Here is a 554,380-nt window from a genome sequence, read left to right as displayed (position 1 = left end):
TAATATAGGCAACTCCATTTACTGGGACAAGCAAAAAGCAAATTAATGAAGGAACTCAATTTTATTTAGTTGGCGGCACGGTGGTGCAGCGGTAGAATTGCTGCCTTACAGCATCAGAGACCCGGGTTTGATCCTGACTACGGGAATTTGTACGTTCTCCCTATGACCGCGTGGGTTTTCTCCGTAAACACCGGGTTTCTCCCACACTTCAGACATACAAGTTTGTAGGTTAATTGGTATCTGTAAATTGTTCCTAGTGTGTAGGATAGTGCTAGTGTAGGGTGATCGCTTGTCAGCGCGGACTCGGTGAGTCGAAGGGCCTGTTTCCGCGCTGTACCTCTAAGCAAAACTAAACTAAACTCAGCGGGTCAGGATGCATCGCTGGAGGCAGAGAGCTGGTCGATATTTCGGGTTGGGACCCTCGAACAGGACTCCAGGACACCGGTAATTCTTTGGGCGTCAGCAAGTGAATTGGGAGGCACAAGGAACTGTAGATGCTGGAATCGTGCCTGGAACACCAAGTGCTGGAGTAACTCAACAAGTCAGGCAGCATCTCTTGAGGACACGCCATTGGAGTACTGTGTTCAGGTTTGGCCACTCTGCTCAAGGAAGGATGTCATTAAACTGGAAAGAATGCAGAAAAGATTTACAAGGATGTTGCCTGGAACTTGAGGGGCTCAGCTACAGGGAAAGATTGGGCAGGCTAGGACTTTCTTCCTTGGAGCACAGGAGGCTGAAGTGTGATGTTATGGAGGGTATAAAATCAGGAGAGAAATAGATAGGATGAATGCGGTCTTTTACAAGGGAGGGGAATCAAAAACCAGGACATAAGAGGGGCAAGATTTAATCGGATCCCGAGGGGAATCCTTTTCACTTGGGGTGGTGCGTATAGGGAACGATATGCCAGAGGAGGTAGTTGAGGCAGATACTTTGACAGCATTTAAAAATACACTCTGACAGGTACATGGATTAGAGGGAAGGTTTAGAGGGAAATGGGCCACATGTGGGCAAATGGGACTACCTTAGATGGTGCATCTTGATCGGCATGGACTGGTTGGGCCGAATGGCCTGTTTCCGTGCTGAATGATTCTAACTCTACGACTTGGATCGGCGACGTTTCGGGTAGAGGGCCCTTCAGACTGGGATGTTGATTTAACCATTCACTCTGTTCACAGATTACTGCAAACAAAAGCTGGAAAGCCTACCATTTGGGAGATTGATCTTCCATTAAGTGCTGCCCTGTGAAGACTCTGCCCTTAAATACGAGTTCTATATTAAAGAAAATCAGACACTGGATTCAGAGCACATCTAGTGTCCACAGACTGCCACTACATTGTGACTTTTGACTCCCAATAATAGGAAATCATGATCCAAAATGATCACTGTTGGAAATATTCCCACCAGTAACATCTGACTCCTCTCTCGAAATCTGTTGAGGATGGAGGCTTGTGCTGGAAGGCTTTTGTTATGAGAGATTGGATAGGCTTGGACTGTTTTTCCCTGAAGCAAAGGAGGTTGAATGGTGACTTTCTGGAGGTTTATAAAATCATGAGGGTATAATAGGATGAATGGTCACCGACGGGAGTCTGAGGCAAGTATTTCGCACAGAGGGTGGGTGAGTATGTGGAGCTGCCAGAGGAAGTGGTAACGCTGGGTACAATTACAATTTGTAAAATACATTTGGACAGGTACACGGATAGGAAATATTTAGAGGGACGTGGGCCAAATGAGGGCAAACAGACAGGATGAGCCCTGGAGCCACCCAGGTCCGCGTGGACGAAAGGGCCCATTTCTGTGCTGTATAACACTATTTGCAGCAACAGCAATTTTGCTTACTGTTACACGGAGATGGGGGTGGGTGGATGCAAAGTATAAAGCACAGTGCAGAGGGTCATTCTCTCCCCCCATTATTGAGACGAGACACTACTGGATGGCAAACTATAAACCTGAGGTCATCCAAACCTCTGCTGCTGTGTCCCAGTTCACACGGAACTGCTCGCTCGAACCAAAGATCTCTTTGGCTCGAACTACATGCTCGCGGAGGCAGGCCTACAAATGATATCTTAGAAGCTATTAAATCGTTCATCCTTGTCCTCAAATCCCTTCCTGGCTTTGCCCGTCTCTGTAATCTACTCCCTCCCAAACCCCTCTGAAATCTATACACTCCTCCAAAAGTGATGTTCCAATGGTTGAAGGGTCCCGACTGTCTGTCTGTCCATTCACTCCGCAGATGCTGCCTGACCCGCTGAGTTACTCCAGCACTTCGTGTCCTATTTCTTTTGCTGGTTTGTTTTGAGTTGCTTTGTGGAGCCGCGAACTCTCGCCTTGTGCAATGTAGCAACGTTTGTAGCAATGTAGCCACCAATGAGTGCAGGGTTTATTTGGAAAGGACTGTCTTCCGGTTGCAATTGCAGTATCGCGCGGTGTAATTGGTCTGAAACCGAGACAGATGCAGAGAGAGACTGCAGATGAAAGATCCAGGAGTCGGTGCATACCAAAGATCTTGGAGCGGTGCATGCAAGAAACTGCAGCAACAATGCAGTGCGAGTCCCTCTCGTTGCAGTCGCCCATCACTGCCTTGCAGTTTGTGGGAGATTTTATCCTCTCAGGTAACCATTCAAGTGTTCTGCACTTTAAACAATCTGAATGCAATAATTCATTTAATCTCTTTCATCGAACAAACGGTCCAGTCTTATTCTAAAGATAAACACAAAATGCTGGAGTAACTCAGCGGGACGCTGAGTTACTCCAGCATTTTGTGTCTATCTTCGGTTTAAACCAGCATCTGCAGTTCCTTCCTTCCTACAGACTTATTTTAACCAAAGATACTTTAACCCTGTTTGGAAGGGCTGCTTGCTCTAATGACACTATAAACAGAATGATGTTAGTTTAAACAAAGTTTGTTTGAACAAAGTTACAATGGGCAGCGTTTTCAAGTCAGAAAGTTGTGGTAATGCCTTATTGTCACGTGTACTCTGAGCACAATCGTCATACAAGCACAAGTAATACAAAGAAAATGACCACCGTGCGGAATATACAGTATTTATAGTTACAGAGAAAGTGCAAATAAAATAAAATGCAAGGGCCATAATGAGGTAGGTTGGGAGATTGGATTGTACTCTAGTAATGGGAGGTCCATTCAGTAATCTGTGGGAAGAAGTTGTTCCTGAATCTGGTAGCACATGCTTTCAAACTTTTGTATCTTCTGCCCGATGGGAGAGGGGAGAGGGGAGAAGGGGGAACATCTAGGGTGTAAATGTGATTTATGTTGGTTACTCTAGGGTGGCAACGTGAAGTGTTGATGAAGGAGAGGCTGGTTTGTGTGATGCTCTACATCCACAACTGTCTGCAATTTCTACTCCAGATACTTGAGTGTATTAATATCCCGTTAATATAAAATGTTATATAATCATTATTATGCTGCCGAGTTGGAGGTGCTCTCTGTTTGCCCAAGGCCTTTGCTAATGTCTCACGGGGAAAAAATAGAAACCGTGGCACGTTGAGTGCTTCTCGGTGTCGAAAACAATATTCGTATGTCAACCATTCCAGAGAATCCAAGATCATCTAGTCGTTTTTCTCTATTGGAGACACAAGATGCTGGAATCTGGAGCAAACAACAACCTGTTAGAGGAACGTAGCAAGTCTGGCAGCACCTGTTGAGGAAAATGCACAAATGTTGTTTTGGGTCCAGACCCTTCATTTAGATCGAAGTTGGCTGAAGGGACCAAATACCATATTTGACAGGGTTTATACAGGAAGAACTGCGGCCTGCAGGGCGAGAGCCGCCGAGCCGGCCACTGGTCGGAGAACCCGGCAGACCGTGGCCTGCAGGGAGAGAGCTGCGGAGCCCGCCCCAGCTCATCCCCGAAGACCAGAGGGACTGGAAGGATGTAGTCAATGATGATGACAACGATGGACGTGACGGGCGAGGAGCGAGGCAGGTAGGAGAGGAGAGGGAACCCGGGGTTTGGCCTCTCATGCCCTTGAAGTCGGCCACAGGAGGTGCCCCCGAGGCACAAAGGTGGACGGGCGAGGAGAGGGACGTGGCATCCAAGGTAGGCGATGGTTGGATGCCCTGCAGCAGCCTGGGGCTCGCCTGGAACAGAAGAACTAGAGCGTGGACTGGACTTTGAAAATGATGTCAAAACACGGTGCCACTTGCATGCAGGCTCAGTAGACTATATCTGTACACTTGCTAATCGAGACTGTGCTGAGGTATGGCTATACAGTGCTAGATCGTTACAAATACAATACAAAAACCGTTATACAGAAGGAGTGGATCAGACCACTTCTGACGCCATGTTAACAAGCACCAGACACAGTATATGATTCAGATACATCTTTAATCTGCACTGAAACTTAACAGCATTAAGGACGGTTGGTTGTCAGTACATCCTAGCTGCTCAGACTGGCAGTGCCGGGAACGAGTGTTAGTATATGTGTTATAGTGGGGTGGAGTTAGTGATGCTGGCTTATGTGTGATTGGTTCACATGCATCATTAATCTACATATATGTTTAGGTTTATTATTGTCACATGCACCAAGGCACAGTGGAAAACTTGGTTTTGCATGCCATCCATACAGATCAAATATGCCATATATGGATTGATGATAATACTAAACTAGGTGGGATTGTGAGGTTATATTCTTGGAAGGATATTTGGTTCCTTCAAGGAGATGTAGACTGGTGGTAAGAACAAGACAGTGGTATGAGTCGGTGGTAATAACAAGACAGATGGAATATAATGTAAGATCATCCGTTTTATTGCAGTTAAGTAGAGTATTTCTCACATGAGGAGAGATTGGTTAGTGTGCACAAGTCAAAAACGTCGCACATATGCAGCAAGCGGTTCCAGGGGGTAATTAGCCTTTTGCAAAAGGGTTTGATTACAGTAAGGTAGACGTTCTGGAATTGTCTCATTGGGCTTTAAGACTAGGCATGGGAAATTTATTCTCCTTTTATAAGAAATTGAGGTGCTTGCCTTAGGGAGAATGCAAGGAATAGTCACTAGGCAGTACAGTGGCGCAGCGGTAGAACTATTGCCTTACAGCGCCAAAGACTCGGATTCGATCCTGACTACGGGTGCTGTCTTTATGGAGTTTGTACATTCTCCCTGCGATGGTGTAGGTTTTCTCAGGATGCTCTGATTTTGTCCCACATTCCAAAGACCTACATGTTTGTAGGTTAAAGAGCAACTCAGCAGGCCAGGCAGTATCTCTGTGGAGAAAAAGGATGGGTCTGTTTTGGGTTGGGACCTTTTTTCAGACCCGAAACGTCACCCATCCTGTATTGAAAGAGTTAATCGCTATTAGCTAGGGTTACCTTGCATGATGGGATACTTGGCCATTTCTGTATTCTTACTTAAATGCTTACGCCGCTTTAAAACTACTGACAGAGGAAATATACTGTTGACTCATGTAGTTGAAAATTGAAATACTGCTGGTGCCTCGTATGGGGGTAACTGAACAAATACTGCACTCGTGTGGATGTGAGCGGAACTTGCAATCCTTGGACGAACCACCAAACAGAATATGCCTGGGATAATCAAGGCACAGAACGGCAGTTGACTGAACTGACGTAGATCACCGCTCCTCCGAAGATAAGAAAACAGTCACTGTCACAGAAAATGGATGTCAGCAGTTGTTTCTTGTAAATATTCCTCGGCAGTAGTTTTTGGAAGACTGACTAAGGCATTTACTTGACTTTTAAGTGTATACTAGACCAAGTGCAGACCCGTTGGGTCTGTTTCCCCAACGGCGTTTGCGGGGGGGGGGGGGGGGGGGGCTGCGGCATCACACTCACATTAACCACCCCCCACATAGTTGGGAGGAGGGGGGGTGAGAAGAGGGGAGGGATGGGAGAGGAAGAGCAGGAAACGGGACAGCTTTGGGAGAGAAAGGAGAGCAGGGTAGGGGGTGAGAGAGGGGGATGGGGAGAGAGATGTGGGGGAGGGGGGGGGATGGGGAGTGAGGGTAGGAGGGAGGGAGGGGGAGAAGGGTGGGGGGAGAGAGGGGAAAGAGTGGGGCGGGAGAGGAGTGGGAAGGGGAGAGGTGGAAGAGTGGGGAGGGAGGAGGAGAGGGTAGGGGGAGTGATGAAAGAGGGACAGAGGGGTAGAAGGAAGGGGAGGGTGGAGAGAGGGAAGGGGGTGGGGTAGAGGGAAGGGGGGTGGGAGAGAGGGATGGGTGGGAGAGGGAGAGGGGTGAAGAGAGGGAAACATAGAAATTAAGTGCAGGAGTAGGCCATTCGGCCCTTCGAGCATGCACCACCATTCAATATAATAATAATAATAAATTTTATTTATGGGCGCCTTTCAAGAGTCTCAAGGACAACTTACAAAAATTGAGCATGTAGAGGAAAAACATGTAAGGGGAATGAAATAAATAGTAGAGACATGACTAGTACACAAAGTAAAGACAGAATTCAATACAAAACACAGTATGAGGCAATTAATGCACAGATGAAAAGGGACGGGGACGTGGGGCGAAGGATAGGCAGAGGTGAAGAGATGGGTCTTGAGGCGGGACTGGAAGACGGTAAGGGACACGGAATTGCGAATCAGTTGGGGGAGGGAGTTCCAGAGCCTGGGAGCTGCCCTGGAGAAGGCTCTGTCCCCAAAACTGCAGAGGTTGGACTTGTGGATGGAGAGGAGACCGGCTGATGTGGATCTGAGGGACCATGAGGGTTGGTAGGGGGAGAGGAGGTCAGTGAGATATGGGGGGGCCAGATGGTGGAGGGCTTTGTAGGTGGGGACCAGGATTTTGTAGGTGATCCGGTGGGAGATGGGAAGCCAGTGAAGTTGTTTGAGGACTGGAGTGATGTGATGCCAGGATTTGGTGTGGGTGATGAGTCGGGCGGCTGCGTTCTGGACCAGTTGGAGTCGGTTGATGTAGGTGGAGCTGATGCCAAGGAGAAGTGAGTTGCAATAGTCCAGTCGGGAGGAGATGAAGGCATGGATGAGTCTTTCAGCAGCGGGAGGTGTGAGAGAGGGTCTGAGTTTGGCGATGTTGCGGAGATGAAAGAAGGAGGTTTTAATGACATGGCGGATGTGAGGCTCAAGGGAGAGGGTGGAATCAAAGATCACGCCAAGGTTGCGGGCCTGGGGAGATGGGGAGACAGTGGTGCCGTCGATGGTGAGAGTGGGGTTATTGATTTTGCTGAGTGTGGCTTTGGAGCCTATGAGGAGGAATTCTGTCTTATCGCTGTTGAGTTTGAGGAAATTATGTTGCATCCAGGTTTTTATAGCTGATAAACAGGAGTTGATATGGGAGAGGGGGGGGTTGTGGGGGGATTTGGTGCCAAGGTAAATCTGGGTGTCATCAGCGTAACAGTGGAAGTCCAGATTGAAGTGGCGGAGTATCTGACCAAGGGGGAGGATGTAGATGATGAAGAGGAGGGGGCCGAGTACGGAGCCTTGGGGAACATCTTGAGTGACTGCGGCTATAGCAGAGGTGTGGTTGTGGAGAGAGATGAAGTGGGATCTGTTGGAAAGGTAGGAACGGAGCCAGCTGAGTGCAGAGCCTTCAATGCCGAGGTCTTTGAGTCTGGTGAGCAGGATGTTATGGTTCACTGTATCGAAGGCTGCGCTCAGGTCGAGGATGTTGAGGGAACCAGTGTCAGCAGAGGTGAGGAGGTCGTTGAGGACTTTGAGGAGAGCAGTTTCTGTGCTATGGAGGGGGCGAAAGCCAGATTGGAGGGGTTCAAGTAGGTTATACGCAAGGAGGTGGGAATGAACTTGCGACGCAACGATACGCTCCAGGGTTTTTGAAAGAAAGGGGAGGTTTGAGATTGGGCGGTAGTTAATGAGAGAGGAGGGATCAAGACCAGGTTTCTTTAAGATTGGTGTAACGGCAGCAGTTTTGAAAGCGGAGGGGACAATTCCTTGGGACAATGAGGAGTTGAAGAGATTAGTGAGGTAGGGGCAGAGAACGGGGAGGCAGGACTTCAACAGGGGAGTGGGGAGAGGGTCGAGGGAGCAGGTAGTGGGTTTGGAAGAGCTGATGAGTTTGGAGATTTCAATAGGGGTGACCAGGTCAAACTGGGAGAGGAAGCAGTGTAGAGGAGGGGTAAGGAGGTCAGTGGAGATGTTGAAAGGAGGGGCCTTGGTAGGTGGTGGAGTAGATGCTGGGGAGTCGGGTACAGGGGATAAAGATTGATGGTGCTGATTTTATCAGCGAAAAAGTGGAGGAATGAGTTGCAGAGAACCGGAGAAGGATTTGATAAAAATGTGTACATAAACACGACGAAATGTAATCATTCTATCCAGTCTTTATTCATATGAAAGTACTAACATCCCAGGAATCAGTCTGGTGAACCTTCTCTGTACTCCCTCTATGGCAAGAATGTCTTTGAGCATTGGGCATTGTGACATCACACAATGGAACGTTCACCATGGGCTGGGGCTCCTGCAAAGGCATATGTAAATGAATCCATTCCGATTGGACATCTGTGAGCATCAGGCATTGTGACATCACACGATGGAACGTTCACCAGGGGCTGGGGCTGCTTCTATGGGTGAGAAGCCAGTTTATTTTTGAAATATTGGGGGGGGGGGGCGAGAAGGATTTGATTAAAAACATGTACTTAAACACGACGAAATGTAATGAGGAGCGGATACTTAGAAAGAAAAGTGAAATCTCTACCGAAATGGAAAAGATGTCGGCGATTCTGCGTCTGGTTTCGGAGTTGCATGGAATTAAAGGAAGAAAGGCGGCCGGCAGCCGACCATGTAAATGGATCCATTCCGATTGGACATCTGCGAGTATTGGGCATTGTGACATCACACGATGGAACAAATCAAAAGGCAGAAAGGCAGCCGGACGGCAGGCGGCAGCCACAGACTTTTATATAATAGATAGATAGATAGTTAGATAAGAAATTGTGAAACACTATCTTTGAGTGGCTGCTCAGGGAGCATTGAGTATATTGGTATACTCTCTGTACTAGTCCCCGCCACACCCGTCATGACGAAATGAGTAAAGCTTGGCATGGTTTACCTTTAACCCTTTGTGTTATTGTCGGTATTAAAAAGTGGACTTTATCAGTATGTCCAGAGTTACTCAAGCATTTTGTGTCAACCTTTGGCATAAACTGTGGTTTGTAATCATGTTTTGTCTTTCCCCTAACTGGTTAACAAGCAACAAAAAGCTTTTCACTGTACCTCGGTGCACGTGACACTAAACTAGCATCTGCAGTTTCTTGCTTCGACATGTTTGTAGGTTAATTGGCTTCTGTAAATTGTCCCTAGTGTGTAGGATAGTGCTGGTGTATGGGGTGATCGCTGGTAGGTGTGGACTTGGTGGGATGAAGGGCCTGTTTCCACGCTGTATCTGTAAAGTATTTGCCAGTTGATTTGTTGCCTTCTCTGTTGACAGGTGAAGGTGCCGGAGTCTCGCTCCACTTCTTGAACTCAACGAGCGGCCGCGTCGAGAAACGCATTGGCGACGTGCTGAAGAACTACCGCGTCCACGGCATCGAGACACGAGGCGGCAGCGGCGGGTCGGAGCCCACCGTGCTGGCAGTGTACGGCGGGAAGGGAGTGGCCGTGATCGAGCTGGACGCTGGGGGCGAGGAGCCGGAGCTGCGGCGGGTGGGACCGCTGTACGAGCTCCACGACTGGATCTGGGACCTGCGGTGGCTGCGGGCTGATGAGCAGCCTGCCGGGCACTTGGCCCTGGCACTCGGGCACAACTCGGTGGTACTGTGTGACTACTGGTCACAGAGGAGCCTGCGGGAGGTCCACTGCGAGGAGAAGTGCATCCTCTACTCTGCCCACTTTGTGGGAGGCTGCTGGGACGAGCTGGTGCTGGTGTCGGGCACCGTTTTCAATCAGCTGGTGCTGTGGCAGATGGAAGGGCCACTGGACCTGCAGGGCAGGGTGCGGGCGGGCAGGAGGATCAGTGGCCACAGCGGGGTCATCTTCAGCATCGACTACAGGCAGGAGAGTGGCGTGCTGGCCTCGGCCTCGGACGACAGGAGTGTGGGACTGTGGAGGGTCGGGGATCTCGGCCGGGGAGCGGAGGGAGAGACGCAGTGCCTGCTGCGGATGTACGGCCACCAGTCCAGGGTGTGGCGGGTGTGGCTGCTGGAGGACTTTGTGGTCAGCGCCGGCGAAGACTCCGCCTGTCTGCTGTGGACTTACAGCGGGGAGGTGGCGCGCAGCTTTCGGGGGCACCGAGGCAGCCTGAGAGCGCTGGCGGTCAGTGAAGACCAGCAACGGGTGGCAACAGGAGGCGAGGACTCAGCCATCAGGCTGTGGAAGATCGGGGACGAGGAGCCAGAGGATGTGACCGTAATTCGACTCCAGTTGGGCGATGCCGAGGGTGTGGGCAGCCCTAAGGCATTGGCATCGGTCGACCCGACCCTAGTGTTGGTCATGACTGATTCTGGCGGCGTCTACAGTTGCTGCCTGGTCTCTGGCAGGTGGAAGCTCCTGTTGGAAGACCAGGCCTACCGATCCTACGGCCTGCTCTCCGCCGCTGCGCTGCCAAGTGGCTCGGTTCTCTGCGCCTTGGGTAATATCCAAGGCTGCCTCAAGATCTTCCCAGTTTTCCGTCCGGAGCTGGCAGTGGAGCGGCGGGAGCACCGGGGGAAGGTGCATAGTCTGAGCTGGGCCTCGCTGGACGGGCAAGGCCCGGACCAGTGCAACCTGTTCTCCTCTGGGCCCGAGGGGGAGATGTTGTGGTGGGAGGTGAGCTGGGCCCAGGACAGGCTGAGCTGGGTGGGCAGAGGGCGTTTCCTCCTGCCCGCCTGCAAGCACCGGTGGCACACCTGTGCCGCCTTCGCGCCGGGCTTGCCCTACCTGGCGTGCGGCGACCGCCGGGGCTCGCTGCTGCTCTACTCGACCGACGAAGGCCCGGAGCCCGTCTCCGAGCTGCCGGGGCTGCACGGCAAGTCGGGGGTGACCTCGGTGCTGTTCCACGGCGGCTTGTTGCACAGCAGCGGGCGGGACGGCTTCTGCCGCCAACTGAGGGTGGAGGCTGGGCGGCTGGGCCTACTGCGGTGCCAGCGGGCCTGCGGCTGGGTGGAGCGCCTGCTGCCCTTGGAGCCCAGCGACCACGATGGACCCCTCCTAGGCATCGGGTTCCGAGCTGCCGACTTCGTGGCCTGGGGGCTGGAGTCGGAGCAGCGGCCCGTATTACGAGTGCCCTGTGGCGGCGGGCACCGCTCCTGGTGCTTCAGCGGCTCGGTATCCCCCGCCGGCCTCGGCCTCTTCGCCTACATCAAGTCGGGCGGAGTCTACGCCTGCCAGTGGCGGGGGAGGAGGGAGGCCGGGGCGATGGTGAAGGAGGGGGCGCACGGCCGGGACATCACCAGTGTCAGGCTGCTGGGCAGGCTTGAGGCCTACACCAGCGTGCTGGCAACCGCCAGCGAGGACACCTCTGTCAACGTGCTGGCCCTCCACACGGCATCGGGCCGGCTGACCAAGCTGGCCGACATCTCCGACCACCTCTCCAGCGTCAGGGCCATGGCCGTGGTCAGAGGCCCAGGCCCCTCGGCCTTGCTCTTCACCGCCGGAGGCCGGGCCCAGCTACGGTGCAGCCGCCTGCTCTTCGGGCCCGAGGACACCAACAGCGGCCTGAGGTGCCGGGTGGAGCAGTTGGGATCCCACAGGCTGTCTGAGGATTGGGAGCGGAGGAAGAACCGACACAGGATGCTGAAGATGGACCCAGAGACCAGGTAAATCTTTCTTCTCCTCTCTGTTGGCCTCTACTTTGGATGCGCTCAAAGTCATGCAGTATGTTGCAGCAGTCCCACCATGTTTTTTGCACTAATACTATATCGGACGGTGATGTTATTTCTTTGGGCGCACAGCGGCGCAGTGGTAAAGTCCATGTGATGGGAGCAGAATTAGGCCATTCAGCCCATCAATTCTACTCAGCCTGTCAATCATAGCTGATCTACCTCTCCATCCTAACTCCATTTTCCTGCCTATAATCCCTGACACCTGTACTAATCAATAATCTATCAATCTCTGCTGTAGAAATATCCATTGACTCAGCCGCCTACAGCCTTCTGTGGCAATAAATTCCACAGATTCACCACCATCTGACTAAAGAAATTCCTCCTCAGCTACTTCCTAAAGGAACGTCCTCTAATTTTGAGGCTATAACTTCTGGCCCTAGACTCCTAATAGTGGAAACATCCTCTCCTCATCCACCCTATCCATGCCTTTCACTACTCGTCCAGTTGCTGCCTTACAGTGCCAGAGACCCGAGTTCGATCTTGACTACCGGTGCTGTCTTTATGGAGTTTGTACGCTCTCCCCGTGACCGCGTGTGATTCCTCCTCTGGGAAGTGCATGCCAAGATTTGCCGCGCTCCTGTGCCATTTTGGGTGGGTTTTGAACCAGTCTCTACAGTTAATGGATTTGTGGGATATCCTGCCTGCTCTGTCACCTTTCACATCTCTCCTTTAGGTACATGTCCATTGTGGTGGTGGACGGCGGGATGGATTCTGAAGGGAACCCTCACTCCTCATGGCATTACCTGGCGGCAGCTTGCAGTGACGGAGCCGTGAGGTGAGCCGTCTCTTCATCAGGGCAAAACCCACAGTGCTGGAGAAACTCAGCGGGTCAGGCAGCATCCATGGAGCTACTGGGCAAGTGACATCTGAGTTAGGAGCCTATTTCAGACTTCTGAAGAAGTGTATGAGCTCCTCCAGCACTATTGCGTTTTGTAACTGCAGTCACTTGTGTCTCCTCTTTAACTGGGCACCTCATTTACATTATAATGGGCCTCTGCAGATTGCCCCTAACGTGTAGCTGGTGGATGCAAAAGAGGGCCAAAGGGCCTGTTCCCACACTGCATCTTTAAAGTACATCTCTGACAGGACGAGACCAAATGGATAAATGTAGCAGTCAGAGAGAGAGAGAGAGAGAGAGAGAGAGTTCTCCTATGCTGCTAATAACAGTGCTGTTGGCCACAACCCATCAGGATGAGCTGTACTAATAGCAATTCAACTGATGTTGTCGAACCATTACTGCATCCTGCTATTTGTCCCGTTGTCCCTTTGATAAAGTTCCCCCTCCAGCTCCCTATGCAATCTTCTGTTCTCCCTCCACAGACCTGCATAATTTCCATGTGGAATATTTAGTCTTTTGAAAATTAATTTCAAATATGCTACCATTTAATTAAAAAAAAAACAGTTTCTCCTCCATTGCCCTCTTGTGTTATTGCTGGGAAGGAGATTCAGTGACTATACAGTGGACATTACGGTAGCAATGGTCCGTCTAAGGCAGCTCCCGGGTCCGATCCTGAGCTCAAGATGATCAGTGAGTTTGCACGTTCTCCCTGTAACCCGCATCTCCCACATCCCAAAGACGAGCAGGTTTGTAGGTTAATTGCCTCTGTAAAATTGGCCCCAGTGTGTAGGGAGTGGATGACAAAGTGGGATAACATAGAACTAGTGTGAACGGTTGATCGATACTCGGCATGGATTCCGTGGGCCAAAAGGCCCGTTTCCATGCTGTACCTCCAAACTTAAATATAAAGTGTGTGGATAGAAGTCTGTCTAATATCCTGCCCACACATAAATGGTTTGTCTAAAGCTTATTAATGTGTCCTTAACTGAAAAGGCAGTCGAGAGCCAGGCCATCTTGCTGATCCGTTCCATTTGTAACGTTTAGTGCAATTGTTTTTGCTGCGTAGACTCTTTATCATCGACGAGAGTGAGAAGAAAATCCTGCTGCTTGCCGAGTCCTTCTACCACCAGCGGTGTGTGCTGAAGCTGCAAACGTTCACACACCAGCCGGCCTCCGGAAGCCAGTGAGTGTCTTATTGGAGAGTTTAGATGCTTAGTTTAGTTTAACTTGGTTTATTATTATTGTCAAGTGTGAAAAGCTTTATTGTTGTGTACTATCAAATCAGTGGAAATGTTACAAATGACTAGTGGCAGCACAGTGGCACAGCGGTAGAGTTGCTGCTTCATAGCAACAGAGACCCGGGTTGGATCCAGGCTGCGGGTGTTGTCTGTATGGCGTTTGTACATTCTCCCTGTGACCGTGTGGGTTTTCTCTGGGCGCACTAGTTTCTTCTCGCACTCCAAAGACGTACAGGTTTGTAGGTTAATTGGCTTTGGTAAAATCGTAAATTATCCCTGTAGGATAAGGGGTGATTATTGGTCGGTGCCGGCTCAGTGGGCTGAAGGGCCTGTTTTCACGCTGCATCTCCAAAGTCTAAAATCTAAAGATTACAATCAAGCCATCCACAGTTTACAAATACAGGATGAAGGGAATAACATTTAGTTCAAGATAAAGTCTAGTAAAGTCCAATTCAAGATAGTTTGTAGGTTTCCAATCGGGTAGATGATTGTTCAGATCCCCTCTCTGGTTGGTAATAGGCTGGTTAGTTGCCTGATAACAACTTTGGCCCAAAATGTCTGTGCTGAACTTGTAGCCTAGATAAACAAATCCGTGCAATCCATATCCCCCCCAATTCCCAGCATTTCCATGTGCCCATCTAAAAGCCTCATAAACGTCACCATCATTTCTACCTCCTCCACTACCCATGGCAGCGTGTTCCAGGCACTCACCACCCTCTGTGTAAAACTCGCCCCATACATCTCCTTTAAACTTTGCCCCTCACACCTTAAAACGATGTTTTCTAGTCTTTGACATTTTCCACAATGAGAAAAAGGTTGTGACTGTCTATCCTTCTTCTGTTTCTCTCCCTGCCACATTGTAAGCTGAAGGGCCTGTTCATGTGCTGTACACTTCCAAGCCCTACCTTCCAACGGCATTCCTTCAATCCCCCTCTCTGTAACTTCCAATGCTCTTCTCTCTCACCTCCTTTCTCATTATGTCTCAGTTGAACACCTTACTCACACAGGTTTGCAGAAGAATATTTATTGCTTTTTATTTGATTTGATTCAATTTATTGTTATTGCACTTTTCAGTGCAACGAAATGGTTTAGCCTGCAGTCATAACATAGAATAAATAACAAACACTCAACACAGTTTAAGTCCCAAAGTCATTGTCTCTTCCCTCCTTGCTCTCCCTCTGCGCTGAGGCAATCCAAGCCTCCGATGTTGTGACCCCACCGGGTGAATAGGTAAGTCCCGCGGATGAATCCGTGCTCCGCATTTATTTTGGCAAAGCTGTTAGTACGTGACCGGGAATTGGTATTCATAAGTTGGAACAAGTAAATCACATGCTGTCTCGTTGCCTGTAGGGTGGTGTTCCTGTGCAGCGCTGCCACAGATGGAAGGATTGCACTTTGGAACATCTCGGGGATAATTGAGACGGCCAAAGGTGCAGATATTCGCCAGGAGAGAACTCGCCAACCTTTGGGTACGTCCCGCAGAGCTCGGTAAAGCTCCAGGCCCTTGGCAGAGTGTCACACTGGCCTTGCTACATTACGCCTGATCCAGGCCTTTACGACACACAGCTCAGCAAAGCCTCAGTCCATGACATGATACATAGAACAGTACAGCACAGGAACAGTCCCTTCGGCCCACAATGTCCGTGCCGAACATGATGCTAGGATAAACTAATCTCCTCCGCTTGCACAGATGGTTACGTAAGCAGACAGATAAGAAAGTCACTACTGCAGATGTTGAAGTTATTTGCTTCATTTTAAGATCTCACCAGTGTTAATGCACAGATTGTGGAATGGGAGGCTGCAAACATTATTTCATAATCTCAGGATGTGCCATAGTGATTTGCAGCCAACAAACTACAAGTCCACCATCAATTTTCCGGCACCTTTGGTTCCAGAGCCATTCTGGATTATCCGTTTTGACGGACTAACAGAGGTCACGGCTTCTGAGAGGAGGCCAACTGTACCGGAACAGTCCGCCTGGGCCGCTGAAGGACCCAGATAGTCGGCTTCAGAAGGCAGCTGTGGCAATCGATCTGCCGGAGTTCCAGTGGCCTGGGCGCGGGGGGCATATTCCACCTGCTGATTGGCCGCGGAAGTCCCGCTTAGGTAGGGATCTGGCACTTCACACGGCCTAGGCGGCACATTACATGGCACACGTGACAATTATAAGCTAAACAATGTTTCTCTCTCTGTGATTGCTGCCCGACCTGCTGAGTATTTCCAGCATTTTCTAGTTTTATTTTTTTAATGAGACAGAGGCCAAGGTACACAATAGGCACAATGGCAGGTTACAGTCAGAGAACCTAGACCAGTGCAGCACAGGAACAGGTCCTTTGGCCCAACGTGGAGAGCTGGATGGTACTTGTGTATAGTTTTGCTTTTTAATTTAGAGATACAGCGCGGAAACAATCCCTTCAGCCCACCGACTCGGCACTGACCACCAATCCCCGTACAGACTAGGGACAATTTACTATTTCTAACAAAGCCAAATTAACCTACAAACCTCTACGTCTTTGGAGTGTGGGAGGAAACCGGAGCACCAAGAGGTCACAGTGAGTATGTACAAACTCCATACAGACAACACCCGTAGTCAGGATTGAACCCGGCTCTCTAACGCTGTAAGGCAGCGGCTCCACTGCTGTGCCACCATGCTGCCCCATTGTCTTTCTGCTGACTGGATAGCTTGCAACAAAAACCTTTTTCACTGTACCTTGTTACACATGACAAAAATAAACTAAACTATAGAAACATCGAAAATAGGTGCAGAGGAGGCCATTCGGCCCTTCGAGCCAGCACCGCCATTCATTGTGGTCATGGCTGATCGTCCCCTATTAATAACCCGTGCCTGCCTTCTCCCCATATCCCTTGATTCCACTAGCCCCGAGAGCTCTATCTAACTCTTTCTTAAATCCACCCAGTGACTTGGCCTCCACTGCCCTCTGTGGCAGGGAATTCCACAAATTCACAACTCTCTTGGTGAAAACGTTTTTTCTCACCTCCGTCTTAAATGGCTACCCCTTTATTCTAAAGAATGTTGACTGCGACTCTTCCTGTGTTTCTTGCAGAGCTGGGAACTCCCTGCCTGGTGTTTGTGGCCCATCAGTGCGGCGTGAACGGGCTGGACGTCAGGTCCCTGGACGATGGACGATTCCTCCTGGCCAGCGGTGGTGATGACAACGCTGTCCGTATCTGGGTGATCTGCATTACTCCATGGGCGGGGTCTGACGGCCCGCTGTCCCCCAGCTCGAGCGAACGGCAGGAGGAGGCGGGAAGCGGGAGCCGCGAAGATCGAGGGGACGAGGCTGCCGAGGACTCGAGGGGCTGGAGTAATCTGGGGGTGGTGGCCGACTGCTGGAGCTTGGACGGCGGACTTGCCCTGCGGGTGCTGAAGGGGCCCAGCGCGGAGAGCGCCCACGCAGCCCACGTGACCGGCCTGAGGTTCCTGAGCTCGCGGATGCTGGTCTCTGCCTCCATCGACCAGCGACTGAACCATTGGGCCCTGAGCAGCCGCTGCCTGACACTGATACACAGCAGGTGGTGCCAGGTGGCTGATATCGCCGAGCTCGAGAGCTGGGAGGGGCACCCCGCGGGCACACACCTCTTCGCCCTCTGTGGTGACGGCCTGCAAGTCCTGAAGAGCTGGCAAACGGGAACTGACGGCCCGGCCCCAGAGACAGACAGCACAGACGCCAGAGGTCCGAGATAAAATGCTTAATGCTTAACATGCAGCAGGTCGGGCAGAATCTGCGGGGAAGGGAACAGAGCTGACAATTCTGAATGCTACAAGGCACTAGTGATTAACCAGCGCCCCAAGTACCAAAAAAAATACTGCTGATGCTGGACATCAGAAATAATGACAGAAGATGCTGGAAAGTCTCAGCAGGTCAGGCAGCTTGTGCTAAATCCATTACCGATTTAACAGTTTGTGTGTAATGTATGCTGCTCTCAATATTCAGTGTGCGGTATATTGGGCCAAACGTGGGCAAGTGGGATTAGTTTCTTTGGGGTATCTTGGACGAGTTGGGCTGTAGGTCCTGTTTATATGCTGTATGATTCTACCCATTTATCCAGTGGTCAACTATTAAAGGAGGTGTGCTGGTTAGTTTAAAGCTCAATTTGGTGACCTATCACATGGGTCCTCGCTCCATGCTGGTAGGTGTTCCTCACTAGCCTCTTTCCATCCTCGCCCCTACCAGAATAGGGCTGCACATTGGCGCAACGGTAGAGTTGCTGCCTTGCAGAACCAGAGATCCGGGTTCGATCCTGACTACGGGTGCTGCCTGTATGGAGTTTGCACGTTGTCCCTGTGACCGTGTGGGTTTTCTCCGGATGCTCTGCTTTCCTCTCGCATCCCAGGTGTGCAGGTTTGTGGGTTAATTGGCTTCTGTAAATTGTCCCTAGTGTATAGGATAGAAATAATATCACGGGTTATAGTTGAGCTCGGTGGACCGAAGGGCCTATTTCCATGCTATAACTCTAAACTAAACTAAACTAATATCCTCTAGCCCATCCCCTTCCACTCGGCAGCTATTGAACTGCCCATTAAATCACTCTCTTCGATATTTCCTCTCTACCTTTTGTGGTTTTATTATTGCAACTTCTTCCCATTGTGACTGGATTTATTTTTGACCTTGTCTTTGTAGCCACTGCTTTGATCCCTTGGTCATAGACACTTCATCATAGAACTGTACAGCATGGAACTAGGTCCTTTGGCCCGCTGAGCAAATTGGCATATTGGACAAGACCCATTTGCCTGTATTTCATCCAAATCTCTCTAAACCCAATCCATATTATCTATCCAAATGTCTTATAAAGTCACAATTTTATCTGCCTCTAAAACCTCCTCTGGCAGCTTCTTCCAGACATGTACTACCCTGTGAGTGAAAAGGTTTCCCCCTGAGATCCCTCTTAAATATCTTCCCCTCTTACCTTAATCCTATGCACTTTAGTTTCAGAATCCTCTACCTTAGGAGAAAGACTGTGAGTTTTCACTTTATCCATATCCCTCATGATCTCGTACACCTCAAGTCCATAACATCCTAGTGGATCTCTTCTACACCATTTCCAGCTTAATGACTTTCTTCCTTTAGATGAGTGACCAGAATTGCAAACAATATAAGTGTGGTCTTTGTTTTAGTTCTTAGTTTTAGAGATACAGCGTGGAAACAGGCCCTTTTAGCTCACCGAGTCCATGCCGAGCAACGATCACCAGTTCACGCCAGTTCTATCCTATATACTGGGGACAATTCACAGAAGTCAATTAACCTACAAACCGACATGTCTTTGGGATGTTACAGGAGCACCCGGAGAAAACCCACGTGGTCACAGGGAGAAAGTGCAAACTCCGTACAGACAGCGCCCAACGCTGTAAGGCAGCAACTCTACCGCTGCGCCAACATGCCGCCAGCATGGCACAGAAATAGCCCAGTCTCTGCTCGTATGCCAGGGCTGGGGCCAGTTAGCTAAGCCCAGTCTGGGCGACGGTGCAGCACTTTTACAACATCTGTTGGCTGTAAAGTACTTTAAAAACTTCAAGAATTGCTCTGTTGGCATTTTAACCCTGGGTTACTTGCAGAAAACGGCAGGCGATTTTTCATTTGGAAAGTGATTGATTGATTCCTCAACATTACTTAACAGACAAGTGTTTACACGTGGAAGGGCTCTTATAAAATATTTAATGTTGAATGTTATCATGACAACAATTAAGAAGTGTCGAGACAATCACTTAAATTGCCCAGCCGCTGTAGGTCATGAGCGGCACGGTGCTGCAGCGGTAGAGTTGCTGCCTTGCAGTGCTAGAGACCCGGGTTTGATCCTGACTACAGGTGCTGTCTGTACAGAGTTAGTGCGCTCTCCCTGGAACCACGTGGGTTTTCTCCAGGTGCTCCGGTTTCCTCCCACATTCCAATGAGGTGCGGGTTTGTAGGTTAATTGGTTTCTGTAAATTGTCTCTCCTGTAGAATAGTGTCAGTGTGTGGGGTGATCGATCGCAGGTCGGCGCGGACTCGGTGGGCCAAAGGGCCTGTTTCTGCAATGTATCTCTAAAAGCTAAAGTAAGGCCAAGTGCTGGTAAATGTGGTTAATAGGAATTGGTTGGCATAGATGTGGTGAATGGCCGGTATCCCTTCTGAATGACTATGAAGATGTGTAAATGACTCCTTGTGCAAGAAATTATTACTACTACTACTTGTACTTCAACTGGTTTTATATGGAAAATAAGGAAACATTGTGCCTTCATATAATCAACACATACACACATGGTACAAATTATTAGAGATGCAGGATCATGTATTAATATTTTACTGTTTGCCAGGTGGGCTTTCTGTCTGGAGTGTCATGAATGTTTAATGCCACCCTGCTCGTCAATATTGTAGCCAGCTCCTGCTCCAGCTCTGAATGACAGCTGTTCACTCCGCACCTGGCTGCCTCTGTCTGTGCAGCCTGGTGACTCAGTATTATGACCCTGTTGTGCAGGTAAACCTAGGAGACAAATGCAAGAGCTGCAAACAGGACGATGGTAATCATCACAATCGCGTGGGACGTGATGTCGGCTGTGAGTAAGAAATATAATGTCGAGGGTCCGCTGGTGATTTTGAAGAAAAGAATGCAATCTCCCTGACTAGGTATGTTTAGGATTGTGGACTGTATCAACTTCATTTCCATCTGCAGGAATAAATACATGAAGAGACAGTCGGATACTGGATGTCCAGTTTAATTTTATTCAGTTTAACTCAAACTCGTGTACGGAGGTACAGTGCAAAGCCTTTTTGTTGTTGCGTACTATCCAGCCAGCAGAAAGACAATACATGATACCAATCAGCCATACAGAATAAAGAGTTTAGTGCAAGATAAAGTCCGATTAAAGAGTCCGAGGGTCTCCAATGAGGTAGATGGGAGGTCAGGGCCGCTCTCTGGTTGGTGATAGAATGTTTCAGTTGCCTGATAACAGCTGGGAAGGAACTGGTACTGAATCTGGAGGTGTGTGTTTTCAAATTTCTGTACCTCTTGCCCGATTGGAGAGTGGAGAAGAGGGGGAATGCTATTGATTCTCGAGGTTCTGAACACCGCTTGTCACTTGATGTCCTGCGGAGGAAAGAAGGGTGAGGATTGTGGTTGGGTTGGTCATGGCATTGGGCAGTGCCTTGGTTACTGTGGGTTGAACGTTGAGCCCCAGCTCAGAATAAGGGGGACTCAGCCGGTCAGGAAGCATCTCTGAAGAACGTGGATGGGTGATGTTTCGGGTTGGGATCCTTCTTCAGGCTGATAGGTAATGTTTCTCTTTAGTCACTCATCCAAGCCAAACTGGGTAAGGGTGCTAGTTATAGGGAACCAGCATGTTTTTTTCATAGCAAATCTGGTAGTTAATAAGATTAGCGGGTTTTTTTAAGTCCAGATTCTTTTCAGAATTTAAATTGAACTCAGAGGGTGGTGGGTATATGGAACGAACTGTCAAAGCAGGTAGATGAGGCAGGTACTATAATGACATTTACAAGTTATTTGGACAGATGCATGAATACGAATGGTCTTTAGCGGGAATGGGCTAAATGCAGGTAGGTGGCACTAGCATAGAAGGGGCATCTTGCTTTGCATAGGCAAGTTGGGCCGAAGGGCCTGTTCCCGGGTTCGAAGACTATACGACTCTAGTAGTATCATGGTGAGATTTGAGGAAGGATCTCTAGATAGTAACCTGATAATGTAATGGCTGCATCAATTACTGCAATTAGGCCATCTTCTTTTCTCCCCTACATATCTTGACGTTTTTTTCCTTTTTTCAGTTATTTGCATGCTTTTTTGCAAAGTTACCGTTGTATTTGTTTAAGTGATTCTCTCAGGCTATGTATTCTAGGCCAATATCCCACCGGTGAACACTAGTTCTAATTTCCCATCTGGCCCTGCGAACTTCCTGGCAATGGGGAGTATTATTCGTATAAACCCACTGGTTTCAAAAGACATTCATTAAATTCCTTATGGTTGTCCACCGTGAGAACAATTCCAGCTTTCCTAGTTTTTCCTGTGTCATCGAAATCCCCTGTTCCTCTTGCTAAACTTTGAGTAAATCTCTACAGAAGCTAATCTTCACTCTCAACCTTGCTGGATTGTGTGCCGGAATTGGGCACAACGTTTCTCTCTCTGGGAAATAAGGCAACTGATAAATAAACGCGTATTAACAATGATCATCAACAGAGAGGATTACGTTAACGTCCTATAAAAAGTTTAGAGTAGTTTATTGCCATGTGTACCGAGGTTCAGTGAAAGGCTTTTTGTTGCGTGCTAACCAGTCAGCGGAAAGACTGTACATGATTACAGTTGAGCCGTCCACAGTGCACAGAAACATGAATAAAGTAATAATGTTTAGTGCATGATAAAGTCCATTAAAATCGGATTAAAGATAAACAGAGGATCTTCAATGAGGTAGATAGAAGCTCAGGACCACTCTCTAGTTGTTGGTAGGATGGTTCAGTCGCCTGATAACAGCTGGGAAGAAACTGTAATATCTCTGTAATGAGAGAGGGTGGAACTCGGGGAAAGTTGCAATAACTGTGATACGGCACTAAGCTGCAGTGTGACGAGTTCCTGGCATAGGTACCGGTCGTTCTGCTATAACACGACTGGTTTTTCTAAGAAACCTCGTTATTGAGTTATAAAAATTGATTTATAAAAAATAATTGTGTCAATGAGGAAAAGAAAGTTGGGGCTAAAAAGTTTCAGACTCGCAATAACAAAGTTATTTTTCCGACAGAATTCTTTAAAAGGTCCTTTTAATAGCTTTAAGTTTCTTTGTTACTGCAAGCTATGAACATTAAAGGCCGTTTGTTACATTGTTTAATAGAGTATCATTTTAAAAGTGTGGATAAAGTGATTATTTGTCAATGTTAATGGCCACTCATGGTGAAACTGACAGATTGTTTTCTTAAAAAGTAATGGTGTGTGATTACTATAGGGAGATTTTATCGCCCATACACCGTTTACATCCAAGAGGGTTTTTTCTGATTGCTTATTTCCAAAGTAACTTTTAAGTGGTTCTCTAATTGCCGACTGTAAAGACGTTACCCAATTTATCAATCGCCATCTATGTCCAATTTGTGTTGTGGAAACACGCTTTATAGCAGGACATCATCCTCCGATATTAAGAGGTGCTCAATGAGAATTGATATGTTGGTGTTAATTTTCCAAAATTCCCTAGTTTAGGCAAAGGTTCCGTAAAAATTGCAACTGTACTTTAATCAAAAAGCGAGTCACAAAGCGTAATGATGTTGGTAGTTTAGAGATACAGCGCAGAAACAGGCCTATCGGCCCACTTAGTCCGTGATCCCTGTACACTAGCCCTATCCTACACTCAAGGGACAATTTACAATTTTTACCAAAGTCAATTAACCTACAAACCTGCATGTCTTTGGAATGTGGGAGGAAACCGGAGCATCTGGGGAAAACCCACGTGGTTACGGGAAGAGAATACAAATTCCATAGACAGTACCCGTAGTCAGGATCAAACCCGGGTGTCTGGTGCTGTAAGGCAGCAACTCTACCACTGCGCCCCCCCTAAAGTAGAAGTTAATATTAAAGATGTTACTGGAAAGCATGTTGAAAAATTAAAGGTAATTGGACAAAGTCAACATACCCGTGTAAGAAGAATAACATTTATTCAGTTTATAGCCACCTACCTGTAGTCCTAGATGAAGTTCATGGGTTGAGGAGAATCTCTACCCTTTGCATTATATTGCTTTCCTGTTTGGTGTCTCTGTCAGGCAGGAAATTACCACAGGAAGAAATGGATCGATGTTACCCACAAAAACTGGAGAGAGGCGTCTTGCCTTCCATTGATAAAAACAAAGCTACTGATTTTGGTAAGAGTGAATAAAAAAAAAAAAATGTTTGCAATGTCTGAACACAGGGGAAAATAAAACAAGACAGTTCCATTTTATTTTGTGCAAACGATCCATACCACTACTTTCTGCTCTTCCGTTGTCTCTGTGACCAATGTTTTAATGGTCCTTTATTGTCACATGTACCTAGGTGCAGTACTATTCCTTTTTTTGCATAGAGTGGTGTTAAAATCCTACTATACATGGCATGATCACACTTAAGTACAAGAGTGTAAGAATATTAGATTACACTGAGACCAGGAGATCTTCCAAAAAATGAGGACAATGTCCACTATATGATGTGTTCCACATTTCTTTTTCTCTATATGGAAGTGTGTCGTCTAGCGCCCCCAATCCACATTGCTTACTTTAGACTTTTTCACTCAGAGGATGGTGTTCTGTGCTCTATTTTGTGTTCTAGATCACAGCATTTCTATATGTGCCACATTTTTTCCCAATTGATAGAAAAATAGTGTGGAAACAAGTCCTTCGGCCCAGCAAGTTTACGCCGACCACCAATCACCCGTACACACTGGTTCAGTTACCCACTTTCGCATCCACTCCCTATACACACTAGGGGCAATTTACAGAGGCCAATTGACCTACAAACCCGCACGTCTTTGGGATGTGGGAGGATGCTGCGGCACTTGTTTTTATTTCATTCATTTTCATTTATTCGTTCACTTTACTCTGTCAGATCCAGTCCCTTGGAAGAAACAACCGGTGAAACCACCTCCACGATCAGCACCGGGTAAAAAGGTGGGCAGAGGGGACATCACACCGTGGGTGGGGGATTCGCCCCTGGACTCTCTGTTTGGTGCCATTCCACAGTCACTGGAACTGCACCACACTCACGCTGGGTCTCGCTGCTGTCTGCTCTGCAGCGATTCCATTGATCCCAAGGAAGAGAGCAAAATTGGTGGAAGTGGGCAGGTAGGAATGGGAAGCAGTGGTCCCAAGGAGGTCGAGGCACGGCTGACTCAGAGAAGTGGGAGGGAAGACCAGAGTCGCAGGAAGCCCTTCGGCAAAGTGCGGGCAGGTGGGAAGCTGCCTCCGGTCCAGAGCATCTCCAACCTCAACTTCAGCCGCAACTTCACCTTCTCTTTCTTCCAGCTGCCTCCGCACCAACTGCAGCGTTACCAAGCTCGCAGCACCCACGTGAGATGAAGTATCTTCTCCACCAGTCCTACATGCTGAACTGCAGCAAAGGAGTTCTGCTACAGCTACAAGGAAACAAGATGCAATGATCAATGAATAACCATCCACCCTTAAATGAACAGACCCAAGAGGAAGGTAGTTGAATGGGGTTTCCTGTGCTGCTTGATCAGAATTTCCATCCACACGGTAAACATTCTCTCCATCACCAACACGGCTTGGTTGAACCATCTATAAAATGCCTCACCCACATTACTCCCACAGCAGCTGCCAAACCCATGGCTTTTACCATCAAGGACAAGGCTGGCAGGTGATTGGGAATTGCCACCTACTGGTTCCCCTCCAAGCTGAACACAATCTTGATTTGGAAATAAGTTACTCTTCCTTCTGATCTGAAATGTCACATCCATGTCCTCCAGAGATGCTGCCTGACTCGCTGAATTACTCCAGCACTTTGTGTTCTACGCAAGATTTCAGCTTCAGCAGCTCCTCATGTCTCTCTGTTCCATCATCATTGGGTTTAAGCCTTGGAATTCTTTACCAAAAAACACTGTTGGTGAAATGTTGTAGTTTGGGACAATTTGTGTCTTGCCACTGTTGACCATGCCCTGAAAACTGTAATTAAGATGTGATATATAGTAAAGAGGGCAGATCTCTGGTGGCTGAGGTTTAAAATTCAATTCTGAGACTTGAACACATAGCTTCCGCTCATAAGTGTAGTACTAAATGAGCACTATTTATAGATGAAATGTTCAACTGATTTTCCATCCTCTTTCTTGAATGAACACCAAGGAGTCTGTCCTGGTACCTTGCTTATATTTAATCCTTATTCATTATTTTAGAATTAAATGCAAGTCACGAAACCAAGGTGAACTGAGTGGTGTCCATTCAAGAAAGAGAATGAGGAATCATCATCTGGCCTTGTTGTGATGCAGTTTGTGAGAGAATTGCTGTTCGCAAATTCGATGCCACGATTTCTACATTATCAGCTATGCCCATCTTTCCAAAGCACTTAATGTAATAAAAATGAACTGCAGATGCTAATGTATACCAAAGATAGAGACAGAATGCTGGACTCACTTAGTGGATCAGGCAGCATCTCTGGAGATGTTTTGGGTGAGGACCCTTCTTCAGTCTGAAGAAGGGTTCCGACCCGAAAAGTCACATTCCTTTCCTCCAGAGATGCTGCCTGATCCGCTGAGTTACTCCAGCATTTTGTGTCTACTTTTCCAAAGCACTTCAATCGGCAGAAAAGTGTTTTGTGACACCCAAGGCTGTGAAAGCTGCCATGAGAACTGTGCAAATCTTTTTCCTGCTTGCCTGAAACCGAAGCATAAATTTTAAAGGCATTTAATGTGGCACTAAAATATTAAAGCCCTTACCCCAGGGTTCCGCGCCCACCATGACTTGGAGCGCTTCTACCGTCGTCTCCGCCTCACAGCGCACTTCCATGGGAAGGAGTCCTCGCCCCCCAATGATGACCCCTTTTCCCGTCTCCAACTCACCCCCTCCTCGTGGAACCCCTCTCATAAAGTCCCGGCTCTGGAACTCTTTATCCAGAACTGCCGCCGCGACGTCAACCGCCTCAACTGTCTCACTCTAATCTTTCCCCCTCTGAACGCACTGCCATTGAATCACTCCGCAAAAACCCAGATTGGGTCATCAAACCAGCCGACAAGGGAGGTGCCGTGGTAGTCTGGCGCATCGATCTCTACAAAGCTGAGGCCACGCGCCAACTCTCGGACACCTCCTCCTACTTACCCTTGGACCATGACCCCACTGACGAGCACCAGGCCACCATCTCTAGCACCATCACCGACTTCATCAATTCCCACGCCCTGCCCGACCAAGCTTCCAACCTCATCGTTCCCCAGCCCCGCACGGCCCGTTTTTACCTTCTCCCCAAAATCCACAAACCCGGCTCTCCCGGCAGACCCATTGTCTCTGCGTGTTCGTGCCCCACCGAACTCATCTCCACATACCTTGACTCCATCCTATCCCCCATGGTCAAATCCCTCCCCACCTATGTTCTAGACACCTCAGACACTCTCCGCCGCCTCCACGCATTCCACTCTCTGGGCCCTCACCCCCTCATCTTCACCATGGATGTCCGGTCACTCTACACCTCCATCCGCCACCAGGATGGCCTCGGAGCCCTCCGGTTCTTCATCGACCAGAGGAGCAACCTATACCCAGCCACTGACACTCTCCTCCGCTTAGCGGAGTTGGTCCTCACCCTCAACAACTTTACATTTGACCTCCCATTTCCTCCAAACACAAGGCGTAGCTATGGGCACCGCATGGGCCCCAGCTACGCCTGCCTCTTTGTCGGGTACGTTGAACAATCCTTGTTCGAGACGTACCAGGGCCCCATCCCCGACCTCTACCTCCGTTACATTGACGACTGTTTTGTGGCCACCTCCTGCACCTACACACAACTGACTGACTTCATCCACTTCACCACCAACTTCCATCCGGCACTCCAATACACCTGGACGATTTCCGACACTTCCCTACCATTCCTTGACCTCACCATCTCCATCGCAGGGGACAGACTCCTGACCGACATACATTACAAACCCACTGACTCACATGGCTATCTGGACTACACGTCTTCCCACCTTGCCCCCTGTAAAGACTCCATCCCCTACTCCCAATTCCTCCGCCTACGCCGCATCTGTTCCCAGGATGAGACATTCCATACCAGGGAATCGGAAATGTCCTCGTTCTTCAGGGAACGGGGATTCCCCTCCGCCACCATAGATGAGGCTCACACCAGGGTCTCATCCATACCCCGTAACACTGCTCTCTCTCCCCATCCCCGCACTCGCAACAAGGGCAGAGTCCCTCTGGTCCTCACCTTTCACCCCACCAGCCGGCAAATACAACACATAATCCTCCGCCATTTCCGCCACCTCCAACGTGACCCCACCACTCGCCACATCTTCCCATCTCCCCCCATGTCTGCCTTCCGCAAAGACCGCTCCCTCCGCAACTCCCTCGTCAATTCTTCCCTTCCCTCCCCTCCCGCACCACCCCCTCCCCGGGCACTTTCCGTTGCAACCGCAAGAAATGCAACACCTGTCCCTTCACCTCCCCCCTCGACTCCATTCAAGGACCCAAGCAGTCGTTCCAGGTGCGACAAAGGTTCACCTGTATCTCCTCCAACCTCATCTACTGCATCCGCTGCTCTAGATGTCAGCTGATTTACATCGGGGAGACTAAGCGTAGGTTGGGCGATCGTTTCGCCGAACACCTCCGCTCAGTCCGCAATAACCTACCTGAACTCCCGGTGGCTCAGCACTTCAACTCCCCCTCCCATTCCCAATCCGACCTCTCTGTCCTGCGTCTCCCCCATTGCCAGAGTGGGCAACAGCGGAAATTGGAGGAACAGCACCTCATATTCCGTCTAGGGACCTTGCGTCCGGATGGCATTAACATTGAATTCTCCCAATTTTGCTAGCCCTTGCTGACTCCTCCCCTTCCTTAACCCTCTAGCTGTCTCCTCCCACCCTCCCATCCGCCCGCCCTCGGGCTCCTCCTCCTCCTCCCCTTTTCCTTCCTTCTCCCCCCCCCCCCACATCAGTCTGAAGAAGGGTTTCGGCCCGAAACGTCGCCTATTTCCTTCGCTCCATAGATGCTGCTGCACCCGCTGAGTTTCCCCAGCAATTTTGTGTACCTTCGATATTCCAGCATCTGCAGTTCCTTTTTGAACACCCCAGGTAACATTCAATGACTTGTCTTGTTTAAAGCAAAAAGTAATAGGATAGCTTCATTCATATTTCAAAGAATTGTAGGTGAATTGTAGAAAGATTGTTGAATGGTTTGCAGTAACATTTCATTTTAATTAAAAATGTCCTAAACCATTTGGAGACCGTACAAATGTAATTTTTTTTCAATGAGACTCGCATGCATACCATTGTTTACACTGACTGGAGATGCTCTGGCTCACTTCAAAAAATAGCACATCTCCGCTGAGGACCAGAGTAAGGGGCCTGTCCGACTATACGAGTTTACCCAAGAGCTCTCCCTAGTTTAAAAATAAATCAAACTTGTGTTAAGCACGTAGAATGTAGGTTGCGGGTACGTCGGAGCTCGGTACTTCTCTTAGCGGCTCTTAACGCTAACGGCAGGTACTCGGGAAACGCGGTAAGCTGGTGAAGACTCGTGAGATTTTTCAACGTTGAAAAAGGTCCACGAGAGCCCCGAGTACCCACGAGGAGTTACCGTAATTCTCCGAGTTCGAATCAGGAGAAACTCGGGAGAACTTTTGAATTAGCTCGTACAGTGGGACAGCCCCATAACTGTTGAGGATCTCTTCCGAGTCACACTAATCTCATTGCTCAGGTGAACAATTGGTCAGTTCCACTGACAACCCATGCTATAAAGAATACAGCAAGTAGTAATTTGTGTGTTTGTTGATGGATTCCAACCAAAATTCAATCTTATAAAAAAAAAAAAAAGTTAATTTTAAGATACAGCAGAGATAAATTAGTACAGAGGAAATGGAATTTGTTCAGATCAAGAGAGGGTCACAGGGGCCAGAACCGGTTTCATGGAAGATGAAGAACTGTGGATGTCCCTCTGTTATCCTTCTTGCCAAACCAGAGATCAGTTTCATGTTTGGGTAAGTAGACCCTTAGGATGATGTGCAGAGGGTGATAGCTAACAGGAAAGGTGAATGAAGCAGTTCTATCATCCGTCTGCCAGGCGTATGACATCCCGTAGTCACATCTGATCATCTGGAGAAGCCCCAGGCTGAGATATTGCACTGACAAAGAAACTTCGCAGTTGCTCCATTTCAGTCGATGGATCTGTTGCTGATAAAGGTGGAAGAAGTCCATGTTATTCTAGGTTCCTTCAACCCGGTGGTGTGGAATGGAGTACTGGGCGTGCTGGATTCTCAGAGCTGGCTGGGCGGTAGGATGTGAAATGTACCCAGTGCTGTATGAAAAACCTCTCTCAGTCCTTTCATCAACTGCAGGCGAGTGAACATTTGGTTGAACAAGTGTTCCAGGGGTTCCTGTGGAGTCAAACATTCCCTTTAACACGGAGTAATCACTGTGACCTGGACCAGCCACCAGCATAATCAAGGACGAGTCTCACCCCAGTCACCCCCTCTTCTCTCCTCGCCCATCAGGCGAGAGTTATTGAAGTGTGAAAACGCACACCTCCAGATTCAGTGACAGTTTCTTCCCAGCTGCTATCAGGCAATTGAACCATCATATCACCAACTAGAGTGGTCCTGAGCTACTATCTACCTCATTGGAGACCCTCGGATTATCTTTAATTGGTGTTCACTAGACGTTACCTTGCACTATATGTTATTCCCATTATCATGTGTCTGTACACTAGGTTGATTGATTGTAATCATGTATTGTCTTTCTGCTGACTGGTTAGTATGCAACAAAAGCTTTTCACTGTACCTTGGTACACGTGACAATAAACTAAACTAACCAACTAACAGTACGAATGGCCTACACCATCCCAGACAAACCTTTCTTCTGCATTATACCTATTGCATGCCAGCAGTCTGCCTTTGATGAAAGTCACTCTCACATACTGCTTTCCCGCTTCCCCATCTCCTCTTGCCCCAACTATCTGGCCTTCACATGACATCTTTTAATGGCATAGTCAATGGTTTTACCCAATGTAATAAAAAGGAACTGAGGATGCTGTTTTATTACCAAAGATAGCCACAAAATGCTGGTGTAGCTCAGTGGGTCAGGCAGCATCTCTGGAAATAAATGGATGGGACCTGAAACGTCACCTATCCATTTTCTCCAGAGTTGCTGCCTCTGCTGAGTTAAAGCAGGACTTTGTGCCTCCTTTTGCACACCAGCATCTGCAGTTCCTTGTGTCTACATTTTAGCCATGGAACTTGATTCTTCCTGTCCAGCATTTTGTGTCTACCTTGTGTAAAAGAAAGGAAAGGAATTAAAAAAGGAGTTAGAGGCATTAAAGTTGGGTGGGGAATTAAAGAAAAGGATAATCCAAAACCTAGTCGGAGAAAGGATTAAAAATGGGAAGGAAAATTAGATCCTAACAGAGCCCTAATGGACCACAGTGGGATTACTATGTTTGTATTCATACAACAATACTTACGCCCAAGATGTGCACACGGTTGTAATAGGAGCTGAAATCCATGCTGAGGTTTACAAGGAATTTGCACAGCTACAAAACAAGTTACAACAGGAAGAGGGTGTTCAGTTAGTGAGAACTGTGGGTTTCACAACCAATGTCCCAAAGCACATTACAGACAATGAAATATCTTTAAAGATTAGTCACTTATGTAATGAAGGAAAATGGCCAGTCGCCTTGCAGGCAGTAGGGTCCCATCAAAGACCAGCGTGACATGTTGTAATAAAAAGGGACTGCAGCTATTAGTCTACCCAAGGCATAAAATGCTGGAGTAGCTCAACAGGTCAGGCAGCATCTCTAGAGTACATGGATAGGTGACGTTTCAGATTGTCCAACAATACGTGTCACAAAAATCCCCTTCACCTGTGTTCACCTATTGTTCTGTCCCTTTCTTCTTGTTTTCTTTGCGTCCTCTTCCCCCCCCCCCCCTCCCCTTGCAATCAGACTGAAGAAGAGTCCCGACCCGAAACATCACCTATCCATGTTCTGCAGAGGTGCTGTCTGACCCACTGAGTCACTCCAGCATTTTGTATCCTCCTTTAATGTGACATGTTTGTTTTAGGAGCTGCTTGATGAATAGTTATGATCCATGCCATTGAAAGAACCAAATTGCTTTTGGGACAATAGTGTGGATGTATTAATGTACCAAGATGTGGTCTTAGTTCAACCAGCTCATATGAAAGATGGCATCTCCAAGGAGGTCAGTCTTGAGCTGAAACTCATTCTCTGGAGTGGGACCCACGATGCCAGAACAACCATGGTCAATGAAAGGGAGTGAAACAATTACATTTATTTAGTCCTCCCCTATAGGAGATCATTAGGGAGATGAAAAATTGGGAGGAAGGGGAGAGGAATAAGAGAGCTTGTAAGAAGCTTTACACTGGGGGAAAAAAGTAGTTGGGGGAGGTATTTTAGGGAGAGCATTCCAGATAGGAAACACTTGTGAAAGAAATAATCAGTAAATCAATTGTAGAATTGCTGGAATTTATTTATTTTTGTTGCTGTCATTATGCACTGAATTTTATTTTGTTCATTACATCTATGTATATAACAACTGTACTTAAAATCCATTGACTCCCTAAAATGGCCGAGGTACTTAGTGTTCTAACACAATTTGCTCTATTGGTGAAAATGTACAAGTAGACTAGTCAAGATACTCAAGAGTGCTTTCTTGCTGCATGTCCTGAAACGGAGCAATGAAATTCTTACTTGTAGCAACACAACAGATATGTAAACGTAGTACAGGGTACTTTGAACACAATTGGCCACAAAGCAGCTACATTAAATAGAAAGATCTAGCTTGGACGCAAAGGATAGATGCCTTTTTTTAATTCGGTAAGATTCCCTGACAATAGGACCAAAGACATTTTAAAATTAAAAATCTTTCCTTATCCCTTATCAGTTCATCTTACCGTTTCTGAGTTGACATTCAGATGGATATCTTTTGTTGAACTCATGGAATGTGTAATCTGGACAAACACTTCTCGGAACGGAATAATGTAATTATATAACAACAGCCACTCCCCCTACAGATAAGAAAACTGGTTATTCTTCCAGAAAAAAAAAATCAATGTTAAACAAACAATGGTCTTAAAATTAACGACTCTGGATTCATCTTGCTCAACTATCTCTCCTTACACTTTCAACCTTCTTGCTTTCCACTGTAAAAAAACATTGAAACAGTTAAACTTTATTGAAACTAAGGTGAATCCATGATGATCTGGTCTTTCATTTATTGTGTCATACCGCATGGAAACAGGCCCTTCGGCCCAACTTGCCCATACCGACCGAGCTACCCCATTTACACTGTTTGCACCTGCCCACATTTGGCCCACGTCCTTCTGAACCTTTCCTGCCCACGTACCTGTACAAATGTCTTTTAACTGTTATTTATTGGCAAGTAAAATCTCTAATGGATGATTTAATTGCACCACTCAAAACAAAAAAGAAGCTTCAAAGCCTTCATGGGCACAGTCCTTTGGCAATTTTTATGTAGGCTGAAAAATCCTGATGCTGGTCATGCACACTGTAAATCTCCACCATTCTGGCAATGCCCTTGAGAATATTAAGTTTGGAAGCAACCCTGTGTCCCAATGTACATTCGCTCCACTCCCACCACATGCATGTTAACCCCACATGGGCAAATGTCATAAACCATATACAGAATTTGGCCATTTGGCCCATCATGTTTGCTCCGCCATTCGATCATGGCTGATCTATTTTTCCCTCACATCTCTATTTTCTTGCCTTCTACCCCGTAACCATTGACACCCTTACTAATCAAGAACCTATCATAGTCTGCTTTAAAAATACCCAATGACGGCCTCCACTGCCATCTGTGGCAATGAATTCCACAGATTCACCACCTTCTGGCTAAAGAAATTCTTCCTCATCTTCATTTTAAAGGTACATTGTGGATTAAGAAACAAGTTATCATAAGCAAGTCCTGACCCTTTTTTGCAACAATCTTTGTTCTTAACTGCAGCGCCACCTATTAATCCTCCTGATAACAGAACAAGTCTCATTAATTATAGATTTTGTACCTCTTCCCGGAGTACAGGAAAATTCAACTGGGATATTTCTGGGAAACGTGGGTACAATCCTGAAAATAAGACAAAAAAAAATCTATTTCACTATGGTCATCTTACATTCAGTCTTTGGGGAATCTGTGTGTTCAGATCGAAAGGGGTGAAAGCATGTTACAGCAAAATTCTATAATATGCTAGCATCTAAAGCCAAACAGAATTGTATTTCATTTTGGCACCAATCTATCCTAAGTGATGCCCTGAATATATCCACGTGATCTTAATTTTTCTGAACTTTGCTGTTATCCCAGCATCTGAGGTGATGAGTAAAGGGCAGAAGGATTATAAAAATGGTTAGGGTTAACTTGTCCCCAATCAGTCTGAAGAAGGGTCCAGACCTGACATATGTCACATATCCATGTTCTCCAGAGATGTTGCCTAACCCATTGAGTTACTCCAGTACTTTGTGTCCTTTTTTTGTAAACCATCGTATGTAGTTTTTTGTACCTACTTTTTGCCAACAGAACTTATCCAATATTTGCAGTAGACCATAAGCTGATGCTCAGCGAATCTATTCAGTTATGTACCTCAGTAATACTTCCAAGGCATTACTGACAACTTGTCACCTGGTAATACCTTTAAGGTGAGAGGGACAAAGATTAGAGGTGAGAGTGGAGAAATCAGCACAAGATCTGCCAGAGTTCAGGAGAGGAGAGGAGATGGGCTGGGAAGTAAGGGGTATGGGAAGGGGGCTGTCTGTAGGCTAGTTACCTAAATTAAGCAAATTCAATTTTTATACCGTTGGGTTGCAATCAGTCTGAAGAAGGGTACTGACCCGTAACGCCACCTAAACATGTTCTGCAGAGATGCTGCCTGACCTGCTGAGTTACTCCAATATTTTATGTCTTTCTCTGGTAACCAGGCTTTTGCAGTTCCTTGTTATTATAATTCAATTTTGATTTCTTAGCTCAAGTCTCCGACTGTAACGGTGGCATGGTGGCGCAGTGGTAGAGTTGCTGCCTTAGTGCCAGAGACCTGGGATCGATCCTGACTATGGGTGCTGTCTGTACGGAGTTTGTATGTTATCCCCGTGGCCATGTGGGTTTTTTCCTAGGTGCTCCGGTTTCCTTCAACACTCCAAAGAGGTACAGGTTTGTAGATTAATCGGCTTCAGTAAAAATTGTAAGATTGTCCCTAGTGTTTAGGATAGTGCTGGTGTAACGGGATGTTAAAGATGTAAACACTCGGCATACAGACAGGACCCGACATCAGGATTGAACCAGGGACTCTCGCCCTGTGAGGCAATACTACCAGCTGCGCACCCATCACATGAATATCACATTGGAAATTCAGCAAAACTAATGGTGTAGCTCTCCCTCTCAAACAGTGCTTGGAGTCTCAGCTGTTGATGGTTTTCACTAAGTCAAACAAAAAAACCCAAACCATTTAAATATATTCAAGTATATTTCTTAATGCTATAGACATCCAGGGATGTGTGGAGAAAATGATCATGGTAGAATAGGCCAAAGGGCTGAGTGGCCTACTCTTGCTCCTATTGTCTATGTTTCAATGTTTCAGGTCTATCCCCTGCAAACATGCTATCAGAAAATTCCGTTTCCAAGTCAACCAACGATGGAGAATAATAGTCTGCTGTCAGATTAACAATTCCTGCATTTTTAAATAGCTGAGGTTTGAGCCAGGTCCAATTTCTAATTGTCTAATTGTCAATTGTTAGTGGTGATGAGAGCAATCAGCCTCGGGGTTCGACAGGCCACAAATCAGCATGAGTCTAAAACCTGGAATCACCCCCCACCTCGTTGAAACATTCTCGTTCAATGAGAAATGGCAGGCCTCAGTTTGGTAGCTTGCAACCCAACAGTATGAACATCGAGTAGAAATAAAAGATTGCTGATGCTGGTTTATACCAACTCTTCTTCAGCCAGACGGAAGGGTCCTGACCTTAAACATCATCCATCCTTTTTCCTCAGAGATGCTGCTTGACCTGCGGAGTTACTCCAGCACCCTTTGTCTTTCTTTAGTATGAACATCGAATTCTCCAATTTTAGGTAAACACCCATTTCTCTTCCCTGTTCCCCACCTGGATGCAGAAGGGTCTTGACCCGAAACGTCGTCTGCCCTGCCTGGAACGGGCACGCCTCATAAAAGAGCGTGGACTGGACTCTGAAAATGGTGCCAAAACACGGCTCCTCTTGCAGGCGGGATCAGTAGACAATTTCCGTACACTTTGCTTATTGGGAACATGGTAATACTCCACTGGACTGTACGTGAAAAAATAATTTCACTGTATGCTTGCACTTTAAACATGTGACAATAAAAGCACTATTGAAGCATGATCCGCTGAATTAGCCCAGCAGTTTATTTTTTCACTCAAGAATCCAGCATCTGCAGTTTCAAATGACTCCAACTTAATAGGAACAGGTGTCCATAGAAGAAAATTAACACGTGGCCTCCAAGTAATAATAAAACACTGATGTTACCTTTCTCCACGGAATTGTTGAAATGATCAAACAGTGTTGCAAGCCTTGCACAGTTGTACATTACAAATGCGCCACTCCTCGTTCCTTTGGTCGAGATATTGACACCTTGTGCCAAGTCCAAATTCAGCTAAAATTCACGGATTGGGGGGTTTGGGAAAGAAACATAGGGTGAGATTTTATTTTTCAACCTGATATCTGGTAGTTTCTTAACCTCAGTCGATTTGTAATCAAAGAGTTCCTCCAGTAATATAATTTGTTTTAAAAGGAAAATCAAATGGATGATATTCTGCTAAAGCAAAATAACCCAGTGATGCAATTGGTAGTGCCAGAGACCCGGGTTCAATCCTGACCTCGGGTGTTGTCTGCATGTGGAAGTTGCATGTTCTCCCTGTGACCACGTGGGTTTCCTCCGGATGCTTTGGTTTCTGCACACATCCAAAAGACCCATGTGTTTCTGGGTGAAGTGGCCTTTGTAAAATCGCCCCTCGTGTGGAGGTAGTGGATGCAAAAGTGGCATAATATAGAACTGATCAATGATCAGTGTGGACTGGGTGGGCAGTGGGGTTTGTTTCAATCAATAACCTCAGGAATAATCAATCAATAACCTCAGGAATAATCAATCAATAACCTCAGGAATAATGCAGGGAAATACTAGTCACTGGCCACCCTGTTAAAAAGTTTATACCATTATGCAAAAGGACTGGGATGTGGAAAATGGACATTCAGCTCATCTACCCTTCTGTCTGAAGAAGGTCCCAAACCAAAACATTTCAGTTTCAGGGGTGGCACAGTGATGCATCGGTAGAGCTGCTGCATTACAGCACCAGACACCCAGCTTCGATCCTGACTACGGGTGCTGTCTGTACATAGCTTGTACGTTCCCACTGTGACAGCGTAGATTTTCTCTGGATGCTCCAGTTTTCCTCCCACACTCCACAAATACATTAATTGGCTTCAGTAAAAGTATAAATTGTCCCTAGTGTGTAGGATAGTGCTAGTGTCCAGGACGATCGCTGGTCGGTGTGCTCTTGGTGGGCCGAAAGGTCTGTTTCTGTGCTGTAGTCATCTGTCAATTCCCTCCACACACCGCTGAGTTCCTCCAGCACTTTATGTTTTGCTCAAGATTCCAGCATCTGCAGTTTCATATGTCTACTACATTTTCTTGCCAGTCTCTGCTTTTGCTCCAGTCAGAATACATTGATTACTTACAGGATTGCGGTGTGAAGTTGCCAGTAGTTCAAACTTGATAACAGCTGAGGTCATGTTATTGATGATTTCAGCCCATGAATCACCTAGGAAAAAACGTCATCAATACGACATCATCAGAATTGTTCATACGCAGTAAAAAAAAATCCTTTTGCAGTAAACAATTCAATATTGAATTCTCCAATTAACTCGTATTCTCTTTTCTTTCTGTCTGTGTCAGAAATAGCCATTTCTGCCAGTCATCATTTTATTTGCTCTCCAATAGCAGTCTGGCCTGCCGATCCAGTGCTACAGGAATGCACAAACCAGCCACGGCATAGTGTGCCTTTACGAGCCACATTAACCTGTTTGGTAGCACTCCCTTTGTTCATACCATTCCTCTCCCACCTTCTCTGCTACGGAAAACGAACTTGCTTTTTCTCTTGTAGAAACAGAGAACCCCAGATGCTGGTTTATACCAAAGATTGACACAAAGTGCTGGAGTAACTCAAGTGGGTCAGGCAGCATCTCTGGGGGAAAAAGCATAGGCGACGTTTCGTGTCAGGACCCTATTCCAGTCTGAAGAAGGGACCCGACCTGAAACGTCACCTATTCATTTTTTCCAGAGATGCTGCCTGATCCACTGAGTTACCCCACCCCAGTGCTTTTCTATTCCCCAGTTCTGATGAAGGTTCCCAGATCTGAAACATTATTTGTGTCTATTTCCAGCAGATGCTACCTGACCTGCTGAGGATTTCCAGCATTTTCTGTTTTTATTTCAGATTTTTTTGATTTTGATACAAATTTCCGAACTTTCGACAAACAGCAAAATAGCAAGCCTTCAGACTCACTATCTGAACCTCCTTTGTCACCTTGGGTAGTGGTGGAATTTTGGCTGGCGGTCTATAACCTTCATCTGTATCAGATTGTATTTGGAAGACCTGTGCACAATAATCCAGGCTAGTGTTTGTTATGCCACATCGAGGATTGCTACAAAATATAGTGATTTCATTTAGGAATGTCATTAAACCAAAGAAACGACATAAGGTGTTGGAGTAACTCAACAGGCCAGGCAACATCTCTGGAGAACATGTACACGTTCTTAGGCCAAAACGTCACGTATCCATGTTCACCGGAGATGCTGCCTGCCCTGCTGAGTCACTCCAGCACTTTGTCTTTATTTTTGAAAACCAGCATCTGCTGTTCCTTGTTTCTCCTTATTAATAAACTAAATTCTACCTTTCCTTCCAACTGGATGTAAAAGTCACTATGACAATTATTAACAGCATTCTGACGAACATTTACCCCAAGACATTATGTAATTTTTTTAATGGAATGTCTTGTTTATATACATTACAATATTGATTATACTTTGAAAGGTGTTATCATTGGCTGTAAATGAGACTGTTGTGAATAGTACTGAACTGAAATACTTCTCTTTGCACCCTGAACTAGCTATCTTCTTGAACCTTTTATAGTCACACGGCACGGAAACTGACCAAGATGCCCCATCTACGCTAGTCCCATCTTCCCGCGTTTGGCTCATACCCCTATCTCAACCTTTCCTATTCATGTACATGCCCAAATGTTTTTTTTAAATGTTGTTTTTGTCCCTGTCTCAACTACGTCCTCTGGCAGCACGTTCCATATACCCATCACCCCCTGTGTGAAAACATTGCTCCTCAGGATTGTCGTGAATCTTTCCCCATCTCATATTACATTACGTCCTCTGGTTCTTGATTCCACTACTCTGGATAAAAGACTTTGTGAATTCACTCATCTATTCCTCTCACGATCTTACACACCTCAGCACACAATCTCAGTATCGTTTTTATGCAACGATCAACTGTGGAAAAATGTTTATCTAATTTTCCTTTGAATAAAAATCATCTCGGTTTTAAACCCATCTCTAATGAGCACTTACCAACAATTTGTTAATTTCTCTCCAAAACAATGTTATTGATTATAGTCATATCACCTACAGCCTTAACTGGCTGAAGACTTGTGTTTTTAAACTAAACTACACTATCTCATTCATTCCCCGCTAACACATTTTGTGTTTGTTCCCAGTTGTAGTCTAGTAAGAACAAAGTTGAGACATCCTGTTGCCAAGGCCAGTGTGAACTAAAGGGACACATGACTAGATAACATACTTGTCCAGTGGATCTGTACCTTGCACTATGTTTCCATACTTCATTACAGATGCTTCGAGCATTTGAGATTTTCGAAATCTAGATCAAAAAAATTGTTTGTGATTAAAGGATAGTTCTAAAAAGTAAATTGGTTAATTTTATAATGTAATCTTACTTCAAAATATCAATAGTTTTATCATTGAAGTAATTGAATTCTACTGGTCGAAAAAAAGGAATCTATGATTAAACAGTGCTAAATCTTCGTCATGTGAAGTAAATCAAGATGAGTGAAAATAAGTTTGGCACTGCTGGAAAGGACCAGTTTGGTTTAGATTAGTGATCCAACATGGAAACAGGCCCAATTGGCCCACCGAATCCATGCCCATCCTCGATTACACGTTCACATTCAAAATTATATGTATTAAATGGACCCGATTTAATTAACCAAGAACAAAGGAAATAAGTTCATTCTTGCAATTCCATCCAAATAGAAAGGTCTGGGAAGCAATAATTTAGAAACCAGAAATTTCAATCACCTACAATGGGTGATGCAGTGATAGAGCAACTGCCTCACCACGCTAGAGACTCGGGTTCCACCCTGTCGAATGCAGACTGTGTGGAGTTTGCATGTTCTCACTGTGACCTTGTGGGTTTCCTCTGGGGCTCTGATTTCCTCCCACACACTAGGAATGTGCGGGGTTTTAGGTTAATTGGCCCTCTGTAAATTGTCCCCACTGCGCAGGGAGTGGATGAAAAAGTTGGATAACAGAACTAGAGTGAACGGGTGATCGATGATCAGCATGGACTCGGTAGGCCAAAGGACCTGTTTTCATGCCTTAGCTGTAAAAAAAAAATTCCTATACACCCCTGGGCTATAAATAACGATCTATTCTCCTTCTCAGGCAGGTTGTGTGCCTGGTGGAGGAATTCAGGCAATAAACAATCACGGGGTTGGTCTTGTTTCCACAAATAGGACTGAGCCATGAAATGCTATAATGGTGTTGAGAGATATTGCACTGAAGTATTCAGTAGTTAATGGCTCACACAGTGGTTGGTTGTCTGAGATGTATTGTAGGCAAGGTCAAATTTTATTTTATTATGGAAAATATCTGTGTAAACATGAATTGTTTGAATTGATGACAAAATAAAAAGTATGAGGGAAGACAGTCTAAAATTTGGTAATTATTTGCACGGGTGACTTACTGAAAATACTGAACAGCACTGAGATGAGAGTGTTCACCTTTTGTTCTCACTGAGCCACACACAAGATGTCTCTGCGAAGTACAAAACAAATACATAATTAATATTTCAATGAACTACAGTTAAAATTATATTATCAAACTACTTCTACACACCAGAGTAAAATACCAGAGCGCCGCATGATGCAGCTCTGTAAGGCTTAGGTTAGGACGTATTTGGAGAATTGCATGTAGTTCCGATTGCCCCATTACAGAAAGGATGTAGAGGCTTTGGAGAGTGTGCAAGGTACCAGAATACTATCTGGATTAGGTGCTTTCCACTACAAGGAGAGGTTGGATAAACTTGGAATGTTTTCTCTGGAACGTCAGATGTTGAAGGGAGATTTGATAGAAGTATATAACATATTCAGAGGCATGACTATGGTAGACAGTCAGAAGCTTTTTCCCCCAGGGTGGAAAGGTCTAACACAAGAGGGCATAGCTATAAGGTGAAAAGGGGAAAAGTTTAATAGAGCTGTGCAGGACAAATAGTAGTGGAGGACTCAAATGCATTGATAGGGGTACTGGAGGTGGCAGATACGATAGTGGCATTTAAGAGGCTTTTAGATAGGCACATGAAAGTGCAAGGAATAGAGGGATATAGTTCATGCACAGGCTGATTAGATCAGTTTAACATGGCATCATGTTTGGTACATACATTCTGAGCAGAAGGGCCTTGAAACCTGACAGGTAATGAGGCAGAAGCTTGATCTGCCCATCTGAATGCATCACTTTGTAATTACATTAGTCCAGGCCAAAGAAATGGCTTGGATCAAATAGTTGAAGTAAGCAAGCAAAATGGTTATTGGTGAACATGCGAAGTACAGGTACTGCAAATGCTGAAATGATGGAATAAATCAAAATGGTGGTAACATTCAGCAGGACAGGCATATTTAGTCTAGAGATGGTGTGGAAACAGCCCACTGAGTCCACGCCGACTGTTGATCACCCATTCACACTAGTTCTGTTATCCCACTTTCTCATCCACTCCCTGCAGACTCGGGATAATTTATGGAGGCCAATTAATCTAATCGATTTCAAAAGGAGAATTCCCGCACAGGTGGATGAGCTCCTGAGTAAATGCTTGTATTCTTATAGCAACGCTCTTAAATGTGTTACTTTCGCCGGGAACATTTGACTATTCACTGTTTCGACTTTGTTCCACCATTGCATTACTAATCCCGATATGTCAAAATAACCTGAGTTACTCGATCAGTCTCACTGCTGAGTATCCGCCAGAGAACATCAATCTTCTGCTGCTGAAACTCCTCCTCACAGCCCACCACGTGGATTGCCGTGCATTGGTCTGCTGCATCCACCTGAGACTCAAAACATACTTTAATTACTTTAAAACATGTTTATACATTTTATTTCAGTTTAATCAGAACAGAATATAACAGCAAAAACCATCCATGGTCCATCCATAATGTTGTTATCAGAGTAGTACAACTCACCAGTCCCTAATATAGATTAAACATCACAACTTACAAATAGGCTCCGAATTATATAGACTTGAGAAAAATTTCTATATATTTCTGTGATATTTTTGTTGTTGTCTATTATGGGTTTTACACCAGTAATATGTTTACCTATCTGTTGTATTGCAGCAAGTAAGAATTTCATTGTTCCTTTTCAGGACATATGACAATAAAACACTCTTGACATAGTGCTGTAAACTCATCCCCATTGAATATTTCCATCAAGTAGTAGAAACAGGAACTGCAGATGCTGGTTTACACAAAAGAATACAAAGTGCTAGAGTAAATCAGCGGGTCAGGCAGCTTCTCGGGAGAACATAGACAGGTGTCGTTTTGTGTCAGTATTCTTCTTGAGACTGATTGGAGGAGGGGGAAGGGATGAAAGCTTGAAGAGAAGAGAGGCAGGACAAATTGTGGCAGGTAATACGTGGGCAGAGGCGATGGGGGAGGGGTTCAGATATGCGGTTGGTTGGAACAAAATCCAGAGATAAAAACATACATTGACAGAATTTAGGAGCTGCGAATTGTGAAGTCAGAGGAAGGAACGTAGGATGAGGAGAGGAGAAATAGGTGGGAGTCCAGGAGGAGTAGTTGGGAGGAGAGGGCGAGGGGCGGTGGTTAGAGGTTACTTAAAATTGGGCAATTCAACGTTCATACCTTTGGGTTGTTGGCTACCTAAGCAAAATATGAGGTGCTGTTCCTCCAGTTTGAATGTGCCCTTACTCTGGCAATGGAGGAGGCCCAGGATAGAAAGGTCAGTATGGGAATTGGAAGGGGGGGGGGGTGGTCAAGGTGGTTAGTAACTAGGAGATCCTGTTGGCCTTGGTGGACCAAGTGCAAGTGTTCAGCAATCAAAAGTAATGGTTAACTTCAACATATCTATTCTGTTGGTCTAGAGTGCAAGGCATCCTGTCTAACTGAAGTTTTGGCAGATCTATCTTCTCCAACGTCACTTCATACTTGGTCATTGGTGCTCTCTTCGCCAGAACTGGACAAGCTAGATGCAGGAAAAATGTTCCCAATGTTGAGCGAGTCCAGAACCAGGGGCCACAGTCTTAGAATAAAGGGGAGGCCATTTAAGACTGAGGTGAGAAAAAACTTTTTCACCCAGAGAGTTGTGAATTTGTGGAATTTCCTGCCACAGAGGGCAGTGGAGGCCAAATCACTGGATGGATTTAAGAGATAGATAGAGCTCTAGGGGCTAGTGGAATTAAGGGATATGGGGAGAAGGCAGGCACGGGTTATTGATTGGGGACGATCAGCCATGATCACAATGAATGGCGGTGCTGGCTCGAAGGGCTGAATGGCCTCCTCTTTCACCTATTTTCTATGTTTCTATGACACCCTGGTATACTATACCATGTTCAGATCTCAAATGGTTGGGAATCATCATCACCCAGTTTATTACAGGCTGCTAAATTTAATGGAATTAATGATTTGGTACGTCTGCTAAGGTATTGGGTAAAACAGTGTGGATTTCACGTGGAACTTTGAGCAAAAAACAAAATGATGGAGGAACTTAATGGGCCAGGCACATCTGTGGAAGAAATGGACAGATGATGTTTCAGGTCGGGACCCTTCTTCAGACTCATCAGAAGTGGACTGTCAAAGGCAACACTAAGCTTAATTTAGTAATGAATGGCAGGGACACTCAGACCCCCAAAGAGACATTTGGTGTAGCATGAAGAAACAATACAGTAGAAACAAAGAACTACAGATGCTGGTTAATACACAAAAGGCCATGTTTTCCAGAGATGCTGCATGACCTTTTGAGTTAGTCCAGCACTTTGTGTCCTTCCGAGAAACAATACAGCTAGATGCCAAAATTGACCTACTGACTTCCATCACCCCTCAGATATCTAGGTTTAGATCAAGTCACTTTATTCTCCTATGTCCCAGATAGAACAATGAAATTCTTACTTGCAGCAGCCCAACAGAATATGTAAACATAGTACACTGTAAACAATATAATTAATGAGAGAGAAAACAAATGGTTTAGTGTGTGTGTGTGTACATATACACAAATATGCACAAATACCCACACATATACATATATACACGCATACATACGTACACACAAAAAAATCCAAACAATAATAGTGCTATAATAACAATAATAGTCTACGTAGTTCAGAGCTTATTTGAGGTTGTGGTGTTTAATAGCTGAATGGCTGTAGGCAAGAAACTGTTCCTGAACCTGGGCGTTACAGTTTTCAGGCTCCTGTTACTTCTTCCCGATGGCATGAGTGAAATGAGTGTTTGTTCAGCGTGGTGTGGGTCTCTGATTATGCTGGCTGTCTTTTTGAGGCAGCGATTCCAGTAAGTCCCTTCGATGATGGGGAGGTCAGAGCCATTGATGGACTGGGCAGTGTTCACAACTTTTTGCATCAGGTAAAAAGGTAAACATGTCACTTTGGAGCATACCTTTCGGACCATGTCATTTGTTGGAAAGTAAGCTGAGCTTACACTGACCTGTAAGACTGTGTTTTGAAGTTCTGCTACCTGTCTCAGGGTTTCCTCCTGCACTGTATAAAGCAGAATCAATTATTCTAGTTTACCATCTGAAAACACCAAGCAGCAAATATCAATCCTCATTCCTAGAAATAATGGTTTGCTTCAGTTTGCTACTTTTAAATAATATTCAATTCAATATGCACCAACCTTGATTATAATTCTAAGGTGGACACAAAATTGCAGACCCGAAACGTCACCCATTCTCGACCCGAAACGTCACCCATTTCTTCTCTCCAGAGATCTGCCTGTCCCACTGATTTACTCCAGCATTTTGTGTCTACCTTCGATTTAAACCAGCATCTGCAGTTCTTTCTTAAACATTGATTAGAATTCTATTTTACAAACAGACTTGATGTTTTACAAACAGACGTGTATTCATTCAGGATGTGGAGGCTCATTGTCTTATTTCCCTCCACTGTGTCGTCCTTTTGAACTTAACATTCAAAGATATTTTCCCAGTCTTTCCATGCCATTAAATGAGAAAAAAAAATCTCTATCTCAGATACCGCATGGGTCACAGAACAACTACCAGCATAATAAAAGGCCCGTATGCCTGGCTTGTTAATTTTCATGGACCTACCCAAAGCCACATTCAAGTTTGTGTCATAACCTTCTAGTTCCTTCTCCTTCAGAAACAGTCTTAGATTCACTTTGTAGCCAACCCCTTTTGGCAGCGTGAGACAAGTCTGATTTGAAAGGGTATCCATCTGCCCACACTCTGTGTAAACTGACTCTGAGAGAATCTTCTTGAAGTCAGAAACTTTTCTGTCGTCTGACACAGTTTCCAGGGAGGATGTCCAGTTGACGCCGAATGATCTCAGGAACTTGCAGACTCCAGCATTTTGCTGAAGATTTGGCACTGCACGTACAACATAGCTGAGGACAAAAATGAAAAACAAACCAGAACATTATTTGTAAATATACCCTAAATGCCCATTTGTTTAAATTGTTGCTCTTAGTAAGACAATAACCATCAGGTTAAAAACCTGTAATTTGTGTAAGTAAAACACACCCTTGTTGTCTTAACACTTCAGCAAGATGGTCTGCCAGGAGGATAGTTCGTAAATGATTAATTGTCATTGATTCGGGTCCCCTACTCCCTTGCAACGGTGCGCAGTTCAGAATCACACATTTCCTCTTTGGCAATACAGACTTCAGAGGTCGTGTGTAGAGAGGGAGATTGCTCAGCACCTGCTGAAAAAGGGCAGGATGGTCCAAGTGAATCACCAATCCAGCTCCTGTCTGGATGCAGCTGCGTATATACAGGCGGTGACCATACTCTGACAGCAGCCTTTCGATGAGATCTCCGGGAACCTAATACATAAAAAAACATTAGAGTTTATAAACATAGAACTGCAGATGTTGGTTTACACAAAAGGATACATATTGCTGGAGTAACTCAGTGGATCAGGCAGCATCTCTGGAGAACATAGAGAGGCGACGTTTCTGGTCGGAACTCCTTCTAATAATCAGTCTGAAGAAAATTCCCGACATGAAACATCACCTGTCCATGTTCTCCAGAGGTGTTGAATAACCCGCTGAGTTACTCCAGCACTTTGTGTCTTTTGTCTACCCTGTTGATGCCTCTTATATCGATTGTATACTACTTGTCAGGTGCCCCCCACCCCATGCAGTGACTTTGATGCTGAACCCGTCCCCGGTCCCCGCCGCCTCGCCCACCTGACCCTGCGGGTAGAGTTTGCTCAGAGCCCCTCTGGGTGCGATCCAGTCGCGGGACCTCAGGTTGCGCCCGCTGCTCTCCTTGAACCAGACACGGCCGTCCCTCCCGCCCAGCACCGCTTCCAGCGCGGCGGCGCAGCTGGCGAGGCTGAACTCCGGGGCAGCTGCTGCAGCGACGGCGGCGCCTCCACCGGTACAGGGCTGCGCCATCTTGATGGCGACCCCGCTGCCCATCATTTCCGGGTCAGCGTCGGATTTCCGGCTCTATAGATCACCATGGCAACGGGTATGCTGGACACGAGAAACCTAAGATCCTATAGGATCTTTGCGAGAAACTGCAGATGCTGGTGGACAATAAAATACACAACGTGCTGGAGTAACTCAGCGGGTCAGGCAGCATCTCTGGAGAACATGGACAGGTGACCCTTCGTCAGTCTCAGCTCCCTGTGTGTAAAGATGGTTTGGAAAACCAGTTCTTGTGAGCAAAGATCTATGATCTATGATAGAGCTTTGCTTGTGAGTGTGGTGAAGGTGCGTCGGAAATGTCTCCATCCCAAATACTAGGAGGTAATAGAATACACGTAGGTAAGGAAAACATGCACATCTGTAGGATATCTCTGTATCTTTTCAGAGAGATATTGTATAGGGAGGTTGCACGTAAGGTCATCGGGTCAAAGGGCGTGACGCACGGAGCAGCTCAATCCATGTGGAGGACATGACAGCTTCACTGTCAACACACGGGACGCGTACCTTCTTACCTGTTAAAAACCGCCAAAATTGTCATTTTTTTGTGCTATAAATATTTGTAGGTGCTGTCATTGAAAGCGGGAAGGTTTGCTCTGAACCCGAGCACCAAGGTGTAAGCGGCCGAAGGAGCGCATCCCTCAGGACAGCCCACAATCTCCTCCCCGGGTCAGCGCTGTCCGGCCACGGCTGCCCTGCGCCCCGTCTCCCTCTGTGGGACAGACTGTCACGGGGCTGTGGGTCGGCAGCGCCCACACACGGGGCCGTGGTCGAGCGGGGCTGGGGTTGAGCAGGGCCGGGATGGTGTGGGACCGGGGCGGGGTTGGAGTGGGACCGGGGCCGAGGTCGGAGCGGGGATAGACGGCCCGGGGTCCGCGGGTGTGAAACCAGTCCAGATGCTGGGCTAGAAGGGCCCGCTGTGCTGGCAGCCATAGTAAATGCTTACCTGCAGTTCACCGCGTGTACTCCAGTTGGCGTTACATGGCAACAGTATGGGTCACGGGTCGTGACCTCGACTGCGTGCAACCTCAAAGAACTGTCACCCAGCTGCTGGCTTATAAAACAAGACACAAAGTGCTGGAGTAACTCAGTGGGTCAGGCAGCATCTCTGGAGAACAAGGATAGTTGACGTTTTAAGTTGGGACCCTCTTCGAAAAAACTCTTTGACCCACCAAGACTATGCAGACCATCAGGCATCCATTTACTCAAATGCTACGTTGTCCTCTCCATAATGCTATCAATAAAATTGTTGGCCTTTGTGGATGTGTAAGTGGGATAACAGTGTTGATGGGCCTGTTTCCATGGTGTACCTTTAAAACTAAATTCCCCTCATATTCTACCACTGCCTACCAATTAACCTACCAACATATGTGTTGTTATAGCAAAGTGGAGCACCCAGAGGAAACCCAACAAGAATGCGGAAACTCCACACAGGTAGCACCGAGGTCAGGATTGAACCTGGGTTTCTGGCGCTATGAGGTAATAGCTTTAGCAGTTGCACCACTGCAGAAGTGTGGCCAATGGTAGGAATCCAGCAACTATCTCTGCACAAGTTTCAACAAAAAGCATGACACGGTAATAGTTAGATAATAAAGTTTAAATCATGTTGGCAGAAACATAAGCATCAACATAATCAAGCACTACTCCTGCCCCGATTATTTTCTCTTCTCTCCTCCTGTTGAACAGAGGACAAAAAAGCTTGAAAGTATGTGCCACTAAATTCAAGAACAGGTTCTTCCCTGCTGTTATCAGTCTTGAACAGACCTTACATATGCTGGGTTGTGGAAATGTTATGACCCATTCTAGCTGACTGATGTTTCCCACTCAGGAAGTCCTGAAGCCATTCACAGATGGAGGCTCCAAGGCCACGGTCGTGGTTTTAAGTCCAAGCTTATTTGGTACTGTGGTGTCGAAGGTTGAGCTGAAGTCAATGAATAGCATCCTGACATTTTGCTGTTCTTATTTTCAAGGTGATCCAGAGCTGAAACTAGTGCAAGAGAGATGGCTTTTTATTGTAGAGTCCGGATTGTCTGGTAAATTGGTTTAAATGTGGACCATTCCCAACTTTCACAGCACTTCATTATGGTTGATGTTAGAGCTACTGGGCGGTAGTTGTTGAGACAGGTGTCTTTATTTTTCTTGGGAAATGGAATGGTGGAGGTTTCTTTGAAGCAGATGGGGCAGAAGAATGTGGAAGTGAGAGTTTGAAGATGTTGGTGAAGACCTGTGGTAAGTTGATTGATGCACAATTTCAGAACTTGTCCAATGACTCCATCCAGGTAACCCGTTCTCTCTGAAAGTTTTTCTTTGTAAATTTGAGCAAATTTGACTTCTGCCAGTGAGATGTATGGGACAGAGCCAGCTGGGGATGAGGAAATTCGCTAAGCTGGAACCTTCTTTGCCTGTTCAAAACAGGCAAAAAAGACATTATGCTCATCTTGTAATGATATGTCGTGTCTGAAATTGCCTTTAATTTTTGCTTGTAGCCCACGATGGTATTCAGGCATTGCTATTGTTGCTGGGCATTCATTCACTTATTGAACATGCTAATGTTTCGGAAGTCTCTCGAGGCATTCAACAATATTGAACTAGGATATTCATCCAGAAATTCGGGTCCTGATTCATAGTCATACAGCATGGAAACAGGCCCTTCACTCCAACTTGCCCATGCCAACAAAGATGCCCCATCTACACTATTCCCACCTGCCTGCATTTAGCCCATAACATTTACTATCCACGCACCATGTAATCTATTTACTATCAGATTACTTTGGATAAGCTGACTCAGGTGAATTAAATATGCCAATTATTGGCCTGAAGTTTTAACCTGGATTTAATTGTCTCAATGAATGGGTCCAGATTCATTGGTAACTTTCAAAGGACAATTGAATACATCTTGGAGGACTCAATATTATCAGGAAAATTAGAAAGAGCTGTAAACTTTGGCTAATTAAATATATATTTCAAAAGAGCTGTCATGCATGCATGACGAATTGAATGGCCTCCTTCGGTGTGATACTCAGCGAAATGGCTAATTGGATAGGATTAAGGATCTGGGATGAAATTAATGGCCTGGTGTGAGCAAGAGGGAGGAAAAAAGTTAAGCAAATTCATATTTAAATGAATGAAGAGGCTTGGGTCATGCGAGGTAAAGAATTTGAGCATAGCTCTGTTGCAGGAATTTCTTCCAGGCAGATGCAGCCAAAAGTAAAATAAAGTGATTAAGTAACAAGTATTTAGGTGAAACCTGGGTGGAGATTTGTGTTAACTCAGAGTACATGTGATCAAAGCCGGGAGGCCAAGGGTATGAAGAATCAAAATGCAGAATGGTAAAGAGTTCAAGATGTGATTACGTTCAGTGGCAGTCAGGTTATTATCCCTTGATCCTTCCAATATAAAGGTCAGTAGGTTAATACGAGTACTACAAAAAACCTCATGACCTCCAGAGATGCTGCTTGACCCGCTGAATTACACCAACACTTTGTGCCTTTTTGTAAACAAGCATCTGCCATTCCTGTGTCCACATCTTACATATTATTTGCCTTGCAGCAACACTCAGGGCAATCTGGAATACCATTGTATGTTAATCTTGTTTTAAATAACATTTGATTTATGCTGTCTTTTAAAACTGGCAAATGTAGTCTTTGTAAATATCATTTGTTGTTTTCTGCATTTAAAAAAAAATTGTGTCTACATCCACAACCTGTCACGAGTCATGGGATTAAAATATAAGCATTGGTATTTTGATTTCCTTTTGTGACATCATCTTATATGATTTAGAGCTACCGAGTTCCACCACATTCAAGCCTTTTTTACCTCCTCGCAACTATTTGAATGTTTCGCTAAATATTAGTTCATCTGGTAATTTACTCTCGTGTTATTCTGCATAAAGAAATGTTCTCTCTTCACATGGTCCTTGCCAGTTTATATTAAGCCCTTCAGTGCCCATTAACTCTTAACATTTAATTTATTTCAGTCACCTCACAATTGCAACCATTCTATCTCCACCAGCACTTGATGCCTCAATCACTTTTTATTCCTTTGAAGGTAGACACAAAATGCTGGAGTAATTCAGATCTAGCTTTAATAAGATCCCCCTTTCTCACTCCCACCACTAACAGTAATACCTGTACATAGCAAAGTACAGCACAGGAACAGGTCCTTCAGCCCGCAACGTGCTGAAAATAATCCCAAATTAAACTAATCTCATCTGCCTGTATGTGATCCATATCCCTCCATTCCCTGCATATCTGTGTGCTTATCCAAAAGTCTTTTAAATGCCACTATTGAATCTGCCTCCATCACCACCCCGGCAAAAAGTTTCAGGCACCCAGCACTCTCTGTGTAGAAAAACGTGCCCCGCCCACCTCCTTTAAATGTTTCCTCCTTTAAACTTTGCCCCTTCTTTTTAATTTAACTTGGTTTCTTTGCAGATTTAACCTACTCCTTTAACCTTAACATCCGAGACTCTAATATAATTTTAACGGTATGGCATTCAAATGTATGGCAGTGATATCTTTGGAAATTATCAATGCAAATTACTGGTGGGCCGTCATCACCTTCCAAGGATGTTTTATTGTAACAAAAAGCAAAAGGGTTAAGTGCCAAGTGACACTGACATTGTTGGCTTGACAGCTTGGAGCACTATGCTCTGTGGACCTCAGCATTAAAGGTAATTCAAGATGAAACCAATTTAACATAATGTTAAATCATCCATGGATAAAGTGACCTTGGCTGGGATGAGAAACTGACAGCCAATCTTTGAGAAGTTGATTTTGTACTGGAATAAACTTGTTACCTTGGCAGGAGTTCAACCTATGATAGGAATCCAAGCGTACTTGAGCAACAGCAGTGAGCAGTAAAACCTGTTGTAATATGTGTACTTGTACAATGTTGAGTGGCTAATTTAAGAGATATGGGTGGAATGCATGTATTTACAGGCGTGCTGTATTTAGTTTCGTAGTTTTTAGTTTCAGAGATACAGCGTGGAAACAGGCCCTTCGGCTCAACAAGTTCACTCCAACCAACGATTACCCATACATTAGTTCTATGATACACACTAGGGACAATTTGCAGAAGCTAATTGATGTACAACCCTTCACATCTTTGGGATGTGGAGGAAATCGATCCACCTGGAGAAAACCCATGCAGTTATAGGGAGAACGTGCAAACTCCGTACAGACAGCACCATAGTCAGGATCAAACCCAGGTCTCTGGCACTGTAAGGCAGAAGTTGGGACAAAATTTGGTATCACTTTTTAGATGTGTATATTAAGACAATTATGCTAAATTTGCAAATACTTGTACAGCATCCAACTGTTCCTGAGTATATTTAGTTACCCAGTTTGTAATATTTACCAAATGTAATAAATTTAGGTCAGCTAATATAATAGTTTGGCATTAGTTGCATTCTGGTTACCTAATTCTGACACATCAAGAGGAATTTGGCACAAGCCATGAGCTTGATTGATCATGGCTGCTCTCATAGCCATGCATGTTAAAGCAGGAAACTAAACATCAAATGAACAGTATAAACTGCAAGCTTTCTACCATATTTGTAAGAATGACTGCCCTTTCTATCACACTAACTATTCAACCTACCTACTGGTCATGAATTAATTGATTAAAATATTGTGCTTTTGGTAAACTCATTCAATTTTATATGTTACTAAACAAAGTCTGACCTGTTGGGCACCGTTCCCTCAACGTAATGATGACAATGAATGGCGGTGCTGGCTCGAAGGGCCGAATGGCCTCCTTCCGCACCTATTTTCTATGTTTCTATGTAATATTCCACCACTCACCCATTCCCCCAACGCAACCCATTTCCACCACTCACCCATTCCCCCAACGTAATATTGCACCACTCGCCCATAGCCCCCAATTGTGGAGGAGCGGCTCATTTACTCACATCCCCCAGCACTACCTCCCCTCCTCTTCACCCTCCATCTTCTTTCCCCGCTCCTCTCCTCCCCTCCCTCACATCTCCCTCCCTCTCCTTTCCCCTTGCCTCAGTCACTCCCTCCCTCCTTCCATAACCCCTCTCCCCTCCCTACCCCCCTCCTCTCCCTCTGTTTAAATGACATTAAACAATAATCCTCTCCTCGTCCCCTCCCTCACACCCTCCCTCTCCTTACAACAATGTAACAAATCTCTCATTGCACTGGCAGTCCTCTCTTTGTTAAAATTGTAACAGTGGAGCACTGCTGACAGGCAGTTTATGTAAATGAGATCCCATTGTGACGTCATAGCTGTAACTGCCACTGCAACTTCAAGTCATTTTTTCCTCAAACTGCATTTTGTAAAGTTGAAAATGTGCATAACTTGTACAAAATAACATTAATCTGAACAGAACTTGATACTCCACACCACAGGACAATGGTGAGTAAGGTGGTCCAAAAATTGTAGAGCTATCCTGTACCGTTTTGGCATAATTCAGGGCATGCACGCACACTCACACACAGACAAGATGAGAGTTTTAGTAAGATACTAGACTAGGTGGGACCCGTTCTGTGCCATGTTCACACGGGAGGGCTGGTCCCCCAAAGCAATATTCCATCTCTCCACTAATTCCAATATTGGTGGCCAGTGAGGGGGGGGGGGGGCTTTCTGCAGCGCTATTATGGGTGTCGTGGGCTGAATGGACTGGTTTCTAGAGGGCTAGTATGGACATTGTGGGCTGAATGGATTCTTGGGCTGGTGGCTCAGTCACTCAAGTCTGTTGTGCTGGCAGCTCACTCACTCACGGCTGGTGGGCTGGCAGTTGACTCACGGCTATTCCTTGAAATTCCATTTCAAGCAGGGTGCAAGGCTACTAAAGACCGAGTCAAGCAGGGTGCAAGGCCACCAAATTCAAGTGCAGTTTCACACCATTTCAAGCAGGGTGCAAGGCTACTAAAGACAGCGAGTCGTGACCTCTCCCTCCTCCATCTTGCAGAGACGGAGCCACTTCTGGGTTTTATAGTCCCTCTCCCCCCACCAAAAGGGGCGTGGCCTTCATGGCATAATTGACAGGAGAGCAAATCTCAACATTTTTTAAACACTAATAACTTTTTTATTTTTCATCGATGGGCAACATCCTCGGCACCTGATGAGCGGAGGGGGACTCTGAGTAAGATGGCCAAAAATCACAGCCATACGTCGTAGCGTTCTTTCTACAATTAATATAAAGCGCAGGAAGTGGTCAAGATTAGACTTTTAATTATATAGCGAGCAAGGCAACTTTAATTAGGCAAGGCAACGTTAATTAGGCAAGGCAACGTTAATTAGGCAACGCAGCTTTAGCATTTCCAAACCAAAGGCAACACAGCTTTAGCATTTCCAAACCAAAGGCAACACAGCTTTAGCAATTCCAAACCAAAGGCAACACAGATTTAGCATTTCCAAACCAAGGCAACACAGCTTCAGCATTTCCAAACCAAAGGCAACACAGCTTTAGCATTTCCAAACCAAAGGCAACACAGCTTTAGCAATTCGAAACCAAAGGCAACACAGCTTTAGCATTTCCAAACCAAAGGCACAATGATTTGTACCTGTGTGTGGGAACACTCTTTGTGGAATGCAACCAAATAGGATTGAATAATAAAGATCACAGTGTTAGATTCACTGTGGATTTACCTTAAATTACTTACCTGTGCCATCTGAAATTTAACCACTAGCCGGTCTTGCAGTTATTTTATCCACTCAGCTCAAGTTATGGCTGATCCTTTCCTTTCAGAGAGGACTGATGGGTACATCTATTTTTTTGCCTTGGGGCAGACTTGGCCCAAGGTGCAATTAATGATCTTTGCAAGGTATTTGATTCTTCTCAGGTAAAACTCTTATGCACACATTCCAAATCCTCCACATCCTTCCTATAATAATGTAGCATCACTCATAGGATCTAACCCACAGGTCTCTAAAGCATAATTCCAGTTCTGACAATTCACCAAAGTAACCCAATCTGAGTTGGAAGTAGGGACTTGACCCAAAATGTCACCTACCCATTATCTCCAGGAGTGCTGACTGACCCACTGAGTTACTCCTGCACTTTGTGTCTTTCTTTGGTAAACCAGCATCTGCAGTTCCTTGTTACATACTAACTCTATCTCTTTGCAGTTCAAGTGTCAAGCGGGTATAATTGTCATATGTACCGAAATGGAACAATTAAATTCTTACTTGCAGCAGCATAACAGGTCTGTAAACATCAATATCCAACTGATAACTTAATAAACAAACAAAAAATAAATAAACAAAAATACCCAATATTAGTGCAAAACCAAAAGCCACAAGTCAGCCAATCTTCTGACCAAACATAAAAATATCACATCCTACACCCTCATCCTTTGATTTAAGTAATAACCTCTGGTATAGCACTTTATCAAATGTCATCTAGAAATCTAAGTATATGCTTACACTAATTTCCATATATCAACTTCAAAAAACTATAATACATTGGTTTAACATGATTTCCTCTTTACAAAACCAAGTTGATTTTACTTAATTACCTTTATTATTTCTAAGTACTCTGCTGTGACATGTTTAATAATGGGTTCTAATATTTAGGAGGTGGAGTGGCACAATTAGTCACTGCCTTGCAGCAGGTTCTGTCTTGACTTTGGGTGCTGTCTGTGTAGAGTTTGAAGTTCTCCTTGTGACATAGAACTTACAACAGTACAGCACAGGAGCAGGTCATTTGACCTACAATATCTGTGCTGAATATGATGCCAAGACCCACGTAGGCTTACTCACGTAGTCTATATGTATAACCCATAAATCCCATGTGTGACTATATTACATCCATACAAATCAAAATAATAAAGGAAAGGGGCAGCACTCTATTATATATCATAAAATGTAATTAGAAACCGATGGTACATAACACAATGCTTACACAAGAAATTAAATATGGCATGCCCAAGCAATTGTAGATCAACCTACAGGATGGACAAGACGTATTTGGCAGACTTGTTTCATTGGTTAGGGCATTGAGTATATGAGTTGGGACATTATATTACAACTGTACAAGTCCTTGTGTGACCATACCTGAAGTACTGCGTGTAGTTCTGGTCACTCAGCTGTAAGCAGTATGTCAGTAAGTGGGGTACACAGATTCTCTATGGAGGGACTGGATAGGCTGGGGCTTTATCACCCCTGGAGTATCAAAAGTTGAGGGATAGCCTTAGAGAGATGAGTAGAAAGAAGCTGTTACCAACAGCAGAAAGACCAAAGGGATATTGATAAAAGATAATTGACAATAGAACCAAATATGACGGTGAAGAACTGTACATTACAATCCTGTCATTTGCTGCTTAATGTCAAGTGTAGATTTGATTATCATTGTTCAGAATAGAATTGGATATGTTTCTGCAAATAATTAATTTATACGGCCACAGGGAGAGCACGGTGGAGTGTGTGTGTGTGTGTGTGTGTGTGTGTGTGTGTGTGTGTGTGTGTGTGTGTGTGTGTGTGTGTGTGTGTGTCTCTCTCTCTCTGACAGTCGCTGGTCCAGTTGCCGGCTTTTCAGGCCACTGAAAAATCATCTGCTACTTCTATGTTGTTACCAGAATAGTCATTACCATTCTGCCTGTGATCAACTTTCTTGCATTCAAAACATTAGACCTAGAGTCATAGAGCTATGCAGTATGGAAATGAATCGCACAGCCCAACTTCTTCACGCTGACTAAGTTGGTATTCTGTGCTCATCCCATTTGCCTGCATTTGGCCCATATCCCTCTAAACCTTTCCTATCCAGATTTCCACACAGCAGAGCCATCTAACCAAGCAAGTCATTGAAAACCCTCTAAAATGGGAACAAACAGAAAAAAAACTTTATTGAATACAGTGGCAAGAAGCTGTGCTCATTCCCAATGTTCACAAAATCTGATTGTTTCATCTTTTCTATGGTCATTGTCTTCAAACAGCTTTCCCGCAATGGATAAACTTTATCTTCTCGGAAGCTACTTGAGATGTATCCCAAGAATCGCTGGAGGAGCTGGGAAGCCCTCTTGGCTGACACGAGTTTCCCGGTAAGTACTTATTTAGGCTTAACCAGGAGTGATCGTGTCATTCCAGAGAACTCTACCGGTGTCTTTAGATCAGCAAGAGGCTCTTGTCACCAAATCAGAAGGCTGTAGGTTCAAATTCCTTTTATTTAATTGCAAACTATAGTCATAACAAAATAATCAAAATTATGTAATGTAGGATATTCAATTCAACATTTTCATAACTTATCAGGCTACTTAATGTTAGCTTGTTATCAGCTATTGTTAATTTAGGAAACAAAAGCAAATATTTCATAAGGTTTTAAAACTCAGATTTAAAGTAATTTATCCTCACAGCTCCTGCAGTGACTGCACCCAGCTTCTGTACATCCTTTAATATGTAGCCCTGAACCTTTGGGTGTGCTTGTTAGTTGTCAATTCTGGTTAACAACCAATCATTGGCAATGACTACATTGATGATTCCCCAACAGCAGGTGATATTTGTCCCCATGCATTCTTGGGAACTAAATTCAGAGCCCTGTGTTATGCAGCTGGTCAGGACAAATAGCTCTACATATTTCCACTGACTTCCTCAGCAAAGCCACATTCTAGACATTATTAAGCAAAGACTGAAGGAAAGATGGCAAAAGCAATGGGATGAAGAGCGGAAAGGACGGTGGTTCTACAGAGTCCAGAGGAAAGTGGGAGAAATGAGATGTGCAGGAAAAAACAGAAAAGAGGAGACAGTAATCTCAAGAATTAGATTTGGACACACTGGTCTGAACAGTACACTTTTTATAATAGGCAAGCATAATACAGGTAGATGTGAATACTGTGGGCAAGAAGAGACAATAGAGCATGTCATTGTACATTGTGAGAGGTATGAGGAGGAGAGAGAACGGATGAGTGAGCAGTTCAGAAAAGAAAGAATACAATTTGATTTGGTAGATATTTTGCAAGGAAGTTCATATAAGTGCTATCAAATCCTGTTGCATTTTCTTAGGGTAACCAATTTGTTCGGAAGGATATAGGTTATTAGTATATGTAATGGTGTTGTTTGATCCACACTCCATGCCAGTTGGTGGCGGTAATGCACCAAAAAAGTTGTTTGCCAACCGCCAAAAAACACCACATAGAAGAAGAAGAAGAAAGCCACATTCTCCAAGGAGCTGGGCAACAATTTTATTTCCAGAATAGCTGCCATGAGAGCAGCATACGGTATGGCCAATATTATGACCACACACAAATGATCTGATTGGGAGGGCATGGAACTTGTTTCAATGCTATGAAGATGAGGCAGTTTGTCAAAAGACAGTGATAGTCTGTACAGGGACCACCTCAACTGATCCACCATCTTCTTTACCAGCGGGATTTTAATGACACTTCATGCAGACTACTGTTTAATGGTTAAAAAAAATGTTTAAGAAGGGTCTCGACCTGAAATATCACCTATTCCTTTTCTGCAGAGATGCTGCCTGACCTGCTGTTATTCCATCACTTTGTGTCTATCTACTGTTTAATGGATTTGTGATTTTTTTGTGTAAAGGTTTCCGTGATAAACATTTAGGGTAAAAGGAACATTTTGAGGGAAAATGAAGATCATTCTGCACAACTCTGGGGGCAGCTAAAATCCTGGCATGTAGTGATATTTGGTGTTTGCATACCGGGACAATGCTTTTTAAATCAGACGTAGGAAAATTATGGGATAAGATTCTGTGAGATGGGATATACTCCCATCAGGATAAGCATGTACTTATAATTGATAGTCAGCATGGCTTTGTATGGGTGAGTTTATGTCTTACAAACACAATTGAGTTTTTTTAGGGAGATAACAAAGATGACTGATGTGGAAACAACAGTGGATGCTGTATATATGGACTTTAGTAAATTTTTCGGCATGGCAGGCTGATCCAGAAGTTTAAAGCACAATTATGTTTGTTGTATTATGGGAATCAAGTAGAAGCTTTGAACAGGGTGCAGAAGATGTTTACCAGGATTCTGCCTGGATTAGAGAGCATTAGCTGCAAAGATAAGGTTGGGCAAACTTGAATTGTTTTCTGTAGAGCTACAGAGGCTAAGTGGTGACTTAATAGAAGTATGTAAAATTTGTGTAATTTCGACAATTACTTGAACAGACAATGAATTGAAGGATGTAAGCCACTTGCAAGTAGATGTGCAGTTTAAATTGCCATCAGGGTCAGCACAGATATCATTGGGCTGAAGGGCCAGTTCCTGTGCTGTAGGATTCTATGTTCTAAGAGTGAGGGCCATATTGCTGAGAAATAACTACTCATATGCCACTGGCATTTGACAAAATGCATTCTGGATCGTTATCTAAATGCACAAAAAATCTAGGTACTCCAATTAGAGCAAAAATTATTTCTCCATTTTTCTAGGGGCAGTAACCCTCACTTTGCCTAAGACGCATGGTCTTTTCTTCGAGAATGAGCTTGAAGGGTCTACACCAGCAATATGAGGGTATTTTGCACACATAGTAATCAGGTGGGTCAGTCATAGAGATGTACAGCACAGAAATAGGCCGTTCGGCTGAACTTGCCCACTTCGACCAAGATATCCTGTCTGCGCTAGTCCAACATGCCCACGTTTGACCCATATTCCTCGAAACCTTTTCTATCCATGTAACTGTCCAAATGTATTTTAAATGTTGTTATGCTCATATTATAGTACCTGCTGATAGTTTCCATCTCTTCCCCACGTTAATCCAGAAACTGTAATTACCAGGCCAGGAATCAACTTGGGTGAATGAACACATGGGTGATAGAGCAAGGGCAGTTAAATCTTAGATTACCTCAAATTTAGTCAAGACAAATTATTTAGTGCTTTCTCCCCAGGAAAACAGGTTGACCAGGAGCTCTTAAATAAATTGGTGGAGGGGAGATAAAATGACCACAGTGGCGAGGAAATGTTGGTTGGCATACCAAATGTGGGAAACAAAATGTTTAGATTGAAGTTAGTGATTAAGATTAATCTATCTATCTATACATAACTAAAACACTGATCTTGTTATCTTTCGGTTTGGCGGTCTTTCTATTTGCGCAAAAACGGTTCGCGATAGCGCTACGTTTTTTCGCCAGGACACTCACCGTTCTCCTGTGCTGTGTGTGCACCAAGTTTCGTTCCGATCGGTTGAATGTCGTAAAATTTAGCGAGGTTTACAAATCTTAAAAACCGCACGTGTGCAGATCGATCTCTTCTCCTGCCAGTCAGTGCCACGTGGATTAGTCTCTTCCCCTGTCACTCCCCGGGATGGTCCGCCCCTTCCTGCGCCATCGCGTCTTTACTGGAGCTGAGAATGGCCGGCGGAGGTTTCCAACTTTCGGAGGGACCCGAAGCAGCTCAGCCCAGCCCCAAGCAGCAGCCCAGCCCCAAGCAGCAGCCCAGTCCCAAGCAGCAGCCCAGCCCCAAGCAGCAGCCCAGCCCCAAGCAGCAGCCCAGCCCCAAGCAGCAGCCCAGCCCCAAGCAGCAGCCCAGCCCCAAGCAGCAGCCCAGCCCCAAGCAGCAGCCCAGCCCCAAGCAGCAGCCCAGCCCCAAGCAGCAGCCCAGCCCCAAGCAGCCTCCCAGCCCCAAGCAGCCTCCCAGCCCCAAGCAGCCTCCCAGCCCCAAGCAGCTTCCCAGCCCAGCATCGGAGACCCGACCCAACCCAGTCGGAGATGTCGCCAATCGGAAAGCAGAGATTCTGATCCTGGCGGAGGAGAATGACCAGCGACCAGTGACCAGAGCCTGCTGCGAGTCCCTATCGCACTGCCAATTCCAGCCACAACCCCTCTGGTCCCTCTCGCCTCCCACCCCGACCCCACAACCTCTCCGCCCCAACAACCCCCCCACACTTCCCTCCCCATCTCCCCTCCCACACAGGAAGAGGAGGGGGAGGGAGTGCTCGGGGATGAGGGGAAATGAGCCGTGCCTGCGCAGTTAGGGGGTATGGGTGAGTGGTGGAATAGTGCTTTGGGGGAAAGGATTGCCTTGGGGGAACGGGTGAGTGGTGGAATAGTGGTGAGTGCGTTGGGGAATGGGTTGCGTTGGGGGAACATTCCTCCCATGTGACTGGGACCCAATGGGTCCCACTTAGTCTAGTTATATTATCAATATAAACATAAGGCTTATTAAAGTTATTTTAGAAAACTCATCTCAGTATTGCCAAAATAAAAATATATTCACTATAATTGAATTTTAAAATGTTTTGTAACTGAGACTCAATAGTTCCTTTGACTCCACAACTCACATAGCTGTTGAACTGAGGAATATTCAGGCAGTCTGTCCATGACTAGCAGGAACGGAACCCAACAGTAGCTGATTACGGATCCACAGCTACTTTTGGGGTTCCGTTTGTGCTACCCATGCAAAGCATTCCTGTCGACTTTCTTCTTCTGTTCTTCAGAGGATACTTGTGCTTTCTCTCTCACCATACATGATCTGTAACAAACAAAAAAATATTGTTTTGTATCTTGTTAGACATTGAGGACATTTTTATTATATTCCCTCCACTTCCTTATGTTTAAAATGGCCCTACCCAAGCACAATTTTTTTTGTTGCTCTAAGATTTGGAGCACATGCAGGCAGAGGAGATTAGTTTAAACTTGGTATGCTGTTCGGTATGGATATTATGGGCTGAAGGGCCTGTTCCTGTGCTGAATAGTTTAGTTTAGTGATACAGTACGGAAACAGGCGCTTGGGACCACCAGGTCCGCACCGACCATCGATCCCCGCACATTAACCTGTCGTACACTAGGGACAATTTTACACAGACCAAGCCAATTAACTACAAACCTGTACGTCTTTGGAGTGTGGGAGGAAACCGATGTTCTCAGAGAAAACCCATGCAGGTCACGGGGAGAACGTACAAACTCCGTACAGCCAAGCACCTGTAGCCAGGATCGAACCCGGGTCTCTGGCGCTGTATGGCACAACTCTACCACTGTGTGACTGTTCTATGTTTTATGAAATCAATACATAGAGGAAATTCTCATCCTTGGATTATTTTCTCTGGAGCGTCAAAAGTTGAGAGGAGAACTAATGGAGGGAGATAAAGCACAGAGGAAATTACTTTAATTTGGCAAAATATTCAATAAATGGAATATGTTGAAGTTGTTGCTGCTTAGTACTTAGATTCCTTCTGCTCTACGCACTCACCAGGCTTTGTCCTGCCCCTCCTCTCCTCTAGCTTTCTATCTCCACCCCCTTACAATCAGTCTGAAAAAGGGCCCCGACTCAAAATGTCATGTATCCATGTTCTCCAGAAATGCTGCCAGACCTGCTAAGTTACACCAGCAATGTGTCTTTTTTTGTTGTTGTAAACCGTCTTCTGCAGTCTCTTTCATTCTGTTCTTTGAACCAGTTCAATCTTTCCAATCTTTCCGACACAAACCCCAGTACTCATTCTCACTCCAACAACAATCTGCTGGGGGAACTCAGCAGGTTACAAGTTCATAAGTCAAAGGAACAGAATTAGGCCATTCAGCCCAATGAGTCTACTCTGTCATTCATTCATGGCTGATCTTTCCCTTTCAACCCCATTCTTCTGCCTCCTCCCCATAATCGTTGATGCCCTTGACAATTATGAATCTGTCAATTGCTTTTGGATCATTTCCATAAATCTCCCGTGGGCCCTCTCCAATGCCAGCACATCCATCCTCGAATATGGGGCCCAAAACTGCTCACAATACTCCAAATCTGGTCTGACCATTGAATTATAAAGCCTCAGCATTACATCTCTGTTTTTATATTCCAGCCTTCTCAAAATGAATGTTAACATTGCATTTGCCTTCTTTCTATAGATTCAACTTGCAAATTAACCTTTTGGGAATCCTGCACCAGATCTCCCAAGTCCCTTTGCACCACCTTTGAATCCTCTCTCCATTTAGAAAATAGTCTATGCTTAATTCCTACTACCAAAGTGCATGACTCCACACTTTTCTATGCTGTATTCTATCTACCATTTATTTGCCCACTCTCCCAATCTGTCCACATCCTTCTGCAGACTCCCTGTTTCCTTTACACTCTCTGCCCCTCCACTCATTTTCGCAAACTTGGTCACAAAACCATCAATTCCATCATCCAAGTCATTGATACACAGCGTGACGAGTAGTGGCCCCAACACCGACCCCTGCGGAACACCACAAGTCACCTGCACACAAGCAGAAACAGCCCCCTTTATTCTCCCTCTAAAACCATGGGCTCTCATCTTGTTTAGCAGCATCATGTGTGGCATCTTATCCAATGCCTTCTGAAAATCTAGGTAAACAACATCCACTGAATGTCTACCCTGCTATTTACTTCCTCAAAGAATTCCAACATTTGTTAGGCAAGATCTCTCCTTCAAAAAACCACGCTGACATTGGTCTATTTTATATGTGCTTCTAAGTGCTCAGAAACCACCTCCTTAACAACGGTTGAGCAATACGTATGGAGAGGGAAAGAAATTGTCATCAAGAATCAGTTTATCTTACTTTTACTCCGCTTATTAATTGAAATATAAGAGTGGCCTCAGAAGTACAACAGGTAATGAAGAATACTGGACTGATCTTATAGATAGCATAATAGAGGCCCTAGATTTGCTTAAGGAACAACAAAATGGTGTAAAAAATGATATGGTGATGGGTACCTCTCATTTAGGGATATCTAACAGTCACTCCAACACTAAGAATAAGCCATTGAGACTCCAGCTAGGTTTAAAAGAGCAGGAGAAAAATCTACGTAGATCAATTCAAAACACTTCGTTAGGTGATGACGAACAATAACGTTTTACAAGTCTTTTGATCTTGCGAGGTAAAGTCTATCAATAGTAGGGTTCATGCATTGGGAAAAATATTAAATAGAAAAGGAAAGTATTCAATGAACCCGGATTCAATCCCAACTACGGGTTCTGTCTGTACGAAGTGTGTGTGTTCTCCCTGTGACTGTGTGGGTTTTCTCTGGGTGCTCCGGTTTCCTCCCACACTCCAAAGATGTACAGGTTTGTAGGTTCATTGGTTTTGGTAAAATTGTAATTTGTCCCTAGTGTGTAGGATAGTGTTAGAGTGCGGGGATTACTAATCAGCGCGGACTCAATGGGCTGAAAGGTCTGTTTCAGTGCTGCATTTCTAAAGTCTAAAGAGGTCATAAGGAATAGGAACAGAATTAGACCATTTAGCCCATAAAGTCTACTCTGCCATTCAATCATGGCTGATCTATCTCTCCCTCCTAATCCCATTCTCCTGCCTTCTCCCCATAACCTCTGACACCTGTACTAATCAAGAATCTATATATCTGCCTTAAAAATATCCATTGACTTGGCCTCCAAAAGAATTCCACAGATTTACCACCCTCTGATTAAATACATTTCTCCTCGTCTCCTTCCTAAAAGAACATCCTTTAATTCTGGGGCTATGACCTCCAGTCCTAGACTCTCCCATTAGTGGGAACATCCTCTCCACATCCACTCTATCCACGCCTTTCACTGTGTTTCAATGAGGCCCCCCCCCCCTCATTCTTCTAAACTCCAGCTAGTACAGGTCCATTGCCGACAAATGCTCATCATTGGTTAACCTACTCATTCCTGGGGTCATTCTTGTAAACCTCCTCTGGACCCTCTCCGGAGCCAGCACAGCCTCACCTCAGATATGGTGCCCAAAATTGCTCACAATATTCCAATTGCAACCTTACCAGCGCTTTATAGAGCCTCAACATTACATCCCAGTTTTTGTATACAAGCCTTCTTGAAATAAATGCTAGCATTGCATTTGATTTACTACAGATTCAAGTTGCAGATTAACTTTTTGGGAATCCTGCATCAGCACTCTCAAGTCCCTTCACACCCCCAATTTCTGGATTCTCACCCCATTTACAAAATAGTCTATGCCTTTATTCCTACTACCAAAATGCATGACTCCACACTTTGCAACACCATATAAAGAGGATGAGGAAATAATTATTCAGAAGAACAGTAAACATGAAAGATTATTACGACTGCTAAGGAAATTGTTGTCTCAAGTCTGAAGAATTTAGGTTCAAATCTCCAACCTACAGCAGTTTACAGTAGAACAAAATCTAGGTTGCCACTCTAGTGCAGTGAAGAAGTAATGCTGCACTGCAGAAACTCAACTGATATTAGAGCACACCAGTATAGAGTCAGTCATAGAATCATTCATCATGGAAACAGGCCCTTCGGCCCAACTTGCCCACACTGACCAACATGTCTCATCTACACTAGTATGGGCCAAGCACCTGCCTGTGCTTGGCCCATACCCCTCCAAACCTGTCCGATCCATATACTTGTCCATAGACACAAAACGTTGGAGTAACTCAGCAGGACAGGCAGCATCTCTAGAGAGAAATGAGTGACGTTTCGGGTCGAGACCCTTCTTCAGACTGATGTTAGGGGAGAGGGAGATAAGGAAGTCTAATTTATGATAACCGGAAAAAAGGAATGGAGATCAGGGATAATGTAGAGCGAATCATTGTTAGCTGGGTGAAGTTAACAACAAAGCAAACAGATAAAATGTAGTCAGACAGTAAAACTGGTTGGTGAACTGGGAAGGGGGAGGGATGGAGAGAGAGGGAAAGCAAGGGTTACTTGAAGTTAGAAAGTTAGAAGTTCATTCCGCTGGGGTGTAAGCTGCCCAAGCAAAATATGCCGCCTCTGACTACATTTTATCCTTGTTTGCTTTGTTGCTACCTTCTCCCAGATAACAATGATCTTGATATTCCTTGATCTCCTTTCCCTTTGTCCAGTTTAATACTTACACTTCCTTATCTATGTATCTCCCTCTTGCTTGACATCAGTTTGAAGAAGGATCTTGACCCGAAATGTCACCCATTCCATCTCCAGAGATACTGCCTGTCCCACTGAGTTACTCCAGCATTTTGTGTCCATTTTCGATTTAAACCAGCATCTGCCATTCCTTCCGCCACATGTACTTGTCCAAATGTTTCTTAAATGTTGGTATAATACCTGCCACAATTACATCCTCTGGCAGCTTGTTTCATACCCCCACTACCCTTTGTGTGAAAAGGTTGCCCCTCAAGTTCCTATTACATTTTTACCCCTTCACCTTAAACCTATGTCCTCTGGTTCTTGATTTCCCCTACTTTTGTATCTTCCCCTTCACACTGAAATAAAAGGTCATCAGCACTTTTATAAATAACAGTATTGGAGTTTATCTCTGTATCTTGCGTAACTCCTAATGGAACTCAAAGTAGGTTATTTGATGATCTCGTTGTGGAAGGTTGCTGGGTTTTTAAATTGGCTGTTTCAGATCTCAGTTTATCACAAGAACTAAACTGTAAAAAAATGTTTATTTGTCTTTAAAATGCTTTTGGAAACCCACAAATTCTAAAATGTGCTATAGAAAAGTCCCTTAATTAATTGAATCATTGAAAGATAGTGTGGAAACAGGCTCTTCGGCCCACCGAGTCCACGTCCCCCCTCTATTTTGAGAGGTGGGGGACGATCCCCCCCATTTTTTGTAATCCGGATTTTAAAACCTGGTGAAATCACCGCTTTCCGCGAGACAGTGGTGGTGGGGCTGCTGATCGAGGGCGCCGATTGGACGAGAGAGACGTTGGTCAGCAGGCAATGGAGGCGGGACATGATGATTTAGCGCGATCTTTGGAGGAGGGAGGTGTCGGTCAGAGGCAGCAGTAGGTGGGGTGGGACTGAGGATAGAGCGCGGTGAATTGAGGAGGGAGATGTGCTAACACTCTCGGCAGCCCTGGACACAGGCCTGTGCCTCATCCGCACCAGGATCGATCCCGGCTCTCCGGAGCTGCAATTGCTGCCGAACCGCCACATGACCATCCCCACCCCCACCCGAGTGCCCCCCCAGGCCCGGGGGTGGCCAGAGACGTCGGGAGTCAGACGGGAGCTGTGCCCCCAGGCCCACAGCCAGCGCAGAGAAGCAGCGCTAAACCCAGCTCAACTCTGCCTGTCCCGCCAGGTTAAACTACGGCCCTGCCTGGACTTACGGGAAATATGGTCCAGGTTTACAGCCAGTGTGGAGAAGCAGCGCTAGCTCCACGACTCCAGGCTGGTGTCCCATCAGTCCAAGCAAGGCTGTAGGTTAACCTGGCGAGACAGGCAGAGTTGAGCTGTATTTTGCGCTGGATTGAGCTGTAATTACCGTTCACAGGGCCCACGGTGGAAGCCTCCGAAGCCTCGCTGTGTGAGTGTGTCCCCCCTGTTCCCTGGTCCTCCCCATATTTTGATACCGATTTCCGTGCCTGCACACTAGTTCTATGTTATCCCACTTTAACTGCTTACACAGTCGGGACAATTTACGGAGGCAAATTAAGCTACGAGCTCACATGTCCTTGGCATGTGAGAGAAAACCAGAGCACCCAGAGAAAATCCACAGTCACAGGGAGAACGTGTAAGCTTCACACAGACTGCAACAGAGGTCAGGATCGAACCAGGGACTCTGGCACTGTGAGGCACCAGCTCTACCAACTGCAATACGGGGGAACCTAATGTGTAGGAAGGAACTGCAGATGCTGGATTATTACGAAAATAGACACAAAGTGCTGGAGTAACTCAGCGGGTCAGGCAACATCTCTGGAGAAAATGGATGAGTGACGTTTCGGGTAGGAACCCTTCTTCAGACTCAGACGAAGGGTTCCGACCAGAAACGTCACCCAGTTTTTTCTCCAAAGATGCTGCCTGTCCGACTGAGTTACTCCAGCACTTAGTGTATATCTACGGGGTTGGGGATGGGGAAACGACGACACCTCTGAAAAAGGGGGTAGGACAATGCTTCCAATCTTTCTGGAAGATCAATGCCACTGTTAATATTGAGTTAGCAGTGGCATTGATCTTCCAGAAAGATTGGAAGCTACATGCTTAAAGATTGATTTATTCAGTGCTGAGAATTTAAAACTGCATTATTCGTGTTAAATGATCCATGTCTAGCTGAAAACCATTTTCATGTCTTGATCTGGATTGACTGGAAAAACTTGGTTTACTCAATTGCAAAAAAATGCTGACAAACTGCCCTTCACTCTGCTGTTACCTTTGATTTCTGATATGTGGGCTTTCTACATCTGACACAAATGCTGAAGTAACCTCGACAGAATTGCTGAGGGCAGGATGAATCAGCTTGATTTTCACAATTGCTGGCTTCAACTACTTTGCACAATTATTTTGTCTCTATAACCCCTGCAGGAGACAAGTGATTGAGCACCAAAGTGGCAAATACAAGATAAAACACAAGCTTTAGAGGGGATATCATCAGAAGCATAAATATCATAGGCAAATTGAATCCAGAATATTAATTAAAATTATTATGTTACAGCAGCAGTAGGGCAGAAACTCAAACAAATCTGGAGACAAATCTCAAACAACTTTCATAAACTTCTTCATAAGAGGCCAAAAGGTTACTCACACCCATTCTTGCATTCAGTAAGGTCATTACTTATTCTCTGACATCTATTTTCCCACCGTGTCCTTGGTGCCTTTAACATCCAAAGCAAAGTATCAGACTTATATACTCAAAGACAGTATCTGCAGCCCACAGGGATAGATAATGCTACAGATTCACAAGCTGGAACAAAGAAACTTCACTTCTCAGTCCTAAATGGTTGACTCTTTATCCTGAGAGCGATTAACATGGAATGGGAGGTGGAGGTAGGAGAATGGAATATGGGGGTTGGGATGTGGGCTTTGACGATGAATGAGAAGAATCTGTTGACAATTGTGGAATAATCTAAGAAACATTGAGAAAGATGAAAAACTTAAAGGAATCCTTGTCAAGGATTTGAGTGTTGATTAAAATAAGCAAACCTTGAAGATTTCTAAACGTTTGGATGAAATGTCTTATTGAATTGATACAAGAGTTTTATTCACAGAGAAGTTAGCAACATACTGGTTAATCGATATCCAAACTCATAATCACAAATTAAAACATTGGAATTAAACTGGGTGCTATCTGGAACTTTCCTGGGCTCCCAAGAGTGGGAAATTCTACAGATCCCAGGATATTTTGGAAAACAGAAGCAGTCAATTAATGGAAAATAATCATTTAATTTATAATTTAAATAATAAAATAATAATTTTTAAAAATGATACATTTTTCTTGGATGCAACTTCAGATCTGAATTATGGCGACCCAACTGGATTGTACCAGAAAAAAAGTTTCCTTACAATGTTTCACTTTTTAAGAAATGAAAAGTCTTTCGAAATGATTTACTTAAGATTTCTTTGTGCATTGGAAGTTCGTCGTAGATAAGTGTCAACACAAGTGAGTCTGCACACTGCCCCACCCACAGCTCAACCAATACTTGCCAGATCTGCATTTTTCCATGTTTAAATTTACGGATTCATTTATTTTGGAAAAAGTGCACATTAACTTAATGAATAAAAAGTTAAAATAAAAACGTGCAAAGGATTTACAGACGTTGGGCATTCAAACATTCATGGCCCATGAACTTCCCAATATATATCCCATTCCCACTCCATCACCTTTACATATCTCACCAACTTTCTTCAATGGAAGAAGGAAGAATCCTCAAATTGGTCGCCCACTGAATTTAAAAAATGGTCATCTCGAAACTCTTGAGATTTCAGGTACAACTGTAAAGGCAATTCAAGTTCAGTTTTGGTTTGCTAATGTAAGGGTGCTTATTTATATATAAAGGAACAACGAGATTTCTGCTACAGAAGGTGTATTTATAAAGTTCATTAAAAAAACCTTGTGGTTACCAATGTTTATGGCCCATCGCAGATATCTATCTATCAACCAACCAGGGTGACACTGTACCAGGCGTGTAGGAAAGAACTGCAGATGCTGGCTTAAATCGAAGGTAGACACAAAATGGTGGAGTAACTCAGCGGGTCTGGCAGCATCTCTGGAGAGAATGAATGGGTGACGTTTCGGATCGAGGCCCTTCTTCGGACTGAAGAAACATCACTGAAGACCGAAGAACCCGAAACGTCACCCATTCCTTCTCTCCAATGATGCTGCCTGTCCCACTGAGTTATTCTAGCATTTTGTGTCTACCTTCGACTGTACCAGGTGTAATAGACCATGATATCAGAAGTAAAGGGAACTTTACTGATTTAAAAAAAACCATTACGCAACTGAAACAGAGCGAACATGTTTATTAGACAAATCACCAAATACATATTGGAGTATTAAAATAAACGATGGCAGGCAAGATGGAGGAGTAATACAATAAAAAGAATAAGGGAGAGAAAGAGTGAGTGAGGAAGAAAGGGGGAGAGAGAGAGAGAGATCATAAACAATTTGTTGAGATAGAAAGCAGAAAGACTAGATCACAGCTCAAATGCTATTTATCAACTTGAAAGTGAGTGATTCTAATCAACACTGCCTACATACCTGTTTCTTGCCTCGTCTCTGCCACTAGGCACAGCGTGTTGTTAAGTGCTTTACTTTTTACATTAAATACTTAGTTAACCCACTGAGTCTTATCCAATTGGGAGTCACCTTTCCTGTTGAATATTAATGAGGCCCAATTCTAAAAGGGCCCAAGGCTGCTTTTTGTATCTCAGCCCTCTTGTAACTTGATCCTACACACTTGTAATAAGAGATGCTTTTGGTGGTTAGATGACATTGGACAGCAGGTTAACCCTGTAGCTCATGGATTACTGTTTCCCTGTGAGCTGATACATTTTTAATATCGGGAGAAAAAGGATGGGTGAAGTTCACGGGTCGGGACCCTTCTTCAGACTGAATCTGAAGAAGGGTCCGACCTGAAATGTCACCCATCCTTTTTCTCCAGAGATGCTGCCTGACCCGCTGAGTTACTCTAGCACTTTGTGTCTATCTTTGGTGTATTCCTCTCTACACACTTTTTTTAATATCAAGAAAGAATAAGTATTAAATCATAGGTAGACAAAAGTGCTGGAGAAACTCAGCGGGTGCAGCAGCATCTATGGAGCGAAGGAAATAGGCAACATTTCTGGTCGAAACCCTTCTTCAGTTTTGTCTACCTTCGATTTTCCAGCGTCTGCAGTTCCTTCTTAAACACTAAGTTCTAAATCATTCCTGTTTCCTCCTCTTATGCCTCCCTCATATTTGATTTCATCTTGACAGAAGGCAAAGCATCACTGCTCTGCAGCCCCCTTCACCCTCTCCCCTCTCTGACCCCATTCGATCCTTTTGAGGTAAAATCAATAATCCTACACAAGAAAAGTGTAATGACCCACCATCAGAAAGCAGTTGACAAGACTGAACCATTTTCAGGTGTCTACTGTCCAAAATACCGACAGGATGAGCCTACTGGGCCTGTAAATCTGTACCAAGTAAGAACTTAATTGTTCCATACATGCGACAATTAAACACTCTTTATTCTTGTGGATACAAAGTGTTGGAGTAACTCAGCAGATCACCGGTTCATGCTGCCTGACCCGCTTCGCCACTCCAGCACTTGTGTTTATCTTCGATATATATACCAGCATCCACACTTCCTTCCTGCACAGCATTTGTGAAGAACATGAATAGGTGATGTTTTGGGTCGGGACCCTTTTACATTTTACTCGTTACTCTCTCTAGACTACCTTTGCCCTGACAAGGTTCCCAACTTGGTTATCCAGTCAATTATGTTTAGTTCATGTAATATTAATAAGCTTTTATGACACAAGATATGAATGTGACCTGTATTCCCACTGTAGTTCTGAGCAAAGATACTTCTGAGGTCCTTTGCACAGGAATCAAATGCTTTCCCCAGCCAAGCTGTTCCAGTTCAACTGGTTGTAGGCATTTACCAGCAACATGAATGATAACTCAAGTATGTTCTGCCCACAAGAACCAAAGCTGCAATTGGCTGTGCTAGATATATCACCAGTTGTTTCCAAATATCAGTCAAATGACGGAAGACGATTATGTGATTATTCCAATCCAGCCAATCAACCAATGCCCATTCAACAGCTTAATTGAGTCAGTCTGGAATATTAATTCTGGAATATATCATAACTGCTTAGCAACACATCTCAATGTAGCCTGTAGCCAAATTGGATGTATGTGCTGAATGTCAGAGTACACATAAGAATAAAATGGACATAAAAGTGCTGGGGTAACTCAGAGAGTCAAGCAGCATCTCTGAAGAACATGGATAGGCGACCTTTCAGATCGAGCCCCTTCTTCAGACTGGTCTCCAAGTCTGCATGCTACAGATACATGCTATTTGACTCAAATAGTCTAGACCATTGCTAAGTCTCCACATGAACCTCATCCCATCATTTTTCATCTCAGCTCATTAGGAGAACCTTCTTTTTAGATGTATCTATGGCTTTCTCCACATTGTGGAGTGAATTTGAGAGGAAAATTGGGATATAACAGAATTGTTCTGTGAGCATGGATAGACTTAAAATCCAAAACATTTCCTTCAATGCCATAAGGAAATATGGATGGTGAGATTTTCAGAAACAAGTATGACTGTTTCCTGTCCAAACCTTAGTATTTTTCCAACATGGATGCAAGGAACTGCAGATTCTGGTTTACAAAAATAGATATAAAGTGCTGAAGTAACACAGCAGGTCAGGCACCATCTCTGGATAACATGGATAGGTGACGATTTGGGTCAGGACCATTCTTCTGTTTGAAGAAGGATCTTGGCCCAAAATGTCACCTGTCCATGTTCTCCAGAAATGCTGCCTGACCTGCTGAGTTACTCCAGCACATTATGTCTATCATTCCAAAAGTGCTTCATTGGAGCCCCTCTCTCTTTCGACAAAAGTTATCAACCCGACGTGCACAAACAAGTTGACCTACAACTTTAGGTCGTGCACACCATACTCAAGAAGAAGCGATTACAATCAAGCTGTCCATGCTGTACACATACAGGGTAAAGGGTACAGGATTTAGTACAAGAAGTCCAGTAAAGTTTGATTAAAAATTGTCTGAGGGGCTCCAATGAGGTAGATGGTAGGTCAGGACCGCTCTCTACTAGGTGATAGGATGGTTCAGTTGCCTGATAACAGCTAGAAAGAAAATATCCCTGAATCTGAAGGTACTGTATGCCATATGTCATGGGACATAGAACAGTACAGCACAGGAACAGGCCCTTCAGCCAACAATGGGTCAAACATGATGCCAAATTATGTAGAAAAGAACTGCAGATGCTGGTTTAAACCAAAGACAGACACAAAATGCTGGAGTAACTCAACGCCACCCATTCCTTCTCTCCAGAGATGCTACCTGTCCCGCTGAGTTACTCCAGCATTTTGTGTCTATGATACCAAATTAAACCAATCGGGCAATGGCGCAAAGGTAGAGTTGCTGTCTTACAGTGCCAGAGACCCAGGTTCGATCCTGACTACGGGTGCTGTCTCTACAGAGTTTATACGTTTTCCCCATGACCTGCATGGGTTTTCTCTGGGTGCTTCAATTTCCTCCTACACACCAAAGACATACAGGTTTGCATGTTAATTTGCTTCGGTAAAATTGTAAATTGTCCCCAGTGTGTATAGGATAGTACTAGTGTGCGGGGATTGCTGGTCGGCACAGACTCGCTGGGCCGAAGGGGCCTGTTTCCACTATGTATCTCTAAACTGAACTAAACAATCTCTTCAGCCTGACATGATTTATATCCCAGACGTTTTGGTCTAACATTTCATCCAAAGTGTGACACCATCGTGTGATTTGTCCAAAAGCATCACCTATAGATTTTTCTACTTCGGTCTCTTGTGTATTTAATAAACTGTGGACATTCCCAATATAAAACATTTACATAGATATAGAACCTAAGTGACTTTATTTCAAGCCCTATTTAAAGCCTTTGACAGTTTACAAATTCACCATTTTGTTTCCTCTTTCTGTTAGCCTTAAATGCGTGACCATCCTTGATACCTTAGCATTAACTCTGCATAGAACATAAAACAGTACACCATAGGGACATACCTTTAAGCCCACAACATCTATGCCAAACACGATGCCAGGTTAAAGTATCAATATTACTTGTGATTGTCTTTGGGATATTTTAAGTATTATAATCAAAGATTTTATAGCGGAGGATCCGCTATAGGATCTTTGGTTATAACTTTATCTGCTGTATTGTCACAACTACTAATGTTTTTTCTAATTTTTGAGCTTCATTGTGAACCAGGAGGAGAGAAAGCCGTAGAGCTACAGTATACAGCATGGCAACAGGCCTTTCCGTCCAACTTGTTCAAGCCGACCAAGATAAGCTAGCCCCATTTGCCTGTATTTATCCCATATCCCTCTGAACGTTTTCTATCCACGTACCTGTCCAAGTGTCTTTTAAATGTTGTTATTGTATCCGCCTCACCTACCTCCTCTGGCAGTTCCTCAGGCAAAATAAGATTGCTTCAGTGAGCTGGGTTACAAACGGACAGGAATGCAGCTTGCTATCATAGTTTACACATTTGCCACCATCAGTTTTAGCAAGAAGGAAAGAGTAGCGTAAGTTTTGGCCGTCTCGCTCGCCCACGTTTGCTTTTTCGGCAAATTTACAAACCTTCTCATTTTCCATGTAACAGCTCATCATTGGTTACTCTGCGGGGGCTTCACAGGCAAAGGATGAGCCAGAGAAAGATTTGAAAGAGGAAGTAATCGAAAAATAAAACTGCAGTTGCTGCAAATAGAACATAGCACACCCTAAAGCAGCAATTCTACCACTGTGCTGCCCCAACTTCTCCCTGTATCTAATACCCCCTAATTCAGGCATCATTCTGGTAAACTTTCTATGCATCCTTTCCAAAGCCTCCACATCCTTCCTGTAATTGGGTGAACCAGAAGAACACATAATACCCAAAATGAGGCCTAACCAAAGTCCTATAAAGTTGCAACATGACATACTAACTTGGCCTCCACAGCCGTCTGTGGCAATTAATTCCACAGATTTACCGCTTCTTGATGTCTCTACCTTCATTTGAGAGGATACATTAGCAATAAACATTCATTAAATGCCCACAGAACTCCCACCTTGACAATACTTCCTTCCACCCTTCTTCTTGTGAGGACTCCATTTAATTTGCCCCCAATTTAAGTATTTTCTTCCTTAAATATGGGAGCCAAACCGTATGCAGTCTTCCAGGTCATGTCGCCCAGTTTTCTTCATGGTTGTATCAAAAACGTCCCCACCTTTATACTCCATACCTCTTTTAATACAAGGCAGTGTTCCTTTGATGGAAAATTAAAAAAAGCTGCAGATGCAGTTTTGGACAGGTACATGGATAGGAAAGATCTGGAGCAGATATAGGCCCAATGCAGGCAAATGGTAGCTTAGATGGGGCATCTTGATCGGCAGGGAGGCGTTAGGTCAATGGGGCTGTTTCCCTGCTGTATTACTCTGTACATGAAATTGGAAATAAAATTTGAATATGATGTGGACACTGAACAAATCAGGCAACATTTATGGAAAGTGAAACAGAGATGCCAAGATGACATTTCTTTAGAATAGGGCTAGTGAATTACAGGGCAGGATGAGCAGAACAAAGAGATTATTTCTGATAAATATGTGCTAAATATTCTGGAGTTATTGCTAAAACAGGAAACCAAAATAAGGTTGAAATGTCTAACAGATCAGGTAATATCTGTGGAAAGAGAAAAACTGAGTTAACTTTGGCCTGTCAGAGATATTCCTCTTGTCCTCCCCAACTCTCTCTGCAACTCAAGACTGTTTTCTCACTATTTTAATTATGATGAAAAGTCTTTGACTTGAAACATTGAAACATCTGTTTATTTGTTCAGATCTGCTGTCAATCCTGCTGAGTATTTCGAGCATATTATTCCAACATTCATAGAGTCGTACAGCACGGAAACAGGCCATTCGGCCAACTTGCTTATACCAACCAGATTAGCTTCCCAGGTGAATTGCTATACCTGCACGCTATCTATTTGTGCTTTAAATACTGAGAATGATCTATCCTTTTGCACTGCAATATGTTGCAATCTCACGTTGTTTAAATCATGAGTTACTTTTTCAGTATTCCTTCCAATGTCGGAAAAAGTCACATTTTCCAACATTATACTCCATCTGCCAACTTGTTGCCTACTTACGTAACCTACTCTTTGCTTGCTCCTTGTGTCCTTGTCACAACTTATTAATACACCTTTAATGTTATTTGGAAGGACACACACAGTATTGGTGAATTCTGGGTAAGTCCTGTCGGAAAGTCCCCTTAATCTGATAGACAAACTATTTGCACAAATAGCCTGATAAGCACTGGGTAACAAAACTGATTAGTCATAGCATGTATCCAAGATGAGTCACAGGGAGGGAAGAATATTCAAATTATGTTTCTCGTTTTGCCAAAGGTTTCGGATGATTGGTTTCAGACTATGATTAAATGAAGAAAAAGAAATAGGAAGTAAAATATAACTCTTGTTCAATGTATTCCCAATCTCTTGATGAAGCACAAAAAAAAGACAAGTAAGGATTTGTGCAGAATTACGCTGATGCTGATAGAGCAGGACCTAGGACCGCAATTGAAAATGAGCCAATCTGGAACATTTGTGTAGGGTGAAAGCCAGATACCAGGACCTAATTGAAGAATTAGTGTTTCCAAAGGTTATTCAGAGATGTAAATGTATTTTCTAGCCCAAGAGCATAAGAGCTTAATAATGGATGGGATTTATATAGCGCCTTTCTAATACTCAAGGCGCTTTACATCGCATTATTCATTCACTCCTCAGTCACACTCGGTGGTGGTAAGCTACTTCTGTAGCCACAGCTGCCCTGGGGCAGACTGACGGAAGCGTGGCTGCCAATCTGCGCCTACGGCCCCTCCGACCACCACCAATCACTCACACACATTCACACACAGGCAAAGGTGGGTGAAGTGTCTTGCCCAAGGACACAACGACAGTATGCACTCCAAGCGGGATTCGAACCGGCTACCTTCCGGTTGCCAGCCGAACACTTAGCCCATTGTGCCATCTGTCGTCCCGAAGCTTACCAAGAACGAAAAACAGTTCAGGCCGTTTAGTACATTTGTTCCATAGATACATTTATCACATCATAGATTTTGCTCCAATCATGTAATCTAAGGGCAAATTGGGTACAAATTGTGTAGGAAAGAACAGCAGATGCTGGTTTAAATCGAAGGTAGACACAAAATGCTGGAGTAACTCAGCTGGACAGGCAGCATCTCTGGAGAGAAGGAATGGGTGACGTTTTGGATGGGTGACGAGACCCTTCTTCAGACTGATGGTGTAATCATCCCTGATACCTAAAAATGATCAAGGGATTATCACATACCCATATTTCCAGTGGTTTGTGGAACAACTGGATGGAGGCGATGGCTGCAACAAGCCTTTATGGCCATCTGCAGTTGGGACGGTGAAATGGCGCCAAAACTTGGCGAGTATTGCATATAGACTCTGTGGCTGTTTCTATGCGTTATGTGCTAACCGGGGATTGTACCTAATGTATGGCAGTATTAATGTATGCAAAAAAGGAATCTCATTGTACCTTGGTACACATGATAATAAAGAATCCATTGAACCATTGAACCAATGTAGAAACAAGGAGCCGCAGATGCTGGTTTACAATAAAAAGACACAAAGTACTGCATTAACTCAAGTGGTAGACAAAAATGCTGGAGAAACTCAGCGGGTGAGGCAGCATCTATGGAGCGAAGGAATAGATGACATTTTGGGTCGAGACCCTTCTTCAGACTGATTAACTCAGTGGGTCAGGCGGCATTCCTGGAGAACATGGATGCGAGGCGTTTTAGGTTGGGACCCTTCTGCAAACAGAAGAAATGTCCCGACCAAAACATCATATCCTTGTTTTCCAGGGATGCTGCCTGACCCACTGAGTTACTTCAAGTACTTTACTCCTTTTTTCCAGTGCAATGGTTTGCTTTCATTCCAGACAATGACGTCCCCTGGCAGCTCAGGGACCTGTGCCTTATGCAATATAAATCTTCTATTCTTATCCACAAGCAGATAATTAATCAGAATCCAGCGTTAGCTGGAAGCAGAGACTGCAGGACTGTGAACATATGGTATCTGATATAGTGCAGAGGATCTAGGCAATAATGAGGTTGTACAGAGTTGCAATGAGTGAGAAGAAAGAACGTGAAGGGTGGGTTTTTGGAACATGCCAAGGCAAATTAGAAAAACTGGTGACCAAAAGTATTGGGTTACAACAGCGAATACTCTTCTTTGAACAAAACAAAATAATTAAATTTGCTTTTTCTCCCTGTAATATATAACGTTGTGATTAAAACTAAGGAATATGTAGTGCTGAAACATGGGAATGGACAGTACTATGTGAATATTCTAATGTACATGATTTTTACAAAGAAGATGGTGGGTGCCTGGAACATGCTGTCAGGAGTGGGGGTGGAGTCAGATACAACAGTGGCGTTTAAGAGGCTTTTAGATAGTCATATGGTTATGGAGGAATCACGTTTGGCACAAACAATGTGGGCCAAAGGACCTGTTCCTGTGCTGTGCTTTTCTATGTTCTGCAGTAATGGAGAAAGAAAACAAAGGCAGGGACACATTATATCAGTAGCAGATGGGCTGAGGCAGTTGAAACGTTGGCTGATACTTTCCAATATGACACAGCCTTCTGGATCGATTAATTCTTTTCTGCCTGCTGGTCTATAATGAGGAAAACATTGCCATAGTTCTTATGTAGGAAGGAACTGCAGATGCTGGTTTATACTGAAGATTGTTACAAAATACTGAACTCAGCAGGTCTGGCAGCATCTATGCTGAAAAAGAGTTCTCTGGAGAATGTCACCTATTATTTTTCTCCAGAGATGCTGCCTGACCCTCCGAATTACTGCAGCATTTTGTGACTATCTTGCTGTAGTTACTTCTCTGAGATCCAAACTGGTACAGGGAAAGATGTATCCTCCACAATCAAACAATAACTGACCCATTGCTGATTTCGGAATCTAGTCCCAGAACACGTTCAACAAATAATTAACCTTGTGTAACTGCATTCCCAGGCACTACATTCTTTTTTTGTTTCAAGCCAAATCACATATTTTAAAACATGACACTCATTGGTTATATTCAAAGCCCTGGGTCTAATTAAAGGTTTGCATGATAACTTAAGATGCAGTGAATACAAACTGAAGCATGTCATGCTTCAGGGAGGTCCAATATGAGTTAAAACAATATAGTCACTGTTGTAATGTAGGAAATATGGCTGCCAATTTGAGATCAGCATTGGCCCAGAAAAATGGGCATTGCCACAGCAGTGTGATAAAAAGCAGGTAATCAAGTTCGCTCGAGAATATATCTTAGAGAAAGTTTGCTCGAGAATATATCTTAGCTTGGATGCCTACTATTAATGTGTAGGAAGGAACTGCAGATGCTGGTTTACACTAACGATAGACATAAAAAGCTGGAGTCACTTACGGGTCAGACAGTCAGGCTCGAAATGTCCCCTATTCCTTTTCTCCTGAGATGCTGTCTGATCCGCTGAGTTATTCCAGCTTTTTGTACCTGCTATTAATGTTTCCTCCTGTGGCGGAATCTGACACTAAGGGTCTTTTGCACCTACTGGCTTCATTCAAAATCAATGCATTTCCAAAAGGGCCACTTTGGGTCACCGCCATAGCCTTGTGAGTTCAATTATTCTGCAGCATAATTACCCGTGTCACTCGGACTCCAAATAGAGAGGGTTAGCACAGCTAATACAGATTCCACAAGACGACATGTGATGGATTACTAAAGGAAGATAACATTTTCCAAATTTACCTGCTATTTATTTATGTAAATTGGGGATTGGTTCCAATCTAATGAAGCGCTTTAGAAAAAGTGGTCTCTCTTTTCATAACTAATGATACAGATACACTTCAGCATCAAACCAACAATGTTCATCATCCAGCATGTAACGAGAGAGGGAGAGAGGTGGTCACAGAGAACACTGGATAGAAACAGGGGGAGCTGGCAAACTATCTATGTGAAGAAACCAATAACCCCTGATCCTACCCAATCCAGTGGTGGCCATGTACACCTTGAAACTTATAAGGAACACAGAAGTGAATGAACGAATGATACTTTATTGTCACATGTACCTTCTGTAGGTACATGTGTTCTTGTCATATGTACCTTCTGTAGGTACATGAAATTCTTTGTTATTGCATACAATGCACAAAGTACGCAATGAGTTGGCACATATCTGGAACCGACAAAGTTACAAAGACCACCGCTCCCCCTCATGCCAGTGAACATGGTTCTGAGCAGAGTTGGGAATTTAATATAACTTACTATACAAATTACAAAAGGAAAAAATAGCCACCATAATCTAAAAGATGCAATCATGCTTCAATGTTTGTCCACCTTAAAAGTTAGAGAGAGATATACAGAAAGTTGAATGATTTTGTACATTAATGTTACCTTGAGAGGGAGAAGTCTAACTTTATCTCTCTCTTTTCCTAAAAAATAAAATCTCACTGCTCGATTACTGATGCAGTAATTCTTCAAAGTTTCCCTGGGAAAAGGAAACCAACAATTTGATAGGAAACTCCACAGTTTAGGGCCTTGGCAGCTGGAGGCACAGTGCCTAGGGTGCAGCAGTTAAAATCAGAGATGTACAGAATGCCAAATATGGAGGCGTAAAGAGATCTTGGGTGGAGGAGATTACAAAGACGAGGAAGGGTGGGCCCACGGAGGAATTTGAACACCAACATAAGAATTTTAAAGTTGAGGCATAGACTGATCTGGAATTAGTGTTGGTCAGATAGTCGATTACTGCTTTTCAGGGACCTTGTTGGTGACTTACCACAAACCTCACCTGATAAGGTGTTTTGTGTGGGCAGAGGTTGATAATGTGGGCATTTTCTGGAGCAGGTTAGGGGCAGTTTTGCTTTAGGAAGTTTTAGTTTATTGCAAGTCTTTTGATCGTTCTGTCTAATTGAAAAATATACAAGCCAACCAAGTGTTAAATAACGCTATGGAGGCATGTAAGATCTTGCTCATGATCAGTGCATTTGTAAGTTACAGAGAATTTCTTGTTCAAGAGATAACCCACGCACACACAAAATATCAATATAAATAACCCTTAATTGCCGTGCAGAGCTTTAAATATTGGCTCCCACCCAACAAAGCAGCTTAAATATCTTGAACTGTTTTATGCGGAGCTTTACAAAATGTAAATCTGTATTGTTTTAATAAATAGGCGTGTCATTTTCCCCAGCCGTTTATACTTGCATTTTCTTCCCCCAGCTACAAATTTGTGTTCAATTGGGATTATGCACTGGAATTGTACAGATGCCAACTTTTACCTGCGTCTCAGGGAGAGAGGGTGCTCCAAGCTGCCATCTCGCCTGTAGTGAGCTGCACAGGTGAACCAACTTTCCTTACAAGGGATCACATGTTCCTCTGGATCCTATTTTCAGTAACACTTGTAGTCCACAAGTGCTACAGAGAATAGGCTCTGGAAGGAAACATTTTCCAAAGCAAAACTAGTCCTGTTTAATGTGATCTGCTGGGTCACTCTTGATACGATACGATATAACTTTATTTATACCGGGAGGGAAATTGGTGTGCTAACAGTCATAAAACACAAGATACATGAAATATGAAATTAAAGTGACGAGTGGAAAGGATTGAGGATGTGCAAAGATTGGGGGGGATGGAGGGGGAGTCAGTCTACCCCACGACAGAAGGGGGAGGAGTTGAACAGTTGGGAACAAGCATCTCATGTGGGGTTCTTGGTGGAATCAGTCTGTTACTGAAGGTACTCCTCAGGTAGACCAGTGTGTCATGCAGTGGGTGAGATATATTGTCCAAGATGCTCCACAGTTTGAGGAGCATCCTCCCCTCCAAGACCACCTCCCATGAATCCAACTCCGCCCACAGGATGGAGTCAGCCTTCCTGATGAGCTTGTTAATCCTTTTGGTGTCCGCTCTGCTGCCCCGGCACACGACAGCGAAGAAGATGGCACTGGCCACCATTGATTGGTAGAACATCTGCAACATCTCACTGCAGACGTTGAAGAAGTGGAGCTTTTGTAAAAAGAGGCCCTTCTTGTACAGGGCCTCAGCATTCCTTGACCAGTCCAGTTTACTGTCAAGGTATTTGTACTCCCTGGTAAACTGCATATCCACACCATTGATGGAGACATCTAGGGGTGTTTCCCTCCTCCTAATGTCCACCACTAACTCCTTAGTCTTGTCGGTGTTGAGATGCAGGTGATTCAGCCCACGACACTCAACAAAGTCGTTGACTACACATCTGTATTCAGCTTTTCTCCCCTCACTGATCCAGCCCACAATTGCAGGGTCATCTGAAAACTTATGCAGGTAGCTGGGTATATCTGAAGTCCAAGGTGTAGATGGTGAACAGGAAGGGAGAGAGGACCGTCCCTTGTGGGGCCCCTGTTTTGCTCCCTACCAGACACAGTTCTGTAGCCTGACATACTGTGGTTGTCCAGTCAGATAGTTTATGATCCAGAACACCTATGGAGCATCCAGCCTCATCTTCCTCAGCTTGCTCCATAGCAGTGCAGGCAGGATGGTGTTAAAAGCACTGGAGAAGTCATAGAACATGACTCTCATAGTACTTCCCAGCTTATCCAGGTGAGCATAGGAATGATGGAGCAGGTAGATGATGGCATCCTCAACCCCCACCTTTGTTTGGTAAGCGAACTGTAAAGTGTCAAGGTAGGGTTTAACCAGGGGTCATTGGTGAGTGAGCACCAGCCTCTCCAGGGACTACATGATATTTGAAGTCAGTGCCACCTGTCTATAGTCATTAAAGGAGCTGGGGCACGTCCTCTTTGGCACAGGAACCAGGCAGGATGTCTTCCACATCACAGGAACCCGCTCCAGGCTCAGGCTCAAGTTATGTTGGAGTACTCCGCACATCTGGCTGGCACATGCCTTGAGTACCCTAGGGCTGACACCATCAGGACCCGTGGCTTTGCCTGGGTGGAGTCTGCTCAGCTGTTTCCTCATCTGCTCAGCCTTGTTGGTCAGGTGCGACAAAGAAAGGGCAGAGGAGGTGGACCAGGGGGGTTGAGGGTGCGAAGGAGGGTGGGTGCAAGAACAAGCCCTTTGACCCACAATATCTGATGCCAAGATCAATTCTTAGCTGCCTGCACATAATCCATAGCCTTTCATTCCCTGCATATCCATATGCATATCTAAAAGTCTCATAAATGCCTCTATCATATCTGACTCATCCCCGGCAGTACATTCTAGGCACTCACCGTCCTCTGTAAAAAATCTTGGCCTGCACATCTATATATTACTAAAACTCTCATCTTGACCACTTCCTGCCTGTGTTGTAATTAAATTTGCACAAAAACGATCCCCCATAGCGCTACCATCTTTTGCCACCTTACTCACCATTCTACTCTGCTGCAAGTCAAATAAATTTAGTTCCGATCGGTGAAATAGTACAAAAGTTATGAAGGATTTGAAGGTCCCTTTGCCAGGGATCGACCTCTGAGCTCCAATCGCGGGAGCCTGCAGACTTTAACATCATAGAGCTCGGGGTCTCTGGTCAGAGACCGACTTCGGGAGCTCTAAGCTGCAGGAGCTTCGACTGTCCCTATGCGGCAGCTTCGATGGACTCGATGAGCTTTGATTGCCCCGATGCGGAAGCTTCGATCGCCGCTGCGGGAACTTCGATCGCCCTGACTGAGGATGGTCGACTGCCCTGAACGCGGAGAATAAAGAGGAAGAAGATTAGACTTTATTGCCTTCCATCACAGTGAGGAATGTGGGAAATCTGCTGTGGTGGATGTTTATGTTCATTTTTATGTAGTTGTTTTGTTGTTTTTTTTAGTATGACTGTATGGTAATTTGAATTTCACTGTACCTTAATTGGTACATGTGACAATAAACTGACCTTGAAACCTTGAAGTTGGCATCTTTGGTTAAGGTCCGTGATATCATGTACAATGTTTTCCCAGTGTCAGAGAACCACTTAATGACATCAATAATAGTGCAAGGCACATACGAAGCATTTTCCCCCATCATAAACTGAAGCTCCTACACCAAGAAAGCAACTGATATTTGGCATCCACAATAAAAAAAGGAACACAACCTGTTAAACTGCACCTACTGATGGGCCATTAAGCTTACAATGGGACATTTTACAAAAGTGATGAAATATTACCTGGAATGATTTGTTCATGTATGGCCTGTGGCCCACAGAGAGTGACAAATTAATAGCAGATTAGTCATAGTCATAGTTATAAAGTGATAGTCACGCAAACAAGTCTTTCAGCCCAACTTGTCCATGCCACCCAAGATGTCTATCTGCCAGTCACATTTACCTGTATTTAGCTGGATTTCACCATCTTTTGTCTTCTTCACTTAAGACCTACAGCTTTGGTTACTATCTTCACCCTGCTCTCCTCCACTTGACCTTTCTGCCAATCAATCCCTCCTCAAATGAATCCACCTATATCGCTTGCTAGTTCTTGCCCTACCCCTTCTCTTTACCTATCTCTACCAGCTATAATAATAATAATAATAATAAATTTTATTTAATGGGCGCCTTTCAGACATCTCAAGGACACCTTACATAGTAATCGGAATAAAAACATATAATCGGAATATAACAAGTAATAAAGACATCACAGAGACACAAATTAAAAACAGAATTCAATCCAAAAACAGAAAATCAAAAACACAGTGTGAAGAGAGAGCAGCGGCAGCCAAAGCGCGCCAGCGTCCACTCTCTCTTCACGGCAGCCATCTTGGACACAGACCTACAGGACTACAATTAGACAAAAAAATCATCCCCCCACAGTGGGTAGCACTGTGGAGGAAGGCACAATGTCCTGTCCCCACCCCATGTTCACCCCAAAGTCAGGCCTATTGAGGCCACTGCAATTGCCTCTACGGAGGCCCGATGTCCCTGGCCGTTCTCACCGGGGGGTCTTGCCCCGGCGTCGGGAGAGTCCTTTCGGCGGCTGGGCCACCTGGAATGGCCGCTTCCTGGTTGGAGCCCGCGGCTGCCGAAGCCGACAAGGCCGCGCCGGTTTGGAGCTCCCAGGCTCCCGATGAAAAAGTCGGCGCCGCCTGTCCGCACTGCCGCCTCTCCGCCTCTCCGCTCCGCAGACCCGCAGCCCGGAGATGTTGCTCTCGGCGGTCCAGCTCGCCAGAGCTCCAGCGCATCGCTCCAGCGCGGCGACCCAGGCAAGGCATCGCCCGCTCCGCTCCACTCCGCTCCAACGCTGTGCCGCCGCCGAGGCCGAGGTGCTGGGCGGTCCCCGCCAGGAAACGGCGCTCCAAGCCCGCTGGTAGGCCACGAGCAAAGATCTTATAAGATCTTTGGCCACGAGGACGGGTCGACAGGAAGCCCGGAGAAAAGGCTGCCACACCGACCAGGTAGGGACCTAGAAATAAAGTTTACACCTACCCCCCACATTAAAAAGACCATATCCCCTACAAACAAAAAACAGGACTCACTAAAAACTATGACCTCTTTACTCCTTCATTCTGAAACAGCGCCCCAACACAAAAAGGTGTCTCTGCATTTCCCTCCACAGATGTTGCATGCTCTGCTGAATTTCTCCTGCATTGTTTTACTCTAGATTGTAGCATCTGCAGTCTCTTGTGTCTTCATAACCACTCTGCCATGAATTGTTTGATCCTGTCATCACTAGATGGCAGCAAATGAACATTATAAACACTTGAGTCTCGACAATGAAGTTTGTCATTCAGAGAGTTAAATTGCATCTGGAACAAAATTTGAAAGTTCTGATGAACTCAAAAGAAAATCATTAGTATGATTTTCACCTGTAATCATCCATTATAAGTATGGTTTCTGACAGCAGCTGCATTGCATCATTGAACCATGTGAAAACAGTCTCAATGTCTGCTGCTACTGTCTGTGATGTGACGCTCAGGGACAAGGGAACGTAGAACTCCCCCCACGTTATCACCAGTTCTGATCAAGCTCTGTATCCGGAAGTGGCGGCGCTGTTAACAGCTGCGGCTCGCCTGCAGTCCGTCTGTCTTTACTTTTTTCTGTTGTTTTTTTTGTCTTGTTTTGGTTAAGTTTTAGTTTGTTGGGTTGTGTTAGAGGGGGTGAAACATGTTCTCTGTCTCTGTCTCTGTCTCTTCCTTCGGGGGAATGCGACTTTTTCGTGTCGTATCCCCCTTCTCTGCCTCCGTCTGCGCTGAGGCCTAATGGCGGAGCTGGCGGCCTCCAACCTGCGACCGACCCGAGGCTCTGGAGGCAGAGCCAGCCAGGACTTACCAACGAGAGGCTGGCCGTCTTCGGGGCTAAGGCAGCGGTGGCCCGACTTGCTGGTGCGGCGTTCTGGCTTTCGGCGGCGGCCTGGAGCTGATGCAGCGGGGCTCGGAGCTGAGACTGCGGGACCCGGATCTGGGGCAGCGGCCTGGAGCTGGGGCGGCTGCCCGGAGCGGAGACTGCGGGACCTGGAACGGCGACTGCGGGACCCGGAGCTGGGGCGGCGGCCCGGAGCTGGGGCAGCGGCCCGGAGCGGAGACTGCGGGACCCGGAGCTGGGGCAGCGGCCCGGAACGGAGACTGCGGGACCCGGGGCTGGGGCGGAGGCCTGGAGCGGAGACTGCGGGACCCGGAGCTGGGGCAGCAGCCCGGAACGGAGACTGCGGGACCCGGAGCTGGGGCGGCGGCCTGGAGCGGGGGCGGCGGCCCGGAGCTGGGGCGGCTGCCCGGAGCTGATGCTGTGGCGGGCCGTCTTGGAGCGGAGACGGCGTTCCGGCTTTCGGCGGCGGCGACATCACCACGGAGGTCCGCTGGACTGGAGAGCGGCATCTTCGGCCTGGATCGATCGCCTCAGCGCAGAGGGAGAACAAGGAGGGAAGAGACGGAGACTAAGACTTTGTCTCCATCACAGTGAGGATGTGCTTGGTGAACTCACTGTGGTGGATGTTTAATTTGTGTTTATTGTATGTTTTGTTATTATTGATTCTGTGTATGACTGCAGGCAACATCATTTCGTTCAGACCGAAAGGTCTGAATGACAATATAGGATCTATCTATCTATGACTGGTGTTCCCATGAGGTATCGGCAGATCAGTGTTGCGGAGATGGCATCATCGGGTGGCACAGTGACGCAGCTGGTAGAGCTGCTTCTTCACAGCAGCAGAGACCCAGGTTCGGTCCTGACCTCAGGTGCTGTCTGTGTTGAGTTTGCATGTGACCACGTGGGTTTCCTCCTGGTGCTCCAGTTTCCTCCCAAATCCCGAAGATGTGCGGGTTTGTAGGTTAATTGGCCTCGGTAAATTGCCCCAAGTGTGTAGGGAGGAAATGAGAAAGTGGGATAACATATAACGTGAGAACAGGTGGTTAATGGTGGACTTAGTGTGTCGAAGGGCCTGTTTCTATGCTGTATCTTTCATTCAATCAATCTTGCATTGGGGTGCATAACATATGTATATGTTAATCGTCTCAGTGCATATATATTCAACATCAGAAATTGAGTCTGGCACGTGTTGAGCCAAATATCCTTTCCATAATTCATATAATTTAGACATGAAAGCCGTGGATTTTTATTCATTTAAGGGATGTGGGCCAAACAGGCCAGGTAGTATTTAATTAGTTTAGTTTAGAGACACAGCATGGAAGCAGGTCCCTTGGCCCACCGACCTGTACACTCGCACTATCCTACACACTAGGGATAATTTACAATCTTTACCAAAGCCAATTAACCTACAAATCTGTGTGTCTTTGGAGTGTGGGAGGAAACTAGAACACCCAGAGAAAACCCACACGGTCACGGGGAAAATGTACAAAGTTCGTACAGAACCCAGATTATTGGCGCTGCGCCACCGTGCCGTCCTAAATGTCAATCCTTAATTGCCCTTGAGAAGGTTGTGAGCTGCCTTCTTAAACCACGGCAGCCATTGAGCAATGGGTATATCCACAATGCTGTTATAGAGAAAATGGCTGGATTTTGACCCAATAACAGTGATGGAATGCTAAAACTTCACACAATCAAAAGGGTGGATTTTGCCATTTTTGTTTCTGGTATCTCGGTCAATTCCTGGAGAACAGTCCTGTCTTGGGTCTCTGGTTTAGTTTAGAGATACAGGGTGGAAACAGGCTCTTCGTCCCACTGAGTCCATGCGGACCAGTGATCCCCGTACACTAGCACTATCCTACAAATCAGCATCCGGGGAAAACCCACGTGGTCACGGGGAGAATGTACAAACTCCGTACTACAGCACCCGTAGTCAGGATCGAACCCAGGTCTCTGGTGCTATAAGGCAGCAACACGACTGGTGCACTACCAAGTGGCGGCCAGACCAGATAAAGATGGCAGGTTTCTTCCATAGCTGGACATTAGTGAACTGGATGGATCTTTACAACAATCATTTATGATACTGATAATCATCATCAGAAATTTTAATTCTAAAATTGAGTTTATCACCATCTGCCATGGTGGGATTTGAATCCAGATCCCCAGGACTTTTCTCTGGGTATCTAGACTATAAATACAGTGATAACACCATTACACCATCACCTCCCCTCCAACATGTGTTGACAGTCATAGAAATTAGGATTGTTCACTTAATAATGTTGGCAGGTGTGTATCTTATGCCAAGAAAACAACAAGCACACTAGCTTGCATTGTGCCTGGAAATGTAATTCACACTGGTGTTTTACACATTTATTCCCTCATATAATTATGCAATTCATTACTTTCAATTTTCAAAAAAGATGATTTGCAACGGATAATTCCTCCTGTGAAACGTTGGATTTCTGAGGCAGAAACAATTTTGGTTGACTGTTGTAGAAATTAAGAGTTGCAGATGCTGGTTTTTACCAAATATGGACGCAATGCGCTGGAGTAACTCAGCGGGTCAGGTTGCATCTCTGGAGAAAAAGGATGAGTGACATTTCAGGTCGACACCTTCAATCCTGACCTGAAATGTCATCCATCTCTTTTTCTCCAGAGATGCTGCCTGACCCGCTGAGTTACTCAAGCACTTTGTGTCTATCTTTGCTTGTCTTTTAATGGATGTCAGGAGGCCAGGACTATTGATTGCAATACTTTTAATCATAGCTTATTGACTGCATTAACTTGGGCCTGAAGACATTGACCAGAACTAACTTATTTCAACATGAGTTGTTCTCTGGTGTACATAGCTTGGGTCCTGCAGTCCTTCTTCTCCCATTAATTGCAGCACTACTGACCGGGCCTATTGATTGCAACAACACAGAACTATTAATTTCAATGTATTTGTCAGAGCACACTTGAACATCACTGAAAATCACTGCCCATTGATAACACACAACCAACAGTGACCATTGATTGTGACACTTTTGACCAGGCCCCATTGCTTGCAACACTACTTACTAGGCCCATTGATTACAACAGCACTGACCAAAAACTATCAATAGTGATCAGAGCTGATTGATTGCAACACCTCTAACTGAGAACTTTTGAGAGCAATACCTCTGATTTGAGCCATTGGGTGCAACACTACTGATCAAGATTCATTGATAGCAACAGTATTGATCAAGGCCCATTGATTGCAATAGTATCGACAAAGACCATTGATAGCAACAGTATTGACCAAGACCCATTGATTGCAACACTACTGACCAGGGACTATTGATTGCAAAACTACTGCTCAGCGACCATTGATTGTTGCATCACGAACCAGGGACTTTGGTTCCAACAACACTGCAAAAAGGCTGTTAATGGCAACACCACTGACTATATTAGAAATAATAATAGCACTTTATTAGCCAAGTATGTTTTGCAACATACGACAAATTTGATTTGCCATACAGACATACCAATAAAGAGCAACAAGACATCCAAATATTTTTTTAACATGAACATCCACCACAACAACTCCCCTACATTCCTCACTGCGATGGAAGGCAAAACAAGTTCAATTTTCTTCCCTTCTTTGTTCTCCCGCGGTCGGGGCACTTGAACTTTCTGTTGTCGGGACGATCTTGGCTCCCACAACCGACTGTTGGCTCTTGGTTGCAAACCACTGACCAGCGACCACCGATTAGAGTATCACTAACCAGGGGCCTTGGTTCAACAACACTGACCAAGATCTATTAACAGCAACACTACTGACTAGGGGCCATTGGTAGCAACATTCTTGACTTTAATTGAAAAATCCATGACCAGGGAATGTTGATTACAACTGCACTAATTAACACCAATTGATTCCATTTCTTCCCCCACCCCTATCTCCACCGACATTAATGTGGCCCATTGATAAGAATATCCCCAACCCAATCCTTCTAATTGCAACAGTCCTGACATGGGCCCATTGATTGCAAAGCTCTTGAGCCTCTGAACTTTGAAATGTTCAACCCAGCTATTACATAATCAAGATCCTTTTAGGTTGATGCACCTTGATGTAACTACATTCTCCTCAATGTTGAGGTCTCTCGCAGTGCAAATATAATATGAGAGAGACAGACACAAAATGCCAGAGTAACTCAGCGGGTCAGGCAGCATCTCTGGAGAGAAGGAATGGATGAAGTTTCAGGTTGAGACCCTTCATCACACTGATGTCATGGGAGGGGGCGGGACAAAGGTAGAATGTAGTCGGAGACAGTAAGACTAGTGGGAGAACTCGGATGGGGGAACGGGATGGAGAGAGAAAGCAAGGGCTATCTGGTTAGAGAAGTCAATGTTCATACCGCTGGGATGTAAACTACCCAAGCAAAATATGAGGTGTTGTTCCTCCATTTTGCGCTGGGCCTCACTCTGACAATGGAGGAGGCCCAAGACAGAAAGGTCAGATTGGGAATTGGAAGGGGAGTTGAAGTGCTGAGCCACCGGAAGATCAGGTATGTTAGGATGGACTGAGTGGAGGTGTTCAGCAAAACGAACGGCGAAACTGCGCTTGGTCTCGCCGTTGTAGAGAAGTTGACACCTGGAACAGTGGATGCAGTAGATGAGGTTGGAGGAGGGGCAAGTGAACATCTTTTGCCTCACCTGGAAAGACTGTTTGGGTCCTTGGATGGAGTTGATGGGGGAGGTAAGGGGACAGGTGTTGCAGGGGAAAGTACCTGGGGAGGGGGGTTTGGTGGGAAGGGAAGAGTTGGATTTAAACCAGCATCTGCATTTCTTTCCTACACATATAATATGAGAGATTTGCAGCACTATTAAAGGAGCTAAAGTAAACAAAAAGCTGCCCTATATCCTCATATTGCCTTTATTTAGTACAGAACCTTTGAGTTTTACCAGCTCCACCTCAGGAGTGTTATGAAAGGCTAGCTGCCTGGCAATGGGATGACTCAAGTAGAAGTTCTTCACTTATTCAGCATATTCAAAATATCTCACCGTGAATGAAACTTGCTATTTTAAGCCAAATGCAAACACATGGGAGTAGCTCAGGAAGAAAGCTTGGTTGGCCCAACTTGTCCATGCCGAACAAACTGCCTTCTTGCCTTTGTCTCATTTGCCTGGTTTTGGCCCATATCCCCTGAAGCCTTACTTATCAAGTCAAGAGTCCAGAATATTTAAATGTCGTATCTACCAATAACATAACAGTGACGTTTATTTTTACTTTAGAGATACAGCATGGAAACAGGCCCCTCGGCCCACCGAGTCCACACTGACAAGCAATCACCCTGTACACTAAACACTATTCTATGCACAAGGGACAATTTTACAATTTTACCGAAGCCAATTAATCTACAAAACTGCACGTCTTTGGAATGTGGGAGGAAGCTTGAGCACCGGGAGAAAACCCATGCGGTCATGGGGAAAATGTAACAAACTCCATACAGATAGCACCCATGGGCAAGATCGAACTCGGGTCTCTGGCGATGTAAGGCAGCAACTCCACTGTGCCACAATTACTTACTTGCAGTTCTTACTTGCAGCATCATAAAAAGTTTGTAAACGCAATACACATACTGTAAATAATATATAATAAACAAAAACTCAATAAATAAATAACTTCAATACTGGTGCAAAAATGCCAAAAATCCTTAGTGCAGCCTTAGACAGTCCTTAGTTGATCTTTTAGTGTTGTATAGTGTTCAAGAGCCTGATGTTTGTTGAATTGTCAAAGTTGTCTTCTGCAGTAATTCTTCCTCTCTGTTATCTGACTACTGAACGGTCCTTCCATAAGCTGGGGCACTTTTCGATTTGCCTCTATCGCATTGTAGACAATTATTTTGTTTCTGGAACTGTCGCTCTACAAGGTTGAGAACGATACTCTGCATTCTGTATCTTTGTCTTTGCTCTATCGATTGTACTTTATGTATAGTATTATTTGATTTGATTGGATAGCATGCAAAACAAAGCTTTCCATGTACAGGCACCTGGTGTTTTATGCATGTTTGGTTCATGCATTTTTAAAATAATGCCAACGCTTTATTTACATGCTTGTATTTTTGGAATAAGGCGCTCAAATTTACTACTGACAGCATAGCCACGTAGACGTTTAATTTATGCGTTTTTGAATTATACTCTACTTTTCAAGCACGTAACCCCGGCGTAAAATGCGAGGTGCCTGTACCTTGGTACACATGACGAGAATAAACCTAGACCTAAGGAGAGTTGTTCAAGCAATTGTTTCATTCATGCACCCTGACACAGGCATCACTTCACAGCGACTGTTGCCGAGAGAGGCCAGGGAAATTGGTTTGATCCGGAAATGGTCTCAAATGTGATTTATCTGGACTACTTTGATTTTTATTTACATAACTGGATAACAACTAGCCCACATGAACCATTCCTAAAACAGTTTTATGGCCTGAGCAATGATTTATTCTATATTCATTTGATTTTTATTTATATAACATGCTAAATACAAGCCCTTGTGACCTAGTCCTGATGTAGTTATATGGCCTTAGCAATAATAAATATGATCATAAAACTAACTAAAAAGCTATGTGGAACAGATATTGTTTTTGTTCACGTGTGTTATAGTCGGGTGATGCAGTGTAGCAATACATCAAAGAATAGTAGATCTAATTTAATAGTTTTGACATGATTTTCTACAAATATTATTTCCTGTATGGGAAGCCCTCATGCCAATTTAACATTGCAGACATTCTTTCATGCGTGGGATAAATGGCTTGAAAGCAACTAGCAGAGAATGGGGAGTCTCTTTCATCCAGTGTAGACAATTCAACAAAAGGCACATTTATATAACATGTTTCATATTGTGAAACACTACCAGATACTGCATAAGCATAATATTGACATTTAACAGTGAACCATGTAAGTATTAGGAAGTTTGCACAAGGTGGTTTAAGACGCATCTTAACAGAGGAGAGTAGAGTAGACAAATAAAGATGTTATGGGAAGGAATTCTATTTTATTGCTGCCCATAGTGGAGCTAATAAGGTTGGCGATGCAGGAGAGATCAGAGTTGATTGAACTTAGAAATCTGAAGGTTCAGAGCTGGAAGATGCTTCAGAGACAGGAACAGATGAGGCTAACGAGGGAGCGGAAATCAAAGATAAGAATTATAAAATTCAGCTATCTTTCCAATACTTTAATGAGCGTATTTTTGTACATAGATTGTGACTTCTAAAAACCTCAAGAAAAAGTTGTCATGTGTTGGAACTGCTCTCACAGTGGGAGTCAAAACCATCTCTCTTTCAATTTCCTAGCTTCAAGATTAATAGAAAAAAAGAAACATAGAAAATAGGTGCTGGGGTAGGCCATTCGGCCTCTCGAGCCTGCACCGCCATTCAATATGATAATTGCTAATCATTCAAAATCAGTACCCCGTTCTGGCCTTTTCCAGATATCCCTTGATTCCTTTAGTCCTAAGAGCTAAATCTAACGCTCTCTTAAAAGCATCCAGTGAATTGGCCTCCACTGCCTTCTGTGGCAGAGAATTCCACAGATTAACAACTCTCTGGGTGAAAACGTTTTTCCTCATCTCAGTCCTAAATGGCCTACCCCTTATTCTTAAACTGTAACCCCTGGTTCAGGACTCCCCCGAAATTGGGAACATTTTTCCTGCATCTACCATGCGCAATCCTCGACGAATGTTGTATCTATCTATCTATCTATCTATCTATCTATCTATCTATCTATCTATCTATCTATCTATCTATCTATCTATCTATCTATCTATCTATCTATCTATCTATCTATCTATCTATCTATCTATCTATCTATCTATCTATCTATCTATCTCTCCTCTTGTCTGTCTGTCTGTCTGTCTGTCTGTCTGTCTGTCTGTCTGTCTGTCTGTCTGTCTGTGAGATCAAGGAACTACACCAAAACGTTACACAATAACGCAAACATTTTTGCAGAATCTTACTGCTTTTCCCCGTGGTCGTTCGTATCAAGTTTCTTCACATTTGATGTTATATTTCACGTTATTGATATTTAAAGCTTAAGAAAAGCCAACTTAGAAAATAATAACTAACTCACTCTCACAGTGAGACTTTTCTAGTAGCTTCCAGTGATGATGTCACAATTGCATCTCACAGTCTTCCAATCACAATGTGATCTCTGCTGCCAATACACAAGCTATGAGAGTTGACGGAGTGAGGGATGGGAGAAGAATTTTTTTAATTTAAACATTGTCTTTAGTGGGGGAGTGCGAAAGTGGAGAGGTGAGGGAGGGAATGATTGAGGGTAGGGAAAAGGAGAGGGAGGGAGAGGTGACACAGAGACAATTGGATCAGCAGCTTCATGGGGAGTAAGGAGAGAGTGAATTCCCTCCCCCCCTCCCACATGGGAAGGATTGATCGGCTCAAGGGAGTACCGACCCCGACCCAAAAGTCGTCCCCCTCTTAATTAACCCCTTTGTCCTCCTCTGTTGAGTTCTAAATTTCTCCCAGTCCTCTGGTTTGCCACTTCTTCTTGCCAATTTATATGCCTCTTCCTTGGCTTTAACACTATCCTTGACTTCCCTCGTCAGCAACGGTTGAGCCGCCTTCCCAGTTTTATTTTTTCGCCAGACAGAGGTGAACAATTTCTGGAGTTCATTAAATCTTTGCCATTGCATCTCCATTGTCAACCCTTTAAGTATAATTTGTCAGTCTATCCTAGTCAATTCCCGTCTCATACCTTCAAAGTCTCCTTTATTCAAGTTCAGGACCTTAATCTCTGAATTAACCGTGTCTCTCTCCATCCTAATGCAGAATTATGGTCACTGTTCCCCAAGGGGCCTTGCACTACAAGATCGCTAACAAATCCTTCCTCGTTACACAATACCCATTCTAGGATTGCCTGCCCTCTAGTCAGTTCCTCTTCATTATGGTTTAAAAACCCATCCTGTATACATTCCAGGAAATCCTCCTCCTCAGCAGTGTTACCAATTTGGTTGGCCCAATCTATGTAGATTAAAGTCACCCATGATAACCGCTGTACCTTTATTACACACATCCCTAATTTCCTGCTTGATGCTATCCCCAACCTCCCTAATGCTGTTTGGTGGTCTGTTTACCACTCCAACAAGTGTTTTCTGCCCTTGGCTATTTCGAAGTTCTACTCATACTGATTCTACAACATCCGAGCTAATGTCTCTCCTTGCTATTGCATTCATCCCCTCTTTAACCAACATTGCCACCCCACCTCCTCTTCCTTTCTTTCTATCCTTCCTGAATATCGAATGGAGTGTTGAGGACGTCAGGTGAGAGAGTTATGGAAACATTAAATATAAAAGTAGCTTTTAAAAATATAATCTGTGAAGAAGGATGAGTTGGATAACAATGATAGTCGAATGAGGGAAGAGTGCTTGAAGCTAGAGCTCATGCGATGAGACCAACAAGAATTTATTCAACTTAGGTCATCAACCTAAGGAGCAACACTAGCAGGTTTGCGGATGACACAAAGCTGGGTGGCAGTGTGAACTGTGAAGTGGATGTTAGGAGGTTGCAGGGTGACCCGGACAGGTTGAGTGAGTGGGCAGATGCAGTATAATATAGATAAATGTGAGGTTATCCACTTTGGCAACAAAAACAAGGGGGCAGATTATTATCTCAATGGGGTTAGGTTAGGTAAGGGAGAGATACAGCGAGACCTGGTTGTCTTTGTACACCAGTCACTGAAAGTTGGTGTGCAGGTACAGCAGGCAGTGGAGAAAGCTAATGGATTGTTGGCCTTCATAACATGAGGATTTCAGTATAGGAGTAAAGAGGTTCTTCTGCAGTTGTATAGGGCTCTGGTAAGACCACATCTGGAGTATTGTGTACAGTTTTGGTCTCCTAATTTGAGGAAGGACATCCTTGTGATTGAGGCAGTGCAGCGTAGGTTCACGAGATTGATCCCTGGGATGGTGGGACTGTCATATGAGGAAAGATTGAAAAGACTAGGCTTGTATTCACTGGAGTTTAGAAGGATGAAGGGGAATCTTATAGAAACATATAAAATTATAAAAGGACTGGACAAGCTAGATGCAGGAAAAATGTTCCCAGGTACACAAAAATGCTGGAGAAACTCAGCGGGTGCAGCAGCATCTATGGAGCGAAGGAAATAGGCGATGTTTCGGGCCGAAACCATTCTTCAGACTGATGTTCCCAGTGTTGGGCGAGTCCAGAACCAGGGTTCACAGTCTTAGAATAAAGGGCAGGCCATTTAAGACTGAGATGAGAAAAAAGTTTTTCACCCAGAGAGTTGTGAATTTGTGGAATTCCCTGCCACAGAGGGCAGTGGAGGCCAAATCACTGGATGGATTTAAGAGAGAGTTAGATAGAGCTCTAGGGGCTAGTGGAGGGACGGGATATTGATTGGCGACGATCAGCCATGATCACAATAAATGGCGGTGCTGGCTCGAAGGGCCGAATGGCCTCCTCCTGCACCTATGTTCTATGTTTCTATGTTTCTTTCTAACCCTGAGTTGTGCAAGAGGCTGGAATGGGGGAGACCAGGGTGTCAGAGTGAGTAGTGGGCCCAGATTTCACTTCATAGTGAAGATAGACACTAAATGCGACAATAACTCAGCAGGTCAGGCAGCATGTCTGGAGAAACGATATAGGTGAGATTTCAGGTCAAGACCCTTCATCAGATCCTTTCACTTCATAGTTATTGGCACATAAAATAATCTATTGCACCAAATCAAATTCACAAGCCCGAGAAACCTGATCTCTGGTACAAAACACATCACAAACTTCATCAAGTGATGAAATTAGATCTGTGAGGGGCACAAATCAGTGGAATCACTTTTGGTTAGTGTTCAGGTTTATTATTGTCACGTGTACTGAGGTACCATCAAAAGTGTTATTTTGCAAGCCTTTCAATTGGGTCAGATAATACTATACATAAATACAATCAGGTCAAACTCAGGTACAATAGGTAGAGCAAAAGGGACAATACAGTGTGCAGAATATACTCATCATTATAGCGCATCAGTTCCATAGACAAAGTCCAATGTCCACAATGGAATAGAGGTAAATTGGACAGTGCCCTAGCTTCATGAATGACTGTTCAGAAGCCTGATAACAGAATGAAAAAAGCCAAACTTTTGTTGCGAACACTGCACCACTCACTCATCAGGTCCATGTTTTAATTTAGTTTAGGGATACAGCATGGAAGTAGGCCCTTCAGCCCGAGTCCACGCCGACCATTGATCACCCGTTCATACAAGCTATGCTCACTACACAGTAGGGGAATTTTACAGAGGCCAATTAACCTACAAACCCGCATGTGTTTGGGATGTGGGAGGAAACAGGAATTCCCGGAGAAAATCCACGCGGTCACAGAGAGAACGTGCAGACTCCACACGGACAGCACCAGAGGTCAGGATCGAACCAGGTTCTCTGGCGTTGTGAGGCAGCAGCTCTACTGATACGCCACTGTGCCGCCTGTGAACAGAAAGGTCTTGAATAGAAATTAACATTGGGGAAAATGGTGGATAGCAGATAGTTTTCTGCATGGGTACCATCTATCAATGTAGTTTCATTGCACGCACTTCCTGATATGAGTATTGCCTCTTAGACTGTTATAAAACCCAATACCCCCGGTAGAACATTATGAGTCATAGATCATGAGAGCAGAGGAGAAGGAGTTACCACTGATGAAGATTTGTGATCTTTCCCAGTTGGAGAATGCACTGACGACAATATCCTTGTTCACACTGGTTTGGCAGATACTCTTTGGAGATTACAGTGAGCAGATGCCATATGTGGCATTTCCTCTTTAAAGAAAGTCTACAGGGCACTCCTCCAACTTCCGCTTCCCAGCACGAAACCATTTCTTAGGGCTTGACCACACAACAAAAAAGGAAAAAGTTTCCAAGTAAAAATATGCATTAATTAGGAGCAGACAGCTATGACTGAATGATAAAGATCTGGGTTTTATTTGGAGAGCACAAGGAAGTGTTGCATATTTCCACAGGCGCAGAGGGGCTGTTATTGATAAGCTCTGTAGTGTCAAAGCTTGTATTAAATGAAATGATAATCTTGCTTCATGGCAGCTTTCCCCAATTTCAAAGACACAAAAAAATATATTCGAAGACGGACACAAAATGCTGGAGTAATTCAGCGGGACAGGCAGCGTCTCTGAATATAAGGAATAGGTGATGTTTCAGGTCGAGGCCCTTCTTCAATATATTAGGCCAGGTGAATGAAAGCTTGATCAAAGTGGGAGATTTGTAGGAGAATGGTATAGTTTGATTTAGTTCAGTTTAGTTTAAAGATACAGTGCAGAAACAGGCCCTTCGGCGCACCAAGTGTGGGAGGAAGCCGGAGTACCTGAAGAAAACTCACGCGGTCAGAGGGAGAACGTACAACCTCCGTACAGACAGCACTCATGGTCTGTTCGATCCAGGGACTCTGGCGCCGTGAGGCAGCAATTCAGAGGAAGAGGTGCAGAGGTTTAGTGAGGAAGCTCTTGAATACAGGCCTGAAAAACGCATCAAAGTTGGACATTAAAATCATTCATGAAGTGAAGCATGGGAGACAAAGTTATTGGAATTAGAGGAGCATGGATTCCTTGGAGCGTTAATATTAAGGTAAATTATTCAGAATAGAGATAAGATTAATATATGTGGAGTTAGGTCACAAATGTCTTAAAAAGCCAGTGCTTATCTTTCATCTTACTGGAATGAGTGGAATTAGTCAGATAGGAGAGGGAAATGTCGCACAGAGATTTAAAAATTTGAGGTGTAGCTTAAGTGGGCAGCAGTGTAGATCATTGGGCAGTGAGATAATTGGAGAATTTGTCCTGACTTGATTGAAGATGAAGTCCACAGTGTATTGAACAAGTTATTACAAAATGTTATTCATGTTTCAGAATATTACATGAAGATAATTTATTTCTGCAGTGACGTCTTCATAAACTAATATTGATAAGCCCCATCTGATTTTGTTAGATAGCTGTTGGACATCCGTATTGAGATCAACTATGCAGGGCTTTTACTAAGTGCTGTCAAAAGTGTTTAGACATCAGCAGCAAATGGGTCTATCCAATTTAATAAATGTTAAGTGGTTGCAATAAATCCTGATGAAACTTAAAACTAGGAATTTAGAAGGAAAAGATGAAATGATGCCGTTGTCAAGATGGCAATGGCAACCAGATACAGCGAGGAACGATTTCTGCTGATTTGGGACTTTAAGACCTAGGGACAAAACCCCAAACATTTGGAGTGAAATTTGTTAACGATTTCACATGTAGGTGGTGGTAGAAGTATGGAACGCTCTTCTACAAATTATAATTGATGTCATTCTTTTTCCAAGATCATTAAAACTGAAAGAAAATTCCTCATATTTTCTTAGTTGAGGAGCTACTTTGTCAATGGTACTTGTATGGTAACATTTACAATCTCACTTTGAGTGGTGTTGAAAAGACAGGTTTCCTCTTGTGATCCAGATATTCCTGCAGAAGACACAGCTCATTGCATCACATTGGAGGAGGAAAGGATGTTTCCAGTAGTGGGAGAATCTAAAACTAGAGGGCACAGCCTCACAATAAAAGGACGTACTTTTAGAATGGAGAGGAGGCGGAATTTCTTTAGCCAGATGGTGGTGAATCTATGGAATTTATCGCCACAGATGGCTGTGGAGGCCAAGACGTTGGGTATTTTGAAAACTGAGATTGATAGGTTCTTGATTAGGAACAACGTTATAGATTATGCTGTTGAGAAGGAAATATAGATATGTCATGATTGAATGGATGAGTAGACTCGATGGGCTGAATGGCCTAATTTTGCTCCATTGTCTTATGGTCTTATGTAGTGTAAGAGATTGTTATGAGGGTTTGGGTGTTGCCAACCATTGGTCTCTGTTCCCCAGGTTGTACTCAACATACTGATCATCAAAGTTTTTGCACCTTAACTGTCCTCTAACGGTGGCAATAAGGGAAAGACAATTAATGCTGGTCATATCCAAGCCCCATGAATGAGTAAAATAAACTCAGCGATATGAATGTTGATTTCTCTAATTTCACATAACCACTGCATTCCCACACTTCCCCCTTTCCCCAATCTAGTTGTCCTACTAGTTCCACTGCTCGCATCTCCTATCACTTTGTTATCAGGTTTTCCCCCCCCGCCAACAATGGGTCATTATGGGCTCCACCCTTCCTTAGTCATCTGTTGCCGGCCCAGATTTGTTCTGTCCTTTCCGTCTCTCCAGCCCTCCCCCCCCAACACCCTTTCAGTTTGAAGAAGGTTTCAACCCAAAACGTCACTTATCCTTTTTCTCCAGAGATTCTGCCTGAGCCGCTGAGTTACTCCAGCACTTGTGTCTATATTCAGTATAAACCAGCATTTGCAGTTCCTTTCAAAACAAATCCTTTGCTTTGTTTGCTTACTTCAAATTTTAAATGTCACTAGACCAAGTGCAGACCCGTTGGGTCTGCTCCCCCAACGCACCGTCTCCTACCGGTAGCCCCCACGGGAGGCGTGGTCCTCCAACTCAACCCGTTGGTGAAGGTAAGAGTCGAGCACTCCTCAGCAAAGATCATAGCTCGTGAGCCTCCCCAAGCATTGGAGTTGAATAAAAAACTCATTCCCCAATTGCAATACCAATTGACCCTCTCCCTCCTGCCCTGCCAGGAGCTGTGATGGCAACATTGTTGCAAATGCCAGGTGCACTTGCTGTGGGATGCCATTGAGCTGAAAAATTCAGTGTTGCTGCCAGTGTTCCTGTCTTGCAACTTTGTATCAAAGTGTGTTGGAAGCTGTGAGGGATGATTTTTAACAGTAAAAACCATTTTAAATTCAAAATATTTTTAAACATTTTCATTAATATGTCGAGATATAAAGCATGAGATTTTCAGATAAGTAGATTTTGGACTGACGGCAAAAATGTCTACCGGAATATGTAAAAATGTTATTGTTACAATTCAGAACAATTCAGCAGAGCTTGATGAGACCCATGGTGGATCCAGCAGATCCCTGTGTAGATAAGCACACATCAAATGAACCCGTTAATGCTCCAGCAACCATAGCATGAAAGGTTCAGATACGGTCAAAAGAAGAAAATTATTCCCAGACAATCCTTTGGTTTCACAAAGATTGGCAAAGTAGGAGAAGCAGATCTGTGGCCAATGTTCACTCTAGGTGGCAGGAAACTCTCGTTGCTATGGTTGATAAGGTCCAATCAGTGTGGCAACACTATTCAGTGTGAATCCTGAAGCCAATGGAGTCCCAGTAACTTTCACAAATTGTAGAAGAGTGCAACGTCCAGGTTCAGGAATAGCTACTTCCCCACAGCCATCAGGCTATTAAACTCAACTCATACAAAACTCTGAACATTCATAGCCCATTATTTGCACTTTATCTGTTTATTTATTCATTTGTGCATATATTTATATAATGGTATATGGACACACTGATCTGTTCTGTATTATTCATGCCTACTATATTCTGTTGTGCAAAGCAAGCATTTCATTGTCCTATCTGGGACACATGACAATAAACTCTCTTGAATTGAATCTTGAATCTTGTATATTGAAGAGCCTAGGGCAAAGCCAATGGTTAATGTTCAGCTTGAACATGATTTAGATGCATGATAAGCCAAGCATTCCTGATGTGGCTTATGAAGCATGCCATTGAAATTAGTCAGTCATCCTCAATATATCTCGTGGTTTGGTCTGTGCCATCACCTAGGATTGGGTTATGCCAGAGACCCCGCAGTGCCTATTGACTGCACTAAAAAGGGCCAACAGGAGATGCAGCTGGTGGAATCTAAGCAGATGAACATTAGGATCCATTACCAGGAAATGGTTAGTGGTTGATGTTTGTTACTCGTCTTTTTGCCACGAAGCTCTTCCAATGTCCTATATTGGCAACCCCAATTGCAAAGGATCCTGCAATAGTCCAGATATTCCAGTTGGTGGACTTAATTAGTAATTGTAGAGATGCAAGCCTGGGTTGGCAGCTACCTTCCTGAGCAGCTTGCTTGCATTCTCATAGGGTTTGATGTGGCTTAGGACTGAGCCATGGAAAATTAGATTTTGCTGCAATGCAGGAAGGTTGTAGAGGATTTTGAGAGGGTGCATATGAGGTTTACCAAGATGCTGCGTGGTTTAGGGGTATTAAGTACAAGGAGGGGTTGAACAAACTTGAATTGTTTTCTTTTGAATATTAAAGGTTGAGGGGAGACCTGATAGAAGTATATAAAATGATGAGAGGCATAGATAAGGTAGACAGAGGGCATAAGTTTAAGGTGAAAGGGTCAATGTTTATGGGAGATGTGCGGGGCAATTTTTTGCCTGGAATGCACTGACAGAGGTGGTGGAGGCAGAAATTATAGTGGCATTTAAGAGATTTTTAGATAAGCACGTGGCTTGCTATGGAGGAATATGGATCATGTGTTGACAGATGTGGTTGGTTTATCTTGTCATTATGTTTGTCATAGACATTATGGGTTGGGGGGCCTGTTCCTGTGCTGTACTTTTCTATGTTCTATGTTTTCATTAACCAAAGCAAATAATGCAAAGATAGCTATGGCTAACTAGGTGATAGGTCAGGCATAACTTTAATGAATATTTACAAAGACTAATTAGTCTTCTGTTGCTGTTTTCTTGTAATTATTGACTGAATGCAGGTGAAACCAGCATACAGATAAGTTCTAATTTATTATTCCTGCAATACAGAGTAGCAATGTTGTAGTATGAAAATCTTAGGTGATGCGAAGATGTTGGTATAGAATATACTAACAGATGGTGAGTTGTCTGTTCTGGGAGAAACCTAGGTGCAGTTAACCAGCCATAAGAGAAAAATAATTAATGTGGTTAGCCTAGAGTTTTAAATACCTCTTGATTACAGCTGAAAGAGGCCTCAAAGGGGACCACAAACATCTGTAGTTTTGAAAGTCCTGGGAAAGAATGATACAGGAGTTGGGGGTGTCGCTATTCTGAGGAGTCAGAGAGGAGGAGGAATGCGTAGGATGCCCGCATTTAGACTCTAGGAGGAACATGAGAAGAAAATAGAGAGAGTATCGTGTGACCACATTTTCACCAATGAAATGCCAGTGATAAAACCGAAGAGTTGTTTGTATGAATAATTCCATTGACTAACTTTAACCCAATAAAAAATATTTTAAAAGAGTATTTGCAGAACTATGTACATCTGGTGAGCATATGAGACAGAAAAACGGAACAAATCTTGTGGAAACAATGCACACAGATGCACAATCATCTGCAGTTCCTTTCATGCTGTGGCAAAAGTACATAAAACCACATCAAATGTATATTGGAAACTGTCAGGCGATGAGATGACTCAAAGGCCATTGTTAACTCTTTCAGCACTTTGCTCTTTTTGCTGTCTAGTTTCTTGGAACACAGACTCCCCTGTTTATATAGTCCATGGGTGTAGGTAGCCTCCTGTACCAGGCACAGCAGATTATTGCTGAAGCTGACCATTCAGTATTGGCAGCTCTTCATCCATGAAGAGCATAACTATAGATTCTGTCCTCCCCATCCAGTCATCCAAGCATTTACTGTTTGTCTTCCTCATGGATACTAATTGGGAACAAAGATCATGAATGATTTTCCGCTCCCCACTTTCTAACCCAAAACAACTGAGATAAAATTATATATATCTACAATTGTTTCATTGTCCATAATCATCAATTTTAACCCAGATTGGGACGTACAAGAAAACCGTTACAGGAGACCAATTATCTTTGAGAATATTCACTGAAGTTATGCCTGACCTGTAGCCCAGTTCGCCTCAGCTCTCTTTGCATTATTTGCTTTGGTTTATGAAAAGTATAGCACAGGAACATGCCTGAAACCACACAATATCTGTGCCGAACTTAATGCCTACAGGGCATCAATTAAAGTAAGCAATATGCTTCAATGACTACTAGAAACATAGATAGAAACATAGAAAATAGGTGTAGGAGTAGGCCATTCGACCCTTTGAGCTAGCACCGCCATTCAATATGATCATGGCTGATCATTCAGAATCAGTACCCTGCTCCTGCTTTCTCCCCATATTCCTTGATTCCATTAGCCCTAAGCTAAATCTAACTCTCTCTTGAATACATCCAGTGAATTGGCCTCCACTGCCTTCTGTGGCAGAGAATTCTACAGATTCACAACTCTCTGGGTGAAAAGTTTTTCCTCATCTCAGACCTCAATGGCCTCCCCCTTATTCTTAAACTGTAACCCCTGGTTCTGGACTTCCCCCAACATCAGGAATATTTTTCCTGCATCTAGTGTGTACAATCCCTTAATAATTTTATATTATTCCAACTAACTCTGAATTATTAAGTGCCTTGGTTACACTAAGAACTTGCACAAATTGCATGTTTTTAATTATTTATCGAACTTTTAAAAACGTTTGTTTATTGTAAGTACTGTGTTTACAAACCCGTTGTGCTGCTGCGAGTAAGAATTTCATTTGTTCTGTTTTGGTACATATGACAATAAAACACTCTTGACTTGACTACCAGGGTTCTTGAGGACAGTATAACATAGGATGATATTGCCATTAGTATGTTTCATTACGATGGCATTTTCTGCATCTCTCTCTGGCATACAGTATGTCCACCTCCCGCAACCGGAAGATGACATTTGCTTTATTAAATAGGAACAATTGTGGCCCTTATCTTACAATAGTTGGTTCAGTGATGCATTCCAGAACTTTATGTGGTGTAGAGAAAGAAGCCATTTGGCCAAATTAGAACAAAAAGTACAGAATGCTTTTGTATGGCACCTTCAAGGAACCTCAGACATTTTGCATGTATTTGCAACGTTATAATGTAGGAAACACTCCACATAGCAAGCTCCCACAAAACGCATTGTGCTGTTTTAGCCATTTTAATTCTCCATCCTACTTCCACTCTGACCTATCAGTCTGTGACCTTCTGCATAGTTGCAGTGTGTCCCAAATAAGCTTGAGGAACAGCATCTCAACCTCCATTTGGACACGTTGCAGCCTTCTGGATTTAATATTGAATTGGACAACTTTAGGTTACTTGATTTGTCTGTCTGTATGAGTGGCTTGTCTGTGATGAGTGGCTCAGCGAATTTGTTTAAAAAATATATATTTTTGTTTATCTCTGGGAGTGGAGGACATGCCCTCCGATCTAACGGGCAGGTCTTCCTGCTCTGCATTTTGCAGCTCCTAGGTTCTTCTGTCTAGCTACACTTACCTGTGTTCTCATTCTGTAACTGCTCTCATTCACTTGTTGACTGGATAATTTTGTTTAAAGCTTAACCTCTGAAAGGTTTTATTCTTTAGAGACATTCCACCTGCAGCTTAAGACACTTCTTTTGTCCCCTTTCCATTTCTAACAAAGCGGCTTTGACCTGAAATGTTAACTGTTTCTCTTCTCACAGATGCTGCCTGACCAGCTGAGTATTTCAGTCAGATTCAGAAACAGATCTGAAGCCTGCCTCTCTTCCTTCCTTTTCTTCTTCCCCCCCACCCCCCACCCCCATCTCCTGTGCCTCACCTGGACTTGCGCCTATTTCCCTTCCTCCAACATTCACACTGAACTCGCACCTCCTTCCCTTCCTCCAACATTCCTTCCCCAACATTCCCCCCCCCCCCCCCCATCACCTATATCCACCTATTACCTGCTAGGCTTTGTCCTGTTCTTCCTCTCTTCCAGCTTTCTCCTCCACACGATCTATTTGAAGAAGAGTCCCAACCTCAAAGGTCACTCATCCATGTTCTCCAGAGATGAGCTTACACCGGATGGCGCTGCGATGGCAGCCTCGCCAGCTGCCTGTATGTCACTTCGACTTTTTTTGTTATTTTTAGTGTGTCTAAAATGTATGTTTTAATGTTTCTCGGTATGTTTTATGTGAGGGGTGGAGGGGGGGGGGAAATAGGGGGGAATCTTTTACAGTCACTTACCTCGACGGAGATGTGATCTTTCTCCGTCCCCCCCTGCGGCCTAACAACTTGGATTGGTGCGGCCTTTCCTGGAGACCGGCCCGGAGCTTCAAGAGCGGCGCGACCATCGTGGAGCGGGCGATCCTTTGCCAAGGATCGCTGTGGAAGTGCTCCAACCGCGGGGCCTGGGGACTTTAACACCGTGAAGCCACGGTCTCCGGTAAGAAGAGGCCGACTCGGGAGCTCCATGTTGCAGAGTGTTCTGATCCATCCCGATGCCGGAGTTTCCATCGTCCTGACGAGAGGGCTTGAACAGTGGACCGTCAGCAGAGGAAGTGCTGAGGGTTCAAAAGCCCCGACCACCACAGGGTGAACAAAGGAGGAAGATGACTGAACTTTATTACCTTCCATCACAGTGAGGAATGTTGATTCCACTGTGGTGGATGTTTATGTTACATTTATTGTGTATTGTGTTCTTTTTTACTTGTATGGCTGTATGGTAACTCAAATATCACTGTACCTTAATTGGTGCATGTGACAATAAACGTGAACTTGATGCTGCCTGACCTGCTGAGTTATTCCAGCACTTTATTTTGTAAACTGCCGTACCTGATTCTACTCTCAGATTCAGATTAGTTTTTTGTCATTTACAGCAGGGTGGAATGAAATTCCTTGTTCACATGAAGCTCACAGAGTAAACAGTATACCGACAGTAGGACATTGACTCGAGAACAGGCCCTTCAGCCCACTGGAATAAAGGAGGTTTCCATGAAGCAGTTGAGGGGTCGGTAAACTGTTGAAGTGAGAGGGTGAAGATGTTGGTGAAGACTGTGGCCAGTTGATTGATGCATGATTTCAGAACCTGTCCAGAACCTTCATCAGGGCCGTTCACTTTCTGAGTTTATTCTCATTAAAGCAGATCTGACTTCTGCCATCGAGATGTACAGGACAGAGCCAGAGGGGAGTGGAGGGTTGCACCTAGGCGGAAGTGCCCTCTAACCTTTCTACCATTTATCATAAATCTATGCAGCCCAATTATCTTTCTGTTCAGTAACTTAGATCCTTCCTATTTGCTCTTTTGTGGAAATTCATAATTTCATGCACATTAACTAACTCTTTCCCCAGGCTCTTTATTTTGAAAACAAAATTACTCCCACCTGGCCATTCCTTCCTAGTAAAGTCATAGACACATAGTCATACAGCATGAAAACATGTCCTTTGGCCCAACTTCCCCATGCTGACCAATATACCACATCTTCACTAGTCCCACCTGCCAACATTTGGTACATAACCCTCTAAACCTATCCTATCCATGTACCTGTCCAAATGTTTCTTAAACATTGTGATAGTACCTGTAAGGATTCAAAACATTCCCAATTTTACCAATCTCTAATATTTCTAAACCTTCCCTATAGAAAATCTTCCATGATATTATTTTGGTACCATCCTTGTAACTTTACATATACTCTCTCCAGTACTTCTCTGCCCTTTTTTAATAGTGGCGATTCCAGAAATGTGTGCAGGGCAGGTTGACCCAGTCCTTGTACATTTTATCATAGTTTGTTTACTTTTAAATACTTTAATCCCAGGATTAGATCTCTGTGATTTGTAATATTTTTAAATTTTTTTCACTCGCTGTTATGCTTTTTTTAATTGATTTTTTTCGGCAATGGTCCCGTTTTCCTCCTCACATTCATGTTATTTTTCCTGAAGGTGCAAGTAGAGCTTCTGATTGTCTACTTGTATTATCTCAGCTCTGAGTCCCAAAATACTGCAGATGCTGGATCGTTGACCAAATAAAATGCGGGTGGTCAGACATCATCTGTGGAGGGAAAAGGACTGGCGATGTTTCCAGATGGAATCCTTTCTCGGACTCTGTGGAAGATGAAGGGTCCTGATTAGAAACATCAGCTGTCCATCCCCTCCACAGATGGTGCCTGACCTGCTGAGTTCCTCCAGCAATGTGCTTTTATAATCTCAGATTTATCTGTGTTAACGTTCATTTAACTACCTGTGCTGCTTGTTTTCTTGAATTATGTGGCATTCCTCAGTGCTAGTTATAGCCCCAATTTGGTATAATTTGATATGGTTTTCTTAGCTACGGTCCAATTTATCGCAGTTAGTTATGAATTTGTCTTGATCCTTGTGGAATTCTGATTTTCATCTCTCTTCATTCTGAATAATGACCTCATCCCTACTCCTTACTTTTTACTTTTTATTTTCACTTTAATAGCCACTTAGCCCACTGGTTTTACCTGTTATAACCTTTATCCTATTATGTGGTATTGCTTCGAACACATATATGGATCAAAAAGGTTTGGAGCATAGAACATAGAACAGTACAGCGCAAGTATAGGCCCTATGGCCCACAATGTCTGTTCCATGCATAATGTCACGAACCCATTACCTTCCATTCCCTGCACATCCATATGCCTATCCAAAAGTATTTTAACTGCCACTGTCGTATCTGCTTCAACCATCACCCCAGGCAAAGCGTTCCAGGCACTCACTGTCCTCTGTGTAAAAAAACTTGCTCTGCATATCCCTTATAAATGTTACCCTTCTCACCATTAAGCTATGCTGTCTAGTATTTGAAATAGATTAGAGGGATATAAGTCAGGTGCATGCAAACGGGATAAGCTTGAATGGGGTATCTTGATCAGCATGGATGAGTTGGGCCAAAGGACCTGTTTACATGTTGAAAACCCCCCCACTGACATTCCAATACAGTGCTGATGGAGACTAGCACTTTTGAGGCAGTATAAATTGAATAAAGGGTTCAAAGGGTATTTTATTGCCACGTGTACCAATTAGGGTATAATGATACTTGATTTACCATACAGCCATACTAAAAAACGCAACAAGACACACAACCACATAAAAGTTAACATAGACATCCACCACAGTGGATTCCCCACATTCCTCACTGTGATAGAAGGCAATAAAGTCTAATCTTCTTTCCTCCTTATTCTCCGGCAGTCGAACCGTCCGCAGTCGGGTCGATCGAAGCTCCTGCAGCCGGCGACCGGCTTCCGCATTGGGGCGGTTGTAGCTCCTGCGGCTTGGAGCTCATGAAGTCGGTCCCTAATCAGTGACCGCGAGCTCCAGGATGTTCACGTCCGCAGGCTAACGTGGTTGGTCGAACCTCGACACGGACCGCCAGCTCCACGATGTTAAGCCCTGCAGGTTCCGGCGGTTGGAGCTCCTAAAGTCGGTCCACAGCAAATGCCGCCAACTCCTTGATGTTAGGCCGCAGCGAAGATGGAGATACGATACGGAAAAAAATCGCATCATCGTCCAGGTAAGAGATTAAAAAGTTTCCTCCAACCCCCCGCCCCACCCCACCCCTCACATAAAACAAGTTAAATAACACTAAAACATACATTGAACACAACAAAGAAGGAAATGGACGAGACAGACTATTGGCGAGGTAGCCACTGCGGCGCCACCCGGTGGAATGAGGAATGTTGTATCCATGCACAGTAAGTATTTTTGAATTTATCAATTATTATCAGTCATGTTCTCACTTTGCCCGCAGTGTTAACTGTAGGAGCACATGGAAAGGCCTTTCAGTGTTGGTGTTTGAAGTAATGGGCAATTTATTAAAACTGGTATGCACCAGGAGAGTAGTCAAAGCAGCTCCTGAATGTGACTTTAGTACAGCTTTTACATTCCCAACTGACAAGATTACACAGAAACATGATTAACAGTAAAACTAGGTCTTGATTATAGAATGGACTTAATTAGGTAACAAATTAGGCCTTGATTACAGAATAAAGTGATCATCCACAAGTCCAACTTAGTTGACAGCAGATCCAATTTTCTGATATAACGATGGGTGCACGCTATAACATATTGAAGTTTCAGAAACTTGGGTGTCATCATTGCTGCATTCCATGTCGCTACTTTTAGGCTTTGTCTGAGGTTCTCCATGACCACATCAGCACAATCCACACCCCAATTTACTAGTTATTAGCCCTCACACTATTCTTTCCCCTACAACACTAACTAATTAGCTTACTCATGTCAAGCGCAAGGGATTGTACGTTCAGTTGCCACTCCATATGTCTAATGCCAACATCTACATTGATTCCAATGCAAAACTGTGTAATTGCATGCTGTCAATGGTGCTACCTTTGATGTTATGTTAAGATGGGCCTCTCTCTCCTGAATAAAGCTGAAAGATCCTATGCTGCAATTTTGAAGGGAATTTTTTCCTAATGTCCTGGACCATTTGGGCCTCAATCAACGTCACTTAAAACAAATCATTACCTCATTGCCGTTTCTGGGAACTTCCCATGCACAAATTGGTGCTGTATTACAATTATGACATTTAGTAAATGCTTCCTTAATTGTATAGTGTAGTAGGTTATAAAAGATGATTTATACGTGCAAGTCTTTTACATTGTAGGCATTACATCATTTACAGTAAAATACTGTATGAAGTAGCTTAAGGTTTGAGATGAAAGACATACACAAATATTATTTATGTATGAGAGGGTCTTTTTTATCCTTTTAATTAGGCCCCTTTTCAAAGTCGGGAACTCTGTATTAAGAGATATCAAGTAACCACTTGCTCAATACCAAATTGGTGGTTAGTTGAAGGTTCTTTTAAGAGACATTTAACAGCCTTTTTGCTGTCAAATGTTTGGCCTATGTACAGATAAGCTATCCTTTCAAAGCTTAAAAGAAAAGAAAGTTGGAAATAGAAATAGAAAGAAAAGCACTGAATATATTTTGTGAATGTGATCCTGGTTCGGGAAAATAAAGTTAGCCTGGCTTAATGCAGTGTGTGCTGTGACTTTGTAATACATTAGCAATATATAACAGCATCTGCTTATATGTTATGTCTTTAATGTCGCAAATATCCCATGCTTTTTCCAAGAGTGTAATCACGCAAGTATTGACATTGAGCCAAAGAAGAAGCCTAATGGACATGCTCAAAGGATTGATCTTATATTAAAACACAAGGTGCTGGAGGAACTCAGCGGGTCAGGCAGCATCTGGGAGGAAATGGACAGGCGACATTTTGAGTCGGGACATTTCTTCAGCCTGAAGAAGGATGATAACCCAAAACATTTCCTTTTCATTTTCCCTCCATGGATACTGCCTGCTACTACTGAGTTTCACCAGGACTTTGTGTTTTGCTTAAGTTTCTAGCATCTGCAGTCTCTTGTGTCTTGATTTTATACCATGTATTGTTCATTGATGGAGTGAATATTTACGGTGGTGGATGTGGTAGCAGTCACACTACCTTGAGATGGATGGCAGTGAGCTTCATGAATAATTTTGAAGCTAGATTCATCCAGTGAAGAGCAAACTATTTTGCGCATCGAGTGGATGAGAGAAAAGCATTGGCGAGTCAGGAGGTGAGTTGCTTGTCATGGATAGCAGCTTTCTGACCTACTCTTGTGGCCACAGTACCTACTAAATTTACAGTCAATGATGACCCCAGGATTTTGTCAACAATGTTAAGCACAGGTGGTTTAGTTTTGTTTGATTTAAAGATATAGCATGAAAGCAGATCCTTCAGCCCACTGAGTCTACACTTACCATCAATCACCGGTTCACACTAGTTCTGTCATCTTTCTTTCTCATCTACTCCCTACACACAAAATATCACCAATTAGTTTCAGGATTATAGATGAAAGGTTACATTCCCTCCTCTAAGTGGCACAGTGGTGCAGCTGGTGGATTTGCTGCCTCACAGCACCGGAGACCTGGTGGGATCGTGACCTTGGGTGCTGTCTGTGTGGAGTACTCCCTGTGTGACCGTGTGGGTTTCCTCCGGGTGCTTTGGCTTCCTTCTACATCCCAAAGTCGTGCAGGTTTGTAGGTGAATTGGCCTCTGTAAATTGCCCTCTAGTTTGTAAGGAATGGGATACCATATAACTAGTGGTGAGTGAGTGATCTGTAGGAAGGAGCTGCAGATGCTGATTTATACCGCAGATAGACACAAAATGCTGGAGAAACTCAGCAGGTCAAGCAGCATATCTGGAGAACAAGAATAGATGACATTTCAGGTCTGAACCATTCAGACCTGAAACCCATGATCTGTGGTCAGCGTGGACACAGTGGGCCAAAGGGACTCTAAACTAAACTAAGTGCAGCTGCACATCTGTACATTGTGCAGAGAAGGATATCTTGGGATGTGGTTACACTAACTAAGTAAATAATTTAAGCACTGAGATACTTGAAGAAGACACCAAGTTGTTATGTCTTTCCCTTGGTTTATGATCAATGTAATCAGAAGCAGGGAAGCATGATTCTTGTTCTTTTGCAGAGCCTGGAGCAGGAATGTAATGATCAGCTGGTTTAGATTCAATCAAGGAACAATTAACTGTAAGGACAAATTCTGGTCCAAAACTTAACAATTTCCCGTATCAAGTCAGGCCAGCTGCTTAGATCACTTATTTTAAACATTCTGTTCATGTCCAGTGTGATGTATTCACTGATTGAAGAAACCTGATCTCTCCTGTACAGATAGGAGAGGCTTTCGTGTTGAGAATCTAAAGGATTGACTGGGTAGATGCTGAAAGCCAGTGTCTGCTAGCTGGAGAGGACAGAACTTGAGAACATGGTGTCAGGACAAACTATTAAGGACAATGAAAAGCAGGGGATTGTGAATTTTCCCTAGAGGGTTGTTGATTCTGAGTCATTGATTTAATTTAAGGTTAATATGATTAGAATTTTAGATACCAAAGGAATCAATTGTTGCAAAGATTGGGCAGGAATGTGGACAAAGTAAAGGCTCAAGCTTTTTCCTCTCCATAAGTTCATAAGTTCATGACATAGAAGCTGAAATGTGCCTTGCAGCCCAGAGAGTCTACTCGCCATTCAATCATGGCTGGTTGAATTTTTCCCTTTTAACCCATTCTGCCTTCACCCTGTAACATTTGGCACCCTTTCTAATCAAGAACCTATTAATCTCCACCTTAAAAATACCCAATCTCTTAGCCTCCACAGCCGTCTGTGGCAAAGAATTCCACAGATGCATCACCCTCTGGCTAAAGAAATTTCTCCTCATCTCCATTTTCAAGGTACGTCCTTTTATTCTGAGGCTGTGCCCTCTGAATCTAGACTCCCCCATTATTGGAAACATCCTTTCCATGTCCACTTTACCTAGGCCTTTCATTATCCAGTATGTTTTAATAAAATTCCCCCTCATCCTTCTAAGCTCCAGTGAGTACAGACCCAGAGCCTTCAAACACTCTTCATACCTTAACCCAATCATCCCCGGGATCATTATCTACTATTATGGATTAATACATTTAATATGGAGTCAGCTAAATTGGCATGAAGATACGTCATATAAAAACAAGGAAGGATGCTGTACAAAATCATGCTGTGCTTTATTTGCTTCAATCGATTATTTGCTTATTTGTAGTTGCTTGGGACAATGGCTTAGCCTAATCAGCAGAGCAATATCTGATAATACTGAGATGAAAAATTGAGTTTTCAAATTCCGCTCCAGAGCCTTGATCCAGAGGCTTCAGGCTAATATTTCCATGCAGTGCTGAGAGAGGGAGAGAGAGCTGCAGTATCAAAGATGCTGTTTATTAAATTCTTTCATTGGTGGATGTAAAATGGTTCACTTTTAACAAAGTTTTTGTCTGGGTGTTGTCATCAATTCTTCTGCTAACGTTACAACACAAATTGGCTTGCCTTTATAGGGAACTGCTGGCAGTTCTGAGTGGAACTGCCTAAATGTCTCTGTGTAAGTAAGGCAAGCTGCTGAATACACAGGCAAGCATAAAAGTCTCAAACTTGTTGACTTCCCTTTGCTGACTATTTAATGATGCACTCCATTGCCGGACTCTCTGGGGTTGGAGGGTGTTTGCAGATTATAAATCTATGGAGAAGAAAGGGAAAATAATTTCAGCTGCATTCTAGATTATTTGTTGTAATTTACCTTTTAAACAATAGGCATGTGATCTTTCTCTGGTGATACAAGAGACTGCTGGAATCTTGCGCAAAAAACAGACTACTGGAGGATCTCAGCAGCTCAGACTGTGGAGGGAATGGACAGATGATGTTTTGGGTCAGGACTCTTCTTCAGATTGAAGATTGAAGAAGGGTTTGAACCAAAACCTGACTATATCTTGACTACCTGTATCATGAATTGCCCTCTGACAAAGAGCAATCCAAGCAAGACCTTAATGGTGGAACAGGTGGTGGACGATGTCTGACCTTAGTGGAGCGTCACAACGGCTGGAAAGGCGGATGAAAGGCTGCAGCAGAAAAGGGTCTTCGGTCATCTTGGACTCAATGTCACTGGAGATCCTAACCCAGATCTGTCAAGGACCGTGGGTGGCTGTCTGTGCACCAGTCTCCCCACGTTATACAGTTACGCATAGACGTCCTCCATATAGGGAAGAGCACCCTGGAGCCACCCATGGCCAGCCATGACTGAAGGTGGCCTAAGAAGAAGTATAATGGCCTGGTGTGGCATTTCCAACATATAGGCTATAGAAAGTGGTGGACAGCCCAATCCATCACAGTCACAGCCCTCCCCACTGTCAAAAGCATTTGCATGAGGTGCTGCCTCAAGAAGGTGGCCTCTATCATCTTGAATCCCAATTAGCCCTCTTCTCATTGTTGTGAAAGTGTCCATTTCCGACACTTCCCTACCATTCCTTGACCTCACCATCTCCATCGCAGGGGATAGACTTCTGACCGACATACTCTACAAACCCACTGACTCACATGAATGAATGAATGAATGAATGAATGAATGAATGAATGAATGAATACGTTTATTGTCATTGCACAATACTGTGCAACGAAATTCCATTACATCTCCGGTTAAAAAAATACAAACACGACAACCATTGACACATATGTACACTTATTAGTAAAATAATAAATAAGTATTTAAAAAGAATTAAAAAGAATTTGGCGGCATTTCTTGGAATTACATTTTGCTTCCCCAGTGTTCTCTGTTGGAATTAAGCTCTTTTATCGCACATGGGTAGAAACTATTTTTTAGCCTTCAGAGACCTGAATCGCCTCCCAGAGGGTAGCAGAGTGAAAAGGTGGTTGGCAGGGTGGGATGTGTCCTGCTTGATATTTGTGGCCCGGCGCAAGCATCGGGCCCTATATATATCATCCAAGGAGGGCAGTTGAGCGTTTGCAATGCTCTGTGCAGTTTTTATAATTCCCTGCTAACAAACCACACCAGGATTCCATAGGAGAGGATACTTTCCACGGCGCATCGGTAGAAGGACAGCAGCAGCGGCTGTGAGACGTTTGCTCTCCGCAGAGACCTCAGGAAATACAGCCGCTGATGTGACTTCTTCACGAGAGTGACGGTGTTCGTTTGCCATTTGAGGTCATGGGAGATGTTTATTCCCAGGAACTTAAAGCCAGTGACTCTCTCCACCATGTCTCCTTTGATGTATAAGGGAGCAGGTTCCTCTCTCCTCTTCCCCCTGAAGTCGACGACCAGTTCTTTTGTCTTTGATGGGTTGAGTACCAGGTTGTTTTTGGTACACCAGACAGTCAGTTTTTGGACTTCATCCCTGTAGGCAGACTCGTCGTTGTTGTTTATCAGTCCCACCACAGTCGTGTCGTCCGCAAACTTGATGATCCTGTTTGTACTGTGTGTTGGTATACAGTCATAAGTGTATATTGTATACAAGATGGGACTCAGCACACAACCTTGTGGCGCTCCTGTGCTGAGCGTCAGGACTGGGGAGTAATTGGACCCCATCCTGACAGTCTGTGGGCAGTCTGTTAAAAAGTCCTTAATCCATCCGCATGTATTTGCATTAACACCCAGATCAGACAGTTTGTCCACCATTCTGCTGGGGATGATGGTATTAATGCAGAACTAAAATCTACAAATAACATCCTCACATATGAGCCAGGACGCTCCAGATGTGTCAGTGCAGAATGTAGAGCTATGTTGATGGCATCCTCCATTGACCTATTAGCTCTATATGCAAACTGATGCTGATCCAGGGTGGATGGGAGTGAGGACTTAATGTGGGCCAGGACCAGCCGTTCAAAACACTTCATCACTGTTGAAGTGAGAGCAACAGGTCTATAGTCATTCAAGCTGGTAACGGATGTTTTTTTGGGTACAGGCTATCTGGACTACACGTCTTCTCACCCTGCCCCCTGTAAGGACTCCATCCCCTACTCCCAATTCCTCCGCCTACTCCCAATTCCTACGCCTATGCCGCATCTGCTCCCAGGATGAGACGTTCTACACCAGGGCATCGGAAATGTCCTCGCTCTTCAGGGAACGGGGATTCCCCTCCTCCACCATAGATGAGGCTCGCACCAGGGTCTCTTCCATACCCCGCAACACTGCTCTCTCTCCCCATCCCCGCACTTGCAACAAGGGCAGAGTCCCCCCTAGTCCTCACCTTTCACCCCACCAGCCGGCAAATACAACAAATCATCCTCCGCCATTTTCGCCACGTCCAACGTGACCCCACCACTCGCCACATCTTCCCATCTCCCCCCATGTCTGCCTTCCGCAAAGACCGCTCCCTCCGCAACTCCCTTCCCTCCCTTCCCTCCCGTACCACCCCCTCCCCGGGCACTTTCCGTTGCAAACGCAAGAAATGCAACACCTGTCCCTTTACCTCCCCCCTCGACTCCATTCAAGGACCCAAGCAGTCGTTCCAGGTGCGACAAAGGTTCACCTGTATCTCCTCCAACCTCATCTACTGCATCTGCTGCTCTAGATGCCAGCTGATTTACATCGGTGAGACTAAGCGGAGGTTGGGCGATTATTTCGCCGAACACCTCCGCTCAGTCCGCAAGAACCTACCTGAACTCCCGGTGGCTCAGCACTTCAACTTCCCCTCCCATTCCCAATCCGACCTCTCTGTCCTGGGTCTCCTCCATTGCCAGAGTGAGCAACACCGGAAATTGGAGGAACAACACCTCATATTCCGCCTGGGTAGTCTGCGTCCGGCGGCCATGAACATTGAATTCTCCCAATTTTGCTAGCCCTTGCTGTCTCCTCCCCTTCCTTAACCCTCGAGCTGTCTCCTCCCATCCCCCCGCCCTCGGGCTCCTCCTCCTCACTTTTTCCTTCCTTCTCCCCCCCCCCCCCACCCCCTATTAGTCTGAAGAAGGGTTTAGGCCCGAAACATTACCTATTTCCTTCGCTCCATAGATGCTGCTGCACCCGCTGAGTTTCTCCAGCATTTTTGTGAGCCCTCTTCTCATTGTTTAGTTTAGAGATACAGTGTGGAAACAGACCCTTTGGCCCACCGACCATCGATCACCTGTTCACACTCATTTTATGTTATCCCACTTTCGGATCATACACACTAGTGGCAATCTACAATAGTCAATTAACCCACAGACCCGCAAGTCTTTGGGATGTGGGATGAAAACGGTACACCCAGATGCAACCCACACGGTCACAGGGAGAACGTGCAAACTCTGCACAGCCAGCACCCGTGGTCAGTCTCTGGCGCAGTGAAGCAGCAGCTCTACCTTTGCTACTGTGCCGCCCATTGCAAATCAATCAATCAATATCAATATTTATTACATGTCATTTGATCCTCAGTGAGGCTCAAACGAAACTCCGTTTCCACAGCCATACAAGCAAAGACAATTTCCTACAGACATACACACAGTTCAATTTACAGAAACATCCATCACAGTGAACCCACTGTGATGGAAGGCAAAGTCTTTTCTCTCCCCTGTTCTCATTTCTCTCCCGATGTCCAAGCCCCAGGCGGGCGATGATAAGTCCCACGGCCATTTTTAGGCCGCGCGGGGCGATGTACGGCCCCGCTCCCGGTCTAAATGTCACAAAGGTGGAGCCCCCGGCAGGCATTCGAATGTCCCATGGCCATGAAGCCTCGCGGGGCGATGTGCGGTCCCGCTCCGGGTCGTTCCAACCCCGCGACACGGGCTAGAGTAGTTGCGTTGCGGGAGCTCCGGAAAGCGGTCTCTCCACCCAGACCCGCGAGCTCCCGATACCCCGACAGTCCACCGGACCTGCGGCTGCAGCTGGAGCCTCCGAGCTACGTGGTCGGGCCGCAGCAGCGAGTCACCACCGCTCCCCACGCTCCGATGCCGGCCAGCCCCATGATGGTAAGTCCGCAGCTCCGCAGGCTCCGTGACTGGAGCCTCCAGGTCGTTCAGGCTGGAGGCCGCTCCACGGTGCTAGGCCCCAACGACAACGGAGACCCGACTAACCCGTACAGGGAAGAGATTTTTACAAAGTTTCCCCCACCCCCACAACATATACACAGACAAAAACACTATTAAAAAATACATTTAACTACATTTAACGATGTATAAATGTTGGGCATGAGATGCAGATGCCTGAATTACCACACTACCATGTTCAGGAACAACTATTTTCCCACAACCGAAGATAGACCACAAAGTGCTGCAGTAACAGTGTCTGAACGATGAAGGGTCTTGACCCGAAACGTCACCTTTTCCTTTTCTCCAACGGAAAACCATGGCCTCTTGCATTCCTATGAATGTGTTTTTTTCATCTAATTATGTTTGTGCGATGATGTCTTGTTTTTTGGCAATCTTTTAGAATTTTGTGTGTAATTTGTATATTATTTTGCATATAATTTGTTTTGTTAGTTTATCTAAGTCTATGTGCCTGCGATGCTGCTAGATTTTTCATTATACCTGTACCTCATCGTTCTCGTGCATGTGATGATAAACGTGAACATGGACTTGGTTATAGGCAGAGAGATCTTGAGATCTGTGATTAGGGTCGGACACTAGGTCATGGGGAATTAATTAGTTAGTTAGTTCGTTAATGGGGCCTTATTTAAGTCAGATTTCAAAATATGACATTGCTGTAGGCTATTGCTGTGACACCCATTTTAATAATAGCGTGGAGGAAACTGGTTAAAGTTAAATAATAATGTGTTTAGAGATTGAAGAAACAGGTGTCCCGGTTTCCTCCTACATCCCAAACACGTGCGAGTTTGTTAATTAGACTCTGTAAATTGCCCTTATTGTGCCCGGAGTGAATGCGACAGTGGGCAAACAGAGATCTAGTGTGAAGGGGTGATTGATGGTAGACATGGACTTTGTGGGCCGAAGGGCCTGTTTCCATGTTTTTGCTAAACTAAAAGCCTAAATGATGTTACTGTAGATTATTTTTGAAGTTAACCAACCACCCTTCAGCTCTAGCCTGGGGTCTGATGTTTCCAGTCAACATGAATCAGCTTGCCTCCATTATTTGATCCTTTCAGAATTGCAAAACAGCAATTATTGCACCTCAAACATCTTTGAATGAAAAAAGGTTCAATTTGCGAAATCACATTGCAATTCTATCCCATCTCTCATTATGTTTCCAATTTCCATATCCTTTTAATAAACCTCTTCCACTGCAATTCCAAGAAAAGTTCATAGAATTTGAGAATTGGTCACACCAATTATTTAGATTCAGATTTAGATTAGTTTATTTCCATATACCAGGATACAATGACATTCCTTGCTCACATGAAGCTCACAGAGTGAACAGTACATAAACAGAAATAATAAATGCAACAATAAATACAAGAATGAGTGCAAAACTGCACAGGTGTGAAAGATTATAGTGCAAACTGCTGGTATCTTGAGCAAAACACAAAATGCTGGAAGAACTCAGCAGGTCAGGCAGCATCTGGAGAGGGAATGGACAGATGACGTTTCACCTGTGAAGAAGGTTCTCCATCCGAAACGTCGCTTGTCCATTCCCTCCCAGATGCAGCCTGGCGCACTGAGTACTCCAGCACTTTGTTTTACTTTCAGGGCGGCAAGGGTAAATATTAAAACAAATTCTGGTGTTTTGTAATCATCAGTAGGGCCAGAGAAATATGCAGCACTGGATTTGAGTACCGCAGTGGATTAGCGGCTGTCTTGTATCTGGGATCTGCATTTGATTGCAGTCCAAAATGAAAGGGAAAATATATTTTTGTCCTTTTTTATCTTTACTGATCTGTTTTGTTTCTGAAAGCACTGACTAATGAGTACAAGCCCATTATATAAATCTGTGCCTAACATAGTCATAGTCATTCAGCGTGGAAACAGGTCCTTTGGCCCAATTTGCCCACGCCGACCAACGTGCCTCATCAACACTAGTCCCACCTGCCTGCATTTGGCTCATATCCCTCTAAACCTATCCCAACCATGTGCCTGTCCAAATGTTTTTTAAACATTGTGCTAGTATCGGCCTTAATCACCTCCTCTGGCAGTTCATTCCATATGTAGACGAAAGTGCTGGAGAAACTCAGTGGGTGCAGCAGCATCTATGGAGCGAAGAAAATAGGCAACATTTCGGGCCGAAATCCTTCTTCATTCCATATACCTACCACCCTTTGTGTAAACAAGTTGCCCTTCAGATTCCTATTAAATCTTTCCCACCTCACCATAAACCTATGCCCTCTGGTTCTTACTCTGGCAAAAGACTGTGCATTTACCCTATCTATTCCACTCATAATGTCATATAAGTTCACCCCTTATCTTCTTGCGCTCCAAAGAATAAAGTCTTAGCTTGAATTTGTACGAGTTTTAGAATATTATTCAATGTCCTGGACTTATCAGGATCTCATTGTTCACAATTACAGCCAGCTCTCCCAAGCAGGTGGTAAAGATACTGGCCTATAGGTGGTGCTATCTTTCTTTACTTAAGCATGTTAGGCCTAGGTGATGTCATTGGCACCTAGGTGCAATTTTAACTCCTACTGGTACTGGTTTATTATTGTCATATGTATCGATATGCTGGGAAAAGCTATGATTGCATGCTATCATGGCAGATTATAGAACATAGAAAAGTACAACACATGAACAGCCCCTCCAGGCCACAATCTCCGTGCTGAACATGATGCCAAGACTAACTCTTATCTGCCTGCACATAATCCACAGGGAGTTCCCTCATCTCAAAGATGTGCTGGTCAGTTATTTTGCCATTCTGTGTTACTTGCAGGTCAGAGGCAAGAGGATCTAAAAAGGGACTTGCAGGTGAGCATGCAGGAAAGAATAAGGACTACAGGGAAGTAATAAGATTGCTCTGCTGGGAGCCAGCATGGAATCAATGGTCTGAATTACCTCCCTTTTGTGTTGAAATAATCGAGTAACAAATCTTTGGCCAGGATATTCTCATTTTCAAGCTCTGCATTTGTGGCTTACGCAGGTCAACAAACATGTCCTAGCAATCAGGGATATCAGGATTCTTCTCAATAGCTGGAAACCAGACTCAATCTTTCCAATGTTGTCATCTCTGTGGAACATATACACAGTTCGCAGTGAGATTATATACAATGAGCTAAGATCCGTCAACCTCAGGCTCAAACCTTGCCATCTGTGCATCTTCTAAATACAAACAGTCACAGGAACTGTCATTTACACGCTTTTATTTATAATTTCATGATAGCTCTTTTAAAAGTGCAATTACCGATGGTGTAATGCGGAAACTTGCCTGCTGGAGATTTTTAGTGGCATGAAGGAGTTAGACTAACGTGACTGGTGATAGATTATTGGTGCTGTACATATCAGTAGCTTTTTGTGTTTTATGTTCTGATTTTAACCCCTCCTTTCATGAAAGTTGTTAAATTGGCCATCATCACATCAGTTTGCAGTCTGACGTCAGATGCAGTCTGACGTGTATCTTTTTGTGAGTTTCAACTGGATGAATAGCCACAGGCTTTTCCCAGGATAGGAGAGTCTAAAACTTGACGGCATTGGTTTAAGATGAAAGAGGAATGATTTAAAAGGGACCGGAGGGGAATCCTTTTTTCAAACAGAGGGTGATGTGAATATGGAACAAGTTAGCAGAGGAAGTGGTACAGGGGGTGCAGTTAAAGAATGCTTGGACAGATACATGGATAGAAAAGATTTTGAGGGAAAAGGCCCAGGACAGACAAGTGGGACTAGCTTGGTTAAGCAACTTGGTCAACATGGAGAAATTGGGCCAAATGCCTGTTTCCATGCTGTATAGCTCTATGACTCATTAAATTAGATTTAATTACATTTTGATTCATTTACAATTTCATAATGAAAGGTTACAAAACAGTTTAATCTCATTTTACTTTTACTAATGTAGTCAGTGAAGATTGGCCAGCATTAAAAAATTCCCTTCTGAGAAGCTAGGTGAGGCAGAACTGAGAAATTGTCACATAATGTCCACGTAGACAAATCCAAGTTTCTACTGGAAATCCTGGGCGATATAGTGGCGCAGCGGTAGAGTTGCTGCCTTATAGCGCCAGAAACCATCTGCATAGGTTTTCTTTGGGTGCTCCGGTTTCCTCACACAATCCAAAGACGAACAGGTTTGTAGGCTAATTGGATTGGTAAAATTGTAGATTGTCTCTACTGTATGTAGGATAGCGTTAGTGTGTGAGTATTGGTGGTCGGTGCGGGCTCGGTGGACCAAAGACCTGTTTCCGCGCTGTATCACAAAAGTCAAGTCAAGTCAAGTCAAGTCAAGTTTTATTAAATTAAACTAAATTAGTAGATATCCCAGAAAAATCCGGAAAACGTTTCTTTGGAGGTCTTAATAGTGTCACAGTGATGGAATAGTGGACATGCCAAGAGTGTCCAAAGTCTGGACAATGGATCAGGAGCCAGGTTCATATCCCAACGTGATTTGGGGAAGGAGCAAATTAAAGCCATTAACAAACCTTGGTTTTCAAGAGTTAGTTTCAGTATGGTGAACGTGAATCTGCTGAGTTGTTGTAAAATCTGGTTTGCTAATGTTCTTCAGGAAAGGAAAACTGCCATTCGTACTCAGTCTGGCTTATATGTGACAGCAGACTGTAGACTTTAGAAATACAGTGATCACTCCATACATTAACTCAATCCTACACACTAGGGACAGTTTATAATTTTATTGAAGCCAATTAACCTACAATCCTATATGACTTTGGAGTGTGGGAGGAAATCGGAGCACCTGGAGGAAACCCATGTGGTTACAGGGAGAACCTACAAACTCTGTAGCAGCTCTACCGCTACGCCACTGTGCCACTATACCCATATGGTTGTTGTTTATTTGCTAACTCGGCTGAGGGAGGGATTAAGAATGGATAGTCATTGTCACTGCCGTCCACATCCCATGAGCAATTTACAAAAGAATCTTCACTCCACTTCCCTATTTCTATTTTAATTTTCTTTTGTATAACTTTTTTTCCCTCCTATTCAGGAATGCTGGACTGAGTTGTGATACAATTTCACAGATACATTCACTGATGGCCAATTCTTAATGAGTGAGCAGAGGCAACTATCTATTCAACTGAATGTAGGCATCATACCTAAGCACTGGGCACTGATTGGGAGCCTGATTCTTGGTTCACTGTTGCCTTCCTAAATCAAAGATAGGGAGGCTAAATCTAATGGCCTTGAGTTAGGGGTGGCACAGTGGCACAACGATTGTGTTGCTGTATTACTGCACGGACTTGATGGGCTGAAGGGCCTGTTTCCATGCTGTATCTCTAAACTAAAGTAAACTAAGCTAAACTCTTAAAAATTGACCACAGTAATCTGGTTAATTATCAGGTGCTGCGGAACTATTGGAGTTGCTGTCTTTCATATGAACACACATGTAAATTAGGAGCAGGAGTGTATCCCTCAAGTCTGCTCTGCCATTGAACAAGATCAGGCCTGATCTGATTGTAATGTAAACTGTGCATTCCTTCCTGTACCTTGTCACCTTATAAAGAATCTACCCACCTCTGCCCTAAAAATACTTAAAAACTTTACTTCCACTGTTTCGTGAGGAAGAGAGTTCCAAAGATGAACCTCTTAGAGAGAAAATAAATCCTTCATTCCCGTGTTAACTAGTGACCTCTTATTCCTAAATAGTGTCTCTTATTCTAGGTTCTCTGGCAAGTGGAAGAAAGAGGAAAAGACCCCAACAAATCAACCCCTTCACCTTTGGAATATCAGGGAAGCTATTCTCAGGGTCCCACTCAGAATTTATCACTCACTCAACGTTACTCAAAGTAATCAAATTGCTGTTTGTCAGATGTTCCAGAATACACAGTATTTGCTGTGATTAGACTTCAAAGTAGCTTCTTCTTTGCAAAGTCCCCTGAGAGAAATCAAAGTTAAAATTGACCCCTTAAACATTGTCAGTTCATTTAAATCAAACTGGAATCAATCAATGAAGAAACCTAATCCAAGATGGGGTAGCCTAATCCAAGATGGGGTAGCCTAATCCAAGATGGGGTAGCCTAATCCAAGATGGCACTCAAGCCAGGCTACTCTTTGCATGTTGGTAACAGAAGTGGATCTATAATCATGCATTACACTCACTCCACTCTTTTAAATCTCTCTATACACTGTGGATGGCTTGATTGTAATCATATATTTCCACTGACGGGATAGCATGCACCAAAAGCTTTTCACTGTGCCTTGGTACACGTGACAATAAACTAAACTAAACTAAACTAGAAGTCAACCTTCCTTCAAATTTATTTTATTCTTATTATATTCACCCACAGCTCAATTATGTTCAAAGATTCTGAGTTTGATTTGCTGGTAAAAACTGCCATTAAATCTAGTGATGGATGGGATGTACTTGTTGCATGAGCATCGCTTGAGAAGGGTGGTCCACCATGACCACACACATATTGCATTGGGAAAGACCAATGTTTAATCTCTTGCTAAGTGTAGAGGCTTTCCTTTAATCTAGCATCTGTAGGGTTTGTAAATTATAGGGTTGGTAGAGTATAGGAACAAAGGATTGACATCTGTTATATCTTTTCAGTGCCACCTCATCAATCACCAGTTCCCAACGTTGGTGTAGATGTTTTCAGATTGACGGTATTATATGTGTGGCTACCAGTCATCAGAGCAAATTTTGTAAACCTATTCTTTCCTGTGTAGAATCAAGGAGCTGCAGATGCTGGTTTACATAAAAGGACACCAAGTGCTAGAGTAATTCAGTAGGTCAGGTGGAGAAAATGAATAGGTGATGAAGGGTCCCAAACAAAAATGTCACCTATCCATGATCTCCAGAGATGCTGCCTGACCTGCTTAGTTACCCCAGCACTTTGAGACCTATTCTTTTCAGCATTTGATAGCAGAAATTCCCTTCAACTAAATATTACTCAGTATAGAACCATCATTTACAGCCTCCACCACAAACTTCATTCGTTAGGCATCAACTCAGGGGCAGTACGGTGGCGCTGCGGTAGAGTTGCTGCCTTACAGCGAATGCAGTGCCGGAGATCCGGGTTAAATCCTGACTACGGGCGCTGTCTGTACGGAGTTTGTACGTTCTCTCCGTGGGTTTTCTCCGAGGTCTTCAGCATCCTCCCACACTCCAAAGACATACAGGTATGTAGGTTAATTGGCTTGGTGTAAAATGTAAAGAATTTCATAAATCAATGCATGAACCACTGGGTGGCGCCCGCAAAGGCTGCCTCGCCAACAGTCTGTCTTGTCCTTTCGTACTTTGTTGTTTTAGAGTATGTGTTAAATGTATGTTTTAGTGTTCTTTAGCTTGTTTTATGTGGGGGGTTGGGTGGAAACCTTTTTTAATCTCTTACCTCGACGAAGATGCAATTTTCTTTCTGTATCGTATCTCCGTCTGCACTGCGGCCTAACATCGTGGAGTTGGCGGCCTCTTGCTGGAGATCGAGTTCAGGAGCTCTAACCGCGGGAGCCTGCGGACTTTAACATCGTGGAACTTGCAGTCCCTGGTTAGAGACCGACTATGGGAGCTCCAAGCCGCAGGAGCTTCAACCGCCCCGACGCGGGAGCTTCGATCGCCTCGACTGTGGATGGTTCGACTGCCCCGACCGCGGGAGAATAAAGAGGAAGAAGATTAGACTTTATTGCCTTCCATCACAGTGAGGAATGTGGGGAATCTGCTGTGGTGGATGTTTATGTTAACTTTTATGTAGTTGTGTGTCTTGGTGCTTTTTTTTAGTATGGCTGTACGGTAATTCAAGTTTCACTGTACCTTAATTGGTACACGTGACAATAAACAGACCTTTGAACCTTTGATATCTGGGAATAAAAACTTGATGCTGGTGACTCTGTGATGTGTCAATCACTCACATGCTTAACATGCTGTTAAACATGGAGGCTATTCCAAAAAAACAAGGATAGACACAACTAAAGTCAGGTACTTTTATAGTCACTGGAAGTACATAATAGGAAAGGGTTGTCACTAAATGGTTACTATTGTCCAGTATCAAAACCATCTTCCTGCAATTTCTGTTGGGGTTGGTCTGGATAACACTTGAAGAGATGCAGATAACTGAAGGCTGAAGTCATTTGGCTGTTCCCACAGCAAACCTGCCCTGGCCTAAGCCTTGCCCTTACAAGATCACTTTGTCTGCAGCCTGTGACCTCTGAATTCCTCACATTGTGATGCCAGGTTGGTCAGATAGGAGCAGTGATTTAAGGCCAGGTGTTGATACCTAAATCCGTGCCTAACGCTGCTTATTGTACTGATAATCCAGTCTAGGTAATAAAACCTCATTCGGTTTACTACCCTGAGAATGCACCTATCGTCTAGATCTGACCTGACCTACGTGGGCAAGGAGAAGGGGGGATCTCCATTGTTTACCCAAAAGCTATTTCATACTCTGTAGCTGCTAAATCATTTGTGGTTGGTTTCAGGGAATTGGAAAGAACCAAGTGCTGGCATCAGCAACATAGAATATATGAAAACTTTAGAGACCAGATACCTAGACTAGCTTTTTATTGCAGTGTGGAGGGATCAGCACTGTTGAGGATGTTGGCCTTTGGGTGAGATTATAAATCGAGGCTCAATCAGTTTTAATTTACAAGTTATTACAACAATGTCGGGATCAAATGGATTTTAGTGCCATTATTCTTTGTCAAGGGGTATTAATCTCAATTCTTCACACTTGTTAGAACGTGATGGAAGTATATAAAGTTATGAGGGTCATAGATAAGGTAGGTAGTCAGACCCTTTTTCCCAAGGTGGATATTTCAAAGACCAGAGGGCATAGATTTAAAGTGAGAGAGGGAAAGTTTCAAGGAGATTGATGAGGCAGCTTTCTTTGCACAGTGAATGATAGGTGCCTGGAATGCACTGCCTGGGGATGTGGTGGAAGCACGTATGATAGCAACATTTAAGAGACAGTCAGACAGACACATTAACTGGCAGTGAATAGAGCGATCTAGAACACATGTGGGCAGATGAACAGTTTAAATTGGCATCATGGTCAGAACTGACACCGTGGGCTGAAGGGCCTCTTCCTATGCTGTACTGTTCTACGTTCTATCTGGTAATTTCAGTGAAAGCTGTGGACAGTTTGCGGTATAATAATAAGTCTGAGTATAAGATAACTGAGCACGCACACAGCAGAACAATGAGCGTATATGAATATAGGGACATTATATATATGAGTAAGCTATTCAATAGATGTAAGCTATTCAATCTCTTTGCCTGGTCTGTCATGCACTAAGATCATAGCGGATTTTTGCATCAGCTTCACTTTCATGTACTGACCCTACAGTCATTGATTCCATTCACATCTAAATAGTAGATGAACTGCTACCTTCCCACTGCATGGATCATAATTAAATTGGCAGTTGGATGGCCAGGGGTGGAGAGGAGTGCTGGAGGGGAGGTGTGGAGTGGGTTGTTTGCAAAGTAGCTTCTTCCTCCACTTGACCCGCTCTCACAGTGGGCAATGGCATGAGACTGTTTCTTCTGAGTAAGACAAAACCTACGCTTATCTCTCCTATTCCCGGGATGTCACTGCCAGGGATGGAGAAGGAGAGTGAAGAGATGCCAACCCATCTTGGTCCCACTTTCCCACCCCACCATGCTGCCACCCTTACCTCCACCCTCCCTCTATAGTTCCTTCAATGGTGGCTCCTGAATTTGGATCCAGATGAGGGCTTATTAATCCCAAAGAGCTGCAGGGACCAGTAGATCTTTGGATCTTTCCAGGCTGTTAATGTTAAAATTCACTCCATGTTGTCGTTGGAATGAATTCAAATATTCCTGCTCGGGTCACTAACGAGTTCTGAGAAAGTACAGATAACTGTTCTAAGGGAAGAGGCCTGAATACAGGGACTGAAGCAAGGGATGAAGATGCATTTAGTTCAAGGCAATGTTTATAAAGTTGGGGAGGGGAGTTCTAGGTAACATATTGAATTATGGATTTGAAGATTTTCTTAAACTCCTCAATTAATATGATTCACCCTAATTACTGCTACACAATCTTTTAATTTATGACAATTGTTCCCACAATTAATTCTATATGCAGAACAGCCCTTTAGGGTGGTGGAAACGGTCTCCAGTATAGGGAAAGTCTAGAACTAAAGAGCATGGCCACACTGTGGGTGACTTTCTTGATTAGTACGGGTGTCAGGGGTTATGGGGAGAAGGCAGGAGAATGGGGTTAGGAGGAAGAGATAATTCAGCCATGATTGAATGGCGGAGTAGACTTGATGGGCCGAATGGCCTAATTCTGCTCCTAGAACTTATGAACTTATCAACTTGATTGTAATCATGTATAGTATTTTCGCTGACTGGATAGTATGCAACAAAAAGCTTTTCACTGTACCTCGCTACACGTGATAATAATAAACTAAACTATAGTAATGGGAAAACCAGAAGGCACAGCCTCAGAATAAAGGGATGAACATTCAAAATGAAAATTAGGAGGAATTTCTTTAGCCAGATGGGTAGTGAATCTGTGGAGATTATTACTACAGATGACTGTTGAGGGCACGACGTTGGGTATTTTTAAAGTGGAGATTGATAGGTTCTAGATTAGTAAGGGCATCATAGGTTTTGGGGAGAAGGCATGAGATTAAGGTTGATAGGGTAAAATAGACCAGCCATGATGGAATGGCGGCATAGACTCAATGGGTTGAATGGCCTAATTCTGCTCCTTTGTTTTATGGTCTTTAACCAATGAGCACCTATGCTGAACACTGCAAATCAGATCAAATACTTGCAAGACAACACTCAGCTTTGCTAACCCATCACTTTCAAAACTACCGTGACTGTCCCCTGTGTGCATTCAGTACTGTCTTAAATAATATGCAATTGCCACTATTTTGACAGTAGGTTATGAAATGATAATCTACTTTCTCTCACCACAGATGCCAACTGACCCACTGAGTGTCTCCAACATTTTCCATCAAGGAATGTTCCGGAATAGAACAATGAAATTCTTACTTGCAGCAGGATAACAGGTTTGTAAACACAGTACTTAATAGTTCATATAATAAACAACCATTAAAAAAAGTTAAACGAATGAAAAAGCAAAAAAAAACTGGAGAGTAGCTAATTTTAGTTTAGTTTAGTTTAATTTAGAGATACAGCGTGGAAACAGGCCTTTCGGTCAACTGAGTCCGCACCAACCAACGATTCCCGCACATTAACACTATCCTCCACACACATTAGGGACATTTTTTTACAGGTACCAAACCAATTAACCTACAAACCTGTATGTCTTTGGAGTGTGGGCGTAAACCAAAGATCTCTGATAAATCCCACGCAGTCACAGGAAGAACGTACAAACTCCTTACAGACAGCAGCCGTAGTCGGGATCAAACCCGGGTCTCTGGCGCTGCAAGCGCTGTAAGGCAGCAATTCTACCACTGCGCCACCGTGCTGCCCTGACCCGCCTTTGTTTAAATTGTCCCATTGTTGGGCGGCACAGTGGCGCAGTGCTAGATATGCTGCCTTACAGTGCCAGAGACAGGGGTTGGATCCTGACTACGGGTGCTGTCTGTACAGAGTTTGTACTTTCTCCTTGTGACTGCTAGGGTTTCTTCCAGATGCTCCGGTTTCCTCCCACACTCCAAAGACGTACAGGTTTGTAGGTTAATTGGCTTTTGTAAAATTGTAAATTGTCCCTAGTGTGTTGGATAGTGTTAGTGTATGGGGTGATTGTTGGTCAGCGCGGACTCGGTTGGCCGAAGGGCATGTTTCTGCACAGTATCTCTAAACTAAATTAAACTAAAGAAGTAGGGAGAATCCAAGGAATTATACACCGGTGAGCCTCATGTCAGTGGGAGGGAAACTATTGGAGAGGAATCTTCATGACAGAATTTATTCCCACTTGGAAGAGGATAAGAGATTAAGGACAGTCAGCATGGCTTTGTATGTTACATGTTATGTCTTACTAACTTGATTGAGTTTTTTGAGGAAGTGACAAAGGTGATTGATGAGGGTAAGGTGTTGTCTACATGTATTTTAGTAAGGCATTTGATAAAGTCTCCCATGTTGTTGTGATCCAGAGGATTAAAATACGAAGGATTAACAGTGACTTGGTCGTATGGATTCAGAACTGCCTTACTGATAGAAACAGAGGATTATGGTGGAAGGACAATATCCAGTGTAGATCAGTTTGCAGATGACACCAAGATTGCTGGGGTTGCTGACTGTGAGGAAGGCTTCCAAAGTACGCAGCAGGATATAGATCAGCTATAGAAAGGGGCGGGGAAATGGCAGATGGAGGTTAATCTGAGCAATGGTCAGGTGTTGCACTTTGGAAGATCGAAGGTGAAGGGAAAATATACAATTAATGGCATGACCCTTAATAGCATTGATGTACAGAGGGATCTTGGGGATCAAGTCCACACAGGGATATGCAGGGAATGGAAGGATATGGATTATGTGCAGGCAGATACGGTTGGTCTTGACATCATGTTCGGCACTTACATTGTGGGCCGAGGGGCCTGTTCTTGTGCTGTACTTCAGTTGCAATGTAGTTTGAATGCACGTTATTCAACTCCAGACCTCAAGGCTTTAAACTAAGGAAACTAAATAGTCCTGTAATTTGAACACTATGCTATGTTGTCCTCAGACGACTGAAGAATAACTAAGAAAGCAACTTCAAACAGTGATATGACCACTTTAAAGACTGAAGTGACCAACATTGTATGTCTGGAATAAGATTTATCCAAATTTAAAACCTGATGGAATGCTTTGGGAATCTGTTACTATTAACTCATCATCTCCCACAAAATACAACAGAACAATTTGATTTTCTGTATTGATTCCCACACTAAGGTCAATCCCTAATTTGGCATTGAAAATACAGATGATGTTCAAATCTGATCACTGGTAAGTTGTTGGATGAAATGGTAAATAGCACATGTAGTGTTTAGGTAGGAATTGCAGATGCTGGTTTACACAGAATATAGACACAACATGCTGGAGTAAGTCAGCAGGTCAGGCAGCATCTCTGGAGAAAAAGGAATGGGTGCCATTTTGGGCCGAGACCCTTCAGACAAGTTGTGTTGTTCCCTCGCATCCCAAAGATCTTCCAATTGGTTGACTAACTGTCTACTGCGACTATCTCCAAAAGAAGGTGGGTGATAAGAGTGACAAGGAGGAGTTGAAGGGCTTGTGAAAGACAATAAATGACCAGGAAATAATGAGGGAGATCGTTGGAATTGCTCTGTGTAGGAACGAACTGCAGAAGCTGGTTTAAATCGAAGGTAGACACAAAATGCTGGAGTAGCTCAGCGGGACAGGCAGCATCTCTGGAGAGAAGGAATGGATGACGTTTCGGGTCGAGACCCTTCTTCTGAAAGATCTGAAGAAGGGTCTCGACCCGAAACGTCGCCCATTCCGTTCTCTCCAGAGATGCTGCCTGTCCCGCTGAGTTACTGCAGCATTTTGTGTCTGGCAGCATATACTTGATGGACTGAACGGCCTTCTTCTAGGCTGAACAAAAAAAAGTGAAAAATATATGGCAAGGATACTTGAAATTTTTTAAAGTGTCTGGATTAAAACCTTAATCTAGATATGTGAGATGTTGTTGGAGTCTCAAGATATGCAAATTTATGCAGCAAAAGACAAAATACTAAACGTAATTAGCAGGTACAGATAAAGAAGAGAACATGTAACATTGAATCTAGCTGGAATTGATAAACTAATGTTGAGCCCAGAAGGCAGTAATTTTATTTTGTATTGTATTAGGTTTTTAGAAGTCACACCACATTTCTGTATATTTTCAATTATTCCTGTTTTTATTCCTCCACTAGACCACCTTTGTTTTCTGCCACAAACCTCTTTCAACTTCCTTCATTGGTTTGGTCAATTTGTCAATTAATGCCCTCTCTTACCATTTGGTTTCATATTACACACAGGTTTTCACTCAAAATCAATTTTGTTCCTTCTTATGAGATAGAATGTTTATTTCCACAAGAGAATGATAAGTAGACATATGGTTGTAATGTGAGGATTAAGAGTGTGAATAGTCTGTACAAAATGTACAAGCTGTTTTCCATATGTTCTTAAATTTACGATTATTAATTAATGGATTTTCAAGGCTAGGGTAAGTAGACATGATTTGGTTGTGGGTGGAAGGTTGACCAGGGCACTTCCAGCGTTGCAATCCAAGACTCCCACTACCATCTGCACTTTGTATATGATGGAAAATAAGTTAAAATCTCTCATTTGAAGTTAATGAAAATGAATGAAAATGAAAATCAGCCAAGAACTTGCTTGCCAAGAGATTTTGTTCCAATTTAAGAACTTGTATCAGTTGGTAATTTTATTTCTACTTGAAAATAGAAATGAACAAAAATACATGGAACATAGAACAATACAGCGCAACAACAGGCCATCCGACCCACAATGTCTGTGCCAAACATAATGCCAAGGCCAACTATTATCTGCCTGCATATAATCCATATCCCTCCATTCCCTACATATCCATGTGCCAATCCAGAAATCCCTTAAATGTCACTATCGTATTTACCTCAATCACCACCCCCAGCAGCGTGTTTCAGGCACTCACCGTGTAAGAAAGTTGAAATTCCAGGTTCTTATATTTCAATAACTGTTTCCTACATATTTCTAAATTGAAAGCCTGGAAATAAAGTTGATTTAATTTGCCATAGTTTTCCACCTATGGTGTGGTATGAGCATTCTTTCACGAATGGAACTGAGTACCCGGTTTGCCATTTGGCCAGTACCTGTGAGTACTAACAGCTAAAATAAAAGTTACCCAAAGTGTTCCCTGAATGTTTCTGTTGTTTATGATATATTGAAACAAGTAATAAAGAGTGGTAAAGAAAGCATACAGCACACTTGTTGGTGTGTTTAGTGTATGTCGGAAAGTCATGTTACAGTGTATAAAGTGTGTAGGATGGAACTGCAGATGCTGGCTTATATTGAAGATAGACAAAAAAATAATATTTCAGCCGGTCAGGCAGCATCTCTGGAGAAAACGAATAGGTGACGTTTCGGGACGCGACCCTTCAGACTGAGAGTCAGGGGAGAGGGAGACAGTGAGAGGAAAACTTTGGTTAGGCCATATATGGAATATTGTGTGAAATTCTGTTTACCACAATACAGGAAGAGTGTGAAGGCTTTGGAGAGGGTGCAAACCCACCAGAAAGTTGCCTGGATTAGGGAGTATTAGTTACAAGGAGAGGTTGGACAAACTTGGATTGTTTTCTCTGGAGCATAAGTTGCGGGGCGACCTGTTGGAAGTATATAACATTATTCCAGGCAGTGATAGTGCAGATAGTCAGAGTCTTTTTCCCAGGGTGGAAATGTCAAACACAAGAGGGCATAGCTTTAGGTTTAAAGGTGATGTATTAGGCAAGTTTTTATACAGAGAATGGTAAGTGTCTGAAATGCGCTGCCAGGAGAAGTGGTGCAAACAAATTTAAATATTTAAGAGATGTTTAGACAAACACATGAATAGGCAACGGGTGGAAGGATATGTGTCATGTGCAGCCAGATGGGATTAGTTTAGGATGACATGGTTGGCATGGATGTTGTGGGTTGAAGGTCCTGTTCCTGTTCCTGTGCTGTACAGTTCGACGTTCTACGTTTTGTTTATGAATTTACAGATCTTAAGTGCTTTTACTCACCTTTCCTTCAACATGTTTTTGCCATTTTCAAAGGTGTAGAATCATATTTTGTTTATTCCCCTCGGATTCATACTGAATCGTGTTTGGGTAGAGTATCTTTCCCCTTAAAGAAAATATCTGTAACCAATTAGCTGGCCCAGTGTGATCAGTTCTAGACCTCAAAGAGCATGGGTTGGTTTGTATGGATTCAATTTGAGAGGCAATTATTCAATTTCAGGCATAGCATGTTTATACTGTATGCTCTTTTCATTGACTATTTTTGTTTATCTCCCATGGAGGAAAATATTTTAATATTGTGTCTTTCATGATCTCACGATGTCCAAATGGTTTATAGCAAATGAAAATGAACGAGGGAAACTTTTCACATAAATACTTGTCATGGCCACATAATCTGCCAGTCATACAGCATGGAAACTGGCCATTCAGCCCACAATGAAGTATGAGAGTGAAGATTTAAAAAGAACTTGAGAGTTGAATTCTTCACAGAGCAGGTGGTGGGTATATACTAGAAGAAGTGGAAGAGGTACTTTGGCAGGTTCATGGATAGGAAAGGTTGAGTGGGCTATGGGCAAAATGTAGATGAATAGGACTTACCACAGGAAGGTTCCTTGGTCAGCATGGATGAGCTGGGCAGAAGGGGCTGCTTCGGTGCTACATAACTCTTCAACTCTATAACATCCACACCCATCAGTGGAGCGATCAGTATTAATCTCATCTTCCAGCACTTGTCCCATAGCCTTCAATGCATGGACAATTCAGGTGCTTGTCTACGAGCTTCTTAGATGCTGTCAACAACTCTTGCTCTATCATTCTCTATGACATTGCATTCCAGCTACTCAAGAGTCAACATTAGTTTTATTGTCATATATCCTAAAACGGAGCAAGGAAATTCAATACTTGCAGCATCACAACAGATACATGATGAGTTTTTGATGGCTCTGGGCCTATACTCTCTGGAATTTAGAAGAATGAGGTGGATCTCATAGAAACTTACCGTATAATGAAAGGCCTGAATAGAGTGGATGTGGAGAGGATGTTTCCACGAGTGGAAGTCTAGGACCAGAGAGCACAGCTTCAGAATCAAAAGATGCATCTTAAGAAAGATGCAGAAGAATTTCTTTAGTCAGAGCATGGTGAATCTTTGGAATTCATTGCCACAGACGACTGTGGAGGCCAAGTTTTTGGGTATTTTTAAAATGGAGATTAACAGGCACGTGATTAGTAAGGGTGTCAAAGATTACATGGAGAAAGCAGGAGAATGGGGTTGTAAGAGAAAGAAAAACCAGCCATGATGGAATGAAAGGCCTAATTCTGCTCTTATGACATTAATTTATGAACATATACTTAACAGGGTCTCACCAGTCTTTGGATTAAGAAGATCCCCCGCCCCCCTCAGATCTCTTCTAAATCTCTTAAATAGATACAAATCTATCTCCTCTCGTTATGGGGAGAAGTTTCCCCCAATCTGTTATTGTGTGGTTGGTGAGTGGGTGAATGTTGGCTGAGACATTGGGGAGATTCTTCGCTGCTTTTAATTAAAGCTGTGCTGTGGGGTGATTTGCATCCACCTGAGGGAACAGGGGGATTTGGAAATCCAGCAACAGTGTAATCCTCCCTCAGGAGTGACAGTCTGGAATTTTGTGCTCCAGTCTCTGGAATCAGATGACCCTAGGAACTTGATGACTCACAGCTCTGAGTGCTGAGCACAGAAAAACTAGATTTTGTTTTTAAAGCAGGGGAATGAAAAACATTCAGCAGAACGTTCCTTGGCTAACTAGTTACCTCTGTTCTTTGGAAATCTCCTCAGGCCAAGATCCAATCCTTGCACGCTGCCTTTGCACTAACACTGATCGCTTCTGCAGCTCCAGACATTCCATTGATGCAGTCCTGAAGTATGTTTCCCCTTCCTATCTCTTGATGTAAATCTTTGTTCCCACCCCACTCTTTCTGGCAAACAGTTGCTGTTCAGGTAGGTAACAATGTCAGTGGAAGAATATTTTGGCATTTAGGGGGGACAGTAATGTGTTGCCTTCAGTTGGTGTAAATAGTCAAAGTCAAAGTATCCTTTATTGTCATTCAGACCTTTCGGTCTGAACGAAATTTCGTTGCCTTGCAGTCATACATATAATAAAATAACAAAACACACAATAAACACAAATTTAACATCCACCACAGTGATTTCACCAGACACCTCCTCACTGTGATGGAAGGCAAAAGTCTTAAAGTCTTTGTCTCTTCCCTCCTTGCTCTCCCTCTGCGCTGAGGCGATCCAGGCGAAGGGGTAATCAAGAGGCAACAACAACTTTGTTATACGTGAACATAGGTCAGTGGATAAAGGTGACAGATTTTCTTCCCTAAGGGACGTTAGGTGAACAACTTGCGAAGATAATCCAGCAGCCTCATGGTCACCTTTGCTAATGATATAAATGCTTATCTAGCTTATCTAGCAAACATGGCGCATATTGATAATACCCAGCACCAGAAAATGTGGTTTAGTTTAGAGTTTTGGGATACAGCGCGGAAACAGGTCCTTCGGCCCCTGAGTCCGCGCCGACCAGCAATTCCCGCACACTAACACTATCCTATGAACTCTAGGAACCATTTACAATTTTACTAAGCTAATTAACCTACAAACCTGTATGTCTTTGGAATATGTGAGGAAACTCATGCGATTACGGGGAGAACGTACAAACTCCGTACAGACAGCATCTGTAGTCAGAATCGAACGCAGGTCTCTGGCGCTGTACGACAGAAACTTTACCATTGTGCCACCATGCTGCCCGTTTATCTTGAGTTATGAAGCATTAATTCTCAAATATACAAAAATAAAACTTTCCCAATGCACTCACAACATACATTTACATTAGCCTTGTAAAAGAATTGCATAATCTAAGACTTACTTCAGTTCTAATGACAACCTCGAGAGACTTCCCATTAGATTAGAAATATTTAAAAGGAAATCCAATGGGGATATGTCTTATCCCACTTCAGGACAGACCCACCAGAGGTATACAGAAGGGAGGGGATAGCATTTAGAGACTTCAGGGTTGACTCCAAACTTCATGAAGTCTCATGGCATCAAATGAATTAACGACAAGGAATAATCGAATAATCCTTCTGATTAATAGCAGTGCTTCTCCATGTTGACCAACACTTGGATGTAACAAGCGTAGAGAATGCACTCTGGGATGTCATCACTAAGAGTGGGTGGTAGCACCCCCACAGATGAAGCAGGCTGAGTCCTGAAGGACATGGTTGCCAGAATGGATCTGCGGCAGGTAGTGAGTGAAACAACACAAACTATAAATCTACTTGATTTCATCTTCACCAATGCATTTTATAAGTTATGGGAGCAGAATTAGGCCGTTTGGGCCATCAAGACTACTTTGACATTCAATCATGGCTGACCTATCTTTCCCTCTCAACTCGATTCTCCTGCCTTCTCCCCTTTACCCCTGACAGCCTTACTAATCAAATATATTTCAATCTCTGCCATATAAATATCCATTGACGGCCTCCACAGCCTTCTGTGGCGATGAATTCCTAAAGAAATTCCCCCTCATCTCCTTTCTAAAGGTATGTCTTTTTATTCTGAGGCAATGCCTTTGGTCCTAGGCTCTTCCACAAGTGGAAACCATCACTCCACATCTACTCTGTATAGGCCTTTCACTATTTGGTTAGTTTCAATGAAGTCCCCCCTAATCATTGTGGCAAATGCATTGTCTATGTTACCATTGTAACCAATGCATTGTGGAGATACAGTCTGGTATACATACTGGGGGCACTCTCCAGTGTATAGTTTGGCCACAAATGTGCTAAATGGAATTGACTCAGAATAGATCTGGTAACTCAAAACTGGGCAGCCATGAAGAGTTGTGGTCCTTCAGAAACAGAAGAAATGGACAATATCATAATCTGTAATTGAATGGCTGGACATGTTCTTGCTCAATTATAAGCCGGGAGACCCAACCTTGTTTCTATTAAAGAGTGTAAAAGGGCTTGCTGGGAGCAACATCAGGCATACATAATACTGCCAACATAGTGAAGCTGCAATACAGGATGGCATGCATACCAAACAGCAAAAAGCACCATGCAACAGACAGAATGTGCTCTCACAACCAACAGGTAATATTGAATCTGTGCAGTCCCACCAATGCTTCGTGTAAAATAATGGTAAACAATTAAACAGCAAAAGAGAAAAGGAGGCTTCAAGTACAGTACATTCCCATCAAAGATAACAAGGGCCATCTTGTGATGGCCATCTACAAAACACATCAGGAATGCGATTGAATGCCCTCCATCTGCCTCATTGAGTGCAGTGCAGCATTTGTCAAGAAGGTGAACTCCATTCAGGACAAGGCAACCCACATGATTGGGATTCCATCATGATAGTGGCTAAGCATTGCCTCCATAGGTTGCACACAGTGGCTGGGATATGTATCATCCATAAAATGCACTGGAGTTACTTTCACGGGCTATTCGAATAGCATGACCCAAACCTGTGATCACCACCTGCAGAGTCCCCTCCATATCAGACGCCATCGTGACATAGCAATTTGGATTCAGTCTGAAGAAGGGTCCTGACCTGAAACGTCATCTATCCATGTTCTACAGCAATACTGCCTGAACCGCTGAGTTACTCCAGCACTTATTTTGTAAACTAGCATCTGCAGTTACTTGCTTCTACATAGCAATTCATTACCTGCCCTTCATTGTCACTGGGACTAAATGCTGGACCTTGCTATACACTGTGGGATTACCTTCACCAGAAGGACAGCAGCAGGGACAAGTAAGCGACTCAGCACGTCCTGCTCAAGCACAATTAAGGGATAGGCAATAAGTGTGCTGGTGATGCTCAGATTCTGAAAAAGGACAGAGGTGGAGAGAGTGAAATTATCGTATTATAGTTCTGTTATTGCTTTTAGAGTCATGCAACACGTGGGCCAGGTACTCTGGCCCACCTTGTCCATGCCAACCAGGTTGGCATACTGGCCTAGTGCCATTTGTCCAGAGCTACGTAAACTCTACTAAAATACTTAGACTTTTAGACTTTAGAGATACAGTACGAAAACAGGCCTTCAGCCTATCGAGTCCATGCCTACCAGTGATCACCCCGTATGTTAGCACTATCCAACACACTAGGACCAATTTACAATCTTTACGGAAGCCAATTAGCCTACAAACCTGTACGTCTTTGGCATGTGGAAGAAAACTGGAGCACCCGGAGAAAATCCACATAGTCACAGAGAAGGTAGACACAAAATGCTGGAGAAACTCAGCGAGACAGGCAGCACCTCTGGAGAGGAATGGGTGATGTTTTAAGTCGAGACCCTTCTTCAGACTGTGTCAGGGGAGTGGGCGGGACAAAGATAGAATGTAGTCGGAGACAGTAAGACTGGTGGTAGAACTGGGAAGGGGGAAGGGATGGAGAGAGGGAAAGCAAGGGCTATTTGAAGTTAGACAATGTTCATACCGCTGGCGTGTAAGCTCCCCAAGCAAAATATTAGGTGCTGTTCCTCCAATTTGCACTGGGCCTCACTGACAATGGAGCAGGCCCAGGACAGAAAGGTCAGATTGGGAATGGGAGGGGGAGTTAAAGTGCTGAGCAACCGGGAGATCAGGTAGGTTCAGGCGGACTGAGTGGTGGTGTTCAGCGAAACGATTACCGAGCCTGTTCTTGGTCTCGCCGATGTACGGAAGTTGACACCTGGAACACCGGATACAATAGATGAGGTTGGAGGAGATGCAAGTGACCCTCTGCCTCACCTGAAAAAACTTTTGGGGTCCTTGGATGGAGTCGAGGGGGGAGATAAAGGGGCAGGTGTTGCATCTGCTGCGGGTGTAGGGGAAAGTACCTGGGGAGGGGGTGGTTTGGGTGGGAAAGGACGAGTTGACCAGGGAGTTGTGGAGGGAACGGTCTCTGCGGAAAGCAGAAAGGGGTGGAGATGGGAAGATTATGGCCAGTAGTGGGATCCCGTTGGAGGTGGCGAAAGTGTTGGAGGATTATTTGCTGTCACAGGGAAAATGTACATATTCCATACAGACAGCACCCATTGTCAGGATCGAACCCAGGTCTCTGGCACTGTAAGGCAGCAACTCTACCACTGCGCCACACTTAATTTATCTACCCAAAATATAATATTGTATTTTCCATTTAAGAACCCCATGTGTAATTCCTTTGTAAAAACAGAGTATATGGTTGTGAACAGTTGTAATTATAACACAACATGAGGAACTCCACTTTATGGAGCTTCATCACTAATACCATACTAAACCATCAGTATTTACAGACGTATGTAGTAACTTGGTTGATGATATGTTGCCATTGTACAACGTGGCTCGAATATAATCAGATGTTCGTTTAATATCAAGTAAACCACTGCAGCTACTGTGTTAAGAAGGACACATAATATGTGAAAGTTTGAATCGGAGGCATTAGATGCATGTGTATGTGTTCCCATTTACACATCTTGTGCCTGTAGGCTGCCAAACATTTGCAATGTTCTCTGTATATGCCATAATTTGAAGGAATGATTCTAAAAGCTTTTTCCTATGTGTCATTAATACAATTAAAGGCTAGCAGACAAATGAAAAAGATCAACAGCCAAATATAAGGGGAAAAAGTAATTAAAGGCAGATAATGTCACATTTTCTCTCCCATTGTCAACAGCTGGCTTTAAAAAAAAAAAGTGGACCATCTTCTCTTGCATGACAACATTGACACAGAACATAAATGTCAGAAGTGACTCTGAAGGGTAGCAGGCTGCAAATAGAGGATCATGTAGGTCAAGCCCATTTGGTTTATTTATTGTGTTCAGTTTTTGGTCACCCTGATATAGAAAAAAAATCCATTAAGATGGAAAGAGTGCAGATAATATATACAAGGATGTTGCCAGGACTCGAGGGGCTCAGCAATAGGGGGAGGTTGGGTAGACTGGTACTTTATTCCTTGGAGCACAGGAGGCTGAACGGTGATGTTATAAAGGTGTGTAAGATCATGAGGGGAATGGATAAAATGAATGCACAGTCTTTTTCCTACTTTACGTGATTCAAGAACCAGAGAAACATATTTTATAGTTTGTCTCACACGCTCTTTTCTGCCATATATCCCATGCCTCCATATTTCCTTATGACAACGAAGGGGGTCATTTGGTCATAAAGTTAAATGACAGAGCCAACCTACTAATCCCATTTGTCACTTATTTCCCAATAACCCAACCTATTTCACATGCTCATCCTGATTCTGCAAACACCCACCTACACTGGGGAAAATATACAGTGGTCAATTAACCATTCAACAAGCTTTGGGATATGGGAGGAAACCAGAGCATCTGGGGAAATCCATGTGGTCACAGTGAGAACACACAAATTCCACACAGACAGCACAAATGGTCAGGATCAATTTTGGTCACTGAAGCTGTGCAGAAATATTTTGTGTCTTAAAGTTGTTCTTTTTCTTGCCAAGAAAATTCATTCCAACCTACTGAGATTAATCATTTTAAGTATGTTCTTGAAATATTTAGGTTGTTACCGAACTTATCTTATCTATCCCTCAGATCCTGTTTCCCAGACGGAGTTAGTTGAAGTTTTGATCCAGATCCATATTCATTTCAAGTAAAATTGGGCCTTTGATGTCAATGACTAATCTGTAAGATTACAGGCGAAGAAATACTTTCAGATGGGCTGTTTTGAAAGAGAGCAGTACACTTGTTGACTGGTTTGAAACAGGAAGATCATTAGTATGAGTTACAGTATGTTACTCTCCCCATCCTTCAATGCTCCCACCCCTTCAGCACCATCTTTCCCATTGCTTTTTTTCCTTACCAAACTCAGAAGGTATCAAAATAAATTCAAAGAAAGTTAACACCAATCATGAAGTGTATGGATTGTCTTAAATGGGAGTCCTTCCCCTCTGTGAGAGTGCCCATGGTCCCATTAAGTCCCTCTCAGTGGTATCTTGTACCAAGGTTCATTCCCGGGATGGCTGGACTATCATATGCCGAGAGAATGGAGCAGCTGGGCTTGTACACTCTGGAGTTTAGAAGGATGAGGGATTATCCACATATAATTCTTGAAGACGTAAGGAACTGCAGTTGTGAAAAAACAAAGCGTTGGAATAACCCAGCCAATCATGCAGCATCTGTGGAAGGAATGAATAGATAACGTTTTGGGTTGGGACCTTTCACTTTAAGACCCATTAGGTGCGGCATGCTGATGTTGTGCTACTGGTGGTCTTGAAGTATTCACTAACAAAATGGTGGAATTATCATGAGCAATGTGATAATAGAATGCCTTGAATATAATAACAGGATTGAGCACATGGATATGGAGCGATATGAATCAATGCAGGCAGAGAAGATTAGTTTAACTTGATATCGTGTTCGGTATTGGACATTGTGGACCGAAGGGCCTGTTCCTGTGCTGTGCTGTTCCATGTTCCATGCTTCAGCTATTCAGGGCAATTATAATCAGTTACCACCTCTGCAACCGATAGATCATTTGGACATCTCTTGTAACGTTAGACTAATGGGGAAATTATGAGCAAGGACGCAAACAATAAAACTCAAACCTAGACCATTGTAGGCGATATCTGGAAACAACATTTGCCCACCACACACAGGCAAATGGGCCTAGCTTAGACGGGGCATCTTGGCTGGCATGGACACATTGGGTCAAAGAGCCTTTTCCTGTGCTGTATGGTTCTATGACACTATGAGCAGAGTCAATATTGGTTTACAAAAATAGAAATCAACAAGGATAGAGACACGAATATTGGAGAAACAGCACCTCACATTTTGCTTAAGGGTAGCTTTCAACCCAGCAGTATGAACATTGAATTCTCTAATTTTAAGTAATTTAATCTCTCAATGCCCTCCCCTCCCCTCCCCCTCCTTGCCCCATGCCTCCACCTTAATAATTTAACTAATTCCACAGTTCTTCCACAGTTCTTCCACAGATCACACCTTCCCTAGCCAACAATGAACCTACCAGGTACCACTCTGTCTGAGGACATTTGTGGTCGGTCCTGATTTTTCCTTGCCTCCAGCTCTGTACCTCTCCCCCTCCCCCACCACCTACTTTCAGTCTGAAGAAGGGTTCCAGCTCGAAACATCACCCATCATGCTGAGTTACTCCAGCACAATGTGTCCATCTAAGGATAGAGAATTGATGGGTTAGTATATTGGACTGGATAGAGAATAAGTTATCAAGCATAAAGATCAGAGGAGGTGTGAATAAATGGGCCCTTCTCAGACTGGCAAGCTGTGACTAATGGGGTACTTCAGAGATTGTTGCTTTTTTACCAGCATTTCACAATCTATGTCAGCAATTCAGCTAAGGGGATCAGATATCCACTGCTAGTGTTCGGAACAAAGATTGAACGCACAACCTTTTGAATCAGAGACATGATTGCGACGAACAACTATCATTACTTCTCTCCTCATCCTAACTGAATGCACACATATTTTCCCAGAAGAGGTCACTAGATTGAAGTTATAGGATTCCCTTCCTCATTATTTTTACTCTTCATAGAAGCAATAATACAAATAACTTTTACATGTCTCCACTGAGGTCAATGTAATCTTATCCATAACATAAATAACAGATCATGTCTACCTGTAGACCAAGAGGTTGATGCGTTGTGCAGCATACCTAAAGATAAATAGAGAGAAAATAAAGTTAATCTGCAATTTTTTGGAACATTTAAAATGCTCTGTCAATGCTCTGAATTTACACTTGCAGCTGAACAGTTAGGATACATGTTTGCCTTTCATTGAACTACTTCTTTTGTCTATCAGTGATGGATTCACTTTATGCTATTGTGAAGCAACCTAATTGTTTTATTTTATGGTTCTAACTTGTTCTCTTTAGAAATTTGTAGTGCTTTCGATCTCCAAACCTGTTATTGGAGATAAAGGTTATCTCTGATAATATATAACGTTCCTGAGATTTTCTTCCAAATTCGTTTTTGAAATAAATTATTTTCTTTGCCTCCCATTCTTACTTGAGTGAACCTAGTTGATGTCTGAAGAAGGGTCCCAACCTGAAAAATTGCCAATCCATGTTCCCCGGAGATGCTGCGGATCCTGATCCGCTGAGTTACTCCAGCAATCTGCGTCTTTATTTTTAAAACCTGTATTAACAGTTCCTGTCTGCAGTTCATGTCTCCCTCTTGCGTGGGTTCACCATCCAGCATGGAAACAGGCCATTCGGCCCACAACTTCCACGCCAACTCAGGCCAACTCAGGCGCACCCATTCATATTATTACCATCTTCCAGCACTTGGCCATTGACCTCTATGCCTAGACAATACAAGTGCTCTTCTAGGTACATCTTAAATTCTAATTTGGGGTGGCAAGGTGGCGCAGTGGTAAAGTTGCTGCATTACAGCTCCAGAGTCTTGGGTTCAATCCTGACTATGGGGGCTGTCTGTATGGAGTTTGCACATTCTCCCAGTGACTGCGTGGGTTTTTTCCAGGTGCTCCGGTTTCCTCCCACACTCCAAAGACATACAGGCATGTAGGTTAATTGGCTTCTATAAAAATGATAAATTGTCCCTAGTGTGTAGGATAGTGTTAGTGTACAGGGTGATCGCTGGTCATTGCGGACTCAGTTGATCGAAGGGCCTGTTTCACGAAAAACGCTATCAACGACCCAGCACTCTCACAGGCAGGGTATTCTAGGTACTCACCGCTCTCTAGGTACAAATGTTACTCCTCATATCTCCTCTAAATCTCTTATTCAATCCCCTAAACCTATGTCCAGCGATAGCTAAATCTATGTCCAGTTTTATCTATCTCTGATGAGAGGAAGGGTTTGCTACAGTCTACGTAGCTATATCTATATCTCAGCTGAGATCTGACCGATGTTTTATAAAGATCTCCCTTCTTCTGCATTCAGTGCACTGTCTAACGAAGGCCAGTGTCCCATATGCCTTTGACAAGTGATGGCTTCCACTGATTGTCGCCGGAAGCTTATCCTTTTCAGGACAGACGATGACAGCGAGGTCAACATTTGTAACAAGGTGGACACGAAAAGAAGAAAGAAGTAGACCAATTTATTTATCTGTGCTGCCACTTTCAAAGATCTTTGGGGTTCTACACCAAGTTACCTCTGTTCCTCAATCCTCTCAAGCACCTTACCAACCAAGGCATATCTCCTAGCCTCAGTAGTACTCCCAAAATACATCATCTCAGATTTATTCAGATTAAACTCCATCAGCCATTTCACCAACACGTTGATATTATCCTGTGGCCTGTTGTCCTCTATTCTTTCAGCAACTTCATCAATCTTTGTGTCATCTGTGACCTTACTGACCATGTCTCCTACATCCACATTCATGTCATTCATCTATATTACAAACTTCAAGGGTCCACACTTCAGTATCTTTTTTATTTTAATAACTGCTTTAGAATCAAAATCACTACCAAGAACAAGTTTGGACCAGTAAAGAAAACAGTCAGGTTCCTTCATGATAAGATGTCTGATTGACATTCAGAAAATAAACATTGGTTGTAAAATGCCTTTAAGATGATTTAATAAGCTGATGTAGAAAGGTGAAGAACATTGGTATCTTGATGGCCTCATTTTCTCATTTCTCTTTTCTGCACAGTTTTGCATTCAAGCTCCGCTCTCTTGTCAATAAGTTTGTCCAAGTTATCCCCATACAGGTTGACCTTGGTTTAAGTAGATCAGTATCATCTATGTGTTGCTTGATAAAGTCTAGTGTAAGGGCTTTCTGGATAACCACATTGGGGAGAAAAGGGGTTGGAAGAAGAAAGATTTGGTTGAAAGACCACCAACCTAAAACACGGTCTGTTTTCCTTTCTCGACAGAATTCTTTTGACTTGCTGCTTATTTCCATAATTTCAGATTTCCGGCATCAGAAGATTTTTTTGCTTTTGTTTTAGATGATGAAGATGCGGAATAAAAGGGCATAATGGCCTATTTCTGCGCTGTGCCTTTGTCTGTTCCTCAATGAGCATTTATTGCAAAAAATTTAAAACAATTAACTAAATTTCTTTGCAGGTTTTAATAGGATAGAAGTATAGGAGTATAATTGAGTATAGGAGCAGGGAGGTTCTACTGCAGTTGTACATGGTCTTGGTTAGACCACACCTGGAGTATTGCGTACAGTTTTGGTCTCCTAATCTGAGAAAAGACATTCTTGCCATAGAGGGAGTACAGAGAAGGTTCACCAGACTGATTCCTGGGATGTCAGGACTTTCATATGAAGAAAGACTGGATAGACTCGGCTTGTACTCGCTAGAATTTAGAAGATTGAGGGGGGATCTTATAGAAACTTACAAAATTCTTAAGCGGTTGGACAGGCTAGATGCAGGAAGATTGTTCCCGATGTTGGGGAAGTCCAGAACAAGGGGTCACAGTTTAAGGATAAGGGGGAAATCTTTTAGGACCGAGATGAGGAAAACATTTTTCACACAGAGAGTGGTGAAACTCTGGAATTCTCTGCCACAGAAGGTAGTTGAGGCCAGTTCATTGGCTATATTTAAGAGGGAGTTAGATGTGGCCCTTGTGGCTAAAGGGATCAGGGGGTATGGAGAGAAGGCAGGTACAGGATACTGAGTTGGATGATCAGCCATGATCATATTGAATGGCGGTGCAGGCTCGAAGGGCCAAATGGCCTACTCCTGCACCTAATTTCTATGTTTCTATGTTTAATGTTACTTGCCCGTGAGTCATTATGATCTACCAACAACACTAACCTCAGTTTTAATTAAGGACGAGTCTCTTCTGCCTTCTCCCATCAGACAAGAGGTACAGAAATGTTAAAACACGTATCTCCAGATTCTGGGACAGTTTCTTCGCAGTTGTTATCAGGCAACGAAACCATCTTATCAACAACTAGAGAGTGGTGCTGAATTAACATGTACCTCATTGGAGACCCTCGGACTATCTTTAATCGGAGTTTAATGGCCTTTATCTTGCACTGAACGTTATTCCCTATATCCTGTATCTGTACACTGTGGATGACTCGATTGTAATCATGTATAGGTTTTCTGATGACTGGATAGCACACTACAAAAGCATTTCCTTGTACCTCGGTACACATGACAATAAACTAAACTATCTAATTTAAGTCCTGCCGTGTTATCTAAAGACGAATAGAACTTGCACATTAAATGCCCTTCTGTTTATTTGTTTTGCAAGCCAACCCAGTATGGAGTTTAAAAGGAGTTGGTTTGAACACATTTCTCTGGGGCTTTATGGAGCATGGCTTTATGACTCCATGTTGTCAGCATCCCGGTGCAACCTGTGGATGGTTATATGCTTTAATGGGATGCTACATGCCAGCATTATCCAGTGTTGATTTAGACTGCAGCAACATACAATAAAACTTTTGTCTCATGGACGGACTTGCAAAAAATAATCAAGGGAGATGGCAAAAAATAATCAAGGGAGATTATATCATTGTCACAAGGTTGGGACATTGTGAGTGTTGAAAAACCATTGACAAGAGGGGGACAGTTAAATGTATATTTAAGGGAGCCTTAGGGTATAACCAAACCATTGAGGCTTTGTCTGTGTGCTTTCTGATGTCATCTGCACCCCCACCCCCTACAGCCTTGTAACTCTTCATGGCAACCATTGTCAAAACATTGTCAGAATGATTAGATCTTGGTTGTTGTAATTTATTTCTCGCTCTGCAAACTTATTTTCTTGTATTGAAAGTGCAATATTATTTGGCAGAAACATGGAGCATGTTTCCGGTCAGTGAATCTTCCAGGATTCAATGGCAGGAAAGGACATGTAAGAAGGATATGGTGTTCGAAGTAACCAAGGAGCAAATACAATGCTTCATAGGAGGATGAGCAGAGAAAGAACTGTAGCAAATTTAGCTTCCAAACAATATTATTCCTCTTATATATATTAAGATAATGAATGCACTCCCATTCCACCCCTTGTTATCCCTTAAATGCGATTGCTACACCTGTGGCCCAGAGGCAGTTTTGTGATTTATATCTTGCCTGCATTCCTCCCTGTCAAGTGAATGAGAGAGGGCTACACTTAGAACAATTTGCTCCACATGCAGTTCACCTGGCTCAGTCTTAAACCCTCACTTTATTAGTCAGGAATGTGCTGTTTGCATGCCTGAAAAGAATATAAGGTCGTTTTTCAAAAATGGCATGGCACACTGCCGCACACAAACTCGTTAAGTGGACAGAGTAGCAGCTGTTTCTCGGCATTTTAACTATCAAGGCTTGAAGTGTTCATCACTTTCTCTGCTTGAAGCAATTAGCAAAAACTGCAGTCTTTTGACATATCTGCTCACCCTATCCTGAGGTCCTTGCAAGCAGAAGAGATACTACGACACAAGCGATATTTCATCCAACAAGTGTTATTTCTTTGGTTAACACAAGGGGGTAAAATCGGTCGTGGGCAAGAAACTTAAGCACGTTGGCGCAGCTCATAGTTGCTGCCTCACAGCGCCAGAGATCCAGGTGCAATCCTGACCTCAGGTGCTATCGGTGTGGAGTTTGCATGTTCTCCCTGTGAATGCAAGGTGCTATGGTTTCCTCCCACATCCCAGACATGCAGATTTACAGGTTAATTGGTCTCTCTAAATTGCCCTCTGGTGTGTAAGGCATGGATGAAAAAGTGGGAACAGGTGATCAATGGTCGGCATGGACTCAGTGGGCTGAAGGGCCTGTATCCATGCTGTATCTTGAAAAGATCTATTTAAAGAAAGGTTTGCAATTAGATAAGCCAACCACACAATAGTGAGATACCTTTCTTAGACATAGAAGCTATAGAACCTGGTATCCATGTTGCACAATCCTGTATGGCAAATGATAGTGATCAGACCTTCAGTTTTCTTTCAGCAACACTGTGAATATCCGCACTGAACACACTCATTGGAAGGAGAGTGGATTTGTATTTCTATTTTAATTGGTTCATGTTGTTGAGTTTGACCAGTTCATGTTGATTGCAAAAGTTTCACTTCATTCACTTTGCTCTCAATTTTGATAATAACCATGTTGCGATTGATTCAGCTGCAACTATTTACACCTCTTCCTCATCTTTGTTCCATTCTCACTACAGGTACCTCAGCATCATCTCCCCCATTTCACATCCTCTGATTCTTTCCGCCATTGTTCACAACCTACCCTAACCCTGCACTTGCCTGTTGCCTCACTACCTTTCCCTAGTTCTGATGAGAGGCGAATGATCTGAAATGCTGAAATAAAAACAAAAAATGTTGGAAAAAATGTCAGCAGGTGAGGCAGTATCCGTGGAATGAAAAACAGTGTATACTCTGCTTATACTTACCAAATTACCAGAATGTTCTGTTTTTACATTGGAAATAGTCAGATATTATTTTTATGATGTAGATTGGTGGTTATATGTTTAACCAAGACACAGGGCAACTTACAATCCTACCCATCTGAGGGAAGATCCTATGATCAGTCAACAGTTCCCTCTCAACAAATTTCACCAGCACAAATTGCTGCAGAAGGCCAGGTAACATCCCTGGAAGAAAAATGATGCATGACGTTTTGGGTTGGGACCCTTCTTCAGACTCCCCCTCTGCAATTCCATCAGCTACTGGTTTTGTGCATTACTTTAAGTAAAGCTCAGATTCGCTTTCTGTCTGAATGTATCTAATCTGCAAAGGATCAGATGATTTTTAGATGCCTTTTCCTTTTTCAAGTGTTCTGTTGGTAACGATCTCTCCGTGAGTAACAATTCTGGAATTTTCTAACATCTGGTTTGTACAGACAGTGACAAACTAATGTTGCCAAGCAAACAGTCCTGTTGTGGTTGGGTTTCACGATGAAACTGAAACACAAATCCATCTTGTATTTACATTGCGCGACTGTTGCGAATCAATGATAAATCTTACTGACTGAAAATTCTTGCAATGCAGTCAACGTGTCACGAATTGATATTAATTTTAATAACAGGGGCAGCACAGTGGTGCTGCTGGTAGAGCTGCTGCCTCACAACGCCAGAGACTCGGGTTCGATGCTGACGTCAGATGTTCTCTGTGTGGAGTTTGTACGTTTTCCCTGGGATCGCATGGGTTTCCTCTGGGTGCTCCAGTTTCCTCCCAGACTCTTCTTCAGGCTGTTTGGAGCTGGAGAGAAAGCTGGAAAAGAAAGGTGGGAGTGGGACAAAACTTCGCAAGTAAGAGGTGGATACAGGTGAGGGGAGGTGATTGGCAGATGGGTGGAATAAGTGACAAAGGCTAGAGGTGCAATGGAAACAAAGGGTGTCCGATAAGGAAAGAAGAGGTGAAAAGTCGAGTTAGTAAGAGGAATATGGATGGAAGAGAACAAGGGGGAGGGGAAAGAGGAGGATAACAGGGAACTCAGGGATGGGAGATGAGCATAATGGGAAGAGCAGGTCATGGAGAGAACGTACAAGCTCCATACAAACAACACCCGTTGTTAGGATTGAACCTGGGTCTCTGGCGCTGTAAGACAGGAACTCTATCACTGTGCCACCATGCCAACCTTAAAATAGAGAAATGGTGGTTTGAATAGGTTCATGAAGGAGGGTTGTGGGTGGGCGCTGGAGCCACAATGTAGGTACGATTATGACTGCTATTGTATGTCAGAGCACAAAATAAAAGCCTTGACCAGAGTCCTAGGTGATAGAACCAAGCAGCCCCAGAAATAGGAAGAATTAGTGTTGTTTATCTGAGAAACTTTGTTCCCCATGGCTTCACACTTCCCCACACTCAGCCCATGATTTACTTGGCCATCATCACTCCACCCCTGACCCACTCTTGAGATTCTGGCCAAGTTTTAAATGAGGCTTCAATATTAGGACTTTGCCACTAAAATATTTGTCACTAGAACACAGTGATGGGTCACCAGTGAATAGTGCTGATCGATCCACAAATGTCAAAGTGGACTCCATGGAGCATGGCAGATGGCATATAGAGAACGTAGAACATAGAACAGTATAGAATAGGAACGGCCCAATGGCTTACAACATTTGTGCCAGACATGAAGTGAAACTGATCTCCTCTGCCTGCACGTGATCCATTCCCTGCTTATCCATGCGTCTATCCAAAAGTGTCTTAAATGTCACCATCATATCAATAGTCAAGACTGTTTATGGGCCTGACCCACTTGGCAATTTTTTTAGGCAACTGCCAGCGACTGTCATAGTCGTAGCAGGTCGCCAAAAATCCTACGTCATCCTGGCGACAACCTACGACAGCACCTACATCGGGAGAAGTCAAGCTATGCTCATTGGCGTCAAACCCACTGTTGCTGAAAAATTGTCAACATGTTGAATATTTAGCGGCGGCCAGAAAGACGCTACGACTTTTTATACAACTGAGGAGATTACTCTCGGCGACCACCGGCGAACATGTGGCGACAAACTAGTCGCCTAAAAAATCGCCTAAGTGGGACAGGCCCATTATTGCCATTACTTAATTCTTACTCGCAGCAGCACAACAGAGTATAAGAATTAGAATTAGATCCTTTATTTGTCATTCAGACCTTACGGTCTGAACGAAATGTCGTTACCTGCAGCCATACATACAATAATAAACAACAGAACAGACAGTAAACACAAATTAACATCCACCACAGTGAGTCCACCAAGCACCTTCTCACTGTGATGGAGGCAAACATCTTAGGGCTGCTGTCTCTTCCCTCCTCTTCTCCCTCTGCACTGAGGCGATACCCCACCGGGCGATGGTAAGTCAGTCCCGCGGCTCACCGAGCTCCGCGAACGGGCCGGTTCAAACTCCGCGGCACGGGGGTGGTCGAAGCTGCCACCCTCCAGTCCAGCGGACGCAGCTGTTGACGATGTCGTCCACTGGCCCGCGGCCGAACCCCGGTCTCAGGCCGCCGCCGCCAGAACGCCGTCTCAGCCACCGGAGCTCCGTTCCAGCCCCGAGCCGGGTCGCCCTCACGTGAGCGCCGTTCCACCCTCGAGCCAGCAGGCCGCCCTCACGGGAGCGTCTCAGCCCCTCACAGGAGCACCGTTACCCTCGAGCTGGGCCGCCCTCACGGGAGCGTCGTTACCCTCGAGCCAGGCCGCCCTCACGGGAGCGCCGTTACCCTCGAGCCGGGCCGCCCTCACGGGAGCGTCTCAGCCCCTCACGGGAGCGCCGTTCCAGCCCCGAGCCAGGTCGCCCTCATGGGAGCGAGCCCAGGGCGAGTCCTGACAGGCTCTGCCTCCGGAGCCTCGAGGTCGCCAGCTCCGCCATTAGGCCTCATCGCAGACGGAGGGGGATACAACAAGAAAGTCGCATTCCCCCGAAGGGAGAGACAGAAAGCCCTGTTTCAACCCCCCACCCCCCCCCCCCACACATAACACAAACCTAAAAACCAAAAACTTAACTAAACAAGACGAAAAAAACAACACAAAAAAGTAAAAACAAACGGACTGCAGGCGAGCCGCAGCCGTCCACCAGCGCCGCCACTTCCTATTATGTATGTATTCCAAAGTATGTAAACATAGTACTTTGTAAACCATATAATAATTGGAAAAACAAATTCATTGTGTGTGCAGGAAATCGGCAGGGTCTTCAGGAACACGGAAAGGAAGGGTTTAGAGGGAATATGGGCCAAATGTAAGTAACTGTGTCTAGCTTAGATCGGCATCATGGTCAGCAAGGATGTTTCCATGCTGAATGACTCGATGACTCTAACAGCCTCTGATAGCTTGCCAGCATTTCCATGGATTTAATTACATTGAATTTAGAAATTTAAAATGAATAAATGTAATTAAAATAATGTTAACCAGTAACAAGTAATTAAAACACTAAAATAAAATGATTCATAACTCCAAAATATTTAGATTCAGATTCAGATTCAATTTTAATTGTCATTGTCAGTGTACAGTACAGAGACAACGAAATGCATTTAGCATCTCCCTGGAAGAGCGACATAGCAAATGATTTGAATAAATAATAATAAGTGACCGGGGGGGGGGGGGGGGGTGATTGGCAGTCACCGAGGTACGTTGTTGAGTAGAGTGACAGCCGCCGGGAAGAAGCTGTCCCTGGACCTGCTGGTTCGGCAACGGAGAGACCTGTAGCACCTCCCGGATGGTAGGAGGGTAAACAGTCCATGGTTGGGGTGAGAGCAGTCCTTGGCGATGCTGAGCGCCCTCCGCAGACAACGCTTGCTTTGGACAGACTCAATGGAGGGGAGCGAGGAACCGGTGATGCGTTGGGCAATTTTCACCACCCTCTGCAATGCCTTCCGGTCGGAGACAGAACAGTTGCCATACCATACTGTGATGCAGTTGGTAAGGATGATCTCGATGGTGCAGCGGTAGAAGTTCACCAGGATCTGAGGAGACAGATGGACCTTCTTCAGTCTCCTCAGGAAGAAGAGATGCTGGTGAGCCTTCTTGATCAGAGTTGAGGTATTGTGGGTCTAAGAGAGGTCATCGGAGATGTTGACCCCCAGGAACCTGAAGCTAGAAACACGTTGCACCTCCGTCCCGTTAATGTGGATGGGGGTGTGCGTGCCGATCCTGGACTTCCTGAAGTCTACAATGAGCTCCTTGGTCTTCTTGGAGTTAAGGGCCAGGTTGTTGTCAGCGCACCATGCTGCTAAGTGCTGGACCTCCTCCCTGTAGGCCGACTCATCGTTGTTGCTGATGAGGCCAATCACCGTTGTATCATCTGCATACTTGATGATGGTGTTAGTACCATGTACAGGTGTGCAGTCATAGGTGAAGAGGGAGTAGAGGAGGGGGCTCAGCACACAGCCCTGTGGAACGCCGGTGTTCAGGGTGAGGGTTGAAGATGTGTGCTTGTCTAACCTAACAGACTGGGGTCTGTTGGTTAGAAAGTCCAGTATCCAGTTGCAGAGGGAGGGGTCGATGCCCAGGTTACCGAGTTTGGTGATCAGTTTTGATGGTATAATGGTGTTGAATGCTGAGCTGTAATCGATGAACAGCATTCTTACGTAAGTGTCTCTGTTGTCGAGGTGGGAGAGGGCGGAGTGAAGAGGTGGATACAGGTGAGGGGAGGTGATTGGCAGATGGGTGGAATAAGTGACAAAGGCTAGAGGTGCAATGGAAACAAAGGGTGTCCGATAAGGAAAGAAGAGGTGAAAAGTCGAGTTAGTAAGAGGAATATGGATGGAAGAGAACAAGGGGGAGGGGAAAGAGGGGGATAACAGGGAACTCAGGGATGGGAGATGAGCATAATGGGAAGAGCAGGTCATGGTGAGAACGTACAAGCTCCATACAAACAACACCCGTTGTTAGGATCGAACCTGGGTCTCTGGCGTTGTAAGACAGGAACTCTATCACTGTGCCACCATGCCAACCTTAAAATAGAGAAATGGTGGTTTGAATAGGTTCATGAAGGAGGGTTGTGGGTGGGCGCTGGAGCCACAATGTAGATACGATTATGACTGCTATTGTATGTCAGAGCACAAAATAAAAGCCTTGACCAGAGTCCTAGGTGATAGAACCAAGCAGCCCCAGAAAAAGGAAGAATTAGCGTTGTTTATCTGAGAAACTTTGTTCCCCATGGCTTCACACTTCCCCACACTCAGCCCATGATTTACTTGGCCATCATCACTCCACCCCTGACCCACTCTTGAGATTCTGGCCAAGTTTTAAATGAGGCTTCAATATTAGGACTTTGCCACTAAAATATTTGTCACTAGAACACAGTGATGGATCACCAGTGAATAGTGCTGATCGATCCACAAATGTCAAAGTGGACTCCATGGAGCATGGCAGATGGCATATAGAGAACGTAGAACATAGAACAGTATAGAATAGGAACAGGCCCAATGGCTTACAATATTTGTGCCAGACATGAAGTGAAACTGATCTCCTCTGCCTGCACGTGATCCATTCCCTGCTTATCCATGCGTCTATCCAAAAGTGTCTTAAATGTCACCATCATATCAATAGTCAAGACTGTTTATGGGCCTGTCCCACTTGGCAATTTTTTTAGGCAACTGCCAGCGACTGTCATAGTCGTAGCAGGTCGCCAAAAATCCTACGTCATCCTGGCGACAACCTACGACAGCACCTACATCGGGAGAAGTCAAGCTATGCTCATTGGCGTCAAACCCACTGTTGCTGAAACATTTTTCAACATGTTGAATATTTAGCGGCTGCCAGAAAGACGCTACGACTTTTTACACAACTGAGGAGATTACTCTCGGCGACTACCGGCGAACATGTGGCGACAAACTAGTCGCCTAAAAAATCGCCTAAGTGGGACAGGCCCATTATTGTCATTACTTAATTCTTACTCGCAGCAGCACAACAGAGTATACGAATTAGAATTAGATCCTTTATTTGTTATTCAGACCTTACGGTCTGAACGAAATGTCGTTACCTGCAGCCATACATACAATAATAAACAACAGAACAGAATGTAAACACAAATTAACATCCACCACAGTGAGTCCACCAAGCACCTTCTCACTGTGATGGAGGCAAAAATCTTAGGGCTGCTGTCTCTTCCCTCCTCTTCTCCCTCTGCACTGAGGCGATACCCCACCGGGCGATGGTAAGTCAGTCCTGCGGCTCACCGAGCTCCGCGAACGGGCGGGTTCAAACTCCGCGGCACGGGGGTGGTCGAAGCTGCCACCCTCCAGTGCAGCGGACGCAGCTGTTGACGATGTCGTCCACTGGCCTGCGGCCGAACCCCGGTCTCAGGCCGCCGCCGCCAGAATGCCGTCTCAGCCACCGGAGCACCGTTCCAGCCCCGAGCCGGGTCGCCCTCACGTGAGCGCCGTTCCACCCTCGAGCCAGGCTGCCCTCACGGGAGCGTCTCAACCCCGCGCCAGGCCGCCCTCACGGGAGCGTCGTTACCCTCGAGCCAGGCCGCCCTCACGGGAGCGTCTCAGCCCCTCACAGGAGCGCCGTTACCCTCGAGCTGGGCCGCCCTCACGGGAGCGCCGTTACCCTCGAGCCAGCCCGCCCTCATGGGAGCGCCATTACCCTCGAGCCGGGCCGCCCTCACGGGAGCGCCGTTACCCTCGAGCCGGGCCGCCCTCACGGGAGCGCCGTTACCCTCGAGCCAGCCCGCCCTCATGGGAGCGCCGTTACCCTCGAGCTGGGCCGCCCTCACGGGAGCGCCGTTACCCTCGAGCCGGGCCGCCCTCACGGGAGCGCCGTTACCCTCGAGCCGGGCCGCCCTCACGGGAGCGTCTCAGCCCCTCACGGGAGCGCCGTTCCAGCCCCGAGCCGGGCCGCCCTCACGGGAGCGAGCCCAGGGCGAGTCCTGACAGGCTCTGCCTCCGGAGCCTCGAGGTCGCCAGCTCCGCCATTAGGCCTCAGCGCAGACGGAGGGGGGATATAACAAGAAAGTCGCATTACCCCGAAGGGAGAGACAGAAAGCCCTGTTTCAACCCCCCAAAAACCAAAAACCAAAAACCTAAAAACCAAAAACTTAACTAAACAAGACGAAAAAAACAACACAAAAAAGTAAAAACAAACGGACTGCAGGCGAGCCGCAGCCGTTCACCAGCGCCGCCACTTCCTATTATGTATGTATTCCAAAGTATGTAAACATAGTACTTTGTAAACCATATAATAATTGGAAAAACAAATTCATTGTGTGTGCAGGAAATCGGCAGGGTCTTCAGGAACACGGAAAGGAAGGGTTTAGAGGGAATATGGGCCAAATGTAAGTAACTGTGTCTAGCTTAGATCGGCATCATGGTCAGCAAGGATGTTTCCATGCTGAATGACTCGATGACTCTAACAGCCTCTAATAGCTTGCCAGCATTTCCATGGATTTAATTACATTGAATTTAGAAATTTAAAATGAATAAATGTAATTAAAATAATGTTGACCAGTAACAAGTAATTAAAACACTAAAATAAAATGATTCATAACTCCAAAATATTTAGATTCAGATTCAGATTCAGATTCAATTTTAATTGTCATTGTCAGTGTACAGTACAGAGACAACGAAATGCATTTAGCATCTCCCTGGAAGAGCGACATAGCAAATGATTTGAATAAATAATAATAAGTGTCCGGGGGGGGGGGGGGGGGGGGGGGGTGGTGATTGGCAGTCACCGAGGTACGTTGTTGAGTAGAGTGACAGCCGCCGGGAAGAAGCTGTTTCTGGACCTGCTGATTCGGCAACGGAGAGACCTGTAGCACCTCCCGGATGGTAGGAGGGTAAACAGTCCATGGTTGGGGTGAGAGCAGTCCTTGGCCATGCTGAGCGCCCTCCGCAGACAACGCTTGCTTTGGACAGACTCAATGGAGGGGAGCGAGGAACCGGTGATGCGTTGGGCAATTTTCACCACCCTCTGCAATGCCTTCCGGTCGGAGACAGAGCAGTTGCCATACCATACTGTGATGCAGTTGGTAAGGATGCTCTCGATGGTGCAGCAGTAGAAGTTCACCAGGATCTGAGGAGACAGATGGACCTTCTTCAGTCTCCTCAGGAAGAAGGGACGCTGGTGAGCCTTCTTGATCAGAGTTGAGGTATTGTGGGTCCAAGAGAGGTCATCGGAGATGTTGACTCCCAGGAACCTGAAGCTAGAAACACGTTCCACCTCCGTCCCGTTAATGTGGATGGGGGTGTGCGTGCCGCCCCTGGACTTCCTGAAGTCTACAATGAGCTCCTTGGTCTTCTTGGAGTTAAGGGCCAGGTTGTTGTCAGCGCACCATGCTGCTAAGTGCTGGACCTCCTCCCTGTAGGCCGACTCATCGTTGTTGCTGATGAGGCCAATCACCGTTGTATCATCTGCATACTTGATGATGGTGTTAGTACCATGTACAGGTGTGCAGTCATAGGTGAAGAGGGAGTAGAGGAGGGGGCTCAGCACACAGCCCTGTGGAACGCCGGTGTTCAGGGTGAGGGTTGAAGAGGTGTGCTTGTCTAACCTAACAGACTGGGGTCTGTTGGTTAGAAAGTCCAGTATCCAGTTGCAGCGGGAGGGGTCGATGCCCAGGTTACCGAGTTTGGTGATCAGTTTTGATGGTATAATGGTGTTGAATGCTGAGCTGTAATCGATGAACAGCATTCTTACGTAAGTGTCTCAGTTGTCGAGGTGGGAGAGGGCGGAGTGAAGTGCCGTTGAGATGGCATCCTCCGTACTCCTGTTCTTGCGGTAGGCAAACTGATAGGGATCCAGTGTGGGGGGTAGGCAGCTTTTGAGGTGTGCCAGGACCAGCCTCTCGAAGCACTTGGTGATGATGGGGGTAAGTGCAACTGGGCGGAAGTCGTTGAGGCTTGCCGCAGTGGAGTGTTTTGGCACTGGCACGATGGAGGTGGTTTTAAGGCACGTGGGGACAACTGCTTGGGCAAGTGACAGGTTGAAGATGTCAGTCCAGACGTCTGTCAGCTGCGCAGCACAGGCCCTGAGCACGCGCCCGGGGATGCCGTCAGGGCCAGCAGCTTTACGTGCATTAGTCCTACTCAGTGCCACGTATACGTCGTAGGGGGTGAGTGTGAGGGGTTGGTGATCGGCAGGTAGCACAGCCTTGATGGCTGTCTCTAGATTGTCCCTGTCGAAGCGGCCATAGAAGTGATTAAGCTCCTCAAGGAAGGAGGCGTCGCTGGATGTGGGGGTGGTGTTGGAGGGTCCATAGTCCGTGATGGCCTGGATGCCTTGCCACATGCGTCGGGGGTCGGAGTTGTTGAAGTGCTCCTCAATCCTGAGCTTATGGCAGTGCTTGGCCTTCTTGATGCCCCTCTTCAGGTTAGCCCTGGCTGAACAGTAGGCTCGAGCATCGCCTGACCTGAAAGCGGTGTCCCGTGCTTTCATTTTAATTAAAATATTGATTAATGCATATAATTAATGCATGGAAACAAAATGATTCATGATTCCACAGTCAATAAATGTAAAATATTGTAAAACTAAAAAACAATTTAAGTATTGAAATAAATAAAATGATCCATAACTAAAATTAATTTAAAATGTATTAAAAGCATAACAAATATTTAAAGCATGATAAAGTATCATCATGTACAGTCTTTCCAGCCACTATTCAAGTGAAGGGTGGGAGGGGAATACGCAAGTAGGCCAAGCAAACTGTTGAAGGGTGTGTATGGAATTTATTTGACCCTTCTCATTGGGTATTAGGTCTGCTGGGGGATGCAATGGTGAGCCCAGTGGGAAAGAGGAGGAATTTAGACAATAGACAATAGGTGCAGGAGTAGGCCATTCGGCCCTTCGAGCCAGCACCGCCATTCATTGTGATCATGGCTGGTCATCCCCAATCAGTACCCTGTTCCTGCCTTCTCCCCATATCCCCTGACTCCGCTATCTTTAAGAGCCCTATCTGGCTTTCTCTGGGTGCTCCGGTTTCCTTCCACACTCCGAAGATGTACAGGTTTGTGAGTTAATTGGCTTTGGTAAAAAATGTCTCTAAGGTGTTCGTGTTAGTGTATGGGGTGAACATCGGTCGGTGCAGACAAGGTGGGCCGACGGACCTGTTTCCATGCTGTATCTAAAGTCTGAAAAGTCTTGATTTATGCATTTTTAGAATAACATGCTTGTCTAATTACTACCGAAGTTTAATTTACGTACTATTTTCGGGCTAACTCGCTCAAATTTATGACTGGCAAACTTAAGCCCCTGTCCCACTTCAGAGACCTAAACAGCAACATCTGGTGATCTTGCCCGCCACCCAAAAAAAAATCAAGGTCGAGGTGACCTGCAACCTCCCTCCACCTCCCACGCATATGTTGAAAATCTTCCTCAACTAGGAAGAAAACCGGCTTCGACAACAAGACCTGCGACAAAAAAATGATCGATTTTTAAAACGGCAACCCATTTTTAGTTGAGGCCGGTTTTAACCATGATGAAAAAATAGCAGCAACCTAGATGAAGCCTCGACCATGCGGAAACCATTTTCGACCATTAAGGAGAGTGACCAAAAGCTCCGGTGACCTCATGGAAACGTTGGGTGGCGGGCAAGGTCACCAGAGGTTGCTGTTTAGATCTCCTAAATGGGACGGGCTTTACACATCAGGCTTTAAAGTCTTGTTAGTTCAGTTCTGCTTAACAGAAAGAAAACTCAAATGATTGCATGCAGCTATTAGGTTATATGTTTAAATGTATCAGATTTTGGAATATATTTTTCCAGTTAAGGAGCATATACTGGACATGGGCATAAGTTGAGAGGGAGGAAAGCTTTGATAGGAACCTGAGGGGTAACTTTTTTTACACAAAGGGTGGTAGGTGTATAGATCGAGCTGCCAGAGAAGGTAGTTGTTGCAGATACTATTGCAACGTTTAAGAAACATTTGGACAGGTACATGGATAGGATAAGTTTTGAGGGATATGAACTTAATGCAGGTAGGTGGGACCAGTGCAGATGGGGCATGTTGGTTGGCATGGGCAAAAGGACCTGTTTCCATGCTGTATGACTCCATGACTATATATGGGTAATTTTCTCAGTTTGATGCTCTGGCGGTTAGCATCCTGCATTACAGGTAAAGCACTGTACAGGTTGAAGGGAAACATTTATAATGTTGTATGATGTGGTTAACCTCATTTATTTCAATTGGCAGCGTAGTCACGTGCAGTGCCTTGCTTATGTATGATTTACAAACATTTTGTTTTGCGTGCTGCTTTTCAATCCCGTAACCCCCACATAAAATGCGAGATGCCTGTAAAATGAAAGTCCTGCTTGCAGCAGCATCACAGGCACATAGACTCAGACATCACACAAAATCATAAATTATATACATATTACACATAAATTCTGCAAGACAGGCAGAAGAAAAAGGACTATGCAAAAAACAAGACCAGTGGAAAAACACAATTAGGGGGAAAAAAAGGTGAATTGTAAAGTTTCACTCTGTTTACTTTTTGACATGTTAGAGTTGAAATGAGCAGTGCTTCACATATGAACATCTATCGCGAATTTCCATTGCTTTCGATCTGTGTCATTCAGATCCCCAAGCTGCTGACCAGGATGCAATTGAATGCTCCTTACCAATCACCTTAGACAGATTTCAGATGTAAATATACCTGTTAGAGTCTTAAACTATACTTTTCTAATCATACAGACACATGTAGGACCTCATCCAACCTCACGCCTTAGGCTTTGACTTGCGTATTGAAAGCGATTGTAATATAAATTGATTGACGGACGTTATTGGAGATGAGGAAACAATACAGATTGCCCCAAGGATACAAGGACCTTTTTAGCTTTTGCAAGGCTCTTCTTGACTGGCCTGCACATAGCAACGGAATGACTAGTCACACCCACTGGGTCAGTCTGCAAGGAATGTGTTGACATACGATCAAGCATTTTATGTGACAAAGTCAAAGCTTATCTTTCTAGTTTTTTTGCAATTGTACAAGGCGAGAACAGTCAAAAGGGAATTTAAGGATAGGATAGGCAAGGGCAAACAAATGATCTTTATCTCAAAAGAATCCCACTGAGTTACCCCAGTAAAGGGTGGCACAGTGGTAGAGTTGCTGCCTTACAACGCTAGAGATCTGGGTTTGATCCTGACCATGGGTGCTGTCCGTACGGAGTTTGTACGTTCTCCCTGTGACTCTGTGGGTTTTCTACAGGTGCTCTGGTTTCCTCCCACACTACAAAGATGTGCAGGTTTGTAGGTTAATTGGCTTCTATAAATGATCCCTAATGTGTGGGATACAACTAATGTACAGGGGAATCTGTGGTAGGTGAAGACTTGGTGGGCCGAAAGGCCTGTTTCCACGCTGCATCTCTAAAACTAAAACCAAAACACGAAGTGCTGGAGTCGATGTGCAGGTAAATAAGTGATTATCTTGGCATCAAATTCGACGGACATTGTGGGCCGAAGGGCCTGTTCTTGTGCTGTACTGTTCTGTTCTATGTAAATAACAGGAGGTGATTCTGCCCATCGTGAATATGCTTGTTCTCAAATTCTAATTATTTCCCTCTATCTTGTTCTCACTTACATTGCCCATCAACCTTGATTGTCCTGCCTCCCTCCAACACTCAGAGCAATTTACATTACGCAATGAGCCTAACAACAAGAGGACACAAGGAACTGACGTGGCTGGAATATTAAGCAACACATAATATTCCATATTCACAAAACATAATGCTCAGCGATAGAGTTGCTGCCTTAAGGGCCTGTCCCACTTTCACGACCTAATTCACATCCTCTGCAGAGTTTGCCCTTGACTCATACTCGCAGTCTGGTCGTCACGAGGTCGTAGGAGGTCATAGGAGGTCGTAGGTGGGTCATAGGTAGGTCGTGATGCTAGTCGTAGGTACTCGTGGCATCAAGTAGGTCGGGCGTTTTTCTAGCCTGATGAAAAATGTCCACGAGTCGATGTCCATGAATTAGGTCGTGGAAGTGGAACAGGCCCTTTACAGTGAATGCAGCGCCGGAAACCTTGGTTTGATCCCGACTACAGGTGCTGTCTGTACGGAGTTTGTACCTTCTCCCCGTGACCTGCATGGGTTTTCTCCGAGATCTTTGGTTTCCTCCCACACTCCAAAGACGTACAGGTAAGTGGGTTAATTGGCTTGGTAAATGTAAAAATTGTCCCTAGTGGGTGTAGGATAGTGTTAATATGCGGGGATCGCTGGTCGCCGCGGACCTGGTGGGCCTGTTTCCGTGCTGTATCTCTAAACTAAACTAAACTAAACTAAACGATCACTTATCCAGCTGCACATAATCCATATCCCGTCAAACCCTGTATATCTATATGTTTATTCAAAAGTCTTTTAAATGCCACTAATGTTTCTGGTTCAACCGTGTTCCAGGCCTCTGTGTAAAAAACTTGCCCCGCACACCTTCTTTAAATGTTGTCCCTTTCACCTTAAAGTTATGCCCTCTAGTATTTGATATTTCCATCCTGGGAAAAATAATCGGACTCTCTACTGTCTACCCTATCTATGCCTCTCCCCTATCTCTTTCACATGAAAAGATTAGTAAAACACAAGGTGCTGGAGTAACTCAGCGAGTCAGGCAGCATCTGTGGAGAAAATGGATAGGTGATGTTTTGGGTCGTTGGTCAGGTTATCCCAAATATTTTGGGTTGGAACCTTTCTTGAGTTTGAAGATGGATTCCGATGCGAAATGTTGTTTGTACATTTCCCTTCACAGATGCTGCCTGACCCACTGAGTTACCACAGCACTTTGTGTTTCGCTGAACCTACCAACCAAAAGGTCTTTGTGATGTGGGAAGAAAACGAAACACCAGAAGGAAACCCACAGCGGCCATTGGAGAATGTGCAGACTCCACACACTCGGCATCTGAGGTTAGGATCAAACGTGGGAGGTTAGGATCAAATGTGGGTGGTTGGAACTGTGCACCAGCAGCACTCCCTGCTGTGTCACTGCGCTAAAGGATCCGAGGATACGGGGAGGAAGTTGACGAGTTACTTGATCAATCATGGTCTTATTGAATGGCAGAGCAGGCTTAAGGTCCTACTCCCACTTTTAGTTGTTATGTTCTTACGTTCTTGCCTTTTTTCCTCTTGAGCTCTGAGGAACACCTGGAATTAAGGCAGCTAAAGTGAGTCACCAACCACAGCTGGAATTTCATGTCTTGTAGGAACAGTCTGAGACATTAGAAGTGAGTCATTGATGTGGGAGAATAGTCATCAAAGAGCTCACAGCTTGGTCTGGTAATATTGGTACTGCAACTTTAAGTTCCAATGTCCTTTACTTGAAATGGTGAACTATGTTTGTGGCATGGTGGTTTCCATTGATTCTGATTTGGTTTACAGTGTTTGTTTTCGATGGAATCACAGATGTTTTTAGAGTCTGAGGAACACTCCCTTTTACATCTGCCTGACTGATGAGAGTGACATCAATTGTGATTCTGTTCAGTTGTAGGTTTTAATTGAAAGACCCCAATCAGTTCTGTCTGGGCAGAAATGACCTTGTGCAAATAGACTGCAAAAAAGCTTCTGAAAGCTAGCAACTGTATTTCTTTGTAAACTAATTTGTCACAGTCTTGGTTTCCTGCTTGACCGTAGAATGAGTTTTCTGCCACATGTTGGAACCATCACCAGAACATCTTTCTTCATCGTAATAACATTGTCTTCTTTAATCTCAGGTCATCTACTGTAAAGTACATAGAAACATAGAAACATAGAAAATAGGTGCAGGAGTAGGCCATTTGGCCCTTCGAGCCTGCACCGCCATTCAATATGATCATGGCTGATCATCCAACTCAGTATCCTGTTCCTGCCTTCTCTCCATACGCCCTGATCCCTTTAGCCACAAGGGCCACATCTAACTCCCTCTTAAATATAGCCAATGAACTGGCCTCAACTACCTTCTGCGGCAGAGAATTCCAGAGATTCACCACTCTCTGTGTGAAAAAAGTTTTCCTCATCTCGGTCCTAAACGATTTCCCCCTTATCCTTAAACTGTGACCCCTTGTTCTGGACTTCCCCAACATCGGGAACAATCTTCCTGCATCTAGCCTGTCCAACCCCTTAAGAATTTTGTAAGTTTCTATAAGATCCCCCCTCAATCTTCTAAATTCTAGCGAGTACAAACCAAGTCTATCCAGTCTTTCTTCATATGAAAGTCCTGACATCCCAGGAATTAGTCTGGTGAACCTTCTCTGTACTCCCTCTATGGCAAGAATGTCTTTCCTCAGATTAGGTGCTCGGTGCGTTCCTAACCTCCATTGAAATCCATTGTACAAGAGCAGAGCAAACAAAGTTGCTCGGAAAAGGTAGGTCCACAAGAACAAATTAGGTAATTTATGCCTAAAGCCAGAAGAAGTTTAGCGTAGTTTATTATTGTCACGTGTACTGAGGTACAGAGAAAAGCTTTTTATTGTGTGCTATTACAATCAAGCAGTTCATAGTGTACAGGTACAAGATAAAGGGTATAACATTTTGTGCAAGATTAAATCCAGTAAAGTCCGATTAAAGATAGACAGAAAGTGCTGGAATAACTCAGCAGGTCAGGCAGCATCTCTGGAGAAAGAGGATGGGTAATGTTTCGGTTTGGGACCCATCTTCAGACTTCTTCAGTCTGATTAAAGATGTTTGAAGGTGTCCATGAGATGAGGTCAGGAGCGCTCTCTAGTTGGTGAGAGGATGGATCAGTCCTCTCACCAACTTGTGGATGAGATACTAAATTAGTTTTTTCCACCAATAGTCATCAAGAGAAGACATGGATGATAATGAGTTCAGGGGGCGGTAGTGTAGGAAGGAACCGCAGATGCTAGTTTATACCAAAGATAGATACAAAATGCTGGGGTAACTTAACGGGACAGGCGGGAGTAACTGGAGTAACTCCAGTGGAAGTGGTGGAGGCAGGTTCGATTTTATCATTTAAAAATAAATTGGATAGGCATATGGATGGGAAAGGAATGGAGGGTTATGGTCTGAGTGCAGGTAGATGGGACTAGGGGAAAATAAGTGTTCGGCACGGACTTGTAGGGCCGAGATGGCGTGTTTCCGTGCTGTAATTGTTATATGGTTATATGGTTATATAACTCAGCGGGTCGACCGGAAAAGTCGCCCATTCCTTCTATCCAGAGATGCTGTCTTTTGCTGAGTTACTCCAGCATTTTGTGTCTATCTTCAGGGAGAGGTATGTTTATAGTTTAGAGCATAGATATTAAGTAGGAAGATGTGTTGTGTCTGTGAGATAAAATCAAAGCACATATGTCCCTAGAGACTGATGGGAACTACAGTATCCCAGGATATCGAGGGAGGCAAGGCAGGAGATTGTTGGGGCTGAGATCTTCGTATTACCTCCAGTCAAAGATGAGGTTTCAGAGGAGTGGAGAATAACCAATGTTGTTCTATGTTTTAGAAGAGCAATCAAGATAATCTAGCAAACTACAGGCCAGTGACCTTTACATCATGATATTGGAGAAGTTTCTTAGCGGCAGGATTTACTTGCATTTAGAAAAGCATGGGCTTATTAGCAGCAATCTACATGACTTTCTGCAGAAGAAGTACTGTCTCAGAAATTTGATTTTTGAGGAGGTAACAGAGATGACTGATAATAGTAAGATAGTGGATGTTGTGTACATGGACTTCAATAAAGCATTTGACCAAGTCCTCATGGTGGGCTGATCCGGAAGATTAAGTCACATAGGATCCATGGTTACTTCGTAGGATATGACTGTCAATTATTAGAGGACATAGGTTTAAGGTGAGAGGGGAAAAGTTTCACGGTCCAAAATATCAACTTTGAAGAGGTTCTCACTCCAATGGGAGTTCTTGCTCCCCCTCTGAGATTCCTGCTTCTCTCCTTCTTTTCAACAGTCTGAAGAAGGGTCTTGCCCCTTCCCATGAAATGTCACCTATCCATGTTCTCCAGAGATGCTGCCTGAACTGCTGAATTACTCCAGCACTTTGGGCCTTTTTTTGTTGTAAACCAACATCTGCAGTTCCTTGTTTCTATTTCTTAAAGCAATATTTGTTGACCAAGCAAATAGTTTATTGAGGTGCTCTCTGCTTGCATTGACATGTCAGATGCTAGTGAGTTTGAGTGGAATTATGTGGGGAAATGGAACCCATTTTCAAAACAAGATCAAATTTTGCAATGTTTTGCTGTTGCAGCCAAAGCTAAAATTCTATCCCAGGATTTGTTGTCTGAACTGCCATAATTCCCGGTGTTAACCTTTTGGTTGGAGAAAGGCCAGTTCAGTAGTTTAGTTTAGTTTGAGAGATACAGCGCGGAGATACATGTGGGCCCACTGAGTCCACGCCAACCAACGATTCACCGTACACTATTTATATTTCTATCCTACACACTAGGGACAATTTACAGAAGCCTATTTACCTACAAACCTGCATGTCTTTGGAATGTGAGAGGAAATAGGAGCACCTGGAGAAAACCTATGCTGTCACAGTGCTCTGACATACAAAGACATAAAGGTTTGTAGATTAATTGGCGTTGGTAACATTGTAAAATTGTCCCTAGTCTGTAGGATAGTGTTAGTGCAAGGGAATCACTGGTCGTCGTGGACTCGGTGGGTGGAAGGGCCTGCTTCCGTGCTGTATCTCTAAAGTCTATGGTCTAAAGGGTTAGAAGGGAGCTGACAAAAATAATTTTCACCCAAATGGTAGTTTTAACTACCTGATTGGGTGGTGGAGGCATGCACTCTCGTAGAGTCATGGTCGGATGTCTATGCAACATGGAAACAGACCCTTTGGCCCAATTTGTCCATGTCAACCATGTTGCCATTCTGTTCTGGTCTCATTTGCCTGCGTTTGGCCCATATTGCTCAGACCCCATCCTGTCTGTACATCTGTCCAAATGCCCTTTGAAAGTCATAATTGTATAATTTCCTCTGGTAGCATGTGGCGGATACGGACCACACTCTGAGTGAAAAACATACTCCTGAGGTCCCTTTTAAATCTCTCCCCTCTCACCTTAAGACTACACCATCTAGTTTTAATTCTCTACACTGGGGAAAAGGAGTGTGTGCATTCATGTAATTTAGTTTATTATTGTCATGTGTATCGAGGAAGCATGAAAAGCTGTTTATGTTGCATGCTATCCAGTCAGCAAAAAGACTATACATGATTACAATAAAACTGTCCACAGTGTACAGATACAGGATAAATGGTATAACTTTTAGTGCAAGGTATTTATTCCTAAGAACCTAAAGCTTTCAACCATCTCTACTTCGGCAACATCAATGTATACCAGGGCATGTGTACTGTTTTGCTTCCTGAAGTTGATCACAATCTCATTTTATCTTGCTGACATTGAAGGAAAAGTTGTTGTCTGGGCACCAAGTATCTCCGTATTCCATGCCCCTCATGATTTTGTATACTTCATTAAGGTCACCCCTCATCATCCTACGCTGCGGTGAAACAAGTTCCAGTCTATCCTGCCTCTCCCTTTAACTCAAGCCTGCACCATTCAGTAACAATGTGTCTGGAAAAGCATTTGAATTGCCAAGTCTTACTGCCAAGTCCTTTTCCCAGGGTAGTGGATTTTAAATCTAGACAGCATAGTCTTAAGGTGAGGGGGAGAGATATAAGACGGGCGTCAGGGGTATAGATGGGTACAGGACAATTGCCATGGATATGGTAGGCTGAATGCCGTGTTTGTGTGCTTTAAGGCTCCGTGATTAATCACTCGCCCGTCTTCTGACTACATCATCAACAGTAAAGCTAACCCGCTGCACTGCTGTTGGTAGCTTGGAGTTAACTGGTGTTTGTATCAGTTGCCGCCTCCCAGCAAGCCAGGCTCAGAAGAATAGCAAGACTATACTGGCCGACAGAGATCCAATCTCGGAAAAGGATCAGTCTTGGAGTCGGGTTGTGCGACAGGGTGGGGTAGGATATCCTATGAGCAACATTTGTTGGGGACGTTGCCCTGAACATCAGGACAATGAACTATTCTGAAACAAATAAACCTCAGTTATATTGAGGTCAGGTCGCGGGGAGTTCCCCCCCACCACGGGTACCATGTAATCCCGTGCTACCTGCTCCATGGTCGGATGACTAAACCGTCTCCCCCATCTGGTTTGCCAGGTGAGGAGGGGGCTGTGGACCCCTAGCAAGACCAAAAACAAGACCTGTCAAAGGGCGGATGAGCTTCTAGCGAGCCAATGACCATCCACACTTCAGTAGAAGTTGCGATCACTGTCGTACGTAGCATTGTAAGGAATGATGATAAAGCACACATACCAAAATCCTATACTTCCAGCAGCGGAAGTCTGCAGGAATTGGAGGACGGAGATGTGTGGTGCGTCCGTCACCATTCCCGTTGGAAACCAGCACCAGTGCGCCATTAATGTTTTCAACGACGATGAATGAATGAAATATATTGAGTTCAATGTTATACATTATCTTTGCATTAAATGCTGTACCCTTTCTCCTTTATCTTTGCACTGTGGACAACTAGATTGTGTTCATGTACAGTCTTTTTTTTCACTGGATAGCATGCAACAAAAGCTTTTCACTGTATCTCAGTATGTGTAACAATAACAAACAAGCTAACAAACCTCTGCCAATCTCACCCAGACCTATAATCACCAATATTTTTCTACAGTTTATTTCTGTAATATTATTCTGAATTATTTTTCTGTAATTCATTAACATGTTTAATTCTAATTAAATTAGCTCTGTTGGTCTCTCAACAATTCTATCACTAACTGTTTCCAACATCACTCAAAAAATGTAAATTTATTTGCTAAGTTCTTCTAGCACATTGAGTTCTGATCATTGAAATTCATATTTAACAAAGGTGCAGTGGTAGGCTTACAATGCCAGAGACCCGAGTATGATCCTAACTACAGGTACTGTCTTTATGGAGTTTGTACGTTCTCCCTGTGACTCCATGGGTACTCCGGTTTCCTCCCACACTCCAAAAGGCTTACAGGTTTGTAGGTTAAATTGTCCCCAGTGTGTGGGATAGTGCTAATGTGGTCGCTGTTCGACGTGGACTCGCTGGGTTTTTATGCTGTATCTCTAAAGTCTAAGGGATAAAGAGATTTTTAAACGGTCTCTCTTGCCTTGCTTCCTCCTTCACTCAATTGGTTAGCAGTTCTGGCTAAAAAAGTCAACAAATTGAGTTAACAAGAAAACAAGAGGCAGAGGGAATGTCTCTTTAAATTTGATAGATAATGCAATTTTATTTTCTCTTTAGGCTTCACAGATATCTTTTAGCTGAAATTTCCAATACCAAATAATTGTTGGAATATTTTAGAGATTCATGTCCCAAATTGGCTCGATAGATTTGTTGAATTCCTTCCTCGTACAGACTTGTTCACAGATGGCCATGAAAGGCAATACGATATAGGTTTAAATGTAAAGCAATGTGTACACTTACTGGAATTAGTACATTCAAACAGCTCTATCTGTTGTGCTCAACCTGACCTCAAAGTGTTTGAATAGCATTTGGCATTGGAAAGAGTTATTGGAAAATTGGCAGATATGTTTTGATGTCAACACTTTATGGATGCAACAGTCAACAGCAACTTTCTGATATTGGCTATCCGTCCCTTCTTAATGGCTGGTAATTTGCTGGTGTTAATCATAGTTCAGTTGTAGAATTTCCAGCAACCAAATCGTGAATTGATGTGGCATTTTTAACCTCGGTAGCATTCTCAGTCTAAATTTGACATAACACTCCCCTCCCCTCCCCCCTTCCTCCACCCTTGCTGTACAACTGTTCCACAGTTCACCACTTTTAATTTCTCTTGAGAACACACCTTCTCTAGCTAACAATTGGCTACCAGGGCACCTCCCTGCCAGAGGCCATTTGTTGCCGGCACCGATTTGTCCTGGTCTATTCTCGCCTCCAGCTCTCCCTTCCCAACTCCTACTTTCAGTCTGAAGAAGGGTCCCGACCCGAAAAAAGCACCCATCCTTTTTCTCTAGAGATGCTGCCTGACCCGCTGAGTTACTCCAGCACTTTGTATCTACCTTTGGTATAAACCAGCACCTGCAGTTCTTTGTTTCTACTTCTATATAAAAGGTTCGGCTGACAAAAAAATGAACCAAATTATGGCGTTTAAGGAGCATCATCTAGGACAGGAGAGAGATTTTGAGATAGGAAGGTTCAGGGAGAGAATTTCAGACACTTAAAAAAGGAAAGGAATGATTGGAAGTTGATGGTGCTACACACAAGGTCAGAATTAGATGGAGGCAGAGAGCTGAAAACATTGTAGCTCTGGAACAGACTGCAAGGCTTGGGAATACAGGGATGGTGAATCTGTGGAATTCATTGCCACAGATGGCTGTGGAGGCTGTCATTGGGTATTTTTAAAGCACAGATTCTTGATTAGAAAGGGTAACAAAGGTTACAGTGATAAGACAATAGACAATAGGTGCAAGAGTAGGCCATTCAGCCCTTCAAGCCAGTACCCCCATTCAATATGATCATGGCTGATCATCCCCAATCAGTACCCCGTTCCTGCCGAAGGCAAGAGAATGGGAAAAATAGATCAGCCACGATCAAATGGCTGAGCAGACTCGATGGGCCGAATGGCCTCACTCCACTCCCATGCCTCATGGTCTTATGAACAAAAGGAATTCGAAAACAGGAATTTGCCATCTAGACAGATGGTACTCTATAACATTCAGCATTCTCCAGAAATGTTTGCAGATACTAATGCAAAGTTTAAGAAACATTTAGACAGGCACATGGATAGTCTGAAGAAGGGTTTCGGCCCGAATCGTTGCCTATTTCCTTCGCTCCATAGATGCTGCTGCACCCGCTGAGTTTCTACAGCTTTTTTGTGTACCTGGCACATGGATAGGACAGGTTTAGAGGGATATGAGTTAAACTCAGCTAGGTGGGACTTGTGTAGATGGGGCATGTTGGTCGCTGAGGGCAAGTTGGGCTGAAGGGCCTGTAACCATGCTTTATGACTCTATAACCCTAACATTTAAATAAGGATGAGTACTGAGAGTGTGATGAACTCTATATGGTGTAGGAAGGAACTGCAGATGCAGTAAAAACACAAATGTTCCAGTGCATATGACAATTCAACCATCTTGACTCTTGATTCAGCGGGTTCCTCTAGCACTCTACTATTTTTGCAACAGATTCTAGCATCTACGATTTCATGTGCACTATATCAATGTTGAATTCCTTCAGTGCTGTACAACACTAGAGGATTAATCAGCACTTTTGTGCCAATCTGGGTGAGACTACAACACAAGGACAAGAGGCCCCACCACTGAGCCAGAGCTGACTACGAAGTTCACATCTGAATAGGGAACATGCCTGTTCTGAGTACAGATGCGGGCAGACTGCCCAGTCACTTTGTTGTGTGTTCTCCAGCAACCCATGAATATAGCAGTGGGGGGTGGGGTGGGGGGGAGGAGGGAGGGGAGGAGTGTCAGGAGCGGTGAAATGGAGGGGTGAGAGGACAGTGAGGGAAGGAACGTGGGAGAAGTGAGGGGAGGAGTGATGGTGAAGTGAGGGATAATTGAGGGGAGGGGTGAGTGGAGGAGTGAGGGGGAAGTAAGAGGAGAGGTGAATGGTGCAATGATGGACAGTGTGGGGGAATTGCAGGAACCATGGCATTTGTGATTTGAAACACAAATCCGTCTTTATGTGCAATTTAAATAGAAAGTGTTACTGGTGAATAGCCCTTTGTTGGTTAATCTGCCCCCTCTGTAAGAACACGCCTCACTGACCTTAGACCATATGCCGCCAACACACAATTAGCTCCTGGCTCACTTGAACTCCACTACTTGGCCAATTCATGTGCAAATCGCGCAGATAACAAACCAATAGTGAACAAAAGTTGTAGCTGCCAAGATTCCTTTAGCCTCCCTTTCGGATAGCCATCACGTTGCTAGGAGTAATAAGCTCCATGGTCCAAGCATTTTCTTCCCAGGTTCAGCCAGAGTTCGCTTGGTAACAAACAGAAGAACATAAGAAATATGAATAGACATCAAACCTTCATGCCTTGCCTGCCCTTCAATGGCTAATCATTTATCTTAATAGCAATCACCCACTCTATCGCTATTCAGTGATTTATTTAATATCTAAAATGTTATTGAATTAGTAGGGAAAATACTGGAATCTATAATAAAGGATGTGATAAAATTAATATGATTGAGGAGGAGGCAAAGGGCCTGTTTCCATGCTGTATCTCTAAATTAAGCTAAACTAAACCTCATAAGTAATGTTCTCCAATTTATCCTACCCAACTCTTGCATTATAGCTTCCTTTGTTAGGATTTAGGACTTAGAATTCACTACTTTTCCCTCCATCGTAATGAGAAATTCAATCATATTATGATTATTGTTTCTCCAAAGTTCCCCACACAACAAGAACGCCAATTAATCCTCTCTCATTAAACGATACTGCAGTTTAGGATGGCCTTGTCTTTGGATGGTCCGAGAAGATGCATCTCAAGATAACCATCGTGCATGTATTCCAGGAATTCTTCCCACTAAGTAAGGTTGATAATTTTGCTAGCCTAATCTATGTGAGGTTTAAAGGCACACGGGATTCCACTTATACCCTTTTCATTGAGCAATAAGAAGTTTCTTGAGGATGTGACTGATGGTGCAGATTAGGAAGAATCAATGGATTTTCAGGCGACACAGTTGGTGAGCTGTTGCTTCATTGCGCCAGAGACCTGGGTTTCGATCCTGAGCTCGAGTACTGAGTGCTCAGAAAAACAACTTGGATTGCAAATTTAACAAACAGTGGTCAGTAAGGAACAGCCTGCAGGCACTGTGGGTCAAAGAGACGGTGGATTCCTGGGCTGATTGCCCTGGGCAGATTGCTGAGATCATCTGGAAGAATGTTCCATCATCAGAGCTCACCAGTGACCACCAAGATCTTGGATGGCTGACAGTGAGAGGGGCCCCTCTCTGTCGGATCCTCCCTCGTAATCTCACAGCCAACGCATGCTGCCCTCGGGACAGCTGTGATAAGGGTGAGATAGTCATCCATCTCTATGTTGATTGTGTGCTCGTGTGTAGTTTAGTTCAGAGCTACAGCGAGAAAACAGACCCTTCAGCCCACCGAGTCCTCATCGATCATTGATCATCCGTACACCAGCTCCATGTTATTCCACTCGCATCATTCACATTAGAGTGTTGGGAGGAAACTGGAGCACCCGGAGAAAATGTGTAGGAATGAACTGCAGATGCTGGTTTAAATTGAAGATAGAGACAAAATTGAAGGTAGAGACTGATCAATCTGAAGAAGGGTCTCGACCCGAAACGTCACCCATTCCTTCTCTCCAGAGATGCTGCCTGTCCCGCTGAGTTACTCCAGCATTTTGTGGCTGCACCCGGAGAAAAGCCACACGGTTTCCGAGAGCGGAAACATCAAAGACTAGAGGGCACAGGACCTTTCTTTGTCCCCCACAATCAGTCTGAAGAAGGGTCCCAACCCAAAACGTCACCTAATCATGCTCTCCAGAGATGCTGCCCGAGCCGCTGAGTTACTCCAGCATTTTGTGTGTATCAATACTATTTCCCAGGCATGAGCAGTGCAGCTCGTTCCCCACTGACAGCAGCAGACAACAGGGCAGTGCTTGTGGACTTTGCAGCAGCACTCTGCTTCCCTTTGTGTCTAGGCTGTCATTGACTGTACGTCCATGGCCAGCAGCCACATTCACCAATGGTAATGGCACAGTCACATTAGTCTGTAGCCAGTAAAACCACTCCAACAACTTCATCGTGAAGAAAAGAGATGACCTCAGGCAAGGAGGTTCCCTGATACGCTGACAGTTGGCTCGGGACAGGTGTGAGTTCAAGAGGAATACATAGTTAATAATATTTTGGTCACTTGCCCCTTATAGTCAAAAACTGTGATATACACTGATGCCCGTTATGGCAGATGAAAATGATCCAGTGGTGTAAAGAGTTAGCTTTGAAATAATTGCCTTCAGATGCTTTACCTCGCTTTAGCTCCACAGTAGCATCGAATAAGGTATTCCCAAGCGATGTGTAGGTCTCTCCAGTTGTACATACACAAATCACTAGGATGGTCTATTCAAATGCATTTGTTTATCTGAAACATCCTGCTTCAAATCTCCAGAGAACTATCCAGCCCAAACACTCCATTTCTTGCTGAGTTCCGGACTTCTGGTTGTTATCAAACATTTATTCTAAACATTTAATTCTCCTAACAATTTATTCGACTTTCAGATGCAATGAGGCTGAATCATTATATAATTTGCTACTTCATTTCGCAGTTAGAAACATAGAAAATAGGTGCAGGAGTAGGCCATTTGGCCCTTCGAGCCTGCACCGCCATTCAATATGATCATGGCTGAGATCAGGTCAGTAGATATTTTTAAGGCAGAGATAGATTTTTGATTAGTACAGGTGTCAGAAGTTATGGGGAGAAGGCAGGAGAATGGGGTTAGGAGGGAGAGAAAGATCAGCCATGAGTGACTGGCGGAGTAGATTTGATGGGCCAAATGGCCTAATTCTAGTTCTATTCACTTATGACCCTATGACTTATTTCAGCTGGGTTTTGATAGGGGGCACCTGCCAACCAACATGTCCACCCTTCAAAGGAACAAAGAACTGCAGATGCTAGTTTATACCAAAGATAGAGACAAAGTGCTGAAGTAAATCAGCGGGTCAGGTAGCATCTCTGGAAGAAATAGATGGGTGAAATTTTGGGTTGAGACCCTTCAACATTACCTATCCTTTTTCTCGAGAGATGCTGCCTGGCCCGCTGAGTTACTCCAGTACTTTGTGTCTATCTACAACGGATCTTGGTGTTGGCAAATGGACTGGTTAACCGTTTCCCCTAATAGTTAGAGGAATAATCCTGGTGTCAGTTCCTTGTTGTGTGAACAGACATAGGCCAAAGGTTCCTTAATGCATGGGCGTCTCCATCACAATGAGAGACACAAGCCTTAGCACGGAGAGACAATGAAGGGGGAAGCAAAAGGGGCAGAGAGGAGAGGGCATAGGTTTGGAGACATAGTTCTGTCCATCATGCAAACCAGCCTCCACTCCCTCAATACTGTACACTGCCTTGGGAAAGCAGCCAACATAATAGAGGACCACCTTCACCACAGTCACTCTCCCTTCTTCCCTCTCCCATCAGGCAGAAGATACAAAAGTTTGAAAGCACGAACCACCAGATTCAAGAACAGTTTCTTTCCCACTGTTATCAGTCTTTTCAACTGGCCTCTATGTGCTAAAGATGAATTTCTGATTTCCCAATCTACCTTGTTGTGCTCCGTGCAATTTTTTAATCTGCACTTTCTCTGCAGTTGTAACACTATATACTGCACTCTCCCCTATCTTTTTATTGCACAACCTGGTGTACTCATGTATGATATGTTTGAGCCTATGTATGGTATGATTTGCCTGGTGAGTATACAAAACAACATTTGAACTTGAATGTCATGGTTTTCACACTCCTGTACCTTCTTCCTGATGACAGCAGTGAAATGAGAGTATAGCCAGGGACGTGTAAGATCTTGATGATGCTGACTGCCTATTCGGCCTCCCATAGATCCCTTCGATGTTGGGGAACTCAGCACCTGTGATGGACCGGACAGTGTTTATCACTTTTTGTAATCTCCTTCGTTCCTGGGTGTTGTCCAAACAGACCGTGATGCAAGCAGGCACAAGCCCTCCTGGGACAATGTGATTGTGCAAGTATACCGCTGGATCAGGATACCTTTGGGTGAGTTGGTTTTACTTGCCTCACTCTACTGAACAGCACTAAGACCCCCCCCCCCCACCGCCCCACATTCTCCAACGCCGTTCAACCCCACAATCTACGACATGCCAACTTGTCCACCAACCTGTAACTTCATCCCTAATGAAAATAACTGTTTCTAATCTCAGAAGGGCACGAAGTGCTGGAGTAACTCAGCAAGTCAGGCAGCATCTTTGGAGAACATTAATAGGGTCGGGATCCTTCTTCAGACTATTGTAGGTGGGGGGAGAGGAGAGGCAGGACAAAGTGTGGCAGGTAATAGGTGGACACAGGTGAGGGAGGCAGATGGTTGGAACGAAGGCTGAACATAAAAGCAGAAGGTGTGAGAGAGGTGAAATATGTGTGAGAAATGGGGGGTGTGGGGGAGAAAGGGGAGAGGGTTGCTAGTGGTTACCTAAGTTACATAAGAATTCAATGTTCATACAGTTGTGTTATAAACTACCCAATCTTATCCCTCCCTAACTGCTCAATAGTTTATTTTCAATTCTTCCCCACTCTCTGGTCACATAAGTGCTCCTGGGCTTGTAATGGTTAAATGAAGCTGGAAAAGAAATGGCACATTTTTAAAGGACATTTTTCAGAGTCGCAGCACAATAGTAATAACTCCCTTAAGGAGTTGCCCTTGTTCATTTTGTAATGAAGGGGTTATTTGTATAATCACCATATTAATATACTAACACATCTGTTGTTCAGGTGGTAAATGAGGTGCCACCATGTGTTGCCTCAACTCCTGAATGTGTAATTTCACCATCTGCAACTAATAATTCTCTTTTAATTAATAAGCGAACCAGAGAATGTATATTTTCCATCAACGATACATGAAAAAGGCTGATGGCCCACAATCACGCAGGGGGCGGCATTTCAGGCAGGGTCAGTGCTGGAGTAGTAATGAATGGAAAATGACCGCAAATTACCAACCATAGGATCATCTCCCCTCCCCACCTCATTCCACCGTTTTATATGGAAGGGGCGAGAGGATTAGCATCTGAGTCCATTGTGTTGACTAAATTACATGAATGAGACACAAACCGTTCATCACTGTTAATGAGTGGCAGTGGATAAATATCCCAATGAAATGCATCAAGGTAGTTGTGATCAGGCCATTTGGCACAACTGAACTATGCTGGTATTAATGATGTACACACATAAAGCTAACATTTCCTTTCCATCCTGTTCAGTCACATTCCCCTTGAATATTTCAATGCTTTCTGCAACTACCCTTCCTCCACAACCTCCGATCCTCAGGGTGAAGAAGTATTTTCTCAACTATTCCATTAATTGGAAACACCCAGCAGGAGTGGGGAGAAAGTTGAGATTTCAGGTCAGAATAATTCTATGAAAGATTATCAACCTTTGTTATTTCTCTGTTTTCATTTGATATTGTTGAAATATCTAGTTGATTGTTTATGATATTTATAAAAGAAAAGATTAATTTTCAAATATCAAATGGAATAATTAGTGTACTCATTAATATACTTGATTTCCATTGCTGAAAATCTTGTAACCAATGTGGATGCAAGGAACTGCAGATGCTGCTTTACAAAAATAAAACACAAAGTACAGGAGGATCTGGGCCCCGATCCAAAATGTCACCTATTCATGACCTCCAGAGATGCTGACTGACCTGCTGAGTTACTCCAGCACTTTGTCGAAACTTGCATTCAATATTAGATACTCAGGCTGTTAATGTACCAATTTGATTTTATGATGACTTCTAAAAAGCTATCTCTTTGTACATTTTTTTAGAAAATAGAACATAAATAATAAAATAACTATATTTAAAAAAAAAGAATCAGTAATGTAGGTGAGGAATGAGCGTTGAAGCTTAGAAATTCAGTTCCCAGGTAAAGAGCAAGGATTAACAGTGAGGCAGGGATTGTGTCTGACCTGGGAAATAAAGTTGGACAAACTCATGCAGAAAGAATTAGGACATTAATTAGTGGAAGAGGAGTTCTGACTGTAGGATTACACACAAGTAGCACCATGGAAAAAGACACAAAGTGCTTGAGTAAGTGGTTCAGACAGTATCTCTGGGGAACGTGGATAGGTGACGTTTCGGATCAGAACACTTAGTATCGTGGAAACATGCCCTTCAGCCCAAGTAGATCATGCCCCATTGATCTCTGTCTCACTCCCTCTCTCTCTCTCTCTCTCTCTCTCTCTCTCTCTCTCTCTCTCTCTCTCTCTCTCTCTCTCTCTCTCTCTCTCTCTCTCTCTCTCGCTCCCTGTCATTTTCTCTCTCTCACACTCTCTCGCACTCCCACACTCTCTCTCGCACTCTAGCAGGCATTCTCTCTCTCGCATTCCCTCTGTCTCTCTCACATCCTCTCTCGTACTCGGTCTCTCTCCCGCACACTCTCTTACTCTCACTCTCTTACACTCACACACAGACACACACGCACATGCTTATCAAGCCTCCCTTTAAATACATCCGTGCTACTCACCTCAATTATTCAACTCTACGTTATGACTACTCTCTGGTTAAAGGAGTTTCTCCTGAATACCTTGTTGGATTTATTTTAGTGAGTACATTATATTTATGCCATTTAAATGATGATTTCAAACAAGGCCGCACTGCTTTGATCTCATTGAAACCCACCAGATAATGAAAGGCCAAGGTAGCATGGATGTGGAAAAGATGTTTCCAGTAATGGGGAGTCTAGATCCAGAGGCCACAGCCTCAAAATGAAAGGACATACAGTGCCTTCAAAATGAAGATGAGTAATTTTTTTTAGCCAGAGGGTGGTGATTCTGTGGAATTCATTGCCACAGATGGATGTGGAGGCCGACATGGTATTTTTAAGGCAGAGATAGATAGGTTCTTGATTAGGAAGGACGTCAAAGGTTATGGGGAGAAGGCAGAAGAATGGTTGAATTTCAGCCATGGTTGAAGGACAGAGAATACTTGATGGGCTGAATGGTCTAATTCTGCTCCTATGTCTTATGGTCTTATGGACCAGTCCTACCGATACACCCTTGCCCACCACCATTCCAGGATGTGCTCCAGTAACAGTAGCTAATTTGTAACTCACCCGTGTCAGTTAACATAGGCACAGACACAGGCTGAGATTCAAATTCAAGACCATGTAGACAGAGAAATGCATTTAATTGATGGTGGAATTGCAGGCTCAGCAAAGATTCGCCATGAATAGCAATCACGTGATGGGGTCAAAGGTTAATAGCCATTCTTTCTTCGGTATTATCTTCCCTTCCATCTGAATGGTGACGGTTTTGATAATGTAGTATGAATGAACTGATAAATCTACACTGGGCAGCATTTGTATGCAACTGATCTTTAGGTAGGAAATGTTGCTGCAAATCCAGGACTGGCATTCATTTAGCCCCAAAGATACGGTTGACATTTAACTGCGCATTCATTCCACAGTAACTATTTGACTGGGTCACCAGTTCTAGCATGTCCTGTCTGCATTCAGTCAAAAGGCTATTATTTGTTCGAATTCCTTTTCCTGTGACTCTCCCTGTGTGTGAGTTCACCAGATATTGGACCATCAGCAGTTTGAGCCAGGGAGCTGGTGCCATGTGGGGCATGATTCATTGCAGGAGGGTCCTTGCTCTAGGAGAGGTGTGAAAGGGGAAAGATTCTTTATCTCTCCTTTTGTACTTTGCACAGTTTAGTTTTTAAACTTCTCAAGATTTAGATCATGATAAAGCGCTTAAAATGATACGTGATCAAGCAAGTTTGCTTCTGCTTGCTGCCTGCAACAAGTCACCTCTCTCCTGCACCATTTTATGTCATAAAATGCATAGGAACTCAAAAGGCTGCAAAGAGTGGTGGAAATAGTCCAGTCCATTACAGGTACAACCCTCATCACCATTGAAAGCATTTACATGAGGCGCTGCCTCAAGAAGGCAGCATCTATTGGGATGCAGTCTAATTGGGATTGGAAGCTTCACGGTGGCGCAGTGGTGGAGTTGCTGCATAACAGCGCCAGACCCGAGTTTAATGCCGACTGCAGGTGCTGTCTGTACGAAGTTTGTACATTCTCCCTGTGACCGCATGGGTTTTCTCCGGGTGCTCAAGTTCCCTCCCACGCTCCAAAGACATACAGGTTTGTAGGTTAATTGGCTTCTGTAAATTGTGAATTGTCCCTAGTGTGTAGGATAGTGCTAGTGTGCAGGTGATCACTGGTCGCTGCGGACTTGGTGGGCCGAAGGGCCTGTTTCCACGCTGTATCTGTGAAGTCTAACGTTTATCATTGAGTATCCCCACCATGTCTCTCCTCATTGCTACTCTTCAACCAGGAGGTGCAGAAGCCTGAAGCCCCATACCACTGGATTCAGGAACCTTTGTGCCAGAAGAAACTATAGAAGCATATACAATTACAACTTAAAAAAAAGATTTGGACATCCAAGATATGGATAGGAAGGGGTTATAGGGTATGGGCCAAATGGAGGAAAAATTGGTCTAGCCCAACATGCCAACTAGATCAGCATGGACAAGGTCGGTCCAAAGGGCCTGTTTCCTTACTGTATAGCTGTATGACTACAACCATTAGGTTTTTAAACGGACCTGCACAAGCTTCATTCTACCTCGACAACCGAACACCACGGACCTCTTGTATTACCATAGACTTGCTTTTTTTCTGATTGTTTTGCACAATTGCCTGGTATTTTTTATTTTTTACAGACTTGCAGAATCTATGTGAAATTTACATATCATTTGTATAATTTATGTTTTTTAGTGTGTTTCCTGGATCTGTGTGTCCTGATGCAGGGATTTGATCAGAAACATTCCTTTCCACCCACAGATGCTGCTTGACCTGCCGATTTTTGCCGGAAGCTTGGTTTTGGTTTTTGCTTCAGATTCCGCATTCTCTCGTGTCTGCCCAAGAACAAATGTTAATATTAGTGTTAAGGTTTGTACTGATAATTTGTATACAAGTTACCTCATCAGAATAAACAAGAACATTTGACACTTTAAACTGCTGCACACTACTAAAGTGGTCAAATTAAAGCCAGATTAACTTCGTCATGTGCTCGTGCAGTGAGGTACAAGTATAATGAAAAGCTTGCTTGCTGCAGCATTACAGGCACACAGACACATAGAATCAGGCAAAGACAAAAACAAGTTATATCTAAATTATACATAAATTACATAAGGTTTCTGAAAGAAAGAAGACTGTACAGAAAAAACTAAGACATTCGTGCAAAACACAATTAGGAAAATAAAACAAGTCTATGAGGTACAGTAGATGGACCACGGTGTTCTGTCATTGAGATAGGATTATAATTAGGATGTGAGTCATAAAGCAATACAGCACAGAAATAGATCCTCCCACCCACCACGGTTGTGCCACCCATTGTACCGATCAACACAATTCTACTTACCCATATTAGATCCATAACATTCTATGTCTTGCCAATTCAGATACCTGTCTAGATCCTTCTTAAATGACGTGAGAGCATATGCCTCCACTGACGGTGTATGCCAGACATCAACCATGACGTTTGTTTAGCTAGTTCAAGGGTTATTATGACAGTGCACTGGGTCCGACCCTTCATGTAGACAAAGGAAGATTCATGACTTGTGTGAACATCTTGTCATGTTAAATTTGGCACGTGTATATGACTTTATGTGGTTCATTTACTGAAGGTGCTATTTGGTGTAATATCGGCAATTTTGAGTCTTTCCATGCAATTAGAGCAACCACCATGCATGAGCAGACAATGGATCATCCTACAGAATGAGCCACTGATTGAGGGGTAAGCTCGTCTCAACCGCAACGGCAATTTTATTTTGCTATAAATTGCCTTTTAAGTTAGGCTACACAGTTCTCTCTACAATACCTAACTGATAATTTTCTCTGTGAAATTTTCCACTTGGGATTCTCTGAAAAAGAGAAGCTACCTTCTCCTGCTCTTCCTTATTGATCAGGTCAAGATTCAGTTGCGTTCAAAAGATAAATGACACAGCAAAGAATGAAAGTGTAAAGTAAGTATGGAGAACAATACTAAGAAGAAGGGTCTCGACCCAGAACGTCACCTGTCGTTTTTCTCTGGTAATGCTGCCTGACCTGCTGAGATACTCTAGCATAGAGTCATACAGTGTGGAAACAGGCTCTTCATCCCGCAGCTCCACCCTTGCTCCCCCTCCCCCCATTCACAACAAGGACAGAGTCCCCCTTGTCCTCACCTTCCACCCCATCAGCTGTGGCATACAGCATATAATCCTCCAACACTTTCGCCACCTTCAACGGGATCCCACTACTGGCCACATCTTTCCATCTCCACCCCTTTCTGCATAGACCGTTCCCTCCGCAACTCCCCACCCAAACTACCCCCTCCCCAGGTACCTTCCCCTGCAACCGCAAGAGATGCAACACCTGTCCCTTTACAATAGACAATAGATAATAAGTGCAGGAATAGGCCATTTGGCCCTTCGAGTGTGATCATGGCTGATTATCCACAATCCTGCCCCATATCCTTTGACTCCGCTATCTTTAAGAGCTCTATCTAACTTTGAAAACATCCAGAAAATTGGCCTCCACTACCTTCTGAGGAGAGAATTCCACAGATTCATAACTCTCTGCGTGAAAAAGTTTTTCCTCATCTCCGTTCTAAATCGCCTACCCCTTATTCTTAAACTGTGGCCCCTGGTTCTGGACTCCCCCATGTTTCCTGCCACTAGCGTGTCCAATCCCTTAATAATCTTATATGTTTCAATATGATCTCCTCTCATCCTTCTAAAGCCCAGTCGCTTCATTCTCTCAACATTTGACAGTCCTGCCATCCCAGGAATTAACCGCGTGAACCTACGCTGCACTCCTGCAATAGCAAGAATGTCCTTCCTCAAATTTGGAGACCAAACCTGCACACAATACTCCAGGTGTGGTCTCACCAGGGCCCTGACAACTGCAGAAGGACCTCTTTGCTCCTATACTCAACTCCTCTTGTTATGAAGGTCAACATGCCATTAGCTTTCTTCACTGCCTGCTGTACCTGCATGTTTACTTTCAGTGACTGATGAACAAGTACCCCCAGATCTAGTTGTACTTCCCCTTTTCCCAACTTGTCACCATTCAGATAATAATCTGCCTTCCTGTTTTTGCCACTAAAGTGGAGAACCTCACAATTATCCACGTTAAACTTCATCTGCCATGCATCTGCCCACTCCCCCAACCTGTCCAAGTCATCCTGCATCCTCATAGCATCCTCCTCACAGTTCACACTGCCACACAGCTTTGTGTCATCTGCAAATTTGCTAATGTTACTTTTAATCCCTTCATCTAAATCATTAATGTATATTGTAAATAGCTGCGGTCCCAACACCGAGCCTTGTGGTACCCCACTAGTCACTGCCTGCCATTCTGAAAGGGACCAGTTAATCCCTACTCTTTATTTCCTGTCTGCCAACCAATTTTCTATCCATGTCAGTAGCCTACCCCCAAAAACCATGTGCTCTAAATTTGCCCACATATCTCCTACGTGGGACCTTATCAAAGGCTTTCTGAAAGTCCAGGTACACTACATCCACTGGGTCTCCATTGTTCATTTTTCTAGTTACATTGTCAAAAACTTCCAGAAGATTAGTCAAGCATGATTTCCCTTTCGTAAATCCATCCAATCCTGTTACTGCCATCCAAATGTGCCACTATTTCATTTTTTATAATTGACGCCAGCATCTTCCCCACCACCGATATCAGGCTAACTGGTTTATAATTCCCCGTTTTCTCTCTCCCGCCTTTCTTAAAAGTGGGATGACATTAGCTGCCCTCCAATCCACAGGAACTGATCCAGAATCTATAGAACATTGGAAAATGTTCACCAATGCGTCCACAATTTCTAGAGCTGCTTCCTTAAGTACCTTGGGATGCAGACCATCAGGCCCTGGGGATTTATCAGCCTTCAGTCCCATCAGTTTACCCAACACCATTTCCTGCCTAATGTGAATTTCCTTCAGTTCCTCCGTCACCCTAGGTCCTCTTGCCACTAGTACATCTGGGAGATTGTCTGTGTCTTCCTTAGTGAGACAGATCCAAAGTACTTGTTCAACACGTCTGCCATTTCCTTGTTCCCCATAATACATTCACCTGTTTCTGTCTTCAAGGGTCCAACTTTGGTCTTAACTAAATTTTTCCTCTTCACATACCTAAAGAAACTTTTACTATCCTGCTTTATATTCTCGGCTAGCTTACCTTCGTACCTCATCTTTTCTCCCCGTATTGCCTTTTTAGTTATCTTCTGTTGCTCTTTCCCAATCCCCTGGCTTCCCGCTCATCTTTGCTATGTTATACTTCTCTTTTATTTTTATACTGTCAGCCATGATCGCCCCTTACTCCCCTTAGAATCTTTCTTCCCCTTTGGAATGAAATGATCCTGCACATTCTGTATTATTCCCAGAAATACCTGCCATTGTTGTTCCACTGTCATCCCTGCTAGGGTATCTTTCCAGTCAACTTTGGCCAGCTCCTCCCTCATGCCTCCATAGTCCCCTTTGTTCAACTGTAATATTGAAACTTCCGATTTTCCCTACTCCCTCTAATTGTAGATTAAAACTCCCCCCACGACCATCCAAGGACCTCGACAGTCTTTTCAGGTGAGACAGAGGATCACTTGCACCTCCTCCAACCTCATCTACTGTATCCGCTGTTCCAGGTGTCAACTTCTGTACATCGGCGAGATCAAGCGCAGGCTCGGCGATCGTTTCGCTGAACACCTCCGCTCAGTCCACCTTAACCTACCTGATCTCCCGTTTGCTCATCACTTTAACTCCCCCTCCTGTTCCCAATCTGACCTTTCTGTCCGGGGCCTCCTCCATTGTCAGAGTGAGGCCCAGCGCCTTATTGGAGGGACAGCACCTCATATTTCGCTTGGGTAGCTTACACCCCAGCGGTATAAACATTGACTTCTCTAACTTCAAATAGGCCTTGCTTTCCCTCTCCTTTCCAGTTCGCCCACCAGTCTTACTGGCCCCGACTACATTCTATCTCTGTCCTGCCCACTGCCCTACCATCAGTCTGAGGAAGAGTCTCGACCCCAAACGTCACCCATTCCTTCTCTCCAGAGATGCTGCCTGTCTCGCTGTGTTACTCCAGCGGTGAAACCTTCTCATGGCGATCCCGACACGATGCACTCTGTGACGCGTCGGGCGACCAATTCTGTCAACATGTTGGACGATGACGGAAGCCAACAATGAGCTATACATCGTCTGACACACGAGCGAACGAACTCCAGCATTTTGTGTCTACATTCGATTAAAACCAGCATCTGCAGTTCTTTCCTACACCCTTCAGCCCAACCTGCCCACATTGACCAATGTGTCCCATCTACATAAGTCCCGCCTGCCTGCGTTTGGCCCATTTCCCTCTAAACCTGTCCTATCCATGTACCTGTCTAAATGTTCCTTAATCATCACTTAACCTGCCTCAACTACCTCCTCTGCCAGCTCATTCCCGACATCCATCACGCTTTGTGTAAAAAAGGTTACCCCTCAGGTTCCTCTTAAATCTTCAACACTAGAATGGATCTTAAACCTATGTCCTCTGGTTCTTGATTCCCCTATTCTATAAAATCACCCCTAATCCTCCTGCACTCCTAGGAATATAGTCCTGTCCTGCTCAACCTCTCCCTATAGCTCAGCACTTTTTGTCTATCTTTACTAAGTTCTACTTGGTATCAATGCCTACCTATTTCCTGTTGAACAGAGATTTGCAATTGACCAGCCAATTGCAGGTGACAATTCCCCATCTCCTTGTCTCTCTCAGGGAGCCTCCATATTTTAGAAAACACTCTCTTTTCTAAAATAAGAACAGGAGATTGTGGAAGCACCCAGCAGGTCAGGCAGCCGGTGCTTGAATTACTAGTGCAGCGATATAACCACTGTACCTCACTAATCTGGATTATGGATTCACTCGAATGAGACATAACAACATGTACTTTCATTCATTTTCACTCTGGATACAATATTAACCCTGCATACAATAATTGTATCACCAGTTGCAGACTTGCACCCAACACTCAATTTATAATTTCACAAGAAACAGAATAAAAGGCCGTCGTTGCTGTAAAACATCCCATAGCGGTATTATAGTGTTAAACTTTCAAATGTCAGTTAAAGTACTGAACAGTCTCATCTGGAGCAGCACTAGCGTGCATTAGTAATCCAGTTTCTCAGTCAACAAGTAGATTCTTCAGTAAACCCCCTCTACAGAATTTAACTGTTATTACATATGTTACTTGCTCAGGATGCTAACATAGTTACGGGACCCTAGAATGGATCTGGTGTTGGGGAAAAAAGGGAAGTGGAGTGGCTTCTTTTCCACTTTACTTGCCTTTCCCCCCCATAAAATAAGAATATACAGATTGCCAGATGTTCTGCCAAACCTAATGTTATCATAGCTGACCATACATCTCAGCACCAGTTCCTTCAAAACCCCCCACATCTCTTGACTATTGACTATTGATTCCCTTTGTATCTAAACATATATTGGTCTCTACTTTGAGTATATGCAGTGAGTGAGCCCAATTAAGTAAAGAATACTAGAGATTCATCCTCCACAGGATGAAGACATTTATCCCCCCATCTCATTTATGAATGGCCGCCCTTTTATTTAGTGGCTGAGATCCCTGGTTCTAGACACCGCAGTCAGTTGAAAACATTATTATCACATTTACCCTGTCAAGCCCCGTATGAATTTTGTACATTTCAGTAAGATCTTTTCTTGAGTCACAAGTCTGCTTGATCTTTTCTCATGCAATGAATGCAGAAATCAATCTGGTGAACCTTCACTGTATGCCCTCAAACACACTTTTATCCCTCCATAGTTGTGGAGACCAGATCTGTACACAGTATTCCAAATGTGGTCATACCATAGCTGTTTATAATTAGAGCAATCTTTCTCTATTCTTACACTCAAATCTTCTTGCACTAAAGGTCAACATGCCACTTGTTCTCATAATTGCTTGCTGCATCTTTCAATGAAACATGTACAAAAATCCCCAGGTCTACCAAACACCAACATCTTTCCATCTCTCTAAAGTAACTTATCTTTTCTACTTCTTCTACCAAAGTGAATGACCTCATATTTCTCCAATTTATATTTCATTTGCCATTCCTCAACCATCCACTAGCATGGAGTGAAAGCAAGAATGAGACATTGCCAAAGAAGAGACATTGCCTGAGCCACCGAGTTACTCCAGTACATTGTGCCCTGTTCTGTGAAACAGCATCTACAGTTCCTTGCTTCTTCATCATGACTTCAATATTTCTTTTCTGACGATATGTCCAGGAGTTTTTTTTTCACACAGGTTCTACCCCCTCTGTGCAATGGAGAAGATTTTAACCTGTGGCCTTTTCCAGAGACCCCTTGAGCTGCCTACATTGAGCTTCAGGGTGTCCCACAGTGGACCTTGCCAATCCATAACATTCAGCATCTTGCACATGTGTGCAGCACGTAATTTTATTATGTGTTATCTCTGTGTGTATCTCTCTGTTTATTATGTGTAATCTCTTGTTTGCCGGCCTGTTATGCTGCTGCAATTATGAATTTAATTGAAAGACAAAAAATGCTGAAATAACTTTTTCTTTTGTGTCTTCCTTTGGTAAACCAGCATCTGCAGTTCTTTGTTACAATTAATTTAATTGTTCTGGCACCATCTCTGGAGAACAAGGATAAGTGACATTTTGGGTCAGGATCCTTTTATTTTAACACATGATTGTTTTAATTAATTTAACACTATGAGATCACCGCTTAGCTTCCTGTGCTCTGAGAAACAAATTGCTGGCATGCTCAATTTCTCCCAATAACTCAGGCACCTCGTCATTATCTTGCTCCTGGTATTTTTGCCACTGCCTTTAAGTCTGAATGCGTTGGTTATAACATTCTTGACTGTGAGGTCTCCCCTTATTTACACTATCTAAAGCTTCCAGATTTTGAATGAAGTTGGCTGGGATAGAAGCATTTGTACCTTCTCCCAGTGGAGTTTGTATGTTCTCCCTGAAGGAGGTTCTCCCTGTGACTGCATGTGCTTTTTCCGGGTGGTCCGGTTTTCTCCCATGCTCCAAAGACGTGCGGGTATTGTAGGTTAATTGGCTATTGTAAAAAATGTGAATTGTTCCTAGTGTGTAGGATAGTGCTTGTGTATGGGATGATCGCTGGTTGGTGTGGACATGGTGAGTTGAAGGGCATGTCTCCACAGTGTATCTCTAAAGTCTAAAGCATCCAAATGTTTGATGAGAGAGCACCTGCTGTACCACAAAGGACAACTTGAGATGTGATGCTTCTAACCCAAGTGGTCTTTTCCAATCAAGATGTCCCATTTACAGTTACATTTTTTGCAAGCATTTACACAGTTGCAAATGTGCTGGCGAGCTGGCTTAAACTCTAACAGAAATGATTCTCTCTGTGTGTCGTCTGCGGTTTTATTTTAAACCACACGCTGATCAAGAAAGACAGACATTTTATCCCAGAACGAAAAAAAAAAAAAAAATGTGCATTTTCTGTGGTGAGTCGTGATTTTAGGCTTGGAAGTCAGGTCTATAGTCACAAACGCAGAGGAGAAAGTCAGACCAAATTGCAAACTTTAAAAGGGGATTATTTACACACGAATTAATTATGAGCAGGAGAAGATTATTCAGACCCTCATGTCCGTTTTCAGAGTCATATAGTCAAAAAGTCATACCTCACGAAACCGGCCCTTTGGCCCAACTTGTCCACACTGACCAAAATGAGCCATCTACGCTCGTCCCACATGCCCGTGTTGGTCCCATATCCTTCTGAACCTTTCCTATCCATGCATCTGATAACATGCCTTTTAAATGCTGTTATAGTACCTACATCAACTACTTCCTTTGGCAGCTTATTCCATATACTCATCACACTCTGTGTGAAAATGTTGTCTCTCAGGTTCTTATTGAATCTTTCCCTTCACCTAAACTTATCTCATCTGGTTCTTTCTTCCCATACTCTGGGTAAAAGACTCCAAGCATTCACCCTATCTATCCTCTCATGATTGTATACACGTTTATAAGATCACCCTTAGCCTCCTGCGCTCCAAGGAGTAAAGTCCTAGCTAGTCCAACCTCTCCCTATAGATCAGGCTCTCATGTCCTGACAACATCCTCATAAATCCTCTCTGCATTCTTTCCAGCTTAACGACATCCTTCCTACAGCAGGATGACCAAACTAAACGCAATACTCCAAAAGTGGCCTCACGGTCTTGTACAACTATTTGATAGATCATGGCCAATTCAATTACAACCTCAATGCTACATTCCCATCAACCTCTGATTCACCCTATTGTTCTTCGAGAATCTATCCACTTCTGACTTACAGATATTCAAAAGAATCTGAGTTAGACCCAAAGTGCTGGAATAACTCAGCGGGTCAGACAGAAAAAAAGTTCAAAAAACAACACATAGCTGTGGAAAGAGAAACGGATTCAACAATTCAGGTTGAAAGCCCTTCATCTGATGACCCTCATGTTTAATGAAGGGCCTTCCACCTTTACCATAACCCTGTTTCTATTTCCACACATGCTATTTCCACACATGCAACGGAGACCCGACTCGGCCCCGGAACTGTGGCGGCGGCAGCGGAGACCCGACTCTGACTCGGAGCTGTGGCGGCGGCAGCGACCACCCGCGGAGTTTGAACCGGCCCGTTCGCGGAGCACGGTTGAGCCGCGGAATTTACCATCACCCGGTGGGGTCACAACATCTGGAGCCTGGATCGCCTCGGCGCAGAGGGAGAACAAAGAGGGAAGAGACAGAGACTTTAAGATTTTGCCTTCCACCACAGTGAGGAGGTGTTTGGTGAACTCACTGTGGTGGATGTTAAATTTGTGTTGATTGTGTGTTTTTGTCATTTTTTATTATATGTATGACTGCAGGGAAACGAAATTTCATTCAGACCGAAAGGTCTGAATGACAATAAACGAATCTAATCTAATCTAATCTAATCTAATCTAATCTAATCTAATCTACCTGACTTGCTGAGTGTTCCAGCATTGTAATATTTTTGTTTTCAATTTTTGAATTGTTCCACTGAAAAGCTATTTACACTGAGATCTGCTTCGGTATAATGGCAGCACAGTGGCACAGCTGGTTTGATCCTAAGCTTGGGTGCTGTCGGTGTGTGGAGTTTGCACCGCATGTTCTCCATGTGACCATGGGTTTCCTTCAGATGCTCCGGTTTCCTCCCACATCCCTAAGTGCTGTGGGTTTGTAGGTTAATTGGCCTCTGTAAATTGCCCCTAGTGTGTAGGGAGTGGATGAGAAAGTGGGATAACATAGAACTAGTGTGAACGGGTGATCGATGGTCGAAGTGGACTCGGTCGGCCGAAGGGCCTGTTTCTATGCTGTATCTCTAAACTAAACTAAAATTAAAAATCCGACCATGGCCAATCCAACTAAACTCATAGCTGGGTAATTATGAACTGAAACAGGCTATGTGGAACAAGTTGAAACACGTTCTTCACATGCCAGTAATAGAGAGCAAACCACACTGACCTGCAGAAAGCCATCAGCTCAGCTTGCAGGGGCTGACCCAACCCAGCCCAAACGTTTAATCATTCTTTACACCTGGTCAGCATCAAACCCCACATGCATAGTGGAGTCTCATCAGGCTCAGGTGGAGTAGGTTAGGCTGGTGCTGGAGTAAGTTAGTGAAATGTAACAGAAGTGCAAAGAGTGGGAGAAGGGACTTGATTGAAGTATAATAATCCCGAGGAGTCATTGAATCAGGGAGACATAGAGTCATACAGCGTGGAAACAGGCCCTTCAGCCCAACTTGCCCACACAGGCCAATGTGCCCTATCTACATTAGTCCCACCTGCCTGCATTTGTACCATATCCCTCTAAACCTATCCTATCCATGTACCTGTCGAAATGTTTATTAATTGTTGCGGTAGTCCCTGCCTCAAACTACCTCGATTAGACGAGGGATTAGCCAAAATGGAGATGAAGGAAATTTTATTTCTGGTGTGTAGATTGATTATGTCCAGGTGTGAGGGTCTATTCTTTCTTCTGCTTTCGTTTGCCTGCTACGGTCAGGCAAACGCCTCCGTTGCCATGCTGTGAGAACGGAGAGGATGAGAAGGAGTTTCTTCCCAGAGGCCATGAGGACTGTAAACTCCTATCTCACCAGGGACCAACTTTACTGTACCATTTTACTGTTTTTTAAAATTGCTGTTTTTTTCATTTTCTTTCTTCCCACAAATATGTAATATGTGAATATGTGATTCTGTTCCATTCTGTTTGTAGTTTGTTTGTTTGTTTTGTTGCACAATCCACGAGCATTGCCACTTTTCATTTCACTGCACATCTCGTATGTGTATGTGACGAATAAACTAAACTTGAACTTGAACTTGAAAAGTTGGTGAAGAGTTAAGAATTTGTATTAGAGTTATAATACGGAGTGGGGAGTGAAACTTTCATTCGGTGAACAATGAAAAGTGATAATTTCATGATCTCAGCAGGTTCCAAGGTACTTTATTCTTAATGAATTCTGTCTAAAACAATCACAGTTGCAGTGTACAAAATACAGAAGATAATTTGCATTAGGCAATGCAATAAGGACCAGTTTCGATGATGCTACTTGAAAAGTCAGCATTGAACAGGACTCTGAACAGGGGAGAATTCTGCTACAGACTAGCTGAACCACCAGCTGTGCTGTTATTGCTTCTGTCTCTCACCGACCTTCAGCAAGTGACTCCCAAGGCCAGTGAAACCTGGCTGCCTGTTTTAAATGAAACATCTGCTGAAACGTACTCTCGATTACGTTGCTTAAATGATCAACTTGCCTCCCCTCTCCACTCTTCAATATTTCAGGATGAACCATTGCATTTTACAATCAACGGCGCCCTTTAGTCACTGTTGCAATGTTAGGAATGCAGCAGCTAATTTGTGCACAGCAAGACCCCAAAAAGAACAATGTTGTTTTTCACATCAGTAATTGGAGAGCATAAATCCTAAATCATTGCCTTAGAATGAAGAGAGTCAGCGGGAGCATTTCCTGAGGCTGGAGGCTGTTAATTAAGAGCAATAATGGAAGCAGATCTAGATTAGTTCCTTAAAGAAAGGGATAAATTCTTGGGACTGAAATTCACAGAATTATGGAAAAGTTACAGCACATGGTCTGTTTGACACATTGGATCTACAGTATAATGGATGTGTACAATGGAGGGATCCAAATAGTCCCTCTCCATTGTTTTCCCCCCATAGCCCTGCTCATGCAATAAAAAGGAACTGCAGATGCTTATTTATACCAAAGATTGACACAAAGGCTGGAGTAACTCAGCGGCTCAGGCAACATCTCTGGAGAAAATGGATAAGTTACGTTTTGAGTTGTTAAGAACAAGAGGGATGTGCACAAGAGGAATCCAAATAGTCCCAATCCTCGCCCTCTCCCCATAGCTCTGCTTAGTAAAATAAAGAGGAACAGGAGATGCTAGTTTATACCAAAGATAGATATGAAAGGCTGGAGTAACTCAATGGGTCAGGCAGCATATCCAGAGAAAATGGATAGGTGACGGTTTGGGTGGGTGCCCTTCTTCAGTCTGATTGTAGGGGGGGGAGAGGGGGTTATGTGTTCCTTTCAGGTACAGACCCAGCTCTATTTCGAATGTTACAATGGGATCTGCCTCTACTAATCCCCAAGGTAAAGCAATCTAGTTCCTAACCACTTGTGCGAACTAAAGACGTTCTGCATGTTAAATTTGAAAGTGTGAATGAAAATTGGGTAGCAGTCAAGGCAATAGTTTTAGTTAGGGAGATAAATCAATTTGGTTCAATACGTGCCGGGGGATTTGATTGAATGGATAAAAGATGTTCGAATTAACTTAGGGCAACACCAAGTTTTATTAGCAGCATAAGCAAACATGGGCAGGGATATGATGTGCCGACATTAACCTGTGTGTCTAGAATTTCTCAGGGAAATCATAAAACCTCAAAGCCAAACATTCAGAAGGATAAAACTAGTCAAATTTGCGTGCTATTGGCAGGCGAGCCAGAGGCAGTTGGATTATTTCCAGATTCTTTCTGGTTCTATAAATAGTCCATTTGTCTGTGTTTAGAACACAAATGAATCTGGCTTTTCTTCAGCAATTTAAAAAAATATTTACCACTGAACGCCAGAGATCTAAGTAAGATCTAGGAATCTCCGAGGTCTCTGGTAGTTAAAGAGGCCTTGGTTTGCATTAGGTTTTATTGTTCCTTCCAATGTTCTCCCTCTTTCAAAGACTCCAACTCACGCGAAGGGCAAAAGTTCTTCTATTAATTGAAAGACAGTTAGCTTCTTCCATGACTTCAGACAAAACTGATTCAAGGATAAATGCGTCTTTTGCGAGCTGGCAAGCTGTAACTAAAGGGGTACCACAGGGATCAAAGCTGAGGCCTCAGATATTTACAATCTACTTTAACGATTCAGATGAATGGAACAAGTGTACTGTAGCCAAATGTACTGACAATACTCAGATGGTGGGAAAGCAACGTGAGGGTGATCAAGAAGTATGCAAAAATTAAGCAAAAGTGCAAAAATTGGAAAGAGGAAGTTTAATTTGTAGAATTAAAAGGTTATCAATTTTTGCAGGAAGAAGAGAAAAACATTACATATTGTTTAAATGAAGAGATAATGCAAAATAATGGTGTCGGTGATGGTAAGATTAGTCTTTGGCTTCAGAATAATATCAATCATGTGGTCAAGAGAGAGAAATAAATGAGTTGTGCCATAATGAAACAATGACATTCTTACTTACAGCAGCTTAACAGGTTTGGAAACACAATAATCATGGATAACATTATAAACTAAAAAGATTCAATACATTAAAAACGCCAATATTGGTGCTTAAAAGCATAAGTCCTTAGAGCAACCAAGCCAGTTTGTAGTTCGTAGCTAAGTTGGTGTTAGTAGTGTTCAAGAGCATGATGATTGTTGATAGGCAGATGAACGATGGATGGTATGGATTCTTGAAAACTATGAGGTGATGTGTTATGGAAGGATTAATAAGGTTAGGATAAACGCAATGAATGGTAGGACCCAAGGGAGAATGAAAGAGCAGAGTGAACTCAGTGTGTGAGGAATGATTGCATAGATTTGGCTTCTGGAGTTTAGAAGAATTAAAGGTGATCTTATTGAAACATATAATTCTGAAGAGGGCACAAAGTGCTGGAGTAACTCAACAGTCAGGCAGCATTCCTGGAGAACATAGATGGGTGATGCTTTGAGTCGGGACCCTTATTCAGACTGAACAAGGGCCTTACCCGAAACGTTACCCATCCATGCTCTTCAGAGATGCTGCCTGACTCGCTGAGTTACTCCAGCACTGTATCTTCTTTTGTAAACCAGCATCTGCAGTTCCTTGGTTCCACACTCTAATTCTCAAGAGGGTTTGATAAGGTGTATGCTGAGGGAACGTGGAACTAGAGTCCGTAGTTTCATAATAAAAAGACGGAGATGGAATTTCTCTCTTCAGAGGATCATGAACAATAATAATTCTCTAACCCGGAGACTTATGGAGGTGGAATTGTTAAATCTGTTCAAGGCTGAAATAGATAAGCCTTTGGACCATAGGCATGTTGAGGGTTACGGTTAATGGCAAGAAAGTGGAGCTGAGGCCAATGTCAAATCTGCCTTTGAATGGAGGAGCAGCGACTAGTGCCTGAATGGCGCATTCCTACTCACATCTCTTCAGCTCAGGACATTCCAAAATATATCACAACCCGACTGAAGACGGTTTTTGACCTGAAATGTCAGCTATCCATGTGCTCCAGAGGACACAAGTGCTGGAGTAACTCAGCAGGTCAGGTAGCATCTCTGGAGAACATGGGTAGGTGACTTTTTGGGTTGAGACCTTTCTTCGTCCATGTTCTCCAGAGATGCTGACTGGTCTGCTGAGCTACTCCAGCACTTTGTATCCTTTTGTGTATTAACCAGCATCTGCAATTCTTTGTTTCCACATGTTCTCCAGAGATGCTGCCCGACCTTCTGTGTTACTCCAACACTTTGTATCCTCGTGTATTAACTAGCATCTGCAGTTCTTTGTTTTTCTATATTACAACCTGCTTTCTTCTGAATTGCAGACACTTGCATGATGAAGAAAGAGTTTGTCAGTACCAGTCACCAGCGTCTGGTAGTTCAAAGAGGCCGTCGTTCACGTGTGGGCCCAGCTGAGAAGAGTGGTATCACGGCTTATACCAGGTAGAGCATTCCTTCTCCTATTCATTGGTTAATGGCGCTTGAACTTTATGGTATGGTGATTGGAAACGGCTAGTTTTAAGTTTCTGGTCTCACTGTCTTTAGTATTTGTGTCCGTATACCGAGATCAGTTGGTCTCTTCACCTGAAGAGAGTGGGGTTCAGACTTTGAAGAGAAGGCATCATTCTGCTTTTAGCTCTTGATGTACCTGACACAAAAGAGTTAGGAAGAGTTTTATTACTCATTTATTGGAGGTGGCATTTATTGCACGTTTCCAATTGCCCTTGAGAAGGTGGTTTCGAGATGAGGTGTACTCGGAGGCAGAAGGTACCATGCCACTATTTCCAGGTCAGTTGAGTTTAGTTTATTGTCACGTGTACCGAGGTACAGTGAAAAGCTTTTTTGCCTTGTGTGCTATCCAGTCAACAGAAAGACTATACATGGTTACAATAAAGCCACCCATAGTGTACAGATACAAGATAAAAGGCATATTGTTTAGTGCAAGTTAAAGTCCAGAAACGTCTGATTAAAAATAGTCCGAGGATCTCCAATGGGTAGATGGGAGGTCAGGACCGCTCTCTAGTTGGTGATAGGACGGTTTAGTTACCTGATAACAGATGTGGAAAAAAACTGTCCCTGAATCTGGAGGTGTGCATTTTCAACACATCGGTACCTCTTGCATGATGGGAGAGGGGAGAAGAGGGAATGATCGGGGTGAGACTTGTCCTTGAATATGCTTATTGCTGATTATTCAATAATCATTAAGCATGTTTAGGACGTGTGCTTATGAATGTCTGTGTTTCATGCACGCATGTTTAGTTTGTTCTCCTAATAAAAATTGTTTACTGAGCTGAGGGGCTGAATCAAACAGAGTCAACCATGTTGCTGTGGGATTGGTTAAATGCACGCTGGAATGGGCAAGGACTTCTAACAGGACATTAGGGAAGCAGATGGGTATTTGCAATAACCCAGCGGTTTTGTGGTCACCACGATGAATTCTAGCCTTTTATTCCAGATTTATTTAATTGAATTTGAATTCCTCAGCATCAGTGGTGGAACTTGAACTCATGTCTCAAATAAGAGCACTAGGGCATAAGGGACTGAAGAAAGAGATTTGCGTGCTCTACCATTCAATGAATGATAGCTGTTCATGGCGGCAGAGTGGTGCAGCGGTTGATTTGCCACCTTTGAGCACCAGAAACCCTGGTTCGATCCTGACAATGGGCTCAGTCTGTATGGAGTTTGTACGTTCTCCTTATGACCGCCAGGGTTTTTTTCTGGGTGTTTCAGTTTCCTCCCACATTCAAAAGACATGCAAGTCTGTAGGTTAATTGGTTTCTGTAAATTGTTCCCATTGTGTTGGATATCATCTCTATATTTGATGATTCCCTTTTAATCTCGGGTATGATTACACTTTGTCTGACCCAACCTTGTTGTCTATCTATGCTATTCCCATTTGCCCGTGTTAGGACTATATCTTTCTATGCCATGCCTATTATTCATGTGTCTATTGTAAGTGCCTCTTAAACACCGTCATTGGATCTGATTCCATCACTTCCTTTAGCAGTGTTACTGGTCTCAATAACTGAGTAAAAACCTTACCGCTCTGATCCCCTTTAAATCTCCACCCGGTCACATTAAAACAACGCCTGCTTGCTTTTGATACCACTACCACGGGGAAAGGATTCTGATTATCCGCTCTATTTCTGCATCGCATAAGCTTATGTTATCCAGTCACCCCACAACCACCTTCACTTCAGGGAAAATAAGCCTACCCTGTCCAACCTCTTGTAGAAACACGACACAAAGTGCTGGAGTAACTCATCAGGTCAGGCAGCATCCCTGGAGAAGATGTTTCGGGCTAGACCCTTCCTCAGACTGCAACAGGAGACGTTTTGGGTTGGACCATTCTTTGGGTCATCTATCCATGTTCTCCACAGATGCTGCCTGACTCCAGCACTTTGTGTCTGTCCCATCTCTCCCTCTAGCCAAAGTCCTCCAATCCAGGCAACAGATAGTTGTGGGTATATGGATCGAACTGCCAGAGCAGGTGGTTGAAGCTGGATACTATAACAACATTTAAAAGGCATTTGGACAGGTATATGGATAGGAAAGGTTTAGAGAGATATGGGCCAATCGCTGGCAGGTGGGACAAGCTTGGATGGGGGCATCTTGATCGGCATGGGCACGTTGGGCCGAAGGGCCTGTTTTTGTTCTGTGTAACTCAATTACATCCAGACAAATCGAGAGGAAACTAGAGCACCTGAGGTCACTATCGAACCAGTATCTCTCAAGACAGCTGGCCGCATACATTTTTCCCATTACGTAAAAAGCTTGCAAACTTTATAAAGTTCATCACAGAACTATCTCTTTGTTTCAACACATAACCATCTCCTATTATACTTTGTAATTGCTGTGCGCTTTAAAAGTACGCAGGTGAAGAGAAATGTGTGATTAAGAACTGAGTGTGGTTATTCGCTGAGTAGTGATCTATGCAACTGTTTGGATGTAAACTATATAAATCCCACCTGAAAGAAAGGGGGCATCACTGCAGTGTATTTCTTAGACTATTATTGGTTGCATTTTATAAGGCAGGACTCTAAGCAAGGAAAAAAAACGCCGCCTGTCCGAGTAGAAACAACATAATATGCAATCACAGTTTAAAAAAAAATCTCCACAGGGTGATAGAGTTTGTGGGGCGGTCGGAGGGGTTACGCTGCCTGCTCGGGAGTTTCATCTCGCCAAAGTAACTCGTGTGAACCTTAGTACGTTTGGCTAGTTTACTTGTTGGACACTCATGGATTTGAACCGAAGTCGTTAGCTTTGTAACCTCGGGAGTTATTGCAAAAGCAGGTAATGTGAGCCGCGGATTTTGATTTAAGTTGCTACGGGTGCATTTTGAACATACATTTGCAAGTAACGTGAATCTTTTAAAGTTAATTTGCAACGCTTTATTTTTGTTCTGCACATTTGGAAAGGATGGAGCTGACATTTAGATTCTAGCAGCCCCTTAATCAGCCCCTCCAGCTCGTATCTCTGCCCCTCTCCCACCACGTTGTAATGTTATTTGAATAATTTGGTCCAACTTTATAATTTGAATAACGCTTTTAACCTTTTGTTTCACGGACACTTAATGTTTTAGACGGCTTTAGATTCTAGATACAGCGTGCAGATAAGGAGAACATTGTTTTAAATAATAAAACTGCGAGAAACAAACTGCTGGAAGAACTCTGGATCGAGTAGCAACTGTGGAAGGTATGGACAGATGCTATTCGACCCTCTGAGGTCCTCCGGCAGTTTGTTCCCCCCCCCCCCCATGCCATACTGTAGCGTTTCTTGTGTCACCTCTTTAAAACATCAAAGCGTTGTTGTTTTATTAAAGAGAGAGAACACCAAATCAGGTTTGGGAAAGGGCCGGTAAAACGACTACATCCAGGTTGAGGGGCCGCGGTGCAAGCGAGTGTTCCAAGTGCGTTCAGCCACTGAGGCGTGGAGACTGGGAGAGTGCTGCACTGTCTGATGAACCGTGGAACCCACGTCCTCTCTTACGGTACCGTTACACAAAACAACCCTCTGTTGTTTAATCGGTTACTATTAAAAAAAAAACGCAGTGTAGGAAGGAACCGCGATGCTAGTTTACACCGAAGTTAGACACAAAGTGCTGGAGTATCTCAGCTGGTCAGCCAGCGTCTCCAAAGAAAATGAATAGGTGACGTTTCGAGTCGAAACCCTTCTTCAGACTAGAAACGTTACCTGTTCCTTTTCCCAGAGAGATGCTACCTGACCTGACACGCCATCTAATTGTTGCCTTATTTTGTACTGTTATTTCATTGCAGCTGACACTGTTTTGCACTTGAATTCCAACAACCACTTAAATCGGATTTTATTCAATTAATACTTAATTGATTAAAAAATACTTTATGCCTCCCGCAATGTCTTGAAAGGCTCTTCATAAATGCAGATGAAGCTTTTGTGTAGCACCTGACCCGCTCAGTTCCTCCAGCAACTTGTTTGTATTTTTGCATGTATTTGCAGATCATCGCTACAAAAAGCAAGTCAGGGGTCAGGCAGTCTAGCTCCATCTGCATTTACATAGCGCCTTTCATGACATTGGGAAGGAATAAGGTGGGTTAAACAAAATACAAAATGATTTAATTATATCCTGATTAAGAATGTGTTTAAGATGATTAGTTTTGAAGCTTGTTGCAATGAGGATTTGACCGTGGTAATTATAGATTGCAATTAATCATTTTTTCCCATTCTCTGCCTTTGTTACAAATCAGTTCCATGTCTAGTATAGAAGCCTTGGGTCGTTTAAAGGATGTATCCCTCACAAGAGTGTGAGACAGATTTCAACTCCACATCATCCCCCCCCCCCCCCCCCCCCCCCCCCCCCCCCCCCCCCCCCCCCCCCCCCCCCCCCCCCCCCCCCCCCCCCCCCATGTCCTTCACAGATGCTGCCTGACCTGCTGAGTTACTCCAACACCTTGTGGTCTCTATGGGTACCCCACTGTGAAGTTAGTTCACAAAAACTTTGGCTTGTTTTAAGAAAGAAAGACATGGATTTCTATATTTTTTGCTGCCCCTTTTGCCATTTCTTAACGAACTTTTTACCAATAAATATCTTTGCACTCCAAAGTATTGTAATGGAAACTTGGATGATTTAGTGAGCGACTGAACCCAGGTTTAATGGCTCCTCTGGGACGTCAGAAAACCTCAGACTGCTGCCTTACAGCGCCAGAGACCCAGGTTCCATCCTGACTACCGATGCTGTCCGTACGGAGTTTGTATTTTCTCTCTGTGACCACGTGGGTTTTCACCGGGTGCTCCAGTTTCCTCCCACACTCCAAAGGCGTACAGGTTTGTAGGTTAAATGGCTTTGGTAAAACAGTGTAAAGTGTCCCTAGTGTGAGGATAGTGTTAGTGTGCGGGGCGATTGCTGGTCGGTGCGGACTCCGTGGGCTGAAGGGCCTGATTCTGCGCTGTATCTCTAAACTAAACTAAACCGTCAGTATCTCAGTACTGAATTGAGCTTATAACCAAATATAAAGTGTGGAGTGAATCAGCGGGTTGGGTAGCATCTATGGAGGGAATGGACAGGCGACGTTTCGGGTTGGGATACTTCTTCAGACTTAAAATGGATCCTGGCCCAAAATGTTTAGTTTAGAAATACAGTATGGAAACAGGCTTTTCACCCACCTTGTCAATACTGTCCATTGATCACCCATTCACACTAGTTTTATGTTACCCCAGATGGAATGTAGTGTAGAAAAGTGTGGAGTCATGCATTTTGGTAGTAGGAATAAAGGCGTAGACTATTTTCTAAATGGGGAGCAAATCCAGAAATCTGAGGTTCAAAGGGACTTGGGAATGCTGGTGCAGGAATCCCAAAAAGTGAATCTGCAAGTTTAGCTAAGAAAGCAAACGCAATGCTCGCATTTATTACAAGAGGGCTAGAATACAGAAACAAGGCGCTGGTCAGGCCGCATTTGGAGTATTATTATCAGGATGCCGTATCTGAGGAAGGATGTGCTGGCTCTTGAGGGTCCAGAGGAGGTTTACAAGAATGATCCCCGGAATAAGTGGGTTAACATATGATGTGCGTTTGATGGTACTGGACCTGTACTCGCTGGAGTTTAGAAGAATGAGGTCCTGATTGAAATGTACAGAATAGTGAATGGCTTGGATAGAGCGGATGTGGAGAGGATGTTTCCACTAGTGGGTGAGTCTAGGACTAGAGGTCATAGCCTCTGAATTAAAGGACATTCCTTGAGGAAGGAGATGAGGAGGAATTTCTTTAGACAGAGGGTGGTGAATCTGTAGAATGAAGGCTAGGTCAATGGATATTTTTAAGGTAGAGATAGATAGATTCTTGATTAGTATGGGTGTCAGGGGTTATGGGGAGCAGGCAGGAGAATGGGGTATAGGAGGGAGTGATAGATCAGCCATAATTGAATGGCAGAGTAGACTTGATGGGCCGAAAGGCCTAATTCTGCTCCTATCACTTATGAGCGTCTGACCTTATTCCTTCCACAGATGATTTCTGACCCACTGAGTTACTCCAAGACTTTATCTGTAGATCAAGATTTCTGAATCTGCAGTTACTTTTGTCTCTGTGATTATGACCCCCTGATTCTAGAAACTGCAGCCAAGAAAACATCATCCCTGTGTCTACCATATATAAAAGCATCTTAGGAAGTTCAAGATCCATGCAGCGGAGAGTTAGTTTAGTGGTTGTACTGTAATCAAATGCAACACCTGCAAATACGACACTGTCCACACTGCAATGTTCCTGACATTGAACATAGAGTAGCAGAGGGGACTGTTTCTTTCCACCCTATGTGCGATTGTGGTGGCTGTGTAACTTAGCCAAGGGTTCAAAATAATTAGGCTTGCAATGTTTAGATCTATTAGTTTAGTTTAGAGACAAAGCACGGAAGCGGGTCTTTCGGCCCACCGAGTCTGCACCGGCCAGCTATCCCCGTACACTAACACTATCCTACAGACTAGGGATATTTTACAATTACCAAAGCCGTATTAACGTACAAACTGATACATCTTTGGAGTGTTGGAGGAAACCGGAGCACCTGGAGAAAACCCACGCAGGTCACAGGGAGAAGTACAAACTCCGTGCAGACAGCTTAGTGAGTCATTCAATCAGGATTGAACCCGGATCTCTGGCATTGTAAGGCAGCAGCTCTATTGCCGTGCCACTGTGCTGCCCCAAACATTGCCTCGGTATGTTATACATAATAAATTATACCAATATTGCATAAACCCATCACATTCATTGGTGGTGGTTTAATATAGGTTGATACGTGCAGTGTTGAGGGGCGCAGAAAGGATCGGTACAATTGGCCAATTGTGATCCGAAAGAGGGATACATTGTTGCAAACTGTGGAACTGGTTAACAGACGGACTGAGTTACATGTACTGAGTTACAGTGAAAAGCTTTTGTTTGCATGCTCTCCAGTCAAAGAAAAGACGATGCATGAATGCAATCAAGCGTCTACCGTGCAGATACGGGATAATCGGTACAACATTTAGTGCAAAGATATAACATTTAAGTCCAATAAAGTCCTATTAACGATAGTTCAAAGGTCTCAAATTAGGTAGATGGGAGGTCAGGACAGCACTCGTGCTGATGAGAGGACTGTTCAGTTGCCTGATGATACTTGGGAAGAAACTGTTCCTAAATCTGGAGGTATGCCTTTTCAAAAGGAAGAGGTTATTCTGCCAGAGAATGGTTTAAATTGGAAATACTTCACATCAATGGGTGGTGGAGGAGGTAGGAATTCTACCAACATCAAAAAAAAAACTAGTCGGGCACTTGATCCGTTAGAAGGCAATGGGCCAAGTGCTGGAAAATTAGATCAAAATAAAATGATATTTGATATTGTGCCACAGGGCCTGTTTCTGTGCTGTATATCTAATTTTACTACTGAGAATCTGCAAGTTGGTGGCATAATTGAATAACGTGGGTAGGGGGATGGATGCAGGTGGGGAAAGGTTGTGCTGTTGTGGGTGACGCTGACTGTAAAGACATTATTTACTGTCACAATCAGTTTGGTTGCAATTTTCTCTCTAAATTTAACATGGATACATTGACTAGAAGCCTTTTTTTTTCAATGACCAAAATTGCCAATTCCACCAACATTTCCAAATGACCAACAAAATGGCTTGACCTGAACCAAAAATTAAAAATGTAAAATGGTCCTTAAATAAGCAAGGAGCGGAACCATCAAATGATCCATCAAATAAAACCACCTGCAGCAATGAAAGCAGTGCTCAACATTGTTCTCCTGGGCCAATATTCATGCTTTGACCAACATCACTAAGGAGACATGTATCTGGTTAGATGTGTGCAAGAGGTTTATGAGACTTTGCAATGTCCAAATTCCTTCACCTTAGTGAGTCATTAGTTACAAAGTGCTTTGCGATGTCTTGGGATTACAACATATGGTATTACAAAATGTAGACTCAAGAAACTGCGGATGCTGGTTTATAAAAATCACAAAGTGCTAGAGTAACTCAGTGGGTCAGGCAACATCTCTTCAATTTGAAGAGGGGTCCTGACTTGAAACGTCACCTATCCATATTGTGACCTGAACTGCTGAGTTACCTCAGCATTTTTTCTTGTACTTAGTTTTAAACATTTTGAATTGAAAACTCAGCTAGTTACGGAGAAATGCCAATAAATATATTTTATATGGACATGCAGAAAGCATTTGATAATGTCCCTCAGTAGGGCTGTGTAGTACAGAGTCTGTAGCTAATAAGTTAAAACTCATGGAATGCACCGTGGGAGAGAGAGATGGATGCAGAGTGGCTGACAGCATTTAAGAAGTGTGTAGACAAGCACTTGCATCATCTAGGATCAAAGGTTATGGGCCAAGTGCTGGAAGTTGGGATCAATAAAGAAAGGGGTCCATTAGTTGGCAGAAACGGTGAACCAAATGGCCTGTTTCTATAAAAAAGACACAAAGTGCTGGAGTAACTCACCGGGTCAGGCAGCATCCCTGGAGAACATGGACAGTGACGCTTTGGGTTGGCACCCTTCTCCATGCCACATGACTCTGAGTTGAGCAGCATCTGTGTGGCATGTAGACTAATTAGGCTTTTAAGAGAGTGATGAAACGGGCCCTTTGGACGAGCAAGGCTGTGCCGACCAACAATCTAGCTAGTGTACACTAGCACTATCCCACATGCTAGGGACAATTTACAATTTTTACTGAAGCCAATTAACCTACAAACCTGTATGTCTTTGGAGTGTGGGAGGAAACCAGAACGCTCAGAGAAAGCCTATGCTGTCACAGGGAGAATGTACAAACTCCTTACAGGCAGCACCCATAATCAGTATCGAATCCGGGACTGCGGCACTGTAAGGCAGCAACTCTACTGCTGTGCCACTGTGCTGCCCCAAACATTGCCTAGGTATGTCCTAACACAGAAGGTCATGTGAAATCCAATCTAACCAGATATCCCCATCAGCTGATAAAAGGCAGTGACAGACAGCAAGGTGCTAGGCAATGGCCATCTAGTCTTGACATTCAAAGGACTTATTATCATTGGTATCTTGGAGGACACCATTAACCACGATGATAAAGAAGACTTAAGGAAGTTACGACAATGGGTTATATGTTAGATGGCTAAAGATCTAACAAATGGAGTATAACAATGGGAAGTGTGAAGTGGTCCATTTTATCATGAAAATTAATTTAAAAATTGTAATATCTAAATGGTGAAGGATTGCAGATGGATACACAAGCACAGCAAGTAATGAGGAAAGCTAACAGAACATTTCTATTGATTGCTAGGAATATTGATTACCAAAATATGGGGTTAATGCTTCGTAGGACATTGGTGAGACCACATTGGAGCACTGCATACATTATGGGTCATCTTATTTAAGAAGGCTAATGTATTAGAAGTGGTTCAGATAAAGTTCACTGTACAAATAATTGGAATAATTTAGATCCACCATCTACCTCGTTGGTGACCCTTGGTCTATCTTTTATCGGACTTTACTGGAATTTATCTTGCACTAAATGTTATTCCCTTTATCTTGCATCTGTACACTGTGGATGGCTTGATTGTAATCATGTACAGTCTTTTTGCTGACTGGATTGCAAAGATGGTAATTCAGGACCTCTCTCTAGTTGGTGACGGGATCAGTTCCAGAGACAAGATCCAATGCTGGTTCTCTTGCTGGAGAATAGTGCAATCCGGTGCGTGACAGACCCCCAAATATGACTGGAGCGCTTGGACTTTTTACGCAGTAGGTGTTTGGTACGCAGCCAGTCATCAGCTGCTTCTGGAACCCCTTCTGACATAATTGACCCTGGGGGAACAAAGATGTTTTGTCCTGAATGCTTTCCATCTGAGGAAGATCTGCTTTTAGTTTGCAAACAGCATAATTTTGTACAAATAAGAAAGTCATGTTTGTTCAACTGAACACAACGATTTGTCTGTGTATTTTGAAGTGAATGCCAACTTCAGCAGTCAATAGTATTTACAGCGGCATCGCCTCTTGTTTCTTGGCATGAAAACATCAAAGCTTACTTGTACAGTCCTGGTTGCCCTGTCATTGGAAGGATGTCATTAAACTGGAAATGGTGCAAAAAAGATTTAAGAGGATGTTATTGGCTCTGTAAAGAGGCTTGAAAGGCTGAGTCTTTGGAGCTGAGGAGGGTGATCTTATAAGATATATAAAATCATGAGGGGCATAGCTAAGGTGAATTGATACGGTCTTTTCCCTAGGGTAAGGGAGTCAAAAACCGGAGGGCATTGGTTTAAGGTGAGAGGGGAAAGGTTTAAAGGGTCTAACTAAGGGGCTACTTTTTCCACACAGAAGCTGGTGCGAATATGGAGGATGTGGTGTAGTGGGTACAATTATGACATTTAAGCGATCTTTGAACAGGCAGGCAGAAGCAAGTGGGACTAGTTTGGTTGGACAACTTGTTGGCATGGATAAGTTGAATCGGAGGACCTGTTTCCAGATCGTTTAGCTCTTTGACGCTATAACACCATGACCTTGCTTCCACGTTAGAGTTGAAATTTGAATACTTTGGTGACCATTGTGCATTCGCCTCGTTTTACCCCCTCCTAAACTCGCCCTGTCCATTGCTGCTCCAAAAGAGAGGGACTTTTGTTGTTTGATGAGTTGCAGATTGAGGCTCACATTGTGTCTGTTTTCCACTGGGTCATGTAGCTGAGCAGAAAGTGGTAGAGGGAATAGGGGAGGGAATTATTCTACAGTGAGGAGCTTGGCAGCCATAGGCATGGCCTCCACTGGTAGGGAGATTTAACTTGGGATGGCAGGAGGCCAGAATTGGAAGAGTTGCAGATCTCAGATAGTTTTGGGCTGGAAGAGATTCGAGAGAGGGTGGAAGGGACTAGATCATAGATGGATTTGAAAACAATGGTATAACTATCAAAATAGGGATGTTGCTTACTCAGCAGACTGAGAGGAAAATGGTTCAGGGAGGTAGTTGTCTTCAAGAGAAAGCGGGTGAAAATACATTCCAGCGAGTGGTAGACTCAGCCCAACCCATCACAGGCACAGCCCTCACCCCTGCCTCCCATTGAAAGGGTCTAATGAGGTGATGCCTCAAGAAGGTGGCATCTATCTTCAAGGATCGCCACAGTCTAGGCCATGCCATCTTCTCACTACTACTGTCGGGCAGAAGGTCCAGATGCCTGAAGCCCCACACCCACAGGCTCAGGAACAATTGCTTTCCTCCTTGTTTTGCTTTCTAATTACATTATTGCACTACTGCCTTGTTTTTTGTACAGTTTTTAAATGTTTTTGTGTAATTTATGTCTCATTTATTTTTGTCTGTTTATTTATATCCGTGTTCCTTTGTTACTATAAAAAGATGTTTCATTGTTTCTTGTACCTCCCTGCCCTCATGCATACCACAATAAACTTGAACTTTTTTTCATTCTTGATTGCTGATCAAGAAAGAAAATCAAACCGTACCATCAAACATTTCCTCAACCTCCCCTCTTAGCAGAAACGGATCCAGCTTCAAACTTCTGTTGGTGGTTTATTCATCAAAGGATGAATGAGTCTCTCTTCCTCCTTATGAATTGGCCTTCTTTGTTACATGTCCCAACCAATAGCCCCCAACAACCGATGTGGCTTAATGTGAAACAGCAACAAATTAAGCCTGCCAAACTCCCGCAGGGTTGCAGCTGGGAAGATCCATTTAAAAATCTTTCCCATGACACTCCGTTAGACAGCACAGTGACGCATTAGGCTGCCTCATCACTCCAGCGACTCGGGTTCAATCACTGACTTCTGGAGCTGACTGTGTGGAGTTTGCACATTCTTGGTGACTGCCTGGATATCTCCCCCTCACCGGTCGGTGCTCCTGGTTCCTCCCATGACCCAGAGAATTTAGTCTACAGAGATACAGTGTGGATAAAGGCCCTTCGGCCCACCAAGTCCGATCCCATCAGCGATCACTGTATGCTAGCACTATCCACGCACCAGTGACAATTTACAATTTACCGAAGCCAATTAACCTACAGACCTGTCCGTCTTTGGACTGTGGGAGGATACCGGCGCATCTGGAGAAATCCCCCACTGTTACACGGAGAACGTACAAACTCCCTCCAGGCAGCATCTGTAGTCGGGATCGAACCCGGGTCTCTGACGCTGTGAGGCAGCAACTCTACCACTGTGCCACTACACGCTCGATTGTAAATGGGGGTGGCTGCCATCAATTGCCCTCAGTGTAAAGGAGCTGTGAGAAAATAAAGGTGGAGTTGATGGTCAGATGAACGAGGAGGAAATTACCAGGAAATAAGTCGGGAAATGGGATTGCTCTGATAGCCAGCATGGGCTGATTTGCCAAATGGCCTATATCAGAAGAAAACATGAGAAATACATACTTTGGACTATTGAATTATTAACTCTGTCACCTTTTGATGTCACTTTTATTACATATTACATACTTCTGATATATGAGGCCATTTGTGACATGTGACAATAAACTAAACAGCAATACATTAAACTATAAGTGTGCATAACCACAGCAGTCCAGGGACATTTGTCTGCAGTTGGCACCAGAGATGTTACCAATATCCCTTCCCCTCAAACCATATCCTCTATCCCACATCTTCCAAAGATGCCTACTGATGGCCAGTGTGAGTCAGACCAGAAGGGACATACTCCATGCTGGAATGTAATATTGAGGAAATGGTGGCAGGGTTCTGAAAGGATTGGGCAATGTGGATCTATGAAAGGGGAATTATGTTTGACAAATATGTTGGGGCCTTTTGAATTTGTAACTATAAGGACAAACCAGTGCATGCTGTGTATTTAAGAGGGCCTTTTATAATGTGCCAGATAAGAGACTAGAGTCAAGAATCAAGTGTTTAATTGTCATGCACTGCTAACAGAACAATGAAATTCCAACTTGCTACAGCTTCACAGACATATTAACACAATAACACTCAAATAAATACAATAATCAATTAAACAAATTAATAATCAGTAATATTACAGCAAAATTAGCATACAAGTTTGGCTGGAGGGCCTGGTTCCATGCTGTATGACTAACTCTATAGTAATAGGCATCATATACCAATGTGGATTAGTTAATAAATGCAAAGCAAAGAAAAAGAATAAATGGGTCATTTGCAGAGAGTCATAGATTCATACAGAGTGGCAACACGTCCAACTTGCCCACCCCGACCAACATGCTCCATCTATACACTCCCACCTACCTACATTTGGCCCATATCCTTCTAAACCCATCATCCAAATGTTTTTTGAACATTGTGATAGTACCTGCATCCACTACCTCCTCTGGCAGCTCGTGCCATATACTTACCACCCTTTGCGTAGAAACCGTGCCTCTCAGGTTCCTATTAAATCTTCGATCCTTTCTGAGCCCCACCTTTAAACTTGTATCCTCTGGATCATGATTCCCCTGCACTGGGTAAAAGACTGTGCATTTACCCTATCAGTTCCTCTCATGATCCTATACACCTAAAAAGATCACCTATCATATTCCTGCGCTCCAAGGAATAAAGTCCTGGTCTGCTCAACCCCTTCTTATAGCTCAGGCAATATTTCGTAAATCTTCTTTGCACCCTTTCCAGCTTAAAATCGATGCAGGAATCAATGCTGGGGATCCATAGTCTATAGTAACGATGTAGATGAGAAAATTAATTGTAATGTCCACACTCTGCCTGGGCTGTGGAAAGAAGCAGAAAGGCTTCGGGTAGGTAAGGATATGCTAAGTGAAAAGGCAGGGAGGTGACAGATGAAACATGATGCCAGCCACTTGGAAAAAATTTGAAAAATGGAATAAGTTTTTAAATGGCAAAAAATTTAAAGGTATTTGGCATTCAGAGGGATCTGAATAACTTTGTACAAAAACCATTGAAAGTTTAAAAAAAACTTTTAGAGATACAGCGCGGAAATAAGATCTTCGGCCCACTAAGTCCACGCTGACCAGTACAATACAATACAATACAATTCAATTTATTGTCATTTGGACCCTTTGAGGTCCAAACGAAATGTCGATAGTGTACACTATCCTACACACTAGGGACAACTTTGACAATTTACAGAAGCCATTTAACCTACAAACCTGCATGTCTTTGGAGTGTGGGAGGAAACCGGAGCACCCGGAGAAAACCCGTGTGGCCACAAGGAGAACGTGCAAATTCTGTACAGACGGCACCCGTACTCAGGATCGAACCCGGGGTCTCTGGCGCTGTAAGGCAGCAGATTTACTGCTGTGCCACAGTGCCGCCACTACATTTATGCGCAATAAGAGTAATAAATGTCCACGTATGTCTTGTTGTTTTGTTTTTTGCAGTTTTTTTTTCTTTTAGAAATGTTATGTATAATTTATGGTTTTTGTGTGTGTGTCTGAGTCTATGTGCCTGTGATGCTTCTACAAGAAAGAGTTTTGTTGTACCTGCACCTCATTGTACTTGTGCCTATGGCCGTAAATTAGACATGACTTGATTACGAAAGCTCACGGTGTGTCAGCCTTTATTACAAGAGGCGTCACATGCAAGAACAGAGATGTTTTAATCCATGTATAATGGGATTTGGTGTTGTTTTTCCCATGTCCTCATCCAAGGAATGATTTTCTTAGGATTGAAGGAATGCAGTAAAAGAACTGCCAATGTCATTCCTGTAACAGCAAGTTTGCCACCTGAGAAGTGGTTAAAAAAAAGACCAGGTATCGAGCTTCAAAGAACACGGGGTGATCTCATTGAATTTTGGAGGTTGCGGGGAGACCTAATAGAAGTGTATACAATTATGCGAGACACTGATAGGATATACAGACAGAACCTTTTTTCCCAGGATGGAAAAATCAAATACTAGAGGATATAGCTTTAAGGTAAGAGGGGCAAAGTTTAAAGGAGATGTGCGATGCAAGTTTTTTACACAGAGGGTGGTGGGTTCCTGGAGCGCGTTGCCGGAGGTGGTGGTTGAAGCAGATATGATAGTGACATTTAAGAGACTTTTGGATAGGCACATGGATATGCAGGGAATGGAGGGATGTGGATTGTGTAGGCAGATAAGGGTTGGTCTTGGCATCATATTCGGTATAGGACATGTGGGTAGAAACATCTGTTCTTGTGCTCTTCTGTTCAATGTTCTTTATTCTATGAAAGGAACAAAATTCTTTCAGGGCTTGAGATGGTAGATGAGGAGTTGATGTTTCCTCTGAATGGGGTTTCCAGAACCAATTTGTAGACTCAATAAGAGGTTGACAATTAGGATAGAGGTTGGAAGAAATGTCTTCGTCCATCAGGTGGCTTATCTTCAATTGTTCACCTAAGAGGGCCCGTGGAGCTTCACTCACTGACCAGATTCAAGGTGGAGTTTAGATACACTGTGGAAACAGGCCCACCGAGTCTGCGCCGACCAGCGATCCCCGTGCAGTAACACTATCCTACACACTAGGGACTATTTACAATTTACAGAAGCCAATTAGCCTACTAACCTACACAGAGTGAGAGGAAACCAAAGATCTCGAAAAAATCGACGCCCTCGCGGGGAGAACGAAATACTCCGTACAGACAGCACCCGTAGTCGGGATCGAACCCGGGTCTCTGTCACTGCAAGTGCAGTAAGGCAGCAACTCTACCGCTGCACCACTGTGCCGCCAGGTGCAGATTTGACAATATTAAGGGAAACAAGTGTTGAGCAGTTTTGAACAAAATTGGTGGTGAGGTTAAAAACCTTTTGAATGATGGAGCAGTCAAGAGGGATTAAAAGCCTTCCTATTTCCCGTGTTCGCTCATGTTTCTACCAACGGTTCCCAACCTTCACAATTGATGGTAATTGTAACCAGGATAGCTGATCAGCCAATTGGCATGCAGCACAGTCTAAAACATAACATTGAGCTAATGAGCAGACCATCTGACCATCTGCGCTAAATCTCTCCCCTTGCACTTCTTTCCTCTTTTAAGATGCTTTTTAAAATTTAACTTTTTGACAAAGCTGTGCGTCGGTCGCCCTTTTTAGTCTCCCCATTTGGCTCACTTCTGGCAGTTAGAAGCCCAGTAGACTGGTGTGTTGATTAATTGCTGCTGTTGGAAGCCGGGTGGGAGCTGTTATCCATAATCCTTAATGGTTTTTGGGAGTTCATCTGCCTCTTTCCCACTGTTCCCGATATCCCCAGTCCTTAGATGTAGTATGGTAATACTGCACAGGCCTGTGTTCAATATGTCCATCACTTTTAAATACACCTACCTTAATCATGTTCACTTAGCTATCTGAATATCTCAAACCCAATTGAGGCCAGATGTGACGATGATGTGAACTGCACAGAAGTGGCCCTGGAGCTGTAGCTTTTACCTCGATTGAACATAAATATTAAGTTTAAGATCTCCGGGAGTGCGTTTGATGGAGGAATCATTGTCATGAGGTTTCCCTTTCTAAAAGTAATCTTCAACAATGGTTCATGCAGGTACATAGCAACATTTAAAAGACATTTGACCAGATACATGGATGGGAAAGGTTTAGAGGGATATGGGTCAAATGCATGAAAATAGGACTAGCTTAGATGGGCATTTTAGTTGGCATGTGGGAGACTGGTTACTGGGAAATGGGATCACAGGTTACTGGGAAATGGGATCAATAGGATTGTTCCGAGACCTGGCACAGGCATGATGGGCTGTAGGGCTCCCTGTGTGCTGCGAGAAATATGAATGGAAGATATCTCCGAAACACGGACAACACAGTAGCGCAGCGGTAGAGTTGCTGCCTTACAGCGCCAGCGACCTGGGTTCAATCGTGATGCCGAGTGCCGTCTGTACAGAGTTTGTACGTTCTCCCTATGACCGTGCAGGTTTTCTCTGAGTGCTCCGGTTTCCTCCCACACTCCAAAGATGTACTGGTTTGTAAGTTAATTGCCTTTGATTAATTTGTTCCTTAGGTGTAGGGTAGTGCTGGTGTACTGGGTGATTCACCAGGTATTTAGGTAGCACCATCGCCCCTTGTGTCATTCCGTTTCTTCTGCCACCGGCGTCCCTTTTATCCTCTCAACCCTTTTCACATTTAAACCATTTAACTGAAAGAACACTCTCAAAGTGATAATCATTGCATGAATTTAATTCAAAGCAAGGGAGAGGTAATTTGAAGGCTTGGTTTATAATGTTAAAAATGATTGAGGTTTAAGTGAGGACTTACTAAGAGTGAGATCTGTGACTGTAAAGGGTTAACGGCGTGAGGCAGAAATAATTCAAGCTTGCATTCCTTCTACTCAAGGTATGCTAAACCAACCCTTTTCCATGTGTCAAGTTTTCCAAATTATACAAAAGGCATGTTATGTCAGAGGGATGTGTTATCTGGTGGTTTTACGTCTCCTTTCAATTACACATTAAATGTAAACTCAGGAATGAGATATGCCACAGGGAGTTTATGACGTGATTTCAGACCAATCACTAAGCCAGCAAGGTAACTGGGCTCAAAAGGACACAAAGTGCTGGAGTAACTCAGCGGGTCAGGCAACATCGCTGGAGAATATGAATAGGTGATGTTTTGGTTTGGGCCTTCTTCAGACAATAAATGTGTGTAAGAGTCCCCACCCGAAACGTCACCTATCCATGTTCTCTGGAGATGCTGCCTGACCCGCAGAGAAAAGGGCCTGTCCCACTTGGCGATTTTTTCGCCGTCTGCCGGCATCATTGACTGACGTATCAGGTCACTGAAAAATTTGCGGCGGTGACTCGGCGCGATGACCTATCACCCGCGGTGATTTTTTCAAGTGTCGCAACATTTTTTTGTCGCCGCTGGATTTTGAAATATTCAAGATCTTTTGGTGACACTGATATGACGCCGACAGTCGCCGAAAAAACCGACAAGTGGGACAGGCGCTTTACTCCATCACTTTGGATCCTTTTGTGTAAACCAGCATCTGGAGTTCCTTGTTTCCATAGTTAGCTTGTTCCTCCATTTCTGACCACTGATTTTAATGCCTATGCCAATGTCTGCCCTGCTTTTAACTTTCAAAGACCTGAGCTAAGGGATTCTCAGCCTAAACCATTCTATCCTTTTCCTTATAATTCGCTGCTACCTGTGTTTAGGCGGTCCATTTTGCAGCCAGCTATATTATCACTGACATGGTTACAAATAACGTGCACTTATGGTGGTGGTCCAGATGGAAGCACCGTGAGAATTCTCAGTTTAGGTTTCGGTGCACTATTGTCACATGTACCGGGGTACAGTGATAAGCTTAGTTTTGCATGCTATCCTTTCAGATTTGATAATACTATGCATCAATAAAATCAAGTCATACTCAAGTACAATCAATTAGAGATACAGAGCAAAAACAGGCTCTTTCGCCGAACGAGTCCGTACTGACCAGCGATCACCCATACACTAGTCCTATCCCACACCCTCGGGACATTTTACAGGCACCAATTAACCAACAAACCTGCACTTCTTTGGAATGAACTGATTGTCTGAAGCGGCATCTATTTATGTTCTCCAGACATGCTGCCTGACCCGTTGAATTACTCCATCACTTTGTGTCCTTTTGAGCCCAGTGACCTTGCGGGCTTGAAATCAGGTTATAAACACCCTGCAGCATATTTCATTCTTGAGTTTACATATAACATCCACAGCTGTACGTAGGCAGACCAACTGGGAAGATACAGAGTACAGTATACGGTTCTCAGCTTTGTAGCGCACCAGCTCTATAGACAAAGTCCAGTGTCTCCAATGGGGTAGAGGTGAATTGGACCCTAGCCTATGGACCGTTCAGAAACCTGATAATATAGGGTGAAAAGCTGGTCCTGAGTCTAATGGTGCATGCCTTCTAGATTCTATATCTTCAGGATCTGTGACAATAGAAGCGGGAAAAGAAGGACTGACAACGGTGGGACAAGTCTTTGATTTAATTGGCCACTTTTATGAGGCAGCCTATAGTGTCCTCCATGTCGTATGAAACTAAATTCCACAAATAAAATGAGGAAAATAAAATTAGACAGCTACTATAGTTTTACACCAGGCTTAGCTAGAACTGGTATTCCTAAATCTTTTAAAACCACTCTGACTATTCCTCAAACTCAATAAGTTTAAAAACCAAAGAATATTAATTGCCAAGATCACTGTAAAGCTCCTTAACTTCCAGGAATCATTCCTTCCTCCCACATCTTGTTAAATCCCAGCAAGGCCACATCTTGTTTCTCAATTAAGATATCTCTGTCTCTTCTCCAGTCCAAGGGCTCTCCCATCCGCTGGGCTATTGTGGGTGGGTGGTGGTGGTTGTGGGGGTGGGGGGACGGTGTCCCATCGAACGCAAAGAACTCTTCTGTTCTCCAGATGTGCAAAAATTAAACTTGCAATTCCAACATTATTCAGATGCTGTGGGGAGCCAGTAAGAACTGAAGATACAAGAAGAAACACTAAGTGCGGAAGTAACTGAAGACAGGTAAAATCTCTGGTGAACATGTTAGGTGACATTTCTGGTCGGGCCCCTTCCTTAGACTGCCATTTCGGGTTGGGACCTTTCTTCAGATTGGAGAAAGGTCCCAGCCCAAAACATCAGTCTGAAAAGGGTCCCGACACGAGACGTCACCTATCCATATTTTCCAGAGATGCTGCCTAACCTGCTGAGTTACTCCAGCACCGTTAAGCCCCTGTCTCACTGTACGAGCTAATTCACGAGTACTCCCGAGTTTTGTCCTGATTTGAACTCAGAGAATGTCCGTAGTAGGTCCGTAGGAGTTTGTACATACTTTTCAAAATCCATTCTTTGACTGTGAAGCGATCAAGACCTTTCCTAAGATAGTCCTGATAGTTTTTCCTGTGTCTTTGACTAAGCAATGGGTTGATTTAACTCTGGGGAGAACATTTCTGCTTCTGGCAACAAAGGTCTACAGGATTGTCAATCCTCGAGGAATGTCCTGGAAATGTTCAGAAATTACTGAATACTATTGCCACGATCCAGGAGAAAGATTATAGGGGCATTAAAACAATCTATGTGCTTTTTCAGCTGCTTTGAACACTTATTTATTAGTTATAATCTTTTCAGTGAAAGGGAAAAACGACAGTGCTGTCAAGTTAGGGTTAGAAGTGAAGGTTAGAGGTTGTGGTAAGCTTTGTTTAATTGCTCTTGGTAATTATTATTATGGTAGCCTCTGTGAATAATGTTGCCCATTGCAAATCGGTTTGTGTGCCCTTGGGGCCCGAGACCATCCTCCTGCAGTGACTCCAGTCCTGTCCTTCAAGAAGCTCTTGATGGCATACTCTTGGAACAATGTTGCCTGCTATCTCCTTCTGTGTCGGAGTGCTCGATGGTTCTTTACTTTAGATTTTAGAGATACAGCGTGGAAACAGGACAATTGGCCTGCAGAGTCCGCGCCGACCAGCGATCACCACATACACCAGCACGATCCTACACACCAGGGACAATTTACAGTTTTTACCAAATCTAATTAACTGATAAATATATACGCGTTTGGAGAATCCGGGAAAAAAAACACGGGTTCTTGGGGCGAATGATCAAAGTCTGTATAGACAAGAAGAACAAACAAACTCCATACAGACAACACCCACAGTCAGGATCGAACCTGGGTCTCTGGCACTGTAAGGCAGCAACTCTACCGCTGCGCACCTGAACTACCCATATGTTCAATGGTACTTTTTTGTCACATGTACCTAGGTAAAGTGAAATTCCATTTTTTTTCAGTAAAAATCTTACTACACCCAAGCACAATCATACTTGAGTACAAGAGTGTAAGAATAGTAGATAATGCTGTGGCAGTACACAAGACTCGCCACCTTCCTGTTAGCATTCCTGTGAAGTTCTTTGGAGCTGTTTACTATATTAAAGAAGCTCTATAAATACTCAGTGGTCTGGGAACCAGTTCCGAAGTTACCGTAAGCAGTGATTTTTGTGTACCAAAGTATTCTTCAACACTACAAATCAGCCACGATCAGACCTGGTGCAAGTGGCTAGCGGGGGCTGTTTCTCTGTTCCCAATATCCATACTGTGGTGAATATGCAGTTTGTGCTAAGGAAGTGTATTTGCTAAGATACTGGTTTGCCCTGTGGTTGCGAAGCCTCCATTAATGCCACACTGTTCTCTACTTTTTCCATCACAGACAATGGCAACATCTCTCTTGTTGCTTGGAACCATCCAGGCTTTGTTCCTCACCAGCTCACTGGGACAAGCACAGAAAGGTAACGTGGGTTGCTACATCATTGGTAAAAGATTTGTGACGAGGATAAAGCCAGACTCGGTGGAGCAGTTTGACTATTGACATGGCTGGTAGATGGAGGGTTGTATTGTCAGTGGGAACAAATACTGAAGCTGAAAGCTCAGCCTAGGCTAATCGAACATAGAAGATGGAACAGTACAGCACAGGAACAGGCTCTTCAGCCACAATGTTTGTGCCGAATATGATACCAAGTTAAACTGATCTCATCTGCCTATTAATGATCCATATCACTCTATTCCTTGCATTTCCATGTGACTATCTAAAAGCCTCCTAAATGCCACTGTTGTATCTGCCTCCACCACCATCTCTGTCAATGCATTTCAGGCTCCCACCACTCTCTGTGTTAAAAGACTTACCCCACACATCTCCATTTAACTTTGCCCCTCTCACCTTATAGCTATGCCCTCTACTGCTGGATATTTCCACCCTGTGGAAAAGGGTTCTGACTGAATACCCAATCTATGCCTCTCATAATTTTATATACTTCTATCGTCTCCTCTCAACCTCCGATGATCCGACAAACAATCCACATTTACCTATCCTCTCCTTGTAGCTGAAATCCTCAAATTCAGGCAGCATTCTGGTAAAGCTATAGCCATAATGGGACAAGTCTCCTGTAAAACTGCATCCAGAGTGCATATCACAAAACATTTTTGGATGCGTTCATGTAATGCACATGCACACACTTAGGCACAGACACAAACACACACATTCACAGGTCTGTGGGAATGTGGGACTGTTGTAGGTGTTATCTGTAATGGAGAATCATAGCATGGTAACAGGCCCTTCATCTGTACATAGCCCTTGTCCATGCCAACTTGCCATTCTGGGCTAGTCCCATTTGCCTGCATTTGGCCCACTTCCCTCTAAACCCTTCCTATCCCTATATCAGTCCAAATGTCTTATGAAAAGTGGTGAATCTGTGGAATTCTCTGCCACAGAAGGTAGTTGAGGCCAGCTCATTGGCTATATTTAAGAGGGAGTTAGATGTGGCCCTTGTGGCCAAAGGGATCAGGGGGTATGGAGAGAAGGCAGGGATGGGATACTGAGTTGGATGATCAGCCATGATCATATCAAATGGCGGTGCAGGCTCGAAGGGCCGAATGGCCTACTCCTGCACCTATTTTCTATGTTTCTATGAAACGTGTAATTGTATCCACTTCTATAGCTTCCTCTGGTATTAAGACATACAGCATGGAAACTGGGCATTTGACCCACCACACCCATGCTGACCATTGGGCACTTAATCACATTAAAGGATTAAAAAATCTCAGTTAAGGCTCCAGCAACCTGTTCCTTTGTTTTCCACAGTAGTCTAGGATCAATCTTATCTTCATCCATCCATAAGCATGCTGAGGCATCAACTACCTCCTTTTACTTTATTGAGACGTACCTTAGAATTTAATCTTCCCCTTTACGAACAAACAAAGTCCATTTCCTCAGTGAGTGCTGATGAAAAATATACACTTTGGATCACTCTACCTTTTGGCTCCATATATACCTCAAAAAAATCCACCCCCTCCGAGCCTTTTATGCTATCAATCCCAGTTAATCTTCAGGAAATTAAAATCTCTGTAATATAACCCTATTTTTATTGTATTACTCATATATCTGCCTACATATCAGTTCTATCTCTGGTTTAAACTTTCCCCAACAGCACCAGCAAATCATCCGGAATGATATTGATCCAGTTTTGGTTAAGAAGTAACATGTTCTGCTTGTACAGATCCCGTCTACTACTGAAAAGGTTTCAGAGATCCAGGAACCTAAATCCCATCTCCTTGCACCATCCCTGAATCACACATTCTTCTACTTCTATACCCACTAGCTCCTGGCACTGGAAACAATCCAACAACCTTTGCATACCGCTCTTCACACAGCTCCCTAAACTATTGTTGCAGTAACTCATGCCTTCTCTTAGCTATGTTATTGGCACCAACATACCCCCACAACTGCTGGCTCTTCACTCTTCCCCTTCAGAATAACCTGTAGCCACTCCGAGACATCACTGACCCTAGCAGCAGAAAGGTGACTTACTAAACAGACATCTTTATGGTGGCCGTCGTGGTTCAAGAAGAAGATCGAAGGGATTTACAGGAGTCGCTGCCTCAAAAAGACATCCAGCATCATCAGAGACACACGCCACCCTTGCCACATTCTCATTTCCCTCCTGCTGTTGGGAAGAGGGTACAGGAGCCTAAAAACTGTGACGTCCAAGGTCAGGAGCAGATTCTTCCCCCCAACCATCAAGCTATTAAACACTACAACCTCCAAATAAGCTCCATACTACATAGGAACATAGAAAATAGGTGCAGGAGGAGGCCATTTGGCCCTTCGAGCCAGCACCGCCCTTCATTGTGATCATGGCTGATCATCTACAATCAGTAACCCGTGCCTGCCTTCTCCCCATACCCCTTGATTCCGCTAGCCCCAAGAGCTCTATCTAACTCACTTTTAAATTCATCCAGTGAATTGGCCTCCACTGCCATCCGTGGCAGAGAATTCCACAAATTCACAACTCTCTGGGTGAAAAGGTTTTTTCTCATCGCAGTTTTAAATGGCCTCCCCTTTATTCTTAGACTGTGGTCCCTGTTTCTGGACTCCTCCAAAATTATAAAAGGTCTGGACAAGCAGATGCATCTAGCTTGTCCAGACCTTTTATAATATTATTTGTTTCTATTAGATTCCCCTTCATCCTTCTAAATTCCAGTGAATACAATGTCTTGGGAGCATTGTTTTAGTGTTTGCACTAATATTGTCTGTTTATATATAAATATATAAATATATATTATAAAACTATATATATATATTTTTTTGTATATCATGATGTTTTACAGAGTACTATGTTTACATATCTGTTATGTTGCTGCAAGTAAGAATTTCATTGTTCTGTTTTGGGACATATGACAATAAAACACTCTTGACTCTTCAAACGAACTGAAGCAAACATCTGTCTGCACTAGGGAAAGCAAACACCAATCCAGTCTCTCGCTTTAACGCATGTCTCCTTGCATTTCAGCAATTTGCAAAAACGTCCACGCAGCTGATATTGTCTACCTCGTAGATGGCTCCTCAAGCATCGGGAGGGTCAAGTTTGAACAAGTCAAGAGCTTTATCGAAGCAACCATTCAACCATTTGCAAATGTGATTGGTCAAAGTGCAGTAAGAATCGGGCTTATCCAGTACAGTGATGATCCCAGGTAAGATGCTGCTCAGTACTTGTAATGTCAGGGACAAAGGCTGGAAAGCAAGTTGCCAGCAGCCAGCTGTGCATGAAGGGAACGTGGTCTGAGGATTTGGTGACACTGGAGTGTATTCCTTGGATGGGAATGCATGCATAAAGGGAATTAAATAATTTGCATGTACAGTTTAGTTTAGTGTCACGTGTACTGAGGTACAGTGAAAAGCTTTATTTGAGGCATGCTATCCTCTGAATCAGTCTGTCTCTGAATCAGGAGGTATGCATTTTCAAATTTCTGTACCTCTTGCCTGATGGGAGAGTGAAGAAAAAGGAGTGACCGGGGTGAGACTAGTCCTTGATTATGTCGCTGACCTTGCCGTGGCAGCGTGAAGTGTAGATGGAGTCAATGGAAGGGAGGTTGGTTTGCGTAATGGTCTGGGCTATGTCCACAACTCTGTAATTTTGATACGATAGTGGCATATAAGAGGCTTCTGGAGAAGACATGGATATGCAGGGAATGGATTATGCGCAGGTAGATAAGAGATGGTCTTGGCATCATGTTTGGCATAGACATTGTGGGCCGAAGGCCCTGTTCTTGTGCTGCACTATTCTATGTTGTTATGAATGGGGAATAAGTGCCTGGTTGCACCCTACATATCTACATCCGCACTGGCCATGTCTGTTAATGTGCCAGAAGTATCTAACGGCAATGTAAGGCAGAGAGAGAGGGGGGTTAGAGATGAAAGGGATCTGAAGAGATTGCTCTGCTGTGAGCTAGCATGGACTTGATGGGCTAAGAGGCCTCCTTCACCTTAGCAAGTACATTAATGTGATCCGTGAAAGTTTTTGCTTGCGGTGGACTATGAAACCACAGAAGAAACGAATGGGTTGGATGACTATAAGCTTGCTCAAATAACTTCTTAAAGGAGGAATAGACAGGTTTAAGGAATGGTTGCCAGTCACGGCCACCAATGATGGAACGATTAAGATTGGAGTTACTCAACAGGTCAGATCGGAAAAACACGGAGACGTGAAAATATCGATGAGCTGGAGTTTGGAACGGGGTGGGATGTCTTGGGAATCGAAAAGGAAATATCAAAATGATTAAGATTGGCAGTCAGACTTGGCCAGCAAGCGGATTGGTGACTGGTGAATGGGACATTGGACAAAGGAAGCCGAATACATCAGGAATCAGGAGTAATTTATTCCATTTTAAAAAGGACACAAATTGTTAGAGTAACTCAGCAGGTCAGGCAGCATGCAGTACAAGGAAAGGCACAATGTGCCTGATCCGCTGAGTTACTCCAACTTTTTTTGTCTTTTTTTGTAAACCAGCATCTACAGTTCCTTGTGTTTGCATTTTACTTAATATTTCTACTCCTTCACCTTTCAGATTCTTTGTGCATACTATTCCTTGAAAGGAAAACATTTTATATCCATTATTCCTGTTTCATCACTAGGATATCCCAAAGACCTTCAAAGTCAGTTCATCCCCTTTAAAATATAGCCAGTGTTAGAAGTCCAGCTATCATCAGCCAACATGGATAGTTTGCTCCCTGAAGTGGCAGACAAATTAATTTGGTAAAGGGCCTGTTCCACTTTCACGACCTAATTCACGACCTCTGCTGAGTTTGCCCTTGACATTCTCGCAGCATGGTCGTCATGAGGTCGTAGGTAGGTCGTGATGCTAGTCGTAGGTACTCGTGGCATCAAGTAGGTCGAGGCGTTTTTTCAATATGATGAAAAATGTCCACGAGTAAAAAAGGTTGTGAATTAAGTCGTGAAAGTGGGACAGGCCCTTAAAGGATTTTACTTCAAACACAGAGAGAACAGCCCTTTCACTGGTCCATGTTTTAAAATTTGCCTCAAAGTGAAACATGGTTTAATAATTCCCTGACATTGCAGATGTTTTTGCAATTCAGATATTTGCAAATCTCTCACCCACTTGTTATTGCATCAATCCATTCCACATATCTGGTCCAACACCGGTCAAAGTTGCCATAATGATCTTTGCATCTGTCCTGACGTCGCTTTGGCTGCCAGTATCAGGGACATTCACACATGAGTGTACAAGTTAGAATGCATGCCAGTTTAACTAAATGAAATGGCAGTTCAGACACTCAGTCCCACTGAGATCTTAAAAAAGCTGAGTCAGCATAAATAAGAAACCAGTCGCTCTCTGCATTTGGGCTTTGGGGAATTGCATAGTTACTGAGTGATAATAAATTATTTCCTTTTGAAACTGATGATGTTGTTCAGGCCAGTATGAGTCTGAATGAGTCATTTTAACCCCTAAGGATAGTTTGACTAGGAAGTTATAATATTTACTGCCGAGAAATTGGGTTTAGTTTAGTTTAGATGCGTAGGAAGGAACTGCAGATGCTGGTTTACACCAAAGATAGATACAAAATGCAGGAGTAACTCAGAGTACTCCAGCATTCTTGTGTCTATCTTTAGATTAATTTAATTTAGTTTAGTTTAGTTTCACTGAGGTACAGTGAAAAGTTTTTGGTACTGTGAAAAGTTTTTTGTTGCATACTATCCAGTCAGCGGAAAGATTATCCATGATTCCAATCGAGCCGTCCACAGTGTACAGATATAGGAAAAAGGGAATAACTTTATCCTGTTATTCTTTTTAATAAAGGAGTTCAGTAAAGTCTGATTTTAAAATAGTCTGAGGGTGTCCAATGAGGTAGATGATAGCTCAGGACAGCTCTCTAGTTGTTGATAGGTTGTTCAGTTGCCTGATGACAGCTGGGAAGAAACTGTCCCTGAATCTGGAGGCGTGTGTTTTCACACTTTTTCATTCATAAGTGGTGCATGTACAGCTAATGCTGAATCTGAGGATCACCCCCTAAAGTTACATCAATTTCTCCCCCCTTGTTGATGCATGGATCTGTAAGCTGCATGATTTCCCTTTAGCAGCTGCCTGCAAATATTGTGAGGGATCATAGGAAGAATGTTAAAGTATATTCACCATGGGAACGATTGCACAAAAGGCAGCCATGGAGAGAAGGGAAAATGTGGGGGAAAGTGGGGAGGGGAATGGGAATAAATATCTGGTTGCACCTTACTTACCCACACCCGCCGTGATTAACCATATAACAACCATATAACAATTACAGCATGGAAACAGGCCATCTCGGCCCTACAAGTCCGCGCCGAACAATTTTTTTCCCTTAGTCCCACCTGCCTGCACTCATACCATAACCCTCCATTCCCTTCTCATCCATATGCCTATCCAATTTATTCTTAAAATGATACCAACGAACCTGCCGCCACCACTTCCACTGGAAGCTCATTCCAGACCGCTACCACTCTCTGAGTAAAGAAGTTCCCCCTCATGTTACCCCTAAACTTCTGTCCCTTAATTCTGAAGTCATGTCCTCTTGTTTGAATCTTCCCTATTCTCAAAGGGAAAAGCTTGATCACATCAACTCTGTCTATCCCTCTCATCATTTTAAAGACCTCTATCAAGTCCCCCCTTAACCTTCTACGCTCCAGAGAATAAAGACCTAACTTATTCAACCTATCTCTGTAACTTAGTTGTTGAAACCCAGGCAACATTCTAGTAAATCTCCTCTGTACTCTCTCTATTTTGTTGACATCCTTCCTATAATTGGGCGACCAAAATTGTACACCATACTCCAGATTTGGTCTCACCAATGCCTTGTACAATTTTAACATTACATCCCAGCTTCTATACTCACATCTAATCTTTGATGTATCTCGGCAGTAAGCCTTTCCCAACCTGGCTCAGTGTTCTGTTTCTCTTCAAAGGATTGAGTTCTCATTTCAAGATCACAGCACAGGATTCCAAACACTGAATGCAGTCCGTAATCTGAGTTACAAAAGCGGCAACACAAGGACAGGGGCTGGGCTGAAGTACGTCGCTGACAACTTCTTTGGATCTCCCAAACTGAGGCGCAATGTTCCCAAGGTAGGTGAGAGAAGCATCTTCATCGCAAGGCTGTCTTCCATTAAATATCTCTTGAGTTTTAATGTGGCATTGCCACACTCTAGGAAGGACGTTAGGACCTGTGAATGAGAGGTTAATCTTCAGCCGTTCTGGCGTATAGTAGCAATGTTACAAAATTTTGAGATTTAAAAAATCAAGTCTGTAATTTATCCCATCAGATAAAGCATAAAAAGAAGTTTAATTTGACACCTAATTCACTTTCATATCTCATGTATTTAAAAAGTTATGGCCATTTTCATACTCGGAAATTAGCATCTTGTTCCCTATTGATTTTCTATGGACGTAACAAAAAAGCTGTGATCGTGGACAGTCAAAAGCCCATAACTTTCTTAAAAATTAAGAGAACTGAATGAAATTTTCAGTTATCATAGATTGAACCATTCTGAAACAAATATAACATAATCTTACTTGGATGACCTGAAATTAAAGCATATAATTAGTTAGTTACCCAAGTGTAGCTAATTTCAAACTTCAATTACTAGATCTAAACTTCTATCCATTTCTTAATAAATGATTAACATTTTTAAATAGCCTAAGTGTGCAAATAATATTCATAAATAATTCACAATAAAACATGATTTTTAAATCTCATTTACATTAATTTATAGGCCGAATGGAAGGAATTTAGTGTTCAATTGCTGTAAATTAAAGTCCATTTTAAATCAGCTTTCTAGTGGGATCCTGTGAACGCGCTGGTTTAGAACGTTCACATTACGGTAGATTTGTGCCCTCAAATGCCCAGAAAAATACTGCGGGATATAATGGGGCCAAAATGAGCTACTCGCAATATTAAACTTTGTATAAAGGGATCTTAAGAAGCCCTTTTTAATGTAAAAATAAGCTACATACCTTCTGTGGTTTGCTCTATGAGACCCTGACGGCTGTCGGTGGTCGCGGGTTTAGAGATTGATTTTTAAACTACTATAACTATTATCCAAGGCCTTTAAAACTAATAATAGCTTTTGCGACGGGGTCTTCCAGCGGTTCATTAATAATTAACAAGGCTGAACATCTTCGATTTGAACAGCCTAGAGAAAATCGCGTTTTAAACCCGCCCCCCTCTAAACGGCGCCAAAATCGCGCACACCCGCAGCGACAGATTTTCAGCGACGCTTCAGGTAGGCTTTGCAACATATCTACGTATAGGGCCCCAAACTCTTCATTCTTTGCTCAGTGAATGTAATGGAAATGTTTGATGAATATTATTGGAATGGAAGATGTAAACAGAGAAATAATGGAGAAATGGCCTCACTTTTTTCAGGTCATACAAGTAAATCTTTTGCATCTTTCATCTGCTTTATGATGGGCATAATCGTGCAGGGTCCAGACAACCGCGTGGAATAACATCTGGCATATTCCCTTCACCCACCTCCTTCCGCTGCAAGGACAATATATAGATTGGTCTGGTCCAGTATTATGATTATAGCCAATCTATTCAGCAGTGAGAATTGGAGACACTTTACATACATAGGGTAGAGATATGGAACCCCAAACAAAAACATAGGTCTTGGATCAATCAATAATATTAATCTGAAATCAATGGACATGTTGCTGGCCGAAGGGATATGCAGCCAAACTAATTGGAGACACAAAGTGCTGGAGTAACTCAACAGGTTAGGCAGCATCCCTGGAGAACATGGATAGGTGACATTTCAGGTTAGGGCCTATCTTCAGACTGAAGGGTGCCAACCTGAAACATCATCTATCCACTGGAGGTCTGCAATTCATGTTTTCCATCCACCCATCCATCTTTTCTAGAATGTTGCTTGATCCACTGTGTTACTCCAGCACTCAGTGTCATATTGGAAACCAGCATCTGCAGTTCCTTGTGCCTCCAAGCCAGTTATAGTTGGGATACAGATCATTAAAGGGTGGAACAAATCTGAGGGGCACAATGGCAACCAGGTGCCTTTGTTTTGGATGTTAGGTCCTTCTTATCCCATACTTGGGCAGCCATCGAGGCAAGGGAAGTTGCTGTTGGTTTGGGCATATGTCCTTTGCCAGGGAACACACTAAGAGAACGGCAATCTCACTGGAAAGCTCAGAGTTGAGTCCCGGTGGAAAAGGCCCCATTGCCTCTCAGTCTATTAGATGCTAATGGAGCTGGATGAAGTAGCCTGTTAGTAGTATACCAAATCTGCTTAAGTGTGGGAACAAACCTTGAGATACCAAGCACTAAACCAGGCCAAACAATGGAGCGTAGGTGAAAAGTATCTTTAAACATGACTTTTTTTAATTTCATTCTTCGTTTAGATCACTATCCTGATAACCGATGGAAAGTCTCAAGATAACGTGAACCAACCAGCCTTGAAGTTACGGAACCAAGATGTGAAGTTGTTTGCAGTCGGTACGTCCTCTGTCCATTTGCTTGGGTGATGTTCGTGCATTGGAAATGAGGAGCAATTTTTGGCACTGGTGCTGGTGATGAGGCTAACGGTTCAATGTTCACTTCTCCAGGGATCAAGAATGCAGATAAGCAGGAACTCGATGATATCACCTCAACACCTACCGAGGATTACTCGTTCTTTGTGAATGACTTCAAAATCCTACGGACTCTGACACCGCTGATTTCCAAGAGGGTTTGCTCCACCACTGGCGGTACCCTGGAAGAACTGAGGAGTAAGAAAGACAATATGTTCTGGGCCTTTTGGATATGTTTTAGCTACTTGCAATATGACATTCTTACCAGAACATTGGCTAGGATTCTTATTTATTGCTTACTGGCAGTTAGATAGAGATGAGCTTTATCAAATCAAGCGAAGTCATGTTAGGGTTTGTTGTCACTTGCTCAAGTATGGTAAGGTACAGCTCTAATGAAAATCTCACTTACCAAGGCATCACAGGCACATAGACAACACATAACTTGCACATATATAGTAATTGAACAACTTGCATGGATGAAGGTTGGAGGCATTGGCGCAGTTGGTCATCATCATTGACGTTGATCACGGTCAACATCGCCCATCATCATTCTTTGTTAATGAAGGGGTGTCACAGCTGGTAGACCTGCTGCCTCACAATGCCAGAGACCTAGGTTCGATTCTGACCTCGAACTTGCTGTCTCTGTGGAGTTTGCAAGTTCTCCCTATGACCGCACAGGTTTACTCTGGGTGCTCTGGTTTCCTCCCACATCCTAAAGACGTGCAGGTTTGTAGGTTAATTGGCTAATATACTGATTATTTCTTTGCTATTGCTTGCAGCTAGCCAAGTACCTGGTGGTCCCACAAATTTAATCTTCAGCGAAAAGGGCTTTGAGTCGATGCGGATTCGCTGGACTGCGGCAGTGGGGCCTGTGACTGGCTACAAAGTTCAGTACACTCCTCTCAATGCATTGGGCTTTCCAATCTCAGCTGAACTCCAAGAGGTGAGTGGTGTACATCAACAATATCTAAGGTATCCTAGCGGGATGCATCACAGCTTGGTTTGGCAGCAGCTTTGCCAAAGACTGCAAGGAATTGCAGAGGTGCGAATGTGGTATAAGAAATCATTCTTCAGTCTCCTATACTCCAAGGAATAAAGCCCTGACCAACATCTGCAGGTTATTTTTTCCTTTTTAATTACTGTTGTGTTCATTGCCACGTTTCATTCAAGAGTGCCGATCTTGAAGAACTTCTGTATGTCTTTGCTATGGGATTTTTATTTGTTTCTTTACTCTCAATCTCAATGCTTTCTCCTTCACAAGTTATAGGAGTAGAATTAGGCCATTCAGTCCATCGAGTCTACTCTGCCATTCAATCACTGCTGACCTCTGCCTCCTAATCCCATTTTCCTGCCTTCTCCCCATAACCCTTGACACAGGTTCTAATCAAGAATTTGTTTATCTCTGCCTTACAAATATCCACTGACGGCTTCCACAGCCCTCAGTGGCAATGAGTTCTCTCTGACTAAAGAAGTTCCTCCTCACCTCCTTTCCAAAAGAACGCCCTTTAATTCTGAGGCTATGACCTCTGGTCCTAGCCTCCCTCACAAGTGGAAACATCCTTTCCACATCCACTCTATCTATGCCTTTCATTATTCTGTAAGTTTCAATGAGGTCCCCCCTCAACATTCTAAACTCCATCGAATACAGGCCCAGTGCTGTCAAACGCTCATCATATGCTAACCCACTCATTCCTGGAATCATTCTTGTAAACCTCCTCTGGACCCTCTCCAGAGCCAGCACTTCCTTCCTCAGATATGGGGCCCAAATTTGCTCACGGTCCTCCATATGCGGCCTGACCAGTGCCTTATGGAGCCTCAGCAATACATCTCTGTTTTTGTATTCCAGTGCTCTTGATATAAATACTAGCGTTGAATTTGCCTTCCTTACAATGGATTCGACTCACAAATTAACTTTTTGGGAGTCCTGCACCAACACTCCCAAGTCCCTTTGCACCTCCGATTTCTGGCTTCTCTCCCCATTTAGAAAATAAATAAAATGCTTCCCTAGTTGTTTTTGATAAGGTCTTGACTGAAACTCACATCTACAGCCTCATCTCCTTCTTTAACAAACCAACTCTTAACTCCAGCTCCAACGTAGCCACATGATTTCTGCCTGAAATGTCACTCTCCTTGGTTCAGTTCCACTTATGATCACGACTCTATTCAAACTATCCAGTGTTTTTCCAATCATGGCTCTTCTCACATCCCAGGATCTACATCTAACATCAGCATATACATAATCTCAACCTCTCACTGAAACTGCAACACCGAATCACTATATCTCAAAGCCGTTGTGGTCCACAGTTTCACTTTATTCTTTACTACATTTATTGCTCCAACAAAAGATCTTCTTTTACCTCCTTCAGACCTCAAAGATTGCAAACTCCTTTTGGATCATTTCCTCTCCCCTTTCACTTTACGCCCACCTCATCTCTTTCCCAGTTCCACCTTTTGCCATGTTTTCTCCATTCCCTCTGATATTCCCTGATGTTCTTCCAAGTCAGGATGGTGCGTGACTTGGAGAGGAATCTCTAAATGGTAATGTTGTCATGTACCAAAACCCATTATTCTTCTAGGTGGTGGGAACTACTAGCTCAGATCGATGAGTTAACCAGGTCCATGGAATATAGAACATACAACAATACAGCACAGGAACGGGCCCTTCAACCGACAGTGCTTGTGCTGAACATGATACCAAGTTAAACTGACTTAATCTGCCTGGACATGATCCATCTCCCTCTATTCCTTGCACTTCCATATGCATATCTGAAAGCCTCTTAAATGACACTATCGTATCTGCCTCCATCACCAACCCTGGCAATACATTCCAGGCCACCCCACTCTCTGTGTAAAAAAAAATTTTGCCCACACATCTCCATTAAACATCCCCCCTCTTACCTTATAGCTATGCCCTCTAGTGCTGGACATTTCACCCTGCAAAATGGTTCTATGCTTCTCATAATTTTATATACTTCTATCATATCCCGTCAACCTCCAAAGATCCAGAGAATGCAATCCAAAGTTTATCCAACCTCTCCTTGTAGCTGAAACCCTCTAATCTAGGCAGCATTTTGGTAAGCCTCTTCTGTTGATGTCTTTGTTTTTGAGCAGATTACCGTTGGAGCAGACGCAACCAGGGCGGTTTTGCAAGAGCTGAAACCTGCAACGGAATACCTGGTGACAGTGATTGCTCAGTACGCCAACAGCATTGGAGAGTCTACCTCGGGTAATGGGAGGACAAGTGAGTATCGTGAAATGATTTAATGTAAAACCTTTGTCCCCATGCTTACTCAGCTTTCTCCTCACTCCACCTCTCGGATTAGTGTACCAGAGATAATTTGATCAAATCCTGTGACTGTAGATTATGACCCAACACCGTCTTGGGTAACTTGAGGCTCCTGCAGTGAGTAATTCGCCTCCCAGTGCACAATAGCTTTTCCACCATCCACGAGGCACGAGTCAGGAGTGTGGTGGAGTAACCTTTTGCTGATGTGGATGAGTGCAGTATTCAAGGCGTTTGACATGAGCCCAGACAAACCAGCCTATTTAGCAACACAAGACTGCAGATGTTGGAATCCCAGCAGATTCCTTTTACCCAGAGTAGGGGAATCGAGAACCAGAGGACATAGGTTTAAGGTGAAGGGGGGAAAGATTTAGTAGTAACCTGAGGGGCAAGTTTTTTACATAAAGGGTGAGAAGTATATGGTACAAGCTGCTGGAGGAGGTAGTTGGGGCAGGTACTATCAAACATTTAAGAAACATTTAGACAGGTACTTGCCCACGCCAACCAACATACCCCTTCTACACCAGTCTCATCGGTTTAGAGGGATATGGACCAATCGTGAGCAGGTGAGACTAGTACAGCAGGGGCACGTTGGTTGGTGTGGGCAAGTTGGGTTGAAGTGCCTGTTTCCATGCTGTATGACTCTATGACAATGACTCTTTGCTGAAAGCTGAACCCGCTGTTTATGAAGGAAATTGGGGACCAGGTGCATTTAAAGGGAGTGTGGGTCTGATGCTGAACTATCGGGATTTCCATCCAATGGGATACTGGATTGTTGGAATTTTACCAGAATATGGGAGACTATCGGATTGTCATTAAAATCCATGTGGTTCACTAAGAGGGAAGTCTTGATCACACCCAGCTGACCTTGTGTGCCATAGACACATGCAGCATTTAGTGTCAGTTGCAAAAATCAGAGTGTTTTGAGATGTGCAGTGAATAGTCCCCATCCTGTAATTGAACAACTAAATGAAAATAATGACACTCGATTTTTGCACAACCAAGAACAAAATAAGAGCAATGAGATATATCAATAAATGTTTCCCTGAAGTGAAAGATCATTAAATTTAGTTTAAGTTTAAAGACACAGCATGGAAACAGGATTTTTGGCCCACCGAGTCCACCCCAACCATCGATCACCCGTTCACACTGGTTTTATGTTACCCACTTTTGCATCCACTCTCTACACATTAGGAGCAATTTTACATAGACCAATTAACCTACAAACCCCACACGTCTTTGGAATGTTGGAGGAAATGGAGCACCTGGAAGAGGGTGGTGAATCTGTGGAATTCTTTGCCTCACAAGGCTGTAGAGGCAAAGTCAGTGGATAGATTGAAGGCAGAGATGGATAGATTCTTGATTAGTACGGGTGTCAGAGGTTATGGGGAGAAGGCAGGAGAATGGGGTATGGAGGGAGAGATAGATCAGCCATGATTGAATGGCGGAGTAGACTTGATGAGCCAAATGGCCTCATTCTACTCCTACCGCACATGATTTTATGAAACCACGAGGTCACGGGGTAGAGCATGCAACTCCACATGCAGACAGCACCCGAGGTCAGGATCGAACCTGGGTTTTTGGTGCTGTGAGGTGGCATTCCACCATAAATCTTATTGTAGATGTTGCGCAGGTTCCCCAGCTGATCTTCCAAGTGGATCCTTGGAAGTGATCTTCCAAGGCATCTGTCGCATGTAACCTGTAATCATTGCCTCAGTTTGATGTCTACACTTGGCGATACAAGCTGTGAAAGAGCCTCTGTGGTTTTGGGCCCCATATTTGAGGAGGGATGTATGGTGTTGGAGAGGGTCTGGAGGAGATTTACGTGACTGATCCCGGAGATGATTGGGTTATGATCAACGTTTGACAGCTCTGGGCCTGTATTCGCTGGAATTTAGAAGGATGAGGAGGGAACCTCATTTAAACATACTGAATAGTGAAAGGCATGCTTAGAGTGGATGTTTCCACTAGTGGGAGAGTCTAGGACCAGACGGCACAGCCTCAGAATAAAAGGATGTACCTTTAGAAAGGAGATGAGCAATTTCTTTAGTCAGACGGTGGTGAATCAGTGGAATTCATTGCCACAGTGGGCTGTCATTGGGTATGTTTAAAGTGGAGATTGACAGATACTTGATTAGTAAGGGTGTCAAGGGTTATGGAGAGAAGGCAGGAGAATAGGATTGAGAGGGAAAGATAGATCAGCCGTAATTGAATGGCAGAATAGATTTGATGGGCCAAATGTCCTAATTCTGCTCCTATGACTTATGAACATGATCTTTAACCATACGTCTCTTTCAGAGCCGCTGCCAGGATCATTTAACTTCCGTGTGGTCACAGCTGGGCCCTTCACACTGCGTCTGGCGTGGAAACCACCGACCTTCGCTCTGCAAGGATACCGACTGACCTTCAAGCAGAGAGGTCTGAGAAAGCTTGTTATTTTGCATATCCAGTCGCGCACAATGCATGCTTATTTTTCCTTTGGTTCCTTTGGGGAGGAAGAAGTCAGAATATATTTCATAGGGACAAATTCTCCTGCAGCTGAACATTCAGACTTACAGCAACATTTGTGTTAGAGAGAAGAAAATGTTGGAGAAATGTTCTCCTTCTTCTGCAAGTGTTTGCACTAACGTTGAGTGGAGCGTGACTTCACCCTGCCGTCAATGTGCATCCTTCATTCCTCTTGGCTGGAAGGCTAAAGGATTTCAGGGTTGAGGAGTTGTACTGTGATGTTGTACTGACAACTTCTCTTATTACTCATTTGGACAGTGTATTGGGTACAGAGACTACTATTCTGGGGATGGAACGGGATGTTCTGGGGTTAGGGCAGAGAGTGCCTTTTCTCGGGTTTGGCGCAGAGTGCTTATTGAGGAGATGGGACAGAGAGTGTTTATTCTGGGGTGCAGGACAAGGAGTTATGCTGGGGAACGGACAGTGAGTGCCTATACTGGGATACACGGCATGGAGTGCTTATTCTGGGATATCGGACATGGAGTGCTTTTTATTTGGGTACGGAATAAGGAGTGTTTATTCCAGGATTTGGGTCAAGAATGTTTAAATTCTTGCCAGTATCCCAGGTAAGAGTTTCTTACCTGGGATACAGGGCTGGGAGTATTTTTCCTGGGATAATTCCATGGGAAGTTCCTGAGCGTGAGGAGATGCTACCAACACCACCTGCGGACGAGGGAAAGTTGATTACACCCCAACATGACCCCATCACTGAACCCTCTCCCTCTGGTATCTGCTCTCATTCTGCTTGGTTTACTTTATGCCACTGCTAGTTTTTTTCCTCCAGGGGGTAAGTGAGATGACAGACTGATTTGTGTCGTCTTTCACTCACCGCCCATGCTACCGACAGAGCGAGTCTGTTTGCTGCTTTTAGTGCCGTAGCTTCAGGCTTTTGCTTCTGAACCATCAGAGGAAAGATAGGAAGGGTTTGTGACCGTAATGTCTTCTTTTGTGCTCTGTGGAATGATGGCCTGGAGCCTCTGCTTGTCCCGAGAGGCTGGTGCTTTGTTTGGTGTGCAGGTGGAGGCTGGGTGTGTCTCACGCTGACGTGAGCCAAGGGAGATGTGAGGTGAATAAAACAACAGACGATACAACATCTGCCACTTCATGCATCTGTGCCAGGTGTGCCAGTGCAGGAGAGAGGTATATATTTCAAATGAACGCCTGTACTGCCTTTTATGTTCCAAGTCTTACACAGTTGCAGAGCAACTCGAGGTGATGTTGTAATGTTCTCTTGTGAAACAAGAACCCACCGTGACAAGTCTGAGCAGCGTGAAAATAGTCTGTGGCTCCCTACACTAAATATGCGATTTATTGATGTATGTTTGTTGGCTTCAACTTAATCAAATATCAAAAGGGGAGTTCAGTGTAGAGACAGTGCTGTATAACATCTGTGCATAAACGATTGAATTCCTACTTCAGGATGTTGTTGCTCAGTTTAAACAGAGGACACTGATATATAAATATAAAGTGGTTGTGGAAAGCATTGGCTTAACAGTTACAATACAGCATTGGCGGTGTGACAGAGTCTTAAAGAGACACAGCACAGAGTCTGTGCCAACCACCAAACCTCAATTTGTTTCACTGAACCTACAGCAATCCCATTATAATCTTCCCATATCCCCAACATTTAGCCCTCCCCTCAGACTCTGTCACTCACTGACACACCAAGGCTAATTAACATGCCAACCTGCATGTCGCAGGGATGTGAGAGGAAACCGACCACACGGAGGAAACGTATGCAGTCACAGGGAGAACACACAAACTCCACACAGGGTCAGCATTGAACTCGGGTTGCCGGAGTGGTGTGGCAACAGGTCTACCAGCTGTGCCACCGTGCCGCCCCTGTATTGCTGAATGGTTATTTTAGTCTTGGGTCCCTGATGCAAACATTCCTCTTGAATAAATGCCAAGGCCACTTGGGAGAGTTCAGCCTCTGGTACGACCATTTCCCATTTCTGTTTGCATGTGAAGGCTTTGGCTTGTCGCCCATCAACAATAAGAGCATTGAGTAGTTTAATTTAGAGATACAGTATGGAAACAGGCCGTCCGACCCATTGAGACAACGTCAACCTGCGATTCCCGCACACAAACACTATCCTGCACCCACCATGGATAATTTTACAATTTTACCAAGCCAATTAGCCTATAAACCTGTACATCTTTGTAGTGTGGGAGGAAACCGGAGCCCCTGGAGCCAACCCACGCAGATCACGGGGAGTATGTACAAAAGTCTGTACAGGCAGCAACCGTGGTCAAGATTGAACCCTGGTCTCTGGTGTTCTAAGGAAGCAACTCTACCTCTGCGCCATGTAGAGGTTGCCTCAGTGTGCCACCGAATGTGCCGGGCATACGGTGTGCAACCGTATAGAGGTTGGGACATTATGTTACGGCTGTTCAAGATTTACTTGCAGTATTGTGTTCAGTTTATGACTTGTTCACATTTGCACCTGACATTGGAGAATTATTTGGAGCTGTTCGGTTATGAATTTTGATCGTTTTTAGTTCAGCTCAAAGCTTGTTGCCTCCATCTAGTTGCAAGTTCAGATGCGATCAGCACAAGTAATCACCAGTTCTGATGGAAATATAATTCACTTTCCACTTTTTATGTGCATTTTCTCTTGAAATGTTTTATGGCGGAGAGACATAAAATTCAGACGATAAAGAGGGAGATGTTTCCTTTGTATAGTTGTCATTTAATTACCTTTGAAGAACGGTTCTAGAGATGGGAGGTGCCGAGGGAATAGAAATGTTAATGGGGCTCAGTGTACACCAGCAATAACAACAGTGAAACATAGACTGGGCGCAAGTTGCTGGATTGCTTTCTCCTCTGACCTTGAAAAATGATTGCTACCCATTCACAAGTTAGGACCATGATGGAATACTCCCTTAGACTTTAGAGATACAGCACGGAAACCCACTGACAATTTACAATTTTTACTGAACCCTATTAACCTACAAACCTACATGTCTTTGGAGTCATAGAGACATAGAGTGATATAGCGTGGAAACAACTTCGTCCCAACATTCCCACAATGATCAACATCACCCAGCTACACTAGTCCCACATGCCCGCTTTTCGCCCGTATCCCTCCAAACCTGTCCTATCCATGTACCTGTCTAACTGTTTCTTAAATGTTGAGATAATCCCTGCCTCAACTACCTCCTCTGGCAGCTAGCTCCATACTTCCACCACCGTTTGTGTGAAAAAGGTACCCCTCAGATTCCTATTAAATCTATTTCTCTTCACCTTAAACCTATGTCCTCTTGTCCTCGATTCACCTACTCTGAGTAAGAGACTATGCATCTACCCGATCTATTCCTCATTCTTCTACCTCTGTAAGATCACCCTTCACCCTCCTGCACTTCAAGGAATAGAGTCCCAGTCTAAACCTCCATATAGATCGGACCCTCTAGTCCCGGCAAAATCCTTGTAAATCTTCTCTGTACCCTTCCCAGCTTGATAACTTTTTTTCTATAACATAGTGCCCAGAACTGAACAACATACTCCAAATGTGGCCTCAACAACGTTTTATACAACTGCAACATGACCTCCCAACTTCTATACTCAATACTCTGACTGATGAAGCCCAATGTCTTTTTGACACCCTATCTACCTGCAACTCCTCCTTCAAGGAACCATGCACCTGCACTCCTATATCCCTCTGCTTTACAGCACTCCTCGAAGCCCTACCATTCACTGTGTCGGTCCTGCCCATGTTAAACTTCCCAAAATGCAACACCTAACATTTCTCTGTATTAAATTCCATCAACCATTCCTCAGCCCACCTGGCCAATTGATCAAGATCCTAGTGTGGGAGGAAACCAGAGCTCCTGGAGAAAATCCACGTGGTTACAGGGATAATGAAGCATGCAATAAAAAGCTCTTTGCCACAACTCAGTACACATGACAATAAACTAAATGAAACCAAAAAAACAAAAAAAAACACAGTACAGCCAGCATCCGGGGTCAGGATTGAATCCGGGTCTCTGGCGCTGTAAGGCAGCAACTGTGTCACCCTCTGGGTTGTCAAACAGTGATATTAATTTGCTTCCTGCTGTTCAGATGCTTTCCCTGAGCTCGGCAGATGAATCAATTCAGGATTAAGAGTATTGTGTTGTTGGAAGCCAATCATAGACTTGAGGTGAAGGTTATTGTGGTTCACAGAAACCTGTAATTTAGTGGGACAGATTTCCAAATTAAGAAAGGAAACATACTATAAACATTAATGTAAGTTTGCCTGCAATTAAAGCTTTATTGTGGATGAGCAGTTGTGAAACCTAAGGGGGTAGAAATGTTTCTTTGATTGTGAAAGTTGTGCATATCATTATTGTATTCCCTTCTGTCACTTGATTCCATCAAATTATCAAGCCAGAAGATAATTTTGGCTTTGATGGAACCAAATTTTGGAACTGGGTAAAATGAGCAACCACTAATATATATGCCTGTTCAGTGTGAAGGATTAAGGAACGTGTTAAAGGATATAACCTTATGCGCCGGCGACTCGGGTTCGACCTTGACTGCAGGTGCAGTTTGTACAAAGTTTGCATGTTCTCCCTGTGACTGTGTAGGTTTAATTCAGTGATTACATTTTTTAAATTCTGGCACATCATGTAAAAGCTAGTCTCATGGATAGTAATCATGTAACTACCAGACTGTCATCAAAACCTAAAAAGAAAATCAGTATTAGCAATTAGTTTTGCAGACAAAGCAACTTAACTGCCCACTGCTATGCCATTTCACCCGACATAGAAGTTCCCATTTTCCACACATTGCCTACTTCCCCCATAATCTTTACTGGCGAGGATAACTTGTTTTCTCCCTTTCTCTGTTCCAATGAAAGGTCTTGTTAAAGTAAATGTTAACTGCTTCTCCTAACTGCTGCTCTTTCCACAGAAGCTGTCTGACCTGCTGAGTTTTTCCAGCATGTTACGTTCTCCTGTGTTGTCAAAGCCCTCGTGTTTCGCTAATGCTCCTCTAGAAAATAAATCTGCTGTCCTTCCCCTGTCTGGCCTGCATGTGACTCTAGACACACTATTTTGGTTGGCACATAACCACAGTGGGGCAATGATGTACAATAAGTGCTGGTGTCCATGGTGATGTTCCCATCTTTTGAGCAAATCAAAGAAAGTGCTCCTGCTCTGATGTTCTTGTGTAGCCCTCAGGCAGTTGCTTTTCAATTAGATTTTATTTCAAAGGGAACAACAGGTGTGTTGATAAAAGCAAAGATTTGGATCCTCTGTTTAAAATTTGAGAAGGTAAACCTCGTGCAAGACATTGAATCTTTGCTCATGGAGGATGGCTGAATATTTGCCGACAAGCTTGCTGAGTTTAGTCTGGGAGAATTGAATGAAGTTTTAAGGTAGAGGTTAGGTCGGTAAGGTAGATAAAAGACTGGGCAAAGCTCTCAAAATTTAGAAACCAGGAACTGCAGATGGTGGTACACAAAAAAGCTGGAGAAACCAAGCAGGTGCAGCAGCATCTATGGAGTGAAGGAAATAGGCAAAGTTTCGGGCCGAAACGTTGCCTATTTCCTTCGCTCCATAGATGCTGCTGCACCCGCTGAGTTTCTCCAGCTTTTTTGTGTACCTTCGATTTTCCAGCATCTGCAGTTCCTTCTTAAACAAACTGCAGATGGTGGTTTACTAAACAAAAGATCAGTTCACAGTGTAGCATAGGCATGTTGGCAGATTAATGGGGCAAAGTCCTCTTTTGCAGAAAAGCCACTCAGGAGGAACATGGCTTTAATTTGCATCCGATCTGCGCTTTATCTGATCCGCCCAGCAACATTCAACGATGGCATTGTGTGCAAAATTACGGAAGTGTTAATTTCCGAGCACTTGTTCATTACATTGACTGTGGTAACTCAAGGCTGGGTTTGCAGGCATTGTTTCAGCATCAACAGCTGTCATTTATAAAGCACAGAACATTCATCTCCCTCGGCACTTCCTGGCAACGTTGGCCAACAACCCTCAATTCCAAAGAAGACTTAGGATTTAAGAAGCATCTTGCAGTAGAAGAGAGAGAGAGAGAGGTGACTGCAGAGCTTAGAGCCCAGGCAGCTGAAGGCATGGTTGCCAGTGGTGGAGTGATTGGAAACAGGAAACAAAGGCCGGATATGGTGTAATGCAGAGACCTCAAAGGACGACATGGCTGGAAGAGATCATGGAGGACAGAGACCATGGGGAGTCAGAAAACATGGAAAATAAATATTAGGATGCAATTTTGCTGCACTGGGAGCCAGTGTGACTAGAGCTTAGAGTAGGGGAAAAAGGTTAAGGGAGTATTGAAATTATCAGATTTAAAGGCAACAGAAGCACAACCTAAAGTAGACCCACAAGAGTGCAGATGGTCACCCTGCTATTGGAAAGATGCCCTTAAGCTGGAAAGGTTTACCAAGATGGTGCCAGGTCTCAAAGGCCTGAACTATCAGGAGAGATTGGGAAGGCTTTATTCATAGAACATAAAACCTAGAAGAATACACCATGGGAACTGGCCCTTCGGCCCACAATGTCTGTGCCAAACATGATGCCAAGGCCATCACTTATCTACCTGCGCATAATCCATATCCCTCCACTCCCTGCATATCCACGTGCCTATCCAAAAGTCTCTCAAACACCACTATTGTAACTGCCTCCACCACCCCAGGCACTCATCACCCTCTGTTAAAAAAAATACAATCTCCGCAAATCTCCTTTAAAGTTTGCCCTCTCACCGTAATGCTATGCCTCGTATATTTGATATTTCCAGTCTGGGAAACAGGCTCTAACGGTCTACCCTATCTATGCCTTTCATAATTTTATATACTTCTTTCAGGTCTCCCCTCAACCTCTGGCGTTATAGAGAATACAATCCATGTCTGTCCAACCTCTCCGTGTAGCTAATAACACCTCCTAACCAGGCATCATTCTGGCAACCCCTGATGCACCATCTCCAAAGCCATAATGGGGCAATTGGATCAGGAGCAGATGAGGCTGATAGTTGATCTTATAGAGGTGTATAAAATCATGAGGGGAATAAGTAGGGTGAGAGCACAGAGTTTTTTTTCCTGGAGTAGGGGAATAAAGAACAAGGGGGCATAGGTTTAAGTTGAGAGGGCAAAGGTAGAAACCTGAGGGATAACGTTTTCACACAGTGGGGAAATGGAATGAGCTGGCAGAGGAAGTAGTTGACTGAACAATTAGGAAGTTAATGAACTGGGGCCAGGGTCCCGAGAAGAGGAAATGTCCAGGGGGAGACTCGGTGGGGGGTGGGGTCTCTGGTGTTCGGTGGGAAGATGTGTAACTGTGCTGAGATTTTACTTCGGAGTCACGTGAGTGACTACGTGAAGAAGCCCGCCAGGCGCACGCGTGTCATTGCGCTACACGCATTGCAACTCGTCATTGTCAGGATTTCGAACCTGCAACAGTAAGGTAAGGGAACTTCGTTCCATACTTACCTTTTTTTCTACAGAAGGCTGTTGAAAGCTGGCGGGGGAGGAGTCTGCAAGCAGCAGGCAGCCAGCAACGGCCAGTGGCACGACAGTCTCCCTTAGCGGGAGTCCGTGCGTCTTCAGCTCCGGTAAAAAGAACGGAGTACTCCGGAGCCGTCAGTCCGACAAACTCGGACAACAGCCCCGAGGACGCTACATGGGTCCGTGGAGCTGCGGAAATCACAGCGGGAGGAAGGACGTTCCTCCCGAAACGGCAGGTTGAGAACCAGCAACACAGGTAAGAGATTTCCTTACCTTTTTCTTCATTGCAGGAAGGCTGCCGAGCTGCCGCTGAAAAGCAACAGGCAGCCAGCAACGGACGTCGGCACCACCATCTCCCATAACGGGAGGGAGTGCCAAACTTCACCCCAAACGGGTGGAGGAAATGGGAGCCAACAACCCACAAAGACAGTGGGTTGTATTTGTGCTCTGTCCCCTTTTTTAAAATTAGGGGACAAAAGGAGATTGCGCTCCTGCCGTGGCTAAACCAGGTGGAGTAAGCGCAACAGGGGACAACAGCTGTGGCCGGAATCGGCTCCCGTAATGGGAATAGCTGTACCCGACTTTCGCTCCCGACTCGCTCCCGCACCGGGCCGGGCGGGAGAGGGAGCAAAACTAATGTTTTCCCCGCGCTAGGTCTGTACAGGAGGGGAAGCTGGACAAAGGAGTGTCCACAGTGCTGCTAGTGAAGCTGGCTGGGGAAGACAGCTGAGTCGCAGGCAGCCGGCAGCAGCAGCCAAAGGCACGTTTATCTCCCGTTAAGGAGAGCAGTGCTGACTTTTGGTCCCGCGCCGGCCAGAACACCATGGCCGAGCGGGAGACCATTCAAATGGGGCCGTTGACTTGACCAGTCATTAACGGCAGCAGACGGGGTAGAATGACGCTCACCCGTAGCAACGATTTAAACTTGGACCTGCAGGTAAGAGCTGCGGTCTTTTTTGCATTTCTATGCTGATTGCAGGTGCAGAAACAACGAGCTGCGACAAAGCTGGTGGGCTAGATGGAATCAGCTGTGCCAGATGTCCTCCACACCAGCCATATCCACTCCACGGAAGGACAGTAAGGACAAAGCTGGAGAAGGAGGACCGTGGAGCAGCGGGCAGCCAGTAGCAGCCAGCGGCACTTGGATCACCCGTAGTGGGATCAGCTGTGCCCAATGTCGCCTCCGCACCGGCCAGATCCACGCGGCCGGGCGGAAAGGCTAGACACAAAACAAACAAGGTCGTGGACTCAGAGGAGTCCGACTTTGAATCACCGCCGGCGGCCAGCGCCCGAGAGCGCTGGAGCGGGAAGAAGCGGTGTATGGAGCTTTGCTCCAACGTGACAGACTCCGGGACATGGAGTCGGGTCACTGTGGGCCCTATGATAACCCACAGCAGTACCTCTTTGAGGGCAGCACAGTGCTTCTACCTCATCAGAGGGAAACACTGCGGGTCAGTTCTGGGCTGACCTGGAAGAGGGGTCCGCAGAAGAAAGTGTGCAAGGGGTGCAGGAACAAGAGAACCTACTGGAACCTAGCACCCCCACGCACCCACCAGCAAAACTGGTGAAAGCTCGAAGGACCGGTACTCAAAAACATGAGTCTTTAGGCCATGGCCCAGACCGGCCTTCTCCGAAGATGCGGGACCTCCAACGCAAACCAACCGTAAATCCAGACCCCAGCGCTACAACAGCGAAGAACCTACAAAAAGGTAAACCTGCCACTGCTAACTATGGAGGTAGGTGAGTCTGGTTCCCTACAAACAGTGGGCACGGAGATTGGGTGGAGATAACACTCTCTTCTGAATGCATGGAGCATGATAACAACCGATATCTACATCTTAAGCAGTATCCAGGGATATACAATAGAGTTTATACACAGGTACAGCCCTCCAGTTCAACATATACTGAACTGAATGTTCGTGCTTTCTGATGAAAGAAATCAAAAGCGCAAGCTGAACTGAAGCGACTTTACATAAAAGGTGTAATTGAGAATACTCAACACGAACCATTAAAATTCGTGTCCGAGATATAAACAAAAAGATAATGGTCATCGCATCATCATAGATCTAACAAAATAGATACCTTTGTTACTGCTTAACAATTAATTCCCAAAGGTTACTTCAATGGCCAGCATCATTTTTAAAGATGCTTACTATTCAGTGCCTATATGAGGTGACCACAGATGTTACTTAAATTCAACTGGATGGGACAACTCTAGCAGTATAAAGCACTGCCAAATGGGTTATCATCAGCCCAAGCTGTTCACAAAAATTTTTGAAACCAGCCCAAGCGTTTCTACGGAAACGTATACAAATGGTCATGGCATATTTAGATGACATACTCATTATGTGCAAAAACTTTGGAATTGGCCAAACAAACTGTAACAGCCACAAAAAAGTTATTTGGGGAACTGGGATTTCATCCAGTTAAATCTAAACTAACGTCTTCCAATACTATGGACTACCTGGGGTTTCACCATTGACTCAGTTCACATGTCGATGACTCTGCCTAAGGGAAAGGCTACAGATTTAATAGAGGCTTATAAAAACCTCACTGACATCAGCAAACCATCCATCAGATTGGTAGCCAAAGTAATTGGCATAATGATGGCTGCCTTTCCAGCCACACAATTTGGACCTCTACATTACCAAAACATACAGAGAGCAAAAAACAAGCACTCTAAATTATGCAGGTCACTTTGACAGATCTGTGAAACTACCAATCAGGCTAAAATGGAACTAAAATGGTGGATAGATAACTCTAGCCTTGTTCCTATCCAAGCATTGTCAGTAACCTTTTCCATGGTACTACCAACTGATGCCAGTACAATTGGTGTGGAGCCACCAATACCAATACCACCGTGGTATTAAGGGGTCTTAAGGGGTTGGACAGGCTAGATGCAGGAAGATTGCTCCCGATGTTGGGGAAGTCCAGGACAAGGGGTCACAGCTTAATGGCGAGTTCTCACGGTGCGACCTGAAGCAAGATGTCACCCGAGTGAAGTGGTCGTGGTCCAGCACGAGTTCCGCACGATAAAGTGTTCCCACGATAAAGAGTTCCCACGGTACTCGGCAATTCTGTCATTTGTGCGACTGACTTGTCCGTCTCCCGATCTTTCCCGTTAATCGTGAATGAACATCGTGGACTGTAGTGTAGTTAATCACGTGGCACAAATGATGTCACTTTTTTTTCACACGCTATATAAATATCCTCCGTTCGTAGAATTGTCTCATTTGCAGACATGCCTATACAAAGTTGGTTCGAGTACAGGCTGGTTGTTATTTTCATTGACGTGCTGTATGCATTAGCGCAACATGTGCATCGAAAACGCTTGCGTGAAGGCAGAAGGGTGAGATTAATTAAAAAGATAATTAAGAGGAAGTCTCACTGGGTTAAGCCCATGTTTCAACGGAGACCTCAATTAGGACAATATGAGCAACTGCTTAATGTGCTGTGCGAAGAGGATAAAAGTGCATTCAAAAACTTTGTCAGAATTTCACCCGAGCTCTTTAATGAGTTAAAGAATAATTTGGGACCTCATGCATAATTTATTTTATGGCTCTAAAAGAGACATGATTCCCACTTCAAACGAAGAGGGTGTAAAAGCTGTCTGCCACTACTTTTACATTGCAGCTGCAGGGAACAGACAGACTTATAAGATAAATTAAAGGTGACTGCAAAAACAGCACTTTTACATCTGTAGCATTGTATGTTTTAAAATCATGGATAACATTAAATTGTTCTCCTGTACATAAACTAATATATTGTTATAGTTACTCACATGAGCACCGGGGATACTCAGCAGCCTTCGTCTCCAGCAGGTTGCGCTTTCTCTCCCTATTTCTATAATCCTCTCTGGATTTGTCATAGAGAATCTCATTGAAGTGGTACCACTCCACCAGTTCACCCTCTTGTTCCCTGTTGAAGTTATATGGCTTTACCTTCTGCCATCTAACCTTTATGTTCTCGTCTGCTGAGAATATTGTGGAGGCAACAGCTACTGGGGAGGCAATCTCAAATCCACCTTGATCACCCTCTCCCTGCTCCAAGGAGCCCACAGGCAGTGGTATCTCTGGCATCTCCTCTTGCCTCTCCACCTGTCTCTCTTGCTGAGTTTCCTCCTCATTTACCTGCATGGCTAAAAACTTTCCGACTTTCTTTGACCCCTTTCTTTGCGATTTTCTGAGAGGCATCTCTGCAAGTCTTACTGTGAAAAAGATTCTCAAACAATGACAATTAGGTGGGACGTCCTCGATGGACACATGGTCCATTGGCGATATTGAGACCACCTCTTTTACTCACCTTATGTCCCTTCTGTCCAGCTTCCGGGTTTACCGTTCGCAGAAGTTCCCACGGTATTCGCAAGTGTCATTACGGATATCGCACGGATATCGCACTGGCATCTGCGTCCATACAATGTTGCAACGCTGCTCAAGACACTCTTGGAGAAATTCAAAAATGTTTGAATTTTCTCCCGACCTTACCAAGTCACACGACTACCTGCCGTTAGCGCCACGGAGGTCCTCGGTGGTCCACGAATGCCGTACTGCTATCGCAGAAGGTTCCCACGATGTTAAATCTTGTTAGGTCTTGCTTCAGGTCGCACAATGAGAAAGCCCTTTAAGGATAAGGGGGAAATCCTTTAAAACCGAGATGAGAAGAACTTTTTTCACACAGAGAGTGGTGAATCTCTGGAACTCTCTGCCACAGAGGGTAGTCGAGGCCAGTTCATTGGCTATATTTAAGAGGGAGTTAGATGTGGCCCTTGTGGCTAAGGGGATCAGAGGGTATGGAGAGAAGGCAGGTACAGGATACTGAGTTGGATGATCAGCCATGATCATATTGAATGGCGGTGCAGGCTCGAAGGGCCGAATGGCCTACTCCTGCACCTAATTTCTATGTTTCTATGGTAGCATACATTAACCACAGGGTGGAAACAAATCGACATCATGTGACAATCTGGCCATACAAATTGGCAATGGTGTCTCCAGAAAGATATTTGGATATCAACCACTTATCTACCAGGAAGACTAAATTCAGTGGCAGACACCAGGTCCCAGTTATCAAGTTATGTTACACAGGAACCAGACCCTGGGGCAGCGGCGACAGATGCATTTTCGCTGCATTGGAGGGGAGGGGAAATTGTTTATTTACGCATTCCTTCCTTTCCTGCCTCATCAGTCGGGTATTAAGGAAATACAACAGACTCTGCATCTGGAATTGGTAGTACCCGATTGGCCTACACAACCATGGTTCCCAGTGGTATCAAACATGGAATCAGAGACATGAACCTCCCATCTGTTCTGGAATATCTGGCAGGCCTCCACTACGATGAGGGGCTCAGTTACAGTGCCATCAACTGCGCCAGAAGTGCCCTATCGACTTACCTATGGCAGGGGACAGACCATTACACTGTTGGGACTGACCCACTGGTACAAAGCCTATGAGGAGTACCAGATACTCCCATATATGGGATGTGAGTATAATCCTGAAGATGCTCAGGAGTGGTCTCCAGCAACAGTTCTGTCTTTACACAGACTGACATTAAAACGGTCATGCTAATGGTATTGGTCACGGCACAGAGGATACAGTCACTGCAAAACAAGACTGGACAACATGACTTTCTCAACGGAAAATATTACGTTTCATATTTATGAGATAGTAAGCAGAACAGAAAAAGGGATCAGCAGGCCTCTATATACAATTAGGTCATACCCAACAGATGACCGTCTGTGTATAATAAAACATCTGTCGTTACACATGGAGAAAACGAATATCCTAAGAGGCAATGAAAAGGCACATTTTTTATCAGCCACTAGCAACCACACCAAGAGTGACGGTCCAGACCATCTCAAGATGGCTGAAACAGTTGCTAAACACAGGCTGGGGTGGATATTAAAATTTTAAAAATCTCTTTCCACCAGGGCTGCAGCTACATCGGCAGCGATACAGTTGGATGTACCAATGGACCAAATCCTCAAGGCAGCAGGATGGCCTGGAGGGGAAAAACATTCCAATTATTTGTAAAACCAGGAATGAAACCTGGAACATTTGCAGAAACAATTTAAGTTCTGTAAATTAATTTAAACCCATATAAAGGGGTTATAAACTTGTGTTAAAAATTTTATGATTTCAATGTCGAATTCATGTCCAAATTATGTTAACACAATCCTCCCAACAGTCAAGGCAGACGTGATGCATGGACTCGTTCCACGGCATGAAATCACAGAGCTTTAAAATCTTCACGTAGTCACTCACGTGACTCCGAAGTAAAATAGTAAGATTAAACGAGAACTTACCAGTTTGAGGTTTGATCTGTATTTTATGAGGAGTTACGATGAGGGATTACGTGCCCTCCGCTCCCACCCAGATCATATACTTAACTGGTACCTCTTCTCTAATCTTACTATGTTTAGTCATTACAGTTATCTGTGATTCCACACCGCTGCTTTGAAGAATGACACGCATGCGCCTGGCGGGCTTCTTCACGTAATCCCTCATCGTAACTCCTCATAAAATACAGATCAAACTTCAAACTGGTAAGTTCTCGTTTAATCTTACTATTAATGCTTAAACAGAGACCTGTGGGGTTGGGATGGTGTACTTTGGTGCTGTCAATGTGTGAGGGTCATTCTTTTCAATGGGGCACATGGTGAGCCTGAGGAGAGGTAATTCATCCGTGTGAAAGGAATGTTTTGTTTTAAATTCCTAAACTTCTTCGGCAGCTAGTTCCTCCTCCACTAAGTTCACGGATCGTCGAAAGCACCAGAAGCAACGAAGTTGACACGTCAATTAGGCATACCATTTTTTTAGTCATCCTTTACTTAATCCTGCCTTTCTTGTAAAAGTCTGTGTACTTTGGAATCAAACCTGGTCCCAGGATTGCGACAGGTTTGGTCACGAAGTTAAGTCTGAACTTCTAAATACCTTTTCCCATTAGACTTTTTGCTCCCCTTATTATCCAGACAAGACATGCCATCTCCTGTTGTGCCGAACTATAGAATTCTTTGTCTTCCACCCATTCTCCAGGCTTCCTAGGATCCTCCTCTTACTCGCTGAGTTCAACAGTGCCCTCCCATTTGGCCCATCGCCAACTTCACTCAAACAGAAAGGAAGTTGCTCTGCAGAACATAGTGCACAACCATTCATTGTAAACCACAACTGCAGCATTCATTGTAAACCTTGTTGCGAGAACCCATGCAATGGGGCCTGTTTGTAGGGGGATGATTTAATGTGATGCGTCGAAGCAGGAGGTGGCTTTCGAGATCATGACAGACCTCGTACAGCAGCGCAGCTGGTAGTGCTGCTGCTTTGCTGCTCCAGGGCCCTAGGTTCAGACCTGACCTGTGGAGTCTGCACTTTCTCCGTGACCATATGGCTTTTCTTCAGGTGCTCTGGTTTCCTCCTACATGCCAAAGACCCAGTGGGTTGACGGGTTCATTACCCCAAGTGTGTAGGCAAGTGTGTAGGAAGAATGTGGGTGGGGTGGTGGGAATGTGGGGAGACGAAAATAGAATTAGTATAAATGAATGCTTAATGGTCAGCATGTACCCGCTGGGCCGAAGGACATGTTCTGTGCTGTGTGACGATAGGTCTGGGGTAAAGATATGCGGTACAAACTCCATACAGACAGCACTTGCAGTCAGGATTGAACTTGGGTCTCTGGCACTGTAAGGCAGCAACTCTACCGTTGTGCTACTCTGCCCCCCACTGTCCTCCACAGATTAAAACAGGGTCTGCTCCTAAGAACCGTTCATAATCCATACAGTTTGCAAATCAGAAATGAGGTTGTTCGGCAGATATTTAAATATAACATAGGCCAACCAAGGGCAATGTGTTGTTAAATCCGGGCGTATACCTCAAGCATTCGGATGTGGCCGAGAACTGCTTTCCCACACAACAGAAGATGTCTGCAGCAGTCAGCGAGTCCATCTCGCCGGTCTCCCAACCACTCTTTCTTATATCTGGGCTTAAGGCATTAATAACCTGGAGAAGACCAGCAAATAAGCTTTAACTCCATTTACCTGTTTGGCTCTATGTGCATTGACAACTTGAACAAAATCTTTCAATCCTGATATAGTTTAGAGATACAGCATTGAACTGAATCCATGCCGATCATTAATCACCCATTCACACTAGCTCTATGTCTTACACACTCAGGGCTATTTACAGAAACTTTCTCATCCACTCCTTCAACCTTCAATCTCCTTCACACCAGTGGGAATTTACAGGGGCCAGTTAATCTACAGTACAAACCCACACGTCTTTGGGACGTGGGAGGAGACCAGAGCACCCAGAGGAAGCCCATGTGGTCACAGGGAGAACGTCCAAACTCCACACAGTCAGCCAGAGATCAGCCACAAACCTGGGTCTCTGGCACTGTGAGGCTGCAGCTCTCCCAGTTGCCAACCTAAAAATCTTTAACCATTCAACTAACTCCCAGACTCAACTGTTTTTTGTGAGGATGGAAATCCAGATTTTCGTTAGCCTCTGTGCATGGTGCTTATTTCCCCACTCCTGACCGGCCTTGCTTGGGTTAAACCCCGTACTTACCAGTCCTTTGATTTGACTGGTTTATTGATTCAGCTTGCGAGTGATTTAGTCTGAGGGCTTTCATGGGATGGAGTACCTTGGTCACTGTCTCAGGATGAGGGCTTGCCTGAGAAGAGGCTTCTGAAGCATTAGAAAGCACTGATTCAAAGAGCTGTGGATGATTAGTCATCATGTTCGAGACTATGGTGTGCAGAGCAGTGACAGCTCGTAGAGCTGCTGCCGCCAGGGACTCGGGTTCAATCCTGACCTTAGGTGCTGCCTGTGTGGAGTTTGCTGTTTATCCCTGTGACAATGTAGTTTTCCTCCAGGTGCTCCAGTTTCCTCCCACACTCCAAAGACATTCAGGTTTGCAGGTTAATAGGCTTCAGTAAAATTGCAAACTGTCCCTAATACGTAGTAGAGTGGGCCGGTTTCCGCGCTGCATCTCTAAAGTCTAATGTTTAAACATGTGGGAGTGTACAAGTGTAGGTTATTTGGCCTCTGTAAAATTGACCAAAATATGTAGGAAAGTGTGATAACATAGAACAAGTGTGAACGGATGAACAATGGTCAGCATGGACTCAGTGAGCGAAGGGCCTGTATCCATGCTGCATCTTTAAACTAAACTAAACTTAAAAGAACCATACATTTTTGAGTTTAGTTTAGTTTATAGATACAATGCTGAAACAGGCCCTTCGGCCCACTGATCCCTGTACACTAGCGCTATCCTACACACTAGGAATAGTTTACAATTTTACCAAAGCCATTTAACCTATAAACCTATACATCGTTGGAGTGTGGGAGGAAACCGGAGCACCCGGAGAAAACCCCACGGTCACAGGAAGAACGTACAAACTCCGTACAGACAGCACCCATGGTCAGGATCGAATCCGGGTCTCTGGCACCATAAGGCAGCAACTCTACCACTGCGCCACCATGCCGCCCTGTGTATTATGGGGAATCTGAGTTTAGATTGAAAAGTGGACACTCACCACATTATTCCCTACGCAGCAGAAGTGATTATATTGTTGTCTTTATGAAGAAAGCAGATGTAAAATTGCATTAACTCAACCCAACTTGAAATGTGATTTTCCTTGTCGATTTCTCCACTGTTGCTCTCAGGAGATTCAGATAGCCGGCTGGCAGAGAAGATCCTGAATGCGAACACAGCCTCCTTCACCCTGGAGAACCTGGTGCCAGACACCAAGTACATCGTCACCCTTCAGCCCATGCACACAGGCAACACAACACTGCCGATTTCAATCTCTGGAAAGACATGTAAGTACCTCTGAGCTTCTGAGAGATGGCCAGCATGACCTGGACAGAAGACACAGAGTGCTGGAGTAACTCAGCGGGTCAGGCAGCATCTCAGGAGAACATGAATAGGTGACGTTTAAAGACAATAATTCTCTTATTATCACATGTTCCAAGGCACAATTTTAAAAAGATTTTGCTCACAGATCAGAAAGATTATTGCAATACAGAAGTACAATCCCCAATTAAGTATCGAATGTATAGAAACAGCTGATGAGTCCATATGCAAGAGTAGACCGGTTTAGTTTTAGTTTAATTTATAGATAGAATGAGGAAACGGGTCCTTAAGCCCACCAAGTCTGCACCGACCAGCGACCCCCATACACCAGCACTATCCTAACCACGAGGGACAATTTACAATTTTTACCAAAGCCAAGTAACCTACAAGCTTGTACTTCTGTGTGTGCCTCCATAGCCAACTTGGGGCCACAGAAGCTATGCCTCTCAGGTCTCCTTGCAGGCCCCTTTGTCCAGCGTTCACCACCGTCGCTGACTCACACCACCCTTTGGCTCCTGGTCTACGGGGACGACCAGAAGACAAGCCGCAGACAAGTCACTCACTCCAGGCAGCAAGTGAACCATGCCTGCTGCCTGCTAGGATATGGCAGCAGCTTGCGGCCTTTCAGGAGCTTTTGCCGCATGAGCCCCTTCTGGAGTTGAGAACCTTCTTGGGAGCCTTTCTGGGGAGCCTTTAGCAAGCATTGAGTGTGCTGGTGGAGAAGGAACTCGAACTCTGTGAAGGGATATCAATGGGACTTTGCTTTCCTTTAAGCGATTCAAAATGCCTGTGCTCTCATTCTTTTCATCCTTTTTTTTTCATTGAGCCACACAGTACAGGAGATGGGCATTTGGCCCAACCTGTTTGCGTCGGAACTTGAGTGTGTTTAGTGGTGTGAAGAAGAGACCCGAATTGAAATGTCACTTGTCCATTCCCTCCACGGCTGCCGCCTGACCCACTGTTCATTCTGTGTTTTGTGTTTTGTAGAAGATTCCAGCATCTGCAGTTCCTTGTGCTTCCAGTGAACCTTTGATTTAGTCTTTTCACATAACTTATCCAAATTATCTTTTGAGTATTACTACTGAATAACCTTCCATCAATCATTTTTCACACTGCGTTTCAGATCACATTAAGTACAAGAATACTTCCCAACGGCCTGCTGAGGTTTTTTTGGCAATTATCTGAATTCTGTGTCTCCCACGACCCTCCCTCATTCTCCCAATACACACAGAGACATACAGAGAAACACATACACTCAGACACACAAACACACAGATACCCTCATACAGGCACAGACACAACCAACAACTGTAGTCCTTTAGTTCCATCAAAGCCTGGACATTCCGAGAACAGTTAAGGGCCTGTCCCACGAGCATGCGACTCCATGCAACAAGCGCGACCTAAAGGGCCGGTCCCGCCTGCATGTGGCAAGCGCAACCTAACATGGTCGCTTGAGTCGTCCGGCCTCATGGGGCCGGTCCCACTTCGATTGCCGGAGCCATATGGGGCTGTGCGGAGCTGGTCCCGACATTGCGCGGGGCTCCGAAAAACTGACCGGGTTCAAAGATTCCGCGCTGCAAGGCTTGCCGGCCAGCAGCCGCCTCGATGCCGTATGCACTGCCTCGACGGTCATACGCCCGTCGGACTTCGCTTGAACTTCACGTCACTCACTCGACTTCCGTGCGTACGTCGTCGAGGCGGCTGCGGGCTTTAGGTCGCGCTTGCCGCATGGAGTCGCATGCTCGTGGGACAGGCCCTTAAGGATCCAATATTGAATTCCGTAATTTCAGACAACAAATATTTCCTGTTTGTATCAGAATTGGCCAGATCTTATCTATTCACCTGTAACATAATCAAAGGTAAACACAAAATTCTGGAGTAATTCAGCGGGACAGGCAGCATCTCTGGAGAAAAGGAATGGGAGACATTTTGGGTCGAGACCCTTCTTCAGACTGATGTCAGGGGAGTGGGCGGAATAGAGATAGAATGTAGTTGGAGACAATAGGACTGATGGGAGAACTGGGAAGAGGGAAGGGATGGAGAGAGAGGGAAAGCAATGGTTTTTTGAAGTTAGAGAAGTCAATATTCATACTGCTGGGATGTAAGCGAAATATGGGGTGCTGTTCCTCCAATTTGCGCTGGGCCTAACTCCGACAATGGAGGAGACCCAGGATGGAAAGATCAGATTGGGAATGGGAAGGGGAGTTAAAGTGCTGAGCTCAGTGGAGTGGAGATCAGCTAGGTTAAAGCGGACTGAGCGGAGGTGTTCAGCGAAACGATCGCCGAGCCTTCGCTTGATCTCGCCGATGTACAGGAGTTGACACCTGGAACAGCGGATACAGTAGATGAGGTTGGAGGAGGTGCAAGTGAACCTCTGCCTCACCTAGAAAGACTGCCAGGGTCCTTGGATTGAATCGAGAGGGTAGGAAAACGGACAGGTGTTGCATCTCCTGCGGTTGCAGGGGGAAGTACCTGGGGAGTGGGTGGTTTGGATGGGAAGGGACGAGTTGACCACGGAGTTATGGAGGGAACGGTCTTTAAGTGTCTCTCTTACTCTCTCCACATTTCCAATATTGTCTTTATATTGGATTTCAAACACAGTTGTGTTTTGCATCTTAGTTGAGTTGCATTGCTTTTTCTCTCTCCTGCCCTCAATCATCTATCAGGCCTACTACAAACAGATTACCTGTGATTGCTGAGCATCCATTACTCTCTCTCTCAGATGGCACCAACGGCACCGTGTCACCTGTACTATCCGAGTCTCCCATTATCACACACATTCCCCTTCTCTCCATCTATCCCTTTCTCCACAACTTGAAACATTCTTTTTCCCAATTTTTCTAGTTCTGATGAAGCAACTTTGACCTTAATTTTTAACTCTGTTTCTCTCGCCACGGATGCCGCCCGACCTGCTGAATGTCTTTGGCAGTTTCTGTTTTAGCTCCAAACCAGTGCTAGAACATTGATAACCTGAATCATTTGTGTGTCTTCACAAGTCTATCAAGCTTGGACAGTTCCAATTCCACAGGCAAATGTTGCCAGATGGATTCTCCTCCCAGAGTTTGTGGGGAGAAGATCCACAGGGGACTGGAGGTTAAAATAAAATGGAATTTGTTTTGTGCTTTCAGTGGCTCTGAAACCGGTGCAACAACTGACTGTTCAGAATGTGACTCCCCAGAGCGCGGAGGTCAGGTGGAGAGGAGCGAGTGGAGCTACAGGCTACCGACTAAAGTGGGGCCCATCTGCAGGTGAGAATACCTGACCACTCCAGACATCTAAAGAGAGTGGGCCATGTGGGCACAGTCTGGGCTTGTGATCCCAAGACCTGGACTACTGATTGTGAGACATTCAAATCTTAGACCCTGTAGAGATACAGCGTGGAAGCAGGCCCTTCAGCCCACCTGGTCCATGCCGCCCAGCGATTCTATACACTAGTTCTATCCTACACACTAGGGACAATTTACAGATGCCAATTAACCTGCAAACCTGTACGTCTCTGGAGTGTGGGAGAAATCGGGAGCATGGGGAGGAAACCTCAACAGTCATGGGAGACCATACAAACGCTGTACAGACAGCACCCTTAGCCAGGATCGAACCCGCGTCTCTGGTGCTGTAAAGCAGCAACTCTACCGCTGCACCGCTATGCCGCCCTACTTGGGGAATTTAAGTTAAACTAACGATAAATCTGATTCTTTAAAATCTAATCTCAATAATAGTGGGCATAAAACTATAATCTATCTATATATTCTAACTAGTGTATGGGTGAACAATGGTCACCGTGAACTCGGTGGGCTGAAGGGTCTGTTTCTACGCCGTATCTCTAAGCTGATGTAAACTAAACTAAAAATTGAGAGAAAGTGCAGAAGTACTTTTTAAGCCAGTTTTGTCATATTCTCACCGATGTTGCAAATACTGTAAAAACAAATCAAACAAAAAAATAGGGTACACAAGAAATTGCAGATGGTGGAATCCTCAACTAAACACAAAGTGCTGGAGGAATGCAGCAGGTTGATGCACTCTGACTGGTCTAGCAGTAATAGTTTAATTTAAACTTGTTTTTCTGACTTTCTCTGGCCAACCCTGGCAACATTGCTAGATTGAGGCAGAGATTTGTATTTTGTTAACATGGAATAAATAATTGGAACCATATGTGCAATAGGACATAAAGTGCTGGAGCAACTCAGCTGGGTCAGGTAGAATTCCTAGAGAACATGGATAGGTGACGATTTGGGTCGGGACCCTTCTTCAGACCGATTGTAGTGTGGTTGGGGGGGGGGGGGGGGGTGGGTGATGGATGTAGAAAGTTGGAAGAGATTTGGGGGCAAGACAAAGCCTGGCAACTGATAGGTGTACATAGTTAGGTGGGGTTTTGATAGGCAAATGGTTGGGCAAAGACCAGAGATGAAAGGACAACGTGTGAGAAGGATAAAAGAGGTGCAAATTGTGAAACTAGAGGAAGAAATATAGGTGGAAGAGGTCAGGGAGGAGGGATAAATATATGCAAATCCAGATGGGGATTCTAACAAAGGGTCTCAACCGGAAACCTTACCTATCCATGTTCTCCACAGATGCTGTTGGACTGTACTGTAGCACTTTGTGTCCTAGTGTGTATTAACCAGTACCATTATTCAATAACCAGCTCATTATTTCTATTATATTAACAATGATCCTTTTGTTGCAAGCACTGAATGTGTGAGTTTGGCGTGATTAGCTCTGGTTCTGAAATTCCCTTGTGTAGAAATGTCATTGCTTTGTGTATAACAGTGGTTGAATTTCACTTGATAATCCATTCTGTTCCTCCTTAGGAAGAGATGTCCTGATAGTCACGTTCGATCGATCTACGGAATTTTACCATATTCAAGGTCTTCTGCCAAACACTGATTATACAGTAACCTTAATACCATTGTACGGAAGAACAGAGGGACCTCCTGTCAATACCAGGATGAAAACAGGTACCTTCCCCAACCTCACCCACTTATGGTTCAAAACTGCTTCAATGCACACGTCCGAGTGAGTATAGAAGTTTGGAGGTCATGTTGCAGTTGTATAAAACCATGGTGAGGCCGTATTTATTGTATTGTGTTCAGTTCTGGGCACCATGCTATAGGAAAGATATTGTCAAGCTGGAAAGCATACATAGAAGATTTATGAGGATGTTATGCTGGCTCGAAGGGCCGAATGGCCTACTCCGGCACCTATTGACTATTGTTTATTGTTGCCAAGGCTAGAGGGGCTGAGCAATAGGGAGAGGTTGAGTAGGCTGAAACTCTATTCGTTGGAGAGCAGGAGGATGAGGGATGATCTTATAGAGGTGTATAAAATCATGAGAGGAATAGATTGGGTAGATGCACAGTCTCTTGCCCTGAGTAGGTGAATCGAGGACAAGACGACATAGGTTTAAAGTGAGGGGGAAAAGATATAATAGGAATCTAAGGAGTAACTTTTTCACACAAAGGGGGTGGGTGTATGGAACAAGCTGCCAGGGGGGGTAGTTGAGGCAGGGACTATCCCAACATTTAAGAAATAACTAGACTAAGTGGGACCCGTTGGGTCCCTGCTTCACACGGGAGGGCTGGTCCCGCAATGCAATATTCCACCTCTCTACCAATTCCAATATACTCACACTCACTCACACACACACACATACATACACACACACACACACACACACACACACACACACACACACACACACACCATATATATGACAGTAAACTTTCTTGAATCTACTCACACGGCGGAGCGCGGCCTCTCCACTGTGGGGCTTCCACAGTCAGTGGCACTTCCGCAATCAGCGTGACCTCTGCACTTACCGTAAATTATGCAATCAGTGCGACCTCTGCACTCACTGGAAATTACGCAATCAGCGCGACCTTTCCACTAAGCGGAAGTCACGAAATGAGCGGGACTTTTGGACTAAACACAGTCGGTCCTAATAAAGCATTTATTTCTTCCAAACCCAGTCGGACCTAATAAAGCATTTATTCCTTCCAAACACAGTCGGATCTTATAAAACATTTATTCCTTCCAAACACAGCCGGACCTAATAAAGCATTGCAGTTTCAAGCACAGGCAGGGCAGCAGGCCAAACAACTCATGGCATTGTCATTTCATTTAATTTCATGTCCATTTGAGCTTTGCACTTTCAAGCGCAGGCAGGTCAGCAGGCCAAATGACCCACGGCATTGTCATTAAGGCGTACAAATCATTTTTTGCAAGTACATTGCAGACTCACAGTTCACAGCTTCAAATGACAGTCGTGGCCTCTCCCTCATGATCTTGCAGAGTGACTGACTCACTTCCAGTCATCCAGGATTTTATAGTCCTATCCCCCCCCACCCCCCCCCCCCCAACCCCCCCCCCCCAGAAGGGGCGTTACCATCTCGGTGATTGACAGGCGAGAGGACCAATCAGCTGATCTCAAGGTTTTTTAAACACTCATAACTTTTTTATTTTTCATCGATGGGAAAAATCCTCGGGGCTGGCTCAGTGGAGGAGGACTTGTGAGTAAAATGGCCAAAAATCACAGTGATACGGGGTAGTGTTTTTTCTAAAATCAATATACAGTGCAGACAGGAAGTGGTCAAGATGAGAATTTTAATTATATAGATTAGACCAGTACATAGGACAGGTTGCGAGGGATGTGGACCAAATGCGGGCAGGTGGGACATGGCGGGCGGTGTGGGCATGTTGGGCCGAAGGGCCTGTTTCCACTATGACAATCGCATGCTCCAGGTGTTTCCAACACTTGGACGTATTTAATAGATGGGCCCCACCATCAACCTTTCATCAGTTATGCTTGCATTTCCTGCCCTCCCAGCCATTTATAAAGCAAAGCGATTTTTTTCATTAATCAAGGATGCTTGATTGTCCAAAAGATGTTTATTTCCATATCCAATGGAGAAGCAATACATTTTTCTTATTTGAAGGTACATTTGTTTTATTAACACTGCTATGGATTTTTTTACCTTAGATGCTCAAAGAGGGGAAGATGAGTCTTTAATATCAGGGAACTCCTGGCTAATCCTGGATGGTTGATAACTCTGCCAAGTAGATGACATATTTTACTTTCTGCAACATAGCTTGCAAGAAGGAAGTAATGGGAGGGCTTTCAGACCAACAGTCCCATGTGGGTGAAGGATATGGAAAATAAAACGAGAATTGCACAATGGCACAAGACAGCACAGTGGCGTAACAGATAGAATTGCTGCCTCACTGCATCAGAGATCCTGGTCAATTGTACTGTGCTGTCACATGTACCAAGACAGTGAAACTCCTTTTCTCCACACAGTTCAGTAAAAATATTACTGCACATAAACATGATCTTAGTTAAGCGTGAGTATATAGGAAGAGTGCGTTATGACATTATACAAGAAGCCGCCATGTTTAGTCGCCATTTTTCAAGATTCAATTGCGAAAGTAGTTATAAATGTAGACTCAGACACAAAATGCTGGAGTAATGTAGCAAGTCATGTCTGGAGAAAAGGAATAGGTGACTTTGGATGGATACCCTTCTTTGGACTGAGAGTCAGGGGAAGGGAAACGAGAGATATAGACAGTGATGTAGGGAGATACAGAACAGATGAATGAATATATGCAAAAAAGTAACGATGATAACGGAAACAGGCCATTGTTAGCTGTTTGCTAAGTGCGAACGAGTACAGACAATGAGACTCAACCAGACGACTTTGAAGCTGGTACGACTTGGGTGGGGATGGGATAGAGCGAGAGGGAATGCAGGGGTTACTTGAAGTTGGAGAAATAAAATTCATACCACTGGGTTGTAAGCCACCCAAGCGAAATATGAGATGCTGTTCCTCCAATATATCTCTCGTATCCCTTTCCCCTCAGTCTGAAGAAAGGTCTCGACCTGAAACATCACCTATTCCTTTTCTCCAGAGATGCTTTCTGATCCGCTGAGTTACTCCAGCTGTTTGTGTCTAACTTTGGTTTAAACCAGCATCTGCAGTTCCTACACATAAATGTAGTGTACTTGATGGACCTCGAGTGCTGTTTGCAGGTTGCATATTCTCTCTGTGATTGGGTGGGTTTCATCCATGTGCTACGGTTTTCTCTCGCATCCCAAAGTTGTGCGGGTTTGTAGGTTAATTGGCCTCTGTAAATTGTATAGAGAGTGGATGAGAAAATGGGATTGCATAGAATGAATGTGAACGGGTGATCAATGGTCAGCGTGGTCAGTGGGCCGAAGGGCCTTTTTCAATGCTGTTTCCGTCAAACGTGATTGTGAAATAACCAAAGATTTCACAGGGTAAGATGATTCCTATGACCTCATGCGCCTTGAGAGAAGAAATTATTTGTCATATCTGCCTTAAATGGGAAACTCTTTACCCCTAAACAGTGTTCTTGGTTCTACATTCCCCCACCAAGGGAAGGATCTTCTCATCAATCCCTCTCAGAATCTTATCTCTATCAATCTTCTTCTTCTTGCGTATATCGTGCACAGCCTAAAGTTGCAGGTCAACTTGTTCTATTTGATCTATTTGTTTGTGCACATCGGGTTGATTGCATTAGTCGAAACAGGGTGGACCACATGTAGGTTGCAATCTCCCACCCCATCTCTACCAATTGGAGCCACTCTGAGCTTCTTCCAATGCAAGTATGTCCTCCCAAAATAAAGAGAAGGGAATTCAACGTATGGGATCAAAGATATTGAAGTTGGACCATCAAGGGCGAATTAATTAAAATAGCTATTGGAGGAGTTCAAAGACCTCTAATGGCCGTAGATTAGGAGGACAGGCTGCAGTAGTTCAGCTGGAGAATGTTATTAAAATCTTCAAGTGTCCACAATTCAGTGATTTGATTCAACATCAACATCAACATCGCAGGCCTAAACCCTGGAACTCCATGCCTAACAAAACTCTACAAGTACGTTCACTGGAAGTTAGTTCCCCATCATCTTCTCGGAGGCAATTGGGAAAACAAATGCCAGCCTTGACAGCAGCTCCCACATCCTATAATATGCGTTAAAAAAACACTTCGTCTAAATGCAACTTGAACTCTGCAACACATAGTTTCCTTTCAATGTAACAGGCTCTTTGTACTTTTATTGCACATGAATCTTTTACTTAGAGATAGTTGTGTTGCCAAAACAGAGTTAGCTTGGAGCATAATAAAGGATAATAAATTGCAGATTAAAGAGCAGTGCAGGAAATATAAAACCCTCTGTCTCTGGCTTTGGCATTCGACCCAAAAGGAAAACAACTGGAGAGACCCTGACAATTCTCCAATTTTAGCTAACCTCTAACAACTACCCCTCCTCTCCCACACCCCCACCCTACCTCCCCTATTCACCACCCGAACTCACACCTATTTCTCCCCTCCCTATCCTCCCACATTCCTTCCTCTGGTTTCAATCCTTTTCGTCAATCCTTTTGTCTTACACCTTCTGTTTTAATCTCTGGCCTTTGTTCCAACCATCTGCCTATCAACTATCTCCCCCCCCCCCCCCCCCCCCCCCCCCCTTCCTCGCCTGTGTCCACACCTACGACACCATGTCCTGCCGCTCCACCTACCCAGCTTTCCTTCCTCTCCCCCCCCCCCCAATCAGTCTGAAGAAGGGTGCCGACCTGAAGGGTCACCATCTATGTTCTCCAGAGATGCTCCCTGCATGGAAATAGCCTCTCAGCCCAACTTGCTCGTGCCAATGAAGATGTTCCATCTACATTAGTCCCACCTGCCTGAGATTGACCCATATCACTCTAAACCTTTGCTATTCATGCACCAGTCCAAATGTCTTTTTAATGATGTTATCTTACCTGCCTCACATCCACTGGCAGCTCATTTCATTCACACACCACCCTTCGTGTTGTTGACCCTCAGGTTCCTAATAAATCTGTCCCATCTCACCTTAAATCAATGTCCTTTGGTTCTTGATTCCATGAATTACATAAATTCAGAAAGTTAGTATAGAGAATAAGGTTGTAAAAAGCAATTAGCCCATAAGACAATTATAAATATAAACAAGTCGATTGCAGTGCAAGAGTAATCTGTGGTGTTCTGTTGCCAAGGTAGGATGTGAGGAAGAAACTGCAGATGCTGGTTCATATCGAAGATGGATGAAAATGCTGGAATAACAGCGGGTCAGGCCGTATTAGAGTTGTAAGGGTTGATTCCAAAAATTGATTGTTGTTGTGACCTGGTGGTGTAGGACTTCAGGCTTCTGTACCCAATGAGAACAGCGAGAAGAGAGCATGGTCTGCATGGTGGGGATCCTTGATGATAGATGCCGTCTTCTTGAAGCAGTGTCTCATGTCCATGCTTTCGATGGTGGGGAGGGATGTGCCCGTGATGGACCAGTCTAGTTATTAGATCAGGTGACCACAAACCTAGTTCTTCTAGTTTACATTGGGCCTCATAAAGACACTGACAGACACATTGGATGGGATTGGGATTAAGAATTAAGTGGTTAAGGATTAAGGATTAAGTGGTTTAAGCCATTGCCTTTGGACTGACCGACCTGACTGACTGACTGACTGACAAATATTCTTGCTTTTATTTCAGATTTTGGGAACGGCATCTGAGGTATTTTGTAATGAATTGTTTAGGTTTGAACGTGCTGAGTATTTGGATATCAAGTGGTCTTCGCATTGTTTATGTGGTTGCGGGACATTTGACATTGTTCTCCCTTCCTCCCCTTTTCTCCTCCAGAAGTGACAGAAAACCTGAATTTGAGGACGGTGGCGATTAATGCGAATGCCATACGTTTGACGTGGAACCTCCAGCGTGATGCCAGCAACTACAGAATAGAGTGGAGGAAAGCCACAGGTAGACGCTTCTGGCCTGATAGGAGATCATCTGTAATAGGCGACGGTGTAAACCATAGAACCCCTCAAGCCTCTTGCGTAGCCTATAGTCCTACAGCCACTGCAGTAGGCTTTCGAACTATAGACTGTAGAATCTTCAAACTTGCTTGGCCTTTCAGTAATATCATGACTGATCCCATGCCTTAGTATTGGAATGTATTCACGATTAAATAGCACTAAATGTAACGATTGCGATTATTTTAATTATAACCTGATGCTGCCAATTGCAACGGGGCAAAACTGGCTTCTCATTTAGCGAGATCTGTTGATGGCTGCTCTGGGCATGAGGTGAAATATTGCTCTTGAATAGTAGCTGCATGGGCAAACTGGGCTTGGAGGCAGTGTTCATTGGGGTAGACCTCCCAAGACAGCAATCTCTGGTGGGCAGAACGACAAGAGCAGCAAGTGTTGGGGAAGATGACTATCTTCCTACTCAATTGTATGCTGACTTGGAACTATATTGTTAATTTTTATTGCTTTGGGTCGAGATTCCATTATCCCATCCTGATTTGGATGGGACAGACCCACATCCCATGAATGAGTGGAGGAGAATGTAAGGGATTTCTGGTTCTGCTGTATTCCATGTTAATGCTGCCTCTGAAATGGAGACCTCCTTGCTTCCCAACACCATTGTCACTCAACTGGATGAGATCACCCTCTGCAAAAAAATGTACGCGATGTGCAAAGTCTGGTGCTTAGATGTTAACTTGGAATTCTGGGCACTGAACATATCTTATCCTTTCAATTTTTGACAGAGGAACAATCACAGTCCAAGAAAGTTGTGCTGACTGCCGCCTACAACAACTATGATATCAGCAACTTGTTTCCTGGTACCGAGTACGCCATCACTCTCTACACTCTGTACAACGACAGAGAGGTGGCAACTCCAGCGACCATGTCAAAGACAGGTTAGTTATGCAGAATTACAAAGCCTTATCATCCATCGCCACATGGGTCTAGAGCCCTGAAGCTAAGAGGCTTATGCCAACACCTGTACTTTCTCTATATTGCATCCTTGATGCTATTGGTTTTGATAACGTGGCGCAGGGGTAGAGTTGCTGCCTTATAGCTCCTGAGTTCCAGGTTCGAAATCTTCCACCGTGTGGGATAACATGCGAGATCAGCCAGTTACTGTGGTGATAACATTGAAGCTAGGTCACTTGCGCGGAAGTTTGGGGAAATGGTATTTTGTTTCATTGTCACCGTATTTGTGTTCTCCACGCAGGGGATGAAGAAATAGGTCCGGGCACCGTGACAAATTTGAGGATAATAGAAACAAATCACAACCGGATCCGGATCGGTTGGACAGCAGTGCAAGGAGCAACGGCATATAAAATAACCTGGAGAAACCCAGATGGTAGGTCAACGCAAATTAGCATTGGTAAATCAGACATAACATTATTGTGGCAGCAGATTTAGTAATGCTGATAGAGCAGATAAAAGACAACAGTAATGTAGACACAGAGCCCTTTGCCTCATGTAGTTTGGAGATACAGCGTGGAAACAAGCCCATCGGTCCACCAAATCCGTAGCAACTGTTGATTACCCGCACACTCGTTCCATGTTATCCCACTTTCGCATCCGACACCCTAGGGGGAATTTACCTGCAAACCAGCACGTCTAGAATGTGGGAGGAAACCAGAGCACCCGGGGAAAATTCATGTGGTCACAGGGAGAACTTACAAACTCCACACAGACAACATTGTTAGTCAGGATTGAATCCGAGTCTCTGGCACCTTGAGGCAGCAGCTCTACCGCTGTGCCACTCTACCACCCTTAAGGCGGCACATCTGCAAGGTCATTCCTGCCTCAACAAACATATGTCCCTCTAACACCCTTAGCACCAAATTCTCATTCTCTTTTACTCCAGACTTATAATGGGTTAAATGTATCCACATTTATTTGCATTTGCCATCAACCTGCCATTCAGCCCTCTCTGCCTCAGCCTTTAATGATAAAAGAGGACACAAAGTACTGGAGTAACTCTGCGGGTCAGGTAGCATCTCTGGAGAAAATGGATAGATGACGTGACCATGTGGGCTTCCTCCAGGTGCTCCAGATTCTTTCCATGTCCCTAAAACGTGTGGGTTCATAGCCTAATTGGTCGTAAATGTCTTCTAATGTATAGGGACTAGAATGGAAATTGGGATAACATGGAACTAGAGTGAACGGGTCACCGTGCATTCTGTGGGCCGAAGGGCCTGATTCTATGTTGTATCTCTGCACTAAACATCCTCTTGAAGCTCCTGTGCATTCTCCTCACAACCTCACTATCACATGGCTTAGATTCATCAGCAATCTTTAATATATTATACTTGGAACCCTCACCTAAATCATTGATAGAGGCTGTGAATTTCTATCTACACTTCATGCTGCCTCGGCAAGGCCACTGGCATAATCGAGGACCAGTCTCGCCATGGTCACTCCCTCTTCTCCCCTATAGAAGTGTGAAAATGCATACCTCCATATTTAGGATTTCTTTCTTCCCAGCTGTTATCCGGCACTGAACCTTCTTACCAACATCTAGAGAGCAGTCCTGACCTCCCATCTATCTCATTGGAGACCCTCGGACTATCTTTTAATCGGACTTTATTAGACTTTATCGTGCACTAAATGTTATTCCCCTTATCCTGAATCTGTACACTGTGGATGGCTTGATTGTATTCATGTGTAGTCTTTTCACTGACTGGATAGTACTCAACAAAAAGCTTTTCACTATAGCTCAATACATGTGACAATAATAAAAACTAAACTGAACAAAAGGAGTTTTTCAAGGAGATACAGTGACCAACACACCTCACAAGATGGCAGGATAGCCTGGTTGGCTCCTGCACCACTCATTGCGTGCAGGGGTTAATGTCAATTGGCTAACCTGTTTTTTTAATCTCCTGTGCAGGTTATGAGATCACCAGAGTTGTGTCGGGTGAAACAACCACATTTGACATTGACCGCTTGCAACAGGGAGTGGCGTACGTCATCAAAGTGTCTGCCCTCTCAGGAGGGGGAGAGGGAAGACCCGACAGCATTGTTGCTCGAGCAGGTAAGAGATGAAATAAGCAGGGTGTTAACTCTAAATCCATTCTTTCCCCACACAAACATGCTTTCTCCTGGACTGAAAATACACATCTACGTTAACTTGCACAAACTTCCTGCAAGCTAATTCGATCTGAATCTAAAACTGTTTATTGGGAACCAAAAAATGTCTTGGTCAAGAAATTTGACTCGAACCAAGTGGCGTAAAGAGATGTTGTCTTCAAATGGGGCCTTGTGTTCAGCACCACTGTTTATAGTGGGGTCAGATATCAGACATTCTGTATGTATGGCACACGGTCCTTGATACCTCGCCGCGGCGACGAAGCCTAGCGGGTTGACCCGCGGTCGGCAGTCAATGAGAGCCTGGGGGGACTGCCGTGTGGGGGGAGAGGATGAACAATGAAGGACCCGGCGTGGGGGGGACTGCCGTGAGGGCGGAAGAAGAACAATGGACAGTGAGGTCCTGGCGTGGGGGGACCGCTGTGGGGGAGGGGAAGGGGGAGAACAAAGGACATACTTTGTAACCTTGGGTTCAAAAGGGAACTGCAGATGCTGGAATATCGAAGGTACACAAAATTGCTGGGGAAACTCAGCGGGTGCAGCAGCATCTATGGAGCGAAGGAAATAGGCGACGTTTCGGGCCGAAACCCTTCTTCAGACTGAAGAAGGGTTTCGGCCCGAAACGTCGCCTATTTCCTTCGCTCCATAGATGCTGCTGCACCCGCTGAGTTTCCCCAGCAATTTTGTGTACCTTACTTTGTAACCTTGTCAGTGCCATAGGTGGTCACTATTTGCCTACCTTGTGTATGCAAGCAAAGAATTTCACTGTGCCTTATCTCAATAGCAGATCACAAAGTTGCAAGTTAACTTTCAATCCATAACAAGATCATACGACAAATGAGCAGAATTAAATCATTTGTCCCATTGAGTCTGCTGTGCCATTCGATCATGGCTGATCTATTTTTCCCTCTCAACCCCATTCTCCTGCTTTCTCCCCATAACTTTGATGCCCTAACCAATCAGTATGTGTGGTGGGAAGTCATTTGGACAAGGCAAAAGGTTACGGCAACTATCCAAAACAGATGATGTGCCACAAATCCATCCTCACTGCTACCTCTTTGAATCAGGAACTGTGCCCCAACTTATCAATCTCCGCTTTAGAAAATACTTAATAAAGACATCCAGGTCCCTCTGAACACCAAAGCTTTTCAATATCTCACCACTGTTTAAATGTTATATCCTTGTGTGGCTTGATGTCAGATTTTGTTTGATGTCTGAACACAATGTCCCAACACAAACCATTACCCACCCATGTCCACCAGAGATGCTGCCTGACCCGTTGAGTTACTCCACTACTTTGTGTCTTTCTTTATTTGATGTCATCCATGTGAAGTTTTACAATGTTAAAAATGCTGCATAAACACGTTATTGTTGCTTTGTTTGTATTCCCATAACGGTTAGTTACAGGTAGTGAGTCTCGTTCCTTCGGTGACAAAATGGGTTAGGTCGCTCAGTTGGTTAAACGGTGAACCAGGAGGGTTTGGATTTAAATTCTGGCATCGATCCCTCTGCTTTTCGAATGACAGATGTTGGTAACATGAGTGCTGTGCCCCTAAGGATGCATGTGATAAACAGGAAACTCCAGCAATTGAGCAGAGCTTGCCAAGTTGCTCAAAGTGCCTAACTGATGTATTGCAAAACATATTCCACACATCAAGGATGTTCACTGCTCCAAGTAAACTCCCCCCCCCCACCACCCCCGCTCCCAAGTCAGGAAGGTGGGATGCCTGTGTACATTTGTGATCAACAGTATGTGTGGTGGGAAGTCATTTGGACAAGGCAAAAGGTTATGGCAACAATCCAGAACAGATGATGTGCTGCAAATCCATCCCCACTGCTAGCCATCTCCACCTCCATCAGGAACTGTGCCCCTATCTGCGTGTTCAGCTCAAAGCAGACTAAATGAACTTAAAACAGGTCACGCACAGCCTTTTTCAACCACAACCCTTCAATGGTTTACATTACTAAACTAACAACCTAGAATGTTGGGCTAATGATCTGAAGAATTGGGTTCAAGTGACTGTGAACAAATTTTCTATTTAGATATTTAATTACGTCTACACGAAACATTAGTGTTAGTAATGTTGACTGTTGTTTAAAAATGGTCTGATACATTAATTTCATTCAGGGAAGGAATTTGAAATCCTCGCCTTGTGTGGCTGACAAAGGACTCCAGATCCATACATTGTGGTTGACCTCCCAAAGACTCCAAGCATAGGCCTTACAGCCATAATTCAAGGATATTTTAAAATATTTTTTAGGAACAGGCGATCACTAACGAGCCCAACGTGTGTTGTCCATTGCTAATTGTCCATGAGAAGGTGGTGCTGAGCCATCTTTTTGAACTGCTACAATCCTAGTGCTCTGAAAGAGTGAGTTCCAGGATTTAGACCCAGCGGCAAAGAGGTGCAGGTGATACATTTCCAAATCTGAACAGGGTACAATTTGGAGAGGAATCAGCTGGTGTTCCCATGAACCTGCTGCCCTTACCCTTGTTGTTGGCGATCGTAGGTTTGGAAGATGCTTTCGTAGAGTCATACAGTGTGGAAACAGGCCCTTCCGTCCAACTTGCCCACACTTACCAACATGCCACATCTACACTAGTCTACCATATCCTTCTAAACCTACCCTATCCATGTACGTGTCCAAATGTAATGTAAATGTTGTGATGGTACTTGCCTCAACTACCTCTTCTGACAATAGACACAAAATGCTGGAGTAACTCAGCGGGACAGGCAGCATCTCTGGAGAGAAGGAATGGGTGACATTTCGGGTCGAGACCCTTCTTCAGAAAGCTGAAGAAGGGTCTCAACCCAAAACGCAACCCATTCCTTTTCTCCATAGATGCTGACTGTCCCACTGAGTTACTTCAGCATTTTGTGTCTATCTTCGGTTTAAACCAGAATGTGCAGTTCCTTCCTACACATACTTCTTCTGGCAGCTTGTTCCATATACCTGCCATCCTTTGTGTAAAAACAGTTGCCCCTCAGGTTCCAATTAAACTTTCCTCTCTCACCTAAAACCAGTGGCCTCGATTCCCCTACTCTGTCATAGAGTACACAGGCCCCACATGAAACATTTCATGGTAGGATCCCTCTGTGAAGAGTTTCCAAGGGGAATATCACATGAAGACATAGGTTCATGGAAACGGGTACTTCAGCCTTACTGTCGCACACCAATTTACTCTAATTCCATTGATTCTACCACCCACCTATACATCATAGGCCCTTTGGCCCACAATTGGCAACAGGCCCTTTGGCCCACAATTTTTGTGCTGAACATGAAGCCCAGATAAATTAATCTCACCTGCCTGCACGTAATCCAGATCCCTCCATTCCCTGCATATCCATGTACCTATCTAAAAACTGCTTAAACGCCACTATCGTGTCTGCCTCCACCATCACCCCTGGCAGTGTGTTTCAGGCACCCATCACCCTCTGTGTTTAAAAAAAAAAACTTGCCCACATATCTCCTTTAAACTTTGCCCCTCTCACCTGAAAGCTATGTCCGCTAGTCTTTGACATTTCCACCTGGGGAAGAAGGTTCTGTTGGAGTAGCTAGGTGGAATCAGTGCAGTTCCCTTTTGTTGATGGCTTGCACACATCTCGTTTAAGGATTAGATTTGCTCACTTTACAGATGGTTTAAATATCCTCTTCTCTTTTCTCTCCATTCGGTGTGATGTAAGATGCAACTGTTGGACGGGTTACGGAACTCCGCTCCTTGGACACACAGAGTAATATAATCCGGATTGCGTGGAGGGGATTGTCCCAGGCAACAGCGTACAAGATCATGTGGAAACGTGCAGACGGTAAGTCTTTTCTGTTGATAGCTTTAAACTCGTCAGCTTCCTCTGTCTTTCCAAAACGCCTCAGGCTTGCAACCGAACGGTATGAATATTGACATGAACGTCCAATTTTAGGCTTAGACATTTGAGATACAGTGTGGAAACTGGCACTGGCTCTGCCCTACACTAGCATTATCCTGCACACTAGCGACAATTCACAATTTTTACTGAAGCCAATGAACCTACAAACCTGCACATTTTTGGAGTGTGGGAGGAAATCGGATCACCCAGAGAAAACCCACACGGTCACAGAGAGAACGCACAAACTCCATACCGACAGCACCTATGGTCAGGATCGAACCTAAGTTTCTGGCGCTGTAAGGCAGCAACTTTACCAATGTGCCACTATGCATTAATGTTTTTTTGATCCCACATGAAACACTAGGGACAAATCCTGAGAAAAGAATAGAAATACATGTCCTTCACCTCAGTGTTACCACACATTGTTCAGTGTTTTGAACCAGGTGCCTGTTCACAAGTAACTCGTGCATAAAAGGTCTTGAGGTGATGACAGGTGTTGTTACCTTGCACTGGCAACCGTTCCATCCTTCACAACGTTTCCCTTTGTTTGAGTTAGGAACCGAGGAGAGCAGAATCCTGAGTGCTTCCGTGAACACGTTTGACCTGGTAGGATTGCAGTCGAACACCGTGTACGTCATTGGAGTTTCAGCAATGGTAGGGAGCAGACTGGGAAATCCTGCCACCTTCACAGTCAGGACCGGTGAGTTACCTGACCATCAGTCATTATATTATCATGTAACTTTATTAAAGGAAGAGTTTCCAGACCTGTCAAACGGCCCGGAGAGAAAAATGATTTGCTGCATTGTGGAGACATTATTATAGTATGTAAGTAAGTAAATAAGTACATTTTATTTATATAGCACATTTAAATCAACTCGCGTTGAAACCAAAGTGCTTTACATAAAATAAATAATTAGTAATAAATAATTACATAAAATAAATAAATAATAAGTTTCCGTACATCCATAGAAAAATTAAAAGAAAAGAAAAATGACACAACACATTATAGAATTCAACATGAACGTCCCCCCACAGCAGAATCAAAAATTTCCACTGTGGGGAAAGGCATCGAAAAGTTCAGTCCTCTTCCTCTGTGATCATCCGAGGTCGGGGCCTATTTGTGGCCTCCGCTGCCAGTCCGATGTTTTCAGGCCCTCTTGCCGGGAAGATGGAACTCCGGCGCCGGGTGAACACTCCTATATGATTATAGAATCATATAGTACCGAATGAGGCCATTCAGCCTTTTCTGTCTGTGCTGACTCTCTGTAAGATGACTAATATCCACATAGCAGGGTGCTGGGCATATGGAACGAGCTGCCGGAGAAGGTAGTTGAGGCAGGTACTAAAACAACATTTAAAAGACATTTGGACAAGTATATGAGTTTAGGGGGATGCGAGCAAAACGCAGGCAGGTGGGAGTAGTCTAGATAGGGCATCTTGGTCGGCATGGGCAAGTTGGGCCAAAGGGCCTGTTTCCACACTGGATGACAATGAAGTGCCCATTGATAATTTTCCAAATTAGGATGGGGTGCGGCTTGGATGTGATCTATAGATGGTGGAGTTCCCATGCACCATGGTGCCGTTTTCCTGCATTCCTTTGCAAAATATGAATTTGTTTGCTTGCTTGTAAAAGTCTACTTTCTCTCCACAAGCATTTGTCACAGGAGAGGTGACCGACCTTCAGGTGGTTGAAACGCAGAGCACACGGATTCATGTCCGCTGGGTCGGAGTTATCGGAGCCACGGCGTACAGGGTGACGTGGATGCGAGCGGACGGTGCGTGTCCTGCCTTGTCAGCGGGTTGGGTCCGCGTGATACGAGTTTGAAGTGTCTGAAGGTTTTCTCGGGCCTCCATTCGCTCTGCTGAAGCCTATTCATAAGTCACAGGAGCAGACTTAGGCCATTCAGCCCATTGAGTCTACTCCGCCATTCAATCATGGCTGCTCTATCTTTTCCTCTCAACACCATTCTCCTGCCTTCTCCCTGTAACCTTTGACACCCTTACTAATCAAGAACCCGTCAATCTCCGCTTCAAAAATACCCAACGTCATGGCCTCCACAGCCGTCTGTGGCAAACAATTCCACAGATTCATCACCCTCTAACTAAAATTCCTCCTCATCTCCTTTCTACAGTTAGGTCCTTTTATTCTGAGGCTGTGCTTTCTGGACCTAGACTCTACCACTAGTGGAAGCATCCTTCCCACATCCACTATCCAGGCCTTTGACTTACATTGTGTAATATTGGGTCCACAACATTACCAGTTGGCCCAACTGGTCAGTTGGTCAGTGTTTTACATGAGGTAGAAACAAGGAACTGCAGATGCTGGTTTATATAAAGCGACACGAAGTGCTGGAGTAACTCAGCGGGTGAGGCAGCATCTCCGGAGAACATAGAAGGGTGACTGATTCTGAAGGCCTAAAGGATTTTGATCCGAAACGATGCCCATCCATGTTCTCCAGAGATGTAGCCTGACCCACTGAGTTACCCCAGCACTTTGAGCGCTTTACATGAACTTCCTTTCCCTCTTCCTCAGCTAATCCCCATCAACACATTCCCTCTGTTCATTTTTCCACAAACACAACAGAATCACATCCCCATTGGTTTTTCACTTTGACCACAATCTCCCCCAATCTCCGTGTAAAGATATTTCACCTGAACTCACTGTGGAATTTATTAATGGGTGCCTTATATTATTGATTGATTGATTGATTGATACAGCATTGACACAGCATGGAAACAGCCCCACTGAGTCCACGCTTACCATCAATCACCCATTCACAGTAGTTATATGTTATCCCACTTTTTGCATCCCATCCCTACATACTAGGGACAATTTACAGAGGCCAATTAACTTACAAACCTGCATGTCATTGGGATGTGGGAAAAAACCCGAGCAGCTGGAGGAAATCCATGTCACAGGGAGAACGTGAAAACTCCACACAGGCAGCTCCTGTGGTCAGGATCGAACCCGGGTCTCTGACACTATGAGGTAGCGGTTATATCAGCTGTACCACTGTGCTGTCCTTTTGCATTAATGCCAGGTTGTTTGCGGCAGTGTATTGGGGGCATGATCCTCAATTTGTGGAGATTCCACGGAATTCCTGAAGAGTTGCCAACCCAGTGGAGTCAAAATGGGAACCTTGCTCATTCAGTCTTGGTGCTCCTCCAATCCCGACCACTTGTGCATCTCTGGTTCTCTCCTCGTTTCTTAAGCACTGGAATTCTTCCCTGATCTCTCTCCACCTCTCTTTTCCTTTAATACACTCATTCAAACTTACCTGTCCAGAATCATCCTGCATGGGGCTGTTGCCAAATTATGCCTGTGAAGCACTACGTGAATGCCTTAATACAGTTGTTGTGGACATGCTCTGTGTGACTGGTTCATTATTTTGTTCACTCAGGTGTCAAGGACAGCAGATTCCTCAGCAGTGGTACTACCTCTTTCGTCATCGAAGGCTTGGAGCCCAACAATGTTTATGCAATTGAGATTTCGCCATTAGTGGGATCCAGAGAGGGGAACCCAGTGACGGTGACTACAACAACCAGTAAGTGGTGAGGTTGCAGCCCCACTGTTGGTAACATTGATGCTGTGCAAAAGAAATAGGTGCAGGAGTATCCCTGTGACCTCTCAAACCTTTCAGTGAGTGGGGTAACAGGCCCATTTGATAACCAAATTGGTAAGCTATACCCATTTGACTGCATTTGACCCGTCTACATCAAACTCTTTCCTTGCTATTTACCTGTCCAAATGCCTTTTAAATATTGTTATTATAGCTGCCTCAACCACTTCCCTTGCACCGTATGGATTTTCCCTTGTACTCAGTACCCTGTCTCAGTGGAACCGATGTGCTACAATGCAGAGAACTATAGTCTGCACTCGGTATCTTCTCTTTCGCTCCACCTACAGTACTTGAATTTGACTGTTTTTATGTATATTATTATCTGATCTCCGATTCAGATTCAGATTCAGATTCAAACTTTATTGTCATTGTGCAGTGTACAGTACAGAGACAACGAAAAGCAGTTAGCATCTCCCTAGAAGAGCGACAAAGAATATGAGCAATAAATAAATATATTTACGTGCATACAGTCAAAGTAGTGCAATTATTTTTTCCTGGTGTTCGGGGGGGGGGGATTGGCAATCACCGAGGTACAGTGTTGAGTAATGTAACAGCCGCAGGGAAGAAGCTGTTCCTGGACCTGCTGGTCCGGCAACGGAGAGACCTGTAGTGCCTCCTGGATGGTAGGAGGGTAAACAGTCTGTGGTTGGGGTGAGAGCAGTCCTTGATTGGATAGCATGCAAAATGTTCGTGGTACCTTGGTACATGTGACAGTAATAAACCTAAACATATTCTTGTTCTGAAGCTCTAATGATTTTAGTGTGAATTTTGACTCAAGGTGGAGCTAGGAATTCTAGTGGTGTTTAGCAAAGATCTTATAGCGGAGCAAGATAGGCTACTCCTGCGAAATGCAATGGACTGGATCCGCTATAGGATCTTTGGTGTTTAGCATTGAATTTTAACTCCAATCGTGACTATGGGTGTTTATCCTGAGTGTAGTTTGTGATACTCTCAGATTTTTTTTGTTCAGATTTTGGACTCGAGGTCAGGATTGAACTTGGGTCTTTGGAGCTGTGAGGCAGTAGATCTACCAGCTGTGGTGCCCTGCTGTCTCAGAATATGGTCTTTATTTAGGTGGTATTTATTGAAGCTTTGTGCACAAGAGGGTTACTGCCTAGCCTGCCTACACACTGACTTCCAAAATGATTATATTGCGTGCAGGAGCAGGCTTGAGGGGTATGATGGCCTACTCCTGCTCATATTTTCTTGTGTTCTTATCCTTTGTTGTTTTTCAAAATAGGACTACCAAATACTTTGTGTTCACATAAGGGATGAGAGAGTCCTTGGAAGAACATCTCTCCCAAAAGATTCTAACAACTAACTCCCACCTGGAAGTCTAAACTTTCAGGTGGGAGTTAGACTTCCAGGTGGGAGTTAGTTGTTAGAATCTTTCCTCACCACCACATTTCTAGTGAGGCAGATCATCAATAAAGCTCTTCATAGGTGGCCACTTGGCAAGAGGTGAGAAGTGTATAGGAAAGGCAAGAGTAAACATCTATAAATCTACAGGAACAGAGTTAGAATAAATGATGAGAATTATTTAGTCTGGGATAATTTTATTGCCTGCTCGTATTAATTTAGTTTAGTTTGGAGATACAGCATGGTAACAGCTTTGGCCCACTGAGTAGACACTGACCATTGATCACCCGTTCACACTGGTTCTATGTTACTCCACTTTCCCATCCACTCCCTACACACTAGGGGCAATTTACAGAGGGCAATTAACCCGCAAACCCACATGGCTTTGGATGTTGCCAAAGGCCACATCAGGTTTTATGTTTTAGGTTTAGTATTGTCACATGCACTGAGGTACAGTGAGAGCTTTGCTTTGCATGCTATGTATACTATACAAAACTACAATCAAGTCAAACGCAAATACAATAGGTAGAACATTTAGAAATTGTGCTTTACGGCAGGTAGAAAAGATTAGAATGACTTAAAAGATTAGAATGATTGTATTAGTTGATTTTTAAGTTTAGGTTTATTATTGTCACATGCACTGAGGTATACTGAAATGTTTTGTTTTCATAATCATAATCATAATCGTAATTTATTAGCCATGTTTTGCAACATATGAGGAATTTGGTTTGCCATGCAGTCATACCAAAAAAGCAACAAGACACACAACTACATAAAAAAATTGTCATAAACATCCACCACAGCGGCTCCTCCCCACTCCCCACTGTGATGGAAGTCTTATCTTCTTTCCTATTTTACACCCGCGGTCGGGGGAGTCGAACTATCCACAGCCGGCGATCGAGCTCCCATGTCAGGGTGGTCTAATCTCCCACATAGGGGCAGTCAAACTCCTGCGGCTTGGAGTCCCCGAAGTTGGCCGCTAACCAGGGACCGCGAGCTCTACGATGTTAAAGTCCGCAGCTCCCGCAGGTTGGAGCACCAGAGGACGACCCCTGGCAAAGGGATCATCCGCTCCAAGATGTTAAAATCCGCAGGCTCCGCGGTTTTGGAGCTCTAGAAGTCTCAAACAAGAGGCTGCCAGCTCCACGATGTTAGGCCGCAATGCAGACGGAGATACGACACAGAAAAAAGTCACATCCCCGTCGAGGAAAAAGATAAGAAAAGCTTCCCCCACCCCCCCCCCCCCCCCCCCCACCACCCCCACAAATACAAAACTAAAGATAAACTACAACAAACTAAAAACACAGAAGGAAAAAGATGAAGACAGACCGTTGGCGAGGCAGCCATCGTGCGGCGCCCCGTGGTTTTGCATGATATCGAAACAGATTGGAATATACCATATTTAAATACAATCAATACATACTCAAGTACATTAGATGGTGCAAAGAGGAAGACTGCAGAATATAGTTCTCAGATTTGTTCCATCGACAAAGTCCAATGTCCTCTATGGGATAGAGGTGAATTGGACAGTACCCAGCTTATGGAAGGACCCTTCTGAGAAGAGCTTGCAAAGAGTCGGTACGATTCAACACCATTTTGCGACCAGGCATAGAACTGTAACGCAAATTCTAAAGTGCCTCGTCTGCAGCCTAGAGAGAAAGAAGGAATGAACGCCACATTTTCTGCTTGTAAGGACGTTTTGATGGCTGTGACTAACATATTTCTGTGGTATTTTTAATCATAAGATTCCATCGTGGGAGATGTGACCAAACTGAGAGTGACCAAGATTCGAAGCAACATGCTCCAGGTGTCATGGACTGCAGTCGGCAGGGCTTCGGTGTACAAAATCACCTGGAAGAATTCTGATGGTGGGTTTCATGGTTCGCCGGTGGTGCAGAATCTGTGCCAGGGTGTCTCCTACTCCTCTTCATCGTTGCAATTGCCCAGTACCAGATCTTTACTCTCCCCAATGTAGCATGAGGGCTATTTTACCAGACAAATAATATAGCGGAAAGGTTTAGTTTAGTTTATTATATTTGTAGTTTAGTATAGTTTATTATTTCTCCTGTACTAATCTACAGTGAAAAGCCTTTGGCTGCATGACATTCAGTCAAGGAAAAGACTGTACATGAAATCAATCAAGCTGTCCACAGTGCACAGATAAAGGGTACACAATTTAGTACAAAGATATAACATTGGTTAGTAAAGTCCGATTAAAGATAGACACAAAGTACTGGAGTAAGTTAGCGGATCAGGCAGCATCTCTGGAGAAAAAGGATGGGTGACATAGAAACATAGACAATAGGTGCAGGAGTAGGCCATTTGGTCCTTCGAGCCTGCACCGCCATTCAATATGATCATGACTGATCATCCAACTCAGTATCCCATCCCTGCCTTCTCTCCATACCCCCTGATACCTTTAGCCACAAGGGCCACATCTAACTCCCTCTTAAATATAGCCAATGAACTGGCCTCAACTACCTTCTGTGGCAGAGAATTCCACAGATACACCACTCTCTGTGTAAAAAATGATTTTCTCATCTCGGTCCTAAAAGACTTCCCTCTTATCCTTAAACTGTGACCCCTAGTTCTGGACTTCCCCAACATCGGGAATAATCTTCCTGCATCTAGCCTGTCCTACCCCTTAAGAATTTTGTAAGTTTCTATAAGATCCCCCCTCAATCTTCTAAATTCTAGCATGTACAAGCCGAGTCTATCCAGTCTTTCTTCATATAAAAGTCCTGCCATCCCAGGAATCAGTCTGGTGAACCTTCTCTGTACTCCCTCTATGGCAAGAATGTCTTTCCTCAGATTCGGAGACCAAAACTGTACATAATACTCCAGGTGTGGTCTCACCAAGACCCTGTACAACTGCAGTAGAACCTCCCTGCTCTTATACTCAAATCCTTTTGCTATGAATGCTAACATACCATTTGCTTTCTTCACTGCCTGCTGCACCTGCATACCTACTTTCAATGACTGGTGTACCATGACACCCAGGTCTCGTTGCAACACCCAGGTCTCGTTGCAGATGTTTTGGGTCGGGACATCCTTCAGGCTCCATTAAAGTCCTATCAATAATTGTTCAAAGGTCTCCAGTGAGGTAAATGGACAGTCAGGACCGCACTGTAGCTGATGAGAGGACTGTTCAGTGGCCTGATATCAGCTAGGTAGGAGTTCAGAACTTGTGAGTATGGAAATGAAGAGCAGTAAAATATGACTTTGAATTGTTGGAACAGATCCACCATTTGCTAATGTCTCTCAGGGAAGGAACGAGATATACTTACCAGACCTAGCTAGGGTATTGTGTCTGGTGAACCACCCGGTGGTTCAACAATGTGATCACCATCACATTCTCTGCGGCACAGTGGCGCGGCTGGTAGAGCTACTGCCGCACAACGCTGGGTTGGTCCCTGTTCGGCGTGGACCAAGTGGGCGAAAGGTGCGGTAACTCTCTGATCAGGCTGAAAATCTTACTTTATGTTGCATTATAGAGCGTTTTTGTTCAGATGGGTGTTGTTTCAATGCAAGCTATTTTCCGATCCTCTATTTTAGGAATTGAGGAGAGTGAAATTATCAGCGGCGAGTTCAAGACATTCGAAATCAAGAAGTTGAAGCCTGGGACCGCTTACGCTATTGGAGTCACACCGGTAACGGGAAGCAGAGAAGGAATCTCTGTCAATATAATGGCTAGGACCAGTGAGTATTTGGTGGCCTCTGCAAGGCTTGGTGTTGGGAATGTGTGGAGGGAGATTTTACACTGGACAATGTTCACATCAGTGCAGACCCAAGCTCAGTGAACTGAACACCTACGCTCAGTCCGCCTTGGCCTACGCAATCTCGCGGTTGCCAAATAATTTAACTCCCCATCCCATTCCCATACTGACCTTTTTGTCCTGGGCCTCTTCCACTGACAGGGTGAGGTCACACGCAAATTGGAGGAACAGCACCTCATATTTTGGTTGGGCAACTTACAACCCAACGGTATGAATCTTGATTTATCTAATTTCAAGTAACCCCTGCATTCCCTCTCACTCTGCCCTTCCCCACCCTAGTTGACCTGCCAGTTGAACCGTTTGCATCCATATATCCCTTCGGGGGGGCTCCTTCCATAAGTAGGGGTACTGTCCGATTCACCTCTACCCCATTACAGACATTGGACTTTGTATAAGGAACCTGCCATGCTTTGTCCAGCCTCTCCTCTCTCCCAGCTTTCTTTCCCCCTCCCTCCCTACAAACAGGTTGTAGAAGGGCCCTGAACCAAAATGTCGCTGAAATGTTCGCCAGAGATGCTGCCAAAGCCTCTGAGTTGCTCCAGCACTTTGTATCCTTTTTGTTGATGGCATTGATGTGCTACCATGTTGAGAACTATATTCTGCACTCTGTATCTTCTCCTTTGCTCTATCTACTGCACTTGAGTTTGAACTGATAGTATCTATGTATGGTATATCTAATCTGTTGGGACAGCAAGCAAGACAAAGTTTTTAGCTGTAAAACTGCTACACATGACAGTAAGAGTTAAGTGTCAAGAGTATGTTATTGTCACCCACAATGGAACAATGAGATTCTTATTTGCAGCAGCACAGTAGATATGTCAATGCTGTACTCTGTAAAACATTGATAAACAATATCAAAATAAACAATGAAAAAGTTCAGTAGAATATATATTCTACACGCGCATACGCACACGCACATGCACGCACACGCACTCACACCCACACTCACGCACATACACACGCACACTCACATGCACACGCACACTCACACTCACACTCACACACACTCACACACACACATCCAAGACTATGATGTTTGGAGCTTATTTGGAGGTTGTAGTGTTTAATAGCCCTGATGGTTGTGGGGAGAAGCTGTTCCTGAACCTGGAGATTACAGTTTGAATGTTCAGGCTTGAAATCTAGTAACCAAAGTGTGTGATTCCTCTGGTGTGGCTGCAGCATTGTCTGATGATGACCTGGTGGCTGGAGTCAGTGACGTCAGGGTGCTTGAAGCTCGCAGTAACGTTCTACGTGTGTCGTGGGTCGGTGTCCGTGGAGCCACGTCCTACAGAATCAGCTGGAAACGCAGTGAAGGTAAGTCGCCGATGGCCAAGTCTCCAATAAATATCTCCAGCTCTGAACGTCCACTTCAAACACCATCCTCTACCTCTAGAGCCCCCTCAAAACCATAATTGAACAAAGAAAGTATTAGTACAGTGATTAAGTTACTAACTGTGCAACCAAACCAATCAAGAGACAGGAGCTCAAATCTCACTTTTGCTGGGGAATTTAAATTCATGTTATTAAATAAAGTTGGAATTTGGCAATAAAAGTTTGCCTCAGGAACCATGGGACCACTGGACTGCAATAAAAATCCATCTGGTTCATTACTGGTCTACAGGGAAGGAAATGTGATATTATGTCCCAGTTTGATCCAGGACCCACCAATGAACACAAATCATAGAATAGTACAGCTCGTGATTATGATGCTAAATTAAACTAATCTCCTCTGCCTGCACATGATCCACATCACCCCATCTGCCTAATGCTCTTGCTCGATTGATCTTCCACATTTTTCTCCCCACCTGCTGCATTGCAACTGGGCTTCCCTCCCCCTCTGCCAAATTAATTAAAAATCTCCCGAGTAGTGTGAGCAACCCTGCAAGAATGTTGGTCCCCTTCCAGTTTAGATGCAACCTCTCCGCCTTATTCTGGTCAACCATGTACCTAAAGGCCCATCTCATGCAGCAGCTCTTTAGCCACATATTTATTCATCCTACCCTCTCTGGTATGCGCCATTGGGAGTAATATTGAGATCACAACCCGAAAGGTCCTGCTTCTTAACCTGTGGGGCCACACAGTGGCGCAGTGATGGAGTTGCTGCCTTACAGCGCCAGAGACCCAGGTTCGATCCTGACTATGGATGCTGTCTATACGGAGTTTATATGTTCCCATTGTGAATGCGTGGGATTTCTCCGGGTTCTCCGGTTTCATCCCACACTCCAAAGACATGCAGGTCACAATCTGAAACGTTGCATATTCCTTTTCTCCAGAGATGCTGCCTGACCCGCTGAGTTAATTGGATTTGGTAAAATTGTCAATTATTCCTAGTGCTAGTGTACTGTTTGGCATGGACTCGGTGGGCCAAATGGCCTGTTATCTCTCAAGTCTAAAGTCCTGCCTAGCATCCTAAACTCACTTTGCAGGAAAACATCCCTCTTTCTACCTAGGTCATTAACACCAATGTGTACTGTAACCTCTGTCTGTTATTCTTCCCGCTTCGGAATGTCCTGTACCCACTCCGAGATATCCATAATGCTGGCACACTAGGGAGGTGACACACTATTCTGGAGGCTCGCTCTCAGCCACAGAAATACCTGTCTATTTCTCTCACGAATGAATCCCCTGCCACTTCTGTTTATCTTTCCTCTTCTCTCCACTGCTGTGCATTAGAGCTAGCTGTGGTGCCATAAACCTGCAGCCAAGTCCCCCACAACAGAATCCAACACATTCTACCTGAGGGGGGTTGAATGACCACAGTGGATTCCTACAACATCTACTGCCCTTCCCAGTGGTCGCCCACTATCTTTCTTCCTGTATCTGTGGTGTGACTAACTCACGAAATCTACTATCTCCAAAATTCTCCTCATCCAGGATGCTCTGAGATGAGATAATATTTTCCCCAAGTGAAACGTCTTGGACTTTTTTTCAACATATGATCTTCTGATCCCTCCAAAACCAATCGGGCTTAAAAAGCTACATATGACCAATCGACAATAGTTGTTGGAGTAGGCCATTCGGCCCTTCGAGCCAGCACCACCATTCACTGTGATCATGGCTGATCATCCACAATCTGTACCCCGTTCCTGCCTTCTCCCCATATCTCTTGACTCCGCTATCTTTAAGAACTCTATCTAACTCTCTCTTGACTCTCTCATGCACTAGCGCTATCCTACACACTAGGGACAATTTAGATTTTTAGATTTTTTTTGCCAAACCTGCAAGCCGTGGAATGTGGCAGCAAACCGGAGCACCATGAGGAATATGAATTGTAGATATGAGCATGAGATAGAGGAGATAACCCTGAATATATTTTGGAAAGTAACCAAGGTCTCTTGTTGTTTCCCTTCAATGTTTCCAGGAGGACCTGAGACCAGCAAGGTTGTACCTGGAGATGTAAGCACCATTGATATTGTGGATCTTGAAGGTGGAATTAATTATCTCGTAAAAGTTGTTGCGTTGATTGAAAATCGAGAAGGACACCCAGTAACGATCACTGCTACTACTCGTAAGTTACTCATAGCTACGATACTATTCCATGCTTGATGTCTCCAATGGAACCATTTAGCTTGTCATATCTGTTTGTACCCTCCTCTTGCCTGTTGCCTGTGTCTTCATAAGTTGTCGGAGCAGAATTAGGCCATTTGGCCCATCAAGTATAGTCTGCCATTCAATCATATCTGATCTATCTTTCCCTCTCAACCCCATTCTCCTGCCTTCTCCCCATAACCCATGGCATCCTGTCTTCCTATCTATAGTAATTTAATGTCCTCATAAAAATAGCCGTGGTCCCTGATTCAGCTGCCAAGGTAAGTCTATGCTTTCAGCAGCTAGTTGTTTGCTACTATGATGTGCATTCATTGCTGAGTGACAGAGAGGTATTGTAAGCATTCTTGTAAATGTGGACAGGTTTGCAAACATTATTCAGGGAGCAGAGATGAGGACAGGGATTGTCACGGGACTAAGGAGGCGTATAAACATTCTTAGAAATATTATCCCATGCCGTGTCTTGCGATCTCTTCTGCTAAAGTCCAACTGCTGACCTTATTCCTAGATATGAATAGGCACAATAAAAGAATGCAACCAACCAACTTCAAAGATTTGGCAGCATCAATCCAGGTTCAATCCTGACCTTGATGGCTGTCTGTGTGGAGTTTGCACGTTGTTACTACATTTCCACATGCATGCCCTGCCCCCTTCCCCACCCACTCCTCTCTGTGACTGCGTTAACCTCTTGGGTCTTTTCTTTGCATTGAAATCACAGCTGCAGTTGAGCATCCACTGGGAGGAGTTGGGAATCTGCGTACCATCAGCTTAACGACAAAGCGGATTCAGATTGCCTGGAACAGTGTGCCAGGGAGCACGGGATATCGAATCTACTGGAGGCTGGCTGAGGGTAAAGTGTTCAGAGCGATATAGAGTGTCATAAAGCACTGAAACAGATCTCTCACCCCAACTTGCCCATGTCGACCTCGATGCCCCATCTCACTTGCCCACGTTTGGCCCAAATCCCTTTACACCTTACCTATCCTTGTACCTGTCCAAATGCCTTTTAAATGTTGTTATTGTACCTGCTTCAAGCACCCCCTCTGGCAGCTTGTTCCATATCTCATACCCACCATCCTCTGTGTAAAAATGTTGCTCCTCAGGTACCTATTTCCCTCTCAGCTTAAAACTATATCCTCCGGTCCTTGATTGCCCTACTCAGGGTAAAACATTCTGCCCATTCACCCTATTTATTTCCCTCATGATCTTATACATCTCTATAAGATCACCCCTCAGCCTCCTGCAAACCAAGGGCTATAGTCCTAGCCTGCCCAACCCCTCCCTATAACTCAGCCCCTCAGGTTCTGGCAACATCCTTGTAAATCTTTAGCCCAACCTGTCCATGCTGACCTAACCAAGCCATGTACACACACACACTGAAAGTAGTCTTTGACTAGGTTATATTTAGAAAAACTACTTATTGAATAAGATTCTGTTTTGTCCACAGGAGGCCCAGAGAGCAGTAGAGTGGTTGTAGCAAACATCAACACATTTGATATATTGAACCTGCAGTCTGGGAGGAGTTACGTCATTCGAGTCTCCTCAGTTCGAGGTGATCGTGAAGGAGCTCCCACAACAATCACTGTCAAAACAGGTCAGTTAACAAGGAATTGCAGATGATTAATTGCTGGTGCATTTACTGAGAATTTTGCTATATTTCTCATTTTAGTTTAGTTTATTATTGTGAAGTGTACCGAAACACAGTGAAAACCTTTTGTTTGCATGCTATCCAGTCAAAGAAAACACAACGCATGAAAACAAGCAAGTCGTCCACAATGTACACATTCAGTGTAAAAATGTAACATTGCAGTCCAGTAAAGTCTGATTAAAGATAGTTCAAAGGTCTCCAGTAAGGTAGATGGGAGATGGGTAACACACTCTAGTTGATGAGGTGGACAAAAATGCTGGAGAAACTCAGCGGGTGAGGTAGCTTCTATGGAGCGAAGGAAATAGGCAACGTTTCGGGGCGAGATCCTTCTTCAGACTGATGTGAGGGTGGGGGGGGGGGGGGGGGGGGGGAAGAAGAAAGGAAGAGGGGGAGCCAGTGGACTGAGGGAGAGCTGAGAAGGGGGGGAGAAAGTAAGGACTACCTGAAATTAGAGAAGTCAATGTTCATACCGCTGGGGTGCAAACTGCCCAAGCGAAATATGAGGTGCTGCTCCTATTTACGGTGGGCCTCACTCTGGCCATGGAGGAGGCCAGGCCAGAAAGGTCAGATTCGGAATGGGAGGGGGAGTTGAAGTGCTGAGCCACAGGGAGATCATGTTGGTTATTGTGAACTGAGCGGAGGTGTTGGGCAAAGCGATCGCCAAGCCTACGCTTGATCTCAGCGATGTAGAGCAGCTGACGTCTAGAGCAGTGGATGCAATAGATGAGGTTGGAGGAGGTGCAGGTGAACCTCGGTTGCACCTGGAACGACTGCTTGAGCCCTTGAATGGAGTCAAGGGGGGAGGTAAAGCGACAAGTGTAGTCTTTCCAGGTGCGGCAAAGATAGATATATTTCTGGGGGATTTTGGGATGTGGGAAATGGTGCTGAGGTCAGAGATTAGTTACAAAATGATGGCACAGGCTCTGAGGGCCAGATACCCACCTCGTGCTCCTAATTCTTATCATCTGTAGCTCTGAAGCTTTAACCAAATTATTTCTAAAGGGATGTGTCTTGCCTTTTATACTGAGGTAGTTAAGTGGTGTGTAGAACCTCGCCAACAGCGAACGGATCTCAGGAATGTGTATGTTCAGGAATGGGAGTGATGAGTACGGGCAGCGGTGTGATCACTGAGGTAGGTTGGTTGTGATTATCTGGTGGATTGGATGGGGCATGCGCAGTGACTCAGGTGGGCTTTGGATAGCGCTAGATGTTAACCTTCTTTCTCAGAGTCCTCTCGTCCCTTCTGCCTGCAGCCCGGGCCGAGGAGGTGCAGGGTTTCCGAGTGACGAGCGTGGACACGAGCAAGGTAACCCTGGGCTGGATTCTCACTCCAGCAGCAACCAGTTACATCCTCTCATGGAGACTTGCCACAGGTAAGTCCAAACCAAGAAACCTCTAATTTGTCACTGTCTTTAACTGGAAAGCAACACTGTTTTAACCCATGACTAACTCTGACTCAAAAGCAACAAACTGTCAAGACTGGACATCTGAAATAAAATCAGAAAACGCACCACAGAGAACTCTCAGCATTTTCTGTTGACATTTTTAATTTGGCCGAGGCTGGTAGGAATAAGAAATTGTGGGCAGCACAGTGGCATAAGCCTACAGAGCTGCCACCTTACAGCGCCAGAAACCCATTTTCAATCCTGAACTCGGGTGCTATCCGTGTAGAGTTTGCACGGTCTGTGTGGATTTCCAGCCAGTGATACAACCCTGATCTCTGTGCTGTCTATGTGGAGTTTGCACGTTCTACCTTTGACCACGTGGGTTTCTCCCAGATGCTCCTGTTTCCTTCTACATCCCAAAGCAATGCAGGTAGGTTAATTGGTTGCTGTAAACTCCACTTGATGTAGCTGAGTGCCATGGGAGAGTGATCGGCATGAAAGAGAATGAGATGTGGGGCTGGAGAGACACCACAGATTGTAGATGCTTGAATCCATACCGCTGAGAAGCTCAACAAGCCAGGCAGCATCTGTGGAAGGAAATGGACAGACGACTTTTCAGGCGAGGACTCTTTAGTCTGAGGAAGAATCCTGACCCAAAATGTTGGCTATCCATTTTCTTCCAAAGATGATTTAAGGCCATATGGAAATAAGGAGATGGGAATGGAACTAAATGGATTATACCATAGTGAGCAGGCATGGATCCGATGGACCAAATGGTCCCCTTCAGTGGCATTTTAAGTAATGAACATTGACATTCCCATGATTCCACGATTAAATACATCCCACGTTCTCCCCGTGACCGCGCGTGTTTCTCCCGGCGCTCCGGTTTCCTCCCACACCCCAAAGGCGTGCAGGTTTGTAGGTTTATTGGCTTCAGTAAAATTGTAAATTGTCCCTAGTGTGAAGGATAGTGCCAGTGTATGGGATGATCGCTGGTCGGCGCGGACTCGGTGGGATGAAGGGCTCGTTTCCGCGCTATATCTCTAAAGTCAAAAGTCTAAAGTTATGTGAATAAACAGAAGGCAGCTGGGAACTTGCCTCTCACCATGTCAGCACCAGCAAATGCCCAGGAGAACAAGCAGGTCAAGACACAAGTTTAAACTCTTAAAAGCAGGAGCTGAGACCTGATGCCGTTCTGGGCATTCACCTGCTGTGAGTATTTTAAGAATCAAAATTGTCTGTTGGTGAATTGGAATCCCAGGCCCGTGACTGATTTGAATGGAGAGGGAACTGAGAACCTCGTGTCCATGCCTGGTGCATGTGGAAGCCCCATGGATATAGTAAATGGGGCAGGGCACCGCCCAAACTGCCTCGAGTGTGCAGTACCTTCCGCTCCACCTATGACAGAGACAGTGGGACTCATGTGGACCTCATTAGACATCTCAGAATCCACAGAGGGTTTAATTTTTAATTTTAGTTTGGAGATACAGCATGGAAACAGGCCCTTCAGCCCATTGAGTACGTGCCACTCCAGCGATCCCCATCCACTAGCACTATCCTACACACGAGGGACATTTTCACAATTTTACCGAAGCCAGCCTGGAGAAAACCTACGTGGTGACGGAAGAACGTACAAACTTCGTACAGACAGCACCCATAGTCAGGACCAAAGCCAGGTCGCTGGTGCTGTAATGCAGCAATTCTACCATTGCACCACTGTGCTGCCCTAAAAGTGTTGGCCTCAATCCTGCAGGACCTGCCTGCGAGAAAGCAAGTGGGTGCTGACACCAAACCCGTTAATCCTTCCGTATTTTCTCTTTCAGCACAAGAAGAGCAACGGTCCATCACGCTGCCAGCAACAACTGCTTCCTACCAGATCACCGACCTGCAAATTGGGCGAGAGTACGTCTTTACACTGCGGCCCATGTTTGGCACAGAGTTTGGACCTCAGTCCTCCATCACTGAGCGTCTTGGTGAGTATGTGGCGATGACCCAAGCAAATGGTTCTCTGGTCTGTTCCTGCTGCCCTCTCACTCTCCCGCCATTGTTGCCCTTCCTCTCTCAGAGGCGTAGTGGCGGAGTGGTTATGGTAAAAGACACAGAAGCCTGACTAATGACTTGGAAAGCAAAATAAAATCCTGTAAAACAAAACGCAAAAGCAAAATAGGCGAAAAAGGTTACGGGGAGAAGGCAAGAGAGAGGGGTTGAGAGGGAATGATAGATCAACCATGATTGAATGGGGGCAGTAGACTCAATGAGCCAAATGGCCTAATTCTGCTCCTATGACTGACAATATGAACTTATAAATTCCTTTCACATCCTAATTGATGCTGATCACAATGCCTAGAAAACATAGTTTTCTAATTAATTAAATTAGTTAATTTATAAATGTGGATTAATGTAAATGTCAGTCTCAATAATACTGATCATCAAAGTACTAGGTTGTTGTATAAAAACATTCCAGTTGACAAACACACTTCAGGGGGGAATATATGGCATCTTTATCCAAATTGGTATCCTGTTGACTCTGAGCAATATATAGCCTCGATTGCACCTCACTTTGCAAGGACAGTTAGGGATGGCCAAAAATACCAGTGACATTCAGATCCAAAAAATGAATAAAGAATGGGTCCTGGTTCCTTTTAAAAACATCTGGTCCCTGAGACGTAAGGACATGTTATATTGCACAACACCTAGTGATCTGGAACACACTGGCAGGGAGAGCAGTGGAAGGTGATCATAGAACAGTACTGCACAGAAACAGGGTCTTCAGCCCACAATGCCTGTGCCGAACATGATGCCAAGTAAACCAATTGCCTCTTAGAAACATAGAAAATAGGTGCAGGAGTAGGCCATTTGGCCCTTCGAGCCTGCACCGCCATTCAATATGATCATGGCTGATCATCCAACAGTATCCTGTACCTGCTTTCTCTCCATACCCCCTGATCCCTTTAGCCACAAGAGCCACATCCAACTCCCTCTTAAATCTAGCCAATGAACTGGCCTCAACTACCTTCTGTGGCAGAGAATTCCACAGATTCACCACTGTGTAAAAAATGATTTTTTCATCTCAGTCCTAAAAGACTTCCCTCTTATCCTTAAACTGTGACCCCTTGTTCTGGATGCCTCTGCCTGAATGTGATGCATATCTATGTACCTGCCCAAATGTTTCTAAAACATTGTGATAGTACCTGCCTCAACTACCTTCTCCGGCTGCTTGAATCATACACCTACCATGCTTTGTATTAAAAAAAAAAGTTGCCCCTCAGGTTCCTATTAAATCTTGTTCAAAAGGGAACTGCAGATGCTGGAATATCGAAGGTACACAAAAGGTACACTTTCTCCTCCAACCTCATCTACTGCATCCGCTGCTCTAGATGTCAGCTAATTTACATCGGTGAGACCAAGCGTAGGTTGGGTGACCGTTTCGCCGAACACCTCCGCTCAGTCCGCCTTAACCTACCTGACCTCCCGGTGGCTCAGCACTTCAACTCCCCCTCCCATTCCCAATCCGACCTCTCTGTCCTGGGTCTCCTCCATTGCCAGAGTGAGCAACAGCGGAAATTGGAGGAACAGCACCTCATATTCCGTCTGGGGTCCTTGCGCCCTTATGGCATCAACATTGAATTCCCCCAATTTGGCTAGCCTGTGCTGTCCCATCCCCTTCCTTCACCCTCTAGCTGTCTCCTCCCACCCTCCCATCCGCCCGCCCTCGGGCTCCTCCTCCTCCCTTTTTCCTTCTTTCTTTCCCCACCCCCCATCAGTCTGAAGAAGGGTTTCGGCCCGAAACGTCGCCTATTTCCTTCGCTCCATAGATGCTGCTGCACCCGCTGAGTTCCTCCAGCAATTTTGTGTACCTCCTATTAAATCTTTCTCCCCTTACCTTAAACCTATACAGTATCTTCTTGTTCTCGATGCCCCTACTCTGGGTGCATTCACCCTATCTATTCTGCTATGTTTTGTTTTGATGCAGTGTGCAGCACAGCTCGAGCTGACATTGTGTTCCTCGTCGATGGCTCCGAGAGCATCGGGTATGAGAATTTCCAAAAGGTTAAGCAGTTCCTGTACAACGTGGTCTCTCATCTACCCCACCTTGGGCCTGATGTAACTCAGGTAAGTGTATCCCATCACTACATCGCCATTGCAACAAAGTTGGAAGCACATCTGTCCAACTAGTTTTCTTCTCCCTGTGTCCAACCCTCCCATCCCCTCGCCTCACCTGGTTCCATTAGCAATCCGTCCCTTCCTCCCTCACTTCACCTATCATCCAGCAGCCATTGTGCCAAGCTCCACCTTATAGAAACATAGAAACATAGAAAATAGGTGCAGGAGTAGGCCATTCGGCCCTTCGAGCCTGCACCGCCATTCAATATGATCATGGCTGATCATCCAACTCAGTATCCTGTACCTGCCTTCTCTCCATACCCCTGATCCCTTTAGCCACAAGGGCCACATCTAACTCCCTCTTAAATATAGCCAATGAACTGGCCTCAACTACCTTCTGTGGCAGAGAATTCCAGAGATTCACCACTCTCTGTGTGAAAAATGTTTTCCTCATCTTGGTCCTAAAAGATTTCCCCCTTATCCTAAAACTGTGATCCCTTGTTCTGGACTTCCCCAACATCGGGGACAATCTTCCTGCATCTAGCCTGTCCAACCCTTTAAGAATTTTGTAAGTTTCTATAAGATCCCCCCTCAATCTTCTAAATTCTAGCGAGTACAAGCCGAGTCTATCCAGACTTTCTTCATATGAAAGTCCTGACATCCCAGAAATCAGTCTGGTGAACCTTCTCTGTACTCCCTCTATGGCAAGAATGTATTTCCTCAAATTAGGAGACCAAAATTGTACGCAATACTCCAGATATCTGATTTCATCCATCCGCCAACGTCTTCCCATCTAATACCACCTATCATCTCGTGCCTGTTGTCCCATCTCTCCCCCAACTAGTCAACTGGTTCAATTTACCCATCCTCCCCTCCCTATCTGGTGCCACTTATCACCTACCAGCCTCTGTCCCACCCCCTTACACACTGTTGTATGCAGGTCACGTTTCCTGTTCCCCCTCACTCCAGATGAAGGGTCACCACCCAAAATGTTGACTTACATTTTTTGCCTCAGCAGATGCTGCTTGACCTGCTTGACCCGCTGAATTCTTCCACCATTCTGTTTTGGTGCTTTGGCCTATATGCTGTGTACTTCAAAATTGGCTTAAACTGGAATAGAGTCAAGAATTGACACAAACTGCAGATGCTGGAATCTTGAGAAAAAACACAAAGTGGTGGAGGAACACAGCAGGCCAGGCAGCATCTGGGGAGGGAATGGACAGGCAATGTTTCTGGTCAGGACTCTTCTTCAGACAGAGTGAGCAGTGAAAGAGGATCTCATAGAACTGATAATATCGTGCCCATTTTAGGAGTTTTAATACCAGATGGGAAATTGAATTCTTAATATGTCAGCTGGCATATTTTTCCTTTTTTTTTTTGCATAAAGCTCCATAAATGGAGTCATCAATAGCACAACAGCAGAATTGATTTGCAAAGTGATTTTCAGCCTCATTGCCCTGAAAAATAACAATCCTTATTTATGCTTAATGCAGAGTCCGAAAAAGGATCCCGACCCGAAATATCACCTAAACTTTTTCTCCAGAGATGCTGCCTGACTGGCTGAGTTTCACCAGCACTTTGCGTCTTTTTTTGTAAACCAGCATCTGCAATTCCTTGTTTCTACAAATATTGCTGGTTCAGTTAGTTCTGAGACTATTATAACAAGAGTGCGGTACATCACTGATTACAGGCTTACAGTCAGAAAAGCATCTCGCGATCATTATCTCTGCCTTCTATTGTCAAGCCAATTTTTCATTCAGTTCTTCCAACACACTTTGCATCCCATGTGCCCAACCTTATGGACCAGGCTACTTTACAGGACTTGCTAAAGTCCATGCCCGCAATGTCTACTGCCCTGTCTTCATTACTTTTCTTAGTCGACTCCTCAAAAAATCAATCAATTTGTGAGAGGATTTCCCCAGGTTGTTAACACTTCCTAATCATTCCCTGCCGTTTCAAGTATCCATAATTCCGGTTCCACAAAATCTTTTCCAAAAATATCCCTACAGTTGATGTAAAGCTCACTCGTCTGCATCCTTGCTGCCCTTAAATAAGGGGATATTAGTTATCCTCTGTTCTTCTAGTACCTCACCCATAGCTAACAAAAATGCAAAACCCTCTGTTAGAGCCCCAGCAATCTCTCCCCTTACTTCGCTTAGCATCCTGGAACAGATCCTGTCAGGCCCTGGGATTTATCCACTTTAATATGTGCCAATTTCTTTAATATGGTTGTACCAGGACATCAACGTACCCGTATCTAACTCTCCACCCCCTACATCCTTCACCCTGGTGAATACCATTGAGAAATATTAATTTAGGATTCTACTCCACATAGATTTTCCTTTTGGTACCTGAAGGAACCTACTCGACCCTTGGCTGCTTTCTTGCTTCTAATGAAAGATGTTGGGATTCTCCTTAATCTTGCTTTACTAAGTCATTTCATGTCCTGTTTTTACCCTCCTAATTTCATACCTGTCCTATCCAAACTTTGAAATGGTACCCGCAATTGGATATTTCATTGTGTTGAATGTGCAATATTCCAAACCACGACTCAGAGTTGTAAAAACAACCAGTCCCCTCTTTTGAGTTACTTTCAAGTCAAGTTAAGGCACTAACAATTTCATTCAGTGGTTTGAATAACAGCATCAGAATTGTTTTGTCTTTTAACTTTGTCCATATCTCTTTATCCAGGTCTCGGTCGTTCAATACAGTGATGACCCAAAGATTGAAATCCCACTTGGCAAGGTCACCACCCAACAAGAGCTGCTCCGAACCATAACAGGACTTCGGTATCTACTCGGTGGGACTAAAACAGGTAGAATATCTCAATAGCAAACACTCACTATGAGGCAGTGCATAGAGGTAGAACAACCTGGTCTGTTTGTGTAACTGGCCTTTAGGGTGGCACAAAGATGAAGCGTAGAGTTGCTGCCTTACAGCTCCTGATCTCGGTTTCTGTCTGTACAAAGTTTGTACGTTCTCCCCATGGGTTTTCTCCAGGTGCTCCGATTTCCTCCCTCATTCCAAAGGCGTGCAGGCTTGTAGGTTAACGGGCTTCTGTAAATTCTCCCGAATGTGTTAGATAGAACTAGTATATAGGGATTGCTGGTCAGTGTGGACTCAGTAGGCCGATGGGCCTGCTTACAGTACATACTGCATCTCTGAACTAAACTTTGGAACTTGTCAGCAGAGGTGAAGCTAAACCGCTTATTCCCCCTAACTTCCAAATTAAAGTCATGGAGTCAGGGATAGCATCGTAGAGACATACAGGACAGGAACGGGCTTTTCATCCCATTGCGAAAGTACAGGGGCTGTCCCACGAGCATGCGGCAAGCGCGACCTAACGTGGTCGCTTGAGCGTACGGCCTCGCGGGGCAGGTCCCACTTCGATCGCCCGAGCCGTATGGAGTTGTGCGGAGCTGGTCCCGACATCGCACGGGGCTCCGAAAAACTGACCGGATACAAAAATTCCGCGCGGCAGCGGCCTGCCGGCCCGCAGCCGCCTCGACACCATACGCACCACCTCGACGGGCATACGCAGCGTCTTGACGCCGGACGCAGCGTCTTGACGCCGTACGTCACGCGCGAACTTCCCGCGGACTTCGCTCGAACTTCACGTCACTCACTCGACCTCCGGGCGGCCCCCGCTTCCGGTTTGGTCGCGCTTGCCGCATGCAGGTCGCATGCTCGTGGGACAGGCCCTTTACAACCAATAAATACCCATTTACACAAATCCTGCTTTGATCAGCTTTACAGAGATGCGCTGGTTAACATTTTTACACAGAGAGTGGTGACTGCTTGGAAAGTGCTGCCTGGGGTGGTGGTGATGGCAGATATGATAAAGACATTTAAGAGGATTGTGGATTGGCAAAGAAAGACAAAAAGTGCTGGAGTAAATCAGCAGGTCGGGCAGCATCTCTGGAGAACATAGATAGGCGACAGAAATTGGAAGAGTTCCAAGTCAAAAAGTTTAGGTTTTGTGCAGAAAAGATTCACAAGGACTGTTGGATTTGAGTTAAAAGGAGAGGCCAGATAATCTGGAACTGTTCTCAGAATAAGGAGTAGGTCATCTTGAATCATGCAACACAAATACAGGCCCTTCGGCCCAGTTTGTCCATGCTGATCTACAGTAGATGCCCATCCACAGATTTGCCCACATTTGACTCGTATCTCTCTAAACCTTTCATATCCAACTACCTGTCCCCATGTCTCACAAGGATGACAGTGTTTCATATGGGAGGGGGGGTCAAGGAAAGAGCGTTCACGTCGCGGCCCTGTTTCAACCAATCTTTCCACCACCACGCACAAGGAGCACAAGAAGCGCAAGACAGACACCATTGTACAGATGCCGAGAAGTGTGTTCAGCTCTGGCTGAACAACAACTAATCTTGTGTGTGGACTCGATAAGAAGAAGATATGGGAGGGCAGACAGGCACCTCTTGGTTTAAGATATGAAAAGGAAGGAACTGTTTCTCTTCATGCAATGTTAGCCTGCCAACAACTCTAAAGGGCCCAGATTTTGGGTAAATGGGCCTAGCATAACTGGGAGACATTGGTTGGTATGGACGCGTTGGGCTGTATAACTCTATTGCCGTATAACTCTACTGTTCTGATTAAGAGATGAAAGTTGTACTATAGAGTGAGTACCTTATGTTTCTGATCACTCTCCATTTCTGTTCTTCCACAGGCAGAGCCATAGACTTTGTCCTGAATTACGTGTTTCAGATCTCTGCTGGGAGACGCCCACAAGTTCCTGCCTTGTTGGTCATCATAACAGACGGACGTTCAGATGACAGAGTCATGGAGGCCGTATTGAGAGCGAAGGCCGCAGGTATTCTATGCACGCTCTTCATTTGGTTGAAGTACACATGCAGAGAGATCTCTTCACTCAGTGAGTGGGTAATCTTTGGAATTCTCTACCCGAAAGGCAGTGGAGGCTCAATCATTTAGTTCATTCAAAACAGATTTCTGGGAATCGAAGATACTAAGGGAATTGAGTGATATAGAGACACTCTGGACAGTCGAGATGGGGTAGAAGATGAGTGATTTTTATAAATGGTGTCGCTGACCCGCAGTGCTGAATGGCCTACTCTTGCTCCTACTTTGTATGAAAGGGTGACTGGGTGGAAGTATGCTTGAACATCAACCCCAAAGAAGGGTCCCGACCTGAACGTTTGAGCGGCATACTGGTGCAGCGGTAGAGTTGCTGCCTTACAGCGCCAGAGACCGGTGGTGCAATCCTAACTGCAGGTGCTGTTTGTACGGAGTTTGTACGTTTTCCCTGAGACCACGTGGGTTTTCTCCAGAAGCTCCGGTTTCCTCCCACATTCCAAAGACGTGCAGGTTTGTAGGTTCATTGGCTTCTGTAAATTGTCCTAGTGTGTGGGACAGAACAAGAGTATGGGTAATTGTTGGTCGGCGTGGAATTGGTGGGCTGAAGGACTTGTTTCCATGCTGCATCACTAAACTAAACCAGTTTAACTCTAATCCTGGAACACCGCAGAACACAAATCGATCTAATGACTCAGACACCTTATCTCCATACTAGGCATCCACCTGTATGCTGTTGGTGTTGGTGAAGCAGATATCGATGAGCTGCAGAATATAGTTCCTGATGGAAACTCCGAGAACATCTTCTATGCTGAAAACTTTGACTTGCTCTCCCGGTTTGAAGGGGCCCTTGCTGATGTAATCTGTGTTGCTGCCAGCAAGCCAAATGTAAGTGACATCAACACATTCAGGGGTTACTCAATGACGCAGTAGTTGCTTTGCACCTATGCAGCGCCAGAAACCCGGGTTCGATCCTGAATATGGGTGCTGTCTGTATGGAGTTTGTACGCTCTCCCTGTGACCCCATGGGGTTTCTCTGTGCGCTCCGGTTTCCTCACATGCTCCAAAGACGTACAGGTTTGTACATTAATTGGCTTCTGTAAAATTGCCCCTAGTGTGTAGTAGAACCAGTGCACGGGTGATCACTGGTCGGCACAGTGGGCCAAAGGCTCTGCTTCCACACTGAATTTCTAATAACTAAAACTAAAACTTCCATTATATTGTAAGCAGACCAGTATAGATGGCAGAAGAACTAGACTCCCTCATTTTACCATCAATTCTGCTCCTCTTAAGGTTTCCTCACCCATTTTGACCTTCATGAAAATGTAATCACTCTCTTTGTCTTCAGCTACTTCAGCTTTAAGTTATGAAATTCACTCTCTAAACCTTTCCTCCTCCCAACCACCTCTCTATCCAAGTATTGACCCATCTGCTGAGTGCATCTGCATGGTTTATCTGACAACGCTGTTGTATTGCAGAATATGGCTAAAAGGTGCGATATAAATGCAAGTTATTGTTGTAATTCGATTCTTCCTGCGTTTTTTGAAAGTGCTAGAAGTGTATCTGTGTAAGTGAAGGTTAAGTCTGAATATTTTTCCCCAGGGAGGAACAATAGGCCACTGTCCTACTCGTTGCCAGAAGGTAGATATCGACTTAATTATTTTTTACAAGCTTTTGCAAGAATTGAACAATGTCACATTCCGCATTGAGATTTTCCTTGTCATTGCTTTATGTCATTGAACAGAGCACAGTACAGCTCAAAAGCATGCCCTTCGGCCCACAATGTCTGTGCCGATCATAATGCCATTTTATCCTAATCTCCTGTGCCTGCACATGATTCATATTTCTCCATTCTCTGAACATCCATGTGCCCATCCTACAAGTCTCTTAAATGTCACTATCCCATCTTCCTCCACTACACTTTCCACCCTGGGAGAAAGGTTCTATCTCATCTATCTATCTATGCCACCCATAATTTGACATGCTTCCATCAGATCTTTCCTCAACCTGAGATACTGCAGAGAAAACAATCCAAGTTTGTCTAGTATCCACGTGTTGCTGCTTTCAGGGAGCTATGGACTTAGACCCTATGATCCTTCTGTACATTAATGCTATTGACGGTCTTGCCATTAACTGAATACTTTCCCCTTACATTTAACCTTCCAAAGTGCAACACCTCACACTTGTTCGGATGAATAGCACCTGCCATATCTCCGCATTTGTATTTGTCACAAATTAGGTAGTATTTGGAATGAAGAATGGAAAATTAGGATAAAATGCAGGATAAAGGGAATAATGTTTAGTGCAAGATAAAGTACAGTGAAGTCCGATTAAAGATAGTCCAAAGGTCTCAACTGAGGTAGATGGTAGGTCAGGACCACTATCTTGTTGGTGATAGGATGGTTCAATTGCCTGATAACAGCGGGGAGAAACTGCCCCAGAATCTGGAGGTATGTGTTTTCATAGTTCTGTACCTTTTGCCTGATGGGAGAGGGGAGAAGAGGGAGAGTGACCAGGGTGAGACTAGTCCTTGATTATGCCAGTGGCCTTGCCGAGACAGTGTGAAGTGTAGGTGGAGTCAATGGAAGGGAGGTTGGTTTGCGTGATGGTCTGGGCTACGTCCACAACTGTCTGCAATTTCTTGCAGCTTTGGTTGGAGCTGATCTCAAACCAGGACCCCAGGACACCATGCATTCTGTCAAGCAAATCTAAATAGCTCCAATAGTTAGTAGACTGACTAATTTGTCAATCTTAATTTCATCTGTTACTTAACATGTGGCAAATGCTCAAACATAGATCGACCCTTTCTTGATGACGTTCAATGGCTGAACATTCTCGGCCCACGGGGGTGAAGAACTATCTACCCAACTCCCTGGCAAATAACTTATTTATGTTCAAAATGATTCACAAAGTAAATGTTTTTGCTTTTACACAGGGTGAGAGAGGCGAATCAGGAACAATTGTAAGTATAATCTTCTCTGTTAAATTAGAGAAACTCTGTTAAAAAAATCACCTTATTCTGTGCTTACATTAGTCCTGCTGTTTTTGCTTTAGTTTTCCTTGCTTCCTTGCATCTTTCCAGTGTAATGGCATCTATCCAATAGCAAGGTGACCAAACCTGAACACAATACTCCAGGTACAGCCTCGCTAACGTCTTGTACAACTGTTTATATTGCTGAGCTAACATTCCAAGGCATGGGCCATTCACCCACAGTCGTGCTTCTATTCCACCATAGCACCTAGGGAATGAAATGTGGATATCAGTGATGAAATTAAGGGTAATACACAAGCAGTAGAATAAAATCCACAGGTCTCACTTGGCCAGACCCATGGGGAATTTGGTCAATCAAGCTGTGGTTGGCTTTGTAAAGGTCTGGAAATCCACTTAGTTTCAAGAAGGTCACTCAGTATCTCCAGTAATATATTATCAGGCACAGGTACTTCTCTGAAACTATATATTTCAGAAGTTCTAATTGGATGGAATGTGATTGATGTATTTGGGGAATGCTATTTGCATTATGCAGGGAGAATTGGTTATAATGCAATTTCGATCAGGAACTTGAGAAACACTTAAATGTTACTTTTAAAATTGACAGGACAAAAAAAAGCTGTCTTGGATTTAAACAGTAGAGAGGACAAAAAACTTTCCATTCAATGTCCTCACAATGATCAGACACAATTGTATTTTAAGAGGACAGCTGTTCCTTTAATCGCAGATGCCCATTGAAAATGATATACAATCACTTCTATTGACACCTAAAGTACAGCTCTTAGTATTTTTATCTTGTCGAAATAAAAATAAACTTATGGCTATTAAAAATAATTAAAGGGCCTGTCCCACTTAGGCGACCTAATCCGCGAGTTCTGGCGAGTTTGCCCTCGACTCATACTCGCAGCATGTTCGACACAAGGTCGTAGGAGTTCTTTGTAATTCTCCCTCATGCTCGAGAGTGGTCTCCGCATACCCGAGGCCTCAGCTTGGTCGCGCCGTTTTATCAATATGTTAAAAAATGCCCGCGAGTAAAAAAAGGTTGCCATGGAAAAAATCAACACTTTTTTTACTCGTAGGTTTAGTAGTAGTAGTAGGTCGTAGTAGGTCGGCATGTTAGTCGTATGTAATTGAGGGTAGTCGAAGGTAGTCGAAGGTAGTCGTAGATAGTCTTCATCATAGTCGAAGGGAGGTCGAAGGAGATCGAAGGAGGTCGTCTTCACTCGAAGTTAGTCATAGCTACTCATAGCTAGTCGAAGCTAGCCTTCAACATAGTGGAAGGAGGTCGAAGGAGGTCTTCAACATGTCATTTTTTCAAACTCTTCTAAACTCGCCAATTAGGTCGCCCAAGTGGGACAGCCCCTTAAGAAAAATAACTTTGTACTGTGTGTCTGAAACGCTCTAGCCCCTAACCCCCTTTTCCCCCATTGACACAGTTGTTTTTATAACGCAATTTTCTATAACACTAGATTTTTTTTCGGAATGCCACTGTTGCATTATGGCAGAACTGACTGTATTGTCATGGTCTCCAATTTGAGTGCTTCTAAATTAGCCAACGGTAGCCCGTGTTAATTCCAATCCCTGATCTTAGTAGATAATTTCAAGACAAAATTCACTTATTTCAGCGAGTAAATTTTTTGTGTGATCAAAGCTTCAAATTAAACCTTTGGAGGAATGTGTCAGTAATTCTGCATTAATGCAATGTAACACTATTACTGACAAAATCAAAAATGGGCAAGAACTTGGCCAGTTAAGCACCATCTGTGGAAAGTGTAACCTGCTAATATTTTGGGTTGCGATAACTGTCAGCTTGAGCATTTCCCAAGGTCAGTGTGTCTTACGATAATCAAAGTTTGCAGCCCCTGTTGCCAGTTAAGTTATAACATTCCATGTTTGTTCCGTTCAGGGAAAAACAGGCAGAAATGGCATTGATGGGCGGAACGGTGAGCCTGTAAGTGTTATATTCCAACAGATCATCATCCTTTCTTCTAACCGTTGCTGCTCATGTCCTAACTCACACCTTTCCGGTCGTCCCTCGCCCCCTGCACACTGATCAACTGTAGTTCTTGGCTAAGAAGATAGAACAGACAACAGTACACCACAGAAACAGGCCTTTTGGTTCACAATGTCTATGTCGAAGTTAAGCTAATCTCCTCTGCCAGCATGTGGACCATATCCCTCCATTCTCTGCATATCTATGTGACCTCTATCGTATCTGCCTCCTCCACCACCCCTGGCAGCGTGTTCCAGGCACACACCACTCTCTGCGTTAAAAAAAAAATTCCCCACACATCTCCTTTAAACGTTGTCCCTCTCACATTAAAGCTATGCCTTCTAAGCATCGACCTTGTTTTTAAATGTGGTCACTGGCCTATCGGGAACCTGAAGGAGAGCCATTTTGATGGTTAAATGGGAACTACTTGAAGCAGGTTCCCGCTACTGTAATGCAAGTAGCAATGGAGCGTGTGATGTGAAGGCCTGTTTCTGAGGGCAGTCCACGATATCAGTGTGCCACACATATACAGGGATGGACATCTCATTACTGAAGCCCAGGCTTGCTCTGCAGCTCATTAGACATCACAATGCACACAGAGGCTTCTTTGCGACACTGGCAGGAAAATCCCTAGTTTATGCAATTTGCAATGATTTTACATTATAATTTTCCATTGAAGTTAGCGCGAGGCACATAGAATGTGAGATCCAATTCTGAAGTTTTCCTTTTGAATCACAGCATGAAAACAGGCACTTTGACTCAACCTGACGTTGTCAACTGGTATGGCATTCTGGGCTAGTCCCATTTGCCTTCATTTAGCCCTCTGAACCCTTCCTATCAATATATCTGTCTAAATGTTTGTTGAAAGTCGCAATTGCATCTGTTTCTATAGCTTCCTCTGACAGCTCACTCCAGACAAGGGCCACCCTCTGAGTGAAAAACGTTATCTCTGTGGTCCTTAAATCTCTCCCCTCTCATCTTAAGTCTTTGCCCCCTAGTTTTAGAATCCACCACCCTGGGGTAAAGACTGTGTGTGTTCACTTTATCCATGCCCCTCGTGATCTTGCACACCTCAATAAGGTCATTCCTCAGCCTCCTATACTCAATATAGAAAAGTCTAAGTCTATCCAGCCTATCCCTCTAACTCAAGCCCGCAAGTCCAGGTAACATCCTGGTAGACTCCCATCTGTATTTTTTTTCCAATGTAAAGACACTGTAGTGATTAAACTGTGTGAGTGTGCTGTATTAAGCTCTAACTGAAGCAGTAATGTTGGCTTTTGTTCATCAGGGTCAGCCTGGGTTACCGGGATCCCGAGGTCCGATGGGACCAGTTGGACCACCGGGCACTAGTGACGGAGGCACTCATGGGTTGAAGGGTGAGAAAGGGGATCCGGTGAGTACCCAACATGTACCTTCTCCTTCTCGTTCATGGCCAGGTTGTAACATCGTTTACAAAGGCCATCTCAATGACTTGTGGAATGTTTCAACTTTCTAGGCATATCCAGGGAGAGATGGGGCACCAGGATCACCCGGCAGGCCAGGAAACCCAGGCTTACCCGGACCATCGGTTAGTACCTCACGCACCCACCTATACTCCTTTCCCGTTCCTACACCAACCTTTCTGTCCCGGGCCTCTTCCATTGCTAGAGTGGGGCCTCACGCTAATTGGAGGAACAGCACCTCATACTCTGCTTGGGTAGCTTACAATCCAGCTGTATGAATATTAAATTCTCCAATTTTAGGTGACTTATAACAAACCTAGTAGTAGTGGGAGAGTATAGGACCGGAGGCCATAGCCTCAGAATAAAAGGACGTACCTTGAGAAATAGTTACCAATAGACAATAGGTGCAGGAGTAGGTCATTCGGCCCTTCGAGCCAGCAACGCCATTCAATGTGATCATGGCTGATCATCCCCAATCAGTACCCCGTTCCTTTCTTCTCCCCATATCCCCTGACTCCGCTATCTTTAAGAGCCCTATCTAGCTCTCTCTTGAAAGTATTCTGAGAACCGGCCACCACCGCCCTCTGAGGCAGAGAATTCCACAGACTCACAACTCTCCATGTGAAAAAGTGTTTCCTCGTCTCTGATCTAAATGGCTTACCCCTTATTCTTAAACTGTGGCCCCTGGTTCTGGACTCCCCCAACATCGGGAACATGTTTCCTGCCTCTAGCGTGTCCAAACCCTTAATAATCTTATATGTTTCAATAAGATCCCTGCTCATCCTTCTAAACTCCAGAGTATACAAGCCCAGCCGCTCCATTCTCTCAGCATATGACAGTCCCGCCATCCCGGGAATTAACCTTGTAAACCTACCTCAATGCAGGAATGTCCTTCCTCAAATTATGGGACCAAAACTGCACAGAATACTCCAGGTGTGGTCTCACTAGGGCCCTGTACAACTGCAGAAGGACCTCTTTGCTCCTATACTCAACTTCTCTGCATGCTTACTACCATTGACTGATGAACAAGATTCTGTTGTACTTGCCCTTTTCCCAACTTGACACCATTTACATAATAATCTGCCTTCCTGTTTTTGCTACCAAAGTGGATAACCTCACATTTATCCACATTAAACAGCATCTACCATGCTTTTGCCCACTCACCCAACCTGTCCAAGTCACCCTGCATTCTCATAGCATCCTCCTCACAGTTCACACTGCCACCCAGCTTTGTGTCAGCTGCAAATTTGCTGATGTTACTTTGAATCCCATCATCTAAATAATTGATGTTCACTGTATATAGATGCGGTCCCAGCACCGAGCCTTGCGGTACCCCACTAGTCACTGCCTGCCATTCTGAAAGGGACCCGTTAATCCCTACTCTTTGTTTCCTGTCTGACAACCAATTTTCTACCCATGTCAGCACGCTACCCACAATACCGTGCCCTAATTTTGCCCACTAATCTCCTATGTGGAACCTTATCAAAGGCTTTCTGCAAGTCCAGGTACCCTACATCCACTGGCGTTCCTTATCCATTTTCCTAGTTACATCCCCAAAAAATTCCAGAAGATTAGTCAAGCATGATTTCCCCTTCGTAAATCCATGCTGACTTGGACCGATCCTGTTACTGCTATCAAAATGTGTGGCTATTTCATGTATTATAATTGACTCCAGCATCTTCCCCACCACCGATGTTGAGTTTGAGTTTAGTTTATTGTCACTTGTACCAAGGTGACAATACTTTTGTCGGAAAAGCTTTTGTTGCATGCTAACCTGTCAGCGAAAATACAATATGTGATTACAGTTGAGCCATTCACTGTGTACAATTACTTGGCCCACACATTTTATAATTTATAATTTGCCCCTCTCATCTTAAAGCCATGCCCTTTATTATTTGATTTTTCCATAATGGAAATAAAGTTCCGTCTTCATTTAAATTTCAATCAAATATACATGTTCATTCATGTTGCATAAGTGACCATGGAACTTATTTTTTTCAGGGAAATGCAGGTATTCCAGGACTGAGAGGAAATCCAGTAAGTATACGTTTCAAAGTGGAAAAATATAATCAATACTATCTTCAGTCAGTTAAATTACTAAAACCAAAACCTCTTAACCTGGCAGCCAACAATTTAAAAGCACGAGATGATGTTTTAGGCTTCCTATATTACACTGTTTCCCTGCAACTTGTTTAGATAACCCTTTAGACTTTAGAGATACAATGGGGAAATAGTTCCTTCAGCCCACCAGGTCCGCGCCGACCAGCAATCACCCCGTACACAAGGTCTATCCTACACAATAGGGACAATTTACAATTTTACTGAAGACAATTAACTTACAAACCTGTATGTCTGGAGTGTGCACCCGGAGAAAACACATGCGGTCACAGGGAGAACATACTGTACAAACTCTGTACAGGTAGCACCCCATAGTCAGGATCGAACGCAGTCTCTGGGGCCATAAGGCAGCAACTCTACGCTGCTCCACTCCGCTGCCCCTTTGTGAAGTTTGATGAGAGGTGAGGTGTGCCGTAGAGTCATGGAGGTGGTGCGCTGCTCTCCAATCCACCACCTCCCTGCTGATCACTGCACCATTTGTACTAATCCCATTTACCTGCATTAGTCTGTAGACATGCATGCCCTGGCACGCCATGACAGTCACTGCCTCCTCAGGCAACGCGTTCCAGATTCTGACCAATCCGTTTGGAAAAAAATCATTTTCAGATCCCCTCTAAACCTTTCACCTTATACTTATGGCCTCTAAACTTAGTCACTTCCACCATGGGAAACAGATTATACCTGCCTTAGTCACACATAATTTTCTAAACTTCTATCGGATCACTGTTCATCTGCCTGATACTGGATAAGCAGACATTCTGCAATCTAAACAGTCTGAAGAAAGTTCCTCACCAAAATGTCACCTATCCATGTTCTCCAGAGATGCTGCCTGACCCACTGAAGTACTCCAGAGCTTTTTTTGTTCATATCCTCTGCTGAAAGAAGGTTTAATCTCCTTAGCAGCCAATCTATGGAAGTACAGGAGGTGAGGTGAATGGTTGTTGTGTCTTCTCTGAAGAAGAAGTACATTCTATCCCTGACAGCATTTACTCTCCAACCGGTATCTACAAGAGTTCTTTGGTAATTGTCATGTTACTGTTAGTGAGAACATGCTGTGCAGAAATTGGCTGTTGTGTTTCCTACATTATAACAGTGAGCACTCTGCAAATGTACTTTATTGGCTGTGAAGAGTATTGGTTGTCCTAAGGTTGTGAAAGGCTCTATGGAAATGCAAGGCTTTTTGTTGTTACTACTCAATGTGTCAAACAAGGGTTGGTCGTGATTCTGAAATATGTTTCTTGTTTCAGGGGGAGCATGGGATTACAGGAAGAATGGGACCTGTTGGTCCCAAAGGTGAAAGGGTGCGTATAGTCAACTGTTCATTTAAGACAAGTGCTGAGAACTATACCAAGTGCTGGAGTAACTGAGCGGGTCAGGAGGCATCTCTGGATAGATAGCTGATGTTTCTGAAGAAGGGTCCCGACCCAAAACATCACCTATTCATGTTCTCCAGAGGTGCTGCCTGACCCGCTGAGTTACTCCAGCACTTTGTGTTTTTTTTTTTGTAAACTAACATCTACAGTTCCTTGTTTCCACTAAGAACTACAGTTGAGATGGCTTAAAGTACAATATAGAAAAAAGGCAACGTGCCCAGAGAGTACTAACTATATAATACGTGTATTATCATTATAGTGGGTTCATTATAACTTTCATGGAGAGATTGCTACATGTGCCCAAACAATTCATTGGTGTATTGTTCAAAAAGAAAATATAAGTGGCATTGATGCATTGTAAGTAGTTTAATTTAGAGATACAGCGTGGAAACAGGCCCATCGACCCACCAAGTGCACGCTGACCATTGATCACCCATTCACTTGTTCTATGTTATCCCAGTTTCGCATCCACTTCCCAGATAGATCTATGGATAGACCCATAGATAGACTCATAGATAAACCCATAGATAGATATGAATAGGCCTATAGCTAGACCTATAGCTAGACCTATAGCTAGGCTTGTAGATAGACTTGTAGAAAGACCTGTAGATAGATCTGTGGATAAACCTGTAGATAGACCTACAGACAGACTTAAGGACAGACAGACACAGGCAGACAGACGCAGACAGACAGATACAGACAGACTTACAGAGAGACAAATCTATAGATAGATGGACAGAGAAACAAATAAATAGACAGAATAACAGACAAATAGATAGACAGATTGATAAACAGATATTTTTAGATAAGGAAGATGTTGAAGGTAAAGGAATAGATGAGACCTGATGGAATGATAGAACAGGTGTACTCCTGATTCTCTGCCTTCTGTTCTAGTTTAACATTCTGATTTCTCTCTCTTTCAGGGTGAGCCTGGCACTGTGATTGATGGCAATGGAAGATACCCAGGCAGAAAGGGAGAGCCAGGTCGTCCCGTATGTGAACCCTCTCTGATTACATAGATGTGACAGCATGGAACAATCCATTCAGTGTTTATTGTTGACTCGAGCCCTTTCTCATTCTCCTTCATCCACCCCTTTCAACGTATCTCTCTCTTTAAAGAGGTTAATGGCATTATCCTCAATTACATGTGGAAAGGAGTTTCACTTTCTCACCAACCTCTGGATGAGAAAGGTTTTTGCCACATTCCTCATGGGATTTATTATGTTATTTCTGGCTCTTTGTTCTGATCTCTTTAGCCAGTGGAAACATCTCCCCACATCATTTCTATTCAAATCCCTGACTTTATTTGGTCATCCCTTGGTGACCATTTCTAGATATTACGTCAAGAGTCAAGAGTCAAGTCAAGAGTATTTCATTGCCATAAGTACTGAAACAGAACAATGAAATTCTTCTTGCAGCAATCGCAATGATTATTGATGATAATGTCATAGTGATCACAGATGATTACATTCATCATTCACAGTGCATTGCTTAAGCTGAATTTATTGTGAAGGTTTTTGGTGATCATGAGATTGTACTAATAGTTCAGAGAATGTCATTATATCATAGTCTTTCCAAAGTTGGAACTAACTTGCAAACAAATGAAGATCAACAATCACTAAAACTTAGATTACCATTTAAAAAATCATAGCTTGTGCATGAATGTTCAATCCCACTAAGCCAGACCATGTTTGGGGTAAGCTTACCACTGAACTCAGTATATAAAAGGATAAACATCACCGTATGTCCATTGAAAAGGACTGTAATGATGACTGACGTACAAAGACTGACCTGCTGCAGGTTACCAGATTGAAACAATCTCTGACATTTCCTCGCATTGGAGGACTTCAATCACACTTTGCCTGAGTAGAATGCACAAGCCTTGTCATCAATTTCCATGAAGAAACAAAACCACATTTGCCCTTTGTAATTTTTTTAACTTCTTCATCTTTTGGCATTTGCTAAAGTCGTATCATTTGTTGAAAAGTAATAGAATTGTACATTCTCATCCAATACTGCAACAACCTCTCAAACTCTGCACTTGCACAGTTATGCCCTCTTTAATATTGCCAATTTGAACCATTCCACCATTGCTGGCTGCCAAGATGGTGCATTTTGGAATTCTGTCCATCTTTTTCTCTACCTATCTCTCTTCCTTTCACTGATCAGGGCCATCTGCCCTAATGTGTAGCTCAGCATCAGATTTTGTATTGTGACATGCCTTGGAATGTTTTGCTACCATGTAGATGCTGAGTAAAAAACAGTATATGGTTGACCTTTTATGCAATGCCAAATGATGATGAGAGTAGATACTTTAATATATCTTTCCATTTTTCTATCGCAGGGTGTTCCTGGCTCATTTGGTCCTCCTGGACTGAGAGGTGAAAGTGGGCAGCCTGGTCGTGTAGGACCACAGGGTCCCATAGGACCTCCGGGCCCTGAGGGGAGGTCCATCAAGGTATGTTGTCACCTCCTAGACATAAGAAACTGCAGATGCTGGTTTACAAAAAGAGACACAGAGTGCTGGAGTAACTCAGCGGGTCAGGCAGCATCATTGCAGAACATGGATAGATGACGTTTCAGGTCAAGACCCCTTTTCAGACAGTCTTAGAATGGAATAGAAGCACGTTTTCATACAAATTTTAATAGAAATCTTGAACTCTCAGCCCAATAATAGTTATGTGTTCTTGGGCTAATTTGGAACTTTCAAAACTGTTGATTAGTTCAAAGGTTTTCTCCATTGCCAGAGTGAGGCTACATTCAAATTGGAGGATCAGCACCTCATATTCTGTTTGTGTGACTTACAACCCAGGTATGAACTTTTAGGATTTTGGATGACTAGTCTGCAAACACCCTCTTCCTCTCCACCCCCCTCCCCCCACTTTTCCCAGTGCTCCACCTGAATGCACATCCATTTCTCCATTTCCACTTTCCCTTTCCACCTATATTCCTTCCTCTGGCTTCACATTTTACACCTCTTCCACCCTTATCTCATACTTCTTGTCTTTTTATCTCTGGCATTTGTCCAACCATATGCCAATCAAATACTCCGCCCCCTTTCACCTGTATCCACCTATCACTTGCCAGACTTCTCTAGCTCCCACCCAGCTTTCTCCCCTTGACTACCAACAGTATGAAGGATCCCACCCGAAACACCATCTATCTATGTTCTCCAGAGACGCTGCTTGACCCACTGATTTACTCCAGCACTTTATGTCTATTTTGTAAACCAGCATCTGCAGTTCCTTGTGTCTTCAATAGGTATGTGTTGGGAATGAATTACAGAGAATGTGGAGAAAATGCAGATGGTTGTAGCTTTTCTTATAATTTGTTTTGGGAGATCTTGGAATTGCTGGCAAACCCAGTGTTTATTGCTCATCCTTAACAGCCTTTGAGAGGATGGCGGTGAGTTGGCTGCTTGGATTGCTGTAACCTGTTTGGTAAAGGGACTCCTATACTGCTGATGGCGAGGGAAGCCTAGGATTTAGACCCAGCAACAATGATGGGGCAGCGGTCCACTTTTCAATGACAATGGTGTGAAAGTTTCCCATCACCACGCTTGTATTCTTTTCTCACCGTGTTTCTTTAAAACCTCTTGCCAATAGTCAATACACATACTCCTTATCACTGCTTCTGTCTTAACCTATCTCCATATAAGTTTATGTCTTATATCTCACTCCTCTCGCAGCTCTGCTTTGGAAACAGCAATCCCTCCACTCTTCCCCGTAGCTCTGGGGAAAAGGTCGTTAACACAATTCATTGGCTGATTTCTCTTTCCACAGGTGCTGCTTGACTGGCTGAGCATGTTTGTTTTGCAACTGTACTAGCTCTAGTCACAGTTCATAACTGCGTTGAGTTAAACTGTTCAGCAACTCTGTTTGGTGGTCACCAAATAATTACCTTCAACTAGAGGTTTAAGTGGTGTTCTGGGGCCTGAACAGACTTAGTACTGGCCGAGTGGCGACATTATATTCATAACCATAATGGTTAGAGATATTTGTGTCTTACTCCAGATGTTAATGGCATTATATAAAGAATGGTTTATTATTCTTTGGAGACAGTTGTCATTAGAATCTTTTACTTACTGTCTTTGTCATTGTGTTGCAGGGGGAGAAGGGAGATCCCGCTGAGGGAGTAAGTGAATGTTTTATTTAATCGTCATTTAGTTGATTTTTTTCCGGGCACTTAACTCCCTCCTGATTTATTTTCATCAGTTCTCACTTACGCCAGCTGACATGGTTTCAATTGTTAGATCAGATAAGCTGGGTTAGAAATTTGCTTTGTGGTTCTGAAGTGAAATGTTTGATGGTTGTGGCCTGTATCCATACCTGAAATCCAGTTCTATTGTCACCGTATCATGTATTTAACACGTGTGATCCAGAACAAACCTCTGCACGTGGTGTACTCTGGTGAGAGCTGGCATGGGCAGAATGGCCTTTTTTGACTTCAAATAAATGAATATCTACCTGCACGTCATACAAATCACCATATGTTATTTATGTTATTCTGATGCATGTTGACCTGCAAGTGGTCATTCCACAGACTGTTTCCCAGAGCAAAGTCCCAGCAGTAATGGTCCAAATTACTTAAATCATATTTTAAATCATGTTGCCTATTCTTGTTGGAGGCAGCAGCACTTTCAATTGTCCACACATCATCTTCAGTAGGCTGCAAAAGGATTGATTTGAGATCTGTGAGATTTTATTTTTGTCTGTCTCCTCACCGTCACCTTGTATTCTGCCCACAATAATGTCATGTCAGGACCCCCTGGATGCTGCACAATGTCATCAATGACCAGTCTCCCCCTGGTCACTCCCTCTTCTCCCCTCACCCATCAGGCAAGAGGTATAGAAGTTTGAAAACTCACATCTCCAGATTCAGGGAGAGTTTCTACCCAGCTGTTATCAGGGAACTGAATGGCCCTTTCATCAGCTAGACTGCAGTCCTGACCTCCCATCTACCTCAATGCAGATCTTTAATCAATCTTCAATCGGACCTCAATGTTATATCTTCCACTGAATTTTGTGCCCCTCATTTGTGCACTGTGAGCAGCTTGATTGTGTTTGTGTACAGTCTTTTCTCTGAATAGCTAGCATGCAAACAAAAACTTCTCACTGTACCTCAGTACATGTGACAATAATAAACTAAACTAAACAAATCTGTATAAAATGGAACTTCCATGGCAGTGGGGAGAACTTCTGACAGTGTAAAAGCAGATCAGAGTCTGACTGGCGATTTGACTTTTCCCACAGTTTAAGGGAACATCAGAGGGTGGAGCAGGTCAGAAAGGGGAGCCTGGTGCATCGGTGAGTATGCTATCCAATGGGAATACTGCTAAAATTAAACGCAATAATAGTGAGCAATTTCACAGGTTAGAAATAACAATATTGTTTCATTCAAGGGGCATCCTGGTGAGACAGGGAACACAGGGCCAGGAGGGCCACGAGGGAGTGTGGGACAGAAAGGTGACACGGTAAGTACCAATTATTTCCATAAGCAAAGAACATCACTTTCAGAAGGGCACCATCACCACTCTTGCTGCAGTGGTTTTAGAAGTCCACCTGTCATGGGGGAGAACCTCTTTGCTATCCTCTCAAGGAGAATTAGATTGATAATGTTGCCAATTGCATATTTATTGGCAACATTGCCAAAGCAAGTAATATTGCTACCTCACAGTTCCAGTGACCCAGGTTCAATCCTTTCCTCTGTATTACTTGTGTGGTGTTTATACGTTTCCCTGTGACAGGAGACACAAGGAACGGCAGATGCTGAAATCCTGAAACACATAAAGTGCCAGAGCAATTCAACGAGTCAGACAGCATCTCTGAAGGACACGGATAGATCACAAAAATGCTGGAGAACCTGTCTGAAGAAGGGTACCAGCACGAAAAGTCACTTATCCGAGTCCTCCAGAGATGCTACCTGATCCGGTGAGTTACTCCAACATTTTGCGTTTCGACTCCTTGTGACTGCCGGGGTTTTCCTGGGTGCTTTAGTTTCACATCCTCCCTGAGTCAGGACAGCAACGTGGCAAAGCTATAGAGTTGCTGCCTCACAGCACCAGAGACACGGTTTCAATTCTGACGACACAAAGACTTGTAAATTAATTGGCCTCTGTAAATTGCCACTAGTGTGTATGATGTAAAAGTGGGATAACGTAGAACTAGTGTACGGGTGATCAATGGTCGGCGTGGACTTGCTGAGCCAAAGGCCCTGTTTCTAAGCTGTATCTCTAAACTCTGAACATCCCAAAGACCTTTGTTGGTTGCCAGGTAAGTTACGTACTATAAATTACCTTCTGTGTAGGTGGTTGAGGACAATCAGTGAGGGAGTTGGTGGACATGTGAGAAGGAATAGGTTTTGAGAAAATAGGTGGGGGGATAGCATTGACTCAATGGGCCAAACTACCACCTTCTATGTCATAAGGAAATGAAAAACATGGATAGGAGACTTTTCAAATCAGGACCCTTCTTCTCTCCCAAGACCTGAAACGCCATGACCTGAAACATCACCTACAGTATCTACATTCTCCAGGGATGCTGCCTGAACCACTGAGTTACTCCAGCACCTTGTGTCTTAACTTTTAGCTTGGTCCATTTGGTTCACTTTTGCCAACAAGTGCTTTACATGGTGGAGTTGGTGGAGTAGAGACAGAAGAAATGAAGGTTTATCTCCAGGGGTGATTCAGTGACGCAGCAGTAGAGTTGCTACCTTACAATGCCAGAGACCCCGGTTCGATCCTGTCTACGGATGCTGTCTGTATGGAGTTTGTAAGTTCTGTGACTGCATGGGTTTTCTCCAGGTGTTCAGGTTTCCTCCAACACTCCAAAGACGTACAGGTTTGTAGGTTAATTGGCTTTAGTAAAATTATTAATTGTTCCTAGTGTGTAAAACATTGCTAGTTTACGGAATGATCGCTGGTCGGCATGGACTTGGTGGGCCGAAGGGCCTGTTTCCACACAGCCTAAAGTAGTGCATTTTCCATAGGGCAGGAGGCTGTTTCAGGAATAATTGGATTAAGGACTGAGCTTGCTGAAAACATGTCAGAGTGAGAAACTGATAGCACCATGGTTGTAAAAAAGGACAGAACGGATTAGAAATTGCATCTTTGAAAACTGATCCTTTAATTTTCTCTCTGTTTTTCCAGGGAAACGCGGGTGAGGGTTTCCCGGGAGCACCTGGCCGCCAAGGAGAACCAGGTGATCGGGTTAGTGAAGTTGCAAATCTCAACAAACGGCAGGGTTAATTCTTCTGTTAAATGAATGTGGAGAGAACTTCCATATATTCTTTCAACTGGAACATAGAACAGACCAACACAGGAACAGGCCCCACGTCCCATGATATCTGTGTCGATCAACTCCCAACCAGGTCTCAGCCAATGGATCTGACCAAGAAAAACAATGGATGTCAGAGTGTTACCAAGGGGTAACTTTTTCACACAGATGTAGGGGTTTTGCGTTTCCCTTTACTCCACAAAAAGGATTCCCCTAGGTTCTAGACCTCGGAATTATGGTGGGATATGATAAAAGGTTGAATTGACCAGATGAGAGAAAACAGAAACCAAGATGGACTCAAAGCAAGTCTAAAATTTACAGGCTTTATTAAACAATGAGAAATCGAATCTCACCAACACTACACAATACGTGGCTAAACTTATGCTTTAAACTAAGACTATGGACAGAAGACTATCGGGCACGTCGTAAAACTTACTTTTAACACAATTTTACTCCCCCTCGACCTCTATCCTATTTCGGGAAGTTCACCAGGTCACCAGGATACTCACAGCTAAGTCGATGCAGGCCCACGAGCTGTCCAGCAGAGCAGAAAGAGCAGGAAGAGAGAAAGAGTTCTGGCTTGACTTCGACTTTTATACCTGAGCTTCCTTTGAAACCCCCAGGTGGTCCTCTGGATAAAAGGGGTTCTTTTGATGTTTCCCAGTTTCGATCTGGCATGAACAATAGGCTTCCGATGATAAGGGGTTTGCTGATGTCATGATCCCTCAGCCTGATCGTTATCATCCCCGATGGTGATTGTGCTTGTGCTGGCCTGTTTACCAGCGTCTGCTGAGGCTTTGTTCCTTCCTTTGTGTATCCAAGAGAATCTCGTTATCTCCGTCTCAGCCTTTCCTGTTCACACCGTTGTGTGATGTCCAAGTCCACAGGCCAGACGGGTTTGAAACTTGAAATTGATTCTTTCTGTGGATTGGGGGGGGGGGGGGGGGGGGGGGTTCCGTTGCAGCCAGCAAATCTGTCTTTTTAAACTATCCATGTCCTTATCCAAGTTCTTCCATAATTTTGGAGGATTTGCCCCCAATAACTTACACAGAGGGTGGAGGGTATAGGGAACGAGCAGCGGGAGGATGTCGTTCAGGCAGGTACTACAACAATAATTGAATGATATTTGGGTCAGTACATGAACAGGAATGGTTGAGACGGAAGTGGCCAAACATGGTAAAATGTGACTAGCTTAGATGGTTCATCGTGATTGGCATGGACGAGTTGGGCCCAAAGGCCTGTTTCTGTATTATATAACTCTATGACTCTTATCACCTTACCGCTAAGTTTGCTTAAGGTCAATTAGAACATATGTCCCTGGCCACCACTTGAGGTCAGTTCAAGATCAGAGTAAACGCAAAGAAAGTTTAGAATAAAGGCACCGCAAAATTTACTTGGCTTCATCTCATGTGGTACAAGTTTCAAAACAACAAATGTTACCATTAATTTCCTATTTCTTTAGGGTCCCAGAGGATCTCAAGGTGAACAAGGAGAAAAGGCAAGTGCCATCTTCAGCACACTTTGTGTTTTCCTTATTCTGATTAAAATGAACATGTTTAATTCTTCCTCGATCCCTCTCTATAGAATCTTCCATTTTCTCCCAGGTCTGTGGGTTAGTAGAGGGTCTTGGATATAATTAATGTTGGGTGGATTTTGCAGAGTTTGCTGTTTTCATTTATTTATCAAGAAGGTAGGGAGAAATAATTGGCCCAGAATACCAGGTTTTACCGGCCTGGATTATATTGTTGAAGTAATAGTGAATCACTGCTGATTCATATGAATGTGGAAATTGGGGTAGAAACATCCAGAAAGCATATCTGTGCAGTTAGACATGGAAATTAGTAAATTATCAAACAGAATGTACTTCGGACAAGTCACCATATCTGTATTTCGCTGAGAAACTCACTGTTCAAATATGTGGAAGAGCATAAAAATATTTTACTTACATACAGATAGTGATTACATTCACCAGAAATACTTTGGGCTTCCCCTTGTCCTTTTTTTAAACAAAGAGATAAATCTTGACTATTAATAAATATCTCTATGAGCTCATTTTATAATTGGGGAATCTCATTTAGAACAGTGCAGCACAGAATCGTCCCTTCGTCCCACCATGTCTGCATTAAACATGATTGGATCCTAGTGTGTAGGACATAACTAATGTCCAGGTGATCACTGGCCAGCATGGACTCGGTGGGCTGAAGAGCCTGTTTCCATATTGTATCTCTAGAACGATAACTAAAGCTTAAGCTAAACAAAAACATGCTAAGTGCCTGAACAAAGCAATGAGCCCCAGAGTTTTGGTCTGTGCGAAGGTTATTCATTGCTGCAAAACTGGACAATAGTAAAATGTAAAATTACAAATGACCCTGATTACCTGTGGAGAGATTTGGAAGGAAGCAAAAGCCCCCAAATATAGTGCCTCTCAGCCTTATTGTTGCACTTTAATATATTCTCTCGTTGTGTGTGTGTTGACAGGGTGACAGAGGCCTGCCAGGTGAATCTGGTCCACCAGGATTCCGGGTAAGTGCACCTCTTTCCCCATCTATTATGTGTAACAACCCTTCATTCGGAAGTTTTACTGGGCATAATTGTTTTAAATATATACTGTCGAGGCCACTCTAGATTAGATTAAGAATGACAGGTGCATTGGGGCTCTCTCACTTATTGGATCCCCTCCAAGTCACGCTCCAAACAAACCTCCAATCCTTCATCACTGAATCTAAATCCTGGAACGCCCTCACCAACAGCATTGTGGAAGCACCTTCACCAAAAAGACCAGGGTGGTTCAAGAAGACAGTGCACAGTCACCTTCCTGAGGGCAGGTAGGGATGGCCAATAAAAGCTTCTGAACTTGTCTGGAGATGAACTATGGTTTGGAGACAACATCCTTACTCATCACCCTTACTCATGATTCATACTCAATACCAATGAGGGGACGATCCCATGTTGATGTATTAGCAATGTTATATTCTCTCCCAATTGTTTATAAATGGACAGTATAGAAAGTGTTTGTGATTAATTATGTTGTTCTCTATTGACAGGGAGAGACAGGGACTGCTGGATCACCCGGCCTTAAGGTAACAGACCGTTGTATATTCATTCGAGTTTGGTTTCAGTGTTTCAACAATTACAACACTTCAAAAACACTCTGTGGAATATAAAGTGCTATAGAATGATCCAAAGCTGTGGAAGGCGCTGCAGTCAGGCAAACAGACACAAAGTGCTAGAGTAACTCAGTGGGTCAGGCAACATCTCTGGAGAACATGGATAGGTAACATTTCAGGTCAGGACCCTTCGTCAGACCTATCCATGTCCTCCAGAGGTGCTGCCTGTCCTACCAGTACTTTATGTCATTTTGTGTAAAGCAGCATCTGCAGTTCCTTGTTTTTACTATAGTCAGGTAGTCTATCTTTCCCCACTGTTTTTCTTTTTTTCTCTGATTTTTCCATTCTTTCATTTTATCCTTTCTATCACACCCTATTTTTCAGTATTCCACCTTTCCCTTTTGTTAATCACCTCTTGACTCCCTCTCTTCCTTTCAATTTTCTGCGTATCTCTTCATTTAATGAATACAGAAACCTATTTAGTTTAGAAGTTGGGGTAATGTTGTTATTGAATTGTTATGGGGATGGGGATGGGGAGGGAGGGGGGAGCAAGTGGATTTATAACACAGATTATAACTGAGTGAATGATTATGAGTCTTCACCTTATTGTTTGGCTTGTGATGATGAGCACGTGGACATGGGATTGGTATGGACTCAGTTCCCAGTGTGCCGGGCTCCCAATGTCAATCATTAAGCATTAATCAGGTGCCATTAATAGGCGCAAAAATCTGGCGACTATTGCATATAGACTCTGTGGAATGTTTCGATGCATGAGGTACTTAATGGGGGATTGTCTATATATATAGCAGTAATCGCACTGATCTATATGCAAAAAAATGTATTGCACTATCTTGGTACATGTGACAATAAAAATAAGTGATGCTATCTGACTTTCACTCATAAGACTTACAATGATAGTTCAATATTTTCTATTCTTAGGGAGATCGAGGACAAATCGGACCACCTGGTGTGCCTGGATCAGTGGTAAGTATTGTTCTAATCTCATCCACGCCTCCTGTAGATCAAGGTTCAATAAGACAGTGCGGAGCAACCAGTAGAATAAATGTTTGACAAATAAGGTGAAATAAATTGAGAATTAGCAATCGGGGTGACATTAAAAGTTGACATTGTAAAGACAAAAAGAAAGGATGATTGGGATTGTAAGACCGAGATGCCAGGTTTTGAAATCCGTAAAACAATCTATTAGGAGACAACTTTATATAGAAAGAAGATAGACACAAAATACTGGAGTAACTGAGTGGGGCAGGCAACATCTCTGGAGAAAAAGAATAGGTGTCGTTTCGGGTCAGAACCATCTTCAGTATAAATACAGACTTTATATATACAGTGGGATTAGAGTGTAGGGCAGGAAAGTGTGATGGAGAACATTGGGAGAAGTAAGTGAGGGAATATGAAGAGTACAAACCTTGAATCTTGATTGAGAAAGAATATCAGTCTTGCTATTTATCTGAATGAGAAATAGTATTACAGAACTGGAATGGAAAAAAAAAGTGTTCTTAATGCAACCCACAGGTTGTCAATTTGCCTACTTTCCACTTTCTTAGTGAGCTACTTAGACAGATTCTATAAAATCAAGTGCCTTCATCCAGAAAGATACTTGCTTGGGTTTGCCAGTTTATCAATTGTAATCATGAGTGTTTGTCTTAACTATTCAGGGTAGAACTACTTGTGAAATGTTCTGTGAAATATCCTCCAATAATGCCACATTTGTTTTTATTTTGAATAGGGTTTGCCAGGTCCCAGTGGTCAAAGAGGTGAAAAGGTAAGGATATCAGATGTAAAATGTGAGCCAAAGTAGAAAGAACTCTCCGCCCATCCACCAGTCTCTTGCAGTCACTCATGCGCACCATGTCCTTTTCCTCACTGACATTCTTATCTCAGTGGAGAAGAAAGGGTCATAACCCATAAAATTGTTTGTCCGTTTCCCTCCACAGATACTGCCTGGCCTGCTGAGTTTCTCCAGCACCCAAATAATATCTGTTGAAGACATTTCTCCGTTCATGAATTAGGTCCTCGTTCCCTTTTTATTAACTTTCCACGTAGCTTCCTAGACATGACTGATGAGGTGAGATGAAGTAGTTGACTCCAAAAACAGCACCAGCCTAGGTTGGATTATCAACGTCAGAGAGGGAAGCTGTTGATCCACAGATGGGGCACCTCAACGTCCAATGTAGCGTCCACTCCTCAGCCTTTGCTGATCTTCCCCACAGTTACGTGTCAGAATATCGCATCCTCCTGGTTGAACTCAAAACTGTTGTCGATAGAAGTTGTCATTAGGAGATGCAAGGAACTGGAGGTGCTGGAATGTTGCGTCGAACGCAAAGTGCTGGAGAAGGACCAGTCTCACACAGGTCACTCCCTCTTCTCCCCTCTCCCATCAGGCAAGTGGTACAGATGTGTGGAAACACACACCTCCAAATTCAGGGACAGTTTCTTCCCAGCTGCTATCAGACAACTAAACCATCCTATCACCAACTAGAGAGCAGTCCTGACCTCCATCTACCTCACTGTAGATCCTCTGACTATCTTCAATCCGACATTACTTTACTTTTTCTTGCACTAAACGTTATTCTCTTAATTATGTATCTGTACACTGTGGATGGCTTGATTGTAATCATGTATAGTCTTTCCCCTGACTGTTGAGCATGCAACAATAGCTTTTCACTGTAACTCGGTACACATGACACTAAACTAAACTAAACTAAATTTGGTGGGTCAGGCAGCATCTCTGGAGGGCATGGATAGATGTGTTTCAGGTTGGGACCCTTCTTTAGACCCAGATATCATTGGGCCTTACTAGGTACGTAAATGTCAATACAATGCAATTGATCCTTAATTATTCTGGATGCTGAATATCAGATGTGGCTCAATGAATTACACACTTGTATCTGTGCCTGAGATCCAGGATTCTAGTCTTATTCCAGAGATCTGGATACAAAATCAAGACTGACACTTCAGTGCAATATTGCACTGTTTGGACGAGATGCTAAATCAAAGACATTCATGTCCTTCCAAGTGGATGTAAAGATCCGATAACACTACTTCATTGACCGGGCTAATATTTATCCCCCAACCAACATCATAATTCATCTTTTTGTTTTCACATTGCTGTTTGTTAAGTTTGCTGAGTGAAAATTTCCTATACTGCAATAATGACCACTTGAGGGTGTGAAAGGTCTTTATGAAACAATATTTTTTTTCTTCCTTGTACTGTTCAAATATTTCCTGTATCCAATGTTAAATACATCTTCCATTCCTGTTCTTAATCCCTTCTTGGTCTTAATAGTGTAGGTCATGTGGCTTTTCTGTGCGATCAGATTAAATAATTTGAGGGTGATTTTCTTTCCATTACTCTGTCTCAGGAGAGAGCCTCGTGGGATCAGTTCTCTGAGATCACAATGCATTTATTAACAAATCTTATGTATTTCATTTGCAGGGAAATGATGGACAAAGAGGAGAACCAGGACAGACAGTAAGTGTTATGGGATTGTGGAATAAAATAGCATGGATGGTGGGATCAACTATCTGAGACTGTTGTACTCTAAAGAATTTGTCACCAGGAGATCTTTTTTTTACAAGGATGTTGCCAGGAACTTGAGGAGCTGAGCTATAGAGGGAGATGGGGCAGGCTTGGACTTTATTTCTTAGAGCGCAGGAGGATGAGACATGATCTTATAGAGGTGTATAAAATCACAAGGGGGTTAGATAGGGTGAATGCACACTGGTTTCCCAGAGTAGGGAAATCAAGAACAAGGGGACATAGGTTTAAGGTGAGAGGGGAAAGATTTACATGATACCTGAAGGATAACTTTTTCACACAGAGGGTGAAGGGTATATGGGACGAGCTGCCAGAAGAGGTAGTTGAGGTAAATATGATAGCAACATTTAAAAGACATTTAGAGAGGTGCAAGGTTTAGAGGGATATGAGCCAAACGTGGGCAGATGGGATGAGTATATATGGGGCATCTTGGTCGGCATGTATAAGTTGGGCCAAAAAGCCTGTTTCTGTGCTGTATGACTGAGTTGTTCCCTGCTCCCTGCTCATTATCCTTTACCTACACATTGCTTCCTTGCAACTTATTCCCCAATTCCCTTTGCAAAGGCACCATTGAATCTGCTCCATCATCTTTAAATAGAGTGCAATCCATATCAGTAACAGCATTAACTATCGTCTTCATGTAATTGGCAGTGAACCATTGAATTCATTGGGGATACTGTCGGCTACCAAGGCCTTGTTGTCTATTGAAGTTATGATATGATATTCTTGTTTTCATGGCAAGGCTGGACTGAGTCCTAGAGTCATACAGCACGGAAACAGGCCCTCCGGCCCAACTCATCCATATTGACCAAGATGCCCCTTCTAAGCCAGTCCCATTGACTGAAAAAGCTGTTGTGGGCTGGCATCAAGGACACTGGCAATGAAAAACAGAGTTACTATTGAAGTGTTTGTTCCAGCAAATGTTGACTGGATTTCTGTCCTGATGAATTTCTCTCCATTCTGTGCTCTCAATGGGGTGGGACCTTGGGTATAAACTGAACCAGAGCGTCTCTACAAGAAAATCAATGCCTGTTAAAGTATCTACTGGTGACAATAATGGGAGGAATTATTTTAACAGCTTGTAATGCCACAAGTTGACACATGATGGTGCTGTTGTTTGGAATGTTGAACCAACCAAATAGATTCCAATCCCAGGTACACAAAATTGCTGGAGAAACTCAGCGGGTGCAGCAGCATCTATGGAGCGAAGGAAATAGGCGACGTTTCGGGCCGAAACCCTTCTTCAGACAAAATTGGGGCAGCACAGTGGCGCAACGGTGGTGTTGCTGTCTTACTGCGCCAGAGGTGCTGTCTGTATAGTGTTTGTACGTTCTACCTGTGACCGCATGGGGATTTTATGGGCGCTTTTTCAATCCTAAACTCCAAAGACTTGCAGGTTTGCAGGTTAATTGGCTTTGGTAAAATTGTAAATTGTTCCTAGTGTATGGATAGTGCTAGTGTATGGGTTGATTGCTGGTCAGCATGGACTCGGTGGGCCGAATGGCTTGCTTCCACGCTCTAAAGTCAAGACTGAGGAAGTCTTTTGAAGAGCAGCTGGCATTGAAATTGCGGTAATCAGTTATTGGATTACATGGCTATGGCAACAATAACCTGCTGGTGACCTTGTTACTGCCGTTGGAATTGTGCATGGAATGGGGAATGTTCTCCTGAGATGCCGCCTGACCCGCCGAGTTACCCCAGCACTTTGTGTCCTTTTTTTTTGTATACCAGGATCTGCAGTTCCTTTTTATTTACATGAATGCGTCACGTTTGTTCACATGTCTCAAAATTCACGTTTTCTAAAAGAAGCAACTCTTTTTGTCTCACTCCAGATCTCTGGACCATCAGGACGTAAAGGTGATCGGGTAAGAGATGCAGGAGACCGTTCTTTCCATTCCTGACCTGTTCATTAGTTGTGCATTTTTAGGTCATTCCTGGACCGGCGTTGTTGCCAACTCCTGCAGTCCATCCTGTTTATGCTTGAAGTGGGGAAACTGGGATGAGATGGTAGGTGGAGATGCCAACATTGTGTTCCCTAAACAAGGGACAGATTGTGGGTACGGGTCTGTCATGGGCAGGGCTGCCCATTGTGGGCGAATCAAAACCTTTTGCTCACTTTCCAAAGTGTGTTCCCAATCCTGGCTCCTGGTTACTGAGGCCTTCTCTCACCATAAACAGCAGGTCCAAGCCTTAAAAATCTCCGACAGCAGATGAAGCCTCATCCCCTGGTATACTTGTTGTCAAAGCCATCAAATAGTTGGAATCATTACGATGTTGCCCATTCTTCAAAAACTATTAAACACTGACTGTGCATTGAAATATTAATTATTACAATTAATCATTAAGATTTTAATCACTAATATTATTAGCCATATTCAAAATTATTACCAAATAAAATATTTAAAAAGTTAAGATAATATAAGATGATACAAACGGCTGTACATACTGAAATCGTGAGCAAAAAACAAAGCACTGGAGGAACTCAGTGGCTCAGAACCCATGCAGGGTAATTGAGAGGTGATGTTTTGGGTCAATAATTGCATTAAAGTTAATTATATTTAAGTTAATTAAATTAAATTAAAAAATACCTGAATTAGTTGATAAACAACAAGTTCTGGAGGAATTCAGCAGGTCAGGTAACATCTATGGAAATAATGGACAAACAATATTTCAGGCCGCCTGTCCATACCTTCTACAGATGCTGCCTGACCCGATGAGTTCCTCCAGAACTTTGTTTTTCTGCTCAAGATTCCAGCATTTGCAGTTTCTTGTGTCTCTAAGTTAGTTGATACATTGCCCTGCAGTTGTTCCTCTCCATTGAAGTGAATGGATATATTGAACCTGTGCTAAACCTCACCTGGTGCAAACTACAGGAGTGTGGCACTCCACTGGTGGACTTCACAAGGTGTTCAATGTTATGATACGATACGATACGATAGAACTTTATTTATCCCAGGAGGGAAATTGATCTGCTAACAGTCATTAAACATAAGATGCATGAAACATGAAATTAAAGTGACGAGTGGAAAGGATTGGGGATGTGCAAACATTTGGGGGGGGGGGGAGAGGGAGTCAGTCCACCCCATAGAACCATAGAAAATAGGTGCAGGAGTAGGTCATTCGGCCCTTCGAGCCTGCACCGCCATTCAATATGATCATGGCTGATCATCCAACTCAGTATCCCGTACCCCCTGATCCCTTTAGCCACAAGGGCCACATCTAACTCCCTCTTAAATATAGCCCATGAACTGGCCTCAACTACCTTCTATGGCAGAGAGTTCCAGAGATTCACCACTCTCTGTGTGAAAAATGTTTTTCTCATCTCGGTCCTAAAGGATTTCCCCTCTATCCTTAAGCTGTGACCCCTTGTCCTGGACTTCCCCAACATCGGGAACAATCTTCCTGCATCTAGCCTGTCCAACCCCTTAAGAATTTTGTAAGTTTCTATAAGATCCCCCCTCAATCTCCTAAATTCTAGCGAGTACAAGCCGAGTCTATTCAGTGACAGAAGTCTATCCATGACAGAAGGGAGAGGAGTTGTACAGTTTGATAGCCAGAGGGAAGAAGGATCTCCTGTGGTGCATCTTGGAAGAACCAGTCTGTTGCTGAAGGTACTCCTCAGATTGACTAGTGCGTCATGGAAGGGGTGAGCTGTATTGTCCAAGATGGTCCGCAATTTAAGGAGCATCCTCGCCTCCAAGACAACCTTCCATGAATCCAACTCCTTCCCCAGAACAGAGCCAGCCTTCCTGATGAGCTTGTTAATCCTGTTGGCGTCCACGACCTTCGCCCTGCTGCCCCAGCACATGACAGAGAAGAAGATGACCCTGGCTACCACCGATTGGTAGAACATCTGCAGCAACTCACTGCAGATGTTGAAGGAGCGGAGCCTTCTCAAAAAGTACAGCCGGCTCAGTCCCTTCTTGTCCAGGGCCTCAGCGTTCCTGGACCAGTCCAGTTTACTGTCCAGGTAAACTCCAAGCTATTTGTACTACAACCAGAGCAACAATGGTAAGGACATCCCGGGAAGTTTGAGCCTATGGAATTTATGTAATGGGCCATCAGAATTCCTTGGATCCCAAAAGTTATCCTCCCCACAAAAATGATGTAATCATTACTGCTACTGTTACCTGCGTCGTTCAGACCAAGAGACAGCAGGGGCAGTGAGTGACTTCGATCAATTTTACCCAGGGCCAGTGAGGAGAGGGATGTCAGTTCTTTGGCCAATCCAGCCGGAGGGAATGGCTGGAGGCCCTGCAGCATCCTGGGGCTTGCCTGGATGGGACACTGCTCCCGAAGACCCAGCGCGGAGGCCGGATTGGACTTTAAAAATTGTGCCAAAACCTGGCCCCTCTTGTATACTGTCTCAGTGGACTATTTCTATACACTGTATTTACCCAGGGATTGTGCTTAGGTATGGTAATACTTTACTGAACTGTATACAAAAAAATATTCACTGTAACTGTGTGCTGAGGCTGAGACTTGGCAAGAAGGGTTGTCTTGTCCATTTCCCTCCATTGATACTGCCTGACCTGCTGAGTTACTGAGTCTAAGCGCAAAGCATGGTCAGAGGTTTGCGCAGAAAGTGAAGCTTATGCTCTTGTGAAAGTTGTGAGGAACCGCAGTCTGTGACCTGCCACATGCCCCAAATCTGACTGCACTGGAATCCACAACTGCATTGCACCCGCCAGCCTTTGTAATGGTTGCTTTGTCTTCTACCCACAGGGTGAACAAGGACCCGCAGGAATTCAGGGGGAAAAAGGATTGAAGGGACAGAAGTCAGACAAGGGTGAAAAGGTGAGGGAACGTTGCTGGTCTCAGCCTTGTAACTACTTGTTATGTTAGGTACAGTTGGAGCATCTGGATGCCGTGAAGTGAAAATTATCTTTGTATTCTATGGCATGATAATCTTCGTAGAGGCTTCTGTTTTTGTAAAGTTCAAAGCATAATTGTTTTTGTAATTAGAGACATAGCTTAGAAACATAACCTTTGGCCCACTGAATCCACTCTAACCATCGACTTTCACACCCACTCCCTGCACACCAGGGGCAACTTACAGAGGACAACTAACCTACAAACCTGCTTGTCTTTGGGATGTGGAAGGAAACCGAAGCACGCGGAGGAAACCCACGCGGTCACATGGAGTACGTGCAAACTCCACACACGGAGAGCACCCGAGGTCAGGATTGAAGCTGGGTGTCTGGAGCTGTGAGGCAGCAGCTCTGCCAGCAGCACCATTGTGCCTGCTTCGGGAGATGTTTGTTACGAGGCCAGTGAACACACACTGACTCGTGGCAACTTGCTCCATTAATCCAGGCAAATTACATGCCATCCTCTCCTGGGTGACTATTGCCAGCTGCTGTGGTATTGCGTCACAGTGCTGCAGTGATAGAGTAACCGCCTTACAGGGCCAGTGACCCGTATTCGATCCTAACTACGGGTGCTGTCTGTATGGAGTTTGTATATTCTCCCTGTGACTGGGTGGGTTTTCCCCAGGTGCTCAGGTTTCCTCCCACATTTCAAAGACGTGCAGGTTTGTAGATTAATTGGCTTCTGTATATTGTCCCTAGTGTGTAGGATAGAACTAGTGTGAACGGGTGATTGCTGGTCGGTGTGGGCGAAAGGGCCTGTTTCCATGCTGTATCTCTAAACTAAACTAAACTAAACTAAACTAAACAGACTTCCACAATCCACAATTGAATAATGTTGGTTATTTTGCTTTTGTGTGATGATCCCTTTAATTATGACCACAATATATCTTTTCATTTAAACAGGGTGAAACCGGGTTTGGCATCCCTGGGCAACCAGGACCCAACGGTGATCCAGGCGATAGAGTGAGTCTTCAGTATTCACAGGATTACCACCATAACTTGATAGTACAGGCACCTCACATCTTACACGGGGGTTCATTCTTGAAAAGCAGCGTGCAATTCAAAGACACGTAAATTAAACATATATGTGACTCGGCTGCGAGGTGTAAATCTGAGTGCATTATTCCTAAAGTATGAGTGCGTAAATCAAGCTTTGGTATCAAATGAACAAATGTGATATTCTAAAAATGCATAAATCAAACAGGTGTAAAAGCGAGGTGCCTGAATATAAAATTACGAGAGGCATAGATAAAGTAGACGGTTCGGAATGTTCTTCCCAGGGTGAATATCAAACTTATAGCTCTAAAGTGAGAGGCATAACGTTTAAAGGAGATGCGCAGGGCAAGTTCTTTACACACAGGGCAGTGGGTGTCATGGATGTGCTGCCAGGGGTGGTGGTGGAGGCAGGTACAATAGTGGCATTTAAGAGGCTTTCAGATAGGCACAAAGATATGCAGGGAATGGTGGGACCATGCGCAGGCAGTTGAGGTCTGTTATCTTGGTATCAAGTTCAACATTGCAGGATGAAGGGTCTGTTCCTGTGCCATAGTTTTCTCTGTTTTATGTTCTACAACATTGCACGTAAGGAGGCCATTCTTTCTGAATCCATTCCCTCTGCTCCTTGTTGATATCCTGATTAAGCTTTCCTCGTCAAAAAATATCACCAATTCCCTGTGAGAATTCCTGTTCCATTTGCATCTCATGTCCTTTCAGGCAGCACGTTCCACAGTACAGCAGCTCCCGGAGTTTAAAAACAATTCTGATCATCCTTTCACAACAAAAATGGGAGAGCAAAGGGGGGGAATCCTCAGCAGATCCGAGTGAATATAGGGTCAATGCACAGCATATTTTATGCCGAGTACATGAATCAAGAACTAGAAGCTTAGGTTTAAAGAGGGGGAAGATTTATTAGGAGCCTGAAGGTGGTGGGTTCAAGGAACAAGCTATCAGAAAGGTAATTGAGGGAGGTACGAACATATTTAAAAGGCATTTGGACATGTGCATGAAAGATTTAAAGGGATATGAGCAAATTAGACTAGTTTAGGTGGGCATCTTGGTTAGCTTGGATAAAGTTGGGCCAAAGGGCCTCTTTCTCTGTGTAACTCTGACAGGCACGGCAATCATTATGCGCAGGATAGACCTTTCTTGGTCTATTAATGAAAGTGCGGTGCACAAGCAGTTAGGAAGGCAAGTATTACGAAGGGCTTTATTGTAGAAGGAACTAAGTTTTGGACAAAGACCAAACTGTTGGAAGAACTCAGAGGGTCAGCCAGCATCTGATGAGGGAAATGGACAGATGATGTTTTGGTTTGGGACTCATCTCCAGGACTGGGCCAAAGTGGAGATAGTTGGTAGAAAGAGGTGAGGGGAAATGAGATAAGAGTTGGCAAGTGACAGGTGGGTCCAGAAAAGGAGGGGTTCATTGGCAGGCGAACCGTGGAAACGGTTCTGGTTTAGACTTCAAGAAAGATTGAGAGCAGATTTGATCAAGGTTCAACGGTTTTGTTTTTATCACATGTACCAAGGTACAGTGTGATTCTTGTTTTTCATACAGATCAGTGAGATTATTGCCATAGATAAATACAATCCCCTATGAGATGCGAGGAGTAGTGCCCATTAGCAGACAGTTCAATGGCCAAGAAATGCAAATGTAATGTTTTGGGCAAACGATACAACAAGGGGGACACAAAAACATTTTTTTTTTTACTTGACCGTACTTGGATCAGAAATTCCACTGCCTTCATGGCTGGTAGAAACAATGAGCTAGGAGTTTCAAACGGGAATTAGAAAGGCTTGAGAAAGAATAATCTGAGGGAATCAGAGGTGAAGAACGGGGAATGGGACTGCTACTCTACAGGGAGTGACACAGACACTTTGGGCTGAATGGCCACTGTTTTGTGTGTTGCATCGTTTATGTGATAATATCTCATGATCTGTTTCTCCCTCTAGGGTAACATTGGACTTTCCGGCAGACCTGGAGAAAAGGTAAGTGATTCCTGATGGCAGTGGAAGCCTCAACTGGTTCTGAAGGCCCTGCATTTAAATGGCAGCTAACACGAGTTGTGTTGCAGGGGAATCCTGGAGGACGAGGGGCGAATGGGGAGTCTGGAAAAACAGGACCGTCTGGATTGATCGGACCTCGGGGGAAAGAGGTGAGGATATAGTTCTGCTCTCTGCTTTAGATCCATCAGATAGATTGGAGCAAAACACATAGTTGGTTACTGTTGACTATGAACTTACCCATAACATGTGTCTGTTGTCAGATCTTATTTAGTTTAGTTTAGTTTATTATTGTCACATGTACAGAGGTACAGTGAAAAACTATTTTGTGCACTATCCAGTCAGTGAAAAGGCTATATATGTTTACAATCCAGCCCTCCCTAGTGTACGGATATAGGATAAAGGGATATAACGTTTAGTGCAAAATAAAGTCCAGTGAAGTCCAATTAAAGATAGTTCGGAGGTTTCCAATGAGGTAGATGGGAAGTCAGGACGGCTCTCCAGTTGGTGATACGACTGCTCCGTTGCATGATAATAGCTGGGAAGAAACTGCCCCTGAATCTGGAGGGATGGGATGGGATGGTGGCATCACTGGCAAAGCTGCCATTTATTGCCCAATCCCCGATTGCCACCCGGAAGGTGGAAGTGAACCATCTTCTTGAACAGCCGATGACATTCTGGTGAAAGAGAATACATCTGGGTGTTGACAACATATTCCTCATGTCCGATAGCTGTGGGGTGATAACAATATAGTTTTAGTGTCGGGCTAACTGAGATTGAGTTTGGGGTGTGGTGGAGACCTGCATGCAGGGACCAGTGTTCCATTGCGCCTTTTTCCCTTGTCCATCTCCATACTGGTGCTCGCGGGTTTGGGAGGTAAGACTTGTAGGTGGTACGTTTCCCTGGAATAGATTAGTTGTTCTTGAAGAGTCCGGAAAAGCAATAAGCTCCTGGGGAATAGTTTTGTGGGGCTTAATTCGAATGATCCTTCCTGGACATGTGCTCTGGTTCTATGAATACTCCAGTTGAGGACTGTTAGACTTGTGTATATTGTCCTGTTAGTAAATGTAGCAGATAAAATGTTATTAAGGCAAGATGTGGTTATCTGAATTTTGGCCACTAGTTCGGATGGCTCAGAGAATTGAGGGATGCATTTGGCCAGGACACTGGGCCTTCTTGCCCACTCTCTGTCAGTTCCATGTTATCATAAGACATAGGAGCAGAATTAGGCCATTCAGCCCATCGACTCAACTTCGCGGTATGATCGCGGCTGATCTATTTTTCCCTCTCAACGCCATTCTCCTGCCTTCTCCGCGTAACCTTTGATGCCCTTACCCCCCCCCCCCCCCCCCAAGAACCCGTCAATCTCCTCTGTAAAAATACCCAATGATTTGGCCTCTGCTGTGGCTATAAATTCCACAACTTCACCACCCTCTAATGAAATAAATTCCTCCTCAACTCCATTGTAGAGGTACGTCCTTATTTTGAAGCTGTGCCCTCTGGTCCTAGACTCTCCCATTACTAGAAATATCCTCTCCACATACACTCTGTCGAGGCCTATCATTATTCAGTAGGTTTCACTGAGATCCCCCGCCCCTCATCCTTCTAAACTCCTGTGAATACAGGCCCAGAGCCCAGAGCATCCTCATCACAGTGATAGGTAGGCAGGAACTGAACCAAGCTGAATGGGTTTAGTATGTCACCAGGTCCTTTCTGGCATTCTATGCTGAGCCAGACTGCAGGATGGATCAGTACCACCGCTCACTTGTATTTGTTTGTTCCAGGGTGAAAAGGGAAACAAAGGAGAGGACGGAACACCGGTAACGACCACATTTCTCTAAAGTTCTCAGCTGTTTAATTTTCTGTGTTTAGTCATGAAGTAACGGTGGCCTTGTCTTCTCTTTCCAGGGAGAGAGTGGACTGCCAGGCCGCAATGGAGAGAGAGGACCTCGAGTAAAACTCTATATTCTCTAATTGACTGTTTACTGAATGAGTGGCTTTCCCACCAAAAGCAAAACCCTACAATCTCCTGCAGTCTACATTGTGGCATTATCCTTCCTTCCTTTATTTGAACTAATCCTGGCTTTTCCTTTTTTAAACATTCATTCACTAATGGAATGTTGATGTGGCTAGCAATGCCAGATTCATTGCCTATCCTTGGTTGCCCAGGAGCTGAATTAGGCTCTTGTGGCCCATTGTGTCTGCTCCGCCATTCAATCATGGCTGATCTATCTTTCCCTCTCAGCCCCATTCTCCTGCCTTCTCCCCATAGCCATTGACACCGTAGCGATCAAGAATCCTTCAATCGCTGCCTTAAAAATACCAGTAATGTTTACGTTTCACGTTTTAAAGAGTTAAAAAAATTGTCCAGGACTGCTTCTGTAAGTAAAGCCATCTTTTTCAGAAACTTTAAAAAAATATTCCAACGGGTGGAAATGTGTGTGGATGTATGATAATGCTTTCCTTTTTTTAGGGTTTCTCGGGATCTGATGGCAGACTTGGAGAAAAGGGGAGCGGTGGAGAGCCGGGACAACCTGGGAGAGATGTGAGTCCTGTCCTGACGATACATTTGCGTCATAGTTCACACTACGGTAATGCTAGTTCATGGGAGCTTTAAAGCCATTGACTTTTTGTGTTTCTTTTGTTGTGCTTTAGGGGATCAGAGGCCCTGCCGGCTCGAAAGGAGACCAAGGCGAGAAGGTAGATATACACTGGCTATTAAGATAGAATCTAGTAACAAGGAACTGCAGATGCTGGTTTATACCAAAGTAACTCAGCGGGACCGGCAGCATCTCTGGAGAGAATGGATAGGTGATGTTATTAGGATTTTGGGACAAGTGTGACCACAGAGAAACTGCTGAGGAAGCTGGAGGCCATTCAGCCCATTCAGTCAATGTCGGTGGTCAGAACATCAGGCCAACTCCTGTAACTCCGACCCAGTGTCACTACCAGGACAATAGGGCTTTATGGCCAAGTTAAGACTCATAACATTTTTTAAATATTGGACGTGAAGGGTACAAGATAATGCCTAAAGCATGATGACTCTGTGTACTGGTTCAGTGTGGTATACTCTTATACTTGGTATTTTTGTGCCTAATGTATAGCAAGATCGTCACTGAACTGTATGCAAAGAAAGAATTTCACTGTACCTAGGTACACGTGGCAATAAAGTACCATTGAGCATCTGGGTGTTCTGGTTTCTTTCCACATCCCAAAGACGTGCGGGATTGTAGGTTGATTGGCCTCTGTAAATTGGCTCTCGTGTGTAAGGAGATGATGGGAAAGTTGGCATGTTGAATCAATCAAGCCCCATTTCCCTACTTATTTCTCTATAATGTACCCCAGCCTGATTTTTCTACCATACGAGAAGTAATTTGCAGTAACCAATGAACCGGCCTTTCTTTGGGACGTAGGTATAGCTGGGGAAAACCTATGCCATCACGGGGAGAACATACAAAACATTAGCACCCAAAGTCAGGGTCAAACCGTCTTGTGTACTATTACGTCCCTCCTCCTCGTACCCCGAGGTTGCTGGTCATCAGTAATCTCCAGGAGCTTCACAAAGCAATGTCCTTGACCCAGCCATCTTCAGCTATGTCATCAATGACCTTCCTTCTAACATGTGGTCGGAAGTGAGGATGCTCGCTGAGGATATTCAACTCATTTTGGGCAAGTGAAGCAGTGAACATTGCATGAAGCAAAACCCAGATCCCATTTAGGCATCAGCTGATAAATAGCAAAACCAAGAGGGAGTTCAACATTTAGAGAGTCTCACGCAAACTGGTCTGGCTTCTGGTTTGGTCACACTGAAATACCTGTGGCTCTGAATTCTGCACTGGAGCCATCTTACACTGCAGGGATACCGGGTAAAATCTGGATAAAGGTATTAATTTCATCTCTTTTCTTAATCCAGGGATCAATAGGGCATCCGGGGCTTCCGGGACCTCCAGGAAAATTGGTAAATAAATAATTTTCAATGGAAAATGCGTGTTAATGATATTCATTGTTTATGCACCAATGCATTTAATCTGGGCTGATCTACTCAGTTTGTAAACTGTTGGTCAGTTAGATATTCTGCAGTTTAAATAACCATCAAAAGGTGTTCATCGCAGTGGAATGGATGATTGAGATTGAGTTGATTTCCAAACTTTCCTTCAGCTGGAGGAGTGAAATGCTGAGTTAGTGTAACATATGATGAATATTTGACAGCCCTGGGCCTGTACTATCTGGATTTTAGAAGGATGAGGGGGATCTCATTGAAACTTACCAAATATTGAAAGACCCACACAGAGTGGATGTGGAGAGGATACCTCTAGTGGAATAGTTTAGGACAAGAGGGCACAGCCTCAGAATAAAAGAATGTACCTTTAGGAAGGAGATGAGGAAGAATTTCCTGAGTCAGAGGGTGGTGAATCTGTGGAATCATTGCCACGGACAGCGGTGGAGGCCAAGTCAGTGGATATTCTTAAGGTGGAGATTGACAGATTCTTGATTAGTAAGGGTGTCAGGGGTAATGGGGGCGAAGGCAGGAGAATGGGGTTGAGAAAGAAAGATACTGTAGATCAGCCGTGATTGAATGGCGTGGTAGCCTTATCCTGCTCCTACGACTAATGAACTTATGGACTAGTGACCAGGAGGATATTCTCTCATCAGCGCTGAGATAACAATTGTATTGGTGGGGTTCAGGTACATGTTCTGAGCGGATGTTGACAAGAAAAGGGATGGGAAGGGGAATGGATTGGGCAAAAAATAAGGTGCGCGTGCGTGCGTGCGTGCGTGGGTGTGTGTGTGTGTGTGTGTGTGTTGAGGTAAGCTGCAAACATTCATTAAGGCACCATGATAGAATATATTTCACAGGCCTGTGATGCACAAGCAGAGTCAGCATATGTGTGACAGCTTGTGTAAGAAAGAACTGGAGATGCTGGTTTAAATCGAAGGTAGATGCAAAATGCTGGAGTAACTCAGCAGGGCAGACAGCATCTCTGGAGAGAAGGAATGGGTGATGTTTCAGGTCAAGACCCTCCTTCAGTGTGACAGCTTGTTTGATCTCTCAGCCCAGTGACCCCACTGCCCTGACACATATTTTGGAAATGGTAGCCTGCACAAAATGGTCAGATTTTAAATTGCATTCCTTCATGCAATTCACAAAAGATCAACCCACATAAGGGAATTCTAAATCCTATATATTTTTTAAAGAATTAAGTCATTGAGGATTGCCTAATGTAAGTGGCTGGTGCCAGCATGCTGTGCAGAAGAGAATGATTAGTCCTTTGTTGAAATGCCAACAAGGGTGTAGTTTAAGTTTCCATCACCATAGTAGCCATAAGTGAACCGGCTGGTCACTATCCGAGTCATGCGATCTTTGAAGCAAGTGAGAGAGAAGAGTTCAAGAAATGTTGAAGTCATCTACTTGTCATTAGAGTGTGGTTAGACTTGGTTGGGACTCTGACCAATAACCTGACTGTTGACATTTGAATGTTAATTTCTTCTTGTCCAGATCGATACTGAAACTGGAGTGGCTGGTAGTAAAGGAGACAAGGTAAAGTTGGCTGTTCTTACTGGATCTTCCCGAGTCCTGAGCATTGGGATTATAATATATAGCTACTGCAATAAATTATTCAAAGAAAAATCTTCCAACAATCTTTGTTTGTCCCACAGTTGCGACTGTGCATCTGTTGGTAGATGTCTAAACTTTATAGTACCCCTTCTGTGGAACACTTTTGACATATAGTATTTAATTTTAACTTTTGGATTATTAAATTTCTTCAGAATTCAATTGGTTCATAAAGCATTTAAGAGGCTTTTAGGTTTGCCTATGGGTATTCAGGGAATGGGGGGATATGGATCACATGCAGGCAGAGGAGTTTAGATTAGCGGCATAGTTTTCAACATGGACATTGTGGGCCGAAGGGCCTGTTCCTCTGCTTCCTCTGAAGTGTCTATTCTTATTCATCTGTCTATATTCTGAAGTTCTTTAACAAAGGAAACTCACATTCTTTACTCTGTCTGACCTGTCTGTAACTCAACTCCAAGTTCAGTTAAGCAAATTAGATTATTTTATTAATTTAGGCACAGGAGACTGCAGATGGTGGAACCTTGAGTAAAGAGCATACGTTAGAGAGCATCTATGCAGAGAAATAGACAGATGACATATAGGGTTGGGACCATTCTTCGGAAAACTGGGAATTCTGTACAACCAGATCAAGGCATCAGTGGAATGGAATAAAGTCTAATTCTGGTCAGCTTGCATTAGGTAGGGTGTGAAGAAACTAGAGTTAGTGAAGAATGCATTTTGTTGTCTCTGTACTGTACACTGACAATGACAATTAAAATTGAATCTGAATCTGAATAGATTTACTACAGTAATTCCAAGGAATATGTGATGGAACCCATTTTAATCCAGAGGGTAGATATGATCTGGATATCACTAGCTGTTGGAGAGGTGGAAACCATGTCATAGACCATAGGCAATACAGCACCAAACATGGCCTTCTGCCCACGATGTTTGTGCTAACCCTAATGACAAAATAACTAATCGCATCTGCCTGTACATGGTCTATATCTCTCTGTCCTGTGCCTGTTCATGAGCCTGTCTAAATGAGTCTTGAACATTGCTATCAAATCTCCTGTTGGTGGTGGTGTATTTCCAATGAGATGTTAAATCGGGGCTCTGTGTAATGGGCCAGTCCCACTTATGTGACGTTTTCGGCGACTGCCGGCACCCGTCGTAGGTCGTTGCAGGTTGCTGAAAATTTTCAAAATGTTGAAAATGCAGCGGCGACCAGAAAGACGCTACGACTCTTTGGGCGACTGAGGAGACTACTCACGACCATACAGGTGACACGCCGGCGACCATGTCGCGGGGTACATGAAGCCTGTATGGTCGTGAGTAGTCGCCCAAAGTACCTTGTTCCAGTCGCCGCTGGATTTTCAACATGTTGAAAATTTTCGGCGACCTGCAACGACCTATGACGGGTGCCGGCAGTCGGCGAAATAGTGGGACAGGCCCATTAGTTCCACAGTGGGTAAGGGAATCTTTGACACTGTTTTTAAGTGCAAGGGAGTATAATGGAATGGAATCTGTTGGCTTTATTGTCATATGTGACCAGGCACAGTGAAATACACAGTGAATGGCGCTGACAAATTTACAAAGTACCCCCACTCCGGGTCCTCCATTATTCTCCCTTCTCCCTCTCCCTCCTCCTCACAGTGTTCTCCCCACGCTGGGTCCATCGTACTTCACTCTCCCCCCCACACGGTCATTACCCCGTGCATTCATCGACCGCCGACCGCGGATTGAACCGCGAGGCTTCACCGCCACCACCACGCGGCTCTGTCGGCCATGAGGCCCCACCGTCCCCACCAAGGCTCCATCGCCACTGAGGCTCCAACACTGCCGAGGCTCATTGCCACCGAGGGTCCACTGCTGCCGCCAGGGCCTGTCCTTGCCAATATTTATCTCTTGGTATCAATACTTGGTTATCATAACACTGACATTTTCAAAGATTTGTTGTGTGCAAATTAGCTTCAGTGTCCGATCAGTTATTTGTGGGTTTATTTTCTAGGGAGACGCTGGTAAACCTGGTGAGTCCGGGTCAAGAGGACTACGAGGAGAACCTGGTGTGTCAGGCCTAGCTGGTGATCGAGTAAGTTTAAAGGTTAATCTCTTCCCATGGTACAGTGACACATCCAAATCCTTTTCTTTCTGTGATTGATCAAGTGCAAAACTATGATTAATAAAGTGTACAACTCTTCATATTTCGCCACCAGACATGATGTGGACCTTAAACCCACTATTGCCCCTCAATGAACTCAACCCTGATAGAGTCATATGGCACTGAAAGAGGCCCTTTGGCCCAACTTGCCCACGCCGACCAAGATGCTTCATCTACATTAGTCTAACCCAGCTACTTTTGGCTCATATCCCTCTAAATCACCCCTATCCTTGTATCTGTCCAACTGTCTTTTAAATGTTGTCTCAGTGCCGGCCTCAATTGCCTCCTCTGGCAGCTCATTCCATATACCCACCACCCTATGTGTGGGGAAAAAGTTGCTCCTCAGGTTCGCTATTAAATCTTTCCCCATCTCACCTGAAACTTTTGTCCTTTGGTTCTTGATTACCTTACTCTGGGGAAAAGACTGTGCATTCACTCTGTCTATCTCCTTCATGATTTTATACATCTCTATAAGATCACCCCTCAGCCTCCTGCGCAGCAGCGAATAAACTCTAACCTGCCCAACCTCTCCTTATAGCGCAGACCCTCAGGTCCTGACAACATCCTTATAAATCTTCTGTGCACTATTTCCAGTTTAACAACTTCTTACCATAGTAGGGTGACCACGATGCTGCCTCACCAACATTTTGTACAACTGATTGAGAACGTTCAATTGATCCTTTGCCTTTGTGTTAGATTTTGGATAGAGATAAAATCATGACCCCATTCTTGGGCATTTGGAGGACATCTTGCTCCAAAAGATTGATATTGAATTTTTTTTCTGCAAAAGGGTCAGATATTGAGACCCTGGATGATCATTGAGATGTTCCATTGAGAGGATTTCTAGCGCACCATCATTCATTGACAGAACCGGGCAAATTGATGTTGGAAGGTCTAGGAGGAATAGCTAATTGTTGGGTGCTTTCTCCATCAAGTTGTTTGTTGGACGCAGGCAAATGTGACTATGTACTGATATTGTCTTATTATTATGACAGGGTTCAGAAGGTCAACGAGGCCTCCCAGGACCACAGGTAAATTCCTCACTCCGTGCTTTTATTGTATTTTTCCTTTCTCAGCTACAGATGAGTTTGTACAAAATGTTGCAACTCAACATCAGGACCAATTTCTATTGGATTGCGACTCTGTCATAGAACATGGAAGCAGGCCCTTTTGCCCAACTTGCCCATGCAGAACATGTCCCGTCTACACTAGTCCTACCTACCTGCATTTGGCCTTATCCTTCTAAACCTATCCTATCCATGTGTCTATCTAAATGTTTTTTAAAACGTTGCAATAGTTCCTGCATCAAGTACCTTCTCCGGCATCTCATTCCATACACCCACCATCCTTTGTGTAAAAAAAGTTAACCCTCGGGTACCTATTAAATCTCTCTCCCTTCACCGTAAAATATTGTTGGCACATTGCAGATAATCAGCTTGAACAACTAATCCCTTTCTGCTGGCTCTTTCCCACTGATGCTACAGGCTATGTTTGCTTTAGCTGTTGCGGTGAATATTGCTTCTATCAAAATGGTCTTGAATGATAACTCACATTGGGTCCTGATCATTATAGTGCCTAATCAACACCAGCAGAAAATCTGAACCAATCCTTTTACGTGGCTGCCAAACAGAGCAACCGTGAGCACAGTTCAGATCTATGTAACAGACTGAGATATTTTAATGTCATTGTGTAAATGTAATTTTTAGTTACTATTTTTGCATTCAAGAATGTTTGAGATTCATGAGATTCATGCTGAAATAGAGGAAAGAGGGGTGAGGAGAGGAGATTTGCAAAAGCCAAACACTGTGATGATTTCTGAAGCGCTTGATGTGAATGAATTACAGTCACAGCATGGAAAGAGGCCATTCAGCCCATGAAGTGTGTGACAGCAATCCAGCTAGTCTCGTACCCCCACCCTTCACCCAGAGTCATAAGATCATAAGTGATAGGAGTAGAATTAGGCCATTCGGCCCATCAAGTCTACTCCACCATTCAATCATGGTTGATCTATCTCTCCGTCCCAACTCCATTCTCCTGCCTTTTCCCCATAACCTCTGACGCCTGTAAATTATTGTAGAAACAAGGAATTGCAGATGCTCTTTTACAACAAAAAAAACCCCACAAAGTTCTGGAGTAACTAAGCGGGTCAGGCAGCATCTCTGAAGAACATGGATAGGTGATGTTTCGGGTCGGGACCCTGTTTCAGACCTGATCCAAAACATCATCTTTCCATCTCTCCAGAGACTCTGCCTGACCCACTATGTTATTCCAGCACATTGTGTCTTTTCCTCGCAAATTCTTTCCTATCAAATATTTATCCTGTTCCCTTTAGAAAACTACAATTAAATCTGCCCTTGCTACTTTCCGGCAGTGCATTCCAGCTGTTAATAAGCAGAAAAAAATGTTTGGAAGAGGAGAAATAGAAACGACTGCTCAGACCTATAGGGGGACACAATTCCATCAGGAGCTGAATATATTTAAAGTTCAACTTTGATGTTTAAACTTAAGTCTTTTGTGTTTTGATTCCTGTAGGGAGATCAAGGTCAAAGAGGATTCCCAGGAGAAAAGGTGATGTTCCTTCTAAGTTATAGTAACATTGAAACTAAAACCATGGCATATCCAACCCCAATTGATGGTTGTCAGATTCAAAGAGCCATAGAGAGATAGCATTGAAGGTTCACAAGACCCAGTCTGGGAATGGTGGAACAACTCTATGCGGGGAGATTAGGTTAACTGCGCCTTTATTCACTTGAGCTTGAAAGAATACGGATACAATCTAATTAAAAATGGAAAAATCCTGACGGATCTGTTGGAGCTGGGAATTGAATAAGAGGTCATGGTCTCAGGTTATTAGGCAAGAGACTTTGGACAGGGATGAGGAACACTTTCTTCACTCTGTGTGTGATGAACCCATAGAATTTGCCACCATGGTGGGTTGAAAGAGGTGAAGCTGCAGAATATATTTAAGAAAGAGATACATAATTTCTAGATAAAAAAATATATTAAGGGGTATGGGGAGCAGGGGAACATGGGATTGAGATGTCATGATGGTATTGAATAGCAGAGCCAAACGGCCAAATGGCCTATACATACTCCTGTTTTTTCTTTAATGCTTCTATCTGACAATGTCAATCAGTTAGAGCCAGTCAGGAAGTTAGGTGTGGGAAGTGAAAGTGTGAAGCTGATGTAATAATGGGATAGGAATCTATTTAGATGTTGTATTCAGACAGCAAAGTCTTACTCAGCGCAAGGCTTTCATCACGTTGTTTTGGTGTTCCTTGTCTGTAGTGTGGGGAGATATTCCACTCTCGGTGATTGGTGACAAAAGATTAATCATTTTATAAGCAGGAAAACAAAATGGACAAATTATTCTGAAAAGTGAAAAATCAACATATTCACTTTTCTAAGTTTGAGACCATTGGATCCCTTTTCTGAGGATTTAGCCATAATTTTAGTTACATTTCCTTTCATAATTTCTCCATGTAGATTAAGTTTAAACCTAGTTGTGATTATCTGGTGATGTTTTTTTCCAACAGCTTTCTGGTATTATTGGTAAGAATGCAAGCAGGGGAAATAATCACAAAGTAGAGATTCCCTCACATCTGCCCTCCTAATCTCTCTTTGCCTTAAATTTTCCTGACTGTCTGTTTACCTTGGGCTGAACTTTTTTGTAAAGACACAAAATGTTGGAATGACTCAACGGGTCAGGCAGCAACCCTGGAGAACATAGATGGGTGATGTTTTGGGTTGGGACCCTTCTTCAAAACTATTCTTTGTCCATTCTGGTTGTAGTAATAAAGACCAGTTTCCTCACTTTCTGAAGCCCCTGTCCCACGATGCGAGTTTACCCAAGAGCTCTCGCGAGTTAAAAAAGAAAATCAAACTCGTGGTATTCTACGAATTCCTATGACCTTCCATGGGTATGTTCACAAGTTTCTACAAGCTCCTACGAGTAAAAAGTAACCATTTTTTTCATCACAAGTATTTCTTTACTCGTGGACATTTTTTACAGTGTTGAAAAAACTTCACGAGTAAAAAAATTCTCGTGATGAAAAATATTGCTACTTTTTACTATCTCCTGCTCCCATTGCTCGCAGACTCTGGAATTTCACTCAATCCTCTGCTTCACCCTCAATATGCTTTCAAAATATAATTCTTGCATCATTTTATCATTGATGGTATAACAGAACTTGGTTTGAGTGATTTTCTTCTTGATGGCATCCAAGAGCATATAAAGAGCTTTATCCAGGGAATTCTTTACCAGTTGGTAACTCTATATGGTTTCATGATCTCATTGAACTCTGACCTCCATTCCATTAAGTGCAAAACATTTAACGCCCCTGACATGTCAACCTTCCTTAGGATCTTGCTTCAATAATATAATTTCTCATTCTTCTGAGCTCACAACAATACAGATGAATCATTTTAGTTTTAGAGATTCAGTGTGGTAATAAACCCTTCGGTCAACAGAGTCTGCGCCAACCAGCGATCCCCATACCTTAGTGCCATCCTACACACAAGGGACAATTTACAGAGGTCAATTAACCTGCAAACCTACACGTATTTTGGAATGTGGGATAAAACCAGAGCCCACGGAGAAAACGCACGCGGTCACAGGGAGAACGTACAAATTACAGACAGTACCCATAGTCAGGATTGAACCCGGATCTCTGGCACTGTAAGGCAGCAACTCTACCGCTGTACCACTGTGCTGCTCTTACATGTCACATCATGTTGGAGAAATGTGGAGTTGTTCCATCCAGTGGGATATCACCAACCTGTGGCCTTTTGTTTCTCTACTCTGCATCTTCATCACCTGAGAAAAGCTGATGGATCTGTCATCCAGCACTTGAACCATGTCCTTACGCGGGTATCGACTACCTGATCAAAAAGGAAGGAATCCAGTCAGTGGCAATGCAATCCCGCGGGATATTGTGGCGGCACCACTAGGAAGGTACACTCTCATGTCCTTCATTCCACCGGATTCTGTGTCCATCTCTGATCCAGATTTCCAGTGGGATGAAGTGCATGAGGTGCCTCCACAAACTACAGAGGGATGGATGATCTTCCTCTGCCCCTTACCCACTACTCCTGTTGCCCTGAAATGGGTAAGTGTCTTGTCAACTGTGCTGCTATGGATAACAAACAACCTTACATCAGCAGGAAGGTAGACCCACTTCTACATTAGGTATAGATATTTGTTGTCTATATGCCTCTAAGCTACATTGTTTAAGAAAGCCAATGTATATGGAGATACATCAGTCATGGAATTGTCTTGAGGAGTTTAATAGTCTTCCCCTATCTATATGTTCCTTTCCTATTCTTGTGAAGATCCAACTGTATCCACTACACTTCCTTTCAGCTGAAGTTATTAATGTGAGAACTAAGAGAAACCACCAAGCCTCTCAAGCCTTCAACATTCTCTTTTATTGTGACTAATGTTAAATCAATTCTCCTTGGTTCCATACCCCTTGACATGATTAGCCACTTAATGAAAAACTTAACAATTTCAGGTTTTGGAATGTTGACCGAGCCTATGTTCTGGGTCTGTCTCTCTCTCTCTCTCTCCCCTCTTGTAGCCTTTCAATAAAGAATGACTAGGGGGTGAGGGTGAGGAGGAGTTTATAAACCAAAGATTTCTACCACTAGTTTGCATCTCTGGATCTGTTGGTAGTATTAGGTCCAGGTGCACTAGCCTGCATCAGAGTCTACTGTACCAGTTAGATTGTGGCTTAGGTACTGATCCCCACACTCTCTGATTCTCTTCATAGGCAGATGTCTATCGGTCTCTGCCTTGAATCTACTCTTTGTCTGATCATCCACAGCCCTTTGGGCGGGGGAATTACAATTGTCCACCGCCTTTCACAATGCCCTTGGTCTCTTGCTGTTTGACATTTCCTGCCTATCTCAGCTTGTCTGTTGCAGCTGGAAGGCTCTGAGAACATTGTTGGTCTGCTGTTCTCCAATTGACTCATGTGGAATTCCAAACATTCCAAAGTAATTTCCATCCAAATCTGGCTTAATTCCTGTTTTTTTTCTTATTGCATTTTTTAGTCTACTTTGTTTGCTTACAAAAACAATATAACCACAATGGCACAAGTTTATCCTTTGCCTCTGCTCTTGCAACATAGGGAGATAGAGGACCACCTGGACAGGATGGCAGGAATGGAATTGACGGGAAGAATGGTCTCCCAGGATCTTCTGGGCTAAGGGTGAGTATTTATTTTGGTTTCTATATGGCATGATGCATGACTGGACGAAGGATTCAGTGGGATGGAGTTACAGATTCTGTGACATGTAATTAATCAGAAGGGAAGACAAAATATAAAACCATGTTTAAAGAGCTGAGCATCCCAAGGAAGATCCCACATAGTTGCAGTCCTTTTTCTCCAAGGCCGGAACTCCTGCAATTGGGAGGCATTGCATCCGGATGCTAGAAGTCCACTTCCTTGATCACCATTTAGTTTCTAATATTGCATCACTAAAAATATGAGCAATTCAACCTCATTTAATGAGACCATGGCTCAACCTTGATCTTATATTGGCAATGAATGGTGGGACGTTTAGTTTTACAGACAGAGCATGGGAACAGACCCTCTGCAGACCAAGTCCATCCTGACCATCGATCACCCGTTCACACTGGTTCATTGTTATCCAACTTTCCCATCCACTTGTTGAGCACTGGGAGCAATTTACAGAGGGCCAATTAACCTACGAACCCCGCACGTCTTTGAGATGTGGGAGCAAACCGGAGCACCCGGAGAAAACGCACGCGATCACAGAGAGAATGTGCCAACGCCTGAGGTCAGGCTGCAGCTGAGGTCAGGATTGAACCCGCGTTCCTGGTGCTGCGACCTAGCTTTTCTTTATTGTCTTATCACTTAGATTCTTAGTTAATGAAAATCGGAGATGAATTTACTATAGATGAGCATTTAAGTTACATGGTCCTGTGACTTGGTTTGTACTCATATATCTATTTCACTTCCTCTTCAGGGTGACCCAGGGAAACAAGGAGAACCTGGCAGAGATGTGAGTAACAAAATAAATGAAGACGTTTGCTCCAACCTATGGTCCTGCTGACCGCTGTTGCGAATCCTTGTCTCTGGAACGTCCACTCGCCTTGTAACCTTATAGCAACTCCAAACTTCCCGTACCTCTTATCTCCTTCGACCACCATGATCGGTGTTGGTTATCGTTCTCCTACCTGCACCCTATGTTCTGGAATTCCCTCCCTAAAACCCTTCCTCCAGTCTTCCTCCTCCCTTAAGATGCTCCTTTAAACCTACATCATAAACCAAAATTTTAGGTCACTTATCATAATGTCTTTTGTATTTATCTTGCCATTTCAATGATGCAGTGCTGGTGGACCTGGACCCAATACTACCAACAGGTCCAGTCAGATGAAAGATAATCTATATTAAAAACAGATGTAGTACAAAAACAAAACAAAGCCCGAAGTCCCAAGTGCAAGCAGAGCAATTCGTAGATCGTAGTTCAGTTGGCGTTCGTAGTTTTCAATAGCCTGATCGGTAAGAAGATGTTTTAAACATGTACATTGCAGTTTTCACACTCCTCTACCTTCTTTCCGATGGCAGTGAAATCAGTCTTATCTGTGCCCCTCTTAATTTTATATACTTCTACAAGGTCACCCCCCCCACCCAACCTCCTATGCAGTGAAAATAATCCCAGTCTATCTAAATTTCCTAACAGCCATAGCCCTCCATTCCAGCCAATTTCCTGGTGAATCTCTACTGCACTCTCTCTTTTATTACTTCATCCTTACTGTAGTGTGATGATCGAAACTGTGCAGAACATTCCAAGGGTGGCCCGATCAAGGTGGTTTTCTACTGTTGATACTTTAACAGCATCCATCGTTCAAAGCATTTGCTGGAAATGTCTTGTGATAATCAGCCGTTGATGCTCCAGTGCCATGCTTTTTGAACAGGCTATGTTTAAAAAGATGTTCTTGTTTTAATCATCATTAGAGGGGGAAAAGGTGGGCATCTGAATAATGCAGTTCAAACCGGCTCTGTTTTGTCTTTCATGATCATGTTGATGTTTTTATAACACAGGGGTTGTCCGGCCCAAGAGGCGAGTTAGGACCATCGGGACCAGCAGGACCTCAGGGCCCACCAGGACATCCAGTAAGTCCCATACTTCTTTGGTTCATAGTAAAGTAGCAGGAGGATTGGCCAGAGCACCGATCTGCTGAGTTATCGTAGAAGCATTCTAGTCAATTGACAGGAATCTGTGCTAGAACTGGTCAGAATGCTCACACTACATTGTGGAACTTTCTGTACCTCTCATCTAATTTGTTGTAAATGTTTGTATTTTCATTTTTACAATGTGACATTTAGTTTAGTTTAGTTTAGTTTATTGTCATGTGTACCAAGACACAGTGAAAAGCTTTTTTATTGTGTGCTATCCAGTCAGCAGAAAGGCTATACATGATTACAATCGAGCCGTTTACAGTACGCAGATACAGGATAAAGGGAATAACGTTTAGCGCAAGGTGAAGTCCAATTAAAGATAGTCCGATGGTCTCAATGAAATAGATGGTAGCTCGGGACAGCTCTGTAGTTGTTGATAGGATGGTTCAGGTTCCTGATAACAACTGGGAAGAAAATGTTCCAGAATCTGAAGGTATGCGCTTTCACACTTCTGTACCTCTGCTTGATGGGGGAGGGGAGAAGAGGGGAATGTCTAGGGTGAGACTTGTCCTTGATTATGCTGGTGGTCTTGCCGAGGCAGCGTGAAGTGTAGATGGAGTCCATAGTTGTTTTCTGTGATGGTCTGGGCTGTGTCCACAATTCTCTGCAATTGTTTTCCATCTACACAGGGCAAACCAGGAGATGATGGGAAACCTGGAGTTCCTGGGAAGAGTGTAAGTACATTCAAATTAATATTATTGGCCACGTGTCGGTAGCAGCCTCTAACAGTGTTACGGAGGCTGCAGTAGGATCCAGGATCTGGCTATTCAAAGGTCCTGAGGCAAAAATATGAGTCCTCTGCCTATACTAGGCCAGTAAATAAACTAATTCAGGTCCAGTGACAGAAGTCAGTGGATCACAATGAGAGCTTGAAGTCTCAGGCCAATATCCACCATGGCAACTGAAGAATACTGGATTGTTCTCTCAAAGAGGTAGCACAAGCATGATGGGGTGTTTCTTTCTAAAACTATACTACTGTCAAGAGAAATGTGTGAGAGAAAGGGAAGGAATGGAGGGAAATAAGTGAGATTTGGGAAGCCTTCATTGTGGCATTGAAAAAAAAATCTTGGTATCCAGAAAACCTTTTTTACTCAAATACATTTAAAAATCATGACTTCTCTTCTGCCTGCAAGTCATCCATATCCCTTCATTCCCTGTGTATTTAAGTGCCTATTTAAACACCTCTGATATGCCACAATCATATCCACTTCCACCACCAACTTGTTCCAGGCAACCATCACTGTGTAAACAAACCTGCCCTGCACATCGCCTTTAAGCTTTGTCCCTCTCACCTCAAAGCTGTGCCCTCCAGTGTTTGTCATCTCCACCCTGAGAAAAAGGTTCTAGCTGTCTACCCTATATATGTCTTCCCTATCTAAAGAGTGAGAAACATTCTTCATCATTTGAGGAATAATTCCGTTGAATCATCTTTCTGCTTTTCCGCAGGGAGAAGATGGGACTCCAGGAGAGGATGGAAGGAAGGTAGGTCTCAACAAGGGAAGAGGACTCAGATTGCATTTTAATCCTTGGCCAGGATGTGGGGGTGAAGCATCTTTGGATCCATCTACCTGATCTATTAAAGGTCTTGGCTGGTTCCCAAAACGGAACATATTTTAATCATCCTTCATTGGTTGTGTCTGAACAGAGCAGGAGTGACATTGGAAGGCTTGATGGATATCCATGGAGATGGTTCGAGGCAAAGTAGGCGAGGTGGGGTTGAAGGGAGTGGGTGTCATTGCAAACCCATGCAGGCTGTGTATAGTCTCGGGTGAATGGAAGAAATTAATGGTCCCAATACCCCATTATTAGATTGCATTCGAGCCAGATGCACTCCAAAGAAGATGCTGGGTTGCTATTAAGCTGCTGAAATGTTTTGTTTCTCTTTTAGGGTGATAAAGGTGACCAAGGAGAAACTCCAAGAGATGTACGTATATGTTACAAGAATGGCTTGTCAGAACACGCTGTTGGGGGCACTGAACAGTTCAAAGCATCTTAACAAAAACAGCAGATTTTATTTGTAAAAATGCCTTGTGTTCAAGAATAGTTAGAAAGTAGCTGCTTGATTTGATTTATTTCATGCCATTCAGATGCCGTAGAGTTGATGGGTCTGTAAAATGAATTGGGAGGGTGGCTAGGACTATCCTCTGCCATCTGTATCAACTCCCCTATTGCAGAGTTCAAATATTTCCTTGAATAATGCCCAATAGGTTTCTCTCCATTACATTGAGTCATTGATAGTTCCACCATTTGCTACGCTTTGAACCACGAGGTTTATTCCGATTAGCTGATCTATATTTAATAGGTCACTAATGGCCATTTATTGTCACCATCCTTGCCTTCTTCCCCATTTCAAAGTAACGTTTACTTATTATCACCATGGAATGATGAGAATTCATAGAATAGAGAGAGCTAGTTCAACACACTCACAGTGCCATCCTGGAAAACCAATTCCCAAGCATTTCTACATGGCATTACATTTTAATTCTCTTTAAACTGATTATACCAGACACCTTTAAAAGGATGTGACTGAAGTTGCTTCTACCAGACGATCAAGCAGTACATTTCAGATAAAAATCTCACCTACATGCTGGTTAATTTATACAAGTGTGGGCAGTGAACTTTATGGGCCTGTCCCACTTAGGCGATTTTTCAGCGGACTGCCGGCGACTGTCAAGTTGCCAGCAGTCGCCTGAAAAACCAGGAACTGGAACGGCGACTATCGGAGTGGAACACACACACACACACACACACACACACACACACACACACACACACACACACACACACACACACACACACACACACACACACACACATCGCAAAGGAGGGGGCCAGGGCAAGCGGGGGGAGCGCTGTCTGAAATTTACACGGTGCAAAGCCAAGGTGATACAGACACACACTGCGATGATCAGGAAGGTCGGCGCTGTAATTAAGACGGCTAGCACAGTGTACGGTAAGTCCTTTAAAAGAGGGGAGGGGAGAGAAGGGGGGAGAAGGAGTGGAGACAACTTTTAAGAAGCCAACAACTTTTAATTAAGTCAGAGATACACAGCTGTGAAGTTCGGCGGACATTTAACATTACTGGTTATCCTTGGTTCTGACAACTACTGCTTACGTTTTTTCTCTCCAATGAGCCAATGAAAATGACCAGTCAGCAAAGGCGATTAACTAAAACTACCTACGACTACCTCGACTACTTACAACTACATGGCGACCCCATGACAACTGCATCTACGAGTACAGGATTATCGATTATCTCCATGACGACCACTGTTTGGTTGCAGAAAAATTTTCAACATGTTGAGAAATTTGTGGCGACCATACTGAGGCCGCGACTAGTTCCCAGAATGTGGGAACTCCTTGCGACCATGAAGGAGACTCACCAGAGACCACCAGCGAATATGTGGTGACCATGTGGTGAGCGCAGTCTCCTGCACTCACCTAAAAAGTTGCCTAAGTGGGACAGGCCCATTAGTAGATTTGTCTAGACATTAAGGACTAATTGAGTCCATAAAGCTCATATTCTGCTTGGATAGCTTACAACCAAAGGTATGAACATTGAATTCTCCAATCTTAGGTAACTACAAAATGCTCCACCCACCCCACCCCCCACCCCCCGCCCCACCCTCTCTCTTCTTCCCCTTCCTCTCCCCTGTGCCCCACTTGGACTTATTTATTTCTCCCCTACCCCACCCCCAACCTAATTCCTTCCTCTAGCTTCACAATTCACTGCTTCAATCCTTTTCTCGCACTCCTCCTGTCTTTCATTTCTGAACTTTGTCCAACCATCTGCCTAGTAACCCCCCTCTCTGTATCAGCCTATTATTTGCAAGGCTTTGTCCTGCCCCAACTCTCTTCCAACTTTCTTCTGCCCCTCAACTACAATCAATCTGAAGAAGGGTCCTGACCCAAAACGTCATCTGTTCATGTTCTCCAATGATGCTACCTGACCTGCTGAGTACCTCCAGCATTTTGTGTCTTGTTCCATAAAGCTGCCTGATTCGTACCTGTATGAACATTTCATCAAGGCCATGGAATAATTAGGAGTGGGAATGCTGAATGCTTTCCCTCCTTTTAAAACATGTGATTATTTTTTTGCCACGGTACCTTGTTGAAACTCCTGATTGAACCCAGACTGGGATTGAACCTATGATCTATCAGCTCTTACTGCTGAATCGGTGGGATGCATTGTATAGATTTCTGGAGAGAGGGACATAGAGTAATCACTTGAACATCATCTACTTCATGCCAACCAGGGACGAGATGGGGCCAAAGGTGAGCGTGGAGGTCCTGGGCTGCAAGGATTTATCGGACCTCAAGGATTGCCGGGTGTAATTGGACTTCCAGGACCCCCTGGGCAGGTATGCAATATGTTCCCTGGAAAGTCTGTGGGGGTCTAAGGAATGTAGAGGTTTGTGTTGTGGCGTTTTAAACTTATTTGTCAACAAATTTTAGACATTGCTGATAATGCCAGCATTTATTGTCCGTCCCTAATTCCCCACTGAAATGAGAAGGCAGTTGAAGAGTCAACCACTTTGATGCATCTGAAGTCACCAGTAGACCACACTGGGTGCGCGGGGATTATTTCATTTTCTCAGTCATTAGAGACCCAGATGTTTTTTTAATATCAACCAGGTGATTTCATGCATGCATTCAATGCAAAATTATAGACCCGAAACGTCACCAATTCCTTCCCTCCATAGATGCTGCCTCACCCGCTGAGTTTCTCCAGCATTTTGTGTCTACCTTCGATTTTACCAGCGTCTGCAATTCGTTCTTAAACAGAAATCAGCCCGACTCGTTCATGCTGATGAAGATGCCCCATCGAAGCCATTCCCATTTGCCCGCTTTTGCCCCATATCCCTTCCCTATCCATGTACGTGTCCAAATGTCTTTTAACTGTAGCTATTGTACCTGCCTCAACAACTTCCTCTGACATTATAGAAGTAGAAGTCAGCCATTCAAACCCTCACACGCGCTGACATTCAATATGATCATGGCTGCCTTTTATTCAATCCATTGACTGCAGGGGAACTACAGTAAATCTCATTTCAGTTTGCATGTCTGCAGTTTCACCTTTCAGCTCATGTGTGAGAGTCAATATTTCAAGTCAAAGACTCTTCATCTAAACATAGAAGTGAAGTTAAGAAACCCTGTTGTGGGTTAGATTTCTTCCTCACAGCACAATTAATGCTGGCCCCTTAGTAGCTTTGTGTGTGATGGATATTTATCTGAAGTTATTGAGTATTATGTGGAAATGGCAGGTAAATGTGGTTGAGATGTAAACGAGGGTCTGAGCGGTGTACTGCTGGCCCCAGCTTAACCCATCTACATTTAAAGAGGCTCAGTTAAACACTCCTTTGAAATTTCAGGACTCTTTTTACAGTTTAGACTTTAGACATACACGGTGGAAACAGGCACTTCGGGCCACCGAGTCTGTGCCGACCAAGATCACATTAGCATTATCCTACACACTAGGGACAATTTACAATTTACAAAATACAATTAACCTACAAACCTGTAGGTCTTTGGAGTGTGGGAGGAAACCGTACCCGGAGGAAACCCATGCGGTCACAGGGAGAATGTACAAACTCTGTACAAACAGCATCTGTAGTCAAGATTAAACCGGGGTCTCTTGTGCTGTAAGGCAGCAACTCTACCACTGTGCCACCCTAACCTCTGAGCGTTGTGAATCTAGTTAATTCTCCCCTTAGAGAAGTGTTGATGCTTAATCAATAAGTACATTCGCAGCTGAGATACAGTAAGCAGATTTAAAGACTACAAACATTTAAGAACTTCAGAACGATTGTAGATCCATTGCCAATGTTTGTGTCAACTGCAGACCTGTGTTCCACCATGATAGATTGAGAAGTTGAGATGGGTTGTGAAAGATTTTGGGACGGTGAAATTGTTTTAAAATCCAAACAGCTTTGCAATTAATTGCGGAATGAGTTACTCATTCCCAGTCTAATCTTTGCGAGACTCCAGACAGAAAATTTACAATTTAACTACAGTCAGTTGTGTGAGGGTCCTGCCAGTGAGTGAATAATCTGATCAGCTTCATCCTGTCACTTGCGCACAGCAGCAAGGCTCAGAACTCACCAGTTCCGATGAAAGGTTACAGACTTTTAATCTTTTAACCGTGAACTGTAGCAATAAGCTTGACTTATTTTTTTGGAAATTTACAGGGATTTGAAACATCGTTACCAATACCAGGACCGCAAGGGCTTCCAGGAACACCGGTAAGATATCGAGAGAGACATTGGCTACTTCATCCTCCTGATTGTGGTCAGACGCTGGTACAAGAAGAATATGTAGTGGCTTAACTTTCAATAACAATGTGATCCCAGAGAGATTTTAATGTAGGGCAGGATAGAAAATAGGTGCAGGAGTAGGCCATTCGGATCCCAGATGAATGTCGATGGGAAGGGTTTGGCTATTTAGTTTAGTTTAGTTTAGAGATACAGCATGGAAAAATTCTTCGGCCCACAGAGTCCACACCAACCATTGATCACCTGTTCATATTAGTTCTGTTTTCCCACTCTTCCTACACATTAGAGGCAATTTACAGAGGCAATTAACCCACAAATGCACATGTCTTTTGGATGTGGGAGGAAACTGGGACACTCGGAGGAAACCCAGAGAGAACATGCATACTCCAGACAGACAGCACCCTAGGTCAGGATTGAACCTGGGTCTCTGTCGCTGTGAGGCAGTGGCTCTAACAGCTGTGCCATTGTGCCGGCTGTTCTTCAGAGTTGTGGGTGAGCAGAGTAGAGGGAGTCTCACCTTCAAGCACTGGGTCTGTACTGTTCAATGCTGACTGTGCAACAGTCAAAATTGACATTTATTTTAGTTTAGTTTAGAGATACAGTGCAGAAACTGGTCCTTCAGCTCACTGAGTCCGCACCCACCAGCAACCCCCATACCTAGCACTATTCTGCACGCTAGGGACAATTTACAATTTTTACCAAAGCCAATTAACTTACAAACCTGAGGACCCAGAGAAAACCCACACGGTCACTGGACTCTGGCACTGTAAGGCAGCGACTGTACTGATGCACCACTATGCCACTGTTTCTAATATAAACGTTACCAAGGAGTTTTTAAGATTTTCGTCGAGAAATTCAAACTTACCAGAGAGTACTCCACTTCCCGTGAAGCTTGAGACCTTCCAGGATAAAGCGGACCATCTGATGGGCATGACATCCACCTTTCTGGGCATGCATTCCTTCCACTAACGCGCAGTGACTACAGTGTGTATTGTCTAGAAAATCTGCCAGTTACTTTCCACAGCTACTGCGACAGCACCTCCTACCACCCGTGACTTCTACCACCAAGCAGACAAGGGCAGACTCCCTTCAAGTCCACACCATGCTGATTTGGAAATATATCATCATCCTTTTAGCACAGCTGGAACTCTCTATCCAACAGTATTGTGAGAGCTCTTTCACCCAAAGGATTGTAGCCTTTCAAGAAGGCAGCTCACCACCTACTGAAATGCAATAAGCGAGAGGCAATAAATGCCAGCCACATACAGCATAGAACAGTACAGCACAGAAACAGATCCTTCAACTCAGGATGTCTGTACCGAGCACGATGTCCACATAAACTAATCCCTTCTGTTTTATCATGATCCATATCCCTCTAATCACTGCACATCCACGTGCCTATCCCAAAGCCTCTTAAATGCCACTACCGTATCTGCTTCCACCATTGCCCCTGACAGTGCATCCAGGTAGCAAAGATTGCCTGCACATCTCCTTTAAACTTTGACCTTGTGGCGATGGCTTCTATTATATAACATCCTGCAAGCTAATGAACTAAAAACTAAAGGAGTGTCAGAAGTGTTTAATTGTCAGATGCAACAGGAAGTGAACAATTAAATTCTTACTTGCTGCAGCTTCACAGGCACATTCAATACAACACAACAAATAAATATACAATAATCAATAATTAAATAAATTAGCAGTAATATTTTGGAGCCAGATCATAATAGTGCAAAAACAAAAATATGTAGTACAACCTAAATAAAGTCCAGAGTGGCTGTTGCTTGAGACAAGGAGAACTGATTTCACAATTAATGAACCTTGACATTAAACAATCATTATCATTAAACAATCATTTATTGGTTTGATGCAGGACCCAATGATTATAGATCTTGTAAGTACAGAGTTCTGTGTATTTGAGTCCTTAAGTGTTAGTAATATAATTATTTTCCCAGTGCTGTCTCGTGTAACTAATAATGCATGTCCTGTGTGGAAGGCAACCTTTCTCCCCAATGGAGATACTTCTTCCATTTTAATAATAACATGGTTAATTTGAAGAACTTATGATATTTGTGCAGTACCCAGACCAAAGACCTATATTTTATAAAAGCATATATGATGTTACTTGCTTTTTTGAATACGTAAATGGAGATTTACTTGATTTACAACATTGAACATAGAAAGGTACAGTACAGGAACAGGCCCTTTTCACCCACAATATCTGTGCTGAACATAATGCCAAGATGAACTAATGTCATCTGCCTATAGGGAGGTTTCACGGCAGTCGGGTCACGACCCATGACCCGTACTGTTGCTACGCTACTCCAAATGGATTACACGCGATGAACTGCAGGTAGGCACTTACCATTGTTTCCAGCGTAGCGGGCCCGTTAAAACCCGCTGAAATTGTCAATTATTGCGCTGTAAATAATTATGGAAATCGGGATAAGCGTGTGAGGCATTTAGCCTACTTCAGAATTCCAAACGTGAGGAGAAATTACGGTAGATAGAAGCCAAAGCTGACGGGACAACAACAGACAGAGTGCTTAGCGAACATTGGCCGTTTGCTCACTGCATTTCATCAACTAAGATGTTTCTTCTTGATTCCTTTGGCATCTAAAAAGTTTCAGAAGTGATAAATCTGGCTGTAATTTTTTTAAATCGCCCATGGTTCCCAAGTGGGTTTTTACATACAAAATGAAAACGCATCTGAAGAAAAATTTACAGCCAGATTTATCACTTCTGAGAATTTTTAGATACCAAAGGAATCAAGAAAAAACACAAATAATGCCTTTCTTGATGAAATGCAGTGAGCAAACGCGATAATTCCCAATATTTTTAATTCCGATATCTGCACGGCCAATGTTTACCAAGCACTTTAGCTGTTGTTGTCCCTTCAGTTCTCGCTTATCTTTACCTTCATTTCGCTTCACTTTTGGAACTCTAAAGTTGGGTACATGTCTCTCACACTTACCCTGACTCCCACAATTTTTTTCAGTGCAAGAATTCAACATTTTGGCGGTTTTTAACAGTTAGGAAAGTACGCGTTTCTAGCATTAATAACATATACCGGAAGTGACGGATGTCCTCCAGATGGATTTAGCGGCTCCATGCGTCGAGCCCTCTGACCCAGTGACCTTTCGTGCAACCCCCCTATATGTAATCCATATTCCATCATTCCCTGCACATCCATGTGCTCATCTAAAAGCCTCTTAAACACTACTATCATAATCTGCCTCCACCACCACCCCCGGCAGCGCGTTCCAGGCACCCACCACTCTCTGTGCAAAAAAAACCTTACCCCACACATCTCCTTTTAAACTTTGCCTCTTTCACCTTAAAGCTATGCTCTCCAGTCTTGCATATTCAGAAGTCTCCACTGTGGACTACAGTAGTGTAATGACTGGTCTATTGGGCAAGGAAACCAGAAGAAGGGTCTCTACCAGAAATGTCACCCATTCCTTCTCTCCGGAGATGCTGCCTGTCCCACTAAGTTACTCCAGCATTTTGTCTATCTTGGGGAAACCAGAGACCTGGCTGAACAAACCTGACTTTAAATCCCACTACAGCAGGCCAAGAAATCCCGTTTGTAGCATGAAATCTTTGTGTGCTATGTAATGGAATTTAATCAAAAATATGACCTTGTTTAACATGCAGGTAGCACAGGGGCAAATTTTCTGTGTGTTTAGCATGCACAGAATTCCCTGATTGGTGTATGACGGGTGGCAAGGAGGACACATTTTGATATCACTTGAACAGATTGTTTTTGTGAATCTGAGACTAGTTAATGGCCTAGGTGTCACATACTTAAAGCAGCCATTAATGCAATGGCTGAAGCTCGTTTCAGTTAAAAGGAGTCGGTCCCCACCTGCAGCTCCCCTTCCAGGTAGGTTGGGAAAGGTCTTTCATTACAATGTTGACCACCACTCAGCAACCATCTCCAACCTTTGCTTCCAATGGCTTTTGGTCACCCAATTATACACTCCAAGTGAGCATGTTCCCTATTCTGAACCCACATAGCATTGTATAAAGGAGATCTCCATTCAGTTTGTATTAATCAAAGGTACTAGCAGCTCATCCTCCCCTGGTGTTGCCCTCTGTCTCTGTTTAAATTCCTCCTTGTGTGTTTGTTTGACTGTCTATCCTTAACTAGGAACGTTTGCTGTGACTACTTCTGCACGTGCTGTGTGACTGGCATTGACTGAGATCTCTTACAGTGGAACAATAAGTGGGAATGATTGCTTCAAAGTCCTGCTCCCTAGTAAGCTATATCTGAGCAATAACATCAAGATTCAGTTCGTAAATACATTGCTAATCAGAGGGAATGTTTGACATTCCCACATCCAGCATAAGTATCTAATCTCTGAACAAACATGTCCATTGGACAAGATATGCCAAGTCATATGATGTTGGGTTCCTTTTCAATAATTTTAGTTTCGTTTTTTAGTTTAGAGATACAGCATGGAAACAGGTCCTACAACCCACCGAGTCCATGCCGACCATCGATCACCCATGCACACTAGTTCAATGTTATCGCACTTTCACACTAGGGGCAATTTACAGAGGCCAATTAACCTACAAACCCGCATGTCTTTGGGATGTGGAAGGAAACGTGCAATCTCCACACGCAGGCAGCAGCTGAGGATCAAACCCGTGTCTCTGGCGCTGTGAGGCAGCAGCTTTACCAACTGCACCACAAGAGGCAGTTTCATTAAAAGATTCTGATCCCTTTCCTCAGTCAGGAGACCACTGATGCTCAAAGCAGGATCTGAAGCATCCCCCTGCAATCAGTCTGAAGAAGAGTCCTGACCCGAGACGTCACCTATCCATGTTCTCCAGTGATGCTGCCCGACCCACTGAATTACTCCAGAGCTTTATGTCTTTCTCTGAAGCACCAGAGTTCTGTACGGTAAAGAGCATTGTGTGTTGGATGTGATAGCCGAGACCATCATGTAAACCAACCTACCTTCCCTTGACTCCATCTACACTTCACGCTGCCTCGGCAAGGCCACCAACATAGTCAAGGGCCAGTCTCACTCCCTTCACTACCTCTTCTTCCCACTGCTCCCCTCTCCCATCAGGCAAGAGCTATAGAAGTTTGTAAACACAAAAATCCAGACTCAGGCACAGTTTCTTCCCACCTTTTCACAGGCAACTGAACCTTCCTCTCCTCACCGGCAAGAGAACAGTCCTGACCTTCCATCTACCTCATTGGCGATCTTTGAACGATCTATGATCAGATTTTATTAGACCTTATCTTGTACTAAATGTTATGCCCTTTATTCTGTATCTGTACACTGTGGACGGCTTGATTGTAATCATATAATCTCATCGCTGACTGGATAGCTCACGAAAAAACTTTCACTGTACCTCAGTACACGTGGCAATAATAAATTAAACTAAACTATATCAAACTGAGATGTCTTCGTGTGCAATAAGTAAACAAATTGGGTAACTGACCAGAAAATTCTTCCACAGAGATCTGTTGTTGGACCGTAACCTAGTCTTGTGAGATTGAGAGACTTTTAGATTGCAGTTCAGACTTGTGCGGAATTCCTTATAAATAAATGTTTCTGCTTATTTTCTACAGGGAATTCCAGGCATCCCTGGAGCTGCAGGCGTACATGTAAGTCCTTTATCTTCTCTCCACTCGTTGACGATCATGCTCGTGTATAAGACAGGAATATTAGGGTTTTTTTGTGTGTTCTTGTGTGTCTTCTGTTAATTGTTCCAGGGAGTATTTACCTGTTTTATTGTAAATGTGCCTATTTAGAGTGCAGGTAGGGATATTTTAATTGGCATCACCAGCAACTGTAATTTCTGAGACACTCCACTTTCTCCATTGTCCTGGGGAATGTTTAGTATATAAAATTATGAGAGGCCTAATTCAGCCTACTGAGTCCACACCAATCCCAACAGTCACCTGATGTGTTCTTGTATTTGCAGGGCGAGAAAGGAGACATGGGCTCCAAAGGTCAGAAAGTAAGTGCCTTCAGCTCTGTCATGTTCATACATTCATAAGTTCTAGTTCGGCCAGTTAAATCTACTCCGCCATTCAATCATGGCTGATCTCTCTTTCCCTCTCAACTCCATTCTCCTGCCTTCGCCCAATAAGCCCTGACACCCCTACTAATCAAGAATCTGTCAATCTCCGCCTTAAGAATATCCTTGACTTGGCGTCCACAGCCTTCTGTGGCAATGAATTCTACAGATTCATCATCATCTGACTAAAGAAATTCCTTCTCATCTTCTTTATAAAAGTATGTCCTTTTATTCTGAGGCTATGGCCTCTGGTTCTAGACTCTCCCACTAGTGGAAACATCCTCTCCACATTCACTCTAACCAGGCCTTTCACTATTCGGTAAGTTTCAATGAGGTCCCCTCTCATCTTTCTAAACTCCAGCGAGTACAGGCCCAATGCTGTCAACCGCTCATCATATGATAACTTAAACCTTCTCTGGACCCTCTCCAATGCCAGCTCATCCATCCTCAGATAGGGGGCCCAGAATTGCTCACAATATTCCAAATGGGGACTGAGCAGTGCCTTATAAAGCCTCAGCATGACGATACGATACAATATGATACGATAGAATTTTATTTATCCTTAGAGGGAAATTGATCTGCCAACAGTCATAAAAAACACAAAATACATGAAACATGAATCACGAATCATGAACCTGCATCCTGGTTTTTGTATTGTGTCCCCTCTAAATAATCTTAGCATTCACCTTCATTACTACTGATTCATCTTACAAATTAACTTTTTGGAAATCCTGCACCACCACTCCCAAACCTGCACCAGTACTCCCTATCCTGCACCAACATTCCCAAATCTGCACCAGCACTCCCAATCTTGCATTAGCACTCCTAAACCTGCACCAGCATTCCCAATCTTGCATCACCACTCTATTGCATAGTCAGTATATTTAAAAGCTGGAATGAAATAATGCATTGTTGCTTGTCTTGTTTGGTGACAGGGTTTTGATGGAAATCATGGTGTCCCGGGAACATCTGCTGTAAGTACAGAACATTCACAGTGTGTTTCAACCTTTGATGTTGCAAGCCTAAAATGCAGACAGCAGCATAGTAAATTGAGGAGGTCATACCACTCCTTGAGCCAGTTTGTTGTTCAGTGAGCTCATGGCCAGACTGTGCCCTAAAACCAAAAACCCATTTTCCTCAATATCTTTGCTTCACAAATCTCATGGAGTCAGTCATGTTTAAATCTGAGGAGATAGATTGTTATGAACCAGAGTCCCAGAACCACAGAGGTATCTCCCTCTGTATCTTTCGTCCCTCCAGCTTCACAATCCACAACTCCTCTAACCTTTCAGACCTTCCTTTCTTATCTCTGGCCTTTGTACCAACCATCTGCCGATGGAAAAACTCCCCTCGTCAAGGCCAACTTATTACCTGTCACACTTTGTCTTGCCTTTTCCAGCTTTCTTCTTTCCTCTTCCCCCCCACCCCCACCCCCTTACAATCAGTCTGAAGAAGGATCTCGACCCTTCCTGGGGTCCCTGGAACATCTAGAAATGTTACCTATCCATGTTCTCCAGAGATGTTGCCTGACCTTCTGAGTTACTACAGCACTTTGGGTCCTTTTGCGTATTGACCAGCATCTGCAGCTCTTTGTTTCTGCTGAGATATCTGTTAATTTCACCTATGAAATGCCTGGATCAGTTTTTTCAGCTCTTCCCCCCCAGTCCCAGACCCCTCTCATCATGAGAAATATTTTCTCTCTAACCATAACCTCTCCTTCTCGATCTTCAGTTGAATTAACTCAACTTGACAAAGTTCAAAGTATGCTGCAAGGTTTCTGTAATCTCTTATAATTTATCCCTCGGAGATCAGGTGTTATTCTGGTACACTCTACCGCACTCTCTCCATGGTCGATGTGTCTTTCCTAAGGTGCGGGGCCCAAATATACCTGTAGTGTTCTGACTGTGACGCATTATTACACCACCTAACATCTTTAGTTGAGAGAAGGAACTTAAAATGGACTTAAGAAGAAGCATAATTAACAAAAAAGAAAGGAAATAAAGATTATTCAGAGTACGGAAGATGGAGAGGGAGAGCAGGCTTGTGAGGGACAGAAGACCCCAGCACAAATATGTTTGATTGAATGATATGTTTTGAGTTATAAGCATGGAAATTGTCCCTTTGGACATTGAGCTGGTCTAATACCAATGTGACAAGCATTATAGGGTAGATCAGTAAAATTCATCTTTCTCTCCCCCCCCCCCCCCCCCCCCCCCTCGAGCAACCATTCAGCCCCCTCCTCATGAGAAATACTTGCCTCTGTCAGTGACACTTATCCTGTAGCACCTTACCATCATGTTGCCTGTTTGCAGAGGAGTAACATGTTTCTTTTCTCTTTGCAGAATGTGGAACAAGCTTTGTTGAAATTTGGTGTAAAGGTAACCCATAATGAATTAAGCTGCTCATTGAAGAACGAAAGAAAATTTCTGCTTTGTGCTTAAAATGTGTTCTGCTCATTATTTGTATGGCCTTGTCTTTTTCATAAGATCATAAGACATAGGAGCAGAATTAGGCCATTTGGCCAATCCAGTCTGCTCCACCTTTCGATCATGGCTGATCTATTTTTCCTTCTCACCCCCATTCTCCCGCCTTCTCCCATCACCTTTGATGCACTTATTTATCCAGAACGTATCAATCTCCGTTTTAAAAAAAAACAATGACTTGGTCTCCACAGTCGTCTGTGGCAATGAATTCCACAGATTCACCACCCTCTGACTAAAGAAATTCCACCTCTTCTACATTTAAAATTTTCCCTCTTCACTGCTTCCCTCGTCATTGAACATAGGAGCAGAAGCAATGGAAATGGGAGTTAGACATTCATCCCCATATGGTGGTACTAGCTTGGATGGGGTATTTTAGTCAGCATGGGCAGGTTGGATCAAAGGGCCTGTTTCTGTACTGCATGACTCTATGGTGACCATGCCATTCCTTACCTCAGCGTTACTTTCTTGCACTAACACCATACCTCTCGATTCCATTACCATGCCGACTAGTTCTATCTTACCCTACTTTCTTATCCACTCTCTGAACACTAGGGACAATTTTACAGAGGCCAATTAACCCACAAACCCGCATGTCTTTGGGGAGTGGGATGAAACCGGAGCACCCTTGAGGAAACCCTTGTGGTCACAGGGGGGAACGAGCAAACTTTGCACAGAAAGCACTCGAGGACAGGATTGAACCAGCGTCCATCGTTCTGTGAGGCAACGGCCCTACCAGCTGTGCCACTGCGCCACCGATATTCAACACTTGATTTGTCTCTATCTTGAATGGTCTCAGTTGCTCAAAGACTACTGCCTTCTTGAGTGGAGAAAAACCAAATAATTATTATATTTGGTGTAGAATATTTTTCTCATCTGTCTTAAATGACTAACCTCTTATTTCAACACTGCATCTACACTGCCAAACCCCACGAGAATGTTGTATATTTCAAAAAGATCACCTTTGATTTGATTGATTGATTCATTGATTGATTGAAAGATACAGTATGGAAACAGGCGGTATGGACCAAGTCCATGCCGACCATTGATCATCCATTCACATTAGTTCCATGTTATCCCACTTTCTCATCCACTCCCTACACATTCTGGGTGATTTTACAGAGGCCAATTAACCTAAAAACCTGCACATCTTTGGGATGTGGGAGGACACCTTGAGCATCTTGAGCAGGAACAGCTACTTCCCCTCTGTTATCAGGCTTCTGAACGGTCCTTCCATAAACTGGGGTACTGTCCGATTCTTCTCTACTCCATTGCAGACATTGGACTTTCCTAATAGAACAGATACGCTACAATGCTGAGAGCTATATTCTGCCCTCTGTATCTTCCCTTTTGCTCTATCTATTGTATTTGAGTTTGACTTCATTGTATTTATGTATAGCATTATCCGATCTGATTGGATTGCATGCGGAGCAAAGCTTTTCACTGTAGCCTAGTAAATGCAAATAATAAACCTAAACTGATGCTTCAGTAATTTTTGGTTTTCCTTAAAATTCCTCAGATTTCGACACTGCAGGAATTGGAGGAGAATCGTGGTACGACTGTTCAGGGACTGCCAGGGGAGAAGGGACATAGGGGGGAGAAAGGAGACACGGGCAATCGAGGCGTGAAAGGAGACGAGGTAATGTCCTTTAATATCAGATAATTGATCAAGGCACGTGTAGTCTTTTTTGACTGGACAGCACGCAAACAAAAGTTTTTCACTCTAGCTCTATACACGTGATAATACTGAACTAAAATAATTATAACAAGTACAAGAGTGGTGAGAATTAATTAAAAGATGACAAATGTGCAACACTGGCGTGCCTCGGGGATCGTTACTAGGCCCATTGCTGTTTGTGGTTTATATCAATGATTTGGACAAGAATGTATGAGGCATGATGAGTAAGTTTACATATGACACTATGGGTAGTGTCGTAGACAGTGACAACAGTAATGAAAATTTAGTTTCTTTTTATTAGCTGCACAAGCGGGCTGAGGAATGGCTAATGGAGTTTAATGGAGATAATTTCGAGGTTGCATTTTGGGAAGTCATACCAGGGCAGAACGTTCATAGTGAATGGTAGGGCCCTGGGGAGCGTTGTAGAGCAGATGGATCTAGGAGTTGACCACTGATAGTTTTCCACTAAGTGAGAAATTCGATTACCTGAGGTGAGCTGACGCTTTGTATTTATTGATCACAAGTTTTCAATCCCTTCACTTGACTTTGCAGGGATACATCGGGATTCCGGGAGAAAGAGGATTCAAAGGAGACAAAGGAAGCCAAGGTGTTCCTGGACTTGAGGGGGCACCAGGCCGTGCAGTGTTTGAACGAGGCCCACAGGGTCCTCCAGGACAGTCCGGTGAACCGGGAAAGCCAGGCATCCATGGATTACCAGGCCAGACTGGAGAGAAGGGGATTCCAGCAGAGCCCGGAGAGAAGGTGAGGGGAAGGCTGTGAGTCTCACTCTATCTGTGTCTCTAACTGTCTAAATTTCTGTTTATCTCCCCCTCCCTCTCTCTCCCCCGTCTCTCTCTATATATGCAGTATCTCAGTCTCTCTCTATCTCTGTCTTTCTCTGTGTGTCTCTATATCTCTGTCTTTATCTGTCTCTCTCCCTCTGTCTCTCTGTCTCTCTGTACGTCTCTGTTTCTGTGTGTGTGTCTCTGTGTCAATACAAAATTGTTTGAAGAAAGTTAACAGGGTGATGATAGATGGTTGTTTCTCAGACTGTAACAAGTGGTGCAACAAGCAGAGAGATTGGTGCTGGGTCCACTGTTCTGTTACTTATATTAAGGATGTCAATGTGAATGTAGGTGTCTTGTTAAGTTGATGGATGGCTATAAAATTACTGGCAAAGTGAACAGAGGTGGAATAGTAAACAGTGAAGAAGGTTATTCACGTTTACAACTCAACTGGGTCCATGGTAAGATAAATACAGGATTTGCACAGTAAATGGTAGGCCCCTGGGGAATGTTGTAAAACAGATAGACATAGAGGTGCAGCAACATGAATTCATGGAGGTGGCAACACAATTGTACAAGGTGATGAAGCAGGTGTTTGGCATACTAGCTTTCATCAGTCTGGATATTGAGGATAGGAGTTAGAAGTTATGACTGTACTAGATGTTTGGAGTGTTGCATTCTGTTCTGTGCACACTATTATAGGAAATAAGTAATTAACCTAGAAATTGTGCAAAAAGAGTAACGAGTATGTCTCGAAGGTCTGAATTATAAGGAGAGGCTGGATCATCCAAGATGTTTTTTTCCCAGTAGCATAGGAGACTGAGATGTGTCCTGAAGGGTTGGCGTGAAACATGGGACTGAACCGTAATGGGTTGGAATGGAGCCTGGGAACTGAGCTCTGATGGGTTGAAAGGAATCATGGGAACCGGAGCTCCCTTAAGTCGGAAGGGAGTGCAGCAAACGTAGTCTGGTGAACCCGATGATGAACCATCAGTATTTTCAAATAGCCGGAGAGCAGATTATCAACATTTTACCATAAATTATATTTTATTTTGCGCGGGAGATGTTTGTAAGCATGAAGTAACAACAATGGCAAGAGATCAATAGAATATCTGGGTATTGGTAAATACTGAGACCATAGAGATTATACAATTGACCATGAAATGGATGAGGAGCTGAAAAAGGAAAGCATCAGATAGAGTTCAATCAGGTACAGAGAGAGATGTGGTGTTTGAATAATAAATTGGAATAAGAAGGAGAGGAATAATTGATAAAACCAGATCAAGTTGCTGCCTTACAGCACCAGAGACCCAGGTTCGATCCTGACTACTGGTGCTGACTATAGAGTTTGTACGTTCTCCCTGTGACCGCGTGTATTTACTTCGGGTGCTTCAGTTTCCTCCCACATTCAAAAGACATACATGTTTGTAGGTTAATTGGTTTTGGTAAAAACTGTAAATTGGCCCTCTTGGGTAGGAAGGGACTGATGTATGGAAATCGCTGGTCGGCACCTGTATCTGTACTGTATCTCTTTAAAAAAAACCTGAAGTTGCACATTTTAACTTCAAAAATCTTGAACAGTTTTCTGTCTGTCCACAAAGGTAACTATTTTTATTTTGACAAAGGAGTTGAATCATAATTCTTAGCACTAAATAGCCATTTTGTTGTATGGGCAACTTGACATGTTTTATACATGTTCAATAAAGAGCCATATAGAAATGCCTTTTGGGAGAGGACATGGAAAACCAACAAGTAAAATGTTGCCTAAAAGAGAATATATTTTTTCGGTTACAGGGTAATAGAGGGGATAAAGGTGATCGAGGAGATTCAGTAAGTATTGACATTCTATCTTAGTGTCTCACAGTTTTTGGAGTGTATGGTGGAGTTTATTGTCATATGCACAGGGACGGGGAGGTGCAGGTACACTGTAAAACCTGCTTGCAGCATAATCACAGGCACATCAGCTCAGAAAACATACAAAAATTGTAAATGATACAAGATGGTGAAATGAAAAAGACTGTGCCAAAAATATAAAACATTAGCGCAAACTCAATTAGAAAACAAGTCTATGGTAGTGCAAGAGGTAGTCCGTTGTGTTCCAATGTCTAGGTAGGATGGAGTTGTGCAGGTCAGTTCAAGAACCTGAAAGTAGCTATTCCTGAAACTGGTGATGTGGGACTTCAAGCATCTGCAACTCCTGCCTGACTGTAGCAGCGAGAAAAGGAACGGTGGCACAGCGGTAGAGTTGCTGCCTTACAGCGTCAGAGACCCGGGTCGATCCTGACTACGGATGCTGTCTGTACGGAGTTTATAAGTTCTCCCCGTGACTGTGTGGGTTTTCCCTGGGTGCTGCGGGTTCTTCCCACACTCCAAAGACGTACAGGTTTGTAGGTTAATTGGCTTCGGTAAAATTTGTAAATTGCCCCTTGTGTGTTGGATAGTGCTACTATATGGAGATCACTGTTTCCATGCTGTATCTATAAACTAAGCGAAAAAGAGGGCATGGCCCTGATGGCAGGGATCATTTGGTGATAGATGCCATCTTCTTGAGGTAGATGCATCGATGGTGGAGAGGGCTGAGTTCATCACGGGCACAATCCTTACCACCATTGGATCATGTGAGCCTTGCTCACATTTATATATTCGCAGTCGCATATTGAAATATCCTCAGGCCTTTGGGAGCAAAAGGTGTGCGCTAACCTAAAAGGTATGGTGAATCTGGAAAGGTTTTTGGAGATGAAGACAGCAGTGGAAAAGGTCTAGGAATAGAATACAAGAGAGCTCTGCATTCAGTACTGAATTTCTCAAATTGTCCAAAGCACAAGGACCTTGCCAGTTAAAGTATCTATAACTGTATATGATTGAGCAAAATGGATTGTAGTGTCATTACCCTCCTTGACATCTTTCAGTATTGTGGTATATGTTGACTCCAGACCTAAGAGTCCAACTGTACATGAGGGGGATCCTCATTGAAACTTATAGAATAGTGAAAGGCATAGATAGTGTGGATGTGGAGAGGATGTTTCCACTAGTGGGAGAGTCTAGGACCAGAGGCCATAGCCTCAAGACGTGTCTTTGCAAAGGAGATGAGGAGGAAGGTGGTCTATGGAATTCATAGCCAAGGACGGCTGAGGAGGCCAAGTCAATGGATATATTTTTAAGGCACAGATTGACAGATTCTTGATTAGTAAAGGGCCTGTCCCACTTACGCGACTTTTTCGGCGACTGTCGGCTCCCATCATAGGTCGCCGAAAATTTTCAACATGTTGAAAATTCAGCGCAGACCAGAAAGACACTACGACTCTTTGGGTGACTAGGAGACTACTCACGACCATACAGGCGACACCCTGGCGAAATGTCACGGGGTGAAGCCTGTATGGTCGTGAGTAGTCGTCCAAAGAATCGTACCTTGTTCTAGTCGTTCTGGTCGCCGCCGGATTTTCAACATGTTGAAAATTTTTGGCGACCTGTAACGACCGATAATGGGTGCCGGCAGTCACCGAAAAAGTCGTGTAAGTGGGACAGGCCCTTCAGTGTGTCAGGGGTTATGAGGAGAAGGCAGGAGAATGGTGTTGAGGGAAAGATTAGCCATGATTGAATGGTGGAGTGGACTTGATGTGCTGAAGTGCCTATTTCTGCTCCTATAACTTATGAGCTTTCATTTACATTTCCATCTCCTTGCATTGGCCTAGATTGTGCAAGTGTAAGTTTCCATTTCATTGACAATGAGTTATGTTCCTATTGCAGGGGCGAGATGGTCAACCTGGCCCAAGAGGTCCTCCTGGTCCCAGGGTAATTATCATCACCGTTTAACTTATCTAACCTAATGAAATTAAGATTTATTTTCTCCATGCCACTGGTTTTCTCCATACCATTGGTTATGTGCTTCCTCAACATTAATGATTTCAACTGTTCTCTGTTATCTTTAGAATTATAATGTAGTTTAACACCTTGGCATCTAAAATGAGTGCATATAATTAGATAAAATGCTCAGGAACGATGTTCTTGTGTTGGTAAGAAAGCATGAAAGGAAGCTGATGTATTCTACTGACCACATAGCATTTGAGAACAATAACAATACGATAAAACTTTATTTATCCCAGGTGGGAAATTGATTTGCCAACATTCATAAAAATGCAAAATACATGTAACATGAAATTAAAGTGTTTAAAGGATTGGGGATTTGCAAAGATTGGGGAGGGCGAGGAGGTGGGGGAAGGGGGTCCGTCTCAGTCCACCCCACGACAGAAGGGGGGAGGAATTGTTTAGTTTGATAACCCAGGGAAGGATCTCCTGTGGTGTTCTGTACTGCATCTTGGTGGACCCAGTCTGTTGCTGGAGGTGCTCCTCAGGTTAACCAGCGGGTCATGGAGAGGGTGAGCTGCATTGTCCATAATAATCCGCAGTTTGTGGAGAATCCTCCCCTCCAAGACCAACTCCCATAATTCCAAGTCCGCCCCTAGGACGGATGAGTTTGTTAATCCTATTGGCGTCCGCAGCCTTTGCCCTGCTATCCCAGAACACGCCAGTGAAGTAGATGGCACTGGCTATCACCAGCTAGAACATCTGCATCATCTTACTGCAGACGTTGAAGGAGCAGAGCCTTCTCAAAAATACAGCCAGCTTTGTCCCTTGTACAGGTCCTCAGCGTTCCTGGACCAGTCCAGTTTACTGTCCAGGTACACTCCAATGTATTTGTACTCCCTACTAAACTTCCCAGTTACTCCATTGATGGAAACAGGGGGCAGGGTTGTTGCTCTCCTCCTAAAGTCCACCATTAACTCCATAGTCTTGTCAGTGTTGAGCTGCAGGTGATTCAGCCCACAACACTCAACAAACGGATTGACTACACCTCTGTATTCAGCTTCCCTCCCCTCATGGATGCAGCCCACAAATGCAGAGTCATCTGAAAACTTCTGTAGGTGGCAGGAGTCCAAGTTATATCTGAAGTCTGAGGTGTAGATGGTGAACAGGAAGGGAGAGAGGACTATCCCCTGTGGGCCCCCTGTGTTGCTCACTACCATGTCTACCTGAGCATAAGAGAATATGGCCTTTTGGACCCTCAACCCTGTGCTAGCTGCCTGTGATTGCTTCCAATAGAGAGGAAAATGAGAAAGAGGATAAATGCAATGGATATAATTGGTAGGTTATTGTCCTGGAGAGAACTGGTCTATTGGGTAGTTAATGCAACATTATTTTTCAAGCAAATATCTTTTCAGTGAGGAAAAACTATTATTTATGGAATATTTGGCTTACCATTTGTCTGTGGCCTTTACTCAGGGTGACAAGCCAGAACAACCTGACTTTGGACAAACTGGAGAAAGAGGACTTCCAGGACCACAGGGAATAAAGGTTAGTATCGGGAAAGGCAGGGTTAAGGTTGGGAATTTCAGAGCCTGCTATTTACGTTGTGGAAGAGTTAGTTTTGCCAGGTTCCATCAAGCTCCTGGTGTCAAAGATGCTTCATCCTGTGGCTATCTTTCTTGATCTAATACATGGAAAACATATAGAAGATGGGTATTAGCTAGGTTTACCAGTTTGCTGACAGCTTTGAATGCTGGCTCATGTTTGACTGAATACAAGAGCCTTGACATTTGATGTTCAGTCAAACAAAGGCCAGAGCCTAAAATGCAAGCCCACCCTAAATGGCTCTTAAGACCTGAACTGTGATGCAGAGGATATTGAGTTTAAGCAAGACTATCTGAAATCAATATTACTAAAAGTCTGATCTTGACCACTTCCTGCTCTTCTGTATATTGATTTTAGAAAAAACGCTGCCACTTACGGCTGTGATTTATGGCCATCTTACTCAGTCCCCCTCCGCTGCGCAGGACAAGTGGATTTTTTCCATCGATGAAAAATGTATTAGTTATTAGTGTTTAAAAAATGTTGAGATTCTCTCTCCTGAAGGCCACGCCCCTTCCGGAGGGACTATAAAACCCGGAAGTGTTGAGTGCCTCAGTCAGTATCTGCAAGATGGGGGAGCAAGATGGTCATGTCTCTCAGTCTGAGCTGTGAATAATACTGAACGTGTCTACTAAACTGTGAGTGGTGCTACTGACCTGTCAGTGCCCTTAATGTGGTTTGAAAATATAGTTTGGAAATGCAAAAGCTGTGTTGCCTTTGGTTTGGAAATGCTAAAGCTGTATTGCCTTTGGTTTGGAAATGCTAAAGCTGTGTTGCCTTTGGTTTGGAAATGCTAAAGCTGTGTTGCCTAATTAAAGTTGCCTTGCCTAATTAAAGTTGCCTTGCCTAATTAAAGTTGCCTTGCGTTGTATATAATTAAAAGTCTAATCTTGACCACTTCCTGTTTGCACTTTATATTGATTTTAGAAAAAAACGCTACCACGTACGGCTGTGATTTTTGGCCATCTTACTCAGAGTCCCCCTCCACTCATCAGGTGCCGACGATTTTTCCCATCATTTAAAAATAAAAGAGTTAATAGTGTTTTTAAAATGTTGAGATTCTCTCTTCTGTCAATCACGCCATGAAGGCCACGACCCTTCTGGTGGGAGGGTGGGAGGGACTATAAAACCCAGAAGTGTGGGCGTGGCTCAGCATCTGCAAGATGGAGGAGGGAGAGGTCACAACTCGCTGTCTTTAGTGGCCTTGCACCCTGCTTGAAATGGTATGAAACTGCACTTGAATTTGGTGATCTTGTACCCTGCTTGAAGTGCTTGAAGTGGTAAGAAACTGCATTTGAATTTGGTGGCCTTGCACCCTGCTTGAAATGGAATTTCAAGGAATAGCCGTGAGTCAACTGCCAGCCCACCAGCCGTGAATGAGTGAGCTGCCAGCACAACAGGCTTGAGTGTGAGCCGCCAGCCCAATAATCTATTCGGCCCACAATGTCCATACTATCCCTCTGGAAACCAGTCCCTTCAGCCCACAACACCTATACTAGTGCTCCAGAAAGCCCCCCGCCCCCCACTGGCCACCAATATTGGAATTGGTGGAGAGGTGGAATATTGCATTGGGGGACCAGCCCTCCTGTGTGATGCTGGGACCCAACAGGTCCCACTTAGTCTAGTACTTTTTAAGTTATTAATTGCCAATGCATGCCGTTTAGAAATTATGCAAAACCAAGAGGAAAGGATTAGAAGGATATAGCTCAATGAATAGGTTCAGAAGGATACGAGTCAAATGCTTGCAAAAGGGACTAGTTTAGATGAACACTTATGGCCCTGTCTCACGGTGCGAGTCCACCCACGAGTGATCCCGAGTGAAAGAAAAAATCAACTTCGTGGTTGTCTATGAGATTCCAAGTTTATGTTCACTAGTTTAAACGAGTTCCCACATGTATGTCTAAGTTTGCCGTTTACTTCTAATTTCTGCGATGTACCAAGTTCCTCTCCCGAGTTACCAAATTCCACTCCCGAGTTACTCTTGAGCCAACAACGACTACCCACGTGTGGAAAAATCATCACATGGTAAAAATGATGTAATGCAGTTTTTTTTTCACTATAAAAAGACCCAGCCTGAAGAACGATCTCGACCCGAAACATCACCTATTTCTTTTCTCCAGAGATGCTGCCTGACCAGCTGCATTAGCCCACCATTTTGTGTCTTCCTTTGGTTTAAACTAGTATCTGCAATTCCTTCCTTCAAACTTTTAGAGCAGTTTGTTTCAAGAAACAATCCTTCCAAAATTGCATTCAAAAGTCCATTTGAACTGCATTTGTTCAAGGTCTGGCATCAATCATTGAAAGGCATAGGCTGTTTTATGTCGGGAGGAACTGCAGATGTTGGTTTACACCGAAGATAGACACAAAATGCTGGAGTAACCCAGCGGGACATGCAGCATTTCTGGAGAGAAGGAATGGGTGACGTTTCTGGTCGAGTCCCTTCTTCAGACTGAAAAAACGTTTCGACCCTTCTCTCCAGAGATGCTGCCGGCTTGGCTGAGTTACTCCAGCTTTTTGTGTCTAGTAAGATTGTTTTATTCCCTTAATTTATCTCTCATCAAAACGTTGGTAAACTTCTAACAAAAAGATCATGTAATTTGAACATTAACGTTATTTTTTCCCTCGACAGCAAGGTCTGTAGACCAGAGGGATAGCAGTGTGTGTCTCTCTACTCACCCAGTATGTCCGTCAGAGCAGCCGTCCCACCGTCGCGACTTAAACGGTATAAAAAGCAGTGTCTCAAAACATTGCTGATTGGGCAGATCTGCCCAGAAACCACCCCTTTCACACTCACCCCAGCCCTGAGAAACAAAGTTTTCAGAGCCCTGCAGTCACCCCAGCTCGCCAGCGAACCTCTGAATGAAAGACAAAGCTCAGATGTTCTCTTCAGCATTGGCGTCCCAGAGTTTCTCAGCGCCTGCCCCAAGTTTCAATTTAAACTCGGGTAAACTGGGTTTTTATCAAAAACCCGAATACAATTGGCCCTTAATTGTAAATATGAGAATGTTTTCCTATATTGTACGGTAGACTATCATCCTGTGTAGATACCATAATTTATTGGAAAAATATGAATACACATCTCACACTCTCTCGATGTGTGTCTAAGAAATGTCATTAAGGACTTATGTTATGTGTTTTTGCTGGACTGAAACCAATCCATTTTCAACATAAAGTTGTAGGTAACATTTTAGGAGAATACTTGTGATGTAAAGAACCTGAAATTAATTAATTTTACATAACACACAAAAATAACTGGTCTTAATTAACAATGCAACTTGTGAACTTGTTGGCGGGTGCGGCAGCATCTATGGAGCGAAGGAAATAGGCAACGTTTCGGCCCGAAACGTTGCCTATTTTCTTCGCTCCATAGATGCTGCCACTCCCGTTGAGTTTCTCCAGCACTTTTGTCGACCTTCGATTTTCCAGCATCTGCAGTTCCTTCTTGAACTTGTGAACTTATTTAGTGAACTTCCCCACTGAACGCCTCCTATCTTTGGCAAGCATATTGCACGGGTTAGTACAAATACACTTAAAACTCTGAATAGAAACATGCCACGAAGGAGCTTCCAATGTTTCATTTATCAAGAAGCTAGAGTAACTCAGCGGGACAGACGGCATCTCTGGAGAGAAGGAATAGGTGACGTTTCGGGTCGAGCCCCTTCTTCGGATTAAACCTGCATCTGCAGTTCCTTCCCATTTATAATTTATAACATTTATAAAATTCCCATTTATAAAATTATAAAATAAAACGTCCCATTTACAACATTGTTTTGACCAATTGCTCTCTAACGCGGACAGACTGGGTGAAAAGTGATGCCTGAGAAAATCCCCTGTATAAACGCATCAGCCTTCAATAACTTATATTAATTTGTCGGATATAAATCCTGAGACGGGACACCTGTCCCATATATCTGCTTCTCCATAAAAGGTGCATTAACCCAACAAGGATTCATGGCACCGTTTCAATGTGAAAAGTTAAAGTTCTGAAGGGAACTAATGAACTCTCGCAATGCGGCTTTCCCCACACTGCATGGTTCATTCTTTTTGCCACTGTTTCTCAGATCCCCCGTGAGTGCTTTTTGCTCCTTAACAGTGAATTGTTAGATCACTGTAAAATGTTCCATTAAGATCTGACTAATTTTCAACATTTCACTTCTGGCACTCAGGTCAAACCCACGAGTTACTCACGAGTCACTACGGTAAACTCACGAGCTACTACGGTATTACAACGAGTTTAAAAGTTTCACATTTTTCCTTCAAGAGTAAATTTGACTAGTGGAAATCTTTCAACATGTTGAAAATTTTTCATGAGTTAACGTTTCCCGAGTACCTGCCGTTAGCGTTACGAGTCGCTAAGTTACGTCCACGAGTTCCGACGTTCCCGCTACGTTAATTCTACGTTGTTACCACGAGTTTGATTTGTTTTTAACTCGGGATCACTCGTGGGTGGATTCGCACTGTGAGACAGGGGTTTCAGTGCGCGTGGACAGTTAAGCTGAAGGGCCTATTTCCATGCTTTATGACAAAATTCCCACCTTTTGATCGGGTGTCATGGATTCAACAGTGACCGCTTCAATCATCTTCCAAGAGAGCTTACTCATTGAAACACCTAAACAAATCAACTTTCTCGTGTGTATCCCTGTATCACATTATCTTCTTCCTTGCAGGGCGACCATGGACCAACAGGACCAGTTGGACCCAAAGGAGATAAGGTCTGAGTATAGTAAGTTCCTTATAGCCTACTACTGTTACACCAAGACCATGAAATAATGAGTTAAAACTGGCAACAAAAAAAATCCCCGCTATTGTAGCATCAGATTCAGTCATGCTAGAGGACACCTTTCTTGACAATGTTTTTTTCAAGAAATGTTATTTAATAATTAATGTTATTTAATGGAGCTTTTAAAAGCCTCCTTCTCTGGTTATATTCCTTTTAGCAGTGGTGTGACAGTACTATAATAGTTATGAAACTGCCGGTTATGTAACGGTGGTTATGTTGCTAGATGGTAGTAAACTGGAGACTTGGACAAATGGTCTAGCTACTTGGCCAACATGGTTTAAGGTGAGAATGGAAAGATTTAGAAATCTGAGAGACAACTTCTTCACACAGTGGGTATGTGGAAAGAACTGCCGAAGGAGGTAGTTGAAGCAAGTAGTGTAACAACATTTCAAAGATATTTGGATAAGTACATGGATAGGAATGGTTGAAACGGATAAGCACCATACATCCTCTAAAACCACCTTTAAATGAGCAAATGCGACTAGACAGATGGAGCATCCTGTTTGGCATGGATGAGTTGGGCCGAAGGGCCTATCTTACTCCATGACTATCATCAGGGGTTCAAATCCCAGTAACTACGAATTTAAATACAATTTATTAAATATATCGGCAATAAAATGTGTTTTTGTTAGTGCCCGAGTGGTGACTCTTTGCATACCTTGTGTATGCAAAGCAAAAAATCATGGACATGTCACATGTGATAATAAAGTATCATTCAAATTTGATGCAATTGGTGTAAAAACCCCATCTTGTTCACCAGTGTAGGGAAGAAAATGTTTCTCCATTGATTTGCACACCATCTCTGAAATAGCCCATCAAAGCATTCCGTTCAAGTGGTTATAGAAGGATGGTAAATGTTGCTGCCACCAGAAATATCTCCAGGATGGCTTCATGAATGATTGGCCCGACATACTGTGCCGATGATCACTTGAATGTTCTCGAGTGACGAGATCAGAGTAGAGTCATTGCAATGTTTTCTTTGATGTTCAAATACATGATTTATAATTGTTGTTGACATCCACTGTATCAATAAAATTGAGCTATTGATTGCAGGGTGATGCTGGAGCCAAAGGAGACCGAGGTGAAAGGGGTGAAGCTGCCGAGAAGGGCAGGGATGGTCTTCCGGTGAGTATCCACTGGGGTAAACAAAGGCAAGCCATGAAGGTATTACTGTGAACATCTCAGGGAACCTTTCACTGTGATGATTTGGTGATGTTTAAAGCCGATGCCGGAGGCTCCAATCGATGCAAGTCCACAATGCATGGCTTGGAGCCTGCAGCCAAGCACACCCAAGTAACTGGTGAGAAAGCTTGTGCCTGGTTTCAGGTTAACTCCAAAATGCTTGGAAACTGTTCAATTGTTATAATTTAACAGAGACTCTACATTCAACCCAGAGAGTTTAGCTTAGTTTAGTTTAGTTTATTGTCACATATACTGAGGTACAGGGAAAAGCTTTTTTGTTGCGTGCTATCCAGTCAGCGGAAAGACTATAGATCATTATAATCAAGCTGTCCACCATGCACAGATACATGATAAAGGGAATAACGTTTAGTGCAAGATAAAGTCAGATTACAGATAGTCCGAGGGTCTCCAGTAAGGTAGAGTACCTCAGGACTTTACTGGACTTTATCTTGCATCATGTATCAGTACATGACAAAGGAATTTAGATTTCTAGATCACTGGAAAGTCTTCCGGGGCAGGGGTGTCCTGCACAAAAGGGACGGGTTGCACCTTAATAGAAAGGGAACTGATATTCTGGCAGACAGGTTTGCTAGTGCTACACGGGAGGGTTTAAACTAATAAGTGGGGGGGGGGGGGGGGGGGGGGGGAAGGGGGGGGGGGGGGAAGGGGGGATAGGACCAAATGCAAGGGGCAGAGGGCCATAAAAAGAGGACAGCAGAAAAAGGTAGAAAGGAGATAAGAAAAACTAACCAGAAAGCTTATTGCCTTAATGCGAGGAGCATTCCAAATAAGGTGGAATACGCAGTTAGTAGTTAAGGAATATGATATAGTTGGAATTACGGAGACATGGTTCCAGGATGACCAAGGCTGGGAGCTGAACATGCAGGGGTATTTGATATTCAGGAAAGATGGACAGAAAGGAAGAGGAGGTGGGGTGGCATTGCTGGTTAATGCAATAGCAAGGAGAGACATTAGCTTGGATGCCGTAGAATCGGTATGGGTAGAACTCTGAAATAGCCAAGGGCAGAATATGCTTGGTGAGTGGTATACAGACCATCTAACAGCAGTAGGGAGGTCAGGGATAGCATCAAGCTGGAAATTAGGGATGTGTATAGCAAAGGTATAGTTGTTATCATGGGTGACTTTAATCTACATATAGATTGGGCCAACCAAATTGGTAACAGTGCTGAGGAGGAGGATTTCATAGAAACATAGAAAATAGGTGCAGGAGGAGGCCATTTGGCCCTTCGAGCCAGCACAGCCATTCATTGTGATCATGGCTGATCGTCCCCAAATCAATATCCCATGCCTGCCTTCTCCCCATATCCACTTGATTCCACTAGGCCTCCACTGCCCTCTGTGGCAGGGAATTCCACAAATTCACAACTCTCTGGGTGAAAAGGTTTTTTCTCACCTCAGTCTTTAATAGCCTCCCCTTTATTCTAGGACTGTGGCCCCTGCTTCTGGACTCGCCCAACATTGGGAACATTTTTCCTGCATCGAGTTTGTCCAGTCCTTTTATAATTTTATATGTTTCTATAAAATCTCCCCTCATCCTTCTAAACTCCAGTGAATTCAAGCCTAGTCTTTTCAATCTTTCCTCATATGACAGTCCTGCCATCCCAGGGATCACTCTCGTGAACCTACGCTGCACTGCCTCAATCGCAAGGATGTCCTTCCTCAAATTAGGAGACCAAATCTGTACACAATACTCCAGATGTGGTCTTACCCAGAGCCCTATACAACTGCAGAAGAACCTCTCTACTCCTATACTGAAATCCTTTTGTTATGAAGGCCAACATTCCATAAGCTTTCTTCACTGCCTGATGTACCTGCACACCAACTTTCAGTGACCGGTGTACAAGGACACCCAGGTCTCGCCCTTACCTAACCTAACCCCATTGAGATAATAATATGCCCCCTTGTTTTTGCCACGAAAGTGGATAACCTCACATTTATCTGTATTATACTGCATCTGCCACGCATCTGCCCACTCATTCAACCTGTCCAGGTCACCCTGCAACCTCCTAACATCCTCTTCACAGTTCACACTGCCACCCAGCTTTGTGTCATCCGCAAACTTGCTAGTGTTGGAATTTATTGGAATGTATACGGGATGGGTTTTTAAAACCAATATGTAGAGGACCTAACTAGAGGGCAGGCGATCCTAGACGGAGTATTGTGTAATGAGGAAGGATTAGTTAGCGATCTTGTAGTTCAAGGCCCCTTGGTCAACAATGACCATAATATGTTGGGATTCTGCATTAGGATGGAGAGTGACATGGTTAGTTCAGAGACTAGGGTTCTGAACTTGAATAAAAGAGACTTTGAAGGTATGAGAGGGGAATTGGCTCGGATAGACTGGCAAATTATTCTTAAAGGGTTGACAGTGGAATTGCAATGCCGAAGACCCAGACAGGGATGAACTCCAGAAATTGTTCATCCCTGTCTGGCGAAAAAATAAAACTGGGAAGGTGGCTCAATCGTGGCTACGAGGGAAGTCAAGGATAGTGTTAAAGCCAAGGAAGAGGCATATAAATTGGCCAGAAGAAGCGGCAAACCAGAGGGCATGGAGAAATTTAGAACAGAGGAGGACAAACGGGTTAATTAAGAGGGGAAAAAAAGAAAATGAAAGAAAGTTTGCGGGAAATATAAAATCTGACAGTAAAAGTTTCTTTAGGCACGTAAAAAGGAAAAGATTAGTGAAGACGAATGGAGGTCCCTTACAGTCAGAGACGGGTGAATTTATAATGGGAAACAAGGAAATGGCAGAACAGTTAAACGAGTACTTTGGTTCTGTCTTCACTAAGGAAGACATAAACAATCTCCTGGAAATACGAAGGGACTGAGGATCCAGTGGGTGGGAGGAACTGAAGGGAATCCACATTAGTCAGAAAATGGTGTTAGGTAAACTGTTGGGACTGAAGGCAGATAAATCCCCAGGGCTTGATGGTCTGCATCCCAGAATACTCAAGGAGGTGGCACTAGAAATCATGGATGCATTGGTGATCATTTCTCAATGTTCTCTCGACTCTGGATCAGTTCCTGTGGACTGGAGGGTAGCCAATGTAGCTCCACTTTTTATGAAAGGAGGGAGAGAAAAAACAGGGAATTAAAGACCAGTTAGCCTTACATCGGTAGTGGGGAAGATGCTGGAGTCGATCATTAAAGATGTTATAGAAGCGCATTTGGAAAGCAGTGACGGGATCGGTCAAAGTCAGCATGGATTTATGAAGGAGAGATCATGCTTGACTAATCTTTTGGAATTTTTTGAGGATGGATGGATAAGGGAGAGCCAGTGGATGTGGTGTATCTGGACTTTCAAAAAGCCTTTGACAAGGTCCTACACAAGCGATTAGTGTGTAAAATTAGAGCACATGGTATTGGGGGTAGGGTATTGACATGGATAGAGAACTGGTTGGCAGACAGGAAGCAAAGAGTAAGAATTAACGGGTCCTTTTCAGAATGGCAGGCAGTGACTAGTGGGCTGCTGCAAGGCTCAGTGCTGGGACCCCTGTTGTTTACAATATATATTAACGATTTAGACGAGGGAATTAGATGTAAAATCTCTAAGTTTGCAGATGACACAAAGCTGGGTGGCAGTGTGAGCTGCGAGGAGGATGCTATGAGGCTGCAGGATGACTTGGATAGGTTGGGTGAGTGGGCAGAAGCATGGTAGATGCTGTATAATGTGGTAAATGTGAAGTTATCCACTGGTGACAAGAACAGGGAGGCAGATTATTATCTGAATGGTGTCAGATTGGGAGAAGTGGAGGTGCAATGAGACCTGGGTGTGCTTGTACATTGGTCACTGAAAGTAAGCATGCAGGTGCAGCAGACAGTGAAGAAAGCCAATGGCATGTTGGCCCTCATTGCGAGAGGATTTGAGTTTTGGAGAAAAAGGAGGTCCTACTGCAGTTGTACAAGGCCCTGGTGAGACCACACCTGGAGTATTGTGTGCAGCTTTGGTCTCCTAATTTGAGGTAGGACATTATTGCTATTGAGGGAGTGCAGCGTAGGTTCACCAGATTAATACCCGGGATGGCGGGACTGATGTATGATGAAAGAATGGATCGGCAGGGCTTGTATTCACTGGAATCTAGAAGGATGAGAGGCCATCTTATAGAAACGTAAACAATTCTTAGAGGATTGGACTGAGATGAGGAAATGTTTTCTCCCAGAGAGTTGTAAATCTGTGGAATTCTCTGCCACAGAAGGCAGTGGCCAATTTACTGGGTGTTTTCAAGAGCGAGTTAGATTTAGCTCTTATGGAATCAATGGATATGGGGGGGAAAAGCCAGAACGGGGTACTGATTTTGGATGATCAGCCATAATCATATTGAATGGCAGTGCTGGCTCAAAGGGCCGAATGGCCTACTCCTGCATCTATTTTCTATGTATCTATGTTTTTCCAATTACAGCCAGTAACTAAGAGGAGTGCAATCACCACAATTTAGTGCGTCATTAAGAAGAAAAGTAAAGATAATCCAGGAAACTACAGGCCTGTGAACCTCACCTCCCAAAGTGTAACTCCTTACACTTGGCCGTATTAAACTCCATCTGTCCTTTCTTCTGTAGTTAACCTATATCCCACTGTATTTATTAACAGCCTTCCTCACTGCCCGCAACTCCACCAATTTTGGTGTCCTCAGCAAACTTACTAACCAACCAATCTATAGTTACATCCAAGTCATTTTGTATTTATCACATACAGCAGAGGTCCCAGCACAGATCCCGGCAGAACACCACTGGTCACAGCCAGAATTATACCCTTCCACCACTACCTTCTGCCTTCTCTGTGTAAGCCATTTCTGAATCCAAACACCAAGCCATCGTGGTTCCCATACATCTTAATCTTCTGGTTCAGCCTACCGTGAGGGGCTTCACCAAATACCTTGCTATTTAGACAGCATCCACGGTGCTGCCCTCACCAGTCACCTTTGTCACCTCGTTAAAGTACCTCAATTACGTTCATGAGACATGACCTGCCATGGACGAAGCCATGCTGACTGTCCTTAATTAAACCATTCTCTTCCAAATGTGACTAAATCCTATCCTGAAGAATCCTCTCCAATGCTGCCTGGATTAGAAAGCATTACATCGAAGTAGAGGTTAGACAAAGTTGGATTGTTTCCTCTGGAGATTTGGAGTTAAGAGGAGACACGATAGAAGTGTAATATTATGAGAGACATAGATAGGGTAGCCAATCAGAACCTTTTTCCCCAGGGTGGAAAAGACCATAGAACAGAACTTTTAAGGTGAGATGGGGAAAGCCTAAAGGAGTTGTGCAGGGCAAGTTTTCTATGCACAGAGACGTGAGTGCCAGGAACATGCTCTCAGGGATGGTGGTGAACGCAGATACAACTGTGATGTTTAAACAGCTTTTAGGTAGGTACATAGATATGCAAGGAATGGAGGGATATACTGTAGATCCAGTGCAGGCAGAGGAAATTAGACATCATATTCGGCATAGACACTGTGTTGCCTTATTTAGGATTGAAGTGAAGAGAAACATTTTCCTTGGAAGTTTGTCTGTCTTTGACATTCTGTAATCCATAGAGCTTTGAATGCTCAGTCAATGAGTGTATTCGAGACTGAGAGATATGAGTGGCTCTGTGGCACTGTGGCGCAGTGGTAGAGCTGCAGCCTTAAGGGCCTGTCCCACGAGCATGCGACTGCATGCGGCAAGCGCGACCTAACGTGGTCGCTTGAGCCGTATGGCCTCGTGGGGCCGGTCCCACTTCGATCGCCGGAGCCGTATGGAGTTGTCCCGACATCGTGCGGTGCTCCGAAAAACTGACACTGTCCAAAAATTCCGCGGCTGCAATGGCCTGTCGGCCCGCAGCCGCATTGAGGACGTACGCAACGCCTCGACGAGCTTGCGCAGCGTCTCGACGCCGTACGCAGCGTCTTGACGCCGTACGTCACGCGTGAATTTCCCGCAGACTTGGCTCGAACTTCACGTCAACTCGTACGGGATCACTCGACCTCCGTGCGGCCCCCGCTTCCGGTTTGGTCGCGCTCGCCGCATGCAGTCGCATGCTGGTGGGAAAGGCCTTGTACGGGGATCACTCGACCTCAGCGCAGCCCCCGCTTCCAGTTTGGTCGCATGCTCGTGGGACAGGCCCTTTACAGTGCCAGAGACCCGGGTACGATCCTGACTACGGGTGTTGTCTGCACGGAGTTTACATGTTCGCTTCGTGACTGCGTGGTTTTTCTCCGGGAGCTCCGGTTTCCTCCCACACTCCAAATACCTACAGGTTAATTGGCTTTGGTAAAAATTGTAAATTGTCCCTCGTCTGGGTAAGATAGTGCTAGTGTACGGAGATCACGGGTTGGTGTGGACTCGGTGTGCCGAATGGCCTCTTTCCACGCTGTATCACTAAACTAAACTAAAATATAGATCTTTATGTAATTAGGAAATCAAGAGCTGTATGCTGGATAAAGAATTTGAGATAGACCACGATCGTACTTAATATCAGATTGGCTTGAAGAGGTGAATGGTTGACTCCTAATGCAGTTTCTTGTGTTTTCTGGCGTGAGGTTCCAGCAGATGTTTGGCTGACTACTGTTTGGAGTTGCACGGGCCAGGAGACAGCTGAAGAGCATGTTCCTGTGCAGGACTGTTCTATGGTCAGTGAAACCTGGACCGCTGACTTGTTCTCACTGCCTCATCCTTGCCTTTCAGGGGAATCCAGGGGAAGCGGGTCTTCCAGGAATAGAAGGGAAACCAGTAAGTAACTTTCATTGTGAGTGAAAAAAATGAATTATTTATGAACCTGTGGGGTTGAAATTGTGCACTGTGGGGGTTGATTCAGAGCTCGTTTGTCTGACCGTTGTTTTTAGCAAGGGGGATAAAATTAAAGTTGCAAGATCTACAAGTGACCCCTTGGGAAAATTGAAGGTGATAACACTGATCTCTCACTGATTCTTTCACTGTGTCTACGGTGTCATTTCATCCTGCACATGGGCCTGTTAAACGTTGAAGCAATTTAATACAGCACCTATATCCTGATCAAAGGGATAGATGAATGACTTATGGGCCTGTCCCACTTAGGCTATTGTTATGTGACGGCCGGCGACTGTCACAGTCGTGGCAGGTCGCCGAAAAACTGGCGACTGGACCTCCCTTCGACATGAAAAATTGAATTAAAATCATATTACTTTAACAACAACACAAAACGAAGTCAGCACCGCCTGCAACCTACGTCACCTGGCGACAACTTACGTTAACCTGGCGACAACTACTTCAGGAGAAGTCAAGCTACGCTCATTGGCATCAAACCCACTGTTGCCGACGGTCTCCGAAGATTTTTCAACATGTTGAAAATCCAGAGGTGACCAGAAAGACGCTACGACTCTTTGGGCGACTGAGGAGACGACTCACAACCATGCAGCGACAGCCTAGTCGCCTGTAGTCGCCTAACAAATTGCCTAAGTGGGACAGGCCCATTACACTCACAATTGCCTTGAAATTGGACACATTTGCACCAATTTTTATGTGTAAAGTATGCATACATATCGTTTTGTGCAAGTTTTATTGCGATTACCAGTATTTCCCATTGAAATCGCACTTGCTGGGATGTTGGACAGTACCGTTGAGCACAATTCACATATAATTCACCTCGGCCATGCTGGATATCTAAAATAAAAATGGGAAAGAAAGCTTAAAATCCACAGCAGTTTGAGTTGCAGCTGAGGGAATAGAAACTGAGATCATGTTTTGGTTTGAAACCCCTTCATCAGAACTGGGTAGGAGACAAAAGCAGTTGGATAAACTGCAGGGGAGGGGAGGGAAGTGCAATGTCACAGATAGGAGTAAAACTAGGTCGACCATGGGAATAAGTTTATGTGATAGGAGCAGAATTAGGCTATTCGGCCCATCACGTCTACCCCGCCATTGAATCAGGGCTGATCTTTCTTTCCCTCTCAACCGTATTCATCTGCCTTCTCCTGTAAACAAGGCGATCTGTTCAGTAGGTGAATGGAAGCAGTTATATATACAGTATATATAAGAGAGAGAGAGAGAGAGAGAGAGAGAGAGAGAGAGAGAACAAGGTAAAATTTGGATGGATGTTCTTATCAGAGGTGTTCAACCTTTAGTAAGGGTCTATCCAATGTGTAGTGCTCACAGAATCGGGGATTGGTTGATTTAAAGGGGATACCATATTACAATATAAAAAAGGACAGTAAATGCCACTTCAATTAAGCCAGTTACAGAAGCAGAGTATTGACGCTGCTGAATTGCTGGAAGAGCAGCGACAGTAAAATCTGCCCCAATTTCCTTAGAAAGCTTTCAAGCATTGTGTTAAACGGAGAGGTGGGAGAGTGTAGAACCAGAGGGCACAGCCTCGGAATAAAAGGACGTACCTTTTGAAAATAGATCAGGAGGAACTTCCTCTGGCAGAGCTTGGTGAAGCTGTGGAATTCAACGTCACAGACGGCTGTGAAGGCATTGCGTATTTTTAAAGTGGAGATTGATAAGTTCTTGATTAGTAAAGTGTATCAAAGGTTATGGGCAGGAGAATAGGCTTGACAGGGAAAAATAGATCAGCCATGATTGAATGGCGGTCCAGACTCGAATTTCCTAATCCTGTTCCTGTGTCATATGATATGAGTCAAGGCTGTTTAAATGTCATATATATCGATATCAAAACAATGAAACTCCAAAGTTGTCTTTTAAACATTATACTTGGCCACCCATGGGCATTGAATGAGATTGTCCTGTCCTGTCTAAAGGGTCGCTATTAATGCATTCGACAAAGTTTATGTTATACATGAATTATTTTCTATACTGTTATTTCCATGTAAACCCTTCCTCATATAATTACAGTTGTACACCGTCTATACTGGACTGTTTGATGATATAAAGTTGTTTTTATAATAATGTGTAAGAAGCAACTGCAGATGTTGGTTTAAACAAAAGATAGACACAAAAAGCTGGAGTATCTCAGCGGGACAGGCAGCATCTCTGTTGAGAAGGAATGGTGACATTTTGGGCCGACCTTTCTTCGACCTTTTCTAGGGATAAGGGAAACGAGAGATATACTGTAAACGGTGATGTGGAGAGATAAAGAACAATGAATGAAAGATATGCAAAACAGTAGTGATGATGAAGGAAACCGGCCAATGTAAGCTGTTTGTAGGGATGAAAATTGGTCTCGCTGATGTATAAGAGTCCACATTTTGAACAACAAATACAGTAGATGAGGTTGGAGGAGGTGCAAGTGAACCTCTGCCTAACATGAAAGGACTGTCAGTACTAGTGATCCCACCACAGGCCACATTTTCCCATCTCCACCCCTTTCTGCCGTCCGCAGAGACCGTTCCCTCCACAACTCCCTGGTTAACTCGTCCCTTCCCACCCAAACCACCCCTCTCCAGGTACCTTCCCGTGCAATCGCAGAAGATGCATCACCTGTCGCTATACCTCCTCCCTCGATTCTGTCCAGGGTACCCGACAGTCCTTTCAGGTTAGGCAGAGGTTCACTTGCACCTCCTCCAACCTCATCTACTGTATCCGCTGTTTCCTTTATCATCGTAACTTTTTTGCATTTCTTTCACTCATTGTTCTTTAACGCTCCACATCACCGTCTATATCTCTTGTTTCCCTTATCCCTAACCAGTCTGAAGAACGGTCTCGACCCGAAATGTCACCCATTCCTTCTCTCCAGAGATGCTGTCTGTCCCGCTGAGTTACTCCAGATTTTTGTTGTCAAAGTAAAGTGGCTTGACAGAGACAGCCTTTAAATCTCTACTTCTTCTTTCAGCCAAACAGAACCAGCCTGGATTTATGTTCAGTGTTGTCGGTATTTGTTTGATAAACGTGTGTCCCTTGTTACATATCACTCACACGTCAAACCTTGTCCTGTCCGTTATCTCCACAACACAATTCAGGTCGGTCATTCATTAATATTAACATGCCAAGGGGATAAAGAGCCATTATCATCCACGATGTTAAATAATGAAGAATAATTCTGGCATTATTTATCATTGTTTGATGATCACGTTCTACTGTGTCACTTAAGCTTTGGGAATCCATTAGTCAAATTAATTGATTCAGCACTGAAAGATTTCCACAAATCTACACGTTATCACGTGCATAAGAAGAAAACTTGCCCCTTGGCATTTGTGTGTTAAAAGGAGCAAATGAAATCAAATGTAGTGAAGTCTAACCCAATCATTAAAAAAATAATTTGTTGTTTGTCTCTTGTTCTGTAACCACATCTGGGTGTCTCAGCGAGTAATGTTTCGGGTGATAAGGTTTTGATGTTATCTGTTATGTTGTCATGTGTCATTTATTTTCTTAAATTCAGGGTCGACCAGGGTACAGAGGGCAATCTGGCCTTCCCGTAAGTAACCAAATTAAGTCTTGAAGCATCGAGTGAGTTGCCCTGGTGCTGGATTGGACTATAGAGCACTGCCTGGTCATCCACTGCCACTGTTAGGCTGTTATGTCTGTCTTGTTGTGCACTAACACTAACGACTCACTGTCAGACTGGAACCATAAAGTAGCAAAGCTGCTTCCGCTAGAGTGGCCGTGTCAATGTCACAACCAATTCCAGGGCTTGTTCGTCTCTATGCAGCTCCTGGCCCTGGTACAAGAGGTTTCATTTTGAGTGGGATCTTTGGCTGCAGACTGGAACTGCAGCAAGCTCACCAAGATCACACTGTTCTTGGCTCAAGGTGCAATTGAAGTCTAATTTAGTTTTTAGCTTATTGTCACCGAGGTACACTGAAAAGCACTTTTGTGGTCTGCTATCCAGCCAGCTGAAAGACTACACATGATTACAATCAAGCCGTCCACAGTATACAGATGCAAGATAAAAGGAATAATGTTTAGTGCAAGATAAAGTGCAGTAAAGTCCGATTAAAGACAGTCCCACTGACGTTTCACAAGTTATGAACAAAGAATTGGTTGGGTCACCCTTTTGAAGAAAGATAACCAGGGGTGGCATAAAGGCACAGCTGATAGAACTACAGTCTCAATGCCAGAGACCAGGGTTGGACCTTGACCTCGGGTGCTGTCTGTGTGTGGAGTTTGCACATTCTCCCTGTGACCGCTTAGGTTTCCTCCAGGTGCCCCGGTTTCCTCCCACATCCCAAAGACATGCATTTGCAGGTTAATTGCACCTGGTGTGCAGAGAGTGGATGCAAAAGTGATACACCGTACAACTTGTATGAACGGGTGATCGATGGTCAGTGTGGATTCAGTGGGACGAAGGGCCTGTTTCCATGCTGTATTTTTCAATCAATCAATTCATCAATCGATCAAGAAGCCTAAAGTTAGCAGCCAGGAGCTGTCAAAGAGCAAGAACTGAGTGTGACATTGTGGCGTGGTTCCAGTCCTGTCCGTCTGTGTTTGTCTCTGTCTCTGTCTTGTGAGAGGCTATCACAGTCTGATCTCTGCTGCCCACCCTTTTATTTAAAGCCTTGTTATTCTGGAGTGTAGATTGCAGACAGTGAACCTGCTTTGCTCAGATAACTTCTTGCTCTCTTAACTTTTTGGCATGACTCAAATGTTTACAGGGACTGCCAGGCTTCCCTGGAGTACTTGGCCGCCCGGTAGGTGTGCTCACATTGCTTCTCACGACTGCGTGTATTTTGCATGTCACAATAATGCTTCTTTACACTGGCTTCTCCACAACAAGACTGTCAGCGAATTTCAACGTTGACCATGCTCTGGGGTGTCTTTGGAAAGGGTGTTGCACACTGGGAAGGTGGAATGAAACGGGGCCCTATAGGTGCTGTCTGTACAGAGTTGGAACGTTCTCCCTGTGACCGCATGGGTTTCCTCCCACACTCCAAAGACATGCAGGTTTATAGAATAATTGGCTCCTGTAAAAATTGTCCTTAGTGTGCAGGATAGAACTGGTGTGCATGTTGGTCCGCACGGACTGGGTGAGCCAAAGGTACTGTTTCCACGCAGTATCTCTAAACTAACACTAAGCAAATGGATTTTTGGTTGCATAAAGGACATTTGGACTGGTACATGAATAGGAAAGATTTAGAGGGGACCAGCAGAGATGATCGGCATGGTTAAGTTGGGCTAAAGGGCCTGTTTCTGTGCTGTATGACTCAATAACTATAATAATCACCAATGCAATCCAGGGTCTTAATGCACTCAGATCACCATCAGGATAATGGAGGGCGGCTTATAAACCCAAGATTTGACAAAAGTGAGAAACAGTAATCAAAACCATATTTCTGTTTCTGACAAAATCCATTGTATTTCCTATTTACAGTTACCTGGGCACTTGCATTAGGGTTTAGGAATTTGGTCAGGATAAGCGATAATATCTGTTCCCTCAATCAATTAATTGCTCTGCCAAAGCTCCTTAATGCCCATGGGGGAGATACTGGCAAGCTGATCCCATGTCTACGTAGCATCCACAGTGAAGGGAGGGAGAAATATGGAACTGGGTAGGTCATGTAGATGACAAGGGGTACGATGTCATTGTGAAGTGGAACTATTTGCATGTAATGCACTGGTTTGCCTCACTCCAGTTGTGTTCCATGTATGGAGGCCAACGCAAAGAGATTGTGCCAAGTATATTTTTCTGAGTCCAACACCCATTCCAAGAGACATTCCAAGAGGTACTGAGAAATATTTGAGAGAATTTTAATTGCAATGTTGGTTGAAGGCCTTTGATAAAATGCTCAATTGCAGCTATAATGATGTACTTATGGAATATATGTATATTTATGGAATAAGCAAGCAGATGTGCTCCTAAAAGTATAAATGTATTTACCCAGTTAAATGAAGGACTACCATTACTACCCCCCCCCCCCCCCCCCCCCCCCCCCCCCACCTTTGAACCATTGTTCTGCATAATCTTGAGTGCTTTTTGGGAACAGAAGATCACAAGGGCATTTATCTCCTCCAATCTGAAGACAAAATAGATTGAAGATCTAGAATGCAAATGCCCAAATGCTTGGAGGACTCAGTGGGTTCAGCAGCATTTGTGGAGGCAAATGTCGATGTCAATATTTTGGGTCAAGGCGCTGCATCAGGACTGAGAGGGAAATAGAAACAAATACCAGTAAATAGCAATATAAGTGAAGGATTAGGTAGAGGCTGGGAAATGAGGGGTGGAGGTGGGATTGATGGACAGGTGGAACCAGGTGAGGTCTCCCTTTGTTCAACCTTCCCATCCTCTCTCATCTTCTCCTCCTTACCTGGCTCCATCTGCCCATCATTCCATCCTCCTCATTTATCACCCACCAGCCCCTGTCCAACCCCTCCCTCGTACTGCTACTTACTGGCAATCTTTCCTCTTCCCTCTCGGTCCTGATGCAGGGTTTTGACACAAAATGGTGATATATACCTTTTGCCTTTGCAGATACTGTTTAACCTGTTGTGTTTTCCCATCTTTTTTTTTGTTTCAGCTTCTCTAGCCTATTGGGTTATTTGGTTAGATGATACCACCAACTCCACTTGTTAATCCAAATACCCTTGCTTGACAAAAATAGACAACATTCTGACAATGTTCCTCCCGTAGTCTGTAAAAGACAGCTTTAGTTAGAGTCTCAACTTATCACTAAACATAGCCCCTGCAGCTGAAACCTGCAGTGGGGCATAGAATGATCTTGGTTAACACTGTCCCCGTACCTCGTGCTCCGATAACCTGTTGCATTCGGCTCACCCATTGAGGACGTTTCCCATCAAGCGTGACCCTGAAATAAATCAATTTCCAGATGTAACAAGGAATTAACTTTTCCAACAAAGTGAACTGGATAACAATTCTGATTTCATCACGAGTTGTTTGTGAAGGTTTTCCAACCATAGGTAATATCTGTGAATCAGTTGAATGCCTCACCTTTGCAGAAATGACCACTGCCCAATTAATTTCCCTTTTGAGGTCCAATTCTGGACTCACCAGCCCTGCAAGCAGTGTGCAGACCATATCCATACACTATATGTAAATTTTAAAAAATCCTCACCCCCATTATAAGCTTTGTCCTCCACTTTAAACCTTTGCCACTGGTTAAACCCTTGAACCATCCAGAAATGTGAACAGTTTCCCTTCTATTTACCCTCTCTAAACTGATCATTTCTGTCAAATGTCCATTCAACCTTCCCTGTTCCAAGGAGAACAGCCTAAGCTTCTCCAGCCTAACCCTAAAACTTCATGATCTGAACCTAAAACCAGCTCAGAAGGAAATTTATGAAATTTAGAAGAGGCTATGAACTTCATTAACTAAGTGCATCTATTGCAGTGACAGTTCCTGTTTATTTTAGTATATGCTGATTTTATGATGAAACAATCCATTTGTCGAGGTCGACTAACTTGTATTTGTAAATCAGGGAAACCAAGGAGACTCTGGACCACCAGGCCAACAGGTAGGTTCACATCTTAAACAATCAGCTTCATAGTTCTTGTTACCCTCCATAACCAGGTTACCTTCGGTATATAAATATCCTGTGTTTGGGCATTTCATACAATGATCTAGCACGCCCTTTCTTTTCAATTATTCCTGGGAAGTTGATAGGAACATACTTCTTGTCCATGCTCTGCGGATCGCCAAAGGTGATGGCTTTTACCTGTACTACTTGCAAATGGTTAACTCGGAGGTCAGTGGCTGCAGTCAATAAGGGACTGGGGCAGGAATTTGCTGCAATGAATATGTGAAACTGGAAAGCAAAGAAAGTCCATCGTCCATTCCAGAGGCCAAGATGGTCAGACCATCATAACTGGAATCTTATTCCCTCCGCCTACAACCCAATGTTCATATCGTCCCAGAATTTCCTGAGAGTGGCGAGAGAACAAGGGAAAAGAAACAGAACAAGTGGAGGGAGAAAGATCATCTCTCACCTTCTTGGACCATTATCATAAGATCATGTGATAGGAACAGAATGAGGCCATTAGGTCCATCGTCTACTCCACCATTCAAGCATGGCTGATCTATCTCCCTCCTAACCCCATTCACCTGCCTCCTCCCCATAACCTCTGACACCTGTACTAATCAAGAATCTATCTATCTTTGCCTTAAATATATCCACTGACTTAGCCTCCACAGCCTTCTGTGGCAAGCCTTTCACTATTCTGTACATTTCAATGAGGTCCCCCCTCATTTTTCTAAACTCCAATGAGTACAGGCCCAATGCCATCAAACGCTTATCATATGTTATCATTGAACTAGTACACCAGATAACAAACTAGTTCTTGATTACCAAATAATATTATTATCCACAAGTCTACCTTAGTTGACAGTAGATCCAATTTTCTGTTACATTGATGGGTGCATGCTATAACATAATCAATGAAGTTCCTGAAACTTGAGTGTCATCACTGCTGCATTCCACAACTCTACTTTTAGGCTTTGTCTGCAGTTCCCTGTCTCCACATTAGCACGATCTACATCCCTACTTTCTAGTTATTAGCACTAAATGGCCTGTCCCACTTATGCGATTTTTTTCAGCGACTTGCCGGCACCCGTCATAGTCGCAGCAGGTTGACAAAAATGTTCAACGTGCTGCAAATCTCGCGGCAACCAGAAAAAGGTACGACTCTTTGGGTGCCTACTCACGACCATACAGGCATCACCCCATGTCGCCTGTATGGTCGTGAGTAGTCACCCAAAGAGTCGTACCTTTTTCTGGTCGCTGCTGGATTTTCAACATGTTGAAAAATTTCAGCAAACTGCTGCGACTATGATGGGTGCCGGCAAGTCGCCGAAAAAATCACGTAAGTGGGACAGGCCCTTCACTATTCTTTCCCCTACAACAAAGTAATGTGGGGACAGGAACTTGAAAATAAAATTGGGCCACTAATAAATTGACCACTACATTTGTTAATCTTCTCTCTCCTCTCCCCAAGGGCTCACCAGGAACACAAGGCCCAGCGGGTGTGCCCGGAGTGAAGGTAAGTCTTGCTGGATTTTCTCTCAAGCAGCATTCAACTTGTACCAGAGGAGGTAGGATAGGTTGATTAATGCGGATTTGTTAAGGTGCAAAATGCTTTACTACAGGGGAGTGTGCTAAATCCGGGGACCATTGCATCCTTAAAGAGAAGAGCAAATAACTCAGGAACTGAGGGAAGCTCAGGCATCTTGTGGGGCTAGCCTTGAGCTATCCACTTAGGAGCTAGTTCTGACGCAGTGTTCTGAGTAGATTCGAACTGTGGTGTAACCCACACCTGGAACATGTGGGAGAATGATAAAATCCTGTAGACAGTACATCCTGTAATGTCTGTGGCATAGGGATTCCCCATTCTCCTGCGAGTGTACAGGTTTCCCCAGTATTCCAGTTTCCTCCCATATCTCAAAGAAGTGCGGGTCAATAGATTAATTGACCACTGAAAATTGCCTAGTGTGTAGGTGAGTGGCAGAATTGGAGGTGGGGGTGGGGTGGGGGGGGGGGGGGGGGTGATAGTGGGAGTTGAACAAACTACAAGGAGAAAAATGAAATGGGATGAATGTGAGTAGGTGCTTGGTGGTTGACATGCATTGGGTTGGCGGAAGGGTCTTTTTATGTAGAAACAAAGAACTGCAGACACTGGTTTACAAAAGAAGATTCAAAGTGCTGGACTAAGCAAGTCAGGCAGCATCTTTGGAAAACATGGACATGTGGCATTTTGCGCCTGGACCCTTCTACAGACTGAAGAAGAGTCCTGGCCTGAAATGTCACCTATCCATGTAGTGCAGAGAAGCTGACTGACCCATTGAGTTACTCTCACACTTTGGGTCTTTTTGCGTGCTGTATTTCTCTCTCGGGCGTCCTGAGAAGGGTTGAGGGTGAGTGGTTAGGGTAGGATCTGGAAAATTGGCAGGAAGATTGAAGCATTGAATCAGTTTTATTGGGGGTTGAAAGGCTGAGGGAGGGAATGGTGTGGAGGTTGAGAGAGAGGGAGACCCCTACCAGAAGGTAACCAGAAAGGCATCCCATGATGTCATGTCAACTCACTTTTGATTCTGGCTCAATGACCTTCCAGAATTAGTAGCCCCAAAACACTTACAAACTATTGAAGAGATAATGCTCTCTCCATGTAACATTGAGCCTCTGCTAGGCAAGGGTGGAGTAGTGCGAATTACCAACTGCCCTACACCAAAAAACACTACAGAATTGGAAAATTACTTACCCTAGCAGTCATTGCCAATTCATTGCCTGAGTCTGAAGAAGGGTCCCAACCCTGAATCCCTATCCATGTTCACCCAAAATGCTGCCTGACCCGCTGAGTTACTTCAGCACTTTTCCTCGGAGAATCTAGAAGGGTCTTGACTTCTCCTAGGTTGTTGATTCTACCGTGATTATTTAATAAAATCTTGGTGTTCCATTACAGTTTTAATATATTCTGGGGTTTTTCTGTCACAGGGTAACCAAGGTGACCAGGGTTTGAGTATTCAGGTAAGTAAGAACAGAAAACACCAAACTGTGAGGATTGTGCTGGGTTCAAATATCTGTCTCTTAAATGTCCTTGAAGCACTCTCCCTTCTTGCCTCCTGAGACCCTCTAATCCATGAAGCCCCCATTCTCCATTCCACTGTTGTCTCCGATTGTAGTCAACCCTCTTGAACTCCAGGATGAAGGCCCAAACTCCACCCAACAACGCACTGATCCTCGTAGAAACAAGAAACTGCTGGTACTGGTTTACAAACCAAAACAATGCACTGTATCAAAGTACTGTATCTCAGTGACGACCCCTTCCATTCCAACATTCCTCCTACTCATGGACTTCCCCCTGCTGGTCTTCAGCCCACTTCGGACCTTTTTATTCCTAACTGCCAGCACAACATCAACCATCTTGATTTCTGCACTCTCCTTACCCATTCCAATCTCACCCCCTCTGAATGCACAGTCTTCCATCATCAGTCTGAAGAATTGTCCTAACCCAAAACATCACCTATTCGTGTTCTCCAGATGCTACCCGACCTGCTGAGTGACTCCAGCACTTTGTGTCCTTTTAAGGTACTGATCCTACATTAGTCAACACAGGCCTGGACAAATGATCCTAAAGTTCAAGTCACACCACACCAGCTGACAAATATAAGTTCAGTTAAATAAATTAATGAGTAAGAAGTAGTGTCAATCATGGCGTAAACATATCTGATTCAATCCTCTTGTTGCCCCAGATAGGTGACTCCAAATAAACCCAAATAGAATAACTTACCAGCTCTCTGAACTGCCTGTGTTAAGCCAGCCAGTTGAACAGAATAAGTTGGAAATTATTCTTCTGCTTTGGTTATGTGACCTGTGCTTGATGAATTTATTCTCTACATCTAGGGGCCGCCTGGTCCTCCTGGTAACATGGGACTTCCTGGAAACTCTGGTGCTCCCGGAGCTATGGTATATATCACCTTTCTCGACTATGCTGAGTGTTTTATTCAGTGGGGGTGTTGATGGGGCATGTGGAGAAAGAAAAGATGGGCTGACAAGATGTGTAAATGAGTTAACAATGCTCACAGAAGCCTATGGTCAGTGAAAATGGAAACAAAGGTTATGGTCTGAAATTAATTCCAGTTTTCAGACTGGAAGAGTTTAAATTGCCTAATCAAACGAGACATCAAAGTGGGATTGGGAAGTAGAACTAAAATGGCAATTGACCCGAGGCTCCCTGTTGTTTATGGACTTGGTATCCAGTTCAGCCTGGGCAGCTTCATTGATTAGTGTTTCTTTACAGGGTTCTCAAGGAGCCCCAGGCCTGGCAGGCCAAGTGGTAAGTTTGAAACATTTATTTTGTGTGCGTGCATGCTTGCTTGCAACATCACTGCTGCGGGACACTTCTAAACTGTCACAATTAGGAACTGTTTTGACCTGCAAACTCAATGTTCCAGGGAAGTACTACATGTACAGCAAGGTTTGCCTTTAATTTCCTTAGACCACCATCTTCTGTTCTTCCTGTGTTCTGTTAACCATAATCCAATTCCCTCCTTTGGATGTACCAGTATATCCAAGAGCTCCTCTCATTTATTTCCCTTTGGAAGTTGGAGGCTTACTGTATAAGGTCATGGATTGAATTCTGGAAGTGATTAGCTTATGGTTGTATTTTGCCTGCCCAAGTCCTCCTGAAGGATCAGCATGACTCTTCCAGTTGGTTTCTGTATCGAGCTAGGGAGAGATTCAAAGTTCTCAGTTCCTACAATACTGCTCTCTGCAAAGCTGTGGATTCCCAACCAATTTCTTTGATTTTAACCCTCAAAAATCCCACGGCGGATATATCCTGTCACCAGTCAGTGCCAACATTATCCATACATTGTTGTTGAATAACATACTGTATATGTTATCAACCTTTCAAGCCCACGCATATGGGTGGCATTGTGATGCAGTGGTAGAGCTGCTGACTCAGCGCACAGACCCTGGTTCGATCCTGACCATAGGGGAACCCCTATGTGTGGAGTTTGTATGTTCTCCCTGTGACCCTGTGTGTTTTCTCCAGATGCTCCGGTTTCCTCCCACATGCTGGCTCGAAGGGCCGAATGGCCTACTCCTGCACCTATTGTTTATTGTCTATCCCAAAGATGCGCGGGTTTGTAGGTTAATTGGCTTCTGCAAAATGCCCCTAGTGTGTAGGATGCAAATCTGGGATAATATAGAACTAGTGTACAGGTGATCGATGGTCAGCATGGACTCAGTGGTCTGAAGGGCCTGTTTCCATGCTGTATTTGTATGTCTAAACATAAATGTATTGGCCTTTTAATTGAAGGTTTTCCATTGGACCTTAAAGTGATGGTTTGCCTCTTAAACAGCAAGTCATAATGTTGTCGCCAATCTAATGGCCTCTGACAACGTCCATTATTTTCTAGACACACTTTATATACTTGTGCATAAGGAAAGCAGCGCAGTCCCAGTTACCGTAATACTGTGAAATTCTACTCGGAACTGTCAGCTTTTATACAGATGTTGACCCTTGAAATCGACCGTATTCTCTAATTTCTTATCAATTCATCACAATACATTCTCGAAAACACTGGTATCTATTAAACTAAATGCTATTCAATCCTTATTTGTATTTAATTTTAGGATGCACGTCAAAGGATGGCCAAAGGTCCTTGTGCTATACAGCTATCTTAACCTTTGTCAGACTGAAGCTTCCACAATATTACGAACAGCAAATAGATAATAAACACTTTAATAGATGATTAAATAATAATTTAAATCAAACAAGCGATGCGTGTTCCTAGCCTTAAGTGGAGTAACTGTGAATACTGTGTTTTTCATTGAATCCGCTTACAGGGAGAACCAGGGAAGCCTGGAATACCAGGGAGGGATGGAGTTCCAGGAAAAGATGGAGAGAAAGGAGTTCATGGGACGATGGTAATTCAATTTTATCTGCATCTTGCCAACAAGGAAAAGTGGCGTTTCTTAAGTCCAGTCCACCTGCCAATAGATCATGGTACAACAATAGATTTAGGTTTAATATTGTCACCTGTACCAAGGTCACCTGTTTGTTTTGTATGCTATCCAAACAGATCAAATATTACTGTACATAAATTCAATCATCAAACTCGAGTACAATAGCAAAGGGGAAGGGAGTCCAGAATATAGTTCTCAACATTGTAGCACAACATTTCAATGTGCGTAATGGGATAGAGGTGAATTGAACAGTGCCCTAGCTTATGGAAGGACCGTTCAGAAACCTAATAACAGAGGGGAAGAAGCAGTCCCTGAGTCTGGTGGTGCGCTCTTTCAACTTTCTATACCTTTTGCCTGGTGGGACACCGGGGTGGGACACAAGTCTTTGTTGGCTGCTTTTCCAAGGCAGTGTGAATGGTAGATGGAGTCAATGGTGGGGAGTCTGTGATGGAATGGGCTACATCTATAATTCTCTACATTTCTTGCGGTCTTGGGCAGAGCTATTTCCAAACCACGCTGTGATGCAACCCGACAGTGTGCTTTCTCTGATGCTGTAGAATTTTGTAAGACTCATTGGAAACATGACAAATTACGTAAGGAAGTAGAAACATTGGTGTGCCTTCTTGGCTGTCACATCAATATAATCGTTCCACAGAAGGTTGTGGGCAGTAGTAACGCCAAGAAACTTGAAACTTTCAACCATCTCCACTTTGGCATATCATGATCCCAATTGTCTACCTTTGTGCCATATCCTCTAATAGGTGTAACTGGATATGATTCTATTATTTTCAGCTTTGAAATATTCTATTGAACACCAAACTCAAGACGGAGAAAATCTCAGATTTCCACCACCCCTTAGTGTGACGAAGTGCTTCATTTCACTGCAGAATGGCCTTGCTCCACTTTTGCGATTAGAGGCCATAATTTATCTATATCTACCCTATCAGATCCATTAGATATTATAAACTCACTGCCAGAGGAACTGGTGGAATACAATACAATCATATTCCCTTAAGTCATTTAGGTAACCATTTGAACATGTAAAACACAAAAGGACCCAATGCAAGCAAATGGGATTAGTATAAATCGGCAAAAGATTAGTGTGAATCTGTCTTTGTGCTGTATGGCTCTGTGAGTCCCCATAACTGTGACCCTTATGATTTCCTTGCTTGCTTATGGAATTTTGGTCATATTACTACACTAATCATTAATTCCTGATGATTTAGTGGCAGTTCTGGAAGATTGGAATGCCCCAGTTAATGGTAGAACCTCCATGTTCTTCTAACTTCAATCATATCTCTCCCATCCACAGGGAAGCCTTAATCCTTTAATTTCAATGCAGTAACATTTATTTTGCCTCATCCCATTGCTCACTTGAATATACCAGGTTGAGGACCTCATAGTAAGTTTCACTTCAATGATCAACTGTGATCAAAACGTGACACAGTGGCACAGCGTTGAGTTGCTGCCTTATAGTGCCAGATACCCAGGTTCAATCCTGACTATGGGTGCTGTCTATACAGAGTTTGTACATTCTCCCTGTGACTGCATTGGTTTTCTCCAGATGCTCCAGCTTTCTCCCACACACCAAAAACGTAGAGGTTTGTAGGTCAATTGGCTTTTGTAAATAGTAAATTGTCTGTAGTATGTAGAATAATGCTGGTGTGCGGGGTGATCGTTGGTCGTTACGGACTTGTGGAGACCAAAGGGCATGAGGGAGTGCAGCGTAGGTTCACAAGGTTAATTCCCGGAATGGCGGGACTGTCATATGTTGATAGAATGGAGCGGCTGGACTTGTATACTCTGGAATTTAGAAGGATGAGAGGGGCTCTTATTGAAACATAACTGTTTGGACACGCTAGAGGTAGGAAACATGATACCGATGTTGGGGGAGTGTCCAGAACCAGGGGCCACAGTTTAAGAATAAGGGGTAAGTCATTTAGAACGGAGATGAGGAAATACTTTTTCTCACAGAGTTGTGAGTCTGTGGAATTCTCTGCCTCAGAGGGCGGCCGAGGCCGGTTCTCTGGATGCTTTCAACAGAGAGCTAGATAGAGCTCTTAAAGATAGTGGAGTCAAGGGATATGGGGAGAAAGCAGGAACGGGGTACTGATTGTGAATGATCAGCCATGATCACATTGAATGGTGGTGCTGACTCGAAGGGCCGGATGACCTACTCCTGCAACTACTGTCTATCGTTTAATGTTTCCAAACTGTATCTCTAAAGTCTAAAGCCTAATGATCTTCATTCTGACATGAGGCAGTTAATACTTTCTTAATTTCTTTTCAGGGCATTCAGGGATTCCAGGGTCCCATGGGACCCAAGGGACAACCAGGAGTATTCGGACTCCCTGGAGAGGTGAGTTAGCTTTGAATTGTAATTATCTAGCAAGCAGCTAGAATGTTTGCACTGTTGAAGAAAGAAGCTTGAAATTGGTTCCTTCAACTCTTTTTTCGAGGTCTACCACAAGCCCTACAGACCTCAGCATCGATGAGTCCAGATGCCAGGAGAGGCCCTGATAAATTTCATGCACTAACCTCTCTGCCCTACCCTGAGAGGCGTCTATCCCAGTATTATGGCATGGGTTGATGTATTTCATTGCACCCCATTGGAGGACCATGTTAAAAAGTTCCTCTTCTCTGCTTCTCATTGCTATCACCCAACTCCCCCAACCCATCCATGTCTGATACCGCTCTTCCCACCCCACAAATTGCCTGTGCATAATTGCATTGAGCACAAGGTGACACAGTGGCGTAGCGGCAGAGTTGCTGCCTCACAGCGCCAGAAACCCAGGTTCAAGCCTGACTATGGGTGTTGACTGTGCAGAGTTTGTACATTCTCCCTGTAACTGCATGGCTTTTCTCCAAGTGCTCCGGTTTCCTCCCATATCCCAAAGACGTACAGGCTTGTAGGTTAATTGGCTTCCGTAAAATGACCCTAGTGCGTAGGATGCAAAAGTGGGATAACATAGAACTAGTGTATGGGTGATCGTCGGTCGGCATGGACTTGGTAGGCCGAAGGGCCTGTTTCCACGCTGTATCTCTAAAACTAAAAACTAAAAGGCAGCCACTCCCTGACTAATCGTGCTCAACATTTGGACATCGCAAGAGATGCACCAGGGTTGTGGTCGAGATGTCAGAGTCCTACCGATGCCCTCACTGGTAGGACATCTTCAGCTATGTGCAGTGGAATGGAATATGTTGATAGCCTCTAGCCTTTCGGCCTATCGATGCTGTTACATAATAATTGTATCCCAGTAGTTGCCTAGAGCCTGAAATGTCTGTGGTTGAAATACAAATAACGCATCAGCCACCATCAATAGTTTCCAATAGGGTTGGAATGAGCTACTGATCAGAGTGATCAAGGTCGGAGATTGGGTTTATTTAAGACAAAATTATGTATTGTAATTGGGAGACGTTTAGTTTAATAACTGAGGAGTCAAAGGCGATGAAGGAGCTGTTTTTATCCAAATGTGTTTTGCCAGCTTCTGAATGGCCAGCGGAATGGAATGACCACAAAAGGGGAGTGATTTTGGGATGAGAGTGATTACATTTCATTCTGTGGGATTACCATGTAAGGAATAGCCATTGACTTACATTTGACAGGTGAATTCATTTGCATAGATTTATTAAAAGCTTCCTTTCTCTTGCAGTCCATAATTGGAAAACCTGGAGTGTCTGGACCTAAAGGAGAAAAGGTAAACAAACATTCTAAGGTGTGGAAAATATTATTTTTAGAAAGAAATGATGACATAAGAATGAGTTGGCCAATTGGTCTCAACCTGTGTTTATGCTCCATGTGAACTGACCCACCTTCCCCATAACCAGGTTCTGTTCTCAGCCCGTGCAGCACTCCGCTGTTAGGTTTTCTTTCTTCTTGGATTTCAATCCCACTATAAGATAGATAATTTTAGATTGAGGAGTTGCCATTGATCCATTAGATGGCCTGTGATTTAGACAATATAATCCTTAAAATGTTAAATGTATAATTTCTTTTATCATCTCAATTGTACTGTAAATTGGTCTTTATCTGGAATGGATGAAGTGTGAAGCATTTAGGGTGTTTTTTTAAAGACACAAAGTGCTGGAGTAAGTCAGCATCACTGGAGAACATGGATGGATAATGTTTTGGCCAACCCAAAGCATCACCCAGTCTGAAGAAGGGTCCCGGTCTGAAATGTCACCTATCCATGTTCTCCAGAGATGCTGCCTGACCCACTGACCAACTCCAGCATTTTGTGCAGTTCCCTGTGTCTCTGCGTTTTTTTTAAAGTATGAGATTCCTGCTGAGGCAGCAAATAGATTCCATAGCAAACGATCGCCTCGTAAATATTAAGAACCCAGCAGCCCTGCACACTAGTTTCTCAGCCATGCAGTCTAATCCATAGAGGACGTCACAGGTAGGAGATTATTCTTTCATTCTTACAGGGAATGCAGAAGCCATGCCACTGAAAGGACAGGATTTATTGTCAATCGCTAATTGCCCTCAGGGTGGCAGTGATTAGCCACCTTCATGACTTGCTGCATTCCATGTGGTGAAGGTTGCCCTCTCAGTGCTGCTGGATAGAGTGTTCCAGGATTTATTCCCAATGACATTGAAGGAAAGGCAACGCATTCCCAAGTCAGGATGGTGTGTGACTTGCAGGGAAACCTGCAGATGGTGGTGCTTCTGTGCATCTGCTGCCCCTGGCCTTCTGGGTGGGAGAAACTGCAACTTGGAAGCTAATATCAGAGAAGTCTTGGTGAGTTCCTGCAGTGCAATTATAGATGGCATGCACTGCAGCCATGGCGAGCTGTTTACTTAGGGTGGTGGATGAGGTGCCAAGCAAGCAGACTGCATTGTCCAGTGGTGTTGGAGTTGTACTCACTCAAGCAAGGGGAGGGAGAATCTCATCACACTCCAGAGGTAGATGGAAGGAAAGACACATTGAGGTGTCACTTGCCAAAGGATACCCAATTTCTGATCTACTCTTCTCACCACAGTGTTTATGAGGATCAATCAGGGACATAGCCCATGTTCTGGTTCGAACTGTGGTATGGTAAGACCCCCTCAGAGAGTGACCTGGGTATGGTAGATCGCATGTGTCCCGAGGCTAGACAGAAATCATTTTTCTGCCCACTCAGGTCAGATGAAGGGACATCCTCGAATGGTCAACAGAGTTGGGTAGAATATATCAAGTAACCTTCAACTTCTCTGTGAGGCTTGGAAGATGACCAGTTGAGGCATATGGATCCTGCTGACTGGTAGCATGATTGAATGCCCAGGATGGAATGTGAACAGTGGCCTCATGTCTGGGATGGAAAAGACAGCAGCCGGCGAGGGTCGGTGGAATATTGACACAAATCTGGGAGTGACGGAAAGGGAAAAGTAATTTCACCTCAAACAGTGAAAAATCTTGGAAGAATGTGAAAATGAAATCACACTGCTTTGCATTTAAATTTGGTGCATGGTTTTATGATACATTAACTCATCTCGAACTGTTTTGTCTAGGGAACACCTGGAGATATGGTGCTTGGAACCTCTGGACAAAGAGGGATGAAGGGTGACGAGGTAAATTGGTGCATTTGTCATAAGTACATGGATAAGGGCTGATCATATAGACGTGCATAATATTGTGAGAGGGATAGATCGGGTAAATGTATAGTCCTTTACCCTGAGTAGGGGAGTCAAGAACCCGAGGACATAGGTTTAAAGTGATGGGGAAAAGATTTAATAGGAACCAGAGGGGCAACTTCTTTACACAAAGGGTGCTGGGTATATGGATGAGCTGCCAAAGGAGGTAGTTGAGCCAGGTACTATCACAATGTATCAGAAACAAGTACATGGATAGGACAGGTTTAGATGGATATGGGCAAAAGGCAGGCAGGTTGGATTAGTGTCGGTGGGGTATGTTGGATAGTGTGGGCTGGTTGGGCCAAAGGGCCTGTTTCCACACTGTATGACTATGGCTACAGCACTGTTCTACACCAGTAGTTCTGCTATAAAGCAATAGTTACGTGGGTTCCTAAGAAATCTCATGTCAAAGAAAATCATGTTATAAAACCAATTGCGTCAATGAGGAGAAGGAATTAGGGGTTAGGGAGTTTCCGACACAATAACAAGATTATTTCTCCCACAGGATTTTCAAAAGTAAGTCATTTTAATAGCTGCAAGTTCAATTTTGCACTGCAAATAAAAATACTGAAGGCTATATTTTACATTGTTTAATGGGGTATTATTGCACTAGTATCAATAGAAGTGATTTTTGTCTGCAATGAGACTGTGTTCTTAAGAGAGAGTGATGTCTGATTACTGCAGGGAGGTTACATGCGAACACCCTACACTTTTTTTTCCAAAACAGCTTTTTTTCTGTTTGTCAATTTCCAAAGTAGCTCTTAGGTATTTGTGTAGTTCCTGATAGAAATCGCGTTTTATCCAATTCGCTTTGTGAAAACACCTTATACACTCCAGTGGTCTGGGGTGTGGCGCCGCCTAACGGCAGCGGCTCAACTGCAGTCAGTCTGTCTTTTTTTTTTGTCCCATTAGATGTATGTTTTGGTTCTAATTTTTATTATTTTTTAGCTGTGTATATGTGGGGGGGTGGGGGAAACCGTTTAATCTCTTCCCTGTACGGGGACACGACTTTTCCCCTGTTGGGTCTCTAATGTCGTTGGGCCTAACATCGTGGAGCCGGCGGCAGCCTCCAACCGGAACCAACCTGAGGGCTCCAGTCGCGGAGCCTGCGGACTCGCAATCGCGGAGCTGGCCAACTTCGGAGCCGGGAGAGCTATGGTGGCGCACGGCTGCAACCCGGCCGGAGCTTCGGAGGCTCCGGCCACAGGCCCGGTGGACAGGAACATCGGGAGCTTGCAGGTCCCTGGTGGGAGACCGCTTTTCGGAGCTCCCGCAACGGCAACTTCTCCCGCTGGAATCGCGTGGTTTAAATGACTCCGAGCGGGGCTTAACATCGCCCCGCGCAGCTTAAACGGCTGCGGGACATACCATCGCCCACCGGGGGCTTTAACATGTGAACCCCAGTCGCCTCAACGCTGCAGTTCGACTGCTGGACCACGGGAGAAGAATAAAGGGAACAAAGAGATAAGACTTTTGCCTTCCATCACAGTGAGGAGGTGTTGGAGATTCAGTGTGATGGATGTTTGTGTAAATTGTGTTAAGTGTGTGTCTTGTTTTTTGTGTAATGTCATGACTGCCGGAATTAAATTTAGTTCAAACCTTGTCTATTTGAATGACAATAAAAGGCATTCTATTCTTTCTACCTGTAGCCAAGAACTAGGTGGGCTTCAGCTTGTTGACTGGTACCATGAAGAAATATGATGAATATATTAATTAAGTTGGGAGGTGATGTTCTGTGGGTTGAGGTTACCATATAAAAAGCCAGCCTGCATGGATAAAAGTTAGGAGGATAAATGATACATCGGCCTCTATAATGAAAGGTTTGGTGTGCAGCCATAAGGATGTCTTGCTGCATATACAGGGCTTTGGAGAGAACACATTTAGTGTTATACATGGAGCCTGATCTCCTTATTCAAGGAAAAAATCCTCGTCCAAAATTTTACTGGACTAGTACCAGTTATGAAAGAGTAGTTCCATGATAAGAGATTAAATAGAATAAGAGTTAAAAGAATTGCCTGTTAAAAAACAAGTGGTAAAAAAAAGCATGTTGATTTTCAATGAGTTAAAATTATTTTTTATGTTCATGTTTGAGAGAGTACATGCTGAGAGTTTGGAGAGTCTAGGAGTAGAACCATTCAAAAACCCATTTCGGGTGGTGATGAGAAATCTTTGGAACTCCCTGCCCAAGGTTGAAGTTGATAGGTTTTCAACTTCATTCTCCAAGTGAGTCAGGACAAACAAGCTTTGGATGGGAGTATGGTCAGTGATCAGCTATGATCTTACTGAACGCATGAGGATGCTTAAAGGGATGAATTGCCTCCTCTTGCTTCTTTTCCTGATGTTTATTAAATACATCATGAGGAAGAATTATTGAAGTTACTTTGTCAGATAATGGAATTCCATAACATGGAATTAGCTGAGGCCTTTGGCCCTCATTTTACATTAAAACCATTTTGCGCTGAAGTCCTAAGGTAGGTTTAGGTGCATAGCTTGCAGTATCATATACTTTAGCAGAGACATGCTGTGTCCCATCTCCAAACTTCCAGTTTCTTAGATCATACTGATTGTGGTCCAAATGCAATAGGCTTCTGATGATAACGAGTGAGATTAGTGAATAGTGTGGCACATTAGCGCAGTGGTAGTGCTGTTGCCTCACAGCGCCAGAGACCTCGGTTCAATCCAGGCCATGGGTGCTGTCTGTACGGAGTTTGCACATTCTCCCTCTGACCACAAAGGTTTCCTACTGGTGCTCCAGTTTCCTCCCACATTCCAAAGACATTCACATTTGTAGTATGAATTGCCCCTCGTGTGTAGGATGCAAAAATGGGATAACTTAGAAATGGCGTATGGGTGATCAATAGCCGCCGTGGACTCAGTGGGCCAAACAGCCTATGTCCATGCTGTATCGTTAAACTAAAACTAAACATTTCTATTTATTTTCTCTCCAGGGTATGAAAGGTGACCAAGGTTCAATGGGCCCAAAAGGATATAAGGTACAAACTCAAATACCTGTGATGCATAAACCCATAGTGCAACATTTTAGTATCCGTTTCATCTAAATCAGGGGTTCCCAACCTTTTTTGTCCCGTTTACCCCTGGCAACTTTAATAGCACATAACAATGTTGTTTCACTTATTTATGAACAACTAATGATAAACAGATATCCCAGAACCAAAGACAGTCAGTCAATGAGAAAAAATATGTACAAATCCAGAATCAACAAATTTACCCCCTGGATAGGCGACATTTACCCCGGGGTAAATTTCCCCCAGGTTGGGAACCCTTGATCTAAATATAATGAAAATCAGAAAGAGCTCACGGTCATGTTCAAGTAAAGGAGTTTTTTTTACCATGGGATGGTAGTTAATTGGACAATATATTGTTGCATCCAGTGATTTCTTCATCTCTATTTGAAACTGGTGGGATGCAAAGTGTTTGGGTACTCCATGTGTCTTTGTGTCAAGAGACTGTAAACCCGGTGAGGTGTAGCAGATCACAGCCTGGGTAGCCAGGCTAAAAATTCGACACCTGCTCCCATCCTATTAACATTTCTGCCCCCGCAGCTCCACCACCAACTTCTAACTGATGCTTTATTTCTCACCGGGACGTTGAATGTCCAGTTCTGCCCTGCCAAACTCCCTGGGATGTTTCATTGCCTCAAAGACGTTTACCCTTGCCAATGGGCTGGCTGCCACATCACATTGTGCATCTGTTAATTAAACTGGGAAACCTCATTGTTCTTTCACTGGTGTTTATGATGAAAATTCAAACGTGCTTTCTCTCATTCAAGGGTGAACAAGGTGAACCTGGGGAGCCGGGACAGGATGTGAGTAGTCAATAGATTTGCTGGGCTTTCTGTCTCTATTCTAAATAACATCTGACAAGTGTTGAGCAGTCATCTTCAAGAGCAAGAGCATTTCCTTAAGTAGAGACATGTATAATTACAATGTTTAAAAAAACCATATGGACATGTGCATGGACAGGAAAGGTTAAAGGGAGACTTCAGTTCTTTGTATCCACATTTTACTGCAGGAGTATAGATTTCCATCTAGATTTTTCACATGAAATTGCTATCTGCTGTCTGTGTTTGAGCAAAAAAAGTTAACTCATTTATGAAAGGGCCTCTGCTAGTTTATCAACTAAAATATACTCAAGAAAACAGGAACTGGATGGAGTAGGCCACTCGGCTCCACTAGCCCACCCTGCCATTCGGTGTGATCCAGACTAACCTACCCCAGCCTCATCTCCTTGCCTACGCCAGTTCCACATAGCCCTCAAACCCCGAATCCTTTACAATTGCATTCTGCACCACCTGAAACTATTCAAGACTCATAAGATTTACTTAAATACTGAAGACACAAATACGTAAATACTAAATACTCAAATTTCCACTCTTATCTACATGTTAAATGAGGAAGAAGATTGGACTTTATTGCCTTCCATCACAGTGAGGAATGTGGGGAATCTGCTGTGGTGGATGTTTATGTTAACTTTTATGTAGTTGTGTGTCTTGTTGCCTTTTTTTTAGTATAGCTGTATGGTAAATCGAATTTCACTGTACCTTAATTGGTGCATATGACAATAAACTGACCTTTGAACCTTTGATGTTCCTGTGGAATATATCACATGGGTCATAGGAAAAAAGTGTTATATGCATTTGGGGAGGGGGGGGGGGGGGGGGGGGGGATAGAGAGCTGTTAGGGCACTGTGGGTGTGGGATTGCCCAAAGTGCCTGCCTATCAGATCTAATGCCCTGATGGAGGTGCGGGGAAGGATGGCAACCTACCCACAGGCTCCATCTGCACTTCACGCTGCCTAGGTAAGGCCACCTGCATAATGATATTTACTCCAGCACTTTATGTCTATCTTTGGTATAAACCAGTACTTTCAGTTCTTTGTTTCAACATAGTGTTGAAACCTTATCTCTTTTAATATATTTTAATAAGTTTTTTATTGCAGGGTTTAAAAGGCTCAGCTGGACTCAACGGTGATAAGGTAAATGATGTATGCATTTTTGCTGTTTTACCATTAAAGATGATAACCAGGAAGATGCAAGTCTGTTTTCACATCAGATATCCAATTATTATTGTGGGATCTAGCTGTGTGCAGAATGGAAGCTTTAAGTTAAGGTTGTAAAGGTCTTTGTAATGTATTGAGGTCAGGAGAGGGTCTATAGAAATGTGATTCTTGCTCTAGTGCCAGGGATACAGGTTCAGTATACAAGGACTCATTCCATTGCTATAATTGGCTTAAAAGGGACACAAATTCCAGAAATAGTAATTGCACTAGGGACTTAGGGCTTTGTTTTGCTTTTATGCTTTATTGGGCTTTTTTTATTTATTGAACTTCTTTTTATGTTTGTTAATTATATTATCTATGGAGTAAATTACAATCCTGTTGTGCTACTGCAAGTAACAATTTAATTGTTCTATTTCGGTGCATATGACGCAAAAATATTCTTGATCTATGTACACGATCTTTGGGGCACATTAGCTCAATTACTGTAAAAAACATTGAAGAAGCGAGTGGTGAAATATGGCATTTTCTTTAACTTTCTCCAATTTTTATCATCTTAGGGCCTCCCGGGTATTGGAATAACTGGTCCTCCCGGGCTGTCTGGTCCTCTAGGTCGTAAGGTGAGAATTGTGTTTGTTGATTGTAACTAATGTGTGTTTTTTCTGATATCTTTCCTCATAACGGAGGCGAGTTAATTTGGGTCTGTTAATTTAGAATCTTTTGTCTACTTACATCATGGTCCATTTCAGTACCACTGGTGGTGGACAGCATAGATCCATGACTGGACAGCTGATTAGGTCATTGTAGTCACAAGGTACTAGAGTAACTCAGGCAGCATCTCTGGACAACGTGGATAGGTGAGCTATTGGGTCGCGATCCTTCTTGAGTCTGAAACCCCCCAACATCAGCCTTTTGTCACCTCACCCAGGATCTTGCCACTGTCACAAAACATTGAAGTCAGCTGCCTCCCATCAGATTGATGCCACTAAATTCAACCCATAACCTCACCTCCTCCTCCCATCCAACAATTACAAATAGTTGCCACTGCCCACCATCATTTGAGGCTACATTTCTTTCCAGATATCTTCTTCCAGCCAGGTGCTATGTCCTTGCTCAGGCTGCTGCCACTGTCCTGCTCTTCTTGACTGTTGCCACCCTGCCCATCCACCTGGTATCATTACCCCCATGCTTCCCCCACACCAAAACCACTGCCTAACCCCCTGTCATTGTGTGTGTGTGTGTGTGGGGGGGGGGGAGGAGGGGGATAGAGAGCTGGAGGTGCGGGGAAGGATGGCAACCTACCCACAGGCTCCATCTGCACTTCACGCTGCCTAGGCAAGGCCACCAGCATAATGAAGGATGAGTCTCACTCCAGTCGCTCCCTCTTCGCCCCTCTCCCATCAGGCAAGAGGTACAGAAGTGTGAAAACGCATACCTCCAGATTCAAAGATAGTTTCTTCCCAGCTGTTATCAGGCAACTGAACAATCCCATCAACAACTAGAGAGTGGTTCTGATCTCCCATCTACCTCATCGGAGATGCTCAGACTATCTTCAATCGGACTTTACTGGACTTTATCTTGCACTAAATGTTATTTATTCCTTTATATGTACAATGTGGATGGCTCGATTGTAATCATGTGATTAAAGACTGACTGTTTAGCATGCAACAAAAAGTTTTTCACTTTACCTCAATGCACGTGGCAATAAACTAAACTAAACTAACACGACAGCTCTGCATCTCAAAGTCAATGACAATTTTTTTAAATCTTTTCAGGGAGACCCTGGATTCCCAGGACCACCAGGACCTCCAGGCCTCCAAGGCCCGAGCGGTCTCACTGGGCAACCAGGCCTACGAGGTGAAACTGGAGTACCCGGCCCACAGGGTCCGGCAGCGGAGAGGGTACGGCAGGCGGACACGGGGGGGCGCTCCTGCAGGCTTATTGTAACCAAAAGCCAGATTATCTTGACTTTATTGTTCTGTTTGCAAAAATGCCAGTGCTGTTACAGAGTAAAATGATCAAAGTCTCATTAGAAACTCACCAGAGGGCTGTACGATGATGCAGCGCTAGAGGTTCTGCCTCACAACGCCTGAGACCCGGGTGTGATCCTAACCAAGGGTGCTGGCTGTATGAAGTTGGTTTGTTCTTCCTGTGACTGCGCGGGTTTTCTCTGGGTGCTCCGGTGTTAAAGTTAAGGTTATTACTCATCACAGACACCGAGTCAAACAACAAGAAAGGCAAAATTATTTTATTCGCTAGTGGGAGTGTGTGAAAGCTATATCACAGCTTCCCTGTCGCACACTCTCCGAACAAAGAAAAGTTTGACAGTTATAGTCATTTCTTATCAATTAGCACACCTTCTAAATCTGACTGAAAGATCTGTAGGTTAAGGGAAACAAGGGAGGCTGGACCCATATACAATTTAAACCAATAACAAGTTCATGGTAAATTTGTAATGTCAGCAGCATTCTCCAAATTTGGCTCAGGCATCTGCACATGTTTCTACATGTTATAACAGATTAGGCACCGAGCATCTTCTTTTAAACAATGCTTTCTGATATAAAATATACATTGTTGTTAGCAGAGAGCTAGAGACTAAATAAGTTTCTAATTCTCAAATTCCTGTTAGAATATGACTGAAGGATAATTTCTTAATATTTGGTTAAATAAAATGTATTAACCTCTTCATTTCCTCCTTTTATCATAGAAATGATAACATTCATAGTTGGTATCTACATATTGGCTGCAAGCAATTAATAATAAGAATTAATGCAATGATCAGCAAAAAGGTAGATCCGCAATGTATCACAATACTCCAAACTCCACCAAACCAATGGTATGGCCACCAATTCCCATTTTTCTCACCGTATCCATACCTGTCACTGCCAACTCTACGATTCTTTCCAATTTCTAGGGAAATGTGGGTAGCAAGGTCAATGATATTAGATGATTCGTCAGGGAAATATGTGCAACATTCTCGTCCTATTTTAGCACAAGTGACCCCTTTTTTTCAACAGTGTTTTGTTATTTAAGGGCTTACCAGGGCTTCCAGGAAGAGATGGAACAATGGGTGCACCGGGATCACCAGGACTGCCAGGACCACAGGTCAGTTCACCCACGTCTGTTCACGGGTGGTAGCTGAGTGACTGTATGTAGGCGCGTTGTGCTGTCATTGATGTCGTCCCTGAAATCACCCTGCACCATACGCACTTTACCCTGAACAATCACACAGCCTATTTATGAGTAACAACAATCAACAACAACAACAATCAGTTTTATTCATCACATTGCACATAAAGTGCAAGTGAAATGAATTTGTCAGCAGCGGTACAATAATAAAGAACACACAATACACAATAAAAATTTAACACAAACATCCACCACAGCATTCATCACTGTGGTGGAAGGCACAAAAATTTGGCCAGTCCTCCTCCATTTCCCCCCGTGGTCGGGACCAGAGTCAGTCCAGGATCGGCTCTTCCCCACCGGAGATCGCGGCTTTAGGTTGGCGTAGGCCGCAGGCCGCCGGTCGAAGATTTAAAGTTCCCGCCGCAGCCAGAAGCACCGCAGACCGCAGGGCCGGCGGTCGAAGCTCCCCTCTAGGGGTGATGGTAAGTCCACGCCGGGTCCTTGGTAGAAGCTGGCCGCGGGCCGGCGGTGGAAGCTCCTCCTTCTCCCGGGTCCCCCATGAGGGATCCCGGGCTGTAGACGCCGCGCCAGCTGGAGCTCCGCAGACCGCGGCTTCAGGCTGCCGGCTGCCGCAGGCCAGCAAACGGAGCGCTCCCCTCCAGCGAGCCCCAGCGAGGGCTCGCCCGCTCCACGCCGAGAGTCCACGCTGCGCCACCGCTGAAGCCCCGGGCGCGCCTCCGGAAAAGGCCGCCCGATCCTCGTTGTTAGGCCACACCACCCCCCACACAAGACACACAAAGAAACACAAAAAACATACTTTAAAACACTAAAAAAACAAAGAAATTGGGGAAAAATGGACACGCTGCTGACAGGGCGCCGGCTTGCAGCGCCCCCACTGACCGAAGGGTGCAGGCCTCTTGGGGTCACTGAAGCAGTGGATTACATACGAATGATACGTAGACCCCGAATTGGCTACAGGTGCTGGAACCTGAAACCCCGAGTCAAAGGTCAGTCTGAAGAAGTGTCCTGACCCGAAATGTAACTATCCATGTTCGCCAGAGTTACTCGAGCATTTTGTGCCCTTGAACTCTAAACACTGGAAATTCAAGTCTTTGGTAGCTGGACATGTTTTTAAAAAACCATCAGGTATCATGAGCTTAAAGAAATCCAGAGAGTCACAGGTCAGAGGGCAAAAGCTAAAGTGCATATGGCCTTATTAACGGTGGGTGGGATCATATTTAAATAAAATTAAAAAGGAGGGGTAATATAGTAAGAATAAAGATGGTGATTTTATTAATGCTAAATTGAAATATTTTATACAGGGTTTGCCAGGGCTACAGGGTCCACAAGGTGGCAAGGTAGGAACCAGATTTCAGATCTTTCCTATTAATCTCTTCACATTGGTGATACTCTGCCTATGAGTCCAGTAGTAATCTTTGTAAATTCTATGCAGGGTGAAATTGGAATGGGAACACCTGGATCGAGAGGAGAAAGGGGAGATCCAGGACCAAGCGTATGCACTCTTTTCTACTCAAACCTATGTTTTATCTTTAAGCTTAAAGGTTCAATGGTACAAGTACAGTGAAATTATCTTAGCATATAGTTCAATGACAATCCTGCTATACATTAGACACAATCATACTAAGTATAAACGTGTAAGATAATAGACCACATTGAGTCTGTGCACGAATCGCCATTTTAGACGCCATCCTCAAGTTCAGAGCCGTCGACCTCAGAACCTCAGATCCTGATTTTCAGAAAGCCTTTGATCATTTGTGCCAGTGACTAGCGGAGTTCCGCAAGGGTCGGTGCTGGGGCTGCCACTCTTCACGTTGTATATTAATGACTTGGACGAAAGGATTGAAGGCTTTGTGGCAAAGTTTACGGATGATACGAAAATAGATGGAGGGGCAGGTAGTGTCGAGAAATCAGGGATTTGCAGAAGGGCTTGGACAGGTTGGGAGATTGGGCAGAGAAGTGGCAGATGGAATATAGGGTAGCAAAGTGTGAAGTCATGCATTTTGGTAGTAGGAGTAAAGGTGTAGACTATTTTCTAAATTAAGTGAAAATCCAGAAATCTGAGGTGCAAATGGACTTGGGAGTACTGGTGTGGGATTTTCAAAAAGGGAATCTGCAAGTTGAATCGGTAGTAAAGAAAGCAAACTCAATTCTGGCATTTACTTCACGAGGGCTTGTATACAAAAACAAAGATGTAATGCTGAGGCTCTATAATGCGCTGGTAAGGCCGCATTTGGAATATTGTGATTAATTTTGGGCACCATATCTGAGGAAGGATGTGCTGGGTCTGGAGAGGGTCCAGAGGAGGTTGACAAGAATGATCCCAGGAATGAGTAGGTTAACCTATGATGAGCGTTTATCGACACTGGGCTTGTGCTCACTGGAGTTTAGAAGAATGACGGGGGACCTCATTGAAACATACAGAATAGTGAAAGGCTTGAATAGAGTGGATGTGGAAAGGATGTTTCCACTTAGGAAGATGAGTGGGTCGCACGCTTTGGGACACCCACTTATTGTGAAAGGTGCAGAATAAAACATGCACGTTTATTTTTAACTGATGGTTTGACCTAAAGTTGATCTAAATTATTGTCATTACCAACTTCACAGGGTGGAGATGGAAGACCAGGCTTGGCTGGAGAACGTGGACTATCAGTAACTACCTTCCTCTTCTAACTTTTTTATTGATGTTTTAATTTCTTGTCAGAACGTTAATTTTAAAACGTGCTGTGTTGTTTTTAATCAGGGGACTCCTGGTGGTCGAGGAGAAACTGGAGACAAAGTAAGTATCATCAATACTACTACTCTCATCTGCATTGACCTCTTTGTCCAAGTCAAGTGCAGATCTTAATAGTTGATTCCCCACCACTGATCCATGAGGCATTCCACTAGTTACTGATTGCAGTCTGAAAAAACTACCCATTTTTCATGACGACACAAGGAACTGCAGATGCTTGAATCTTGTGTAGAATCTTTGAGGGCAGCATAATGGCACAGCGGTACAGTTGCTGCCTTGCAGCGCCAGTGACCCGGGTTCGATCCTCAATACGGATGCTGTCTGAACGAAGTTTGTACCTTCTCCCGATGACTGAGTGGGCTTTCTCCGGGTGCTGTGTGGATCTGACTCCACAAATACTGGTGGCCCTTCATCTCTGTTTGTTATATCCTCAATGAACTGGAGAATTTGTCAAACGTGTTCTCCTATTTATGAAACTATGTTGATTTTTCTTAATTGGCTTATTTTTTTGTATCCTATTATCCATTTAATAATAAATTACAGCGTTTTTCCAATGACAGACACTAGACTAACAGACTTGTAGTTTTCTTTTACTCTGATTTGTCGAATAGTGGTATCACCTTCCCAGTTTTCAGGCTTTTCAAGACAAGTGTGGATGTTGTGGAATTGGAACTTGTTGCCAACAAAAAAAAGAGTTGCTTCAGTCCTTCCTGTAGGTGGCAGCACTGAGCAGCAGTGATGGAGGTTGCACATATTGGAAACTAGATGCACAGAGAAGTGTTATACTGAAGAACGTTCACTGTCTTTGTGTTGTAGGGTGACCGTGGACCGTCTGGAGAGAAAGGAGAGAAGGTATGTTTGAGCAATGCCAATCTCACAAAATGTTAGCAATAGCTTCTATTCATACTTGTGCAATGACACTCTGTTAAACAATGTAATGGTGCAATGGTTCTTTTATTACCACCTGTGCCAAGGTCCAGTGAAATTATTTATTTTGCACACAGATCAGTAAGATTAATGCCGTACATAAGCATAATCCCCGGTTAAGTATATAATGCATAGAAACAGTCCACTGAGTCCATATGCAAGAGTCGCCAAGGTTTTGGTGCCGCTTTCAAAGTCCCAGCTACAGCTGGCCATAAAGCCCATTTGATTTTGAAATTCCTGCAGGAAAAGAAACTTTGTTGTTACGATTCTGAAACTCTCTTGCCCCTTAAGGTCCTGTCCCACTGTACGAGGTAATTCAAGAGTTCTCCCGAGTTTCCCCTGATTCTAACTCGGAGAATTACGGTATTAGCCGCTCGTAGGTACTCGGGGCTCTCGTGGACATTTTTCAACATGTTCAAAAATCTTCACGAGCTTACCGCGTTTCCCGAGTACCTGCCGTTAGCGTTACTAAGAGCTGCTAAGTGACGTCCCGAACTCCGAAGTACCCGCTATGTGCATTCTACGTACTTACCACGAGTTTAATTTTTTTTTAAACTCAGGAGAGCTCTTGAATTACCTCGTACAGTGGGACAGGCCCTTAACCCCCCTTTCCTCATTGATGCAATTGTTTTTCTAACATGATATTCTATAGCATGAGGCTATTACATTATTGCAGAACTATCTGTTTGGTTATATAAGATCACCTCATATGTGGATTATGAAAAAGTATGCCCATGTCATTTCCCTGCTAATGAAAATGTTGCTCTTCTCTCATCAACTGGCCCCTTCCAGGCATGGGTGGCCCAGTGACACAGCGGTTAGTGCTGCTGCCTCCCAGCACCAACAGCCTCAGTTAGATGCAGACTTTCACGTTCTTCCAAAATCTCGAGGTCCCCCCCCCGCCCCCTCCAACAAGTGCTCCAGTTTCTTCCCACATCCCGAATTTGCGCTAGTTGGTGGATTAAGTGGCGACAGTAATTCACCCACGGTACAGGGGCATGGGGCAAGAATTAGGGTGGTGTTGATGGACAGAGGGGGAATAGGTTACATGGACAACAAATGAAGGATTGGGACAAATGGGACAGCCAACCTGGACTCAATGGGCCAAATGGCCCACTACCAAGAGAAATATGATAACATGATCATCTTTACTATCACAAACAAATACTCAGCTTTCACAAACCTGATAGTTATTCATTTATAGTGTGTAGGAAGGAACTGCAGATGCTGTTTAAACCTAAGATAGGCCCAAAAACCTGTAGTAGCTGAGCGGGTCAGGCAGCATCTCTGGAAAAAAGGAATAGGTGACATTTCAGGTAATGAATTTGATTTTTGAGTTATTAATTCATGTTCTCTGTGCAGGGTAATGCAATCACAGTCGTTGGACCGCCTGGGTTTCGAGGAATCAAAGGAGAGATTGTAAGGAATAACATTCTCGAACTCTCAAAAGGAAAAATCTGATATTTTTATTGTTGCTGAAGAAGGCGAGTGTTGAGATGTGTTAAACCTCTCTACCCACAGGGAGACCGTGGTCAGAAAGGAGGTGAAGGAGAAAAGGGAATAAAAGGAGAAGAAGGACCAAGGGGTGAGAAGGTACGTGATCTGGCGACATATTAAGTGGTTTTCTAATCCCACTGGACCAGACTGTGGTAATTAATTTGGTTAAAAAAAATGCAAATGGAGGACTGGAATAAAATAATTGTCCAAGAAGCTATGAATAATTGAGGATGGTTAATCAATTGATTTAATTCCTGGATGGGTAATCATCTCAATTTAAAATCCCAGCTACAATGATGGAAATTGTGTTTTTGTCTACTCCTATGAGAATTAAAATCGCTGTAGAGTCATAAAGTCATACAATGTGGAAATAGGCCCTTCAGCCCAACTTTTCCATGCTGCCCTAGTTGACCAACATTCCCCATATACACGTCCCACCTGCTTGCGTTTGGCCCATATCCCTCTAAAACTATTTTATCCATGAACTTATTTAAATGTTTCTAAAACGTTGCAATAGTACCTGACTCAACTACCTCCTCCGGCAACTTGTTCTTTGCACCCACCATCCTTTGTGTAAATAAACCCCCCTCAGGTTCTTATTAAATCTTTCCCCCTTCACTTTAAACCTCTGTCCTCTGGTTGTCTATTCCCCTGTTCTGGACAAAAGACTGTGCATTTACCCAGTCTATTCCTCTCATGATTTTGTACACCGCTATAAGATCATCCTCCTATACATCAAGGAATAAAGTCATATCCTACTAGACCTCTCCCTATAACTCAGGCCCTTAGGTCCACGCCACATCCTTGTAAATCTTCTCTGCACCTTTTCCAGCTTGACAACACCATTCCTAGAACACGGGGACCAAAACTGAACGCAACACTCTAAATGTAGCAGGACATCCCAACTTCTATACTCAATATTCTGACTGATGAAGAGAAGACCATTGTGCTGAAAGCCTTTTTGACGACCCTATCTACCTGTGACGCCACTTTCAAGGAACTATGCACATGTACTCCTAGATCCCTCTGCTCTACAACATTCACCAGATCCCTACCATTCACTGTCTAAGCCCTGCCCTTGTTAGACTTCTCAAAATGCAACACCTCACATTTCTCTGTATTAAATTCCATCAACTATTCCCCTGCCCAACTGATCAAAGATCCTGCTGCAATTTTTGACAACCATCTTAACTATCTTCCGGTTCTGGTGGCGTTGCGAGCCGGCTGCCTCGCCTGCAGCGGGTTTGTTGTTTCGACTTTTTGGGTTTTTTTTTGTTTAGTTTGTTAAAAAGTATGTTTTAGTGTTTCTCTGTATGTCTTGTGTGGTGGGGGGGAATAGGGGGAACCGTTTTCAGGCACCTACCTCGACGGAGAGGCGACTTTCTTCCTTGTCGCTTCTTCGCCCCCCTCCTCACGGCCTTACAGTTGGTTTGGTGCAGCCTTTTCTGGAGTCGGGCCCAGAGCTTCAGCGGTGCAGCTGGGACAGTAACATCGCGGGCCCAGAGCTTCAGTGGCGGCACAGCGGGGACTTTTAATATCGCGGACACCCTACCCCGGGGATCGCCGGAGAAGCGCTCCGACCACTGGCCTGCGGCTTACAACATCCTGAAGCCTCGGTCTGTGGAGCTTCTGGCGGCAGATGTGGAGCGGACTTTACTTACCATCGTGGAGTGCGCAATCGTTCCCAGGGGGTCGCCGGAGAAGAGCTCCGACCGCCGGCCTGCGGCCTACAACATCTGGAAGCTGCAGTCTCCAGTAAAGAGGTAGCCGATTGGGAGCTCCGAGCCGCGGGGTGTGCTCGACCTGTCCCAACGTTGGCGTTCCGACCATCCCGACCAATGGGCTGAACATCGGGCCGTCCGTAGCGGCGACTACGGAGGTCAAGGCCTCTACCACGGGTGAACAAGGGAGGAGGAGGAGGAGGACTACTGACTGAACTGTATTGCCTTCCACCACAGTGAAGAATGCTGTGGTGAATGTCTGTGTTGAATTATGTTGGGTATTGTGTACTTTTTTAATTGTAACGCTGCATGGTAAATTACATTTCACTGCATCATATGGTGCATGTGACAAATAAATTTGAACTTGAACTTGAGAACTTCAAGCTACAATACTACGCACTTTAGTGCTATGTTTTGACTCATAAAATGATATAGCACAAAAACAGACCTTTGACCCAACTCATCCACGGTTTAAAACTGAGATAGTACCATTTTACTGTGTTTGGCCCATAGCCAAACCTTTCTACCCATGCATAGTGCAAGGGGGGTTTGTTTAAAGACACATGCAAACATGACTGAGTATGACACTATTGAAAGTGTAGACACTGAGAATATATGAAGAGTTTTTGCAGTTTTTGTTTTGTATATTTTTAATTCAGAATAAGGTTTATTTTTGATTTTTTTTGTTAATGTCGCCATTGTACCAACCTCTGTGGCTTCCTCCAGCAGCTCATTCCACACATGCACCACCATCTGTGTGAAGAAATGGCCCCTCAATTTTCTTTAAAATGTTTCTCCTTTCTCAATCCTATGGCCTCTAGTTCTGGATTGCTTTTCCCTGGGAAAAAGACTGTGACATTCACCTTATCTATGCCTCTCATGATTTTATATGCCTCTATAAAGTCACTCCTCAATCTTCCAGGAGCGAGTCCCAGCTTATCCAGCTCCTCCTTATGACTTAGCTCTCAATTTCTGATACCATTCTCATGAACCTTTCCAGATAATAACATCCTTCCCAGAGCAAGGTAACTAGATGTACCCACAATACTCCTAGTGTGGTCTTGTCAACTCCTGGTATAACTCTGGATAAGTGTGATGAAGAAACATTTAGACTCATGAAAGGGGATGGAAAGAAGGCAAGGTCTGTACCTTCACAGTCGGTGAATGCTCAGAATATTCCGTAGCCGACTCAATCCAAGCATTGACCATCCCAAGGCTCAGGTAACTCTGTATCTTGGCACTCCAGCTAATCGTTAGGACATTGCTTATTTTCCCATGCACACGTGAATGTTGAGGAAAATTAGCAATCCATTGACACACCATGCAAAACATTCATAGTCACAGAGTCATAGAGCAGGGAAACAGGCCCAACTTTCCCATTCCAACCAAGATGCCCATCTACAGTAGTACCACCTGGCCGTGTTTGGCCCATATCCCTCTAAACCATTCCTCTCCATATACCTATCCAAATGTCATTTAAATTTGTTATTCTACCTGCCTCAACTACCTCCTCTGGCAGCTCGTTCCATATACCCACCACCTTCTGTGTGGAAAAAAATGCCCCTCGGGTTCCTATTAAATCTTTCCCTATATTCTCTGGTTCTTGATTGCCCCATCCTCGTAAATCTTCTTTGCATACTTTCCAGCTTTGCAATAGTGGTGCAATGGTTGAGCTGCTGCCTCTCAGTGCCAGAGACCCGGGTTCGATCTCGACTACAGGTGCTGTCTGTACAGAGTTTGTACGTTCTCCCTGTGACTGCATGGGTTTTCTCTGGGTGCTCTGGTTTCCTCCCAATTTCCAAATACGTGCCGGTTTGTCGATCCAAAACTGGGATAACACAATGTATAGGTGGCCGTTGGTCGACACAGACTCGGTAGGCTGAAGGGCCTGCTTCCATGCTGTATTTCTAAACTAAAATAAAAAACTAAACATCTTTCCTATAACAGGGTGACCAAAATTGGACACAATGCTCCAAATGCGGCCTCACTGACCAATCCGTTTCTTGAGCCGAGACAGACAAATAATAATAATAATAATAATAATAATAATATCTTTTATTGTCATTACACAAGTGCAACGAGATTTGGGTATGCAGCTTCCATCCGACATCATAACTCAAGTAACTACTAAAATTTAAGTTTAGATACCCGGAGAACATGGTTTGTACAGAACATTACAACAGTAAAATAGTCAAAACAGACTAAAGTGCAGATGTGTCTGTGTGACGTGACCATCTGAGGGAGACAGTCCGTGGGGGTGGGGGGCACTCAGCAGGGCCGGTTCAGAGCAGCTATAGCTCTGGGAAAGAAGCTTTTCCTGAGTCTGGAGGTGCGGGCGTAGAAGGCCTTGTAACGTCTGCCGGAAGGAAGTAGTTCGAACAGTCCATTACAAGGGTGTGAGGAGTCTTTGTGAATGCTGACGGCCTTCCTGAGGCACCGTGTGCGGTAAACAAATAGATCACCAGTATTTTCTTTCTTTGTCTTCCAAAGCTTTCATGGTGTCTTTTCTGCAAATCCTGAGCCACAAGTTAACCAAAAGGCCTTGGTAATGATTCATGCCTTTTAAAGTTTGCATTTAAGTATCGCATCTGATTTTTTTTTTTCTTCTCCATCAAGGGACCAAAGGGAGAACAAGGTGACAAAGGCTCAGTGGGCTTCCCAGGAGCCAGAGGTCCCGATGGACAAAAGGTATGAATGTTTATTCTGCTTCACAGGTACTCCTCATAATCAGGGACGAGTCTCACTCACTCTTCCCCCCCTCTCCCATCAGGCAAGAGGTACAGAAGTGTGAAAACATGCACCTCCAGATTTAGGGACAGTTTCATCCCAGCTGCGATCAGGCAACTGAACCATCCTATCAACAACTAGAAAGTGGTCCTGGGCTACTATCTACCTCATTGAAGACCCTCAGGCTATCTTTAATCTGACTTTACTGGACTAGACGTTATTCCCTTTATCATGTATTTGTATACTGTGGTGGGCTTGATTGTAATCAAATATAGTTTTTTCGCTGGTTAGCAAAAAGCTTTTCACTGTACCTTGGTACATGTGACAGTAAACTAAAGTTATGAACATTTGTTATAACTTCACCCAACCTCAATTTACAAAGCTATTTTTTGCATATAACGTCTCGGGATCAGAGACTCCTACCACCAGATGCCTTCATGTCTTGTTCATTGACTCTTGGCTGGAAACAGGACCTTCCCTCTGTGCCTGTCCTTAGTGGTATGAAGTGAGCTGTACCGTTGCTCTGTAGCCGGCTGTTTTAGAAAGCAACTCATTGTCTAGGCCATTTCCTTTCATTCCCTTAGATTCATAGCATTGTACAGCATGGAAACAGGTGCTTTGGCCCACCTTGCCCATGCTGCCCTAGGTTGAACCTCACCGGTTTAAGGTGAGAGGGGCAAAGTTTAAAGGAGATGTGTGGAGAGTTGTTTTTTTACACAGTGTGGTGGGTGCCTCAAACACATTGTCAAGGGTTACTGGTGGAGACAGATACAATAGGAGCATATTAGAGGCTTTTATATAGGCACTTGGATATGCAGGGATATGGAACACGTGCAGGCAGAGGAGATTTGGGTAAATTGGGTATTGTGGGCCAAAGGGCCAGTTCCTGAGATGTACTGTTGTATGTACTTCGTCCCTTTCTCTCTTGCTCTTCTTGTTTCTGCTCAAATGCTTGTCTTGCTGCCATAGAATGATAGGCATGAAGTGAAGTTCAGGCAGACTTCTCTATGATGCTACCCGTAGTGGAATGAACTGCCAATTCTCACTGTCTAGTTTATTTTTCTTTTACAGACGTGGACTGGCTGCCCCACACCACAGCAGCCAGTCCACTTCTGTAAAAGAAAAATAAACTAGATTAACACTTCAGTACAAATTTTAATAGATACTAAATCCTTGTTTGTCTTTTGTTGCCAGGGAGAGCAAGGTCAAGCTGGAGATCTGGGCAAACCGGTAAGAATTGCAGCTCCTGTTTCGTGATTTAGAAAAAAGACACAAAGTGCTGGAGTAAATCAGCAAGTCAGGCAGCATCTCTGGAGAACATGGATAGGTGACATTTTCGGATCGGGCCCTTTCTTCAGACACAGAGTCTGAAGTAGGTTCCCAACCCAAAATGTCACCTATCCATGTTCAAACTGATTGTGAGGGAAGGGTGTTGGAGGAAAGCTGGAAGAGAGGAGGGACAACACGCAGCCTGGGAAGTAATACGTGTATGCAGGTGAGGGTTTTTTTTCGCTTGGCAGATGGTTGGACAAAGGCCAGAGATGGAAAAATAAGGATTGAAGAGTTGTGAATTGTGATGCTAGAGGAGGGAATGTATGTGGAAGGGGAAGGGGAGGGGGAGGTGAGGGGAGAAAAAGATGTCCAAGTTAGACACAGGGAAGCGAGGGGGGGGGGGGGGGAGGGTGGAGAAAGGAGGGTGGGGAAGAAGGGTGGGGTAGGGATTTGTAGTTATCTGAAATTACATTGTGAAATCCCGTTTTGTGTTGCTATTTGAAGATATGACTTGTTAACTCACATTGAGGGCTGAATGTGTGAATGCGCTGACTGTGCAAATTCACCTTAAAGTGTAGCGTAATCACATGTAAAAAAGCACCACAGGGTTTAGTTTGAATCTTAAACAGATAATGGTGAACTACAGTCATGGAAGTTCTCTGCACTGTCAACATTCCTGAGTAGGTTATAGTGCTTCCTTCTGTTTCTGTTGCTAACTGTGTTTTCCCTTGGTTGGATTCTTTTTAGGGAATACCGGGAAAGAACGGCATCGATGGAGCAAAAGGAAACTATGGTGATAGAGGAGAAGCGGGAGCTAACGGTTTCAATGTAAGTCATTGTGGTTCTTGTAATGGAGACATTTATAAGATGGTAGCAAGGGTGTAAGATGTTGGTCAGGCCACATTTGGAATATTTTGGGCACCGTACCTGAGGTCGGATGCATTGGCGTTGGAGAGGGTCCAGTGGAGGTTTATGAGAATGATCCCGCATTTGAGTGCGTTAACGTATGAGGCGTGTTTGATGGCTCTGGGCCTGTGCTCACTGGAGTTCTGAAGGATGGGGGGAGGGATCTCATTGAAAGTTACTGAATAGTGAAAGGCCTAGATATAGTGGATGTGGAGAGGATGTTTCCAGTAGTGGGAGATTCTAGGACCAGAAGACACAGTCACAGAATAAAAGGATGTACCTTTAGAATGGAGATGAGGAATAACTCCTTTAGCCACTGGGCGGTAAATCTGTGGAATTAATTGCCACATACGGCTGTGGAGACTGTCATTGGGTATTATCAAAGCAAAGATTGATAGGTTCTTGATTAGTAAGGGTGTCAAAGGTTACGGGGAGAAGGCAGGAGAATAGGGTTCATAGAGAAAAATAGATCAGCCATGATCGAATGCAGTGCATAATGGATGGGCTGAATGGCCTAAATCTGCTCCTATATTTTATGGTCTTATGGACATGACCGGTTAGAACATGATCAGCCATGATCATATTGAATGGCGGTGCAGGCTCGAAGGGCCGAATGGCCTACTCCTGCACCTATTGTCTATGTTTCTAACAGAGGGTTATACCAAAGCTTGAGATTGATAGACAAAGGTACATCTAATAACATATGTATCCAAACTAACATTCAGATCAGTTACAGATCCATAGACTTAGTGAGTTGAATAATATTAGCCAAGATGTAATCTTACTGTTTCCTGAATTGGTTGTGATCCTGATTTTGCCTGACAATGTCAAAACATTGCATTAAAAGAATGGACCATAAACTCTATTGTTGGCAGTCTGAGTGAAATGCTGGCACCTAATCCAAAGGTTCATGTGCCAACTGTCAGGAATTCCCATAGAAGAGCAAACATTTTCTACAAGGTTGCATAAACGAGTTTGTACACATACCTTGTGTAATTGGTGCCATGGTAATTATTAAAAATTTACCTACTGTCTCCAGGGATTCGTCGTCCGCCAAAATTGCTCAGTTGGGAGAGTGTTCGACTGATCCTGGGTTTCGGCAATAGTGGAGGATCATTTAGGGTGACAGTGGCGCAGCTAGTAGAGATGCTGCCTCACAATGTCAGAGACCCCGGGCTCAATCCTGACCTCGGTTGTTGGCCATGCGGAGTTTGCCTGTTCTCCCTGTGATTGCGTGGATTTCTTCCATAGTGCTCCGGTTTCCTCCCACACCCCGAAGATCTGTGGCCTAGTAGGTTAATTGATGTCTGTAAAATTGCTCCCTAGTGTGCAGGGAGTGGATGAGAAAATGGGATAACATAGACCTTGTATGCACAGGTAATCGATGGTCAGTGTGGATCGGTGGTCAGAAGGGCCTGTTTCCACACTGTATCTCAAAAAAAAAATGTGACTAAGTAGGCTGGTGAACACACAGGGCTTGTCTACCAAAGAGGCTCTTATGCATAAAAAAATGGTGTCAACAAAAGGCTTGTGTATATACTGTAACTAATCACAAATATACGTGTATATAAAGGGCTTACACACATAATAGGCCATGGTACATGAAGAGTTGATGTACAGCAGTATACACCATATGTCAGTATCCAACGTAAGCACCACTTCCGTTTGTTTTACAGGGTGACAAAGGGGTGAAAGGTGCCTGTGGTTTAAATGGAGACAGAGGAAGTAAGGTAAGAAGCTAGTGGAATCTTATTCTATCCGACTTCAAAACCGGGTAATTTAGGCTGGAGTTAAATAATATTGGAGTGTAGTTTAGTTAATGCCTCTAGTAAAGTGTTGGTTTTTATGTGAATTTGGATGGATTTTCATTTTCATTGAATGGTTCAATTATTTTTTAATTATCACATGTACAGACAGACGTACAGTGAAATTCTTTTTTGCATACAGTTCAGTAACGTATTACCATACCTAAACACAATCCCCGATTAGTAGAAAGTACATAGAAATAGTCCACTGAGAATGCATGCTAGACCAAGACCACGCGCTCGTTCTTCTGGAGCAGTGCCTGATCCAGGCAAGCCCCAGGCTGCTTTGAAAGACTGTCTTAATCCAAACCTAATGCACCCTAGATGATAAAGGTAATAAAAAATTTTGAGAAGCTTCAGGAATGATTATTTTAATAACCAGGAAGGTCGTGGGATATGAGAATGCACTGATATGATTCATAATCACAGCTGATTTGCATTTCATCTCATCCTCGCTGTCTCGATTCCGTAGACCGTAATACCTTTACCAGTCAAAAAGCTTCAATGCTAGACTTGAAGTTTTGTATTGACATAAAGTTCAGACTAGGACTTAATTCCTCGGCGCGCAAGAGGATGAGGGGTAATCCGAAAGAAGTGCATAACATCATGAAGGGAATAAATACGGTAAATACACAGTCTGTTACCCAAGGAAGAGGAATCAAGAACTTTCTCAAAAACATTCTCTTTTGCTGTTCCAGTTGAATAATATTTTTTTCCAATTGGGAATCAAAGTTCTGTTTCTCAACAGTGTGCATTTATTCTGCTCTTATAAAAGGAAAATGCTGGAAATACTCAGCTTGTTTGCAGTGATTGTGGAGAGAGATACAGAGTTAATGTTTCATCCAAATAGAAATATCTTTGACCTGAAACATGTGCAATTTCTCTATTATACTGATGCTGCCCAACCTATTGAGTATAACCAACATTTTCTGATTTCCAGCATCTGCAGCATTTTGTTTTTATATGCTCTGATTTATTTTTCTCCTAACTTGTGCATTTGTGAACGCAGGGCGATCCCGGAATTCCTGGGAGAATCGGATTCCCTGGCAGAAAAGGAGATCGGGTAGGAAAGTGTTGGAATGTGGCCCAGATCTGAATACCTTCAGTTGATACAGGGTTGGAATGTTTGTGGCAAATGGGACAAGTTAACACATTGCCATCTGACTGCTTCATGTTCAGTACCTATAGAGACTTTGATATTGGTGCTGTGTATCTATTCTTCCATTACATCACTCCCAAATCAAAATGTGAAAATACATAGCTCATTAAAGGCTTCAAAGCACAATGGTGCAGCTGGTAGAACCACTGCCTCATGGCGCCAGAGACCCGGGGATCAATACTGACCTCAGGTACTGCCTGTGTGGAGTTCTCCCTGTGACAGCGTGGGTTTCCTCACGGTGCTCCAGTTTCCTCACACAACCCAAAGATGTGCGGGTTTGTAGGTAAATATGCCTCCGTAAATTTTTTCCTAGTGTTTTGGAGAGCATCCTTACCAACTGTATCACAGTATGGTATGGCAACTGCTCTGTCTCCGACCGGAAAGCACTGCAGAGGGTGGTGAAAATTGCCCAACGCATCACTGGTTCCTCGCTCCCCTCCATTGAGCCTGTCCAAAGCAAGCATTGTCTGTGAAGGGAGCTCAGCATCGTCAAGGACTGCTCTCACCCCAACCACAGACTGTTTACCCTCCTACCATCCGGGAGGCGCTACAGGTCTCTCCGTTGCCGGACCAGCAGGTCCAGGAACAGCTTCTTCCCTGCTGCTGTTACACTACTCAACAACGTACCTCGGTGATTGTCAATCAACCCCCCCCCCCCCCCCCCGGACACTCCTCCCACCAGGAAAAAAATACTATGACTCTATGCACGTAAATAGATTTATTTATGCTCATATTTATGTCGCTCTTCTAGGGAGATGCTAACTGCATTTCGTTGTCTCTGTACTGTACACTGCACAATGACAATAAAGTTGAATCTGAATCCGGATGTGGGTGAGAGAGTGGGATCGCAGAACTAGTGTGAATGGGTGATCGATGGCCAGCGTAGACACAGTGGGTGAAGTTCCTGTTTCCATGCTGTTTTTGTAAAACTGAAACTGATAGACAGGTGAACGATGGTCAGCATGGAGTCGGTGGGCTGAAGCACCTGTTTCCATGCTTTATCTGTAAAACTAAAACTAATAGACAGGTGATCAACCATGCAGTGGGTTGAATGTCCTGTTTCTATACTGTATCTCTGAAACTAATAGTCAGGTGATCAATGGTTGACATGGATTCAGTGGGAGGATGGGCCTGTTTCTGTGCTGTATCTCAATCAGTCAACAGCAGAGTCACTGGGTTCTGTCGCTGTATTACTTCCCATGTTTTGTGTTTCAGGGTGATTCTGGAACCACTGGATTCCCAGGCATGACAGGGAAAGAAGGTCTCATTGGACCCAAGGTAAGATGAATCATTGTGGAGCAGCGGCAAGGGGCAAGGGGCAAGGGGCAAGAGGCAAGGGGCAAGAGGCAAGGGAACTGACCTTGGTGTAGCTCACATTGTTGGTCTGCTCTTGTCTAGGGTGACCGTGGCTTCGATGGGCTCCAGGGACAGAAAGGGGAGCGAGGAGAGAAAGGCGAGCGGGTGAGTTACAGTCACCAATACCACGTGAGCTTCTTTATGCCGTCTGCCTTCAAAGTTATAACTTTACACCAGCACTTCCAATAGTTCTGTGCTCCCTCACTACTGTTTTAGTTTAGTTTTAGTTTGGTTTGTTATTGTTCCATCTTGGCCTTGGATGTTGTCCGTATGGTTTGTACGTTCTCCCTGTGACTGCGTAGGTGCTCCAGTTTCTCCCACGTTCCAAAGAGATGCAGATTTGTAGGTTAATTGCCTTCAGTAATGTCCCTAGTGTATAGGATAGAACTAGTATATGGGTGATCATTGGTTGGTGCTGCCTCAGTGGGCCGAAAGGCCTGTTTCCACACTGGATCTCTAGACTAAACTAAACTCTAAACTAAAGTGGATCTGCTACTACACATTACAATCGCTCCACTCTTGTAAACTTTATTTTAACAGCAGCATTTCTTACAGCCTCATTTGAGACTTTCAACTTATCTTTAATCGGACTTTATTGGATATTAGCTTGCAATAAATGATATTTTGGCGGTCTGAAGAACGACAACTGGGGTTTCCAACAGATCTTTATTCAAAAGTTCGATTTCCAGTATACAGGTTCTTTAGACACGTCTGCCCACAATGGTGGTCAGCGCTGAACTAATCATGTACAGCCTTTATGCTGACTGGATAGCACGCAACAAAAGCTTTTCACTGGATCTCGGTACACGTGACAACAATAAACTAAACTAAACAAAGGTTGAAGCTTAAATTACTATGATTTGCCTTCTATATTTTCAGGGTCTTTCTGGTATCACTGGGCTCCCGGGTATCCAAGGACCCGATGGAATTCCCGGTCCTCCTGGGCCGCTGGGCCCCGTGGGTCCCCGAGGATCTGAAGGGATGCAGGGCCAAAAGGTAAGTGATGAACCTTTCTCTGTGTGTAGTAGGAAGCTTTTATAGTTTCCATTTCACCAATGCCTTCATTGTACATTTTCACCTCTTGGTGCTGCTGCAGCAGAAACCTTCAGCTTTTGCAATAGGTAAGCAAAATTGGAGTACTTTCCCAGATAAATTAAGGTTATTGAGGTCATTTAGGATCAGAGACCAGGCCAGTTGTCTCATGATGCCTGCATTCTCGACCAAAGGAGGAGGCCCAGTACAGAAAGGTCAGTATGGGAATGGGACGGGGATTGAAATGGTTGGAAACCGGGAGATCCCTTGGGCCGAGGCAGACCAAGCAATTGTGCAATCTAAGTTGTGCAATTTGGGTTTGAGGATGTTAGCTATAAGGAGAGGTTGGACAAACTTGAATTGTTTCTTTTGGAACTCCGAAGGTTAAACCAACCTCTCCTCAGAGGTCTTTGGGTATTTACCCAGACTGTCAGCACCACATTGTGATGAGGTTATCTTCTTCCAGTGGTCCTGAGATTTATTTCCTTGGGTTTTTCCTGCTGCATCCTAGAGACTTTGTTAGTTATGACCTGTTGCTGCTGTGCTTGACTCTAGGGTGAAAGAGGCCCCCCTGGCGAGAGCGTTCCAGGTCCCAGAGGAATTCCAGGTATCGAAGGAGAAAGAGGAGATCCAGTAAGTACCAGGAGATTGCTCTAAGCCCGGAAACGTAATCACAATTACAGCACCTTTGAGTTTCACTGGCATGCTGTCTCCTTTCCAGAGGATGAGATGAAGGCAAGACAGACATTTACACGCTACAAGCTATTTCTTGCCCAATGTGAATAATTATGCATCTTAAATTGATCTTGTCTTAATATTGCTTTATATATTTGCCTGTCTTTTGTTATTTTAAACAACTAGTATAACCATTTAAATTATTATTTTTGTGCCGTTAAGGGTGAGATGGGTTCCGATGGTCCAAAGGGAGATCAGGGAAATCCAGGAATGACGGTACGTGCCTTTTTGCTTGTAATCAAAATGGTATTGGATTGTTTTCTCTGGAACGCTGAAGGTTGTGGGGAGACCTGATGGAAAATTATGAGAGGCATGGATATCTTTTTTCCAGGATGGAAAATCAGAATATTTTTTTCAGGATGGAAATATCAAATACTAGAAAGGCACAGCTTTAAGCTGAGAAGGACAATGTTGAAAGGAGATGTGCGAAGCAAATTTTTTTCCACAGAGGGTGGTGGGTACCAGGAACATACTGCCAGGGGTGGTGGACGAGGCAGATATGATATAATAGATCAGATCTGATATCAGATATGATTATCAGATATGATCAATTAAAATTAATTTAAGGTAATATTGGTTAGGCATATGGATATGCAGGGAATGAGTGGATTTGGCGTGCAGGCAGATGAGAGATGGTCTTGGCATCATGTTCAGCTCAGACATTGTGGCCTGAAGGGCCTGGTTTTATATGTTCTATGTTCAATGCATTGTACAAATCGTAAAAAGCCTAAATCAATTCTCTATCGTGTTGCATTTAATGTCATGAACTGATCTTGAAAATGTTTTCATCTTTGCATGTCTGCCTGTTTATTGTTCAATCACAGACACATAGGAACATACAGCAGAGTAACAGGACATCTCAGCCCACCTCAGTCCAAGAATCAAGAATGTTTTATTGTCATATGTCCCGAATGGGACAATGAAATTCTTACTTGCTACAACACAACAGAATATGTAAACATAGTACATAACGGGGGAAGAGAAAAAAAAAGTTCAATAAATGTCAAATATGGTGCAATAATAATATAGTCGGAAGCTGATGTGACCCCTATCTATGCTAATCTAATTTGCCCACAATTAGTCCGCATTCACCTGTGTCTTTCCCATACAAGTACCTGTCCAAACAGGATAAAGACAGTGCAAAAACAAAATATTAATACAAAACACAATTAGAAAACAAGTCCATGGTAGTGTGGAAGATGGTCCATAGTATTCTGTTGCTGAGGTAGGATTAAGGACCTGCCAGTCAGTTCAAGAACCTGATGGTTGTCGGAAAGTAGCTTCTCCTGAATCTGGTGATGTGGGACTTTGATACAGACATTGATAGAAACATAGACATAGAAACATAGAAATTAGGTGCAGGAGTAGGCCATTCGGCCCTTCGAGCCTGCACCGCCATTCAATATGATCATGGCTGATCATCCAACTCAGTATCCCGTACCTGCCTTCTCTCCATACCCTCTGATCCCCTTAGCCACAAGGGCCACATCTAACCCCCTCTTAAATATAGCCAATGAACTGGCCTCGACTACCCTCTGTGGCAGAGAGTTCCAGAGATTCACCACTCTCTGTGTGAAAAGTGTGATTCTGAACTCTTTCTCCCTCTGTACTCTAGGAGGGCCAGATTCGCACCTATGTACGACAGGAAATGAATGAACACTGCGGTGAGTTGATTAATTTACCTCTGAACTGTAGAACCAAGCAAGCACTGCCATTCCCACAGAATCAGTATCTTCCACTATAAAACAGACCGGTTCCAAGTCTATTACACACTGTGTGTAGGGAGCAACTGCAGATGCTGGTTTACACTAAAGATGGACATAAAATGCTGGAGTAACTCAGTGAGTCTAGAGAAAAGGATGAGATGACGTTTTGGGTCAAGACCCTTTTTCAAAGGCGTTAAAAGCCTCTTAAATGCCGTTATTGTATCTGCCACCATGACCCCCTGACACCACATTCCAAGCACCCACCACTTAGCCTGAAGAAGGGTTTTCACCCAAAATATGAACAAATTATTTTCTCCAGAGATGCTGCCTGACCCGCTAAATTACTCCAGCATTTTGTGTCTATCTCCGTTACACACTGCATTTACAAGAAATGGTTCATTCAGCAAGATATAGCAGGTTACAAGTATTAACTCGTAACTAACCTTTGATGCTTAAAGTGACAGAGGCACACTCCCTCACCCTTCCTGTTAAACCATAAAGAACGGGTAAACCTTGCTGAAACACAACAGGGCAAAACTGCACGATGATTGAAAAACAGTCATGAAAATGAAATGATGATCATAAAAACTGCTGCTGCTGATGGATATTAGCTATAGAAACAGAAAATGTTGGAAACACTCAGCAGAAAGGAGACTATCTTTCCCAGCCCAGGTTATGGGCAGTATTTGAAGTTGGTGAGAAGATCAAAGAGCAGAGAGACTGATGTCAAGGTTCAACAATTAATGGAGGAAAAAGTCCCTGAAAGCAGATTGAGAGCTGGGCAGTGGGAGTAACTTAAATGGATCTCTGTTGTGGTTGACATGGCTGTATAAGCCAAATTTCTATACCTCCCCACCCCTGAGAATGAGGGTAAATTCAGAGGTCTGAAAAAGAGAAAGACATAAAGATGGTATCAAGAGATTTAAAAATGAGAATCTTGCTTTAAGAAAAACTTGCCTGCATTAATTCCCCGTCTCTCAAGGTCTTGCCTATTCAAGTACCTACCCAAGATGCCTCTTAAATGTTGTTACTGTTCCAGCAACTCATTGTGTGCAAAAACACCCCTAAGATCCCCTGTAAACCTCTACTCTTTCATCTTCAACTTACGCCTTCTGGTTTTAGATGTCCCTACCATGGGAAGGCAAATGGGGATTTCGCCACAGTTCCAGCCTCTGATCCATATCTAGTCACTTGCACAAACATCCACCTCCCCTCACTCCTGTCCTCCTCCCCACACACCAGAAAGCCAACACACACACTATTGTGACTAGTGAGCAGCTGAAGGCTGCAGACCGTACCCATGGGGCTGTACCCCAGGGACAGCCCTCCAAGGATAAATGCAGATTCGTCAACATTGTTGTTCTGTCTGTGCTGTACAAATTCTGGCTGACTGGCAAATCACCTCAGTTAACAGTTCTTAAATCTAAATAAAACGTGCTGGAGGAACTCAGCAGGTCATGAAGGGAATGGACAGGCGATGTTTCGGGTCTTTAGACTTTAGACTTGAGAGAAAAAGCATGGAAATATGCCCTTCGGCTCACCGAGTCTGCGCCGACCAACGATCACCCCGTACACGAACACTATCCTACACACTACGGACAATTTACAATATTGCCGAAGCTAATTAACTTACAAACCTGTATGTCTTTGGAGTGTGGGAGGAAACCAGAGCATCCGGACAAAACCCACGCGGTCGCAGTGAGAACGTTTAAACTCCGTACAGACAGCACAGTCAGGCTTGAACCCAGATCTCTGGCGTTGTAAGGCAGCAGCTCAACCACTGTGCCACTGTGCCGCCCCAAACTCTTGTTCACATTCCCCCGGTCTCACCATGTACCATGTCATCATTGTATCCACCTTAAAAGCTTACTCTGGCAGCTCGTTCCGTATACCCTGTGCTTTCTGTGTAAAAAAATTGCCTCTCGGATCCGTTTTAAATCTCCACCTCCCAACTCTGCATCTTAAATCTATGCCTTCTCCTTCTGGACTCCTATACCCTCGGAAATGAGTGTCCGCACTATTATGACAGAAGGACATAGATTAACTTCCGAACCATTTGTAACATTCGCTCTGATCTTCTCCTTCCCTACTGGCTTTGACCCAAAACAACGTTTGTTCATTCCCTTTTCAGGTGCCAGCTGACCCGCTGAATTCCTCCAGTACTTTGTGTTTTGGTCATGAATCCAGCATCTGCTGTTTCCAGTGTCAACGGTTCCTAATTCGGAAAGACACAAAGTACTGGAGTAACTCAGCGGGTCAGGCAGCATCCCTGGAGAGCATGGACAAATGATGTTTCGGATTGGGACTGACTCCTAATTCAGTTCCTAATTATTTGTCTTTCTTTCTCTCTTCAGCCTGCGGAGGTGAGTTATGACAACTATTTATACTGTGGTATTATCGGTGACAAGAACGAGGCAGGTCTCTAGTTGGGTGGGATAGCCGGTTCATAAGACTTGACCCAGGGGTCTACCCTGAGTCACATGGAGAGGGGTGAGAAAAACTGCTGTGAGATCTTCCCCTCTCGAAACTGGCTCATTATTGACAGAGAAAGAACAGACTCTCCACGAAGAGGTGATGAAAAGCCAAAGACTGGTAAGAAAGTTTATTTTTCTTTTCATTGCCCTCCAGGATATTTAAGGGGATATCAGAGTCCTAAGATACTGCGAACCAGTCTTGCCCTCAATACTTTGTTTGTTCAAATTTCACCATGTACGATGACTTTAGACTTTACTTTAGACTTTAGAGATACAGCCTGGAAATAGGCCCTTCAGCCCACTGAGTCCACACTGACCAGCCATTACTCCGTACACTAACACTATCCTACACACTAGGGACAATTTACAGAAGACAAACCTGTCATCTTTTGGAATGTGGGTGGAAACTGGAGCTCCCAGAGAAAACCCACACAGTCACAGGGAGAACGTACAAACTCCGTACAGACAGCACTTGAGGTCAGAATTGGGTTCCGGGTCACTGGTGCTGTAAGGCAGTAATTCCACTGCTGCACTACTGTGCCGCCACCAGATGTGACATCCCACCCATCTACCTCACGATTACCCATTACGGGGATTCCTCTGCTGCTAAGTATCTCTGGAGCCTCAGTAATCCCTTCTCAGCCATTCCATTCCAGTTTTTGAGTCATTCTGCTTTAGCTTCTCTGAGAGTTTGCTTATTGTCTTGTGGGGTATATTTTTGAATTGTTGCTGCTGAAGACTTCTGAACCATTGTGTGAATTACTGAGGTATTCCAGCATGCACAGGGGTTGACTTCCTCTCTCCTTGGTGTGGTGCCTCTAAAACCTGAAGGGCTTCAATGTCAAATCCGTTTATGGTTCCTTTAATGTGTTTTGATGTTTCGTTTATCCATGGGTTGGTATGTGTTCACTTTATATTTCAATAGTTACATGTTTTAAAGACATCTGTATTTAAAAATATATCAACTTTGGATTGATATCAAGTGCAGAGTGAAGTTTAAACAAGAACAGCGCACAAAATATGTTTCAGAGTGCTTTGGTCAATTAAATGCTGTAAGACAATTTTTTTAGAGATACGTCATGGAAACAGGTCCTACAGCCCACTGACTCCACACTGACCAGTGATCATCCCATACACTACCACCACCCTGCACAAACTAGGGACAATTTACAAATAACAGAAGCCAATTAACCTACAAACCTGAACATCTTTGGAGTGTGGGAGGAAGCCGGAGCACCCAGAGAAAACCCACACAGTCACAGGGAGAACGTACAAACTCCATACAGACAGCACCTGTAGTCAGGATCGAACCCGTGTCTCTGGCGCTGTAAGGAAGCAACTCTATCGCTGCGCCACTGTGCCGCTACTAACACAAGCAATTGGAAATCAGAAAACAGGTTAATGGTTACGGGAGGGTTGGAATTGGAGAAGAATATACAGCTCCTCAACCCTATTCATCCAACTAGTTCTTGTATCCATCTGTGACCTCTCAGACCTTTAGTCATGTCACCATACCAGGCATATATGAAAATATATGCAACATCAATTGATCGTCATTATTGGGCAGCATTTCCACTCACACTTGTGTCCATTCAAAGTCTGATTTGATTGAACATGTAGTTAATGATAAGATCTGTATTATCTGGTGTATAAGTTGCAGGAACCAATAGTTGACCAGAAAATGAGCGAATGCAGACTGCTGTGGTCGCAGAAGACATGAAAGCACTACCGTCTCAGGGACAATTAAATATGGACATAAAATACTTGCATTGTTAATGAAGCCCACATTCTCTAAACAAGATGAACCAAAAACTTTAGTCACAGGGTAATTAATCTGTGGAACGTTGTTATAGAGGGCTGTGGAGGCCAAGGCAGAGATAGACTAATTCTTGATTAGAATGGTGTCAGGGGTTTTGGGGAGAAGGCAGGAAAATAGGATTAGGAGGCAGAGATCAGCCATGGTTGAATGATGGAGTCGACTCGATGGGCTGAATGGCTTAATTCTAAAACTTGCGAACGATGGCTTGTGAACGCTTGTGAATCGAAGTTTTAAGACCAATTTGTCAAATATCAACACTGCATCCAAAGTGAAAACTCTACCTGCTGTTCTATTTTGCTTTGCAAGCTTGGATTTAGTTCTAAAAAACCTGGCGGATTTTCCATTTCTGGAATCAGTTAATAATCCATTACCCATACCCAGCAATCCATCTGCAATCTTGGCTTGGTTGCTGTGCCTCAAAGTCTGGTGATCACATTTATTCTTTCAGACAATCATTCGGGAAATGGTCTCTGCTGGTGGAAACATCCACTTGAACTGATAATTAGGGCAGCATCAAATGTCGACTAAGCAACTGGCAACGTATACACCAGATATTATGGTTAATGTGGGTGCCTTTAAAATTGTTTGTTTGTTTCTTATTCACGGTATTTGATGGATTTTAAGTATATTTACTTTGAAGATGCTCCAATAAGGATCATGTTGAACTTAGCAATAAACAAGTAGAATGCATAATAACACTACATTTGTTTGCATTGTTGGTTGACAGTGGATGTCCCCTTATTTATTACTAACAGAATGAACCCTTGTCCCAATTAGTCCATTCTGAGGCTTACATTCCAGAAGTTTACTCCACCCTATCTTAACTCTGTCTGCTTTCAACATTTCTGTTCCCTTTTCTTTCATACACTTGTAAGATTTTATTTTAAAGCTTTCTAAGCAGCTTGCCACATCGATGTGCGGGTGGTAAGAAGGGCCTTGACCCAAAACATCACTTATTCCTTTCCTCCAGAGATGCTGCAGTTTGATTCAGCAGTTTGTATCTATCTCTGGTGTAAACCAGCATCTGCAGTTCCTTCCTCTACATTCCAATCATTTAGTGAAGAAATTCCACCTCATTTAACCTTTATTGGCCATAGTTTTCCTCAGCCTCTGCTTGGACCTCGTTAGCTTGAACCACCTTCTCCAGAAGGCTGATCTTGCTTGTTCAAGAGGCCATAGACAAGGCTTAAGCAATACCAGTACTTCACACAACACGGCACGGCCAGAAACAGGTCCACCCATAAAACACCACTGTATAATGCACCACCAAGCTGTGGCCAGGGCTTGGAACTAACCAACACGTACACTACAGAATGCCATGAAACAGGCAGATAGATCTGACTTAATAGCTAGATCAAATACATAAACAGGGAGTGCTGGAGGAACTCAGCAAGTCTGGCAACATATGTGGAGGAAATGGACAGATGTTACTAGATCCACTGAGTTCCCCCAGCACTTTGTGTTTTGCTTAAAATTCCAACATCTGCCGTTTGTTACATCTCCTGTATACATACCTACAGAATGTATTTGTTTAAACTATCATCAGTTTTTTTAGAATCTGTGTTATTTGATGCTCTTTCCATTGGTCTAAAATCAAACACAAATTTAAATCTCCCATGTATATCTGTGCCTCATGGAGCCATCGATAATGTCCTCCGGTCTTATCTTCCACCAAATACCGTTCACACGTTTGGCCACCACTGTGTGTTAATTGTTGTTGTCTTGTCCGTGCTGCGCTTGTCCTTGCTTTGTCTAGGTCCCTCATCAAATCCAACATCCTATTTTCGTCTACACCCTGTCTTAAAGATTTCCCATGAGGAGGACTATGATGATTCTAATGGTGAGTCTTTGTCACTTGTCTTTTATGACTCGTCTCTGGAGTGGTAATCCTTTAAGAGTCCTTTTTGAAATGGGAAAAGATCTCTGGAGCATAAATACACTAGACTAGATGAGCTTGTATCTGCCCTAACATAATTCTATGAAGTCAGACCTTACGATCTTACACAACTTACCTTGTATTGCTCAATATCAAATCCCATGAGAAGAATCCTTAGGAGTGTTGCTATATTAAAGTCACTGATAAGAAGTTAGATGGTGTTAATCGTGATTGTTTACTCTGCTGAGTGAGTGCCTATCAGCCTATACTCTATTTAAATGTATTTTGTTGCTCCTTGTCCACCATTGTAATCCCAGGGCCTTTTCATTGTCGATTGCCCGGGTGCAGATTGATTAAAGTGAGCTTTCCTTTTTTTTTCTTGCCACTCTTAATACTGTAGGGAAGGAACTCAGAGTGGTGGTAAATGGCAATGACCCAGAGTATGAACACTTCTACACCGTAGGAAGCTACGATGCACCAACAGAAGACTATGGGCTGGAGCAGTTCCCAAGCTCGGAAATGATGCGTATGTGCTCCTCACCACCTTAACAATTAACATTCTGTTAGAGAAGCTATGATTATCTGGACCTGCTGGATCTAGGATTGATTATTTCAACAAAGCTCTTCCTTCTCGGTGCCTCTCGGGGCAATTAATTAAATTTCTTTAGCAGTCAGGAGATATTCAATGGAAGTCGGATTTTCCTGTAGAAACAGGGAACTGTCGATTCTGGCTTATACACCAGGACACAAAGTAGTGGAGTAACTCACCAGGTCAGGCAGCATCTCTGGAGAACATGGATAGGTGACATCACCTATCCATGTTCTACAGAGATGCTACCAGACCCGCTGAGTTACTAGAGCACTTTGTGTCTTCTGAATTTCCCTGTCATGGACTGTCTGTTTCTCTTTGATGTGCGCTTTTCTTTAGCTTACCTTTTTCGGAGACCGTGATGGGAAGGTGAGTAAGGTCTGACCTGGATTTGGTTCAAGATGGGAGACCTTCTGTTCCACTATGACAATTCCACCGTAGCCCCCAAATATCCAGGGAAAGAGCCTGACCTTTGAAAACTCCTTGGAGATGTTGCCTGGGCTCCTTCCTTGAAATGGAAGTCAAGAATTATTTGCCCTAGTGGTGTGGATACAGGGGGAATAATGGAGATCCCAGGTTGAGATTTCAGATCATATTCACCGCTCCCATCCTGCTGAACAGTAACTGTCGTTACCACTACCACCTTCTTTTGCTTTCCATCATTATCATCCTTTATTCTCCTTTCCTGCCTTCTACCCGTGTTCGTTTTATCCTTTCTGTACACGCTTAAAACCTGTTGCAATTTTTTCCAGTTCTCACTGCAGGCCATAGAGCTGAAATGTTAAACTTGTGTCACATGCCTGACCTGCTGAGCATTTCCAGTTTTATTTTGGATTTTCAGCCTCTACGATATTTTGCTTTTGCAAGAAGTTCAGAGCTTTTTGCTGGGACGGAGTGATCAAAGGGACATAAGGAACAGAGAACACATAACAGTACAGCACAGGAACGGGCCCTTTGGCCAACAATGTTTGCGCCAAAAATGATGCCAAGTTAAACTGATCTCATCTGCCTGTACATGATCCATTTTCTCTATTCCTAAATTCTTAAGCTAGAGGGCATAGACTCAAAGTGAGAGGGGAGAGATTTAAGAGGGACAACAGGGCGACCCTGGTCATTCAGAGGGTAGTCTGCATTTGGAATCGGATGCGAAAACAAGCTATGGACGCGGATATAATTTTGACTTTCAAAAGACATTTGGACAGATGTATGGATGTGAAGGGTTCAATGGGATATGGATCAAATGCAGGAAAAATGGGCCTTGCCCAGTATGCCGACTTGGTCAACATAGGCAGGTTTGGCACAATGGCCTGTTTCCATACTGTAAAACTCTATGATATAGGTTGCTCCTACCATTGACCACCTAAAATGTTAATCCTCCTGCACCAGTCAAATGCAAAGAGAGCTCTCTCTTTCTTGCCCAACAGATTATCATAGAAACATAGAAAATATGTGCATGAGTAGACCATTCAGCCCTTTGAGGCAGCACCGCCATTCAATATGATCATGGTTTAGAATCCAAAATCACTACCCCGTACCTGCTTTTTCCCCATATCCCTTGATTCCGTTGGCCCTAAGAGCTAAATCTGATTCTCCTTTGAAAACACCCAGTGAATTGGCCTCCGTGTGGCAGAGAAATCCACAGATTTACAACTCTCTGGGTGAAAAAGTTTTTCCTCATCTCATTCTTAAATGGCCTACCCCTTATTCTTAAAGGTTCTGGACTCCCCCAACATCGGGAACATTATCCCTGCATCCTTGGCTATTACTCAGTCTTTCACCTTCCCCTTCTCTGTGCCACCTCCAACAAATCACATTAATTATGTATTTTGGCCAAAGGGGCTGTTCCTGTGCTGTACTGTTCTATGTTCCTTTGCTTTGTTCGTTCGATCACTCTACTTAGCAACAGCTTCTCAATTTCTTGCAGAAGCAAAATACCGCAGAGGCTGAAACAGTACATCTGTTGGAAATGGGCCTTCATTTTCTGGAAACTCCTGACTTGCACTTGTTTTGAATCTTGCTTAGACCGCACTTGAAATTCTGTGCACCAATTCCCATATCACAGAAACCAAGCAAAAAAAAAAATCTTCCAGAAAATTATACCAGAACTGAGAGGATATTCTGTTCATCAAAAGCAAAGGAGGCCAGATCTCCCTGAGAGATGATCTCAGAAAGATTTTGTAAGAGAATGAAAGGACATAATACTGTCGGTGTGTTTTGGAAACCCAGCAGATCTAAAATAAAACTGGAAATGCTAAGCATCTTTGGAGAGAAAAACAGTTAATGGTTTAATCTGATAATTTTACAGTTTTATGCTGGGTTAGTTTCAGATCTGTATTCAATTTTGCTTCAGATCAAGTTTGCCAGTGAGTCAAAGATGCTTTAAGGCACACAAATAAAGTTTAGGAGGGACCGCTTTACTTTGACATTTTTGAGTACATGGAAAATGCAAATATAAGGAATAATTGAGACAATATCATTGATACACTTAAAAGGAAGCTAGTAGTTACATAAGGAGAAAGGGTGTAAGATGAAGAGGAATAGGACGAGGCTTACACACCAGCATGGTTCATTGGGACTGTTTTGATGATGTATAGTCAATCCACGAACCGCTGTGGTGTCAGGAATGGGTCCTTCAGTAAATTATTGTGTTCAGTGCTTTTCTAATCCTGAACGTGCACCTTCAGTTCTGTGAAAGGGAGTACTGACACGGTTTGCCTTCCGTCGACAGGCGATAAAGTAGACGCCACAGACCTGCCCATCCAGGAAAGATTTAGAAGAGAAGCCTCCGTACAAGGTAGGAACCTTGTACTCCCGGTCACACCAGCCCAGGTATTATCACTGCCTCCTCCAAGTAGGGTGGGAAGAGGAAGGGGATGTGCGGGGAGAGAAGGGTATCTTGTCAGTCCTTGCATCTCCCTGCAGGTCCGCTTAATCCTCGTCAAACCCAACAGTCATACATGCCAGTTAGTAGGACTATGGACCACCTTGTCAGTTTCACTCCAAGACATTATAGGTCTTGAACCAGCAGACCTCTTTCATCAAAAGGACCCTAAGTTACAGCAAGGGGTGAAAGACTGCCCCCCATTCTAAACCATCGGGGCACACTATCACACTATTTTAAGACTGATGATAATATAAGGAGATTGTCAAAAGCTGGGGTTTCATGGAGACAAACTAAATTAAACTGGAAGATTAGTTTGGATTGGGAATATACTGTCCGATATGGCAGTGGGTGTAAATTCAATAGCAATTTTCAAGGACAATTCTACTTTACTTTGGACTTTAGAGATACAGCATGGAAACAGGCCCTTCAGCCCACCAAGTGTGTGCCGACCAGCGATCACCCCGTACATTAGCACTATCCTACACAATAGGGACGATTCACAATATTTATTGGTCAATTAATGTACAACTCTTTGGAGTGTGGGAGGAAATTGGAGCACCCGGAGAAACACAGTCACAGGGAGAACGTACAAACTTTGCGCAGAGAGCACCCGTAGTCAGGATCTAACCCGGTCTCTGGTGCTTTAAGATAGCAACTCTACCACTGCGCCACTGTGCCATCCCTTTCAATTGGACATTGTGACAAACTAAATCAACTGAATGATTAGTTTGGATTGGTAACAATCTGATACTGTCTGATATGGCATTGGGTGTAGATTCAATGGCAACTTTCAAAGACAGTTGGGCAGACAACTGCAAAAAGTCAGCATCAGCTGTTGCTGATTTCTATTTATTCATTTTAGAGATAGGAACAGTATTGGCCAATCCCCAATGATCCATCTTCTTGAACTGCAGCAATTCATGTGTTAAAGGCACTCACATGGTGCTTTCGCTGGGGGACCTCCAGGTTTTTGAGCAATGATGGCGTTTGTCATGGAGGGGAACCTGCAGAAGAACCCTTGCCCTAGCCCTACAGAGTTTGGGAGATGCTGTCGGAATGATCTTTGTGATGAACTGCTGTGTATTCTGTAGCCACTGTTAGTGGAAGGAGTCAATGTCTGACCGGTGGATGGGACGCCTATCAAGTGAACTGCTTTACCCTGGATGCAAGGAGTATGCTCCTCGTGGATTCACTAGCATTCAGTGAGACTGCAGCCTATCTTCAACCTCAGTACCACTTTTCTGCCCTAATCCTTGATTCCCTTATTACCAGTCTCTGTTTTGAATATAGTGAGTGGCTGAGTCTCAACTTAGTGGGAGTTGTTGGACCTGCACTCATCTAGGCTAGTGGAATTTATTGCACTGTGCTCCTCACTTATATCTTTTAGATGGGGTAAGGCTTAGAAGCATCACAGGTCCCGTGGTACAGGACACCCAGCTTCTGAACCTTCTTTGGTAGCCCCAGTATTTGTATGGGCAGTGGTGCTTTATTGTCACATATGCTAAATGATAACAGTGAAATACTTTTCCTTACAAAACAGTCCAGTAGAGTATTACCATACCCCCAATCCACAACTAGCAAGTGTAAAGAAATAGTCGACTGAGCCCTCCTGCACAAGGAGCTATGGTTAGGTGCGATTTCCAAAGTCCACGCTCTGATTCTGGTGTTCTGGTGACCCCCATTACGTTAATAAGAAGGGTTGGGGATGGTAATTCCATTGAACATCAAGGGTAGATGGCTGGTCTCCCCTTTGTTGAACATGGTCTGATGCGAGGTTTTATTGTAGATGCAGTAGTCTTATCAACATAAATAATATCGAAGACCAGGACTAGGTTCGTGCCTTCCCACCTCTTTTTTAAAACTTTTTATTTATTTAATTTTTTTTGTTAGAAGTAAGTACAATAATGTGGTACCACAGTACCTAATACTTGTTGACATATTACATTTCATATACAACTTATTTTTTAATTTAATAATAAAACAGGAATAAGGAAGAAAAGAGTAGAAAAGAGGAGATTGACATAAGTGGTGCGTGAGATAGAAAGATAGGCCGAAAGAAGAAAGAAGAAAGAAGAAGAAGTAGAAAGAGAAAGAGACGAAAAAGAGAAAAGAAAAAAAAAGAAAAAAAGGAAAAAGGAGATTGAAAGCGATATATCTATTTTATGTTCCAGGCCCCTCGTTACCTGATTCTGAAACATTTTATTTCTATGGTTGTGTTGCACCATGTGCTTGTAAGGCCGATAAAAGGAGACCAAATCAATAAGAATTGGTCTGCTTTAACTGCTAGAAGGAGTCGCATTTCTTCCAGATATGCCGTTTCCGACATATTTGAAATCCACATTTTGAGCGTTGGTGTTAGCGCATTTTTCCAAAATTTAAGTATGAGTTTTTTTACCGTTATTAAACCATAATTAAGTAAAGATTTTTGAAACGTATTTAGCTTATTCCCATACCTTCCCACCTCTTGATTCATGATCTGGCTTCAGTGCATCCTACATCAGTCCATCGGGCAGCTCTGCCCTACCTCAATGCTCGATGAATCACCTAACCTCTGCATGGAAACCAAGGAGCTCATTCATCCTCTGCTCTAACCTGCTGTTTGTCTCACCATTATGTCGATCGCTTTCACATCTTTAGTTCAATCTGAACAATTGTCTGGAGTCACTTGCACAGATAACTGGCAGGAGAGAGGGGTGTCTCAGCAAGACAGGATTGTTCTCCATCTCCCTCTTGGTAGGGAGCTTTTCCGATGTCACGCTTGGAGTTCAGAAGGACAAGGAGGAACCTCATTGATTCAATGAGCTAAATGATAAATCAATCCTCAATTGATTTAGTGGAAGTCTTTAAATCTTCAGGATAGATCGATTAAGGAAATTTGATTAAGTAGTAGGTTTGCGAGAATGATCCCAGGAATTATTTGGTTAACATATGATGAGCATTTGCTGGCACTGGGCCGGTACTTGCTGGAGTTTAGAAGGACCTCATTGAAACAATGAATGGTCTGGATAGAATGGATGTAGAGAGGATGTTTCCGCTGGTGGGAGAGTCTAAGACCGGAGGCCATGGCCCCAGACTAAAGGAGAGGAAAAGAGATCAGGAATGTCTTTAGTCAGAGCTCGATGAATCTGTAGAAACCATTACCACAGACGGCCGTGGAGGCCAAGTTAATGGGTATTTTTAAGGCGGGGCTTGACAGATTCTTGATTAGTAAGGTGTCAGAGATTATGTGGAGAAGGCAGAAGAATGGGGTTTAGAGGGAAAGATAGATTAGCCATAATTAACTGGCAGAGTAGAGGGCCGAATGGCCTAATTCTGCTCCTGTATTTTATGAATTCATGAACTCTTCCAAGTTTGACCCACAGCAGAGTGTTAAGAACTCCCTGCAACAAGAGGAACAAGACATATTTCTGTAACATCATTCCCAACCTCAGGATGTTTCAAATCACCTTACAGACAATGAAATACTTTAAAACTCTAACTATGCGTGGAAAATGATATGATGCAGATCATGGAGCAATGAGAAATCTGCAATATTAACTCGAACTTGTTTACACCTGATAGTTGATTTAGATGGTGAACTCTTACCTGCCCTTCTATCCATCAACCTAGTGAATGCCAAGACTAAGTTCCTCCTTGGTGGCAATTTTCATTTATCTGACACTTCATAAGGAGCAGAGAGCTATAGCAAGGACAAGTTGGAAGAGACGTATCCCTCTTTGGTAAGAAGGGGAATTGAGGGAAGAGAGAGGCGAGAAATTGTGTTCTACATTCATTTAAACCTCCAAAGATATATTTCATGTTCTTCTAACTCTTTGCATATGCTTTGGCTTGAGCAGACCCTTGCCTGTTTCCCCTGGACGAGGGAAACTGTTCCAGGTACACGCTGCGGTGGTACTACCACAGAAGAAGTGGCCAGTGCCGACCCTTCATCTATGGTGGCTGCAACGGCAACACCAATCGGTTCCACACACCAGAGGACTGCGAGCTCACCTGCAGGAACGAGAAAGGTACGGCTATGTCCCTGCAAATCTAATCTCCTTTCACTAAGACTGCTTTTGTTTCAATCCTAACTAGTCCATATAGCATCCCACTGTCCCATCTGACTAACAGGTCACCCTGGATACACAAGGGCATCAATTGCAATGAGTGAAGCATATCTCCCTATTGCATTGAAGCCCCTTCAAAGTCCCATGCCTACTTGGCTTTGATTTGCCAAGATGCGAGTGGGTGCTCTTGTTTCGTAAGGGTATCAAAAGTTTACGGGGAGTAGGCAGGAGAGTGGGGTTTAGACTTTTAAACTTTAGACTTTAGAGATACAGTGTAGACAGACCCTTCAACCCTCCGAGTCCGCGTCGACCAGCAATCACCCCGTACATTAGCACTATCCCAACACACTTGGGACCATTTACATTTTATCATACCAAAGTCAATCAATTGACGTTTTGGGTCGGGAGTCTGATGAAGTTTCCCGACCCGAAACGTCGCCTATTCATGTTCTACAGAGATGCTGCCTGACCCGTTGAGTTACTCCAGCACAATGTGTAATTTAAAATGGAAGCATCTCCTAATTTTGATCTGGAATCGATAAAATAAAATTGGATATATGCTTTAAAAAGGAGTAGTGCAAGGAGTGTATTAAGAGTGGAGGAATCAAACAAATGAAAGTACTGAAGCCTGAAAAGGGTCCTGATATGAAAGGTCGCCTGTCCATTCCCTCCAGAGGTGCTGCCTGAACCATTGAGTTCCTCCAGCACTTTGTGATTTATTCAAGATTCCAGCACCTGCAGTTCTTCATGTCTCTCAATTAAAGAGCCTATGCAAAATCCTGACATATGCGGAACATTCAACTCAATTTATTTTGTACTTAATAGCACACAAACAAAATCAATGGGGTATGAGCCAGCAAATGTTTTCAACATAAAAATTGACATTGCTGAATCCAATTCTGTCCTCCCCCAACCCTCAAGCCTTTTATTTTAAGCAGAGGACACATTGAGAACAGTTTAGTTAGTTTAGTTTAGTTGAGTTTATTGGCACATGTACCAAGGTACAGTGAAAAGCTTTAGTTGCTTGCTAACCAGTCAGCAGAAAGACAATACATGATTACAATTGAGCCACCCACAGTGTACAGATACATAATAAAGGGAATAACGTTTAGTTCAAGATAAAGTCCAGTAAAGTCCGATTAAAGATAGTCCGAGGGTCTCCAATAAGGTAGATAGTATCTCAGGACGGCTCTCTAGTTCTTCATAGGATGGTTCAGTTGCCTGATAACAACCGGGAAGAAACTGTCCCTGAATCTGGAGGTGTGCGCTTTCACACTTCTGTACACACTTCCAATAGGAAGCCTGTTTGATTCATTTTGCCCCCATCTTACTCCACTCAGATTTACCCCTCAAATTTGACAGGGGCTTGGATCTTGGACTTTATGACTCTGTTAGGTTTTATCCAGGTGATAGGATAGGGACAAGGCCACTTGTCAAACTGCATGTACCTTTGCATCAGAGAGCAATTTAAAGCAAAAGAAAAAGAAAGACAGACAAATTGGAAATATTAAATATGGAGTTGAAGGGGAAACATAGAAACATAGAAACATAGAAATTAGGTGCAGGAGTAGGCCATTCGGCCCTTCGAGCCTGCACCGCCATTCAATATGATCATGGCTGATCATCCAACTCAGTATCCCGTAACCCGAAAGTTACAAACGACTCCCGAATTAATGGGAAGAAAAGTTCGAGAAGGGAAAAGAGAGTAAGGTCAGAGAGTAAGAGTAAGGCCGGTTCTCTGGATACTTTCAAGCGAGAGCTAGATAGGGCTCTTGAAGATTGCGGAGTCAGGGGATATGGGGAGAAGGCAGGAACGGGGTACTGATTGGGGATGATCAGCCATGATCACATTGAAATGCAGTGCTGGCTCGAAGGGCCGAATGGCCTACTCCTGCACCTATTGTCTATTAAACTATTTTGTTTTGCCTCAACAGAGCCAACTAAGGAGGACGGAACCTGAGTACAACAGGAAGAGGAGTCAGAACGATTTAATTTTTAACCTTGAGGACTTGGGGAGATGGGGCGGGGAAGGGGTGGTTGACTTTTGTAATTATTGAGTTTGGCAATGGTTTTTTACAAAAAGATGGTGCTATATATTTTCCCAGTTAAAATGTAGTCTTCATGAATATTTTTTGAACAAACAAATCAAATGCTGTTTTAGTGGTCATACTTGTCACAGTTCAGTGCTGCTTTGTTAAAAGCCAGCAGATATCAACACATAAATATCTTGCAGTCAGGTTTACAGTTTGAAGCTTTTGGTGATAATGTCTGATCTCTCAAAGAAATAAGCACTTCAAATGTATGTATTTTTGTCAGTTGGAATTCCTGCGCTAACATTTCAGCAGTAAGGCATTAGGCAGTCTGGTGGGTTTGAGAGGGAAGATCAAAGATTTAGATCAGAGCATCTGCCACGATTGTAAGGCAAAGTGGACTCGTTGGGTCGAATGGCCTATTTCTGCTCCTATGTCTTATGGTTTAATTCTGATATTAAACCAACCCAATGAAGCTAGGACTCATCACATTCCACTGTACTATTTTTACCAAAGTGTTCTTGCCTTAGAGTTGGGTATGTAAAGGAATAATTTGGGAAGACTAAAAAAGAAAACTCAGGTAAAGAGTAAACACTAATACAGTCATGATGGGCCAATTGGACCTTCATTTGTGGATTGTCCACTTATTTTATACTCAGTCACCTTTACCATATTGCGCAGAATCCCACTGGACTAATAGTCACAGACATTCCTTTTCTTCTGGCACATTAAGGGTTCCATCTGATTAGACACCCAACCATCATGAAAGGGAACTAAACATTAGGTAAAGCTTCTATGAAACCTATGGGAAGACCTGGATATATTGTGTAATAATTAAAAAATAATTGTAGAACGTGTAACTTTCAACCACTCCACTGAAACCGTCAAGGGGAAAAAAACACTCAAATGGTGCTATTTTAATCTAAAGATTTCTGTATATCAGCTTTCTACTTATATCATTATTTATTGTGCAGGATGAAAATGCTTGCAGGATATGAAGGAAATTGCCACCGGAAAGAATACTGATTATTCCACCACACTTTTAACCCAGTTTATTCCCCCAGGCATCCAACACCAGTATTGTTAAAGGAAGACCGACTGCAGAATTTGGTTCACAAAAGCTTCCCTTTAAGATGCTTTTTCGGGACAACAGTGTGAAATTAGAAGGATGGAGTTAGTGTGCATTAACAACAGAATAATCTTTGGGGCTCAAGATTCCTCAAGATATCTTGAGCATTTTTCTGATGCAGACAGTATTCCTTTAACAAATCCACCTCCAGGTTCTACAGAAATGTTAACCAGCTTCTGTTTACTTACTGAGTGTGTATGTGTGTGTATATATTATAGAAATATATATTATAAAATCCAACCACAAACCAAACTTGATGAATTAAAGACTGCATACCTCTATAAGTAATGGTGTCATCTTGATTTCAAATTGTGTTTGTGATTATTGAAAGGGGAGACATATCTAGCACCATCCTGGGAGATTCGTGGCTTTAATTAAAGCTTGGATATCAGAAGACAGGAGCAGAATTAGGTATTTTGGCCCATCAAGTCTTCTCCGATCATGGTTGATCTATTTTTTCCCTCTCAGTCCAATTCTGCCTTCTCCCCGTAACCTTTGACACCCTTACTAATCAGGAACCTACTAATCTGCATCTTAAAAATACCCATTGACGGCCTCCACAGTCAACTGGCAATGAATTTCACAGATTCACCTCCCTCTGGCGAAAGAGGATTCTAAAGATGTGTCCTTTTATTCTGAGGCTGTGCCTCTTGGTACAAGACTCACAACTCCTCATCCACTATATCTAGGCCTTTCATTATTCAGAAAGCTTCAAAAAGATCTCCCCTCATTTTTCTAAACTGTTGATGAATTGCTACGGTTGCCCATTTATTGCCCACGAGAAGGTGACATTGAGCTAACCTCCAGAGCTGGTGTTGCTCATCTAATGAAGGTGTTCCATGGTGCCATTAGGCAAGGACTTTCTTTAATGCAACAAGAGTCAATAGACTTGGGTTTATTATTACATGTGTATTGAGGTACTGTGAAAAGCGTGGTTTTGCATGCTATCCAATCAAATCAGATAATGCTACACATAAATACAATCAAGTCAAGCTCAATTAAAAAAGATAGAACAAAGGAAAAGATAAAGAGTGCAGAATATAGTTCCCAGCATTGTAGCACAGCAGGTCCAATGTCCCCAATGGGGTAGAGGTGAATCGGACAGTACCCCAGCTTATGGAAGGGTCATTCAGAAGTCTGATAACAGAGGGGAAGACGCTGTTTCTGCTAGGTCTCCAATTATCAACGTTCAGATAATCTCCATATTGGCAGTTCCCAGGTGCCACAGTGACAGACAGGAGGTAGCACGCCAGGACAATGTGGGTAACTAGTAGGTGGTTCTGTACGAGAAAAATAACTGAGAATGCCCCCAGCCCTGCAGAAGGGTTGGTGTATGCGAGTGCCAGAGAAGTTCAGGAGGGAGTAGGTCAAAGCTCCACTCATGGACTGACTTTCAATCCACAGAGTCGCCATGGTCATGAACCTATAGAGCCATACAGCACAGAAACAGCCCAATGTCCATGGTGAACAAGTGCCCCATCTAAACTAGTCCTATTTGGCCCATATCCCTCTAAACATGTCCTATCCAAGTACCTGTCCAAATGTCTTATAAATGCTGTTATAGTACCCGCTTCAACTATCACCTCTGGCAACTTGTTCCATATACCCACCACCCTCTGAGTGAAAAAGTTGCCCTTTAGTTTCATATTAAATCTTGCCCCTCTCACCTTAAACAAATATCATCTTGTTTTTGATTCCCCTCCCCTGGATTAAAGACACAGTGCATTCACCCTATCTATTTCCCTCATGATGTTATACATCTCAATCAAATATTTATTTCATTATTAATGTTTTATGTGTCATTCCTAACTGTCACTGTATGTCATGTTGTCACTTGCGGGCGGAGCACCAAGGCAAATTCCTTGTATGTGAATACTTGGCCAATAAACTTATTCATTCATTCATTCAATCAAATACATCTTGTGACGCAGAAAAGGTCTTGAGATATTTTGTAATGTGATTATTTATACTTCTTTAAAAGTCAATAGCAAGAGAAAGGTTAATGCAGCACAGGGATACATGTTGTACTTAATTGTTCCCTTGATGTTCTTTCCAATCTATTCCTCTTGTGACTCATTGCATTAATCAATGGAATTGACTCTACTAAATCAGTAAGGAAAAGCTTCCTATAGCTTTATTGGTGTAAGCGTACAGACGTTAATTTTAATCTGGAGATGTGATATATAATGTAGCCTATACTGGATCTTTCTCTTGACCTTTGAGTCTATTTAAGTTGCTAAGGAATGCAATCATCTAATGATATTTACTCTGGTATAATGACGAGGCATTTGATCATGATATTCATCCACCATCTGCCTTGGTATCAACAGGCACCAAACAAAACAAAATAAGAATATAGAACAGGACAGCACAGGAACAAGCCCTTTGGCCCACAATGTCAAATGCTGAACATGATGCCAAATTATACTGATCTCCTCTCCCTATGTGATCCATATCCCTTCATTCTTTTCATAATCCTGTGCCTATCTAAAAGCCTCTTAAATGTCATCATTGTATCTGCCTCCATCACCACCCATGACATTGAACTCCAGGCACCCACCACACACTGTAAAAAAAATCTCAAACTATAAAGTGTTTGAACGATGTAGCAATTAATGCCGTTGCCTCGCAGCTCCAGGTAACCAGGTTCGATCCTGACCTCCGGTACAGTATGTATTGGCTTTAACTATTGGTTTATTTTTGTCATGGGTTCCAAGATGCCATGCAAAGTGTTGTTTGTGTGCTATGCAATCAAATCATACTACACCCGTATACAATCAAGCCAGAGAAAAATACCAGACTACAGAATATAGTGTTTACAATTTTATAACATTACAGGAAAAGTGCAGCTTAAAAAAAGTGCAAGGGCTACAATGAAATAAGGTTGGAGATCGGGGCTACATCTTTAGTTCCCTCCCAAGACCGCATGCTTTCCTTCCACTCGGTAGGTTCATTGGCAGATTATCTCTGAATGTAGACAAATGGGACAAATTCCTGGCTGAATGGCTAGCTTCTATGTTAGTAAAAGTAGGCGAGGTATAGGATTTACACAGTATGGCAAATCCAACATTTATTAGACCACCCTACCAGAGTTTATTAACTCCAGTAATTATGTGAGGGAAAAAACGCGACAATGGTTTCCTGAGAAGCACAGCTGAAGTAATCTGTGCTGCACAGACACAGAACAAAGATATAAATCTTGCTGTGAAACGAGAATCCTGGTCTAAAAATCACCAGGCAAATGTCTGGTGCTCAGTGCAGCAACCCAACTGCAAAACCCCCCTGGCAAATGAGAGGACCTGGGAAGGAAGGAAATCAATGATGCAGTTAATGCTTTGTTTCCTTTACTTACAGCTAAAGGCATTAGCTGATGCTTCTGCGCACTTAATTCTGCATAAATTGCCCGCTCATAGGGAGTGGATGAGAAAGGTCCCATTTCCATGCATCCAATATCTTTAAAACTAAAATGCTTCATCGTTTGTATAAATAACTTTTTTTTTACCCACAGTGTGTGGACACCACTGCAAAATTCACCATTTATTGTTGATAACTGTCAGACTTTGAATTGAGCTATGCCCTTTCAGAAGATAGTTGAGAGTCCACCATTGTTACTGCCAATTAACTTAAATCTATGGACCTTGGTCTGTCCTGTGGACCCTTTCTGGGCCTCTCAGAATTTAACAGTGTAAATAAATCTCTGAATAATTTCCCATTGTAGCTACAATTCCACAGCGCTTGCAACATACTCATAAATCTCCTCTGCCCCCTCTCCACTGCCACACGTCCCTCTCATAATGTGGTGTTGCATGCACTAATTGGAGGGTGGCTCAGGTGGCACGGTCTGATCAATAAGCGAGTACGGTATTCCAAAAAATGCAAGGAATCATGGGATTTGTCAAAGGTCACTTGTATAAAGAAAAAGCAAACGAAGCGTTGGCTAGATAAATTGTGTATAAATTCTTATCTTTATTCATGATTTATGTGTAAAAATATATTTAATCTGAGGAACGGGGATGACAGATAGCTGGAGAGCGGGGTGGAACAGTGAGAGAGAAGGGGGAGATGCGAGTGGGAGACAGGGCGGGAGACTGGACCAGCGGAGAGACATTCTCGGCAGCTGCGTGCACACAGACCCGTGCCTCATTTACAGCCAGGATCAAACCTGGGTCCCCGGCGCTGCAGGCGCTGCCGATCCACCACTGGACCATCCCGTTCCCCCCCCCCCCCCCCCCGGGTGTCCCATCCCTGCCCAGGGGGCGGCCAGAGATATCCGGAGCGACCCCAGATCGATGGGACAGCGGCCCGGAGCAGCGGCCCACAGCCAGCGTGGAGAAGAAACGGCAACTCCAGCCCAACCCTGCTCCAACTCCCGATGAACCCGCTCCCCGACGGGCCGGGGACCTTCACACCTCCCGCCCCACCCAGCGGCTGCCGCCCAACCCTCCCGGAGCCGGCGAAAGCCAAGCACCAGCCATCGACAGGGATACACACAAAATGCCGCATCAACTCAGCAGGACAGGCAGCATCCCTGGAGCAAAGGAATGGGTGACGTTTTGGGTCAAGACCCTTCTCCAGAGACAGTGGTGGACTGGGTCTAAAAATATTGGTTGCCAGGAGACAAAGGGGGCCCACTTCATCAGGGGCCCACTTGCCATCAGGCAAGCTGACACCCTGGCCAGTCCGCCACTGTCCAGAGATGTTGCCTGAGCCACCACAGTACCCCGTGTGCATCCCCGCCGTTGACCGGTGCTCAGCCTCCGCCGGGACGGAGGTGGCCAACCGACAGCCACTGGACAAGGAGAGAGGTGTAGCCGACGCTGGGGAATGGGCCCCCGGGAGCCGGAGCAGAGCCGAGCCGGAACCAGCTCCCCCGCAATCCAGGGCTGCCGGCCAACCCGGCGGGACACGCAGAACCGAGCTAGAGTCACTGCCCCACCAGCCCAGGGCCACCCCAGACACATCTGGCAGCCCCTGGACAGGGATGGGACACCCGGGAGGGAACGGGGACGGCCCAGCAGCAGCTCAACAGCACCCGCAGCCCCGGAGTCATGGGCCTGACCCCGACCACAGATGAAATGCAAGCCTTCACATAACGCAGCAGCACAGCTATCAAGAATGTTTATAGCGAGTGACCTATGACCTGGGCATGCGCAGTCGGAATACCGAACTCGCTTATATTAAGAAGGGTCTCGACTCAAAACGCCACATCCATGTTTTCAAGCGATGCTGCTTGACCTTCTGAGCTACTCTTGCACTTTGTGTCCTTTAATGGAAAAGTGAAACAGGGATACAAGATTCAACAGTCAAGTCAACAGTGTTTTATTGTTATATGTCCCAAAACGGAACAATTACATTCTTACTTGCAGCTGCACAACAAAGTTTAATAGATACATGTACATATATAACAACAAACAAACAATAAAAGTGCAAGGACAAAAAAAAACACAGACCCCCCCATGTCTATGTAGTTTATAGTTTATTTGGAGGTTGTAGTGTTTAAGAGCCTGATGGTTGTAGGGAAGAAGCTGCTCTTGAACCTGGACATTACAGTTTTCAGGCTCCTGTATCTTCTTCCCGTAATGCGTGTGTGACCAGGGTAATGTGGGTCTCTGATGATGCTGGCTGCCTTTTTGAAGCTGTGACTCCTGTAGATCCCTTCGATGATGGGGAGGTTAGTTCCCATGATGGACTGGGCAGTGTTCACCACTTTTTGCTGGAAAATGCTGGAATCTGGAGCAATGAATGTCCTCTTCCTCTTCCTACCTTACATGACTTCTGCAGCTCCTCTCTGATCACAAAACATTATTTTTTTAGCGATAAATGAGTTCTGTCTCTATCAAGATAGAACAATCTAAATTGGGAAAATGAAAATCAATGAGAGGGAAGTAATGCACTGTTATCACAAGGATCCAAAGAAACGATTAGTGATTATCTTCAGTGATTATTTTGCATTGTGTACGAGTTGTTCCTACATAAGATGGAGATATTTTTTATCATCAGCTCACATTAAACCCCAAGAGGCATTGAAAGAAGAGAGATCACATCCTGAATCTCCAGGAATAAATCAGGAGGTTGTTCAGGAATACTTTAAGAGACATTTCTTTCATTCAATTTTTGTGAGAGGACTAACTCCCCTCTAGGATGGTTTTCAACTCTTAAGGCAGCAAGTAAGGACATACTGTAAGTATAAAATGTTAGCTTGTTGAAAGAAAGGTGAGAGGAACAAAGTTTAAAGAAGATGTGTAGGGCAGGATGATGCGTGGAATGCACTGCCAGAGGTGGTGGCGGAGGCAGATATGAGAATGGTGTTTAAGAGGCTTTTAGATAGGCATGTGGATATGCATAAAATGGAGGGATATGGATCATGTGTAGGCAGAGGAGATTAGTTTAACATGTCATCATATTTGGCACAATTATTGTAGTTGAAGAGTCTGTTCCTGCGTTGTACAGTTGTATGTTTAAGGTGATATATCAAGTTAGGCAGGGCTGTAATGAACAGTTTTAATTGTTTTAATAATTTTCAGGTGCAATTCCTTAAAGGCTTGCTCACCTGTCCATGAATAGATCGAAATAAGATATATTAGAAATGGATGTAAAAAGCAGATAATTGTGACATTTTTCCACAGCAAACACCATGTTCTCTCTGATGGTCTTTTGACATCTCACTGTTGTCAAAGACCTTTAATAGCCTTTACATTTTTCTGATGATCAGAGACTTTAAGGGTTATTAGTAATTCTGGAATTTGATCATCTCCCCACCCCCCCCCCCCCCCCCCCCCCCCCCCCCCCCCCCCCCCCCCCCCCCCCCCCCCCCCCCGCCCCCCCTCCCCCCCTTCCCTGCTCCTTACTTCAATGCTGCAATGTCCAGGTATTGAAATCAGAAACAAACTGACTTGTAAGAGAAAAACCCGCAAAGTATCGGAGTAACTCAGTGGGTCAGGCAGCATCCCTGGAGAATATCAATACGAGACTTTTATGGTTGGGACCGAAACGTTGCCTATCCAAAAGTCCCTACTAGAAATGTCACCTATCTATGTTCTCCAGGACTGCTGCCTAGCTCTCCCCCGAGTCTACTGTCTCTGCCTTTTCCTTTCCTCCCCCCCCCTCCTCCCCCGATATCAGTCTGAAGAAGGGTCCTGACTCGAAACGTTGCCTATTCCTTCTCTCCATAGATACTGCATCATCCACTGAATTTCTCCAGCATTTTTGTCTACTTTTGATTATTCCAGCAGCTGCAGTTCTTTCTTAAACATTGAGTTAATCTAGCACTTTGTGTCTTTCTTTTGTAAACCAGCATCTGAAGTTTCTTGTTTCTACTTTTGACTTGTACTTCTGATTTCTCACCACCGCTTCTGAAGGTACGTTGCAGACCTACATACAGTATATCCTCTTGGTTGAGCTAGAGCTTCATTCTGTACCAATTCAATGATCTTATCTTTCGCTGCAGATCAAATTCAGGATGTTCGGCAAGAACTTTGCGATGCTCTCAGCTTTCCTTATCATGTCTGGGATCTTGCTGATAGCTCGTGAGGCCAAGTGTGAGAGGCTTCTTGGCAGCTACAGCCCAGACCAGATTTCTGCGCAGGTAATGGAGAGGCAGCAGGTCGCTAGAATCCTCAAGAGCCCCTGACAGACAGGGTGACAGCAGTGATAAGCAAACGTTCTCCTCAGCCCTCGACTTTCCTAAATGGAGACCTGGCAATCGCTCAGTCTCTTGGTGAAGGATGTTATTGGACAAGGGGACCAATGCCCTTCCCTCCACAATACCTCTTTGACGTGCAGTTGGGGGCTATGCGTGAGTGGTACAATGTTGCATTGGGGGAACGGGTGGGTGGTGGAATCTTGCATTGGGGGAGCTGACCCAACGGGTCTGTATGGTCTAGTCTTCTTTAAAGTTTGCCCCTCTCACCTTAAAGCTATGCCCTCCAGTATTTGATATTTCCATCCTGGCAAAAGGGTTCTGACTTTCAATGCACTTGAGATTCTGTCACAACTTTGGTCATAGTTCAAGAGTGAGTAGGGCGAGTGTGGGACTGGACCCCACTAAGGAAAGGAGGCAATGCCCTTTTAACACTGAATGCTAGCTTTCCGTAACACCTTCCTCCCTCACCTACCTGTATATTGCTGAACCAACTTTATCACCCAGGGGTCAAAGTGTTCCTGTTTCTGTACACGAATGCAACAGCAAGTGCTGAGGAGTGGATTACAGGAACGTTCGCTCTTCCAAAGCCCCGATCGATCGATGACTAGAATGTTCTTTGATAATAACCACGACCATAGTAAGTAATCAATAGTTTTGCGGTATTCACACATTGTCTCCGACATGGAGACATTTCATCGGTTCCTAACCTGCTCGCTGTTTTTAATACTTTCTAAATACAGTGCAAAGAGAAACTTACTCCATTACAATCTCTGGCTGTATTTAAACAAAGGGCATTGATATTTCAATAATATAATCCAATTAATATTGGATTAAAATAAAGATAACTTAAATAAGTAAGTCACCGAACGATTAAGATGATGAAATTAAAATGTTAAAGACTAGAGGACAAAGGTTTAAGTTGAGAGATACAAAGTTTAAAAGAGATATGTGGGGCAAGTTTTTTTACACAGGGTGTGGAGGGTACCTGGAACATGCTGCCAGGGGTGGTGGTGGAGGCAGATAAGAGGCTTTTAGATAGACACATAGATATGCAGCAAATTGATGGAATGGATCATGTGCAGGCAGATGAGGTTAGTTTATCTTGGCGTTATATGTGGCAGACATTGTTGGACAAAGTGCCCTTTTCATGTTCTGTAACATTCTGGATTTAATGTTCTATAGATTTTCTTTTAATGCTGGTCAGGTAGCATCTGTGGAGGGAAATGGACAGACGACATAATATGTGCATTCCATAGACACCATCACACCATCACCCCCCCCCCCCCCCCCCAAGATGTTGGCAGGGCTGGAATTTTTCTTTCACTTTGAAGAAAGATTTGATGACTGGGATTGTATTCTCTGCAGCAACGGAGGTGAAGAAAAAACTTAGTTGAGGTGAATAATATTATGAGAATAGGACCTGTTTCGCTTAACAAAGAATAGGAAGGAACTGCAGATGCTGGTTTAAACTGCAGATAGACACTAAAAACTAGAAAAACTCAGCAGGACAGGCAGCATCTCTGGAGAGAAAGAATCGGTGATGTTTCGGGTCGAGGCCTTCAGACTGAAGAGGTTGAAAACCAGCCATAAAACACAATGACTGGAGATGTGTGTTATCCAACTCCAAGGGCAGATATCAGAATCATGTGTTCATCTTTGACGTGACACCATAATAAATATATAGCAGAAAAAATGAATTTAATGGGGTGGCACGGTGGCACAGCGGTAGAGTTGCTGCCTTACTACCGCATGGGTTTTCTCTGGATATTCCGGTTTCTCCCACATCCGAAAGAAGTGCAGGTTTGTAGGTTAATTGGCTTCTGTAACTTGTCCCTGGCGTGTAGGATGGGACTGGTGTATGGTAGATTGCTGGTCGGTGTGGACTTGGTGGGCTGAAGATATATATGTTTTGCATATATATCTTAATTTCATTGAACCATATTCGATTGAATATGTGGCATTATTTTCATCTTGTTTCTATAGTCAAAGGGTAAGGTTGATTGATTTATTTGTGCAGAACAGTGATGGAAGTCCGACCCTTGCCTTGTTTCTGTTTTTTTCTCTATATATATGCATAAATTATAATCTGCTTATATATATGCATAAATTATAAGCATGCTTATTATAAGCATGAATTATAATCTAATTTCCATACAGGAATATAGTCATTCATGTGCTGCACCTGTTGATCAGAGCCTGGCTCTACTGTGGAATGTAATTAGGAATGTAATTTAGCCTAACCTTATTCATACCTAATCCAATTTAAAGCATAAATGTTGCATTCAAGTGTAAGTTAAAAGACTCGCTACAGTATGCACCGGATTGCACAATTTCAAGCTGAAAAATGCAAAAGCTCCCGACCACACCCTCCCCCCCTCGGTCGCTACACTCCCTCGCAATTTCTCACTCCCAACTCTCACCCAATGTTGGCCTGGTGTACAGTGTCATCTAGTCTCATTGGATAGCATGCAAAACAAAGCTTATCACTGTTCCTCGGTACAGGTGACAATAATAAACCTAAATCTTTTATTTGTGAATGAGTTTCCAAACTGAATGAGTCTACTACACAACAACTCCACATCCCAGACAGAGGGTCAATTTGGTCAGGCTGAAGGAGGCATCCAACGCATGCGCGGTGCTCCGACCCGGCCTTAGGTGCGGCGCATGCTCAGACTGCGGACCGTCTCCTCCGGCAGGATGATGTCGCGCATGCGCAGTGCGTGTCCGGGCGACGTGTCGATGTGACTGGTTGGCAGGAAGTGACGACGCAGCCACCGGAAGCAGGAGCTGGGGGCCCGGGACGGTGTTGTGGAACCTCGGTGTGGACGCCGTTTAGCGGACGCCATTAATAAGCAAAAGTAAAACCCCGGGAGCTGAGCAAAGCAAAGATGCTGAAAAAGTTCGACAAGAAGGACGAGGAGTCTGGTGAGTTGCGGTGCCGCGGGCGGGATGATGGGGGGCGGCGGTTATGCCCGTGGTTGTGGCAGCGCCGGCCTCAGCACCAGGGTCTGTGTACAGAGTCAGAGCCACACAAGAGACACAAAGTGCTGGAGTAACTCAGCGGGTCCGGCAGCATCTCTGGAGAACATGGAGTCTTACAGCACGAAAACAGGCCGCACGCCCACCAAGCTGCCCCATCTACACTGGTCCCACCTGGCTGCATTTGACCCATATCCCTCTAAACCTCTCCAATCGCATGATGTACCTATCAAGAGAGTTTTATTGTCGTAAGTCCCAGATATGACAATGGAATTCTTACTTGCTGCAGCGGAACAGAATATGTAAACAATACAAAACGGAAAATAAAAGCTCAGTGTGTCTATAGACCATATGTATACAATAAATAAACAGATATAGTACAATAATAATAATAGACATTGTTCAGAGCTTATTTGATGTCATGTTTAATAGCCTGATGGCTGTGGGGAAGAGCTGTTCCTGAACCTGGACGTTACAGATTTCAGGCTCCTGTACCCTCTTCCCGATGACAACGGTGAAATGAGTGTGTGACCAGGATGGTGTGTGTCTTTGATGATGCTGGGTGCCTTTTTGAGGCAGCGACTGCGATAGATTCCTTTGATGGTGGGGAGGTCAGAGCCGGTGATGGACTGGGCAGTGGTCACAACTTTCTGCAGTCTTTTCCGCTCCTGGACGTCCAAGATGCAACCAGTCAGCATGCTCTCTACTGTGCACCTGTAGAAGTTTGAGAGAATCCGCCTTGACATACCGACTATGTAATCTTCTCAGGAAGTAGAGGCGCTGATGCTTCATAATTGCATCAATGTGCTGGGACCAGGAAAGATCTTCGGAAATATGTACGCCCAGGAAATTGAATTTTATTTACCCTTTCCATCATCATCTTGTTTATATAAACGGGATTGTGGGTCCCTATCTTTCCCCTTCCAAAGTCCACAATCAGTTGCTTGGATATACTGGTGTTGAGAGCCAGGTTGTTGTGCTGGCAGAATGTTGTCTGAAGTCTGAAGAAGGGTCTCGACCTGAAACGTCATCTATTCCTTCGCTCCATAGCTGAGTTTCTCCAGCATTTTTGTCTACCTGGGTAAAAGACTGTTCATTCACTGTATCAATGATTCAATTGTACTTTATTGTCATATGCACCTAGGTACAGTAAAATTCCTTTCTTGCATGCAGTTCAGTAAAAATCTTTCTATCAATGGTACTTTGTCACATGCGCCTAAGTACTGTGACATTCCTTTCTTGCATACAGTCCAATAACATTTTAGAGTCTAGAAACTGAACTGCCGATGCTGGTTAATACACGAAAGGGCACAAAATGCTGGAGTGACTCAGTGGATCAGGCAGCATCTCTGAAGAACATGGAGAGGTCATGTTTCAGATGTGAAGAAGGATCTTGACCAGAAGCATCACCTGTCCATGTTCTCCAAGGTGCTGTCTGACCTGCTGAGTTACTTCAGTGCTTTGTGCCATTTTCCAAAAAAATTCTACTCTATGTAGACACAATCATACTCCAGTATAAGAGTGTAAGAATATTAAATCATGTCAATTCTGTTCATGATTTCATACACCTCTATATGATCATCCTTCAACTTCTGTGCTCCAAGGAATAAAGTCAAAGCCTCGCTAATCTCTCCCCACACCTCAGGCCCTTGAGTCCTGGCAACATTGTCATAAATCTCTGCATTCTTTTCAGCTTAATTACATCCATCCAAAAGCAGGATGATGAAAATTGAATGCAATACTCTAAATACAGCCTCACCAACTGTAATATAATGTCTCAACTTGTATAATGTCTCAGACTCAATTGTGTTGGAACAACATTGTTGTAACATTCATAATCCTAACCCTAATCGGTACGACTGTGTCAAAGGTCATATAAAACCAAATGACATAGGAGCAGAATGAGGTTATTCGGCTCATCGAGTCTGCTCCGCCATTCGATCATGGCGGATTTCTTTTTCCCTCTCAACCCAATTCTGCTGCACACTAGCAGCACCTTATCAAACCTGTAAATGCATTACATATAGAGAAATATAATTTAAAAAAATCAATAAATTAATAATCATAATACTGGCGCAAAATAAACTGCAGTCTGCAGTGCAACCCAAGACACAATCAGTAGAAGCTCATACTTGTGTAGTGGTGTGTAGTGTTCAAGAGTCCCCATGAGTGCTGAGAAGAAGCTGTTTTTGAACCTGGTGGCATAGTGCAGGACGACTTTATGTGCCTTCTTTCCGATAGTTGATGTGAGAGTGTGGGCAGGGTGGCGTGGTCTATGATATTGGATGTCTTTTTGAGGCAGCACCTCCTGTTAGTTCCTTCAGAGGTCAGTGCCTATGATGGACCAGGCAGTGGTCCATCATTGTTACTCTCTCTTATCTCATTCAAGTTGCTGACCAGGTAACATTCAAGTTGCTGACCAGGTAGCGATGCAGTCAGTGTGGTCTGATCAAGATTTGATCTTTTTCGATATATGTACAAACAAGGAACTGCAGATGCTGGCTTACAAAAACAGACTCCTGAGGACATAAGGAATAGGAGTAGAATTAGGCACATAAAGTCTACTCTGCCATTCAATAATTGCTAATCTGTCTCTTTCTCCTAACCCCATTCTCCTGCTTTCTCCCCCCATAAAGAAGTGTTGTGACCCAAAACGTTAACTATCCCTATTCTTTTCAACCATTGGCACATGGTGCGAATGACAAAAAATAACTTTAAGTTGTATTTTGATTGTGTTCTGTTTCAAAATTTAACATTTGTATTGTCCATAATATTTATGGAAGGTAATAGGTAGTTTGTGTTAATTTAAAAACTCACCAACTGACTTCTGGATATTTTTAAGTTTACAAGAAAAACTTACATTTATATACACATTTTTGTTAGCATAGGATGTCTCAAAGTACTTTATAGATATTTTGAAGGACAGTGATTTCTGCAGTGGTGTAAACTGTAGCTGGCAGAGGAAACCCACGTGGTCAGAGCGAATACCTCATGCAAAGGGAACTGCAGATGCTAGAATCTTGCCGAGCACACCAAATGCTGGAGTTATTGAGCGAGTCAGGCAGCATCTCTGGAGGACATAAAGAAGGGGTTCCAACCAGAAACATTGCCAACCCATGCCATCCAGTGCTGCTGCCTGGCCCATTGAGTTACTCCAGCACTTTCTGTTCTAACGAGAGAATATGCAAACTCCACAGAGACAGCCCTAAAAGTTAGTGAACTTAGGTCACTGCAGTTAGTGAACTGTAAGACAGCTGTACAGTGCCCTCCATAATGTTTGGGACAAACATCCATCATTTATTTATTTGCCTCTGTACTCCACAATTTGAGATTTGTAATAGAAAAAGGTCACATGTGGTTAAAGTGCACATTGTCAGATTTTAATAAAGGTCATTTTTATACATTTTAGTTTCACCAAAATTACATACATAGACCCCCAATTCAGGGCACCATAATGTTTGGGACATAGCAATGTCATGTAAATGAAAGTAGTCAAATTTGTTTTTTTTGTTGCATATCCTTTACATGCTTGAAGTCTGCGATTCATGGACATCACCAGTTGCTGGGTGTCTTCTCTGGTGATGCTCTGCCAGGCCTGTATTGCAGCCACCTTTAGCTTATGCTTGTTTTGGGGGCTAGTTCTCTTCAGCATATAAAAGTCATGTTCAATTGGGTTCAAATCGGGAGATTGACTTGGCCACTCAAGAATTGACAATTTTTTAGTTTTGAGAAACTCCTTTGTTGCTTTAGCAGTATGTTTAGGATCATTGTCTTGCTGTAGAATGAACTGTAGAATGAAATGTTTTGAGGCATTTGTTTGAACTTGAGCAGATAGGATGTGTCTATCCACTTCAGAATTCATTATGCTACTACCATCAGCAGTTGTATCATTTTTGCTTTTTTAAGTATTTCTTGGCAAACTTTAACCTGGCCATCCTATTTTTGCAGCTAACCAGTGGTTTGCATCTTGCAGTGTAGCCTCTATGTTTCTGTTCATGAGGTCTTCAGTGGTCATTGACTAATCTACACCTGACTTCTGAAGAATGTTTCTGATCTGTCGGACAGGTGTTTGGGGATTTTTCTTTATTTCTAGCGAGAATTATTCTGTCATCTGCTGTCAGGGTCTTAGTTGGCCTGCCAGTCCCTTTGCGATTAATAAGCTCACCAGTGCTCTTTTTTTCTTAATGATGTTTCAAACAGTTGATTTTGGTAAGCCTAAGATTTGGCAGATATCTCTAACAGTTTTATTCTTGTTTCTCAATCTCATAATGGCTTCTTTGGCTTTCATTGGCACAACTTTGGTTCTCATGTTGATAAACAGCAATAAAAGTTTCCAAATGGAAAGACTGGAGGAAAGACTAGATGCTGAGAGTTCCCTCATACCTGCATTAAGGAGGCAATTATTACACACCTGATCAATTACAAACACCTGTGAAGCCATGTGTCCCAAACATTATGGTGCCCTGAAATGGAGGGGACTATGTACAGGTGCACAACCTTTTATCCGAAAGCCTTGGGACCAGACACTTTTCGTAATTCGGAATTTGTCGGCCTTCGGAATGGAAATTTTTTTGCGTAGATTTTAATGGCTGGCTCAGTGGTAGAGTGCTCGGCTCATACCCGCACGGTCGCGAGTTTGCGCCTTGATCCCGGCAGTTCCTCGGTCGCGAGTTTGAGTCTTCAATGTAGTTTTTTCTTGCAGAATAAATGTCTGTATGAAATGCAGTGTGTTGAATGAATTCCTGAATTTGTAAATGTGACCGCAGCATTGAATCACCTCTCGCACTCATGTCACCCTAGCGGGGCTACATGCCCTTAGGCGGCCTAAGGCGACATTTTCACACTCTTATATCCGTGTGCAGCAGAGGCGACGTGCGTTTGGCGCCAAACGTGAGCTTTGGCGTGCCATGTTTAGCGCCAAACGTGAGCTTTGGTGTGCAGACGACATCCTGGAAAAAAATGTCCGGTTTCTTCCAGGTAGGCGATATACCCTCCCGGGCAATATACCCTCCACTTCTCTTTTATGAAGGGGATTTAGTTCCCCTTTCTTCCAGGACCGACCGGAGGTTCCGCTGTCACCTCTGCAGCCCGCCCTCGGTGAACGTCCTGTCTCCCTGGGATAGTAGGGGGCGATCAAACAGCACAATACCCCCCTCCCCCTCCAACTCCAGAGGAATCCGCTCCCCGATGGGCCGCGACGGAGACAAGTGGCAGTTCGCCCACAGCCCGAGCTGCGCGAACCCAAGAACAAGACGTACCTTGCACACCATCAGCTTCTGCCAAGCGTGTTCCTCTGGAGTTGGAACGGGGCAGGGCTGGAGTTGCTGATCTGGGATCTCCGTGCTTGCAGTGGGCCTGGGGGTCGGTGTCCCGATGAGGGGGCACAGCTCGGGCTGTGGGCGAACTGCCACTTGTCGCCGTAGCGGCCCATCGGGGAGCGGCTTCTGGTGGTCCTGACGTCTCCGGCCAGTTTGCAGTTTTCCTCTGGCGTTGGAGCGGGGCCGGGGTGCTGCTGGCTGTGGGTCTCTGGGATCGCCGTGCTTGCAGTGGGCCTGGGGGTCGGTGTCCCGTTGGTCCTGACGTCTCCGGTGACTGGCACTGACCTGCTGGCATCGCCGACATGAAGACAGTGCAAAGCCCCCGCGCCGGTCCAATGGGCGGGGAGCTGGAGAGGGGAGGGAAGGGGTCACACACATGGCCGGGAAGCAGAGGGGTGTAGGTGGGGTGAAACTGAAGGGAGCGACAATCTGCTGCTGCCTGCCCGCTGAGTTAAAAAGTTCCCACGCAAGACTCACGATACACTGTGTATCATGAGTCTACTGTGGGAACTTTTTAACTCAGCGGGCAGGCAGCAGCATATTGTCAATTATTAACCCTCCCGTGCAATATACCCTCACCTTCTCTTTTATGAATGGGGATTTAGTTCCCCTTTCTTCAAGGACCGACCGGAGGTTCCGCTGTCACCTCTGCGGGCCGCCCTCGGTGAACGTTTTCAAGGACCTTTCTTCAAGGACCGAAAAAATGTCCGCTATTCGGAGGTTTTCATTATTTGGATCTTCGGATAAAAGGTTGTGCACCTGTATAAACACTGCTGTAATTTCTACATAGTGAAACCAAAATATATATAAATTTTTTTATATATTTCTATTACAAATCTCAAATTGTGGCGTACAGAGGCAAATAAATAAATGATGGGTCTTTGTCCCAAACATTATGGAGGGCACTGTATGTCGCCCAAAACCAGGTATGATGGAAATACTCCGTGGTTGGGCACGATCTGTGAAAAGAGAAACAGTATAAAAGCTTCAGGTTAGAGACACTTAATCAGACCTGTTGAGTGCTGGCATTTCAGGTTTATAACATCTGTGATTTTTGTCGTCATGGTGAGTGCCGATAGCCAAGAAGTAAAATTGTCACCGATGGTAATGTGGATAATGTGTTGTCTGTAGAAATGCTGTGTTCAATGTGTGAGGTCAGCACAGAGCGGTCCAACGAACACTTCCTAATGAAGCACTCAACAGGTGAAAGGTAAATGCCTGTCTGGGGTCAGAGCCAGGGCAGTTGCTCTTCCAAAAAGTGTAGTCAGCATTAATATCTAAAGTACCCAAAAAGCAGTAGCAAATTGTCGATTGTACTGAGAAATGTAACTTAATTAGGATTTGCTAAAAAGCAGTTTATGTGAGTTAGGCTATGTGGGAAAGTGGGTGTATATTTGGATCATGCCTTCTGTGACCTAGTGATGTCCCAAGCGCTTCACAACAGGTGAAATTGCTTTTGCAGTACATGTGCACAACCTTTTATCCGGAGTTCCGGAAACCGAAAAGCTCCGAAAACCGGACATTTTTTCCAGGATGTCGTCTGCACACCAAAGCTCGCGTTTGGCGCCAAACTTGACCCGAAACGACCCACGGTCAACCCAGGTCTGTACTACTGTAGCGGCTGCCTCCTCCCCGGAGACCGGGAAGACACTTAAACATCTGTAAACCATTGCTTAAATGTTAGTCAGTTAGTTTGGAGGGCTTTTATGTGAAGGGGGGGGGGGTGAAGGGGGAAACTTTAATTCTTAGTCCCCTACCTGGTCGGAGAGGCGGGGAGCGGGCAATGCCTTACCGGGTCGCCATGCAGTAAGCTCCGGAGCGCTGTGGCCACCGACTCCCAACATCGCGGAGCTGGGGCTGCGGGCGTCCGGCCGCGGGCGGCGCCGGTTGTAGCTCCGACCCCGGCAACTCTACCCCTGGCTGCGCTGCGCTCCAAATCCAGCGCGGCCTGTGGCCGGACGCCCGCAGCCCCAGCTCCGCGATGTTGGGAGTCGGTGGCCACAGCGCTCCGGAGCTTACTGCACGGCGACCCGGTAAGGCATTGCCCGCTCCCCGCCTCTCCGACCAGGTAGGGGACTAAGAATTAAAGTTTCCCCCTTCACCCCCCCCCCCCACCACATAAAATCCCTCCATACTAACTGACTAACATTTAAGCAATGATTTACAATGATTCCCCGGTCTCTGGGTGGAGGCAGCCGCTCAAGACTTTTCAAGCCGCCCGCGCTACCTACCTAATCTATGCTAAAAATCTTCCATTCGGAAATCCGAAAAATTCCGAAATCCGAGAAGTGTCTGGTCCCAAGGCTTTCGGATAAAAGGTTGTGCACCTGTATAAGAGATGCAGCAGTCAATTTGCGTTCAACAGATAACGTCCTTTTGTTTGAGGAATGAATAGAGCCTCACTTTTCTGTAGAATATTCCAAAACCAGATGAGGAAGATGGAGCAAATCAACCATGGCATATGATCTATCAGAAAAATGACTATCTCTCACAGTCTGATGTGAGATTAATAACCATAGTGGCTTTGTCCATCTTCTGATTTTGTGCCTCCGTTTCCCTACTTTTGAAACAACTATTTCAGCCTTGGCTTTGTTTCAGTTACTTTAATTGGGAGTGTAACACGTCTTGAGGTTTCTGTGTTATTTCCTATATCAATACATTAGATTTTGGTTCCTTGTCAAAGACGGGTCTCAACCCGAAATGTCACCCATTCCTTCTAACCAGAGATGCTGCCTGTCCTGCTGAGTTACTCCAGCATTTTGTGTCTATCTGTTTGCCAAGCTAAATTCCAAATAGATTGGTTAGCCCAGTCTGAAGCGTTGAACACCGGAGATAAAAAAACATCAGAACTTTCTTTTACATATTCACTTCAGTATACTAAAATGTCCCATGGTACTTCACAGAAAATTGCTGAACAAAATATTTCACATCGAGCCCCTCAAAGTTGACTTGATGTTGGTTCATCTACATCACAATTTGGGATAGTCCAAGCAAAGCAATGATGAAATAGAGATACAAGGAACTGAAGGTGCTGGTTTACAAAATAAGACAAACTGCTGGAGTAACTCAATGGGTCAGGCAACATCTCTGGCTACATGTGTTCAAGAAGGAACTGCAGATGCTGGAAGATCAAAAGTACACAAAAATGCTGGAGAAACTCAGCCGGTGCAGCAGCACCTATGGAGCGAAGGAAATAGGCGACGTTTAGGGCCGAAACCCTTCTTCAGACTGGTTACATGGCTAGGTGATGTTTTGGGTATTATGAGTTTTTTTGTATAAATTTGAAATACAAGTGCATAGTATGGAATTCCCTCGGAAACTTCCAGTGTGGGTCCGGGAACAGAACATATTCCAGACAATTTGGTGGATATGATGGGATATATAAAATAGAAGCATATTGGGTTACACGTATTGATGATGGAAGAGAGCAGTTGTAAGATGGTGAGCTACCCTCTGCAATATCTCAACTTACAAAGTTCCTGTTTAAGCAGCCAAGGTCCTGTTTAACAGCAAGGCACAGTTGAGGCATGAATTTCTCCATCTGAATGATGGGAAGATATTTTTTAACTTTGCATTCAATTCATTGTTGGAGTGCTCATTTCCACATCTAGAAATTGCTTGATTCCATCCAATTCAACCCATCTGCATTTGATTCTCCACCTTGTGTTGGTAAAATATAATAGTAAGATTAAACGAGAACTTACCAGTTTGAAGTTTGATCTGTATTTTATGAGGAGTTACGATGAGGGATTACGTGAAGAAGCCCGCCAGGCGCATGCGTGTCATTCTTCAAAGCAGCGGTGTGGAATCACAGATAACTGTAATGACTAAACATAGTAAGATTAGAGAAGAGGTACCAGTTAAGTATATGATCTGGGTGGGAGCGGAGGGCACGTAATCCCTCATCGTAACTCCTCATAAAATACAGATCAAACTTCAAACTGGTAAGTTCTCGTTTAATCTTACTATTTTACTTCGGAGTCACGTGAGTGACTACGTGAAGATTTTAACGCTCTGATTTCATGCCGTGGAACGAATCCATGCATCACGTCTGCCTTGACTGTTGGGAGGATTGTGTTAACATAATTTGGACATGAATTCGACATTGAAATCATAAAATTTTTAACACAAGTTTATAACCCCTTTATATGGGTTTAAATTAATTTACAGAACTTAAATTGTTTCTGCAAATGTTCCAGGTTTCATTACTGGTTTTACAAATAATTGGAATGTTTTTCCCCTCCAGACCATCCTGCTGCCTTGAGGATTTGGTCCATTGGTACATCCAACTGTATCGCTGCCGATGTAGCTGCAGCCCTGGTGGAAAGAGATTTTAAAAATTTTAGTATCCACCCCAGCCTGTGTTTAGCAACTGTTTCAGCCATCTTGAGATGGTCTGGACCGTCACTCTTGGTGTGGTTGCTAGTGGCTGATAAAAAATGTGCCTTTTCATTGCCTCTTAGGATATTTGTTTTCTCCATGTGTAACGACAGATGTTTTATTATACACAGACGGTCATCTGTTGGGTATGACCTAATTGTATATAGAGGCCTGCTGATCCCTTTTTCTGTTCTGCTTACTATCTCATAAATATGAAACGTAATATATTCCATTGAGAAAGTCATGTTGTCCAGTTTTGTTTTGCAGTGACTGTATCCTCTGTGCCGTGACCAATACCATTAGCATGACCGTTTTAATGTCAGTCTGTGTAAAGACAGAACTGTTGCTGGAGACCACTCCTGAGCATCTTCAGGATTATACTCACATCCCATATATGGGAGTATCTGGTACTCCTCATAGGCTTTGTACCAGTGGGTCAGTCCCAACAGTGTAATGGTCTGTCCCCTGCCATAGGTAAGTCGATAGGGCACTTCTGGCGCAGTTGATGGCACTGTAACTGAGCCCCTCATCGTAGTGGAGGCCTGCCAGATATTCCAGAACAGATGGGATGTTCTTGTCTCTGATTCCATGTTTGATACCACTGGGAACCATGGTTGTGTGGGCCAATCGGGTACTACCAATTCCAGATGCAGAGTCTGTTGTATTTCCTTAATACCCGACTGATGAGGCAGGAAAGGAGGGAATGCGTAAATAAACAATTTCCCCATCCCTCCAATGCAGCGAAAAAATGCATCTGTCGCCGCTGTCCAGGGTCTGGTTCCTGTGTAACATAACTTGATAACTGGCACCTGGTGTCTGCCACTGAATTTAGTCTTCCTGGTAGATAAGTGGTTGATATCCAAATATCTTTCTGGAGACACCATTGCCAATTTGTATGGCCAGATTGTCACATGATGTTGATTTGTTTCCACCCTGTGGTTAATGTATGCTACCACGGTGGTATTGGTATTGGTGGCTCCGCACCAATTGTACTGGCATCAGTTTGTAGTACCATGGAAAAGGTTACTGACAATGCTTGGATAGGGACAAGGCTAGAGTTATCTATCCACCATTTTAGTTCCATTTTAGCCTGATTGGTAGTTTCACAGATCTGTCAAAGTGACCTGCATAATTTAGAGTGCTTGTTTTTTGCTCTCTGTATGTTTTGGTAATGTAGAGGTCCAAATTGTGTGGCTGGAAAGGCAGCCATCATTATGCCAATTACTTTGGCTACCAATCTGATGGATGGTTTGCTGATGTCAGTGAGGTTTTTATAAGCCTCTATTAAATCTGTAGCCTTTCCCTTAGGCAGAGTCACCGACATGTGAACTGAGTCAATGGTGAAACCCCAGGTAGTCCATAGTAGTGGAAGACGTTAGTTTAGATTTAACTGGATGAAATCCCAGTTCCCCAAATAACTTTTTTTGTGGCTGTTACAGTTAGTTTGGCCAATTCCAAAGTTTTTGCACATAATGAGTATGTCATCTAAATATGCCATGACCATGTGTATACGTTTCCGTAGAAACGCTTGAGCTGGTTTAAAAAAAAATTGTGAACAGCCTAGGCTGATGATAACCCATTTGGCAGTGCTTTATACTGCTAGAGTTGTCCCATCCAGCTGAATTTAAGTAACATCTGTGGTCACCTCGTATAGGCACTGAATAGTAAGCATCTTTAAAAATGATGCTGGCCATTGAAGTAACCTTTGGGAATTAATTGTTAAGCAGTAACAAAGGTATCTATTTTGTTAGATCTATGATGATGCGATGACCATCATCTTTTTGTTTATATATCGGACAAGAATTTTAATGGTTCGTGTTGAGTTTTCTCAATTACACCTTTTATGTAAAGCCGCTTCAGTTCAGCTTGCGCTTTTGATTTCTTTCATCAGAAAGCACGAACATTCGGTTCAGTATATGTTGAACTGGAGGGCTGTACTTGTGTATAAACTCTATTGTATATCCCTGGATACTGCTTAAGATGTAGATATTGGTTGTTATCATGCTCCATGCATTCAGAAGAGAATGTTATCTCCACCCAATCTCCGTGCCCACTGTTTGTAGGGAACCAGACCCACCTACCTCCATAGTTAGCAGTGGCAGGTTTACCTTTTTGTAGGTTCTTCGCTGTTGTAGCGTTGGGGATTTACGGTTGGTTTGCGTTGGAGGTCCCGCATCTTCCGAGAAGGCCGGTCTGGGCCATGGCCTAAAAGACTCATGTTTTTGAGTACCGGTCCTTCGAGCTTTCACCAGTTTTGCTGGTGGTTGCGTGGGGGTGCTAGGTTCCAGTAGGTTCTCTTGTTCGTGCACCCCTTGCACACTTTCTTCTGCGGACCCCTCTTCCAGGTCAGCCCAGAACTGACCCGCAGTGCTTCCTTCTGATGAGGTAGAAGCACTGTGCAGCCCTTAAAGAGGTACTGCTGTGGGTTATCATAGGGCCCACAGTGACCCGACTCCATGTCCCGGAGTCTGTCACGTTGGAGCAAAGCTCCATATACCGCTTCCCGCTCCAGCGCTCTCGGGCGCTGGCCGCTGGCGGTGATTCAAAGTCGGACTCCTCTGAGTCCACGACCTTGTTTGTTTTGTGTCTAGCCTTTCCGCCCGGCCGCGTGGATCTGGCCGGTGCGGAGGCGACATCGGGCACAGCTGATCCCACTATGGGTGATCCAAGTGCTGCTGGCTGCCCGCTGCTCCACGGTCCTCCTTCTCCAGCTTTGTCCTTACTGTCCTTCCGTGGAGTGAATATGGCCGGTGTGGAGGACATCTGGCACAGCTGATTTCATCTAGCCCACCAGCTTTGTCGCAGCCCGTTGTTTCTGCACCTGCAATCAGCATAGAAATGCAAAAAAGACCGCAGCTCTTACCTGCAGGTCCAAGTTTAAATCGTTGCTACGGGTGAGCGTCATTCTACCCCGTCTGCTGCCGTTAATGACTGGTCAAGTCAACGGCCCCATTTGAATGATCTCCCGCCCGGCCGTGGTGTTCTGGCCAGCGCGGGACCAAAAGTCGGCACTGCTCTCCTTAACGGGAGATAAACGTGCCTTTGGCTGCTGCTGCCGTCTGCCTGCGACTCAGCTGTCTTCCCCAGCCAGCTTCACTAGCAGCACTGTGGACACTCCTTTGTCCAGCTTCCCCTCCTGTACAGACCTAGCGCGGGGAAAACATTAGTTTTCCTCCCTCTCCCGCCCGGCCCGGTGCGGGAGCGAGTCGGGAGCGAAAGTCGGGTACAGCTATTCCCATTACGGGAGCCGATTCCGGCCGCAGCTGTTGTCCCCTGTTGCGCTTACTCCACCTGGCTTAGCCACGGCAGGAGCGCAATCGCCTTTTGTCCCCTAATTTTAAAAAAAGGGGACAGAGCACAAATACAACCCACTGTCTTTGTGGGTTGTTGGCTCCCATTTCCTCCACCCGTTTGGGGTGAAGTTTGGCACTCCCTCCCGTTATGGGAGATGGTGGTGCCGACGTCCGTTGCTGGCTGCCTGTTGCTTTTCAGCGGCAGCTCGGCAGCCTTCCTGCAATGAAGAAAAAGGTAAGGAAATCTCTTACCTGTGTTGCTGGTTCTCAACCTGCCGTTTCGGGAGAACGTCCTTCCTCCCGCTGTGATTTCCGCAGCTCCAATGACCCATGTAGCGTCCTCGGGCTGTTGTCCGAGTTTGTCGGACTGACGGCTCCGGAGTCGGAGCTGAAGACGCACGGACTCCCGCTAAGGGAGACTTTCGTGCCACTGGCCGTTGCTGGCTGCCTGCTGCTTGCAGACTCCTCCCCCGCCAGCTTTCAACAGCCTTCTGTAGAAAAAGGTAAGTATGGAACGAAGTTCCCTTACCTTACTGTTGCAGGTTCGAAATCCTGCCGTTCGGGAGGAACGTCCTTCCTCCCGACAATGACGAGTTGCAATGCGTGTAGCGCAATGACACGCTTGCGCCTGGCGGGCTTCTTCACGTAGTCACTCACGTGACTCCAAAGTAAAATTTCAGCTTGGATTTTGGTGCTCCATGCCTTCCATTTCCATAAACATATGGTGTACTGATTTATCCTTGGTCTCCCTTCTACATCAGCCCATCCTTGGTGTTCCGATTCAGCTGTCAGGTCATCGGATGTTAAATATAAGAAGTGGTTCTTAAACCCGTACGCAATTATATCTCTGTAGTCTATACTTACAACTGAATCTGTATGATTCTTGTAGGTGGGTTCCATTTATCCCACAATGTAAACCTTCATCAGATTTGTAATTTGGTGTTTTCTGGAACCTGATACAATCTGTTATTTATTCCTGTTAATTCACTGCACTGTAAAGTATCCTGGGATATTTTTGATGTTCAGGCTGTTGTGTGATGTTGGTTTATTGCTGCATATTATGTCATGATGGTTTTTATATCTAAGTGTTTCTCTTTCAGGTGGGGGCTCAAATCCCTTCCAGCATTTGGAGAAGAGTGCTGTACTGCAGGAGGTAAGCATTGATCTATATATTTTTTCCAATCCCTGTACTCCCAGCCCTGAGAGAAATTGGATCAGTGAGATTTCCCATGATCAGTCTCTAGGGCAGTGGAGACGAAATGGGCGATGAAAGAATTTGTGAGTTTGGTGATCCAATCAATCATGGCAGCTGTTGTCAATCTTTCAACATTTGTAGCAATATTACCAACATCGGAAGTAAATCCAGCCAGGGTCAATGACGTACGTGAAGGTATGATGATAATATGTGGAGATCATGTTGCTGCACTCTTTCTCCTCTGAGTTTAGTTTAGAGATACAGGCCCTGCAGCTCTTTGAGTCCGCTCTGATAAGCAATAGCACCAATCTACGCAATAGAAAATTTATAATTTTACCAAAGCCAATTAACCTACAAACCTGTACGTCTGAAATATGGGAGGAAACCAGAGCACCCAGAGAAAACCTATGCGGTCATGGGGAGAATGTACAAACTCCGTACAGACGTCACCCATAGTTCGGATCGAACCAAGGTCTCTGGCGTTGTAAGGCAGCAACTCTACTGATGTGCCACCATGCTGCGCCCCTCCCCCCAGGAAAAGATTAAAACCCCTGACTCAGTGCAGGGCTCATGGTATGCTGGGTAGCAGAGATTTCTGCCCTCTTGTGGATTCATGACTTGGACAACCCACAGCAGAAACTTCACAGCATTGGAAAGCTATCACTAGTGCTCTATAACAACAAAACCTTCCAAGTCCACAAGCAAGATAAGTGAACCAAGGTCAGCATCTACTCCCAGTCCAACATACCTAGCACTGAATTACATTTCCACTGCTCTATAGGGCAAAGAACATGATTTACATGTCCGACACCTGACTTCTGAAACGGGCATTCTATTCCATGCTCTGTCACGGCAATAGCAGGTAAACAGTGAAAAAAAATTCAAGGATATGCACAAGGTCTCCATGAAAATATGAAACATTACTGACTCCTGAGATTCATGGTCAAGGATTGCTCAGAGGTGGAGAAGCAATTTAGTTTGGCGCTGCGAACCTCAAGTCCACCAGGAGCACACATAATTCCAAAATAGAGGGCAGAAGGGAGCACAGCACAAGAAAATAGGCGCAGAGGTAAGTTACCTGGCTGTTCGAGTCTTTGCTGCCAATCATGGGTAATCTGTCCCAAACAACGCTCCCTCCTGCCCCTCCTGTTCTGTAGATCCATGTTAGCATCATTACTCATCTCAAAATACACAGAATAGGGATGGAAGCTAGTTATCCTTGATACACTGGGACCCTCGAACCATTTGCCTTCACTTTTAGTTAGTTGTCACGGCTTTCCTGGAGCAGGTTGATTGGAGCAACAGGCGGAGATGAAATAAACAGTGGAAAGTGGCAGACAGATGGTCGTTGAGGTTCACATGCGGCAAGAACTCACGAGCTGATTCAATTACAGGGACCCAGGGTGAGCTGCTGCACATCCTGTGGAGGATTTATTGTGGTGTTGTGATTGTCAGTGGACTAATGAGCTGGAGATATCAGTTCAAATATTATCACAGCAGCTGTGGAATTTAAATTGTAAATTAAATGATCTGTTTTTTTTTTTTTTAAAGCCAATGCCAATAATGGTCATAATACTTTAGATGTGCTGCTTGGACAAAAATCCGACTAATGTATTAGAAGGAAAAATACTTTATTTTCCATTGATTTACTTTAAACTGCTTTATGAAATAACTAGACTAAGTGGGACCCGTTGGGTCCCATGTTCACATGGGAGGGCTGGCCCCCCAACGCAATATTCCACCTTTCCACCAATATTGGTGGCCAGTGAGCGGGGGGGTTCTTTCTGAAGCACTAGTATGGGTGTTGTGGGCTGGAGGGACTGGTTTCCAGAGGGCTAGTATGGACATTGTGGGCCAAATGGATTCTTGGGCTGGCAGCTCAGTCACTCAGGCCTGTTGGGCTGGCAGCTCAGTCACTCAGGCCTGGTGGGCTGGCAGCTCAGTCCCTCATGCCTGGTGGGCTGGCAGCTCAGTCCCTCAGGCCTGGTGGGCTGGCAGCTCAGTCACTCAGGGCTGGTGGGCTGGTAGTTCACTCACGGCTATTCCTTGAAATTCCATTTCAAGCAGAGTGCAAGCCACCAAATTCAATTTCATAGCATTTCAAACAGAGTGCAGGCCACCAAACTCAATTTCATGGCATTTCAGGCAGAGTGCAGGCCACCAAACTCAATGTCATAGCATTTCAGGCAGAGCGCAGGCCACCAAATTACCAAACAACTCATTGCATTGTCATTAAGGGCTAACAAATCATTTGTTGCAAGCACATTGCAGACTCACAGTTCAGTTGATTCACAGCTTAGAATCACAGTTGTGGACTCTCCCTCGCGATCTTCCAGACTGACTGACTCACGTCCAGGCATCCGGTGTTTTATAGTCCTGCCCCCCCAGGAAGGGGCGTTACCTTCATCGTGGTGATTGACAGGCGAGAGGACCAAGATGATCTCATGATTTTTTAAACACTCGTAACTTTTTTATTTTTCATTAAATGGGAAAAAACCTCGGGCCTGCCTCAGCGGAGGACTGTGAGTAAGATGGCCAAAAATCATAGCGATATATGGTAGCGTTTTGTTCTAAAATCAATATACAGCGCAGACAGGAAGTGGTGAAGATGAGACTTTTATTTATATAGATGTAGTGAGCTGTTCAATTTTATCGGGCTGTTATGTTTGAATTACAGAGAACATGAAGAAGAGTACTGACTATGCAGTCAAAATTATCCTTATCACTGTTAATGCTCCAAAGAAGCCTTCTTTCTTTAAACCATATTGTGATATTAGCATGTTTTTCTTCTATCTTGCTTCTATAAAGTAATCCGTAACAGTGATTTTTTATGTCAGCGATCCTTACTGGATGCCTTTATACTATACTAGACCAAGTGCAGACCCGTTGGGTCTGTTCCCCCAACATGCGGTTGTGAGGGGGGGGAGGCGGCATGCAGCATCACACACACTAACTATCTCCCCCCCCCCCCGCACTCACGCTAATTACCCCCCTTGATATAATATTAATATTATTAATTTGCTCCTTTCACCCCATAACCACCGTACCTACTGATGCATAGCCCCCAACTTGCAGTCACATCTAGAGAGGGGGGGGGGGGGGGGCGGGGGATGAGAGTGAGGGCAGAGAGAGAAGGGGCAGAGAGAGAGACAAACACAGAGAGAGGGGCAAGAGGGATGGGTGGGAAGGAGGAGAAGAGGATGGGTGGGTGAGGGGGGGAGTAGAGAGGGAGGGTGAGAGTGAGGGGGAGAGAGAGGGGGTGCTGAGAGGGGGGGTGAGGGGGAGAGGGGGGGAGCGGGGAGGGAGAGGGGACGGTGGAGGGAAGAGGGTAGGGGGTGGAGCGGAGGGGGTTTAGGGGAGGGGAGAGGGTGAGAGAGAGGGGGGAGAGGGTGAGAGAGAGGGTGTGCTGAGGGGGTGAGGGGAGGGGGAGAGGTGGGGAGCAGGGAGGGTGGAGGGAAGGGGGTGTGTGGAGGGGAGGGGGGTTTAGGGGTGGGACGGTGGGGGAGGGGATAGAGGGGAGGAGGGGGCGAGAGAGAGGGGAGGGGAAAGGAGAGGGGGGGGTTTGCTGAGGGGAGGGGGAGGGGAGGGGGAGGAGAGGGGGGAGAGGAGGAGGGGGGGGGGGGAAGAGGAGAGGAGGGGAGAGAGAGAGTGCCTTTTTATTTCAACCCAAACAACCATTTGCAGGCAGTGCTTTTTTACTTTAACCATATTTTCATTTTCAAACCACATTAAGGGTACTTACTCATAGTTGTGTGGACATTTGTTCAGTTTTATTCACAGCTCAGAGAAACGTGACCCTCTGCCTTCCTCCAGCTTGCAGACTAATTGAGGGACACCACTTCCTGGTTTTATAGTCCCTCCCCCCTGCCGCCAGCAGGGGCAGCAGAGAGAATGGGGAATTTTGTAAAATCATTAATATCTCTGTCATATTTAATCGACGGGAAAAATCCTCGGCACACATACGGCGGAGGGGGGCTCTGAGCGAGGTGGCCAAAAATGACGACCGTAGGTGGCGGCGTTCTCTCGGAAATCGCAGCACAGATCGCCAAAACCGGTCAAGAACAGAGTTTTAGTAATATAGATTATGATTTACCTCATAGTTCTCCCCACACTTTCTCCCTTTCTGTCTTGTCAGATTTCTTCACGGTGTTTGTTTGGTCACCTCCAGCGAGAAAATGGGGAGAGTAAATTAAAACTCGCTTGGATATAGTATCTTTTTGCCTTTATATTGATATATCATGGCCTTGAAACTCTGGCGTTTGGCGTGCTAATTCTTGGTTTGTTAAAATTGTTTGATATGCAAATACATCATTTTTGCTCTCTTCTCTCTTTAGGCTCGAGTTTTTAATGAGACTCCTATCAACCCTCGGAAATGTGCTCACATTTTGACCAAGATCCTGTACCTGATTAACCAGGTTGGGCAACTCTTCGTAACTATGTAAACGGACACTGATATTCTGAATGTTTAATCTTTTGGGCAATTTGTTGAGGGAACTTCTGTTTATAAAAGTGGTGATGATAGAAATGCAAGTCCTTAGTTATAGCTCTAGTCAGACCGTATTTTCAGACTGGTTTTAATGAGACTTTAGTTTAGATATACATGTGATAACAGGCCCCTTGACCTACTGAGTCTGCACTGACCAACGTTCACCCATACACTAGTTCTATCCTTCACATTAGGGACAATTTACAGAAGCCAATTAACCTGCCAACCTGCACATAATAATAATAATAATGTTTTGTTTATAGGGACAGTGCATATTAATGAACATTTGCATGTAAATATGCTAGATTGTAGCCAATCAGTAGCTAATTTCCGTCTCTAGATGCTCCACATCTTTAGAATGTGGAGCATCCGGAGAAAACCCACACAGTCACTGTGAGAACATAGAAACCATACAGACAGCACCCTTGGTCAGGTTCGAAACCGGGTCTCTGGTGCTGTAAGGAAGTAACACTACCGCTGTGCCACCCACTAAACTCTATACATGGTACACTTAACGTGCTGCTAGTCTGCCTTTGCTGCATGGTACATAGATGAAATCCAAGCATGAAAGGCAATTAGCGTTTTCCCCAACACCTTCCTATAGCTTCAAAATTCAGTTTATGCATGGTTTGTAATTACACGGAATCAATGGGCAGACCAGACTATGTGACTCGATTGCTGCCTTGCTGATTTTTGTCTTGCTGGAATCCTCTTGCACTCCACTTCCTTTCTCTGTTTATGTATTATTTTGTGTCTCTCGCCCTTGTGTGTTTAGTTGGCTTTTCCTTAAATCCATCCACCCTATTTACCGGTGCATAAATAAGAAGTTTAATCCCTGAAATATGTAACAGATCCTTTTACGATATTGAGTCATATGAATTCCTTGCCCCACGAAGCTGTGGAGGTTGAATCCTCGAATAAATTTAAAGCAGAGATAGATTTCCAATCAGTAAGGAGATTGATGGTGAGAAAGCACAAAGGGAAAGACGGATCAGCCTTCATCTTATGGAACGATTGAATGATCTACTCCTGTACCTATTCTTGTGGGTTTATTGTTATTTGGGAATTGTTTTTAAGCCAGAGAGGAATTGATAGGGTATTTGAAGAAGCATTTAGTTTCCTGGGGAGGCAATTTATGACAAAGGGATGCAACCACAAAATGAAAATTGAAAAATAGATGATGCATATCCCTCCATTCCCTGCGTGTCCACGTTCTTCACCCATATCACATGCCAAGTTTTGTCCCTCCCCATCTCATCCTGCTTTCTTTCCCCCACCCGCCCTCCGCCGCTACAATCAGTCTGAAGAAAAGTCCTGACCCTAAACGTCACCTATCGATGTTAGACAAAAGTGCTGGAGAAACTCAGCGGGTGCAGCAGCATCTATGGAGCGAAGGAAATAGGCAACGTTTCGGGCCGAAACCCTTCCTCCACAGATGTTCTCCACAGATGCTGCCTGACCCGCTGAGTTTCTCCAGCACACTGTGTATTTTATTGCAAACATTTTGCTGTTCTTGCCAAAGAGGTTCTGAAATGACAGCTGAGGCCTGATCAATGTGCTTAGTTATAAATACAGGCTGTCAAAACAGCAAAATGATAATACAGAAGTCTTGTTATTTCCAGCATTACCATTTTGGTGTCAGCTAGTGTGGAGGAGCTGGAATGTGATTCATGTAGAAAAAAGCTTGTGGACAATTTTATTTAGTCATTGTCCGCCAAAGCCCACTAGGGGGCAGTCTTGCACCAAAGACTGAAGGTTCATAGATTGAGACTTGATCCAAAGATTTTAATTTAGGCAAACACTGACGCAGTATCAAGAGAGTGGTGCACTGTTAGAGCTGCTATATTTTAAATAAGCTTTAAATCAAGCTTCCATCTGCTTGCTCAGTTGAAGAACCTCAGATTTGGTGTCAAACAGAGAGCTTGATTGCCCTTGTAAACTACAGCACCTAAAAGTTTATTTGAAATTCGTCTCATTTGCTGTTGTTAATCCGATGCTACGTGGGGATTATTTTTCAATATAGGGAATTTTTAGAAGTCATGACATTTTGAAGGATTGCAAGTGTACAGTGAAGCCTCTCAAGCTAGAGGACATCCACTGGTGCCTACATGGAATTATTGGGTTGTTTATCAGATGATCAACATTTGTTCTGTTTGTTTTTTTAATTTAATTCTTGTAGAGGTTACCGTCAAATGTAAAATATAAGCAAAATATAAAAATAGTAGGGAGCACTGGCCACATAAATAAAATGTGGAGAAATGGTTATCTCTTCAATAAATAAGGATTCTAGAAGAAAATGGAAATGATGCTTGAAATTAAAGGTCTTCCTAGTATCTGATGGCCAGATCTGATCACTGGAGTCGGGGTACAGATTGACTTTGTAGACACAACAAATTTAGCATTAACTTGTACCATAGAGCATTTACATGGCCAAAGCAGAACATTTCACCCCGTGCTGAAAGGATTGAATTTATTACACGATTGCAGTAAATTGGGCTTGATAATTACCTTTGTGTGCAGTTGCCCTTTAGATGTGTGTGGGGAGAGACACGCGAGGCTGTGTCTGCAGGAATCACGAGCAAAAAATCAAACTGCTGGAGGAATTCTGGGTCAGGTAGCAACAGTGGAGTGAAATAATCAGGTGATGTTTTGGGTTGGCACCCTTCTTCAAGATGGAGTAGTGGGGGAGATGACTAGTGGAAGTGATGAAGGGAAGGGGTGAGGGATGAGCTGGCAAGCGATGGTTGATCACAGGGGTTACTTGACTGATGAGTTAGGTGGGGGGGGGGGAAAGAAGGGTGGAGATGGTCACAAAGTTTGGAAGTGGTCCTTGGAGAAGCCAAATGGGTGCAGATGGTGGAATCTCATTAGAAAATAAGGTGAGAGGTGAATTGTTGAACCAGAGGGAGGAGTGATATGGAGATGGAATACTCGAAATGGGTAGAGCTTAGGGCTGGTTGATGAGGAGGAGGAGGAGGAGGAAGGAACTGGGTGGGGGGAGTGGAAAGAAAGGTGTATGTGAAAGGTGACCTGTGTAGATTGGAAGAAGGCGGGTGATGACCTGAAATTGGAGAATTAATTGTTCGTGCCATTGGGCTGTAAGCTACCCAAGTGAAATATAAGGTTCTGTTCTTCCAGTTTGCGTGTGGTCTTACTCTAGCACTGGAGGATGCTGAAGCTAGACAGGTCAGTATGGGAAGAGAGGTGGCTTGCAACCGAAAGTCCCAACTGGATCTGGCAGGCAGAGCATTTGTTTTCAATGAAGCTGCTGCCTTGACTACTCTTGGTCTCAACGATGTAGAGAAAATACCTTGAATGCCTCCTCTCCTTTAATGTCCCTTTCCTTTAATGACCCCGTAGTATAGTGGCGTCATAACAGCGAAGCTACCGGAATAGTAGGAGGAGTAGTCGATCGTTGATCCAGCAACATGAGTTTGGCTATTGCAGGATATAGATTTAAATAACTAAGGTGAATAAAAAACGCTAACCTTGTTAGTGGTCACTATATTGTCATTAAAATTGAATTGTAATTAAGGAAGGAATAACGCAGTCCTTGACTCCTCTGGTTAATGTGGTAGACTCTTAACTGCCTCACTGGTTGAGGGGTAATTATAAATTGACAATGACTGTTGGGCATTGTCACTGCTGTCTGCATCCCATGAATGAAAACTCCTGCTGAAGTATAATTTTGTCCTCGATAGATGGTGCTGTTGCAGCATGAATTGTATTAGCTCGTTTTGGCCCATTTAACAGACCATACGGGACCTGCAACAAGTGCGCTACAGGAGTTTACATTGATGATTTCTGGATCCACACCAATTGTAACTCTCTGGAACCCAGTGCTAGTACCACCATAGCTGCCTACCACCTCTTGCATTTACCCAACAGATTATTTTTCAGCAATGCCTACCATGGAGATGCAGGAAGTTGAAAATGGTCAAGAGGACAGAATTGGAGTGCAGCGGTCTCAGTGGTTTGGAGGGCTGGGGGAAGAGGAAATCGAGAATTGTAAAAGTGTGGACGTCATTGTGCATTTGTAAGCAGAGTGATATATTGCTCGGCAATGCCATGCTGGTTGGATTTCACATTTCTAACCCACAAAGCTGAAAGAAAAGCTACAAACGCTTCTAGATTGATTGAAAGAAAATTATTGGAATGAAATATGTATACATTTTGAACTTTTTATTATTGGATTTAAAACATTCAACCCTGTAATCCCGTTTGCCAATTGATGAGATCATATTTGATGTTTTCTGTCAATGGAAGGTTTAGCGGAGTCTATAAAGAGAGAGGGCTTTCAGGTAATGGCCTTTTGCCAAATTCTCATAATAATCTAGATTAAACACTTCCTGCAGAAACTAGTTACACAGGATTGTAGTTGACCTTGTCAGCCTAGGCTCATTAATCGGAGATGATGGACTGTTCACCAAGTGTAGAACTCCACATTGAATGATTTTATTCTGTTTGCTTCTAATTGTTGGTGAGAAAAATGTGGTCTCATCAAGTAAAAATTGCTGCAGGCAAACAGATATCAGCGCAGCCAACTTTTCACATTCCAGGCTTTCGATATGTTGGTTGGGGCTTGCTTGCATTGCCAATGAAATACAACGTGCCAATTGATGGTTGTGCAAAGCTTATCTATAGTAGGGTCTTGAAACCATAATCTTACCAATAACTCAGGAACCCCCAACACATTTTGTAGTAGATCCTTGTCCATGTTTTTTTTGGGAGAGATTGGTTTGTTATCATAATGTGTGGAGAAACAGCTTTGTTTTGCATAGTATACAGGCATGCATGGGTACAGTCAATCCATGTTCAAGTACAACAGGTGGTGCAAAGGGTACAGCATTGGAGCTAAGGAGAAGGTGCCGATGAAAACTCCAAAGTTCAGTGGCATCAATGATGTAGATTAGGAGGTTGGGTCTACACCCTTATTTCATGAATAGTCTGATAAAAGTGGGGAAAAAACTGTTCCTGAATTTAATGGTATGTGCTTTCAAGCTTTTATATCATTTGCCATGCAGGAGAGGGGAAAGGAGGGTTGATTGAGGTATGTCGTGCTTGCTTATGTTGGCTGCTTTTGTGAGGTAGCGTGGTGTAGTCGAGTGGAGTTGGGGGTGGTAATAATTGATGGATTGGAAGGGATCCACAACTCCCTGCAATTTCTTGTAGTCTTAGGCAGAGCAATTGTGAAAACCAAGTGTGATGCATCCCAATAGGATGCTTTCTACAGGGCATCTATAGAAATAGGTAAGAGTTATTGGAGACATGAGAAAAATCTCCTTAGTCTTCTGAGAAATAGAGGAGTCGGTGTGCTCTCTTCGCTGTAATGTCAGTGTGGTAGGACCAGGTCGTTGGTATAAATTGTTGGTAATATTTATACCGAGGAACTTGAAGCTCTGGACCTTCTCCATTTCAGCACTGTTGCTGCAAACTGGTGTGCACTCCACCCCGCTTTCTAACGTTGATGCCGAGCATTCATTTTGCTTTGGTCATCTAATTGAATCATTGCCCTTTTTACAGATGCTGCCTGACTTGCTGAGAGTTAACAGTTTTTTTTCTCTTTCATGTTTCCCAGACCCTTAGCTTTGTTTTTGAATAATGCATATTGCCTGACCTCCAGCATTCTGTTCTTATTTTAAATAACGATAACTAATCAGAAAAGATGATGTAATTAATTGCGCTTGGAAGTGAGCAAATGGAGTGATTTGTCCCCTTGAACAAGCTCCTCTTCGTGATTCTCCTTCCCCTCCAAGTGAGCGTGAGACTGAGATGAACGAGAGATCCCAACTACTTTACCAAACTCCCTCCTTTACCAAACTCCTGCAGCGACACGCAGCCTGGAATTTGACAAACAATGATTTTCCTCGGTAGTTGGAAATACCACCAGGCTGAGCATATTTGTAAAATGCCATCTTTTATTTAACCTAATGAGTATTTTATGTAGTGCTGTAACTGCAGAGTGCATAAATCTTGCATGTTCACCCAGTGATCCTGTTCATGGGCAATCTGTCATTGGAAGCAATGTAACTCAAGCTTTTATGTTGTTAACAGGGAGAGCACATGGGCTCGGTGGAGGCTACAGAAGCATTTTTTGCTATGACCAAACTCTTCCAGTCAAATGATGTAAGTATTAGTTGCCAGTATTACAGAGGTGCTCTGATGCTTTTGAGTCTGTGCTTGTTTTTGTGACTATCCTGGAGAAAGTGTGCTGCAAGCGAAAATTAACATGCTTCATCTAAATGGATGAATGTACTTCACTTGCGATACGAAGAATTTCATACAACAAGAATGTAATTGTTCTGTCTAGGACATTTGACAGTAAACACTTGACATTTAATCAGATTAATTCTATTACAAACTATAAACCTGGACCTCCCCTTTCTCTCCCCCATCCCTCTTTTAATTTTTCCTCCCCCTACTGCCTTCTCCTGAACCCTGGCAGACCGTTCACTGGTTCCTTGCCCACTCCTTTTTCCAAAAATTCTCATCAAGCTTTACAGTTCGCAACTATATTTCTTTAGGGCTGCCTGACCCGTATTATTACTATTAGTATATCCTTGTGTAAATAGCTCGTTCTAAGCTTCCCCCAGTCTAGTTTCAGTCAATAAAATACTGAGTCAAGCACTTGGCATCTAAACATTATTTTGGAAAAACGCAATAACAGTTCCCCACTACTATACCTAACCACTGCAGGTTCGATCCTTGTATCTGCCTGGCCAAGCCCTTCTAGCCTCGTGCCAGCAGAGACACTCCACAAGGTCACACAGTCCCAAGCGTTGTTCCAGAAGATTGACACAGGACCAAAGATCTTTTTGTGTGTGATATAGGGTTAGATTCATAATTCTGTTAGTCCATAATTCTGTTAATTCTTGTTAAAGAATAAAATGTTTATAAACACACATACATGAAAATTATATAAATGTATATAATCATATAACACACACAATTTCACACACAACTTCACACACACTAGGCCTTATCCCCCCCCCCCCCCCCCCCCCCCCCCCCGCATTCCCTCGCCTGCCCCCTCACCACAATGTCTCCCCCCCTCCTATGCCCCTCTCCCCGCTGCCCCGCACTCCCTCTCCACGCTGCCCCGGACCCCACACTCCCTCTCCCCGCTGCCCCGGACCCCACACTCCCTCTCCCCGCTGCCCCGGACCCCACACTCCCTCTCCCCGCTGCCCCGGACCCCACACTCCCTCTCCCCGCTGCCCCGGACCCCACACTCCCTCTCCCCGCTGCCCCGGGCCGCGCACTCCCTCTCCTCGCTGCCCCGGGCCGCGCACTCCCTCTCCTCGCTGCCCCGGGCCGCGCACTCCCTCTCCTCGCTGCCCCGGACCCCACACTCCCTCTCCTCGCTGCCCCGGGCCGCGCACTCCCTCTCCTCGCTGCCCCGGACCCCACACTCCCTCTCCTCGCTGCCCCGACCCGCGCACTCCCTCTCCTCGTTGCCCCGGACCACACACTCCCTCTCCCGCTGCCCCGGACCCCACACTCCCTCTCCCGCTGCCCCGGACCCCACACTCCCTCTCCTCGCTGCCCCGGGCCGCGCACTCCCTCTCCCGCTGCCCCGGACCCCACACTCCCTCTCCCGCTGCCCCGGACCCCACACTCCCTCTCCCACTGCCCCGGACCCCATACTCCCGCTGCCCCGGGCCGCGCACTCCCTCTCCCCGCTGCGGATCCAATCTTTGGCCGGAAGCAAGATGGCGGAACAAGATGGCGGGGGCTGGTTGCTAAAATGAGTCATATAATCACCCATGAATCCGCTCATGAGCGTACTACACGTTTGCGTGAGAGTAACCCATCTTGCTTCGCTATAAGATCTTTGCACAGGACCTCGTGGGAACTGCCTTTTATAGGTCCCAGAACCCCGAGGGGCCAGACCACATGGGGGTGGTCTCTTTACAGTCCAATAACAGACATCGATTAACACAGTACATGATAAATATTTCCGTAACCCAATAATACAGTGACTAATACAGTGTATCTGACGAAGTTTCTAGATGAAAGTTAACAGAGATGAATTATGCAACATGTGCCTGGATATTCAAGAAACCCAGACAAGGCTCAACACTTAACCCAATCAACATCTAGCAAAGTAAAGCCATGCAACAATATTTACAATGTGTATGTCTGGTTTGCTTTCACCCAATCCGTTTCATGCAATTTACACCTAATTGTAAGAATTGCAGATGTCCCATTCTTTCCCTGCAACTCCTATCTGGGCTCCAGACAAGCTGGTGCCATTCTGCAGCTTGTCCCAGTTCTGCAAAAGGCACATTTAAATTGACCAAATGGCCCGGCAGCACAGAAGCATTTACTCAATTTTAGTGTCCAGGCATCTCCAATTTGGCCAGAATTAACACGTGCTCAAAGTATCTTTTCCAGGCGCTGCTCAAGGAAAAGTCAAAATCGACTATTCTGTTGGATTGTATTTCTCACACTTCTAGTAAATGCATTCTAAATTTCAATCACCCATTTTGAGGCTTGACGGAAGTTTCTGACCGCACTGTTTTTGAATTAGGTTGAGGTTTATTATTGTTGCATGTACCAAGGTACAGTGAAAAGTTTTATTTTGCATGCTATCCAAACAGGTCAGATATATCATACATAGATACAGCCTTTGTTCTGTACTTTGGCCTTTAATGAAATCCTTGGCAGTGAACGGGCAGCATGGTCCTCTTTAACGTAGTAAGAGCAAATTGATGCTGCTCATCTATGTTTCAAAGCAATCCTCGATCAAATGGCACCAAATGTTGCAGGGTTAGAAATGCCTATTATCCCTTCCATTTAAAAAAAAAGCTGCACTTCATTGTTAAAAACATTCTTATATTTCAGATATGATTTTTCATTGTATAAGTAATGTCTGGTGGGGGCTGGACTAAAAGTGAAACAGTCAGTGAAAATGGAAGTGTAAACCCTTCCCTGCAATACTTTGAGATGTATGATAACGTGTCAGGAAGGAACAGTTACTTGGGCCTATGGATCTGAAAATGCTCCACAGCTGGAATCCTTTTCCCGCATTGGGTAGAATAATTCCTCAATGTTGATTGTTGTACGATTTAACAGCCCCATTATTGTGCTTCTGCATATCAGTAAATAGCATGAGAAAAAAATATTTTTTAGCCCAGCAATTCATTTTTGGACCTTTCTTGCATGGAAGTCTTGGGTGTCTATCTTCACCCTTTTTTCTCTCTCTGTTTATACCTTGTGGATTATTACAGAGCCAAGGGAGCAGCTGGCAAGCAATGAGGCTTCAACAATTCAAATTCAGTGGAATGGAATGAGCTGCAGTTAACCCGTTTGGCAGATAGAAGGCATCCTGCTGTGGACCTTGAAGCGACTGCCATTATTTAGCACTAAGACATCAGTAAGGTGTATTTTAGATCAGGATATGGGGTGGGTGTGGAAAATGCCTTTGGTGATGAGGAGGGTGGTAACTGCATTAGTCTAGATTGAGCCTCATTCAACAGCCTTGCTCATCATTTAGCCATTCGTGCATGCAAAAGTGCTGCTGCGCTTGGCTTTGTGAAAGGTACTGAGATGCAAAGCAATTTATTGTATGTGACTCGCTTCCTAATAAGAAGATAAATGCAGCCATTTCTCTGAGATGAAATTTTCAAAATCAATTCAATGAGAGATGTATGAGTACTGAATAATTTTCATATACAAATTTTCAAGTGAATACCGCTGAACCTTGTAAGCACAAAACATCAATGAATTACTCATTTATTTTCTCGCTGTCTCATTCAGCCCACTCTACGAAGGATGTGCTACCTGACGATTAAAGAAATGTCTACCATTGCTGAAGATGTCATCATTGTTACCAGCAGGTTAGTGTCCTGAGGTTTTTCGGTTCCTGTGGGTTATTGGTAATTGTAATGATGGCAGTATTCTGCTTATCCTACATTGTAGTCAGAGACCCATGGGTGCCAGAATCAAAACGAAAGCTGGACATGCGGTAGCATGATTTTCCAATTTTCCTTCTTCGTTTCTAAATCTCCATCTGAAAGTTAACCAGCACACTAACACTATCCTACACTTACCAGAGACAATTTACAATTTTACCAAAGCCAATTGACATACAAACCCATTACATCTTTGAGTGTGGGAGGAAACTAGAGTTCCCAGAGAAAACCCACGCAGGTCACGGGGAGAGTGTATAAACTCTGTACAGACAGCACCTGTAGTCAGAATCGAACCCGGGTCTCTAGTGCTATAATAATAATAATAATAATGGATGGGATTTATATAGCGCCTTTCTAATACTCAAGGCGCTTTACATCGCATTATTCATTCACTCCTCAGTCACACTCGGTGGTGGTAAGCTACTTCTGTAGCCACAGCTGCCCTGGGGCAGACTGACGGAAGCGTGGCTGCCAATCTGCGCCTACGGCCCCTCTGACCACCACCAATCACTCACACACATTCACAAGGCAGCAACTCTACCGCTGTGCCGCCCTGAGTGTTCCCCAGAGCAAGCTGAGGCCTTAAAGCTCATCACAGTGTGCATCACAATCCTTAGGTTTTTAAACTGACATTTTAAAGAAAGCAAACACTAGAAATCAAGTAAAAGCAAAAAGTGCTGGAAAAACCTTAAGGTGGTATTATTGGAGAGCAGAGGAGTTAATGTCTCAGGCCACGCTCTGCTGTCAGATAATCTACTTCTGATGGTTTGGGTATCCAGAGGGAAACAAGAACAAATGAAGTGAGGCTGTTTTACTTCAGTTAAATGTAGCCCAGAATAACTTATTTTAACATGCAGGTTTTATTAATTTCCTTTTGGGATGTCACTTGCGTGGAAAGTACAATCACTTCATCTTTAAGAAGGAACTGCAGATGTTGGAAAAGTCGAAGGTAGATAAAAATGCTGGAGAAACTCAGCGGGTGAGGCAGCACCTATGAGCTCGCTCCATAGATGCTGCCTCACCCGCTGAGTTTCTCCAGCATTTTTATCTACCATCCCTTCATCTTTGTTTTTTTCCCCTATTGGGTGTAGCTTTATCAATCGCATCCGTGATATATTTTAAAATCCACTCCTGATCAATGAATCTTTGCAAGACATTGATCCACTCAGTCTGCCTTGGCCTATACGATCTCCTGGTTGCCAGACATTTTAACTCCCCTTCCCATTCTGAACTTTCTGTCCTGGGCCTCCTCCGCTGTCAGACAGAGGCCATGTGCAAATTGAAGGAACAACACCTCATATTTCGCTTGGGCAGCTTACAACCTAGTGGGATGAACGTTGCTTTCTCTAATTCCAAGCAACCCTTCCATTCCCCCCCCCATCCCCCTCCCCCTCCCTAGTCATCCTACTAGTTCCACTGTTCACATCCTTCTGTCCCTTTGTTATCACCTCATCCCCAGCGAGCAATGGGCCATTATGGACTCCATCCTTCTTTGGTTATGTCGCCAGCCCTGCTTTGTTCTTGCCTTTCTTATCCCAGTTCCCTTTCTTATATTTTCGGTCTGAAAAAAGGTCCCGACCCAAAATGTCACCCATCCTTTTTCTCCAGAAATGCTGCCTGACCCACGGAGTTACTCCAGCACTTTGTGTCTATTTTCAGTATATACCGGCATCTGCAGTTCCTTTCTACACATGGATCCCTGTTAACCTGGTTGATAAAGGTGGTTTAATCTGGGCTATTGGTGTGTAGCAGAGCTAGTAGGGCTCAAGTTGCCACCCCAATCTGTATTCAATTAGCCATCCTAACCCATTGTGACTTTAAGAACAACCACACCACAGTGGTGCAGCTGGTAGATTTGCTGCCTCACAGCACAGATATCCAGGTTTGATTCTGACTTTGGGTGTTGTGTGGTTTGCTCTTTCTCCATGTGACCGCGTGGGTTTCCTCCAGCTGCTCCGGTTTCCTCCCACATCCAAAAAAGGAGCAGTCTGCAGGTTCTGTAAGTTGCTCCTCGTGTATAACGTTGGATAACATAGAACTAGTGTGAACAGGAGATCAATGGTCAGCAAACTAAAACTCTAATCAACACATCAATCGGTGACAGTTCTTGCAATTTCCTGGCTCTGATTGAAAGTTGACATAATGGACAAGGACAGGATTAGGCTCAGATGTGATGCCTTTCTGAATTGAACAGTCTGACGGCATTTGCTGTTGTTCATTAAATTGTAAACTGCACTGTTTGTACAGTTTTGATTGGAAGAGATATCAGAATGAGGGACCCCTGCTGCTCTGCCATTTTGGAGCTCGACTTTTTGCCATTTAATATTACAGCTTATAACAGATGCTGGAGCAGCAGCTCTAACGTGCACTATTGCAGTCAGCAAAGTGCAGGCATGGGAGGGATTCCAAACTTATCAGCTTGGCAATAAAGTTCCACATGTATGGTAATTTTGTCCTGATGTCTTGTAGCTTCAATTACATTGGGGGTTATGGGGAATAAATTACATTAGAAGTGCTATATTCCAACTGCAGACAATATGCTCTTCGCCAGCATGGGGTGTTAATAAGATACACTCTTCATCACAGAGCATACTGTCTTTATAGCAACTCTGATTTCATGTCATTTTTTAACAATATTTATCTCCTGGTCCAATTATTTTTTGAATGCATGAAGCAATTTCCGAACATTCATTAGGGAGATATCCTTCCTACAATTGTCATCCAGGTGTCAGCATGTCGAAAGGGAAGCGAACACCTTTTCTTTGTGTTGACGGAAATTATTTTCAAAAAAGACTATTGGAGCAGAGAGGTGGGAGATTGGTTTAAAATCTTACCCAGTTGTAAATTAAGTTGAAGAATAAGGGAGATTAATTATTTTCTGAGAGTTGGAAAGGGTTGAGCTGGAGTTGGAGAGTGCCATTAGCTTTGGGTCAAGATCAGGATTTCTGGAGACTTGAGAAAATTGAGACGTTAGTACAATGCTGAGAGAGCGCTGTACTGCTGGAGGTATTATCTCCAACCTGAGACATTTGTTCTGAGGGAGGATATAAAAACAAATTCCCGCGACACCGTATTAAAGAGCAGGAAAGCTCTCTGCTGTATGCAGGCGGATATTTATACCTCAATCAACATGGCCACAATAGATTCTCTTTTCATTTGTATCATTGTTGAGGCTTTGGCTTTCATGTTTCGTTGTAATAGCAAGGACTTCAAAATAATATGTAGGTTATAATGTGTTGTGGGATGCGCTGAGGTTATGAGGATGCTATTTGAATGTAGGCCCTTGATTTTTCATGATTTAAAGATTTGCATGAAGGAGATTTTGAGCAGGGGAAATATGAAGTGGCAGTTTAATGAGTGCATACTATCTTGAAAAGATGCTCTCCATTGCTGAATCGTTTTATGTCATGTAGCCAAAATCTTGCTTCGGTTACTAAACAGTTCTTTTCCTCCTTTCAGCCTGACAAAAGACATGACTGGCAAAGAAGACAATTATCGTGGACCTGCTGTGAGAGCACTGTGTAAAATTACTGATGTAAGTAATGCTCTCCAGAAAGGGTCTTGCAAATCATTGTACATGGATATGATTTTAAAGAAAGACCACCCTGTATATTTTTATTTGATATATATACACATACATGTATAAATGCATTCATAAACACATTTATGCGCGTGCGCGCGCACACACACACACACACACACACGTGTGTATATATATGTGTGTGTGTGTGTGTGTGTGTGACAAATATATGCAGTGTCTTCAATAATTTTTGGGACAAAGACCCATAATTTATTTATTTGCCTCTGTACTCCACAATTTGAGATTTGTAATAGAAAAAAAATCACATGTGGTTAAAGTGCACATTGTCAGATTTTATTAAAGGCTATTTTTATACATTTTGGTTTCACCATATAGAAATTACAGCTGTGTTTATGCATAGTTACCCCATTTCAGGGCACCATAATGTTTGGGACACATGGCTTCACGGCGTTTGTAATTGCTCAGGTGTGTTTAAATGCTTCCTTAATGCAGGTAGCAGAGAGCTCTCAGCACCTAGTCTTTTTTCCAGTCTTTTCATCACCTTTGGAAACGTTTATTGCTGTTTATCAACATGAGAACAAAAGTTGTGCCAATGAAAGTCAAATAAGTCATTATGAGTCTGGGAACCAAGAATAAAAAATGTTAGAGACATCAGCCAAATCTCAGACTTACCAAAATTAACTGTTTGGAACATCATTAAGAAGAAAGAAAGCACTGGTGAGCTTACTAATCTCAAAGGGACTGGCAGGCCAAGGAAGACCCCCACAGCTGATGACAGAAGAATTCTCTCTATAATAAAGAAAAATCCCCAAACACCTGTCCGACAGATCAGAAACACTCTTCAGGAGTCAGGTGTGGAATAGTCAATGACCACTGTCCACAGAGGACGTCATGAACAGAAATACAGAGGCTACACTGCAAGGTGCAAACCACTGTTTAGCCGCAAAAATAGGATGGCAGGTTACAGTTTGCCAAGAAGTACTTAAAAGAGCAACCACCGTTCTGGAAAAAGGTCTTGTGGGCAGATGAAGATTAACATATCAGAGTGATGACAAGAGCAAAGTATGGAGAAGAGAAGGAACTGTTCAAGATCCAAAGCATACCACCTCATCTGTGAAACACGGTGGTTCGGGTGTTATGGCCTGGGCATGTAAGGCTGCTGAAGGTACTGGCTCACTTATCTTCATTTACGATACAACTGCTGATGGTAGTAGCATAATGAATTCTGAAGTGTACAGGCACATACTATCTGCTCAAGTTCAAACAAATGCCTCAAAACTCATTGGCCGACGGTTCATTCTATAGCAAGACTATGATCCCAAACCTACTGCTAAAGCAACAAAGGAGTTTTTCAAAGCTAAAAAATGGTAAATTCTTGAGTGGCCAAGTCAATCACCCGATCTGAACCCAATTGAGCATGCCTTTCATATGCTGAAGAGAAAACTGAAGGGGACTAGACCCCTAAACAAGCATAAGCCAAAGATGGCTGCAATACAGGCCTGGCAGAACATCACCAGAGAAGACATCCAGCAACTGGTGATGTCCGTGAATCGCAGACTTCAAACAGTCATTGCATGCAAAGGATATGCACCAAAACACCAAAATACTAAACATGACTACTTTCATTTACATGACATTGCTGTGTCCCAAACATTACGGTGCCTTGAAATGGGGAGACTATGTACAAACACTGCTGTAATTTCTACATGGTGAAACCAAAATGTATAAAAATGGCCTATATTAAAATCTGACAATGTGCACTTTAACCTGTGATTAAATGTGATTTTTTTTCTATTACAAAACTCAAACTGTGGAGTAGAGAGGCAAATAAATAAATGATGGGTCTTTGTCCCAAACATCATGGAGGGCACTGTACATATACACGTGTGTATATATGTATCTTGCTGATACATTATATTCATTATGATCTTGATTGTGGCAAGTTTTGATTTGTGCGTGTTTGTGTGTTGGTAATAACAGACGTATTTTGATAAGGGCCAACCTGTTTTTGAGTGGTGATACTGCAAAAATGTTCAGAGATTGCTACTGAATATATAGGGAACATTGGTGCTATGGAAATTGCCACGCTATTGCAGTAAGGTAAACATTCAGGAAAGTTAATGAGAACTTCATCCTACATCTGTATTTGGTTGCGAATACTTGATGATACTTCAAACCAAAATTACCGCTGTAATAACATCTCCCACCATAGCTGAATGTACAATTGCTTGTAATAGTGGCAGTTTCCACTCGGAGAATGTTTCCTGCATTTTCATGGATCTGCAGTCTTGTATCTTTAGTGTTTATTTTAATCTTTGTGGCTTGTGAATTCTAACATTTTGTCTTCTGATACATCAGTATGTTCACAATGTATTCTTACAAAGCTGATAGCTCTCTCCATGGTGTGTAAAGTATCTGGTATACAGAAGCTATTCAATTGCATTTTGACTTTTTCTGCCTCATCGCCCTATTTGCTTCTCTGAGCTGTAAACTTGTCTGTCCAACTGCAGATTATAGTGACTTTTCTGAAGATCGTACGTCAGGTCTCATTCGCACGCTCTCTTGTTTGTTTCTTAACAGATCACCATGCTGCAAGCCATTGAACGATATATGAAGCAGGCTATAGTAGACAAAGTTCCCAGTGTCTCCAGTTCTGCATTGCTTTCATCCCTGGTAAGTGGTGCTGCCTGCTGCAAGATATCCTACTGCACTCTGTTGTGGGATGAATGCTTGTCACGCTGAGTTGTTGCAGTATTTTACAGAATCCTCTTTCATTTTATGAAGTTTTTATACCGCATCGTAGAAGTGTAGTTGTTACTGGGTTGCTAAATAGATGCTTAGATGATTGAGCAAGAGAGGTATCCCATAGTGCAGCTGGAAAATTTGATTTTGAATTATAAAATCAATTTGGAATTATATATCTCAAGTCAGTAAGTGACTGAAACTAATGAATTATTGTAAAAACCGTCAGGTTTGTAAATGTCCTTGAGTTAGGGGATTCAGTATGTTTTACGAACCAACAGGCTTTTACAACAATTCATTGGTTTCACAGTCACCATTACTGACTTTAAGATTACATGCGACTCCAGATCCATTTAGAAATATGGTTAACTCTTAACTTCCCTCTGAAAGGGCCAAGCAAGCCACTCATTCAACGGCCGTAAAGTCTCACAGTATGGAAAAATGCCTAACTTGCCCATGTGGATCAAGATGCCCCATCTACACTAGTCCCACCTGCCCATGCTTGGCCCATATCCCTCTAAACCTTTCCTATCCATGTACCTGTGCAAATATATTTTGAATGTTATAGTACCTGCCTCAACTACCTCCTCTGGATATTAAGACATGGCCTATACATGCTGGAAGAGCACTGTTGTTGCCAATCTTAGCATAGAACACGTTGGTGTATAATTCAGAATTTGTTTTTGAACGTACAGTATCGATTAAATAATCCATAGCCCGGTTATTTACAAAACCCAAGGTTTTAGCATGTTTGCAGCACTCCCCCTCACTCGACTTCCCAAGCTCTCTGTAAACTTTTGATCCCTGGAAAATTTCTTAGATTTTTTTCAAAAATGGATGAATTAAAAGTGTGTTGGGATTTCTATGAATAAGACCCAGTAGTCTGAAAAGGCGAATATGAGGTGCATATTCTGCAGTGTTAGCTTACAGCCCATCAATATAAATGCTGACATTTATCAAACATTTAACAAACTTCTCTTCTCTTTCCTTCCTCCCTGCCACACCCTCCCGTTACCTGTGCCCAATCTTGATGCACACTCATTTCTCACGCATCCTGCCTCCCCCTCCACCCATCTTCCTTCCTCTGGCCTCGCAACTCGCGCCTTTTCTCTCCTTATCTTACACCCTTTTGTCTCCTTTTCATATCTGGCCTTTATCCACCCAGCTCCTAATCAAAATTCTCCCTCGCCTGTATCCACCTATGATTTGCCTGGCTTAGTCCCACTCCCACCTCTCTTACAGCTTTCTCTCCCCTTCCCCCCCCCCCCCCCCCCCCCCCCCCTATTAAAACCGATAAGAAGAGCCCGACCCAAAACGCCTATCCATGTTTTCCCGAAATGCTGCCTGACCCGCTAAGTTACTCCAGCACTTTGTGTTTTTTACTTTGGAAAAAATGCTAGTCCAGCACCACCAAACTCCTGAGTGTGCTGGAGTAATTTGAAATAATGATCGAGAGAAAATACTTGGTTATTGATTAGCCTTTCCATTTTTTGTCTCACAGCACTTACTCAAGACTGGTTTTGATGTGGTTAAACGTTGGGTGAACGAAGCTCAAGAGGCAGCCTCCAGTGACAATATTATGGTGCAGGTAAATTAACTGTCTGTACAATGGTAAACAATGAAGCAATGTTTCCACAGTGGCTTGCCAGGTATCTGTACCTTCCTGTATTCCACTGAATTCTGTGTTAAATCCTTCATCTCTGCGGAGATTTCTTCATTTGGTAGTAGTATATTAAAGCAAAGAGGTTAGCGTAGTATTCTAAATTACTAGTTAGTCCTCACCAAAAGTTGTGTTCAATTCTCGGCACCAGAGTTGGAGAGGGCAAAGGAGATTTACAATCATATCATAATGTATTTGGGTAGGGATGTAAGGGCTGGGTAGAGCATGTGATCCCAGAGCTTCTTCTAGCATTTAGTAAGATCGTGGCTAATTTGGCTTTGCCCTTGGCGCCGCTTTCCACATAGGCTATATTGTATTTTTAAAGTACAAACTAACCCAAGATGATTCATGGCTCCTGTCGTCAAGTTAAATGTGACACAGGTGGTGGGGAATTTGTAGGATGGTTTGGTCTAAGAGGTGGTGCTTATTGAGGATCTTGAAAAAGAAACGAGGAAAATAATTGATGTTCAGTGTGTGATTTCCAGACCGTGGAGCCAAATAGAGAAACCTATATGAATGATGTCAAGCAGAATGTTTTTGGTCATGTTCTTTTGGGGGCATTAATCAAATTTATGAATGCTCCCGAAGATAAACACAAAATGCTGAAGTAACTCAGCCGGACAGGCAGCATCTCTGGAGAGAAGTAATGGATGCCGTTTCGGGTCGAGACCCTTCATCAGATGAAGAGTCTGATGAAGGATCTTGAACCAAAACGTCACCCATTCCTTCTCACCAAGGATGCTGACTGTCCCGCAAAGTTACTCCAGCATTTTGTGGCAACCAGCATCTGCAGTTCCTTCCTACACATTATGAATGCTTCCAACTGGTTATGATATTACGATTGAATGGCATGGTCAGAAATGCTATTTGTCTTTTTGGTGATTATATTGTCTTTCAATCAATCAATCAATCAATCAATATTTGTTGTATTTGCCTATTTAAAGAAAATGTGTGGTGTCTTTTGTGAAGTCCCATGGATGAGATGCACAGTACAAGAGTGCTAGTTCTTCCTTTCTTTCAGTACCATGCTCTGGGTCTGCTGTACCACATCCGTAAAAATGACCGGCTCGCAGTTAGCAAGATGGTGACCAAGTTCTCGCGCCAGGGCCTGAAATCCCCTTTTGCCTACTGTATGATGATTCGTGTTGCTACCAAACTGCTGGAGGAAGATGAAAGCAGGTGAGCTCTCAATGGGGTTGCCTTCATTACAATTTTACCAAGTCTCCCACTCTTATGGCTAACATTTGTTACGAGGGATTAGGTGATAGGTGTGGATAGTAAGGAATATATGCCTTCCACCTACCATACTCTTTAGGTTCAAATCCAACTCCCATCTTGTGAGGAAAAGTTTATTTTGATACTGGACACAACAATCTTGTGTGATAATTGATGAGAATACACAAGACACTGATTGGGAGATTTTAAATGTTAAGTGAATCAGGGGTTATGGGGTGAGTGGAGGAAGGTGGCATTGAGGTAAAAGAACAGATGTGATCTTATTGAATTAATTGAGTGTCTTGCTCCTCCTGCTGTTTATCTTCATGTCTATTAAAAACAGGGGTTTAGACTAATTTCAGGACATAAGAGTTCACAGCCCTGGAGTAGGCATGTAACATAACTGGGCCGTGGTAGCGTTTTGTTGCAATTGAACCTCCAACCGCCCCTCTTCATCTCACACGGTCAATATAGCTTTCTATTTTAGACACAAAATGCTGGAGTAACTCAGCGGGACAGGCAGCACCTTTGGAGAGCAGGAATGGGTGAAATTTTGGGTCGAGGCCCTTCTTCAGACACGGGTTGAGAGATTTTTAAGTCTGAAGCAGGGCTTGACTCGAAACGTTACCCATTCCTCTCCAGAGGTGCTGCCTGTCCCGCTGAGTTACTCCAGCATTTTGTGTCTATCTTTGGTGTAAACCAGCATCTGCTTCCTACACAACTTTCTATTTTCTTGTGTTGATCCAGTTATGTTGTAAATATATCTATGCTATTTTTTTCTCTACTACTATGTGCGGTAGAAGTCCCTCATTCTCAACACTCCTTGTGGAACTAATACAGCGCTCAATGCACTACCATTCAGTGGTAAATTGGCAGGTTCTTTCTGAAAGATAGCTTGAACACTGATAGAATGTGTAGGGGGAAAAACTAATGCTTGTGGAGTGGCTCTCACTTGCAAATCTAGCATTTATTGCCCATCTCTTGTTGTTCTTGAGAAATAGGTGGAGGATTATCTTTGAAACGCTGGGATGTGTGTGTACATTAGCTGAATCTCTTGAAATATACACTGAGAAAATATAGAGAGAAGTTTGCTCTGCAATATCCATGTTTACCTCAGGCAGGACAAAGTGTTGCTTAACACCAGTGGAAAGTGAAAGGTACCCTTGTTCCTTGCAAATATTTTGTATTCCTTGTGATTGTAAAATGCACTAAATAGTCCAGTAGAGCAGTATGATAATTTGTATCCCCTGTTGGGTGGGGATGATAGATTTTGGAAGTGGTCGCATATAAAAATAGAAATCAGTCTCCCCTTTCAGTCTGTTTCACCATTCACATGGCGTTGTACCATGCTTGTAGCTAGCTTCGTGCATTTGACTTGGCTCTGCGTCCTTAGCAAAAACTCACTCGTAATATGGTTGATTAAGGTGAGAGAATGTTTCTAACTTACATTACCTTTCGTACGGGTCCCTGCTTTGCTCGTGAATGGACTGACTCAGTTATTTAAGGCTGCACACCTTTTCTGAGTCATCTGCCGACTACACGTCCCAAAAAGAACAACATCTGCACTGTATCTATTCAGTAAGTGGCACAGCAGTAGATTTGCTGCGAGATTATGGCACCAGAGACCCGGGTTTAATCTTGCCTACGGGCGCAGTTTGTACGGAGTTTGTACATTCTCCCTGTGACTGCGTGGGTTTGCTCCTACGCTCCAAAGGCCTACAGATTTGTAGTTTAATTGGCTTTTTAGTAAAATTGTAAATTGTCCCTAATGTTTAGGATAGTGCTCGTGTACGGGATGATCGCTACTCGGTGGCTGAAGGGCCTGTTTCCGCTTTGGGTCTCTAAAGTGTAAAGTAAAGTTTAGAGTAAGTAGTTAAGCCTATGGATAAGATGGACCTTGGGTTTGATGTCCGCTGTTAAATTGTCCCCTTGATCATAGTGCTTCAGTAAAAAGTCAGCTGTTCAACTGGTTCCAGTGAACCTGGCTATGGAACCATGCCGCAGTTAAATAGTGTGCACTGACTGTCGAGGTTCACACATGCTGGGTTTAGAAAGGCACAAGAGGGGGCTGGCAGCTGTGAAACCATATGTCACCAAAGTGTCAGCGTCTTTGGGGAGGTGGGGAAGAAAATTAACAAAAATAAATTTGTGTGACGAAATTGTGGTTTTGTGGGCAGGAGATTGACACAAATTGAGCAAGATTATGTTGGGCAAGATTCTTGTCTAACACATGAATTACAGCTTCAGATTGCCGTGTAGTAACTACATTACTTCATGACATGACCACAGCTCCAAAGGGAATAATAGGATATCGTCCAAAATTTATTGCTCTCAATTCCTCATCCAACCTGTTATCCAAGATCCCTTAGGATGCACAGCAAGTGTTCTCCGCAATCTGTTTTCCCCTCATTATTCAGTGTTTTATCTTTTGAAAACAGACTTAATCATTTATAAAGATACCTGCCAGAGAAGACTAGCTGTGAAACAAGGTTGCAACTTTCCAATGTATGGAGTGATCGAGGGGCATAAAAACAAGTTCTAATGTTATTAGAGCTCAGTTATCGCACTGAAAGATCATGGTCATCCCCTTCCCCAACACCCCTTTGTTTTACTGAAGAAGGGTTTCGGCCCGAAACGTTGCCTATTTCCTTCGCTCCATAGATGCTGCTGCACCCGTTGAGTTTCTCCAGCTTTTTTGTGTACCTTCGATTTTCCAGCATCTGCAGTTCCTTCTTAAACCCCTTTGTTTTAAATCTTCTACATGTCGGTATTTACCCCAGTTTTTAAAAATACACCAGCTAACTGGGAGCCGTAGAGGTTTTGATCTCTGGACCTTGCTCAGATAGTTGATTTTGGCTGTTATCACAAAGTAGTGTCTACAGTCAAGGTACAGTGTAGTGGAAGGAACTTCAAACGTTAAGGAAGCAGTGAGAGAATCTAATGATATTAATAAAGAGATAGCATTTTTTTTTAAAGACGTGGAATTCTGGGATAACTAAGTGGGTCAAGCAGCATTTCCAGAAAACATCGATAGGTGACATTTGGTCTTTCATTTTCATTTTTGTGTTTTTCTTTATTCAAAGCATCACCTATCGATGATTGTCTGAGATGCTGACGGACCCGCTGAGTTACTCCAGCATGTTGTGTCTTTCTTTGGTAAACCAGCTCCTGCAGTTTTTTGTTAATACAGTTTTTTGTTATTACATTTTTTTATAGTATTCTTTTTGAAAGTTGACCGTTCGAGGAAGAACTAATGAATGAGCATAGCTATTATGCCAGACAGAAGTGAAATTTATTTAGTGTTTCAGATTTTGCATTAAATTCAGCAGCGACATACAAACTGGAAAGAACATGATATTTCATTTATTGTTAGTGGCATAAATTTGTTCTATTGGCCAAGGAGGTTTACCATTGCCACAAGAGAAAAGATTTGCAGCCTTTCATCCACCTGCCTCTGTCTCCCAACTCCACCCCACCACTCTCCCTACCCCACATGGCTGCATCTGCCCATCATCCCGCGCCCAAAATCCACCAATAACTAACTGATGTCTGTCTCACCCCTCCCACTCTTTAAATTGGAGTATCTTCTCATTCCATTCTCAGTCCCGATGTAGTGTTTCGACCCAGATTGACAAATCCTTCTCCCCCTTCATCCCCACAGATGCTGTTTGACCCGCTGATTGTTTGCAACTCCAGATTCCAGTATTTGCTGTCTTCATTGTTAACATCCTGGAATGTGTATAGCTTAAACCTAGTTGTTTACAATATGAGAAGGTTTATAGTAGCATATGCTACCCATTATTATTTTGCTCAGGAAAGGTTAATAATATGGATGTTTCGCAGAGGCTTAAGATAGACACAGTGTTGGAGTAACTCAGCGGGTCAGTCAGCATCTCAGGAGAAAAAGGATGGGTTCGCAGAGACTTCTTGTGTTGGAAGATGGAAGCATTTGGAGAAAATTGGTAGTGTAGTATATTCATTAGTTACAATACTGCACCCGAATAACAAATATATGGAAGCAATTTTGAAAAGAACTGGCGTCAAAAGTATGGTATACCTTGACTCGGAAAAAACATCACTGACATTTAAGTGGGTAGCGAATGAATGAGAGTAAAAGAGACTGTAAATGTCATTTCAAAAGTAAAGTACAGGAGATCATAAAAGGCCGAGTAGAAAGTGCAGACAATGTGTGCCGCAGCATTTATTTATCGAAAGGTAAAAGTTGTTACAAATCATTAAAATGTCCCAGTGACACAGGCTTCATTAACGTTCAACGCAGCATTACATTTAGTGCATCCGTGAGGAAGCAGAGTTTGGGCACTGCAATGGCGCTGCAAGTCTTGCTGCTGCTGACGCTTTTTCTTTCTTTTCAACCTTCTTTAAATCCTCAGTCTTAGTTGGTGCTTCATTTTATTTGTGCTGTGCAGAGGAGACCTTTTCAGTCCTGGAATCCAGACATAGCGTGTAGAAGGCTTGTCTTGTGACCGACAGGTTTGCAAGAACCACAGGGAGGTAATAGGTTGTTTTGTTGTTCTCTCAGCCGTGACAGCCCTTTGTTTGACTTCATTGAGAACTGCATGAGGAACAAGCATGAGATGGTGGTCTATGAAGCAGCCTCTGCCATTGTCAATCTGCCAAACTGTACGGCCAAAGAACTGGCACCTGCTGTCTCTGGTAAGTGTATGAAAGCAAAGAAAGTGGTTTGAATAAATAATGTGCAGAAGGGTGAATCACTTCAAAAACTTTCTCTTTGCTTGCTCAGGTTGAAATGTTCTTATTTTTAATTAATGAACAGCAATCCAGAGGCTGAGGCTAATGATTCAGAGACAGGAGGACAAATCCCAATATGACAGCAGAGTATGTTTAATTTAGTCGATTAAATAATCTGGATTAAATATAGTATCAATAATGGTGACCAGGGCAGTTATTGTAATAAACCCTGTGGTTCTTTAATGGCCTGTTGGGAAGAAAATCTGCAAGTTCACCCTTTCTGGTTTATAAATGATTCCAGATCCATAGCATCTTAACTGCTTCAAATAAATTCACAAGGCACATGGTTCAATGGTAATTAGGTGTTGTCAGTGAATACTGGCCTTGTCTATGAAAGTATAATGAAAACGGAAAGAGAGTTTAAGGTCAGATCTCACCAGCAGGAGAGGCACACACCCCACTACCCCACCACACTGAGTTCTTTAAATATACACTTTCTTTATGAATCATTAGGAACAGAAATATTGACCAGGTCAATGACCAGGAGTTAAGTATAATGGCTCCTCTTGGGTGTGGGCTGATACGATGGAGATGTAGGATTGTTGCGGATTCACAGGGAACTGCAGATGTTGGAATCTTGAGCAAAACTCAGTGCTGGAGTACCTCAGCGGTTCGGGCAGCTCTTAGACTTTAGATATACATAACGGAAACAGGCCCCTCAGCTCACCGTCTTCGCGGTGGCCAGCCTTCACCCCATACACTGACACTATCCTGCACATTGGGGACAATTTAGAATTTTACCGAAGCCAATTAACCTACAAACCTGTATGTCTTTGGAGTGTGGGAGGAAACCTGAGCACCCGGAGAAAACCCACACAGTCACAGGGAGAAAGTGCAAACTCCATACAGACAGCACCAATGTCAAGATCAAACCCGGGTCTGTGGCGCTGTAAAGCCCTTGTCCCACTTTCCCGAGTTACTCACGAATTCTCCCGAGTTTTCCCCTTGATTCAAACTCGGAGATGCCAGCTGTAGGTACTCGGGGCTATTTTTTTTACTCGTGGACATTTTTCAACATGCCGAAAAAACGTCCCGACTTACCTGATGCCCTGAGTACCTACGGCTGGCATTATGAGCCGCTAGGAAATATCTACGGACTCGCTATGGACATTCTCCGAGTTTGAATCAAGGGGAAAACACGGGAGAATTTGTGAGTAACTCGGGAAAGTGGGACAGGGGCTTAAGGCAGTAGCTCGACCGTTACGCCACTGCGCCTCCCTCTGGAGGGCAAGGATAGGCAACATTTCAGGTTAGGGCTCTTCGGACTGTAATGGGGGTCTGGAAAAGGGAGGTGGGGTGGGACAAATGCTGGCAAGTAATAAAGTTATAGAAACATAGAAATTAGGTGCAGGAGTAGGCCATTCAGCCCTTCGAGCCTGCACTGCCATTCAATATGATCATGGCTGATCATCCAGTAGATGGATACAGGCGAGGCCCGGATGGGTGGAGTAGGTGACAACGGCTAGCGATGAAATGGAGACAAGTAAGGAGAGAAGAGGTGCGAAATGCAAAGCAAGAGAGAGATATACAGATAGAAAGGCACAAAAAGCTGGAATAACTCAGCAGGACAGGCAGTATCTCTGGAGAGAAGGAATGGTGACATTTCAGGTCGAGGCCCTTCAGACTGAAAGTCACAGGAAAGGGAAACGAGATATAGAAGATGATGTAGTGAGATAAAGAACAATGAATGAAAGACATGCAAAAAAAGTACTGATGATAAAAAAACACGCCATTGTTTGCTGTTTGTTAGGTAAAAATGAGAAGCTGTTGCGACTTGGGTGGGGAGGGATAGAGAGAGAGAGGGGGGGAAGCCGGGGTTACTTGAAGTGAGAAAAATCAATATTCATACCACTGGGCCGTAAGCAGCCCAAGCAAAATATGAGATGCTGTTCCTCCAATTTGCGTTTAGCCTCACTCTGACAATGGACTAAACCAAGGACAGAATGGTCAGTGTGGGATTGGGAAGGAGAATTAAAATGTTTAGCAACCGGGAGATCTTCGGTTTAAACCAGCATCTGCAGTTCCTACATAGATAGAAGGTGAGGCAGGAGCAAGGGGGAATAAAATGGATTAGAGGGAGTTGGAGATGGGAGATGAGTATGAGGGACGGGAAAGAGCAGGATGACTGAGGGGGGAGAGTGGGAAAAGGAGTGCGTAACTGGGTTGAAGGGGGGCACAAGAAAGGGGGGGATTGGGTAAAGTTGGAGAATTCAATGCTGCTCTTTCTTCCTGCAGTGCTGCAGTTGTTCTGCAGTTCACCAAAGGCGGCCCTGCGATACGCAGCAGTCAGGACACTCAACAAGGTAAGAGATTTCAAGGCTGATGCCAGGGTTTTGCATTTTTTTCAGTAAAACTTTATGCCTTGGAGATGATACTGGGGATTGGAAACTACAATTGTGGGGCACAGGCAACATAGCAGTAGATTTCAGGTATAGAATTTGATAAATGATTTATTCTGCTCTGGAATCAGTGGTGTTTTTAAACTTGACACAGACAGCGTATTTGGTTTATATACTTGGTGCATTTTCTGTACTGATTGTCAGAGCACTGAATGGTTTCCCACAGAGAATAATTGAAGCAGAAACTATTGCATCTTTTATGAGAAGAGTAGATAAACATTTGATGATGCAGGGAGAGAGCGTGGCCGTGAGATTAGTTCTGGATTGCTGTTGCAATGAAGCACAATGTGGTGACTGGCCTCCTGCATCTTAACCTTTTGTGAGTGCTTACTTCATCGCAATGCAGAATACTGAATGGCGTAAAATTATATTCTGAAACCCGAGGCTCAACACATCCTCTTCAAATAAAGAACTTTTATTTAAGGAGCATTTTTGGTTTGCAAACTTATGAAACTCCAAAGCATTCTGCACCAGTGAATTTTTGAAGCATAAACGGGCACAGTGCTGGAGTAACTCAGCAGGTCATGCAGCATCCTGGAGAACATGGGTAGGTGACGTATCAGGTTGAGACCCTTCTTTAGACTTTGTGTCGAGATCCTTTTACAGTCTGAAGAAGGTCTCGACCTGAAACGTCATTTGTCCATGTTCTCCAGGGATGCTGCCTGACCTGCTGTTACTCCAACACTTTGTGCCCTTTTATGTATTAACCTGCATCGGCAGTTCTTTGTTCCTAATTTTTGAAGCATGGTCACTGTACGAACGTTGAAGATACAACCAGTTTGCGCATAGCAAGCTGCCACTAATAAAATTCAAGGGGACCATGGGTGTGGGGTGAAGGCTGGCCTGGATATCATTCAATCACCTTGTCCTATATTCCACAATAGTTTTGGTTATTGAAAACTTGTTAGTTCCTGATTTAAAATTAGCATTTAAAATGCACTCATTTGCACTCCTCATTAACATAGTAGATAAAATATTAAATACGAATTGGCTCGTTAATGCTAACAACTGCAAGTATCAGGAGACAATGCCTCTTTCCTTCCTCTGTACCAAATTCTGCACTCTTAAGTTCTCAACTTTGTTTCAGAAGCACTCCTTTTGAGACTATTCGTTAAGAAACTCAGTAGATTGGGCCATCAATCTCGGGAGTCTAGAAGAATGGGAAGTATTTCATTCCAACGTATCACGTATTCAGAGAATTTGACGGGTAGATCCCAAAGATCCCTCTGAATGGAGAATCGTCCGCACTAGCAACTTGAATTACCAAAAAGGGCAAGGGAAACAGGAGCAATGAAGCATCATCGCCATCATCTTCCCCTCCAAAGTTATATACTAGCCTGACTTAGAAAAGTAGCAGGAATTGTTGCAGAGACTGCAAACAGAATAAATGTTAGAATAGCATGGAACTGCAGATGCTGGCTTATACCAAAGATAGACACAAAATGCCGGAGTAACTCAGTGGGTCAGGCGGCATCTGAACAAGGGTCCTGAACCAAAACGTCACCCGTCCATTTTCTCCAGAGATGTTGCTACCTGTTGAGTTACTCCAGCATCTTTGTTATAAATATCGGCTTTGCCAGTGGGATTCACATCCCAGAAATGAGTATTAAAGGATAGAGGTTTGGCACTATAGAACAAAGATGGGGAGGTGTTTTTATTTGGAATGGTGTGAGTTTAGGATTTTCCCCACCCCTCATCCATGGATGCTCAGATATTGGGATTATACAAGAATGGGAGAGATTTTAGGTGTAAAATGGAATCTCGAGATATGAGGACAAAGGAGAAACATGAAGCGAATATACCAAATTGGGATAATGTGGAACTAGAATGAACTAGTGATTGATAGTCAGTGTGGACTCAGTGGGCCTATTTCCATGCTGTGTCTTTCAATTAATCAATACAAGTTCAGTCACGATGTTGAATGGTGGAATGATTTCCTATGACTGTAGCTTACTTCTGCTCCCTAGTTATCTGGAATATTTCCTGCCCATTTTTGTTCTGTCAGAGAGGAGTGTTTGCGATGCTGCACTGTCAGTAAAGTGAATGATTTTTAACACGCCCATGCCTCTTATTTCCAGGTGGCAATGAAGCATCCCTCGGCTGTGACAGCATGCAATTTGGACCTGGAAAACCTGGTGACAGACTCGAACCGCAGCATTGCCACCCTTGCCATCACCACGTTGCTGAAGACCGGGAGTGAGAGCAGCATTGACCGTCTCATGAAGCAGATCTCCTCCTTCATGTCTGAAATTTCAGATGAGTTTAAGGTAAGCAAGCCCATTTCTCCCTTTTGTGACAGAATGGCGCCTTTTCCCCTATTGCTTCCGGAAAAGGGTTTCCGAACTGAAATATCACCTATCCATTCCCTCCACAAATGTTGCCTGACCGGCTGAGATACTCCAGCACTTTGTGTTTTGATCTAGTACCCAGCATCTGCAGTTCATCGTGGCTTCATGGTTTCTGTTTCAATAAAATTCAGTCCACACACCGATTCATTTGGCCCAGTTGGGAATGTCGAGGATTATCCACCACATTAAGAGCAAAGCAGATTGTGGGGTGACCTGATGGAAGCATATAGGGAATAGATGGATCAAAGGGTCAAAATCTTTACCATGGTAGGGTTGTCAAAAACAAATGGTTGTAGATTTAAGGTAGAAATAAAAGTTTCAAAGGGGATTTGAAGGGAGATTTCTTTTTACACAGGGAGTGGCTGATATCTGGAGACAGCAGCCTGAGGAAGTGGTGGAATCTGATCCATTGTTATATTTTAAGAAGCATTGAAGCAGACACTTATGTGGTTAAGTCATAAAAGGAAATCGTCTTACTGCGGGTTAATAGGGTTGGTTTAGATGGCCTTAAATGTCTGTTTAGATGGAATGAGCTGAAGGGTCTATTTCCGTGCTGTATCTAAGGGCCTATTTCCGTGCTGTATCTCTGATTATATAAGCCACCCCACAACTAGTCCTGGTGACATAACCTTTTTCTTCCTTTCTCTGTTATTTTACCAGAATGTATTGTAATTGATGACTTTGTTCAAGAACACTGACCTGCATCCTTTTAAAAGAAAGTACAAATTTAAAATATTATTAAAAAGTCAAAGAAGTATTATAGCACAAAGGAGGCCATTCAGCCTTGTAGTCTATTCCATTTCCAGCAGAGTAGTTATAGTGTCTCGTTTTCCTGTTATTTCCTCTTTACTCTTCAAATTAATTCCCTCCCCCCCCCCCCCCCCACAGAGTACTTGTACAATTATCATATGAAAGGACTAAAGCAATTGTGTACGTGGTGGAGTTATCAGCTCAGTTGCAGGAGAGGAGCTTGAACTTTCTGACCAGGGCGAGACCACAGGGTTAACATTGAGCCACACCAGACCTTGTTCATTATATTGTTCGTTGCAATAACAGGTCTGATGGCACAGGAGGAGGGTTGATCTCTGGCCTTACTGTGGGATGTCAAGAGATATCTTGATTTGCCTTATCTTCTATGCTCACCCCCATGTACGTGTACATCATACAAGGATAAAGTCTGGAGGCAGACAATGTTGAATTATAAATAGAGGTTAGCAACTCACAGTGTCAGCTCTGCTTCTTCCCCACAGATCAGTCAACTTGCTGAGCGAACATTCAACATTTTCTATTTTTATTTCACTTTTCTTGCATTGTAGTATTTGTGCTAAATACTTTAGATCTGATTGAAATGAAGTAGTGATTAGAGGGAGTCGTTGCTCAGCTGGTGTGTGACGTTGTCCCGTTGCTTGTGTAGGTGGTGGTGGTGCAGGCCATCAGTGCCTTGTGTCAGAAATACCCGAGGAAGCACTCCGTGATGATGAATTTCTTGTTCACCATGCTGCGAGAAGAGGTACGTTAATGTGGAAAATAACCCACTTTAAAATGAAGCACTATTGTTTTAAATTATTACTTTTTTTTAATTGACTTTGAAGAGCAGGAGTCAAAATTACATTGTGAGATGAGTTTGTAACTATTAATTTTAGAGATAATGCGTGGAAACAAGCCCTTCGGCCCACCGACCCCACACCGATCAGCAACCATTCATACACTAGTTCTCTCCTACACACTGGGGACAATTTACAGAAGCCAATTAACCTACAGACCTGCACGTCTTTGGAATGTGGGATGAAAACGTAGCACCAGGAGAAAACCCATGCGGTCACAGGGGGAGCGTACAAACTCCGTACAGACTGCAACTGTAGTCAGGATCGATCCCAAGGTCTCTGGCATTGTAAGGCAGCAACTCTACCACTATGTCACCCCCTCCACTATTTTTCCACGTAAGAGACAGCCTAACCACCTCCCTGGGCATTACCATTACCAAGATCTTGCTCGTTAATATCTCGGGATCACAGATGACCAGAAGAAGGGTCCCAACCCGAAGTGTCGCCTGTCCATTTCCTCCAAAGATGCTGCCTCACTCGCTGAGTTTCTCCAGGACTCTGTTCACTCAAGAATCTGCTGTTGTGTCAACCAAATGATTTACTGTCAGCCACATGGTTTCCATGGTTACTAGAGCAGTTCAGAGGGCTTTGTATCCTGTGGTGAATGTTACCTCCTAACTCCCAAACCTTTTCTATCAAATACAAGGCATAAATGAGGGGATGATGAATGCTTTTTATTAGCCTAATAGATAACTGATAGAGCTGGTGCCTTGCAGCACCAGAGACCCGAGTTTGATTCTGACCTTGGGTTCTGTCTGTGTGGAGTTTGCAAATTCTCCCTGTGACTGCATGAGTTTTTGCCGGGTTCGCTGGCTTCCTCCCAGAGACATACAGTTTTGTAAGTTAATTAGCCTCTGTAAATTTCCCCTAATGTGTGGGGAGTGGATGAGAAAGTGGGATAACATAGAACTAGTGTGAATGGGTGATCAATGATTGGCGAGAACTCGATGGGCCGAAGGGCCTGTTTCCATATTGTATCCCTAAACTCTAAAGCCCTGAACATACCATGGACGTGATGCCCTCCAAGGTCATGCAGGCCACCTGAGATTTAATTTTCTACCATAAACATTCTCTCTCTCCATAGCTGGTACTTTATTGCTGCAGTCAGCAAAATGCAGTGCAGCATTGTGCCACAGATTCCTCTTCATCTTCCAAACCCAACAACCTCTGCTGCCAGGTCAAGGGCAGCAGGTGCATCATTATGCCACTACCTGCAAGTCCCCTTCCATGTCGCACACCACTGTGACTTGGAAATAAATCATTGCTGCTCTATTATTGCTGAGCTAGAGTCCAGGGGGAGGCCCAGCACTGATGAAGCAGCATTGTGCAAGCACCTTCACCATAAGGAGTGCCGCTGTCCAAGGTGACTCGCTGTCACCTTTTCAAAGGCAATTAAGGATGTTGATCTTGCCAGAAGCACTCACGTCCTGAAGGTGAATTTTTTTTTTAAAATAACTACTTTGATAACCACCTAGATAAGGGCTGAACTAAATTGAGTTATTGCAGAATCTTAGCAAATATGCACCAGGGAAGAACAATGTTTGGTTCGTTGTGTGAGCACTGTTTTTAAAAAAGAGCTACCCAATTCGTGTCCACCTTCCAGCACAGGATTTGTAGCCTTATTAGTCGTATGTTTTCAAGTAGTCATTCAGCTATTGTTTAAATATGATGAGGGTTTTCCCCTGCATCACCTGCCTAGACCCTATCAAGCTCTGGAAGAAAAATACTTTTTTAATCCCATTTCAGTTCTTCCACCAATTATTTTAGATCTATGCCCTCAGATGTTGTCCCCTCTTCTAAGAGAGTTAGGTCCTTCCTTTTTATTTATTTAGGCCCCTCCATTATATACATTTTAATTGTCACCCCTCAGCTTCTTGTCTTCGAAAGAAGACAGCTTTAGCTTATCAAATCTTTTCTTATAGCTACAATCTCCTCCTGTGCACCTTTTCGCAGCAGTCACATATTTCCTCAAAAATAGTGATCAGAAATGCATGCCCTACTCAAGCTGTGTGCTAACTGATACTGTGTACAGTTCTCACTTCAGTAGGTCAGGCAGCATCCATGGAGAGGGAATCAGGGTTGAGGTTTGAGATGATTGACCCTTCATCAGAACTGGAAAAGTAAACGTTTACATTTTTCCGAAGAAATGTCTCGACTGTGCAACCAAAGAGAATTGTGCCTGGGAATATTTCAGTAATTTTTTTACGCACCTTTTGAGGCGTTGGGAGTCCTTGCAACTTGCATGATATAGAACTGGGCAGAATATACTCCAGTTGCGCTTGGAGCATAGTTTTATAGATGTGTGTTATAGCTTTCTTGGGAGATATCTTTCATCAGCATTCAATTTATCGTCAATGTAATGCAGAAGAATGCACAGCTGCTATGTATGTAAGATGTGGTTGCAGGCTAAGATCAGGAAATCACCAGGAACAAAGTCATAGATATATGACTTTGTTCCTGGTGATTTCCTGATCTTAGCCTATCTGTCGCAAGGCTGTGTGTGAGGCTTTGCCGAGAGTGGAAAAACTCTCAGGGAAATGCATGAAACTGGAAGGCATATTCGTAGGATCTTGCATCCTGTGCCTTGAGTAAAACAGTGTTGGCAGAATGCTGCTGATACATTGCTGTTCTGGCTGGTTCTCAAAGAACTCAAGGGAGAAACAGTTGTAACAAGTTAATAAGACCTTTAGGGTGAAAGTTGCCCAATCTCCAATCTAATAGTTAGCACAGAGCTTTGTTCGTAATATGTGAAATTCTTCTCTACTATTTTAGAAGGGACTTTAGATCATTTAAATTAGTGACCGAGGAATTGAATGTACCTCATGGTGAGGCTAAATATTTGTAAAGTAAGAATTTATAAATGGGCTTAGGATCGCTCTCCATTCGAAGAGGCAACATTGGCATGATGGGCCAAATTCCATTTTTTATATAATTATTTGATTGTAATATCCCATTGTTCCTCACTGGGTTTCTTTTAAATAAATAGCACAACGTAGAGCTTGAAAACCAGTCAAGCAAAATTATCCTGTGCCATCAATGGTACAGCATTCCAGTTTATTTTGTATCTTGTACACAAAACAATTTAGTACACCTGTAGTAGTCTTACAAAATCTAAATCCATCTCCCTGTGCAACTTCTCCCAGCTTAGCTCGATTAAGTAAATCAGCTGAGGATTTGACTTGATGTGGAAATGTCCGCAAAGCCCTTTTGACACATGAGCAATGGGAATCATAGACTCTGTGAACATTCTGACCTGTTTTCACCGCCATTTCTCCCAGGGTGGCTTTGACTACAAGCGTGCCATTGTGGAATGCATCATCTGTATCATCGAGGATAACCCAGAGAGCAAAGAGACCGGCCTGGCTCACCTCTGTGAATTCATCGAGGACTGCGAGTTTACCGTCCTGGCCACTCGCATCCTTCACCTGCTCGGGAGAGAAGGGGCCAGGACTCCCAATCCCTCCAAGTACATTCGGTTCATCTATAACAGGGTTATTCTGGAGAATGAAGAGGTGCGGGCAGGTGAGTCCCTCTTTGTGTTGACTCCAATCGCTATTGTGTGCATCAATGTTTTGTTGCAGAGTGTTCGATTAGGTGAATATTAAGCAGCAAAGAGGATGGGGAATGAAACAAGGATGGGGTTAGCAGTTGAGAAGCCAAGTTAGTGTTTAAAGAATGAGAAAATTAATGAGGTCAGGTGCTCTGGGAAGGAAATTACTTTTCTGCCTTTAGCTGTTTTTAACTTTATATGTCAGACTTTATTTAAACTCTATTTCAACTGTATAAATACTTTTATACCTGCTGTTAATTATCAAAATTAATTTACTCTGCACCTTGTGTTTTATTAAGACCAGATTTCAAGTTTGGTCTCTAACTCTGGCACATCGTAACTATGAGTGTAAAGTCGTTTGTCTCCACATCTTTACAGTAATTCATTCTAGGATGTGTGAAGTATTGCTTTCATGATAACGCTGTGTAGGAAATTTCAGGCCATTGGCTTACAGTGAAGGAATGGCAGTGCAGGTCAAAACCATAATTGACTAACATTTTGAAAGGGAGACCCCGGGGTGGTGTTCTCGTGTTCATGATGCTTTGGTTCTGACTCTGTAGTTGACTAATTTGGATCAGGAAGCCAGTCAAACCAAGCTTAACGACTCGCTGTACTGCATCATACCCACGTTGCATCTCACAAATACTATGTACAATTAGCAGGGGAGGTCTGAGCAGCGAGCTACCCTGGCCTTCGATCTTTTTACAATGCAGAGCCGCAGCAGGAGGAGTTATTGCTTTAGTTTAGTTTAGATATACAGTGTGGAATCAGGCCCCTCAGCTCACGCCGGCCAGCAATCACCCCCATACACTAGTTCTACCCTACACACTCGGGATTATTTACAGAAGACCATTAACCTACAAACCTGTACATCTTTCTAGTGTGGGAGGAAACCTGGATAAAACACCCACGGTCACAGGGAGAACGCACAAACTCCGTACAGGTAGCACCCATAGTCTGGATCGAACCTAGGTCTCTGTCGCTGCGAGGCAGCAGCTCTATCTCTGCACCACTGTGCCAACCGTTTTTGAAAAGAAGCTGAAGCTAGAGAATCTTGTTCCTATTGCATTCTTGGAACCTTGTCCAAGCAGTTAATATTAAAAACCATAATCTTTTGTTTCTTTCCAAATTCTTGTAGCTGCTGTGAGTGCGTTGGCGAAATTTGGAGCCCAGAATGATGACATGTTCCCCAGTGTGAGCGTGTTACTGAAGAGGTATGATTTACAATGGAAATAACTCTCCCGGTATAATGTTACTTGTTCAGTGTAGCACTGGTGCTGTAGAGATTGAGCACAATATTCAGGTAATCCTCTCATTTTAATGTTAACAGTATTCTTTAAAAAAAAGCTTTGGAGGAGATGTCATTTGTGAAACTGAGTGACCCATTCTAGGCTATATTGAGCATATTGGCCTATCCCAGTGTAATCTTTCCCCTCTGAACAAATCTATGGCTGTAACGGGCAGATATAACTTTCCTGTGCAATTTGCTATTCCCTAAGGACACAATGGAACATTTGTAATGCGTTCAGAAATACAACGTCAGCTTTGCAGTTATTTAAGCTGATGAAAGTGTTTCTCTTTAACTGTGACTCGGTTAGCATATTCCCTCAATGCTCTCCTGTTCTTCAAATGTTTGCAATGTAGCTGACTGTTCAGAATAAAATCTGTGGATCTCAGCTGGTTGTAAATAGAGAGTGTGTTTTGAGGTGCGTGATGGGGGGTGGGGGGGGGAGGTGCATGAAAAACCATGAGAAATTGTTCTTCACAATATCTCAGTCAGAGAGAGAAGAGTTTAGCAGTAGGGAAGGGAAAATAGTCAATCAGCACTCTAGTGCCCTGCTTGTATGCACTATCTTCAGTAGCAAGCATGTGACTGAGATGAGGGTTGGGCTTTTCTAAGAGTAGATCTCTGCAGTTTTATGTAATCTTCATCAACCAAAGAACATCCAAAGTGTTTCACAGCCTGTAAAGTACTTTATTCACACAATTATCTCCTTTTAAAACGAGTCAGGGCTCTCAAACTGCACTGGGCAGGAATTGAAATGTGTGAAATAAATAAAATGTGCAGACCTGGAGAATGAGTTTCTTCATGAAAAGTACTTTGAGGTTTTTAGAATTTACTTAAACAAGCGTTAACAGTTAATATTTGATCCAAAGAACATCCTCAAAAATATAGCTGCACCTCAGCACTGCGCAGGCGGATTAACCTAGATTTTGTGCTTGTCATAAGAACGGGAACATGCTGACCACTAAGAGGGGGGCAAAGTGGTATAGAAGTAGAGTTGCTGCCTTATAGCACCAGAGACCCGGCCTCGATCCTGATTGTACAAACTCCGCACATCTGTAGTCGGGATTAAACACGAGTCTCTGGCAGTGTGAGGCGGTGACTCTATTGCTGTGACACTGTGCCGCTCTTAAAACCGAGCGCCGAGAGAAAACCCACGCGGCCACAGGGAGAGCGTACAAATTCAATACAGACAGCATTTGTAGTCAGGATTGAACCTGGTTCTCCGGCGCTGTAATGCAGCAGCTCTACCGCTGTGCCTAAGAGTCTTAAGTGGAGGGATATGAAGGGAGAGAGCAGATTATCTGAACAAATTTATTGATTGATGGTAATTGATATGATACAGTAAGTTGGTGAATGGGAGAGATCAATATTATGGGTCTGGAGCTATTGGCAGGAAAATGTTCCATCTGGAGCAATACCCCATAGTCTGAAATCTTTCCCAATGTATTTGTTACACTCTTTTTTTGGAGAAGGCAAATAGCAACTTGGCAACTGGACTCACTATGAATGTCTGCCTCTGATGTTAGTAAGAATCAATGTTGGGCCATTAGACTGATTATATAAAATCATTGTTGCCAGTGTTATCTTCCTGAATATATTCATATTTGTTTTGTGTTTAAAAAATGTTTTCTCTGAAAAGTTTTTTTGAAACAAGTAAAAATTTGAGCGCTCGTGCGGTACAGAGGGAGTGCTGCATTGTCAGAATGCTGCCATTTGAAACAATGAATCTTTAGAGGATTCACAATCAAGTGATTAACTTTTAATATTTCATCCAAAGAACATCGCCCTCAACAATATAGTTCCATCTCCACACTAAAATAGTAGAGTAACGTACATTTTACCAGGGTAGGTTAAGGGCCCAAAAATATGATTTTAAACATTCGTCACCATTCTCCCTTATTGGTATCGTGATGATGATGATGTGTCATGACCACTTAAAGCAGTTGCTTCAGAGGCAACACAAGAGTTTAGTTCAGAGATTTAGTGTGGAAACAGGCCCTTCGGCCCACCGAGTCCATGCCATACACTAGTTCTATGTTATGTCACTTTCGCATCTTACACACTAGAGGCAATTTACAGAGGACAATTAACCTACAAACCTGCATATCTTTGTGATATGGAGGAAACTGGAGCACCCGGAGAAAACCCACGCAGTCACAGGGTGAACGGACAAACTCTACACAGACAACACCTGAGGTCAGAATCAAATCGGCGTAGCTGGCGCTGTGAGGCAGCTATTCTGCCAGCTGTGCCACTGCCACCCTAAGGACTTAGAATATTTTTTTTTACGTAGTTAAGGACTGAGACCATCAGATTTTGTTACTGTCGAATAGGTACATAAGAAAACAAACAGGAGAGCCTTGGCTTAACATTCTGTCTATAAAATAATACCTCCAAACAAGCAGCATTTCCACAACAGTGCACTGAAGTGATGTGATTGATTACCAGCTCCAGTTCAAAGAATGGTGCCCAAATCTTTTTTGATGGATAGATAGATTTGGCAATCTCTTTTTATGTTATCATTTTTTAAAAGGGAGCAATAGAGTTATTTCTGCTGCAAAGGCCATCATATGTCCCTCGACCAATTCTTTTGTGGAAATAACCCTAATTGTTTGGCTGTATGTCTCTTTGCTGCTTTATCTTTCCTATACCCAATTTAGTTGCAGCCTTTTCTATGTTACATCAGTGACCAGCTTCCAGCGTATTTAATTGGCTGCAGAGCACTTTGGGATATCCTGAGAGCAGAAAAGCTGCTGTTTAAAATGCAAGCAGCCTTTACTCGAGTTCATTGAGACCTGCCATATTTGGTCTCCTGATTATTGGTTGCCATGCCGACAGCAGTGGAACAGTTCCATCAAATTTATTGGAGGGAACAACCTCGCATCAGCCCGGGAGTTATGTAACTCTGGGGAAAACATCGAGGCAGCTACATGAGCTGCATACTCGGAACCTATAGTACTGTCCTACACTCCCTCAAATGCTGTGAATAGACGTTGCAAATAATGCTTTTATGTGAAGCGTGACAATCATTTTAGTCTAGGCTTAAATATTTTTTTTTGGATTAGAAATTCATTGTTATATTTTTATACTGTGGGGAATTTGCCAATGTACCAGATTTCACTACATTTCAAAGTAATTCATTGGATGTAAAGTGCTTTGGGATGTCCGTTTGTTCTTGCAATGAAGCTTTGATGTTGTCTGAGTTGCTGATTGATATCAAATCTGTTGAGGTTAAAATTTTGCATGCTGTTTAAAGGATTCTACATGATATTTTGGTGCGAATTTTCACTCGGTGCCATTTTAATGAATTGTTTCAATTATGTGTCAGGAATCATTTAAAAACCCTTAATGTCTGTGTCAAATCAGTACTCGTGACAATTTTCTTTGTGTTAACTAGTATGTCATAATAATGCCTGGCATAATTTTTACCCTGTAGTGCCATACTTGAGGTTTGCCAACATTTTAAAAGAAATTGATCACAATTTTTAAGTAGTACCTGTCTTAGATAATAGGGTGTTTAATATTAACATGAAGAGATGGGGTACAATGCTAATTATGTGGGGAATATGTACCTCTGCGGTGATCGACCAGCATTTGTATTCCCTGTACCTAGTTTCCTTCCCACATGTTGGGTTTTGATCAGGGAGGGAGAATTGTTGCAGGAAAAGGTTGATGTTTTTTCAGTTATCGATGAGACTGGAACTTGGAACTGGGAAGGATGAGAGTTGTGTAATGCTGGAGTAATTCAGCGGGTTAGGCAGCATCCTTGGGGGACATGGATAAGCGATGCTTCAGGTCGGGACCCTTCTTCATACTGAGAGTTCATTGGGTTAAAAGGTGGTTGGATCATGGTGTTCAAAATCATGGAGAGTTTTTATTGTAAGGGGATACAATTGGCAAGGCAGAAGACTCAGTAACACGGGACACAGATTTAAGATAATTGGCAAAAGAGCCAGAGGTGGCCTGGAAATTAACTTTTAATGTAGTCAGTTGTATTGATCTGGAACATGCTACTTGAAAGAATAGTAGATGTAGATTCAGTGATACGTTTCAAAAGGGAATTGGGTAAATAATTGGGGAAAGAAATGTAGGGAAATAGCAAGGGAGTGGGACTAATTGAGAGTTTTATCAATGCAGTGGCACAAGTATGAAGGACTGAATGACCATCTTGTGATGTTCAGTAAATGGGAATCCAATCAGGCAGTGTTTTAGCTGATTCAGCAGAGCTTAATAAACCATGTACTGTCATCCATAAGAGATCCACAGCCATCACAGCTGTGGAATAATAGAAAGATTAATGGTGCCAACCACTAGAGAAATAAGAATTCTGATACAAGGATTGTGAGTTTCTCTCGGGAACGGGTTCAACTCCTCCAACCGTCTTGATTGGCAGTTCAGTCCTGGTGAAGGCTTGGCAGTGATTTTGTTTCAACTGAGGTTACTGCAGCTAATTGAGTGAGCCAGTGTGGAAACATGCAGATTCTTATGTAGGCAGAGTGAAAGTTTAAAGTTAAAACGGGTTGTTCAGAATTTGACACCACTTGATCAGCCATTAATCCTTCAAGCATGGAAATACAACATGAAATCTCTTGAAACGTGGACCCTAAGTGTGCTAAATATATATGTGACTATTATTAATAGCAGCCTTCATTGTACGCCAAATCCCTACAAAGGCCTTTTAGCCTTATCAACTCAAGGAATTATATACCCTGAAGAAATAACATCCATTTCCAGTCGAGATTGCACACTACTCCTGCCAACCCTCTGATGTTGGATTTAAATGTGGTAACCTGCTGCTTCTGTACACCTTGTAACCATGTAGCTTGATTCCCCCTGCAAAATCATACATATTAATCATATCCTCTTGCGAGGGGAAGGGGGGGGGGGGGCAGCCATTTTATAAACCATCAGCTTGGTGGTGTTACTGTGGATACTAGTGGTAAAGCAGTAGTAAAGAGAGACAGGTTTTGTACTGAGCTGCAGAGCAGTCAAGAAATATGGCCTTGGGCTGCTTTCTTCCTTCCTTCCTTCCTTTCCTCCTTCCTTCTCCCCGCCACCCCCTATCAGTCTGAAGAAGGGTTTCGGCCCGAAACGTTGCCTATTTCCTTCGCTCCATAGATGCTGCTGCACCCGCTGAGTTTCTCCAGCTTTTTTGTGTACCTTTGACATTACAAGCCCTGGGCTGATAAGGCTGGTAATGGTATTCACTGTACATCCTGGTTGGATGTGCCCCATTAGTGACTGCCCCACTCCTGCACTGCTCCTTCCACTGGTCTCTTAACACACACATCCATTGATCTGCCAGCTTCCCCAATCAATCAGTAAGTTTAAAGTTTAAAAGGCCATTAATCAAATACATTACTTAATGACAGTTTTTGTTTCGTTTTCTAGTATATTTTTTATTGCCGATTAACACCTCGGAGAATCTTTAATTTAAAAAGCAGAATGCACAACATTTTTATTTGCTTCCCCATTGTTCCTGGGTTTTCCACAGCAGTGTCTTGTTGAATCAGTTCCTGGAGACTATCCTAATCCTGGAGCGTTGCTGGTGTGGGTTCAAGATCAGCTTCCAGCTTCTCTGCTGGAGACATCAGCAAGGAGATAGGTCTCCTGTTCAGCTAAAAACTCAGTTATTTTAGTCGAGATCTTTGAGGAAAGGATTCCCCATGCTTAAAGCCTTTCCTGCCCTTTGTTCAGATGGTAAACCTTTGGATAAGAACTTTTAGTTCGATGTCCTGCTGTAATATTTCCCCACTCATCTCAGTGTCCATATTCACCAGGTTTAAAACTGCTTCACAATCCCTTTCTGATAGATCGGCATCAACCCAGGACACTAGGTTCTGTCTTCAGTCTCTCTGTTTGTTTGAATGGTTTTCATGTGCAGCATTGTTTTGTTGTAATATTTAGGAAAGGAAGTCTATCTTTAATCGGACTTTACTGGACTTGGCACTAAATGTTATTCCTTTTATCCTGTATCTGTACACTGTGGACGGCTCATTTGTACTCGTATATAGTCTTTCCATTGACTGGTTAACATGCAATAAAAAGCTTTTCGCTGTACCTCAGTACACATGGCAATAAATTAAACTAAACAAGATATGTTGCTAAAGGGTATTGAATCTAATTTTGCTAAGTAAAGTTTATGTATGGTATATATTTATTTTAAGTACATGGGACTCTCAATCTACTGTCTTGTTCCTCGGTCATTTGGGGAGGCTGTTGTTTGCTTAATGCAGTCTGCTCAACAGACCATTCAATCCATCGTATCAGTACTGGCTCACTAAAGGAGTTATCTGTATGGTCTGATTCTCCTGCTTTATTTCCCCCTATCCTTCAAGTTGTTCTTTTTTTGTTTGCTATTGAATCTGTGTTGACTGCCCAGATCATAAAACAATGTTTGCAAAGGGAAAACAAATATCATCCCCTCTCCCCCCAGCACCCAGCCCTGTCAATCCTATCAACTGTATGCATACCTCTCCGCTGCTGACGGATGGCACAGCTGAGAGAGCTGTTGTCTCACAGCGCCAGCAACTGGGTTCGATCCTGACCTCGGGTGCTGTGTGGAGTTTGCATGTTCTCCCTATGACCCATTGTGTTTCCTCCCACATCCCAAAGGTGGGTTTTTAGTTAATTGGACTCTGTAAATTGCCCCTGGTGTATTGTGGGTGGATGAGAAAGTGGGATGACACACAACTAGTGTGAATGGGTAATCTATGGTTGGCGTGGACTCAGTGGGCTGAAGGGCCTGTTTCTCTGCTGTATCTCTCAACTAAACTAAAGATGTGCTAATGGGGTTCTCTGCAATCTGCACAGGTGTATGATGGACGATGACAACGAGGTGCGAGACAGGGCTACCTTCTACCTGAATGTGCTGGAGCAGAAACAGAAAGCTCTGAACTCTGCCTACATCCTCAATGGTAAGAAAAGTATGCTGTTTATTTTCCCAAATTCACCAATCACTTTCTAACTGATCATTAGGGGCTTCAGAACACACGGCTTCCCAGGAAAACGGGGTCTTGTCTTCAATTTTTCCCATCTTGATTGAATTGCTTTCACATCATGCTTGTTCTTGGTCGTGCAAGAAACATCAAATTTGAGCAGGAATGGGCCACAGCCCATCGATACAGTCCTGTATTCCACTTCAATACCCTGTTTTCTTCTTCCTATCCCCTTGTACCCTGCAGCATTTCAGAGCCCTCATTGAATGTATATAATGACATGGCCTCTGTTGTCTTCCATGTGGAAAATTCCACAGGTTATTCTTTGTGAAGAAATTACATCTGATCTCTGATGTGAACAGTGTTCTCCCCCCCACACCCACCCCCCACACCCGTGAAACTCACTGGTGCTCCCACCCCACATCCCTCACTCCTAGGAAACTCGTGGGTGCCCCCAGCTCCAAGAAATTCACGGAGGGCCCCGATGCAAAACTTGCCCCCCCCCCCTGGCTGCCCCGAAACTTACCTGACTCACTGGAAAATTAATTGTAATACTGTGTAATATCTTAAACGAATGAATTGTAATTGTGATACGGTAGTAACAGGGATAACATCAGTAGTCTGGGAAATCTGCCAGTGGAATATCGCAAGTCAGAAGTGCTGTATTATTGGGGTGTTACTGTACTTGGACCATTTGCAAACGATAGTTGATGTAATCTCTTCTTGCCCAGGCCTGCAGGTGTCCATTCCTGGCCTGGAACGAGCTCTGCACCATTACACCCTGGAGCCGTCCGAGAAACCCTTCGACTTGAAATCGGTTCCGTTATCCACAGCTCCCCTCACTGATCAGAAGTCTGGTGGGTACTCACTGCATTTGTCTATTGGTTCCCTGTTAACTGCCTCCATTGTGTTAGCCTCACACATTCCTAGATCCCGATGGAGTGATCCTTGCTCCTCGACCTTTTGGATTCATCCAAGGTGCATTTTGATCAGTGAATAAATACGAAGGGACGGCGAGGGTGTGTATATTTATTTCCTAGATGAGTCAGCTGTTACATTGGATGGTTTACCTTATTTTTATCTGCCTTTATAAATGCCGTTTTGATAAACGACGATTAAAGTCTTCCCTCAAAACACCCGTTTCTCCCGGAATGAATAAATGGCATTGTTAATGCTCCATTTCATTGAAAAGGCTTTTCATCTCTTGTCATTTTAATTATTCTCTACCCTGAAGCCACAGCAGGGAAAGGACAGATGTAGGTCACGTACTGATTGGAAAAGCCTTTTAATCTGGTCCTTCTGTTCTCTGATCCTCATTCCCCTCCCATTCCACACTCCATACATCCTTAAACTAATCAAATAAATAGCTTTGCTAGCAAACTAAAAACCGATGTTGAGTGCAGATTTAAGCTGATTATTGTCAATTATTTCAAGGTACAGTGAAAAGCTTTGTTTTGCATGCTATACGTCATACAGCATGGAACAGGTTCTTCGGCCCAACTTGTCCATGCCAACCAAATGGCCCATCTATGTTAGTCCCATTTGGCCCATATCCCTCTAAACTTTTTCCTATCTAAGTATCCTGTCCTGTCCAAGTATCCTTTAAATGCTGTTATAGTATCTGCCTCAACTCCCTTATCTGACAGCTTATTCCTTATACCCACCACCCTCTGAGGGAACAAATTGCTTCTCAGGTTTGTATTAAATCTAATCCCTCTCACCTTAAACATGTATCCTCTTATTTTTTTTTGATTCTCCTACCCTGGATAAAAGACTCTGCACATTAACCCTATCTATTTCCTTCATGATATTATATACCTCTATTCCTTGGAGCATTTGAGGTATGAGGTTATAAAGTCCCAATCTGCCCAACTGAACCCTATAGCTCAGCCCCTCAAGTCCTGGCAACATCTTTGTAAATCCTCTCTGCACTCTTTCCAACTTAACAACATCCTCCCTATAGTAGCATGACCAAAACTGAATACAGTCCCCAAGTGTGCTCTCACCAACGTCTTGTACAATTGTAACTTATTGTTCTAAATTCTATACTCAATGGCCTGACTGATGAAGGCCAATTATACCAAATTTTGTATCGAATAATATGATAAGCAAGTACAATCAGGTCAAACTCAAGAACAATAGCTAAAGTAAAGGGGTGGATAGAGAGTGCAGGATGTATTTCTCAGCATTGCAGCACACACAGTTCCATGGACAAAGTCCAGTGTCTGCAATGAGGTAGGTTGGAGAATCGGGATTACACTCTAGCTAATGGAAGAATCATTTAGAAGTCTGATAACAGGGGAAGAAGCAGTTCCTGAGTCTGGGGATGCGCTCTTTCAAGCTTCTGTATCTTTTGCCTGATGGGAGTGAGGAGAATGAGGAATGACCCATGTCCTTCTGATTGTTTGCCCCTTACCTAGGCTAAGGGGTTTATTATGGCAGCCTGTTAGCTCACCAGCATCTCTTTCAGGATGGGGGGGGGGAACTGCACTATCAAAAACAAAGTGCTGGTTTATGTACTGGTTTATGTTCTATATTCTATCTCTAATCATCCCTGAACTGAAAAGGATCAATGATCTTCGAGGGTCTGGAATTGTTAGTGAGTTGTTAGAGATTTTTGGGTGATATTTATGCTAGCTGTTCAAATTTGTTTTGTTGATTTTCTTTTCATAAGAAAATAACAATGTAATAAATAGTACGCTATTCTGCATCTTGACCCTGTTCCGCCACTCAATAAGACATGGCTCCAGGGTGACCAAGGCTGGGAGCTGAACATTCAGGGATATTCAATATTCCGGAGGGATAGACAGAAAAGAAAAGGAGGTGGGGTAGCTTTGCTGGTTAGAGAGGAGATTAACGCAATGGAAAGGAAGGACATTAGCTTGGAGGATGTGGAATCGATATGGGTAGAGCTGCAAAACACTAAGGGGCAGAAAACGCTAGTGGGTGTTGTGTACAGGCCACTTAACAGTATTAGTGAAGTTGGGGATGGCATCAAACAGGATATTAGAAATGCGTGCAACAAAGGTAAAACAGTTATAATGGGTGACTTCAATCTACATATAGATTGGGTGAATCAAATTGGCAGGGGTGCTGAGGAAGAGGATTTCTTGGAATGTATGCGGGATAGTTTTCTAAACCAACATGTAGAGGAACCAACGAGAGAGCAGGCTATTCTAGACTGGGTATTGAGTAATGAGGAAGGGTTAGTTAGCAGTCTTGTTGTGCGTGGCACCTTGGGCAAGAGTGATCATAATATGGTTGAGTTCTTCATTAGGATGGAGAGTGACATGGTTAATTCAGAAACAATGGTTCTGAACTTAAAGAAAGGTAACTTTGAAGGTATGAGACGTGAATTGGCCAAGATTGACTGGCGATTAATTCTTGAAGGGTTGACGGTGGATATGCAATGGAAGGCATTTAAAGACTGCATGGATGAACTACAAAAATTGTTCATCCCAGTTTGGCAAAATAATAAATCAGGGAAGGTAGTGCATCCGTGGATAACAAGGGAAATCAGGGATAGTATCAAAGCAAAAGATGAAGCGTACAAATTAGCCAGAAAAAGCAGCCTACCAGAGGACTGGGAAAAATTCAGAGACCAGCAAAGGAGGACAAAGGGCTTAATTAGGAAAGGGAAAATAGATTATGAAAGAAAACTGGCAGGGAACATTAAAACTGACTGCAAAAGTTTTTATAGATATGTGAAGAGAAAGAGATTAGTTAAAACAAATGTAGATCCCTTGCAGTCAGAAACAGGTGAATTGATCATGGGGAACAAGGACATGGCGGACCAATTGAATAACTACTTTGGTTCCGTCTTCACTAAGGAAGACATAAATAATCTGCCGGAAATAGCAGGGGACCGCGGGTCAAAGAAGATGGAGGAACTGAGTGAAATCCAGGTTAGTCGGGAAGTGGTGTTAGGTAAATTGAATGGATTAAAGGCCGATAAATCCCCAGGGCCAGATAGGCTGCATCCCAGAGTACTTAAGGAAGTAGCCCCAGAAATAGTGGATGCATTAGTGATAATTTTTCAAAACTCTTTAGATTCTGGAGTAGTTCCTGAGGATTGGAGGGTAGCTAATGTAACCCCACTTTTTTAAAAAGGGAGGGAGAGAGAAAACGGGGAATTACAGACCAGTTAGTCTAACATCGGTAGTGGGGAAACTGCTAGTTATTAAAGATGGGATAGCAGCACATTTGAAAAGTGGTGAAATCATTGGACAAAGTCAGCATGGATTTACAAAAGGTAAATCATGTCTGGCGAATCTTATAGAATTTTTCGAGGATGTAACTAGTAGAGTGGATAGGGGAGAACCAGTGGATGTGTTATATCTGGACTTTCAGAAGGCTTTCGACAAGGTCCCACATAAGAGATTAGTATACAAACTTAAAGCACACGGTATTGGGGGTTCAGTATTGATGTGGATAGAGAACTGGCTGGCAAACAGGAAGCAAAGAGTAGGAGTAAACGGGTCCTTTTCAGAATGGCAGGCAGTGACTAGTGGGGTACCGCAAGGCTCCGTGCTGGGACCCCAGCTATTTACAATATATATTAATGATTTGGACGAGGGAATTGAATGCAACATCTCCAAGTTTGCGGATGACGTTAAGCTGGGGGGCAGTGTTAGCTGTGAGGAGGATGCTAGGAGGCTGCAAGGTGACTTCGATAGGCTGGGTGAGTGGGCAAATGCATGGCAGATGCAGTATAATGTGGATAAATGTGAGGTTATCCACTTTGGTGGCAAAAACAGGAAAGCAGACTATTATCTAAATGGTGGCCGATTAGGAAAAGGGGAGATGCAACGAGACCTGGGTGTCATGGTACACCAGTCATTGAAAGTGGGCATGCAGGTGCAGCAGGCAGTGAAGAAAGCGAATGGTATGTTAGCTTTCATAGCAAAAGGATTTGAGTATAGGAGCAGGGAGGTTCTACTGCAGTTGTACAGGGTCTTGGTGAGACCACACCTGGAGTATTGCGTACAGTTTTGGTCTCCAAATCTGAGGAAGGACATTATTGCCATAGAGGGAGTGCAGAGAAGGTTCACCAGACTGATTCCTGGGATGTCAGGACTTTCATATGAAGAAAGACTGGATAGACTCTGCTTGTACTCGCTAGAATTTAGGAGATTGAGTGGGGGGATCTTATAGAAACTTACAAAATTCTTAAGGGGTTGGACAGGCTAGATGCAGGAAGATTGTTCCCGATGTTGGGGATGTCCAGGACAAGGGGTCACAGCTTAAGGATAGAGGGGAAATCCTTTAGGACCGAGATGAGAAAAACTTTTTTCACACAGAGAGTGGTGAATCTCTGGAACTCTCTGCCACAGAAGGTAGTTGAGGCCAGTTCATTGGCTATATTTAAGAGGGAGTTAGATGTGGCCCTTGTGGTGGCTAAAGGGATCATGGGGTATGGAGAGAAGGCAGGTATAGGATACTGAGTTGGATGATCAGCCATGATCATATTGAATGGCGGTGCAGGCTCGAAGGGCCGAATGGCCTACTCCTGCACCTATTTTTATGTTTCTGTGTGAGATGGCATGAATCACCTTTGCAAACCCTCCAGAGGCCAGGATAACATGCTTTGGAATTGAAGCCTGTAGATGTGAAAAGGTGACTCCCCTCTCAGCTCTCCTCAGTCTCTTCCCCACCATCCCCCTTGAGCATCTTAGCACTCTACTCTTTTGTTCCATTGAACTCACCTGGTGTTTTTCCATGTTTCATTCTATCATACCAGAGATCTCGCCATCAGCTTCAGTGAAGATGCCAGAGAAGGTGGCATCAAGCAGACAGGACATTTTCCAAGGTAGGGGCGACTTCTCCCAATAGTAATTGCTGTCTGCATTTCTAAATTACAACAGTCGTTTCAGAATCATTACAGGATCCCTTTCAGTGACAGTGAAAATCTTGTTCCATTTCAGAGCAACTCTCTGCTGTCCCAGAGTTCAAAGACCTGGGCACACTTTTCAAGTCCTCGTCCAACCCTGTGCCCCTCACAGAGTCGGAGACGGAGTACGTTGTCCGCTGTACCAAGCACACCTTTACCAATCACCTTGTGTTCCAGGTGAGTCCAGCACGGGTTCTGGGTGGACTATGCGATTAACCTGTGTGCCTGTAGTTTCCGCTTGTGCTTGCATTTATGAAATTGATGCATATAAAACTATTTATATATTCAAACAGCCAGCTCAGCATTGCCATTAAATTTCTGATCTGAGTTGAAACCACTATAGAAGGAAGGCTTGCATTTTATTCATGCAGCGTTTTCTATCACCTCCAGATTTCCGGAATCTGTTTCAGTTGGGTAAGGACTTTGTCTCTGTTGTAAAGTCTCAGCAATACTCTATTCAGGAGTGACAGGGCTATAAAGGTAAACCAGAAATGCTTGCATTTCTGTCGCACATGCCAGAATTTCAGATGTCCAAAAACACTTGGAAACCTTTGAAGGGGGGATTCACGGGATGACTGGAATGGAAGTGACGGCTGCAACGGGCTTTTGTACAGTTGGGACTGTAAAGTGGTGTCTTGCATATAGACTCACTGGTGGGCTATTCTGTAATAAGCAAGGGATTGTGCTTATGTATGGTGAAAGTCTTTCTGAGCTCTATGCAACAACAAAAAAAACTGTACCTTGGCACATATGGTAATAAAGAAGCCATTGAACCATTGACCTGTGGGAGGAAATGAAACAGCCTATTTGTATACAGCTAGAAACCACAGACAGTTTGTTGAGAAAAATAATTGATCTTTGAAATAATGCCATCAGATTCTGTTATGCCCCTCGAAGATTGCAGGCAGGGACCCAGTTTAACAAATCAATCATAAAAGAACACCTCAGAGTTTTGGCAGCTTGGATGATGATGCAGGGTTGACTGCATTCTTCTTTCTTCAATAATGAGTTTGCCAGCTACTGATCCATGGATGACCCACACTAACAATTACAAGACCGCAACTGGTATTATCAATAAGGCGAGGTCCTGACTTCCATTCTGAGCTGCAAGATGCTGTGGGGTCTTGCCATGGTGTGAGGGAAAGGATGGTGCCTCCAGTGGAATAATCTAGGAAGACGACTTAGTTTAGAGATACTGCATGGAAATAGGCCCTTTGGCCCACCGAGTCGGCGCCGACCATCGACCCCCCTACACTAGCACTATCCTACACACTAGGGATAAGTTACACTTTACAGAATCCAATTAACCAACTAATCTGGGCGTCTTTGGAGCATGGGAGGAAACCCAACCGGTAATAGGAAGAACGTACAAACTGTACGGACATCATGCGTAGTCAGGGTCGAACCTGAGTCTCTGGCGCTGTAAGGCAGCAAAACTACCGCTGTGCCACCGTGGCTCTGTTTAAAAACAAGCGGTAGTCTGTTTAAGGTGTTGGATAGAACTGCAGATGCTGATTTAAATCGAAGGTTGACACAAAACGCTAGAGTAACTCAGCGGGACAGGCAGCATCTCTAGAGAGAAGGAATGGGTGGAGGAGAATCACAGTCCACACTCCCTTCAACCACAACCCTCAGCAGTTCTGCATCCAATGGGTGACGTTTTGGATTGAGACCTTCAGTCTGGATTTCCCAGTGCTTCTTTCCCAGGTGCAATATTTTGCATTGTATGAGACATCTTTCACTGTGGGGAATCTGGATTAACACGTTTTGCTTTAACTGCCTTTGCTAGAGAGAAATAAGAATTTAAAAGGAACACAGTCAAGATCCCTTGGATGCAGAACTGCTGAGGGTTGTGGTTGAAGGGAGTGTGGACTGTGATTCTCCTCCACTGCTCCTACAACTGTGCCCAGAGGTGACAATCTTACCCAGTTGTATTATTAAAATTATGTTTCTGTCTGATTTCTGCAGTTTGATTGTACAAATACGCTGAATGATCAGATCCTGGAGAATGTCACGGTGCAGATGGAGCCCACAGAAGGTTATGAAGTGGTGTGCTGCATTCCAGCAGCGAGCCTATCTTATAACCAGGCAGGCATCTGTTACACACTGGTGGCACCGCCTGAAGACGATCCAACGGCAGGTGAGCAATGTTTTGCAGCTACATGCTAGGTCTTGGTTTCACTGGGGCTGGTTCATCTTTTTGGACTGGTTTCTGCATTCGGCACCAAAACACCTACTCAACTCAAAATTCAGCCAGTTCAGTTGTGGTTTGAGTTTTTCAAAAAATCTTTGGCGTCATAAAATATGTGAAAGTCTTTCATGAACCAGTGCGATCAGCTGTAGGCGTACTATAGCACAATATTTTCCCATTACAAAGCATATCTTGAAGAATTGACGAGCATAGAACAGGCTATTTTTAAACCAGTTGAAAATGGGCTGCTCATAAAAAATTGCGCTTTTAATAGGATCTTAATCCTTTACCTGAAGAAATGTATTAAAAACATTTTGAAACAATAACATCAATAACATTTAATTTATTTGTTGGTGAATAAAGTTTTTTTTGTATGAAACCCCTTTTAAAGCTTGCCTGCCTGCCTGCCTGTCCCACTGAGTTACTCCAGCTTTTTTTCTATCTTCGGTTTAATCCAGCATCTGCAGATCCTTCCAACACATTAAAGCTTGATTACTTGCGTTTGTAGTCGTGAACCAGTGCGCCTGGAATATATCCATGTCTGAGGCAACTTGGGTGAATGGGTTAGTTCAATATGGGAATTTTGGAATGAATGAAAATGATTACAAATGCCATGAAGTCTTGTGTTCAAAATAATGTGATCATTTCTGTTAGTTTTTATCAGGAGGTGATAGAAGTACAACTTCCCAGCGTAACTGTTCTTGGGTTTTAGGCTGTTCAGTACGGGAGAAATGACCGGGCTTTGAAACTATGGAACCATTATGACCTTGCAGAAGGGCCCCATCTATTATTTACTACATTCTCCCACTTCTGCTCATTTGCTGAGAATTTGAAATGTGACCTGTGTGATATTAGTTGCTCTTACCTCAGTGTAAAGACTCAGGCCTATTCAAACTCTGCAGAGAACTGCCAGATGGAATGGGCTTGGTGCTGGATGGATTTATTGCCTCTGGATCACGAGCACAGCAAAAACCTTTCAGCTCTTTTCACTCTGACCTGCCGATTGAATAGATTATGATTAGGCTGCGGAGCGGTTATATTTATCTGCTTTTAATCCTTATCTCTTCTGATCTCAAACCTCCATGGTATGGGAGAAAGGCCCATTATGTCCAGAGTCATGAGCACAATTGCCAATTACCTCCTGGTAGGTTCAGCTTGGACACCACAGACCTGCAAAGTCAATGCCAACTTTCCTCTGGGTATTGGAATTGTTTTCCCTTCCTCTTTGTACTTACCTTTTATTTCTCCCTCTTCAGTGGCATGTACATTCAGCTGTACCCTAAAGTTCACCGTTAAAGACTGCGATCCAAACACCGGAGAGACTGAAGAGGATGGGTACGAAGATGAGTATGTGGTAAGTTGGACTGAGTCTCCACTGGTTGTGATCGGGCTTAATGTAATAGAAACATCTTTATTTACCTGTGTGATATCCCAGACTAGTTTGCAATAATTTTATCTACAGCAAGCCCCTATTGAAAATTGAATTGCATGAATCTCTTAATAATTTCCAAGACACGGAGTGAGAATTCTCCTGCCCCTCGTCAAAATAAGGGTCATGGGTTTTTGCTTTGTCCACCTGCGAATGGAGATGGTCTTTATTAAACGTTTCATTGCAATTTACAGAAGCCAAACAAACCTGTATGTCTTTGGAGTGTGGGAGGAAACCAGAGCACCTGGAGAAAACCTATGCGGTCACAGGGAGAACTTACAAACTCCATACAGACAGCACCTGTTGTCAGGATCGAACCCGGGTCTCTGGTGCTGTTATGCCCCTGTCCCACTTAGGAAACCTGAACGGAAACCTCTGGAGACCTTGCGCCCCACCCAAGGTTTCCGTGAGGTTCCCGGAAGTTACCCAGAGATCAGAATGTTTTTCACACATTATTGTGTAAACTGCATCAAAACCCACTAAATGGATTTGAATAAACACCTTGTTTAAATGGTGGGGAGGAAAATGATATGATGAATGTGGGATTGGTGTAGACACCAGAACGGTGATAAGCTATCAGATAGCCCCTTCATTAGGTTTCCTAGCATGTAAATGGTGACAAGATCATTGGTTTTTAGCTACTCTATCACCGTTTCAAATACGTTCTTTGATTGTTTAAACATGGATGCATAATTTATGTGGAAGATTTTTATATAGTGTAATTTATGGTAAGATTTTTCACGTTATCTGAGAGCAATTAGCCCAGACCTCAAATCGTTGTGCATTCAACACCCCTGAGATAGTGCAGAAGTGAAGATTACACTGCATGTCCACAGCTACTGTCGCTTCCAGTATTATGTATAGTCTGAGGTTAGTGGTCCTTGTGCATAAATCACTAACTGTGAGAGACATTCTGTTTTACAAAATTTAAAGTATACTTTGACTGGAAATATTTAGAGGGAAATAGGCCAAATACAGGCAAATGGGACTAGCTTAGATGGATCACCTTGCTCAAGTTGGATGAGTTAGGCCGAAGGCCATATTTCCTTGCAAGTGTAAATTGTTATCTTTAGCAGGTAAGCATATGTGCCGTTTCCTAATTCCTCCTCATCGGGACTACCTTTTGAACGGACTATTGAGCGTGACTAATAACCGTATTGGCTGCAAGTATCCAGAATGTAGTCATTTGCCAACAGGTTAGGTTTGTTTTTCCAGCTGGAAGATGTTGAGATCACTGTGGCCGACCACATCCAGAAAGTGCTGAAGCCGAACTTCGGTGCTGCCTGGGAGGAGGTGGGAGACTCCTTTGAGAAAGAAGAGACTTTCGCCCTGTCAAGCATGAAAACACTTGATGGTTAGTACTGATCAGTAGCTAGCAGTTAATTGGTATTGATCTGCAGATGGTACGAATAGCATTGATCTCAGCTTTGCACGCGGAGTTGATGCTGATTGTACAGAGACTGTGTCACCCAACGTGCCAGATATCAATCTGATACAGCTTTGTCAGTATTTTCATTCCCTTCATTCCCTTCATTCATTTCCTTCTGAAAATAACTGTATAGCACTGGAACAGGCTCTACAAGCCATGAACAGGTGTCCATGCCGAACATGATGCCAAGATAAACTGGCCCTTTCTGCCTGCATATGAAACACATTCTTACATTCCTTGCACATTTGTCTGTTTATTTAAAAGCCTCTTGATCGACACTATCGTATCGACTTCCAACACCACCCTGGTAGCACGTTCCAGGCACCCACCGTACTGTGTCAAAAAAAAAAAACTTGCTCCATTCAACTCTAAACTTCCCCCCCTGACATAACTATTCCCTCTGGTATTTGAGATTTCCCCGGGATGTGGTCTGGCTGTGAAACCTGCCTCTCCCAGTTTTGTCATACATGACATTTAGCTAAACAGTGTGAGATTCAGCAGGAGCTGAGCTGAGGAGGTGAACTGATGGTCACCTTCTAAATGTGATATTTATGCAACACATCATTTCAATGTCCTTATTCACGATAGAGGATTGCTTCATTTGGCAGAAAGGTTGTGCTGTGTATTGGTACAGTTTGATTAGAGTGCTGGTGAGTAGGCCAAGTGTGTGTGTGTGTGCAGGAGAGGGCGTGCCATCTGATTTGCACTAGCTCCTGCCTGGTACGAAAACCTTTAAGTGCTGGTCATACAGAAAGGACGCATGTTTTGTTTATTGTTTGCTTGTAATCTTTGATTTCAGGCAATGAATGATTAGTCTGTGAACACTGGGTTTATGTGAAAGCATTGGTTATTTGAATTGGATTATGGACAGATGCCGCTAGGCTCATCTGCCTTGATGTAGCATATGGGACATGTTATAAGCCATGTGCTCCTTGTATTTACAGAGGCTGTGAATAACATTGTTAACTTCCTGGGCATGCAGCCGTGTGAGAGATCTGATAAGGTGCCGGAGAACAAGAATTCACACACACTCTTCCTAGCAGGTAAGATGGCTGACCACTCTTCCCGACACAGATTCAATGTGGGTACTGGAGCCACCTGTGACTTCCAGTAATGTTGTGGAGAAGCGTTTCTTGATGGGGTTGGGGAAAGGTGCAGGATATGGTTAAACCATTAAAGATTTTCTGCTCTCTTCCCCATGCTTACTAGATGGTGTGTTGTGTTAATGAGTGATTACAAAGAGTGACTTGCATTTAAAAAATGCCCTTAGTGGAGTAATATAATGAACATGGTAATTATACTTTGGTTCAGGTTGTACTGGCCCCTTGTAGCTTCCAATTACTATGAAGGGAACATCTTCTGCCAACAGAGCAGTGACCAACATCAGATCATTTCCTGGTCAACTCCTGTTTGCTGCAGTAGGAGCAGGCTGGATGTACCCTTTGATGTTAATTCATCAGGTGGCTTCTCACATTTACATGCCTCAAAATACTCCCCTACCTGGAGGCAGAGGAGATGTTTCTACTAGAAGGAGGCACTAACTGAGGATCATAAATGAAAGACAGTCAGTGATGGACTCAACTGGGAATTGTGGAGAAGCTTCATTCTCCGTATAATGATGAGAATGGGTAACCTTTTCCACAGGAGCGATTAAGGAAAGCAGAAATGTATTTAGGAATTATGGATAAACACGAGAGGAGGTGGTGTTGATGGGGTGAGGTGACACAGGATGTGGGGAGGCAGCTGTCCGACACAAGTCTGTTTCTGTGCCGTGCATCCTGTAGCCTCACATTAAATGAATGACTTTGCCTGATCCATCCATGATTTTTTTAAAGTTTAGGTTTATTATTGTCACCACAGTGGAAAGCGCAATCAGATAACACAGTAAATAAATACAATCAAGTCAAACTCAAGTGCGATAGAGCAAAGGGGAAGATACAGAATATCATTCTCAGCATTGCAGCACATCGCTTCCTTAGACAAAGTCCAATGCATGCAATGGGATAGAGGTGAATTGGGCAGTACCCAAACTTATGGAAGGACCGTTCAGAAGCCTGATAAGAGGCAAAAAAGCTGTTCCTGAATTGGGTGGCACATGCTTTCAAACTTCTGTACCTTCTGCTGGATGGGAGCGGGGAGGAGGAATGGGTCAAGTCTTTTATTATGTTGCCTGCTTTTCCAAGGCAGCGTTGAGTGTAGATGGAGTCATTGATGGCAAGTCTGGTCTGTGTGATGGACTGGGCCACATTACAACACTGCAATTTTATTGTGGTCTTGGTTTTTGTTCCCCTTCAGGTGTGTTCCGTGGGGGTCACGACCTGCTGGTGCGGGCCCGACTGGCACTGATGGACAGTGTGACAATGCAGGTCACAGCACGAAGTAAAGACGAGGTGCCTGTAGATGTCATCATGGCCTCCGTCGGTTAGTTTCTTCTGTGAAGAAGTCTGGATAATGTTCTAGTGATTGGGATGGGGGGGGAGGAGAGAAGGAAAATAATGGGGGGAAATTCCAAGAAAACGTCACATTTTATTGCCATTTAAGTGGGGGGGATTTCAGTACGTTGTTAGCCCCACATAGATTGTGTCTGAATGTTTGCACTTGAAAGCAAAGATGTCTGAATTATTAATTGTGTTAATAACCTTGATTGTGGTTTTATGGAAGCCTGCTAATGAGGGAATTTTAAACACCCCATAATGAGGATTGTTACATTAAATAAAAAGACCGTATATATATTAAATGCATATATAAATTGTGGAGCTGAAACACAGGAGCTTTAAGATTTGTTTTCTTTCCTGCAATCTGTTGAATACAAATGCCTTTGTTATTCCACTTTCTGTCTCATGTACTTCAGTTTATATTGGGTAAGACGAGGAGTTTTGATAAAATTCCCATAGACCACTTGTTGTTTGCTTGGCATATTACACTTTATTCTTGGATAATTCTCTGCAGTGGTTCACACTGCTTGTATTGAGCTTCACAGAAAGGAATATGATGAAGAGTAGGAACTTTTTATCCCTCCGTTTGCACCCTGGGCACTAAAAATAATCAAACAGGCACCTCGTTAAAGTACCAATCAATTTGCCTAGAAATGGCTTGCTCGGGTATTCAGGCATCACAAGGACCCGATGGTCATTGACCAACGAGAAATAGACCAACACTTCTTAACATAGAAACATAGAAATTAGGTGCAGGAGTAGGCCATTCGGCCTTTCGAGCCTGCACCGCCATTCAATATGATCATGGCTGATCATCCAACTCAGTATCCCGTACCTGCCTTCTCTCCATACCCTCTGATCCCCTTAGCCACAAGGGCCACATCTAACTCCCTCTTAAATATAGCCAATGAACTGGCCTCGACTACCCTCTGTGGCAGGGAGTTCCAGAGATTCACCACTCTCTGTGTGAAAAAAGTTCTTCTCATCTCGGTTTTAAAGGATTTCCCCCTTATCCTTAAGCTGTGACCCCTTGTCCTGGACTTCCCCAACATCGGGAGCAATCTTCCTGCATCTAGCCTGTCCAACCCCTTAAGAATTTTGTAAGTTTCTATAAGATCCCCTCTCAATCTCCTAAATTCTAGAGAGTATAAACCAAGTCTATCCAGTCTTTCTTCATAAGACAGTCCTGACATCCCAGGAATCAGTCTGGTGAACCTTCTCTGCACTCCCTCTATGGCAATAATGTCCTTCCTCAGATTTGGAGACCAAAACTGTACGCAATACTCCAGGTGTGGTCTCACCAAGACCCTGTACAACTGCAGTAGAACCTCCCTGCTCCTATACTCTTATTCTGCTTGTGCAGTGTAATTAGTATTCCAAATTCAGTGAATGAAAGTCTTCTATCTACCTGCATCAGCCCTACCCCTCACTACCTTCAGGATGCATTACATTTAATTTCCTCAACTGGACTTTGCTGCTGAGTAGTTTTGTAATTTTTACTTTTCAGAAATGCATTTCATCTAAATTACAAATTGTTGAAGTGAAATTGCCTCTGCAGCTTCTTGGAAACTGCAGGAAATGTTCATAGGTTATAGGAGCAGAATTGGGTCATTCGGCCCATCAAGTCTACTCTACCATTCAATCATGGCTGATCTATCTTTCTCTCTCAACCCCATTCTCCTGCCTGGACACCTTTACTGTCAATCTGCACCTTAAAAATACCCAATGACTGGTACAGCTGAATTCCACCGATTCACCACTCCCTGACCAAAGAAATACTGTCTCATACCAGTGTTCAGGACCAGCTTGTGAAGTGTGACCTGCAATACTGCTGAGTGACAACATTTTAGGATAGAATGAATTTCATTTTTAAATTCATGTGCATGCTTTTTTGCAATGCAGCCCGTCAAATCCATGCTGTCTTCTGGCAGAATCATCGCATTCTACAGTCCCTATAACCTAATTTATTTCAAATAGTTATATGGAAGCAGGCCCTTTGACCCAACCTGTCTGCATCATTTACATTAATCTCATTTTTATTCTTCCTGCATTGCCATCAAATTCTACACTTCCATGTGAGGAGGGACAGTTTAAAGTGTCCAATTTACTTAACCTACAAGTTTTTGTGATGTAGGAAGAAACTAAACCACCCAGAGGAAATCCATGCGGTCACAGGAAGAACTTACAAACTCCATTAGGCCAGAGCCCACGATGGAACCTGGAGCTGTGAGGACCAGCTGTAGTGTGCAGGTTGGGCCTGGACTCCACTCTCTGCTCAGGCTGCAGTGCTGGTCCTGGCACTGTACCCTTTAAATATGACCCAGAAGAGACAGAATTTGGTTATGTTGAGTTAAAATGTTAGACCTCCGTAACAAAAAAAGCTGCATGAGCAGCTGGAGGATTATCCAAGGGTTATTGATAGTGTTGATATTTTGAAAACAAATTTGAATTTACAGTGCAACATTTAAATTTGTATTTTTTTTAAATATACATTTGTAAGAAAGAAGGAGCTGGTTAGGTGAGAGAAACTGTGGGAGAGTACAGAATGCCACCTGGCCCGCTACTTCTATGCTAGCGCTCTGACAGTATCCTTCACTATCAGTACTTAAGCTCACTTGAGTGCGGAAGGCAGAATGAAAATCAGGAACCTACGTACAAATAACAGCAGCATTTAACTCTGTTAAACTCGCTTACTGCCCTGTTAATTCTCCATCAGGCATCTTATTATGCTGGAGGTAATCCTGGCACTAGACATCAATTTGCTGTGTTTGTTGCTGTTTCAAGTGGGCTGTTGATTGGTTACTCTCGTGTGAGAAGTGTAAAATGATTGCAGGATGAATGTGAAAGGCAGTAATTACAGGGTCTATTGTAAAACAATGAGGTTTGTGCCGCAGATACTGCTGGATTACTAGCTTTCAGAAAATTAGATCGTGCTTCACCACGGATTCATACTGCAGCCTTTAAACAAGCCACTCCCAAGTGACTTCATAGTTTGATTAAAAAACGGCAGCCATTGAACTGAAGGTGAGGGGGGGGGGGGGGGGGGGTGACAGCTGGTGCTACAGTGGGGGAAAGGGAGCAGACTGAACCCACAGGCAGAAATACAAAGGTAGACAAAAATGCTGGAGAAACTCAGCGGGTGCAGCAGCATCTATGGAGCAAAGGAAATAGGCAACGTTTCAGGCCGAAACCTTTCTTCAGAAATACAAATCTCTCCAGCGTGTGGAATTATTGTCAAACATTGCTAACTTTTTTTAATCAGGATTATCTAAATGCTTAGCTGGAGGATGAAATGTGTGGAAGCAGAGTGCCTTCCTCTCTATTAAAAAGGCAAGGCTGCAGTTTCTAAGCTAACATTCATTTAACTGTTATTGTCTGTTATATTAACCCACAACACTTTGGCAGGATGCTTGTGTTGATAAGGCCTTGCGCCAATCATTGATGCTTGGTTGTGTGACTGAAGGACGTTTGGGTGAGTGGTGTTTTATGAATGTAAATTTATACTTGCATCCAATGGGTCCCTCTAGTGCATGTGACCAATGCTCAGCCTGGGTCAACAACTCAACTGAGAAAGGGCTGAGGGTACACAGGCCAGCAGCAAGTCAAGGCAGGGATGAAGCATAAAAAATCTGCAGCAGCTGAATCTAATTGTATCCTCCTTTGTTTGAGAACAAACAGCTAATTAAAACTTTGCACTAAATCCTTGTTCTGTGTTCACTCTACATCTCCTGCTGTTTGTTAATTTACTAAAGACCAGTAGCCCCATCAATTACCATTCCCACAGGGTCCAAATGCCGTACCTCAGTCTGCAATATCACACCATGGTAATCAAACACTCTCACTGTAGCCTCCAAGATTTGTGTGGGCATTTTATACTGCCTGTTTTATGCAAATCATGCCATATTGATCAACAACATCAATGGCTGTTGAAATAACTTTCATACTACAGACAAGGGAATGAAGCCTGATCTTTGCCACCAGCTCGCTCTGACATCCGTGGGTACTCTAGCCCATCTGTCAAAAGTACAGGCTTACGGCCCTGAATATTCCCAGATCTCCAAAATGTGCTCAGTACATATTTCATGAATCCCTTTCTCTGGCACTGCTGGGTTAAGTAAATCAGTTATAGTACAGGCAGACTTGTATTTTGATTTATTAATAATTTTAAAGCAACAGTAAACCATTGGAACAACACCTGAAACAGTAAAAATTGAAATGTCTTCAGTTCTTAAGCAAACATTTCCATGCTTAATAAACACTAAATCACAGGAATGGCTAAGCTTGTGAACCCTGGAGTTTATCAGGGCAGGGCTGCCCAATGTTAACTGTCTTGCTGGGAAGGTGCAATGTCTCAAATTTAGCTCCATAAAGAACAAACAATTAAACAACCCACAAAAGAAACACTCAACGTTCCAACTCCTTCCAACTGAAGCTTGCCCAGGTGTCACGCCTCAGGTCTTGTGGGGCTTCTTGGCCAAGGGCTCCTCTGACTTCTGGAGCCACATGTGCATTAACCCCGCTCGCTTCTTTGTCTCCACTTTAACTGGCATGGGGCTCCCTGTGTCCTCCTTCTTGGGTGAAGGGTTCTGCAGCCAATTCTTCAGCAGCTTGCTGCTGGCACTGGGCTTGGCTTCCTGGAGGAGGCAATGAATAACAACATTTAAACACAAACACTATCTCATGCTTGTAGCAACTGAAATCAATTGCATTTTCATTATGTAACATTTTTTGCCAATGACTACGCTGCATAGACTACTCAAGTATTGTGTACAGGTCTGTTGGTTCAATAGATTTGCAATGCTATTTAGTAAATGAACAGGAGAATGGAACTAATATTTCACCACACAATTCAAGGAGCCTGCAACTATTAGGAGGGAAAGAGTAAATCTAACCACAACTGAATCGGACCCGAGCCATGGACATGAATTTTGATACTCTGCAACAACCATCATCCAGAACAACCATGCAAATAGCACACAGATCCTTAACTCAACATTTTAGAGAGTCGTTCATCCAGCTACACAAATCACTTAAAAAAAAATTCGAGAAATGCACATGAGGCAGCAGCTGCAAAGACAAGAATGAAGTTAATGTTTCAGGGTTGAGGAAAGTCCTCTGATATTGTATTCAGTAATATACATTTTCTGAGCACCTCACTCTAAAACGCAAAGTAATAGAAGTCAATTGGAATCAAACTTGCATTTATAGCAAATTGTACTCCAGGAGATAGCTTTATCTCCTACACGTTTCCTTTTGTACAGTACCTTTTAAGTAAAATAATGTTGATGCCAAGCCAAATGAACAAAACCTTGGCTAAAGAAGTACATTTTCACAAGCATCCTAGCAGAAAAGGTGGATGGAGAAACAAGATGATACAAGATCAAAAGGAAAAGTGCTGGAAGAACTCAACATGCGTGGAGGAACAAACTGGCAACATTTCAGGTTGAGACCCTGCACAGGACTGAATGTAAAGGGGAGATAACCAGCATAAAGTCACATGGGGCAGGCGTGAGGCAAGAACTGCCAAGCCATGTGGATCCAGGTGAGAAGGGATTGATTGGCAGATGGAGTCTGTAGAGTTAACGGTAGATTGTGGAAACAAAAGGTCCAGAGATAATGACAGGAGTCATAGTCATACAGCGTGGGAAACAGGTCCTTCGGCTCAACTTCCCCATGCTGCCTAACACACCCCATCTACACTAGTCCCATTTGCCTACGTTTGCCCCATATCCCTCTAAACCTAACAAATCCATATATCTATCTAAATGCTTCTTAGATGTTACGATAGTACCTACCTCCTCGGCCAGCTCGTTCAAAAGTTGTCCCTCGGGTTCCTATTAAATCTTTCCCCCTTCACCTATGGTTCTCAATTCCCCTACTCTGGGCAAAAGTATCAAAAGGAAGGAAAGTGTTGAGCGAAACATGGGCAGATGGGAACGGGAGTAATGGGAGAAGACCCCGTGGGTTGAGTGTGGGTGTTAAGCAGTTGGAACCAGATGGGGAATAGAAACTGGGCAACATGGTGTAAAGAAGGATGTGTGCAAGGAGCCCACCAGGATGGTTCAGGAGGAGAGAAAGGGATTGCAGGATTACCTGAAATTTCTCACACCGCTGGGACGTAGACCACCCAGCTGGAATGAGTTGGTGTTTTGGAATGGATGGGTCGTCTAGAACAGAAAGCCCAGGCAGCTGAAAGCAAGACCACCAAATAGTGGAGCAATTTCTAGGTGCCCAATAAGCCAGGCTTTGGAAAAGCAAAGAAAAAGTATGTTCCAAGGAAAAAAATGGATGAACCAAGGTAGAACAAGTCAGATGACATTAGGCAGTCCAAGGGACAGCGCTGACAAAATCAACTTGTGGTCCATTACGTTACAAGATCACAAATAGTCTGGTTATGTTTCAAAGGGACTGATATTGGTGCCTGAGGAATGGAAGTTATGATGGGGACAGAAAACAATGGCAAATAATATCCATAACTACACGAATAGAAATCGGAAAAAAACATTCCAGTAAGAGGTTGGTGGAATAACGAGACACCAAGGTAATATAGATGTGGGAAAATACATGACAAAGATTGCCCGACAACAAATGGAAAGGAACCAGGTAAGTGATGACCAAGGGGTGACAGAAGCAGAACATGTGGTCAAGGGTGCCAGTCAACTGGAGATTGATAGAGGGGGACTGATTATGTTCTTTACAATTGACTCAGAGCCATATTCTTGTCCTTCTTCAATCTGACCTCATTAACCAACTAATTCCCCATATATTATTATTGCTTAATTTAATTATCTTCCACTGATCAAAATAAAAGTAATCAATTAGAGGTCTTTCCACCACAGCTGAAGGGCAGATGTGGAGTTAAACCACAGGCTGCTCAGCATTTAATGAGGAAATGCGCACACCAGTGAAAAGATTTTTATAGAGCTGCAAAGAGTGTCTCTGTGTGCACTGCCTTGCTTGTTCCAAATGTGTTATAGTCAGAGTTATACAACATGGAAACATGCCCTTTAGCCCAACGTGCCAAGTGTCGGTCATCTTTTAGAGCGGCACAGAGGCCCAGCGGTAGAGATACTGCCTTGCAACACCATTGACCCGGGTTCAATCCTGACTATGGGTGTTGTCTGTACAGACTTTGTATGTTTTCCCTGTGACCACGTGGGTTTTCTCCCACACTCCAAAGACGTGTGGGTTAATTGGAGTCTGGAGGATAGAACTAGTGTATGGGTGATCAACGTTTGGTGCAGACTCAGTTGGCTGAAGGGCCTGTTTCCTCGCTGTATCTCTAAATCAAACTTCAGTAGCTATCCAAACAGCTCAACATCATGTGTGATGCAGGACAGTGAGCTTCACAAGGCATGCCTGACCGTCACTTTCTGCACATTCATACCTCGAGGGCCACCTCAGCTGGGCGGTGTAAGAGTGCCAAGTTGAATCTCAGTGTCTAATTTAATGTCACCCATCCAAGGCCAGCCAAGAGCACACAGGATGGATGGGGACGGGAAGAGTCATGGTGTGTTTACTTCAGCTCCAAGCCCGGGTAACATGCTTCACAAACAGCATGAAATTGAATTACAACAGAGGCTGACATATTTCTCCACAGCAACAGAGTGTAAGCAGCTTGCATGAAGCACACCGAGTTGTGCATTCTCATCTCTCAGTAAGCTGCCGATCCTCAGCTGTGGCCCTTTCTGCTTTGACATTATTGCTTAATCGTTGCTCTTCAGTCAATGCTGGGTTACTGCAGTCACACTGACAGCCCAGCCATCACACACTCTGAGAGATATCGCACTCAAAAAGGGCACCAGTAAAATATGCGTGCAATTGTCATGTAAAAACTAAATCCATTTTCTATGGAATTACTGTTTAATAATCCTTAATTATGCAGCCAGCTGTAATGTCATAAAACAATTTTAGACTGAAAGCTGGTAAATATATACATATCATGGTAACTTGTATTCTTTAAGTGTGCAAAAATGCATTATGTCACTTGTTTGGTAAAATTATATATACTTTAAAGCCTCTAATTAAATATAGTACTCTGGACATGTATTCCTAATTGTTAAATGAAATGCTACCACTGCACTGGAATGAATGGCTTGGCAATAGGAATACACGATGCAAATTTGCACCACTAGATGGTAGTATTGTGCCACCTTCACATTGACAGGTTGCACCGTCTCCTGCACAAAACCAGTTCTGATCACTTCTACCTTCTACAGCTCACAATTTAATGTGGAGTACAGCAGGAGTCTGATGCATTCCCTACTTAAAACATTTATCACACTACAGTTTGATTATACAATTGTTTTAAATGTTCAACAGATGAGAACTAGGCCAATTGGTCCTGAGCCTGTTCTTCTACCTGAGAAGCTGACACCAAAAAGACACAAAATACTTGAGTGACTCAGTAACTGGAGAAAATGGATAGGCAATGTTTTGGGATGGGATACTTCCTCAGATTCAAGAAAGGCCCCAACCCGAGACATTGCTTATTTGAGTGAAGAACGTGTCTTTTTGTAAAAAGTATCTGCCGTTCCTTCTTTTGTTTAGTTTACCTACGGATACAGCACGGAAACGGACCCTTCGGCCCACCGAGTCCATCAGCGATCACCCCTTACACTAGCACTACCCTACACACTAGGAACAACTTACAATTTTTACCAAAGCCAGTCAGCCTACAGACTTGTACGTCTGGACTGTGGGAGAAAACTCACGTGGTCACAGGGAGAACATACAAACTCCATACAGACAGCACCCGTAGTAGAGATAGAATCCAGGTCTGTGGAGCTGTATGGCAGCAACTCTACCGTTGCGCCATCATGTCACCCGTCCCACAAGCTGCCCTCAGCACCACTTTCCTGTGCACCCCCTATTCTTTCACTAGATTAATGGTCTGCAATTCTCCACCCTGAATATATTCAATGAGTGGCTGTGGAAGACAATTACAAAAATTCACCTCCAAAATAAATTGCTCGTCTCCATGTAAAATGGAGCCCCCCTCATTATGAATTAATGGCCCTTTGATCTAGTTACCTCCATTTGGAAAAAACATCCACCTTCTCAATTCACTTCAGAATCTTAAATGTCTCAGGAAGATCATCTCACATTTGGCTACATGCCATCAAGTACAAACCCAACCTGCACATCATCTCTTTAGACTTTAGAGATGCGCCGGCCAGCAATCACCCCTTACACTAACACTATCCTACACATGAGGGGCACCGTACAAACCAGCACGTCTTTGGAATGTGGGAGGAAACCGGAGCTCCCGGAGAAAACCTACATGGTCACGGGGAGAACAGTCAGGATCAGACCCGGGTCTGGCGCTGTAAGGCAGCAAGTATAATGCTGTGCTACCCTAATTCACCTTCCTTCATACACATACCAGGAATCTACCGAGCGAACCCCCTCTACACTTCCACCTTGCCCAACAGTGGAGAGCAAATCTACATACAGTCCTCCAGCACCCAAACATAAGTTGCCTCAAACTTTCACCATTTTAATATTCCTGGTGTCCAGAGATGTTTTCACTGACCAGAGGGTCTAGACATTGGGCTCAAAGTAGGTCCAATCTAAAACTATATATTCTTGCTTACAAGGGACACTCTGTCCATATGAGCAACCCCTTCCTCAGTTGCTTGTTATTTTGCTTTAACTTTCATTTGTCTTGAAAGAGCAACTCCATTTTTACATTACGGTTCCCCATAAACATTTTGCAGACATACAGACGCTGCCACATGTCAGAAGGTTCTCTCTAGATGGGTTAACTTCAAAATTCAATTGTTTGATCCATCATCACAGCTTCAGTCTCACTGTCTCTTTCAATGGCATCATTACTCTTAACAGAACACAATGCGTGTACCGATATATCCCTGTCATAAGCAATTGCAAACGCATAATTCTGCTTTTGATGGAAAAGTGACATTAAACGAGAAACTGCGGCAAATATCGTGCATCTGTGAGGAGAGAGATGCAGAGGTAACATTGCAGCTTCTGGCGAGGGATTGTTAATTTGAAGTAATAAATCTGTTCCTTTCCACACATGCTGCTTCAGGTGCTGTGAGTTCTCCAGCATTTTAATGTCTTTACTAGTAACCGGGACTTCAGCAATACTTGGGGTTGATGTTTAGAAGTTTAACAATCAACCCGCACTCAAAGCAGAGGAGGAGCCTGACTGAATCCAGAGTTTGGAAGAATAAGCAAGGATGGCAGAAGGAGAGACCCGGCTGTAACATCCAAGAGCTGAACACATCGATATTGACTCAGCTGCACAAGATATTAATGATGTGAGAAAGGCACATTCATGTTACTGTTGTACATGACATCAGTGAGGCCACATTTCTAGTATTGGGTTCAGTTTCGGTCACCCTGTTATAAGAAAGATGTTGTTAAGCTGGAAAGGGTGCAAAAAAGATGTATGAGGATGGTGCCAGCACTCGAGGCCCTGAGCTTCAGGGGGAGGTTGAGCAGGCTAGGAATTTATTCCTTGGAGTACAGGAGGATGAGGGGTGATCTTACAGAGGTGTAAAAGATCACGAAAGGAATAGATTGGGTAAAAGACTGTATTTACCCTGAGGAGGGGAATCAAGAACCATAGGTTTAAGGTGAGGGGGAAATATTTAAGATAGTGTGATAGTTAAACGGAACAAGCTGCCGGAGAGGTAGTTGAGGCAGGTGAACCACCACAACGATTAAGGAACATTTTGACAGGTACATGGATAAGGGCTATGGGCCAAATGCAGGCAGGTGGGACGAGTGTAGATGGGACATGTTGGTTGGCATGGGCAAGTTAGACCAAAGGGTCTGTTTATAAGCTGTACGACTATGTCCAAAGTTTATGTCCAACGAATGGGGTAGAGCACTTGTCTTTGAGTGCTCGGGGACGATTGAACAGGCATGACATCTTGACTTGACCCAAAATGTTGTCTGTCCATTTCTTCCATAAACGATGGGTGGATCAGGATAGGAATGCACTCTGTTCTGTTCTAGATCTGAATAGGCTCTACTCATATCCGAAGTATGCAGGAAGAATGGACAAAGTGGGAGTGGGTCGTTACCTGCGATCTACGCCTTAGGAAGCACAAGGTACTCTGAAATCATATCAACTCCATCTTGCCATATGTTCATAAGCTTTTAGGAGCAGAATTAGGCCATTCGGTCCATCAAGTCTACTCTGCCATTCAATCATGACTGATCTATCTTTTCCTCTCATCCCCATCCTCCAGCTGCTCCCCACAACTCCCGACACCCGTACAAATCAAGAATCTGTCAAATCTGCACTTTAAAAATACTCCATGACGTGGCCTCCACAGCCGTCTGTGACAATGCCCGGCTTTTTCAGAGAACAAAAACTCTCACCTTCTTAACTTCCAATTTTATGGGTTTGATGCACTCAAGGCTGTCATTCCTTGAGTTATTGACTAGAGTGGAGACTGGGTAGAGGGCAATACATTCCGTTGGGTGGATCAGTTTAATGGCCTCGGAGACGGGTACCTCCCCATAGTCCAGCCACTTGTGCACGGCCTCCTCTCCATCCAGAATAGCAGGCATCCTACCCAGAGAAAGCAAAGGAGAAACACATTGAAACCTTCTAGAGTTGAGTACCATTTCGTAAAACACACACCACCCATTCTGTCCATGAGGGATGCTGACTACACCACAATTCCCACTTGAGCACAGTGATATTTTTTTATGTTACACCAAGTGGCTCAGTGGCCTTGGAGTTTGCATTCTCTCCCAGTGACCTCATGGGTTTCCTCCCACATCCCAAAGTCATGCAAGTTTGTAGGTTAATTGACCACTGTAACATTGCCCCTCATGCGAATGTGCAAGTGAGATAACATAGGACTCGTGAGAATGGGTGATCGATGGGCAGCGTGGACTCGATAGGGCAAAGGGCCTTCAGTTTTCATGCTGCACCTCTAAACTAAAGTCTAACACCTTTGCCAGAATCCCCTCAGGGACAATGGACCCACAGCCACAGTGAGAAACTATTGCTTTAGGTCTGACCTGCACAAATGTAAAGTCCTTTTCCACTTACCGCTCATGTACCCAGTCCATGGCTTTGGAGGCACTCACAGTGATGATGGTGTGAGTGTACAGTTCCTCTCCTCCACTAGGAGATCTCCAGCAGTCGAACAGGCCTGCCATGGTCAACAATCGCCGGCCACTCCACTCCTCACCATCAACCTGCACCATCAATAAACAGTGTTAATCCATTCCCTGGAAAACAAGTCTGAATTGGATGGAAGTAAAAAAAAAAAAATCTTCGATTTCCATGATCCATAGGGAGACATGCAGCATGGAAACAGGCCCTTCGGCCATCAAATCCATGCCAGCCATTTGCACAAGTCCCATTTTCTCCCTTGAATCCTACACTCACTAACACAGCAGGAGGAATATACAGTGGCCAATTAACCTACCAAACTGCACATGTTCAGCTGTAGGAGCAAACCAGAGCACTCGGAGGAAACCCACACCGTGTCAGGGAGCTCTTGCAAGGCCTGCCCCACAGGCAGCACCGACATAAATCACTGCAGCATTGCACTGCTCCATTAATCTGTGGAGTTAATTGCCACAGACGGCTGTGGAGGCCGGGTCAATGGATATTTTTAAGGTAGTGATAGTTTCTTGATTTGTACGGGTGTCAGGGGTTATGGGGAGAAGGCAGGAAGATGGGATTAAGAGGGAAAGATAGATCGGCCATGATTGAATGGTGGCGTTGATTTGATGGGCCGAATGGCCTAATTCTGCTCCTATCACATGAACATGACTGAAGAACGGTCTCAATCCAAAATGTCACCAACCCCGCGTCCATTGATTCCATCTGCACGTCACGCTGCCTCAGAAGACTACCAGCATAATCAAGGACAAGTCTCACCTTGGTCACTCCCTCCGATTCCCCTCACCCATCGGGCAAGAGGTACAGATGTCTGAAAACTCACACCTCCAGATTTACAAACAGTTTTTTCCCCAGAGTTTCATGTAACTGAACCATCCTCTCACCAGCTAGAGTGCGGCCTTGACCTCCCATCTACCTCGCTGGAAAACTTCAAACTATCTTTAATCAGACATTACCTTGCACTAAACGTTAGACCCTTTATCCTGCATCTCTACACTGTGCACGGCTTAATTGTAATCATGTATACTTTTTCGCTGACTGGATAGCACACAACAAAAAGCTTTTCAATGTACCTCGGTCTACTCCTCTGTTCTAATCCACATACTGACAGCACCCGTAGTCGGGATCGAACCCGGGTCTCTGGCACTGTAAGGCAGCAGTTCTACCGCTGCGCCACCGTGCCGCATAATTTTCTCTCCATTTTTTTCCTCAATACGCAATTCTACATCTCACTTCCAACAAAAATTCGTGCAGGAGGGAAGATGATCTTCAAAATTAATAGGGAAAGAATTAACATATGAACGATGTCAACATTCCAGACCCAAGGCCACCCAAACCTCAAGAGTCGAGTCACAATGCGCAGATAATGTGCACCCACCAGTCTGTGCCCCGCTTGGACCAGTTGTTAGAATATAGATTATACAGCAGCCCATTTACAATGACTAAACAATCTATTTGGATAATGTCCTATTAGAAAAATAGCCAAGACATTGGGGTTATTGCTTTCCTTTCACGTGGGGCCACTCGATCCTTTACGTCTACTCAAAAGCACAAGCATGGCAGCAGCATGACTTTGAATTTGGAAGACTAACAACACATCACTCCTTTGGTGTTACGCTGGATGTCAGTCTGGGCTGCAGAGTCTCGGAACCGAGTAAACCTGTTATTTATTTCTCTGCAATCCCCCCCACATCAGAAGCGCAGACATTTTGGCATCTGTTAGAGAGTTAAGCCATTACTCACACAACCCATACCTGTGATCTCTCTGACGGAGATAATGAATCAAAGTGATTTTCTTTCTAAACCAAGACTCAAGTTCAATGCAAAGCACCTTGCAGCCAACCTCAACACTGCCAGTACCTGCTCCATTTCCCAGTCAACCTGCATATCCATGTGCTCATCCAAAAGTCTCTTAAATCCCACAATCATATCTGTCTCCGCCACCACCCCTGGCAGTGCGATCTAGGCACCCACCACCCGCTGTGTAAAAATAGTGCCCTTCACATCTGCTTTAAACCTTGACGCTCTCACCTTAAAGCTACGGAACATGGAAAAGACACAATGGTCAATTTTTCTTGCTAGCCAGGGAAAAGAGTGCCATTTTTCAAACCATTGATGCAGTTAAAATGAATTAACTGCAAAACCTGGGAATCGTATCCAGTATGTTCCGATTTAAAAAGGACACTGCAATGGATAAGGCCACAGGAAAACGGGCTATCACTTTATACGATAAATTGCCAGTGTTGTCTATCCAAATCAGATTAATGGGCAGGTAATTGCAGCAATTGTCATTGGTCACTGCTTCCAAGAATCTTCCCTCTCTCCATCGCTATTTACACACATTGAGCTAATCACAGATCTCTCTCTCAGATTATCTTCCAGAAAGCATGCTGATGTGTGAGCAATCACCATCGGAACTCCGTCAATCTAATCAAGTAAAATAACTGATTCAGGTAAAAACAGCTGATGGTGAGGGACTCAGCAAAATTAAACAATTTATAAAAGGACAGGATCAGAAAGGCCAAGAGGATCAATTCCACTTGAGACATTTGGTTTATGCCCATCGATTAGAATTTGAACACTGGCCGCTATCGTTTCCTACAATGACAGGAGTCAGCATGGATCCCATGTGCTCTATTGCCCTCCTCACTGTGGTAAATACCAACTTCATTTTCCACACTGAGAATCAACTTTACCTCTGTTTAATCCCAAAGGACTCTGAGGGTGCAATTTATCACACAAAGCACATACTCCAGTCCATATAACATACAGATGAATGGAGATACAAGGATGCTAGTATATTAAAAGTGTGCTGTAGATGAGTGGCACTGCATCTTTCTCATCTTTCCAGGACTGCTGCTTTAACATCTAACTGATTAGGTAGATAGGAATCAGGTTAACATCACATCTGAAAATATTGCACTCCCTCAATTCATGTGGGATTCCAATTTATACATTACATGCCCTCGACTTACGGTGGCAAGCACTCCAAATGCCACCTTCGCCACCTGATCACCCTGCATTGCCACATTCATGGAACTACAATATGGACCCAAATGCCCCTTTGTTCAACATTACTTACCCCTCTACTTCTTCTTCTTCTTCTTGCGTGCACAGCCTAAAGTTGTAAGACAACTTGTTCTGTTTGATCTTCTGTTTTGTGCACGCCAAGTTGAATGCATTTGTTGAAACAGGGTGGACCACGTGAAGGTTGCAATCTCCCACCCCACTTACACCTCCACTAATTTCAGTTCACGTCCTATTAGATTTGCTATAACCCATCACCCTGCATTTGTCAGGATTAAATTCCATCTTTCATATTTCCATATTCAACTTTCCATCGGATTTATAAACTGATAGCATTTGATATTTTAATGCTTAACTATTTGATTAACTGGCACCTACATACCACCTACAAATCTCTAATCATCGACCAATGTTTAGTTCTGGACACCATGATATATGAATGATGTTGTTAAGTTGAAAAAGGGAGCATAGAAAATTTACGAGGATGTTGCCAGGACTCGAGGGTCTGAGCTATAGGGAGAAGTTGAAACAGGCTGGACCTCTATTCCCTAGAGGGCTGGAGGATGCGGGATGATCTTATAGCGGTGTATGAAATCATGAGAGGAATAGATCGGGTAGGAGCACACAGTCTTGTGCCCAGAGTAGGGGAATCAAGAACTAGAGGAAATAGGTGTAAGGTGAAGGGGGAAAGATTTTATAGGAATCTGAGGGGCAAGTGTTTTCACACAAAGGGTCGTGAGTGGATGGAATGAGCTGCCGGAAGAGATGATTGAGGACGGGCATATCACAACTTTTAAGAAGCAATTAGACTGGGTAGGACAGTTTTGGAGGGATATGGGCCAAACACAGTCAAGTGGGACAAGTGTAGAAGGGATAGTTGGTCCATGTAGGTAGGTTGTGCTGAAGGGCTTGTTTCCACACTGTATGACTGTGACTCAATGTAAATTTCAGGAAAATCCAAAACATCACACACTACATTTAAGACCCATTTGTTGCATTACATCATAATACACTATACATTTTGTTCCTGTTATGGCAACTTTCCTTTTCAAACAATTTTTAAATCACCAAAACTACCCATGGACCAGGCAGAAAAGGAAATCAAGGCCTTGCTATCTCACCTCTTCTTTCTCAAGAGTCTGTGGGAAGTGGATGAAATAGGGCTGCTTCTCTCCATCTCGTTTCTGCCACTCAAAGAATCCATCAGCCAACACCACACAGCGTCGACCTCTCATCAACGGCTCCTGTCAAAGGAAATATTAAGATGATTCCACGCTCGGTTAACAGTTTTGGATTGTCGCTCTCTCCTTATTTTTACGCCATTAGTAAGGATATCCAAATCTCCTGAGCATTATTTTTTGCAAATCATTTATCTTCCCCAGTGAATAGTGGATCACATCTTCCCCAGTGAATAGTAACGAGTCATTTAAGATTTCGAAAGCAGATCCCGGGGATGTGAGGGAAGAACTGCAGATGCTGGTTTAAATCATAGGTAGACACAAAATGTTGGAGTAACTCAGCGGGTCAGGCAGCATCTCTGGAGAGAAGTAATGGGTGACGTTTTGGGTCGAGACCCTTCTTCAGATTCCGGGGATGATTGGGTTAACATGTGATGTGCATTTGAAGGCTCTGGGCCTGTGCTCGCTGGAGTTCAGAAGGATGAGGGGACGTCTCGGTGGATGTGGAGAGGATGTTTCCACTAGTGGGAGAGTCTACGACCAGAAGGCACAGTCTCAGAATAAAAGGACGTATCTTTAAAAATGAGATGACGAGAAATTTCTTTAGCCAGAGTGATGAATCTGCGGAGGCCAATTCTTATGGAAGTTTTAAAGCGGACATTGGCAGGTTCTTGATTAATGAGGGAGTCAAAGGTTAACGGGAGAAGGCAGGAGAATTGAGTTGAGAGGGAAAGATAGACCAGCCATGAATGAAAGATCAGCCATGAATGAATGGGTAAGTAGACACAACGAGCCAAAAGGCTTTTGCTACTATGACATAAGAACATGAAATGGCCAATGTTTTGTCATACAGATACTTCCAGAAACAATTGGGAAACACTCTTACACCACAAGTGGCTACATTTCGGAGTACCTCTGCACAAATAACAACTGACAATGGGACAATTATTCATTTTAAATCAAAACTGTAAAACTCCAGTAACCACATGTGAGACTGCACCTGGGATACTGCATACAAGTCGGTGTTTCTTTATGAATAGATAGGGTGAGTGCAGAGTCTTTTACCCAGAGTAAGGGGATCAATAACCAGAGGACATAGGTTTAAGGTGAATGGGGAAGATTTAATAAGAACATGAGGGGCAACTTTTTCCATACGGAGACTGTGGACCGAGCTGCCTGAGGTAGCAGGTGCTGCTCTTAAAAGATTTTTTAAAAAGGTACTTTTTAAAAGACACTTGAACAGGTACATGGAGAGGAAGGTCAAGAGGGATATAGGTCAAATGCAGGTAAGTGGGACTAGCTTAGATGAGGCATCTTGGTCGGCATGGATGCGTTGGGCCGAAGGGCCTTTTTTCCGCACTGTATGGCTCTACGACTGTCTTCGGAGGTTAAGCAGACTGGCCTGAATCTAGAATTCACAGGAATAAAACGCAAGGTAATTGAAACGTAATGAAATACTTCCGAGTTGAATATTTCTGAATTCAGTTGAAATACTCCTGTTTCTAATTGGCATTTCTGGGACTAGACAAGATGGATGTCACTGTTTCACCAGGCCGGAGATATTGGATGAGGATACGAGTACGGTGAGACTGACTTGCTCACTGAGTATCATACCTTGTACGACTTCTTCTGCATCATCCCATCACTGCGGCAGTTGCTGGTGTTGTACTGCATTTTCAAGGGGTCGCTTTCCTTGAACCAGGAAGGGACAAGGCCCCACCGCATGGCTGTCAGCACAGGCTCTGAAGTCTCGGCATCCTGGTGAAAGGATCAAGCGGCAAAATAACAGCACAATTATGGAATTCATCTCCAACTTGGGAACACACCAAACTCGCAACAAGAACCATTGAACTACAGTCTAGGTGGCAGCTGAAGAACAGGGATGTAGAACCTTGTGTTAATGGTAGAACAAGAAACTGCAGATGCTGGTTTACAAAAATGGACACTAAATGCTGGAAAAACTCAGCGGGTCAGGTAGCGTCTCTGGAGAATTGGATTGGATTCCTTTATTGTCATTCAGACCTTTCGGTCTGAACGAAATTTTGTTGCCTGCAGTCATACATATAATAATAAATAACAAAACATACAATAAACACAAATTAACATCCACACAGTTCACCAGGCACCTCCTCACTGTGATGGAGGCAAAAGTCTTAAAGTCTCTGTCTCTTCCCTCCTTGTTCTCCCTCTGTGCTGAGGCGATCCAGGCTTCCATTGTTGTGACCCCACCGGATGATGGTGAGTAAGTCCCACGGCTCAACAGAGCACTACGAACTGGCCGGTTCAAACTCCGCGGCCCGGCGCGGTCAAAGCTGCCGCCCTCCAGTCCAGCGGACGCAGCTGTAGTTGCGGGAGTTCCGGAAAAACAGGTCACCAACCTGTGACCTGCGAGCTCCCGACGATGTCGTCCGCTGGCCCGCGGCCGAGCCCCGAATTCAGGTCGCCGCCGCCTCAGCCCCGAAGCCGGGCCACCGCCACCGGAATACCGCCTCAGCTCCCAATTCGGCCAGCCTCGCGTTCCTGAATCTGGAGGTTTGCGTTTTCACACTTTTGCATTGGAGAGGAGACAAGAGGGAGCGACTGGGGCGAGACTCATCTTTGATTATGCTGGTGGCCTTGTCGAGACAGCGTAAAGTGTAGATGGAGTCAGTGGGAGAGAAGTTGCTCTGTGTGATGGTCTGAGCTGCGTTGACAATTCTCTGCAATGTCTCGACCTGCAACTGGGAAACTGTACCCAGCTCGATCCCGACAGAATACCTCATTCTGTAGCTGTGAAAATGTACCCTGGCAAATGTCCCCAGAATGACAGCAACCCATTACACCAGGAACTAGATCAGCCAACACACTGGATCGCAGCAAATACTCTTGTAGGCGCTCTAACCGGCTGCATACCCAAACCAAGAGTCTCGACCCAAAACTCCACCTATTCCTTTTCTCCAGAGATGCTGCCTGACCCACTGAGTTATTCCAGCATTTTGTGTTTATCTTCAGTGTAAACCAACATATGAAGTTCTTTCCTACACATCCACTCTAGTGTCTACTGTCCTAGTGCAGCTGATGCCAATCTAGTAGCATTGCCACAAGGGAAGATATCAAGGAAATATAAAACCAATGTTTATCCCCTGCAGCTAATTCATTGGACAATTAATTACATCAATTACTACAGTGCGAGATGATTACAGCAGTTAACATGAAAGGGAACCCACTGCGTCTTTTAAAAGCAAAAAGGGGGATGCGGCCTCATCGGAATAAGGGCGGCAATCGAGACAGAGGTATGATGCATAGCTGGAATACTAACAGTATTCTGTATTGCTTTGTAAAGTATCAGTAGATGGAGAGGGAGTTGAGATAGATAAGTAGGAGAAAGCATGAGGATTATATATAGCCAGCTGAATGTATAAGTGGCAGATGAAGTTTGACACAGAGAACGTGTAGTGATATATTTTGGAAGCAAGAGGGAAGACAATATAGATATATCCTTCTAAACCTTTTACAAAATGAAAAAGTCTAATGTCTTGAGCACCCCCAATCCGGGAAAGCTCCAGGCTGCTGCAGGGCCTCCTCCATCATAGGCCAAATGAGGGCAATGGGACGAGTTTAGATGGGGTATCTTGGTTGGTATGGAAGAGTTGGGCTGAAGGGCCTTCTTCCACACTATATGACATAGGCTCTGCTACTACTGGAGCACTGGATCCAATTCAGATAGCCACACGTTAGAAAGCATGTAAAGGTCTGAGAGACGGCGCAGAAAAAATTCCCAGAAGAGTTCCAGAGAGGAATGACTTCAGATTAGAGGTTAAGATGATGCTGAAGTTGTTCTCGAGGAAGCAAAGAACGCCATGGAAAAATTGCAGCCTGTTTTGATAGAGAGAAGCTGTTCCAATAAACAGATGGTGCAAAGACCAGAAGACATAGATTTCAATTTCTGAGCAATAGATGCAAGAGATAGCAATGTTACAAAATTTTGAGATTTTAAAAATCAAGTCTGTAATTTATCCCATCAGATAAAGCACATAAATAAGTTTAATTTGACACCTAATTCACTTTCATATCTCAAGTATTTAAAAAGTTATGGCCATTTTCATACTGGGAAATGAGCATCTTGTTCCCTATTGATTTTCTATGGACATAACAAAAAAGCTGTGATCGTGAACAGTCAAAAGCCCATAACTTTCTTAAAAATTAAGAGAACTGAATGAAATTTTCAGTTATCATAGATTGAAGCATTCTGAAACAAATATAAAATAATCTTACTTGGATGACCTGAAACTAAAGCATATAATTAGTTAGTTACCTAATTGTAGCTAATTTCAGACTTCAATTACTAGATCTAAACATCTATCCATTTCTTAATAAATTATTAACATTTTTAAATAGCCTAAATGTCCAAATAATATTCACAAATAATTCACAATAAAACATGATTTTTAAATCTCATTTACATTAATTTATAGGCCAAATGGAAGGAATTTAGTGTTTAATTGCTGTAAATAAATGCCCATTTAAATCAGCTTTCCAGTGGGTCCCTGTGGAACGCGCTGGTTTAGAACGTTCACATTGTGGTAGATTTGTGCCCCCAAATGCCGAGAAAAATACTGCGGGATATAATGGGGCCAAATTGAGCTACTCGCAATATTAAACTTAGTATAAAGGGATCTTTAGAAGCCCTTTTTAATGTAAAAATATACAACCTAACTTCTGCTATTTGCTTTATGAGACCCTGCGGTTGGTGGCGGTCGCGGGTTTAGAGATGGATTTTTAAACTACTATAACTATTATTCAAGGCCTTTAAACCTAATAATAGCTTTTGCGATGGGGTCTTCCAGCGATTTTTCGTTAATAATTAACTAGGCTGAACATTTTCGATTGGAACAGCTTAGAGAAAATCGCGTTTTAAACCCGCCCCCTCTAAACGGCGCCAAAATCGCGCACACCCTCAGCAGCAGATCTTCAACGACGCTTCAGGTAGGCTTTGCAACATACCTACAAGAGATTCCTTTATTCAGAGCAGTTAGGTTCTTAATTCACTGCCTGCAGGGGTGTTGGAAGCAACATCAATCAGTGCCTTCAGAACCGAACTTAATTGACACTAGAGAAAGAATCATTTGCAGAAATGTGGGTGTGGGGGTGTGGCTGACAAAATGTATTTTAGGAACCAACCGAAATGCAGAGTTGAATGGCTGCTTACTGTGCCATGGCCACTATGATACATTAAAGTTTCGTTTAGAGATACAACATAGAAATAGGCCCTTTGGCCCACCAAGTTCACACATCGATCAGCAGCTCACACTAATTTTATGTTTTCCCACTTTCTCATTCACCATCTTGTCACAGGGGACAATTTACAGAGGGCCAATTAACCTACAAACCAGCACGTCTTTGTGATGTGGGAGGTAACTGGACCACTTGGAGAAAACCCATGTGATCACAGGGAGAACATGCAAACTCCACATATAGACAGCACTAAAGGTTAGTCTCTGGCGCTGGGAGGTAAAGGCTCTACCAGCTGCATCACTGAGCAGCCCCATGAAAACCACAAAATGGTTTGGCCATTTCTACACAGAAAAACTAGAATTAAGAAAAACCTATTGATCCTAAAAGCAATATATCAAAAACAAAAAAGATCTTCCCATCGACCACACGGCACAGAAATGTTGCGGATGAAACGTAGACAATTAGATCATTGTAGAGAATACTAATATGCAAGGGCAGTATAAGATAGATTATATCAAATTATGAGAGGCATAGGCAGAACAGACAGTCAACATTTTTCACAGGGTGGAAATATCAAATTCTATAACGTTAAGGTGATGGGGCAAAGTTTAGAGGAAATGTTTGGGGTAAATTTTAATTTTTACGCAGAGGGTGGCGAGTGCTTAGAAGGCGCTGTAAGGGTTGGAGGTGGAAGCAGATACAATAGTGGCGTTTTGGATTGGCACATGGATATGCAGGAATTGGACAGATACATATAATATGCAAGCAGATGAGTTGGTCTTGGCATCATGTTCGACAGAGACATTGAGGGCCGAAGGGCCTGTTCCTGTGAGGTTCTGTTCAATGTTCCATGTTATAAATTAGGTACCTTGTCAAAGTGCTTTCTGGACACCAGCACTGGGCTATTGGAATGTGGGCTTCTGTTGAACGAGGGCTTGTACTTATCGTGGTCCCCGTCTCTCCATTCCGGTTCTCTGCTCCTTCCTTGCCTGTCTCGATAAGCACAAGCGCGCCTGAGCTGATCAGCTGCCAGTGTGCATGCCGTGCGCCCACACATCTTGGCCCAAATCCTTACGTTAGAAGCCTGCATGGGAGGCAGCACAAGGTGAAACTGTTAGTATCAATCCACAGGCCAAAAATAGACATCCATCCAACTGCAGTTGACTTTATGTTATACGATCCCTTTTTCACTGCCTGATAATTCACACCAGTCTAGTCAATATCACAATGTGGCCTTCTGTACGTTGGCAAGACCAATGGTAGACTGGGCAACCATTTCTCTCAACACTGGTGATCAGTCCACCAAGGCCTACCAGATCTCGTGGTTTCTGCCCCCCCCTCCCCCCCCCGCCCCCGCCTGGCTTTCCACTCTACTACCTTTCCTGCACCTGGATGTGCACCCATTTCAGAAGGGCCATGGTCAATGGGATGGGAACAAAATAGGTGGGTCTTTGAGAAGGTGTAATTCCATGGGGTATAAGGTAATAACAAGGAAATTGGATGCCTAAAGAGAAATGAATTTAAAATGAAAGCCCAGCATTTAGCAGATGTCAAGTTGATAACACAGATGTAACCTGGGCTTATTATAGAATGTTCAGAGAGGAAGTGAAAAAAGGAAATGTGGGGAAATGAGAAGCCCGGAGATAAACATTAAATAAAATCCCTAAGTATTCTATCGGCATGTGAACTGGTAGAATGGAAAGGAGGGAATATAGGGACCAACTCAATCTACTCAAGGAGGCAGAGTGGATGGCTACCTAGTTATATTCCTTTTAATCACAGAAGGAAGATGCTGCTGCTGGAATATTTATAAAGAGAGATGTAAAGGAGGTCCTGGAGACTTCCAAGAGTGTTTAGTTATTATATACTAGAGGGCATAGCTTTAAGGTCAGAGGGGCAAAATTTAAAAGACGGTGTGCCAGGCAATTTATTCTGAAACACAGAGGGTGGCGAGAGCCTGGAATGCACTGCCAAGGGCAGTGGTTGAGGCAGATATCAGTGGCTTTTAAGAGTCTCTTGGATAGGCATTGGTAAATGCAGAGAATGGAGGGATATGGATTATGTACAGGTAGATAAGAGATGATCATGGCATCATGTTCTGCAGACATTGTGTGCCGAAGGGCCCGCTTGTGCAGTATGTTATATGTAGGAAAAACAGAATAATGAAAGTCTTACTTTCAGCAGCATAGCAGACCTGTAAAAAAATAAATGGCCTCTGGAGTACCAATGTTGAAAATGGAATGGATAGAGCTTAGTAGGAAATAATTTACAAGGGTATGGGAAAGTGGAAGAGCAAATGAGATGATATAAAATATTATTGCATGGAATTACTATTGACTCAATGGGTTGAATGACCTCCTTCCATGCTGTAAATCTCTTTTTGTGACTGTTTCTATTGTTGTAACTGACATAGTACCAACAAGAGATTAACTGGTCAATCAAAATTGTTTTTAATTTAGTTTAGTTCCAGAGATGCAACTCCAATGATTATTTAGGTTAATTTGGTTCCAGTAAAAATTGTACAATGTCCCTAATGTGAAGGATAATGTTAGTGTACGGGGATCGTTGGTCGGCGCGGACTCAGTTGGCCAAAGCGCCAGTTTCCGCACTGTATCTCTAAACTAAAAACATGCCCAGCACATCTCTTTTAAACTTTCTCTCTCTGACCTTTAAGCTAGGCACTCGTTAACATTTCCACTCTAAGAAAATAGGTTCCGACTGAGTATACACTTATATCAGGTCTCAACCTCTGGTGTTCCAGAGAAAACAATGCAAGTATAATCTTCAATCATTTAAATCTTAATGACCATCTAAATATTCTTGACACTCTGGTCCCTACATTGCAAATACTCTTAGAATTTAGCCTTGACAATCCCCATCATCACACAAAATTGGAGCAGAAATAGTACTTCTGGCCCCTCAGCTGATCCCCACAATGTTTAGTCATACAATCTTTCAAAAATGTATCCACCTCTACGTTAAGTACTTCTAACAATCTAGCCTTCGTAACTCTCAAGAACAGAAAATTTCAGACATTCACGTGCTTCTGCAAAAGGAGACTTCTATTTACCTCAGTTTTAAGACTAGCTTTTTATTTTTAAATAAAATTACATCTCCTCGTTCAAGCCTCTTTCACTAGCAAAAACATCTTCCCTTTCTTTACATCCCCATAGAATCTTTATGTTCAATTCTAGTAAATTCCAAAGAATACAAACACAACCATTTTACACTCTCTTGATAGTACAATCACACTTCCTAGGAATTAGTCCAGTTAATCTTCTTTCAGCTGTCATCATTACAATACCGTATTTTCTTAGGAAAGGAGACAAAAAACTCTCACATAGAACCAACGGCTTCCATCACGGAAGATAGACACAGAATATTGGAGTAACTCAGCAGGACAGGCATCATCTCTGGAGAGAAGGAATTGGTGACATTTCAGGTCGAGACCCTTCTTCAGACTGGCCATCATCTCCGCATACACTGCTCGCTTCACCCAACCATTTCCAAAATAAGAACAGGAGAGACATTTAAAACAAAACAACCTTGCTTTTTTTTTTCTTTTGCTTGTAGCAGATTCCTCAATACTTGGGAGATTCTAATCCAGAGAGTCGGTAACTCTGGACAAGTACAAAGTCGGCTGAACGTCGCATGCAGACTCAGCCTCACGGCTAAAGGGCGCGAAAGTCTTTTATTAAATGTGTAGATAGTGGCTGTTTGCACCTGCATGTAAAACAGTACTACACAGATGAGTAAAGCATCACTTCATTATCCGGTTCTTCAAATCCCAATTGATCAGGGGCACCGCAGATATTATGATGCTGTACATATCTGCAAGATCATCTTCTTTAAAATAAAAAGCCCTTTCCACTAAACTGCATTCATTGTGACACAGTGGGTTAAGACAAACAGATATGTATGAACATTTGTAGACAAGAGGTGAAACCTGAAAATTAATATTAAAGGGCCTGTCCCACTTTCACGACCTAATTCACAACCTTTTTTAACTTGTGGACATTTTTCATCATGCTAAAAAAAACGCCCCGACCTACTTGATGCCACGAGTACCTACGACCTACCTACGACCTCGTGACGACCATGCTGCGAGTATAAGTCAAGGGCAAGGGCAGAGGTCATGAATGTGGGACAGCCCTTAAGGCAATAATACTAAGTCAAAATGAAACTTGCATTTTACAGATAGTTCTACATAGAACAGTACAGCACAGGGCTTTCGCCCATAATGTAGGTGATAAATTAATCTTATCATCCATATCTCACCATTTCCTTCAAATCCATGTGCCCTCCTAAAAGTCTCTTAAACACCCCTAATGAATCTGCCTCCACCACCACTCCTGGCAGTGCATTCCAGGCACCCACCACCCTTTGTGTAAAAAAACAACTCGCTCCGCAAATCTCCTTTAAACTTTGCTTCTCTCACCTAAAGCTATGCCCTATAGTTTCAGACATTTCCACCCTGTATAAAAGGTTCTGATTCTCCACCCTATCTATGCCGCTCATAATTTTATATACTTCTCTCAGGTCTCCCCTCAACCTCCAGAGAAAACAATCCAAGTTTGTCCAACCGCTTCTTGTAGCTAAAACCTTCTAATCCAGGCATCATTCTGGTAAACCTCTTCTGCACCCTCTCCAAACCTCCACATCCTTCCAGAAGTGGGGTGACCAGAACCACACGATACTCCAAATGCAGCCTAGCTAAAGTCCTATAAAGCTGCATCATGACTTCTAAAACACTATTTGTTAAAACATAATTATTCAATGCTGCCTTATTATTTAAGGATTGTTTCAATAATTTAAATTTCTAAATTGAATATCCCAAAGTGCTTTTCAATTTACAATGTTAGAAGAATATTTAATCAGACCGTGGGTAGCCTTTCACCATCCTAGTGAAGCCAAGTTTACAGACTTTGAAAAGTCACTGTGAATCTCAAATGGAGCAAAGAACTCAAAACCTTTTAAGCAACAGCAAATGTAACAAAATAATATAAAGAATAGCGATCAGTAGTTCATCCAAACAAGTTATTTTGTTTGTAGAAACATGGAACTGCAGACGTTGGTTTACAAAGAAAAGACACAAAGTGCTGGATTCTCTGGAAAATCTGGACAGAATTCTTCAGGTCAGGACTCATCTTCTGACTGATTGTAGGGGACAAAGCTCCGAGCGAGGAGAGGCACGAAGGCTATGGCGGTGATAGATATAGGCGAGGTAGGGGTACATATATGGGTGGAATCGGTTAAAATCGATGGTGTGAGACCTTTTGCTCCTAAAGTATAATTCTTAGCAAATATTAGACACTAATTAAACTTAAGAAAATAAATCTCCAATATTTTGTTTACATTAAACCTACAATATAAACACCACCCACTGGTTTCTTGTGTACATCATCGAGAATATCTACAGGAGGCGCTGCCTCTAGAAGGCGGCATCTATCATTAAGGATCCCCACCATCCGGACTGTGCCCTCTTCTCACTGCTACCATCGACCAAGAGGTACAGAAGCTTGAAATCCCACGCCAACGGGTTCGGGAACAGCTACAACCATTAGGTTCTTGAACCGACCCACACATCCCTAATCCTATCTCAGCAACTGAGCACGACAGCCTACTCTTGCACTCGCATGGACATTCCTAATCGTGTTTTGCACTAATGTCGTATTTTTGCAGTTGCACACAAATCTGAAGAAGAGTCCCGACCCGAAACATCGCCTCATGTTCTCCAGATATGCTGCTTGACCCGCTGAGTTACTCCGGCACTTTGTGCCTTGGTGTAAAGCAGCACCCGCCGCTCCTCGTCTTTTTAACTTTTTCACTGTCTTGGTATAACAGATATTTTATATGTTGTGTGTTGCTTGAGTTAATACGCTTGAGATGCTGCAAGATTGTCACTCTACCTACACCTCACCATACCTGTGCACGGGACAATAAAAGTGACGACTTGTCCCTCTCCCTCTCCCTCTCGAGGCCCAGACCAAAACATGTCTTACTGTCTCCACTCGGCCAGCATGCAAGCCTGTTTATTAACAAACGCCTCTTTAAGAAAGTAATAGTTTGATACTCTCAGAGTTGATTTTAAACTGTGTAAAGCGGACTGAAGACACGTTGATATAATGAAACGTACAGAGTGATAGCGCCGGTCCCTGTGCTGCAGTCTCCCGCCTGTACACACAGCGCCCGGCCCGGCCTCGCCACAGCCCACTGGTTACATTCCGCCAGCCGCTACTTTGTTGCCTGTCCGCCGGAGCGCGCTCGTGAGCGTCGCGGGAACGCGCACGGCGGCACACAACGTCACTTACAGCCTTCACCCCGTCTACACGTCGCCGCCATGTTGGTGAGGTCAACCTCTATTGGGTTAAATGTACTGTATCCCTCTGCAACCCAAACAAAACCCACTAAACATTTTCCTCCTTAATCCTTTGCAAAACAGCCTGGCTTCCGGGTTATGTATTCAAGAAGGAACTGCAGATGCTGGAAGATCGAAGGTACACAAAAATGCTGGAGAAACTCAGCGGGTGCAGCAGCATCTATGGAGCGAAGGAAATAGGTGACGTTTCGGGCCGAAACCCTTCTTCAGATGTCAGCTGATTTACATCGGTGAGACTAAGCGGAGGTTGGGCGATCGTTTCGCTGAACACCTCCGCTCAGTCCGCAATAACCTACCTGAACTCCCAGTGGCTCAGCACTTCAACTCCCCCTCCCATTCCCAATCCGACCTCTCTGTCCTAGGTCTCCTCCATTGCCAGAGTGAGCAACACCGGAAATTGGAGGAACAGCACCTCATATTCCGCCTGGGTAGAATGCGTCCGGATGGCATGAACATTGAATTCTCCCAATTTTGCTAGCCCTTACTGTCTCCTCCCCTTCCTTAACCCTCGAGCTGTCTCCTCCCATCCCCCCTGCCCTCAGGCTCCTCCTCCTCCCCTTTTCCTTCCTTCTCCCCCCCACCCCCCATCAGTCTGAAGAAGGGTTTCGGCCCGAAACGTTACCTATTTCCTTCGCTCCATAGATGCTGCTGCACCCGCTGAGTTTCTCCAGCATTTTTGTGTACCTTCCGGGTTATGTACATTTGTTTCCTTCTTGGTTCTTGGTCCTCCAAAATATTCCAAATGGAATTTAAACTGGAGGTGGTGGAGGGAGGACTTAAGCCAGAAAGGGTTATTGGGAAGAAAGAGCTACCTTAAATTTAGTTGCATCTGGTTAGGTAACTATAGTAGGGTGGAGATTATTCCATGCTTTAATTGGGCGGGGGGAAGAACGAATTGCTGTACACACCTGTCTTGGTAGCTGGAATCACAAATTGGATCGAATGCCCTAGTCTGCTCCCAATTGGTTTGGGTTTGATGTAGGTCTTGTAATCTATGTCGAGCTGACCATTTAACATTTTGTAAAAGGTCAAACGGTGAGCTTCACGTCTGTCTTGGAGAGGGTTCTACCCCAGAGAACTCAGAAGTTTGGTAACATTCGCTTCTCTCTCATAGGTGTTAGTAACAAATCTTCATTTATCTTTTATTCTCTCTATTTATCAATCGACTATCATCTGATACAATCACTTATGTATCATCCAATATATAATCGCCCCACTCTTTTACTTAGGTTTAACTTGGTTGTATTCATGATTAGTAGTAGCGGATTGATTGGTCATAAGCTTATCAATGTATCTCGGTACACGTGACAATAATAACCCTAAAGCTAAATCTGTTCTACCTGTAAGTGTAGCACCATTTATGGAACGACAATGTTACAAAATTTTGAGATTTTAAAAATCAAGTCTGCAATTTATCCCATCGGAAAAAGTATAAAAAGAAGTTTAATTTGACACCTAATTCACTTTAATATCTTCTGTATTAAAAAAGTTATGGCCATTTTCATACTCGGAAATTAGCATCTTGTTCCCTATTGCTTTTGCATTGACTTAACACAAAACCTGTGGCTGAGGACATTCAAAAGCCCATAACTTTCTTAAAAATTAAGAGAACTGAATGAAATGTTCAGTTATTATGGATTGAAGCATTCTGAAACAAATATAAAACATCTTACTTGGATGACCTGAAATTAAAGCATATAATTAGTTAATTACCTAATTGTAGTTAATTACAAAATTGACCGTAGTGACGGAAATAGTAATAAACACCCAGACTGCCTTGAGAATTCAAAAGTGTGATATTCTCAAGATCAGAACTTTAATATTATTGTATTATATGGTGTAAGTCCGTAACAGATAGGTAAATAAATTACAATTTCTAGCAATAGACCAAGTCTTTTTGGAGAAGATCAGTTGCTAGCTGGTACATTGACATATCATAATCAGTAGCATCATCATACTCCCCAGATTGTAACCAATAAGCAACTCTGTACATCTGACCGACATACATTACAAACCCACTGACTCACATGGCTATCTGGACTACACGTCTTCCCACCCTGCCCCCTGTAAAGACTCCATCCCCTACTCCCAATTCCTCCGCCTACGCCGCATCTGTTCCCAGGATGAGACATTTCATACCAGGGCATCGGAAATGTCCTCGTTCTTCAGGGAACGGGGATTCCTCTCCGCCACCATAGATGAGGCTCACACCAGGGTCTCATCCATACCCCGTAACACTGCTCTCTCTCCCCATCCCCGCATACGCAACAAGGGCAGAGTCCCTCTGGTCCTCACCTTTCACCCCACCAGCCGGCAAATACAACACATAATCCTCCGCCATTTCCGCCACCTCCAACGTGACCCCACCACTCGCCACATCTTCCCATCTCCCCCCATGTCTGCCTTCCGCAAAGACCGCTCCCTCCGCAACTCCCTCGTCAATTCTTCCCTTCCCTCCCGCACCACCCCCTCCCCGGGCACTTTCCGTTGCAACCGCAAGAAATGCAACACCTGTCCCTTCACCTCCCCCCTCGACTCCATCCAAGGTCCCAAGCAGTCGTTCCAGGTGCGACAAAGGTTCACCTGTATCTCCTCCAACCTCATCTACTGCATCCGCTGCTCTAGATGTCAGCTGATTTACATCGGTGAGACCAAGCGTAGGTTGGGCGATCGTTTCGCCGAACACCTCCGCTCAGTCCGCAATAACCTACCTGACCTCCCGGTGGCTCAGCACTTCAACTCCCCCTCCCATTCCCAATCCGACCTCTCTGTCCTGGGTCTCCTCCATTGCCAGAGTGAGCAACAGCGGAAATTGGAGGAACAGCACCTCATATTCCGTCTGGGGCCCTTGCGTCCTTATGGCATTAACATAGAATTCTCCCAATTTGGCTAGCCCTTGCTGTCTCCTCCCCTTCCTTAACCCTCTAGCTGTCTCCTCCCACCCTCCCATCCGCCCGCCCTCGGGCTCCTCCTCCTCCTCCCCTTTTCCTTCTTTCTTTCCCCCACCCCCCATCAGTCTGAAGAAGGGTTTTGGCCCGAAACGTCGCCTATTTCCTTCGCTCCATAGATGCTGCTGCACCCGCTGAGTTTCCCCAGCAATTTTGTGTACCAGCAACTCTGTACACCTTGTTTTTCCTCAACTTTTCAATTTTGGCATTGTAAACTACAAGTTTTTGCTCTTCAAACCACGCATGACATGCCTTTCTGCCCACTACTTTCCCATTAAGAATGTCCTGTAGATTCCATTTCTTAAGAAAAGGATATATTTTTTTAATAGCCTAAGTATCCAAATAACAAACTAATCCTATTCACACAAGAATTCACAATATAACATGATTTTTAAATCTTACTGTCATGATTTCATATGCCAGATGGAAGGAATTTGATGTTTAATTCCCATAAATTAATCTAGAAACATCCACTTAATATAATCAAAATGTTTATGTTTTTGCACAATACTTGGGACTAAAACTGATATTTAGTATAAAAATATTGACTAGGGGTAGGCAATAACACAAAATATAGACATTTAGATGCTCTTATGTCATGATTGTCTAAAAACAAAAGAGCATTTTAATCCTCTTGCGAGTGGGTGTTTCTGGAACGCGATCGAGTGGAACTTTGCATTTGCGGTAGTTTTGAACCCCATATCGGCAGGAAAAACACTGCCAGTTGGAATGGGGTCCAAATCACATTTTCGCAACGTAAAATTAGATTAAAGCCATCCCAAGAAGCAAGTTTATATGTAAAATAAACAACTTACCCTTTGTTATGTCCCGTTCTTGCGATCCGTCACGTTGTAGGCGTTGAGGGCGTTAGAAGTCGCTTTTTATTTTAATCAAATTATTAAATTGTATCGCGATTAAAAAAAAAATCAGGAACGGAAGTCGGATCGATTATTCTTCAGCAGCAAGCAGCCCGAGGAAATCCACCTCCAACAGGCAGTGGTAAACTGGATTTTAATTCCGCCTCCGCCTCCCCCCCCCGCAAAGGCGCCAAAGTCGCGCGCACGGCCAGTGGCAGAACTGCAGCACTGCTGAAGGTAAGTTTTGTAACATCGCTATATTCATCGCTATTTTCCATTGCTTTGCATATTGCATTTGAGTTTCAACTGATTATATTTATGTATGGAATTATCTGATCTGATTGGATAGCATTCAAAACCAAGCTTTACACTGTACCACGGTACACACGACAGTAATAAACCTAAACCTAAATGATGCAAATTTACAGCTGAAGAATGTTATTTGGCCCATCACTAACGGTTATGGTTCTTTGGGAGATTCATCCAAAAGTTAAATTCTGTAATAATTCCAATCACTCCATTGTCAAATTTCAAATGATCGGCAAACGAATGCCACTACCTACATCAGATAGTGTCACAGAGGCATACAGTACGGAAACAGGCACTTCGGCCAACTCTTCCATGACAACCAACATGCCCCATCAAGTTCTTAAATTGCATTGCAAGATTAGCCTTAGGAGAATATCACCTGCAAACTGCCTACTCAAAATAATCAGTCAGATCTATGATTCTTTGCTTCTTGTTTCTAAGTAAGCGATATTTGCCATTTTCCTTTAAAATCAAGATCTCTATTTAATAAGCCTTCTGCATGGATTTATCAAATGTCTTCTAAATGAACATTAATACAGCAATCGCCAACATAAAATCAAATTAGATGTGATATTCCTTTATTCCATGCTGGCTATCCTTTAATAAAGCAATACTTCCAAATGAAGACA

The 554,380-nt window shown here is 43.9% G+C and overlaps 5 protein-coding genes across 19 annotated transcripts; 3 read left to right on the top strand and 2 right to left on the bottom strand.

Annotated features, from left to right (window-relative positions):
• Window positions 1-2,452: 2,452 nt before the first annotated feature.
• wdr6 (WD repeat domain 6) lies at window positions 2,453-28,704 on the top strand. Of its 2 annotated transcripts, XM_033037001.1 has the most exons (10): window positions 2,453-2,609; window positions 9,373-11,677; window positions 12,417-12,518; window positions 13,648-13,764; window positions 15,170-15,288; window positions 16,885-17,702; window positions 20,294-20,442; window positions 23,566-23,664; window positions 24,380-26,225; window positions 28,560-28,704. In XM_033037001.1, exons 1-6 carry the CDS (start codon window positions 2,516-2,518, stop codon window positions 17,523-17,525), a joined length of 3,378 nt encoding a protein of 1,125 aa, XP_032892892.1. In that variant the 5' UTR covers window positions 2,453-2,515; the 3' UTR covers window positions 17,526-17,702; window positions 20,294-20,442; window positions 23,566-23,664; window positions 24,380-26,225; window positions 28,560-28,704. The 2 variants fall into 2 exon arrangements, with proteins under 2 accessions (XP_032892892.1, XP_032892893.1); XM_033037002.1 differs by lacking the exon at window positions 20,294-20,442.
• Window positions 28,651-46,534, bottom strand: dalrd3 (DALR anticodon binding domain containing 3). Of its 4 annotated transcripts, none has more exons than XM_033037004.1 (13): window positions 46,229-46,517; window positions 45,561-45,862; window positions 45,129-45,424; window positions 44,507-44,559; window positions 41,756-41,875; window positions 40,522-40,592; window positions 39,359-39,417; window positions 37,211-37,293; window positions 36,002-36,128; window positions 33,522-33,580; window positions 32,391-32,504; window positions 30,943-31,011; window positions 28,651-29,860 (listed from the first exon to the last, which is right to left on the bottom strand). In XM_033037004.1, exons 1-13 carry the CDS (start codon window positions 46,463-46,465, stop codon window positions 29,741-29,743), a joined length of 1,710 nt encoding a protein of 569 aa, XP_032892895.1. In that variant the 5' UTR covers window positions 46,466-46,517; the 3' UTR covers window positions 28,651-29,740. The 4 variants fall into 4 exon arrangements, 3 of the variants coding, with proteins under 3 accessions (XP_032892895.1, XP_032892896.1, XP_032892897.1); XM_033037005.1 differs by having other exon boundaries at window positions 29,244-29,860; window positions 41,765-41,875; window positions 46,229-46,523; XM_033037006.1 differs by lacking the exon at window positions 44,507-44,559 and having other exon boundaries at window positions 29,244-29,860; window positions 41,756-41,892; window positions 46,229-46,518.
• Window positions 46,535-196,971: 150,437 nt separating this feature from the next.
• On the top strand, window positions 196,972-437,069 carry col7a1 (collagen type VII alpha 1 chain). 7 transcript variants are annotated; one of them, XM_033036994.1, is made up of 126 exons: window positions 196,973-197,237; window positions 198,420-198,509; window positions 215,479-215,557; window positions 218,615-218,795; window positions 222,557-222,716; window positions 225,009-225,102; window positions 225,213-225,374; window positions 225,956-226,119; window positions 228,288-228,417; window positions 230,758-230,877; window positions 248,073-248,228; window positions 251,391-251,510; window positions 253,068-253,214; window positions 258,931-259,047; window positions 259,841-259,993; window positions 260,311-260,442; window positions 261,982-262,125; window positions 265,865-265,987; window positions 266,601-266,744; window positions 267,697-267,819; window positions 269,446-269,589; window positions 272,769-272,891; window positions 274,579-274,722; window positions 275,979-276,113; window positions 278,161-278,307; window positions 279,064-279,195; window positions 279,793-279,939; window positions 281,247-281,366; window positions 283,202-283,351; window positions 285,352-285,491; window positions 288,174-288,297; window positions 290,170-290,313; window positions 291,031-291,200; window positions 291,915-291,953; window positions 293,248-293,274; window positions 295,208-295,252; window positions 296,583-296,687; window positions 296,790-296,861; window positions 298,738-298,773; window positions 300,102-300,155; window positions 301,151-301,219; window positions 302,572-302,685; window positions 304,335-304,361; window positions 305,480-305,533; window positions 305,629-305,700; window positions 307,375-307,434; window positions 308,964-308,999; window positions 309,980-310,024; window positions 310,546-310,581; window positions 311,548-311,592; window positions 312,356-312,391; window positions 314,066-314,101; window positions 316,000-316,032; window positions 318,893-318,964; window positions 319,942-320,001; window positions 321,988-322,023; window positions 322,110-322,190; window positions 323,823-323,858; window positions 323,947-323,991; window positions 324,512-324,583; window positions 324,694-324,738; window positions 325,952-325,996; window positions 327,536-327,577; window positions 329,604-329,684; window positions 330,749-330,784; window positions 332,286-332,321; window positions 335,885-335,965; window positions 336,747-336,782; window positions 337,826-337,897; window positions 338,593-338,637; window positions 339,410-339,445; window positions 339,852-339,887; window positions 342,220-342,324; window positions 344,152-344,205; window positions 349,823-349,858; window positions 350,179-350,214; window positions 351,210-351,248; window positions 352,617-352,652; window positions 354,274-354,393; window positions 354,985-355,194; window positions 357,012-357,047; window positions 358,965-359,009; window positions 360,498-360,569; window positions 365,291-365,335; window positions 366,457-366,528; window positions 373,274-373,318; window positions 378,115-378,150; window positions 380,894-380,929; window positions 382,407-382,451; window positions 383,900-383,932; window positions 384,809-384,871; window positions 385,206-385,241; window positions 386,759-386,839; window positions 389,169-389,237; window positions 390,532-390,576; window positions 392,370-392,429; window positions 395,441-395,485; window positions 396,283-396,318; window positions 397,452-397,487; window positions 398,069-398,128; window positions 399,284-399,409; window positions 400,542-400,613; window positions 401,960-401,995; window positions 402,091-402,150; window positions 403,263-403,307; window positions 403,399-403,434; window positions 404,206-404,241; window positions 405,679-405,735; window positions 405,838-405,909; window positions 410,151-410,222; window positions 411,456-411,491; window positions 412,281-412,361; window positions 414,116-414,169; window positions 415,254-415,307; window positions 416,619-416,681; window positions 416,802-416,864; window positions 417,639-417,755; window positions 418,347-418,424; window positions 418,689-418,742; window positions 420,142-420,190; window positions 422,587-422,595; window positions 426,282-426,365; window positions 426,802-426,927; window positions 429,719-429,784; window positions 433,711-433,881; window positions 435,855-437,069. In XM_033036994.1, exons 2-126 carry the CDS (start codon window positions 198,489-198,491, stop codon window positions 435,878-435,880), a joined length of 9,699 nt encoding a protein of 3,232 aa, XP_032892885.1. In that variant the 5' UTR covers window positions 196,973-197,237; window positions 198,420-198,488; the 3' UTR covers window positions 435,881-437,069. The 7 variants fall into 7 exon arrangements, with proteins under 7 accessions (XP_032892890.1, XP_032892891.1, XP_032892885.1 ...); XM_033036995.1 differs by lacking the exon at window positions 378,115-378,150 and adding an exon at window positions 376,902-376,937; XM_033036999.1 differs by lacking the exon at window positions 426,802-426,927 and having other exon boundaries at window positions 196,972-197,237.
• A 10,396-nt stretch (window positions 437,070-447,465) lies between these two features.
• On the top strand, window positions 447,466-522,181 carry copg1 (COPI coat complex subunit gamma 1). The gene is made up of 24 exons (XM_033037003.1): window positions 447,466-447,646; window positions 461,792-461,844; window positions 466,221-466,301; window positions 472,427-472,498; window positions 476,135-476,214; window positions 479,749-479,824; window positions 482,411-482,503; window positions 484,074-484,160; window positions 485,254-485,411; window positions 489,988-490,121; window positions 492,453-492,520; window positions 494,695-494,883; window positions 496,379-496,474; window positions 499,847-500,090; window positions 501,257-501,332; window positions 508,220-508,323; window positions 509,076-509,201; window positions 514,085-514,153; window positions 514,269-514,411; window positions 516,203-516,374; window positions 517,682-517,779; window positions 519,070-519,208; window positions 520,228-520,326; window positions 521,579-522,181. The coding sequence occupies exons 1-24, from the start codon at window positions 447,610-447,612 to the stop codon at window positions 521,707-521,709; spliced, it is 2,625 nt and encodes an 874-aa protein (XP_032892894.1). The 5' UTR covers window positions 447,466-447,609; the 3' UTR covers window positions 521,710-522,181.
• Window positions 522,182-525,855: 3,674 nt separating this feature from the next.
• Window positions 525,856-549,587, bottom strand: hmces (5-hydroxymethylcytosine binding, ES cell specific). Of its 5 annotated transcripts, XM_033037013.1 has the most exons (8): window positions 549,395-549,515; window positions 548,808-548,809; window positions 544,127-544,342; window positions 539,659-539,802; window positions 537,988-538,110; window positions 533,759-533,907; window positions 533,077-533,269; window positions 525,856-526,352 (listed from the first exon to the last, which is right to left on the bottom strand). In XM_033037013.1, exons 3-8 carry the CDS (start codon window positions 544,313-544,315, stop codon window positions 526,170-526,172), a joined length of 981 nt encoding a protein of 326 aa, XP_032892904.1. In that variant the 5' UTR covers window positions 544,316-544,342; window positions 548,808-548,809; window positions 549,395-549,515; the 3' UTR covers window positions 525,856-526,169. The 5 variants fall into 5 exon arrangements, with proteins under 5 accessions (XP_032892904.1, XP_032892907.1, XP_032892903.1 ...); XM_033037016.1 differs by lacking the exons at window positions 548,808-548,809; window positions 549,395-549,515 and adding an exon at window positions 549,570-549,587; XM_033037012.1 differs by lacking the exon at window positions 548,808-548,809 and having other exon boundaries at window positions 549,395-549,529.
• Between the last annotated feature and the right edge of the window lie 4,793 nt (window positions 549,588-554,380).

The sequence above is a fragment of the Amblyraja radiata genome, chromosome 18, assembly GCF_010909765.2.
Source record: "Amblyraja radiata isolate CabotCenter1 chromosome 18, sAmbRad1.1.pri, whole genome shotgun sequence".
NCBI classification, from domain to species: Eukaryota; Metazoa; Chordata; class Chondrichthyes; order Rajiformes; family Rajidae; genus Amblyraja; species Amblyraja radiata.
This window is presented reverse-complemented; position numbering and strand designations above follow the sequence as displayed.

Coding starts and splice junctions, on each gene's coding strand:
- dalrd3 (XM_033037004.1), bottom strand. CDS start 46,465: ATGATGGGCAGCGGGGTCGCCATCAAGATGGCGCAGCCCTGTACCGGT. Junction 44,560..45,128: donor AAACTTGAATGTGGCTTTGG/GTAGGTCCATGA, acceptor TGCTTTATACAG/TGCAGGAGGAAACCCTGAGA. Junction 32,505..33,521: donor TTCCTGTACTCCGGGAAGAG/GTACAAAATCTA, acceptor TCTTATCTGTAG/GGGGAGTGGCTGTTGTTATA.
- hmces (XM_033037016.1), bottom strand. CDS start 544,315: ATGTGTGGGCGCACGGCATGCACACTGGCAGCTGATCAGCTCAGGCGC. Junction 539,803..544,126: donor CCAGAAAGCACTTTGACAAG/GTACCTAATTTA, acceptor TCCTTTCACCAG/GATGCCGAGACTTCAGAGCC. Junction 526,353..533,076: donor TAAAATTGGAAGTTAAGAAG/GTGAGAGTTTTT, acceptor TGCCTCCTCCAG/GAAGCCAAGCCCAGTGCCAG.
- copg1 (XM_033037003.1), top strand. CDS start 447,610: ATGCTGAAAAAGTTCGACAAGAAGGACGAGGAGTCTG. Junction 494,884..496,378: donor AAATTTCAGATGAGTTTAAG/GTAAGCAAGCCC, acceptor TTGCTTGTGTAG/GTGGTGGTGGTGCAGGCCAT. Junction 519,209..520,227: donor AAGCATGAAAACACTTGATG/GTTAGTACTGAT, acceptor TTGTATTTACAG/AGGCTGTGAATAACATTGTT.
- wdr6 (XM_033037002.1), top strand. CDS start 2,516: ATGCAAGAAACTGCAGCAACAATGCAGTGCGAGTCCCTCTCGTTGCAG. Junction 13,765..15,169: donor CAGCCGGCCTCCGGAAGCCA/GTGAGTGTCTTA, acceptor CGTTGCCTGTAG/GGTGGTGTTCCTGTGCAGCG. Junction 15,289..16,884: donor GAGAACTCGCCAACCTTTGG/GTACGTCCCGCA, acceptor TGTTTCTTGCAG/AGCTGGGAACTCCCTGCCTG.
- col7a1 (XM_033036994.1), top strand. CDS start 198,489: ATGACATTGGGAAGGAATAAG. Junction 230,878..248,072: donor ACTGACCTTCAAGCAGAGAG/GTCTGAGAAAGC, acceptor TGTTGCTCTCAG/GAGATTCAGATAGCCGGCTG. Junction 323,859..323,946: donor AAGGAGAGGACGGAACACCG/GTAACGACCACA, acceptor TTCTCTTTCCAG/GGAGAGAGTGGACTGCCAGG.